This window comes from Apteryx mantelli, chromosome 1 (assembly GCF_036417845.1).
Source record: "Apteryx mantelli isolate bAptMan1 chromosome 1, bAptMan1.hap1, whole genome shotgun sequence".
Classification (NCBI taxonomy): Eukaryota; Metazoa; Chordata; class Aves; order Apterygiformes; family Apterygidae; genus Apteryx; species Apteryx mantelli.
Genome location: NC_089978.1, coordinates 129,039,592 through 129,616,213, shown reverse-complemented (window position 1 = coordinate 129,616,213; position 576,622 = coordinate 129,039,592). Strand labels below are relative to the sequence as shown.

Genomic DNA, 576,622 nt, shown 5'->3' with positions numbered 1-576,622 from the left:
CCACAGTAGACCACATAGCCTTGAGGCAACCATGCTTTAAGCAGACTCTGATCCACAGACCTGGGAACGCTCAATATTTGGAACAAGAAAATCTTCCTCAACCAGTTTTACTTTTCATTAATCACAACTGCTCCTCTTTTTTCTTGATGCCCTTCCAGAAAATATTCCACGTGCAGGGTATCCATGGATGTGACAGGGATATCTCCTGCAGTGAATCTATGTCAGTTTGCACTCTTTGCTCCTGATTTCCAGCTTTCCCCTCCTCCCCAGCAATTCTTCTCATGCCCTCCCTCTCCCGCTGCTCCAGGGAAATGCTAAAGCTAGCTCCTAATTAAAGTGCTTGCAATTCCCCACCGAAGCAGTGGCGCCAGGGCCTGAAACCATCCCGTGTCTGTGTCCTCTAGAGACAAGCCAGCTGTGCTCAGACACCTTGCCGCTCACTCCTCCTGCCACAGACTTTCCCATATTGACGCCAGCAGGTTTCGTCTTTGTTTTCTCATCTGTGCTAATTTCTCTCTGATGCTGCAGGCAGGGGCGCAGGCAAGGGATGGGGAGGTCACTCAGCAGATGAAGTGAAGATCCCCCCCCCAGAAGAAAACAGAAAGGGAAAGAGCCATCAGGGAAAGTGCCAAGGACTGAAGCAAAGATGCATCTCTGCCCTGTGCTGTGTTCATAACAACAGCATTTTCATCTGACTTGTGTGCTGAGGCCCAAATGCGCTTCATAGTGCATGCCACCTGAATGACACCAAGCATGTAATCCTCTTACTGTCCAGATTAGTGCATTACAGATGCTGTGCCTACGCTCACACTGTCAGCACGCACACAAGGTATGGCCCACCCCACAGAACAGCATAGACAAAAGGCTGGCCCATGCCTATCCCAACGCATGTGCTGCCCACCACACACACGCTCACAGCCACCCACCAGCACAGCACAGAAGCATGAGGGCACCAGTTGTGCTACACTGAAACGCTTCCACTGAACTGCGACATGACTTGTCATTCACATGCACCGCACCAAACAGGGCCTATGTTGTGTAACTATCACTCTACACACACACACACATACAGGCACATGCAGGAGACATTAGGCACACAAAATGGCTCGATTTTCCAGTCTACAGTGGCCACTCCCCACTACACAGGTGGTACAAGTAATAATATTCTGGCTAGAAATGTCCACCTTAGGTATCCTTTGGAAGAGGGCAACTCTGCTCATATATGTCTAGAAAAGACTGTAGAGCTGCCTCATGCACCAGCATCCTCTTTATTATATCCAGCCCCAGAAATGTACCAGGGGCACTGCAGAATGTAACCACACCGGGCCTCTCTTCAGCTGGTGTATGATGCTTTACAGCCACTATTGGGAATTAGAGCTGCTCCTCCATTCACTGAGACCAGACAATACAGAATGCAGGAGCCACAGAAAAGTCCCCATTGCACGCTAGTTCTCTGACCTAAGCAAAACTCAATCACAGGGGGGCATTTCCCAATACATTTGGGAAAATATATCCATCAGATGTATTTTGAACCCTCCACGTAACCCCTCATCAAACATGTGAATAGATGAGCAGATTTGATCAAAAATCACAGACTTGATCAAAATCACGCTCACACACAAATGCACACATGAAACATGTATTCCTCCCATCATCCACACACCCACAAATGTATACATGGATCCAAGTGGGAAAAAAAGTGCACAGACAAGTAAAGTTCTCTGGAGGTGCTGAGGTCAGTTGGTGAAAACCAAATCATGCCTCACAACCATTCAAACTATCTCTGTGTAGTTATAGAAAATTCAGTGGTAGAAATACTGTGTGTACAGTAACATTTTCCAAAGAAAAGGAGTGACAGAAAAACCTAAGTTATATTTGTAAAAATAAAGCAGGCCTTACATGGCTAAGTCTCATACAAGGCCATCTCAAAACCTCTCGCCAGCGTAGACAAAGTTCCATTTTGGCAGGAGCCAAGAATGGGAGCTTGCTGCATGTGGAGGGGGAGCAGGAGGGCAGAACTGAAGCTTGGAGAACTGCCATCCTTGAGGGTGCCCAAGCATGCCCAAGGAGAAGAAAAGACAGTGATTACTGCTCCCATGGAGACAATCCACACCCAAGAATAGCCACTGGCTCACAGATCTTGGCCCACATGCTTAGTTACAGTGGTCAGCCTTGTTCTCCATGACTGTGACACAGAAGTGGGCAGCAGAACAGTGACTGTTTTACTGCCACCAGCAATCTGCTGCCCTGGACAGTGACCGGCTTCATCTACGCTTAAAGCTGGCACTGATTACACTGGCCTTGAATAAAGCTTAGGCTCAGGGGCCTTGGCTGCTTTGGAAATTGTTAGCCTATATTTTTCTTTCAGCTGTGATAGACAAGGAGACAACTGGGCAAAGGAGCTAGGATACTGAAGTTGTCCAAAAGTTTGGATTTGATGTATAAGAAATTGCTATGGATAGGTAGAAGCACCTGCTTAGAGGTTCAGCCTAGCAACATCAGGAATTTGCTGTCAGTTGTTTAATAGAAAAGCTCAGTGAAATAGCAGAAAAATAATTTAATCAAAATTTTTAATGAAACAAGTTGAGTTTTCCCTATCAAATATTGCAAACAAAACTATTTCATCCAGAACCAAAAGAGTCTGGTTGAAAATGAAGAAATTTTGAATTTGAAGTGCCACTATGGTGGCTTATAAGAACCACAGTACAAATGTCTCATGTTCCTATTTTACTTTACATTCTGGGGTCTTCAAGTGGATTGCATCTGCCGTGAGACACACTGATCTCAATCAGTAAAGGAGATTCCAGCATTGTTGCAGCTGTGTGCTGCAGTGCATCATGTGCAATGAATCCTGGCAGGGGTGCTTGGCCCCTAAGGGGAATGAGACAGCCTCCTGTTTCCTCGCAAAAACCAAAGCAAATAGAAAAGACAGGTGCAGAGATACATTCATATCAACAGTCATATGAAGATTCCTCCAGTTAAGATCTTTACAGCTGGAGGCTTATGCAGTGCTTGCTATGCTGATGAGTGAATTTGCAGCCAAATACTGACCCCACTGAACTGGGGCCAATCAACAAGTCTATGAAAACAATAGTTTTAACTGAAAGCCTAAACAATAGCTTATGGATGAAGTAATTAAAAATAAACCAACATGACTATCAACAAATCTTACAAGCCAAAGATACTTAAAGAACAATTAGTTGTTATTTTACCCAATAAAGAATCATCAGAATTGTCAGGTTTAATTAGAAGTAGTTCTTTCACATAGTGTTTAAATAAAATCATATTTTCTTGTTATAATAAGTTGTGCAGGCCAGAAAGAGAAATGGATTCAGAAATGGAACAGAAAATTTCACTACTGGTGACTGCGCAACATTATAGTCCATCTGCAACTTTTGAATTTCCTTACTCGCTAATGGCTGGAAATTAGGAAGCCATGCTTAGAAACATTGCTCAGTACTTGCTGTCTTCCTTGTACTCTTCCCTCAGCATTTACAACTGGCCACTGCTGAAAACATAAAAATGAACAAGACAGTCCTACTGCTCAGTGCTGAGGTGTCAGTTTTTAGGTTATGTCCTACCACACCACAGGATACCAGCACTCAACCACAGGAGCTGTCTTCTACTGAAGTGAAAATGTCATCCAACGAAAGCTCAGCCAAATGCAGCCAACCGCTGGTAAGCAATGCAGTGATGTTCCCAATAATTCTTATCTCAACTCTCATCAAGGAATAGCTCTAATCTCCCCCAAAACCAAAACATAATTTGTTCAAAAGGGTGATAATAAAAGAAATCCAGGTGGGGGGGGGAGGGTAAATGACATGGAGATTTTTAGGCGCATATATATTAATTAAAAAGAGACATTTGTTCAAAAATAGCCCACACTGCTAATAAGTACTTTGGAGTAACCTTCTGAGCAATAACCAAAGCAGCCTGTCTAAGAAGGGGATTGCAAACCTCATGCTTTCATTAAAGTCATGAGTAAGAAAGACCTTCCTTTTCCTGCCAGAGACTGAAGCAGTGTTGTTAACTTTTTCTGTTTGAAGCTGTGCAGAAAAGAAATACACAGTTAGTTCCTAGATAAGCTGTTGAACAAAAAACAATTTTCCAAAAAAAAATTTTTCTTCCCATGCAGAGATTCACTCAACAACCTACAAGCAGAAAAGAACATAGACTTCGTCAGACATGCTAAAATCTCTCCAAATAAGCAATCCCTAGTGTTACTGCTCTCCTCAAAAAAACCACGCACAATTTATTGCTGGCTGCACATTATTGGAGCTACTTCTATCTGCTGATGCCCAAGGCAGAGACATGTCTATGTAGCTAGTGAAAACAGACTGGCATTCCCAGTCCAGTGCTGCTATCTCAAGTTTCCCTCTAGTTGCATGCAAAAGCCTACAAGCAGTATGGGGATCACATTTCCAACCCCTGTATCAAAGCATAGGGGACCAAATAATACCCAAACTCCTTTTCCTGCACTCCCATGCTGAAATTCATGATCAGCCTCTGAAGACAGGACAAATGGGGAGCTGCCATGACTCAAGGAAAAGCTCTCCCAATGAAAGGACCACCATCAGCATTACTTTCACCATTGTTTATTCCAACAATATTGACCAAGTTAATGTTGCAGTACCTTTTGAATGTAAAGCCCTTTCCACCTCAAGTCCTCTTTCTTTATGTTTAGCCAGGAAAAAAAAAAAAAGACAAAACAAGCTGAAGAGTCAGCTTCTATTTCACAGTTAAGCAAAGGTACTTAGAAACTAGGGTAGTGGTGCTCACAGACTGTAATGGGCACTGATGCCCCAGACACCTTTGGAGCTTGGTGGGTCTTGATTTGGCCCTTGACAACCCATCTTGAGCTATAGATATGGAAACCAAGGTGTGGCACAAGGCCACCTTTTCCTGGGACAGTCTGGCTTTTTTTTCCAGCCCAGCTGGAAGTGTCCCGTTCCCTCAACAAAAGCAGGGCATATTCTAAGTAACAATATACAGACTATATAAACAGATTCCTCTATCTTGTATTTCAAGGAAACTTTCAGATACTTATTAAGAGTTATCAAGACACAAAAGAGTAGGCCTGCTGAGACACTGAGGTAGGACTATTGACCTTACTATTTCTCACCAGACCTGTGTCCAGTCTCTCAATATTTTTAAAAAAGAGTGTCATTAAAGATAATAACCCTAATCGGAGGTACTGGGAGAGGCACAACAGGATAAAAAACACCCCATACAATAATCCGCTCCATAGTCATTTTGTCAACAAGCCTGAGTTTGTCAACATAACTGCCTTGCTCACACAGAGACATGCCATATGTTTTTTACAACCAATTATCCTCTCTACAGCTAGAACATGTTCCCCTGCTAAGGCAAAACCTGCAACTCCTGCTCCCTGTCAAAGGCTCTGAATGTGCACCACATCAACAATTTTGTCCCCCAGGGCCAGCTATCCTAGCCCAAGGGACAGGAAAACCCCCAAACAGCACCTATAAAACCCACTAAATCAAACAAACCTGGAGAGAGGGAAGGAGAGAAAGAGCTACCATTTCCTTAAAAAGAAACACACACAAAAAAAAGTGAGGCAGCACACTCTCTTCTTGCAGCTTCTGAATAGAGAATGCTATGAGAGCAGTGGCAAGGGAGCAGCCACTGATATGGAGGAGAGGGTTCAGGGTCTGACTGTGCATTAGCTGGCACACCCATGCCATCAGGACATGCCAGTCCTACTGGGTACTGACCAGCTGCAGACAAAAGCACTTCTTCTCTCAAGAAATAGCCAGAAGGCTCCTTTTGGTTCTCTATTTTAGAATCAAACCTAATTTTGAAGACTCCAAATCTTCTGCAAAATTAACTATTGCTTTCAAGACAGCCATAATCAGGGCTGCAGGGGTGGCAAGTAAGTACCAAGATCAATAGCGTTCTGCTTTAGAGATAGAAGGGCCTTCTGAACATTAAAAACAAACAAACACACACACACACACACTCCAAATTTTGAAACAGGATTGCAGGCTCATTTGCTGTTATCACTGAAAGACGCACACACCCAAAGGGTGAGATGCACAAAGAGTCCACGAGATGCCTAGTCCACGAGACTTGGTAATAAGCACCCTTGGGACAGCAGTAATGGAGAAAGGGAATGGTCCCAAGTAACACTATAAACAGTGTGCTGAAGGGGGCATTGGTGGCTTGGACAAGACAAGTGAGGGGCACCAAGCAGACCATACAAGGGCTGATGTGTCACCCAGCACACCACAGACGAAAGTTTTGTCTGAGCTACCAGCTGTAATGACATGTTGCAATTTACTGCAAGTCTTGCACAGCTTAAAAATCTTGGGAGCTTTGTCACTGAAGTCAATGGGAGCGGGAACAGCTCCAGGGAGACATGGCAGTGAAATCCCGTTGCCATGGGGTTACCACAGAGAGATGTAAAGCATAAACCTTGTGAGCATGGCTACCACCTTCTGAACTGCTGTTCTGCAGGTGTTCAGAGGAAAGGAGCTTGCTCCAAAGGGCAAGCAAGGCTGGAGCTGAAAAAAGACAGATACTACTGTTAATACAAACCAAACTGAAAGGCCAAGGGTTTCTCTTTGATTTGTATTCTCTCCACTGATCTGTGACCCTTTCTGACTTATCCCTCTGACCCCTCACCTCCAGCAGTCGGGTGAAGAATTAGTCACTTTAAGTAAGGACACAAACACTGGGGCTCTGATCCATGCTGGTTGCCTTAGGATCAGGAAACTGTAATTCCCTGCAGCATGTGCTGCAGGTTGTGATGCTCCTCCCATTGGTCATCTATCTTCCGTGGTTCCTTGGCAGAAGGGCAATTTGCTGAAGAGTGCCCATGTCAGAAGCATTCTTATCTTACTGTAGGTAGATAGGTTGTCTTGCCTAAGCCATCTAATCAGACAGCTATTTCATCATTTTACCTAATGGGCGGCAGAGATGGCAAGTCAACCTTTGCAAGTCTGCTACTCCACTAACACTGCTGAAAGGGTGAGACATTGTCCATGAGTAACTCAGGGTATGGAGAGCTTCAGAAATTTTGTTCTGTTTTATGACTGAGCCTTGTTTGAATGGGAGCAAACACAGCTGGGACCATCCAACTGAGTTCGTATTAAACGAGAAGTTAATCTTATCAGAGGCCTCTACCGACAAAGACTGACTGTATTTCCTCAGGGTCTGCACTTGTCCCATGGGAGGGACAACAGGGACATGGAATTGAAATGGATGGCTTGCTCCCACTGCGGCCTCCGCAGATTTGCAATTCAATTCAATAAAAGATGGAGCAGGCTGCTGAGCTGCCTTTGAAAGGGTCAGAAGGTTCAGAAGCAGCAGGAGGGAAATGGAGGCAGGGTACAAGAAGGAGAAGAGCTGATGTTATTCTTCATTCCAAAGTGAATGCTCTGCCCCAAGGGCAGGAGAAAGAGCACCTCTCTGATTCAATTACCAACAGGACCAGAAGAATGAGCAAGCGCTGGATGGCTGATATACCATTTGGCAGATGTGCATATGACTCAAACCAGAGTGAAGTAGCAGCTTACAATCAGAAAACCTTTGCCTGGGGTACTAAAAACCACCTTTCCTCACTAGTGTCCACAACATGTCCACATGTTCTGTCACCTTTAAAGCATCTGCTGATTTCCATGAAATCTTACAGCTAAACACAGAGCCAGGGGGTTATACCAAAGTGTAGATATACAATACCTGAGTTTTTGTATCAGTTACAAAGGGTTACAGAAACCAGGCCAGAAATATAAACTGAAGTGTGCTAGCAGACCACTGTGACTTATCCCTTTGCTTTTCTTTGTTCTAGTCTCTCAAGAGGATGAGGTACTGCTGTAGACAGCACTGCCTAAGACCTGAATGGCTCACACAAATTGTAAGACTGTGATGATGAGAGCAATCTAGGATGCAGAGAGGAGAAGAGGGCCTGAAAAGGTTGTATAGAAAATCCCCTGATTTAACCACCGAATGTGCAAAATTATGAGTCAGCAAGTTCTCTTTCTTGAAGCTTCAATTTCTTTTTCTTGCTGAAGTTCAGACTATGCTGCTCTCAAGAAGTACAATCTAATACAGTCAGTGCTTCACATTAACTTGCAGTACAGTCCTGTCCCATATCAATGATGACAGAGCCAGAGCTAGGGAATGTCAGGATTGACCCTGTGCTAGACTGGATAATGAGGACTTTATATGCTTTTGGTCAGCTTCAGTCTCTGGGTCAATGGGGGCATTGCTGGATGTGGTTCCTTGCCTAATGTTAGGAAGGACATCAGGCAAGATGATATGAATGGAGCTTTCCGGCCTTCAGAATGGAATCTTCCATAAGTCCATTTCTTTATCCCCCTGTCATCTTATTTCCTGACAGGATCTGCCTCTGTCCAATATCTTTGTACTGCATGTCTTCAATCAGGACTGCACACACCACTTTCCTGTGAATCTTTCCCAGGACAAACTGATAGTGACAAGAAGCAGAGATATCAGTGCTATTATGTCCCAACTCCCATTTCCAGTACTGACTCCTTCCAGGAGAATACATTAGAGTTAAGGTGGATGTTCACCCTGAACTTCAGCATAAAAGAGGGAGCTGCAGAACACAGCACTGAAGCTTCTATGGCAAATACTTCATGCAGGTACATGAAGTATGAGTAGATACCAACTCATCAAGCCTTCAGAGAAAAGGAAAAATGGAAACATAAGACTTGTACTTCTCCAGCTACTTGGTATTATACTTCCCCCAAAAGGGAGCTGTCTTGCACCCAAACACATACCTCTTTTACCCACTACCAAGAACGGTGAATGTTTTCTGCCTTTATCTTCAGCTTAGCAAGGCAATTTCTTCACCATTCTATAGTGTTAGCCTGGAAGCCTCATTTAGCAGATTACAAACAGCACTGCTAACACTTCTTTTAAGATGAAAAGTCTTGACTAAACAGTCACTCTGTGGAGTTAGACCTCTCCTGGCATTACCCTATTTCCACTTAACAGTCAGGCAGATGAGATGTTATTTCTCTTCTCTCTCCTAGGCACTAATTTACCCATTTCCAATGCATTTCATATGAGCATCTACCCTAATATTTAGTTGATATGATTCACCTGTGTTGCAAAACCATTTAAGAAAGCCAGCTATCTTTGTTTGGGATCAAGCCCAAAGCCAGGGCCTCCTCCCTTCTTCTCCATCCATCAGGATTTAACTGTCATCTTTTCAGGGCTCTCTGTCTCAGACAACTTCAGCAAAGTGCAAATTCTGGCTGCTCTAATCTCATGGTTTCAAAACTCAACTATTTCCATTTTCATGGATAGATGCTCCCTGTACTTTGAACATGCTTTGAACTTTGGGTTTGAACAAACTTAGGAGATTTCAGTCATAATCAGTGAGATTTCATCTAGGGGAAAGAAACAAAAAAGGGAAAAAATGAAAAAAAAGATGTTCTGTATGGATCAGACATAAAATCAGCCTTGGGTTCAGTCAGAAAGGTCAGATGAACTTCCTAATGAGCCCTACCTGAGTTTTGAGCTTGTACCGACAGCTGAAACCAGTCAAATTTCAGTCTCAGGTTTCATTTTAAATGTTTCATGTACTTCTAGACCTCACAATTTTACACATACATAATTTGGTTATTACCCCAATTTAAAGAGTGGATATAAATCATATCACAAGAGAAGATGGCCAGACTGTTAAATCTCTCCCCAATTACTGAATTTTTCCATAATATGCTGAGGTTATTTCACCTGGACATACAGTAGAGGTCACAGACGTCCGTGTGATAAAAGTTTCTCAGCTAGGCCTTGATCCTGAAACCCACATGGAGGGCCCTTGGCCTGACACAGGTCACTGTAGGTCCCCACAAGTGCTGTCTTGTGGAGATCTCCAGCCTCACAGACTTCTGCCCCACGCAGCAAAACACACTGCCTCCCGGGCAGCAGTGTGTCCTGCCCCCGGGAGCCCAGGAGCTGCAAAGTCTCTATACCAGTCTCTATGCACAATATAAGAGCCTGACCTTAGTTTTACGTGGCCACCTAAGAGGAAGCACAGCGCAAGGGCTTGCACTCACAAGGCAAGGAGGCCATGGCTGGCCGAAGCCGGCCACATCCCTGCCATCAACCCTTCTCGGGGGCTGCCCTTCTTCCTGGCCCACTCATGCGCATAAAAAGCAGGGTTTTCCCCCCACTATTCTTCCTTTGCCTTATGCCATTTTGTAGTAGAAAGGCAGGGTGCTAAGTCTCGTTGTCCATTATGGTCCAGCTTCCTAAACTCCCTCGGACAGTTTCAACCAGAGAATTTATTTTTCTCCTCTCTTCCCGCAGTCTGTTGAGTGGGGTCACTTGAACAGGCTGCCTGTGCTTCACTGAGGGCTGGATGACACTTATGCGGTGAAGGGAGGCCACAATCAGAACTGCTCCTCTGATTTGCCTGGAGCTGAGGGATGGAGGAGGGCATGGGCACGGCAACAAAATGAGAGGCCAAGGCCCGGGGCATCTCCAGGCCTCCTGCCCAGACCACATTTGCAAACCAGGCTGTCTCCTGACTTTTCCCGCGGACTGTAGCAGGTGCACAAAGGGGGGGGGGGCGTAATCTCCATCCTTGGAGATATTTGCAGCTTGCCTGGCCGAGGCCCTGAGCAGCCTGGTCTGACTGTCCCTGCCTTGAGCAGGCGGTTGGACTAGAGGCCTCCAGAGGTCCCTTCCCACCTACATTATTCTCTGCTTCTGTCATCTTCCATATTGTTTGACTGACACACTTTTGGGCAAGAGAAGAAGTGGAATGTGAAGTGTTCATTATAAACATACAAATATACAAGTATTCATATATATATAATAGATATATTCTCCCATAAAAAAAACATCAGTCCTTATTATCTCTAAGAGAAGGGAAATATGAACTCATTTTTAGCTGAAGCTGTTGCATCTCCTTTCTGCTTATACAAACCAGGTAAAAATAATCTACCTTGTCCTAATAATTTTTAGCTATCTCAACACAACTCAGATATGCCGTGGGTCTAAAGTTCAACTCCAACTCAGATATTATTAGGATCATCAACCACCTAAGGGTTGTGATAAAGAAAGGGTGAAGGAATTGGAAAGAAGAAAATTCCAATTAAAAATAGGATGTGTAGAGTACAAAGAGAGATTGTGAAATGATGACGAGTGAGTACGGGAAAGACAAGCAGAGACTGTCAAATAAGCAGCAGGAATGCTAAGAGAGGGAGATTTTAATAAAAAAATACATGACAACTAAAGCTAGTCAGAAATCATTATTTTTTTTCCCCTGGAAACATTTCTACAAAAATGTAAGTTGTTAGTTTTTTTTCTAAAGGCTCACTGTAAATAAAGAGCTTTCATCAAGCACAAAAATATTTTCAGTATAAAAGGGAAAATACCTTTTTGAGATTTTTCTATTTCTTTTAATGTTTAGGAAAGTAAAAAGTAAAAAATTAATAATAATTAATAACCCAATTGTCCACTGGAAAAAAGGTTTAGACACCTCATAGGGTAACATGCAAGGGGATGTCAGCCTGGGGCAGCTTGACTGTTGTCAAGCCATTATCTTTCCAGGATACTATTTCACACTTGCTTTAAGCAAGAATTTTACACAGACACTTACTATTCCTTGGGAAAAAAACACACAAGCAGATTACAAGGAGAAAATAATTTCATATCTAAAAGGTAATTGCAGAGATTTATGGGGGTACAAATATCATGACATTAAACTCCTTCCTTCCATTCTCGCACACACACACATCTAGTTCACAAATAATTCTCATCATTTGCTTGTGTTTTCTACAGCACCATTGATGAAATCTTCCTTCCTACGGTACTGCCAAATGAGCTGTTTTACACACAGTAGCAAGGGCAAATAATCCATCACCTGGCCCCTCTGCAACTCACCAAATACACTGCAGTCTTATTTACAATATAAAATTGTATTTATCTTTACAATATAAAATGCTGACTTTTCAATTTTTCCCACCATCAGGCTGTAGATATAGATAATGATATAAATATTAAAATCATTTCTTTGGAACATTTTCTAAAGAGCTATTCTGGGAGAGGGAAAATCCCAGATAACTCCAGGTCCTGTGACCCTGATTTATCGAATGTCCCAATTCACAAGGGTTACTGGTATCAGCTACAGCAGGAAGGGATACTTGAAATCAGGACCTAACCTCAGCCTGAGCTTCCTCCCTGCCCTCCATATTCTCTATTCTTTTTCTAGCATTAGCTTTCTTCAAGATTACGCCATTAAGATACAACAGCCTAAGGGAAAGCCCAGACCAAATATACAGATTCTTCTTGCATTTCTGCTGAATACTACACCGAAGATGTGCTTGCCATCTTTCCCTATAGGGCCCTTTATGAAAGTGGTTGTCAGGGTTATTTCTATTATTTTTCTGTTTTGTTTTGTTTTGTTTTTTCCTCTTCTAATGCTGGCGTAGCCAGCTGGAGAAGCTGGCATTATGGAGTTCTCAAAATATTTGTGTTTCCGGAAGGGAGCGTAGCAGGGACTACAAGCAGGAGGATGATGGAGAGGGGTGGATTTGCTCATGCCCTTTTTTACACACAACTCACCCTTATTCTTTTTAGCCAAAGTGACCTCATTGTGCCATGCACACACCAAGTCTGAATAACCACAATTGTCATGTTGTGCAGTCTCATCCTCCCTTACCCAGTTATTTAGTACCCTGAGCCATTGCTTCTCATTTACAGCAGGTCTGTGTAGAGAACTATTGTTGCTGTTTGACAGATGAACATGAAGGAAAAAAAAAGACAAAACATTGTAGTAGTTCACATCAGAGCCAAAATTCAAACGTTCAGGAGACTTTCTTTGCCAAATCAATAAACAAACAAACAAACAAACTCAATTTTTTTCCTTATTTTGGCTTAAAGAAAACATTTCATTCAGTTCAGACAGAAATGTGTCCTTTCCATTTTCAGTAAGTTAAACAGAAACAAACTATGGAAATAAAAGGCTAGAGGCAGACACTATTCAGTAGTGCAGTGTTGAGAGGGGCTGGCTTTCTCCTTCTGAACCTACTTATGTTTCCCCATTTTAGGTCTACTTCCTCTGCTATGGGAGATTCTCATGTAATTTAAGGCCAGTCTCCACATTATTCTGCTTTGTACTGCGCACACAATGCATATAGCCAACCTCTTTAGGAATCCAGTACAAAAAGGATTTAAATACTTCATAGGAAGTGGAACAGCTCCAGCAGGAGGGAATAAAAGAGATTTACCCCAGAAAATCTGGGGTAGAAATATAGTTTTGAATTGATCAGGGAGGGGCCCGAGTAGAATATGTGTTTCCACCAGTGTAAATGAATGTCTGGAGCAGACGGTGGTGTTAACAGGGGCCCTTCCTCCTCATCCTGTAATTTAGGAATTTAGCTTCTTACTTCCTCCCTTTAAAAAAAAAAAAAAAAAGCCTTTTGGCTTTTCAGCAGATTTACTTGTAATTATTGTTTGACCATGACTGTTTTAAAAATTATGAGGAAATAGTTTATTTGCCAAAAACATTTGATTTATCCTCATCCCGGATTACATGCTAATCTCTTCAAACCAGGGATTGCTCTTTTGACGTACAGCGGTTGCACAGTGGTGCAGTAAAACCCAAAACTTGATCAGTGCCCCTTGACACCAAAGTGACACATCTTACAGTGGAAAAGTTAAAAACAAAACAATCCACCCCCTCCCCCCCAAAAAAAGAACAGATCACCCAATTCTTAAAGATGAGGTCATACCTGAACTCTTCCCAGTCTGTTTATCCCAAGATTTTTCACATAGCCTAAAGGAGTTACTAATCCAGATGATACTGGCATTTGATAACTGTGGGTTAACTCATTTCCTAAAGCTCCAGTGGAAATCTCAGCCTTAGAGAAAGGTAACAGCAAAAATTTTCACCTTGTGAGTCTTCAACAATATCAAGACTGGCCTTCTGAAGCACCGAAAATGGCTGAGGAACCAAGCAATGAGTAAGAGGAGCATCTCAACCACAATTCACTAGCATCACAAAGCAAAAAGTTAAAAAAAAAAAAAAAAAAGGTAAAAAAGTAAACTAAACACTGCTCAATTTAGCAACATGCAAGGCTTGCTGGGAACCGCATTGTGACCCCCTCTCAATTCAGTCACCACACACCCAGGGGAATCTAAACCTTCCCCATTTACGATCCCTGTGCCAGGGGATAAGCTGGGTGCAAACTGTTCAGATAGTACCAGCTATTTCAGAAAGCGACCTGGCAGTGCCAGCAGTGCCATCCCTCCACCCAGCAGAGATCATATGCTGCCTCTCAACAGCATGTAGATGTTGTTTGCTCATCCTTTGCGTCAACTTCAGTAGGGCTCCAGAAAGCAAAAAAATCCATTGCAGTTTTGCTTATAACTGTTTCGTTCCCACATTGTCAATGTTCCCTGGGAATCTGGCTTTCCTTACAGCAGTTTGTTCTTTAATGACTTTTTTCTGGAATTTAAAAATAATAATAATCACAGAAAAGGTCCTGCTAGCCAATTCTGAATAAATGAAATCCCCTTAAAAAGAGCCGTTGGCAAAAATGAAATAAAAAAATCATCTGCCATGTTGCCTACACCACGTGCTTTCTAAATGTGTTGTATCCAATCTGCAGTATGAACTTTCTATATAACAGAGATTTAACAAAATCTGGTCATGTTAAATTACATAATTCTCAAGATCTGGTTTCTTTAAATCTCTAGGAGTATGACAGAAAAGATGTGCACTATGAACTTTGATGTTAACGTGAATGTTCTTTTTTGTTTTACCCTTATGAGTCAAATTAAAGTCATGGGTTTTGCATACAAGGAAATAGAGCAAGATGCTCAGATGTGTCATAAGTGTCCATGTAATGGCTGTATAATGAGTAATTTAATCAATGAAACCTGTTTGCAGTGCCGAGCCAACATATGCAAGGACACTGTTTGACTGAATTTTGAGAAAGAAGGGTGAATGACTGGGAATGCCAGTCCTGTGACCCACACAAGTGGAACAGCACAAGCTTCAAGCTGTGCAAGAACCAGCACTTCCCAAATCTAATTTCAAGCAGAGCATTCCTTAGAAAGGAAACGAGAATTTCATTTTGCAGGACTCAAGTAGTCCCTGAGCTCCTTACTGGCAAGCAGGCTGAAATATTGCCAGTAGATTTTTAGCTTGGTTTCTAAGGAAACAAGGCCTTTGTGATCACACAGGAGTGCGGGTGTCCATGTGTGTGTATGTTAGCCTCTCTGATGCCCTTCACCTCCAATAGCCTTTGAGCTCATTGGCCAATGCCAAAACAATTTTACTGAAGAATCGAGGTCTTGAAGATTCTTACTAGTGTCAGGAAAAGAGGTGACCACATAAAGGATGTGCTGTTCATTCCACCACTGATAGAAAGGCTAATGAGTGTATTCTTTTCAGACTTTAAGAAATCCAGGACACTAGATACTGTACTTCATTATTTGTGCAGTTCATGGATCTAGTTGTTTTACCTTGCTGAAGCATTGCCCAGCAAACACTGGAATGAGCTCCATCAAAAACAAATGATCCTTCTAATGCTGCTCACCACAGAGCAATGCTGGACGTGAACCAGTGCTGGCAAAGGGATTATAAGCATAAACTTGGTAGAGCCCTGCATTTCCTAGTGCATCGTGTTTTGGGAGGAGAAGTGGGGCTGAGCACATCTCAGATGGGTGGTTTCAGGCTGTTGGACTCCCTCACCTGGGAGAACATGGATTATTTGACCAAAATGCCAGAACCCCACTGGCTTGGTTGCTTTCATCTCCATGCTGACTCTGTTCTCTAAATGTATCCAGAGAGTGTGTCTAGGAGGGAGGGAACAAGGGCGCCAATGAAGCGGAGACGTGCTTAATGTAGACACCATTAATAAATCACTGATAGTTAAGATATAGATTGGGTGATGGGTGGCAGATGGGAAGGAGGAATGTCAAATTGCTTTTCTCATATAGATTATTGGATTAACAAGGAAGCAGCGTGCGTGTGGCAAACCGGTGTAACAAATTACTATCATTAAAAAAAAAAGGAGCTCATCGCAGGCTGGTAATAATGCCATGTCGGCCATTAGCTCTCTGGAGAGGTACTCAGAGCACAACATCCATCTTCTGGAAAAGAGACTGGAACACTAGAGTGAAGAAGGCCCCCATTTACTTCTCTTTCCCCCTCCCCCTACCTGCTACTTTAGAGCACATGCTGTTGAAACAGGGTGGCCAACAGCAGCTGCAATGAATAATCACTATAGCTTTTAATAAGCACTGCTAATTATTCCCCCCTGTCTCTGACCAGGCTTCTGCACTCCCCTGCACCAGCACAGGCAATATCGGTGTGAGATCAGGAGGCAAACAACAAACTGCCAGACTGACTGTGCTCTTGGGTCCCAATCCTGCTCCATCTGAAGTCAGTGATGAAAATCCTGTTGCCTTAAACAGAAGCAGATCAAGTCTTAATTTTCCTACTGCTCCAGATGCCAAGCACATGTTTCTGTCCTGCAATGCAGGAGTTACACACTACTGTTGTGCTGTAAATAATATCTGCCCATATGCACTGAGTGCAACAAAATGAGCTCAAGTTGGCTTCAGTCCTTTCTGACTGTCAGAGTCCCTGTTGCCTCCTACCAGGAACTAGGTACCCCAGTAAGCCTAGAGCTAATACAGCAGAAGAGCAACAGTCTACAGGTGCTATGGGGATAATGTGTGTATCTTTTATAATGAATAAATTAAGCAGTGGTGCAGTTTTAAAAATTCCATTTAGAATAGAGAAGGAATGAATAGAACAGAACAGCTGAGTACGCCCAGTATCATCACTGGTCTGTTATTTATGGGTTCAGACACTTGGTCCCACAAATTTCCAAGTCAGCTTGGACTGAGTAAAGTCTAATCATCTTTTTCTTCCATCCCCAGAGCATGTGTCCATGTTCACTTTTTGGACAACCCCACTGATATGAGGGAGACTGCAGCCCACTCACTTCAACCTCCAAGCTGGTCTGTGAGAGCTCCTGAGCCCCCAGCTGCTTATGTGTGCCCTCTCAGGAGTCCCTCCAAGCAGCACAGTCAGTGTGGGTGAAAAAAGTTTACCCACTTCTCACGGCCCAGACTGCAATAACAAGTACCACTTTTCTGCTTGCTACAGCACCACTGTTCCTACCCTGCTGGCCTCTTGATTAATCTCTCCAGAGACAGCATAGCTGGCAACTGATGTTCAAAAGTTTAAGACACTTTTCCTTACCGTTAAAGCACTCTAGAGCTACAGAGCTGGCAAAGTAACACACTGAAGCCTTCTCCTCACTTGAGTGCCTTTCTCGTGTGAGCAGGGACCATCATTGCAGCAGAACAGGCCTCTGGCATGGCAGAGAGAAGCCAGCTGCTGACCCACATTGAGATCTGGCCCTTCACTGAGGCCTGAACACCTTTTTGCAAGAGGGCAGCTGTCTGGAGCACAGGGCAACAAGGTATCCCTGGACTGCTGCAGGACAGAGCCCACCTTGTCGTAATACAAATACACATGAAATCAGAGGTGAGCACATAATTGAGCCTGATATAGACCGTATGTGCTACCAAGCCTAATGAAGGTTGCCCAGGTAATATGTAACTTCCAAGTACTTCTCTCTGAAACTTTCTCTCCTTTTGATTCCTGTGTGTGTGAAAGCAGGGTTTTATAAAAGCAAGTAGCAGATCCCCTGCTGTGGTTTCTTTCTGGAACCTCTGCTCCCCACTTCCAGTTCTTGCCTTAGTCCCTGTCCACCCCCACCTCAGTCTCCATCTCAGCCTTCTCCCTGCTAGTCTCATCTCTGCCTCTCCTTCCACTCCTCCCCCTTGCTCCTGCCCAGCTCCTTGCTCCCTCTGAGGTCCCTGTTGGTCTCCATTGCATGTGCCCCACTCCTCCTTTGTGCCAGGGCCTTTGTCCAGTCAGTTGCAGTCTCTCTCAGAGCCTCCTAATTTTTCATTTAGTTGCTGTTTGTTCCACTCTGGGCTCATTTTGGCTAGAGGCCTTGGAAAGTGGGACACAGAATGTCCAGAGAAAGAAACATCAGGAAGTTTGAAGAGGGTGTTTTTCTAATTTCAGTGGTCAGCGTCCACATCAGAAAAACCACTGGCGCTGCTGGTCCTCAAAGGCCTTCTTGTTTGTCATTTTCCTGAAGAGGCCAAGGACTAACCAAGCTGTGGAGACTCAGACGTCACCAGCAGACTGGCAAGGGCACTAAGGGCCTTATTCCTGCCACCTCAAATACACCTGATCTGTGATCGGGTATACTTCTGCCTCCAGTGTTGTTAATCTGGCACTTCGTATATGCATTAAATTACTGTTTAAAACTCCATTAAAAATGAAGTGTATGTATGTGCATGTGTGTGTCCCTCCATGTGCATGTTTGTGTGTACACTAATGTCTCAGGACTGACGGGACCATACTAGGGCTATTATTATAGAAACGCCGCAACCTACCACAGGCGCCAAAGGCTGCAGCTCTCCATGGAAACTCTAATCCCTGTGAAATGGGATCTTCATTTGTTTTTGTTTTTAAGAAACCCACAAAAAATAGCTAAGAGATTGAAAGGATAGATAGAAAGCTTTAAGAAGACAAGAACACCAACATCCTATCTCGCAAACTGCCCCAGCCCTATTCCCAAAAGGAGTCACACTGGTTTTTAGGGTTTACTTCCGGAAGCACAAGTTATTTATATTTTCCACCCACCTCTGTGTCAACACACACCTCATCCGTTGTCCCTTTGTCAGTTAAAAAAAAAAAGAACAGATTAAAAAGGAGGGCAATTTCATCACCTACACATTTCTCCCTATATAATTTGTCCTGGATAGATGACTAGAAATGGTGGAAGTGGTTTAAATGTACAGTGCAGAACATGTTTGTCCATCATATGCTTAAGGGAGTAAAATAGCAACAACACCCACTGATTATGTAGCCAATATTTTAACATTACATATACTACTGTGTGGAACGGATACAGGAATGATGTTATCATGATATACCAGATGAGTATTCATTTACTGGCTAATCTATAGATCAGATCATTACTCACTATGCTCACAAAGCACAGCTCTGCCCGGGTTTCTGACTACATGGTAATAACAAAGTTAAGAGTGCTAAATCTAACCAATTTCCATTCAGAATTTTCACTGCCTCTGTTGTGGTATCTGAGCCACAACTTTAGGGCTGAAAAAACAAACTTTGGGTTTCCATTTTCCTGTGCAGTGCATCAGTGGAAAGTTTCAAGTCCCGTCTGTCCAAGCGACTCCAGCTCTGCAAAGCATTTGCTGCTTTCAGCTCTCTGTCCACTTGCCCCCATTATGATGTCACTGCTGTTACCCCGTGCACTGATGATGTCACAGTGCTTGGCGTTCTCATCAGCAAACATCAGGCTGTGGCATGAGCTGAGCTTAGCTGCTAAACTAGCCCTGATTTATTAAAAAAAAAAAAAAAAAAAAGAGAGAGAGAGAGAGAGACCCAGAATACATCCGGGTTTTCAAACCTGGATATTTCAGCAGGGGTTTTCATTTCCTGTGGTGCAACAAAAGACCACAACGTACAACATACAAATAGTGGCAGAGGGGAAGAAAGGAGTAAGAGGAAGATGAAAATGTGGATTTCCCGTGAGATACAGCTCCTGTTCAGGTGGACATGTGGAACAGTGATAATAAGGTGAAAGTTTGGGGGGGTGGGGGGGAAACTGGAATTCACCCAGCCTTTATTGCTTTTTCTGAGAGGAAATAGTCTTTTCCTGCTGACAGTCCTCACTGTAGTAAAGTCCCCTTTTCTGACTGAAGAATGTTCTTGTCTGAACTAGTGTATTCACTTTAAAGTCACTTTGCCAATGAGAAAATGCTCCTGCTTTGAAAGGGAACTGATCCCCTGAAGCTTAAGACACAGGGCAGCTGTATAGGATATGAACTCCTGAGTTATAGGCCAAGGCAAAATGGCCCGTATGTGACACGGAGCAGCAGACTTTGCATGAGAAACAGCAAAGGCCACTACAAAGCATTTGATTTATATGATTAAATAAAATTTGTTTATCAAGCCACTGAAGTACGTGTAAAAATATGGTATCATGTCAAATATATAGAATATGATATGATAAATATATATATGTCTTCTAACATTCTGGCAGGGTTCAAATAAAGACTTCAGCAGTGGCATCTAGAAAAATAATCTCAACTTCTCTGAGCATCCCTTGAAAGCTGTTTGTCTATCCATGGACCATCCTTGCCCTGCCAGACCCCTGGGGCAAGCAGCTCCAGACCAGAAGGTCTTCTGCTATACATGCAGCCCAGAGACTTCCAATTCCCAAGTTTTCTTCCCCATTAAAAGTGCCAGACACACCTGAAGTGCAGGACTTAAAAGATATACATCATTATTGACAAAGCCTCTTGAATTTTATCTGTTAATTAACTAGATGCCACCTGGTGAGTACAGGTGTTTGGCATTTCCCTAAGACACACACACAGAGTCAGCAGCTGCCATTCATTATATTACCTGAAACTGCCAAATGTCCTTTACTTGTGGCCCAGCACAAAGAACTGTATGGGAGGTGGCTAAAATGCTGTGACTTGCTGTGCTGCAGTGAAACTGTGTTCAGATTTAGCTGCAGAGGAGGCTGAAGTCTCATACCGATGAGCCCCAGCAGCTCTAACCATTAGGTGTAGGACATTGCTGCCCCAACTGTCTTTCTGCCGGAGGTCTGACACTACAGCAAGGCCAGCATGATTTGTGCCCGTGTCTCTGCTCATCCACTGTGGCCAACATGTTAAGCTATGATCTGAATAGGGTAAAGCACAAGCCCATGTGCCTTTCCAGTGCCCTGTCTCCGGCACTGGTGGGCCCAGGATGAAGGGAGAGTAGGGGCTGCAACACCACCAGCTGCGGCAGCCACATGGTTCGGCATCCAGGACTGCAGCTCAGCTTAGGGAAAGCTGCCTGACAGGCAGTGTGTGGTGCCAGCACTGGCTCACAGTCCTGGAGCAGTCCCTGCCCCCAAGTCAGGGGTACGTCACACATTATGGTATTGCTGGGGGGGAGGATCATTCATCCTCCACGCACTAATGCAGAGGCCTGCAAAATGGGATAGCATCCCCACACCCCCATCCCCAGTTCTGCCATGGCTCAATGTTCAAAGCTGGTTGGGGCAGCCCGTGAAAATGGGACTGAGGGAAGCTCTGATGGGACAGATGGGAAGGGATCCGAATACCACAGCTCCACCAGGCTCATATTCAGAAACAGGGCAGCCACAAGTGGCTTTAGGGGAACAAAATGCTCAAGTTTTAACACAAGCAAGCTCCCCTCCCCTCCATCGTGTGCCCCTCTCCTTTTCCCTCATTGGTCACCCCTTCCCTGTCTTTGCCTATAGTGGGTGTGTGTCTGCAGGTGGGAGGGAACTGCTGGGGCTTGCAAATTGGAGGTAAGCTTGAGGTGTCCTGGACCCACTTCTACTGCTAAGTCGTAGGCCGCCTCTTCTGCCCTAGACAGGGAGCTTTAACCTCCTCATGGAGCTTTAAAGAGAAAGGATCTTAAGCATGGCCTAACACAGCTCATCAGAGAGGCCTGTTGCCTTGGAGGGAACATAGGGCAGCTCTGATGGCAGCAGAGAGGAGACAGTGGTAAGACCATGAAAGCAGGATATTCAGTGAGCATCCAGGCTTGATCTTTCAAGGGAAGCTTAAGAGAGTAATTCATCCAGCTCCCATAAAGCTCTTCTGAAAACCCATACCTCCTGTTGGGTACAAGACCTAGCACACATCCCCCTAGTTTGCCTGCATGAAGCTACAAAGTGCCTGATATAGGCTCAGCACCAAGAGAACAACAGGGTCCCCTGGCCAGGCTGCTGCCAGAGCTGTGTGGACAGCTGTGAGACAGCAAGGCCTCCCTTCTCCACCCCCACCCCCCTGCTGATTAGTATGCTGGAGAAAGGTTTTGCATGTGCATGATATCTGTAAAGCCTGCTGCCGGCTTCTTGCCAAAGCACTGATTTTTCATGATGTGAGTTATTGCTTTCTTCTAGTAATTATTGATAATGCTCTTGGATGAATTACAGACATTTAAAAATGAATTAGACTGTATGTGTGTCTGTCTCTCCTGTCCCCCTTTTGTTTCCCCACCACAGCATCTATGACTTTGAAATGTTGATACATATTCATTACAGTTTCTAAGACTTGAAAGGCATAGCTAAAGGGAGAGCTCAGATCAACAAGAATGTGAAAGCAGCAAGGAAAGCAGGATATGTGGCTGTTAGCATTGTGAGTAAGCAGCTTTGGGAGTGGTTAGAACAGGGGCAAGGTACCAGGAGATGCGAATTGCGGTCCTGGTTCTGCTGCTCTCTCTGATGACTGTGGACAAGACTTTGTGCTTGTCACACTGTCGCGCTATGAAGGTTCAATAGCAACGACTGAGACAGTAATATAATAATAATAAAAAAGATGTTTATTTCCTCACACAAGTTCTTGGATTAGTAACATCCATTAAAATAATGCGATTACTAATTTAGAAAGGATAACACAAAACCATCAGTTACTAATTTAGAAAGGATAACCTGAAACCGTCGATTACTGCGCTATTAATTGGAAGGACTGCTTATCCCTACTTGAAAGCTTTCTTGTTCACTCTCCTAGTGAGAGGGCTCTCAACCTTGAGGAGTTACCTTAACCCAGCGTCCCAGGAAAAGGGGAGGGGGGGGAATACTCACGGTCCAGCCGGAGAGGATGGTCAGGTCACGTTCCCGTCCCTGCTCAAACTCTCCTAGCTGCCAAGTCTCTTTTTATACGGCTGGGGCTCTGGGCAAACACTGCTTTTGCTGGCTTTTTGCGAGTTTCACAGTCACAGGACTGTTTGTTTGTCTGCTCGGGGGGACCCTGCTAGCGAGGCAAGACCCCAACACCTCCGTATTGCTTCTCCCCTCCCCGGGGGTCCGTGCAGATTCCAGGTGGCAGACTTCACTTCTCCAGTCTTGTTAATGCTGCCGTTCCGCAGCCTTGCGCATATCAGTCCTTGCGCATATCGGTTGGTAGACGACTTTAGTCCTGTTAAGTCCTCTGTTCAGCAGCTTTGCGCAGGTCAGCTCTGGTGCTATCAGTTCTTCTGCGTATCAATTGACAAACTTCAGTCCTGTTAACTCTTCACTCGCCCGTCAGTGCCTCAGCTTCCCCAGCCATAGGATGCAAGCAGCAATGCTTACCCCTGCTCTGAATTCCTCTGCTGACTGTGAAGCACTATGCTAAACAAATACAATCTGAAATTGGTGGCAAATGAATCCTGCTATCACCTTTCTTGTCATTTCCAGTTGTCAAAGCAATGAAGCCAATGAAAGATCTTTGGAAACAAAAACCCTGAGCGGGTTCCAAAACACAGCTGAAAGCTTCCTCTGCTCGTAGCATTTAGAGCAGACTCTTGGTGGATATACATGTGCCCGTTTGCACAGCCATGAATGCACGTGCAAGCACGATGCTTTGTGCTTATGTGGAGACTTAAGTTTTGTTCCTTCTTGTTTTGAAGAGCTCCTAAATTAAAGTTAAAGCAATTCTGAAAGGAAGTTTGGAGGGACCTTCCACACCTGTTCCTAGAGGCTGGGATGCAGTGAGAAAATGCAGATGAAATATGAGCCTGTTTCTTACGGCCATTGCCACAGTGCAGGTGTGAAGAGAGAACCAAACTGTCTTTGTGCCAATGGGGTGACAGAGTGTCACTCTCATCTGCCTGTTTTCTCCTTTTTCACTGCAGTTCCTTGAGTGCATGCCTTTGATGTGAAGTTGTGTCTAGCACTAGGAGGCATTTGGCTAGTGACATCCATTTAGGGCAAGACAGAAAATCACATAATATAAAAATTCAATCATTACTTTGGAAATATCCTTCCTAACTGAAGTTTAATAAAACTACTAGAAAGTTTTGGTTTTTAGCAAGCTGGCTTTTCTTTTTTTTTTCTTTCTTTTTTTTTTTTTTTTGATAAAACCAATGCAGCTGAAAAATTCCCAAACAGGTCTGGCTCTGACATCTGAGCAACTCTGAAGCAAGCGCCTGCCTCTCCTTGGCACAGCTTCAGACTGCAGAACTGTTGCATTTGGGATATCTTCAAGCTCTTGTGTGAAAGCACATTCACCTGTTAAAACTCTGCCTAGACTACTCATTTTAGTGCCTTTCCAGTTGAAACACCATGAGCAATTTTTCTCTTTCTTCCTAAGGATTTCTTTGTGCTGGTATTACATATGAGTCTCATGAAAGGTATCAAATTAACAGCAACAGAAACCTCAACACAGAGCAGATTTAATACTAGCAATGCTTGAGTAAGCTTTTTTCTTACAGCTCCTGATGCTAATTTTGTCTCAAATACTATCCCCAGAGATGAGAGGGTAGCTTACAGCTTGTTCAGTTTCTAGCCTCTCTGCCAGGCTTGCCAGTGAAAGAGGGAGTCAGTTTCCAGAAGTGATGGTATTTCTGACATTCACTGATCGAGTAGGAACTGAACTGGGACTACAAATTTGCAGTCCCTGCTGGTGTGGGCTGGATTCATACTGGCAAACTCCACATGAAAAGGCTGTCTAACCCATTACTGAACTGTTGATGCCAAGACATTCCCCCATCTCCTGTGAGGATTCATTTTATAGTCTTTATGATGAATAGCCCTTGATATAAAATAGTAAGGCATGAAGAGGTACAAAAAAAGAAAAAAATATATATACAGGAAGAAAGCATAGCTCTTTGTTTTTGTCATGCCTGAAGATCCATCTCTGATCTCTGGAAATATGCAGGCTGGATAATGGATGCCATGAGATTTACAAAGGAGATGTTCTTTTATCACCTACACAAAGGTCACATCTGGAACATAGGCTTTAACCATCACATGCAAAGATGGATGCAAACCAGGTTTCCAGGAACACTGACCAGCTGCAGTCCCCAGTGGTGCTTTGTGAAGCTGAGTAGAGATGGGATTTGTTTTAGCCAACGTGAGACCCCCCTCCTTCCCCTAGTGCACCCGGAAGGGAGGTCATGGAAAAAATGCTTCTGCCATACACAGCTGCACCTGTGCTGAGCTCTTTGCCACTCTAAAACACAAGGATATGAAATAATACTCAGACTCACCTTACTGTGAGACCCCAGCAACCCTGAGGGAGGACACCATTGGAAACTCAATAACCCCATCAAAGAGCAGAAATTTCAGCCCACACATCAAGCCCCAGCTCTACTTTCCGAGCTCAGCTCTGGATTTCTCTTAGGGGGTCTCCTCCGCCCTTGCTCTGCAGCTCCCTTGTCCCCAGGTAGAGCCACCAAGAGCCGCTTGCTGACATGAGTCAGGCACCAGGCACTGCAGACCAGCCACTCAACAGCATAAGCCAACTTAGCACCACAGGGCCAATGGCTCTATCCCAGTTTTACACCAGAGGACAGTGGGGCCCAAGTGTGGTGTTAGGTATGTGATGAAATTTGTTGCTTAATATACGCATACTCAACACCGCAGTCACGTTGCAGGGCTGTTTCTGTTCAAGAGGCAGCATCTAGAGCAAAGGAACAGTGGTTTGTAGGGTGAACCCTGCTACCTAACCAATGGGATGCCTTAAGGCAACACCACCTCTCTGTGCCTCAGTTTCCTGCATGTGGGACTCAGAAGGCATGCTGAAGGATCCTCTGCTGACAGGGACTAGCCATGCCCCAGGTGTTATTACAGATGCTCCTTTATTGAGGTCATGACTCTGGCAGCTGCTGCTCCTTCATAAATGATCACAAGTAAATCAGTGGTGTTGACTTACAGTGATACTTACAAGATAGTTCTGTTTGATGATAGACTGCTTTAACGTGGCTTTTATCAGTGCCTTCCTCCCACGATAAGGAGACTCAGAAAGACAGCAGTGCCTTAGAGAGAGCTGGCAACTGCTGTTCTAAATTAATACTGGGACAGCCTCCTTTCACGTCTCTTGGTGGGAGGCACTAGAGGAGGCTCAGCCATAAGGACTGCATTATTCATGACAGCGGTGTATGTCCTCCTCACAATCAGTTGTATCATCTCCAGTGAGTTATTTTCTGAGGGTACAGTTAGACTCCAAGTGGGCTGCATATTCCTTTTCAATAACAGGCTATCCGATCTCCCTCTGCCCATGTCTGCAGAGTCTGCCAGGCACAGACTACTCAGGGAAAAACAAACTGTAGCCTAGAGCAGGAAAAGTGTAAATGAACAGAATGCTGGAGGTTGTTTCAAACAGCTAGCCCAGAAAGGACTGCAGTTTGAGAGTAGCTGCATCTCTAAAAAGACAACAAGAGGTTCCTATGTATACATACAGGATATCACAGCCGAGTGGTATGTCAAGCACTGGAGCCACAGGGGACCATCACTGTAGAGCATGAGTTTTCAGGTCCTAACAGACTGGTGTGGTATGGGCCAAGGTAAATACACAGATCCCCACAGAGGGCAGAGCCAAAAAGACTGTACTAAAAGTACAAAAAGACTACAGAATTCAGACTTAAAGCTGCAATGTAGCTCTTTGCTGATACTTGGGGGAGGCAGGAACATGAAGGATGGGAGTGTGAATTCCAGGCCATTAGGAACAGGGCTAGTAAATACAGGCTAGTGATTAAAGGAGCTGGTTACATGTTTTTATAGGTGCTGTAATAATGTATTGCTGTGGGCAAAGAGATGTGGCATAGGAAACAACAGAATATATCTATCTGAAAGGAGTTCATTGCCCATGCTAGAGTGCATGCAAACACCAGAGCCTGGATCTATGCTGCTGGCTGCCTTCCCAAACCTGAGCACAACGAGGCAAGAGGGGAACTGCAAATCTGTTTCCCTGAGATTCTGGCAAGGGGAGAGAAAGTGTTTTGTAGGATTCTCATTTTTCCTCATGAGAGAGAGGCCAGCATAGCTTTTTCTACCCCTTGAATGAGTCACAGAACCAAAAAGGATAGCAGTCTTCTCCCTTGGACAATATTTCTTTCTCTGCCAAGTTCCAGTGCTTGTCTCTGGCATGCTGTCTCAGATCTTCATGAACCTGAGTCCAGTGGCCAGGTCCAGCCACTTCTTCTACTTGATACCACCTCATTTCAGATGTCCAACAGAAGGACAGAAGGTGTCTGAGCTTGAGCTGCCTTCAGCCCAAGAAGATGAGTGGCAACCCCCACTCTGCAGATGCACAGGTACAGACACATTGTCAACACCCCTGGCCTCAAGCAGTGACAAGTTTGTCCCTGCTGGCAAGGGCCATACTCCCAAAGGGTTGAAAGATGACTCCAGGGTGCTCTCCCAGTCCTGTCATTCAGCCTCCTGCATAGGGAAAATTGCTTCACTGGCCAGGAAGCACTTTGTAGAGGTAGCTAAGGTCACAGGAGTTCTCCATCACTAATTTCCATCATCCCTGTGACTGCAGCTACCTGAGGGAAGTGAATCTCCCTGGTTTTTTTCAAACTTTGGTGTGATGTATGAGGAAGCCTTAAAGCTATGCCCACAGCTCTCCATCTTCATAATCAAAGATAGGTCTCCTTCCTTTTATTCTCTGGGGAAAAACAGAAAGCTGAGCTATTAAGTTACCTCCATCTTTAATTCATCCATATATGTAATAGCTGTTTCTCTGAATTGCTAACAGAAGACCAATTTTCATTATACCAAACACGAAGTTTCTCATTCCTATTCTCCCTTTTAATATGAGACACACACAGTTCTTATATTGACTGGCTTTGGGCAAGGAAGTCATCAGTAAAGAAGCAGTGGAACATGAATATTTATTATTTTTATATATATATATATGTGTATATATATATATTGTGTGTGTGTGTGTGTGAGTGAGAGAGTGTGTATAGATTGCCTCTGAAAAATAGAATCCTTCTGTATGCTAATTTTTCTCACTGAGTTTCCAAGACAACAGTGGCTTCACTCTGCGCTGTGCCCATATAACTCCCTGGTCCCTGTCTTTAGAGCAGACTTTACAGTTTGTAAGGTTACCATTTTTTTCTCCACTTCTGTAGCTTTTCCACATACTTCTAATCACCCTAAATTAGCAATCCTACCTCAGGAATCTGTGAATACCAGCATATAGACGAGTTAGCCCAAAATAAACAAAGGTGGGAACTTACAGAGAGCATCAACAAGTCTACAGTAATGGTCCGTTGTGTGTGTTCTTCCTCTGTGCTGCATGTGAAGTCACTTTTCCCACTTACTTTGTCAAATAAACTACCTCACTTTGCTGCAGGGTAAGAGTATGCCCATGGGCAGGTATTGTGCTGTCATACTGTAAAGATCGCACCTTAACCTGGGATAACTTTAGCCTGGGATAACTTGTTCTGCATTCAATGGGCCAAAGGCATTCGGGGCATAGGCTTTCCTCATTAAATTTGTACTCCGAGAGGTATCTCAACATCTTGGCCTAACACACAGCAGTGGTTGCACCCTACAGCATGTACTAGCAGTCACCAGCATTTTTTCCTACACTGGCACAATCACTTAACAGATGTCATTTTTTAATAGACAGGTACCAACAGACATGTGAATTCATCTCACCACCATCATTGCTTATCCTTCCTCCTAGGTGGTCTGGAGTCTGTTAATACAGCTATGCAAGGCAAGTAGGCAAGAGCCATATAACAGTATCCACTTCCTTCCCCAGTTTCCACTTGGAACAGGTCCTTCTAGTGTCAGAACTGCTCACCTGCAGAGAAGCAGAACTGCAAAAAAGAAGGGCCCCAAGGGGCTGTGTCTGGGAAGCCCTCAAAGAGAGCTAAGCTCCATGTGAAGAAACTTCTCCTAGGAACTCAAGTCCTGCCTGCTTTCTACAGCCACATGACTTTATGTGGAGCATCAGGATGCTGGTCTCAAGCACTAGCCTTATGTTAACGGAGAGTCAGTGTTCAAGTGTCAAATTCTACGAGTGCTTGAGATTTTTATATAGTGCTTGAAGGCACTTTTTGGTGTTCAAGAGCAGATTAAACTGCCCTGTAGACATGGACAGCAGTATATTTTGGCTGGATTTTGCCTAATTCACTTCAGAATCATACTTCAGAAGAGGGTCAGGCACAATCCAAGTGCTCTTTCAGTTCTGTTAGCACCTCACTGTCACTAGCAAGTACAAAGGTCTTTAACAATACTATCAGCCAAGGGAGGAAACAATGCACAGTGAAAAATGGTTCACAGTGAGTCACTTGCAGCTATGTGTACAACTGACAGGCTTGAGAAGGAGGCATGTGTTTGCTGTGTGATCCTGAATTTACTACAATGAATTAATGCATCTTTCTCTACACTTGTGGTAGCCTAATATGGGATTTGCAATATAATATGAAGACCCCTTTTATAAACTGTCACCTGTAGTAACTGATAAGATGAAAATTGCCAAAGACTAGCTGACTTCTGGCTGAGAATTTTAATACATTTATATTGGGAGCAAACTTCTGCATCCCCTGTTTAGAAATCCCAGTTGAAACTTTCACCCAGCTAAAGTCAGCAGTGGCAACTTTCACCCAAAGCATCAGATTACATAAGAACTTAAAAACAGGTATCCCAGGTTACATCAAAGGTCCATCTAGCCAGGAGCCTGTGTCCAACAGTGAATGGAAGACACTACGTGGAGAGTGCTTCTTCTTAAGAGACCAAACATAAAGTGCGTATTTGCAACATCCAGAATACCCTGCCAACTCCAGCAATCTGCAGCTGGGATTTCCTGAGCCAATGATGGTATCTTTATTACCCTTAGTAGGTTCCCTTTCCCTGAGCTAGTCCAGACTCCTCTGAATCCCATGTATACAAGCATATAGAATCTGCAACATCTGCAGCAAAGATTTCCACAACTAACCACGTGTTGTTTGAAGACTGCATCCTTTTAATGGCTGTGTTTCAGCTGCTAGTGTCATTTGGTGCCCTCTGGGTCTCACACATGGAGAACAACCATTCTCGATGCCATTCTCAAGAAAACAGAAAGGACCTTGGCTCAGTACTGGGCACACCTCTCCCAGTAGGTGCAGAAAGGCCTTAAACCCCTAAACTCCTAAAAACAATTGCTGCCACACTCATCCTAAACCCAGGAGCTTGCTCAGACCCTAGATCAAATCCAGGTGCAAGAGAGGTGGACATTATGACAGGCTATATAGGCCCTCACTGCTGAACTAGCCCATTGCAATTCTTGACAATCCTTATGGATTGACACCTGCTTCTCTAACTCACGTTGGCAGCCTGCCTCACCCCTGCAGGGACCTGGGGTCTCAGGGCTCACAGCACATGCCCATTATGCCCAGGGATCCTGGTGCCAGACACCCTCTGTGGAGCACTTCAGGGTCACAAATGAAAAACACCTTTTTCTCCATCACCTGCCTCAAAGGCAAAGACCCAAAAGATCTGTCTTTGTCCCATGTCTCCTTTCAGTTCCAACATGCTCTTCATTTGCAGTGAGGCATGTAACTAGACTGGAAGAGGCAAGGAAAGGAGGACACATGCCGTAGCAATAAATAACAAGAAGGATGGTGCAAATGCTTCAGTTAGCTCCAAAGCTGGGTTGGCTGACCTGGAGGCTAAGCAGTGAGCATCTTTCTCCATCTCTGTTCACAGATCAGCCCCACGGGTGTCCTGTAGGATGCTGTTCTGGAATAATCCTAAACCTTATTTCAGGAGCAGGGTAGGAAGGAGCTATGATCAGACATGCTGAACAAGCAGTACAAACCTTAGCCTGTGTACCTCTGCTTATTCATCCTTATCATTTCTCCCCTGCCAACCTAAGGTTAAAAAAAGTCAGTAAATAAAGCAAATGTGTATTAGAAAGGGAAGAAAACAACATTCTCTTGGTGTTAGCTGTCAGTGTCTCTCACATAAACACTAGCACCATCCACACTCACTTTCTCTCTCTCACACACACACACCACACACTCTACTTAAAAGGAGAGGCCAGTGTGAAAAGGTCAGTAATCTGTACTCATTTTCTGCTCTCAGAACCACAGAACATACAGCTCATCGAGCCCACCCCTTGCCCCAAGGCAGGATCAGCATTTGTATAAACTTTCCCTATCAGATGGTTGTCTTACCTTTTCTCAAAAACCTCCAGTGCTGGCAATTCCCAGTCTCCTTAGGCAATCTATTCCTGACCTTACATATATTTTCTTTAGCCTAAAAACTTCTCCTAGTGTTTAGCCTAAATCTCCTTTACTGCAATTTAAGCTCAATACTCCTTGTCATAGCCTTAGTGGAAAAGAAGAATAGTTTATTCCATTTCTCATTGTAGCAATTTCCTACATATTTGAAGATTTACGTTCTACTCCTTACCTCTGTCCCCAGTCTTTTCTTGTTTAGCCCAAACAACCACAAATCTTTCAATCTTCCTTCACAGGTTGTGTTTTCCAGATGTCAGATCATTTTTATTCCTCTTCTCTGCTGTCCTCACCAAGTAGCCTGCATCTTTCTTTATATGCAGCATGTCAAGCTGGTTGCATTGCTTCAGCAAAGGCTTTACCACCAATGAGCAGAACATGGCCTCCCAGGTATATGCCTTTTTTTATAGCCCAACATGATGTCTACTCTTTTTTGTTACTGTATGGTATTCATAGAATATGCACACGAACTTCTAGTCTTGATAGATGAGACAAATAGCTCATACTTTTAAGAGCGAGAGGTGAAAAGGTACAGAGACCGAGTGGGACAAAAGGGCAGAGCTTGAGGACTCATGTCTTGGTCAGCAGAAATGATCATTTCTCTGTATAATTTTCTGGCACAACTAAAGCATTTCATTGCATTATATTCTGGATACAGAAAGACAGAGAGAGACTGACAGCATAAAAGAGAAATTCGTAGGAGGACAACACAAATGATCAAGAAGTAAGAGAAAGAAAAGTAGAAAAACTCATCTTCTGTAGTTTAGTCAAGAGAGAATTTCATGAGGGGATTATGGGCTTAAACAAGCCTTAAAGATGGAAACACAAGCAATGCAATGGTTTAGAGTGTTAAAGGACAAGAAACAGATGGTTATAAGTAAATGTATTGACATGAACTTAATGAAAACACCATTTCAGGGTAACCTGGCAGAGATCCTGGCAGAGGATCTATTAGGCAGTGGAATAGTTTTCACAAAATGTGATGGAAGACCGACGGCTTGTAGCATTTGAAGCCAGAAGGACAAATCAAATAGTCAGTGGACAGCAAGGGAAAGACCAGTTGAGCAATCAGAAATGGGTAATTTTCTCTAGGGCCTATCATTCCTGTTTTCAAAGAAGAAAATGTTTAGATTATGTATCTTTCAGGGCAAAGTTTGCCATATCAGATCTTCAGCCTAACTGATGGAAAGGAGTCCATGCAAGAGAATTTTTGAGTATCTTCATAAGAAGGATAGTAATCTGTAGCCTAGCGAGATCAGTGAGAATCCCTCTTCTGACTTTGGTGGAATTAGGGAAAACCCTAAGAAAATTATCTCAGGATTCCTAAGGCAGATGGCAGCTTTGGTTTTATGTCTAAGCTTGTCACAGACAAGGAAGGATTTGTTGCTGATACATCAGGAGCTGAGCAAAGCAAATGTGGAAGCAATGAGACAGGTGATTTTTTTTTCTGCTTTTGCTGAATCATTTATTTGCTGTGAGTTGCACTTTCTGGGTAGCCAAAATGATCAGTGAATTCAAGTTGAATTTGCCAAATAATTTCACGTGAAATGAGAATATGGAAAGCAAAAAGGAAATGTCAGTAGGGATGAGTGGGACATTTCCAGTTCTTATTTTTAAGCTTGTCTCATAAACAAAATGAGAACAAAAGTCTGGATTCACAGAACTGCCAAAGAAGTAGTAGCTAGTTGCTCTCTTTACCCAGCAGATAGAGCATACACTCAGTGCAGAAATAGGTTCAGTCACTGATGCAAAAGGAGTTTGAATTCCCATCTTTCCCACTCCCAAAGAAAACAGCTTAGTCACCAGACTGAAATTCTCTGAACTAGACTGCTGTAAGTCTTTCCAGTTGCAGTTGTCCCACTTTGCACTGACACACCAAGAAGGAGAACAAAGCTTTGACCTTATGTGACAAAATCTTCAGCAGCAATGAGAACATTACGTATTTTTGCTTTTCCAAGACTTACTCTTGCCTTTGCACCACCACGTTGTGAAACAGGTCAGGGAACCAATTTGGCTTAAAAACAACCTGACTGTAAACTTTGCTTTTTAAGCCAGACAGATTCTTTGATATACTTCATAATGCGGCTGCCCAGAGCCCTGTGCCATCATAACCAGTAATGAGGGAGAGCACAGCCTCCACTGTAAGGAGGCAGTGGCAGAACATTTGCTGTTTTCACTGAAGATTCCATCTCACAAGACGGCAGTCCAACATGGTTATGGCACTCAGCTGAGAGATGAGAGACCTTGTCCTGAATCAGGCAGAAGACAGATCACAGTCCAAGCCTGTATGAACACCATGGGAACAGCCCCTGCCCTGGACCTCCTTGCTCCTTTTACAGGCCCATGGAAACAATGACTTCCATTTCAAGCCAAATAACACACACACCCCCACACCCACACACACACACACCCTTGGCAAGAGGGGAAGGGTAGAAGATAATGCTCTGGGGCTCTGTGCTAGTTATCAGGGATGGAGAAGAGTGAATAAGATATAAGGAACTTGGACAAGACTACAGAGACCACAGCAGCAGAGAGAAACAGGAGACTAAGAAGGGGATTAACTGTATGAAGAAGTGGTGGAAGGAAGACACTATAGACAATGCAGGCCTGGTAAGGGGAAGAATGTGCCAGAAGGGAAAGATAAGACTCTACAGAAGATGGCTGAAGAGGTACTACAGTCCAACAACTCAGAAAAAAATGTTTAACAATGAGAATGGTAAGGAAAAGTCAGAGGGACCTGGGGAAGTTGATGACAGAAGACTGTACGGCCCAGCAGCTAGGTGTGGAATGAGAAGGCCTTGTCCCCTCATACCATGTGCCCTGATGGTATGGGTTGGTGTTGGCTAAGGGTGTTGTATGTCACAAGGAATTAGGTATCAAGCACTTTAAACTCCTCCCACAGCTGGGTAAATGGCCCAGCTTTCCTCCAGCTTTTGCAGCCTGCTACCAAAAGACAGTGCAATCCCCAGTCTAAGTAAATGACCTTTTTGATGAGACTGACAAGGAAAATTAAAATTTCCTGAGGAAAACCCCAATCCCCGCTGCTTCATGCTGTATAAAAGAAATCACACAAGTATTTATATATATGCAGACTCACACGCATACCCTTCATCTCCCAGCCTGCAGTTAAGAATGAATTACAAATCACATGGTGGCAGCCCTTCAGAGACAAGCCAAGCCAACACTGCATTAAATGAGAGCACAAAGCACACTGAACCTGACCTGTCAAGAGATATCATACTCATCTTCCCAGAGAAAGACAGGGCTTCATAACTCACATCAGGTGACGATGCTCAGGTCCTGGACATTTATGCCCTGAGTGAGTGAGCTGGTCTAGTTTTTGTCACAGGTGTTTTATTTTTTTGGCAAGATCTGCTGGAGTAAAATGCTGTTAGCACATCAGCAGGCTTGTCATTCCCTCCCTGTCAAATCAATCAGAGAGTCTCCGTTGACTCAGACTGCCTTGCCTTGTGTTTCAGCGCTGGAACAGAAAGTCCTTTCCCCTCACATTACTTGTCCCCTTTGTGAATGAGCATCTGGGTTGCTCTACTATGCACAGCAGGAAGGCAGGAGATACCAGCCACCAAGCCCTGTTGAGCAAATGAGAAGCTCAAGACATTGCAGAACAACAGGGTCAGTGAAGCCACATCCTACATTATGCCTGGATTTGTAATCAAGGCTGACTCCAGACAGTACAGTTAATCCATACTCCCCGAATCTCAGCTGGAAGAAAATGGATTAGTTTTACTGACTTCGCTGAAGCTGAAACAATTTTCGCTGGCTGAGGATCTGATTCTTATTCTAACCATAGGTTAGTGTGTGTGTTTGAGCATACAACACAGAAACATGATTTTCAAACTGACTCGGGGTCAAACTGGTTCTTCATCTGGAGCGAAGCAGCAGATCCAAACCCAGGCACTGCAGTTTCAGTATGCTGTGAGAAATACAGCACTATGAGTAAATGAAAACTCCATGTTACCTCATGTGGTAAAACACCCACCATCTCCCACCCCCAACACCAGCCGCTGAGGAGTCTTTGCTGGAACACACTGATACAGGCACAGCTGGCAGTTCCCTCAATGCGGGCAAGCCAGCATAGATCCTGGCCTTGGTGGGGTGCTCATAAGCAGTTCTGCAGGGATCACTGCAGGGAACATGGGAGGTTTTAAAAGAAGGTCTTCCTAATTAGGAAGCATTCAGGAGCACATAAGCACACACAGATTCCTGGTCTGGGGTAAGCTGCTTTCCTACAAGTCAAGGAGACTTAAAGGCAAACCATCACAAAGGTTACAGCAAAGGACATACCAACAGATGGAGCAGCAGAAGTTGTATGGCACTGAGAGCTGCAGAAAGTCATGTGTAGGGGCCAAGGAAGAGGACAGAGTCAGAAAAAGAGCTGATTATAATGACAAAGACTCTTGAAACTGCAGGGGCAATGCTGAACCACAACCAAAGATAATTAGAAAGTGAGAAGATATCAGAATACGAGTAAAGCATTAGCACTCTGTGTCTAGGAAGTCTGAATAGCTGGGACTCTCTAAAACAGAGATGTGCAATAGTCAGCACAGGAAATGTACAGCCTGGAGGAAAGCCTTAGCTCAGTGGGGTAAATCCCTGTAGCAAAGGACAAAGTAGTGGAATTATGAAGATTCTATGATTCCTAGCTGGAAAAGCAGTGCTAAACCAATCTAAATACTTTTGGAGTATTTTGGCTGTGGGATAAAAAAAAAGCACTTTCAGCTGCAAGGATGAAGATGTTTTCTGGGATGTGCACATACCAGAAACTCTGGTGCAGAAAGATGAATATACCAGCAGTAAAGGACAGTTAACTCACTGCATCCTCCCCAGATCGCCCTTCTCGGGTATTCTGTGGCAAGGGAATGGTTTTGCTGCTGTGCCCTCTCCACAATACAGCTGGATCCAGCCCTTGCAAGGAGACAGACGCAAAGAGGAGAGAGTAAAGGAAAAGGAGAAATGGCAAGATATCCTGTAACATAAAATTGCCTTGGAAAAAGTATTCAGAAATACTTGAAAAGAAGAGCCCAAACAGGACCTGATAATATTCTCCTGATGAGGCAATGTAACTGCCTGTAATTCTGTGCATTGTGCTCTCCCAGCCTAGAAGTTCAAAGAGCTGTCACAACAGGCTCTCAAAGGAGGGTTTTTATAATGAGTGATATTTTTTAGGGACTCAGTATGCGGCAGATATGCTGAGGAAAGCAGGGAAGAGGAAGCTGTAGGATATATTGAAGAATTTGTCATAAAGCGATTTGTCACTGACCTTTATTCCTACTTGGTGTAAAGCAACACTGAAATCAGTAGAGTTCTCCCAGAGACCATGGTCAGTTCTGATTTAAGACTAGATATGATTCAAATCTAGTTTGACATCTTTAGCAAAGGGACTTTGGAGGGCTTCATCTGCTCAGATCCCCAGTGACTAACTGTTTCCCCACCACTACAGGAAAATAAAGCACAACTTGAAGGGAAGGTCTGGAATCAATTATCTGGCAGAGAAAATGCTTTCTTTTTCTCTCTCTCTCTCTCTCACTCCCTCTCTTTCCTTAAGACAGTGACTGTCCTTACACATGAAGGTCACCCACAGCATGTTAGTCAGGGGAAAGGTATAGAACAGGGGAGGCTCACGCTGCGGCAGCTGCCACCTCAGTAACCTCCACAAACGCAAACATCAATTGTGCAGGGAATGGTAACTGTTTTAAATAGGTTAAAAAATAAAGCCTGGTTATTTAATTTAGCATGCATGCTAGGTCGGTCAATATCTATCACTCTCTCCCCATCTTTCTTCCCCACCCCTCAGGTCTCTAAGGGCAGAGGTTTAAGTCCCAGCTGAGGAAACAGGGCATGCTTCATTTAGTAGCACCACAGCAGGGCTGCTGGGGATGTCATGCTTCTGATGAGACATTAAATCAAGGTAAACACTAATCTCATGGGCACCGCTGCCTAAGAAGCACAGGAAGAAAAAAATAACAAAACCTTCATGGCTGTTGTGCTTTGACCTCTTGCTACAGTGTGATTCCTCAAAGGGAGAAAGCACAAGTGTACATGGAACAGGCGGTATCAAGTTTTCTGACTGGTTGGTTGAGCTTTTGTTTTCCTGTGCTCTGAGGGGAGATTTATTTGAATAAAAGAGTTTCTGTTAAAAAAAAAAAACTTCAACAAGAACAAGCAGATATTGTCCCATGACCCTGTTTAGCATTCCAGCCACAACACCATTTTTCTCTCTTCCTCTTTGTAGCCCTCATTCCATTCCTTCTCACCCCATAACCTTCCTCTCCCCTTACACCACCCCAGCACATACACACCCTCCCCACCACCCTTGGCCATTTTTCCTAGCTGATAATTTCAAACCCTACTAGAAGGTGTGCAGCTCAGCTGAACCTGCACGGCAATACAACAACTTCTTTCTTTTACAGGTGAGAAACCACAAGTGTGGCAGCTGCAGTATTTTGACCTCTTCTTCCCTCTTTCCCAGCCAGCCCCCAAGCCTTCTGCCTCCAAATGTATGGTTTTCTCTTTGAAGCAATCTTGATGCACCTGGAAGTTGCTGGAGTTCCTGAGTGTAATGGTTCAACAAAAATGGTATCTTTCTTTGTCTGCAGCTACTTTACAATAATAGTTATTTAATAAAAAATGCTGCTCTGTGAGAGAGATTGAGCTGTCCCGAAGACAAACAAGGAAGCAAAATGTTTCTGGCCATCAACGTCCTTGCAGAGATTTCCTCACTTTGTTTAGATGCGAGCAAGGAAAGCAAAGGGTAGCAAGTTAGATCCTGTCAGGGCAAATAAACTATAAATTCCTTGTGCTCTGCTCTCCAAGTCCTCTTATTTTGCATCCAAAGAAGCAATAATTCAGCCCCAATTTTCTATTTTATGCCGGGTCTCAGGCAAGAAATCAGATCCAGTGAAGACTGTAATTGATCAAGCCAAAAGAGAAATTAAAATGTTGCAATATTTAGTCCTAGGCTTCATTTAGCTGTAGATTCAAGGGATTCTTCCGGTAGCCTTTGCTGTGTGGTTCTGCTTGCCCCTGTCACTTTGATGTCAGCAAACGTCAGAGTCAAAATCTCCTACACACAATCATTCAGGAACCAGTGCAGATCACACAGGCGAAGCAGAGCGCTGCAATTTCACATAGCGGTGAAGAACCCAAGTCCAGCCCCAGTTTGTACCTTGACGGTGGTTGCAAGATGAAACTAGCTTGCCTCACACAGCCCCAGCTCTGCAGGCTATACAATAGGACACGGCTATTACTATGTTCATCATATGCAATAAGGGTCAGTATGTGACAACGCAGGTCCCATATTAGAGCAGTATAACCTGTCACAAGCACCACACTGAGGATGGGAGAGGTTTCCTCTATGGAAGCAGGCAGAGAGGGTGGAAAGAGAGTAACATACCACTTTAATATTTTGGTTTATCATTTTTTATGGGTAATAGAGAACTCAGAGACTTCTGATATTATCGCTTTGTGAAAAGGCAACAATTCCTTCATTTTTCCTCTGTCATGTGGCATTAACAGATAGAGCTAAAGCCAAAGCTACTGATTGCATTAGGCTTACACTAGGGATGGATTTCTCTCTGCACGGCAAGCATGTCATTGTACCCTACATGTTTAAAATTTTCCTTTGACTGAGTCTCTTCAATTACCTTCCCATCTTCTTTCCTCCCTGAACTTCTTGAGCAGGCAGTATTAACCTCCTAAGAGCCCTAGAGTCATTCCTGGAGCCTCTCCATCTGATTTTCATCACTTTTCATCCTCAGGAACTGCTCATCCAGAAGCCCTACACTGAATATTTCTGGAGTCCCAAGCTTCCTCTCCCTGAGACCTCACTGCTACCCCAGGCACTGCTGTTCATCCCCTTCATGATAGCCTGTCTGTGCTGGAACCCTCAGGGCTCAGACCTCAATTCTGCTCTTTTCTCCCCTTCTAACTTAAGCTGTAGGGGACCTTCATGTACACATGTGGCCCCATTCCAAGATCTCCAAAATATCCTTCTCCATCCTGGACCTCTCCTTGACCATCATTCTCATGTCTTTGTCCAACACCTCCTTAAGGTTTGCTCATATTTATCAGGTTCCAGCCCAGATCTTCTCCACTAGTTGTGTGATTCACCTTTGCTAATAAGGCTTCTGACCTCACATCATCTGAGCCTGATACATACAAGCGAGTCACCCTCAACTCTCTCTTGTTCCAGAACGTGGCCAATTTCTTTAGCATCATCCTTTATGTTTTGCATCTGCCAATTTTACTTGCTTCCCAGCAGCCACACCAACAAGATACCAGCAGGAAAATTATCTCCCGCCTTGATGATGACTTTCTCATTTTGTTCATCCTTCCAGTTTGTCTGAAGGTTTGCTCCAGGGCATCCCACTGTGCTCTATCAGTGCAAGATGGTGGCTAGAAGAATCAGAAGGAGAGAGGATGATCTGATTCTCTGCCAAGCTGGAAAAAACACAGGAAGTTTAAGAACCCCCGGAAGGTCAGGGCAGTTTGGTGCCTCTCTCCGGTGATTCCTCCTGCCTGCCTGAGCAGCCAGACTTATGACTCAGGAAAAGTACTGACCAGATCCCGTGGGAACCATGCCCAGGTCTCTCAGGACAGGGGTTTTGGCTGAGATGTGGGGCCATGGGTGACCACATGAGCAATTCATATGCCTCCTCCTTCCCACCTGCCTCTGTCCAAGGAGGATATCATGAAATGATTTTGGCTGGATTATTTAGGGTGGATGAAGTATTCACTGCTAGGTTGGCAACAGCAAATTTAGCATGTGCTCCCTGCCCCCAAGCTTATCAGGTTCCCTGGGACTCAGGCGCCTTTCAGGCATTACTTGTATCAGTGTATCAGTGTATCACTCTTTTTACTAGTCTATGATGACAGAAAAGTGGACTGAATGTGAGTGAGAGCGTATCCACCTACGTCTACATGATTTGAACCTGTTCTTGTTATTCCTGTGCATGTGCTCTCTTGCACACAAAAGCACACAGCAGCCTTTACGCACACCCGCTCGCATTTTACACCCGACGCACCCACGCTCTCCTTCATGGCCCCCTCGCAGCTCCTCTGCCATTCACATTCGCAGCCATTCCCATAGATGCACTTTTTGCACACAGATCCTTTCTCTTTCTTGCAGGCACACCCACTCCTTCACACACTCTCTCCCTTTGTCTCTCTCTTCTTTCATAGCCACAAAAACTCTTCATCTCAAAACCACACACACACACACACACACACACCAGCTGGATCTGGCCTTGGGCTCCCAAGAGGAAAGGAGCTGGTTCCTACCTCGGAAGAAATGTTATTGCTCCTTTAAAAAAATAAATACACTTTTTTCTTTTTTCCTGATGAGCCATTAAAAGCAGAGGCTAAGAATGCCTTAGGGTGCAGACAGTGTGCCTGGGGTGAGGAGATTCAGAAACAATTTTATGCTGCAGAGTAACAGATTCTTTAGTGAAGGATCTGGATTGTCTTTCATTAGGAGAATAATAAAACAGCCTGAAAGCTTCGTCACTGCACTGCAGCAAGGAGTGAGTAAAATGAGGCTTCGGAGCCCTTTTCTGCTACTAGAGAAAAATAGTGCCTACACTGCCTCCCAAGGGCTTCGGATGCAGTTGCCCTGGCAACGCTACATCTGAGTCAGAACTATTAAGGATCACCATGGCAACAAGTGTCTCACTTGCCATTTCCAGAAAACTGACGGTGTTCGGACTGCAACCATCGCACCACACACAAAGGGGCAGGGTTGTGCTGCAGGGGGAACCACCACCCTGCTGGGTCCAGGCCTGGGGCAGTCGTGCAGTGAGCTCTGGGCCAAACTCCCTCCGGGGTAACTCCTCTGAGGATCGCAGACCCAATTCCTCCTGCATGAGCACCTGCCAGCTTCAATGGAGTTGCAATTGCGTTGATGAAATGGCCTTTGAACTCCAATACAAACATGTGGTGTGTCATACCGCACTCTAGCTCTCAAGATTAGGTGGAGGAAGGGTTAAGCGCTGTTGCAGTGAGCCGACTTTTCATGTAAAGCCTCTAGAACAGGCAGATTTTTTAACCCATAAACTCCAGACAAAGGAGGAGACAAAGCTCCTTGCTGTCTGCTGGCTCTGACCCTCCCCTCCACGCGCAGGAGTCTTCATGCTCCTGTGAATATTGAGCAGAGACAGAAGCCCTGAGGGATTTGCATTTCACACTCGCCAGCAAAAGAGCAACAGGAAGATCATGCCAAGACCCCAGCACGGTGCTATTACCAATATGTGCACTAGATACGCTGCAGAGCCTGAAATCATTCCTTTCTCTCCCTTTTCTATGGGGAGTGACCAGGAGCTGTCTTTGTGGTCAAGATGTCAGCATTGACTTAAGTCAGTGCCCTGGGTCTTGCCTTTAAAAGGACCTGTGAGACCATGCCTAGCAGGCTTATTGCCTGGCACACCAGCCCACGTGTGCCCTGCTGATGAAGCCAGGCACACGTGTACCTGCAGACAGTGGCTCTGCATTTTACACAGCAAGGTGGGTGTCACTGTTGCACGCAGACTGGCAATTCAGGCTTGTACAGGCAATGTATAGAAGGGGTCTGGAAATGCACGTAGACCTTTTAGCACCACCATTTCGCCCTGTGGAAAGTTGAGGCCAGGGAGCACAGCATCTGGCCTGCAGGGGAGGGAAAGAAAGTATCCCCAAGATGCCCATGTTGCAATTCTCTTCCCAAAGTGACTCTTGCCACCAGGCTTAACACCAGGGAGTGCTTTTTTGGGGGGAAATGTGCTGATACAGCTTTGTGTAGATCACATATGGGGCAGAGAAGGCATAGTTTTGCCTGACAAGGGCTACCAGGTGTATGGGGTCACACACTAGCTTGTTCGGCCAGTAAGAGTGTCTGTGTGTCCCCACAGCCCCTTGGACCATGTTCAGGGCAGACAACTATTGACAAAGCCCACCAAAGGACAGCCTACGTCCTTCAGCCACTGCCACCTCCCTGAAAAGGAGAAACCGTCTGATCTGGGTATGTCAGAGCCGGAGGTTGGTGAGTCTTTAAGGACTAGGACTATGCCAGGTCACCTCTCACTTTGTCCTAAGCCAGTGGGCTAAGCACAGCCCAGGATGCGCCACCCTGGCTAGCAGCAGGCATGCTGCTTTTTACAGGACAAGGTTTTGTGATCCTGGCATCCCTGATGTCCCTTTTGTTCCATGACTAACACAACTCTGGCAGACTGAGTGAATGATCTTTTTTTCTGTTACCAGAAAAGCGGTGATACTATCCCTCCTCCTCCTCATACCTCCCTACCTCCCTGAGTTTCAGAGCACTACCTGTTGGGCAGCCCTGCCAGTGGCCAGACCACACCATTGGATCTGAACAGGCCCAGACAGAACTGCTCCACTAGAAAGGCTCTTTTTTTCTGTGAAAATATTAGGTTTCAGGAATCACGAAGCAGAATGAGGTGCTTTTTGCTTCCTGTTTGTCACTACTGAACGTGCCTTTACCTTTGTGCTCTTTCAAGCAGAGTTTTAATGTGGCTCCCTGCTGGCAGCCCTCTTGCCTGGAGCTATTGCAATTTGAGTGAGCTAATCTTTTGAGATATTTTTATACTGTGGTAACTAAATTAACAGGGCAGTGACACCGCCATATCAGAGCTCTGATTGGAAAGCCCAGTAGCAAGCACTCACCTGCAGACAGGAAGACTCCTTTTCCACTTGGGACTTTGAAAGTGGATGAGCAGAAAGCAGTTGCACTCACAGTTTCTACCTAAAATGGATATGAAGTCAGTCTTTAGGGTCCTTGAAAAATTGCTGCTTGTTTGCCTCAAGGCAAGCTTTAGGGAAAGCAGTGTGGTGGTGATAGCCAGGGCTTTTCTGAACCCTGCCTGGCAATGCCACTTGCACAAACACTGTACCCACTGTTGAGGGCTTTACCCACTTTGCAAACAGAGCACCAGGGCTTGGGAGAGGTAATAGCAGTCCCGGTGTTCAGAGCACATGCAAGCTCATGGGAGTCACAGGAACTCAGCGCCTTTGCAAGACAGGTCCCACGGCCTGACTTTTCATATTTTAGCATTTTCACAACCAACCAGCTAGGAAGACAAAACGCCAGGTTGTTTATGCCCCCAGACACCTGCCCTAATGTAAGCCCCTCAAGGGCAGGCAGTGGCAAGGCAGCTTGTCCCTGGAGCTGCCGGCTGGAAGAGCTGCGCCATGATGTCTGCTCCAGGTCTGCTCCTGTCCAGCCTCTTCAGCCTCAGGCCATGAGGGTAACAGGAAAAGCAGGGACAGCTTTTTTGCATGGGGAGCAAATGGCAGGTGACGCATCGGCTCCTAGTGATGCCACACAAGCCAGTGCGTGAGCATGAGTCTTCGGGAGATAAAGCTGCCCACAGGATTGCCACCGTAGCAAACAGTGTCCTGAGCTAGGACAATTAAAGGAAGGGCCAGGGGGGTTCCACCTTCCACACCACTTCCACGCACGTTTCCTCAGTACTAGGGGCAAAACAAAGCTGGGTGGAAACTGCCAGCCATCTTTGCCAGAAATAATGGGAAAGTTCTTCTAAAAAAGAATTGCTGCGGTAAATCTTGCCCTACTCTCCTATGTCTGAAAAAATATTCAGCTCCTGGCTGTTTATGTCTTCTGATATTCCATAAACACTTTTTTGTGCCAAAAGATGTTTCTTTTTCTTTTATGAAAATGGGAGAAGGAGTAAAGAGTCCCAATAAAAAGATAGCACCTTGGTCTTGCCCCCAGCAGCAGTACCATCCTGCTGCCAGAGAGTGCACAGGTCCTTGTGCCACTCCTTTAGTTTCTGTAGTCATGCTGAGAGCAGACTGATCTAGGCCTGCTTTAGGAGTTTGAAGTCCTTCTCTGTCCTGCTTCTTCACATTCATTCATTCATTTTGTCATTACTAGATGGTGTGCACACCACCGGCAGCAGAGCTGCTACTTTTCAGATATGTGCAGACACCTGGGTTTAGTTCTGATTTAAACTGGCCCATACCAAAATCTCTGCCTCAAAAGAGTAAGAAAAAAAAGCCTTAGAATGATATTTTTCTAGGTAAATACTTAAATAGATTTGGAAAATGGATCTGAGGCTCCTAAGTCACTTTGGAAAAATTTACTTCTTCATAAGCCACCCTTCCTCCGGGGGGAATATTTTTTGGATAAGGAATACTTTTTTCATTAAACAGTTATCTGTGTTATCATTAGTACTCAGAGTGAACATACCTATTATGATAATTCAAGGCCATTCACAATTCACTCTTTTTCTGAGATTTCATTTTAGGTAATATTTCTGCTGACTTAAACAGTGCTATCCCCAGCAGTAGCCCAAAAGGCTATTCATACCATTCTTTAAAGATAGCACATACATGCTGCCATAACTGATGTATAAAACATTGACGGGTGAGTGAAGAGTTAACAGGACTGAAGTTTGTCAATTGATATGCAGAAGAACTGATAGCACCAGAGCTGACCTGCGCAAAGCTGCTGAACAGAGGACTTAACAGGACTAAAGTCGTCTACCAACCGATATGCGCAAGGACTGATATGCGCAAGGCTGCGGAATGGCAGCATTAACAAGACTGGAGAAGTGAAGTCTGCCACCTGGAATCTGCACGGACCCCCGGGGAGGGGAGAAGCAATACGGAGGTGTTGGGGTCTTGCCTCGCTAGCAGGGTCCCCCCGAGCAGACAAACAAACAGTCCTGTGACTGTGAAACTCGCAAAAAGCCAGCAAAAGCAGTGTTTGCCCAGAGCCCCAGCCGTATAAAAAGAGACTTGGCAGCTAGGAGAGTTTGAGCAGGGATGGGAACGTGACCTGACCATCCTCTCTGGCTGGACCGTGAGTATTCCCCCCCCTCCCCTTTTCCTGGGACGCTGGGTTAAGGTAACTCCTCGAGGTTGAGAGCCCTCTCACTAGGAGAGTGAACAAGAAAGCTTTCAAGTAGGGATAAGCAGTCCTTCCAATTAATAGCGCAGTAATCGACGGTTTCAGGTTATCCTTTCTAAATTAGTAACTGATGGTTTTGTGTTATCCTTTCTAAATTAGTAATCGCATTATTTTAATGGATGTTACTAATCCAAGAACTTGTGTGAGGAAATAAACATCTTTTTTATTATTATTATATTACTGTCTCAGTCATTGCTATCGAACCTTCATAGCGTGACAGCGCAACAAACATCATCTTCTTTCTTTTTAATAGAAGGAAGAAAAAGCTAAGCTCCACCTGAAATCTTAAATCACTTCCTGACAGGAGATTTAGGGCCAACCAGCAGGACTCTCCTCCCTCTTCCATTCTTCAGACAAAAAGGAGAAATCAGGGCCAAGCAGTGATTCACGGAGGACTCCCCAGGCTGTTGCAGGCAACTGGGACTGCAGGCACAGCCCAAAGCGTGTAAGGAAAACTCAGCCGCTGTGTGTGACAGTTTAATGATGCTTTGTGCAGACATGTGTAATACTGATACAAACATGTGGCAAATTACCCTCCACTAATGAGAGAATGAGGCTATTCTCACTTATGAGTCACCTGGTTTTTAATAATTATTCCTCATAGGTTTATCTTTTAATATTAGAGGAATAACAGCATAGCCATTGACCAGCAAGCTAAATGTCTCGCAGTAGCACTGAGATGGGTCTGGCTTGCTCAGACCTCTGCTGCTCCTTCAGTTGACCCCAGAACCTTTTGACAAATTGGAAAAGTTGGGTTGTGCCGAGGAGTAAAAAAAGAGGTTGTTGCACACCAGGATTTGTAACTGGATCCAGGCTGTAAAGGCAGAACAGCCTGAGGGCAGTAGGATCTGTAGTTTAGCTTTCCTGCTTTCAGATGTTTCTTCCCATAAATGTTTGCCTAGCTCCGCTCCTGACAAGAGGTGAAAGACCACAGGAACCAGCTGGCTTTCTCCCACTCTCCCACTCTTCCAGTCACTTGAAAAGCAAATCCATGAGCTCACACAGGGGCAGAAGGAGAATGTACAGGGGCTCTACAGCATGACTTGGCCTTCTCTACAAACTCACTTTAACATGAGCGTCTGCTGCAGCCCCAGGAAAATTCTGCAAGGACAAAGAATAGTTGTGGCCCACGTCCAAACTGGCTGTGTGACCCCGACCCAGCTCTGCCCCTTCCCTCTTCAGTCCATGCTCAGCCCCACAGGAAATGCCTTCTTTAGAGGGATGCTGCTGTCTTGTGTTTGAGCTCCCTGGGAGGCTGCTGGCAGCTTAAGGATTCCTGTGCATCCATTTAGCTAACTGGGCCCTAGGATAATGATGAATCACGACCCTTCTGTGTCAATTTTTTTCTATGTGGGAAGAGAAGGAGAGAGGCAAGGAGAATGTCCTGACTGTTGGATATTTTTTGCTGCTGTGGCTGAGTTCTTGTTAAGTATTGACTAAGCCAAGCAAGCTGGAGGATTTTAAAAGGATTTTTCATTTAAATCAGTACACAAAAGCATTATTACCAGTCCCAAATGCTGGAAAATCACATGTCAGGCCACATCAAAATCATGACAGTGACTTAAGTCATGAGTTTAAAAATAGATGTGTTGGCTTATTATTATTTGCTTTATGGTTTGTGAATCATTAGGCTAAACTGGCATCAAGTTCTTAGTGTTCTTCTGTGCCAAAAGCTCTAAAAACTCCCTCTAAAAATATTATTAATAAAATTCCTGAGATCCTCAGCTAGTCACATGCCTCTAGGATCTGAAGCTTTATGGTAAAAGAAAAAAGTACCATCATGAGATCTCTGCTAAAACCATGAGAAATGCCAACTTCTTTCTTCTTCTCAAGGGTTTCAAATATATGTTTCATCTGCTCCCTTCTGCCAGAACAAATACAATTGGTGACAAAGCAGCGCAAAGGCCAAGTTTAGTTTCAGGAGAAAGTGACACTTTGAGTTATTTAGGCTCTGGCAGAAAGCCCAAAAACACTGTTGTTGATAACCCTGCTATCAAACTTCCCAGCTACCATATTGCCTGCACATTGCTTAGGCTCAGGCTTTATAATAGATCCAAGAGATCATGACCCAAAGGTCCCTAAACTAATACTGAATGAGCTGTCCCCAGACCCAGAAGCAGCCCACCCCTAACAACTGCAGGCATCACATTTTTGGGCCCAAATGAGCATGCCGGCACGGCTGCCTGCCTTGTGCTGCACGGACATGCCAGTCCCTGAGCCCCAGCCCCGAGTTCACTGATGCTTGGCTGCATCATGCCGGGCAACCACTCCGCATTGCAGGGCGGAGGCTGTGCTGTGTGTGTCTAGCAGTATTCAAAGGATGATTAATGAGAATACTGTTGCTTTTGGGTAGGGGCTGGCCATCCACAGCAGTGACAAAGGTTTTCCAAGCGCAAGCAGCAGCCTGCAGAGGAACTGCTACCCCCAATGCTGAAGGGCAGCTGTCTCTGCAGCAAGGCGAAGCAACATGCCGCACAGCAGGGCTGAGCAGCACTGGCCAGGACCTAAGGCTGGAAGGAAGCAAGGACCCAGGAAATGCTGGCCAGCAGGCCATGATCAGCTGCCTGCAGCTAACAAAGGCATGCCCAGGGACACTGCCTAGCCCCAAATGGCCAAGCGCTGTCATTATAGCGCTCCTAGCAGAGCCCAATAAAGAAGCGCAGCACCCCCTAGCACACCCTAGTACTAAGGCATCAGGTCAGCATTTAATCAAACCAAAGGGTGCTTGCTTCTACTCTCCACCACCACATCCCAGAGCCACTCTGTGTGATTGTCCCATTCACAGTCAGCCCTGGAAACTGTCTTTTCCTGTAAGACCCAACAAAAGTCCCATCCAGAGATACCACAGCAATGGGGAGGGAAGGGGGAAAAGAGGCCGCAAATGAGCCCGGAAGGGAGACAAAGAGAGAGACATGCTGACAGCAGGCACCAAGTGGTAACCGTGTCTCCTCCCTGCACAGGCAAGTCTACCTGCATTTTTGGCTGGAAACCCAGAGCACCAAATGAGACCCAGGCAAGTGTAAAGTAACCAGCTGTATCAGTGAAGCCAAAATCTGATGATGGTGGTGGATGCCTCAAAAGGGAAGGGAAAAGCCATATTTCAGCTTTCTGCAACAAGTGTTCCTGTGCAGGCACAGAGCACTGCCTCACACAGCTCTGGACACGCATATGGACACCAGAAAGCCCAGATCCACGTGCTGGCTGGCTGCTCTCCTGCATCTGGCCTGCTCCCGAAGGACTGAATCCCTCTAGAGTAATTTGGGATTGCCATCCTTATATTCCATGGGGCTGCTGTTGGCTCTGCCAGGTGGGAGCAGTTTGACCGCTCTATCCCATGCCATGCTGCCTCCCAGCAGACTGCTTTTATGTCCTGCAGCCTTCCTCAGGAAGCAGCACAGGGCCAGTCAGGCTCTTCCCCTCTGAGCTCCCCCATGCCACTACCCTTCCTGATGGCAGAAAAACTTTAGGAAGGATGGCCTCGTTTCTTCTGCAGCAGTGGTGCAGTCCCCAGCAGATGTCAGGCTGACACCTCAGTCTTGAGGGGAAATTTCAGGGCTCAGACTGAACTTCCAGGCTTGTGATTGACTCATGCTCACCCAAAACTTTTCTGAAAAGTGTGGAAAGACTAATGCATTTGGACATGCTGAGTAGTAGCTGCTCCCTCATACCAACGGTTACCGAAGCACAGGTGTACATCATATTTTTAAAGCAGCCCTTCTTAGCTATTTAAAATAGAAGAGTCAGTGGGTACCTTTTAAATGTAGGTACCCTTATCTGGGCTGAACCATGCACCCTTTGCTCTCGACCACAGACTTGCACGGGCAGAGAACAGAGACCTGACCCCAGGCTCGTCAAATATTGGTAGAGTGGGGTAGCATGGAGATTGCAAATGATGCAGATGGTCCTTGCAGCTAAAAGAAGGACCCTGGGGAGCTCAGAGATACCAGAAGGGCTGAGACAAGCAGCTAGGGGATGTGAGCGCTGGAAAATAAGAAATGCTGAGAGAGCCAGCTGGGGGAGGCTAATAAAGCCTGCCTGTCAGGGGAACTATCTGACAGGCAGACAGCCAGAGGAGGGGAAAAAACAGCTCACTCGAGTCCATGGACCCATAACTGGGTTATAGAGCTATGTAATCCACTTAAGCTCTAAAACTGCCCTGCCTCCCTCCCCCACCCCTTGCACTCCTCTCCTGTACCTCTAATATACAGAAATGTTTCTTCGAAGCTTCACAGGAAGTCTTGACAGCAGTTCAATTTGATTAGAGCTAGCTGCAGAGTTTTCCCAGAGGATCTCGGGAAATACAGCTTCACACTCCCCCCAGAAACCTGCTGGGTATTGACGAGTTCATACAGTATCTGCTGTACAGAAGAGACCTGCTCTGTAAGAGGGGCATGCATGCAGCAGAGAGAGAGGGTTGGGTTTTTTTTAATCTGCATTAGGAATTATATGTAGACACTTAATGCAGTTTATTCAAAAACATCTGTCTTTTCCATTATGTGTCATTTATCCTGAGAAAGACTGGAGAAGCACAAGACGCAAAAGGCCTCTTAGATCATCCAGTCCATCACCCCACAAATGAAGAATTAATCCCATTAAGGGCCACCATTGGCTTCAGTGGCTTGAAGTTTTGGTCCTAATTGCACAAACATAAAGCCATTACAACACTGCAGTCTAACAGGGGAAGTTCCTGTTTTTAGGCTATATCATTTCTTTAATTAGAGGGGCTTAGCTGCATGCTAGTAATTAGAAAAATATTGTCCACCTCTGTTCTCATTTCATTCTTATATCCCGGTGTGTTAGAGGCAGGAGGTGAGAATGATCACATAGTATGTACTATGTGATCAGCAATGCAGAGGCATATCAAAAGGCAATGTCCTTGCCCATAAGGGGATTATAATCTAATTTATTATATGAATTGCAGCAGTGCTTTACAAGCAAAAAACCCCAAAGTTGATGTTTATAGGAAGGATCAGGACTGTAGCAGCAAACCCTGATCGAAAAGAGAGGGGTCCACGCTGATTTTCACATACTTTGGATCAGCAAGCCACAATAGTAGAACACATTGCTGACTATGTACACATTTTGTTTGCTCTCTAATTAGTAATTTAGAAAGGAAATTCAGTCAGGGAGGGGACTGGATGATAAATGTCTCTGAAAGCTTCCTGGAAAAAATGAACAAGGAGGGATTTATGGAACGAGGCGGACAGAGTCCAGAAGGTTGTCTCCAGCAGGCAGGATACAGGGGGAAAAGGTAAAAAGGCAGGAGCAAGAGGATGAGTCTGAATGCACTGACAGTGTCTAGGGTGCAACTGGTGATGGATCATCAGGTGGAACGAAGTGGTAAGAAGCCCTTTAAGAGGAGGGCAAACAGTTCAGTATGGAAAGACAATGCAGAACTCACAGAAGAAATTATACATCTGGGGAATCAAGCTATCACCACTGTTTCTTCCTCTTCCTCCACCTTGTAGATGACAACTAAGAGCTCAAAATGTTTGCATATCAATTAAACCAATCATAACATAATAGCAATAATAACAAGAATAGCAACGAATTACCAACCTCTCCTTGAACTTGCAAATAGTTTTGGACTGACTGAACTTGCATTTTGTGGTGGATAAACTGTTCCGTTTGGTCATCTACCCCCACAAAAATGTCTCCAGCAGTTATCAGTGCTAATGGCTTTGAATAAAGGCTAATTAAGTAATGCTACAAGATTGGACAGAGGAAAAGCCAAGCATGCCCTAAAGCCAGTCTGAGGGGAAAAGAGAAAAGGATCTTACCCTTATGAAGCTATGGGGGATTTTTTCACCTACTGCAATCTTTAATAAGACTTTCAATCAGCCAGGAGAGATATTTATCCCTCCATCTCCCAACACATCACACAGTCAGTCATTCCCCAGACACAAACAAATAATGAATTGTTCTTTGAAACAAGAAGATGAGAGTCATCTACTTGCCACCTCAACCAAAGTGGAAAGCACCATATGAAAAATATAACCCAAGGCAAGACAGGGGAGCAAAATAGACTAAATGTATCTATAAATGTTTGTACACAATGAAAGGTGAGATTGGAACAAAAGAATAAACTATAGCAAACATAAAGGATAATCCAAGAGATTTCTCAGAGCTGCTAATAGAACAGATACAGAAATTGTTACTGGCATCTTAACTTCTGTTCAACATCAGCATGGTGGCTAAAGCAAGGAAGGGGAGCCAAGAATCCAAAATCAGAGTTGTCTCTGCTGGCTTAAGTTGACATTGTGTTGCTGTTGGTTTTAGAAGACACTTTCCTAGATTCCTGGTGAAAGAAAAGGATTTCAGAGAAATCTGAGGACAGCCAGGTGTGTCAGCTTTTATTTAAATTAACTTTAAATTTAATTATCATTTTATTGATATTCAGTTTGTTTCTGAAATTTCACACTACTTAAATTGAGTGATTAAAGGAGAATCTCATCTTTCCTTAAAAAGAAAGTCTCTGGCCATTATGGTTGTAGAGAAAAGCTTGGAAACACAAAACAATTGTACCCTAAAGGCAAATGAAATGAACTCAAACCTTGTCATTTCAAAATACATGATTGGCTCAAAACTCTCAGGACGGATCTCTGTGGGAACAGTCTCCTGTTTTGTGAATGCTTGGGTTTGAGAAAGAGCTGCTGAGAGGAAAAGGAAATATTTTTTTCCACATGGCACCTTGACCAGTCATAAAGGAGAAAAAGATGGAGGTGACAGACATATGAAAGAGACATCTGTCATGTTAAACACAGGTGACTCTGTGCAACATCTTTGCTTTGACTCTTTTCTATATTTCTTGTTGCTTCTACACAGCACTCTACAACCCCAAAGTAAGATCATATCCCCACAAAGGTCTGTAATAGCTTGTACCTATATATATATCTATATGTGTGTGTGTGACATGTCACATTGATACACTCCTCAGAAGGTCTCAGAAGCACACATTATATTCAATACCACACTAATTATATAGCAACTTGAGCAAAGATAATACCTTGACTTTGCTGATGGCAAAATCTTTGAAACTTTCGTTTACAGAGCACCATAAGAAGTAAAGCATGATATTTAAGCAAAAATGTCTTGGAGTAGACTAAAAATGATGCAGCTATTGATCTTACTAATGCAAGGTCTCCCATTTCAGAATGCAGGAATAGTGTTTCTTAACAGGGTATTCCACATTACCCTAGGAAGAAATGCTTGAGACTCAGACTGATATTTTACTGTTGAGTTCGATTTTTATTACCGATATATACTTTTTAACAGCTCTGGTGCTAACATCTTCATGTATACATGGGAAAATCAGTGGTTCTAATCCTGAACTGACAAGCTATGCTAAAGCATCTTGCTCAAACATTAACAAATCTTGTTTATTCCCATAACCTTATTAACTGTGGTAGAACTATTCATGGGAGGTTAAAAAAACAGCCCATAGATGTCAATGGATATGTGCACTTCATAGGAATGCAGCACTTGGTCCACTCAAACTTAATACAGGGTTGTTGCAATAACGGAAAAGAGCGTCATGCCAGTCTACGGAAAGCAGCAAGGCAAGCTGTGGGGAGAAGGAATATCTTTTGTTAGACCAGTTGATATGGTTAGAAAAAATGACAAAGCTTTCAGGCACACAAGCTCTTCTTGTCCTTTCCCCACCTCTCCCTACTACATTAGCTAGTCTAATAAAAGATAGCGCAACTCCTTACAAACCTTGCTTCCTTTACAGAGAGATGAACTTGTGATCAAGTGAGAAAATGTGACAAGCAGGATTGGCCATGCATGCAAACTGGATCCTGAATTATTAAAAGGCAACCATGTGGCTGCCACACTAGCAAAAAGAAATGAACAGTAAAAGAGAAAGTTAGAGGAGAAGTGCCTATGACCTGCCTTTCATTTGTGTCCATGTCTACTGATAGCTCAGTGAAAAAGATTGTCTACATACTTGGTCTCACATGCACTGCATCTGTTTATGCAGATGCATAAACTCCCCTTTATTTTCTGCTGTGCGTCATTCAAAGTGGCTTAAGCAACAGCTGAGGAAAATAAGGAGAATAACTCAGGATTTGGCCTGTATTCCTACCTATGTCTCTGGATTAGACCTCAAGATGATGTAAACTGGTGGAGACCCACTGAACTCACAGAGCTCTGCTGACTTATGTCAGGGAAGGATCCAGCTTGTTTGCTTATTATCTGCTTATGTCGTACATGACAAATTGTTCCTGTGCTGACAGTTAATAAAAGATGTATTTATGTAAATGAGAAAGAGAGGCCATGTTCTCCAATGTTATGCCAAGCTGGAGATCATTTAGAAGGGATTTTTCCCCCACAAAATATGGAAGTTGAAAGAGAGACAGACAGATGTCATGTTTGTTTTGAAGCATTGGGGCGTCAGTTAAATGAAAACCACAAAAGCTCTATTTGGGGGGGGGAGGGTTTAAACAACAAATGTAAACTTGTTATAAAAACAGAATTTCCATTTGGCGACAAAGTCGGTTTTTGAGGTTCTGCTGGAAAGCATTCAGTCTGAAGAAGGGTTTACATTCCCAAAGGCTTTTCTGTTGTGTTTTTTCTTTCCCCAAGCTGTGTCAGTTGGTCTAATAAGAAAGATTTTCCACCCTAAAAATCCTGCCTCACTTACAACTTGAAAACTTCATACCATTTCTATAACAGCTTACATCGCTGTTCATTTATGAAGGTTTATTAGCAGCAAGCAGGTTCTAATATTCACTGTCTTCAGATATGTGAGAATTACATGTGTGTGTTGTAAATGCATGAGAACATGTAAGAGCAGCCTGTGTTCCTCCCCAAAAGGGAAACTATGAATCAGTCACAATATACAGCTGCAACATAACAATAGCTATTGTCCTTTCATTTTCTGTGACAACTGGAACACAGACACTGAACAGCAGGACAATAGGGTTGTGTCAACATGCAGAAGGATTTTAGAGTGCTTACAGATATGAGTCATCTCAGTCTGTTATTGAACACTAAACCTTTGGCATTCCAAGAGTTTCCTGGTGCTTTGATCCTCTTTATTTTTGTCTTAATTACTTCACCCCATCATTTCTGATGATGTGAACCAAATGCATTCAATGCTTGCAGAGAAGGGGGTTCTTTCAGGACCAGAGGGAATGGTCAAATTTCACCAGGCATTCTCATTTGACTTATTAATTCTTACTCCCTGACATACACACGCACAATCCATACTCAAATATAAAATCATCTACTAGCATTACAAAGGAGAAAAATGTTACGATACAGCAGGAAAAAAACCTTTGGCCTTTGTTATAGGTGTATACAATAGCTAAGCATCCTGGCTAAGGGTTTCAAATTTGTTTAGGGTATGATCTCTTCTGTCTATTAATTAATACTCTCTGCTACTAGTTAATCTGTAGTGCCCCTTTCTTTCCTGTTAGGCACTTTTCCATTATTGTCTTTTAACAGAACATGTCATGTCTCTTCTCATCATTAAAAGAAGCACTCATCTCACCTCTAGTCTTTTGGGACTTGAATGAAAAAGTGTCACCCTACTTCTTTTTCTCCATTGTAGCTCTAGGTGCAGAGTCATCATGTGTAAATACAGTTTAAGGTCACAGATTCTGTATTTGGTAACAAGCTGGCAGAATTTGGCGCACTACACTGGGGTGAGGTCATCTGCTAAAGTGAGGACTCTCTGTGGGGATCTGTGGCTGTTTTGCTTGTTATTAATCTGTTCCTCCCAGAAACTCTACTGCTGTTTTAGCTTTTATCTAATAAATATTTTGCGTATCATTCAATTTCTGGAGAAATTATTTGCTCCATTGTCCTAAATACTGATGTTATAGACTCAGAATGATTTTTAGGATGGGCGAGTGGGATTGTGCTTACATTTGGAAGTCTCTCATCTCCTGATAGAGAGAGCACATCTAGGTCTTTGTTGGCTTAGTGGTGGTAGGAACATTTGCAGCACTGGCCAGCTTGCCACCAGAAGTGGAATGTCATTTTTTATATGCTGCTAATAGACAGATTCTTCCTCCCACCCATTCACCTCGTATAATGCTCATCTGTCTTATCCAACTAACAAACTCAAAACATCTCCTGCCCTGATGATGCCCCTTTGTATTTAAATCATTACAGCAAGGCACTTGGAACACACTGGGGATATGGTGAAAGCTGACCATAAAAAAATAAATACAACAATCCTTCTGCAGCCAACTCTGTCAAGATTCCCATTGCACTTTTATTTGAGTCCCTGCCATGGGAAGTATTGAACTGGACTAATGCACAGCAGAAAGTAAATGCATATTGAAGAACTGCTTGACTTCTATCTAGCCACATATTAAATAATCTTGAATTTGGGACAGAGATGGGCAAAGGAAAAAATAAAGCAGCAAATGATCTGTCTGACACAGCTTTGGAATCAAGCCTTAACAGTCAAATCTCCATGCGTATGTATGTGTGTTATGAAAAGAGAGGGGAATGCACAAGGGGAAGGGAAGCAGGGCAAGGGGAATATATCTGTATGAGCTAATCTGTCTCTTGCTTCCCTCCTCCCCTCTCCATCTCCTTTTTTTCTGCCTTTCTCTCCTGGGAGATGACTCACACCTGCTCTGCCCTGGTACTACCACTTCCCATCAGAAGTACACAGTCACTCTGATGTCACCCAAGCTGTTCTGTGTTAGATCCCTGCATTGCTTACATCTGCTCTTTGGTGTGCTGGATTCACATGCATAGACAAATGCTGGGATGGAGAACACGCCCGTAACTAAACACAGACTCCTGAAATCTAGCCACCCATCTATGACATGCTGATGCCTAGATGGCATCCTGGACTTCTGAGTGTTTCAGCCTGCTGGGAACTCCCTTTCAAAGTGGGTTGTTGAATCTTCTCTTTGTCAGAGAACTGGTTCTTTATGAGAACCCCAGGCAAAATGTTCACCATCAGTTAACATCAGATCCTAAGACAGACTAATGACTTTTCACTTCCAAAGGTCTGAGTCACTTCATCTGCAGCTGACCTTATTCCACCTACACCTCGTGGCTTAGTTAAAACATACTTTCTCACCTGCTATAAACAATTACAGTGGCATTTTCTAATGCTTTCCACTCGGAGTCCCAAAGTGCTTTGAAGAATGAAGAGCCAGGAACCCATCACAATGCTGGTAACTATTATTTTAATTTAAATTTTAGGAAACTAAAGGCACAGAGGTGTTCAGCATCTTTCCCCAAGGTTATATAGGAAGGCAGAGACAGAAAGCTGGAAAAGAATGGGGCAACATGACTCCCAGTTCTGCGTTTGAGACCCAAGACTGTTCTTCACTTTTGTCAATAGGATGTGCAGGCATTTTGTGTCAGTTCAGTTCTGCAAAGATTTGCATTTCAGAGTTTCTGTGGAGTTTCAGATTCAAGTAAGCCTGAATATAATAACTGAGTTGGACCCTCTTTATGAACTGAACCAAAGCTCGGGAAATTTCTGAGTTCTGGGGCCCACTGTCCACTGAAACATTGCACAGGACAAGCTGCATGTTATTCTGAAAGTCACTAAGAAGATAGTGCTTGCCCTTACTCTCCTGTCATTTATTCTTCTTCTTTGATGGGTGTTCCTAAAGTGCCCATCACTGTAGTATCCAGTGCTCCTTACAGTTACTATTAAATACAAGCAACGTGCTTTGACTATGAGCCATCAGAAGCAAGCTGAGTGCATAGAAACTGTGCTTATCCAACACATACCTCTACAGCAGACAGCTTGGATGTCCTATCTTGAAGAATATGACAAATGAAGGTGTGACATCTTTCCCTACTTAGGAATATGTTTTCCTTCAGAGATGATCCCTGTACCATGCTCTGAAAGTTGCAAGCTTAAGGTTGATCTCCAGGAGAAGCCAGATCTACAGGTATGAGCCTTTCCTGGTGACAGCTGAAGGCCCTGAAAGAGACTTCCTGGGAATGTGAGTGTCCTCTTTGGCCATTCATCACACCAGCTATTAGGGAAAGGGATGGGCAAGCCAGCTGCCCATCACAGCACATATGACCTAACTGTTAGAAGTGCTGTAGACATCTTTCGTAAGATGTCCACCACTACAGGAAAAACATAACCAAAATGCTCAGATCTTTGCTGACATGAACTCAGACTTGCAAACAATCAGGAGAAAAAGGAATTTCCTTTCTCCTTAATGTAAGAGAAGCAGCCAGCCTTTTACAATTAAAATAATCATGAGCATATGTCTGTCTGCTTGCATAAGGCAGTAAAATTATGTCCACAGTTATATTTCACTCTCATTTTCTTTGGGAAATATGATACTGAAATAGTGCCTTGGCCTTTCCCAGTGATAATTTCCCTGTTCCATTATAGGATGGATAGAACAACAGAATGAGTTCATCACAGTTTTCCAAGAGGGCTTTTAAATGTATAGAGAGAAGGATATGTACTCTTCTTTGCGGGGATTTTTTAATCTCTGTTTGGTTCAGCCATTTATTGTTCCAGATGTCACTGGAAGTCCCAATAAAAGGCCTATATTATCTATAATCCAGAGTTTTTCTGCAATTTGCCAATTCCTCACTTCACTGAGCCCCTTGATTTATGTTCTGCATCCTTGTTTGCCTCTCCTAGATGGCTACCTTCTTCTGCCTGTCAATTTGTTGGAGCTGTCATCTACTGTTTCCACAGCTTTCTGCCCGCTACAATGTTCCTTTAATTCTTCGGTTTCTGCTTTAGCTTTCACTTTGGCATTGACGAGCAGAGGCATTTGGGAACTACAAAATCTGCCTGGTCCTTCCAGTTTGACACTGATCACAATTAGCAGTCAGTCTTACAGCTCCATTTACCCAGCTATCTTCTCTCCCAAGCTCTGTACAGAAGCAGTCAGGCACCAGCTCTCAGTAAGGAGTTTGCTTGTGATTGTATAGAGAGGATATGACAGCCAGGAAAACAGCCCTTTGTGGTCCTGGTTTCCAATCCTCTTTAAGCCACTTTAGTTTGTCATGCTCCTGGGCTATACAGCTTCTTGTTGAAGAGATACAAAGGGATAAAGAACCATTTCAGGCATTACCAGCCCAGCGTTGGGTGAAACAGTACTGGCCATGTCCACCCTTAGCTGACCCTGTGAGATGCTGAGGGGCTCCCCAAAGCCCTCCCACACGTCCTGGGACCTCATGTTCACAGTTTGCTTGTAAGCAGCATGCACCAGGGCTGCCCACAAATTGCATCTGCCCTTGCAGCACATGAGAGCTGGGGCCTGCTGGGAAGCATCCCAATCTGTTTTGATGTTAAACGCTTGATGTCATCCGTGGTCCTTGGGATAGATGGAGGCTACCAGGGCAAGCATGGACTGCTGCAGCCCATTCACTGTATGGTAGACTGTGCTTCAAAGCAGAGGGCATGACCTGCATATCCCCTTCTGCTACCACCCAACTATAGCCAGGCCAAGGCATCTCCTGCAGGTGTGGAGTGCCAATAGGTCTTCCTTACACTCAGCCCTTAGGCCACACAACTACAGAGTTCAATTGGACATTGTTTCCTGGCTATCCTGCGGGGTCCTGTTGCCTCCATTAAGCTTAAGTCTGTAAGACACCATTTTGCTTTGCTGTGGCACTCATGATCCATTGTCCAGTAGCGAGATGGGCTCTCCGCTCTGATGTTGTCAGATTGTACTGTCCACCTGCCAGAGGTATCTTAGGCCACAGAAGCTCCATTGACACAAACATTTACCCATTCTCAAACACACAGAAACACACACACACACACAATTCCATTCCCTCTAAACTTCTAATAAAATGTCATTGATTAACATTTAAACGCCAACACAAAAGCCACTATTAACCTGCACTTAGGCTAATCAATGTTTCCAAGAAACCTAAAGCTCCAGGTTGCTGAAGATGGAGCCTGGCCTTTAACAAGTGATTTCTCATGCTGTACCAAGTATTCTCTGGATTAACACCTTTGAATAGCATCCCTGTGGCTCAGGCGGATAGCAGGACTCCACCTGCTCTCCTCTTCTGAACCCAAGAGAGGAACTGAGAAGCTAGCCTCTTCTGGGAAACCAAGGAAAAAGAACATGTTCAGAGTGGGTAGAGAGAAAGCTTGAGTGCTCTTAGATTTGTCAGGTATAAAAAGGGAAATAACATATTTCCAGATGACTAGAAAATGAGGGTACTAAGGATTGTAGAAAAAAATGTTCCTGACTGAAAATTTAGGTATGGGGCTAACAGAGAGGAGTGCTCCGAGCCTTCAAAATATGCCTGGTTCATGGGATATGGGTACTGTTGTCTGAAGACCCAGTGCTTTCTGGCAATCTGTGCCTGAGATTTCCTCTAGCAAATCCATAAATTTTTGGTATCCTCTTTTGTACCTGTTAACCTTTCTAGTTCACCACTTTATCTCTATTTGCAGGCTGCTACAGATGTCTGCTAGCAGCTGTATTCAAATGATTCTTCCAGTAGGATTCATGTAACAAAAGCATGTGCATACATTGTGTCAGACATGTATACATAGCCCTCACCTTTCATGATGGATACATTTCTTCTGGAAGTTTTAGTCCTGAGTTTGGCAGCCAGAAATGGCTGAAAGTTTTAGGACTTACTAGGAAATGAACCAAGAAGAAAACATGGACTATCCTCAGGGTATTGTAGAAATTCATAGTTTGACCACATCTTGAAAACTGTCTGAGTTCTGGCCTCCCCATTTGGGAAAATATCCTTTCTGAGGATTAGAGAAAGTAGCACTGGGAGAGGTTCAGAGAAAGACAGCTAGGATGATCAAATGTATGGAAAAGCTTCCATATAAGGGACAACTGAATCATCTACGACTCTTCAGCCTAGAAAAGAGACATCTAATAGGACAATAAAGTACCGAGTGTCATGCAGATGGTAGACACTGACTGTTAACTGTCTTTTCCAAGGCAAGAACTTCAAGTACCAAATGAAGCTAGTAGCTGGTTGTTTCAAAACAAAGGAAGTAGCTTTTCTCACAAAACGCAGTTAAACTGCACTCCTTGCCAAAAGACATGCTAAGAGCTTAGGTAGACTCAAAGGGAGGCTGGACAAGCTGATTGATAAAAAATTAATTGAGGTTTACTATTTGAGGGTTACTATATGCACCAAAGTGATTTCTCATTCAGGATGTCCCTCAGTTGGAAACACACCTGGAAATATACTCAGAGGAAGTATCATACATACTTTCTCTATTCGTATACACTGCTCTAGGGATTCACTTTTGGCTAATAACAGAGACTGCATACTGGGCCAGGTAAAGCATTGCTCTGACCCGGTACTGTTGCTCTTATATTCTTATGTTATATATGGGCCTAACAAATGGAGACTGGCAGCTGCCACCCTTCCCTCCCCCACCACACCCCTTTTCCCTGAATCTGGCAACATATGAGAAATAACCTGATAGAGATGAAAGCACCATTTTCGGAAGTGTAATTTAATGAGGTTACATTAAAACTGAGAAAGGCAATTAAGACCACACATCACATTTACATTCACAGAGACTTAAAAACAGAAGGGAACAGATACATGGAACAATGTAAGGCTGTGAGAGGAAATCAAAAGTATCACTATGAAATACTGATCATCTACAGGAAGCAACATAACTGAGCAGCACAGAGCAAGTCCCTGCCGAGACATGTAGGGACATTCCACCTCCATAAGCCTTAAAAAAAAAAGCAAAAAAAAAAAAAAAAAGCTCTGCTTTGCTGGAAAGGAAGAGGATAAGCATCCATATGACAGAAAAGCACATGCCTTTATTTGGAGCAACTTTAGTTGCAGCTCCATGGGTGAAACCAAGACCTGGAAGCATATGGAAAGAAATCTACAGCTAGACAGAGGAATCCCTGGAGCTAGGAAAGCCAGTTTGTGATATAGCCCTTGGTGTCCCTTGTCTTGGTACTTCCAAGGGATCAATAGCATTTGCATCATATTTGCCTTGTATTAATTTCATGCATCTACCTTCCTCTGGTGGCCTGTCTGGGCTAAGTATAGGAATTTTCCCTGCACTTCGATTTGTCTTTAGGATGGGAGAAGCATTAATGCTACCTACAGTTAGTGACTTGAGACAGGCATTCCTATGGGCACTAAATTTTCTCAGCTACCTGGCTGATGTATGCTCAGGTACATGCACTCAGGTTAAACCGATCCCTGGATTCAGGAAAAAGATATTTTTTCCACTCATCAGACTGCCCAGAACAACTGGGTGTGGGGTTTTTGTTTTCTTGACAATGTAGTTTAGTGTAAGGTGTGATCTCCTTCCTTATATGGTCCGGGGGGGGGGTTATTTAACAAATACCCTACTATACCAGAGACCTAGGATGTTAACAGTGACCTCAGTCTCCCCTGTCCTCTTCCATAGCCCATTCTAGTAGGCTTTGGGTCTTACTATAGGTCATAAGTGTGTTGTAAGGGTACTGGGAGTTATATTATCATTGTGGTGAGTGGCAGAGATGTTCTGTAAAACTTTCTGAACTAGGTCATCTAGTTCCCTTCCTCTCTTATCTACACACAGCAGGTCAACATCAAAATGTTCTGTATTCCTACATTCTCTCATCTATGACTCAAATCACAAAACCTTGTTTGTGTGTAGACTAAGATGGCTATAACCAGCAATGGAAAAAAGAGAGATCCTTTTAAAACTGTAAAGTCTAATTCCTCTCTCCCATTTGTTGACAACTCAGGCAGTATACACTGACTTTGCAGATTCCTTTAAAGAACCACAAATCTCATTTCAGGAGCTGTGCTTGGCATCCACCTCATGTTCCCTTTCAGCCACTCCACTCCACTCCTTTCCCTTTGATTTTTCCATTATCTCCTGTATCTTCTGTGTGCTTTGGCCACTCCTTGAATTGAAGGCCATTACTTTGCTTCCTGAGATTCAAACAGGCTACCACCTTTCATCAATAGCAATTTCTCCTTTTTTTCCCTCCAGAAAAAAATGCCTGTCTAGCAGACAGGGGAAAGCACCTCTCACATAAAAGTGGAGCAGAACTAATGTATTTACTGTATTTGCCTATTTTATTATTCCTTGGAAATGTATTATTTTAACAGGTTTATTTATGGTATGTGAAAAGTTAAATATTCCTTTGTCCTCGGGATTTACATAAAGTGATGCAGTGTGAGATTCTGTTTTTTTTTAATGAGGCATTTGTCAAAATACTCTCACTGATAGATTTTTTAATACCTTTGAGACCACAAAAAATCAGTTTCCTACAAACACTGTTTGTATCAAAACCTGAGTGAATGGCCTGTAATATCCTGTGGACACATTTCCTCTAGATTTTTGACTTCTGCTTTGGAGCACTGAAAGAAGAAAAAACCCAGACTGTGGAGGACCCATTCCCAACTTGACCCTGAGCAAAGGGCTGAGCGGGGCAGTGTGAAGTGGAGCTTCGTGCATGCTTCATGGGTCCTGGTGGGCAGGATCAGAGCAGCTGCAAAGTCCACCTGGCAGCTGTGAGCCTCCGTGCATTGAGTTAGGATACACAACAAGGTTCACCCAAGCTGTTATTGGAAATCCTCCAGGTGAAGGTGTCTCCTGCCCTTGCTCTCTTCCTTAGCAGAGCAAAGCAAAGCAGGGCAGCATAACATCAAATAAGATCTGGAAGGAAATGGCAGCATGGGGCCATGCTCTGAGGAAGAACGGTCAATACATGATGCCCCAGACTCTCAGCTTCCTGAGTGGCCCTTATCTTCCCCTTTTGAGCTGGGCCATGTAGGCTGTGATGGGATGAAGTTGCTGGGGCAGGGAGGGGAGAGGTCTTCTTTTTCATCTTTCAGCATTTGAAATCTACAATTCATAAACCCAACATAGCGACTCAAAGCCACCATTTTTTATAGATTTCAATGGCAGCCACAAGAGCACAGCACCCCTTCTGAATTTAGTTCGCTAATGATACTGCAGTCATACAAAATGCCTTTAATCTCATGATCATGAAACCCAGGGCCTGCAGGGCTGTAGTTGGGCTAGGTCCCAGCAGGGCCCGGGGCAGTTGCCATTGCGCCACACCACAGCCTCTGCCCCTGCTGCCCTGAGTCCTTTGCTCAGGGGCTGCTTGTAGGCTCTGATCAGCGCTCTTTTGTCATTTTTCTTGTTTTTTTCTTTTTTAACTGGTAAGTGTGAAATTAAAAGGAGAATTGAAGGAGAGCCCCCCCCAAAAAGTGGGATTTCCATAGGAGCGCCCTGGTTTGGGAAGCGGCAGTTGCCCATGACTGCGCCTTCCCTGGCACCCCACAGGTGCCCAACAAGCTTGACCCAGAGCCCTTCTGTGCTACATATGGGCGCTCGGCACCTAAAATGAGTTTGTTAGGGTTCTGCCAAGCCCCATGCAGAGAGATGTCCACGTGATACATACCACAGAAACAACACACACAGAGGCGTGTTGTTGTGAATGTGACTTTTTGGTAAACTTCACAGAAAGGCCAAGGACTGAACCGAAATGGAGGACATATTCAATGACCTTCCAACAATAAAACCCAATAAACACTAATAAGGGAGGCCTGTGTTCTTGTTATGCCGGGCTTTCATTTTCAGAACTGCCAATAATAGCACTTTCTTAACCTACTAAAATGGTCAGTGGTGCCAGGCCTCTGGCCTCCAGTATTTATTTACAGTAGTGCTTATATATTTAGGTCAGAAATACAGAGGAACAGATTAGAGAGGCTGAGTCCCAGTCCTGACAGCCTAAAACAGGAGTGACACAGGTGCAGGGAATGACTGTGTGTGGGAGAAAGTACCTCTCCAGGTGGGAATCTGAGTGCAGAAGGGGTCACTTGTTGGCCTCGATGACTACAAGATGAGACAGACAAGAAAGAAAGAAGTTTGCTCCAAATATAGGGTGGAAAGAACAGCAGGCTCTGTCCTGAGACTCCAGTGAGATGCACAGGAGAGTCAGGAGGCAGAAGTGAGAGGAAAACAGGAAGAAAATGGGAGTGAATTATGCAAGTGGTGCAGATCCCTCTATTTAAGGACACAGATGGAGATTGTGAGAAGGAGACAATTATGTAACAGCATTATTTACAGGTCTGGCAAAATTCTTTCCAACTTCCACATATCCATTATTGTGCAAAATAAGTGAGACTTGGAGTAAGAATTAGAGCTAGTTAGGGATACCTTAATTAATTCATTTTTGCTTCAGTAATTCTTTTACAAATCTGAAAACATTGAAAGTTTCTTAAAAATAGGAAAGAAAGCTGCACCAGAAAAGAAACCAATCCCTAATTATCAACTTAGTAGAATGAATCAATATTTACTTCAAAACATGCTAACAATATATACAAACACATCCTCATTCTTTCTCAATCTGTGTGGGTGTTGATTTCCGGCTATGGCTCACTAAGCACAACCTGGATAGTACTTAACTCTTGTTGAGCCCAGGAAGAGATAATACAGGCTCAGCTTGCACCAGAATTCAGTACTGAATCATATCAAAACCCCACACACTGGTGACTGGTGCAGAAGCATTAGGTACAGATGTATTCTACTATGAAGTGCAATACCTAAAGATGTGCAGCAAAAGGTCATGCAGGCAAGGGAAATGGTCATGATGGTTAGCTCCTTTTCAGGTCTTTTTTCACATTTTCATGTAGTGAAATCACACTCATTACAGGATGTGCACAGTCCCAGAACTGTGCTGAGGGCCTTTCTTCAGCATGATTCCTTTGTCATGTATCTGTGGGTTCCTTTCTTGCAAACTGACTCAGAGCCCATTGAAGGTGGTCAGTCTTTCCATTGACTTTAACAGGCTTTTGATCAAGACCCAAAAGGTCAATTCCATAAAGTATTAACTAATTCTGAGTACCCTCAATGCTCATTGAAATGCTGGTAGTCAGCATCTCCAGAGATGCCTTATAGATTGGGGCTCTAGATCCACTGTGACATGCACAGAGTAATTTATTTGCTTTTTCAGGTCACTCTTCCAAGGTCATCTGAATCATATGTGACCGGATGGCCAGGAGAGGCCAGCTCTATGGACACAAATACCTTCTTATCCTCCCACTGGCCAGTGAGGCAGGATCGATCTGCAATGTCACAGAGAGGGACAGACAACCAAAAACAATTGGGTACAATATTATAGAGTCAGGTTTCTATTTACTGTAGGACCGTTACAGCTCCTAAAATATTCATTCAATTTTTAATAGGTTATCTGTTAAGCCAAAAATAAATGAGTGCACTTCTCTGAACTAAATAAACATTCTTGGTGAATGGAAGCTTTAAATTTCAGAGCACATAGCTAGCTTTAAAAATGGAAGTGTATCCATTTATTATTTATAACCACTTATAAATTTTAAGTAATGTGCTAAGAGTTATTACCTAACACTTGCTTTTCAGTGTCCAAAACATATTTACTGCATGTATACAGTTAGTGAGATTTTCAGTGAGGCAAGGGAATGAAACTGCCCTCTAGGTGGGCTCAGTTCTTCTGAGTGTCAAGGCTCCCGCTGGCCATTTCTCTAACAGTGCTTACTTACTACACACATACCCCTCACACCTGGAAGGGAGGCAGTCTGAAAACAAGACAGAGCTAAGTTATTCCCTAGGTCCCCTCTGTAGTCAACAGAGATGAAAAAAAAGATCTCTTGAGAGTAATTTAGCCCATCCTAGGAGAAATGGGGTGAATTTGCCATGGGGGCTCTCCTATCTCTTTCTGATGATCCTAGGGGAAGCCTAGACCACTCATTTACTTTACCCTTAGCTTTTTAGGTGACTGAAGTTAGGTAAGATTTGCCCATTTATAGGCCACTCTAAGTGATATTCTTTGAGAAAAGCAAATGCAAAAGGACTACAGTACAAAGGGCCTCCAAAAATCTCCAGGGTAGTGATGGGACACTAGGATGACATTTATCCACATATACTGAAGATCCCAGCCCTCCCTGCTTCACCCTGGTCGAAGCGCAAGCTGTATCAGTCAAGACAAAGGACAGCAGCCCTGAACTTGGGCTTTTGCCGATTCTTCCAATCTTTATATTTTTTAATGCTTTTGTTAGCACTCCTGTGGGCTGCCATTTCGTGTCTTAGTGCAAATGAGAGGGCAATCTCAGAGGCCTAGGGAGCTGCACTTATTTCCTCAGCTGAAGGCCAGTGTTGACAATTTCAGATATACATTCTTTGTTCAAGGTGTACGATTGGGGCCATTATCTTGTGCTAAGTCCAGCAGCTGGATGCCTTAGGGGATTCAAAGCAGACATGGTGGGAACTAGAAGTCATCATACCCTAACATCTTCCTGGCTGCATTTCTGCACATTGTCCATTCCTTGACTGAAAGAAAGCAGAGTTGTGACTGTGAGAACAAAAGGTTCAGTTGTGAGGTATTAAGCATTTAAAAGGCAAGAACACTTCCTAGGAGTTAACTACTTCCATCCAGACTACCATATCCTCCTTTGTTGCCCATTTAATGATCAGAAATATAAACAATGTTATCTCCAAAACAAAGTTTAAAAAATAAAATAATGTCTCTCACACATGCTCACTCCCTGCAATTTCTTTTTGCTTCAGTCAAAAAAAAAAAAGAAAGAAAGAAAGAAAGCCCAAATGCTAGAGAGAAGCAGCTGGGCTGATGTCAGAGCTTCCCTGAGGACATTTCCCAACAGGCCTAGAAAAGGATTGTAGCTGGTAACAGTAGGGGATGTTGATTTTCAAATCCCTTTTATTCAGCATTTGTGTCAGCGTTTTCATGCATGTTACCTCCGGGCTGAGCCAAACACAAATCTGTTCTTACTGGTCTTCTCATTAGCATGCATGAAACAAACATTAGCAGAGTGGTCATCTGCACTGAGTGATAGCAAACCATTTATATCACTTTGGGAAGCAAACAGCAGGCAGTCAGCAGTGGAGTCTGACCTACGGACCCAGTTATGTGGCTGCCTAAAGCCCATGCATGGGGTTGAGTGTCACAAGGCAGACTACAGACTGAGGCTTGTGAGACTGCTGTCTGCGATGCAGGATGTGACACCAATGTGTCAGAGGAAGGTATAGGTACTGGAGTTTTAGTCTTGGAGACCCAGGGAGGCCCATTATCCACTAGTGAAACAAACTTTCTGTCATGCCATATTTGGCATCTGCTTCTACATCCAAAGATGGAGAAGTAGTGACATGATCTTTTCATTTTTCAGTCAACTGGCTCAAATCAGCCCTGCAAGAATAAGGTCATGACTACTTTCTTTTACCGCCTTGAGCGTGGCTAAGTTATGCATTTATAATACATTGGTGTCCTAGCCATATTCAGCTCCTCAAAAGCAGGAGGGATCACCAGCAGTGCAGAGAACATGAAAGAACAGAAGTTTCTCTGCTGTACAAAATCCATTTTGCTGAGCCAGCATTGCTTCATAATTTAGATATATTTTTACTGTGAAAGCTTAGGCCCATGTGAGTGCAAGCTGTGCATTAGGAGCCATGCTAAAGAATGAATGTTTCATATGTGCCTATTACTGTGGTAGCTGGAGTTCTCTCTTTGTACAGCAGAACTGCTCCAAACATGACATTGTAGCAGACTCTGCAGCAGATTTCATATTGCTAATGACACTGGGAGACTGAAAAACTAGTGTCTTTCAACAACATCCCATGTGTTAAATTAATGACATGTAGCAGAAGCAATGCAGAAAGATTGTTGTCTTGGTTCCATCTGGGTCCTGTGCTGGGGAAGCAGAAAATGATGGAGTTTTTCAGGAAGGAACATTTGGTTCTCCAGCCAACTTTTTTTTTTAAGCCACAGCATCAAGCCCTGGTAGCTTTCTAGTTCTTCTCCAGTTTGGGGAAATGCTCTGGTGAAGAAACAAAGTATAGGATATTGCCTCAACTTGGAAAGGAAAGGGCATTGTTATTCTCCACAGCTGACTGGAGCATATGGGTGTGGAAAATCTGTATCTCTATTCTTTAGTAAAGCAAGAGGTTGTACATTGGTGGAAAATACTTGAGATTCAACATATTCATCCATAGGTCTCCCTCAGCTTCTCTGGAGGCCCCACTCAACAACCTCTACCTGGATCTCAGTGACTTCCTAACTCCAAGAACCTTGAAAGGAAATGGCATGAGAGGATGCTGGCACACCCCTTCAGATTGCGCTGTGAACGGCACTGGTGTACTCCATTAAGCTGCAGACAGGAGAACCTACCAGACAGCGGGAAGTTTCTTTGATCAACTGCTGCTGGTGATGGTCGCCCCCTTGGAGGTGTGGTTACAATCATTTCATTTTTTTGCTCCAGATGCCACTGTTTGAGCCTCTCTCCGTAGTGCCACCTCCATGTGACTCAACAGTAAATTAGACTGAATTTTAAAAAGCAGCCAGGTGTAACACCAGACACCCCTGTTCCTTGGTGTTACTGACTGCAGAAACTGGCACATCTTAACTTCATTAGCCCACTGAGCCAAAAGGTTTATATGTAACATTTTTGATTGTCTTATTTAATTGCACTTCTATGGTGGGGATGCAGCATCCAATCTACAGCATTTTTTTTTTTTTCTTCAGTCAAATTAGCAGAGCTTAGCTCCCCTCCATCCACCGGTTGAGCACAGAGCTCTACCCTGCAAAATCTGAACAGATTTCCAACCACCTGACACTCAGAAAGATGATTTGTTCCAGGACAGCTGTGCAGTACTTCATGAGGACAAGCTCACCTTATCACTTCTAAACGGCATAAATAAAGGCTGTCACGCTAGTCTGTGGCAGGGTAGCTAGCACACCATTAGCACTGCTCTTCCCAGTAAAAGGGAACTCTCTATTCACAAAAACTACCACAAATGCCCCTGTGTGGCTAATGGAATACGCCTTTCCCGTTGATGCACTCCATGTCCTGACTCTTACTGTCCTTAAACAGTTAAGCATGAGTTAAACAAAAGTTAATTCCCAAGAATCATGTTTGGGACTTGTCCTCTTTAGCATTCCCACATCACAGTCCCTAAAGCAAGAGGCAGGAAAAATTCCTAGCCTAACACTTGTGCCGGCCAAATTTTGTTTCCCTCTGTCACTCTGGAGCCAATGAGTTGGCCATTCCCAGAGAACAGCAAACAAAGATTATCTTACACTGAATGAAGACAAAACAGAAGAGAGGAGAAATGGATTTCTCTTAGCTCCTGATTTTGCTTTTTCTAAATTGTGTCTGGTGTTCCCTCCCACCTAAAAGATTCAGCAGGAAGTGAGGGAACTGGGCTATCCTGGCGTGCATGCAGTATGATGATCCCACTCATCTGTGCTCACAGCCTGTGGAATGACACTGGGGAAAAACCTGGGCACTGTGTGTTTTTCCCTATCCTGCTGCCATCTTGCTCAACAAGCAAAAGAACAGCATAACATCAACCAGCTGGGATGTGTTTTATGTCAGTTTTAGGACTGTTTTCTGAAAGGCAGCAAAAGGGCCACACAGCGTAGTCGGTACCCTTTGCATTTCTATTTCCAGCTATGGGATTTCTTACTCTAGGAAATTGCCCCACACCTTCCCCAAGCTGAAGGGGAACTCTTTTTTTTTTTCCTTTATTAAAAGCAAGTGAATTTCAGATGCACATCACATAACAAAATTCTTATCATCATGCTTTTCTGGCTCCCTAACACTGAATGATCTTCAGATTGTTCAACCTGCCACTTTCCAGTAACTTAATTGGAGAACAAGACCAGTTTATATGTCTCTGACATAAGAATTACTCTTCTGCTTGCACAATAAATACTTTCACTGTTTAGGATACATTTACACTGAGGCTCCAAGACCATTTTGTTCTAGAGGACTAAGCTAGATGCTCGTTTAGACTCTGAACAAGAAAGTGCATTCAGACCCTAAGCCAAATGCCTGTAGCACCATAATTGGAATCTGGGTGCCTCTTACCCTAGGGAGTACCAGCATAATTGGACACATTTGCCTCTCAGGGTCATGGCACCACCTTCTTCAGCTGTGCTGTGGGAGCTAAGTGCCATTTGGGCACACCTGCTGGATCAGGACCCACCAGGGAGGCAGCTCTTCCCTTAACTTATTTGTAATCCCGGTCAAGGGCTAAGGTTTTAAAAGAGGCAGTGAGCAGCTCAGTGCATTTGAGCTTGTGTATGGGGCTGGGGCTGTCAAGGTAAGTAAGGTCAGTAAGAAAAATCTATGGGACTTGAAGTAGTGGATTTAGGTATGGGAAGTCCCCTTTATGAATATGACTTGTTATATTGAGTTTTTTTGCCTCTATTTTAGGTTTTTAAAGCTAGAAATGTTTGGCTAATGCCTGTGGCACCTAGCAAGAGAAGACTTGTATGATATCTGCCTGGGAAGATCTCAGCTTTTTACTTTTTCCCATTCATAATGCTAGTGTGGATATGTATGCATGCACAGTTGTGGGGGTTTTTTTGTTTTTTTTTTCTCCTTCCCAACAGAAAAATATCTATTCTGGATTAAACAGGTAACACACTTAGCTTAGTTGTTGTTGGATTTCTGTTTCCTTTCTTTCCCTAGCTGGTCCTAATTTCTGGTTCCTGTGTCCTAGCGAAATATCAATCTGCTTGCAAAGAAATGGATGAGAAAGGGGGTTTTTCATTAAAAATTAAGAACCTTCTGTTCCTCAAAACAGAAACAAAAATACTTCTTCTAATATTAATGTTTGTAATCTACCTTTAAAAATACATCCATGCCCTCCCACATACACACCCTCATGGTTCTAAAGTAATTGGCGGTGCTAACAGTGCCATCTCTTGCATGAAAACTAAAATGGAGTTTCTGACCATTTATAGTCATTGTGATTCCTATAGCATTTTTATAAAGCACTGGCACTATAATATGCAATGTCTAGCTGCATTTTTCCCTGCTACTTAAATTGGATATGAAGTTATCTTTTGATTTCTGTCTCAAGTTGTTTTACAGTCTTGAGCCCTGTAAAATAACTGTAATCTAGATGAGAAGCATTTTTGCTGTAAGGTAAGCAAATGGATTCCTACTGAAGTTTATGGAGAATTTTAAGGGAAAAATTACACTGTATAAATACACAGTGCTTATTTACTACAAATATCTTCAGAATAGCAGGGGTATTGTGTGCAATTGATGAGCCTCCATAAAAAGAGATCCTATTTTTATGCAAATTTATGTAATTATAATGAGATGAGTCAGAGTGAAAGTAATATGTAAGCAAAATGTTATTCAATAGGGAACTTCATAGGACTGAATTATTAGATGTCAGAAGCACTCATTCAGAGAATAACTTTCTTTTGTAAGTGCTAAGTGTGCTTAAACAGCAAACCATCGATATCCTGTTTGTCAGCAAGTGTTTGCTAATAACACAAGATGTTGAGATTGGAGTTGGGAGTAGAAACAAATACCTCAGTTGGCACTCTAACCACCAGACTGGTGGCTGACAGCTATGTGGAGCAAGATCCAGCCTGGGATTTGGGCACTGCAGTGCTCTGCTGGCATGGCCCTTAAGAGTAGACTCCAGACACCTGGGTTAGGTTTAGGATCCCTGTGCAGTGTCTGAGGAGGGATAAACAGCATAAAATGAGATTTAGAGAAACCAGCTGACTGAACGAAGGCACATCCTAGGGTCAGCAGGCAACTTCCAAAACCTAGGCAACTGAGAAGTGCTGGGGTGAGCAAGTCCTAGCTCCTGCCCTCATAGCTGCTTGAGATAGGGGCCCATCTCCTTATTTAGGACTCAGTGCTCTGAGGGTGAGGCTTGACTATATGGGGCTATCAGCAGTGGTACCATGTTGTGGAGGCCCCTCCTTGCGTGGCTCATTCCTGCCTCTACACTGAGTGTGTGGCTCCTGCAGGTGTGTTAGCTTAAGGGCTGGGCTGGTTGATCTCAGATTAAGAGACCCCCCAAAAAATAAAAACCACTGGGGTGGGGGCAGCGAAGGACTCCAGAGAAATGCAAAGAGATCCCTCCTCTAGTGACCAGCATGGGCCCCACAGATGGTCCTTCTGGCAATACCGAGGAAGCAGTAAGTTGTGATATGAGGCAGGAACCATTCTACACATGCATTGCTGTCAGATAACCTGCTGAAAGTAGGCGTGTGTTGCTGTCCTCAGTGAAGTGAGCAAGGAATTGTTCTCCTTTAATGCACACAGAGGGGGCTGTGGCTTCAGCAGTCGTGCATGACATGGAGGATCCAGGCTGTAAGGGTACTTATGAAGAAAACCTACTACCTAAACTCCAGTCAGTGAGGCAGGAGCCGGGTGCAGAACTGCTCTTCACAGCATACAGAAGCAAAACTAAGCCTAGGAACCCATGATGTACTGATTCAAGTGCCACCTATGTAAGTTTGGAGCTATGTCTTTCTCATGCCTCACTACTTCTGCAAAAAAGGCAGTGAGGTGGATTTGTCTTATTTTTTTAAAAACTTTGTACAAGCAGTGCTATGAATATCCCAAGTTTGGAAAATGGGGCTAACGGCACCTATGGGTGGGTGGGAAGTGAAGAGACCCGCAATGAGTTGGCTACCTCCATGATTGAGGTGGGAGGGATGAAATGTGAAAGAAGGAGAGTGGGAGCATTGAGTTGCATTTTAGACCTAGGCGCTTCTAATTCTCATTGTGAGTGCTTCAGCCTCTTACTGGATCTACTAGTCCCAAGTCTCTGCATTGAAAGCCTTCTGGCAAATGTTTCACTGCTGTTCTCTGCATTCTGCCAAAAGCTTATTGGATATTAATGTGCCTTCCTGTGTCTTGAATGAACAAGGTCCCGTTAGCGCTTTTAAATACAGGAAAACCACTGATCTAGCACACCAACCATCTTTGCTTCCCACTGAAACAAGTCTGAGAGCTGCAAATTCCCACATTGCTTCAGAAGAGACAAGCATTTGAGAGAAATCAGATGACCTCTGCTCTGACCCTTGCCACAATGAGTACAAAAGTTAATTATTGGGTGTGGGGTGTTTCTTCCATCTTTCTGCTAAAATCAGCCAGGATCAGGGCTTCACCTAAAAATAAATAGCTCAGAGGGGCCTTTTCACTCCAGGAATACAGAGCACCTTTAGCATCCTTGGTGGCCCCAGTGGGCACAGGCTGCACAAAATGTACTTTACCCTTCTGCTCATACTTGGCTTCTCATGAGAAGGCAAACTCTGAATGCTCCTGACTGCTCTTCATCCAGCAGTTTCTTCTTCAATACATCTGGTTAATGGATCAAATCAGGCTCTTGCTTAAACACCCACTTCATGGTTCCCAGTTCAGTGCTGGGTCTGTTATACAGTGACTGTAGTTGTTAAAGGCCTCTATCCTGGAGATCAGATCTTTTCATGCTCTAAACCAGCAGCCAATGTCACAGTGGCAATCAAGCTGAGGGTAAAGTCTGATATCAAGCAAAAGTGGCAGTATAGCACATGCTCCCAGGCTAGTCCTAGCTTACTGTTGGGAGTGCAAATGTCTGGTTGCAGTGGAGATGTGACAGTATGAGCTAGCAGCCAGAGTACAAATTGGTGGCTGGCCTTTGGGCACACTGTCTAGTGCCAAGGATGTTTTCTTATTCATAATAATGCATTTTCACTGCTCTCTGGATGCATCTGTCCATCTAGATTTGACTCCCAAGGGTATGCTGGTGTAAGTTCTGCGCATCTTCAATTCATAAACTAGATACTTTCCTCAAGTGTGTTTAGACACAGGGAATGGTCAGCTACAGTCCCATAAAGGCCAGATTTGTTGGCTTTCACTGTTAATTTTCAGGACTTAAGTTTTTTCTGGAAGGACTGGGCTGAGTCAGGGAGATGACTTGATTGACTGTGCAGTGTTTTAAACTTTTGGTAGGTTTGGAATGTACCAGTTCAGTGCCTTGGCTTGACTTCTTTTCTTTGAAGTTGTTCTAATGAAGTTTGTGAAAACACTTGCAAACTTGACTATGACGGTGCTCAGAACTTGAAGGATGTGATCCTCTAACAAAAGCCTCCATCTTCCCCTGTCTGCTAGGATGTGTAGTTTTAAAAGGATCTCAAAGTATTATACAAAGGAGGTATTCCCATTTTTAAATAAGGCCAGCAGCAAGATGGATATGAAATGGCTTGGCTCAGGCCAGTAGCTGAGCTGGCAATGAAACTTTTTTGCACAGTAACGCCATGCTCTAGGCCCTGGATCCAACCCACCCTCATCTACTGCAACAGTTGTGTCCAACTTCAGTAAGAAACTTGCATTTTAAAGGTCTGCAACAGCATCAATAGTGTGCTATAGGACTATAAATCAAGCGTCATTCTGAAATTATTTCAAGCAGAAGCTTTCTTCCCCCACCCCCCGAACATAATCTAAAAGAGCTTTATTCATGTCCTGTCTACCATCTGTTTTACATATGAACTTGTGACTACTGGTCTTTCAAGCTCATTAATGAGGCCAATCAGAAGTATACCACAGCAGCTCTGAAATAAAATGCTTGTGGCATGTCTGCCAGTACAGGCTTGTTCTTTTATCCCAGTTCTACAGGTGAGTGCTAGTTCCCTAGATGGGAAACCCTTCTGTGATCAGTCCCCTGCTCTACTTAGAGTGGTGCAGCAGCTATTGGCATTTCCTCTTGCCTGCTTACCTGTTGCAGGAAGAACTCTAGCAGGAGAGAGGCGTGTGTGTGTTCTTGCTGCAGCACAGCCCAAACAGCTGGATTTTTCAGCTGCACTGCACTTCCACTGAGCTCATCAGAAAGTCTGCCTCTCTGAAGATTATGCTAGAAGTGCAGACAGTATGACCGCCACTGTGGGCTTCCAGGGGCATCCATCTTAGTGGATTATGCAGATAGCTGTTTGAAGGAGATGCAGCTGTGGAAATGGAGATCCCCATTTGGTAGGCAAGCCACTGTCATACGCTGCAGTTTCATCTTCTATTTCCATTTACTGATTGCTTTTTCTGAAGTCCAGTCTTGGCATTATTTGCTGAAACAGTAACAAAAATATAGAGTGCCCACACACCACTTTTCCTCTGCCTGCCCTCCATCGCCACCTTGTAGTAAACTTGCCTGTATTGCTTCCCACTCTGAAAAGGAGATGCATTTGCCTTTTCCCAGGTGGTGGCACAGAGGAAAGAAATGCTGTTACCAAGAGACTGCCACACCTTTGTGCAGGGACAAAGGCAGGCATGGGCAGCTGGGGGTGGCACACCAAGAGTTGGCTTGAGTTTTACTTATAGATATGTGATAAATTGTCCCCAGCAACTCCACGGTGTAAATCAGTTATATCACTATACAGACATTAAAATACGGGGCTTAAAATGAATGTTCTAAAATACCATCTGATAAAACATGCCTTTTCCTAGAAAGAAGTGTGACCAGGCAGCTCCCTCTCCTCCTTTCCAGCTGAGGGAGAATGCTGCCCTCTCTTGGCTATGGAGACAAGCTATGTTTGCTGCCAGAAACCTCTCCACAGGGACTAGTATTTCCTGTCACCAAAATGACGCCATAACATCAGGCCTCAGGAAATGGCGATTGCAGGAAGCCTAAGGTGCAGCATCAGGATGTAGAGTCCAAGATCTAAAATGGTATGGTCTAGGTGGTTCACTTGGTTTGTTGTGTAGGGCTGCTGGCAGGGCATGATGCTTAGCAAACTCCAGGGCATTTGGATCCGAAGTGGCTGGTGGACGAGGATTTAAACAAACTCTGCGGTTAGAATTCTGGAAAAAATGTCTCCACGTCCTCTAATTCTCCAGAAATGCTTGGGCTGAAATCTAAGCCCAGAGCCAGGGTGAAGGCTAACACCAGCTCAGTGTTCTTCCCATAGGTGGGCACTGGGGCTTGGACTTGGCTCAGGTCTACTGCAAATGCTTGTGCTGTCTTTACAGACAGGATGTTCAGTGTGAGGGCTTCTGAATCTGACCAGGACTGCATAGATTTGCAGAATCATGACCTTTTCTCATGTTGTTCTTGTGGCCAGGCTGCTGTTGATGCAGAGTCTTTCATGTTTCTTCTGAGTTCCTGTGCAACCTGAATTTTATTTCTCATTATCAGTGAACATTCAGGAAAATTAAGTCAAACTTGCAGATAGACATATTTTTCTTTTCTTGATGGCTGGGTTTTTCCTATGGCTTTCTCCCATGTTTGCAAGAATGGGCTGAGTCCACATGTTACCACTGACTCTGAACAGCAGACATCACTCTGCCATGCGTGCAAGTGCGGTGTTGGTGCTTCTCAGGTATTTCTTACCAGGGAAGCAGTTCCTCCCTCTACTGGAAGAGTGGGAGGTGACAGGACTTTTTCTGTCATTTGGGCACTTGGAATGTGTTTAACACTACCATCCAATTTCCTTCCTAAATGATTGCCTTCTACAGCTTCCCTGCCTCTTGGGGAGGATGAGTCTATCAAGGCAATTTCAGCACTGTGTTACTCCTTGCCACTTCGTTTCTTCCTCTGAGCTGCTTCCAACCCTCACCACTGCTACAATACCAGACAAAAAAAGTACAGTTCCCTTCTGAGTTGCTTCTCCTAAGAGCACAGCTGCTGAATGGGTTGAAGCCTAGCTTTGGGGACAAAAGGGGGCAGATCTGTACAGTTGAGGCAGCTGTCTGAAATTAAATTTCTCACCAGAAGTGAGTAAAGCTAATGAATCTGTCAGGCACCCACTGTGAGTGGACAGAAGTTCAAACATGAGACAACACTACCAAAATGATTTTGCCTCAGAACTGCGGGTTGGGAGAAGAGGGTTGTTTTGCCTTGATGAGGTGTCATGATTCTGAGCAACCCCAGAATCTCTTAAACAAAAATATCCTTGGCTCCATGCTTGAAAGCCGAATGTGTTACTAAAGCCCCAAATATGTTAATATATCAAGGTAGCATCTTCTGTTCCAAAGAATCCTGAAGAGTGATACAGACCACAAATCAGAGGTGGTACTGGGGGAGTTGCTGTAAGTTCTCCTATTAAGATCTGTCTGAATAAGATTAAGCAACATATAAACCATATCCCCTGTGCTGCAGAAACACAACTGACTCTGGGTTTAGCGCTAGCTCTGAGAGCTCTTCAGCAAGAAGCAATAGTGAACAACTGGGTGTGAGGAAGGCTTTCCCAGTGGTGACAATGGAAAGGACTAATACAGTTTTCCACCTCAGAATGCTAGGAAGGTTGGAAACTCTCAATTTGGAAAAGTGCTCTGGAACTGATGATGTCCACAAGTGTTTGGGCCTTGCTTTCTGACTCAACCTAATCATCATGGTGGAGCAGTGGCTCAGCAATGATTCAAAAGGAACACCGCCATCTAGTGCACTTTGAACAGAGTGTTTTGATTCTTCTTCACAGTGGGGAAAAATTACTTGGGGCTGTCTCTGCTGAGGCTGAAGGCATTGGAGAAGGCATTGTATTTTTAGGTTGACTGATTTAATTTGCCAGTGATCTTAAAGTATGTGGAAAAGAGGTGTGTGTGGGGGGGACAAACAGCCTGAGATGCAAGTTCTAACACTTATTTTGTGTTAGCAATCCTCTAGCTGGAGTACTCTGACCTAAAGAACAGGTTTCCTCAAGCTCTGCAAATGCAGGCTTGTCCTACACATTGCCCTTGTAATGTCTCCTTCCTTATCTGCAGTGAATAACCTGTCAGAGGATGGGTGCACACTTACCTATTTTGTGTGCCCGCTCACAGCTAGACTGTCCCATGCCCACAGACCCTGTGTGTGCCACAACTAGATGGTTGTAAGGAAAACCCTTATCCTTGGAAAATTGGATGGACCACCAACCATAGAGCAGTCTCTGTAGCCCTGTCCTCAGGGACTCAACTTCCTTTTGTCCTAGCATGGAAGCCTCCCCCATGCTGAGGCACAGGGTGGGAGATGCCTTCCTGTGGCACCATAAAGCAGATAGCTGCCCAATGGCAGCCAGACAGACTCTGCACTACATAGCTGCTGTGGGTTAATGAGGGGGGGGAATGGTGTCTGGGGCAGAAACAACAGTCCTCAATGAGGATACATAGGCTTATTCTGATGGACTTGTCAGATCTCATTTCTAACCCCTCACCTTCCATTTTCCTCTTTCTCTGCAGAGCAAAATGATCCATGTAGATACAGGGATGGTTATTTCATGTGGTGCTAGAATTTTTGTGATGTGCTCTGCTCATTTACCTTGTTAGTGAACAATTTCTTTTTTCCAGGAAGGGACAATCTAACAGCTTTCTGTTTTCCAACCTCTTCCCTGTGAGAAGAAGTGATCTTTTCCACTCCCTCCTGTTTGTGAAGTAGACAGAAGTTCTTCCAGTGTGGGTCATGACCCCTGTGGGGGTCGTAGGAGGATTCAAAGGGAATTGCAAAGTGTTTATACTAGCCTTCAAACGGCCAATTAGTTTTAATTGTTGGCAGCAGCTCAGAAATTACAGCTGGTTCTCCTGTTCCTGCCCTGGAGCAGCAAAGCTGTTGCCTGTAGTTAGAGGTAGCTGGCCGTTTCTTGCCTACTGCAAATGTTTCAGACAGTAGTTATGGCCATGGAAAAAGGGTGTTGCCCAGTTGAGTGGGCTGATAGGAAGACAGATAAGCTCAAAACAGCTGTGTTGGCCAAAAAAAAAAAAAGAGAGAGACTGACCTAGGTCAAGTAGTAGATTCCTCACTTCTCTGTTGGTCTCAGGTGGTGAAGCACTGATGCAGAGCTGGTCTTCTCCCTTGGTGAGCTCTCCTGAACTGATGATTTGATTGTCTTTCTGACTTGGTCTTCTGATACAGCTACTGCTATCTAACATCAATGTAAGCTTTCAAGCTTGCTTTCTATGTCAAGAAATGCACCCAATTCATTCCATGCTACATCAGTCAACAACCTGTGAGCACATTTTGAACATTTCTTACTTTCTGTCAAGGCTGGTAGAATATGCTCCTCTTGTAACCGTAGGAACAGGGCTTGCTTAGCAACAAGCCGATGAATTAATCTGATCCCTCCACTAGATGGGATGGCAGCACCATAATTTCTAAACACTTATGGTTAAAATGTGAAGTTTCAGTATAGCCAGCTCAATATGATGGGTTCCCATGCCAGATACTGCTAGCCAGGGGCTATGAGAGGCAAAAGTGCTTAGTTCCAGAACCTCTTCATCAGAAAGGGCACACAAAAAAGGAAATGATTCAGTGCCCAAGAGACATAATACATGGAAGACTGTGGCTGACATCATCCAGCAATCAGGCATCATAGTGCCCCAGCAACCCTTTAGGTCATATCCTAATGTGAATATAAGTGAGGGAGCAAGCAGAGGCTGAGAGCTGTCATTTCTGCATTGTCACTGTATGCAGCATGTGCTGTTAGCTGCCCACAGGAAGGGGAGACAAGCTTGCTTGAGGAGGCAGAGGAGAAAGTTAACATTTTTACAGATCTCTAGCCTTAATACTCATACAATCTTACTCCATCATTATTTCTAGAAGAGTAATGTTCCCTATGACCCTATTTGCAATTCTCACTGTTTACCCCATAATAATGACAGCCAATAGCATATGATACCTCTGTTCATCTTGCCTTGTGCTTTTAATTTCACAGGTAGAAGGTGTAAGTATTATCACTGCTACTTTCTCTACGAAGGGGAAGAAAAGAATTGACCATGAACTCACAGCAGACTGACAGCACAACTAGGCAGTACCTACATGATCTGATTCCCAGCCTCTTGAACAGTATTCTGCATTATCAGGACCCTTCACTACCATGAACTTCATAGAAAACTAGACACAGTCCCTTCAGAAAACCTCCTGGATTTTTAGCTTGACACTGCAGCAGACTAGGCATTGATTGTCCTGACTTTAAAGGTACGTTTTAACTGATTTTAAATGTGAAAATAAGTATTACCTTAGGCATACTAGATCCTTTATTTTATATTTTTATATTCAGGTTTTGTTTAATCATTTTACTTCCAATTTTCAGAATGCCAAACATGTCTTTGCCCTGACACCATGTAGACAGGGTTCACATACTGTCAATCCAAACTGAATAGCTGAATAGAAAGCAACAGGAGCTTATGAAATCTGGGGAAGTGTAAGGAATAAGTAAGGATTCTAGTACAAGCATGAGTCGATTAACAGTGAAATGATTATATGCTTTGTAATTTAATGCCTGACATTATGTTCCTGAGTTAATGTCCCCAGGAGAGAAACTGAACATTCCTAATTCCCCCAAGCTAAAGCCTCAGAGAGGCCATAGAAGCAGTCAGGCAATACTGCACCAGGTACATTCAACTAATGCTTTCAGGGCTTTCTTAGTAACCTTAAGGATTTGCATTCTTTGGCATGGTTTCATAGCAAAAGATGAATGCTATTCCCAGAGAATCAGGAATTACACTAGACCCTTCATGTCAAATTTGCTTTGAGCTAAGAATTTCTCTTAACTCTATTCTAGTACAGCTTTGAGTTTTACGTGCCCTTTATGGTGCACACTGCAGCCACTCTCACCGTCACTCATCTGAACAACAGTGGCACCTGGATATAAATACTCTGAGACCTTTGTCACATTGATATGTGGCAATGCAAAATCCCCCGTTTTGCAGTTATTTCCTGTCCCACAGTGTGAATTCCACTGGAAAAACACAGTTTCTGCATTAGAGGGGGAAAAAAAACCACCAAAACTTCATCCCTGCAGTACAAGAGAAGTGTTAGAGGGTCAGAGCTGTAGGTACTAGTTCCCTGGACATCCCCTTGATGTGCTGGTTTCACTCAGGTTTCAGCAGTAAACACAGCAGTGGAAAGGGGTCATGATTGTACTATGTTGCTCTGCTATGAGCTGCCTTGAAGCAGCTTCATCTCGCTCTGCTACATTAGATTATACTTGCTGTTGGCTCCTAATAATTCTTCTCAGAAGGTCCACATGTCACCTTTGATGTATGCTGCTATCCCAGTTATACTTCTTGTGATGTGCGTGTCTTTCATGCTTTTGGAACTCGTGGCTTTCATGTTTTGCTAGTGTCGGAACACTTCTAAGAGAACAGCTTTCTGTTCCCGTTGCAGGCCAGCTCCCTCTGGATCAGCTCATATCAACCTTGCCTGTGGTGGACCAGCCAAGACAGATGCTGGCCCCCTTGCCTGTTGGAATAGTCTAGTAGTGATGTTCAGAAGCTGTATTCCACAACAAGGGCCTCATTTAGCAGACAATAACATGCAGATAGTTCCCACCCACAGAGAGCTCACTGCCTAGGGTTATGGAAAAATATATCAAGTGGAGGTTGAAGAATAGTAAAGGGCAATAATGCAACACCGGCCACTCTGCTTTCCATGGGCCTCTTGCCTCAGGGATAACAGTCAACCTTGCCTGCATAGGACCAGCTGTTTCTTACTTCTCACACACACACACACACACACACGCTACACATAAATTAAACAGTCTTTAGCATGCTAACAAATAGCAAATGCTAAATTCAACACAGATGTGACCCAGTCCCTAGACACCAGCAAGCAGCTTCAGACTGGAGGCCCATGCTGTTTAAGGAGATTGGGAAAGCAGGCCTAATGGGAAGGCTCCAGATCTTAATCTGGTGGGCCCTTCTAGGATTTCACTTTTCTTCCAACTTAACACATTTCCTGGACCCAGCCTATCACACAAAAGGGAGACTGGCTGTTCCAATATCCTTGACCTTTGCTTAAACACTGTACCTTTTGGAAAAAAGTAGGTAACATAATCAGTATCATGGACAGAAAAGTTACATTCCTCTTGGATGTTTGGAGAACAAAGGTGTGTAAACCTTCAGAGTCTGACAGTCTAGAGGATCCCCATCCTATTCTGTGCATGTGTCTTTTGAGACCTTTCTAGCTCCCAGACTTCTCCTGCTGCCACTGGATCTGAGTCTCTCATTCACTGCAGCTGACAAACAAATTAATGCAGGGCTGAGCAGCTGAAACTCCTGTGTAGCTTGCAAAAGATACAGTAGAAAGCCTGCTGCAAAGTATCCCACTTGATGGCTTCATAATGAATAGTGAACCTGGAGAAAATCTTAGTTGCCTTAGCACTCAAAATGAATGTCTGTGGGAAAGGAGCCATCACAAAAGATTTCTTAATCCATAAGTCCATTCTGAACAAATTCAAGGTCTCACTTGAAATGATATTTCTTAAATTTCAGAAGAGTTGTAGGCTGCTTCTGAATTTTCCCTTTTGATTAACTAAGAACTGCATCAGCATCCCAGTTATTATTACTAAATAAAACTCTGAGTTTCAGTCCATAAAGTTTGATCAAATGCATCTTACTATTGCTGTCTAAACATTTTATCTGGTTAATGTCTAACTAGAAGTATTTTTAATATTTGTACTTACTAAATTATTCGGGGAGAAGCTACTGATCAGAAGCCAAATGCTGATGTCTTTTACACCAACAATTAGCTGAACATTGCTCAACTTGCTCAGGTACTGCCAGGCTTTAAGGCTTGCATGTTCTCCCTCCTTTCTCCCAACAGGTGGCAGCCTCTTGACTCTTCTCCGCCCCCCCCCCCCCCCCGCCACACACACACAGATTTTAGGTAAAAGGCAGCATGGATAACACCTCCAGGATATTTTTGCCTTGAACAAGAAAGATTTTTGTCCCCCTTGATTTGACCTTTGCTTGTCAGACTAATGGCAGTGGGAGAAAGAGGCCAATCCCCCAAGCCCAGAGAAATAGGAGTGGATTTCACGTCAGTACATAAAATAACAGGGACAACTTCACGGTCAGTATGTCATGAAATAGCTAGTGGTCACAGAGGAAGGAAGTAAGCCCAGCTGCTCCTCTGCTCTGTCATGTTTTGGGGCACAACTGCCTCTTGCAAATGTTCTGGAAATTCAAAAGAGCTCCAACTGGCTAAAAATAAGCCTTGGCACCTTTCATGCAGACTTTGCAAGGCACTCTTACAGACATTAAGTTTTGACAGCTCCAAAAGATAAGAACTAGAAGGCTCTTGTACATGAGGAAATGGAGCACAGTTTTAGTACTAGGTATAAGTATGTTGGTGAGGGCCGAGACCTTTTCATAATGGATGTTGTTATACCAGTACACTCCCTACTGTGCCAGCAGTAATACTGGTACAAAGGTACATTATAATGGTATAGACTATTCCCTTTGCCCAACATGAATATATTATTCTGATAAAAGTATTTTAATATCAATATACTTGTGTTAATACAAGAGAGTTTGTACAGCTTTACTGAACTGGTACAGTTAAAATAGCGTAACCTTGGCATATAGATAAGGACTAAGTATCTTATCCAAATATATGGAGCAAGCAAATGACTGATCTGGGAATAGTACACAGCAGTCTTCCTTCCCAAACAGCTTTTCAGATTGCCTGGAACTATTCTGTTCACGTTTGTTCTCACCAAAGGGTAACACAAAGCATCATTGTTTGTCAAAATGTTGCTGTTTAAAAAGAGATGCCACCCTCTTACTTATAAAACCAACTGAAATAAAACATTTGAAAGTATGTCTTCTCTCCTTCTCCCTTCCAGTGATACCTGGCATTTTTGTGTGGGCCTCTAGAGGAGTGAATTCTCTTGTTAATAGTGCTTTAACAGGGCCTGACAAAATACAGATAATTGCGCAGAATTACTTGTTATAGGGTTGTTTTCTTTAAAATATTTTCCAGTGTTCATCCCAGATGGATGGTATGAAACTTTTATTTGAAAACCAGCACATCCAGCTCTCAGGTAGAGTATGACAGCAGTTTAATAGTGTACATCTATCTGCCTTTGAATTTCCTGTTGGTACTGTTTACCATAATATGTGAAGTACCAGAAATGGCTCCCTCCCAAGAGACTTCATGAGGCCTCAGATGTCTCAGATTTCCCCAAACTGTGGGAAGATCCCTGCAACTGAGGGACAGCCCTAAGGCGAGGCTGACAAGGAGCAGCCTAGTCCTCAAGGTGAGGAGTCTGATGGAGCAGGCAAGGGGCAGGGAGAGATGCTTGGCAGAGCTGCGAATGCTGCATGAGTTGTCTTCTTCATGCATTACACAAAAATTTGTCATCTTCGCTCACCATCAAAGAGCTTTATGGGCAATGTGTGCTAGCTATGGAGCTTGTCCCTCCCTCCCATCCTTCCCTCACTCCCCACTCCCCAAACAGAATAACAGAGCAAGCCCCAAAAGCACTGGGGATGTGAGGGGTCACTAGTGGCAGCTAAAGTAGGCGCAGATTGATCTTAAACTGAGCCAGACTGCAAAATTTCAGGCCAGTCGTGAAGCCCAAATTAAATATTTCCAAGTTTAGAATATTTTTTTTCTTTTAAAACTTCCTGTTCTGTGGAAAAACTCTGCTAATTCAGTATTTCAGGACAAAAATTAATTTTGAATTATCTGGATTTCCCTTGGGAGGGAAATTCTGCTTTTCAATGAGCTGGAAGTGATGTATCTTAAAATTCCCAGGCAACAATCTTATATTGGTATTTTTAATTCTGAGGACCATTCCCATGAGTTTCTAGTGTTTTTAAAGTAGGTCAAATTTTGAACACAAAAACCTTAAGAGTTATGCCCCTTTCATCTTTTCTTAGGAGCAATAAGCCTTTTTGGTATTATTGCTGGCTTAAATATTAAACAGGAAGCAAATTACATTTCCAGCCATTAAAGTACAATAGAGCAGCTCTATTGTCTGAACCAGAGCAATATCAGGTCAGATTGTCACAAAATATTCAAAAATGAAGTCATATTGAAAGAATGCAATAAATTAGACTTTTTATGCTTTTAGTAGGAGTTCTGCCTGATGAGGCATTACTTCTTCATTGCTGCCAATTAAGGTAGGAAATTTAGGCCCCAAAACTTGAACTCAGTAAATAAGTGTATAGTATTTGATACCCACATGCATGGTTACCGCAAGAATGCAAGCCATTTTAATGTTGCTGTCTGTTTACAAGATTCCAAGTTTACAAATTTACCTACTGTGTGACCAGACAGCTTATTTTTAAAATCTGTTTTTAATGACTCCATAAATAGAGGCATTTGCTTGTAACTCCATTGGCTTGAAAGGAATTGGACTCTATGGGGCTTGAGCCCAAGCAGAACAGAGCTGTGGGGCTACAAAGTGGCCTTTCATTAGACCACTTGTCTGATTGAACTCCTGCTTAGAAATGTAAGGCTAGAAGAAACCTGAAAGATCATCTTTCAGGGACAAGCGTAGACAATACTTCACAGTCTTGGCAAGCAGGGCCTGGTAGCCTCCCAACAGTGGTGTCCTGACAGTATTTTGAATCCCCAGTTAGATATTAAGCCTGCTAAAATTAAGCAGAATCTGGGAACTGTTGCTTCTTAAAGAGACAATATGCTACCAGTCAGCTGGTTGCAAAACCACCCCAAAACTCCTCAGTGTAAAGCAGGAGCTACTGGCTCTTGCTGAAAGACACAAGGAGTTTTGGGGTGGTTTTGCACAGATGCTTCCTTCCCAGTGTTGCAGTTTCCAGCCTGTCCCAGCAAGGCAGTGTGCCATTCAAGATCTTCCTATTTTGCCATCTTTGGCAACTGGCCAGAGGGTGGTTGGACACTGATCTGCGGTAATCTTTAAAACATTCAGGACTGGGGATCCTATGTCCTCCAAGGGCACTGTTACAGTGCTCAACCCCAAAAAGCTTTTCCCAATATCTAAACTAAAATACTGCTGCAAATTAAAGCTGTTACTTTCTGTCTTGACCCAGTGGATTTGGAGAACAATTTATTATCTTCCTCTGCAGTAATTTTACTTACTGCAAGAACTTTTTAATGTCCCCCTCTGTCTTCCCTTTTCTAGACTAAACATATCCAATTTCTTTGCCCTTTTTTCATAGATCATGTTTTCCAAACCTTACTGTAGCCATTTCAAACCTTTTTGTCTCTGATCTTCAGAATCTTTTCTAAATGCAATGTCCAAAACTGAACACAGTATTCCAGCTGAGGCCTCCCTGGCACCGAGTATAGAAGAACTATTTCTTCCTGTGCTTAAATTAAGTATGAATCTCCTGTTTGTACACTCTAGAATGAGATTTGCCCTTTTTACCTTTACTTTGTATTCCACTTATGATCTAGCCTGACCTCTTGGATCCTTTTCTGTAGTGCACCTGCCTCCTTAGTTATTCCTCTTTCTGTATTTCTATAGTTGATTTTATTCTATACCGTACTTAGCAATTTTATTAAATTTCAGACTTGTTGTTTGAATCACGTCTTCATTTCAAAACAATCAGTTCACATTCAAATCATGTCCTCTGAGAGGTTTGCAACCTTTCTGAGCATGATTTCTAACCATATATTTTAAAAGTTCACTCTCCATCCCACAGTCATGACTGAAAATATTAAAGAGAACTGGTCCCACATCACCACTGGAAATACTCTCCCTTGTTGTGTCAGCAAATCACCGATGCCTTGCTGTGCATCTCTGACACAGCTGTCCTTCCTACCATAATCATAGCCTCATGATCGGAGGTGGGAACATATGGTGTTCAAAGAGAGCAACTTCTTCCCCTGCATCTCTTTAAAATTCCCTATCCTTCTGCAGTATGTCCTTTAATCCTATGTCCATATGTTCATTACTACCTCTACCTATTTTTATCCAGGTTTACTAGCTGGGATGTATTAGCTCTTGAATGGTCACGTAATTTCTCATTCAGTAAAATAACTCAGCTGGAGGAGCTTTTAAACTTGTTCTAGATACTTAGTTACAAACTGAAAAATTTATGTATATGAAGTGTGTTCAGTTTTACTGTCATGTGCCTTTGTTTTGACAGCCCAGATGAAGTTCCAGGTATGACATTATCAAACAGAATATGCCCGAGAGAAATTATTTTTCTAAGTGTTTTATTCCATGCTCTGTCTCGGCTTAAAAATGCAGAACAGGTCAAACAAAAATGAAAATTAAGGCTTTGATTTGGTGAAGAACTTAAGCATAAACTTACATTTAAGCAGCTATGCAGCTAGATTATGCTTTTGCTTAAAATCCAAGTACTTCAGTACAGTACTGAGCTGAATTTGGGGGATCTTTATTTTTTTTAATACCAGCTGTAATTTGTTTAATACTCTTACTGCATAAAAAAACCCAAAGCAGCAAAAAAAGAATATACGGACTAAAAAATAAAGGGTGTGTCCTAACAGGGGTAATAGAGATTTGGTGGGGTAAATCCTTATGACTAGAATAGTAATAAAAAGGTAATCACTTGTTCAAGGAGGATTAACAGATGGGAAAAAGAGATGTGGCCTTGTTTATCATATACCAGCTCTGAAATCCAAAGTGCAAAGGAAATGAGAGCTGCTAAAAGTCCCTGGATAATGATGAAAGGGGAGAAGAATCTGGGTACACTCCTGATAGGGATCTGCTACAAGCTACTAAACCAGAAACATGAGACAGACAAGGCTTTCTGTAAACAGCTAGCAGAATCACTCAGGGTGATGGCAGTGGATGACTTAGCTGTCCAGGAAGGATCACAAAAGGGGTCACTTCTTGGAAAACAGTGGTGACAAATTTTGACATGGAAGATGAAGAAACCAGCTGGAACAGAGGCTCTTCCACACGCGACTCCGGCAGAAAGACATAAACTAAATGATATGAATGTGGGAGGCAACCTGGGTGAGGATGATCTGATAACCGTAGATTTTGTGACCCATAAAATGGGAATGGCAGAGAACAGTAAACAACTATTGACTACAAGGATGCAGAAATTGGAGAATTTTGTTACGTTGGATCACATAGGAGGAGTCTGTAAGAGAAATGGAGGTAGGAAGCTCAGGGTTCTTCAAAAGAATGATAATAAGCAAATCTAAACTAACCTTGTGCACAGGAAGGAAAAGGAAGTATAGTAAGAGACCAATTTGGCTAAAGCATGAGCTTTTTTCATTGACCTCAAACAAAAGGAAGCACTCAGAAAGGTCAGATTAACAGAATTGTAAGAGAACAGCACAAGCATGTAGGATTACAATCAGAAACAGTGCCACAAACAAAAAAAAAAGTGGAAAAGGTGTTAAGAATGGTAAGATTTTATAAATACCTTCATGGTAAGAAAACTAAGAAAAGTCTTGGCCTTTTATCTGATGGGAAGAAAACTGACAGATCATTCCAATACAGCTGAAGCATTTTAATTCCTTTTTTGCATCACTTTTCAATAAACTAGTCCACTGCACTCAGCTTCTGCCTGAAGAAGCCAGCAATGCAAGTCCTCTTTGAGACTCTCAGAAAGAGAATCATTGCGGTGCTTGTGGCAACAGTACTTTTTGTGAGGTGGTTTTGGACCAGGTTGCAAAACCAACAAATATAAATGATTGCTTCACTGTAAAAACAGCCATCACTTTTCTATGATGGGGGACTTTCTCAGCCCAAGTCCTAAAGACAGAGAAAGGTCAGTAGAGCCCAGCGTTGAAGCGAGAAGTTTCTGGGCAGTGTAGAGGCTAGAATGCTCTTGGGAAAATGACTTCACCGCACTTCCCTGGCTGAACAGCAGAGATAATGCTTCCTGATGCATGCAGTAGCGTAAGTCTTAAAGAGTATGCAAGCAGTACTGTTTACACTACAAGGTGAAGGCAGGCCGAGAAAACCCGCTTCTGTGCATGGAAAACTTCCCTCAGACGTGAAGGCTGGAAAGAAAAAAAAAAAAAAAAAACAGGCAACAGAAAATATCATATAAAAGGCATGAGTTCACCCTCTCAGTTCCTGCGTGTCACTCGCCTCGTCTTGAGGAAGGAAACAATTATGTGTCCCTTCCTCCCACACCCGGGCCGGGAACTGACCAGCCGGCGCCGCGGCGTGAGGACGGCGAGCAGCACCCTGCCGCCCGCTCGCCCCCGCCACGCCACGCCACGCCGGGAAGCCTTTATTAGCGGGCAGCCGCCCCCGAGGCGCGGCCCGCTCTCCGTGCTCCCCTCCCAGGCCGCGCTGCCAAGCCCCCAGCCCCACGGCAGCAGTTCCGCTCCTCCCCGCCCCTCTATCGCCGGGGCGCCCCCCTCAGCCGCGACCGTTGGCCCCGCACACTGGCGACCCCCAGCCTGGCACAGGCAGCGATCAACCGCCGGTACCAGGCGGGGGTGGAGGGCACGCCTTGATTGGCCGGCAGCGAGCCAAGCGCGGCCTGTTTGCTGGGCTCCTGTTGGCTGAGTCCTCTGATGGCTCCGCCCCTCCTTCTTTCCCATTGGTCGCCTGGCCCTGCCTGGCCCCGCCTTTCCCCCACCCCCTCCGGGGTCATTTAAGTTTATGAAGAAAATAAATAAATAAAGCGGGAAATAGAAATGCGTAGAAGGGGGGGGGGAGGGCGCGCAACCTAACCTGCTGCTTGGGGGCGGAGCCTCTTCGAGCGACCAGTCAATACCCAGCTGCCCGAAAGAGTGACAACTAGAAACAACCAATGAGAGTTTTAGCATAGCGAAGATAGCTGTTATAGTTCTAATACCGGCCAATGAGAGGCAAAATTTATTTGACCAGCACTTGTCTGATCCAATAGGACGGCCGCATAGCGGACCGGAGAGCGCTGCTTCGCCTATAGAAAATAAGCAATGAGTAGCGAAGGGGGGGCGCCACAGGCAGTGGAGAGGGTGGGGAGCTGTCCTTGTGGGCGTGTCTCAGTCGGGAGTGGCGGGGCTCTGAGCCAATGGGACAGGGGCGGCGGGGCGGGGGGGCCGGGGGCCAATGAGGGGGCCGGCGAGGCGGCGGCGGCTGCCTGTGAAAGTGTCGAGCTGGTGCGCTGGGGGAAGAGAGAAGATGAGAGAGGTACCGCGTTTCCGGGGTCAGCAGGGGGTTAGGGGGCGGTGCTGCCGGTGGGCACCGCCTATGAGGGGGTGGGCCGGCCGGTCCGTGCCGGGAGCCGGTGGCGGGGGGGAGGGGGAACAGGTCAAGTTTCTCGGGGTGCCCGGGGTGCGGGCGCGGCGGGGGCCGGTCGCAACGGCTGGCCCGGCGCGCGCGGTGAGCCGTTGGGTTCCAACGGTCCAGCCGCTCTCCAGAGGCGCTGGGAGCGCGCGCGGGCTGCCCCGCACCGGCCGCCGGATCCCGCCGGGCCGGCAGCGGCGCCTCCTCTCCCCGCGTGCTCCGCCGGGTCTCCCCCGGGCGGGCGGTCGAGAGAGCCCTCACCACCGCTTCACTTCCCCTGCCCCTTTACTCCCTCTCCGGGCTTCGCGGAGCACTTTTTCTTCCTGAAAAAGTTTCCGAGGCGGAGGGGCCGCCCTGCCACTAGCTGGCGGCGGGAACCGCCGAGCCGCGGCGGCTCTCCCTTGAGGTTGCGTGCTCTCTGCGGGAGAATTGGCACCTTCCCCCCCTCCCCCCCCGGGCTCGGGCCGCCCGCCGGGCCGCTTGGAAAAGTTGCCAGCGCCTTTCGTGGCCGGCGCGACGGCAAGGCGGGGGCCGGGACGGGGAGGGAGCAACGCCGGGTGGGGGGGACGGGACGGGACGAGGGGCGGCGTGCGTGGCAAGCGGCGATGCCGCCTGGCCGCGGGCGCAAGGTGCTTGGCGCCTGCCGCCACTCGGCACCGCGCGGACCGGCGGCGGCTTGCGGTGGCGGGTGGTTCGGCGGCGAGGCAGGCTTGGGCTGGGGAGGAGCTGATCATCCGCCGGCACCCATGAGCTCAGTTGCTTTTTTATTCCTTCCCTTCGGGGTCATGGGGAAAATTTGCCCGTTCCTCCTCAGTTAGGGTGGCAGCGCATTTCCACCTGAGTGAGCCGTCGGGATACTTTATATTGCAGCTCCGACAGTGGCTTTAAAAATAGTCGCTTGTATTTCCAGTGCCAGATATCTGTTTGTGCCAAGATGGCAGGGTTTCATACCCTGTTTTTTCTAGCACTGTCAATAGGGACTGTTCTCCCGTTTGTAAATGAGGACACAGAGATGAAAAGAATTTAGTAGTCGTTGCAGAGACAGAACTGTAAAACATCTTACTGCCGGTCATGTTATCTAGCCTCTGCTTCCCTTTGTAGCTGAGTAAGTATTTCTCAGGTTAAGCCCCTCTTGTCAGTTATGTAGTCCTCTTTGTTGAACAGCAAGCAAGACATTGTAAGAAAAACAAGGGTCACAATCTAGTAAAATGAACCAACATACAAAGCGTGAAGCTAGGTTCTCAGAGCAAAGTAATTATTATAGGAGGAAAAAGTATCTTTATATAAATATGATTATTTACAGTCCTGAAATCTGTACACTTTCTTGGGTTTCTCTGAATAGCTGGAATGTACTCTCATGTGGAAATTGTGTCTTTGAAATTAAGAGGATAACGTTGTAGAAGTGCAATCTCATTTAGCATCTGTGACTCGTAGGGTGCTTTGCAAGAAAGAGCAACTTAAGACAAAAATCTGTATTGTAGGAAAGTAGTGGTTATCCATCTTTTTGCACAAAGATAAAAAAAAAACTTGGAGGCAAGAGCTTGTTATCAGCTGGGCTGTCTTCAGTAGATGCTAGGAATAGGCAACATTAGAGTTGATCGGAAAGATCCTTCACAGCTCACCCGGGTGGAAAATGTGGTATTTGTAAAGCTGCAGTTTTCTGCAGGGAAGTTTCAGTTTTCCAGTAAAAAAAATTTAGATTTTTCTGACCAGAAAATTAAAGTGATGGTTTATGGCTACCTGTTTTGAAGACTTAAATCAATTCTACTTTCTGATCACAGGGAGAAAGCTCAGTTAACAAAATCTTCCCCTGAGAGAGACGCCTTTTTCTTTTAAGAATTGCTCAGAATTTTTGTCCTGCGAAGGATGTGACGGCTTTACTTTCTATTCTGAAACACACCCGAACATTTTTTTTCATAGGATGAAAATTCCAGTATTTGGCCAGCCCTATTTAAAACTTCTGAAAACTTGGGGCTGGATCTTCAGCTTGTACAAACTGGCTAGCTCCATTATGTTTAGTACACAGAGGATTTGGCCCTAGCTAATAAATGGTTCACCCAAGGTCACGCAGTAAGTTGATTTTAGAGCTGGGAACTGAATCCAGAGCTGTTATTATTCTATCATGTCTTTTATATATCTTGAATATATCTACCTATCTCTGTATAAATATATTCAAGATATATCTTACATATCTTGAAGTTTACTGCAGAAAATTATATTTTTCTTAGACAAGCTGGATTATTAAGAGCCAGAATCCGCAAAACTCTCTGATTGCAGCTTTTCTTAAAAATCGTGTTCTGAAAAATCTATTCAATTGTGGTCTTACTAGAAAAGAGAGTAAATATGTTGTAATTAGTGCATAGGTGACACTGACTAGCAAGCTGAGAGAGAGGCCTGAAAAACTGCTTTTGTTATTTAAACCTTTCTTTCAAAGTACAAAAGCATTTGATTGGCACTTCACTGATTTAATAGTCCATTTGTAATGCAGGAAGAACATTACAGAAGATTTTAGCATTATTTTAAATCTAATCATTTAATCTGTAGGTGTAAAAAAAAAAAAAAAAAAAAAAAAAAAACCACCTAATTTTTAGGAGAAGAAAACTTTCTGATAGCATGTAGAATCTGTGACTAGTCTGTTGTTAAAGTGGATGTCTTGTATCTTTAAAAAATGGTTTATATTCTTAAAATAAATTTGAGCTCTTGTTTGTGTTAGCACAAAATAAAAAAACTTTGTAGCCAAGGATTTCATGGTTGCTTTTACTATATTGTAGTGCTAAGAGCAGAATCCAAAGCCCCCTACTTTAAAATCAGTCTCCAGCATTCAAATGCCCCCCCCCCCTAATTTTTAAGAGTTAAAAGCCTGTTGATGCAATGCTTAGCAGTTCAGATCCCATGCAGTAGGGATAAATAATGTACACAATACCAGCTAGCTCATTCAATATTCTGATTTTAGAGTGTGCCTTTCACCTGTACTTGCATAAAGCTGCTTTGTAAAAGTTGATATTGTTTCTGTTACACATGGGGAAGATATAAAGGCAACAATTTGAAACAGGACCACCCCCCCCCCCAATGTTACCGTGAAAAAGGGCGAAAAGATTTCATTAAAGTTCATGGAAGGCACTGATGAGCCTTCAAGTGTTTTGGGCAGTGCCTTCATTGCTAAAAATTTATATGCTGGAAAGAACCTGAACTAAACTGTGCTGAAATGACTTCCCAATGTCAAAGAGCAGTCAGTGACAGAGTTTGAACAGACCCTCTGCCTCCCAGGCCACGGCTGCACCTATTGGCTTTATTGTCCCATCCCTCCTACGCACATGCATGCCTGTCATTGTTTTGGAAATACTGCAGAAACTTGATAATTCAAACTGATGACTCGGAGAGCCACTTGTGGAATTAATTTATTGGGTAAATTAGTGAGTACATATGCAGGCAGATTTAAAAAGAAAATCAAAGATACTGTGTCATACTGTGTGCTGTGTTCAGTTATTTCAAACAATGTGGTTTAATTGTCACTGTATTAATTTAGCATTCTGGAAAATACTTTGAATATTTTAGAAGTAAAGCCTTAAAAAACCTCAGCATGGTGCTATCCTTGTTATTTAAAACTTTGAGGGGAATTGTGGTTTCAGTTCTTCAATGAGGAGTTATAATTTGGGATTAGAAATTAATCCATAGCACCTATTCGATGGAACGGGCCTTACAGCATGCCTCAGAGGTTAAACCATAGCCCTAGCATGCTGGTCTTTGCTGTGGGCTTATTTGACTTCAGCAGGACTGCTTGACTAGGGCAAATAGGATTTGATTCTTGCTGTGTAACTTTGGTGAAATTCCAGGTGGCCCTCAAGACTTGCAATTTCCATCTCATTATTAGAAAAATGTTCTTTTTGTTTGTTTATTATTCATAGGACCTCAGTATTGTTTAATATAGTTTGCCATGTCTGGCTGTAAATCTTTTTAAGTGAGGTGGGATTTCAGATTTGCAAACTGTTCCCAAATGATCACATGTGCATCATGAAGGAAAAGGCTGTCCTCTAGCCAAGCGTGGACAGAACTTACAATGTTTAGCTCATTAAGATTCCAGAGTGACTGCAAATATTAATATAGAAGATGCTATGGGGAAAAATAATTATTTTTAATTTGTTCAGAGTGCCAAATTAAGTAAGCAAAATTCAGCTGTAACTGTATACATAGTAGCCTGAGTAATTTTAATAATGTTTCAGTTTAAGCTCTGAAGAGGCTAGCTGTTGTGGAAAGAGTGCAGAAATCATTACTTTCTCTTTCTCTCTCTCTCTCTCTCTCTCTGTATGTGTATATTTTTAATCCTATAGTGTCTGAAATTGGCAGCTTTTAGTAAATTTTGTTTGTTTACCCTTCCATAGTCATGCTGACCCTTGATCTTGGGTATCAGAGCAACACAAACAAACCAAAATTCAGTTTTTTAATTTTTATGAACAGTATATAACAAGATAAATCATGGGGTGTTTCTGAAACAAAAGAAAATAGTGGCCACTAAGGTTTTCACAACCAGAGGTGATTTTTGGAGCCTCTGTAGTGCTTTGTAGTGTCCCACATTTTTGTGGCCCGAGCAGAGCGAGCAGAACAAAAAAAGAGAATTCAGGGTGTAGAGTATTTTTCTTTTACAAGTATTAGTAAATCTCAGATTCTACTCTGACTTTTCCCAGGTATTCATGAAAGGTGCCTCAAGAAATACCAAAATACAGCCCTTTGCAATCAAAATTTCTCATACTAGGGAAACTGCCGAGTCTATTTCTTTTATGTAAAGAAAAAAATCATTCTTTCAGTTTTCTTTATTTTTGCCATCAAATAAGGGGTCCAGGCCATTTATTGCTTGTTAGATTTTCATGAAAGCATACTGAAGACTGAGTACTTCTTTATTATTTTTCGTTCCTGGCTGACCTGGGACTCCGCAAGGTCTCTGCTCTGCCACAAACACCGTATTTGGCTTTGGGAAAATTACTGAGTCTTTGTTTCCCATCTGTATAATGGGGATAATATAATGTGCTCTCGTCACAAATATTTTGCAAAGATATGTATGTAGAGAGTTCTTAAGTGCTGTTGTTATGGTTATATACAATGGCTCAAGTAATAATTTCAAATAGCAGGAGCCAATTATTCCATCGTTTCTTTGGTTTGACAGTAAATAGCAATGTTAGTAGCTTCATAAACTTTGGTATAGTTTTTTCTGAAAACAGAAACCTGGCTTAGACATGAATTTCCTCTTTGAAATAACTGAAGTGACATCAGTGGAATTATACAGGAATGATTTTGGCATTGATAGTGCTGCAAGACATAGTGCTGTGTGAGTGCTTTGGCCTCATACAAAGTGAGCTGTATTAGTAGTACAGTAGTTCAAAGCTTCTTTTGAATTGTAGTATCCTCTTCACTGTTTTAAGTTTGCAGCTAGCAAGTGAGTGTTCCTTGAAGAATTTACAGGATTTGAAAATGTGTATGTGTCACACCTAATACTAATTATACAAATTATTTAATCCTCCATACGATCTTTTACTCATCCATTAGACTAAAGCTTAAAAACATCAAACACTCAAAGCATGTGTGACAAACCACAGTCAGAACTGTAGGGGGGAAAAAAATCCAGAAATCTAGACTGCTTTTCTTATACATAGCACTTTATATTTACAGACACTATAAATACTGACCTTCACAGAACCTTTGTGTGGTATTTACCCACAAAAAGAAGGCAGAAAATACCTACTATTTCAAAAATGGGTGGTAATTTCAACTGTTTTGTATTTTTACAGGCACCTCTTGAGACCCTTGGTTTCCACCCCCACTGATTCTGTACATTTACCTCTCCCACTGATATCAGTTAAAGTTGTGATTAGTAAGCATCCTTGAAAATTGTTCAAAGTACCTCAAGTTAGATACAGAACACCCCCAAAACTAATGTACAAGTTATGGCTTTTAGTCATCATGAAACACTGGCAAAATTCTTTGAAATAGATTGGGATCACCTAGAGTCTGGTGTTTAGGTTAATAGAAAAGTTGTTCTTAAGTATTTTTAACGGTAATAAACTGAAATGAGGGATTTGAAATAGCAGGTGCTGCTATTCTTCTGTAGCAAAAGTAATATCTGTTTTGTAGCAGTTTCCTGTTCTACATCTGTTTAAAAAAATCTCTGGTATTATTTTTTTAAATTGGAATTTAAAGGTTGGGTCTAGTTTCTCTCCAAAACATGCCTAGGCCCTCTCACCCATTGTACCGTATGCATAACATCCACTGAACTCAATGCAAGGTTTTTGCATCATGTGGCTGGAAAGAAGAGCCCCTATTTATAGCATTCAAACATTGGCAAGTGCAAGACTGGTGAGAAACTTTAGTCTCGCACATATAAACTGGTTGTTAGGAGAGTCTTATACGGAGCAGTAGCCCCTCTTAACTGGGCCATTAGAATCAACAGCAGTGCTCAGGTGCTGTCTTCTTGTTTAGATCCATTAGCTTGCATTTCTGGGGGGGGGGGGGGGGGGGTGTAAGGAAGAAGGCCCCTGATGGTGCTGACTGCTGGAATATACTTAGCTATGGCAGCTTTAGCTATTATTTATAGAAGTGCTAATTATATCAATAGAAATAGTAATATTAATACTGTTAAGTGTCAGAATTCGTGCTTGACAGCATGAACTAAACGCAGCTACTGTGAAACAAAGCAGCCAGCTTGTCTGCCTTGTCAAACCACCAGTATGCATTTCAGGAAGAGTACACATCCAGCTTAATTGCTTAGGGTCTCACTATTTTTGCTAGTCTTGTTATATCTCTATCATTTCTAGATGCAAACTCACAAGACTGGATGTTGCCCTGAAATGCAGACTGTATCCAAAGTCAGAAAATCCAGAAAATTTAAACTGTGACTAAAAGCGTAACAGTGGATTCCGGTTTAAGGCTGTCATCCTACCAGTGCTGGAGACTGAAAAGAGTTTCAAAGTTCTGATTCTGACCCAAGCTCTTTTTTTGAATCTGTACTCTACCACTTCTTGTTTACAAAATAGTTGGTGAAAACTCACAAAGATTTCAATACCCGCGGTTACGTGCAGAGTACATTATAACCAGCCTTAATTGGCATCTTTTAAAGGGCACAAATCACATTACCAAAAAATAAACAAAACCAAAAGAAAACAAGAGCATATTGAGGCTCATTTTCTGGCTGCTTTTTTAACATTTAAAATGTGCTTGATTTCCTGTCATAGCTCTTGTTACTTCTGCCTACCTCTTGTGACAGTATTTTAGACTGAATTCCCACAGAAGCTTACAAATCAAGCAGGTTAATGTCTTCATTAAAACTGAATAACAGTTTACTTTGGGGAAAAAAACATATTAAATATTTCAGGATATTGAACACCAAACTACTATTAAGCTTTAACTAATGCATTTACTTTGCTGACACTTGCTCTCCAATGGGACATGTAGCTCAAGTTAATGTCACTGGAAGTGATGTTTAAGGCTTCATGAGAAAGGGTTTCCAACCCCTTCTAGATGATTTTACTCTATTTCTATCACTCTGTACTTGAGAAAAAGTTTTAAATAAGTGATTTCAACAACTTGCAATTCTTACTTTGGAAATGTACTGGATATAAATGTCTCCTTTAAAGTCTTAAATAACGCTTTCTATGTCCTAGATATATATGGTACACTGAGCAAAGAAAGTGACAGTCTGTTGGCCTCTGGACATATAAAGAATGTCCTTAATATATTTTGCCTTTGGGAGGAAAATATAAAGATTGTCTCAAACAGAAAAAGTTGGAGTTTTGTCACCTGTGACTTTAAACCTATCTTAAGGTGCCACAAATTTAGTGGAAGCAGATCAGTAGAATAGAAATGGAGGCACATGGCCAACAACTCAAGGCTTCTTAGCTGACAGAGGGTGATATTCTACATTGGCTGCTCTTACTGCAGGTCTTTGTCCATGTGTCTTTCTCACTCTGTGTAGAGCCCATTTGCAATGATGCCGTGTAGGACGCAGGGGCGTCCCATCAGCAAGGGGAATGGGATTTGTTTGGGTTTCTTTTGTTCATAATGTACTGCAAATTCTGTTGGTGTAATTTGCTTTATCAGCTCTCTTTTTTTTGTTGTTGTTAGTTTTTTTTTGTTGGGAGTTTTTTTGTTGGTGGGTGGGGTTTTTTTGTTTGTTTGTTTTTTTTTTTTTTTTTGACCTCTTGGATTTGGCAATCATATGGTTTAGTTATCTATTATCAAAGCCATGTCAGACTGGTGTGTCATTCTTTCTGGATCCAGCTGCAGCAGCATCCCCGTATGTGATGCAAACAAACAACATTCCTCCGCTAGCAAATTTGGACCGATCTATTTGAAGTTTGTTCATTTATCCAAAATCAAAATGGGTTCCAGTTCTATGTGGAAGTAATGCTAATATTTTGTTAATATAGCCATCATTGGCCTATAATAATCCTGGAACTTTTTTGACATCTCGTTAAGCTCTATGAACAGGTGATCTGTGAGTAAATCTCCTTGAGGAGTTAAGAACTTTCTTGAATTATTTATAGCTACTGTAGGAATTCTGTCTTGTATTGCATACTGGGCTGATTGCACAGACAATACAAACTGGATGATGGAGAGAGAAACAGAGGATGTGCCTAGTACCTGAAGATACGAATTAGCCTTATATATATACTGTATCAAAATAATTCCTATGTAATGCTTCTGGCTTCAGTGGAGTTAACTTGCGGGGAAAAAAAATGCCCTCCAAAACTGAGGATGTTGGTTATAACTATAAAGACATCATTGACAAAGGTGAATTGCTCAGAGAATTATTTATACAGTAGGCCAAAAGTAAAAAGTCTAGTTTAACTGGCAGTGCGTAACTGAAAGATGCTGTTGCTCAGTGGTGGTATTGTAGAACATACTGAGCCCTATACTCTTCATCACAGTTGGCAATAGTAACTCTTGTTAGGGTAGTGGGTAATTAATGAGTGGGTGTGGAATATGAATTGTTTTTTATTTTTACTTGTAGTCACATTGGATTTAAGTTCAGTAGAGTAGAAGAAAATAATTCTCTTTTTTAATAATTCTGTGGGGCACTCCACTTTCTGAATAAACAAATACAGATGATTTCCTTGAATGTATTTGTCATGCACATGTATTCACTATATTGTCATTCTTGCCCTTTAAATGGTTGCACATGTTACAGTTTGGAGAATTTTACATTTGCAGTTTGAAAATCAAATTGTGCTGCCTAATCCTGGCTGGCCAGATCAGTAACATGGAACAGTTTCTGTTGCCACAGTGGCAGACTATGTGTACTCTTGTGGTGCAAATACATACTCGGATTCGCAGGTTTTCTGGAAGGCCTCATGCACATTTGTTAAGACATTCACTTTCCATGAACGTTTGTTGCAGTAAAAGGTAATATCTCGGTCAAAGAATGCAGGCTGTAACAGTCCAGGTTGGGCTAAACAGAAGTCACTTGGAAATCAGGGACTGAGATGAAGGGAGTTAGCAATCGCACTTTTCAATGAATGGGTCATGTTCTGGGTGCCACGAGAGAGACATTTCCCCTGGTATGCTTGTCCTTGATGTTGTTATCTTGGGCTGCTAATCCAGTGGTTTTTACCAACGCAGTACTGTGCCTGGAAGGCACCATAACCTGGGCTTTGAGAAAACAAATTAATACTAATCTGGAAATCTGGGTAGCATTAGCGTTATTTGTATATATGTATTCTAATAGAAACTAGGAGTCCCAGATGAGATCAGTGCCCCATCCGCTGGTGCTGTAAGTACTTGCTGTTAAATAGAATCACTGTCTCGGGAAGCTTATAGTTAAATAGGCAAGCCAAGCGTAAGGTGAGGGAAACAAAATATTATTATTCTCACTATAGTGATTGCAAACTAAGACAAAGAAAGATTTTGTGACTTGATCAGGATAATCCGGGGAAAGGAAAGAGAGGTTTTCAGAGGCAACTAACTCCCACTAAAGAAAGCATGGGAGTGATGTGCCAACCTGCCATTTGTGCCTTTGAAAATTTCCCCAGGGAGTCTATTGTAGAGCCAAGCATTGAACTCTGATCTTCAGTCCCGCACCAGACAACCCTTCCTTTCTGCTTTAAGTGTTTTTAATTGAAAAATACCATCTGAACAGTGTCTGCAAAAAATTACTTTTCCTCAGAACCTCTGAAAGAAAAGCAAAATGATGTGCTGCAGCAATAAATTAACCAGTGATCAAAATAAAAACCACAGTCTTGTTATGAAAACCAGAACTGGTGGGTAAATACTGTGAATTTATTACACCACTGAAAAAAATTGACTCTGGTAAATGTTAATACTTTGCAGAACTAAAGAAATTAAAAAAATATATTAAACCATTCAAATCTCTTCTAAACAGACTTTGCATGCAAAAGCTACAAATTGTTTTTAAAAAAACAAGCAGTGAGTTCACCCCTTGCATTTCTGCAGGCACTATTTATATCTGTGTTGGTGTTTGTTTCAGAGAAGAGAATAAAACTGAAGCCCACATGATCGTATCTTGCTCTCCCCAAATAGTAATAACACTTTTCCTTTTTTAAAGAGTTTTCCTGTTCTAAAGAGTTGCACAAGTATTAACTAATACATTCTCATAACTTCATGAGGAGGTAGACGCTCTTCCCATTTTACAGTTTGGGAAACAATGGCAGGGCTCAAGATTATCCAAGTTCAGAGAAATTTTTAGAGTCGGATTACCCTGCTGGAGTGACCCATGTTCAGGCCACTCCAACATGTCCCCTAATAATATTTTACAAGCATGAGGCATCTGTGTGTGATGAGATCAGAAGTAAGGAAGTCTATAGTTGCCAAGAGAATTTTAGCAAGCAAAACTGTAAAACTGCAAAGAAATCCTACAGCATCAGAAAGCAAGCTAAGAGAAATATTCCCACTGAGCTCTTTTTGACAATTTTAATTGGGCTTTCTGTTTTTGTAAAAGTTTAAGGGTTCATTCTTCCTTTGCATGACCAATTGTTACCAAAAGTATTGTAAGCTTTGTGTTCATTATTAATAGTCTCCAAAATGAGTAGTCCCCTATCTTGCAAAAGCAAGAACAAGGTAGTGTTTCTGCTGCATCTCTCTGTGTGCTTGTAGGGGTAGCAAACCTCTTTGGTCTGGCTGCATCACATGGACCTGCCTTCCCCCCACCCCAAACACACATACACATACAAAAGTACCCAAAACAAAAAATCCCAGATGTCTGTCAGCTTCTGGGCCACAGACTTTTTCTGCTTATATTTGTTTTATGGAGTACTTCACAAGAGCAAGTAAATACAAAGGATAGGCTTTTCAAAAGCTCTCAGCATCAGTCTAACTCTTCTCCCTTTGAAGACAACAGGGACTTGACTTGACTGGAGATGGAATTAAGCCAACATCGAGCATTTTCACAAATTCCAATCATAGCCTCTCCCCAGAGAATTTATAATCTAACTGAAAGGATTAACTGATTAATACTGAAGTTGACCAGTGGAGATTATTCTTTAGCTTTAAAGAAGAACAACTCTGATTTTTTGGAACAGAAAGTCTCTGTAGGTTTTGTTTTGGTTACTATGGGTTAAGTTCTATTAGGGTTTCTCCCAGTTTGTTTTATTAGAAAATGGTATTTATTTGACTGCGGAATGCTACCTAAAATTGTTATAATTTATTTCTTTATTTCCATAAACATTGCTGTGTTTGTTTTGGAAGGGTGGTTACTTTAAAAAAAAAAAAGTACAAAGTAAGCTTTAAAATATATTGGTTATCTACCGTATCTAATTTTCTCTTTTAAGCAGTGTATATAATTTTTCTATAACACTGTTTTTTAAAAAAATAAATAAATAAAAGGAGAGACATTAAAATCTATTTTCAGGATGGCATATCAGACCACACGCACTTATTGGGGTAGAGTAGATTTGTTATTTTGGGCAGAACTGTGGAACTTATGAGAAGCTTTCTTTTTTTATACAAAGTTAGTTCAGAGTAGATTAAAGTTTATTTCAAACTCAGCATATTTGACCTCAAGCATCATAAGAGTCATGTAGAATTGGCTCATGCTATTAAATTCCTACAGCGAACTCCATAATAATGATTAATTTCTTTCATAAACTCTCTTCATAATTAATACAGGTTTCATTGTGGGCACTGCTATTCTCATATTGATTATCTCTACAATTTAGATTGGACTTGTAAAATGATGTCTTTGTTTACTCTGATGACCAGGCATTTATTTTGTTTGGATAACTCTCATCATTTGCAAACTGAACTGGGGATATTTCTACCATAGAAATTGCAAATATTTCAGTGTGTTTCATGAAAGAGCAGGGATGATTTTTTGGCACCTGAGATTAATAATACTTTGGTGTTCTCTGATGCCCCTCATCTGAGAATCTGAGTTCTTTATGAACATCAATTAATTAAGCCTTAAGACACCCTCCTGAAATAGGGAAGTGTTAGTAGCTTCTTGTACTGATGGATAAACTAAGATTTAGAGATGTTGACTGGCTTAGTTAAAGTCACCTGGCAAATTATTGTGGATATAACACAGATTTCTTGATTCCCAGTCTTGTCTGTCAGTTGTGAGGACTTTCTCCTTGTGCGATAATTTTTGATGTGGCATAGTTGCTTTTGGCAAAATAGGCTTTTTTAAAGGTTATAATAACTGGGGATATTTTAGCTGCCAGAACAAGTATGGACCTTTCTTGTTGCTTGTTCCTTTACAAAAGTAATTTAATTTTATTTCTGGGATTCTTTCATAAGTTCCAGTTAATATCAGTCAACTTTTAAGATTCTAATAATCTCTTTTGGAAAGAAAAAGATTCTCACATTTCTGACAGAATTCAGGAAAAGCGGCTTTAGGGAAAAAAGCAGATACTAATGCATGCTGAGACTGTGAGAAGAGCTGAGGGTATTGAAGGAAAAGAGCCACAAATCAGATTTTGTAACATTGCACTGCAAACTTTATACAATGTTGTGCAACAGGTGAACCTTCTTCTTAGTCCTGTGTATTAACAATAAAAATACACCTTGCGACAGTATACAAACACAACCCTTATGTAACTCCAGTGCTCAGAGATCTCAAAGTTGGGGACAGTTTAGCTGGTTTAGTTCTGTTGCCCAAATTCTACATGGTCCTGAGCCCCGTGAGAGGTGCTTGTTTTGTTAACTTCTGAGCATGCTGAGGAAAGTTGCAGCGTCTTGCAGAAGGCAGTCTTTAGGAGGCCTTGGAGACAAGCAGGAATTCCAGTTTTTGAGCTGAATTCAGCCATCCTGATATTGCCAAATCTGCAAGGAGGGAGGGGGAGATGTGGATGTAGCATGTGGCACGTATATCATTATTAGTACTTGCAGTACAACATCCCCCATGCCTGAGGACAGTAAGTGCAACTAAGGACACAGCAGAATTTCCAAGAGTACCTCACGTGTTGAGATGCTTTATAGTCCCCCCTGTGAATAGCCTAGCAAAAAACATATGTGAAATATAAATATACTGGGACTTAAAAATGGAGCTGTATTCCAGCCTTTTAAGTTAATTTTATAACATTGTACATCCCAGGGCTTAATGGGTGCTGTATCTAATGCTGGCTGAATAGTGCTGGACTTGCAGTAGGTCCTGGAGATACTAGACAGTCTGATGGAAGATGTGAAAGGAGAATAAGAAGATGGTGGAACTACCACATTTTAGTGAAAGAAAGAATCTAGTTTAAACCAACTGGCTGTTTGCTTCCTTCAGTCAAAATGCAACAATGAACTCCTGCTGTCATGCTGAGTCAGTTGGCAGTGACTCATTTTATCAGTCTCAAAATTGTCCAGCATTTCATCAGAACTGGATTACACAATGGGTTTTTTTCCTTCCCCCCCCCTTTTCCCCCCAATACACTTATAATATTAATAGGCACATAAATCATCTGACGTTAACGTTTCCTCATTAACTTTTACTTTTTTAATTATAAGATTAGTAATCATACAACTTCCCAAAGAGGGAAATACAGCAATCCCAAATCTGACTTGAAATTATAAAGTACAGATTTTCTTAGTTATGCACTTCTCTCAGTTAAAAATAAGTTAAAGCCTTTTGTTACTTTCCACAGGATATTGGCATAGCTAACATATGCTCACAATTGTTCAGCTGAGGTATGTGTTCTCCGTTGGGTGTGGAGAGAAAACTTGTGTGTGGAAACAGCAGCCAACATATCAGAGTGAATTCTTTCCCCCAGCATGACTTTTTTGGTAATTTCTGCAAAAGTGTTTTGGAGAAAACACTCAAATGTAATATTTTATTCACTGAAACATTACACACATGCAATGTGATGTACTTTGGGGGAATATTTATTCCTTAAGCACAGAAAGGCACATGTTGTCTAAAATGTAAAGCATGTGATTCTGAAATTAAAACATAAGAACATGCACACAGAGTCCATAGTCTGTGAAAAGCTAGGCCTATGAAGTTTTTATATCTAACTCTGCATATCAGTACACTTTCACCAGATTCTTTGATTTTTAGCACCTACGCTGTTACAGAGTTTCAATCAAAGAAATATGAATAAACTAAGAATGTGTAAAAAGTGATTCTGAGCTGGCTGGACAGCAATACATCTGTTCTAAAAACTATAATTTCTGAATTCAGCCATCTTGTCCGCTCTAACTTAACATCTGTATTTTCCAGCAGCATGATCAAATTAACTGTGATCAATCAAATCCATTTTGTGATGACAAATTTAGGGCAAAAAAAATGGATCTACAGTTTTTAATCTTAGAAGAGATTGGAGATATCTGGAATATGTTCCATTTCTGTCCCAATCTCTACATCCTATTCTGGGTTTAATCCCATCCATTTGTGTTTGGAACCTGTCCTGGTGGCTACGAAATGGAAAGCTTCCAAGCATCTTTGAATAATTTTAATTTTGTTCTTCAGTGGTTCTAGTTCTTTGTTGTTAATTAGATCAAACCACATTTCCACTGAGGCTGTAACAGTAGTGTCATCAGCCTGTAATCTGTCAAGTCCCTCTGAAACCTCCTTCAACTGCTTTTGTAAATTTAGTACCTCTCTGTAAAGTTCCTTGCAGGGTAAAATGTGTGCTATTTTTTGATCAAAGTCCTCCTTGTTCTCAGTGCAAATTTCAACATACTTGTTGATGCAAATGAAGAGGCACATGTTCCTGAGAGTGACACTAAGTGTCACTGGGATCCAGGGACGTGAGCCTTCCTTTTTCACTCAAGTTAGCCAGACTAATGGTGATTGCAGAGTGTTTTTTTGTTTGTTTGTTTGGTTGGTTGGTTGGTTTTTTTTTTTTTTTTTTTTTGGTGTGTGTGTCTAACCAAATAGTAAAGACCTCCTTGTCTTGTTTTTCTCTTTGTTCTTGGATGGTAAATTAAGTAACTTTGTCCCAAAGTTTGTGTTTTTTATTTCGATACAGAATTAACAGCAGCATAACAAGGACACACATTTTCTTGCGTGGATGCTTGTGGCCATTAGGAGGCCATCTGTCATGTTCAGCTAGCCATCCTGCACTAATATCACTGTTCAATGCTGTTACTTTTTCTTTTTTTTCCTCCCTATTTCTTCACTTGGAGATTCTGGTAGTGGACTGCTGAGTTTATATGTCTCTAAAAGAAATGTTTCAATCATGCTGTCAATTGCTTCTTTTGTGTTACATTGAAGGCAATATCATTAAGATAAAAGAAGGTTACATCTATCTTGTTAAGTAGAGGTTTTCTTTACAGCATGATCGACTGGTTAGCTTATTTTTGGGTCTTCAAGACACAAGGGTGTCTGATGTTGAAGAGCATCTAGGAGGTTTGGAACACAGATTTAAATTGTCATTGCAGCTAAGTTTAATAATGATGATGATAGTACTAAAAACATCTCACTTTCAGGATCATCAGACTCTTCAGAGTTCAGCTTCAGTAGTTTCACTTAAAGGCACATCTCATCTGGAAGTGACTGCAGAAATTAATTGTCTGCACTGTCTGAGATGGATGTGAATCCATCCTAACTTGCTCCTTAATAATTTTTGACAATGCCCGCACTCTAGTGTTAAAGAATTACCTTGGGTTTTGTATTACTTTGGTACATTTACATGCTTGTTTCCTGTTACTTTCTTCATCTTTAAGAGAAGTCAAATAGATTAATTTTCTGACATTTGTTAACCATTAAGCTCTGTTTTGTAACACTGTGATATCTTTAATATTAACAGTAGAATGAGAAACCTGCTGTCTGGATTTAACAGTTAGGATTGAAAAACTAGGTGAGATAGCTAGCTTTCCTTAGAACCTTGTTATAGAATGCTCTGACTACTTCATAGCAGTTCTTAGATCCTGAAAATATCGTAAGATCATGTTCAAAACCCGACCCATTTATTACTTTCTTTTTAGCATCTGATGACAAATGATTCCATGGACTAGCAGCATCTCTCTCATCAGGCCCTGATAGCATTGCTTACTTCCTACCTAAGCAGGTAGACAAAAGTGTATGTTTTTTGATGCCTTGTACAAGGATCAGAAATCACTGTGCTCTCGTCGCTTCCCTATTAACTTTTAGAATGTTTCGATTTTTCATTTGCAGATTGAAATTGGAGCCTAATGTTTCATGCATCACATTTCTATTATGTGTTATTTTCATGTAAATGTTTCTAAGTGGCAGATACTAAAAAATGAGCACTAACAGAAAAATGCCACTGAATTGTTTCTGTATCTGACAATGTAAATATAGGTATCATGACTCATATATTCCTGGCCAAACTTGATATAAGTAACAGCAGCAAAATGTACTAACATCTCCCCTAGGACCTAGGCTCCGTCTCATCAACCTCATCTGTGTGAGGTTTGGAGGTGTTGGAGGTGTTTGGTGTTGGAGGGACTGAGGAGCACCTCTCTAGAAGCCTGTGTTCCTCAGAGGCTTTCATTTGATGAAAAAAGAGAAATATGTTTGTTTACCAGTGCTATATTATTGGTGCTGGTTTTGCTCATATCTGTCATCGGTGCATTTAAAGGTCTTCTACAGCATATTGCTTTTTCTATTCTTTTTCTTTCTTTCTTTTTTTTTTTTTTTTTAACTTTCTCTAGAGGCTGCAAAGTGGTATGTGTCTATGTGCCAGTATTGCCCTCTCTGTGTGATCTTAGATGTTGTGCTGTTAAGTGAAAATCTAGCTATCAGTTTCACAAATAACACTTCACTTAAATTGTTTATTGACATATTCTCAAAGATGGGGGTACAGTTCCCACTTTAAGGGTGAGAACAGCTTATCAGGTATTGTGGAGAGGCCCAAGAACACTTCCTGGGGTTTGAGAGCCTGGCTGCAGTGGGAGAATGTAAGTGTGGGATCATTTGCTTTTCATCCACTGACTACTTGTTCCCACAAGGGTGGTTTTAGGTCCAGAGCTCTAGTCAGAAAATCCCAGCATGTAGTCTGGTCTTGAGTGCATGTGAGACAGCTGAGGTCTGAAAGGCTGACTTAGCAGGAGAGAGAGAGAGAGAGAGAGGGTGTACTTGTGTGTTAGGAGTATGAAGATATTATGCTAGGAGGAGAGGGGTTAAGTCTACAAAGCAAAAATGTTTTTTACTGTAGTTTTTGTGATTACATGTCAAAATTAACAACTCTTCCCAGACATACAGCAGATATGTATTCTAAGCCTGAAGACTAAAGCTATAGCAATTTTCTTTTAGCCCAAGCAGTATTGGCTGAAAATGTTTTTGGAGTCAAAGGTACTTTAGTTCAAACTCACAACCATGAAGTTAGAGGTGCTTATGGCTACTCCTAAAACACTGGAGTGCTTCATGGTCATTTAATTGTGATAATGGGGTAATTCAGATTACAATCTTTTACTTCCAAGTTTTAGAATCTCCATTTGCTACAATTTTCAGCATGCTTCCTACTCTTTAATCTTTATTTCTGTTAGCTTTTAGTTAGAAAACAAATTGCAAATACCTTCTTTTATTCTTGTAGGGAGCTTTTTTTAATACTCCTTGAGGGGAATGAGATAACTTTATGCACTTTTTCCTTATTTTATTCCCCATTTTGCCTGTCTGTTCCTTGATGGCTTTCACTCTTCGATCAATTCCATCAGTTTTAATTGGAATTTTTTTTGTCTTCTCTTGTGATAGAAAGATATTTTCATGTAATCTGTTTCTTTAGGCCCAATGGTAAAAGGGCTGTCTTTGGGAATTTGGACATCTATTTTCCATTAAAATGAATGGAATGTAGTGTTAGTATCTTGTAGGGATTTGCACACCTTTGAGCTATTGTGAAGCAAATATTCCTGTTCCCCTGAAAGGAAACTCTTGCTGTAGATGGGGATGGATCATCTGTGCTTTGAGACCAGCAGATAGTGCTGAGAGCCTTTAAGTCAGCTTTTCTGTTTCATTTGTCTTGCGCATAACTTTTCTTGTCTCAGAGGAGTAGCCTCTAAAGTAATCTCGGAAAACTTTCAATATCATTAAGTACCTAGCATCAAAAACTCATAGAAATTGTTATGTTATTGCTTCTTCAGAAAATGATGTAATTTGCATCATTCATATTTTGAGACAGGGTTCAGACTGAGATGACTTTTGGCAGCATGGTAAACTGGTGCTTTTTTCCCTGTTGGCTGACTTCTTGTGCTTCAAAATTAAAGCCTTAATTTAAGAGATAAGCTTCTGGCCTGCTTGACTGTGAAGGTTGTAATTAAAGATTGCACTGGATGTGAACTGACACTTGGTTATTTGCAGCCAGTCTCCTAATACAAGAGGTCTTGAATGTTTGAAGCAGAGTGTTGACTCTGAAGACTATTGACAATGATTTAAATGTCAAAACTATTTATTATTTCACTGCTTTTCAAGAAATAAGGAAAGAAAAGAGATAATCCTGTTATGAAGACCTTGACCATTGTCATCTCATTTTGATAGCCTGAGCACTAAGCAGCCTTTAGATTGAAAGAGCAGTTTGGGAGAGCAATGCCCCACAAATTCTATTAATTATAACCCCATAACTATCCTTCTCATATCTGTTTTTAAACTGTGAATGATTATCATGAAAATTTCCTGTTGATGCTATCAACTTTAGGTGAGCTGGATGTTGTGGTTGAACAGCTGCTCCTGAATCTCATGACTGAGAGTATACATGTTGCACCAGGTTGTAACAGGGTGCTCCCAACTTCCTCCCTGTGCACCCATATCTGATCATCTCTAGTGAATTTTTATAGTGTGTTACAGCTTTATTATATGAATTCATAGGAGTTCCAGGTTGAAACTGAGCTTTGCCCACTCAGGTGGATGCATAGCGTATAGCTTGATATGTATGTGGGATTTCTATTAAACAAGGAAAAAAACCACCCAGACTTATTTTTCTCTCTTGCTTGGTGTTTGGTCCACAGATGGTCCACTGAAACTAGTGGAGACTTTCATTTAGCTGAAGTGGTTGCGCCTTTGTTTCTGAAACAGAAAGCTTTAAGGTATATTGACATTTATGATTCTAACATCTGTGATATTATCACGGTATGGTAAAAATAAATGCTGATTCCTTCCCAGGCCACAACAGAGAGTATTTAAAGTCATATCTGCACCCTGAGTCTTAATGCTATTTTGTTGGCTTCAGGACAAATCAACAAATTGAACAGTAGGACAGCAACATACCAGTTAATATAAAGTTATCTTAATTGTAACTTCTGTTTATTTTGTTGGTTTTACTTCTCCCATTCTATCAAATGGTTTCATAATGTGACCTCTAATTTTGAAACAAAACCAATTAAAAGTTAGTAGTGATTAGTGCAACATTAAAATTGATTCTTTATTTATTCAAAAATCAGGAAATTAAAGTTCTCCTGGAAAACTTAATTATGCCTAATTGCACAGATATTGCAATGGGGATCTCTCATTACATAATCAGAGATCACCTATGTAGCAATACCAAGTATTAAGAGCAAAGAAAGTTATAGAAAAGGAGCCCTTTGGCCATAAAATAATATCTAACTAAGGCAGTTTACAAAATCTGACTGAAAGAGCAGCACTGAAGATGGTGCAGTTCTTTTCCATTGTACCATTTTGAAAATATTATGTCACCTTGTCCCACGTTCTCTGGTCCTGTAATGAAAAACCTTTTTCTTCAAATAAAACTTGAGGCTTAATTTTCAATTAACGCAGCTTTTTGCTTTTAATTTCTTTGGCTTTAAATAATAGACTCTTTCCTCTCTTCCTTACAAAATGAATTCCAATTAATATTAAAAAAAAAAAAGCACCTCCAAATGCATCCTTTATGACAGCTGAGCAAACTGTGTTTAGACTATTCAAAAATATTCTCCGTTAGGCTAAAACTAAAGGACTAATTGGAAGCAGTCTTGCCTAGTTTTTCTATGAGATATTAGCTTATAGAAAATAATATTCAGACCAGGACACTTCTTTTCTTTATTACATCTAGGTTTAGGTTTTTTCTTCTTCAGAAGCATCTTTGTTTGACTAAAAGTTTCAAAGACTATGAATACTAAATCCTGCCCACCTACATGCACAAGCAATACCATTGAGGTGGTCTATAGATAATTAAGATTTGTGAAAGTGAAACTTTTTAATACTTAATTTTGGTGTTGTTAGTAGTAATAAAATGGTGACATCCTTACTAGTGTTTCCAATGCTCTCGATACAGAGTTTTTGATATAAGTTTTTTCCTAGAATGGGTTCCTCAGACTAACAAGGATAAACCCTGGCGTATATCCAGAAACACTAAGCAAGGGGACTTAGCAGGAATTTAGGCCATTTGAATCTGGGTCCTAGGGTGAAATTTTGTGCTGAGCTGCTTAAAAGTGTGATACAAGCCACACAGCTTTGGAAGAGAGTCTAGCTTTTTCAGTAGCTTCCAGTTCCAGTCTGCTTGGTAAACACATTTTTTCCTCTTGCTTAGAATTCATGGAGAGGGATCTTAAATAGGAACTTATACACGGTGCCTGTATTTGAGGAAATGTATACTACATCAGCTGAAGGGCTTTCATGATGAAGTATTGGATGAATAATGGCACTTAGTATTGCTCCTATCAACTTTCACAACAGTATTGTACATGTTGGGATATTTGCGTTACTCATGTAGTCTTAGCTTCAAGAAAATAAGTAATGAAACTTAAGTTTCTAGTTTTTAAAACAGCATAGAAAAGCTTGAACACACTTAAGAACACATTAGAGTTTAAAAATAATCTTATGGTTTTTCAGACAGTTGCATAAAATTCAGGGCCTACTGAAGACTCTTGAATGATTGAAGCTGCAATACTGTCTCTCTTTTCTGTAGGGGTGTTCTTTGTCCACTTTATGTATAGTCAATCAAATAAAAAGTTAAAGCATGGAGTACTGCCTTTGAGAATGCTATCATAAATAATTTCCAGGTAGAAAGGATTCATGCTCATAAACTTGTGAAAAGATGCCAATTCACTCACAGCTAATACCAATTCAATCACACCCAGAGGATCAAAAAACGGCTTCCAAAATATTGCTAGTGAAGCCTTCCCTTTTTTTTCCATTGAGATCAGATCTTCATCTGCAGTAAACTTAGTTTATCTCTACTGGTGCCACAAACACTGGAGTTGCAGAAGTATTTTGTTTTATTATTTAAAGAGGGCAAAATGGAACTGATGGCCACCTAGGACTACAGTGTTTTCACTGCGGTTGACGTCATGTTCATCTGCAATTATTATGACAGAAATCAAATCCTCCTGCATGTTCCCTAATTTACTGGGACAAAAATAGAAATCCTTGATAGTCATCCTAGTTGTCTGGTAGAAGAGAGTGATAGATGTGCATGCTGACTTGTTTGTTACAATAGCTCCTTTCAGCTTGTAAAACTACTTTTTACAACTTGCTGTGCCATTTCTGTTTCTAAAGGATTTCTGTAACTGCATCACCTTGTTATAGATGGTAAAAGGACTACTCAAATTTTGTAGTCCTTTAAATGTTGACTGAGCTGCCACATGAGTCTTTATAACTGAATTTTATAGGTAACCTTTGGGAACCATGGAGTATATAGCACTGTACAATGCACCCTCTGCTATGTAATAAGATCTTATTTCATTGTAACACCACAGCTTGGATGAGGGCTTTAACGCATTAGCTCAACTGCTAAATTGGTCACAAATTGCCTACTGATGCAAATAATGGTAATATCCCAGCAATATGTAAATGGACAGGATGAACACGTACATAGCAGAGGCCACATACTTAACTGCAAGTCCTTATGTGTGAAGTAAGTGTAAGACAATCTACAGATTCAAGAGATAAAGCTAACATAAAAGAGAGATGGGGATAGAGCATGTGGGAATTTGGGGACTCTGTGTTTTTGGTTTTTGAGTTGCAAAATGGTGTTGTGCTGTGATATCATTCTTCTGGGATTGGTTTTATTAGGACTCTCAGTCCCCGGAGATGGTGATTGATACACACCAGTATTGATGAGTCACACCTGTATAAAAAGCACAGATTGGCACTGGTATAGCTATGTTGAGACAAAATTTTTTTATATTATCTAATGCTCACTGTCACAGCTCACTGCTGTAGCAGCAATATTTACCTAACAGTGCTAGAGTAATACAGCACTATCGTATCTGACACAGGATTATGGTGCAGAGGAAACATCGTTTTGCAGCCTTTGTGCAAAGTGGCCTAAGTGCTGTAAGGGAACAATCACTGTGCAAAATATTCCTTTTCCAAAGTGCTGATAGTGTCATCATAAAAGAAAGTGGGCATTTGTACAGTCATGCTATATATGGCTTGGAGGCAGATTTTCACAAATCCATTGAAACTACTAGAGACATACCAGGTTTGCATCTGCTCTATTATTCAGGACATTCCAGGATTAAAAAAAAACATTAGAGAAGTCAGTTCTGGTTCAGCAAGTGTGCCCCAGTCTTGCCAGTCAATTGGGTTGTCTGAGAGCCTGATCCATGGAGGCAGCATAGCCTGAACTTCTGAGCGTGAAAGCCTGGCCTCCCAATCCCACTTCCATTCTCAAAAGAGTACTTAACTCTTTCCATTTGTTTTTTGCTATCTGTAAAATGGGAATGGCAGTAGGTTTCTGACAAAGGAAGTTATGAGGTTTTATTTGTTAATATGTGCAATAAACTATGGACCAAAGCTACTATATTAAAGGGAAGTATTACTTATTTGGAGGTCTGGCAGTAAGAAATGACTGCTGAGATAGGAGAACAATCGAGAGTCTTTGCATATTGAAAGACACCGGAAGCATGCTCTATTTCTCTCCTTCTGTCCTCAGCATCTTCACCAGCAAATATGCGTGGATAAAGAGCATTTGTGTGTTTCTTTTACGTTTTTGTTGACCCCTGCTGATGAAAATCAAACACACTGTCCTCTTGTTATCTTCAGGTTTAGAAAACCTATTTTTAATCATTTCATACAGGTATCTAATTTGAATCAGCTTGCCAAGCTGCAGGGCTTTTGTGCTTTTTTTAATTGGCATCTTTCTCATTATGTTTCAACAAAGTTGCACAGACACTGCAGGACATCAATAGGGACAACTGAATTACCATTCCTGTTGGGCTAGCAACATGATGGTGTGATGTACCAGGGGAGGGTAGGAGATCTGACTATATCATGAAGGGGACTAAGTGGAAGTAATCAGATTCAGACATGTTGTTGTCAGTGTTTCTAGGTCCTGCCTATACTCTCTGAAAGAGAATTGCAGCGAAAATTTGCCTGGAATTTTTTAACACCAGTATGACAACCTTATGCTAAGCCTTAGAGCCATTTTGGTTGTTGCAAAGCCTGGGAAAAGATCTTATATTTAGGATCAGCTGAATCACTGATCTGTAAGGATCAAAATGAGGTCCTGAGCTACTGAGAATGTTTGATGCAGCTGGAAGGAACAAGTCTGGTTTCTAAGAACAAATCCTGGGATTCTAGTAACGCAGAGTCACTGCATGCATCCATAGAATTGTAATAGGGCAGGCACGTGGAGTACATCTAAAATGGTGTGTTAACCCAAGGATGGGCAGGATATCCAACCAGTTCATAGAGTCAGTCCTGCTTAAATTTCTTTAGAACTAGAAAATCAGTCCTTAACTAACTGCTAAAAGGCCAAGTTTTTTCAAAGGAAGTGGGTCATAGCCTTAGACATGGTCATAGGATGCTGTGTCTCCTCTTCCAGTTGTGGCTGCCTACAGGCTATGCATAAACCCACCATGCTGGTGAGCCTGGGAACAAAAAGAAGAGGAGAGAACAGATCCATGTAGAATATGTTATTTGGCACTGAAGCATGTTCCTCCCCTTGCAGTCTGTCATCCTGAATCTTGTCATTTACGACGAAGACACTTTCACAGCAATATCAGTTCTGGTGGACTGTTTGATTTTTCTCATCTCCCATGTACTATTTGGAGATCAATGTGTTCTTAAGCTCTGCAGCTCCCTGGAAGAACTGTAGATGGGGCCCCTCGTGCGACAAACACCAGAATTTTCCACCCACCTTAGGGAGGCAGTCATTATTTTGTTCTTTTCAAGGCATTGCTGGAAGGGTTGTGCTCCTTCACCTCCCTAATGACAGTTGCCAGTGATTAACTTTGAACTGAGAAGGCAAATTGATGGAAAAAGAAGAGCAAGAATATTATCTACTGGGTAAACCAGTGCTTCCTACTCTTGCAGAATGGGTCATAGAGCCTTTTACTGCGGCTGCTGGCAGCCCTCTGTTTCAGCCTCTTTCTTATGGTGTGACTCAATGTATGTCCATGGCATAACTAAAATTCTGATGTCTCCGTCGTGTGATAGTTACACTTCTGGGCACATGATAGGAGTTTGCTTGCATGTTGGCTTGTGTGGCCAAGCGTACGCTAGCCATGTGACTGAAATGCTGGCTTTCACGTCACATGACAGGTGTAGGTCCAGGCCTGTGAGAGAACTAAGAACAGTCACCAGTTACTTCTACTCTTTTGTATTCCTGCGAGTGAGCCAAGCACATTACCTTCAACCTGCTCGCATAATGGAGAGAAAAGACTGCAGGCTCATGGGAACGTGGGGTGAGGGTGAGCAGGCCCTCATCTGGCATTCTGAGTCAAGTAAATGGGCTAGAGTTTGGCCATCCCCAATATAATTATCTTGGGAATTCTCTTTTCAGTTTGCTAGTTGATGATTAAGTAGCTTAGCTCAGTCTCTGCAAACTTAAGTTTAAGCTTAACATTAGTGGCCTCATTTTCAGAAGTGCTCAGCATTTTTTTTTGTCTTCCAGTAGAATTGCTGTTTCTCACCACTTCTGAAATTTAGCCTGTTAGTTAGGAACAGACATATACATTCATATAGACACTGCAATCTCTTAGTATTGGTTTCAGCTTCCATTAACCATATGTCAACAACTGAGAGGAATCCAACTGTATCCTTGCTAAGGTGGGAAGAACGGTTCTCTAGCTCTTGGGTCATAAGGCTAAATTATCTGAAGTCTGAGGCCCCACTAGAAGAGCAGATAGGTTTTGTGGTCATCAGCTTATGGCATTTTCCTTATACAACCATGTAGATCATGGGTTTTGATTCCTCACTACCTTTCCTCTTTTGCCATCATTTATGTGTTTGCAAAACATTATTAAAACAGGATTTTCCATTCACTTTCTCCACTCATAATGCTTTACACTTTTCCTGTATGTTTTAAATAGTCTGAATGACTTAAAAGACAACAGCCCTTGAGGTGTCTTAGGCTCAAAAATGGATGAAGTTAACTTTGTTATCTTAGATGCAGCAAGTGGTATACCAACTTGTGCTAGCCCCCTTAGATTGACTTGTAAGTCCTCTCCTGGTTGGGCTGAGATCCTTGTAGAGGATCACAAAGAAAGTGCCATTTTTCCTCAGATGCAGAAGAGTTGCAGTCTCACTAGGAAATCAAAACTTGTTGCTTGTTGGGACTTATGGTCTGGGCAGGCTTTAAGAAGCTGCATGGTAATACCAGACTGTAGCTCTGATGCCACTTTATTGCTGCCTCTTCAGGTCGCCAGCAGTCTACCCTGGGCCATTCATCTATGGTCTGAACTTTCCCCAGTGATTCTTTAGAGCTGTGAAGATAAGAAATGGGATGGGTTTGGTTCCCTTTAAAAAGACTGACAGGCTAGGAACTTGTTGCTCACATCATGCCTTGAGGGGTTTGTCATTCAGGTCGGATAAGTATTTGAATTTTATAAAGGTTAAAGCTAATTGGATCCAGTTCTGATCGAGGGCCAATACTACCTTAACAAAGTTGGAATCTGCTTCATACTTGCCTTCCAATAACCTCAGAATTTGAAAGTGTTTGGTTTTGGTTCTACAGTTCTGCATATACCCAGACCTCATACAACTTGGGAAGAGGTTGCTTTGGGTTCCTGTATAGATTTGTTTCTAAGTATTTCCATAACTGGATGGAATCTGGCTTAGTTCTAGAGTTCTTACTGAGATTCAGGATTCCTCAGATTATGAGGACATTTGACCTGTGATCCTGGTTTAGAAACATATGTGAGATTTCTAGAAAGTTACAGGAAGTAGGGAGCTAGATGGCTCCCAACTTCAAAATTTTGGACCTGGATCAGAGACAAATCTGAACATTCTTCAAACTTAAGTGGTTCAGACTGAATACTTGGATTTCAACCTGAACCTCTGTTAAATTTGAAGGGTTCATACCTATATTTTATCCAAACCTGATAAGTTTTGGATCTCTTTTCATATTTGAATCTATAAGGTAGATAAGATTGAACATCAGTTATTGGTCAGGTGTGCCAGAATACTAAGAACATCTTATATCTGATATTCTCATTTTGATGTATATCTAGTTTTTAAATTTGAAATTCAGGGACTATTCATATTGTATGAACTAAATAGAAGTATATAAAGTCTTGCTAACTGCATCAGCTGGCTTTGATACAGATCACCTTCCATAAGGTCTTTATATATTGCTCCCATAATGTTTCCCATAATAAAACTTTGCGAGATGCCAGGCTGAGATAGGAAGACAAAGCACTTTACGTATTTATGGTCCCAGCTGTCTGTGGAATTACAGTTAAGTCCATTTTACACACAGAAAAACTGAGGCAGCAAGAAGTCAATTGACAGATATACAGCCAGATCAAGTTATATTGAGAACCACAATTAGAAACAAAGTCTCCTAATGCTCTTTCTGCTTTCCTAACCTTATGTACCCTTCAGTAAGGTGAATAGGGTCATAAAGTCCAGAGAAGTAAATATATAATAGGGTTAAATTTTGCAGAGTACATTTGAACTTAACTTGTAATGCTGCCTCTACATGTGCCAGATGTATATTCAGTTAAATATTATTGAAGGAGTTGACCTAAGTCACCTAACAGAGCTTTTTACTCTTTATATTTTTCCCTAAGTTAAGAAAAGTGGCTTTTGATGAAGGCACTAATGAAAATTAACCTTCTGAAAAAAATTATAGTCCTTCTGTATTTACTGTACATCTGGATGAAAATGGAACGTTTATAATCTAAATGCAAAGGTACGTAGGAGCTACCAGTGAATAAAAGTTCACCAGTCACTAGGGTGGTTTATATTACACAGGCTGAGTGTGAATCATGAAGATCCAGTCAGCCTGTGGGTACAGATCTGTGGATCTAGGGAGTTTACTTGCCTCCTTTAGCCAGTAGGCTATCCCTTTCAGCTCGCGAAGATTTAGACTAATAATAAGTGCAGTAATAAAAAAGTATTTTGGGAAGCAGGATGTTGTAATAGACCTTTTGATCAAAGGTGAGATTCATTTTAACTAATCTGAGCCAATGGCTAGCTGCCTAGCTGAATCTAGCTGTGTAGGCTCCCTCCTCAATGGGGAGGGGGGGGGGAAGGGGGGAGGGAGGGAGGGAGAAGCAGGGACGAACTGCTTTTTGAAGGTGTCTGTCTCTCCACTGACAACAGAGGGAGCCTACACAACTGGCTTAGACAAGACGCTTAACTTTTAGACGGCTATAAGTTAGTCAAGACAAATACAGTGTTAAGGTCCAGAGATTTGGGTTCTCATCTGTTTTCCCACTGATGTACAGCAGTAGCCTTGGGTACAACCCTTAACCTTTTTCTTGGACTTGGTTTCCCCATCTAACATAATAATACCCTGCTAATAAAGTTCTTGGATATCCTTGGTTGAAAGATGAAATATAGATGCAAAATCTTGTTGTTTTCTTGGTCTTGCTACTTTCATGTGTCTGTAGTTGTCATTAAAATTAGCAGAATTAAGTTTATGTGTGATGAGAGACAGCGCTGAGTGAGCATTATTGTAGAAGCAGCACATAACTTCAGATCTGACAGAATAAAAAAAATAAAGGAAATCTAGTAACTGGTTATGTGTATTGATTTTCCCATCTTTCTTTCCCCTTCAGACCTTCCCTCAACCCCCACCCCCAGCAGAAAAATATGGGGAGAACATTCTTCAAACTAGACCTATATTTTAAATAACCTTGGCCTGTTTGCAACTGGGAAAATGTTTTTTTACTTGAGAGATTTATTTCTGTCCTTGTAACACCATGTACTATATGCATTGCACCTGTTCAGACATAAGCACAGTACATCATTATAGCTGTAGGGGTAGAAGCTTCCCAATATATATTTTTGAAGGGAGGGAATGTTGGGGCAAACAGCCCTCTCTTTGCAATTGTTTACTGAACAATCTCTTACGAAGACTTCCTCCTCGTCGAGATCATTTTTCCCTGCTACCCTATTGTCTGGGGAAACCTATCTTCAGGAGCGTCTTTCTTGAAAGATCTCATGACTTTAAAATCATCAGTGGGCTTTGTGTAGTCTGCCTGTCAAAAGAGATATGTTTACACCTTCCCTGCATGTGTTAAAGCTATAAGGTTACGGAGCAGAATGGCTGATACGTTTCAGTGCTTCATGCTAATATGCACAAAAAATGTATTTATGATAATTATATGGACTGTCTGAAACAATGCATTCCAACATCCTGTAACATAAATAAGAAAGGTGGAGCCAGCTGGCACTAAACTGTTTATTTGCCAGCAATCCTGATCAGCCCTGTATACCTTTTCTACACTGTCTCAGTCTGGCAGTATTGAACCTGTTGCTGCATTAGCCGAGTTGTATTTTGCTAGATAGGGGAAGGAGGGTTGTCTGCTGTCTGGTAGGAGGGCTTTGTCTGTGTGTGCCTTTCTCTCTCTCTCTCTCCCTCTCTCCCTCTCTCTCTGTCTCTCGCACTCTCGCTTGCTCGCTCTCGCTCTCTCTCCCTTTCCCGTCTCTGTGGTTTGTAAGGTAGGTTGCAGTGTGTGTATATACACAACATCAAGAGCAGGAAAATGGACTCATTAGGGAGGCAGGCAGTCATTACCACTCACACTGTACTTCCAGGGAGACAGCGACTATGAGGAGACAAACTGAGGACTGGGGAACAAGGTAGGCCAGTCAACTTTTATAAAAAATAAAAAAAATACAGCCTGTACTCTCCTTAAACCCTCAGCACTTCTTTATTCCCCCCCCCCCGATTTTTAATTTAGAGATGTAAGTTTGTCAGACCTATTTGCTAGCTTAAAATTTGGAACATCTATAGAAGGCCTTACCCTCTACAAATGTTTTTCCCCCTTATACTTATTTAAGGGTGTGCCCCCTTATGATTCACTTTAATTACTTTTTTTTTAATCACGAAAGAAACAAATACGTTTGTTTTCCAGCACTAGTTCCAAGTAAATCAATATCTTTCACTCTTTTAAAACAGCCCTCTCCGTATGTTTGTGGGTCTCTGCTTTTTCTTTCTGTTTATGCAATTCCATCTGTCCGTCCATATATCATGTTCTCCTTATTTACTGCTAAATGGGTTTTTATTAGTATTTGCCAATGACTTTTAACTATAATGCCGGTGACTAGGGTTAACGGTGACTCTTGTTCTTGGTTTTAAATATATATACTATAAGTTTAAAGTCCATGTTTACCATACATTAAATAAAAACAAAAAAGAGAAAGCAGGTTCCACTCCTGACAGGATTTTTATTCAGAGATTTTTTTGTTTGTTTGTTTTGGTGTGGGAGCGGAGGGGGTTAATTTTGCTTATTGTACATGTACTTTTTCCTCTTGGATATTTTTAACATGTATTTTTCATTATTAGTATTTTTCCAATTTCCTTTACTAGGAAGAAAGGAAACACATATTCTAACTTTTATGTTGCTGATTTAATGTAACATTATGGAGGCATCACTGGGTTAATACGAATTCAAACTTTCTAAGAGGGAGTTTGTATCCTTGGCTGCCCCCCACCCTCCCACTTTGTGCATGGTTATGCTTGTGTTTCCGTGTGTATTGGCGGGGAAGGGAGGGGGGAAGGGAATAGATTTTTTTTTACAGTGGTGGCAAATTATGAAATCTATCGAGCCATTTTGTTCAGAAATAGTAACTATTTATTTACCATTTTTCATTCTACAAATATGCTGCTTATTTGTGATTTCAAACATTGAAGCTCGTCTCTGAATTAATCATTTTTATTATTTTTCTGGGGAGGGATTTGTGATGCGTTTCACAACCCATTTAGCATTGTCGAGTTTTTGGAGCCTAGATTTATCACGGGTTCTAAAGACTGCTTAAATTGATCTATTTGAAATGGTCTTTTTATCTGAGTTCCTGTCATTTCTGCTGGAGAATAAAACTGCTGCTCTGCTGGTAACCAAAAAAAAAAAAAGAAAAAAAAGAAAAAGATAGTGAGTGGAAGTGAGTTACATAAAATGTTCTGGAGAATCCCTGAGTAATTATATAAAATGGACACTGATCAGTGGAGATCTCTCAACAATAACAATCACCTTTTTTAATAGAAAATTATTTATTTAATAGCAAGAGGCGGACTTTAAAAAAAATGCATTAGGCCTTCCTCATAGCACAAAGAAGTCCATAATGCAATATTCTTCACCCACCTGGGACTGCCTAGGAGATTCTCCTAAACCTTCAGATCTTTTGAAATGTTTCTTAAAAATCCATTATTTTACAGTCAAAGAGAACTTTTGCTGCCAACAGGTTCTTTGATTTTTCTTTTTTTTTTTTTAATATGTCCTTTCACTTACAACTCTCCCGTTTCAACAGAAGTGCCTCCTCGCTGAACAAACTAAGTTAATTGAAATCCAAAGCAGCAGGTCAATTCACCAGCACTACAACTACAGAAACTACTTGCTTCATTTTATTAGAAGCTTGATTTCCAGAACCTGAGTGAAACTTTTCAAGGGTTTTACATATCAGTGTGCCAACAAAGGTTGGCTTGTCTCTTAGCGGGGGAATGACGTTTGTTGCTTTACATTTTCTTTCTCTCCTTTTTACTCTGGCTTCCAGATTAATATTTGGTTGATAGTCTTTAAATACATTTATTGCTTCAAATAACTTGTTACTGTAGCAAGGCGTTTCCTCCCCTCCTCAAGCTTGAGTCTCAAGCTTTGAAATTCAGGTTTGGGCTACAGAGGATGCTGAAGTAATGCCAAAAATATAGGGGTCTTAAAGGTGGAGTAGCTGATGCATGCGGCTGGTGGTCAACCTGTAGCGACGCAGCTGGAGTGCTAGCAGCCGTCCCCCTCGTGTGGTGCGTGTGTTTTCAGGCACCTGTCGTTTGCTCCTGCACTGCTACAGGTGTATGCTCCTTGGCAGCCTAGCTTTTCCGTGGGAAGGCACGTGAACCTGGGCTTGGGATTCTTAAATGTACATTTAACAGAAGCCCAGCCTCACGTTAACTTTTTTGCAAAACTTTAAAAATAACTGCAGCGTATCTCTTCATTTTATGAAAACCCCGGGCAAGAAGAATTTGAGCACAAAAAGAGAGTTGGAGTAGGAGACACATTTTTCATTACGCAGTAAGACCTTTTTTAATCTTAACCCCCCCCCCCACTTTTCTGTTAGAAGGATTTAATTTGCTTTGAAACCAAAGTATATTCTAGCAAAAAAAAAAAAAGAAAAGAAAAAAAAGAAAAGCTTAGCTCTTCCGATAGCACAAAGTCCATTTGCAGTCTGGATACAACAGCAAAGGGTGAAGTGTGCCTAAGTAAACTTCAATCCAGTGTGTGATGCTGTAGCTGGAACTCAGAAAGCGAAAAGTCTGTTGGCACGGGAGTGCAGCCGAGTTGGAAGGAAGGGCATTAGCAGGCTCCCTGGTGATACGGGGCTCTATGGGTTTTAATGCTAGCAGCCCTTTCAGCTGTACAGAGCAGAACTCTGACGCGGTGATTGGGTCACAGTACGCTTTATTTTGGTGTTGGAGCAGACAGTTATCTAACACACCCACATGAGGAAGTGTTCTGGAGCAGTTATTTCATGCTTTGCCATGCCCTGTAGCTAGAGTAATTTTGGACTGAATGGCGTGTGTATATGCCTCTAACTCCCGTGAGATGGAAAGCGATGTAGCTGTGTTTTTTTGGTTTGTTTTTTGTTTTTGATGAGACCAAAAATGGGATATAAGACAGTCGCATCCAAATACCAAACAAATACAAAGTCAAATTAATTTTAATAGTGCAGGATTTTGGTTTTGTCTTAAAGGAGGAAAAAATATCAATCTTCTTTATTTTGATAAAGACGGTTGTAGTAATTTCCTGAGTTGGATATATCATTATTATAAATATTACTCACAGTTTTCCCATTTTCCCATTTTCTTCATAGGTCCAGCTTACTCATAAGGGAAAGCAGCTGCATAAAATAAAAAAAAAAAGTATTATTATTTATACAAAAGTTTGATGTAAATAGGGAACATGCTAGCAATTCTCTAGCATCCCCTGCTAGAGAATTCTGTGGGATGGCTTACAAATCTCATACAAGAGAGATTACATGCTTAGATAAATTGTTATTAAAATCATTTCAAGGAAACCTTGTTCATTTTTGTAGGCCATGTGAGGGTTTTAAGCAGAATGATTTGAATAGGAGTTCTGCTTAGAAATTGATGGCATGCTATGGCCTTATAGATTTCCATTGGATGCACTTCTGTCTCATTTTACAGGACTTTTTACACTGTGATCTGTACGGTGAGGAGCTCCTATTGAAAGCGCTTTATAGATGTTAATGGGAAATTAAAAACTCAAATTTAACTTCAAGTTACTTAAAATTTTTTTAACCAAGCTTTTAGAAAATCCAAACCCTTTATAAATGTTTTCAATTTTTTTTTTTTTTAATGAAACAATGCACTGGAAATCCTTCTTTTTAAACAATAACTTGTTCTGTCTGTAGAGCCTGCAGTTCAAACCCTGCTGAGGAGAGAAAATGATGGTAAATCAAAGTGAACTGACTTCATTGATTTTGTTTGTTTGGCCCAAGAAAATTCAGAAAGTAAACAAACAGCATCAGCTGTGAAAAATCAATTGGATTTTTAATATTCTATCAATTCCAATAATCCAAGTTTCTGTTGGTAAAGAGTATTGTTTAACTGTTCACCAAATTTTGAGGTACTTTTTCAGTATCTGTTCAGATTTAACTTGAGCAGATTTTCACAGATTTATAACAATTTCAGTAAGGAGCAAATAAAGGCAAAGCTGTTGTCCAGGATGATTTTTCTTTGATAGTGTTGCCTGTATTCCTGGTTATTATTTATTTTAGAAGTTAACCTTTAGTTCTAACAGTACCAATCAAATTCACTTTTGATAAGAAACTGGCGTTTCATATTGTTTACGCCTATGTATGTTATGCTTTCATACGTTCTTGTGCTTACTCCTTCAGTTTCCTCATGTAAGGCATTTTGACTGCCTGACTGTGGTGGAAGTTCTGTTTGTGAATTGGGCTCATAAAATGATCATTTGAGACATGTATATAGCTAGTGGGGAAATGAAGCTCATTCTTCTTCTATAGCTGTTGGACCAGCCAGGGCTGTGAGTATTGTGGAGGCAATTTGTTACATGTTGCAAAGGTTTGCAAGAAAAAAAATGTTCAGCTCTTATCACATGCAGAGAGGACTGTATGACTTGAAGTAGTTAAAATACAGGAGTGAAAAATTGGGCAAATCAGGTAAGGCAATATTAAAAAAAAAACTTGTACTCTATGACATCTGGGATTTGGCTGAGGTGAAATGAGGATGTGGATTCTCAGTGCGTTTCCTATGGGGCAGATGTTCACCTTATGAAAAAGCAAGCCGCTAACGCAGTTGGCACTAGGTGGCACTGTGGAAGGAAAGGCCAAGGCCGACACAGGCGCAAAGACCGAAATCTTCTCATGCCAAGAAGTGGTCTCTTCCTACCAGAGGTAACCTACTCCACTAGCCTCGCAGAAGGCAGAGTTTAATGTTGCAGCCTGTGCTATGCGTGTTCGATTTTTACCAGGTATTAATCCTTAACGTCTTTTATTAAAAATATGTATTTTAAAAGAAAACAGTCCTGCCTAATTCGGACACTGGCAGCAGAGCTAGGACTTGATTCTCCAGTGCCTTGTATTGTATGCCTTTCCTTAGGGTTTTGTGAAGTGAGTGAAAACAGACAATTAGGTTACATTTTATGTCCACTTTGCATAAGTGTAAATGACAGCACAAGTGAATGAAATCCAGTAGGTTGTTCCTGAATGTTCCTGTTAGTGTCAAATCAGCAATTATATAAGTTTGTATTGAAAATTGTTGATAACTGCAGTGAAGAGGAAGAGAAACCTAAATGGGTGGTGACGCATGTCCCTGCATGCAGCCCTTTGCAGAGCACCTGCAGGAAATCTTTTGTAGGAAGAAATATTGCCAATCTATAAGTTACATTTGTAGATGACCTCTTAATGTTATGTTTCCATAGTAAATTCATCTTGGGATTGTGGTACAGCTAAAAATGCAGGCAAGTGTAGTGTGCCATTTGATTCTGGGGTAAATACAGCATGGAAATGACCTCCACTCTACTGACTTTTTTTCCAACTAAAAACCAAGCTTGTTAATATCTTGCTTCTAAAATCATCAATAGGTGGAAGTGTGATCAACCCCACGAGGATACAGAAGTAGGATGGGGGAAGTTGTTTTACGGACTTCGGAGTTGTCCTTTCAGCTGTCTGAAAGTTAGTCATTGATTTCTTCTCCCTCACTACAGAACCTTATGCCCCTCTTTCTGGCTAGAACGTTGGTGGTCACAGGGCAGGAACTTGAGAGTAATGGCTGTGTGGAAATCTCAATGGCAATGTGAGACTTCATGGGTGGGTTGTCAAGAACAGGTACAGAGGTCGAGCTGGGGAGAGACTGAGGAAGAGGCACCTCGGTAATATTTTATGTCCACTAAGATTTTTTGTGGGGGGATACCCAGAGCCTGTTATTCTCTGTTGCATCGGCTCCTAAACTCCTAGCAGTTTGATAGCTAAGTGAGTCATAGACATTAGTGACAGAGAGGAATGCTGAGAATAAAAATAAAATAATAAAAAGAATCCTATTGTTTAAGCACAAGAACAAGAAAAACTATATTTAATTGCTAATGTGCTCCCTCTGCTGGTTCTCTAAAACTAACAAATGCTATTCCCTGGAGACCAGGCCACACCTTCTGGGATAGTGCTTTACAAAAGTTGTGTTTAAAATAATGCCTTTGAGCTCTCCTGCAGTGGGCAGCATTAACAGGAAAAGAAATCTAAATCTTCTTATGAAATGTGTTAAAGCTTTATGTACCATGCATACCAGGCATGACTGCTGAGCAAAGTCATGAAATGTCCTATCCTATAATTCTGTGTTTTTTTGCTTTGTTTTTAGTCTCACTTATATTTGATAGGTATTTCTCTGTCATTTCCCAAAGTTTGAATTTACCCTTTTGCTGGTGCTGCTCCTCGGATTTTTCCTATCTGAAGGAGTTAAAAAATAAAATAAAATAAAAATAAAAGAAAGTTCTCATTGGTCCTTTTCATTTCAGTTGTAATGCATAAAGTGTTTGAAGAAGCCCTAGTGTAGATCGGACTTTGACAGCTTCCAATTTTTTCTGTCGCTGTCAGTTAAATCTGCTTCTCAGCTTTGTACTGTTGTGCCCACTTCATCCTGTCCCTTGGCTTAATCGATGGCTGTTTTTTTTCGGGATCCTCTCGAACCTCCGTCTTTGTTGTAATGCATCTGGTCTTTCTTTTCCAGACATAGACTGGCATATTTAATATGTTCCCTACGCAGTGCATTTCCCCAGTGGGTATGTTTTTAAAATCCAGCATTTCCCACTTTCATATTACAGAACATCTCTGTGTTCTGGATAAGACTGACTCTTGGAGAAAAAACCTCAGGAAAATTTTGTTAGTTCCCTTAGAAAATTTGGAATGTGTGGAAGATTTCTGACATGGTAATTACAGTGTGAAAGATTCTCCTGTATTTCCCACGTACATGGAGTATTGTGATAAAAAGCCTTATCTTGCAGCCACTGAGATATCAGTGGCAATCAGCTGAGCAGAGTTGTTTCAGGACTGGGCTCAAGTCGTCCATGTAGAGTAGTGAAGCTGTTCCCTTCTGCAAGCCTCAGGCTTCCAATGTAGGTGGCTGCTTATTAAGCTCTTATCCAATAGGGACAAAAAGCCAAACAGCCTGCTGAGTGTCTGCATGGCTGGAGTGACCCAACCCACATATACATCTCATCTGTACTCAGTACATTCTCTCTGGCCTTGTCATTCTCTCTAGTATTCATTCGTTTTGAGAAGGCTAGAATATCATACAAAGAAAGCAATTCCTGATTCATCTTTCTCTAAGTGTCTTTTAGGGTGCTTGCAGGATGCTTCTCCATTATTTCCCCTTCATAGGCCCTTCAGCTTAGGAACCTGTCCTTCTGAAGCAAAATGCAGGGAATTGGCCCCTGCATGGGCAGTCACGGCAGAGACTTGGGGAAGCTAGTACAGCCCTGAGACCAGATCACCTTACCATCACCAAGTCCCTTGACATGCGGAATCCTAGCAGGGGTTGGTATGGAGATAGCTTGCCCTCCTGCGGTACCTGCTTTGGGGATAAATAGAGAATTCAGTGCCTAGGGCTACCAATCTGGCACCTTTTGCTAATGCTAAACTAATAAAAATCATTAGAACCAATAGAAGTCTACTGTGAAGGCCCAGCCTGTGCTGACTCATGGGCGAGCCGTTTGAAGTCCAAGTAGTGTTTTGTAATTTCCAGCATTTCATGAAAGTATTGGGTTTTTTTTCTCCAAATCACTGCCAAGTTTTGAAAGCTTCATAACTTGCTCCAATTGGACAGAAAAAGTGTGTTTTTAAACAATACTGACATTTCCTAAAAGAGTTGGTTCTTTCTGAGCTGTACCAACTTCAAATCATTTATCCACCAAGCCAGTCAAGCTCAGCCTGAGACATTTCACTGCTGTGAAAGCAGCTGCTCCGGAATAAGGTTAAAAGGCAGTAGTGCTTTTGCAGTACATTCAACTATGCTATACTTTGTGCTGGACAAGAGAAGACTCAGTTTTCTTCCCTGTTGCAGGCCACTTTTGAATTCTGGAATTAACATCTTTTCTTTTAATCTCTGACTCCCTTTTTACAGGAGACAGGATCCCATTCAAAGTCTTTCTTAATACATTTTTAGACAACTTTTATTTTTAACCTGTGTACAAAGATTTTCTTAGAAAATTGTCAGTACAAAGCCACAGCACAGTTTCAGAAGTTGTAAAGAGTTTGCGGTGCAATAGCACTGTGCAGTAGCTACAGTGCTGAATGCAGGTACATGGGTTCCAGCAAGGATGACCTGCTGCTTGTGAAAGCAGGAGACACATTCTATTCCTGGTTTGTCTCTAATTTCCCATGTAATTTTGAACAAGTCACTTCATTTCTCTGTGTCTCAGTTACTCATCTTCAAGATAGGGATAATGATGTCTATCAGTCTTTGAGAGCAGTGGGAGAAGCAGCATTAGGTATAATTTTATTACTGTTGTAAGAACCTTTCCCTCTCAAATTTGTGCCTCATTACAACCCCAAAAGTGCATTGCAACCTCTTTCTTTACTCTAATGGGTTTGTTTGCTTTAGCCTCCCAATCAAGTTTTTGAATGCTTGCAGTTTTTCTCTGTCATATCAAAATAGAACTGACACCTGAGGTCTTATTTGGTTCATTTGGGGGAAGTTTTTACCTCGTGGAGATAATAAGAGCTAACATTTATTTAACTGGTTTAGATGGCGCTAGCTCTTTGGCCATGACCATGCAGGCTGTATTACATTGGATCCCAGGTGAGTTTTGTGTCTGTTTTGAGCTGCATATTGTCACTACATTCAGCCCTAGGCTGCCTTGGCCAAACTGCTATTAATAACTAAGCTAGCTCAGTTAAAGCTGTGTGTATGGTAGGGTGAAAGCCCTCTTGTCTGAATCACAGCTGGAGCCAGCCCTGTGCAAATTATTTCTGCTTGCAAAGTTACTTTAATTTTCTTCACGTCTTTTTCAGGGCTAATCTGAAAAACAAAGAGGGAGGGAGATAAAATAAACTTTTCTGGAGTTTCCTGGTTAAGACCAGTTGTTCAGGAACACAGTTTAGTTGACTGAAAGTTGTTTGAAAGAGTTATTAAAATCTGGTTGAGTAATGTTACTATGGAACATTGGCTTCAATGTGGGAGAAGGATGCAAATGGGGCATTTAGAAGGGAGGTTTGGGAAGAACGTGAGTAGCAAGGAGAAATAAAAGCTGAGACATAAGCAGGGGGCAGAGCTGTTCAAAGAAAATGAGGACAAAAAGTCTGAACTTCATGCAAAAAGAGGGGCTAACTTCGTCACAGTGGCAGGAGAGGGAGAAAATTTTAGCAGCGGGATATTGTATGGATAGGACAAGAGTGAAGTGGGATGAGGCCACAACCCTTTCCTTTTCCCTCATGAGCAGTGAGCTGGAATAATCATTGTACTATAATCATCTTCAGAGGACTGTGCTCTTGGGATAAGAAATTCCACATGAAATTTCTGAGTGTCTGTGTTTCTGCTGAAAAGTTTATGGGTCATATTTTGCTGTGAGTTTTATTTGGGTAAAAGTGGACTAGTTCCATGCATTTAGATTGCACTGAACTGAGAGCTGAATTTAGCTGTGCATTTCTGGGCTGCTGGCTGTGGCCAGCATACATTTGAGGCAGTAAAGAGGATGCATGATATTCCACAAGTGATTTGTGACCAGGAGACAGTTTCCTTTAGGACAGTACTGCTGAATTTGACTTCATTTTTGCTGTATTAGATATGGCTTCCCCTGTGGCAGCATACATAGGCGTGATAACAATGTTCTCATCAGATCTCTCCTTGAAATCTGAGGTTATGGGGGATGATGAAGCAGCTTGCTTTTAGAAGGTGTTGGTGCACCTTCTCATAATACCAGGCAAAGCTTGCAAAGACATTTTGGCAAAGGCAAAGGATGCCCCCTTTTTTTTTTTTGGGGGGGGGGAGGGTGATCATCTGTAAAGGTTTAAATCCTGAGATCTTGTGTGATTTCTTTTGATGTTGGTTTGTTTTCATTACCAAAAGAAGTGCCAGTTCTGTCCACGTCTTTACTAGGCTTTATAGATAAAGGAGTGCCACAAGTACTTCAAAACAGAGAGCAGTTATCAGCTGTGTTCAGCCAGAGAAGGGAACTCTCACAAAAGATTCCAGGACAGTTTAGCCAGAGATAGCTGCTGATATGAATAAATAGCACTTTGCATTTCTGAAGAAACTTTTTCAAGTATCTCATAGTGTTTAAAGAAAGTAGTTAATTTAGTTTTGCTTAACTCCAATAGCTGAATCAACGTAATTGTTTCCATTTTTTTAATCTGGAACAATCGAGGCACAGAGAGAAAGAGGAAGTGGTGCCTTTCTTTCCTCCTTCCTCAATGTATTGTGCAAGCAGATGGGGCTTGGAAAAGTAAAGACTATGTTCCATGGACAAAGAAAGCTCAAATGAATCTCAGCTATATGAAAGACTGTTAAAACTTTCTTTGCACTACTGTGCTACTGTAACACATATGCTACTTATTTGCCATTGAAGTCCCCTTTCTACTTTCAGAATAAGATAAAAAGTCCCAAGTGTAACTGAAAATCGAGGCCAAACATGTCTAACATGCCAATATGTCAGCAAAGTCTTATTTTTAATAGCAGAATAAAAAAAATCAAGATTTTTGGTGGTTTTGTTTGCTTATTTTATTATTATTTATAATTGCTCTCTAAGCTCAGTTAATATAACTTCAAAGATTTGTAAACAACAAATATTTTTTTCCAGTTGGCTTTCACACAACTGGATATGTCCCAGTGAGCTCCAGTGTTAGCTTTAAATCAGTTCTGCCCCAAAAGAATATGCTCGAAACCTGGACTGATCTGCCACCCCTTGCTTGTACAGTAGTAACCATAGGGGAAGATTATGTCTAGCTGAAATGAATAGGGGGTACTGCTTGCTTCATGAAATAGTCATCAAAGGAAGTCTAAAGCTCCCTATCATGAGTTAGGACAAAAGTACCATCAAATAGTTAGGTTGTTCTGGACTTACTGTGTGTATACATAGCAGCTATTAACCTCTGTGGGAGCTGCACATATGTAAGGAGAAAATAGCCTCTAACAGTTCTTTGGACAGACATATTTAAAGAGGGTTATTACTTGTCTGTTTAAATCATCAGTGGAGACAAAGCACATGCAAGTAATAACGGAAGCTTGCAAGTACTGGATTTAGGCAGAGCACAGATGATGCATCTGTCTCTGAGAATAAATATTAGGAGGAACGGAGTTGTTTGTATGTTCAACCTGAAAACTGGAAGTTTTTCCAGTGGTTCTGAAACCGTACAGTGAAAAGCTGCATTTATCTTTTTGTTACTTGAGAAGGAGATTTGAATCTCACTTCTTGAAAACAAGCAAACAAGTTCTGGTTTTGTACTACTCTCTAATATCTTCCCACTTCCCAAAAGACAGTTTTAAGGTCTGTTGATGCTTAGAAGAAGACCAGATTGGAAGGACAGCAACAGAAGGTTTTATTAGCCAGCACAATTAATACTTTCTTCTTTGAGAGCCAAATTCATCTAGCGTACTATGTTTATAAAAGAAAAGGCTGGAATGCACAATAAGGTCTTCCCTTTATCAGAGACATATGGGACTCGCCATCACTGGATATATTTGTGAGACACTATAACAAAGAACACTCCTCAGGCATGTCTCACATTTCAAGGATCGGAGGGCAAAGTGGATGCATGTCCCTTCTAGGAAATGGATGAACCAGCTTTTTCATATGTACACTCCAATTTCAGTAATCCTCAAGAAGCTCATAAAAGCCAGGATGGAGTCAGTAAAACCTCATCTTATTAGCCTCCAAAAGGACACAAAGAGCTTTGGATCTCAAGGCTGGTCTGAATGCCAAGTGTACCTCTTAAGTACTCTCATATTGTCTCAGCGTGCTGTTCTTGTCTTAGGATTTTTCGTAACTTTTGGTAGGTACAATATAAAAAGGTTCATACAGTAGATTAAGAAACTGGGTTTACTGGGAGAATTCCCACCTGAGACAGGCAAAAAAAGTGTCTTTGTACAATAAACCCAATAAATATCTTTTCTGCTTGGTTTTCTCTCTGTAGAGATTTTTTCCCTTTTTTTCTGTTATTTATGCATAATGACCTGTTCCATAGATTTGAATGGTCTCTGAGATTCATTTGCCTCTGCTTTTAAGCATTGATCTTATGAGAATTGTTCCTCTAGACAACTGTATTTGAATCCTCCTACTTTTTAGGACACTTGTCCAATTTAGATGATAAACTCATAGAGGTAGGGAACTTCTACAGAGGTTTCCTATTACACACTTGCCTGTACGTGCTATTGGGGTAATAAAAACTGGCAACTTCTTCTCATCTCATTAATCATCTCAACTTGATTGTTATGCATTTACTTAAAGAAACAAGCTTCTGATTTTTTTTTACACTTTTTTAAAAATTGAGATACTACTTTTTCTATATATAATTAGGGCACAGGGAACCTTCAGAACTCTGAAGGAGTGCTTTATATGACACTCCATTTTTCCTTCTGGGAACAGCAAAGCATATGGATCTACATGGGTTCAGGAGAAAGATGGATTGTAGAATTAGCAGCTATGTAAGCATTAAGCCAGCAAACCTAGTGGATGCTTATTTCTTAGACATTTTATTAAATTCATCTTTATGTGGCCCTTCCTTTTGTTATGATGGAGATCACTGATGCTTTTAGGGGGAAATTTTCCATGGCCCTTCTGTTTTCATAAGTTTCAAATACACCTAGAGGTCCCTGAGATGGAAGCAGAGTGGGGAGCTTGGCATCTTGCAGAATAATTGACAGGGGATTTCTCCTGGCTTTCTAGGAAGCCTGGGTAAATCAGCTGAACTTCTTGCCGAGCCTCTGTTAACCAGAATGGGTGAGACTCCTTGCCTGGTCAGAAAGAATCTTGCTTTCTCTCAGAGTTTTTCTGTGGGGAGAAGCCAGGAAGGAAGTAATTCTGTATGATTCAGGAGAGACTTTAAAGGCCTATGCTCTATTTTTTAGGAAATATGCAGGCACAAGCCCACTTTGCCGTATGCATAAAACTGTAAAGGTTCAGATTAGTTTTTTGCTCTTTGATTATTTTATAAAGCTTTTACTTTTCTGTATCTTTATTCTTAACACCTGTATCTTTAACCTTAACAAAAGAAGCATAGTAAGCTGAGCAAATGGAGTGATGTTCAATCTGATTGCTTATTTTCTGCCATAGCAGGTCATGTACCCTTCTCCCTGTGGCAGGAGGGGCCATGCCATCGTTCTTTCCCTGCCACGTTGAGCAGACAAAGTTTACTGCTTGTACGTGATAACAACTGTAGTGTCCATGCTCCGGAGCTCCAAGGTTCCTGGAATCGCTGGATTTACTGTGAATGTGCCATCACTAATTTGGATGCTTGAGGTGCATCCAGCATGTCCCAAAGTTGCGGGACTGCATCCAGCAGTTCTTCAGCTGCCTATCTGTGCTTGGGAGGGAGTAGGTCCTGCCAGGTGAGCATCGCCAGGAGTAGGTCATGTGTGAGATGAATTGTCCGTGAACAAAAGTTGAGCATCCTAAGTACAATGCTCAAACACTGAAATTTTTTGATTCCAGTACTATTTATAATGAATTTAGGGCATCTGTAAGAAGAGAATGTGTGAGAAATGTAAATAAAAGACCCCTTTTTGTGTCTGCTCCAAACTTTCTTATTGGTCTGGGAATTTTCACTTCACCTCTCTGCTCCTCAGTTCCTGAGCTGTAAAATGGAGTGAAGAGAATAACTTTTGCATGCCTTGAAGCTTAATGAACATTTTGTGAAGTGCTCGGAAATCTTTAGGTAAAAAAGGCTGGAGATAAAACAGCAATTATTGTCACGTTTCCCTTCTCTTGATCTGAGGGGAATGAGCAGAAAATCTGAACACTTGTGTTACAGTGAGAAATAAAAATGTGTTCATTTCAACAATTTTCCCAATAAGGTAGCCTTTCATGCCATCTGGAAATTTCTCCACAAAACTGTGTTCTGAAGCTTTAATCCTTTCCCTCCTATATAGTGCTTTGCCAGATCGTGTCATCAGTGGAAGAGTACAAGAGTGAAGCAAAGGATAGAAGTACTAAAGGACAAATTTTGACTTGGCCATTTCACTGACGTCAGCGGAAGTTTTCATTCTGATTGAGGGTTGCAGTTAATTCTCTGAGTAGCAAAGGATGAGCAGGTCTGGTATTAAGGTAGAGAGAAAAATGGTGGGAACAACAGGTGAGTGTCCACTGATGTTCTCTGAATGACTGGAAGAGTTGTGTTTAGAGGATAATCCTGGAGAACGGAGAAACATGGCTTTAACATGATGGGGACGCTGATGTGTTATTTGTATAGTAACTCCTGACAGAGAGAAATGTTGGGGAAGAAGGGATTTGGAAGTAAGACAGAGGTAAATCTAAATTACATAAAAGCAAAGGGTGCAAAAGAGGAGGAAGGTGCAGTTCTACAGCAGTAGCGGTCTAGGTGCCTGTGTTTATTCTTGAGTTTGGTGGAGCTGAATGGCATCGGTAGCACTGCTGTGTGTAATGTTCTCGGTATGACTAGAATCCATAAATAGTTTTGTAGAGAGTCAGGATTTTATTTTGCTTGTGAAGTTGGACCTATTGTGACTCTTGGCTCTGCCATTTCTTTCCCTACCTTGCTGGTGGGGTAAAGTTTATATTGCTTAGCCCCTATTCACATATATTAATGTGCTTTCATCTCCTTCTCCATTGCTTTGTTTATCTGTCTCTGTCTATCTTTGTGTGCGCCTGCTGCTTGTCTGCCTGCCAGTTTTTTCTTTGTCTCTATCACTTCATCATTGAACCCATCTGTGTAGAAAATGGGATATTTGGCTGTCTTGTATTTTTTTTATTATTTTTTTTTATTTGTGTCATTTTGTTCCCTCAGACTTACGAGGATAAAGCTCGCACTCCTGGGGGTGCCAGGCATTTCAGCTCTTGCATTTAGGAGGAGCCGTGATGCTTTTTGCGTCTGTTTGTCTGTCCATCTGTCTGCTGGTCTATAATAAGCTGTGCAGCGAGACAGCAGCTTACTATCTGTGTGTGTGAAATTAGCTAATTGGTGTTAGCAGCAATATTTTCACATGTTTTATAAGCAAAGTGCAGCAAGGTATATAAATGTAGATATGATCCAGAGACACACACACATACACACACACGCACGCACACACGCAAGCAAGCCTGTCACTGCTCATGCATAGACGCTCAGAAGTAATTAATGTTAATAAGATTTTAATGTGCTTGTGAGATCATAATGAGGAGAAATGAATGCTCTGATTAGAAAAAGGTAACTGTGTGTGTGTTTTGGCTTAGAACAAGATTTCCCCTCTTTTTTATAAATCACAATTTCAGAACTTGTTTGTGATTGCATCAGTCGTTTTTTATTTTCAAATTAGAGGTCTGTTTAGCCATTTGAATGATTAGCCAAATAAATGGGTAAGACCCTGATCATAAGGAATGGTGCAGATTTTTTTTTCCTCTTAGAAAGCAATGCTAGTATACGACAGGGCTGGGCACCCTCATTCTTCTAGCGGTACGTTTTTCTGATGCTACCTTTAAAGCCTCATCAGAAACTGCTCCCAGAGACAGTGCTCGTTTTTTACAAATAGGGATGTTTATCCATAGATTTCTGCAATGCATAATCAACAACTGAAACTATTGTGCCAAGGCACATTCCTGTTCATCAGTAATGATGAATCCTCAGAGTCCAGATGATCACATGATACCTTGATAGTATTTTGAAATAATTGGTTTTCATTGAAGAAAGCAGAAGTATATATATATATTTTTTCTTTTAATCAGTGGGTTTTCAAATAAGAGAGATTGGAAAGTGTGTGCAGGAAATGTTTTACAAGCTAAGATGCTCTTTCATCGTGGATTCAAATGCTGTGTAGTCATCAGCCCCCAGGCTGGCTAAAATCCAGATGGACACTAGGGGTCCTTCTCTCCAACAAATACGTGAAAATATTGTCCAGGGGGCTTGACTTGCATTTGCATACTTATTATTGTTATAATTTTGAGTAATAAAAGATATCAAAATATTAAAATGTTCTTACCTAATAGTGCTACACAGATCACTCTGAGATTGGGAAAAATTTATTATTTTTATTGACGCAAAGATTAAAAATTCTGTTTTAAGAACATTATCTAGAATTAAAAAAGGAAGTTTAAAATGTCCATCCTCCAGTGCATTCCTTGTTGCATACTACACACTTCCTTATTATGGTGATGCCTGGCTTGATTGCTGTTGTAGAATATTAGATCTAGGTTTGAATTTATGGAATATGATACATCTTCGGAAAGCACTGCAGTACCACAACAGTGGGTGCAATGAGAAATGATAGAACGCAGTGATACGATTGCAATTTCCAAAACCCGATGAACAAAAAAGTTTCAGTAGATACAGCTTTGACAAGACTTGAAGTCTCTGAAGAAGGTGATCTGACAGTGCCTTTATTTATAATGAATGAATTTATTTTGGAGAAGGGAAACATCAGACATTCTGTATATTTGTTTATTCCTCTAAACAGTCCTTTCAGCCAGCTGCTATCTAGTGGGGCCTCTACCTCTAGTTTATTGTTTGGATAACTCAGTCAATGAAATTAATACAGGAACTTTAATTTTCTAGGATACTGTGGTATGTTGTCTACATATATGTGTGCTTAAGTGTGTCTGTGCAAGTGCACTTAAAGCACTGAAAGCCTGAACATCCTTGCAGTAAGGCCATAATAAAGTGTTGCCCAGCTGCTCCAGGTGTTCTGGTAAATTTTGATGACCCTGAGTGGAACAAGGAGACCTTTACTTCTCTTAAGTGCATATAGTTTGAGAAGTACTATAAATATTGACTTAAATAAAATGATCTCCTAAGCTGTATTGTAAAGAAACAGCTCATTTCCTTTAAAATCATAGCTCTTATCTATAGGTGATCTTTTTAGACTCTTTTGAAAAATACTATTCCCAGCTTGTTTTCTCTTGTGTTTTTTTTCTTTGCCTGTTTATGCTGGTTGCCTGTGTATTAACATTGCTTCCATAATGTCAAAGTATGAGAGTAGGAACAAGGTAATGGTAAGATCCAGTACCACTGAATTTTAACCTTAGTGTGAGTAGTGGCTATGTGAGGGCTTTCTCTTCAGTTTTTCTGTTTTCCAGATGGAAAAAGTTGAAGAAAGCACTAAGTTTGATGCTCTAAAGATTGGAGTTGAAGTAGCCAAGGTCCCTTGAAATATCGGTTGAAAACTTGATAGGGCTTGGGGAAGTCGGAAGATCTAAGGCAAACTGGCTAAAGACATGAAGTCAGCATGCAACAGTAAGTTGTGCTGAAACTTTGGGAGAATGCTTTAATCCAGGAGTAAATTAGCCGTAGACTAATGTAGCTCACCTGAGTATGGAGATATGGAGAGCTTTCCTCTTAAATTAAAACATCTTTTCACAGAATCAAGATGGTTAAATGTGTGCATAATCTTGTCAGACCTTCAGTTGGTTTGGCTTGAGTTCCCCAATGTCTCCATGCAGGCTTGGTTTAAGAGACAGATGAACTGTCCTATGCAGTTCTTCCATACTGGGGATCCAGAACAGCAGCTGCAAAAAAAACTCAGTAGCCCCTTTGCTCTGCAGAAAATATTATAATGGCAACTATGGCACCGCTCGTGATAGAGTACAGGTTGCCCTACCTGTCCTTGGACACCATTGTCACCCTGTGCACCTGTCAGAGAGTCCACCAAATACTAAAGATGGCTTTCTGTTCACAGTCGCTGTGTGTGTACACAGGCTCCAGTATTTGAGATAAAGCATACCAAAGGTAGAGGTGAGTTCTAGAATTATTTTTGCGATGAGTTTGCAGTGAGTTCTAGAATTATTAAAAGAAAAATAGGTATCTTCAAAAATTCTAAGTTTGACAGCTAGCTGCCTTAATCCTACATGTGGTGGCTGTGGTATACGGTTAGCTCAAAGATGAGAAAAAGGTTTTTTTTATTGTTTTTGTTTCTTGTTGTGATGGCAGAACAGAATATGGTGGGGGCAGAATAACGACAAGCCACCCTGGGAGAAACTCATTTTCTCTTGAAGAGACCTATGCACAGTGTGAAAATAGGAGCTCCTAACTCTGTGTTCAGATTGTGCCCTGAAGAATGTTTTAGAGTGTGTTGCTTTTGCCAGCCTTACTTGAATTACATTCGTTTAATTTGACTTTATTCCTAAGTGCACATATAACTGAAAATCCTATTAATTAAATAAAGTTTATAAATGACAAACTGATTGTGAGTTAGTTGGTAGAATCTCCGTTCTAAACAACATAAGATTTGTCCAAGTCACTTTCTCAGTGAAAACTCTCTGCTTACGGATGAATTTTGAAAGTATCTGTACTTCTAGCCCTACCAGTTCAGCGGAGAAAGCAAGCAAATAGGTATTCTTGAAGGCTGTACTGGAGATAGTCATCTACTATCCTCAAAGGGATTTAGGAGCTAGGGGTGTTCGTTCTAGTGTGCTAGCTGATCTCATTTTTTTCATATGATATAAAGACAGAGAAAACATATATCCAAAAACTGTGGAGATTTAGGTTTTAAAAGAACTGATTATCTCAAGTTACTTGTCTTAAGTCCATGTTTAGGTTTCTAAATAAGCAGTCACTTTTTCAAAAGTGCTTAATGCCCAGATGCCTCTGCTGGATGCATAGAACTTTTAGTAGCATATGGATTTATAAGAGCAATTTTAGATACCAGTTTTGAAAATGTTGGCCAGAAGACTGTTTGGTCAAGATCAGCTTAGAAATTCCAGATCACTGGTATCACATTTCTGCCAAAAAGGTTATTTTAAAAAGTTGTATAATGACTGTACAGCATTTACATGAAAGTAAAAATATGCATATCTGCAGGAAGATAGGAACTGTTGCAGATATCAAATAAGTAGTCCACTTAGTTCAGTAAACTCTGCTTCTGAAAGTGTCATGTATTTCTGAGATAGATAAAGAAGGCCTCTGATGAGCTAGTATGGAAAATCTTGGCCATGAAGGAAGTTTCTTCCTTACTCTGTCATGGAATAATTGCCTAAGTCTTTGAACAATGTAGATATATGTTTTGCACTCAACTAGAATTCTGTTTGATGTAGCAAAGGATATTCTTAGTAGCCATATATTATTCTTTTTTTGTTTTTTAATAAGCTCTTGGTTTCAGTGTTACTTTGCAGCAGTTAGCATGTGATCTGCAGATTGATTCTCACATGGTAGGAAATGGCTTAATTTTTCTGAAGTTTTGTGTGTGGATATTGGGGAAGAGGTGTGGATATATGTGAGGTTAAAAGTAGTATAGAAGCAGACAGAACTGAGTACTTAAGGGGACTCAGATACATGAATCTCTGTGGTATAAATTTATTTCCTGGTATTGCAGTTTTGTTAGCTGGTGGACATGTGTGTCTTGTCATTAGCAGAATTCCAGTGGTTTCAGGCTTGGCTGCAGTCATCAGAGAAATATAAGCTACATATACAAAATAGGTTATGAATGTTCTAGCTTCTACACTCCTGACTACATTTACGTAAGTACTGCATTTGGAAAAGGATTCAGGATGTATTAGAAGTGTTTGAGTAATGAGGTTGGTAATGGTTAAATTCAATTGGAAAATGTTAAAACTTAATCTTGTTCTCACTCCCCGAACATTTTTGCCACTGACGTTAATAGGATTAGGCCTTTTTACCTATACCTTCACTAGTGAATAAATAAAAATTGCAGACTTCTTGTGTTTCCTGGAGCAAGCTGCTGTCTATCTCTTGCCTCCATTTACCTATCTTTAAGATAGATAACTCCCTATCAAGAGAATAGAACTTAACTGATGGGAAGAGCCTTTGAGCTCCTTAATGAGAAGGTCTTTCAGATTTGCAAAGCATTATATGCTGATTTTGGGGCTCACTCATTGGTCTCTGCATTATGCTTCTCAGCCATGCTCTTGTGATTCACATGTTGGCAATTGCAGCACTGCAGCTTCTCTTCTGCTGTGGGACTCCCTGTTCTAGATACAGCCAAGCGCTCTGCTGGTCGGCCGTGTGTCTTCTGCGTGTGATGCCAGGAATTGTGGTGCTGTGTGGTATCTGCAGGGTTGTACACCTCCAAGGGAGGCCCTGAGCTCAAGGAGCTCTATTAGCAGACTTACTCTCCAGAGTTGTAGCCTCTAATCATAGCCCTTTCTTTGTCATGTGAACTGCTGTGTGAAGTCTTATGCAGGGGGCCAGTAAGAGCTGAAATGTGTGTCTTCTAGACAGGCAAAATGCTATGAAACTCTGATTTGGGAAATATTTTCAGTATAGTCCTCTTCTGCGATACTTGCTACAGATTGGACTAACCCACTGAGGTACTTGAGCCACTCGCATACCTTGAAGCAGTAGCTCCCAGCTCTGCCTGCATGGAGATTCTCATCTGACCACATGGTGAACATCTTTCCTTAGATAATTGCCTGATATCTGATCATCTGAACAGCAGTTAAGGCCGGTCCAGTAGCAGGAGGTTATGTGTTACTGCCTGCAGTGGCAACCCAGCCTGCTCTGCTCTCAGTAGCTGCTGTAGAAACACAGCCAGGGTCAGGATCTGCGCTTTCCTTTCAAGATGGGGAAGGACACCCAAGGCAACATGAGGCAGGGCACATGGGGAAGGTGAGCAGGGAGTGGGATAGAGGCATGAGAGGATGGAGTTGGACCCTGGTTTTGTGGAGGTGAGGAAAGCAAGCAGGGGATGAAGCAGGGACCAGTACTACAGTGAGGGCCATGGTAGAAGGCTGTGGAAGGTGAGTTGTGTAAATAGGTGGTTTAAGTGGAACTTGCGTTTGAAGGATGTGAGGGTGCGGGAATGGAGAGAAATCCATTTTGAAGGCAAGGAAGAAACAATACAGATATGCCACCTCCTGTGCACATTTGAGGTTTCTCACAGGACTGGGAGACGTTGCCAATGCCTCAGGCCTGTTGGTGTTGGTACCTTAGGAAACTTCTGTGTTTTTGGAACACCTCATAAATGTTAGTGAATCAAATCTAGTTGAGGCCCAGTACTTAACAGATTTTCTGCTCTTTGTTCTTAATACAGTAGTCCAGTCTTGATGAACCTGTTAAAACAAAATCTTGTTCGAATACTGTGCCCCTAGTAGGATTGATTTCCAGCACCATCAAAGAAGCAGTAAAGGTGGAGTATTTCCTACCTTTTGTTCCTTTCTCTTTCCCCACTAGTGAGCAGGTGACAATACATTGTTAAATTTACTGTTTTTACTTTGCTGTGACTTGTTGCTGGAAACACATGCATGGAAAGGCTCAGCAGATACTGGTTTATATCCCCAAGACTCTCTGTCAGTCTCTGGATATGATGGATTTACTTGAAAGCATCTAGTACATACTGAAACCTAAAGGACTGGCAGTCCTGGAATAATGAGACTATCATCTTGAAGGGTTGTAAGAGATTCTGTCACTTATCTCTGGCCTAGATTACTTGTATGAACACATACCCTACTGAAATGCAAGCATGAAGATCCCTTTTCAGGCTGAAATTTTGTACTCACAAGAACTTACATGAGCATTTTGCCATGCTTCATAATGCTTGCCCTTCCTATATGTCTGACTTTTTCTTTTGTGGGATTTTCCTTTAATGCTTTGCCAGTGATTTTAGCCATCCTCAAGCCTTCAAAAACAAACAAACAAACAAAAACACCTCAGGAAGACCTCAAGGAACCCATGTGGTCGTCTTTTCTGCCCAATGCAGAATCAACTGTATTTTTGTTACTCCTGACAGGTAATTGTCCAGACTGCTAAATTATAAGTCTCACCTCAAGCGATCTCAGCACCTCATTATTCTTACCATTAGAAAGATTTTCCTGTTGCCTAACCTGAATCTTTCTTGCTACAGTTTAATTCGATTACTTCTTTGGGAATTATTCCCATTCCCATTGCAACAGTCTTTATGTACTAGAAGGCTGGGGAACATGTCATTTTTCACACTGTTTATGGCTTTTGGATTTATGATTGTTCATGTTCTTTTCTGGATGTTCTTCAGCTGTTTCGCATCTTCTCGAAAAGCATTGCCCATAATTGGACAGTTTGCCTCTTGAAACTTCCCAAAATTAAGTAGAGCTGAAAGATTACTCCCTGTGTCTTCAGGGCTGCATGTCTGTTCTTTTAAACCCCCAAATGATTACTGATTCTTTGCTTCACCAAGATACTGCTATCTTATATTGAGCTTATGATTCGCCATAACCCTAGATCCCTTTCCCCCAGATTGCCACCTGCTCAGTTGTATTTGTGTGATTATTTCTGCCTAGGTACGGTACGTTACCTGTATTCCTGCTGAATATCACCCAGTGTCTTTAGACCATTTCTTTTATTTGTCAGGGTTACTTTAAATTTTATTCAGTCATCCCACTTATTTAAGTGTCCTCCCAGGTTCATGTTGTCTGCAAGTTTAATAAAAATGTTTTCTATTCCATCATCCAAGTTATTAACGAATAAGTCAAAAAGAACAAAAGGCAGAAATCCAGTTGATGTAGTTTTATATTGTGATAAATACTGTGTGGATTCCGTTATCAAATAGTCACACATATGTGCGATACCATGACTGTGCTTGTTTCATTCTTAGCTTGCTTATGTGAATGTTAGATAAGATTGTCAAAGGCCAATATAAAGTCAAGATATAGGACTTTTGCTGCTTTCTACAAGGTTTCTTACCCTGTTGTAGAAGGAAATTACATTATTTTGACATGATTTATTCTTAAATCTGTGTCGATTGCTACTTATCTTTTAGATTTAGGTGCTTACAAACCAATTTGGTTCATTGTTCAAGAGTTTTTCTGGGAATTAAGGTTAAGTTGACTCATCTAGAATTCCTCTGTTCTTTTCCCTTCTTTCTCTTCTCTCTCTCTCTTTTCAAGGTACATACTGTATTTATTCTTCCAGTTTTTTTCATGTCCTTCACAAAGTCTCAAAGATTGTTTCAGGCAGTTCTTTGCAGATGCTGGGATGAAGTTCATCGGGCCCAAATGACTTGAAAGTGATCTAACTTAGCTAAGTACTCTCTAATCTGTTTGTTCTTTCTTCTGGAGTGAAGTCTTACCCCTCTTCATGAGTATTAAGTGAATTATCCATGTCTCTCTACTTGAAAATTTTAATGAAAAGTGATACAAAAAGGTGTTAAGCACTTCAGCCTACTCACGTCATCTGTCAGTTGATTCTCCTCTTCATTGATTAACAGATGCACGTTTTCCTTCATCTTCCAAGGATACTAATAGAATGGTTTCTTCTTACTCTTGATGTCTCTTGTTACTTTTGTGCTTGGACCATTATGATTTTGCCCCTTCATGTTTGTGCTGTTTTTTATACTTATCCTCATATATTCTGATATCCTTCTGCTTACTTTGGGCTTTTTCCTCTACAGATGTCAGTAAAGATCTCGTGATTTAGTGACATTATAACCTTAATATTTTTCTTCTTCTTTCCTCTTCTTGTGTGCTTATGATTTTATTATAACTTTTTTCAGGAACTGTTCTGTCTCCTAAATTTCTTTTTTCTATTAGACTCTCCGTGGGATTTTTACCTACTGTAATGGTAGGTAAGGCTTCCGTATTGTTTTTCTTTTCCTACACCTTTGTTTTCTATTTTTTTATTTTTCTTCTTTCTTTTCTTCTTTTTTTAATCATTTCTTCTTCTTAACTTGGAAATTACTTGGGGCAAGGATTGTCTTCTCTTCTATGTCAGCTGTGTCTCAACAGATCTGCTTTTCTTCTCTCAGTTCTCCTAATACGTCATGTTCTTATCTTGGTAGCATTTTGGAAGTTTTGCAGATCAGTGCCATTGTATCCCCATAAATGTCCTTAAAATTAAACTCTGTCCTGTTTCTCGCCCAGCTTTGTGTCTGCTCTATTGATTGACTTTGTTCATGCTCGTTTGCTGTTTCAGCCTGTTGTGAACCAGGTGAAGGTTGAATGCTCTTTCCCCAGCACCATGTTGCTTAGTTAATAGCCATTTTAGAGCGTTTGAACTCTACATCTTAAGGCAATAGCAGATTTCAGTCCTACTGAGCATGTTGTGTTGCCACCAACTTTTGCAGGCTTGTCTGGGAGGAAATCTTCCACACAAGCGAATATTCAGTAGTCCTTGGTTTAGCACTTAGAAAGATATGAGGGCTTTTGAAAGTGAATGTGCAGGGTTTTCTTTTTGTTTGTTTTGTTTATTTTGTTTTTTTTTAATAACAAATTCTTGGAGAATTCTGGAGAAGGTCATATTTAAAGTGTCTGTATGATCTAATTTCTTTCTTTACTTCATTCAAAGACTGGCATTTGAAAACAATGGATGGGTACAGGTCACTTCACATTAATCGTCTAAAAGTAAGATGCAGTTTTAGACAACTGTTTAGTCTCCCTGCATTGTCAGTGGAGAGGAGGAGAAATACCTCTAGATGGCTAAATAGATCAGGGTTTTAGATGGGATGATTCATGACTTATAGAGAGAGTTTAACATCAAAAAGAGGCCACCATAATCATCTCCAGCTTCAGCTAGATACTAACTTTTAGGAAGTTAATACTTAGGTTATGTGCATTCCAGTCCAATGCCTGATCAGACTTATCTGAAGAATGATTCCATTGCTCATATGTGCAATATAGAAAGCTACATGGTTTTCCATGCTTTATCTTATTTTGTAGAGATTTTAGGTATTAAAATTTCCCAGAGTTTGGACTTGGTTTTTGGCCTCTTTTTGATGGGTCATTTCTTTTGGGACCTCTCTTGAGCTATTTGATCTCCAATGTTGCTTATAAATACTATTCCACGTCACCTTCCTCACAGGTGCCATGAAGATTAATTAGTTAACATTTGCACACAGTTTTGAATATGTTAAACTCTCTGTATAAGTTATCAGTATTTATATGAATGTTTTTACATGTATTTTGGAGCAGTTCATGATGCAGCCACTAAAAATAAATGACCCTGGACAACAAATTAGACATATTTGTTGGTTTTTTGGGAAGAGCTAATGTCATTTTTGTGTTGCACAAGCTTCCCTCTCTATCTCTGTACAGCCGTAAGGTGTCCATGACACTGTATTATTCTGGCCACTCTGTTGCCAAAAAGTTGTCAAGAAATTAGTGGGGAATTCAGAGAAGAGCAACAGAAGTTAAGAGGCTGAAGAGATTGAAATATGAGCAAAGATTACAAGAATTTAATGTGTACAGTTTGGACTAAATGATGACTAAGACATATGATAACAATCTACAAGTATTTGAAGGGTGTAAAACATTAAGACAAAAAAGGAATTATTTTAAGATGCTCAAAGGGGTAAAACTCAGCACGGAAAAATTTCAGTGTGAATCACAAAGACTTCCTGAGAATCACATGGGCTAGAATCATGGAATGGATTCCAGAAGAAGGTGGTAAGAAGCCTACAATTTCACAGAGCCCTGGGATGACACACGCACACACACACTCGCGTGCGCACACACGCACTCTGATTGTGACATCACCAGTTTCTGAGCAGCTGCTTAGAACAGTGATGCCTCAGCTGAAGTCTGAGGGCTACGTGCGGCCTGACTGGACCACCAGGCTGGCCTGCTTCCCAAATCTTGCTTTTCTGAGGGCTCCATAAGAACGATCTGCAGGCCAGAGGGTTCGTTCTGGTGGCAGCAGCCTGCCTTCAGCAGCTGTTTCTATGGAACAGCCCTTCTCTGTCATCTGGCTGTGCATTTACCCATCCAGCTGATGAGCATAGCCAAAATCAGGCTATCATCAACAGAATAATTCGTCCATTTTGCAGCTTGCTCCCTGCTGGGATGTGAGAAATACCCAGGGAAGAGGGTGTCAGAAAGGATACCACAGGAACTGGTGTGTCGGTGACAGTTTGCTCTTGGCAGCCACCTTTCCCAGGTGCTCTCCTTACCTGGAACAGGCTGTGGGGAGATCAGTATGATTGCACGGATGACATGTATGCGTGCCTGTAGTAAATGTGGTCATGTGGTGGTCAGAAGGACTTGCAGCCGTCTTCTGATATTGGAAGAAGACAAATGGCCCATTCAGGAAGGATACTGAGCACTGCTAAACAGAGCCGTTCCAGAGAAACGAGACTTGAATAGGCAGAAGACTCAAGGAAAGAATAGCATTTTACAGTATCCTGGAAGAGGATTGGTATGACAAAGATGTCTGTAGTAGGTGTTTTCTCCCCCCCTTCCCCCTTTCATTTCTGTGAGTTGGTGCAATCACCTTAAAAAGTGTTTTTAGGTAGACTTTTTCCCCACAACTTGGAGCCCTCTTTTGTTCATTCTGATAAAGGCAACAGATTTACATTGTATGTTTAGTTTAATTAAGAGGTCCTTTATCATCCTAGTGAATCATAGTGGACTGATTTAAGCCTAAGAATATTTAACTGTCCTGACTGTTGTTTAATAGGGATAGCAATTGTGCTTAATAGGGGCATCTTTACTATTTACAGCCAGTGTTGCATGCTTAAGAGCTCAGATAACGGCAGAAAGAGTGAGGACTGCAGTTCTTGTTCCCTCTTCTGCCCTCTGTTCCTCATTTTTAGTTTCCTGTGTCCAAAACCATCATGCTTGCCAGCTTGTGATGCTGGCATCCCTCCTGTTAGGACCAAACTTGCTCTCTGTTGCAGTATAAATAGTGCTTGCTTCCAACTTTAGAGTACTACCAAGTGTTGCATGCCTTCTGCAGCTCACTAGGAAGCAATAGCTGTATTAGAGGGTGTTCCATGTATATAAGGGTTTTATATTTGTGGCTTTGAATTCACTGGGCAACTCTGAGCGCACATCTGGGGATAGGCCTTTAAGCTCGTATAATATTGGGTACTGGAATGTTTCCGTTTGGGAGTGGCTCAGTTTAAGAAGGTTGTACTTCACTGGCTTGTACGGGAGAAAGAAAACCAAATGCCATTCTTTGTAATACTCCAGATACAAAGCTAGGAGAAAGAAAACCAAATGCCATTCTTTGTAATACTCCAGATACAAAGCTGGGAGCACTCCCAACTTTGGTAATCCCACATTCTCTGGAAACCACTGGACCTGGAAGGGGAAATTGCACCCAGATGAGCCAGATGTGTTTTGAAATGTCATTTACTTTGCTGGTCTGGAGCTTTTGATTTGATTAAAGCACCTGGTCTGCCTTGGAAAAACACCTGGCTGGGCAAAACCAGAGACCGTTTGGTCAGGTGGAGGCCACAGAGAAGGGCTGTCAGTGGGAAGACTGAAGAGGTGGGCCACTTTTGATTATAGACGAGAAGATCCACTACAGTCTTTGCTGGCAGCATCTGAAGTTTGGCCTTGACCTAATTATTTCTTGTGCTCTTGAAAAATGTTCTCTTAAAATTACATGATAGAAGGCAGCTAGCTGTTCCACTCAGACTCAACAGAACAGATCTCTTCCCAGCTGAAAAGGTAGGGTTGTCTGGCCCAGTCATGCTCTGGGGAAGCGTCTTTCCCATCCTTTCGGGAATGCCCCTCTGGCACACGTGGTCAGCTATAGGCTAAACCCTAAAGAAGAAGAATTCTTTTATCCTTTTGCCTGTTGCATTTCATTTTGAGTTTGGATGATCCTCTTCTGTAACATCAGCCATTCTTAGTTTCAATAGGCAACCTGTGCACACTGGTGCAAGTGTTGCAGAGAGGGATACAAGGTTTTAGGGCTGTGTTGTGTTGCTACAGATCATGTCACCTCAGTGGGTAAACAGTCCAAAAATAAAAACAGCAAATGATGCAAAAAGGAATCCAGTTATATTTTTATATCTCATTAAGTTTCGCTCCTCCTCCTGGTTTTACTGGCAGAGATATTAGGGGAGTTGTATATCTTCATCTGAAAAGAGGTAAAGCATTGGTTTGCATTGGTTATGGGGGGGAGGTGCTTTTTTTTTTCTTTTTTTTTTTTTTGCTATGGGGATTAAACAGGAAGGGGTTTAGGATCTCCCATGCCTGCCTCATTTGAGGATACCCTTATTTCATCATATATAGAAAGCATATGTTGATTAAAGTTTGGTTACCAGTGTTCTGCCCAGGGGTTCTTTATTTAGGTACTCAGCTGAAAAGGCTGCTGTCCCAAGCTGTCATTTAACATAGAGGGTTGCTTAATATTGCTGTGAGCCAAAGATACAGGGTATAGGTGGGCTGACTCTTTTTGGATCCCTGAACTTTCCCTGAGTGGTGCTGACAGACGATTGGGGGCAGCAAAAAGACAAGAATCCACAACCACAGGCCTTTGGATCAGCACTTGCCTGCCGCAGCACCATGCGCAAGCCCAATCTGTGTCTATAAAATCCTGGCTACGAGATTCCGTCCTCTTCAGTGCCCACTGTTGAATGTGAGATTAATAATTAATTAATGCTGTTGTCATTTGTTATTTTGGGGGGTCCTTGACTGCCTCCCCCACTCCCCAGGGAATAACTGAGTGCTGGCTGGATGACTGCATTGGAGCCTGACCTGCTCGGCATTCTCCTTTCAAACGCCCAGTGCAGCCCAAGTCAGAAGAGGCGGTGGTGAAGCGTATTACATGCCTTTGGTTTTAGTACACCCTGGAGAATTCCTTTCTATCTGTTTTATCCCTGGCTTTGTGCTGGAATCCTCCAGGGTGCTCAGCACCTATGTGGATTAATGGCTTTTCTGGAAATGAATTATGGCTGCCAGGAATGCTAAAGCCCTATCCCAGATATTTTCCCACATTGTATTTAACTTTATGCTCGAGTAATGATCCAGTCAGCTTTTCTGGCTTGAAGTTGGGCCCTTGTTCCTGTGGGAATGGTGAACCTTTTTCTTAGGTTCATCTGTGGTAAATGTTTTAGTTCTATCAGATTTTGTTCTTGAAAACAGAACTTGTTCTCATTGTTTTTCAGACAGTAGCTATGGATTTGATAGAGTGGGAGCTATTATGACTCTTTTTATAGCCATAATCCTGTGCTGCAAGAATTCTGTTTGTCTCATGTCCTCTACTACTATGTAATTATTTATACCATACTTACTGAATCTGGGATGCACGCAGTAAGGGGCATGACTCCCCAGTGTGGATCTGCAAACATGGTGATGCATGGAAAACTTCAGTTAGTATTTAATGAACTTCTTCATATATTCAATATGAGGACATAGCTGAGAATATAAGCCTTGGAAAGTAAAAGCATCAACTATTTTTCTTTTTTTTTACTGCTTAAGGCAGTGAACTTCAGCACACTTGAACTCAGTAGCTGGAGAAAAAAGTGCGATTTCCCTAAAGTCATTTCTGTAAGCTGATGCTGTCCAATGGCTTTGCAAAGGCCAAAGAATGAGTTATCCCCAGTGAAAGAGTTAAAAATTTTTAATTAAAGAAACCCTTTAGTATGTACAAGTAGTGACTATTCTTTCTTTGAGAACTCCAATATTTCTGTCGCTTTACTGAAGGTCTCTTTGTACAATAGACAAAGTCCCCATAAGGAAAACAAAACACATTGCATCTGGGAATTTAAAAAAAAAAAGTATTTTCTTTGTTCCCAGTAACCTATACTGTTAATTCTAAAAATGAAATAGAATATTTTTTCTAAAAACTTTGCATGCAGATCATGCATATCCATGGAATGTTCTTAACTATTCACTGACTCACTGCCTATTCATTTATAGCTAATATATGGCACTTTTATTGTGGTTTCTAAAGTATGGAGGTTATGTGAGTCAGATGCAGTTTAGAATAGAGATTAGCTTTAAATAATCAAAAACATACTTTGCCAAAAATACTAAAAAAAGAAAGCATTCAGTGTTCTCAAAATACAAAGTGCTTTTAAAAAAGTTTTTTTTTTTTCAATAAGAGGGAAGAAATGTTATGTAAACCTAAGTGTTTAGCAGACATCCGTTTACTTCCTTCAAGGAGACAAGGGGTTTTAAGATTTCCAGAGCTCATGAGAAAGGCACATCCTTGAGTACTTACACCAAGGACACGATGGAAGGATTCTTCCTTGAAAATTTTCAGCAAGGAAGACATAAGGTTAGAGGTGGTATGAATGATAACTTTCTTGAAGATTTAATCAAGGATGATTTGGAGAGTGTGGGGGTCTGGATCTCTCCTTAAAAAAGGAAAAGAAAATCCTTCCCTACCTACCCTTTATTTCTACATCTTCCTTCTCCTTCTCAAGTTGATTATGATTCTCATAAAGTTTTTCATTTATGATACAGTGTTAGTAAGGGTAGTTGTTAGTTTTGTTGCTGCGACTTTGAAGTTTTTTTGTTGTGACAGCTGCTAGGCTGGCATTTCCTGGACATCAGTGGTATTTTGTGATAGCTTGCCTGCTTCCCTTCTTTCTGATGGATTTTATCAGAAAGGGTGAGCAAACTGGCAGACCCAGGTTCCTGTATTAAAAAAACAGAAGATAGGTTGTAGTGGGCTGTAGTTGAGAGAGATTTGGAGATCCAAAGAATTATCAGCTTTTTTGGTAACATAGTCAGCAAAGTTTTGGTCATCTATAGAGAAAACCTAAGAAGATGCCAAAGTTAGAAACACGTATTTATCCTTTTGCTGATTTATTTATTTATTTATTTATTTTTTAGGGTTTGGTGCAGCAACAAATGCTGCCAGCCTGCCAACCTGATACCAACCTAAGTAGAGGCTGTATTATAATAGAAGTCATTCCACTGTTAAACTATGCATCAACATAGCAAAAATATGCATCTTTGCTATCAAAAAATAAAATATTATTGGCTTAAAAAGTCCAAACAGCCTTGCACAGAAATATTTTCAATATATTGTCTCCTATTTTTTGATTACATCAGGGCTTTTTTTCCTGTGCTGATTGTTTTTTAATAACCACAGGAACAAATATGTCTCAGTTTTGAGCTTTAATCTGGTGCTTTGTGTACTCTGACCTCCTGATCACACTCTCTGTGACATGTCAGTCTACTGCTACGGAGAGTGGGTGATTTGGGCTGTCATGAAAGTGTTGATATGCGCATATATCCCATGCACTTAGGACAGAAGAGTTCAAAGAAATGCATTAACCAAACGAATGAAATGTTATGGGAACCCATAATTCAGCTACCAAGTGTCCCTTTTGCAGTTCATGAGTGTTTCTTTATCTGTGTTGTGACTTAAATGTGAGCACCAGGTGTGAAGATTTCTGTTTATTTTTATTTAAGCAAAAACAAACACAAAATTTCAGAGCTGATGCAGACGATGAAATGTAAAGATATGAGGTGGGTTTAGTAAATAGTCACAGTGCATATGTCTAAACAAAGAAGGAGATTGTAGAATGTGGTATTAGTTTATAATGCTCTCCTTTCATTACTTTATAACCATCTGCCTTTCTGGCACATTCCTTAAAATCTGGTGATCTCATTTCAGTTCATAACCTTCAACATTACATTGGTGTTTCCTCTGCTGAGTTAGTGGGATCATCTAGATCACAAAGTAAATGCTGTCAACATATGCTGTTCTTGAAATGCAAAACTTATTGCAAATTGTTCTTCATAGAAACTAAAAGATAGGATTGACCTTTATTATCAAATGAAGAGTCTAGTCTGCTGTGTCACTGGAGAGGCATGATGTGAATATTGGTCTGGGGGCAAAGATGTACTCCTTGGCACTAATACGACTTTCTCTGTAGTCTTAGATGCATTACCCAACTGTTCTGCCTGGAATTTTGCCTTCTGTAACATGTAGATAATGATACTTGTCTCCCTGGTGAAGGTTATGAAGGTTAGTTAATGTTTGTAAAGTTTTGTGAAAAAGCAAAGTATGGTTTAAAAAATAAATAAATTGTGTGTCACCGTTTGATGTCCTCATTAAATTGAAGACTGTGTAAGTGAACACTTTCACCTTCATAATCCAGCACCTTTTATGTTCCTGTCCAATGAGTCAGGCATATATTTATGACATAGTGGAATTGTCTTTGCTTGAAGAAGGCATGGTGCAACATCTTAAATACACCTTTCTGGTTTTCCCCGAGAAACATCATCATCATTTAAAAGTTCTTACTGAACCTTTCTCTTGAAAGTTTTTTTTCTTATTAATTTTTTTCTTCAGCTGTTCAGTTTGAGCAAATGACTAAGAGATTTAGATTTATGGATCTGAATCTCAGTTCACATTTGACTTGCTAGAAATCTTGGAGCAAGTCACTTGGGCTCCTGTGTACTGAGTCTTGATAGATTCCCCTCTGATCTACCCAGTGCCCTACTAAAGAATGTGGTGGAGAATACAGAAAACTTGTCCATGAATACAGAATTGAGGCCTTAAAATCTCTGTTTAACTTTTCTCATCTGTAAAGCGGTACAGAGATGAAATCAGATGCAAGATCTGATATGTGCTCCTAAAATACAGAAACATTCAATGTTTTAATCCTTGGCTTGCCTAAGTGAATATGTGATGATGGTTTTAAAAATGGGGAATGTTTCGTTTTGATGCACAGTCTTGGAAAAAGGGTTAAAAGATCAGAAAAGCCAAACTCAGGATCGTGGGTCTCTTGTTTGTTTATTTTTTATTATAGATATGTTTTGAAGAAAAGGAACCTGAAGCTCCTCACTTAGGCTGTTCTTGGATTGTGGTGTAGATGCTTTGAGGGTATAAACCACAGAGGAAGTTGGGATAAAATAGCTACTTAAAAAGAGATTAAGGGATTTACTGCAGTGCCTCTATGGGTTGTGATTTAAAGGGAGAAGAGCCCAATTTTTCATAATGCAGCTTCTTTTATTAGCTGCAGGTTTTAACTTCTTGGAAAGAATCTCACATCTTTCTATCAGCCAATTTTGGGAGTTAATACAGACCAGTCGACAGAACTGTACATTGCACTTTATTTCTTGATAGTTTTGAAAGCTTTTCAGTGTCTAATCTGTCCAGAGTACCTCCCTAGTCTTTAGGTGGAAATGGTATTGGTGGGTAAGAGTAGCAGATGACCATATTTAAACTACACTTTCTAGAAATAACAAAAATTGGAAGTCGGGGTGTGGAGGGAAGAAGGCATCATTTAAACCAGAATTGAATAAAAAATGACGATTCCAGGTCAAAAGACTCTTGAAACTTCTCTTTTAGGTTAGGTAACTTTTTTTCCCCCCAGCAGTTATATTTGGGACAGAACCTGAACTTTGGCTCACAACTTGCTTTGCTAGTGATGATCAGTGGGGACACAGCATTGTCAGTCTTTACTAATTTGCTGTCATCATTAGAATTTTACCATCACAGTAATCAGCAGAGTATTTTTGTAGAAGTCTTTGGAATGGAAACTGATTTCTCTGTGACAAAGGGATTGAGGATGGCATGATATTGGGCAGGTGAGATGAGAAGCTGAATAGTGGTGTCACTTTCAGTAAGTGGAGGTTTTGTCATTAATCCCAGGGGAACAAATTATATACTAGTTAGTGTATGTTTGTGTTTGAAATGGTTTTCTCAATTACGTATCTATCTAACTTGTAAGCAAAATACTTAGATCCTCCTTAAATTTTCTCTCACAAAAGCTTGACTCTAGAATTGTTCTCCATTTGTACACTTGGGATTTTTCATTTCCAGCTGTCAACCCAGTATTTCAGTAGTAGATTCAAACGTGCCCGAAGTTCTTATAATCCATTTTCAATAGTGGATCATGCCCTCTGAATTTCTGTGAGGCTTGATTTGACTTAGGATCTGAAACACCCAAAGGCGCTTTTGAAAACGAGTTGTAGATGCCTAACTGCACACAAAGTTTGGAAATTATATATTGTGGCTGATTTTTTTCTCTTAAGTGGAAGAGGATCAAGGGGTGAGTTTGAACACCTGACTCCTGACCATCCATACATCTTATTTCTTAGCTCTCCCTGTGGCTCTGCTTTGTTCTTTTTCAGCTGTCCAAGACAAAGCTGCTGCAGAGATGGCTAGCTCTGAGCAGTGTGGATGTGAGCTAGTCTGTGCCGTGTAGGCTTAGGAACCAGGATTGGGCTCAGGTTTTTTTGGTCTACAGCTCTCTTATGTAGCTGTATACACATAGCCTGTATGACCAGGAACCAACTGTCTGACGCAAAAGTCGCTGAGAAAGTTAATGTCTGTTCTTCAAACTGGCTAGTGTATTTGTGCAAGCAGCGGTTACCTGTGTTATTTGAAAGAGGTACAGTGCACCTCTTTGTCTTACAGGACTGGCTGGAATTGCTCGGTGAGGTGCCAGTGATGGGTATGGTAAATAGAATTTGGCGAGATTTAGTGTGCCAAGGTCATCAGTAGTTTCAGTTCAGCTGGGATAGGCTGGGTTGGTGACACTGAAAATCCTGTTGAAGCGAAGATAGTAATTAGTTCTTCTCTGTGCCAAACGTAAATGGGGAATTGGTTCTTTCGTGCACTGTTTGTAGGTGTGCTCTTTTCCTCAAGAAGGCGTAACCACAGCAGATCGTGTTGACGTGAAAAGTCTGTGAGCACATTCACTTTGGTGTTGCTGAGGCATTCTGCTACCATTTGGGGATTCTCCACTGAAGTTAAGTGCTTGCCGTTGAAGACTTTTCTGTTTGCTATTAAAGGTATGCTGTGCTAATGAGCTGTGGGCAAACGAAGCTTTAGCTTCCTCTGTGGACTCTCAGATTCCAACATCAGTCTGGGCAAAATAGATGGCCAAATAATCAGATGCCTTCTGTTAGCCTGGCTCCATTGTCTGCAACGATCTGTGCTTGCTGAGAATTTGCCTGGTAGGGCTGAATCAAAATCTGAGGTTTCTATGCTGGCCCTTGCATGTCACTTTTGTCTATGTGCATTTGGGCAATTCTTTACCTTGCCTATGAAGGGGAAAAGAGAATTTGATAGAGCCTGTGAGCATAGTTGCTTTTTTCCTTCTTGCCATGTTTCTTAGACTAGGTTGAATGTTCTTTAAGGGTTCCTTTGGAAGAAGTTCAGTGGTAAAATGTTTTCTTTCTTTGGAAGTGTTTAATAAATATTAATAAAAATTCAGCACAATCCGCCCCCAGTGGTTTCTATCATGTAGCTTTTTCTTATTTCTGTAATTTCTTTCTAGTTGCTTTTGACCAAACCAGCCAGTAGCTCCTAGCCCACATTAAGGTCTAACCTCCTTTTTTTGGTCTACAGTTTGGAAATGCAAGTGTCCGATACCCAGGGAAATATGTAAGTGTGTTTTCTGTGTAAATCAGACCCAGCTTGATGGATTAGATGGGGGTTTTTTTAGTTGTTATTTGTGTGGTAGTAGTGGTGTTGGAAGGAAAAAAAAGTGAAAAGGACAAAAGCCTTGGATTTGGGCTGGCAGACTGTATTGCAGAGACCTTACAGTACCATTTGAAATTGCTGGAAGATTTAGATCTGAAGATTAGGGCTCATAAATGCAAATGAGAAAATAAATTTAGAAATATTTCAGGTTAAATCTTTTCAGTCTGGTTTTCTCCCTGCTGCCTTTCAGCATCCTGTGTTTTCTCTTTGCATTCCATCCCTAAAAGCCTCTTCTAGTTTAAGAAATTGTTGAAATGTTTATTTTATGACTAGTATAATATTCAAAGTTCTCCAACTTCAGGGGGGCACACTGCGCTGAAACTAATGGTATACCCAACATTTCTACCCCTGAAAGACTGGGAGAGAGATAGAGGTGAGAAAAGTGTAGCTTCTGTGCATGTATCCCATAGCTTTCGTTCAATGAAAAACTGCACTTTTTTTTTTAACATGAAAAGAATTTGAAAATGTTCATCAGGATTGACAACTCATATGAAGATTTCATCCCAGCATAATTTAAAGTACCGGTTGTATTTCTTCCACCAGCACCCCCCAGCCGCCCTGCCAAGTTGCCTGAAAATAGGGTTTGCAATGAGGGTACCTTTTAAACAAAAGGTTGCTGTATGCCACCATGGATTTCATTCCACAGATAAAAGTATAAATTCTTCTCTTTTTAACTAAAACTATGGCTTTCAGATGCAAATAAACCAGGTAGGTTAGAATAAACCAGATAGAGGTAAATAAGACAGCGGAGCTGGAACGGCTACCTTCAGCACCAAAAGCTCCACCAGCTGAGCTGGAAGATAACAGTTTGATCTTAAGTAACGGGAAGTGTTCCCTGTTTCCTTCATATTTACTGAATTGTAACTTGGTTAGGTATACAACCCTGAGGTAAAGGCAGTGCTATTATTTTCATTTCTTAGATGAGGAATTGGAGCATGGAGAGATTGCCACTTGCCAAAAGTAACAGAGGAAGTATGTGCAGAGTCTGTGAGCAAACCTACCCCTCCACAGCCTACGGCTCTGTCCTGGAGTATTGATCAGGCTTCTTTTATGACAAACTATTAGTACATATTACATGTGCCAAGCTGGACAGATCTATCACAGGCAGTTAGGAAGTTTGTTGTATTCTCCTTTCAACCTCAGAAAAAAAGAAACTGATCTTAACATCCTAAGTCTCGTCTATACTGAAGTGTGGTTATACATTAAAACACAACCTGTTTGTATGGTTGAACATGCTCTTTACTCTGTAAAGTTCTAATCTTTACAAAGTATTGAATTTCATAGGTCTTTTTTGTACCTTTAAAGAATACATTAATGCAGCTGGTACTTTGCATGTGTGCTGTTCATGTCTGTTCTACTTACATCTCCATGTATTTCCAAAGATGCTTGAGAAACATGGAAGCAGTGGCGGGGGGTGGATGGGGCTGTTACTGTGCTGTTAGGAATTCTGTTTGGATCTCTCACTTCCATTTAGAATTTATTTTCTGTTAAAATAAAATTAAACATTGTGTTAAGTGGATCCATATGCTTCTTTTGAAATTTTTTAAATTTTCCAGTGAAACTTAGTAGCCAGAAAACGGACTTACAAACAGGTGTGTGCAAATTTACCAGTGAAAATATTATTTAATTATATACAGTAATTTGTCATCAGTGGAGATTGCATTTGGTTTCAGAGTTTTTAAAGGGTTTTACCGATTTTATTAATGATTTATCAGGTTTTAGAGCAGAAACTGAAACTTTGAGAATCCTTTCAGAATGGCTAGTTGCCTTATGACCAACTTCCACTGAGATGTGGAACAACCACATTCAAGTCCTTTGTTTGAATCAGACAGCAAGGTCTTGTCCCTGGGCCTCACCTCTCTCAGGTGAAAGCCTGTATCTGTTTTATCTTCCTGATTTTTTTTTTTTTTTTTTGAAAACCTCAAGAGAACTCAGTTCTGTTCTGACGCAGAATGGGAAAAAATGAAATCATAAAGTTTCATGGCACAGGAAAAAAATTCTTTTCTGTTCGAGAAGATGCTGAAGCAATACTATTAGACTTGTATATTAAAGCAAAAAAACATTTCCTAAAATAACTGTATATAAAAAAAGAGAAAGACTCCTAGCTTCTACTACAATGCTTATGAGGAGCATACTCAAAATTCTTTTAAAATCAAAATCATTGTAAATAAGGACTTTTGTTTCCTCCCATATTAACAGTTACAAGGACCTGCTAAATAAGAGAGGAAATAACTAAGCCCTCAAGCTTACAAAAATTTCTTAAGGGGGGATCTTTATATAGAGTTCTACTGATTTCAGGTGAGATGTGTATGGGTGTAAAGTCTTAAGACACGGATCTCTTTGCAAGATTGGGACCTACTAACTTCATGGGGGACAGTGAATCTGTTCATCATACAAAGATGTCAAGTGCACATACGCTGAAAATTGGTAAAGTTTTCCCCCACTAATATATTTCAATTCTGTTACTTTCAACTATATTAAGTACAAAAAATTGCAGACAAATGCAATTTTCTTTTCAAGTGGAAGACATCTCTTTATAAGAGGTTTTCATTCATGTTAATCTGCTGCTTAAGTATTATTCAGCTTGTTAGCATTCTGTGGTCTGCAGAGGTGGCAGCACAGTTCTCTGAAAGGGAATTTTACCTGCCAGTTCACTTTCCAAAGCTTAAATCCACTGCCTTTCCACTTTGCCTTAAAGAACGTGGTAGGATGGTGCTTTTTGTTTCTCTGCAATGGTGGTTTGAGAGGAAGAGCCGTAAAGTAAGATCAGGAATGAGGTGTAATATTACTCAGTAATTTTGTGAGGGTAATTGGTTTCAGTCTGTAACGGGGGGTGCAAAATTTAGATTGTGCAGTGTTCTCTAAACCATGCTGGGCTTTATATTTAAAAGACAGCAATTGGAGCTGGGAATGTGGATTTAGTGCTAGTGCTGAAGTAGGCATAGCATGTGATCCTGGGCCAGGCCCAGGCACAACTCAGTGCCTGTTCTGCTAGGTAGTATACTGAGACGGGGCGTTAGTCTGTGAAGTCTGGACCCCTTTGAGAGCCCTTCTCTTTACACTTCCATTGGGAGAGAACACTGTTACTCAGTTTCTTAGTCTGTCTCTCCTACCAGCAGAAACAGTAAAAAATATTCAATGCATAGGAACAAAAGGGGGAACTACTACTGGAGTGTGGAGTGTTAATTTGCACCTTATGCATGTCTGTGTCAGCACTGTTAGAAAAATTATTTTCACATTAGAAACATCTAGAAAATTTCCTAGGCCAGATCCTTAGCTGATGAGAATTTGTATTGCAGTATTGAAATTAGTGATGACACATTTACATACTTTAGCACAGATCTGACTCGTATCCCCTTTTCTTTTCCAAATGTCCATTTTGTAATGACTGCAAGTAAAGGTACAGTTATGCTTCTCGGGTGACATTTATTTGATGCTAGTTAAATAGGGATTTGAAGAATTTTCCTTGAAACCATTCTCTGTACCAAAAGAAAATGAATTTGCAAAGAGGAATGAAATAATACAAAAATATCCCTTTATCTTACCAAAATAGAAGATAACCCATCTAGGTGCTGTTTGCTGCCTTTTTACTTTGCTAAGGTGTGCATATAATCCATTCAAAAATACCATTAAGAGACTAAAGGAGTTGCACAGAGAAATATTCAAAATTTGGGGACTGCAGAAGTCAAGACTGAACATTGCATTATCAAAGGGAGACTGACAACTTAAAATCATCACTTTTCTCTCTCACTGTTGTTACCCATACATAGCATTTATATAGCTGAAGAAAAAGTATGTATATTTTGTACAGTTGATAGGCTTTCAGTAGAGACACTTTGTCTTGCTGGTATATGTATTTTGCATTGCTGTATGTTGATGTCTCAATAGAAAAAGGAAAAAGCAATAAGAAAAGAGGTAAAATAAAGTTTGGGGGGAAAAAATAAAGACATGCTTGTAAAACTAAACATTCATAGAGTATCTCAAGAAAAACAGTAATACCCAGATCTTTGCCCAGCTAATTTTATAAAAATTGACTTTACTTCACATTGGTAATATATCAAATGATTTTTTGTTATGTCTTGAATGGATGTTGAGGGGGATGCTGGTGCAGGAGCTTATTAGACCTTATATTTTCTGCTTATGCTAATACTTTTGTCGTAAGTATTGAATTTTTCTTGGCTGACCCAGACTTTTTAAATAATGATTTGTCTTTGAGTTTTCTCTCTTAGAAACAAAAGTGCATTTTTGATGAAAATATATTGATCTGCTACCCAGCACTTTTTAGGTTCAGGAAAAGGAAATCTTGAATGAACTATAAAATACATAGAAGTGTTTTAATAGTAAACTTTCAGAGCTGTATTTTATCCTGTAGCATGTGGTTCAATAGATCTTGACAGCTTTTTGAAGAACTGTTACTCAGTTATACCTGGTTGTTTATGCGCTTGCTGCTATGCACTTCAGTATCTTACCAGTCCACAAGGCATCCAGAGGTGTAGCAGTGCTAGCGAATGCCTTACAGCTTGCATTTGTGTCCGCACGTAGTGTCTCGTTGGGAGGAAACCAGGAAGGAAACCAGGATGTGGGAGACAAAGAGAAGAAAGGCTGATGCATATTCAAATTTCACTTTGATATGGAATTGAGATGTTGTATTGAGTGCTTTCTTGGGAATTGTACCCAAGACTTATGGCCTGTGCCTCTCACTGCAGCTTGAACCTCTGTGGCCCAGGGGAGCCTGGCATTTTCGTCCTGACTCTGGCTCTTGGGAGTGAGCCAGCACGAAGGATAGTGTTCAACAGGGAGCTCCTGAAGCAGCATCCAGCCTTCCAGGAGGAGGAATTTGGCCCCTGCAAGACAGGTCTGCAATTGCCCCTCCTCTTCTTTCATCTAATACGAAAAGAAGAAACCTGGTCATTGGTCCTGTTGTGTTGAAGACAGTAACAGAAACAGGCATTAGCTTTGTTATGAGTTGGGGCCCCGTGCTTGCACACAGCTTCAGGGGTCCTTTCTGGCGTTCAGCTCCCTTTGCTTGGGTGCTGCTGGAAGGAGGTCCTGTCCATACCTTGCATCTGCGGTGCAGTCCGTGTGCCAGCTTTCTTCAGATATCTTCCACCTCCCTCTGTTTACCTCACCACTATCCCAAATGCAAAAGCTGGAATGATTTTTGTTAGTATTATTGACTGCGTAGTTTATTATCTTGTAGATTTTTTTGTCTGAAGGCCTGTTGTTCATGCTGGGTGGAGGTGTTTGGCTTCAGTCAGTGATATTTATCTGTCTGTGTCCACGTTTCAAGGATTTCCATGGTATTGACATTTCCATTTGAGGAATTTGAAGAATGTTCAATTACATACAGGCCATGAAACATATTTACTTCTTTTTTTTTTCTTATAGTCTGCCAACTGTTCCCTGCCAAACTTTAAAATGGGCTGCTATGTCTCTAAGATTTTTTTTTATGTATCTGCTATATTGTAATATATACACACAGTGCACATGCAAATAAAAGCTCATACCATAGCATTAGAAGACAGCACTAGATTTTATCTGGAGGATTATTGCTTGCCTGTTTTTAATTTATATAATGCTTTTGTTAATAGCAGTACCTCTTTAAAATGCCCAGTAAAATAGTGTAGCATTAATTTAAATAGAAATTCCAGTCATTTTAGATTTCTCCCCATTATAACAGGTCAGTCTTTTAACAGATGTCTCAATAACTTTGCTATTAACAGGAATATTTCATGAATTAAAATCAGGCCTCTTTGTCTCTGTCACTCATTGAAATGACCTACATATTTGGCAGATGGAGAGGACTTGCTTGTGTGTTAATACTGTTGGGGTAGGGTTTTTTCAGTTGTGTATTTTTGGAGAAGAGAGAAAGATTTAACATAAGTTAACATAGTTTATTTTTTATTAATACCATACTTCAGTTGCCCTTTACAGAAAAATTGTATTAGGCACATCTTGCCTTTTAAGCATAGAAAACATCTAGGACATTTCTCTTGGGCAGCAAACTTCTGTCTTAATGTAAACCTTTCAGTGAAGTAGTGGACAACTTTTTGCAAGCATATGGACAGATGGAGCTGAAGGAGAAGGTGGGATAATTCAGTTGCTACGGTTCTAGATGAAATCTCCTCCTTTGGGGGTGTATGTTCTTTTGCTTCGATATTTTCATTCCACTTCCTTGGCATAGTGAGACTTTCATCATTGTACTAAGGGTCTCTCACTGATATGTTGTTATGCTGGCACGTGTTTCTGTATTCTTTGAAGAATCAAAAAGGAGCTCTTGAGCTGAAAATTTCATTGACTCTCCTGATGACAGCAGAGCCTGAATCCTGGTATGAAGAGGCAAACTATAGAGAGAGATTTAGTTGTAGATTTGGTCTGTTTATCTACTGCAAAAACATTCTCTGGCGCTCTGTGCACCAGTGCAGGTAGAAATGATTGCTTATTATTTTTTTTGTAAGTTTGATTGGAATGTAACTAATTACACAAGCAAGCAGAAAAACTCCACACATAAATGTGCTGTTTGAGGAAGCAATATATCCTACAGTCATTAATCAAGAGATTAAAAAACACAGTAGGATCAAGTGAAATTACTTGAGGGATACATTTGACCTGCTATCTTCTTTTTTTCTCTGTGTATACTAAAGGCCTAAGACAAGGAGATACTAAATTTCTGCAATTTCCATCGACTTTGTGAGAGCTGCAAGTGCTTGACATTTCTGCAGATCAGGCTCTTTGAAGTGTGTCAGTACTGTCTGATCAAATGTAATGACATTTGTCCAACAAATTCCCCGAATAGCAAAATTGGTAGTTACAGCCACTACAATGGTATTTTATTGCTGAAGATTCTCCTTGTTCGCAAGTAAGTTTAACGTGTTCTACCCAGGGAGAGCAGTGAACGGGTCAGTCTGCAGCCAGGGCTGCTTTCCCAGTGATCTCTCAAACCATAAGGGTATTCGAGAGACTGGAGAAACAAATCAGGAAAGGTGTTGCATTATCCTAAACTTGGCCTTTGCAGAATTCCCTACTGTTCCCCCCAACCCCCAATCTCTAGGACTTTGAGTGGGGATGTAGGTGAAATGGTTATGTAATACTACTAATAATGATGTAACAAATTACAACTGTTAACTAAATTAGTTGTTTATGTTCATATGAATAAATGCTGGCAAAGGACTTGGTTTGCCTCTTGGAATCTGAGAAGGTCTTTTTATGCGTAACTTAATTCAAATAGAATCTGACGTCCTGCTGAAGGCCTAGTTCATTTTAACTCTTCAGGACTTCTTGTTTGAACGGGCTTCCAGTGACAGAGGAACTGCCCTTGTCCCATTTGGCCTGCTTTTCTGTGTGCTTCATAGCTGTGTACTGTCAGGGGAAAAAGACTGAAACGAGCATACACCTTTCCAAAGGAAAATTATAATTGTTGTGGTAAAAACATTAAATCATTGGGTTAATCATTATCTTGCTGAGTATCACTGTCATCTCCTAAATGAGAAAGGAGCTTTTTGATTTATTAGAGGTTTTCCTGTAACACGGATTAAAGACATAATCCCATAGAACACCACTGGATGTTTATTATTTATTTATTTAAGTAAAAAAAAAAAGTAATGATACCCTTTTAGCATTATCTTTTAACTCTTTTTCTCCTTGCATGAAGTATGACTAGGAGGAGTGAGAAGGACACTTAGGCAGAGACACCAGGGGAAAGGATGTGGTACATCCTGCACCCATTAACACTATCAATTAGCACCATTTATCTTGAAATTTATCCAGCTTGGAACACAAAGTATGTACGTCAGGGTTTGGGCCAGACAGAAACATAGCAAGATGATGGTATTTGTGGAGATGCTAGCCAACGTGGGGGAGAGAGCAAAGGCGTACAGCAGTTCTATAAAGAGCTGCTTTTTTTGTGTGTGTGAAAATTTGATTATACGATGATTCTTTCAACATAAACACAATTCTCTAAGGACTTATTAATGCTTCAGTAGCATAGTGGAAAGACGCTAGTGCAGTCCACTTTAATAGCGTTCTGGCTTGAACCCCAATACATAATGTTCTAGTAATAGTTTATGGGTGACTGCAGTAAATTGGTAGCAAGTGTTTTCCATTTTTTGGCTCTTCTTATCAGATCTGCTGGTGGAACATTTTGTTCTGAGAATATTGCAAAGGCAATTGATCTGCTTTGGATGTGTGCTCAAGAGTCCTGTGTCTTTTAAAATATATGTATATATGAGCTTTTTCACTGTGTTCTGAGTTGTACAGTTCAAAGCTGGGGGCCAGTAAAATGTTACAGGGGATCTGAGCAGTTGGTTAAACCCAGCAGGACTCCACCTACCCTAATTAATGTTCTGTGAGTCCTGCCAAAAAGGCACAGTTTTCCTCCCCCCCTACTACTTCCCCTCCCAATGCTTTCATTGTTCTAGTCTTTTCATACAACAGTGGAAAATTTGTTCTCATCCATGATGGAATAAAGATTGTTCACACGGGTTCATTTTAAACCCAAAAGGCTTTTTGAAATAGAAGAAAACCTGGAGTATTTTGCATTTAGTAGTGAAGGAAAGAAGCACTTTTGATTAGAGAATGGGCCTGATATGGTCACCTTTGATTTCTATTGGATTTTGAGCTGAACTGAACTGTAATTATGGAACGAGATTCCATGGCCTCTATTATGCAGGAGCTGTCCCTCTTGGTCTTCAAATCAATTAATTCACAGCTCCAGATCATCTCTATAGTGAGCCTAATTGAAACATCCTGCTCTCATCCCCACTCCCACAACTAGAAGAAAGGGTTTGGTAGCTGAACCCCAATCAGGAATATCTAGCTGGTTTCTGTCTATACAAGGCCAAACAAAAACTGCCAGCCCAGCTGCCCCTGGACTGATGATAAATAAATCAAGGATACAGAATATTGGAGAGTAAGCAAACATGAGCCATTATCCAGTGAGTTGTGCCACTGAACATCCAGCGCTCACTCCTAGCTCTATTTCATTTCCTCAGACGGCTAGCATGCTGGCTCTTTGCACAGTCATCCAAAATAGTTTGTAGATTAGATTCAAAATGAAAATGGGTACACCTCTCTAAGATAACATTAAACACATGTAAAACTAAAGAACAGCTGAGTACCTCCTTCATTCCTTTAATCTTCTGCATGTACTGGAACATTTGTTTTATATAAAGGTTATATTACAAAAATACTGGACTTGGGCAAAAACGATATCTTAAAGAATGTAAATTTAAGTCTGGAGATCTCTAAAGCACAGAGTAGATAGATACTCAAGAAATATTTAAAGTAACAGAATGTGGACTTTGCCCAGTTGATGTTAAAGTATCCCAAATGACAGCAGGGGAGTCAGTTTGGTTGTCATATAAAGCTGTACAGAGAGTTGGAGATGAACAGTAAGTACTGAAAATCTGGCCCTGAGACAATAAATGGAAGTGCTAAGTGGATGAGAGTGAGAAATGAAGGAAGTTAGAAACAGAGAAGTGCAAAATAAGGGTTGTCATACCAGAACCACTTTTAATGGTTTTTATACTGTCATAAGCCTAATAAATGTGAATATTTCTTCTCTGATACATACTAACTATATTATGAAGGCATGTAATGGACTCATAGGAGAGGAGCATCCTAATAAAAGGGTATACGACTTGAACTCTGACCAAAGTGATTCAATGCTAGCTTTAGGCAGTTCCCATCCTGTGAGTCTGCTCTACTTCCACTGTCTGCTGTGAACTGGGATCTTTTTCTGTTGTTTTCTTAGTTAGAAGAATTCCTAAGATCATGCTATCAACTACTTGGGAGCACTGCTCTAAAGCAGTTTGATTTTTTTACTTTCCAGGGGGGTTGGGGTGGAAAAGTTCAGATACAGTTCTGGGAATCTGTTGCATATTGAATTCATGTGAGATCTGCAGTTTTCCATCTTTCACCCTGCATAAAGGAGGACAGTCTTCAAGAACGGCTGCTAACACTGCACCCAGCTTTCTGTTTCGCTCTGCAAACAAATACGTCCCATTTCCTGGTAGGGATTCTGGGCAGTGTTGTCCAGTAGGTAATTTCCTGTAGTAAACATTACAATAATTAGAGCTACTGTTCCAGAGCACTGCACGTTCGGTGTTTTTTATTACAGCATCACAGAAATCGTGCGAGAAACAGCCACAGTCAGGGGTGGCTATTATTAATTTCAACTTTATTAAGGCAAATATACAATGTGAAAAATACAGAAGCTAGACAGTCATGTATTTGTAATCATTTACATCATTAACATGCCCTTAAAATATATGTACAAGCATGCAACTCTGGCTGTACAAGACAGAAGTGGAAGAAGGTAATCTAGCAAGAAAGGTTAAACCCCATTTCCTAAAACAACTCTGCTTTCTTGTGCTTCTCATATCTGTGAAGTAGTTACTTTATCTGTTTTTATGAAGGAACAGGTTTTTGGGTATGGGTATAGGGAAATATTCACATTACAGACAATCAGTAAGGTCTTCTGTAATACATTAATACAAAAATGGGCATAATATTTAAATTAGAAAAAAAAATCAGAACTGTGGTGAGGTTGAGAATGCCCAGTGAGAAGCCCTGCAAGGAGACTTGGTGAGATTTGGTTCAAATTATCTGCCCTGGCTTATAGAGGGCAATATTTTTCTTGAATTTTTTCGATAGAGAGGTCATAAGCAGCGAATTAGAGGGAGAATGTTCTATAGAAAAATGAAAGGGTGCAGGAAGAAATTCTTGAGGTGTATTCCTTTAAAGTTTACTGTATTTCTTCATTGTATAAAGTGGTCTCCTTATAAAGCTGCTATCGTATGTTTGGAATAAACAGGAGAGTGCTATATTTCACTGTAATGTCTGTCTATAGAAAGTGCTGGCTCTCAGATCATCTGTTTACATTTTTTTGAAAAAGCTGCCATCTGTTACATCAAACTTGTTAGTATAGGTCTACAGGATACGATAACATTAATGCTTTAAGTATCCAAATGAAATGTCAGTCCAGTTGCATATAGAGTTCAGATGTGGCAGTGTCCTGAATCCACCTCGCCTACTAACAGGCATTTAATAATCCGTTTAAGTATCTATAGATGTCTGTGAGGGTCTGTGAGGGCCCAGATGTACAAATGCAGTTACAACATCAAATCCTCACAAAAGCTTTTCCACCACGCTAGCATGACCACATAAAATTGTGGCCTCGTTTTTTTTGGCTCTGCAGTTACAGCACAGTCAAGACCTATTTAAATAGAAAATAGGCTTGCTGAGGGAAATCGCTCAGCTTCATGCTGTTCCCAGTGAAGTTAAAGGCAAAGTGCTCACATAAATAGGGTTATACCTTACTCCCATCTATACTTTGCCGCTCATTTGAAAAAAAATCCCAAACTTTATGGTGTGTTTGTTTCTTTTTTGTTACGTTTTGCTTTGCTTCAGTTTGATATATACTGAGTCCTTGATATTTTTATTTCTTGTATGAGCTACTATAATTTATTCTTATAGTGGCCATCTGACTAGAATGAAGATGTATGCCCCTGTTTTGATCCTTGTAATGATGGAGGGTGAAATGCAAGTTTGTTATATTACCTTTCTTGTTTCTACTCTTTTGTATCCATGGTTTTTTAATTTACATTGCATTGTGAATGAAAACCCTTATCTTCTGTTATGTTTTTTTCCTGCCACTCAAATTTTGCATCAACACAAAAGGTTTCTTCTTTACTTCGTGTTCAGTATTTGGTCACGTTCATTATGAGGTGTATCTAGCATACACAGATCACAAATTATACATAAAATATCATTTCTCACTGCTTTTTCCTTGATATCTTATTATTAAGGGCTATTTTTTAGTAGATAGAAACCCAGTCTGCATTCAAACTGCATTCAGATGAGCTTTGCACATCTAATCATATCTATTTTTATTCCCAAATGCTAGGTGATCAACAGTAATTTCAAATACAATGTTTATAAATCATATTACTCATAAACACAATGGAACTGGCTAAATAGGATCATGCAGAGGGTTAATAGTCCAATAATAATTAAAATAATCCTCTTCAATTCAGTAATAACTTTGGCCACTTGCCTTCATCCTTCCCACAACACCACCCTTACTACTACTGAAAAAAAAAAGGTTGGACCTTCTAACATACCTGGAACTTTACTGAGATTTGGGGGCATTGGCAATCTGAAGTTCATGAGTTAAGCTTTTTTTCTCAGGCAGCATCCTGCTGTTAACTCCCAACTTTTTTTCTTGGTGGAGCGCCATGTAACTGGAAAGTGCTGCCTGCGATATCACGCTGAGGGTTATGTCAGCATATGTATTGGATGGAGTCTGCTAAACAGCATTATCTAATGTCATAGGGGGTTATATAGAGAAAGTCAGTATTGTAAAGACTGAATTCTTCTGATCACCTTCAAGTTTGAATGGTTGTGATACCTGCTTGATGTATGATTTTGATCGTGATAGTGGCTTATGCAAATATAGATACACAGTTGAGTGTGCAAGAGAGACTTTAAAAATACAGGATTTTTTTCATTTAAAAAAGAAGAAGATGTAATATCACTAATTCAGAAACAGTAATGTAATCATCTAAGCACAAGACAGGGAGTTAGGAAGCCTTTTTCTCTTCTGTTCTTTATCTCACCCCGAGTCATTTTTGAGATTCATTTTTCTCACTTGTAAAGTAGGAATCATGCCAGTGAGATTTGTGATGGAAAGTGTTGGGGGCACCAGTTATTAATGTTGAAGTAAGATACAGTCTTCAACTTATAGTGTTGTTGTTTTTTTGTTTTTTTTTTTTTTTTTTGGGGGGGGGGGTAGGTGACTAGGCCTGGAAACAAAATTGCTCTGTGCTAAAATGGGATTTAATATAAAAAGTCTCATTTTTTGTAACATATTTCACCTTGACTATTGGTAAAATAATTGGCCTCTGTAAATAAGTGATAAGTAAACAGTCAAGCAATTTTTTTGCTGGTACATACCGTAATTCTCATTTTAAAAATTACCTAATAAAGATTCTCTTTTAAATAGAGTTATTTGGGTACATCAGGGGCATGCCGTACTAAAAAAGAGAGGAAAAAAAACCACACTTCTGCCATTTGAAAAAGGCCATGTAGCCTCTGAGCACATTTACTCCATACTAAATAATAGATGTTATTCTCAGAGAAATATGATATGGTCTGTATGCTTCTTTGAAAACTGTTTTGTTTTGTTTGAATACTTCACCCACTCACTCTACCTGTCCTCAGAACAACAAACAGATTTGGCTAATATGTGTTGTAAGTAAATTTTAGGAGTGTAATATAAATTATTAATTTAATAAAGTTAATATTTAAATAACTTTTCAATCATTAACAAAAGCAGAAAGTTCAGGGTTCAGGGAAGATTTTTTTTCTTCCCCTTAAAAATAAACATTAACAACATTAACATTAACAAATCAGTCTAATTCCTATGCATGATGTAGGTTGGTCTGGTTTAGATAGTTCACTTATGGTTGTAGATGGAGATGAAGATATTACTCTGGCAAAATATTAAGATTACTTTCATGCCATTCAAAAAAATTGTAGAAAAGGTTCATTGGCAACTTTATTCCTGAAGTGAGAATTATTAGCAGGTCCATTGGTAAGAAAGACACCTTTTTAGGTAAGCATATAACATACATTTATTGTCACCAAGATTTTGGACTGATTTTAACAGGCCATGTGTGAGCCTATGGAGCATCCTGCAGTCATTTTATCTGGGTTCTTATAAAGTACTCGTCACCAAGTTGTGAGAGCTTTTCCGTTTGTACTCTCATCCTCTCCCCAGGAGAAGGAGGAGAGGCAACTGGATGTTGTTTAGATATTTGTTGAGCATAGCTCTCCCTGGAAAAGGCAGATCAAAGAAGTAAAGAATGTGGTAAGATTTGCAGTGCAACTTTATTCGCAAGAGAGTCCATTCCACTACTTTGGCCCTGGGAGACCTCTCCGTTCTTTAATATACGAGCCTGTCAGCTGTTCCTCACTGCAGTGGTTTCTGGTGGCAGGAGAATGCAGTTGGAGTCCTGCTCCTTAATGTCCCTCTCTATTCTCTTCCCTCAGCCATGAAACAGCAAGAGGAGGTCTTTAACTACTGCATGAGGTATTGATTCCTCTCTGCTGATAACATAACCGTTTATAACAGTGATACAAATAGTGGTTCGGGAACTATTAGCATATAGCTTTCACTTTAAACAGAGCAACTTGCTAAAACTGAGAAGCATGAGCCTGATAATGGTGTTTCTAGCAGCTGCCTCAATGGTAACTGCTGGGCTTGTGGCAAGTATATAAGATTCAGGTTTGTTCACTACACAGCTGTGTTCTGTTGCAAAGCAGGATCTGAGTGCTTTTACACGTAGGTAACTGGTGCTTTTTGCCAGGAACTGAAAGAAAAGGAGAGGTTTGCACTTGCAAAATCTGAGTCTTTTGAGGTACTGTTGTAGTTTTCTCATCCCCTTTCAGACTCAGAAAGTGATTCCATCATGGGATTCCTTTGGTACCCTGTGGTGGGGTTTTTTTTGTTGTTGTTGGGTTTTTTTTAGGAATCCCTTCCCATATTTTATTTGCTAAAACCACTGGAATGTGTTACTTATCTTTGTATGGATGTCATGGAAGCTGTTAGCCTAAGTAATTTGTTTGTTGGAGGTACTATATATCTCATTTCTGCTGTCCATTTTAGTATTGCAAGAGAATAATTTTGTGTTAACTGGTTTTCATTTTGGAAGGGATATTTGAAATATTACTTCACAGTTAGTTCAGAGCTTCAAGACCATATCATGCAGTGAAGTATAAGATTTTTCTGATGTGCAAGTTTGTATAGAAAAGTCAAGCATTTTTGGACCCCTACAAACATCTGATGTGTTTCCAGAGACAATGATACAAGCATTTCTGTAGTTTAAAAGTTATTTCACATACAGTGAGATTCATTTTTACTGGGATTCATAGGTATTTCCTTTTCTGAGTAGTAGAACTTGTGATCAGTGTTTGATAGCCGACTTTCATCACTTTTCTTTGAAAATTCTCATTTTTATGTGAGTTGATTTTATAGCCATTATTTGTATGGTGACAGCATCTTGAGTATTCCTGCTGTGATTGCACTGTGTGCTAACTGCTGCACAAATCTTAGCCAGACCTTACAACTTAATGCCATTTGTTTGGCCTGTCAGTAGCTCAAGCAATGGCGGCCAACATTTAGACTTAAGAAACTCAGTTCTGTTTGTCCAGTTTGTCAGTAGACGAGTTGGTCAAGCCATGTGCACTGAACTTTTAGCGCGTGTGTGCTGTTGTAACTAATCAGCACATATAGACCTCAGCAAATCACTGTTTTGCCTTTTAGAAAAGATATCAAGGAAACGCTTAAGAGATTTACATTGTGGTAAGATGGGGTATATATAGGAGATATGGAAAGAGGGAGGACTGTTGTTGGGGATAGGAAGGTGAAGTAAGTGCAGTATGGAAGGGATATGGTCCAAGGCAGCTGAAGGGTTTATGATGGGGATGAGTGAGAGTGGTTGCATTTTGTTTCATAAAAAATTTCAGTGTTGTGACATCTTGTTCAAGCTGGGGACCTGTAGATTATATTCCCAAAGAAGAGTTAGGTTAAAAATAAAGCATGAGGTACCAACAGAACAAACGTGTGAACACTGAGAGGAGGAAGAGTTTGTGAGGATCACAGAGTGATTACTGTAGGCTAGCTGTGGCAAAGGTCTTAACTACTGTTGCTTGGAACAAGCCCAAGCATTTGGTTACAAATGTAATGTATGCACCAAAAAAACAAGCAGAAGTAAAGCCTTTCTGAACAGGCACCACTGGAAATGTTGATGAAAGAGATGAAGAAGAAGAGTATGTCCAGCGGAGCATAGTCAAATGGTAATAGAGCAGGAAGATCCTGCCAGTGATAGCTCTTCTTCCGTTGCGGTGGAATTCATCTCACTCACTGTAGTCATCTAAACATTAGGCATTTTGTCTAAGCATCTACCTCTATAGACAAAGGAAAGGGAGAGGCTTCTCTGGTGAGTGACTTGGCCACTTCTCTGCTGACAGAAGGAATCACCCTCTGGGTGTGCCTGCCTCTTCCCACTGGTGATAGAAGATGCCTAGACAAGAGAGTCTTTTTGATGGCCGGAGTCAGGTGAGATGAATTCACCCTTAATGCCTTCATGTTTTTCATTTTATCACTTGCAAAATGAAGATAATCTATTTCTATTTGTTTTTGCTTCATTCAAAGTATACAGTTCTTTGAGATTTGTGATGCTAGATATAAGCAAATGAAAAATAGTATGATGTTTGGAATTGCTAAGCTAATGGGGCAGGTACAATACTTGGCTTTTTGGAGTGGCCTTTATATTAATTAATAGAGAGGAGGGAAGGCTTTATTGTTAAAGCAGTGGAGTGTAGCTTGAGATAAAAGCACTGTACTATCACAGTCTTCCTGAGTAACCTCAGGCAAGTAGCTCCAACCTGTGTGTCTTGGCTCCTCTGCACTCTTTGCCTGTCTTGTCTGGAAAGTTCTTTGCGGGGATGACTCTCTCCCAGTCCGTGCCATAGCAGTGCCTAATATATTGATGTCACTGGAAACTCTAAGCTGTGCTATAATGTGAATAATTTATTACCTGAAAACATAGTTTTGCACATATTTCAGAAACTTTATTTAGCTTCATTTAACATAAGAGGAAAAAAACCTGAATAATCCATTAACCTGTATTACGGGAAAGAAATTAAGGTCATTCTGCACAAGTTTGAGGAAAATGTAGGTGAAAGTTATATGGGTAGGTCAATAAATACAAATATATAATAATAAACGTTAGTAGAAAAATATCCAATGGATCACATGTTTTGAGGGGTAACAGGAAACAGTATTTGCAGTAAAGTGTTCTTAATTAAGAATCTCCAGTGCATAACATTAATGTGTTGAATTCATCCTTGAATCTGATTGATTTTGGTAAGATTATACCAAAGATTAGTTTGATTCAAAAAATATCCGTTCACTTTTTGCTGTGAATTTTTAGCTGAAAATATAGAGTCCCTTTTGGATTGTTTCCTTCTGCACAAACTTCATATTTGTTCAACAAAATATGAGGCATTCTGGTGATGGACTTGCATACTAGCTTGCAATAAAGCTCCCAACCTGCTTTTGGTCTGAATACTGTGTATGGATGTATCTTAGTTAAGATTTTACTGAATCAATTGTCCTCATATCCTTAAAGCAGGATGAATGTTAGAACTAAAAATGTCTTACTGATCTGAATATCTAAGTCTTCATATTGATTAATACAATAGTTATTTTTGTAAGAATATTAATTTTTAATTAGACCCATTCTTGTTACTCGGTTTCTATGTACTGATTTTTATGTATTAATCATTTTAAAAAATAAATACTGTGGCTATAATGAATGATAAAAATAATGGGAAAAAATAAAGGAATAATTCATGGCATGGTCTGAGCTGTGTTGTGGGTGTCATATTCAGTACTATTTCGAGTGTGTACATTACTTATAGTTCCCCTTATATTTAGACTAGAGAAACCTATTGCAGCATGAAGGAACTGTTTTGTGTCCAGAAGTCATTGCAAAGTGGCAAATATTGAAATTTTAATGTCCCCCACTGAATATAACTGGGAAAAGATACATTTTCAAAGAGGTTTAGTAGATTGTTTTTATGTTTTTTTTTTCCTAGAAGAAATGTGAACTGAAATTCTCTATTGTGAGTCGTTTTAGGATATGCCATGTAAGTATTGTACATGCATTGGAATAATTTTGAAAAATTCAATAAAGTACTCGGAGAATAAAAAGAATGTGAAATAGGCTCAATTTTATTTTGTTTTTGTTTTCCAAAATAAAAACGGTTCTGAATGCCACTTGACAAAACATCCACTGATGTATCTCAGAAAAGCTTTGGGACTGATATTTTGTCAGGGATTGTGATAAACAGTAAGGGTCCTTTGTATAAATACTGGAAATGCTTCACCAGTGAAAAAAATGCTTTTGCTGTGATTATATACTTTTGCAGAAAACAAGACTGCTATTTGCTAAAGCCTTAGCTACATCATTGTAAAAGGATTTATAAATATATTGACAAATTACAGTGTTAGAAATACAAAAAGATAAAGCATATTGATTGCTAACAAGATTCCTTGACTCTTGATAGAGTTTTCCTTTTTCACTGGGGTATTGTGGGCTTCACCTGGAGACAACTTGCCCTCGAATGTTATCATCCTTCCTTCACAATGATATATTCACCTGTCATCAGAGGATCTCAGAAACACATGTTTTTGATGAATGCAAATGATTCACTTGTTAGAGATCAAGGGCTAGGGTTAGGGTTGAGGTAAAGGCCTTTTTTCCCCCCACAGGAAAAGTTCCTATTCATATTTGTTCAAGGGTATGTAGCAAAGAAAGCTGCCTGTGTCCAATGTGGCTCAAATAACTCTAAAGTTGAGAAGGATCCAAAGTTAAGAAGGATCAAGACATTAGGCTAAATCTATTCTTCATGTAATTCCAAGGGAGTAAGAGTTGCATCAGGGCTGCATTTGACTCTTTTCACTTAGGCCTAATTCAGATGAGACTGAAGAACTTTCCCTTACATGGTCCTTAGAAATGCTTGTTGTTGTATCTTTGATTCACTTGTTAAGTTGGAAGACAGTGAAAAAGAGTGTACTTTCCTCATCGTTAAGGGGTAAAGACAAACAAAAATTCCTTTCCAGTGATAATTTCTGAGCATCAGTACATCCAAAATAGCTATAGCTAAATATTTGGAATCCTTACCCAGAACTTCTTTCTGACTATTCTGCAAAAATCTGCTTCTGTGTCAGCTGAGTTATCCTTCTGGAATGATCTGCTGCCTATGCACAGGGAATCTTGCACGGGGGTTTTCAACTAACATTGTTTGAAAACACCCTAGAAAGGCTGCATAATTCATGAAGACAGAGCTAGCTTAACTGCCTAGTGAAAAATGTCCTGAAAATGTTCGTAAACTCAAACACACATCCTACATTCTCTTTCTCGATCTGGTAAAATATAAAAGGTTTGGGGGAGATTTTCTATATGCTTTGTTACAGTTGTTGTATGCTGTGAGATTTCAGCAATTAAGAAATTCCTTTTCTCCTTTAGCTGGGCAACTTCTAAGGCTTACAGAGGAAGATTTGAAATCAAAAGTTAAAGGAGGGATGGGAGTTGCCCGTGTACTCCTAATTCTGCGGCTTTGGTCTAGGCGTAAGTGAGCCCTTAACTCCATCATCAGATACTTTTTTTGTTTGTTTTTTCTTCAATTGTCTTCTGTTTATCCTTATTTTCTATAGCCTTAGGTATACTTAGAAATACATGCATTACTTATACACTGTTCTCTATGTGTCAGACAGAATTTGTAAGTCATTTATGTGAGCACTACACAGTAAACCATTTTCACACAATATACTAAATATTAAACATACAGCATAACGTGCTAATAAAATGTTGCTAACATAAGTAGGCCACCTAAATTAGAGGCTAAGCCAGCTCTGTGATTAACTGTCTCATCTCCTGAATTGCACCTTTGGAAGGCTTTGGTAGGTAAAGAAGGTATTGTACATAAATATTGATAAAATTATTAAAATCTAAAGACAGAAAAAAATAAATGATATTATACCATTGTAACAATTAAGAGTAGGTGAATAATGAATAATAATAAGTCACATGCTGTATTTCTACAGGTTTATAGAATTGCTGAGGGAGTAGTAGTATATGACCCCCTTGTTAAATATTACTGAAATGCTCTTATGAAAACTTCTGGTTGTGTGTTAAAGCTTTAGAATAGACTTTTAGCAGCATGTCTCACTGAGCAGCTTCTATGTAATGCATATATCTTTATTGATTTGGGGCTTCAAAGGCAATACCATAGAATCACCCCCAAAGAAAGGCTGGCTAAGAAAGGTCGTCTGAGATTCGCAACCACATTTCTTCAGTCATCGTGATTTAGCATTTTTCTAGATGCTAATGACTGTGTGGTGGCCTGAGGTTCCTGGGAAGGAGACCATGTTGCTTTACACTACTCAATGCTGAAGACCTCAAAGGGTATACTCTGAATTCATCGAGGACAGAACTGTCACTGTTTTATCACATCTTTAGGAAGCAACATGGATCTTCCCTCATTTTCCATACGTATTTTGAACATATCTGTAGAAAAGACTGTGTCGGATCCACAGTGAGCTAGGCAAAATAATATACAGGAAAAAGGAAAAATATACAGATGGACTCGGCTGGAGGTCAGGCCTCAAGCAGTACCTTGTAAGGTACTTCATCGGGGCACGTGACAGTGACTTTTTTTGTTTGAAGCGCAGAAGGGTTTACTTTCGCAGGATGGCTTTATTCAAGAAAGAAAATAGGACTGTACCTGAGACTATTTTTTCCTTCATTGTAGAACTTTTTGCTGGAACCTTCACCAGCTTCCCTCTTAATCGAGCTCCTTTCAAGCACATTCACAGAAACAGGAGAAGGTGCGTATGCCTCACAGGCATCTCATTTTCGCTCAGTTATAAGTCAGAAACAGCCAGCTCATTCACTAGTGAATTCTTGAATACAGGATCTTTATACTAAAGGTTTTATTTCTCTATTTAAAATTCCAACAGGGTTCAGTTACAGGATGGTATTTTGGGGTTAGTAAGAAGCGTGTAATCCTCAAAACAACCTCGCCTCCAAAAACAAAGTCCACACAACCTGTAAAAAAATACTGTTTTGTGTCCTAAAATAAAGCATGTATTTCATGCTCTAAAAGTCTGAGGTTTGTAGCTGAAAAAGATTAAGTAAATAATTCAGAATTTGTTGTGTTTACTTGTTAATAATTAAGCAGGTTAGTCTGTGTACTTTTTATAGACATTGAGCTTTATTTATTTATTTTTATTTACTTGGCTCATGTCCTGATTTTCAAGTTTGAAGAAGTTGCTGCCAAGGGAGAGCGTATAAGAGAAAAGGCTTCAAGGAGTTGAACGTTGTGCAGTACCCAAGAGCTGTAGGGGAACATGGTCTCTGGAGAGCAGGGAGAATTGTCTTCTCTCTCTTCACCTCCACTTTCCCCCACACTAGTCTCTGTAGCGCTTTGAGGGAATTAATTTTTAAAGGTGATAACGATTTTCAGGACAAGAGCAGCACCTTCGTTACTTTGTGATGCCCGTGACTAGCAATAGTGGAGCCTGTGTTTGTTACAGAGTGACATTTGGTTGATCTCAGTCAAAAGAAAAGTTTTAGCCTTGTTCTATTTCAGAAATAGGATGGAAGTTTGAAGGGAAAAAATAAGGTAACAGGCACATTGTATCCCTGTTTCCTTGTAATGCAAATTACATTCTGGTGAAAGGTTCAAAGCTGACAGCTCTAAATCCTTGTCATTGGCATAGGTGCAGGGAAACCAACGGCAGGGTGAATTTCTCGCGCAAATACGCTCAGAACTGTTTGCTGCGAGACTGCATCCTGTGAGAGGTGGTGGTTTGGTCCGGGTGGATCAGTCAGTGCATCTTGGCTTTCAGTGGTCATGAACAGGCCAATAGTCCCAATTTCCCATTGATTCTGAATATGTGTCTCTTGAGAAAGAGTATGATTAGCAGCAAAATGATTTTATGTTGTCCATCCAGTATTTTTCAGTTGCTGTTTACATAGGCTAGGCCTAAACAGAGACTGAATCAGAAAGTGAGAAAGAGATTTGGGTTTGGGTTCCCCTTCCCACCAGGCAATGATCCACCTCACTGTTAATCATGTTCCCTCCTTGGCTTGAGAAAAGTCATTGCCTAATTTTTTGGATGTTTGAACTGTTCCTTTGGTCTTGGCAGAGTAAGATATCATTTGATATTTTCGCTCAGCTTTCCCAAAGGTGAGAGAGAGTACAGGCTAGTGAGAAAAGTCAGCTGAAATGATTGGCATTAAAAGACAAAAGCTGCTGAAATGTGAGAGTGATCTTTGGACTGTATATTAAAAATCAAAGATTTAAAAAGACTGTTTATGTGAGAATTAATAGGCTGATTTTGTTGACAGTTGAAGTCTTCATCTGTTACCATGGCATGTTTTAATTCACTCTCTGCATTGGTATTTCCTTCTGAAGAAATATACATGCTAGTTGCTAGTACCTCTAATATTAAAAATGCCTTTTGTCTCTCATGTTCCAGGCAATGTTGTCTGTTTAATTAAAGTTACAGTACATAAAGTTAACAGGAGGTAAACCTGGTAGATAGTTTTACAGATGTTTGTTTCCCAGCTTTCCTGTTTCCATCATGCAATTGTTGCCTTTAAAAGTGCTTTTGTTTTTGGTCTAGACAGTTAACACAGGTCTCATGTAGATAAACACAAATAGCCCTTTTCAAATAGGATGTAGAAGTGCACAGGGAGCTTAAATTGTTCTGTCACAAACATCTTCACGTGCTAAGAATGGACTTCTAACACTGAGTATTGTTTCTTTAAAATTTTTCTGTAAACATATGAAGCTTTCTTTTCTGCAAACAAACCAATTCACATCCAGTAGTTCATCATCTTATCCTCACAGATAGGTCAATGGTCTGTCTTTGGCATTCTTCTTGTAAAAATTCACCAGTCTATCTTTATTATGGTAATTTAACACTAGTCATTTGATTCCCCCCTCCCCCCTGACAGATGAGCTTGACTCTTGAACCAATGAATTAAAGAGATCTCAAGTCTAGATCTCATGGACAGATGTCCAAATCTCAAAAAATATCACTACAGTCAGTAGCAATTGGTCTGTGGTTGTATGTCCAGTGAAAGAGGCTGAACCGGCCACAGAACCTGAACTACGTTATGCTGCAACCACTCAGCCGGGTCTTTCAGTTCAAGGCTGCGGCACAGTGGTGAGCCTATGTGAGTAAATTTGTTCTGCTGCTAGAAGTACTGTCTGGAAATGAGAGGATTTCAGACTCAAAGCTTGCCAGATTAGCCTTTTTCATGAGCATTAAATTCACACACAAATCTTTTTTAAAAAAAGAGCATTGCTGTGATGCTTTGTCCATTTTGCTAAGCACATACTTTACCCAATGCTCATGCCAGGTTGATTGAAGCTGAAAAGACCAAGAGATTTACCAGTAGTCTCACAGTGAATCATTGTCTAAAATCCTTTTGGCTCCTATATTCTTAGCATTAATCAACAATGATTCCTTTCATCCACTTGCTACCACAGAGTTTAGTTTGCATGTATGATGACTCTGTTTGGGAGGAATTGAACTGGAATGATGCTCATATAATTTATCTTATTCCTTGAATTTTGTTCTTTGAATATAGAGTCTAAAAAAGAGAAGATCCTCACAGTTACCATTCTATAATATTTCCTCCCCTCTTTTTCCATTTTATTCATGGTGAAAGCTCTATAAACTTGAGAGAAAATGTAAATAACATGCACATTCTTGAGCTGAATGTGTTTATCTCAGTTTCACTTGATCTGATGGTAGTTCACTGAATACGATTTTTTTCGTTGGTAGCAAAAGTCAAAAGGCCTTGCAGCTTATAAGGCATTAACATAAAGAAATGAACAAGTATGTATAGTTCTTTCCTGTTTGCTTTTGAACAGCAGTACAGTATGCTGTTGTTACTCTAGTAGCAAGTCACGTAGAGAAGAGACATTTTTAATCTAGCACTGTTCAAATTTTGGATTTCTGTATGCTTCCTATTTTTGTGGTAGATCTTACTCTGGTTTGATATTTTATAAAATAGAGTTAATAAGTTTAACTAACCTGGTTCATCCTAGAAAACATATTTTTCTAGGAAATTACCATGGTCTGTCTCATGCCTGAGTGAGGATTGTCATATATTTTATGACTTTGAGGTCAGTAAGCCTATTGTGAACCAATGTTGTAAAATATTTGCTTTTGCTTTGTACAAAAGTGGGCCAGAAGTGATTTTCCTGAGTTGTGTGCATGGTTTTCACTTCATTTAATGTCATCTGGATGCATCAGATTTTGAGGGATTTGCATGGTGTAATTTGAATCACCAATAAGCTGTTGACCCAGTTGGAACAACTAAATGTAAAAGTGGAGGTTGGAATTGAAAACCAAAAGAATGGCCTGTAATTTTGGATTTGGTGGCTCTAGTAGGTGACTTGGTCCAACAAATGACCATCTCAAATAGTTCGTATCCCAAGGATGAGGCTTCATTAATTTGTCATAAAATTTAAAAAATATGTGGCAGAAATGTTAACATTAATTAAATACAGACATTCAAAAGTATGGAAAAGATAATTAATGAAAAAAAGAAAACTAACTGTAATAGTTATACAGACTTTTGTATAGCACTTTCTGGCAATAACCATAACCGACAAAAGGATAGCTTTGCACATCGTGTGTGGTTTTACAAAATTTCAGGTATCAGTAGACCAGAGAAGAGAAACTGGGAGTTTGGACTTAGATTTAGTACTTTGAGGATTTTGAGGAGATAGATAATATCAAAACACCGCATTGGGTCTGACTTATCAGTGACAGTTTGAGATAGAAAAGATTCTCATTCACATGGCAATAAGTTTCCTGTGCTTCTCCCCCTTTTTATCTTCTCCCAGTTTCACCCTCTCTTCCTCAACCAATCAAGTGTAGGGCTATTCAAGCCAACTCACACTGCAATACACAGCTTGCCAGCAAATATAGAGTGTTCTAGTTGTTAGATGAGTTAGACATTAGGCAAACAGCACGATTTCATATCTAATAGTATCACCTAAGTCAAACATATCTTCATGCAATACATCTAACAGCATTTAAAGGTCAAAATCCTGTCCTCATTACTCAGTACTCCAAGCATTCTGTTTTGCTTTATTCATTGTCTACATAGAGCTGACAGACTATTCCAGATCATGGTTGTGTAATGTTGGAAAATGCTAACAACTGCCGTCCAGTGTGTCTATTTAGGCAACTGCAGACCTTATGAAAGCTAAAGCACACGCTCCCCAACCTTAGTTCAGGCAAAATAAATCTTCTTCTGTGGAAACAACGATGGAAGCCACCGTCTAACATGTTACACTGTGTGCATTCAGAACTGACCCACATAGGCTGAGAGATTTCCACAGGGAAATTTCTGCAAATGCTGATCTTGGGGCACTGCTGGCTTGTGATTATCAGAGGTAGAAAGCACCCGGAAAACAAGAGGAAGGCTGCAGATGTGCAAAGAAATAGTGAGTGGGGCACTGAGAAGGAAAAAGAAGCATCTCTGTCATGTACAGGAGCTGGTGGGTAGTCAGCCTTGGAAATGATGAGCCAGAAGCCTGCTGTTCTTTTATCCTCTTCGTTTGAGAAAGCTACATGGTGTGTCCTTTCCTTCTAAATAAGCAGGGTTGCTGCGAAGAGCAGTTCTTTCCTGTTAACAGATTACTTTTAACAGATACCAGATCACCGATCTGTTAACAGATGAACAGATAAAAAGGCACCTGAGCTATGGGGAAACAGTTCTGTAGCGAATAAATGCAATTGAATCAGTTCTGCAATACAGCAAAGGGGTCAACATCTCAATGATTAAAATGCCTGTGTGGCTGGCTGTGAACATCCCTCACCAGTGAAGGATTAAAGAATACCAGTAGGCTTAGTTAGCCCATTCTTGCTGTACTTGAGCTGGCTGTTAGATTGGAGCATAGGTCCCCAGGTAGAAAGCTCGGCACTTGAGAGGAATGAAAGGCTCTAACTGCTCCTGTGAGGAAGCAAGACACCTGGCTGGAGTAGACTTGGGGATTGTAACTGAACTGAACCTCTCCTAGCAGGAAGTGGAAATTATGGAGCTTGGGTCCCTAATCTGTATTCTGAACTGATGCAAGTAGAGTGCCCAACTCTAATTTATGACTTCAAAATACTTCTTTCCGTCAGGTCTTTGGCAACCAGTTCTGAACATTTTGGTAATTAGTGTTATATGGTACTAAGTCTGCTTTTCATTCTTTTTTCAAAAGCAGCCTAGAGAGAGATTTTTTTCAACATTTTAGTCATTAAAGTCATTTATAGCTAAGAGATGAGAAGAAATTATATACAATTCTTCATTCAAAAAAAAAGACTCTAAACTCTTGACTGTTAAGAGTGTAGCTATACCTTTCCCATAAATACATTTGAATGGCAAACATAAGTGGTGAGAATTTGGTTGTGACAGCTGTTTGTTTTTGTCCCTAGTAGGAATGAAACTGCCCTTTAATGGAAAAAATGAGGGGTTCTCTTAAGCCTGGAGTCAATACAAATGACTCCCAACTAAATTGGTGTTCAGTTGTGCAACTTTTCTCTCTAAATTATGCATGTAGTGTGACATTTTGGGTACTAGTGCATTTTGTTTATTTGCTCGTCACCTGTGTACTAAATGTGAATGTGTAGGACTTTGTTTTGTCTTCCTTTAGATAGATAAATGTTTATATATATACAGTATTCCACCCACTTTCCCCACTGGCTGCCTAGTTATTTGACTGTTATGAAAACCTGAGGTGTTGTGTGTGCAGATCCCTAAACATAAGCATTTCTTTTCTTTACAGCAGCATAAAAAGGAAGTGTTAGGAGCTGCTCTTAACCCTTTCAGAGTCCGAAGTCAAAAGGTAAAATCAAATACTATTTTGGGGATTTCTAAAGCTATTGATATCATAATTGTTTGGAAATGCTCTTTCTTTATCACATTTGAACTGAGCTTTCCCACAGTGGAAAAGCAGAGATAGGACTAGAAGGCTCAAAACATTGCTAGACCTCTTTAAGAGCACCAGCACATCAGGGCATAAATTATACAGGTAAGTTACAATTTGTAAACCGCAGTAATCTATTTTACTTAATACAAACATGTTGGTGATAAGAGTCGGTGGGACTTTCAGTAGGGTTTAATATTGCTAAGGATTTAATGATTTTTGTCTCTATAACTTGATAGTTTTTATGATTATATATAAAGTTTTTTCAAATCACAGTAAGACAAATCCTGTAGCTCTTTTCTCAGGCAAGAGTCCCTCAATGGGAGTTTTGCCTGAGTGAGAACTGAATGAGGTCTAAATAATTAGCAATTAAAATATTCTGTTATTGTGCTACAGTATATAACAAAGCACTGGAGGTATTAAAAATTGCTAATCTCCTCCTTATTAAAACGTTAACTGTTAAACATAATACAATTTTGCATTTTCTATCATTCATTTTTGCAGTTCATCAGTAGAGGTGAAATGTTTGTGACAAATAGTCATTTGAACTTTTAAGGGATTGACTTTGTTTTCCTGGTATGTTAGTTAATTTTTTTTGACAGAGTTAATTTACAGGCAGAAGTGTCTGTGGAAGTCATGGAATTTAGTCAAAAGCTAAAGAATGTACAGAGAGTAATTTTTCCTATAGCATTCATGGGTATTTACAGGAGAAACCAAATGCTAAGCTATTCATCAGGAGACAGAACTAGGTGATTTAGGTGTCCAATCTGTGTACCTTTTGTTTAGCAGTTGATTGTCGTGGACTCCAGTAAACAAAATACAGATTAAAGATTGTCCATAGAATTTACTGGGCAAATAATATTCAGTGGGAGACCTGAGAGACTGGCATGTGAACAGTTCGGAACAATTCAGATTAGGAAACGAAGTTGGTGACGTTGTTAAATTGTGCACCTGGCAATGTTAATCCACATGCGAACTGTTTATTACTACGCTAGTTAGGATAAGGGCCAGACTGTGTTCTCATCCCACTTCACTGCACAGAAGCATAAAAAGGAGTAAAATGCATCTCCTGTCTCCTTCTGCACATAGCAGCTGCGGGAGGATGTGTGGAAAGTGAGAAAGGAGTGGTAAGTAAAGGTGCTAACTGGTAGAGGAAGGAAGTGAAGATAATATGTTACTGAAAGGATTTGGTGACAGGTAAATTCCCCAAGGCAAGTCAGCACTCAGCAGTACTGAGCCATTCTGGGGCTAGGCGTTTAATTGTTCCAAATAATGCTGTTGGCAATTCAGGCCATGCTTCTGCAAGGACTTACGTGTGTATTTCCCTGTTAGCAATTTGAGTGGTCCTGTTGAAGTAGATGAGATTAATTACAGGACAGAAAGTTAAGCATATATATTAGTCTTTGCAGTATAAGAAGTGTAGTTATTTATTTATTTGTATTGAACATGGGAAACTATTTTTAAGAAAAACATATATACATAGCATTTTCTTCCAGTTGTGTGGCAATTAAAGAGGAGGTAGATGGTAACAGAATAAGCCTCTTTTTGTTATTCACAAAATCCACAATTTGTCAGATTCTTAACTGTAAAGCATGAAAAAGAATTGGCTGTTAGCATTTTCCTTTTTACATGCACAGTTAAACCCACAGCTACAATAAGATGATCATATAATTTTTTGTAGAGGAGTAAACAGGACAAAAACCTAACAGAAAGACATGTGTGCTTGTGTGGTCTCTTGTTTAGAATTTCATCAGATTGGTGCTCACCTCAGACGTTTTATTTAGTGATAAGATATGCAAATTGTTCTGGAGCGAGCAGCAGTACTTTCACCTGAATGTCAAAACTGACAGAGATTTTTAAATCAAATCTCAACAACAACTTGTGTTTTCAAGCAACTATTCCTAAGATATAACCATGAACTACATATGAATAACTTCAGAGTTGTTCTCCTACTTTCCTCCATACTATTATTTTCCCTCCCTCCTCATTTATCTCTACAGAGTTGTAGGCTTACCTGTAACTATTGGGTGTAACTATGGGCAACAGTGCAGAGGAGCTATAAATCTATATGGGAGTATGCACAAAGAACAGGAATGCAAATTGAAAGTGGGGAGATTTATGAAATGAGATTTCCCAAGAAGTTGTCTTCAGATTTTCCAGATGCCTACATCACACCTTCCATATTTTTGGAGGAATGGGGGTGGAAACTCTTCATTTGAAAAGATTTCTCCCTCTTTTTTAAGGAGGTTTATTGCATTTTTGTTTTTAATTTGGAACACAGTTACAGAAGCCTTGATGAATAGAGTGGAATGTTTGGAAGTCAGCTTTTTTTTTTGTGAGATCGAGAACTAGAATTCCTCAAAGGTGAGGATGCTTAGCTGCTGGAGTTTTGTTCTGAGTGTACATGCAGTCATGGGAGACAGGGTGGCTCTGAAATACAGCTTGGGAATCAAATATTAGTTGTTCGTTTTTGGAATCTTGTTTGGAATCTACTGCATATAACATGAGATAATAGTTCAATCCTGTGCATTTCCTCCAGGCTTGGTTCCTCTTCCGCCCTGTATTTGTGCATGAATATATGTGTGGAAGGGGAGGACATGTGCATGTGTGAGAGAGAGAGAGGTAGTTACAGAGATTATGAAAGATTCCTATTTGCTTTTGCTTACATGCCTAGCTGTGTATGTTGTTCTGGCTTTCTGCATTCTTCTCTATCACTTGACCGTCGTGTCCTAATCAATCCCTATGTGTGGTAGATTCAAAATTCTGCTCAGTTGCCGTAATTGGTACCAGCCTCTTACAAGTGGAACTTTGCTTTCTACACTGAAACAAGAGCAACATTTTTGTCTCCCCACAAGATGGGGAAAAAGGATTTATATCTATGTTCATGACTAAAATGAAATGACCTGTCCATAAAAGATAAGTCCAATAATATGTGCTCTTGGAACTGGGTCCCATAGCTTTCAGGCTCTCCAGAAGTACTCCTTGTGAAAAAAGGCTTCTGAAACCCTCAAGGTTTACTACTTGTGCAGATTTAGGCCACTGCAGAACATTTTGTTTATAACAGCTAGTTCTAGGACCTACTTTGGTATTGTGGATACTTAACTCCTACCCACTCAAACAGAGGCACTTCAAAATAATTAAAGTAATGAATAATCCACACACAGAGCAAAGCCTTTCAGAAGGAAAGTGAGTTTATTGAAAAAAAGAATTTGCTTTTTTGGTAAATAGTTTCTTTCAAGGTCTTCTTAAATAAGCAGCAAATGCTTTTGTTGGAAAATAAAAAATAAAGCTGCAACTTTGTTTTTTTTCTGCTGTGGCTGATGAAGTTAAATCATTAAAAGCTAGAGAAGAGAGCAGTGAATATGGTTTCCCAAAGCTGAAGTCCAGGCAGTAGCATTTTGCCTCTCTGCACAGTGTTGACTGAAGTAGCACCGAGAGTAATGCAGTGGGTGTTGCGGTATGTTCGCCTTTGATGCATTGCTTTAAAAGAATTTGAAAGTACTCTTTGAGGAGATTGCAGTAACAGTTATGAAATACTTTACTCTGTTTTCTTTGTTAGTTTGCCTTTTGTTCCAGCACTTGCTGGGGACTTCAGGGTAAGAGCACCAAAGGAGGGGGAACAGCCATGATGAATTTGATTTTTCCCTAATTGGCCATAGGGATATTCATGGTTTAGTTTTTAAACTAAATGGATGCACTTTAACCATCTGCTCCAGTGCTAATACTATGGCTGCACCGATCAACATTGACACTTGCCAGTTGCCATTAAAGTTGTTTACTTGCTGCTGTATAGAAAGTAGTTGTCTGTAGCTGATATCAATAACCTTATTAATCTTACCAATAACTATGCATATACATTTGATAAATGGTGATATTGGAATTTGTCACATTCTTTCAACGTCTAGCTAAACAGAAAATTTCTGCTCCTGCAAATACCTTCCTTACATGCAAAGTCAGGGAAGGGAAAATGCAGCTTCTTGCTTATGCTAGCGTTAGGTTTGCTGGGTTTTCTCTCTCTTTAAGTTTGATTGCAGGCATCCAGCAGCGTTGCAGAGGGAGAGGCTTGCACTGCTGCTGCTCTACCTGCCATGAATAATAGCCCACTGGGCTAGTTAATCATTACATTGAAACTTTTTCCTGGTCCTTCATAGCTGATTGCTGCTCAGGGGACATGTGTTACGGCAGTAAGGCTGCCAACACAAAGTTCAGGATTGTGTGTGTGTTTTTATGTTTACCTGCATGCATATACACTATGTTTTTCAGCAAGTTTTCCACTAAAACTAGCAATGCAAGGCCAGTGTCTCTCTTTTTCTTCATAAAAAATAAAAGTGGGAGAGGGAATGTTCTATTCTCCTCCGTTACCATTTTTGAAGTTGAATGTGAAAGTATTGGTTTCTTCAGTCAACATTCTGCCACAACAGGTTTCCTCATTCAGCTGGAGTTTTAAGAGTGGAGTTGCAGGATGTTGAAATGTTGTCTGTCAGAGCATGTCTTTGAATCATGTGGCCAGTGATTCGTGTTGATTTGCCAGAGTCCATGATCTGGCACCTTCACTATGAAAAGGGGAATGTTCTTGTTCACTGGGACTGAGGAAAACTAGGGGCAAGGAATAGACTGCTGGTGGAGTCTTTGAGATTCAGAAGAAGGTATTTAACCACGATGGTTCTTGCTCATATGTATGTAGCTGTATTGACTGCCAGGGTGGAAGCCAAGAAGAAACTTTCCTTTAACTTGTTGTGATCTTCTTCTTCTTCTTCTTGAGTACAGATCGTCCTTTAACATCTGGAGGATGTGCTGCAGATGGGACTTGGTTTTGCCAGGACAAAATTTGATATTAAATCCTCTCTTCTGTGCCAGTGAATTGGTTTACCTTCAGTGGAAAGACTAAATAGTAATAATGCTGTCCAGATGTCAGTATTCAGGTGCCTGAGCAGATTAAAATAGTGGTCTGTAGTTATCTCTGGTGTTTGTCAGAGGAAAGTTAAATTTCTTCAATGGATAAATTGCTTAGCTCAGGGCAGTGACTTTTTTGCTGCTCCTGGGCAGATTCCTATGTTGTTGTCTCTTTTAAATGCAGCCAGCAGTTGGTACAGCAGCTATCCATGCTAGAAGAACTTGGGTTGACCAGGCAGTAGTTTTGAAAGGGAGGGGCAAATCCTCCATCCCATGGTACAAGATTTTCTTTTTAAAACATTCTTGTGTCCCACAAAGTTCAGTAGATGTCTCTTTCACTGAGCAGTACTCTGAAATTCTTTTTCTCCCTTCCTCCTTTCCTCCCTCCCTCCCTCCCTTTTTTCTTTTCCTTTTCTTTCCTTCTTTCTTTTTCTTTTCCTTCCTTCTTTCTTTTCCTTTTCCTTCCTCCTTTTCCTTTTCCTTTTCCTTTTCCTTTTCCTTCCTTCTTTTCCTTTTCCTTCTTTTCTTTCTCTCTCTCTTTCTCTCCCCTTCCTTTCTACAGATGGACATCTGTTTTCCTGTAAGAGCTGATTCAAATGTCTGTATGCTGATATTGTGGTGATGCCACTGAACACCTTCATGTGCCTGGTTAATTTTGTAACTTTTCCCATCAAGACCAACCTAAGTTATGCAATAGTGTGATCAGGAGAACAGCATTACTGCATAATTCAGTGTTATCAACAACATGGGTCATCTAAAAAAGCAACCCCCTCTTTCTCCTGTGCCAGCAAATAAAACAGCAGACAGCAAAATGAGAGACAGTGAGAGAGTCCAGCAGCAGTGTGAGCTGGGCCATTTACATGGCGGCAGCACATTTTAGTGCTACAAAGATGACATAGACCATTCTGACTCTGAAAACCAGTTTTGAGCCCATTTTAGCCATTCCCTCTGGTTGCTTCGAATCAGACCTGTACCATTCTTATTGACACTAATGGGACTGTGGGGATTACGTACATCCCTTTGCCTTCAGAAGACATGCCGTAAGGCAGGCAGATGGAACTCCAGAAAGTAGACAGAGGCTCTGCGGAGAGACAGGCAGCTGAAAGCAGGTATTTTTTCCAGCAAGAAACCAATATTGAGGAAAACAATAAAGTAGCAAGACTACTTGCTACTCGATCACTCTTAGAGTGTTTTAATTACATAAGGAATTCTCTTTTACTTTTTGAATAACCTGAACTACGGTCATTTGCAGAACTTCAATGATCAGAAACTTGTTCCTTCCTCTGAATTAAAATATCTTTACAATAGTGTTTATAGGCACATTTAAATGTTCTTTATGAGATGAGGCTATGCCAAGATCTCAGTACCTGTTTCCAAGAGCTCTCTAAGTTATGTTCTTACAGTTTGATTGTTATGTGATTAAAACACAGTATTTCAGCCCCCAGGCTGGTATATAAACATAAAGCAAGGTGTCTCAATACATGCTTTAAGCCTCCTTGAGATTCTGGAGACCACCAAACTGTTTGGCTCCCTGGTAATCTCCTCAACCAAGACTGGAGACTCTCCAGAGGTCAGTGAGGGAGAGTGTCTTCCTCTTTGCTGAGACAGTATACTGCAGCAGAGAGTCTTCAGTTCGTTTTGAGGTGACTTAACTTTCCTTGTTCCTGGAAAAAAAAAAAAGATTTTTACTGAAGCAAGCTCTGGAAGTTTGAAAAATAGCTTTTCTGTGGTTGTTTTGCAATTAATTTTTAAAATCTTTATCCTCTCAAGGTTCTTTGTTATTATAGGTGAATCTGAGCAGGGAGGTGTGCGGAGGCAGCCCTGTAAAGCGAAAACCCTAGATAGTTTCTGGAATGATCCAGAGAAGTAAACCATCTTCCTCCTGGGCTTTTCCAAAATGTGTTTTTCCGGCCAGGTATCTGGGGAGGGGAGCTGCACAGATTTTCATAGTAATGAACACATCCATCTTTGTCTCCGGGAGATTTGCTTGCTATGGTTTAGAGATCTGCCTGTGGATTTTTGAGGGGACAGTTAGACGTGTGCGTGCACTGACCATCGGTGGTTTAAAGGTAATCCTGTTGCCTCTCACTCTAGAACTTCGCTTTAGTAAAACAGGTCACTGTTCAGTCACCCAAGCTTGCTTTATGGGTAAACAGTACTAGCTGAAAGGAAGCAGCAGGTGAGGAATAACTTGCACTTGCCCTTTCTTGGTATAGGGAAGTTGGATTAAGTGCTGTTTTCATTCTCCTGTTGAGAGTGTTCATAGTGTTTTCTTGAAATCATAAGTTAAGTTTTCCAGATCCTCAGAGTCATTTTGTAGTATTGTAAGTCATTAAATTAAGCTAGCTGCTGGATTTTGTATTCAGACAGTAAAGGGACCCTCCCTACATGTGCTCTGTGCTTGGATATAAAACCTCCCCAATTCTCTGAAAAAAACATACGCCTGTAAATAATCTTCATCTCATAATGGAGTCCATGTCTGTCTGAATATTGATGTCTTAAAGGGTAATGAGAAGAATATACTGTCATTTTGAAAAAGGTATCTTTACTTTTTCATTATGTAGTTATTAGGAGTTTTGCACCATGGTCAAACTTGTAGTTATATGTTTAGATCACATTCTTCTGGAATGCAGATTTGAGAAAGACCGCAGTTACAAAATCTCACTTCTCATTTAGAGTGCTTTTCCCTAACATCCAGTAGTATGGATGTCAGGGTTACAGTTTGGCATGTTGTAGAATACATGTAAGCCTTGACAAAGTTGGGCTTAGGTTTTGAAACCCGTACAGTCAAAGCATGCTGGTCTGGATATATTCCAGAATTACAAAGTTTAGCCTTTAGATAAAATCTTACTTTAATAACTAGTACTTTGACAATCAAATAACTGGGTGATTTTTTTAAAGCAAGAAGTATGATTTAGCTGAAAGTTTTTTCCCCTTTTTTAACATAATTTCCTAACAAAAGACTTTTCTTGAAGTCTTACTAATGACAAAAATAAGGAGGGAATGTGTGGACCCATGAAGAGTGCTCACTAGGCCAAAAAAGAAAACCAAAAAATAAGACCCCTAAGCTATGTCTAAGCAAACTTCACATATCGTTGATACGAACATGATGCAGAATTCCCTTCTTACAGCTTTGGAAAAATCAAACAAACTAACCTCTCCATTTACAGAACAGTTTCTGTGTCTTCTGGCTCCATCTCTCACAAATCAAACTGCTTTGTTTTCAGGCACTTCCCCTGCACACTTAATCCCTCACAAAAAATATCCATGCATCCTAAGGAATCAAAGGTTTAGGAAGCTACATTTTTATAGGCTATTATAAATACATATAAAGAATCCATGCCACGTGAATTTCTCAAGGGGATAATACATGAAATCATGAAGGAAATGTTATGGCAAAATGTAATGAAATAAACTCAAATCTAGATCTTCCTTTTGGGAAGATGCAGGTTTAAGTCACAACATAACACAAAGACTAAAAATAGAATATCTGAAATTTAAGTGGTTTTGGATCTGGGGCTTTGCTGTTGGCCTTTTTCTACTCTAAAGAGAGAGTTGTTAAGAGGACACTGGTGTAGTCTTCAGCTGCCTCTAGAATCTTTTTAGAGGTAGAAGATACTTGCTCATGAAATATGAGAAAGACAGTAAGCCTTTTTTATTTTTTTTAACTTCTTCAAGGGTATGAATTGTTAACACAGCTTTAGGCGAACTAAAAGCAGCTAGTAACACCTATAGGAAACATTCTTGGGGATAATAACTGCGAACTGGGACCAAATGCTTTATTTTATTTTTTAACTTTTATAAGAGAAGGGGCTTGGGGAAGGTCTGTTACTCTTTTTTTTTTCCTCTCTCTAAAGCACTAAACTATTAGATAGTAAGACTTTCTCCTTGCACAAAGCTGCCATTGTTTTAAGGCTGTTCTACTCCCACTGAATCTGTGTTGAAACAGGTGCCTCACTTCCTTGGCTCTCCTGGAGTAGTTTTATGGATTAAAGCACCACACATACCATGCACAGTGGCACTATTAACAGTGCAGAATGAGGTTGGGAGAAAAACTCATATAGGAGCTACACACCTAGGTGCAGTTAGTAAACAGAGACAGTTACTCTCATTAAGCATAATTAAACCTAATATTGACTGTAAACTGTTACTTACCTTAAACTTCTCTGCAGACATTGTGGAAAAGGGATTAACTTAGCAGACAGGTACACTAATTACTACCTTCTTCACATTGAAGTTACCATCAGGAAGGCCTATATTCATAAATAAAACATAGTAGGGGATGAGAGACTGAGAAATATGTAAATTCATTTGCAGAAAAAAAGACCAAATTAAAAAAAGAAAGTTGAGTGATGCTACTGGAAGCAAAATGGCACTCTAGCTAATTACCATGAAAAGTATGATAAATCATGGACGTGTATCCTTGACTTCTGACTGATAGAGCCTGCAGAGTGCAATCTCTCATGCGTAGCTGCCTCTGACTGATTTAAACCCATACCACTATCAGGTTTGATGGGAAAGCACAAAAGTGTGTTATTTTATTTCCTTGGGTATTGCTGCTACCTCTTTCTCCCAGAAATGACTTGCAATTATTGTAAAAATACAGTCTGATTTCCTGTCTGGAGAAGAATTGTTGTTTGATACAATTGACAAACAAAGGCTCCAGAAATGGTCTAGTTATGATTTAATAGCTGTATTTTCAAATGCAATTGATCTGGTATATTTAGACAATTACCGAAATACAATAAAATGTTGTGTGGGGGGGCAGCTTTTACTTGGTGTATTTATTCTCATGGGAGAGACCTTGTGTCCCACAGACAAGATCAGAAGTCAGAAACAAAATGCATTTTATTTGTGAATTTCTGTTTGTTTTGTGTAGAAGTTTAAATGAGTCATGCCACTGCTGTGTGCTTCAGCTTTTCCATCTGTTTCTCCCCAGTTTCATAGTTTTCTGCACTTTACAATCCCTGCTAAGGATTGCATACACTTATTTAGGATTATTCAGATGAAACAGGCTAACAGGATGAGGCCATAATATGTGTTAGCATGTCACTGTTGTTACTGCTTAATCCTGTTGAACACTTTACATTTGAATACGTAATAATCATGTGATGTGATGGCTGTTTATGGGGTATTTTCTGTTTTTCCTTTATTTATGTCTGGAATACCTTATGGTTCAGTCATATCAGAATAAAAGTCTGTTCTGCCTAGCTAATTTAGGAGGGAATAGTGGGAGAACAGACCTGTCCTTCACTTCCTGAGCACTGTGCTGCCCAAGCCACATGTAGGGGAGAAACTTGAGTACACTAGTTTTTAACAGCCAAGATGGAAACTAATCATCACAGTGATATTCTTATTATGTGGATGTTTTTGCATGAAATTATTTTTGGCTTCTACTGAGTATTATTTTTCAGCTTTTTATGACCTTTTATCAGGAGGCACGCCAGAGAAGAAATCTCATATTTGTGATGTGCTTACTACAGAGTTTTGCTGAAAAAAGGAGGGGGCAAGTTAGTTGAACATCTGCTGATACTACCTAGTGAATGCATTATTTGGGGGGGGGGGAAGGGGTTTCATTTCTCATTTTGGTTTCTCTTTCCTTTTAAAATGTTTTAGCCCCTGTAATTGCTGTGATGTACAGGTAGGAATGTATAATTTCCAGATACTTCTATTAGCTCTAAGAAATGATGCTAAGTAATTAACAATACTTTCCTGCTCTGGTAACCTTTATTCTTCCTCTGCAACTCTTTGTGTACCTAATTACAGTGTTTATAGATGTTATCTTCTATCTTCATATCCTTTTTGGAGTTGCACTGAGTTTTGACAGAATAGGATTTGAAGAGAGATATCAGAATAAAGTTTTGGAGCTGTAAATAACTTTCAAGAATTACATGGCTAAATTCTGCAATGGCATACATATGGATGCAAGTTGGTCATAACAGATAATTAGCAAAGCAAAGATATGTCTTCTGAGCAGCGCTGCAAAATTATTATTACCTAGCAAAATCACAGGTAAGAGGAAGAGCAATATATTAGAGTAAATACAAGTTCAGAGGCTAGGTTGTCCCAACATAAAGAATATCTGCCTCCCTTCTCTTATTTAGGACTACAGAACTGCAGCATGGAGCTTTTATCTGGGATTCACTTTTGAGGAGCCTGTATGCTTCTTTAGAAGATTTAGAACAACTCTGTTATGGGTTGCTGTTTTTTCCTGGTTCCCTTCAACATCTTTTCAAACAGAGGAAAGAGGGGTCAATGGAGACAAAAAAGAGAAGGACATGAGTGTTGTGAGGTTGTGTAGTCTATATATTCCTGTTTATTATCAAGGTGCCTGGCCAGGTTTCCACACACCTGTCTGTCAGCTAGTTGTCATGGGGAGTCTTAGTCACATTGCATCTGTGACAGTAGACAGTCTAAATCCTGGTCAAGAATTCCTGCATTTGGCCAGTTTTTGTCAGCTTTGTGCTGTTTTTTTGTAATCAAACGTAAAAATCATGTCTGTCAGCTTCCTAAGGAAACATTCAAAACTAATATTTTTGATAAACAGTAGGAAAGTTTCATTACAGAAGAAGTGGAAATGTAAATTCCAAAAATGCTTCCTGGGAGGAAAGAAATTACTTTGTATGTTAGCACCCTAAAGCTAACTTGAATTAATTCCCATCTTCTCCCCATCCATCCACTGTCCACTGGACACAAAAATAATTGATCTCTTTGATCTCTTGTCCGGTTCATTTCCTCCAGTCCTCTAGAGTGCACTTGATGATTCTAGCAAAACAATTATCTAAGTAATCATATATTTGAATCCTGGTCATCTGCAAAGCATAGGCCAAATCCTTTGAATCCGTGCTCATACAAAATTTCCACGGAAGTCAAATTAGAAGCTTTGTCACTTGCAGGATTTCTGTCAGACAGAAATTCCCTACTTACATTTTTCCCCTGTGGCTGGGATGACTATACACATTTGTGGATTGTTCTCAAATTTGGATACAGATAATCCATGAGAATAAGTAAGGCAGATATTTTTATAAGCATTTTTTGTGAAGGATGCATCTTATTTAAGTGATAAGATTTCTTAAATGGTAGTTAAATGAAATGTTAGAGGATCTAAATTTCCATTTTCAACAATATCGGAACAGCTGGATCCTGAGACTGACTTAAGACAAAATGACTGAATATAGACATATCTGTGTATAGGATAATATACAAAAACAGAGGCCAAACTTTTAAAGATGCATGATACTCTTTATGTGAATTGAAGACATATTCTTAATCAACTGGTTTAATTTTATATGAGTTAGACACAATGTCTCTGTTTGAAATTCTCCTAGATTTTTTACTGGTTATGTAATGGATTTTCAAACCTTTTTGTACTGTGGATCATATCTACCACATTAAGATATGCTCTGCTTTGTGAGAAAGTCCATAATTTCTTCTCTTTTTCTGGAGTTGTTCCCTATGGAATGCTTTCTAGAATGATAGTAATAGAGTTTCTATCATTTTCCTTCATATGTAATAGCTGAACCTAACTAATAGGGAATGTGCTAGGCTGTAACAAGATTCTTATCACAGGGGGATTTTTTAAAAAGAGACTGAGCGCCCTTCCCCAGTATCCTGACATCTTCCTGGCATGTAAACATATAGTTTCAGGGAATTTCAGCAGCCATGTGACTCCTTACTTCTCTATTGCAAATTTTTCTGGTTGGTGGGTCAATTCTTTGGAGATAGAAGGGTACATTAATGTGTGCCTGTCTTGAAGCAAGCAGATATTTTCCCTGGCTTCAGTGGAAACAGCTTGTGTAACTACAGATTGGCATGTTCTTAAAATTCCTTCCTGAACTGGGGCCTGAGAGAGAGAGAGGCTGCTGCTGCTGCTTTTTCCATTACTAGCAAGGAAAAAACATGGTTCTTTCTCCTCAGTGAACTGTTGTAGTGAGAGCTGTAGGGAGAGTCAAGCTATGAATACAGGTGGAAGAAGAGTGTAGGAAAAAGTTGGAGACTACCGTTTTGGTAAGGATGAAGAGAGGCACTTACAGAAACTCTCCCCAAACAGGACAGTTTTTCATTGTTAATGTTAGTAGATTCAGTTAATTGTATCATGGCGTGTTAAAGACTAATATGTATTGAGCAGAGAAACTTGCAGTCAGTGCTTTAAAAGCCTTAGAAAATCAATATGTGTCCATTGCTGCTTCTGTTTCCTGTTCATCCCTCTACTTTTTCCTGTTTACTCTTATCCTTCCCCCTTATGTTGCTTCTCTAATGTTTCCTTCTCTTACTGTTTTTATTCCTTCTTTGTTTCCTGCTTCTGAGTAGCTCTGCTCTTCCACGGCTAAATCTCTGAAATCTTTATTCCGTCCTTACACAAGCAAAACTCCTGTTGAAGTCAACCAAGACAGGGTTTCTCTTCCCATGTTTTGGCCTTTGCTTCTTATCAGGTAGTTAAATTATATCCATAGCAAACTATCTGCGTTTGGGGACATAGACTTCAGCCAGCATAAGGCCATTTATTTTACATTACTTCTAGAATGTATCTGCTTCGCCCCAGTCCTCCATTTGGAAGCTTGTTAGGAGTGTGTATGCTGCTATAACAGGCAAATTTTAATGAGTAGGTGGAGATAAGTATTCTTTTGTCTGATAGGTTAGGACTTTTAATTTACCCATTTAAAGACAAAGATGTGAATCTGCTTGTGTAATGTTCAGTAAGATTTCAGTGTTGAGAGTCCAGGGGGCATGAAGTACTTAAAACAAAATAACTTAGGCACTGAGGAGATAATTATATATGAGAGGGAATATTGGGGAGGGCAGGGAATACAAATGAAGGTGGGCTAAGATAGATTCAGTGCCACAAAGTACACCCCTATAATTCCCCATTTACCCCTCCCTCAAACACACAGACAATAACCCTCAATAACCCACTTGAGCTAATTTTGCTGCATCTAAATTGTTGATGCAAGTGATCATTAGTTCTACTGGATGGCTGAGTCGCTGAGCTGTTCTTTACAGCACCAACCTACACTCTCTTCTGTTCAGCAGAAAACAGGAAACATTATTTCTTTGGCGATGGGGCTTATATTTGGGTGTTACGATTTTCCTGTTAGGGTTGTTTCTTTCTGAAATGGAATGGAATATATGGGCTTTTTACACGAAGAGTATAAGCTATGACTGTGAGACCATTGTAAGAGAGCAGCCCAAACTAATGTGCAGTTGTCCATAGTGATTCCTGCACCCTATTTCACCCTTTGCTGAACTAAAAAATGACCACCCTATATTGGAAGATCATAGAGTGGAGAATATCTGCCTCTGAGGTGAGATTCTCAGTGTGGTGTCAGAAATCTAATGCCTCTGATCACACTGGCTATTGAAATGTAGCTAGTTAGCTTGGCAGGGCAGTGTGGCCTAGCAGAAAGTAAAACAACAACAAAACCTAAACAGAAAAAAAATGCCTGAATACAGAAAAACTAAGATAATGTTCTATGACTACTGTTGCTCTGGAGCTTGGAAAGATGACTGCCTTCCTCTTTTTTATTTCTTTGTATAGTGAAGCAGAGAATGATACTACGTAGCTATCACTGTAAAGTTCTTCCTAGGATTTATGAATATAAATTTAGGTATATTTTGACTTGCTATAATCTCAAGGATTATTCAGTTTGCAACTCTAGCATGTTGTTAGTCTGTAGCAGAGTGATTACAGATGAATGTGTACTTACCCTCTTTCCCTTAGCACCCACTGTTGGCAGTGGGACTCAGGATCCTGGGTTAAATGGATTTTTGTCTGCTCCAGTATGCCTGTTTTTTCTCATGTTGGACTGCATAATGGTTTATGATGCACAAGTTTGTGGTGTTTAAAGAATATAGCATAGCAATTACATGCTTTGGGGTTAATAAGTTTTAAGTATTTAAATCAAATAGGAAGCAAATGAGAAATGTTATCTCCTGTGTTTGGAATGACTACCACTGACTCATGGATTAAAATAGAAGTAGGTACTAATAGCTGTATAGCCATCAAACTGAGCTGAGAATTCCAGTTGACCCTTCCACTTTGTATATTGACCAGTGACTGTAAATGAGAAGTCCTGCTACCCTTGCCATGAGGTTATGAGACATGACCATGTAGTAATTAAAGCCACTGTATTATTTTTTAACTGCTACAGAAATATAATATCAGATGTTCAGATGGCACCAGTTGGCTTAGCTCCACTGACGGCAGCAAATGCTATGCCAACTTATACCAGCTGAGGATCTGGCCCACAGTTAAACGTAAAAAAGGGACAGGCTGCCAATATGGCAGGAAACATATTGAGATTTATGGTAGTGACTTAAGCAGTAAAAAGTTCTGCTTGCAGTGGTTGTGTCCCTGCACATTCACATTAGTCACTTGAGTTGGAGACATCTGTAGCTCTAGCATTACCTGTACAGGCACATTCCCAGTCCTGCACAGTCATCTGTGCTGAAAAACATCTGGAGGCATCCCACCTGACTCACTGTCTCTAGTTGGCTCTCTCTTAACATGTCTGCCAGAGATTCAGGACTATACTCTTTTTTTATTATTATTTTCTACATAATTTTCATTTGAATGACCTTATTGATTTGCCTTTTGCTTATATTTCTCATGTTGCTTCCTTAAGGACCTTCTTCTGAGGTGAATCATAGCTAAAATTGGGGGAAATTTTGCGTGTTGCTGTTGAAATGTAAGTCTTAGCCAGCTGTCTTATTTGAATTCAAATATTATTTTAATCTTGATAAGAATGAGGAAATCCAGTTTGCTGCCTTTATATTCAAATATGTAGGTAATTTTTTTCTTGGAGATAAGGTGTCTGTAGCTAACTTAATGCTTGTACATTTTTATCCACTATAAATATGATTGAATAACTTGATGGATACAAATTCTGTTCTCCGTATTACAAAGTTAGTGAATTAAGTACTTACTGAAGATGATATTGCTGTAGAATCTCCCCAATTTTTTTCCTCCAGTAATAAAATTATTTTAGCATTTGGTTTATAATGAGTGCTGTCTCTAAGCTTGTGAGCCATCCTCAGTTCTGATCTCTTGTTGTTAATAAATTTCAGATAAAACAATCTTTTGGGCCTGACAGTTTCCACACTTAGTCCCATCTGTAATGTTGACTATTTGAGAAACTCTGTGACCCATTCTTTTAATATGAAGTTGAAAAAAAAGTCTCTTCTGCTCTAAAATATCTGCCTTAAATAATGTAAGTAACTGACTGATGATTTGGAATTTGACCTACAGTTGTGCATGTCTTGCCAGTTTTGGATTACACCCCGAAAGTACATATTTAAGAGGGATAAACTTTCAGAAGTAGAAGTATTTGAATATCTAAAGCCTGCTAAATATGTGAGTTTTAAGCTTCTAATGAATTTGCTCTTCTGTACTCTAAAAGTACAGATAAATAAACTAATTAAAACATCTCAAGATATAAAGCTCAGCTGCAATTTTTAAGATGTTCCAGAGGATGCTTTGAATGACATTCGGTCTTTATCATGCTGTATTTTCCTGCGCCTCAAAGTAACAATGAGTCTTCTGAGGCCTCTGTATCATGTAGATGGTGAAAGAATGTTGGGGAGGCAGGACACAATGTTCATCTATTTTTCTTTTAGTTTCCTAATTATTGTTTGTTTCAAAAAATGCAGTAGTACTTCTAGTGAAGAACAGTTGCCTGTATTACAAAAAATCCAGGGCCTAGTCCATCTCTTACTGAGGTCAGCGAAAAGATGCCTGTTTCAACTGCCAGTTGGAAGTTTAAATTAAAAGCATGTAGTTTCTTCAAATCCTGTGTACTATAGCTATGATGATTGTCATTTATTCACTTAAACAGTACACATAAACACTTAACAGTATTGCAGAATAAACACTTAACAGTATTGCAGAATATTTTTAAGAAAGTTATGAATTCTGTTAAAATATTGTAACAAACTTTTAAAGCAATATTTATTCCTGTATTCTCAGCATTTTTTAGAAATTCGAGTGCACTTTAAAAGTTTCCAAATGCTAATTTTTTTTAAAGAACCTTAGAGTAATTGTAAGAAGTATCATTATCCCCATTTGATAAATGAGGAAACTGAAACACAGAACAGTTAAGTAACTTTCTCAGGGTTGTAGGATAATTCTTTGCTAAGCTAGGGATAGATTATTTCTTGGCATTAAGTGTTCTACGCATTATTCCGCTGCTTCTCTGTGTTAAAGAATGCTGCAGTACTTCTATGATACAATTTAAAAATGAAACCAAACTACTTGTCTTATGTTTACAGTTTTCTTGGGGAGGGGGGACCTCTTTGGTTGATATTCATTTGCTGTCCTGACCTTTTGTAAAAATTGAGATTTTAAACACACATACAAAAGAGAGGAAGACTGACTACCATCCTTGACTTGCCTGGGATTTCAGTAAAAAACAGAGGGCAGAATATGTCTCAAAATATTGAGCTGAAATTCTTATAAATGTACTTCAGCCTTCCAAATCATGTTTCCTGTATATTGGACCAGAACAGAAGGTTAGTAGGAGATGGATGTCCCTAGTTATAAATAATTGTGACAGCAACTAGCAGTACAGTGCACTTGAAAGAACAGTTGGGTCTTGCTGCAAAATGCATCCTAACTACAAAAATGACAGCCTGCATGGTGCTGTGGATGGAGGGCAGCTTGCAGTGCTATTCAGAATAATAATGTTTGCTTATATCTGCTTAGAATATGCCAGAGTTTTGTAAATATCTTTTAGAAAATATTCTGATGTTTCTCATTCTGGACTTATTTCTTAAATAATCATAACTGGTGTAAGAAGACATAGTTTGTAAGAAATCTAAAGTCAGGTTATAGCTCTTCTGGGGCTGAATGTGTAATTGATACTCTTTTAAAATTACAGGAGCTTTTACCTTAGAGTGGAGTGTTGATGGTACACTTTGTGGTCTGGCTGGCACCAGTGAAGACTACGGTTAATCCAGTTTTTGTTTAGAGAAACCACTGCAGATAAGGATTCCTTCTTCTTTCACACTCCTCCAAGCTATGGTGAGGTGCAAAGCCTTCATGTAATTTGAAGAGAGACTCTCAATTTACAGGGAAAGTAACTTCATCCTAAAATTGCTGCCAAAATACTGACTCCTGGCTTGCTCCACAATTTCTGTGATCCTTAGATCCCGAGATCCTAGGATCCTTAGATCCTGCGAGTTTAGAGAGAGCCTTTCAAATCCCTGTTGCCATTAAACTCCATCCCACGCTGTGTACTCTCTGTTCTTGGACAGCCTAAGAAATGTCTTTGTCTGCCATTTAGTCACTGGCAGCCCTGGAGACAAATCTGAGCTGCATTTACGTTATAATCCTTCCTAAATGCTTTTACTGTTCTCTTGTCAATGTTAGCCTTAAGGTAGACGTTCTCCAGGGAAAACAAAGATACAATCTGCCCTAGCAGTGGAGACCATATTATTACTTCTGGTGGGTGAAAGTAACACTATGTGTATATATTTCCAGGCTTACTTGTCAGCTTTGGTCTTTCCTAGCAGAACAGACCTAAATGTTGAACAATGAAATGAATAGACAGTGTCTTTTCAGATTTTCATTCTCTTTTAGATGGGAGATATTTCTATTGTCACCATCTCTTTACTAGAGAGATCATGTCATGTTTATTTGCCAAGTAATGGGATGCACTGGGTATTTTCAGTGTGATTCCTGTAGCATTTTTTTAGTAGGTGCTTCATAGTTCCACATTTTAAGAACTGGAGGTGCATTAAGGAGAACCAAAAGGTCATCTGTATTTGTCAGCTGCAGAAGCTATATCCTCTTAGGCACGGAGAGGGAAGGATTGTACCCTGCACTTAACACGGAGAAACATGAAGTAACTTTTGTCACTGTCTCAAGATCTTGGAACCAGTCACATGAATAAAGCTGAAGTGGTCACAAGTAAAATGGCTTCCTGGGACTTTATTACTGTGTATGCTTTTTGAAGCCTATACAGACAAAATAGATTAGAAGTTTTACTGTGATTGATGTTTCTTGCTGAAAGAGGTGGTTTATCAACTCGAGAAGGAAGTTAGCTTAAAAGAAGTCATGCAATGAGCCAGTGTTGAACACTTCTGTAGGGTTGATAGCCATATACTGCCCAGCCTCTTGTCTCTTCCGGAGTTCTCCATTGTTTATCTGGTAGAAAATAAAGTTAAGTCCCAGTTAATGAACTGTTCTTCTAGTCAAGCACACTTACAACAGGTATTGAGGTAGAGCTCTGACAGTAGATAAACCACAACACAACCATGTTGGCTTTTGTCTACTGGGGGAATTTTAGCAGCCAAGAGAGATTATTTGGGTTATTTAATGCCCTTTTCACCACAGTCCCTGCAACATTAAGGACACTATGGTTATCCTCCACTGGTGAAGCTCTGGCAGTTTGTGATGCTGTATCCTTCACTACTAGGAGTTTCTGGCTCAACAGTCCTGTTGTCTAACAGGTAACAGTGTGAGGTGAAATTGTATGTAAAATCTTGTCAAACAGAGTGGACGTTTCTGCCCAGTAGCTGTACAGTTGTCACTGGACCACTGAATGACTGAAGCCTTGTAACGACTAATTCTAATTCAGATCTAGGTGAGCATGATTAGAACATCAAACCGCTTAGCCCTGGATAAGACTCCTCTAGGCAAGGGCATTACAATATTCAACCAGTACCTAACCCATGACAGTACTATCCACAATAAGTAGATGCTACCAACAACTATCTTGAGGATCGATTTAAGAAGAGAGCAGTTGCATTGCCCAGGGAAATTTAGATTAGATGCAAAATTGGAATTTTCATAAGGCCTTGTTTTTACCTAGTTACGAATGTTTCCTCAGCACAAGTGAAAACTTTACACATTTTATCTCAAACTGTACTCTACTAAGCCTCCCACATTTATACCCATCTTCTTGGCAGTCATCCCAAAATATGTTTGGGTTGAGGCATTACACATTACATTTGGTGAAGCTTTAGCATTCCCTGTTGCTCACATCAATCCTTATTTCTGTTTGCTCTTGTAATTTACAGTTAATGAAAATTCTAAGTTTACCTTTGTTTTTGTTGGCGTCTGTACAAGGGAACCCTTTAGCCCTTTCAGACTCCCATCCAAATGGCAAGCTGAATCCAAAAGGGAAGGCAAAACCTATCCGAGGAGTTTTGTTTTAGATAGAAGCCCTTAGCGTACATGTCAGCATTGTAGCGTTTTTGAACAAACGTTGAGAGTGCCTTGCTCTAGGCTTGACCTATGCCTGCTCCTGGTAGTAGGCTGGTAAGTAAGAGTTCCTGCTCTCTTCCAATTCAAGCGAGATTCTGCCTGAAATTAGCAGGAATTTGCCTGATTACCAACGTGGGAATGTGGCTAATAACAAACTCATACAGATGACCTTAACACAGTGTAGGCAATATTGACAAAACAAACCATTCTGGAGTTATTGCAGTCTTTTCTAACAAGCCCATTAAATGAACATTGTCTCACAGATTTTCCATTCAGAAAACATTTTTTCTGCCTACCTAAGATATCACCTATGCATCGAACTGTGTATTTCTAAGATTAGAATGTTAAACAATTGGCAGTAAACGTATGGTACATTCATAATTTCTGTACATACACAAAATTAGATAATTGTGTTATTTATGTTATATATGAAAAGTTGCTTACTTAACATTCTAAAATAAAAATACAGTTTTGAACAATAAAAAAAAATCCTGTGCAGCTAAAAAGTTATTTTTAAAAGTAAGCTTTAAAATGCCCTATTTTCATATAATTTGGGGGCTTATTAAGTATTCTGAAACATTACCTTTTGCATTTAAAAAATCCTTTTCAGGTGAGAAATACTGACAAATTTAGAAAAATGCATAAGCCAGAATTATGATCCAGTTGTACATTCCTGAAAAAGCACGCCTCCACAAAAAGTGAGCCCAACTACCCCTTTCTACCTCAGCCTGTGCATAGTACTATGCACAAACCATTTTGCTCACGTTCTAAAAGTGTAGCTTTATCAGTAGGAAATCTGATCCCATTTTAAAACTTCATTTGCTGCTTTCTGGTTCACCTTGCATAGCCACTGCGGCCGCTGCACAGTCTGCTGCGCTGGAGGACAGGGCATGGGCGCAAAGCACTGTTTGCACCTGGTTAAAATCTCCAGTGCTTTGTGTGGTTCCTGGGCAACAGGCAGGAATCCTGAAAAGCGAGGCTGCACTTGCTCAATTGTGGCTGGCAGCTGTGACTTTGCTAGAGCGCACAGCAGCTCGTTAGCAGGTTGCTCATGTTCTGTGACATGCACCGAGCATGGCAAACTCTTAGCTGGCCTTTCTTCATTTGCTGCTTACAGTCAAGGCTGGGTTGCCTGCCGTGGTGGACTTGTCCAAGGAAAGCATTATAGGGATAGAAGGTGAGTTTGTCATTGGTAAGGGGCAGGGAGGTGAGGCAAGTAGGTGGCAATCAATGTTTTCTGATTAGAAAATAGGAACAGCAGCATAGGTTCTCTGCACCAATGGGTGCTATTTTCCTTTAGCTATTATTTTCTTTCAGAGTATATTGCAATGATGCTGCATACAAATGCAGGGACTAACATGGATTTGAGTGTGTGTGTGTATGTGTGTATGCACATGTGTGCACATGCAAACTACAGAGGTGCATTGCAATTTGGAAATAAAAGATGATTTTATGGAATAATTTTAAATTTTACTGTGAGCTTTGGTTTTGGGGTCTCATCATTTACTTTGAGGGATCAAAATCAGATCATGCTACCTTGATCTCGGCCTACATAGACAGCGTCTAAGCAGCAGATGCAGTCACACTACATACCTGACTGGCAAATTCAGACCATTTCGTCTTCATTATCTGCTCAGCTTGTGCTCCTTGGCTTATCATTAAGTATCACTTTGCTCTTTTAAAAGGGAGTTAGTATGTTATAAGTCTATTTAAACAAACTCTGCAAAGCTACGCCATTGTTATGACCTATTGAAAGGTTCAGCATGAAACAGGAGCAGATCTGCCGTTACCTTGAGGTCTCTTTACTTTATGCTGCTTTAGCCCAGGAGAAGTGTTCTGTAGGCCAGTCTCTTCCTTACCCATGTATCGGAGACCTCTTTTCTGCAGCTTCAAGAAAATCTCCTTTAGACGCACAGGGCAGATATTGACAGTAGAAGTCATTAACCTCAAATCATGAAAAAACAGCAGGAAATCTGCCTACTAAGCAAATTGGACATACTCATGAAAGAAAAGTTCATCAAGGGCTTTTAAACTCTAAGATGTGTGTATAACTACTTGCTCAGAAAACCTCTAACCAGCAGATTGCCAGCAACTGGAAAGGTTGAAGGGAAGGCAGCAGGACTCTGGATTTGCCCTGTGTATCAGTTCTTTCCTTAAGTAGCCACCCTGACTAGCGTCAGGGACATGACACTGAGCTGGTGCAGCTGTTCTGATAGTCTGGAATGGGCGGTTGTGTAGATGTGGTAGATTCTCAGTATGACCAAGCTCCATATACATGCTCTGGAGCCTAAGTGTTGTTACTGACTTTTCAGTTGAAGAAAAGAAAATACTAGTTGTTACGCAGTGAATATAAATGTGATAAAATGAGTAGAAACCAAAGTATGACATAATTCTGTACATTCAGCCTATCAATTCCTTGATTCATTTTGTGGTCTAAACCAGGACTCTTTGTTTCCTCATCTAGCAAATGGGGATAATCGATACTTGTCTCCTTCGAAGACAAGGATTGTGAGTTTTAATTATTACATAACAAGATTTTGATCCTATATTGCTGTATAATATCAGTGTATTGTAAACTTCCTGTTCGTTGTCATCTTGTCCTTATTTGCTGTCACTTCCTTTTCTCTCTTAAACTTGGGTTATACTCTGTCTCACCATGGAGGGCCTTCAGAATTTATTATCTGATATCAGTTTGACTATCAAATGATAGAAGGCAATAACATGATATATACATATATTTAGGTCTGTGTGGTTTTGCTGTCCTCTTGTCATGGAGGCTGTAAACTGGACCACACTAAAGCTGATAGCAAATTGCAAATTAACATCACTTTGGTCGAGAACAATATACATTTGGTGTTATTCTTCAGGAAAGTATTTGTGATCCCTTTGGTTGGCCTTGTTTAGTTCCCACCTTGATATCATGTCCTCCCTGCAGTGAGAGAATTCCACCCTTCCTCCTCATCTGCAGGTACAGGGAACACAGAAATTTGACAAATTCCTTTTAATCTTGCTCCACTGTTTTTAAAATTCACAAAAATGAGATCTGTAGGACTGTTAGTTTAGAACATGTTGTAAGCTGGTAATAATAACTGTGCAGCACAGCACACAGAAGAGATGGGCTGGATGTTTACAAAACACATGATAATAGTTGTTGAATTTTTTTGTACTGATGCATTTTGGTAGACCATATAACACCAAAACCACCCACTCACAGATAAAGTGCAATCGAAAAATGGCATTAAAATGTTAAGGTTATGACTCTCACAACTAAGGACAATAAAGTTGAGAGACTCATTCTGTTTATAAATCATACTGTTGTCTTAGGTATTCCAGCTCATGTAGTGGTGAAGGCAGATCCCACTAAGAGGATTATGTGAGCTGCTCTATGTGTAGGCATAATAATGTAGTTGAATATAGTAGCACCGAATTTTAGTGGAGATGTGTTTGGGAAGACTCTCTCTTTAATTTCTTTCTTGGGATCCCCACGGCTTAATGCATTTTGTAAATTACTCTCACCTCTTTAACATCCTCAGCTTTTGACAGCCTGGGAAACAGAAAGCCCCTTGTCTCGGGATGACATACTTGCTTTTTTACTGTAGAGTATATCTGCATTCTTAAGCCATGCCAGATCTTTCACCATTCCCCTGTGAGTGGAGTTGTGGAGAGTGGAGATGTGCTTGTGTGGGAGCTTTGTTATGCAAGAACAGCATGGATTATTCAGAAATGTCAGCAAGTCCCCTTTCCCAGAGAATCTCTGGTCAGAATTAAGAGCTGCTAGATATGCCTCAAACAAGTTAGTGTGATAGTAGACAGCTGTGAAGTGCCTGCAGGTATCAGCTGAAGAACCTTAAAGGTTTTAATGACTTTGACTTGGGTACCTTCTGAACACTTAAAAAAAACCCAAAAAACAAAACCAAAAATCCCTCGTCTCTAGGGCTGTGAGCAAGAGCAGAGCCCATCCTTTCATTCTGGAGTCTGCTGTCTTTTCTTTGGCTTTGTTTTCTGTGTTGCAGCTTCCCCATGTCTAGACAAAGGAATGTGAAAACTCTTCAGAGGTTGGTGTTCATTCTGCTGTACAGTTCAGCCACTGGAGCAGGTGGAGTGATACCGTTTGTCATACCTCTGGTTCTTAAGATTAGTCAGAGCCCAGTGAAAATCTGCTTTAGCACGTGGATATAATGCAAGCCATCTTTTTCTGTTACCTTTTGGAGTGGTTTGTTAATACATATCAAACAGAAGTAGAAGAAAAGCAGAGGGGCCAAAGAAAGAGGTATGTAAAATAGTTTAATAAAAACTCCATTAACAGATGATACAAAACTATGAAGTCAACCAGAAGCTGAACTTTCCTTATGAAGGGCACAGTCCTCCCTTCCCAGGTTCCCAGTACTTTTCTGAGATAACCAAGAGAACATGGCTGTAGACTATGTGTCAAGATAATCTGTAACTTGCAGAAAGAGACTGTATATATTTGTAAGAATGAATTCAAGACAGATACAGCACTGGAGACTGCCTTTCCCTGTTTGCTTGTGTATTCAGCCTTTTCTACTCAAAGTCTTTTTGATGTCAGCTCAGCTAAAGGAACAGATATCCCAGGACTGGTGAGGCTAGTTGTCCTAATTAATATGAGTGGGCCCAGGTGGGGATAGTTAGAGCTTCAGACCAGTCAGTTTGAAATCTGCCACCGTATAGAGAAGCTGCTGGTGCTGAGGGTTGTAATATACTTGTGGTGTGGTTGTATTTCTTTGATTTCTGCTTGATGTGTAATGTATGCTTGAAGTGTGGCTTTTCACATATTAGATGAGATGGGGGGAAGGGGTTGCATTGGAGAAAATGCTTCCTTTCAAAGGAAAAGCATTGTTTGGTTACTCCAGCTTTATAGCTTTTGTTGATACTGATATAGCCAGCAGTATATTTCTTACTGTGTCAGGATATACTAGGTTCACCTAACAGCTGGGTGGAATTACCACCGACCAAAGTAGTAGTTACAAGGGAGAACGTAGGATTGTGTCATGCTTCTGCTATGTTGTAGCTCTAAGGTGATGGCTATAATAAGACTAACAAGGTATGTAGAAGAAAACCCTTTTTAACAGGAATTTGTTCATCGAAGTGATTTAATGCAAATATGGAAATCTTTGAGGGTTTGGTTTTTGTGTAGGGAGTGGCAGAACATTACACATTTCCAGCAAGCATGTATCATTTCATCAGTGTTTATACTGCTCACTGATCATGCTTTCCCATTCCTGATCTACCTTTATGGCAGCAGCTGTCAGGGAAGACTTGCATTTGCTCCCTCCATCTGACAAAGATTCTGAAACAGGGTAGATTCTGGTTGTTGACTTTGAGAGTAGGTTTTGGCCCAATTTACATAGATAAGATTTGGCGCATTATCCTGTCCAAGTGTCTGCTCAGTGAAAAACATGCAGTACTCTGTTCCTCCTATTATTTTGTTTGCCAGCAACCTGGCAAGCAAAACTCTTTTCAAGTTCTGACCTGGCTGATGGCTATTTGAGGGCATAGAAAAAGGAAAAATAAATAACAGTTACACTAGTTTGAAAACATAAATTGTGTAAGGATTTAGAGTAACATACCACAGTCCACTAGTGCTTCAAGACTCCCATGGTACTGTACTGTACTTCTAACTACCACACCTTTTCTGTAACTCTGGGGGTAAAGGCTGTAATCTTCATCTTTCTCGGTAGGGAAAGAGATTTTTCCCAAGTCAAGCGGACTGTTACAAGAGATAGGAATAGGTCAGCCAGTACCTGGTATGGCTCTGTAACCACAAGAGAATGGTTCTTCCCCTTCATAGCAACCTAGCTGTGGCATTGTTGTGGGTAACCCATGCTGATGCTAAAAGCAATGTGAATTGTATACATCTTGCACATCAGTTTCATTGTCTTATAAATGAAGAGGATTTTTTTCTTTTTCTCCTTCCTTTGAAGTTTTAAAGCAGAACTTGCTGGTGACCCACTTTTGCTAACAGTTCTCTTAACTAACCCCTGTACTCACTCATGCTTTTTTTTTTTTTTTCTCCCACCCACTGTCTGTCTAGCCTGGTTTAAAATTTTTATATATGTACTTTTAAAAAATTGATTAGTTGGAGAGCTGCCCGTTCTTCTGCACTGTATAATAAGGATTTAAAAATTGCACACTGAATTCTGTATAGTGTAATTAAAACTGACCCAGATTTGGACCTGAGAACACCAGGACTTAGCCAAAGTTGCCATGAGCTGAGTTCTGATGGCAGATGGGAGCTAATGAGGACACACTACACTCCAGAATTTCCCAGCTGCTTGGCCCCTTTTTGTACAAACAAGGTTTGGAGTGAAGTCCCAATCCCAAGAGCATGTTCAAGCAAATGTACTGCACCCAGTGTTTTGGGAAACAAGGCAGTGCTGTCAGGCTGTTTCAGGAAATTTTTAAGGCATTATTTCCAAAGGGCTTTTGCTGTGTATTCCAGTGTTAAGCATATGCTGTCTCCCAGTTCCTGTCTTATCCTAGATTGAATGCAATCACGTGCTTCAGATCATGCTTGAATATCCTTCCCCTGAATTCTCTGGGGAGATTTTCACCTTTATTTAATAGAGTGCTAAAATCCCTAACTACTGGATCTCCCTTCGACCTACAGGTCTCTTCAGTGGATTCAATGTCCTGGGACTATTCAGGCAGATGTAATTGAATCAGTTTGAAGCAGCTGTAGCTGACGTGGTTTCTCAGATTGCTAGCACCTGCTTAGCATTTTTTCTTTTTCTTTTTCTTTTTCTTTTTCTTTTTCTTTTTCTTTTTTTGTAACTCACTAGAGTGAAAATAGTGCCAAAACCAGCATTGGTCTTGGAGCAGATAAAGCACTCCAGATCTATATCCCATTCCCCTTCCAGCCTAGCCGCATCATTATTGGTGCCTGCGATAATGTTGTTGGTAGTGAGCAGAACAGCTTTATGCTTCTTCTCCAACTGCCTCCCTCCCCTTCAAGTGAATGCACTGCCAATGCAGACTATCTTCTTCATAAGCAGTAAGCCTTAATTGTGCTCAGGTGCTCAGAGTGGCTGTGCCCTCCTTAGAAAATTGGGCAGCCCACGGTTTGCTGCATCAGATGCGTACACCGAATTTATCTACTGCTCTAACAGTCTTGCTGGCCCAGTGAAGTTACTGTTAGTGTCCAACAAATGACCCAACACTCCTGGGATGTTCTGTTCAATAGTCCTCTTCCTCTGATGTAGAGTACATTGATTTCGGTTACTGTGTTGCTGCTACAATCTAAGTTTTAATGGAACAAGATTTCAAAAGAGAGTGTGAGTCACTTGGTTGCCTTCTGTATCGTGTGATCTGTCATAATTGAAGTTCAAATTAAACGCAGTGGTGCACTTGGTCAAATATGGTGACAACACACAGTGGTGTGGTTTTCAATGTAATATTATAAGGTGGCATATTGAAACATTAATTTTTTTAATATATCCCTCCACTGACTTTCTCTTACTTTGTACATGAAGTTTAAGTGCCTCTCTCTCTTTTTTTAAGGTCTCTCTACAGCTCTGCCCTAGAGACAAAGACTATATCTGGATTCTTAATTTCAGCTGTTTTCTCCTTCCTTTGTTCTTTCCACACCTCTCTTCCTCCTGCTCTTTTCTTTGGCTACTTTAGCTTCTGATTCACAGAGCAGAATTTTCCACTCCATCTTAAAAGATGCCATCCCATTGCAGGATGCAGACAGTGAGAAAGGGTATATTTTCTAACGCAAGTGTAATTATGATCTCTTATTTTGTTTCTTGGGCTGTAAATATTTGGGTAGGCTTCTCTATGGCCAAAATTCTTATAATAGACTGTTCCATTAACTCTTTTAGTCCATTGGGTGTTACTATTTATTTCTAGGCCATAGAGGTCCCTGTCCTGAGCTGGTGTACATTGACATGCTTCCTTCAAAAGGTTTAATTGCTGCTGTTGTATGCAATTAAAAGTCAGTCCTATAAAGTGTTCCAGAGAATCCTGAAGCTATTTCTTTCTCTACTTTGTATCAAAAAAGATTATGTGGTTTGCCTGTAGAAGTTTGCAATGTAGGCAAAATCTTCCTTCCCTTGGACTATTCCACAGCTTCTCCAGCTAATGTGTTGATCTGCAGTCCTCTACATTTGGTTGAGCTGAGGCATTTGAAGCGTTTAGTGGCAATTTTTTTTAAAGAAAGTGAAACGCCTAGTGAAACATATTGCATGAGTTGTTTCCACTATTTCAAGGAGTGTAGTGTAGAGCAGATGCTCCCCAGGATTGTTTTTTTCCCCCCCTTACAGAACAGAAGACCACCAATTTTTAGATGTAGGGGGACTTGCCTTTAAGTTGCATTAAGCATGCTTAGATACAAAGAATAAAAGATAGTTTAGCAGGGTGTATGTAGAAGGGATACAGTTAAACGTTTTTTGATGGTTGTCAAATGGCAATACAGAGAAAGATGAAAAATGGAATTCTGTTTACTCCAGAATCCTTTTTACATATCCAGCAGGGTGATGGTGCCACTTGATTTTTCTCTTGTCCTGTTACTGTGATTTGGTTTCGTTGTTCTTTTTTTTTTTTTTTGTTCTTTTCTTTTTTCTCACCCATGCTCGCACTTTTCTATTTTGCTGCACTTTCCGGTCACAGTCTCACAAAATCCTTACCAATAAAAACATACAGTTAGTGTTGACAGCACTTGTGCTGCAGCTACAGATACTAGCTACAGAGTAAAATGTCAGCCACCAATTCTAAGAGGGGAAGTTAGTAAGGCTTAAATTAAGAAATGACTAAGGACAATGGTTCTCAATTTTTAGGGATGTTGTAAAACATTTTAGCTATGAGCAGCTACATTTGTTGTGAAGACAATAATGGAGAATGAAGTAGGCAATATTTCTCTGAGATGCTCATCTGTTGCAAATGGGTACCCAGAATTCTTGTTGACTTCAGTAGGAATATGGAAGGGAAACGGACTATTCTTGAGACCACGGTAAATATAGAGCACATAAATATCTAAATAAAGGGCAGTAGCAAATCAGAAAGTGTTGTTTGTATGCAAAAATATTTTAATGAAAAACAAGCAAAGGGCAAGTATGCAGGTGTCTGTCTTTGGATTTCTTGGTGCCATTTGTAGCCAGTCAGAACAAGAAAGCATCTGCCAGTATTACAGTTGTCTTGGAAATAACTATAGTTTTAGGTCAATAATTACTGCTAGCTGACATCTTATATTCCAGAATGCTTTTTTCTTGTACTAAAGTTTACTTTAGAAATATAAAAGTTAAATAATTATGAATTCTACACTACAAAAGGTACTAGAAACCAACAGGATTTATGTTCTTATGAAGTCTTTTTGAAATATGTCAAGAGAAAAATATATAGTTTTTTTTTTTTAAGTATGCTAACATCCTGTGAATTAGATTCTGTTTATAGTGTTGAACCATCCTTTTTATGCACTTAATCTTAAGATATCAGTTTAGCAACTCTGTGTACGTTCATTACTTGGATACAGTTAACTGATCAATTTTACGTGAAGTATGCTGGCTTTTTGTCCACATGGAGTAGAGCACTCTTGAAACTAAGGTCTGTTAGTGACTAGCACAGGCGGATGACAGAAAGGACAACAAAGGAAGCTAATAAATTGATAATAAGGTGGGATTATGGAGGATTGAGCATGCATATTAGAACCATTTCAGACATACTTTTTAATCACTGCCACTCTACTCCAATTCTGTCTAGTGGCTTCCTAGCAGCACCATCCTGAAAGGAATTGTTGGGTGTTTGGAAAAAGACCGCTTGACTTGTCACTTATTGGTAGACATGTCAGCATCCTCGACAGAGGCCTAGAGTTTAGATGGGTGATAGAGACAGGATTTTTCTGTCAGCCATGTAGTTGGTCCCTCTGGAAGTGCCTTAAAATATGTTGACAAAATATATTTGGAAAACTTGCAGTACTGTGTCTGATCTATGAACGACAATTTTATTTTCTGGGCGTGTTGTTCCATCACTGAATCCATACATTTACAAAGTCAAACGATCAGTGAACAATTTAACACTATAGCAAATATAAAAGATACCGTGTCATGCATGTAACTGACAAATCAAACTGTATAGGACAAACTAAAACAAAATACAGAGGATGAAGTACTATGAAAAAGGGAATCTATTCTTTAATCTCTCAGAGTGTTTTCAAGAAGAAATCCCAGCCCAGTTCTTTCATTTCAGTCAGCCAAGCACTTCCCTGAATGAGCTGTGCTGTTGGTGACATTGGTCCTGGGCACTTCCTGCAGCTTCAGGTGCTTCTCCCAAAATTCCGTGCTCGACAATTAGACAGAAGACTCCACTGAATTAAATTTTGTTGTTCAAGTATTCTCCATCTATTGGGGATGCACATAATCAAGAATTCAGTTGTGTCCCAAGCAACCTGTTTAACCTAATGAGAGGGAATGGCAATGGGTGTTGCTCAATCGGGACAGCAGTGCCAACATTTCTGCTTAATTGGGATCTATTTGGCCAGTGCCAGTCCTTGAAGTGGTTTTTAAACAGGTGTTTAATGGGTGTGGAAATCTAAACTCTGCCCTTTTAATATAGAAGTTGTCAAATAAAGATTAACAGAAAAGAAAAATATCTGATGCAACATAAATAATTTTTATCTTTGTATATTTATTCAGCATAATCTCTACTTTAACTTTAATTTGGGAGGTGGGGGGAGGTGCATTTCTTTTCTTAGTCCATTAAATAGAACAATGGTTTGTCTAATGGGATGTCCTAATTAAAATTACCCTGTAATTTGAAAAAAAAAAATGTATTTACTTATATGTAGCTAAATTTGACCTAAAAGCCATCTAAATCTGGAGAATATGTTATACTTTTTTTGTTTCCTGCTGAAAATGAAACTTAGCGTTCTGCCACCAAACAGCATGATTCCATTATTGCACAGTATTCAAGATTAAGGACCATCTCCTCGATTCCTCTTCAGTGCTTAAAAAAAAGCATGTTTTTAAGAAATTTGAAATAGACTTCTCCCCTACCTCCTCCCCCTTCAGTAGCACTCCTTCATGGTTGTGTCTTTGCAGTACGTTGAAAGCAAACACAATGTTGTTCTGTGTGTGCTGTAGGCCAGTCTGAAGCCTTTGGTTATGATTAGTGTTGTGAACTAACAAGCAACTGAGACAGCAGCTGCTTAGCAGGACTGAGTGACTCGAGCTTGCCTTTGCTGTGTGCGACTACGCATTTTCTGACTGGCTTGGTGTGCACGCTGGCTAACTTTGTTATCTTGGAGAGTGTGGGCCTGCATACATAATTTACTCTGTGTACACAACTGGAGAGATTTTACCAGGGCTTGTAAAAATGACTTATTTGTGCTCTAGCTAGCAGGCTTTAAAATGCTGCTGAGGCAAATTGCATTTAGCACAATTTATCAAATCAGAGGGAATGTTTGAAAGAGTTTACCAGCTTCAGAAATATTGTTTGTGTTTGAACAAGAATTCTCAGCGTCTTTAACGTGACAGAGCTGTACAAGCTGCAACCTGTAGATGTTGCTACGCAGACACAAGGTGGTGGAATTTTATTCTCCCTGTACCTCTATTTCTCCCCACTTTCTAGGCAGGTTGGAAAGGTTGAAATTTTCAAAACCATATGAAGTTGGCCTGAATGGGCTGCTGTTGGATTCAACTAGAACCACCTCACTCTGATTTTAGTGGAAAGAGAATCACACCACTATTCCTTTTGACAATCCCACCTATAATGTCTAATATAAAATGTAATGAGACCACTATGTACGAAAAAGTGGAAGTTCATAAATGCCAGAATTTAATTAGATACAAGAGAGGCTACTTCTCACTGAATTCTTCTGCTTACACCAACTTTACACTTTCATAGCTCAACTTCAATGGAGTATATAACAACAGAAAAAAGGGAAGGAAAAATCTAACGAATGATTTGCAATTTGCTTAGCCTACTTCTGGCTCCAAAAAGGACTGTTAAAGCAAAGACAAAATTTGAGGCTGGTGTTGTGGTAATATGCTTTTAAACCAATCAAGAACACTGGAATAGAAAGTATTCAAGTATTGGCATCATTTAAAATTCCTAGATTCTCATCTTTTTAATGACCATCAAAACTGATTTAGGTACTCTTGTAACCTGGAGAGAATCTAACAAATTTAATTAAACAGTTTTGATGATGTGCCAATGATATGGTCATAATTAGATATTAAGAACAGGTATTTGCCAAATCATTTTGTGTGCGTACATATATGCATATGTTTGTGTATATATACGTATGTATGTATGTCTTCTAGTGGACCATTATTTTATTGGGAGAACTATTCAGTGCCCTAGAGCAAGAATATATGCATGAATGGGTTGTGCTATGTTATCAGGAAGGCATCTTAAAGGCAGTGGAAGAAAAACAGGAACCTCCTGTTGGGAAACCAGCTGAATAATTGTATAGGGGTCACATAACTTGAACGTGTATAGAATTGTGTAACAACCTATGCAGCTGCCCATGATTGGTAGAATAACTGTAGTCATCTTTAGAGAGTATATAAGACTGCAGTGAAAACAATTAGCTGTGTTGGGTGCCATTGCTTCAGCATCACATATGCTATCATGTAATGCTACATATGTAGATATTATTTCATTGCCATTAAAGGAAAAAAGCCACCAATGCTTATATTTGATCTGGTATTCTGCCCTTGGGGCCTGATTGTAACTTGGATAGAAAAGTTCTGACTGCAGTACTGAAATGACTGGTATTGGTTGTTGATCTGATGAAAATGGATGAAGATCAGGTGTCCACACTGGTTCTTTTAGTTCTGTAAGTTACCATAATTTCCAGAGATGATGAATCATCTGTGGATGCTAACTGGCTAGTGGAAGTTGTTCACAAGTGACTCCTTTCTCCTGAAGAAATTGCAGATAATGGTGTTGGGTGATTATTTACTGCCATGGGACTCCTCTCATGTAGGATTTTAAATGTTCCATTTTTGCTACCCTTGGAGCAAGCAGGCTAAATGAAGAGACTTGGACTGCAGTGTCTTCAGTATTCAGCTGAACTCCAGTGTTACATCCCACGACTTCCTGTACAACGGTTAGGGCAGAGTGACTTTAGAAGTGATGATGGTTAGAGAAATTAGATTCAACTCAGGCAGAAATTAATACTCATGTGCTATGGGAAATTAGCAAATGAAATAATAGTATAACTGTAAAGGTGTGAAAAAAAACCTTCCTGTTCTTTATTTCCAAATGTATTTTCTGAAGTCCTTGAAGGATTTTGGGGAGCTTATGGATGTCGTGGTAACAGCGCTTGTTAATCATGCGCTTTGTTTGCCTTTGGCAAGAAAGCTCAGTTCTTTCCTTTTGAATGTGGGACCTTGCCTCACTGCCTCTGGGAAGCATTACCGTAATGCACGTCACTTGAAGCTAATTCAGCCTGCCATTTGGAAACTGCCCCTGGTGCAGGCTGTAGCAGTGCACTATTAACTTGAGCTCTTTTTCATCAAAAGCAGACTGTGTCTGTTCTGCTTGATCTGCATGGCCCATCAGTTTAGTTTTGGTTAGTATGTGAGGTGGTGGCTTTTTTACCCATAAAGCCATCATTGGTTTGGTTTCCAGCCATGTGATAGGAGGCTTTCTCCCATGTCGTACCAAGACCAGCCGAGACATCCCTAGGTGTAGTTCCATAGCAGCCTAAAGGGCTTGGCGTTGAGGCTGCTGTGTGGACATCCATTCTCTCATACGCTTCTGCCGCCTCCTCAGCTCTAATCCCCAGGTTTCACGACTGGATCGTGAGCTGCTACTGGGCATTGATCTGACTGAAAACACATGGGAAAGAAATTTGCTTTTAGTTGAAAGCTCCCTGAATCAGATGGTTGTCCAGTTCTGATAGAAGCAGAGGCTCAGGAATGTGTGGCCAGAAGAGTAAAGAGGGGCGGCAAGGGTGGGGTTGTGGCAGCTCCAATTTAAATTGGCTGGTTACACTGCAGTGAAACCACACTCGCAAGGTTCTGGAAATAATGATCCGGTGGCAAGATACAGCTGCGAGCATAGGATATGATAGTTAAAGGGAGTGCGGCTTTGGAATTTACGTTCTTCATTGTTTGCTAAAACCAGGGTTTTGGTTAGTTTCAGAAGCTCTGAAGATCACACACCTCATGCTTTCTATCCCAGAGAAGGGAAAAGGATATGATGGGTCAGCTCATTTCTTTTATGAGGTTTGGCTGATACATGCCATAAGAAGCAGAACAGGCTGGAGGTGGGGAGAGGAGGAGAAAACATTTTCATAAGCAGGAAGAAATTTTTCCCTTTAAACAAGAGCTAAAACTTCATTAAAATTTCAGCCAGCTTTAAATTAAAAGTTGTATTTGAAAATAATGTATTTTGAGTTCCAGTGAGGCACATCAGGGAAGTACCAGTACTGGTTTCCTTGATGGGCAGCTTGTGATGTGAATCCTCTGTCGTCTGCCACAGTGTTACTCTGTCACATACACCAGTCTGAGAATGGCCAGCAAGTTAACCCTTGTCCTTCTGCTGATCAAGTAAAGCCAATGTGGCACATGATACGTGGCTGGGAGAAACTGAGCAGAGCAGATGATTGGAAAATTCTGAATATTACGCCTGCTTTGTAAACAAACTACTTGGCCTAATGCTTTTTACCATGAATAATCACATTCCCTTAGATTTCAATAGCCTTGCTTACACTAGAAAAGCTATGCTTCCTGATATGTTTCTGTAGAAAAGGTCCATGTAGTTATGAGTGATTGGTTCTTCTTTCCCCCATCCCTGCATTGCTGTATTGATACTTTTACAAAAGTATTTTTTCCTTGATCTGCCCCACTGAGAACAAGTCATTGAGTATGATGCTGGGAAGGGGAGTTACAGGAAATGAGAGTAGTAGCTCCACTATATGGGCAGTAACAAATGGCAGACCACACCTCTTCACTGGGTTTCCCATGTACTTGAGCACATTTGAGGGGACATGAGGACATGTAATATGCGACCTGAAATCACACTTTTTTTTTTCAAGCACGATTTTTATTTCACTTCCACATGGATTAGAATTACAGCCATTCTCTGCAATTGGTACTCCCCCTATAAAGCCTTTGGAGAAAAACCCTCTTTGCTGATGTATCGTGCTTTTGGTAGGACCTGTATTGGAGTCTCTGCCAACTGTTTCAAAAGGTTTTTCTTCGTATGAGATGTTAAAGATCCTTTTCTCCTCCTCTTTTAGGGAACTAGAGGGCTTGACGCATCCTTTACATCCTGCATTTACTCTGACCACAGTCCCTCCCTGTTCTCACAAGTGAAGCTCAGCCCTGCTTCCCTTCCTGTTGATTCCCAGTCAGCTACATGGTAAGTTTTCATTATCTCTATACTTGTTGCCACAAGGTAAAATTCTGGCAGACTGTCTCAAATCCATTAGCACTGGGCATTGAGGGCAGAGTACTTCATGTTCGTCAGAGATCATTCAGTCATATTCCAGGCTGACAGTAAGGAAAGGAAGATAGTATTGAATTAGCATTGGAGCTGAACTTCAGCATAGATTGTTATAGGAATAAAATATGAAGTAAAATATGTGACGGAATTAAATCCATCAGTTCTAATAAAGGAAACAGAAGAAAGCAAAGAAATATCGGACCCTTAAATCCCATTAACCAGGCCAGAGAGAGAATGTGTTAAAAGGGAACTGCACTGTATCTTTTTTCATTGTTTGATGAAATAATCTTTTTCTCCCTTTAAGTGGTGTGTTTAAAAATCCTGGTATTTCTGAAACAAAGAGAATATACAGCCACCGAGCTAGCTGGTTTTTATACCTTCCTTTACGGAGTATTGTCCTTCAGTACAATACAGAGCCATTTCTTTGTTCTCACAAGCTAGCAGTTAAATTGTATGTAAATGTATGCAAATTAGATGCTGTCTAATAAAGAGAGTCATTAGATGGAAGAAATATTTAGTTTAGGGGGGAAAAAAAAGAAAGAAAAGAAAGCAGGTGTATTTTGCAATAGAAAATGTAGGATTGCAAAAATCCCTCAAACTTTGCGTGAGGGTTTTTTATAAAGCCATTAAATATTTTCTAAAAGACTTGCCCTACTCTTGGTCCTTCCTTTTGTGTCTTTGTGTATGTATATGTATGTACACTTGTGTGATCTTTTTTAAAACTCACATTGGCTGTTTTATATATATGTACTTGAATGGACATGTAAATATTGTATTCATAAATATTGTTTATGATTTCTTTATGCATATACCTATGAATTCACACACATGTACTTCATATTAGGGTGTGTTTTTGCTTACTGAGTATATAAAGGTGTAATCCATGTGGTAAATTTTATTTTCATGGAGTAATTTATTCATCATACACCCTGACTGGATACATTCTGCTCACTAAATCATCTCCCTCTATTTGTTTTATCAGCTCCTCCCCAACAATCTGAAAGCATTTTTTTCATTTTATTTATTCATGAAATCTCAATGCCAGAATGCCATTTTTTTCTGGAATTTTCTACCATGTAATCCCTTTTTGAGGTACAGACCTGATTCAATCCTAAAACAGCAGTGACCTTTCTGAGCATAAAGAAGCTTTACTACTAGATATCAGAACACTAAAATGCTAGGAATGTGAAGCTTTTATGCCATCAAAACTTGGAGAATCCAAACTTGTGAATGGAACACTCGGCACGTATCTATACTCTGAAAGATTTAAAATTGATGACTCTTATGTTCTTGCCACTTTTAAGATCAGGAATTAAAATTAAGACCTTGTTTTATTTAATCTTCTTTCTAATCTCTGTGCCCTAGAATCTGTAGACCCAGTCTTGCAACTCTTCTGTTCGGGTGAATTAATATACATAGATGACCTGGCTCAATTGTTAAGAAGTCATTATTATATTTTGTTTCTGTTGGTCGGTTATCATGGTTGAGGCAGGTGTCTCGATAGTTGTACTTTGACTGACTTATTTTTTTCATGGCAGTTTTGTGAGTCTGGAACTCTGAAGACATATATGTATATGTGTATAAAAAATATGTATATAAAAATAATGTTGTTTAAATATTTACATATAAAGCCAAGGGATTGGCTTCCTTCCCAGAATTACTGGAACTACCTTCCCCAGGAACATTTGGACTTGAATAATCTCTACAGCAACACTTTTCTTCTGAAACTAAACAACTTGTGAAATGAGTGACTAGCTCTGCACCCTTTGCTGTTCATATGGGTTCTTTGGCTTGTGGTGGCAGAGAAGCTCTTTGCCTGGGTAGTATATTTCCAGTTGATTGGGCTAAGATTCTCTTTTATTGCTCTCTCCCCCCAGAACTTCTCGTTGGTTTATTTTGAGAGAGAAGGTTTATGAGAGAAACTCTAGCACAGTGAGGATATTTTTGTCCTCATTCTAGGGCAGGCCCATGCAATGGGCTGTATCTGGGCTGCATGTGGTCCAGAGGCAGCCGTTTCTCTTTAGCCAGCTGCAGGGCAGACAGACAGGGCACTCGGAACAAGCTGACGTCCTGCTCGCCTGATGTCCCAACTGTACTGGCTGAGCAGGCAGCAGAGAAGCCATGACCTGTGCGTACTGCCTGATGAGAAAGGTAAGCAAGGTCATTGTAAGGAGGTGCTGGAGGGTTGGCAGTGGATGTTGCAGGTGTTTTTGAGGGTACTGTAGGTGATTTAACAGATGTAAGGTGAGGCTTGCTCTGCAGGGCGTGTGGGGAATACAAGGAGAGCGTGAGGTATAATATGAGGATGCTAGAGAGAGAGAGATGAAGGTTAATAAGGTGAGGAGAAATGCAGGCAATGTCAGAGTATTGTGGTGAGTGGGAGGGATGAAGCAACATTAGTAAACAGAAAATTATAATGGTTTACCTGCTCAGCTAGGGCACTGTTTTTCTAGGCTGTCTGTCATTGAATGTCCTAGGAGAGTTGAGTCTCTAATGATTTAAACATTGAAGTTGATAGTTTCACACAGTTTACAACCTAGCTAGGCATAACTTCACAAGTTCTTCAGATTCCAAGAGGTGTTTGTTTAATCCTGAAATCCTAATTGGGGGATTTGCAGTGAAGCTGGAACATGTTAGCAGCCAGGGAAAGAACTTTGTCTCCCAAAAGTATGTATTTTTGAGTAGGATGCAAAATACACATACAGACAAGAATGATGAGAATGATGTTCAAATGGGGGAAGAATGATTCAGGCTTAGGAGCAGGAGTCTGATTAATTCCTTGTTCCTCACCAGACTTCCTGTGGCCTGGGGTAATTACTCAGGACAGGCAGAGAATTCAGTGCCTAAATACTTTTGAGGAACTGTGTGTTAATATCTTTCCCCACCTCAACCATGAGGATAATACTTCTTTCCTATTTTAGAAGTGTATATGCAAGGATATATACATTAAAGGATGTGAGGTGTCTGCATTCTGTGATAGTGAATCCAAAATCAGTACTTTAGACAATGTTGGAAGTAACATACTGAATTGAACCAATGGTCCATCCAGTCAGGTATTTTCCTATTAAATGTCTTCAGCTGCAACAGAAGGAAGCAGAAGAAATCTTAAGCTGTAATAGTGGAACAACCAATATTTTTGTTAGTAAACTGAAAATAAATGAGAATATTATAACTTGTATTTCTCAGGAGTTTGTGCATCTTTAAAAAAAAAAAAAAGTTTTAAGAAATAAAATATGCTGCACTAAACTAATCCTAGAGCTAACGAGCAGGCACTGGGACTAGCAGCTTTTGCTATTACCTACTGCTTATTATTGTTATTATTATTATTTCTTTTTAATTATGCAAAGTGCTAATCAGTTTGATTATGCACAGTGCTAATCAGGTTAATTATGCAAAGTGCTAATCAGTTGTTCTCTAAGCACACGAGGAGAGCAGAGGTGCTGACAGTGAATGGTGGTTCTAGATGGGGGTAGTCACGGCAGTCATTCTTTATTAAGAGAGGAGTAGGTGAGATGACAGGGGTTTTTGCTTCCATTAAAAAATTAAAAAAAAAAAAAAGAAAAGAAAAAAGAAAACCATAAGGGTGGTAGTTCTGGTAGGGTAATGTCTTCTCTCACAGCGAAGCAGACTTTTTTGCAAGCCACCTCTTGCTGTTCTATTGTTTCTGTTGGACTGCAAATGCACTGCCTTAGACAAATATATTGGAAAAAAGTCTTGTAATGGAGGGGGTCCAAGTTGCCCCTACTTGTTAAGTTGGGATGTGTAATCAGAAAGTCACAAATTAAGGGAATTCACTCAGTCTAACATACAGTCATCTTTTAGGCACTGCTAAGTAGAACATTGACAGTGTAACTTGACTGACAGTTGATCATTTGTTCATACTGTTGAAGGTGTTGCACGAGAATTCAAAATATATTTCAGTCAGTGTAATACCTTTGCAAGCTGTAAGAATGTAGGGTGCCTTATCAGTGGAACTTACTTTAGGCTGCATTTCCACTTTCACAGTAAATTATAAATTAGGAATTTTGTGTAAGCCAGGATCTGCTTCAATAAGCTATATTCTTCTGACAATTACTGAAGATTCAGTTTTGCCCAGTGGTTAATATCTAACCAGCATTCTTTGTTTGATTATGTTTGTTTGGTGTGGGATCCTTAAGCATTACTTTTACTGTTAGTAATGGAGGTGACATCCCCAGAGCAGAGATCACTTGTCCATAAAAGTCTGGAGGAAAGGATCTTAAGAGATTTTGAAGTCATTAAAACAAAAGGACTACTCGTGTATAATACCTCTAGTACTAGAGGTTGCTGCGGCAGCAATGCAAGAGAAGTTATTCTTAAAAAATTAATTATTGAAGATGGTTACTTATGGGAAGTCATGGCAAATTTTCAAATATATTTAAGGTAGGAAGTGCAGCTTCAGTAGTTTGTGGCTTAAACCGGGGCCTGAAAACTAACAGTATTGCCTTCTTGGCATTGCGAGTACTCCACAAAACACTGACCCTCAAAGCAAGTTTACTTTACTACCAGATATGTGGGCACGAATATTCATCTGGTCTCATAAATTCATGCTATTTTTAGAAATCTAAACATAGCAATGGTCCACCATCAAGTCTAGAGTTTTAGAGCCTGAGGAGAGGAGTATATGCTGCAGAGGATGATGTCAATATGATAAGTGAAAGGGAGAACTACCAGACACCGGTGTCCTGAGACTTAAGGTTTGGATGCTTTCGTGTCTGATCAGCGTTCTCTGAAGTTAATGCAAAGGCTCCCATAAACTGACACTGAATCAGGTGATTCTGGAAGCTGAGTCACTGCCACCTCGAAGTGGTACTCCAGAAGAATACAGTCTTTTTGCCTCAGGTCTGAATTGGTATCTTGATTTTAAAGCAATCCATGCCACAAATTGACTATTTCCATAGACTTCCTATTTTTCTTTCATATGTTGTCTGTGGCCTTGGTGCCTGCTTGCTCTTTCTGTGCAATTTTGACTCCTGCTTTATGTTCTTTCGTGAAACGTTTCTGTGTTTTGTAATCCTTTAACTCTGCATACTGGTAAGAGGGTGCTAGTAGCCAAGAATGCATACCGCCATCCTGCTTAACTTGCCTGTATTTGGTGGGTGTGAAATGAGCCCTCTGAACTCAACAGTATCTTGTGGGTGAATTATTACTTGATCTGGTGTGAAACTAATTGTTGCCCCGGGAAGCCTAGCAGTTGTCCAGGGCTATGGAGGGGGGCTCTCAGGAGCCAGTGCAGAGAACAAAATTTTTCAGAGAAGGGTGTGAAATTTTGTATTCAAAGCTGTCAGATTTCATGCCAGAGTTTCCACATCTCTGGTTTTGGGTTCCTACTTGGTCTCTTCCTTCAGGTAGTTTTACATGGTCTGTTTTAAGTAAGCAGCAATTACAGCAGGTTCAAATATGAAGAATTTATTTTCGATTATAGTTATATAACTATATTTCAGAGGTACAGTTTATTCTGGGATTATTTAATATTAAGTATATTGATATAGAGAGAACAGCGATGTTATGGCTATCAAGCATAAATATTGGTGATGACATTTGTGGCATTGTATACACAGTTTGTGTGAGACGAACCAGCCAGCCTCATATGGAAGTTAGATAAAGAATTAGCATGTCTTTAGGAAAGATTAATCTGAGATGCTTGGCCTGTAAAATAGGAGCCATTAAATTTTATTTTCGGACTCTCCTTAAAGGATGGAATCAACAATTACATTTTCTCCCCTTTCTCCCAATCCTGAATGATAATTAAGAGGAGAAATGTTAGTTTTTTGTAATGAACTTTTTTCTCATTCTAATAAATATTCTCTGACTAAGATAGAGGTATGAAGAACTGAAGGTTCTTCAAGGTGGAGTCAGGCTGGTTGCGAAGCAGCAGTTTCAGTTTTCTGCTGTCTCTGAAATCCCACATTTTATACGTCTTAAAGGTTTAACCTTTCCTTAGATATACACAGCTGGATTTTCACAAGCATTGGCGATTCTATGCACTCCACTCCTCCCTCATCAGTTCTTTGATGAGACACAATAGGAGAATGTGTCTAGTCAACCACAGTAGGGGGAGAACACTAACTTTCTCATGAGAAGCCCTTGGCATCACACAGTCTTACAGGAGGCAGAGGCTTACTCGGTTGCTGTCTGCAAGAAAAGTAGCAGTTGGAGATATGCTGGATTATTTCTTTACCTTTTGGGGGCCAGGCATATTATTTGTGAAGGGAAAGTCTGAATGACACTGTGATGCTTTAAGTATACTCTTTGTTATCATCAAAATCTTTTCAAATTGGACTGTCGTTCTTTGGAAAGAAAACCCAGAAGTTTTCATGTTAGTGTATTTTCCTACTGTCCTCTCTCCCATCAGTTTAAAAGCTGTTGTGTAGTTGGAAGAATTTTGTGAGGCCAATAGCATAAACCACGCGCTGTAGGGTTTATATGTTACAAACGTAAATCTGCCTGCGGCGTAATCATAACCTCTGCTGCAGCTCCCTGTTTCAGCTGGCTGGGCTTCTGATGCATCAGGGAGCTAGAAGGTCCAAAAACTCGCATGCTGCTCCCATTTTTAGTGCTCTCACTGTAACCCTGGTAAATTACATTACATTACTCTGCTTTAGTTTTCCTTGACAGCAAAATATGGATAATGATATGGACCTAACTGGCGCGGAGAAGGGGGAGCCTGTAAGGCAAATGCATTCTTTGCAAAGTGCTTTGATATGTCTGGATTAAAGGGGTTATGGAAGTGCAGTGTATTACGGGGAGTTATCTGTGTTATTAAGGAGCATCAGCAAATCTTGTGATCTTGTGTAAATTAGTGCAAGATAACACGAAAAAAGTTTACGTGTATTCCTAAAAAGTGAAATAAGTGGAGGGGGAAAACTCAGTTGCCTTGGCATTAGGCTAATGGGTTACAAACAGACAAAGAAATCCCTGTAAGGAAATGTCTGCCTCCTGTGTTTTGAGAAGCAAGGTATTAAGTGAGTTGAGAATTCATTTGCTTGTATGGCAGCATGTCATTACTGCTGAACTTTTTTTGCTTCTACTTGAGGACCTGGTCTTCTGAGGTGCACACTAACCTCCGCAGAAGCTGAGTCTGCTCATAGGTGTTCACAGAACTGGGAGCTGGTGGGGAATTGATAACAGCAAGATTGTTAAACGTTCAGCCTGACCTTTTGAAGCTACTGACCTGCGTTCAGGTTACAAACACACAGCAATTTTCTGTTGACTGCAACGACTCTAACTGTTAAATCAGTAACTCGATCGGACTGGCAGCACTTCTCCTCTCCATTCACTTGCGCCCAGCTGCCATGACAGGAGTAAAGGAAGAAGAAAACTCTCCACACATATGTATCGTATTGTGACACAAGTACTTGGAAGAAGCCCCACTAACATAAACTAACACAAAGTGTCACTTTGTTTAAAAAATCGTTTTGAATGTCTTCTCCCATTGATCATCTACAACGGAGATAAATAAACACACTGTGTGTGGCGCAGGCAGGCTGAGCATTTTTGCTCCTCTGAGTGTTTATACATTCTCCGGTGGTTGGTTGTGTTGCTGTTTGTTTACTGTAAATTCCAGGCCTGTATGTTTCTAATGTATACATTTGCGGGGGTGGTGCAGTTGGGGAGTATGGGCAGGGTGGTGCTTTTTCTGAACACAACTAGATGAATAGTGGGTGGGTTTTTTCTCCTTCCAGAGCAGTGAATTAGCCTTTGTGCTCCTAGGGAGACAGAGAGCTGCTGTAGCAGGAGCCTTAGTTAAGCAGGAGGTTCTGTGCTCAAATTAATGCAGGTAGATGGGCAAGAAAAGCCACGTAGGATTTGTCTGGTAGGAATCAAGTTAGTTTAACTTTTCACCTAATTAAGAAACAGGTCTGTTGGGCTCTCAGTGATGATGAGGATGATGCATGGTCTCTCTTGGGGAGAAGTGACTGCAGTTGTTACACATGGCAAAATTCAGGATGGCAGAGACCCTTCCTGCCACTCTTGGTTTTGTTTCACAGGTCTCTCCCTTGTCTTTAAACAAAACCTCCCTTTTTTCTGCCTACTGCTATAGTCAGCACCTCAGTCGCTAGGGAGGGGGGTGTAGAAGATTTTGGGAACAAATGCAGGCACTTCTGTGTCTGCCAGAGTGGATGGGTGTAACTTCCTGGATGTAGTGTAACATGCAGGAAGAATTTAGCTTAATCAGTTCCACCTCTCCGGTTAGGTGCAACTTTCCTCGAACCTGTCCTCCTTGGGCAACTTAAAGTTCTGTTTCTGATGTCCCAAATTGTTTTAAGCCTGTTTAATGTTTTCTTTTTTGCTTTATCTTATGTACATTTTCTCCCTCTATTAGAGGCTTAGAGGCAGGTTTGGCTGCCCAGCAGCTTTCGTTATGGCAGCCTTTCTCATTTGCTTGTAAGTTTTGCTGTATTTTAGCCATGAGTAGTGAATTTTATTAGATTTAGAAATATTTTTCAGGGGAAGCTTTTTCTACTCTGGCTCTGCTGTTTCCAGATCTAAGGCTAGAGGAAAATATTTGGTGAATATTCTGACAACATTTTTCTAAGAGCTCTTATGCCTTCATGGTTTGGAATAAGGCCTTAAAATGGAGCCAGTCAATGACTTTTGTGTCAGGGAGGGTTTTTTTTCCTTTTATCTTTTTTTCCTGTCAATGGTGTATCTCACCACACTGATAATAGCCATTTCATGAAAGGAGGAAGACCTGCTACCGGTATTGGCTTCTTCATTAACTCAATAGGCAGAGGTCTGTGGGGTGGGCCTGAAGGTTGCCACTCCTTTGACGGACCACAAGGCAGTGATACGTTGCCATGTGGCAGATTCTCTTTTTCAGTTGGCTATTTAAAAATCTAGGGAATTAAATACACTGGACTATATGAAAGAGTATTTCACTTGCATAAAGTCAAATCTGGGAATGCTAGAATTAAAGTTGACTGAGCAGCCTTAATTCAACTTCCCTGTGCTTTTGCAGTTTTTATTATATGATCACATTCTGTTTTCTGCGGGGGTTTTAGTACACCTAATGGGCCTGGTCTGAGGTTGAATAGAGGTTCCTTAGTAAGAAGCTGTTTTTCTATAAGACCAATTGCCTCACTTATTGCAGACACTGGAAAATGTTTAAGAAATGAGGCAGAAGGTAGCTGAAAGAAAAATGATGCTCTTATTCTTAAGATTACGGTGAGAGCACACGTGCTTAAAGCAAAATCTGCACTTGAATTGAGTTGCTTACAAAATCAAACACCTATAGGTGGGTTAAAAAGAAAGCTGATGTTTCTGCCCTCTCTTACCAATTCACTTGCTTTTAATTCTTCTCTATTTTTATCCTTTTTAAAACATTGTATTCATTTTTCTAAAAATTTCAGTACCTGTAGTAACAGTCTACCCCTCCTTTCTCTTCCTTCTCATCATTTTGCTAGTATACAAAACACTCTCTTTTTTTTCCTTCCCCCTTCTCCCCCCCCCCCCAAATAGCAGCCCCTAGGATTTTGACTTTCAGCTGGTAGAAAGGGCACTGTGTTCCACATTCTTCGCTGAGAAAAGTGTGCACAACTCTTACTGACACTTTGACAGTTTAGTTGGAGATACTGCTCTAAGTAGAATTTGTCTGTCTCCAGCCAGGTCCATTTTCTCAACCTGGAAATTCAGCTCTTTTCTTGTGAATTCTCCTCTTCATATTTTATTACTGCAAAGAGAATACAAAGAGTGCTTGTTTCTTTCTTTCTCTCTCTCTCTCTCTCTCTTTTTTTTCCAGTTGACACAATCAGTATTATTTGAAGGAAAAAAAATTACACACAGAATGGGAAATAGGGTGGGAAAATGTAATAGGATCTGCAAATCTTTTCTGTCTTGTCTGAGTAAATGAGAGCTGATGAGAGATGCAGCACAATGAGGGCTAGGGAATGCTAGCTGAACTAGTATATAAAGAATATTTCATTTTACTTCATTTCATTTTACTTTATTGAATTTGAAAGGGAAAATTGCAGTGGCCATGAAAGTTTGCAGTGCAAATGCTGTGGGTTGCTGTACCCTTGACGTGAACCCAGGCAAACGTGAAAAGGAACATTAAATAAAGCGGTGTATGAATTTTGTAGGTGTACTTCTGAAACTACTTTTTGAAGACTACCATTCAGAATCAGTGGCCATGCCTCTAGGATTGCTCTGCTGCTTCTATGTTTTTAATGTCTTTTAATGTCCACTTAAGTTACCAATTCAGGAGAAGTGTTTTGTTCTTCTCTTCTCTCTCTCTTTTCTTTTTTTTTTGATGAGCCAAATCCATACCAATTTTCAGGTGTGCATTTTGCAGGATTATATGGCAACATCATTTTTTTTTCATGCAAACTTTCAGGAAGTTTGTAGTAGTAGGAGGAGATTATCGCTTCCCCTTTTTGCCCACCCTAGGGGTTCATCTTGCCTTTGAAAATAACACAGACTAGGACAGAGCTTTGGGGGACTTGGTCTTAGGTGGGATACTACTATAGCAATGCACTCATCAGTAGATAATTTGTACCTTCTATATTAAAAGTGGTAGAAATAGTATTTCTGGAGAGAATGTTCTTGAGAGTTCTGTTTTGGGAGCTGCTTATCTTCCTTTGAGGAGGAAATAATTGGAAAACCAATATCCAAGCAGGCGATTCCTACTGGTTCCCTGTCAAATGTGTTAAAAGCCTATTTTGTTTGTAGGGAAGGTAAAACTTCTGACTTTATAGTGCAAAAAGGCGGAAATTCTGTTCTGAAGACACTTCAACCCTTCTCTGAAGGTGAGTTCCTTGTGCACAGAATCTGGTACGTTTGGGCTTGCTCACAGTGAAGCACTTGCTTATCGACTTGTAGCTCCTTGATTCAGAAGAGCTCTCCATCGACCAGGAGTCCCGTTTTGCCGAACCTCTGTCTCCTCGTTTCTCACTAGGTCAGCCAACTGTGTGTTTTGCAATCTTGATCCCTTTCTCTGCATGCTTGAAACCATACCAACACAGCTAGTGTGTCTGTTGCTATCATGATTTTAAGATAGTCTCTGTGATAACTTTGAACAGGGATTATGAGCCATGCTACTGGTACTTTCAACGATCTGATGATGACTACAAAATTACTGTGTCTTGAGCCTATCCAGATGGGCAAGGCCAAGTTATTTAATATTCCAGTCTAGTTCTAGACTTCAGTGCTACAGTTCATACAAATATGAAGAAATCCGTATCTTTTGTTCATGCCTACCAACATAACTCAGTGCTTTGCAGAAAAGGAATCACAACTATTAGTTTTACTTTTCACAACCTAGACTACGGAAAAATAAGGTTCTAGGGACTACAGACTAGTTGAAAAGTAGCTTCCAATTCTACACTTCAAAAATTTATTTGTTGTTCTGTTGCTTATGACTTCATATAACATGTTTAGCTAAAGACAGGAAGCAATGTAAAGTGTCCTTATCCAAGTGGCATAGCTACACATCACTTGCTGAAAGGAGCTAGTTAAACATGTGCGAGTCAATTTGGTCAAAAAAATTAAGTCTTTTGCTTATTATCATGCCATCTTAGGCATGGAGGGTGTTTTTGCTTGTTTTTGGTTTTGCTTTCCCTCCTAAGTCAGTTGTGGAGGTCTGAAATAATGCACGATGAACAGCAAACGTTACTGCATAAAATTTCTGACAGCACAGGTTATAAGATTTGAGACTCCTGTAGCAGCCACTACTCTAGGAGGTATCTTTGATGGTAAAACATTTTAAAGATTAAACGTTTTGTCCAATCTGCTGTTTAATAAGTGAATTGTTGTGTTCAGAAATAAGATTCAACATACTGGCTTCAGAGTCCAGCTGGTGTGATCCCAAGGCAGATTCATGTCATGAGCAGATTTAAGACTAAGCCCTGTTCTCTTGGAAAAGATGTTTAACTTTTGTAATTTTATGAGATAGGCACACTTGGCAAGCATCTACTTGGCAAGCAACTTGCTTTGTACATTTAGTCCCTTACCAAAGTCCCCAGGACTGAAGAGGCTGGAGTAGGGTCCATTGGCATAGGAAGAAAAAGCAAGAGGGGTTGGTTTTGCTTTTTCCAAGCAAAAGAATGGCTTAGTGGCACTGTGGAGTTCAGCTCTTCTGCCACTCACAGCAAGGGAGAGGCAGGGTAATTTTTTTTTCTTGCCAGTAATAGAGAACACCTTTCCTTCTTAATGAAGAAGACAACTGTAATGGTATCCATAAGGAAGTACTTCTGGATGTGACCAGTTTCAAGAAGGACTGTGTCTTGAGCTCAGTGCCTAAAATCTGATGTTTTTAAGTGTCATAGATTCATGTTGTTTGTTTAAACACAATTCATTTTTTTTCCCCAGTTGCAGTTTTGGAAGTGGAAGGGTTCCTTTCTTTATTTTCAGAGAAATTCCTTGGGCTTAGACAAGGAAATCTTAGATACCAGATGAAAAGTGAAGAAAAGTAAAATTTTTCTTCCTCCTCTTGGTATAGGTACCCCATGGAAAAGGCAGCCACTGCTATGGGTAGGATGAGAAGATGTAATGGCTGCTCAGCGTTAGAGAGAGATCTGAGAGCTTAAAAGCTGGTTGAAATCCAAAAAGGGTTGTGGACATCTTTGTAGTGGGGTGAGGAAGAACACTATATAGCAACCAATCTTTCCTACAAATTAATTTAGTCTAAATCTTTATTCTGTGCAATCTGAATAACTATCCCATTTCATACACAATAATAATCTTAGGAATATTCTTTTTAGCAGAATAAACAATTTTTTTGCTGCTTGGCATGTGAAATGCTTGTACTGGTAAATTCCACAGACAGCTTCTTTTCCCCCCAATATTGTTTTGTCTCATTATACAACCTTGAAAGTTTAAAATTGACTGGTTTACTGTAAGAAGCATTAAGTAAATGCAATTTCTCTATTTTTAATAACAGTAGCTCAAATTTCATGTGAGATCACACTAGTCCTCTAGTGTAATTAAGTTTATGGTTTTATTATGCACTTCAAATGCCTGTGATGTTCAGTTAATAGTATTTTTCAGACAAGTATTAGGACACCTCGGCAGCGATGCCAATGTGGGCTGGTGTCTATCAGCAGTGCAGACACCACAAAGTAATGGAAATTTCAAGACACTCTGCTGTAATTTGTCTAAAAATATGCATGACAGCAAAGCTTTTTTACCTGAGTTTAGAAAGTGAGAAGGCTCTGAATTAGAGTGAAGTTTCGTAAATGAATAGGGCATGGAAGAAGACTTTCAAGTTTGGCTGTAAGTCCAGTGCTCATTGAGACTGAAGTAGAGCTGAATATTTGAGATCCACTGCTGCTTGTATTTTGTATCCTGGCAGTGCCTCAAATCTGATTTCTACTGCATAAGTTTTAACTGTAAGCTAATATGAAGCTGCATAGGGAGTGTTGGAGAAAAGCTTTGGATGAACTTTTCATCTGTGGATTTTTTTTTATTTGTTTAAGGGAATCAAGATTTTTAATACAAAATTGTTCCTTTTTCATTTCAGAGGAAAGAAAATTACAGTAAGGCTCTGTAGAATTCTGATGAAATGGCCTGAAATTACTGAAACAAAATAATTTAATTTAAACCAAAAGATTTTTATTTTCCTTTTGCAAGGAAGTTTGGTTTTTTTTCAACTTTTATGAAGATGAAGGATCTTCAGAACTTCAAATTTTTGAGGAGGAAAAATGCTTCCTGCCTGGCTCCAATTGACACCCCTGTTGAATATTGTGAGTTGTGACCGTACTTAGCTAGGTTTGGATGTAGAGTTGGTTCAGAGTTTGCGCTGTGAGTCCCAGCTCAGTGGCGAGAATGAGATTTGAATATTCTGCAGTCATGGTACATCTAGGTTTAGATCTGCAGCATCAGTTATTTGGAAGTGTTGAGATCCACCTTGACTGTATAGAAAATGGTTGGAGCTGAGCTGTTTCTGATCCCCTTCAGAAAAAATCCCCTCTAATAGGTTAGAACTATCAGAAGTATCTACATTACTGGTAATATTCACACATACAAACACGCTCTCCTTCTCTGGAAAGCTGAAGGAGAGCTTGCTTTGTGTAATTATTTAAGGACACAGTAAAGGCCGATAGGTAATATATGGGACAACTTCTCAGTGGCCTTCATTTAAGTCCATTCGCTAACTCCTATGCAATGCTTAGCTATGCAGTGTATTGTGGGTACTGCAGATCTGTATAATCTCTGGCTTGTAGCCATGAACTAGCCCTTTTCTGCCTTTCTTAAAACAGCACATGCAAATGCTATCCAACCATTTATTTTGTTCATGCAAATTTTTGCCCATGCAAATTCAGACTGCAGGGATCCTTCATTACACACAAAGAGGAGGTTGGGATGTTCTTTTAAATGGAAAAAATAACAATAATAGCTAAGTAGTGCCATCTTTTTTTTTTTCTTTTTTCTCTTTAATCAAACCAATATTGCTCAGACTTCAGTGAGACTTCTGCATCAGTGAGGACATCAGGATTTGTCCCAACAGGTATTAACTCTTATCAGTCCTAAAGGGAGCTTTCTTTGCTTGGTGTCCCCCCCCTTAGGGGGACTGATGGGAGCAGGAAGGTGAGAGGTAGGACAGGCCATTGGAGAACCTACACTGGCATCAGCTCTCCATCACTGGCAGGGAGCTGCTAGCTGACATTTGAGAGAATGTGCTGTACATGAGCAAGCAACAAGTGAATGGAAATTAAAACAAAAGGTTTGAAAATAGAGCTGTAATCAGTCTAGCTTGGTATCTCGATAAACCAAGGACACTTTCATAGCTAATTTGGGGCTGATATCGCAGCAAGGGCCACAGTGGCAGGGTCTTCCCCCTGCTCCCCCCTCCCCTTCTATTAAATCTACATTTGGAAGGTGGATGGTGCTGACTCATAAATTAAATTGGAGTAATACATACAGTGTATATATATTTCTGTCACTTTGTCTCAAATTAAACACGAACCTTCTCCCCTGACAAGATGATAGAAAAGTTAATTGCTCGCCCTGGCTTTAAATTGGAATTTGAATTTGCAAAATGCTAAAGGTTTATGAGATCTAAATCATGAGGAGCTTAAATTACATTCCTGTGATAAAATATTAATAAATCAATTAAAACATAAGCCGAGTATAATATTACTTTTTTTGTAGGAACCTTGAACACAATAATTCATTAGAGTGTGCAGTAACAATTATTGTATCTTTTTTAATTTTCTTTTTTATTAGTTTTTTTTTTTTTTTTTAACTGGGGAAAAGGCAACATCAGATGGGAACACACCACACAGTGGTGGAATATTATCCCGGTACTAAGTCTAGTCATCTCCTAGTAACGATGCACATACACACAAAAGAATCTGAGTACCCCTAAGTGCACACATCATATTGTAGCTCCAGTATAACAGGATACATCCTCTAAAGGGTGGGGGCCATTTCTTCCCCTTTCCCCCATGGAAGAAGGGCAGTAGCATAGGAAGAAGGGATCTTCCTGCTCCTGCTTTTTTTTTTTTTCTTTTCCAGACTCTTCCTATGCCATTTTGTTCTTTTCTTTTTCTCCTTCTATTCTCCTTTCCCTTTCTGGGTACGAGTTTGATACCATTTCAGTGTCAAAAAAAATTAAAAATTCACAGACTTTCTATAAAGCCAGCCTGAGTTTTAAGCTGGGAAAAACTTGGCTAGAATTGGGTTTTGTTACTAGATTTTCGGTTATGTTTTGAACAACTCTTGCAGCTCTAGTCTTTACATAACCCGTTTTCTGTGTACTATATAAAGAGCACTTCAGGCACAGTATGAAACTTAGTTATTATTTGAGGAAGGAGGTGTTATGCTAGCTCAGCATGCATTTCTTATATGCAAACATTAATACACAAGGAATGCAATTATTATATATACCTGCACACCTCTAGTGCCTGTCAAGGTGCAGATTCCTTAGTCAAGTGCTTTTTACCTTCTGAGAAATGACTGGACTGTGTGTCTGATACAACTACACTTGGTAAAGGGTCTAATTGCTATTATTACATTATTTGTGTTGAATTCTTGAAACATTATTTAGTACAAATTACATGTTAGTGACAAATTGGCAGCTCTGGGGCCTGAAGTCTGCTGTATATATCCATAGCATTGGTGCAGCAGCTGAGAATGCTCTGCCACCCTCCCCTGCACCCAGGATCCCTGTGCCCAGCCATCACTCCTGCTGTTCTTGAGGAATCATTAGACTCTTGCTTTTGCCAGTGTAGGCAAGGCTGCTGTGCCCTCTCTTCCCGTGGGCAATCTGAGCTACAGCAGAGGGATTTTTGGTTGAACTAGGGATGTTTAAATAGAAGCCCAAGTCAGGTCTCCCCTCTTTCAGGGTAAGTGGCCAGGAGATGATGGCTGTGTTCTCTGCTCATGGGGACGGGGTGTGCAGCTGCTCGCCCTCCCTGCCTGCGAGTAGCCCGCAGCCAGCTTGCTCACAGCCGTGCTGGGCAGCTGCCGTTGGCCAGCTGAAGGCAGCTAGGGCCAGCGTCAGCTGGGGAAAACAGTGAGCAGAGATCCAGGAGCAGGTGGCTGTCGGTGCTTCTGGCCACCTGTCTGAGTAATGTTCTCCTGCGCTGCCCATAAGCTATGGCAGACTCTAGTTTTCCCTGGGTGTGGAATCCCTCCTCATCTTCTGGGCCCTCCCCACAGTGAGAACATTGTCAGTGCATTCAAGGGTCCTGCTTTATTGGGCTCCTTTCTGTCCTAAGGAGGGAATTCAGCTTGCAATTAAACTTTATTTTTCACAGGCTTTTCCATCTGCCATCTCCCTACTGATGAGGCCAGTCAGTGTCCATTGTAGTGATGGAGTTTTGTGTGTCTATTCTAGAACATAGTAAAACTCTCTGTCCTTGGAGAAATTCAAAACCTGACTGGACGTGGTCCTGGGCAACCTGCTGTAGCTGACCCTGCTTGAGCAGGTGTTTGGACCAGATGATCTCTGGAAGAGGTCCCTTCCAACCCCAGCTATTCTGTGATTCTGTGAAACTTTGTGTTTTTGAGAGCACTTACCACATCAGTGGTGCTAAGCTCTCAGCAGGATTAAAGAATCAGTTGTTAGTTTTTACATGCATTGCTTTTTGTTATCCCCTTTTTAAGAAGGGACATGGGAAAAGCCATGGGTGTGGTTTCCAGATTTTTCTTGTGCATAGGGAGGATTTCCAGCAGAGGCTGAGAAAACCTTTTTGCCGGGCTCTTTGTCAGTGGTATCCTTCTGCTGATGAGAGGGGCTACACTGCAGAAGTGCTTACTCTATGGCATGCTGTCCTTGCTGGGGAGAAAGCAGACCGTATGCCTGAGAGTATTTTTGCCTAACAACAACAAAAAGCTGGAAATTGATTTTTAGCACTGGGTGACTTCAGATGCTTGAGGTGAGTTGAGGCCTATGTATCAGCTCATAAAAGTGAAGAGGAGGAGATGGATGGGTCAATGACAGTACAGATGATACGCTCCAGCTTTAAGGAACGTCCTGACTGCAACCTTCCTTCCCTGTCTTGCACAGGGATCACAACTTACTCTTTGCTTCTGCCTTGGGAAGACTTCTTTCCTTTTGGATGGGAGCTATTATAAGAATTTCCGTGTCTGTTGAGGGCACTGAGGCTCTCGCAGACTATGGTAAACATGATTTGGCTCTCGTGCTCTCGTAATCAGGCTTACTTGCGCTGAGACAGAGATTGCTCTATTGCAGTGCCAGGCCTCTAGCAATACCAACTGTTAAATAATAAACAGGCCCTGGTTGTTGGCAGCTTCTCGACAGCCCCCCCACCCCCGCCAACGTGGAGTCCCCATTTTGTGGGTTTACCTGCCTGTCTGTGTCCTGCAACACAGAGCAGCAGGCATGTTTGGTGCGGGGAGAAGTAACACAGAGACATCCGTCTAAGTCTAATCTGCTTAGTTTATTATTCTCTTAGGACCTTGGGTGATATAGCAAACATGCAGGGGCTTTGGCAGCCCTAACAATGGCTGGGCTGTCATTCTAGATAATATTACAGACTTTTGTCTAATGCTTGGGATAATTTTTTCCCTCTGTTCATCTGCCCATTCTTCAGGGTTTTCTTTTCCTTTTTTTCTTTTCTTTTCTTTTTTTTTCCTTTTTTTGGAGACATTGGGACTGTTGGGAGGGGGGTAGTTGCTCTTTAATCAGCTCTGCTTTTTCCTCTGAAATAAAAATAAAATAGGAGGTTTAACTGGCTTGCTCTCCTGGTGGCAGGATGGTATTTATTGTTTATTGCATTAAGAAGTATTAGCAAACCTTTTTTCCTGTAGGTTACGATTGGAGCAGGCATTGGAACGAAGAGCAAGTTTTTAGTGAATGAAAGGACTCCATTACAAAAGTCACTCCGCTACTGCAGGGGGGAAAATACTGCAGCAAATAACCCCCGTTCTTATCTCCATTTTGGTCACTTGTGTAGTTTTCATTTGCTTTCCTTACTGCTGTGTACACAATTCACACATGTGGAAAACAGTATGTCCTGTTTTATGCAGAAGTGAAGTTCAAGAGCTTGGAGATAAGTTAGGAAAAATATTGTGGTATTGTGAAGAGGAAGAGATTATGTGGCAGAGTTAAAATGTAACTGTATGAATAGGCTGAAGAGTACACATTAATTTCTCTTTCATTCCCTAAAAACTTCAGTGGAACACAAGCCAAAATTTTCACTTTGTGCAATAATGATTTTTTTTTAATGTGTATGTTAAATGAATCTTCAGCAAAATATTTTTTCCATTCCATACAATTAAAATGGTATTTGGAGTCAACTGAAACTCTTTTTTCCACTTTGTACAGTATAGTCAATTGTTATTTATCTGTGAGGGAATTTTCTGAGCTGTGGGTTAACTGTGTCACTGATGCTGAGAAAAATCTTCCTGTTTCTGAGAAATATTGCAGTATAAAAAGGCTAGCCTTTTCTAATGGCGTGGGGGAATTTCTATCATAAAATTTCCTATTAGCTCTACTTGAAACCCCACCCTTTTATCATAATTATGGCATGTGGCAAATATAAGGAAGCAGATGTAATTAGCGATCAGACCTGGGAGCATTGCCCTGTCACTACTATTTCTTAGCAATAGTTCCTTTATCCAGCTTTGACATTGCAGGTCTGAGAACCCTTTAAAGCCCTTGCATTATTAGTGTTTAGTGTTAAAACTAAGAAACATGAGACGGTGAGGTCTGAGGTTCACCAGTGCTGCTTTCCTCTTAAAATAAATTGCGTAAAATACATATATATCTCCACTCTCAACAGATGAGTCAAATACTCCAGAAAAAGGTGGGAAAAACTCAAGATTCGTCTAAATCCGTGGGCCAAATCTTGATGTGTTTTTCAGAATGCCCAGATCACTTTAGAAGAACAGCACTCCTGACTTCTCAGGGCATTGCTTTAGTAACAGATGTGAGCACTTCTGAAAATTCTCTTGCCCTTCCCCCCCCCCTTTCCCCCCCCTTTCCCCCCCCTTTCCCCCCCCTTTCCCTCCCTTCTTCCCGTCTTCCCGTCTTCCCTTCTTCCCGTCTTCCCGTCTTCCCTTCTTTTTTTTTCTTTTTTTTTCATCATCCCTGAAGGCTTTTGCCCAAGCAAGCATCTGGCAATTGGTGTGGTCTATGCTGAGACTGCAGCAATGACATCTTCCCCTGTTTGTTGTTTACCTGAGTACATCTCTCTGGATAGTCCTTTGATTTATTCTGCGTAGGAACAAGTTGGAGTCTGGTGCTTCTGAAAGTCTTCAAAACACAGGGGAAGTATCAGACAGTGGACTTTTTAGTTAAGATGTGGTCCCTCTGAAAGCTGTAGAATTTGCATAGCTTAATAAGTGTTTTTCTTCCCCCCCCCCCCCCCAAGGATGTTGAAGCAGTGCCAACAGATAATTTTTCAGGAGACTAGAACAGGGCAGCTACAGGTATGCAGGGAGAGGCAGTGCACTCAGGAGATTAATGAAGTGCCTTTGCAGCTGCTATTGTAGAAGCTGAAAACCTTGTTTCATTAAGCAGAAAAATAAACTACAGAAACAGAAGACTCCCTCTCCTTCTTTCTTAAAGTGTTTCCTTTCTTAAAATGCACATTTTAATCCAGTGGGAAGAGTCTTTTCTTACTGCTGACATACTCCTTAAATCATATTGTTTTCAGGCAGTAGGTAGAGTGTGTAGATGAGTGACATTTGCTTGTAACTGTAACTAAAACATAGTTTTAGTGACATCAAAAAAAATTATTGCATTTATAATCTGAACCATTTACGGGAGCAGAAGGAAAATTCAAAACTAAAGTTAGCACTGGAATGTTTCTTATCTCTTTTCACACTTGCAGCTGTGCCTTCTTGGCCTGTGATTTATTTAGCAAGGAGAGTCGTTGGGTCAGTACTTGAGCAAGAGAATAGCCAGGAAGAAATGCAAGCTGCGGGGAGCTGTAGAAGCGATTCAGTAGGTGGTGCTATTCCCTTGAAGCCGGTTCTGAAGCTGTGCCGAGCAGGATATTTAGGGGGTATATATTTCTACAGCTCTAGCTTTCAGATAGGACCTGAAAATATACCTATTTGTGGCCATAAAAATCTCATTAATGCTTTTTGTCAGCTGCAGCAGTATTCTTAGATACATATTTGAACTTTTGGGAGCACAGGGAGAGGGAAATATAGAAGAGGATAAAACCTAAGAGTTTCATGGTCATCTCATAGATACTTGAACCTGAAACTTAAAGTAATATTCAGGATCTGTGAGTTCCAGGAGTCCTAACTGGAGAAAGAAAGGGTTAGGCATAACAACCCACTGTGGCAAGGAACTGGCAGGTTTCTTGTTGGTGTGGATAGCATTTTTTCAGGTAGCACCAAATTTGGTTTCAGAAATAAGGCAAAATTGAATCTAAAAGTAGATCCAGACAGAACTGCAAGTGTTCCCAAGTTGGGATTTGCTTGAATGCGAGCTCACGGTGGTGGCTCTCTGCTGAGGTATACTCTAGTGAAATATAATCACAGAACAAACAAAACAACAGGGTTTTCAGAAGACATCAACAGTATCTTCTCAAGCTGCCTCCAGACTTCAGAATTCTTTTTCTTAGAAATGTTCAGCACCAGCAAAACCTGTTCCCTTGTGCTGGGTGTTTGTGTGTCTTGTGTGAGAGCTATTTGTTATGGTCACTCGGAGAGAACATCATTCTATTTAATATTTCAGGTCACATAAGATATAACATCAGAACTTCCATGTAGATTGAGATCAGAAAGGACCGTTAGATCATCTAGTTTGACCTTTTGTGAGTCACAAGCCTTTCCTGCCCTCCTCCCCCCCCCCCGGCCCACCTGCTCCCCAGTCATCCCTGATTTTGACTCCAGGTACAGGTAGAAAGCATGTCTTCATCTTGAAAACATCGGATGGTTAAAGCTCCTCCCTTCCGTTGATAGTCTTGTTTCAATGGTTAATTCCCTGTTTAGTAATGTGGGCTTCATTTCTGGTTTCTCTCTCTCTTTCTCTCTCTCTCTTTCTCTCTCTCTCTTTCTCTCTCTCTCTTTCTCTCTCTCTCTTTCTTTCGACTTCAAGTTCCAGACTTTGGTTCTTGTTATGCCTTTCTTCACGCAGTTGAAGAACCCTTTAGAAAATAATGCAACACAGAAAAGCAAAATAGCCTTCCCAAGCCGCCTCACTGCCCTCCTGTGTATGCCTCCAGGGACTGCATTTGCCATCTTTGCCACATTGCACAGGGTGTTCATGTTGGGTTATCTGCTGCGACCTCTAAATCCTTTTCAGAGTCGCTGTTTCCCAGGATATAACCCCCCTATACTGCCCTCCACTGTCCTGTGGATACAGCGTGTGTTCCTTTTCTTGAAGATATACATTTACTTTTGACCATGCTAAAAAGTGTTGTATTTGAAAGAACTGAAGTTTATGCAAATGGTTGATTCTCCTCACCCATGGATACTCTGTTCTCCTGATTGTCAACCTACCTGTCTTTGCATCATCTGAAAATTATTACTGACAGTGATTTTGTAACTTAGGAATCATTTCTCAAAATGCTGGATACTGTTGGACTTATTATTAATTTTGGCTGAATCTTACTGAAAGCCTCTGTGTTTGCTGAAGATCCCCAAACAACACCTTTCTGAGGGTTTTCCATTAGTTAGTTCTTAAGCCATTGAAAATGTGCTTTCATTGACAGAATGGGAATTCTGTGCAGTGCTAAGTCAAGCGCTTAAAAAACCGTATTGCGTGTATACCCTTACCTTTATCAATCAAATTTGTATACTCATCACAGAATGAAATCAGGTTTGTTTGACAAGACCTATTTTCCATAAAACTATGATGACTGGCATTAATTATATTCCTATCCTTTAGTTCTTTATCAATAAATGCATTCTTGGCATAAGTGGGTGCAACTTTATAGATGTCAGTAAAATCTTACATCATTCTACTTAACATTTTGCTTGATTACGATATTTTTTAAGGAGCTTGTGCCATTTAAAAAAAAAGGAATTAAAGCAAAAATTAATGCTAAGAGTACAGCAGTATGAGCAAGAGTATTTTAATTAATATTTGGAGAACCAGTCTATAACTTCTCCTCTTTCTTTTTGCATGAATGGAATGCATTGGTAAGCCCAGTGTTTACACGCAGAGTGCAAAGCGAGGAAGGTCTCTAACTGGAATTTTAATCCCTCAAAATGCATATGGGATTTCTTACAAAAGTTAATGTTGGATCTGAATTCTCCTTTTATCTTACATAAAGCATATGCATATGCTTAGTGGGCATCGACACGGTACTCCCACAATCTTGTCCTGTTTGTGCTAAAGCTCAAAGTAAAGCTTGATTTTCCTCAGCTGGTCTCTTCTTTCATTTTCTAAAGTTCCCATAGAGAATCTAGGAGAGAAATCCTCGAGGTACTGCAGAACTGTAGGTGCTGCTGAGACGACTCTGAAGCAGCTGCGCTGCTGTGGAGGAGAGTGGTTGATGACTCCTGTAAACATCTCAGTGTACCTTTCAGATATCTTGAGACGTGATTTTTCCTGTCAGGTCTTGAGCTGTTTTGCACTTTAAACTCCGTATTTTGTCTAATAAGCCTGAAATATCTACCATTTACATGGGTCTTATAATGAAAAATGTTGAAAACCTCTGCAAGTAAGATACATGGACTGTTGTATTTGACTATGCCTAGTCTATAGAAATTTGGAAGATATGGATGTGAGGGGAGTGTGCATACATATATATGTATTTTTAAGCTGATATAAAATAAATGCATGCACTTTCTTTTGTCTCTAGGGCAATGGGACTTAGCCAAAATTGGGCTTGCAAGGATGGCAAATAAATAAAGAAAGAAAGAAAGAAAAGAAAAGAATTAGAGTGTACAAGAATGACCTACTTAAAAAAAATTAAATTGGAAAAAAAGACTAATGGCTCGTAGCTATGGGATAATGGAATTTGGGACACTGGTGAATACATTTTATCCTAATCTTGCTTTTAATTGACAGCAGACATGTTTATGCTTTATTATGGAAGGACCTTGTGAACAACATACCTTTGCTGTGTGAACCACTCATCTTTTTTATGATGCTGTTCAGAGCAAGTAGTTCATGATTGCTTTGTCCAGGTCTAGGTTTTTCATTTGGATCCATTTGTACTGGTTCTGAGGGAAATTCAGTCTGATATTAAAAAAAAAGAAAAGAAAGAAAAGAAAAAGTCACCTACACCTCCCCCTCAAAAAAACCTCCTTTTTTTCTAAACCATCAGAACAATAAACACTTAGAGAGGCTTCTTGCCTTTCCAAGTAAGTATTCCCAGTGACTATTGTGTTGCATATTAATGTTATACCTGTTGAAAATATTCGAGGTAAAGACCCTTTCTTTCTGCATAGTACAAAGTATTGTTTTTTCTGATATCCTTTGAGCATTATTGTGATACAAATATTTTAATTACAGTAATGTATGGATTGGGGAAGTTGAAACAGAAGTTAAGTGATTTTCAGTGTTGTTGTGAGAGATAAAGTTTATGAGCATCAGACCCTTTTTTTTAGCACTAGATTTTTTTTTGTTGTTGTTTTTGTCTTTTTACTTAGTAGCCATATTCTGAAATATAATGAAAGCATTCTATTTTCAAGAGAAGCTTCCGTTACAGGAAAGTACATAGTGATGAACCAGTTGAAAAAGCATTTTTTAACTTATGTTTTTTCATATTTTAATTTATTATCATTCTCTCATTCTTCTTGGTGAGAATGGCATGTTATGTCTTAGCAGTTTATCTATAAAATCAGTCCATAAGCCCCTCCATCTTAAAAGTTCATAGTAGATTTGGTGTGATACCTTGTGCCTGAGGGAGCCTGACTGATTTTTTAAAATCCCCACCCTTCATCCCCTTCCAAATACAACAGTCAGAATTCAAAGTGAGAATAATTACACCTATGCAGTTAGAGCAGATCTGAAAGACAGGGTAATATGAAGACTCCAGAGGAAAAGTTAACAATACTAATAGGGTTTTTTTTTCTTTTTTTTTTGGTAAAAAAACAGAGAGACACTGTCAAACCAGAGATTTAAGCAAAGAATAAGTAAAAAAGACTTAAAGGCCATCAAAGGCCAGTTGAGCCATATCAGTGAATGTAAGCAATGAAAAACTTGTTGTTTAATTTACTGGTATCTTGCTAGCAAAAAAAAATACTTGTCTATTGTCTGTCCCACTAGATAGGTCACAGGAGGACACACAGGAAAGAAATCTCTTTCTCTACCTCTCTCTGAAATGCTAAATTAAAGTTAGTGGCTACCTTTGACAAAAAGAAAGTGTTTCATCTGTGCTGCGCATAGTGAGCTATTAGTACAAATGCTGCATATATACAAATTGAATGGCATGCTATTGTCCATCATCTTTTTCTTTTCCTTTTTTTTATTCTCATTTTGAATAATTCATGGAAAAAAATGATCACTTCATAATGCCACAAACTCACAGCAGGCAAAACTAATTTTACATGATATGAAAACAGATTTTATTTATTTAAGAGTAATATTTAAAGAAAACAACAACTTTTTTGACACCAGCTGCTGGGAAATAAATAGAATATTTTATGACAGAAAAAAAGTCCAAATGCGTTAAAAGCTGTTCCTGAGAGATGGATTAAAAAAATAAAATACATAAATTGGGCAGATAAATTTAAACTTATCGGTCACTGATGTAATTCTGATTCTTAAGGGAGTGAAGGATAGTTTTGTGGAGGGAAGGAAACTTCAGAGGAAGGGTAAGCTGTGCATGAGAAGTGTCTGAATAGCGATGCACCCTGTGCCAGCGATGGGGGAGAATTCAGGTAACAACCCTGCGAGACCTTTTACATCCTCCGGCCCAGCTGTTTTTTTCAAGGGTGCATTACATAAGAAGCAAGCCTCCTTTTTTGTCTCCTTTTTCCCCATCTGACCTCAGCTCTTAAGTGGGAGGAAACGCTGAAGAACTGCCATACAAAGTTGAGCTACAGCGTTTTTTTTCTTCCTTGGGGTGGCTTGATGAGGACTGCGAAAAGTATTCCGGAGGGGGACAAAAACACAACTCTGTTAATGGTACCTTGTGCTGCCTTCCCAGTGCTCTCTGCCTAGGAGCACTGCCCCCCAGCTCGCGCTGCTGCGCAGGGGGAGCAGAGACCCTGCGGGGCGAAGCGTTGAAGTTTTTCCTCTCGCTGCAGCGTGGCGACTGGCGTGGGGCTGGGGCGGGCCAGGCTGGGGTTTAATCTGGGCTGCGGGAGAGTCCAACGATGCCGTGTCGCTTTGCAGCTCCCGGGGTGGGGGGGACGCCGGGGGGCAGAGCAGGAGCAAAGCTGGGCAATGGCTTAGCGCAAAAGCAGTGGGAACAAATGCCATTGGTAATATAAATGTTGTTTATTGCATTTTCATATAAAATTGTTTAACCTAAAAACTCTTAGTGACAGAGGGAATGTAAATCTGAGGCTGAGAGCCTGAGTCACCAGCAGAAGTTTATTATTACCCCTGATAACAGCTGAATTCCAGCCTTCCCGGGCGCTATAAAATGGGGCAGTTTTGACTGTTATTGGCGCCGTGTGTACTGCTAGAGTTGAGGGTTTGTCAGCAGTTCAACTGTAAGCCTCTATTTTCACAGGTTTATAACTTGGCTGTTAAAAATTCACTCCAGGCTGAAACTTGGCACAAGAGATGAAGTCACAGCAAGTTATGCTGAGACTTAGGCTATCCTCCTGCAACTTCCATGATCTGAAAATACACAAGGGGTGTGCGTGTGTGTGTGTGGTGTTCCTTCCAAAAGACAAGAGAGAGCAAGAACAAGGACCCAGCATTTTGCACTTGTGAGTAAAAATGGCCAGATCTGTGCTTGGTTTCTGGCTTTCTTAGAATGACTACCAAGGTTCCTCTCAGTATGCTTACATATCTTAACTTTGGAAGGACTTCTATATAAAATTTATGGAACTCATCTGTTCTCATCCTTATTGGGATGAGAACAAAAAAAAAAAACAGCTTTCCCATTTTCACTACAGGGCAGATGTCAAAATCAAGCCCTTTGTATGCATTTATTTGAATGGAATTAAATGCACTGCTTCATTACATTTAAATTCCGTTTAACATTTCTGTTTAACTTGCCCCCATTAATTAGTTAATGTTTGTACAGAGCTAGAGAGATATAACATGCCCTAAGTATATGAAGTATATTCTTATATAATAACTGCAGTATTGTTTTCCAAGAGGTGGATTTCAAGGCCATGATACAGCTGTAACCAGTGGGTAGTTATACTTATGCGACCTTTGCTCTACCCAATGCAATCTGGTACAAGGCTTGCTGTAATCCTGCAAAGAGCAGCGTTTGGTGTATTTCCATGTTCTAGTTAATCCAGCTATGTGGATCAACATAATTTTTGAAGGGGCGTTCAGTTTCCAAACTGATAGGATGCTTTTATGGGGTTATCATCTCGAAAATAACACTGTCGAGTTATTTTTGATGTTGTAGCTGGTCATGGTGGACAGGATATACATTTGTTGCTACAAATTGGCAAGAATCCTTTAAAGAAAGCAAGCTGATAGTGAATCATATGCTTATATAGATTTTCAGTAGATAGGTCCAGCTGTGGAATTTGAAGTAGACTTGGAAAAATGAACCTTTCTGTGCATCAGAATCAAAAGGATGGATAAAAGATTACAAGAGAGAAGGTTTATTTGAGGTTCATCAAGAGGCAAAGGATTAAAAATTTAATGGGTTAAGAAGTCAGGCTCTAACATGTATGAAAAGATGGTGGTTCTCTTTTGTTTTCTTGAATAAATATACTATACATATTTGATTAAAAATATATCACCTGCAATTTATTTTTTTTCCAGCACTTGATCCATCAGGGATCTAATTATTGGCTTAAATCAGTTGATTAAAGATGAAATTGGCCCAATGAAATATAAATAACTCTGGTTTTTTGTACAGGTGTCGGTGTTCTGGACTTGCACTGGCACATATCTAAAATCAAAATGTGGCCAACTGTCTGGAGTGTGAGAGTTTCATTTTGTGTTGTGAGGTAGCAGTTGGTTGGAACAGGCCTCCTTTCACTGAGGTCACCAGGTCTGTCAGCCAACATCCTTGCCTGCAAAAAAATCTCATTATCTTACAATCCACTGTCTTTGATGGATGATTCTTATAACTAACCTTGATTATCTCTGGAAAAAAAGTTAAATACAGTCTTCTGGTTTTTGCTACCAAATATTTAAATGTCTTATTACAATGGAAATAGAAACTGCAAGTAATGAGTTGTAACTAGCAGCGAGTCCGAGGTGCATCTTCTGGAACTAGCCTTTTCCTAAACTTTGTTCTTGTTCAGGCACTGCTGGCAGAGCATGTGAAAGGGCTTGAGGTCAAGGGGGTGCATAACTGATAGAGTTCTTTATCATCAGTCTGTGAGGTCTCAGTTTAAAAAGCGTCATTAACTCAGTGTTACCTTTTAGTGCCTTTCTAAAATCTTTCATTTTAGACGAGAGGCCTGCATGCAGAATTTAAGAGGCTTATTCTCTTACACAGAAATAATGCTACTAAGCTGCTAGAAATCTCAGCAGCTTAACATAAATGTTCAAATAAAAAGTTAGTATTTTAACTGTATAACCTTCAAATATAATTAATAATGAAATGCTAAGTAGGAGCCTAGGGGAAAGCATTTGGATTCTTTCTATTTGTGGAATAGGTGCAGGTCTCTAGTGTGCAGTTGAAAATGGTTTGGAAATCACTAGTGTGTGCTGCTGAATACACTCTGAGTTGGGATATAAAGTGGAACACAGGAGAATGAAAACAGAAGGACCTGGGCCACCAACTTCAGGCTGAGATAATTTTCCAAACTTTTGCACTGTTTGGAGGTATTCAGATGCAGCGTTTTTTCATTTGTGCTCAGCCTTAAACTGTTATCCTGCCAATGCTGGAGGCAGCATATTATTTTTCTTCATTCCCTCACCAGTGCAACCCAACTTATTATTCTGGAATATAATTATGGGAAACACAAAAATCATAGTAAGAAGGTGTGTCCTGACCAGCTGTGCGGTCAGCCTGTTAAGATTTTTAGCCCAGCAAGACACTTCTGGAAATGCTGCCTCCTAGAGCAGGAAGACATTGTCAGGAGTTAATGCAAAGACTGTGGTCATATTCTAGCTCAGAAAGGGCAAAATAAATAGCCAGCTAGTCAAGGGCCTTCTCTAGGGTAGTGCGTGTCCTTCAGTGCAGTAGGAATACATTGCTCTTTCTGCACTTCCTGTAGGTAGAGCCTATGTATCACGTGCACACCTGAAGGATGCATAGGAGGGCCACCAGTATACTCCTTCGTATAGTACTTAAGCTCTGCTGTGGCATTAGTTATAAACAAGAACTATATGGTTATGTGCCAAAATTTTGGTGTCAGTAGTAAAATAAGCAAAGAGGAAAACTACCTGCAGGTACTTGAAACATAAGCAGTGTCTGCACAGTACTCTTTCAGAGTATAGGTGGAAAAGGCAGAAGCTCTGAAAATGACTGGTTATTTCTTTTGTCCAGCTCTTATAAACAGCTTTTCACACATGCTATGGGTCTGATTTAAGGAGTAAATCAGGGTCAAGTTGCGGGTTACTACACTAAAATCTTTGAAGTCACATGATTATTTTTCCGCTTGCATCATTTTTACAAAGTTTAGTGTATACCATAGTCAACATTTGCACATTGCTGTCACACTGTGTGACTTGAGGTATTGCAGTTATTTCCTATGTAGGTATCAGTTGTCATTTTACTGACAGCTTCTGGAAAAGTGATGGTATTGGCTAATAGAGCAATCACAGTACTTGTCAAAGAAGAAAAAAGTATTTTTCAACTTGTGTTCTGTAACAACACTCTGATATGGCTCATATCTTAAAGGGACAACATAGAAATCAAACAGTTACTTTACATAGTGTGTTTTCCGAACAGGAAGAAACAAAAGTCTCTTAAAATGTGAAAAAGGCATTGCAGACTAATTCCCAGTCTACTCTTCTAGACTTTTTTCTCTCAGTTGGGCTCCTTTTGGGAATCACAGCATGGCAACTCTCAGGGCCGCGCCTCAATCTTGGGCCCACACTCTGTGTTGCAGCCAGGACATGCCCTATCTTATCTGTTCTTTTACAGTGACTGATTCATCCCGGCACCACTTCTCAGCAGCAGTAACTCTTCACTGCCGCAGCCACAGCCCAGCTTTCTGAGACAGTCTGTGGTTGCAGGAAGATTGCAGTTCTCTGCTCCATTCCCCTTGGTAAAAGTTGATGAGCAGATGAAAATGTTCGGTTGTCCACATGCAGCACATTGCTAACCAATTTGTTAGCAGTTTCAGGTTATGCCTGTTCTTTCTCCCACCTCAAGCAATTCAAAGATGTGCTGATGAACAACTAGTTAACACCTGCAGATGGCTTATGTAATCTTGAGGTCTTTTGTGTAACCTTTCCCATGTGATGGTCCTGTTTGAATGGACTTTGTGCAATTAACACCTTGTTATTCTTTTGTGTTCTGAAGCCAGAAGCTGACCACTGTGAAGTTACAGAACTGAAATAGAGTAGAAATCAACTTTTCCCCTTACTCCAGATCCAGAAGAATATGCAGAATGTCTTAAGACACTAGCAAATAAAGATTCTAGATATCTAAAATATTAACAGATTCCCCTAATAACATATTTTGGAATTTCATTTGAGATCCTCATTTTCTTTAGCAATGTTTGTTAAATCTTACATCATCTCTATAAGGTATACAGATTGTTCATCTTAGCCAAAATCAGGTATTAACTGTTTAATGGATCTGGAATGAAGTTCTAGACTTTTGGCCTCTTTAGCTGTGCTTTAAAAACAGAAAGCTACTTTCTTTTCTTGTAAGTATGGTGCTACTTGGTGTTATATAGTCTTTCTCACACCTCAAGAAGTTAATGAGAAGGCTTCTACTCCGTGGTGATACTTCTAGATTTTTCTTATTATCAGGACTGCGTAAAGTAGGAGATGAGAAGAATGCACCTTCAGTAGTTGTCAGGAAGCAATTAGTTCAGTGACCATTGGAAATCATGAATCTAGATTTTGTAGAGATTAAGGTTGTGGTTGATTGGCTTGGTGTCTAAGAAGGTGTGAGCTCTAACTGAAGTATTTTCTGTGTCTGAGATGTTTATATATCAGATTCAGTGATGCTTAAGAAGGTGTGAACTCCTGGTACTGGTGTTCCTGTCTAGGGACATTTATGGTGTTTCTCTCTACCTGCTTATTCTTATGAAACTTGTAGGAATTTACTGATTTTTGAGGGTTATAACCCTCTGGCAAATTTGTTTGAAATTGCTCAATGTATTTAAAGGGTATTAGGGAGAACACAAACCCTGACAGCACAATTTTATCCATGAGGAAAACAGGTGAAAAACTTGGTATCCAGAGATAAATATCCTTCATTGTTCCAGGTTTAACCAATGATTTACTTTATGACCTTTGGCAAACCGCTTGTCTCCTTAGGCAGTAAGAAAATATTGACTGATTGCATCCATCTTCTCATGGGAGGAAGACCATTTTCAGATTCTTTATTGAGGATCTCGGGGTTCCTTATTACCAAACACTGAGAAAGTAGAAGGGAATTATAAACAGGCTGTCAGTATTTTCTTAAGACATGCTGACATATCTCTTGATAATGATTCATGCTGAAAGGTTTGAACAGGTTCTGCTGATTCAATAATGCTGGTGAAAATGTTCCTCTGAAGAGGGGAGTTTGGAACATGGGCTGAGCAGTCTGAAGGAAAGAGACTGAAGAGCAGTTATGGCTTTGGAGAGGTTTACCTGAACTTTACCTTCTCGTTAATAAAAAGATCTCCCAGGAATAAGGAGAGGGGTTTTTTTACTTTTTTTTTTTTTTTTTTTTTTGGTGCTATCTATGTGGTGTCAATTAATTTTTTTAATTATTATTTTTTTATTATTAATGTCTATTGAAAATTGCTGTAAGAGAAACAGACTTCATAAATTTACTTGCTTGGGTACTTTCTCCTTTTTTTCTAATTTGTTATACACTGGCACATAAGTGACAATTTAAATCATCAAGGCCTCTTTCTCATTACTTGTCTGTAATGTATGCTAGAGCAAATTCTTCTTCTTTTTTTCTTTTTGAGTTGTTTGCTTTTTTGATAATGCGAGGCACCATGACCAGTGCAGTGGGACACTGAGTATCAGCATCAGTTACAAAAGGCTCGAATGTTCCTAGTTTTTTTAGTGTCCAGCCTGTTGTCTCCAGCTTATTGCTTGTTTAGAGAATTTAGTAACTTGTAAATTTACTGATTAAAATCAGTCCACTACACAGTTTGCCTTACAGTTTTCTAGCTGCTACTTTTTGGAGGGCTTCCAGTACCTGCACTGCCTCCCCACTGTTGCAACTGAGTATGTGCATGTGTTAGGGAATGAGAGGTCACTGTGTTGGGAGTGTTTCGAAGACTGGTCAGTCAGGGCAGTTTCAAGCATCAAAACAAATCTTTACTAGGCTGACATTCATTAACAGGGCACATAGCCAATGGTTAGTTCTTAATCATTATTAATTATTAGCACTGCATATTCAAACAGTTGGTTTTAACTACAGAGTTGATGGTGTACAGTTGGAGCATTTAGGCTACAGTCCTCGATGGTCTTAGTCACCAAAGTTGAGATGATCAGACTCAAGAGCTCTTTAAGGAGGGAAGTGTCTTTTTCCCTGTTTCCTTTTGCTCTACCTTGTGTTTTTATGCTTCTTGTCTCCTCCTCCCCCCTCCAAAAAAGGCAGGAATCTCATTTGCTCCCAACATTGTTTATCTTATTTTTAGGACAAGGACTTTCTCCATTTCCGCCAGACATCTTTCCTGCCTGTTCTGCATCCTTATCTTGCAGATTTTACTACTTCTTACATGTTTTCTTGTACCACATTTGTGCAACCATAACACAGGTATCCCCTTTGTGGTTACATGTTATTTATATGCTTGCACACAGCTGTGTTTTGAAATGGTTGTGCCTTGTGGCTGGTTATGCTATTAGTGTTATAGTGTTACAAAGTACTTAGTACTGCTGTCAGTTACAGATTTCAATGTGCTTATGTCTGCGTTCGAGGCAAGCAAATATTAATTATATCCTGCCTAGTGTACTTCTACTTTAGGTGTGCAACAGCCTCTGCTTTGGTTATGCCACTGCTTTTCTGAAAGGAGGAACTTGCTGCTTGGGTCAAGCTCTTTCACAGAATTTGTTTCCTTCTTCTCGGGTGGGGTGGGAATCTTCTTCTCTCATGCTACTTAGGTTGGCAGGATACTGTGCTGAGAATAGCAGGTACAGTTCTGTATAGAAGATGGCTTATCATTGATGGGTTTTAGCTGGCATCATGCCACCTCCCAGAATCCATAAGGATTCTGATTAATCGAGTTCATTGTCCCCATGCTCTTTGAACTCTGATTGCTTTGCTCAGAAAGGGCTGTCCATGTGGCATGCAGCTGACTGTTTGATATGTCATAAATTCATGTTCCTTCATTCTGTAGTGAAAGGATTAGTGCTTTCAGAATTTGTTATAGTACCTCATTATAAGAAGAGGGTATTTTGGTTTGGGCTCTTTTGTTCTGTGGTATGGAAAGTTGAGATGAAGCTGCTTCCTCTACAGGGGTCCTTAAAGCCACCAAATTTTCCATAGTTACTACTGCCACATATGGTTTTCTGTATTCTCTGGTCTCTGAATCTTTTTTCCATTCTGTGGGGAGTCTTCAGTGAGTATCAGCCAGCAGGCATAATGTAAGAAATCTCTGGAGTCATCAGTCAGAAGTAACATTTAACTATGCCAAATTAATCCAGTTTTTCTGATTCAGGACCTTGCTTTATTTTTACCAACAGTTATTTACAGAGGGCCAACTTGTCCCAGTTGTCAAAAGATGATAAGAAACTGGAGTGCAACAAAGACCCCATTGGGATGTCTCTATATGGGAGCAAATGAGATGTGAAGTCTTGAGCTGCATAGGTCTTACCTCCAGTGGAGTAAAAGCTCAAGGCCACTTCTGGGCATCTCTTTGGTAAGGGGGGTGCAACAGATGAGTTCACCACTATGTGGTTCCCATGGCAATGCTTACACAGTGTCAATGTAGCACGATGCCTTTGTTAAATACAAAGTGCAGTACCAACTATAAGAGCTCGTTAAAGCTACAGAAGTTTTAGTTTGGGGAGGAGGATCCTAGACGCTATCTGATCTCTTCGCATAGTCATTTTGTTTAGGTCACGCAGAAAGGACTGCTGTTTTGGTTCTCAGTGTACGACCCTGTTGGCATGGCATGACATGGCATTATGAAGAATCGTGTTACTTGGTTGCAAGAAGAGATCTGCAATGATAATTCACTTTATTGCATTTTATTGCTTTCCTTCACCCTTGACTCTAAACCTGAAGTATATTGTTTTAGCATTTAATCTTCCATTAATGATATTGATATTCTAGGGTGAGTGATAGTAACAGAGTTATCTGTAGGAACTTCACTGGCAGTAGCACTGTTTTAATTCTTCTTGGATAAATAGGAGCTCTGTTTTGCATCTTTGCACTTTAATTTCCTTTTGAGAGTGTTCAGTATTACCAGAAAAAAAGGAACTGTTTGTTGTTCTCCTCACAATTCTCCTTGTCCAGTCTAGCTTGTCTGTCTGTCTCTCTTTCCTTCAAGTAATGACAATGACAGAACTGATTTTCCTTTATTTAACTAGAGGAGTTCTTGAAATTCTTAGATGAGATTCCACTCTGTTTCAATTCCATATTAACAGTTGTGTGGATTCTTTTAGAAAGATTTGTATTTTTTCAAGTACTGCTTAAGTACTTACATTAAAGTAATTAATAAACAATATTTGCAACACCCAAAAGAATAAAAAACACCTTCCTGCTTAATGCTTTCAACTTTAGTATAAAATATAATGAGCAATGTCCTGCTCCCATCAACCCAGTTCTCTACTATGCCTTTCAAGAACGTAGTATCATACAATTCAAAGTGCCAAGGGAAGGTGCAACAGAAATGGAAAAATAAGGGATCATAAAAGATGTTTTTAATTAAAGGAAACTAAATGTTACAGCATTGTATCTATAGCCTCAGCTACATGTTTTTTAAATTTTCTGATGTAAGCCATACCCCCTAATAGGAAAATGTGAAATTTGCATGAACGCCCCCAAAATTTGGAGTTGGTACAAGTCATGTCCCTCAGAGATGCATACAAGGTTTTGAAAAGAAAATAACACCTGGATTTCATATATAAAAAGAATACCTTTCAAAGCAGAAGTTTCTTTTCACTCTCCTTCCCCCCCATCCCTGCCATATTTAGTTCTTTCAGACTCTTTTTACAGTATATTGTAGGGAAAAAAAAGGCACCAATCTCAATTTTTGGTTGCAAAACATCCTTAAAGATCTCTTTCACTTTAATATTTCTGGGTCCCAGCTTTCAAACTATTGCCATTTTACCTAAAAGGGCAACATGTTTACAGATCGTATGTGAAATCACTTTTGAGGTTAATATGTTTCCTGAACATCTCTATTTTTAGATTGTGATAGCTCAAAGCTAAGAACCCCTCCTAATGGGAACTGTATTTGTGGGAACTTGAAGATAGGGTTCTTAAATTTTTTCCTGATACGGACCACATCTTAATGTGGGAGGCATCTTAGAAAATCAGAGACAGTCCTCCTCTTATTCATAACTGTGAGACTTCCCTCCCCTCCAGGCTGGAACTGCATAGTGCTCTATTTGAGAACTAACAGCAGTTGCTCCCAGTGCAAAGTTAAGTGTTGCATGTATTTTTAGCTGCCTTTTTTTAATGCAGTTTGCTCCGGCTCACCTTATTCCCAGTTGCTAATGTGACTAACCAGTTCTCTTCAGGCCATCAGCAATAGCCTCACCAGGGGTACATGGACCATCGTTTAGGTTTGCTGCATTAAGAAAAATGGTTTTAGTGCACTATTCTCCAAAAGTACTACAAATAAACCCTGGCCTGGAACATTTCATTAGTATTTTAAGAACAATAAGGAAATGCACAATTTAATAGGATAATACATCTAAGTGGCCTTGGTAGAATCTTACTTAATACAGTGGGATTTTCTGCAGCATGCAGGGGTAGGAAATAGTTCTGTGCACATTTACTGTGTAGGACTTCCTCCTTTTGGGCTTTATGTGGCTTAGAACAAAGAAAAACAACTTTGCTTCTGTAATTCACCAGTGAAAGAAACATTTCTAATTACAATATTTAGAGAGAGCTTTATTTATCTGTGTGAAAGCCAGGGCTCTACTGTACTGGGCCCTGTACAGGCTTCCACACAATGAGGACAGAAAGGAGACTTAGCCAACTGCAGCTTGGGGCTGGTTGAAGTTATGGCTCAGGAGATGGAAAGTTCCTCTTTTGCCCAGGCATGAGTTTCAGTCACAGTTAGGAAATACAAAGCTATTAATGTTGTAGTCATTGTTAAAGAATAAAAGCTTGGATTGAAAGAAAGAAATGCACGAGGGAGAGTCTTGTGTCACATGGTTAGAACAGAGGACCTGGCAGCTGGGTTTCTGAGTTCTGCCCCAGCATCTCTAGTAGATGTGCTGGGGAATAATGTTGTCTGCCTTGTTGTGCCTGTTTATGGAAAAGGAGAGGTGTTGCTAAATCATTTTGATATTCGAGGAGGAAAGGCTGAATATATGTGGGGATTTCTGCCCCGTTATTTTACCAATTGATTTTAGGGGGATTTGACTACACGTAAATGAAAGCAAAGCTTCATTCAATTAACATTAGATAATACAGTATTTTATCTAATAGTCTTTATTAGTAAGCACAGATGCATGGTGAGAATTTATAGGTGTATATAACTCCTGGATTCTTGTACTTTTTCTTGTAAACTATTGCTCAAAATATTGGCTTCTTATCTTATTTCTTTTTTTCTGCTTGCATATGTTAGAGTAACCATGCAACAATCTTTAAAGAGATAGTCACAGAGTGGAACAGCATTAGGTGTTTTGTTTCCTATCAGGCCTAACATATTTTGGAAGTGCCTTCAGTGTGGAAGATACAGGTCTGAATTTTGTTCCTTATGCATTGCCCGGTATTGATGGGGACAAAGATCGAGATAGTGCTGACCTGCATCATTTCAGAAAGAGGTCTTCAACATGTGAAAAGAAGCTAAAGAGCTCCTCCATGCTAGACCCACTTCATCTGTATATTATTTGAAGAGAACATACTTTAAGAGTGCACAGCTCTTTGAGGAGGAGGTGCAGAGGGAGGAAGCCTCTTTGACCTTCCATGCAGACTGCAGCAGTCTCTGGTAACTGTGTGTATCTTTAGAGAAACATGCTGCAATGCATAGCAAAAGTGAAGTTGCATCTCAGAGCTGTGATGACAAAAAGCCTTGAAGGATCTCTGTTGGTTTTAATTCTTAAGTGTACCTTGATGGAAATAAAGAGTTTAGTTATATAATATGTAAATGATCCTTTTTTATTTGTGAATATTATTTTCACTGTCTTAGCAATTGGGCTTGAAATATTTTTCTGGGCTTAGTGGCAACACAAAGGCTTTAGATCAAGAATGTTCCAAGATTCAGATTGGCTGGTATGTGCTTATATCACCATGACTGAATGTTACCAGTTTTAAAATGCTTTTTTGTTGTTCAGGAAATTTAAAAACAGTTTTGATTTCAAACATGAAACTTGGCAAGTGACTGGTCCATAATGTGTTCTAATCACTTCTGGTATTTTGGAAAAGGCTTGAAAATGATTGAATTATTATTTTAATAGTAATCTAGTTACTAATTGTATATCTGAACATTTCTTCTTCCCTACCTGAAACAATTCCGACAACTTCAATGTTTTTTTCAACAGTTCAATTTTGTAGTTTGGCTGACCACATGAGGGTACATTTTGATTCTATGTGTTTTGTTTAAGCATAGATTATAAAACAGGTTGAATACATGACCTTCATTTTCTAATAATAATCTTTTACTATCTGTTAAGGGCATTTTGAATTTTGTAGTGCAAGTGGAGCCAATGTGAATTTCAGTCTTGGCATTTTGAACAATTCACCCATTGCAGAAGTCCCACTTGCCTGAACTCATATATAGCACATATTCTTTAACATACCTTTTTGAAGTGAAGATAAATATTGCATAGATGTGAATACAGAGCATAATAGAGAGCCAGGCTCAAGGTCTGTGGAATAACTACAAACATAATTTGTACTGGACCAGCCCTGTAGAATGCTGAGCTCTCTGAATCCAGTTCTGCAATATATTTAAACATCCCTACTTCTTGGCCTCCAACAAAAGTAGCCATTCTTTTCACAAATCCATTTTAAGCATACCTAGAAGTGACGCTGTTGCTTTACTAGCTAAATTTTGTAGGATGTGTCTGGCAACATAAAAACTTTTTTTGTTTTTACTAATATTGAAAGTAAATGGAAGTGTTTCTTCTTTTTCCCTTTCTTCAAATATTATTTCCTGTTCTGACACAGTGATCAGTTTGAATCATTGCTGATATGTTCTTTTCTGTATTGTTTCCAGGAAAAAAATTACAATAGAGCTTTGCCAAAATCATAATGCAGGAGCTGAACTTCCCTGAACTTTTGTATAGTTCCAGCTTGGTCTTAATTTCACTTCTTGTAGAATAATGTCTAATTTAACAAGAATTATGTGTATGGACTTTACTGGAAAATATTTGAGAGCTCATATTGGTGTTGTGTTAAAGTTGAAGCAGCAGATTTACAATACAGTCCAAAGGTCTCTAAGTCCTTTGGTATTAAATTTCCAAAGATTTCTGAGATGAATGAAATTGGGGGATTTTGGTAACATTGTCCCTGTAATATTGATTCTCAGTAGCCCATTCATTATCCTCCTTGGGCCTTGAGCTTAATACGGCAGTTACATAAACTGAAATAATGTGAAACTTCTGGGCATCGTTTTGTGCATGACGTACAAGATGAAGCTTGTTTTGGACTTCAGGTTAATGGCCTAGTGACAAGAGAATACATAATGTGCTTAAGTAAAATTGTTCATCTGATTTGTGTTTCTGCACATTGTAGGATAAACTCAGTTCATGCATAATCTGGAAGAGTCCTACTGGTACTGCTTGAGGTGCACCTGCTTAAATGAAGTCCAAACTCAGCCTATTGTCCTGACTCAGAAAACACTCCTGTTGAAAGGTAGCATGTCCCTTCTTACACACCAAAATCCCGAGTTCCTCCCAAGGCCCTTGCCAGGTCTTTAGAGATAAGTTCCAAAAGAAGTGGGTAAAAGGCCCTTTTAAAAAGCTTCTGTGGGTGGGAAACCCAATGCTGACTTTATGTATGGGCAAAGTAGGCGGTTGTCTAGGATAGCAAAATGAAAGGGGCTTTCTGTCCGTTCCATGTCTTTCAGAGCCCCAGGAGGATGTTGGTTGTTGCTGGTCTGGAGAGCTTCATGCCATATTGTCACCCCTCATTCTTTTCACTTCTCCGGCATTAGCAAGAACTGTAAATCAGCTCTTTGTGTTGATATCACTTCCCTTCCTGACTTTTTTTGCCATGATAGGAGTGTCACACCTTTGTCCTAATTCCTTCTCTCTGGGCAGCACAGGAGGGGGAATGGGAGCTCTGCAGGTGAAAAAGAGAAGGCAGACTCTCGCAGCACAGGCCAGGGGAAGGAAAGGAGGTGCTTGTCAAGGACATGGGGTCTGGTTGTTGTATGAAGAAGGAAGGGGTACTGTAAGTCCTGGGAGAAGAATGAAGGCCCCAAAAGCATAGGTGATGGGGTGTCAAAAAGGGCCTGAGTTGCAGGGTACAGTCTCTTGATGTCAGATTGCAAGGTAATGGACCATTACTGAGCAGTCAGAGTAAGAGCCATCACAACTTTCCAGTTGGGTCAGTTCACTTTTGCTGCCCCAAGGATGACAACAATAAAAGTTAGTTTGTCCTTATTCTTGGAGTAGCCCAAGTAAGTTCGGGCTGTGGTGCCTGAGGGCTTGTTCTCTGTAAAAGGGAAGGAACATTCCTGCATTAGTAAGGGAGAAAGTGGTAGGATGTAATGAATTTCATGCCCTGCTGATACTGCTGAGTTTATCCTGAAAATATTCAACTGTCACGTTTAATTGTACAACACTTAGGACATTTGGAATTCAGAATAAAGATTTATCACTTTGATCTTGTCTGCCATATGTCCTATGAAATATATATGCATTGCCATGTGGGCTTTCATTTCACCACAGTAAATTGCTTTTCATCCAAGATCTTACTCTTTCACAGATAAGAGTCAGACTGAACCTCTTCAGGGCAGATCTGTGGAGGTAGGGAAGGGAGAGAGGAAGTGCCTATTAAACAGCGAGTTATTATGTGTACACAGTCTCTCTGTGGAGACAACTCAGTGTTGTCTCCTCTACCCCAAAACAGCAACAGAAAGGCTCTAACCATGCAAGGGGGGAATTCAGTGCAGGAACTCAGGAAGGACCCTTTTTGCAAAGAACAATTTAAGGAGGTCATACATAACTGCTTTAAACTTGGCTATGACATTAGAACTAATATTCTTACTCTAAGAAAAGAATTTAGATGTTCTTGCCTGACCACAGTGGTTGAGATCTTGGTTTTGGTTTGCTTTGAAAGGAAGCAAGTTTCACAACTGGACCATATTAGTGCAGAGTAGTATGATGTAGTCATATATTCACATGGTAAAAACTTTGTATTTCTGAGTTCAAAATCAAATTTCAGATCAGTATTTAATAACACCTGTGCATTTTAATATATATTAAATACTGCATTGTTCTGCTTATGCACATCTCTGTTATTTGGATCTTACAATTTTGATCCTTAATACCCTTTCACATTTGATTTATTTCTTATTTCTGAATCATCAGTTTAAGATGCTGTCAACATTTACATTCTTTTTCTGATATTTAATGAATCTGTTTAATGATGATAGTCCTAGCACCTATTGCTAGGCATCTGAGTAGATTCCTCTTTCTATTCTTATCTAATACTATTGATTAATAACTCATTGCTTCCTATCTGTCAGATAGTTTTTATCCACCTTATTGTATTATTATCCAGACCATAATTCTCTAGTCTCTCTAAGAGCTTCCTGTGTGGTACTGTGTCAAAGGCCTTGCTAAAATCCAAACAAATTATATCCACCACATTTCCTTTATCCGCCCGGTTTGTCACTGCACTGAAACACCCATCACAATGAAACATTTATTGATGTAAGTTTCTGTGTTAAACCAGAACAAATGTGAAGGTTCTGCTGTGATTATATGATAGAGCCTGCTTCTTAACAGGTATTATCATTTTATGCACTAAAAGATAATTTGAGCCATGGGAGCTGATACCATTCAACAGGAGCAGTGAGGCTGTGAAGATCAAAGCATTATGAACCTTGAAAAGAGCTGGGAGAAGCTTCTATGCTACAGTGACTTGTAAAGGGTATAAGTGAAGTCCTCGAGCTGTATTCCAAGAGATGTTCAGAGAATATCAGCTTCAGAGCTGTTTCACAAAAAAATTGTATCTTTAGAGAAAGAATTGTTTGGGCAAGGCCTCATGAAAGCTGCATGCTGTCACTGTTCCTGTTCCTTGGGAACATAAACAGGATCTAGGGACAGCTTGTGCAAGAAAACAGTTGGAATAAGGAATATCATGGTTTTCAGCAGCCAACTTGATTACCATCATCACCCCCGCGTAGGAGGAAAGCTTCAAGAGGTATTTAGAAGAATGCAGTCCCACCTGGCTATAGCACAGCTACCCATTAAACTGCACTGCAGGATTCCAGGTCAGGCCTTAAGTGCAGTTGTTAAAGAGACTAACTCTTCAGTGGGTTGAGAAGTTCAGCTACTAATGTGCTTTCACAGCTGGGCTTCTCAAGTGCTTCTTGCTTACTTTGTTAGCAGGAGTAAATGAGAGGGGTGGACTGTGCTGTAAGGGATCCAACATATTGAACAGGTTTGGGTCCCTTGAGGTCAAACTGCACACAGTACCTATTTGTTAGTGACCATTAGGGTTGTTTATGCATTACGACTTTTATTCATTTGAGTGTCTCAGAACTTTCTGAAACCTGAATTTCAAGGAGTTTCTGTGTTAGTCTGTGCCCAAAGGCAGTATTTTCTACACTTGTCAAGCACTTTTCTTGGTGAGAGGTCGGCAGAAATATACCTTTTTTCTGATTAAAATACTTTCCTACCTGAAACAGCCATGGCTCGGAAGTTAAAATTTGTAATGGAGACAGTCCTCACTGAGAAACTTCAATTCAAAAGGTGAATGCCATAAACAAGGTGCAATCTCTGTAGGCACCGGCTTTGCAATGAACTGTTAACAGACGGAGATTTACCATTTTGACAAAGGCAGCTTCAGCCTCCCATTGCCTGTTAGTTCCCCCCCGAACAGCAGCGGTGGGAACACTCTCGTCTCAGCACAGTGCCATAGGTTCTCCTCCATTCCTGTTCTACTGAACCACAAAATACAGGCTTCTCCTGTCTCCAGTCCTGCAACCCACAGTTGGGCCGCAGTCCTGGGGTTAGGAAGAAGCTCAGTTCAGTTCCCACGCTGATAGCGGGGCTGCATCTGGCCCTGCTGCTATACCATATGAATGGTCATGATTTGGAAGACAGCTGAAAATGAGTAAAACTCCTGTATACTTTCGAAAGCATACTGAAGGCTCTGATTCAGGAAGACACCCCTGTTTAGGAGGCTTCTTAAGCACATGCATTGCTTTATTATTATTATTGTTCTATCTTCTCAAGACAAATGAATGGCGACACAAAGTAAACACGTCTATAGAGCAGAGACCCTTGCACTAATATCAGCTGAAGTACGTTCACCTTGAAGAGCAGAAGCAGGCTAGCTGTGTTAGTGTAATGCTATGTCTATGTTAATAAGATTTGTTCCTTTGCGTTACTAATGAGCCTAGACAGAGCATTGTGCTGACATGCCTATATGGGTTCCAATTTCAAAGTTTGCTTGTTTGTTGTTAGCTGAGGAAATCTGTACAGTACAGACCTGCCTCTCGGATTTATGTGACACAGCTAGTCCATAGCCCTGCTTATGTTTCCAAATCTAAAACATCAGAAAGTATATGGCATGCAATATGCTAAATTCTAATCCTAATTTGGATTCTAAAGTTGGAGTGAGGTCCCTTGGCTGGCCCCTGTGCCTGTTTGCAAATTCTCTTGAAATTAATGGGCTTGATCTCTTCCCTCCCCCCACCCCGAGTTCTTCAAGAGGCCTTCTTTATATAATCAGTGAGGTTTTGCCTGAGTTAGGATGTTAGTATTTTGCTTTTTGTGAGTAGTTATTTGTGGCCGTTGCTTCATCATTGATTTTCAGTTCCAGAAGTGAGAGCAATGATATGAGCAAGTACTTTGGAAATGATCAATTGACTGATGTTGTAAATTCTATGCAGAAAATTCAAAAGCTACCAATAAGTATTGTGCTATATTCTCTCCTACCCTTCCCTCCCCCCATAACTAATCAGCTGCATATGATTCTCATTAAACTACTCCAGCTGACTCCAGGTATTCAAGGAAAGTCAAACCCTTTCAGATAGGGAACTTCCTTCTTGCTAAGAGACAGCCTCATTGCTGAAATATTTTCTGATAACGAATGATTTTTTTTCTTCTGTTTAATTTTTAGATGGAATGAATATGATTCTCATGGAAGTGGGGGACAAATGTGTGACTCACGAATGTGAGTCAGGCACAGTAGAGTCAGGTGTTGTACAGGTCACGGGCTACTGCTAAATGACCTTCAACTGTCAGTCAGTAGCTTTGCTCTCTCCATTTTCAGGCTCTGTCTAAATTTTATGGCAAGGAAGAATCATGAAAAAGAAAAGTGAAACATGTTTACCTTTGTAGATTTGTTTTTAAAACCTTTACGGAGAACTAACACTTGCTCTCCTGCTATGCCCTGCTCATTTACCTCATTCCTGACCTGCCATACTCAGCATGCTTGCAATTCCTGCTCTTGGGCTTCTCTCGAGCTGAAGTTCACCAGCTGTTCTGAGGCCATCTTCCTTGCTTTTCCCAAGGGCAGTGGGACACCACTTCTTTAAGACAACACTCTTTCCCCCCAGCACTAAGTGGCAAAAAGAGCCATTCGAGAAACACTAAGCCAGTTCCCCTGCCTTGTGGAGAGGGCGTTTGCTCCACTGACAGCACTAGGCCCTGCTGCTTAACTTGCGGAGTAACGCTAGCTCTTGCATTTCCTTGTTTTTCTTTCCAGTTAGAAGAACGAGCACAGAGCAGGAAAGACTTTAGGTTAGAACTGCTGGAAAAATACTGTCAAAATCAAAGGACAGTTATCGGGATGGTATGGAGCCTGGGAAGGGGGCAGTGCATCTTTGTGCTTTGATAGGAGAGGGGAAAACACTTCCTCCTTCTCTACCAGAAAATGGTTTTTTTGGACAAAATTCACTGTGATGAAGTCCATGCACCAATTTATCCTATTTAGGTCATCAGAATAGGGCTTCAGTGGTGCTGTCTGTATGCTGGCTCTCTATACAGGGATACATTTCACCCTCAGTGAATGCTCTTTGTTTTCTCAGTTGAGGTTGGTTTTTCATTGCATTCATTAAAAGAAATAGCTTTGGATTGCAAATATCACTGCCCCTCTCCTTCCCTGACAGAAAGCCAGCATTGCAGTCTTCAAGATATTAGAAAAGGAGTAAATTCAGAAAGGGAAGGACAGGAACGAAATGGAAGTTCAGAGACTGAAACTGTTTTTACTCATCTGACAGTTGTGCTGTTGCCTATTTCTGATAGACTTATGATTCCCCCTCCCACCGGATTTCTCCACTGTTCCTCTGTATATCTTACTAGGTGCCAGTCGGGAGAATGAAGGGTAGTTACTTGATCTAAAGACTGGACAAAGAATGAGGAACGTGTTTCTCAAATGATTCTGTTTTGCCAAGCTACTTAGATTTCTAGTGTCTCAATTTTCGTATCACTACAAAAATGTAGTCCTAGTCTATAAAGGTTATCCTGTGAAAGTATTGTCATAGTACCTCAGTGTGTGGATTCTTGCTCTTTTTGTTTGAATGGACCTGCTTAAATTTTGATAATTCTTGCTGTGTTGTCCACTTCTGTGCTCTCTGTTTTGCCTCCTGCTTTTTAATACCTCTAATTTTCACAGAGTTAAAAATCTAAACCCTAAAATAAGTTCTGAAGCTCATTCATGTTTGTAGTATATATGTGCATATGACTATGTATGTATGCCAGCATATATGATATGATAGAATGCATTTCTTTTTAATCATCTGTAGGGAAGGATTGGGAAGGATTATATAACATTGAAGTGTGGAGAAATATTTTTTTTACTCAGGGGAGAAAAAAGATAAAATTCTAGTTACGGATTGTCCCCAGACTGTGGGACGTTCAAAATCAGGATTAGATTTGGATCCAAAATTTATTTGAGAGTCTCTGTCTGTATGCTGCTAGTGAAGAAGATAGCTTTGACTATGAATGGGGTAAATTAGGAAAATTCTACTGTCATGTTTTTAAAATAGAATTTAATCAAGTTGTGATTTGTTTCTTTATTAAATCATTGCTACATGGTATGTGTCAGTGTATATATCCGTATGGTTTGTTATTATGAGGCCATATCCTGACAACTTATTGCAAAATTGTTTTAATTTATTATTAATATTTTTGTTTTTCTCATTCCTCCTGGTTTTGGAGCCTTTATAATAGATATAATTAAAACCATAGGTTTTAAACTCCAGGCTAACATTTAAACTCATATTTATGGTGCAGCCCCCTGGAGTTTTATTGTCATTCCAACTGTACTTTGAAAAAAAAATTTTTTTTTTTTGCATCTGTTCAAATGCTATGTCCACAGTTACCACTTCTTAATCATCTGTTTTGCACAGTAAAACAGCATTTATTTTACGTGATAAGAAATGTTACAGTTTTATAGAGTAGCTATTTCACCCTTAACAAAAAATACAAGGGGCCTTCTGGCCTGTACACTTTTCAAAACAGATTTTCCTCTTTTTAAACTTGTCTTTCTTTCTCTGCTCCTCCATGCAACAGTCTGAAAGTGCTACATGCTGTAGAACTGATTTTAAAAAATGTTGTTGGCTGGCATTATTTAAAACCATATTTTCCCTTTTGGTTCGTACATTCTGGTCCTAGCAATGTCCTTGTTTTGCTGAAATTAACATTTTTTCCCCCCACAGTCGTTGGTATGTGATGATGTTTTTCTGTCTTCTTTAATTGTGATTCCTTTTTTTTTTAATTAATATAAGGTTGATTGTTAAAATTAAGTGGCAGAAGGCTTCTTTCCAAGTTATTCAGAGATCTTTTGCTCTAGAAATATATTTTGCTATTCTGAATTGCCTTTTCCCCTTCTTTTTTTCATTGCAAACTACTCTGGGAAGAGCTTCTTTTGACAAAAAAAAAAAAAAAAAAAGGGCTACGCTTGACTGATAATGCATTGCTTTGGATGGTGAAACATTATGAAAGTTTAATTTTTAATTAAATCTGAAATACCAATTATAACTGAAAGAGATTTTAACCTGTTTCTTTTCAGACTGCCTGAAGTTACATTGTAGATGCTGAAATCACTGCACCTTAAAAACAAAAAGATTAAGCTGCACTGCGTTCCTGTAAGTAAAAGCTTTTCTGGTACCTTTTGTCAGTATTTTTCCTCAATATGCAACCAAAGTGTTAGCACAGTAACTGGTCTTGGATAAAGGTCAGAGTCTCCTTGAATGGGATTTAGAAGTTCAAAGGATGTTTTATTTAAAAATTAAAACTTAAATCTTGCAGCTCTTTAATTTGAGCCTCCCGAATAAATCATCCTTTTTTACTTTGTTCTGAATATTATTAGGAATAGTGTGTGTCTGTGACTGTGTTGACATACAGTTCCTGTCGCTTTGCCAGTGAGGATTCGTGCACTTCGGTGTAGAGGTAATAAAAAGTAGCAGAAGATTCCTTATAGCAGAAAAGATAGTTCATTCTCTTTTGTGATGTCATAACAAATTTGTGTCCTTTATATAAGAAAAAAACAGCACAACTTTCTGATGACATCACAGAAGGCTTCAGCTGCTTTAGAACATAGATGAAGGCAGAAATACCTAATTCATCTCTCCTGTGATACAACAAAACAGTCAAAATAACATCTTACATCTTTCAGCAAGAGAAGAGTCTCTTTCTAAGAGCATTGTTATTTCATAAATGCATGTCAGATCATGCATCAGTCCGATCTACCCTTATTTAGAATCTGTTTATTGAATCTGTTTGGGAAAATAATTAATATTTGGGACTTCAGTGGCAGAACAATAAGCAAGCAAAGAGGATGGGAAAATGTAGTTGATTGAGATAGTCTGAATTTAATCAAATGATTTACGAATAAAAATCCAGAAGCTTATAGATGTTAGGCAAAAATTGATTTTAGTTGGACAGTATAAGGCTGTGAAATGCTACAAAGCAAAGTCCGTTTGTTTTCTCGTTTAAGATCAAAACATACACTCTGTAATGAAACCTAGAACCTTCTTCCGAAGTGATACTTTTGTACCTCAGTGTTAAAATATTTTAACTATTACATGATATTCTGCCTTCCTTCTCCTTCCTCCCCTTCTCCCCTCCCCACTTTTAAAATTATATCTTAATGATTTGTTTTAAACTAGCCGAAGGGTACAGTACACTGTGGGCAGCTACTGCCTGCCCCTTCCAGTGTGGAACGCCAAGCATGACTCAGGCAGGCAGATTGTGCCATTCTGGCTCGACTCCACTGGGTTTTTACATTACTGGCAAGGGCCTTGCCATTGTGTTGCTTAAATATTGTGCATTAACGGCAGGCTGTGGCCAGTGAATTCTATTTAACGTTTTCTGCTTGTCATTCTTGAATTTCTACCGTGAGCAGCTTCCCTGGCCACCGGAGGTTAACCTTGCAATTACACTCGTGACCCAAGTTAAAAACGCTCATGGATTTGATGTCTCTGGCAGCAATTTAAAGGGAGCTGTTGCAGCGGAGGGGAAGTGGGGGAACACTCCTGAATCTGAGAGTACTGAATTACAAAGTCATCTTGCAATTTTTCTGTGAACAGCCAGGAGAATTTTTGTTGGAAAGGAGTAGCAATTCTCTTTCCAGAACGCAACAGCAGAGTGAGGAGTGAATTAAGGCATGTTCTTTGGATCCTTAGGAACCAGATGGTCACTAAGTCCTGCATGGATAGCAGTAAGGCAAAATACCGGGTAGTAATATATGGACCTAATGAATGGTGCTGGCTGGAATGGGCTTTTTCAGTTAGTGAGGAGATGAGAGAGTAGGGTTTTGATGAGGGGAATAAATATACAAGTATAGAACTCATGTATAGAAATAAAACACTATCATCTTTTTTACCAAGGGTCTTGAGGAAATCAAGGCAGAAATGTTGAGCAGATTGCTCAAGATCACAGAGTAAATCAGAAGTCAAGCTGGGAGTGAAACACAGGACCATGACTCCAAGTCTCTTCTGTTAAACCCAGTTCTTCTTTCAGTTCAGTAATTTAGTATGCACTATAAAGTAGAGGTCCAAATACCTATCTAATTTTTAGTTTCTGGTGTGATTTGTTTTTCCAAAAATACTCCGCCTGTAGACTCCTAGCCACCCCTAAATTCTGTAGCCTTGGCATACAGCCTGTTTCTGGAATGTAGAAGAGCAAGGTGGAGGGACTTTTATGTATGCACATGTACACTGTAAAATAAAACTGTGATTATTGCTATACCTCTTATGTCTACATATCGAGTAACTTGGCACAATAACAATGGGTGCACCTTCACTATGGAGGAAAATATGCCTTAAGGATTTCCTTTTGTTTCATATATATGTTCATTGTAATCAGATGTCTCTAATGCTTAGACCTGTAATGAAGCGAGCTTCCAAGTATGGTTTTCCTGTACTAACAGAAAACAAAAACAAGAAAAGAGAAGCTATGCTCTGGTAATTTTCTGGTTTTTTTTAATTGTTTTTTTTTTTAACGTTTTTTAATTGAAGGCTGGAAACCTTTCTTTAGGGTAGGGATGTCCCTAAACCAACTGATTAATGTAAGATGGGCCAAATTTTCAGATGATCTGAAAATATGCTTGACTTTGTTTTCTCGTGATGTCATGTATACTGATTCACGACACATCTGACAGGCAGTTGCCTGAAAACAGGGTTTTCTAAATGTAGTGCAGGCATGCTCTTAATGGGAAAAGTCTGTGGGCTTGATTCTTTTTATGCTGGGTGTTCTGGCCCAATTTAGCCACCTACTAAAGTATGTGTATTACATAGATATAGCTCCATTGAAGTCAAGGGGACTAGTCACATACTTAACTTTAAAGACATGCTTAAGGACTTTGCAGTTTGCAGCTAACCCCAAATAGGATTAAATCTAGTAGAGTAGTTATCTGCACTCACATTCAGTGTCCGTTTGATTTTAGAACGAGACAGTAAGAAAAGTATAAAGGGTGTGGAAAGAGAAAATTCTGTATAAACAACCTGAAAACTTGCACAAAAGACACATAGGATGTGCTTTCAAAGCAAAAACCTATGCTTTCAGTTATGATGTCATTGACTAAGACAATAAGGAGTACTCAGTATTTTTATTAAGAAGAGAATTTTTCAAGGTTTCAGTCTCAAATGTAGCCTTGTGATCTGATTAGTAACCAAGAGATCCTGTGTTCTAATCTTGATGGATGCCGGCTCATTTAGTGGCGTTGGACAAGTCATTTATCCTCTCCGCACCTTGTTCAGTAGATCATTTTTTAAATTTGGTTAATACTGATACAGCTCTGTGAGCATTATTGAGTTTGTATTTGCAAAGCTCAAGGAGAAATACTAACTATTGTTATTATTATTAAGTATATTGTGTAGACAAAACACAAGGGATGGAGATAAAGCCACTCATGGGTGTGATCTTTCAAAACTCACTTGTGCCTTTGTTTAATTCCATCACTCAAAGGTATCAAGGCCAACTCAAATTTACAGAAATATTTCTCATGTCACTCTCCCCACTGTTGAGTATTTTATTGTTCACGTTCTCTCTCCGTCTGTTTCTCTGCTGCTTTCCTCCATGCTGAATTAACCTTGCATACCAAACTTTGTTCCCCTTTTCTGTATTATACAGCAGAGACATTTATGTAGCCTCCAAATTACAGAGAGCAAATTCATTTTGTCTGCTGATTATTTGCTGATGATGTATGAAACAGACAGAAGACAGTTTGAATTTTCATAAGTTCAATTGAGCTTGCAGGCATAAGGAAAGGAACAGGCAGAACCCAAGCCAATGTGACACGGTAAGTGGGCATCCCAGAGTGCAAGCTGCATGTGTAGCGTCAGGATGTCAGGACTAAGAAGGGCTTCTTCCATCACAGTAGTGCTTTTAAATGAAGGAAGAATTTTGAAGCAACAAACAAGCCACCGTACTACATCTTCTATAGCACCAGAATCCTCATGGTTCCCAATGGATATGGGATCTGTCCATCCTTCCTGTAACTTGCTGTTTTAACTAGAATTTCATGTCTAAGTTGTGCTTTGTTTAGCCCTGCAAATTCCCAGTATCCATTCCTCTGACTAAACATAAACACTCCATAGCTTCATAAGCCCTTTTTTGATGCAGAAGTACTGGTTTATAGAAGCTCTGCTGGAGAAGACATATACAAATATGAAATGAGACTGTTTGGAAGTATGCTTCCTTTGAACGAAGATCTACGTCTTGGAGCAAACTGTCATTGAGGAATTGTGTTAACACGAACAGAGAGAATTAATTTGGCCTTTTCTCCCTCCTGTAGCAAGGCATTAATTCAGAAACTCATGGGGATAAATTCTGCCCTGATTTCTACCTGTGGAACCCCAGTGGAAATGTGGAGAGGTCATAGATGTTTGTCAAGGCAGTCATTATCCCAGTGTTAAAATTGTTGAGAAAGCAGAAACTAGTTGATTGCTATGTGGCCCAGGGGCATGAGGATACTTAGGAGCCCTACATGGCATTATGTGCTTCTGAAAACGTTGCTTTTGTTGTATGTGTTGAGAAGATTATGACAAAGTATTCTAGCGAGTGAAAAGTTATAATCAAGAGCACAGTGATTAATTGTTCTTCACTTCCACTGGGAGAAAGACCTAAAGAAATCAGTTCAATGAGCGGCAAAAATTACTCAAGTTACATATTAAGAAACATATTCTAACTATACAGGTAGTAAACCGCTGGGATGTGCAGCATGCAGATACTGTGGATTCTTCATCAGGGGAGACTTCTTTTTTTAAGAACAGGTTAGAAAAATGGTCTCTGTGGTGTGCTAGAACTTGCCATAAGGCAGAAGACTGGGCTAGATGAGTTCTGTTGTTCCCTTGCATTTCTCTGATTCAGCATCCTTTAAAAATACTGTTTGGGAATGTTGGTATGTGGCTAATACATTCCTGATTAATAAAGCTTAATGTTCCCAAAAGATCCCTAGGGTTCTCATTTTTCCATCCTCTCATAACTGAAACCATACTGTCTCTTCAAAGCTTTCAGTGGGCTGCCAGTGTTTTGCTTTGACCCTTTGTTTTGTTAGAGAAAGACAGGGGAAGGATTCCTATAGACGCCAAAGGACAGATCTTCAGTTGCTGTGAGTCTGCATGGTTTCTTTCCAATCAGTGGACTAATACTGGTTTGCTTCCATTACCAGTTTTTAAAATTTAGATGAATGAAGACATTCCAGATTTTGCCTGATATAAGGGCTTGTGACAAAGATCGTGGAGATGGTTGCAAGGTGCAAATATAGTTGATGATCAGAGCAAAGATGTGGTGGGGTTAGGGTAAAGTCTTCTACAAAAAGTAAATTTCTCACGAGATTATGAACTTTTTGATCATCTCTCTGTTGTTTGAATTTCCATGTAAACGTCCTTGAAAGAGACTTCCGCTTTATGAAACTGTGTATACCTCAAAATGCAGTTGGCCAGCCTGATGATTTTGTTAGTTCTCACACTGGTTTTAATCAATCCCAGTCACAGCTAAGCACAAAAACAGTTGGGGATGATTGTTTGTTAAGTAAGTCTCTTATGCTTTTTTTGTTTGTTTTCTCACAAATGTTTAAGGTTTTTTTTCCACGTCTGTATGGTAAGGACATCAGCTGTAGTATACAAAAGGGTAGAAACCTGATTTTGTCATAGCTTGCAGCTCTATTTTTTGCAGAATACTGACCACAGTAGATGAAGATAGGAAAATGGTATATGGTTGCTTTAGTATGTATAGGAGTATGGGCTGTGATTCACTCATATTAAGAGGTATAGGGATATTAGCGTTGATTCCTTGAGTAGCACTGCTGTAGTCAGTTGTAAAACACTTCAGTATTTCAGCACCTGAAGATGTTATGGTGAAAGTATAGAGTCTTTCACTCAATTTATCAAAGCAGTTGCCGATCTAACTTCAAGCCAAATGAAAATGTAAAGATTATTGAGCAAGGAAACTTGTTCTTAGACCAGAGATGTCATTAGGTAAGCTACAAAAGGTAAAAAGGCAACACGGACCTTCTGGCCTTTTCCAATCCTTGGTGCAGTTTTATTTTGTTCTATTCAAAATTAAATTCTTCAACTAAGTCAGTGTATAATGGGAGGGACTCCACAGAAAGGCATTGTGGTTATTCTATATTTACATCAGTGTCCCTGAGGGGACTCTCACTGAATCATTTCAGATTCCAGTGTCTGATGTGGAGCAGTCTGATGAATCTAAATTACCCAGACTTTCTGGTCTAGATTCTTCATTAGTGTAAGTGGTCTAGCTCTGAGTTTTACTATAGGAGATTTGGCTCTTATTGCCATCTCTTCCATTATTGCCCCCTGCATCTAGATATTAATTAGAATAGATTTTAATCTCAGCTGTGTCAAAATTGATCTGTTGTTTTCACCAATTTCCACTGGTGCAAGAGAGATGAGAATATTTATTTTATTTATTTATTTAAAACAAATCATCTACAGAATTCAACTGCTGACCTGCTAGTGGCTTTAGTGCCAATACACATTCTGCAGGGTCTTCCTGCATATTACATCTTGTTGTAGTGCTGTATTTCCTCATGACAAGAGATTTCTTTTTCCAGTATCTTTTGTGCTGCGTGTCATTATCCTATAGCATTTTGGTAATCCCGTAATTTAAAAGGACCTTGTTGTCCTTCCTTGCCTCTTTCTCTTATAGATCTCTCCTTTAGCAGCCTTCAGAAGATGGCAGCAAGATAGCTGGATCAGAAATAGGGAGCACTTGGCATATCTACCTTGTTAAAGGCCATTGGAACACTATCTGTCTTTGCAAGATGTTGCAGTGTCAGTGAGTAATACTCATGGCATCCTTAAGTCAAAAACTGCATTAAAAAATCTCTTGAATCCACTAGTTTCCCTGGTAGAGTCTTCTTCATAATGTTTTCTTAGGAATTTCATTCTAGTTCATGTATTGTTCTCATGTAAATTTTGAATAATGAAAATCTTTTGGAAGATAGAAGAAGCTTATCTAATCTCTTTTGAGACTGGCAATAAATAATGAAGAGTCCCATGGCTCTTAGCAGCAGAACATTTTCAAGGAATTAGGTATGTGTTTCCCAGCAGCAATGATGGGAGTTGTGCGCCAGATCACTGCGTGTCCTCTCTGAATCTGAACCATTTTAGATTATAATCCTGTGTCCCAGTTCATTTAGATAGGATACAGTGGCACAGTTCCCATGAATATAGGCTGGAAGATCAGGCCATCAGCGCAAATATCTCTCCAAGATCATTTTCAGAGTCTGGGCCAGAGGTAGATGAGTTCTCATCTATTCCTGGTTTCCTTTTCCATTCATTAAGGTTTCTAATAGGGAAGGTGATCTGTTTTGTCACCTCCCTTACCCTGTTTTAATATTCAACTAACCCTCTTATGCTTGAGTGTCTGTCACTTCTCCAGAACAAGTGATGCTGGATTCCTGAAGGACACAATAACTCTAAAATGGTCTCCCTTTTGGCCAGACTTAGTGTGTAAATGGTGCCTTTTGCCTGGATACAGTTACCAGCTAGTGGGAATTTCCAGCAGTCTGGACATCACATGAGCATGAGGAATGCAGAGAGAGAGTGCTGAGGGATCCAGAAATCAGATGACCAAGAGGATTCAGAATTATATTAGTGCATCATCCTGACTGAAAATGTAGCATGAATAGAAATGAGAAAACCCTGAGGCAATAGGCAGAGTTGTTATAAGTATTGATTTAAGCTCATGGGTGGCACCTAAATGTAAGAGTTTTGATTCCTCATAATTGTTTCAATACTGCAGGAAGGAAAGGATTATGCTTTTTACTGTTGTCAGGTATTCAGTGCTATTGAATTCGTTTTGGTGCCCCTTGGCCATGTGAAATTGACCCCAGAAATGTTAGTTTGCTGTTTCTTCCTGTGTTACAGATTGACATACTACTAATTCTTGGCCATTTTTGTGGTTTAGAAAATACTGTTCTTTACAGCTACATTTGCCCGTAATCCCTTTATGCTTGCCATTCCATAAGACATTTGCTTGCTGTGGCAAACTCCTGTTCACTTTACAACTGCCTTTGTTAGGCTGTGGTCTTCTCGAGTGTATGTGCTGACACACTTAGCTCTAGGACTGCAATGAAGGAAAACTTCAGATATTAGTACTACCCTAGATATCTAGCAAATGTTTCATTTCCTCAGGATACCAGTTATGGTCACGCCAAATGTTTTCCTGTCCTGTTTTCCTCTGGCAAAAATTCAGGGTAACTCTTTATGCAGGAAGGTGGCCACAACTAGTACGTATCATTATAAGCCATAACAAATACAAAAACTTTTACATTAATGCATGTGTTTTTGGAGTTGTACTGAGCCAAAGCTTTGCATCCAGATAGTTCCTAACTTTTGGGATACTCAAATTTTTATTGTGTTTTCATATATGAAGTTTTAGACTCTTGCAGAAATATGAAAAATGATGACAAAAGGATACTTCACTTCCAGGTGCAGATCTCTTTTAGGCACCTTAGAACTAGATGCAATAACATTTAAGTGTTTGGCTCTGAGTGCAATTCAAACTCTAGAGTTAGGGTCTTTATCCAGTACTTAGGAAGTATTAAGGGCAAAGTGCAGAATCTTGTTGGGTGGAGTGCTACCTAAAGGTAGCCAAAGGAAGCACTAGAGGCTAATGTTTTGGTGATTCTTCCCTGGATGGGATTTCTTACCAGTAATTATATTGAGACACAGAAAGGATCTTTCCTTCACTGCAGTCATCAGTCTCCCAGAGAATTCAAAATGTGTCAGGTAAATTCTACTTTTTATGAAATTGTCAGCTGTTAAAACACATTTTATATTCCCCTATAGAACTAACCTCTCGGCAACATGAGGTAGGCTTAGCTTTCCCATGCCTTCTGATGGTGGAAAACATTTCCTGTGTCCCTGCATTGTCAGACTGTCAAGGGCACAGCTTTCCATGTGATTATCATTATTGTGATTTAATTATATTTAAAAGCATTTTTTTTTAATCTTTTACACTTTCTGTCATAATGTTTAGAATATATCTATACCATACGGTAGTTATTCTTTAAGGCTCCTTATACCTAGAAAATTCTGTAGAGGAAATATACTGTATAGCAAAATAGATGTTCCTTATTTAATGTTGAACAAATTCTTAAAGCAGCATTGTGATTACCCATGGATGCATGGGGGGGGAAAGTCTAGAAGGGGTAACAGACTTCTCCTCCTGCTTTTTCCTTGATGAGATGATAGGAAACACCAGTATCCTCCATATTGTGAAACACTGAGTCTCACTTGGGCTCCTGCCACCACTTTATGCCACTGTCTGAATGGGATAGGACTGTGCCCGTCCCCCTACTCCTTTCTGGAGCTAGCAACAGGAGAGAGAAATTCAGGGCTGCAAGTAAGTAGTGGGACACAGCAAGTTTTCTTTGTAGTACCCAGAGAGGTTTGCAAACATGGTATCACCTGCAATCCCTGCCAAGGGGATCCTTCTGTGCACCATTTCTTTACTGGGTGCAGCCATTTTCTGAGCATTTTGTTTTACAAGCCCCGATAACATCAGTGGGGATTTTTCCACATTCCTTTCAGAGTTGCTGGGGCACATTGCAAATGTATGTGCTTGAGCTGCCCCACTGCATAGACTTTGGGAGGGTAGGTTGTTGTATGCCCAATGCATTGGCTTGCACATGTGCGTCCGTTGCCATCTCAGCAGGAGCACTGCCTTTGACAAGAGCCTAACTACCCTGTCTGCTGTGGCAGGAGCCTCAAGGTAAAGGAGGCAATGCAGGTGGTTCCTTAGCTGATGTAGAGGAAAAGAATCTACAGTGGAAAAAATAAATATGTGGTGTTCTTTTTAGAGATTTCAAATGGATTTTTTGACACAAGTAGATTTACCCTTTTTTAATTGTAAAGTGACGTATAGCTTGTTGTATGCATGTTTTTGCCCAGCAGTGATTGAGTGAAGGTTTATTTTGTTTTTAGTCTCCCAATTTTAGGAGTTCTTTTTGAAAGTTCCTAGGACTATGCTGGGTAGAGATAATTCTCTCCTCTTACCTTATCTGGCCCATTTTTAATATTTGCTAACAAAACAGTCCTGTCTTCTGTGGAACTGATAGAGAACTGGTAAATTCCTTATGCAGCTGAAACAAGCTGGTCCTTTGTGAGGCTCTGGGGTGGTGCTCTTGCTTGCTCTGAAACCAGTTGTAAAATTCCCAGTCTCCATCTCATTTTTGCTTTTCTGTTCCTTTGTAGCAGTGGTCTACAAATGGAGATCCCTGCACCGGTAATTCTCAGTGTTGTGAGTTTTCAGAACTGAGTCTATCTTTGGTCTTTATTTGTTTATTTTTAGAAAAATTAATGGAACTCCTGCTGGAAATTTGAAATCCCAGTCTTCTCACTTAAAGCTAACTCTGTATTGGAAAGTCTATCACTAATTTACATGGCTAAATTGACAATAATAGACAGGTGTGAAAGATGGATGAGATTGCCCTCCATTTGCTTAGTGGAATCTTTGCCAGTTTACGTGTTTGGAAGGTTAATTCTTGTTTTTTATACCTCTTTGCTGTTGTATCTCTAACATTAAACTTCTTCCACAATTCATTCCTAATGGCTGCTTTATTAGCAACCTTTAGATAATAGAATGACTTTGGGTGGAAGGCAAGAAAGGTGAGAAGCTAAACAGAAAATTCTAACCTATATCTTACTTACCAAAATTACAGAAATTGGTGTTGCATATAACAGCTTCCTCTGTGGCTCCTGTGTTGTTTGCTCGATTTACTAGTCCAAACTAAAATGTGCTGTTCTCTGCCCTGTAGATCTAGACTAGTATGAAGGAAAACTAATTGTGTCCCTCTCACCTCCTTGCTCTTCCCACTTCATAACTACAAGCCCAATTATCTTGTCAAAGAGAAGTTTTTATGAGAAAAAGGTAACATATAACTACAATAACTTTTGAACATAGCTCTTGCCTCAGGACTTGACATAGCACAAAAGGTCTTATTTTATCTTTAGGCCCTGTGAAAATAGAAGTACCTTGAATGGTGAGCCAGCAAAATGTGAAATTAGATGGGGGGAATATACATTTATTTTATGTATAGTTACATTAATTGGGTTTATCATTTTTCTTTGGAAAGGACTGTTTTAACAAGAGTAAAATTATATGAATTATAGGTGAAGAGGAAAATGGCAATATTGATTCCATTTGTATTGTCTGGTTTCATTATTTTTTGCTTAAGTTAGTGATATGTAAGAGATAGTAATGCATGTTTTATCACATGTTAATCTATTTGTTACACTGCAAGTAAGAGGGATTTAGATTTAGGAAAGATGAAGTTGCAGCAAGTACTAAGCCAATGCTTAGGGATTTTTTTTTTAATGATACAGAAGTGCTAGTTTTTCTATATGACATTATGCAATAATGCAAATAAAATCAGAAAAAATAATGGAGGGGCTTAGAAATTCTAATACCTAGAACTTCCAGAACAAATTCATTTTTATTTTTTGCATTCTGTGGGAAAGTTCAATATTATTACTTTTTAAATTCTAACTTAAAAACAGAAAGGAATGAAAAATTGGATTTTCTGACTTTACATGCATCTCTAAAATGCAACAAATGCCTATTAGGTCACCAGCAAAAGTAATGGATTGCCCTAAGTTGAAACACTTTGAGGCAGAAGAAGTTAGATCCGAGATCTGTTGTTTTTTGAATTTCTATGGGGATGAATTGTTGCTTTTTACAATACTGTAAGCTGCATCTCTTTCTCTAACTTTCAACCATCATTCTTATGTCTAGGTACATCTAATTCTGTCTTCTTTTGGGTCTCAAGTATAAGAATTAAGGTGACCACCTCCCTTTTTGCTGACAAAAGCTACTATAATAGATGAGTATTTGTGATGGTTGCCAGGAAGAATGACTAGTTTATGGACAGATATTGGAGTAGACAGAAGTATTGATTGTTTTTCATCGTAATAAACATTGCCAGGTATTATCTCAGTATGTACTGTTTACATTCGTAAATAAATAAATCCTCCAGAGCACAATTACTCCCTATAGTGTTTTTTCAAAAGTTTGCTATTGTCTGCTTTTACATGTCTAAAAGTGAACTTCCTCTGCTTTCTGTGCAGCTTGAGAAACTAATTAGGACATGTGCAGCTAACTGTAAAATTCAAATTGTGCTCTAGGTTAAGATACATCCCGGATTTGGACTTGATACAGTATAGGTGATGCCTCTTCACTTTGAGTGCTCTTTGTTCACTTTGGGTAGTCTTTCTTCATCTGAGACCTTCCATCAGAAATGGCTGAACAGGGTTTTTTTACTGTTGTGTTACTATATATATGGGTAAACACCTTTTCTTGGGAATGTCATGGTAAAGAGCTGATTCTTTGCAAAGAATCTCAGTTTATGGGTCACTCGGCCCACAAAATGATGATTAGATTTCAAGGTATACGTAGGCACCGAAGAAGATGGTAAATGCCAGTGCTTGCAAGCCCAACAGGTTAGTTATCAAGTAAGTTACACCACCTCCAAGTTAGGATTTGAACTTCTACCCAGAAATTAAGACCCATGAGAGTCCAGATTTGCTGTTCCAGTGGCCCCACAAACAGCACATAAATGTGCACCTGTGTTGAGCTCCTGTTTCTAAACTTGGCTTCTGCTACTTTTTTCCTTCCAAGTGGCATGACAGTTTCAAGCCTGCTTTGGTTTTGAGTTCTCTCTGAGTTCTGGTTTAATCAGATCCCCCCCACCCCCAGCCCAAAATTGAGCAAGTTCACAGGTGTTTTTTGAAGTGTAGTCAGTGCCTATAACAATTTAGGTTAAATGAGAACTAAAATTGCCTCCTGGGCATTCTGAAAATGATTTCTTTTCATTTTCAGTGAAACTCTATCTCTTACATTAAAGTAGTGGTTCCTTCTTCTGATGGATTAAACCATCTTGAAATTTATGATTTTGAGTCCTATACTGAACACTGGCTTCCACAAAGGTATAGCTTCCCTTGGCAAGTCGGCTCATTCTGGAGCCATCCTAAAACAAATTTAGAACAACTTCTGTGGGTTTAGAAAGAAGTAGTGCATGTTTGGATTCTCTGCCAGTGGATCAGCATTATTGAGCTTATGTTTTCTATATTAAATCATCATTCTCTGTGTCAGATCCTAAGTTTAACTTACATAAGGGATGTCTTTTTCTCCAGTTTCTCAGAAGCCTTAGTGGTCATTGTGCCTCTGTTTCTTCCAGTTTACCAACTGAAATTAACTTTCCTTTCCTGATTTGCTTAGCTACATTTAGAAATTCTTACACGTTTTAGTAGAACTTCTGAGCACTTGCCGTGATGGAAGCAAAAAGAAGTGGTGTGTGTGTATATGTATTCATAGGTATCCTTTAAAACTTGTAAGACTAGCACTTTTTTAATTTTGTGATTTTTGACGAAGACCATCAAACCACTGTTTATTCATTTTTTCTTCATTAGTTTTATTCATTCATTTTCTATTCTTTTTTTTGGCAAAAAGGGAAAAGAAGAAGAAATGAATGAAAAGCAAAGGAAGAGGAAAATGGCTGACCTCCTCACCATTTTTTTTTCTCATTATTTGCATAAGCACTTTCTATGTCTCAGAAAACTTCAAAGAGAGTGACTTGCTTCCAAAAATTCCTATGTAAAATAAGGAATGCTTGCCCACTAAAATGCAGTTATATTTTCCACCTCACTTCACTTTGAATAGTCAAGTACATGTCCAAACAACAGCCACTGAAGGAACAATTTCAAGTTGCATGTGGAAAATGGCTCATTTTTCTTGTTTCTAAGGAATAGAGATAACAAGTGTGAAATGAAACATAACAGGGAGGTGCAGGAGTGCAGATCTGAAGGTGGAATTTGCATTGGCTGCACTTCAGCACAGATGGTGGAAAAACTTAAATCTACTCTTGGGTCCTGAGACCTTTACCCCCCGCCTTAGGTTAGCAAACGTGTCTAAGGGAGGAGATTGGAGTACTAATTCCCAAGTGATTCTAATGACTCATACTCCCTAAAAAGAAGGAGTCATGGGGAATGTGCCTAGACGTCCCTATGTTCTTGGATGCTATGGTATGTTTGTTTAGTGCAGTAGTTTTGCAAATCATCAGTTAATCAGTCTTGTCCCTAATAAAATGAAAAGTGCAGCGTAGTCCTCCTGGGGTTAAGTGTTCTGCAAAATGAAATGCCTCATCTGTTCGTCTCATCTAGGCAGGGAAAATGGACCAACGTGATCAAAGTCTGCAGTGTACTCTGTTGATTCTAAGTGGTAACGAGTGCTTTGGCTTGTTGCCTCTTCCTCAGTAGTTATGATGGAAAACCTTTGGTTTATTCTCCTCTTCTCCTGCCCTTCCTCTCAGCTCTGAAGTGATACAGGGGCACACTATAAGGCGTCTTCTGGTTTGGGGGAAGGTTAGGACTGCTGCACTCTTGAAGAACCAGTTCACATTTCAGGTAAATGTTGCAACACCTAGCTGATGTGAATACAGGTGGTTTGTTTTGTTTCTGTTTGGTAGATAGACAAATGCTTTTTACCCTGCGTGTTGCACGTTTGCATGCACCAGCCCTGGTTTTTCAATGATCAGTTACCAGGATAAAGTGGAAACTGTGTCTCCAGAACCAGTTTGTTTCTTGGCATCTCCTCTGTTATTGTGTGCAGTGATGCCAGTTAATGCTCATTGAGGCAGTGGATTTGTGATTCTGGTTCTTGGCCTGAAGTGGGTTGAGATTCATTTAAAAAAAAAACAAAAAAAAAACAACCCTCAAATCACAAAGCCACCATGGGAGTTTTATAGCTTCTGTGACTATCTCACTTGGGCTAGATTTGCATCAGCAATCAGGAGGTGAATGGTTTTGTTCTTATCCACTGCCAATTTCCTGAGCTAACAGAGTCTGAGTGTGTGTGTTATAAAACTTTATTTTCCAATTGGATGTATCTATCTTTTAAAAACAGGTAAAAAATAAAAGACAAAACGTAAAGGATATTTACCATCCAAAAAATACAGAACAGTGCTCAGGACTTTAAAATATATGTAAACATCAGTTCCTGCCAGGTTAGTCATTACTAAGAGTTAACAACACGGGGGATTGATTGAGAGAATGATTGTTGCTGTAGAATGATGATTTAATAAGAGAAAATCTGATAGATTTGACGTGCTACATAAAATGTTCAGAACAGTTATTCTTTGTTAAATTGCAACTTTCATTTGTACCCCTTACAGCTGTGTTTGTTCTGTGCCTTGCCACAATCCCCCTTTTCCTTGTTACTCTCTTTCATTGCTATGAATCATTAGTATTCACCACTGTCACACACACACACACACACACACACACACACACACACACACACACACACAGAGTTTTCCTTCACCTCCTTGCCATCTCTCACGCCTTCATGTCTGCTTTCCAACATTTACCTATCAACTGTGGTGTTCAGTAGGATCCTGCAAAATGTCCTGCTTCCCATCTTGAAAAGATGGCTCCTGAGAACTCAGTTTAATTTCCTCTTTGGTAGTGCTTTCTCCATCTGTACCCACTCTTCACTGCTCTGGCTGGCTGTTATTTATCTGTTACTTAGTCCCAACAACATGCTTGGTGCTTTATAAGCCAGAAAATTAAGGCAGTCTCAGCTCAAGGACGTTGTTGTACAGGGCAAATAGATGAAAAAGCCCTTCCATTGTTCCTGTCTTTATTGTTGAGCTGTACTCTGTCCTTTTGTTTTTCAGTGATAATTTAAGAGAACGTATTTTTAAAATCTGAGATGTCCCGTGCCTTTATAAAGATCCAGTTGCAAGTGTTGTCAGTGTGTTTGGTTTTCTGTAAAACCTGGTGGATCATGCAGGCCATGCCCAAGTAATAGTAATCACCTTGATCTAAGCTTCTGCCATGCCCTTCTACTGCAGGTAGGGTGTGCTGATGTCAGTGACTGGTCTAAAAATGGTCTTCTACTTGCCTCAGGAAAATGTAGGGCTAGCCTTGGTGCTTGTACACTGTGAATAATAATAATAAAAAAATCCTAGGATCTGATTATAATAAATGAATTCCATAACACCCTTAGCACTATATCTGTTGTCATGCCAAAGAGCATAACATAAAATGACCGAGAACAACAGCAATTCAAAACAACAGCACACAATAGTGTAATCGGACGCTAAGCACATAAAAATAATAGCTTAAAAAAAAAAAAGTAAAAATGGGACCAGGGACTGGCGTCAGGGACAGTGTCATGAAACTCCAGTCAGAGGTATGAGCCTAGTAGAAAGAAAAAGGGGGGGGGGGGGCGAGTTACTTATGAATCAGTACAACTGTGCTTTGTTCTGCATGAGTGTTTTAATAGAGCAAGTGTAATATAAGGATCAGGTGGGCTCGTGGGAATGGAACAAAAGGTTTTGTAAAATTAAAGCAAAATAATTATAGCTCTAGGTGTAGAGTGAGCACACTCCAGCAGTTGATAGCAGGAACCTGCTCAGAATGGAGAAGGGGGGGGAGATACAGTTAGAAGGGTGGGTTTTTTTTTTTTTTAAATATGTACATACATACACACATGCACACATACATATATATATATAAAAATATGTATTTAAACAAAAGCTTTTAATCAGTGATGGTTGTAAGCAACTTCAAAAGTGATTAATATACCCACACACAAAAATGCATTAAAATGAAAATTTAAGGAATAGTCTCAAATGAATTAATTAACAACAAAAAAAAAATCACAGCAGAACATTCTCTTTCTAGTGGAATAGAGGACTGAAGTCTAAAACAGAGAGGATCCTATGAGATGGGATTCTAAGCTGTGCTCACTGAAAAAGCCCAACCAGGAATATATACTGAATGCTAGGTACACTAATAAACCAAGTTCAAGGTTCCAGAAGTGAATGTGTGCCACAAGAAAGCTTTCAGCAGTACATTATGTTGCAAAATCCCCCACATATTGGGCAAAGCATTCTGCTGTGCTCTCTTGCAGAAGAGCTGTTTCCTACCCTAATATTTCCAATAGGATGAGAACTGATGGACTCCTTATATCTAGTTGTTTGCTTTTCCCTTCCTTTAGTGTCCATATATAGATGTACCTAACAACACAAGGATGTTTTCTGTCTAAGCTGTTGATTGTCCTTCAAAGATGTAGTTAAAGAGGAGATATCCAGGATCCTGGAATAGAGAAAGACTGTCAAGTGCTCAGGTGTGCATCTTTCTTTTTCTGTGCATCTTCTGTTAGGACCGAAATGTTTAGGATCTGCCCTTATTTTGGGCAGTGGCTTCCTAATAAATAAGCTATTTTTAATTATATATACAGAGAGAAAGAGAGAATGAGAGAGAATGAATTTAAACACTAGCGCTATAAGTTCCCTATGGCATATGCTGGTTAGAATGGGTTGTTTCCTGCTGATGTGCTGTTGTATGGAATGTCACAAGGAATGTAAGTACATACTGTGATAAAATGGACAAAAATGATGCTGGAAGAGAAAGGGAGAATGGACCCAAAGAGAGAAACTGGTTTTGTTACAGAACTAGAATTCTTTCCCTCCTGTGGCAGAGACTTTCTGTTGGGTGAAATAATCCCCTCCTCACAGCGAGGCGAGAGGCCAGCAGGCTGCAGAAAGAAGCTTTGGTGGCATCCACAAGTCATAGGGTCAGACACAGCTACTACATGTGGCTCGTACGTAAGTGAGGTAAGGCTTTGGCGAGGGAGGGGAGCGATTAGCCTGCCTCCCCCCACATCTCCCCTTACCCTGTAGTCAGATTTCCCTTATTCAGAGTTTGCTCAGGATAATTGTTCACAAACGTTATATTTTTTGTGCTCATACCGTAATCAGAGGCTGTTCTCACTTGAAGCAGAGCACATCTCTTAGGTGGTGGTTTCTGCCAGAATGTGGAGGCTGAGATCAGACTGAAGCTTTATGAGCTCCATTTGGTGCTTTTTACTTCCGTCTTGTTTCTCTCTCTGCAGGGGATGTGAAACTAGATTTGTCCTGTTTCCACAGCAGGGTTTTGGTTTATTTTGTTTTTCCATAGCGTTTCATTCTGTGGCGCAAATCCAGAGGAGAGTGTGTTGCAGAGATGGATTTGAATGTCAGACAGAAAGAGTTGTGTTTAATAAACTCTTTGTTGTAAATTGTAGAAACTAGAGAGCAGGAGGCCCGTTTTTAATACAAACATTCCACAGTTAAATTATCAGCTTAAGTATTTACCCATTAATGTCAAGAAAATGAAACAAGGTTACTTTGCTAAAACGGTTGCTTAGGGGTTATAAGACTCAACTGAAATACTTTGGTTATGGGTACTCCTCTCCAAGTCCTGCCACCCTCCATCTTTTTGTACCTCTGAGAGATAAATTGGTGGTCATGTAATTTACCCTGAAACTGAGTTCCTACATATCCTTGTTGTTCCTGTAAGAGAATTTGTGGTAATTTGGAAGATTGGTAGTGGTTGGAGTAGCCAAAAATCCCCCTGTCCCCTAGTTTTTGCTGCTGTATCCCACTTATATACCTGCCTTTGTCTGTCACCTCAGAGGGGGCTGCCTAGCACAGCTGAGTGAAAGCAGAGGACTAGTTCAAAACCAAAACACTTTATAGGCTTCCAGGGGGAAAAAAGGTGCTTTAGAAATACACTACAATACTTTAAGGTGAGAGCCCAACATGCAATCAGTTGAACATATAGCTCCATTATGTGCAATGACTGCTGTTTATCTCCTGTGCTCTCCAGCTTTTGAAAAGTCCTGTTTGTATCATAGCATGAGTTACATATCTGTGCTGATCTCTTTTCCAGGTGATTTGTCAACATGAGCCTATCATGAAATAAAAGGTCAATAACGGGTCAGGCATTTGGCAAGGTAGCACCACACACTGGAAAGGAGAGGTCAAGTAGAGCTAGTCAAACCCCACGTCTTCAGCTGTGCCTCTCAATCGTGCATTTTGCTGTTTAGGAACAGAGATGCTGTAAAGCGTCAGAGTCATGCTCCTGTTCACAGCAAGGCACAATATGCCAGTCTTTGACGCAGTCCAAGTCCTTGCGACACTGTTGAAGTCAGAGCATTCAAGTCGCAGATTCTTGGCTTCTTTTAAAATCAGCTCATTTTCTTTCTCACTATTCCGGTAAATCCAACATACATACATGCACACACATACATATATAGACATACTGAAGTTTTTCCAAAACACTGAATTAAAAAAAAAAAAGGAACAAACGTATGAGTTTTTCTCCTTTTGTCCTTTCATTTTCTAGCAGTAAGCTACTTCATAAGTAGCTTATATTCCAGCTTTATTTTCTTCCATTCATGCTTTGCTAGGAGCAATGCCTAAAGGATTCAAACAGGAACAGTCCTGTATTATATACTTAATTAAAAAAAAAAAGTGGGATTTCCACTTTTGCTCAGGAAAAACTGATGCAACACTGCTCTCATTACCCCTCCTTTCTGTCCACCTCTTTTGGAATTAAACCAGCTGTAACATATAGACATCAGTAAAGGCTGCTGTCCCTCTGCTGTTTAATCTGTTTCTCTTTCTCCTTGTCTGTAGGAGAATGAATCTAGTCTGGCTAGAGAATTTGCACCCTGATTTTCTCACAAGGCAGATGAAGCTTTTTAGGTAACATTAGGGACAATTTCTGGTCTCATTGAAGTCATTGGCAGTTCTCCAGATGATTTGTTATGAGATTTGGCCTTGAGAAAAAGGATCAGTCACACTCATCTCCTATTTATTCTGAACTAGAATGACCTATATCATTACCCAGTGATGGCTGCCTAGGATACTAGCAGTGAATTTCCGGGAAATGATCAAAAGTTCAAATATATGCAAGAATGTATGAAACCCACTGTCTAAGTGACCAGAGAGAAAGCAGTTGGCCACAGCAAAATACATGATTAAATAGAACCAAATAAAACTGGAAACTTGTTATGAAAGATCATCTATATCCATTTTCTTATTTGCCTGCAAAATACTGTGTTAGGATGAAGCCTGGAACAGTCACCTCAAACTTAAACTTATGCATATATCTTTCTGCATTCACTTAATATTTTTTGATTCCAGAGCCCTGTAAGTGGTGCAAAACAAAGAAGGTTCTTTTCCAAGTTCCCCTCAATGAACAACTTGGCATTTACTTTTAGCTTAGGACTTCATGTCCTCAGAGAATGGATTCTGCCCCTTTGATCTCTACATCTAATGAATAGATATAAAAATCAATATTTCACAGTAGTTACATGAGATCAATGGGACCCCAGAGAGGACCCAGGGAGACAAGGAATGAGGGCCTAGCAGCCCCGATCCATTCTCAGCATTGCTGCTGACTGTTATATAATTCTGGAAGAAAACTATTAGTGAGCCCCAGTAATCCCTGTTTGTGAAAGGAGTGTAAGAGTACTTATCTGTCTTTGCAATATGTACTAGGGAAGGAAGAAATAATGCTGAAGAAATAGTCACACCCTCTAACATTAACCTCTAACCATCTTTCATATTTCTGTGTATGCAGACAGTCTGCAAAGTAAATTCACAGAATTTATATGTATATATGTATATGTCTGCATCCCATGCAGAGCCCCTACCTATGGGAAAGGAGTTGATGCAAAACAATATTTTAATCCAAAGGTTCTCCTGTCTTTTGGGAGAAAGAAACAGAATGGAGAGGTAGCAGGTCAAAGAAAATACAAGATTTCATTACAATAGAGCTGTGTCTGCATTTGAAAGCATTTCACTAACACGTTGCTATCCAGAGTTTTCCCTTTCAACATTTCTTGTAGGAGTTGAATTTTCCAGTTCGTTTGATTTTGCTGTCAAAAAAGTCAAGCTGATTTTTTTCTTTCCTCTGATTAAGTGAATAAAATGTTAAGAGTAATGAAGCCAAGGAGAGTTATAAATCTGTTTTTTTCTCTCCTTAAATCCATACGTAATAAACAAACTACTTGTATCTATCTTTACAGGGATATTTTAAAACCACTCTGCTGAAAGTGTAGTGTAAAACCACCAGTTCTCACTTCAGAGGCAAAAACACTTTGATAACCTTCAAACCTTGTGTGTTAAACTCACACGTAAAAATCATGTTTGTCATTATTCTTGTTACCTCAAGGTTACTTCAGGGCCAAGGTTTCCTATGAAGATCAAACAGGAGGGTTTTTTCTGCCTTGCATATCCTCACTTATGCCCAGATTATGCCCTCTGTGAAATTACTAAACAGAAAACTTCCTGGCCTTGAAGCTGGAGGGAGGATTGTTTGGTGTTTTTAAGGCTCTGATCAGCAGACCAAGAAAAATCTGTGTTTTTTTTCTGATCTCTAGCTTGTAACCTTGGACAAATCGATATATTTGTGCCAACATTCCCATCTGTGAAAGGAAGGGGATACTCTTTTCCTACTGCATAGGTCCTTTGAAGCTAAACTTGCTCTCTGAAACTGATAGCGAACACCAGACAATATTTGGGGGGATATTTTTCTCCCAGTGCATGGTCCCAGAGATCTACCAGGAAATCTTCCATACTTCAGGGCAATTGCACAGGGCCTCTGTGCTCTGTCCTGAGCACACCTTGTCAGCAGCTGCCTCAGCAAACATCCCTCTAGCCCTCCACCATTGAATAGGGGTGGTGACAGGTAAGAGACTTCCATGTGCTGCTGCTCACGCTTGAAGGATGCCATGAGTCAGCTTGCCCAGCCCGGCTAGTTAGTCTGGACATTTTGATCCCTTTTACAGGGGGCAAGTGGTTGTTTTAAAGCTATACTGTACCAACTTTTCTGTAATTTGTTATCTGAAAGTGTTCCTGATGCACTTCTTTTTTAAAAGTTTTGCTGAAGCCTTATTCACCTGGCTGATCATGTGCACCCCAGATGAGAAAACAGGACAAGCAGAGTTCCAGTTGCACCCATCTGCTGCAGTCTAGAACAGTTATATTCACCATTCACTGGCAGAAAGTAATTCTGATTTATGTGGCATGTGAATTGTACATTTTTCATCTGTTAGGATAAGGTATTGGGTTTTTTTTCCACTATTCTGGTGGACTTTTAAACCTGACCTGAAAATAAGTGTGCTGCACAAACAGCAACTGGAGATGTACAAAACTAAAAATTCACTTGAGAAATATCGAAAGCTGGAACTGTGCATCAGTAAAGTCAACGTAGCAAGTTGACTGGAAAGTTTGTTAAAATCCGTTCAGAATGATTCTTCAACCAAAATTCCCAGACAATTCTTCTCCAGCAGATTCCAACAAAGAAGGAAAACAAACCCCAATAAAAAGTCAAGCAAACTCAAACCCCTTATAGTCACCACTGCGTGGAAATGAACAACTAATGAGTGCAACCTCTTCGCCAATACCCTAAGTTCCTTTGTCGCTTAGTAACAGCCTGTGCAAGCTGTACCTCCACACCTGACCTAAGTCAGATCATGTTGTCAGGTTATGAAATAATCCACTGTTGAATGTGTACAGAAAATAGACGATAGGTTTCATGTAGAAAAAACCTCACTTGTAAAGAGAAAAATAATAATAAAAAAAAGTCCATATGCCATGCTAGGACTGAGTGATATGTCACTACATAATTTTGTAGCCTCCTGACACTTATTCAGATGCAATCACTGCTCTAAACGCAGCGTTTCCCCATATCCCCCAGTCGTCATCTGGACTTTTGGTAGCATTTGCTTTCTGCTTTACTGCTTGCAGTTGATTTTCAGACTGAGGACTTGAGATCAATCAGATATCCATTTTGAAAAGCTCAGTGATAGAATTGGATTTTAATATCTGCTAATTGGAAGCAATGACAGTGTTCATCTCCTCCAAGGCCCTTATCCCGAGATGTGCCTTGCTGCTGTGGACCTGTATGTCTGCGACGAGCCTGACTGGCTTCTAGAATTAGTTATAAGAGCCGGGGCCCAATCTTGCTCTCAGGAATTTTAATGTAAAGTTTTACATATCAAGCCATTTCTTATTAATAAAATATTCAGTCTTCCTTAAGGCATCGCTGCCTTGGGTCAGATTTGGGTCACAGTCGCACCTTTATATGTTCAGTGTTAATAGTATTGATTTTAGTAGAGGTAGCTTAGGCTTGTGTCAGATCAGAAGCTGGTCTGATGCTTTCAGTAGGAATTTACCTGCAGAGAGACATAACATTTAGCAGCTGAATCAATTGAATCATTTCTATAACCTGCTTAGTGTACTTAAACATGGGCTTAATTTGTGGGATTTTTTCTGTTTTCCTCAAAATTAATGTTTTCTTAGTTTATTGTTTTGAGTTCTGCTTTCATCATTTGTAGAAGTTAAAAATATTCAGATGTAGTTCGTATGCCATGGTGATAATCATGGTGATGTGCATTATGTAGATAGATGCTGAGAGTCAATTCAGTGGGGAGATGGGATGGAGATGTTAGAACCATGAGCCTTTGTGATACAAAAAAAGCACCAAGACACTTTGAGAGGGATTTTTCTTACTAGGCATTGCCACAGAATGGCTGTCCAGCTTCTAAAAATAAAAATACCTTTGAAATGGAAAACAAAATTTGCATGGTAGTAGATGCTAACAGGGAGAACCCCTCCTCCCCCAACAACAACAACAGCAACAAAAATTTGAGCTTAAAAAGTTACAGTAACTATGTACCCATTTTCTATCAGTTGAATTTGGAAGGGATTCTTACCAAAACACGGGCATTGAAACCCAGGGCCACGCTCAGCACAGCTGATAAACCATCGTGCCACAGTACCACTTGCTCCCCAGGCCACATGGGGGGGGACAGCTGCACTTTACTGTCAGCCCTCAGTGGATGAATGGGCAGCAGATCAGAGTGTCTGAAGTCTGAGAAGTGACAGCATTTTGCACTAAAGGCAGCTGCATGAGGTTACCTGAGGACAATGTCTGGCTCTACTAGCTGATGGCTTAGAGCATTAAAAAAAAAAAAAATCCAGTTAATGGGGGCACCTCCTAAGCAAACCAGATATCCCTTTTACCATGCAGTCCCTGTTGAGAAGAGTATAATTTACATTAATTACACTGGATAAGTAAGAATTTGTTATGTTCTGACTTGATCCAGTAAATTCCCATTTAACCCAGTTGTCCCTATTAAGTATGTCAGCTCTTCTTTCAAAAGCTCTGCTGTGCAAAGACAAATTAGTATATTAATGTGAAAACACGTAATTTAAGACAACAAAAATTAGGAAGCCCTTATCCATTTTTTTCAGAAAGAATTATTTATTACAGAATGTTACAAAGAACTCTGCTTACAGTTGTTTATAAAAATCAAATTTATTTTTCTCATACTGTTTATTTTTCACTTCTAAGCCTTAACAGCAGAATTATGCTTGTCAGTTTCATTTTATTTAATGTAGTTTCATTTTGTTTAAAGTTGATTTAAAGTTTCATTTTCAGATTCTCATATAAATATTGAAGAAAATTTGACCTGAAAGTACCTCCTAAGACTGATCTATTCTTCTCTGCCCTCTCCTTAAATTATAGATAGCATATACTAGACGATAGTCAGATTTGATTCTGAATTGCTTTGTTTACATCAGATTAAGTCAAAGCCTAAGGGAAAACAATTAGTTTATCTTACATGTAATTAGTATGTAATTCTGTTCAGCCCAAACTGACTCTATTTTCAAAGACTTCCCCTCACAAATGGGCCTTGGACTGAAGGCCCACTGCTTTCTTACTGAAACCAATGAAAACTTTGCTGTTAATGTCAAAGGATGCATGATGGGCCCTGACTGGACACTGAAAATTCTCCTATCTTGTTTTGAAGGCGCTTTTATAGCTAGGTCTCTCACACACCAGATGTATTTTTGTGTGCCATGTTTTCAGAGTTTTCACAGAATCATCAGTTCTAGGGAAGGAAGCATCAGTATAATCCCAGTTACTTTTTTTTACCTATCACAGGGCATTTGTTTCCTCATCCTTCTTCTGTATCATTTCTGTAGAATGTTCTCTTAACTGTAGAAGGTAGTCAGTACCCTTACAAAGTTCACAGATCTCACTCTGCTGTGTTACCTTTTGGCAGCTGGGTTTGGGGAGGAAAGTTAAATTATTTCTAACATGAAATAGCAATCAACTTGGGTATATGGCAAAAGATAAATGTGTACAAGAATCCCAAAGAAGTCTGGATTGTTTAAGCACATGTTTTTAACTTGTCTGCTTTTTAGCAGCTGATATGTGGGATATACATAAAATAAATGCATTTTATTAGGGATGTTTGATACCTCTGGTGCTGTTCACTCTCAGAGCATGGTATTTTAAAATGTGTAATCATATGTGAGGAATTATTGTTGCATTTTATCATCCTGTGGTTTGAATTTGTGGAAATTTTATGGTTTCTACAATATCGCCCCAACGTATGAAGTGAATGTAGCACTTCTAAGTACAATAGGATGTCCATGATGTGACGTTAATCTTCACTGTTTTGGCACACAAGATGCTCTTACCCGTGTAAGGAGTAGCCAGATCAAAAGTGATTTTGACAGCTGATCCGTTTCTATCCTAAGATGGTAATGACTGATCTAAAACGAATTCCTTATTGTACCATTCAATCCCAGGTGGGTCATTTTTTTCTTCTGCTCACTATAAGGGTGTTCCTGTTTTGTATTTCAAAACCTAGATTTTGATTTAGCAATTAATGTGGGTGATCCAAGTCACTTCTGCTGTATTTTATTAATTTTTGCCAAATATAGTATTTCTCTGCCTACTGTTGATTGAGCAGAATGGAACTTGCCTACACAAAATTTCTTAGGAAATACAATTTGCACATCCAGATTTCTAACTACACCCACTCTCCCCATTATTGCAAGGTGTTAATCTAGTTGTATGATGCTGCCTGCACAGATACATACCCTCTTTAAAAATAGGTTATGTGCCTAAATCCTTGAGAGAGAACTTGAATACTGAATTTTTCCAGGTCTGCATGCTCACTGAGTATTTAGACCTTGTGGTTACTCAACCAGAGTTTTTGTGAAGGCATTTCCATGTTTTTAGAAGGTGCTTTTAATAAGTAGTTAAATCTTAAATAACAACTGCGTTCTTTTGCAGAAAAAGCAACTACTAATTTTAAAAGTGATTTTAAATTTACATGTATCTATTTTAGGCATACTTTTGATCTGAGCAGTTCTCTTCCAGAAATATACTCTGGAGAAAATGTTTTCAACCAGGTTAAAATGGAGGCAAGATAGAAAAAATGCTTTCTGTGTCTTGACTGCAACAGTGCTAATGAGCTCTGCTCTAATACATGAAGGAACATATGGCCCCCATCTGAATACAAACTGGACACAAAGCAGTAATTCAGCTAAGATGTCCTGAATATTGTAAACTGGGTGAATGTGGTTGAAGGTGTTTATAAACAGTGGCTGAATCCCACAGACTGACTCACTGCCTTCTAATGTCCTGGCTCAAGGTGCTATTTGTAAGAGCATAGAAAATGACCAGTAGAGGGAATTCTTAATTAATGCTAACGAAATAGCTAACTGAAGATTGGCAGAGTTGGAAAATGATTGGTGAAAGCGTTATGTTATGAAGAAAAGACTTCTTATGCTCATGACGCAGCAAGAGAGGGATTATGGAGAGGGCGAGTTAGGAGGAGAAAAATCACAAGACAAGCAAATTGAATATTTACTGGCAAATAATCGCTCTCTTAAGCTATGGCACTCTTCCTAAATTCTTGGCATTCCTGAGCACTCAAAACATTTTAAAAAATGCCTCTTTACAGAGTAGATGTTAAAAAAATGTCAAAGGCTGATGTTACAGACTTGTGCAGGTAAGAACGTGTGTATTACTGCATATTTTTCTTCTGAAGCTTTAGATGTTCCATTGTTTTTAGGAATGCTGCTTTTTTCTGTTTCCAAGAGAAAACTGATATTTTGGTTTCACAGCTATATTTGGTCTAAAAGTTGGTGAAGTGTAGATACTCTTCTAGATTGTAGCATATGCTTTTGTATCGGCACAGAAATAACCATGTATTAGAAAACAAAATAAGTTTTGGGGAGAAAGTATATGGCATAATTTTATTTGGTTTAAATGGATTCAGGCTTTTATAGAAGTACCTATAATTAAAAAGCTACACGGTAGCTTAATGTGGGGCAGAAACATCTGCCCCTATATGCTTGCATTTCAAGATAGTCTAATTTCACTAGAGGAAAGTTTTGTCAGATTCTGCAGGGGCAGAGCTTTTTCTGAGTAACTCTTCGAGATTGCCTGCATCTATTATTCTTCTATAGCCTGACTCCCCAAGGAAATGAGATTTCTGGGAACCCGCTCTGTTTGCTCCTCTATGCAGTTTGCATACCTGCTTCCTGTTCCTTTAATTTTTGAATTTGGCCACTTTCAGTCAAGTTTGATGGATAAAAGTCTCTAAGATACCTAAGCGTCCACAAGCTCTGTATAAATAGGCAGCTGATTAAAGGGGAAAAGCTCTTTTAATGATCCCACTGAGGGAGAGGCTGCCTCATGATTTCACCCAAAATTATACACTAGGGACCCCCACATGGACAGAAATCCATGAGAAAGCAGGCTCTGTTGACTGTCTGTGAATTAGCTCAAATTCACTGAGAATTTGGGTTTTGTTTATTCCACATGTAAGTTCATTTTGTAATAGGAAAAAAGCATGTTAGGTCTTGGAGATCGATAGGTAGTTAAGAGGACTATGCCTTAAAATATGATTCCTATTCCTATCTTAATCATTGAATGACATAAGTAGAGAAGGCTAGTGCTGCCTGTAGATGTTGCAAAGATCTGCATCAAAGTGGATACAATGTATACTTCAATATATATGGTATATCGAGACTTGGTGTTTAAAAGGACAGCATTAGCATTTTTTGTCAAATTTACGAAATACTCTTTTTCCTTTCTGGCCTCTCTTCATCAAGTGCATGAAAAGGAGTGGCCAAAACAATACCCCTTTTCACAAGTAAACAAAGACAGCATGTATCCCGGAAGAGCAGAAATGTCCCTTTGATTTTACAGGGATTTTATTTTGTTTGTAACGCCCTATCACATGGGGTGTCCAAGCTGAACATTCATTTGATGAACTTATATGCCATTCAGGACCACTCTAGAAAGCCGCAGAGTAAGCATCACAGAACATAGTATAAGGTCCTTCAGAAAAGGTGCTACAGTCCCAGTAAAGCATAACAATGATTTAACCTCCCTCCTCCGGGGGAGTTTCTCCTGAATAGGTATCAAATTGAAGTTGGCTTGTGCCTTGAAACATGGGCAGTTTTCAGTCCTCATACTTTATTGTGCTATAACTGTGGATATTCTGTTTATTCAGTAGTATGCTATTTCTTTAATTATAATATATTTAATCATTATTATAATGATTTTTCTTATTGTTATTATTATTATGGCAATAATTAGTCCTTTTTAAATTCTCATAAACTCTTGGCCCTTCTGATGTCTTGGGTACAGAGTACTGCAAATTAATTACATAGTATATGAATAAAAATAATAATCCTTTTATTGATTTTAATGTTCTGCCCTTTAGTTTTAATGACTGTCCCCTTTTTTCTTGGAAGGTCAGATTTATTTTATTTTCTCTGTACAGTTACATTTATATCACTTCTGCTACGTTCAGTCTTTCTCATTTTCCCTGTCAGTTTGAAGCTTTCTAAACTTTTTGCATACGGAGAGCTCTTGAGGACTTTAATGAGTTTTTGTACACTCTGAACCCTTTTTGTTTCTTCTATATCCTGTTTGAGACAGGGTGATCAGGGTTGACTGCAAAATCCGAAGTGGTGGCATAACAGCAGGTTATGTAACAGCATTATGGTATTCTCAAAAGTATTTCCTTTGGCCCACCAGGCTGTACGAGGCATGGAACAATCCACAAAATCACTCCATTTCTTTTTCTTGAGTTGGGTGCCGTGAACTTACCATGCCTTGGTAGATGAAAGCAGTGCAAATTATTTCTTTATTTACGGTAATAGGAAAGGCTGACTACAGAATGCTTTGGAAAGGTTTTCAAGGTCAAGGGAGAAATGTGTGGAGAAGGATCATTGTACCTTGCATGCCATTAACTGGAAGGTTTCCATAAGATGATGATGGCTGAAATCCGAACGAAGTACAGCTTGTTCTGTGGCTTCTAGACCATCTGCAAGTGACTTGCAAGAGATGAGAGGATGCCAAAGAAACGCACAAAAGTGATATAATGGAAGTATGAATCAGTCATTGGTCTACCCTTACTGGAAAAAACAGGCAAAGTCTGGGACTGTTCCTCGGGTGGCACTGTGATACTTCATTCATTTGAAAGATATGAATTTCAGGCACTAATTCAGGACCAGTAGTCACATTAAAAAGTCTGGAACAGGCTTTTTTCAATTTAGATTGTCAAATTTTATCTTTTCATTTCTGCAGATATATAGGTGCATGTTATAAAAATATGTAATAAGAAGTATCTAGGTCCAAGTAGAGCATATCAAGTTGACTTTTGCTGGAAGCAAGTGAGTTTTATTCCCATTCCTTTTCTGTCACTTCACCCCTTTTTCTCCCTTCTTTTGCCTCCTCTTCTTGCCCCTCCTTGCCCTTCACACAGAATTTTCTTCCTTTCTTCCGTAGTAAAAAATCTGACTGGCCCAGTATATTTTACTACAGTGTAAATGATCACTTTCAGTTTAAGGTGATAAAACATACTTTACTGCCTTCTCACTTGCCCAAGAAATAACAAATAGGTTTTGAAAAGCAGATGGTTGAATAGAGAGCCCAGAGGTATCACGGAGCTAACAGGTGCAGCTCCCTCTTAGGATGCCGTAATGCAAAGAAATCATTATTTCCCAGACAAATCAGAAAAAAGGAAAAACAGTGAAAAGATGGACTTAAAGAGTCCAAATATGTATATTTTAAATTTGTATTTATGGTAGGTAATGCAGGAGCTGCATTCATACACTGAAAGTAGCCAGCCATTGCTAAGAACAAGGTTAGCTTCATGGCTAAAGCAGAGTGTTGAAGGTTAGAGACTTGCAATGAATTCTGGTGCGGTCGTTGACTAGTGTAATTTGCACAACTTTCTTTATGTCTGTTTTTATTCCTCCTCTCCCCTACACCCCCCCAAAAAAGCAGAACACTAGCTGAGAAATAACTAATGTATGCTTCTGCAGATCATTGTGAACCTTGCATAGGAAAAGACAGGGAAAGAACCGAAGAAAAGGTGTATTACTATCAAAACTAAATACTAAGGCAATGCGAAACACATTTCTGAAATGTGTAGAATAAACTGTTTAATACCTGAAGAGATCCTCAAGCAAAACAACACGTGTAAGTCCTTAGTAAAGAAGGAAAAAACACACTACTACTGTTACATCTTTCTAGTCCCATCTCTCCTATCTTACAGGTTTAATATGGGGCTGTCAAAATTGATTGACAACATTCCAGTGGTTAAAGACTTACATCTGTACTACTTCAGTTCTTCACATTTTGATAGTGCTTGACTTCTGTGAGCTATTGATAATTTGGGGTGCTATTTATTCAGATTTTTGTTCACACTACCATAAATCCCAACTCAGAATGAAAATGGCCAGAGAATATAAATGTTTCATTATTAATGAAGTCATTAGGCCCTAATTTTGTGTTTTTAAGCTTGACTTGTCCCATTGAAATCCCTGGCACGTGCTTAAATGAATCAGGACCATAGTGCAGGGCTGAGAGCTCTTCATTGTCATAGGTGCCAGGGGACCTCTTAAACACATTTGAGCTGAGGCTAGCAGAGGACTTTGAAGCGGTATCTCCTTTTCCTAGAGATGGGAACAGTTATCCTTGCAGAAGCAAAGTAATTTATACAAGGCCACAAAATTACTCTCTTAATGGCTGGAGGTAAAAACAAACAAACAAACAGAGACCCTGACTTCTAGCCTTCTGATCTGAATACTAGACCACAGGATGTCTAATTCAGGGCAAAATAAAGGTGAAGAAAACCAAAAGTATAACTAACCAGAATTTTAGTTGGTAGTGAGAAATGAGGAATGGGCAAAAAATGAACATGGTCCTCGCTGCCCACATATTAAATATCAAAGTCTTTAAATTCTAGGTTGCAAGAAAAGTGCTTAAGTGTATTTAACCCCATTAGAAAACAAACTCATAATAATTGTAGTCACATAATAAAAAGCAATGAGCGCAGGAATGAGAGGGTATTACAGATCAATAATTTTATGCAAACATTTTTCTAGGACAAAGTCATGGAGTCTGATGCATCGTATACATAACTTCTCCATAAAAAGAAACTTTCATTAGTCATCAGATTGGAACAAAGTTCATAAAAGTTGGAAAAACAAGTCATAAGAACTATAAAACGTTTTGAAAAGTTAAAAAGAAGAATAGAATGGAAAACTTGCTGAGCTGTTGAGAGAAGCAGGAAGTAACAGATGGGGAGGTTTTTTTCTGCTTTTGTTTAAAAGATGGAGTCTTGATGGAAAGTTAAGGTGGGAGAATACTATAGCCAACTGCGAATATGTGGTACTGTTAGAGAAAAGATTGCTCTTCTGTTCCTATTTTCAGACAAATTGGCTTAGTGGTCCTGGTCCATCAGTTCCACACAATTATCAAGTGAAGTGAAGGAGATCTCCCTTAGCTGTAACTAGTAATGAGGCTTTAGCATTTCTTTGCACATTGCTGCAAGAAAGTGACCTCTCTCACTGGAAGGCTCGCCTTTTCATTATGAAGGTGTTACTTCTTTTCTGCATATTTAAAGCATTGCCCGGGTTACTACAAGATCCCTTCACTTTCCAGCAACAGAAAATTCACACTAACAGACGTTCCCAAGAGCTTCTTTAACCTTGGATGGGAAAGGTGGTCGGCGATAGAAGTTTCAATGTACAGTGTATGGTGGCCAGAGCTTTGAAGGAGAGCAAAAGAGTGGATACATTTAGGATTATACTCAGGATGTTACATAAATGATGCAAGAAATGCAGGAAAATGCTGTGAATACTTCCTAATAGAGAGATGTCAGAGACGGAAGGAGAGCTACTGTCCAAAGCTGCTTGAGTTTTGACAGCCTTGTGGGGTGACATCTGAAATGTAAGCAGCCGTAAGGCTGTGATGGTGGCCTTTTATAAAGACATTTGTTCTTGCTGTGGTGGTTTTTTCCCTCATACCTGTTCATCCACTCTCCTGTGGCACAGAACTGATGTGACCTCATGGTATTCCAACAAGAATGGGAATCAGATAGGCAAAATGGACACTACTGCAAGAGACTAATTACCCAGTGCTGATGGAAGTAAAGGGCATGGTGGTGTGAGTCAGTCCTCATAAAATGACACTTGAAATGAGATGGATAAAAGGTAGTTGAATACAGAGTTGAATACTGTAAGCACTCTGAGGAAGTGGTACTATGTGGCAGATTTACCTGGGATTTTTGTGCTGGCAGGAGGACAAGTTTGGGGGAAGGAGGACTTTTAATGACCAAACAGTATAGCTCAAGGCAGCGTGTGAGTTTTATGTGTGTGAATGATAGGCAGTGGTGAAATGGAGTACAGCAGAAGCCTAAACTGATAGATTGGGATTGGCTAAATTGTAGCTGGATTTATGCTCTCTGCAGTTATAGCTCAGATGATTGGGCTGTGCTTTCTTATTTTTTCTCACCTTTTTCCCAGTTTATTTTGTGGTATGTATCATTCCTATAATTGTGTTCTTTGTTGTTTCTCTCCTGACATGTTAAATCCCACAACACAGTCTAGACTTGATGTTTTCCTTCTCTTTCAAAGTGTCCCAAGAGAGAGAAGCAAGGAAGGTAGATGTATTTGACTTTGGAAAATGAGTTGATGCCAGTTGCAAAGGAAATAAAATATATCAGAGGGGTCTGCTGGGGGGTGGGAAGTGAAAATATTGCTCATTTGTAACAAAAGATCGCCTTGAAGACTGCTTCAGCTTGATCAGTCTGAAACACATCTCTCGCTGTTTCAATTACAAAGGTTTTTATGTTCCTGTTTCTTTTGGGAAAGTACTTCATCTATTTTGAAATAAATCCAAGGCTCCCCAAATGTACAGTTTGCTTTCAGGCCCAGTGCATGCGGCTACGTATTGGGGTCACATTATAGAGGGGTTAAAAGAATATACGTTATGAGGGCATGTGCTAGGATAGCCAAGGATTCAGCTTGTGACCAGCCTCATAGTGGTCAAGGAGACAGTCTTTTGCAGGTGAGATGTGTGTTGCTTCTGCAGGGACTTTGAATGTAGGGACATTTAGGTAGTGCAATCTTAATGGCAGTGCAGGGCCCCAGCTTCTCCCCCACTCCAGGGAAGCCCTGCAATATGCCTGGCATGCCAGAGGACAAGCAGTCAAGCTGTGCCTGGAGCACGGGACCACAGGATGGGGGAGGGGCTGAAGCACTCTGCTGCACGGGGCAGGAGCGGATTTAGGCACTGGAATGGGTGACCGTAAGGCTGGAATCAGATGAGGGACTCTCAGCCTGAACATGTGAAACCTGCTAGATCTTTATTTTCCATAGGGCTCATTTGGTTGGTATGTAGGAGGCAAGGCTTGAGGGCCTGTATTATGCATGAAGGCAGAACAGTAATAATATGATCCCTTCTGGCTTTCAAATCTGTAACTCTTTCCGGGCTAATCATTCCTTTAGAGGATCTCGATCTGGGAATGTCCACTGGAGTTGATCGTTACAGAGCCTTACTGTATTAATTCAAGCTCTCCGTGAACAGTGGCTCAATATCATTCCCCAAACTCCCCATGGCTTCCTGTCCTCACGACCCAGCTTCCTGGCGTGTTTGTTCGTTCTCTGCTCCCAAGGTATCCCTGATGTCGTCTGACATTCAATCTTCATTTTTCAGTTTGCAACAGAAGAACTTTTTCAGTGCATACCTGTGGAGCTCAGTACTACCTTTTCATTTAGATATTAATATTTTAACCTAGCTTTAAAATAGTGCTCCATTACTGATATGTAGAAAGAAACTAAATGGACAGTCTAGAAGAGAAAAATGCAGTCCTTAAATTAATGGTAGTCATCCCTGGTAGTATCCTTGACAGTATGTTTTAAAACTTCAGCTTTTTTTTTTTTTTTAGCATGTTTATTATTTGCATCAACTACTGATGCTTTTATTTTTTTTCAGTTTAGAAATCTTGCAGTTTTTTGAAAATTTCATTCTCCAATTAAGCTTTTAAAAGAATTTTTTTTTTCAAAGTGAAAGCAACCATCATGTAAGATTAGCTCAAGTGAGCTGCTCCCAGCAGGTAATTTCTTTCTACTGCAAATGGGCTTTCTATTTCACATGGTCTAACCACTGTGGACCGCAGCAACTCTGGTAACAATCCCCTGAGTCCAGAAAAACATGAGTGAAGGTGACAGGGGAGTTCACATTGGTAGACTATGGATATGGGAAGATGTTTCATTTTTAAGAGGCCACTCTCCTCCTCCCATGTTAACTTTAAACCCTCTGGTTTTAGGCAAGTTTGACCGAAGGATAGAGACTGCAAGGCGACTACATTCCTACGGGTTTTATGAAAACCAGAAATGGGGGAGAGGCAGAAATTACTGCTGGGCTGCAGTGGAGGCCTCGGTGTGCACTCCAGAGATACGTGCAAGGCCAGCTGGGCCAGTGGGCTCTCCCAGACGGGCCTGGCAGCGAGCACGCGTCCGCTCGCTGGCTCCTGAGCGCTTCCCGGGTGCCCTGCCACTAGGGATGGAGGAGGGAGCTGGAGGTCCTGGCCAGAGGTAGCTAACAAAGCCTGTGGGAGGAAGAAGTGCAGTGGGAGAGGGCAGCGGCATGGCTGGGAAAGCTGACGATGGTGTGGCAGGGATGTTGCAGACAGGGAGAACCCAAAACCAAAGGCAGCCAAGCCTGCTGCTTCTGATACTTGCAGGATGACCCGTTTAATGCAGATAGCCTCTTGTCTGTCACCATACCCAGAAATATTTTAAAAATTAAGCATCGCTTTGAGGTTAAAGACTAGAACTGGAAGGAAAAAGACACAAGTTCTGTTCTTCAGACACTATGTGTGAACTCAACAAACTGATTATAACTTCTGTGTCTCAAATGCTTTATGTCTGAGGGAATAATAAAAATACATATTTCCTTCAGAGGGGAGGTGAGATACTTCATCCGTTTGGAAACCATTTTTCTCTTTTAGGAGACGGATGTTTTACCTATTTCCATGAAAAACTGTAAATGTTTCAGAAACAATTAATGAAGCTTCCTGACAGCCTCTTGGGTAAGGAAATATGATTGCTGTGGGAAAACTGAGGCAAAAATCTGTCATGTGAATATTTTATTTTAATAGTTAATGAACAGGGAAAAAGAAAGTATTACTGTAAAACACATGAGGAAGATTGTGGAACACTTTGGCAGAGAAAGGTACTGGGATAAATTCTATCTTGATTGGCACCTCTTGAAGGTCAAAGTGTCTACCCAGTGTATAAGTCAGAATTAAATTTGGCTCATGGTGTATATATAATCAGAACCTCTTAGTATACATAATTTCAAAGTACACATACTGCATAAGGAAGTCTTGTGTAATAGAAGTAAATACTTTGTAAAGTGACTGCATGGAAAGGTAAACTTCCTTTGGTTTCACATCAGCAAGAATACTATCACTTTTTACATGAAGACCTCAAAGTTTTTTGTAAACAATATCTAATCCCTAGATAGCATGCCTCTTCAGAAGATCTCAAAAGAACTTGATCAAAATATACCGCACCATTTCAGTGTGTTTGTATTGTATATAATTATCATTTCCTATTTAGTTATTTGGAAATAGAGACCCAGAGAAATGAAGTAGGCCACACAGCAAATAAAGTGGCAATTGAGGAAGAAAAGCCAGATGCCCTGACCTTTTCCTCTCTGTTTAAATGAGAAGATCCTTAGTCCTTGGAAGCATGCAGATGTCTTTACAATTCAGGCTGGTTTTGGTTCTTGCAGAATGTGTTACTTCAGATGACCCAGTTGTTTCGACTCTTTCACCATCCCAAGACTGAGGTCTTCAAATCATAGGTAGAGTCACTTCACTGCTTGGACAAACCTGCCTTTTTTCTGCTATGGTAGATTTTAGACTGAACACATAGCAAGTAACATTTTAAACTGCATTTACATTACGCTACTGGCAGATTGTAATTATGTAAATATGTATGTAGCAGTATACACTGAATAGTTAACTATAGTATCTATGACAGTCACTTTCCCCCATTAGACTTCTGTACCTTTATACACTATCCGTTAAGTATGTAACTGCATCTGTAAGTAAGTCAAGCATAGTATAAAAGAAGAAAGAAAGAGAAGCTTCAGCTGATAGGAGATGAAAAATTTATGGTGAGAAAAGACAGGACCACCCATAAGCATCAGGTACACACTGACACTGAATATTATTTTAGATTTCGGGGGGGGAGTTTAGGGTAAGCTTTTCAAAAGTGCTCAGCAGTGACTTTATTTTATAACCCCTGAAGTAAATAGAAGCTTTACTTTACGCTTCAGTTGGAGGAGGCTAATACTGAATATTGTGAAAATCTCACCCCTAAATAAAAACAAGTTCATATGAAAGTTTAAAAAAACAGAATAGCCCATAGCCATCTCTGCTTTTGTGGTTTTGAAACAAATAAGGGAAGACCATGAAAGGAAATGGATGTTACTTCATATCCAAGGAGAGCTGGTGCTTTCCAGCACATTATTCTTATTTCTAAATAGCTGTTTCCTTAATTGTCCTGCAGCCCAGCTCATCTGTGCACCCAAAGTGTTTTGACTCTGGCCTTTTTAGATCCGTGAGGTTATCAAGTATATTAGACAAGGACCCTTTTCTCTTTCCACTTGCTCGTGCCATTCCTAACTGGAACACAAATAGAAATTGAAAGCTAATTCTGTGAGGTTCCTCTGGGAGAGGAAGGTGGGTGAGGGGAGCACTGTCTAGTAGTCTGAGCTCAGGGACGACAGATTGGTCTCTGGGATTAATTCCCCGGCTGTGTCACGAGTTTTAGACTGCTCAGTCCCTCTTCCTGGGCAATGCTCTCCAATTCAGAAGTCATCTAGATACCATACGTGGCTGATCCCTGATTATGCAGTGGTGTTAGTTGTTACACCTAAGAGCTATCCTGGTTTTGCTGTATTTCTGTAGTTCATAGTGTATGAAATGGCTGCAGTTTTCTCTGGCACTCAAAATCTGAGTGGTCCTTTCTTTTGAAGAAGATGGGGAACTCGCTTGCTTGCTATGTTAGTAGCAGAAGTATGTGAACTGTCCACTTCCATTGTGGTCATGCTGGAGGCTGGATTTAGGAAAAGCTATGTATCAGAAGCAGGCTTAAGACAGAGAAGATCTGGCTACCAACTGGCCTTTACTCTTTAGAAATAGACATCTGCATTCTTTGGATCCCCAAGTTGTAAATCATGAGGGAGAATCATCATTCTGAATGCCATGCTTGTTCTCAGCATGGTGTGTGTGGTGAAGAAGGCCTTGAAAGAAAGCATTAAGGCTAGGATAACATCAAAGAAAGTACTTCAATTTTTATTCTCCCTTCCATGGCAGATTAATTAAAACAGAATGAAATGCCAGCTAGCTTGAAAATAAAAGCAATGTGCATATGTAAACTATGGCAGTTTATTCTAAGAATCAAAATAAATTCTCCCCTCCCACAAACCCCAGCCCTAACTAGATAAGCCTCTGCCTTGCTTTTTTTGATATACCATCTCAAAATCACTGGCCAGCCCATACGGTTGCTTTGAGATTTTCGCTGTGCTGTGTCCCTTGCTTGGCTTTCAGAGCTGTAACAGGTAACTCGTCTGGAGTATCTGCTGATACTGCATTGTGCTTGGCATAGGATATGAAGGGATGTTACTTTATTGCACCAACCCTCTTGCTATGCTTTGAAATAGAAAGTTCAAACAGGGTCCCCACTGAGTGCTCAATAAGCATAGTGGTGGTAACCATAGGAAAATGGGAAGTAGGAATTTTCAGGCGGAAGGAGTCTATGGAGACAACCTCCGTCTATACTCTCCTTTGAATTAGCAGTTGCATGGCACAATATCCTTTTTATCCAAAAAGAGTGTGTCTAATCCTTTTTTCCTTAGCTTTGCACTTTATTTTATTTTACAATGACTGCACCCCATATGACAATATCCTGTCCAGCATGCAAACATTGCTACTGAATACAATCCTCAGCTCCACCAAACCATTCCCACAGTCGAGACAGGGCTGTCTGCTGCCTCAGGACACACCAAGGCAGTCATAACATTGAATTTCATTCAGCTGGAACTGTGAGATGCTTTTACTGTTTGAAAAAAAGAATTCCAGAGGGTAACTCGATGAGTTCTCAAATAGCAGTCAAGGCAAAATATGTGAGCATAAAAGGGGCATAAGAGACAAATCCCAAGTATGTAACGTGGAAGCCAGTTGTAAACAGCAGCTTACTTTTCACATGTTCAGTGAAGAAATGTTTTCGCAGCTTTATTCATTACGAGGCAAGGTGAGCTGCCAGTTGAACCATGCTTTGTGCTGCTGACTTCCTCTGTATCTTGGGCAAGTCAGTGATTCTGAGTGTTTTTTATTAGCCAAAAACAGCGGTACTGATTTCTGCCATAGATAGCTTGTGAAAATTGTTGCTATATTATGGGACCAGAACACATTGATCTGAGTAGTAAGTTTGCCCAAATAAGTGCATCAGTATTTGATACGTTGTTATTAACACCTTTTTCCTTTGTGAGCTCTTCTCCTTTTCCTTCCCAATGAAAATGTGCATGCATGCAAATAACCTACATTTCCAGCTTTTATTTCAGTACGTGAACATGGAGACAGAGGAAAGACGTTCAGTTATATAAACCTACTAAATATGTCCTCCATTATTTGCAGTAAAATTAGTTTTTGGACCCTACCAGTTAGAACAAGACATATAGTTATTATGGAGAATGTCAGCCGTAGGAAGAAACACCCTCTCAGCTTTATACCTCATATCCCATCCTTTTGTCAGCTTACATTATAAATAAATAACAAAGCAATTTGACACATGCCCATTGATTAAAAATAAAAGTTGTCAGAGTGAGAAGAGAAAGACAAAAATATGAATTATTAATAACAATATTAAGCAATGCAAAAAAGATGCTTAACATGCAGGAAAGTCCCTAAAAAGTCACTTAGTGAAGGGGAAAGAAAGGATAGCCAAAAAGACCTCCCCCACTTCTACTTTGTGGCCATTTCTTCACTACTTGGGTCTGTGAAGGTCAGGGTGACAGTGTGAAGGAGAAGGGTGATTCTGTTAATTTACCTAATCTTGTTTACATAATCTCTGGTATTTCTAACTTGTGCTACCTGCAACCATGCAGGTGTCGCGTGGGAATGGAGTAAATTTAAAGTGATCACACCGCATCGTGCTCTGATTATTGGGATTGATCATTTATATTTTTGAGTGATCGTGCTGCCACTGGGGTGGGGAAGACCAGTTGACAACACTGGCACATTAGTGGGAGAAACTAGGCTGATTTATACCCTCTCCAATTTAGTGTACCACACATAACTGTGATTCAGTATGCAGATATTAATTAATGCATGCAAAAATATTGTTACTGGTAGTAGTAGTTTGTGTTCTGTGTGTTCTGCAGTACTCCAACTGATATAACATAAACAGTACCCTACTAGCTGGAATAATTATGCATTTCTTTTCCCACCTTCTGTTGCTTATTTTGGTTGCAACTATTTAAATGCTTTCATTTATCAGACCAGTTTGAATGGCTGTTGGGTATATTGACCATCCTGGCAATACTTCATTTTCCATCTGTGAAGATCAGGTTTCTTCTGTAACTGAAGAGGGAACTAGAAAAAGAGTACTTGCAAGGAACAAGAGAGGCAACTGCGGAAAGCCGTCGAATCCCACTCACTGACAGTCACACTTGCTGAAGAACACTCTTGTTCTAAAGCAGAAGAGCTGTATGCTATCGTAACAGAAGAGCTCATTAGATAGTTTTCCTGTTAGGGTTGTACCAGAGGTCCTGTTGTGGTTGAAATGATGGTGTCTAGTGAAGCATGATATATTAGACTTCCTCATGGCCAGTCTGAATGTTGTATCACTGGTAGCTGGAGAGATGACATCATCTAAAAAAATGACCATGGGAGTGGTAAAGCTCCTGCTCTCTTCTCATGGTGCTGCTGTTAATGCATTTACAACATGCTTTCCCAATTATTGTGCCTTAATTCTGGAAAGTTCCATTTTAAGCATTTTCCAATTCATGTAAGGGTCGAGCAGTTCTAGCTCTTATGGATTTCATTAGGTGCCAGAGATGTGCAGAGCTTCTGAAAATGAGGCTCAGAGGATCTTCTTGCTGACCTTTAGTCAGATACCTCCATCCGATTATCTCTGTCATTGCAGTCATTGGAGAATAGTAGCCATGTAGGATATGATTCGCCCCATCGCAAAGAAAGGCATCTGAACTAGACCACTTCTGTTCACAGACTACAAAGGAAGTCTGAGTGAAGAGTGTAAGCAGTTAAAAAATTGACTGAGATTCATCTATGCATGGTGCCTCAAGTTGAATAACCAAAATTAGGGAGCTGTCCTAGGAATATTGGTCTTAGATTTTCTGTTTCTGTGTATAAAATGGGAGCACTAAGCTTCTTTGTGGGTCTTGAGAAGATGGGCTTCTCTGATGCTTAATTATAATGATGAGAGTTTTTATTAGCTCCTAAATGGTTTGCATTTACATTTTATGAGGTCTTCCTAATTTTACGTACACTATGAGTAAAGATTAGCCCTAAAATAAGTGGATGTGTGTGTTGGTTTCAGCACAGATATCTTACACCATTGCTAAATTTGGCTGCATATGAAATTATTGGTCTTTCTTAAATATTAATTGATGTAGCTAAACTCCCTTTAGTACTTCTAATCAGCTGCACCTGATCCTCAGGGTTTTGATTAACATTAATTCGTGCATTAAAAGACTGAATTGAAGATAATTTCACTGGTTTGATAATGTTACACAAACCAATAGTTGCTTAACAGAGCCTAAGCTGAATGAAAAGGAATGGCTTCTGTGTCTAACCCTGGAGGAAAGTAGACAGAATTGAAGTAATGAAGAAGGAAATAGGTGTTCTTCCTCACACATATCCAGAACTATAAGCTAAAGTCAGATTAGGACATGTAGAGAGATACTAGCATATTATGCCACTCTGTTGGGACTTGAAGACAATCAGATCACAAATTATTTTAGTCTATTGGCACCATATTTAGCCTTATTCTAAAATCTTGTACAAATGTACAAGGAAACCTTGAGCCATTAGAAGAGTGTTGTCCTCTGAAAAGGAGATTCTTAAGAGAAAGAGTCAGCTTTAATTCAGCAAGGGAGGTGCAGAGAACCTTTGATAAGGAATTTTAAAAATCTGTGAGAAAGCACTTTAATAATACTGTTACAGTACTTTTCATCAGTCTTACTACACCCCTGTGCAGTATTTCAGCTCTGTAAACCAGAGCATATTTATGTTAAATGATTTGCCCAATATCTTATCATGGGTAAGTGGCAGGGCTAAAAATGGAGCCCAGGAGTCCTAATTTGATTTCTTGTTGAATTCAAAGACAGTGTACTGCCTCTCAAAGAAAAACACTCAAGAATACAACAGTAACACACTGCATAAGGAAACTCCCTTTTCGATAAATATGTGGTTATAAGATGTCTGTACTCTACTGACCCTGGTCCCTGAGGTTGTTTTCAGTCCAAACCCACATCTCCTTTGTGTGTCCACGTTGCACTACCAAATGTTTCAGGGCTCTAAACCAAAAGTCTTGTTTTTAATGTACATATTGGGAAAAATACAGTCATGTAAAAGTGCCACCACTGCCGGTGAGAAAAGCAAGTATGGGTGAAATAAAAAGAAAATCTATAAAGCTTGAATGCTTCTACCAGTCTTGGGCTTCTTTTTTTAGAGTGGTGAAGATAAGATAGCAGATGATATTATATATATGAAAACCCCAATCTAGTGATATTTGCCATCTCTGTGAGCTCTCGAATAAATATGGATAAATCTCTGTGTTTTTAAATTCATATTTTGAAAACTGAGGACATGCTGAGGGAGCTTTGCAGAGAGGCATTTCTGTTTTGGAGAGAAGTCTCTTCATGTCAGCTGGTTTTCCTAGTAGCTTTCTCAGTACCTGAAGAAAGGTGAGAACAAGTGCAAATAATGCCATTTTGCACAAACTGGGCAAACATTTGAAATCAGCCGGTCAAGTGTGTTGGCTGGTGTAAAAGACTTGCACAGACTCAGGACCTAGTCCAGGAAATGCAATCTTGAAAGGAAAATTCAAAAGTCGGGAAATTTGGTCCAACATGATTTGTTCAGTCAGGAGTTTTGTTTGTGAATAGCTGTCAAGATTGGGCTCAGTGTATTTGAAAAAAGTAAAGCTGATGTTCTTTCTTAAAATTCCAGATTCTTCCAGACTCAGTGGAAATTTTGTGTACTATAGCCAGTTTAATATGCAAAGATAGGGTATGAGTTTCCTCAGCCAAGAGCTGAAGGGCATAAAGTGGAGTTTTGTGAACAGAGTTCAAAACAGTTTTTCATTAATATCTTATTTTGTGTTTTTATTTGGCCAAAAACAGAAGAAATTTGATTTTCTTATATTTGTATTGAGAATAAAAAAGTCTGAAAGCAGTGAATAGATGGAAAGGTACAGCTTAATACACGTGCACTGTGTACTGTCTGTACAATAAGGGCTCGATTCAATAGCTTAATTATAGGCATTTGGTGCCATTTGAGATGCTGTAGGATACGCCTCCTGGCCTCCAACTGCAGTTCCCGAAAGACACAGGTATTCCAGAAGAGATGAGTCAGATCTGCTAGCCTTGTCCAGAGGTGTTTAATGCCCTAGGGCTTTTCAGGTGGCGTTTCAGAGCTATGTTTAGGCAAATGACTTGAGCCCTGAAACTCAAACTTTACATGCTTAATACCACATCTGGCATATCGTCCTGCCCTATGATAGTTTAGGAGAAATCCTGTTGCTAGCAGTTATTAGAGGTGTTTTCTCAGTCTCTATTAAAATGGTCTACCACACAAAGAGATGCCAGAGCTAGACCAGCTGATTTCATTAATGCTGGATTGAGTATGTCAGTGATGGTCTGTCAGTTTAAATGAGCCCATAGGCCGGGATTTTTGCTGATAAATGTTCATTCTGATTGCACCATATACAGTTAGAGTGATGGGCAGTTAAAAATAATTAGCATACATTTTAACTATTCTTATACCTGATACAGTATAAAAGCCAGCTCTGCACTTAGGCTGAGTGGTGTGAACGTGACTTGTGTTCCCAGAATGCCTTGCATTTTTGCCTACTGATCACAGACATTTACTAAAAGCTGAATTGTGGTGTTGTAATTTTTATATTTATTGCAATACATATATGCAAGCAAAAATAAAAAACAGAATTCATGTCCGTGTTACTGAAGTCTGTGCAGGATAAGGAAAGGAAATCTCTGTGCTTTATTAAATCTCAGTAGTTTATTAAGTTCTGAAATACAAAGGGAGAATGTGTGTTATCTAAATAACTCAAAGGAGTATACCATATGTTTTATACATTTGGATTATAATTATAGGTTGCATATAATGTGTGTTGATCTTTTCCTATTCTACAGGTATCATTAATGGCATTATTTCTTTTGAATTGTTACTATAGGGCTTCACATCTTGTCAGTTATCAGCTAATCTGACATGGTCAGTTTGGTCTCCTGAGCCCTTTTTTGGAGGTGTAATTCCAGTTAGAGGCAACTGTGAATGTATGAAGCTTTTTCTTCCATTTCATGCACTGATACTCATCTGCAACTATTTTCTGTCATGAAAATAAGAAGAAATAAACTTACTTCTCAACCCATATTCCAGCTAAGCTGCTATAGACTTCTTTAAGTATTTTACCTAAGTAGAAACCAAATAAAAACTTAGTGAGGTGCTTCAGGATTCTGTGTTCTATTTAGAAAGAGATGAAAGCACAGATTCTTCAGTGGTGAAATCTGAAAAGCTTGTGAATATTTCAATCCTGTTTTAACCTTTTCTGGAAAGCAATTTATAGATGTCTTCAGTAGAAACATTTATTTTGTTAGTGATCAAGACTGAGGGGTTTAGTTTCATCAAAATTTGCCTAGAACCCAGCTTGACAAAATAGGAGTTCTCAGGATCAGTCAGATTGTTCATTTTATTCTCTAATTTGTTAATCTTCCACGCTGGACAGTCATATTGTTGCTTGTAAGCACAGTATGGGACAGAGAGACTGTAAATCTCCCTAATGTTGTTGGAGTGGAATGGGATAGTAAATTACCCTGGTAAAGTTTGTGTTAATTTAGGAAAACATAAGTTATGCTTTTTTGTTATTTTTAAGATTTCTGTTTTTCATATGCTCTGCCTTGGTAAAGGCAAAGTTTATTGTCTTTACTTACTCTGACAAACTTCTGTTGATTGTGCTCAGTGGTCAGTGAATTGGGGGAAGCCACTGTCACTCATTTTTATGACTGGGTGATTTATCTTCTGGTTAAAACTCGGGATAGGAGATAAGATGACTGGGGATCACATCCCCAGCTATCGCCCAGGGTTGTTGTCTGGACTCTGGTCTGCTATTTCCAGTGCAGATGTGCTAGTGGCATTGATCAATTTATGATCACAAAGTACTTTGGGCTTCTGGGATAAAAAGCAGACTAAAAGTGCAAAGTGTTATTAATGTGACTTATATTTGACATACTTAGTGTACTATATTAAATATCTTTTGAGGATGGGTACATTAAGAGAGTGTGAGTGACTCAACTGAAAGTAATTATGGTGATGTCTTTAATTGAGAAAAACAGATTCTTAATCAGTGCATCACAGTTACAGCCATTATGATATCTTCCTGGTTAGGCTTATGGATCGATTTAGTTCATCTGACTAACATATGGCCTAAGAACTACATGCTGACAGCTTCTTCCGAGTTTGGGGAACATATGCAGTTACTTTTGGCATTGATGTGTGGGAATTTCTCTTCCTCCCTTAGATGGGCTTATCCACACTTTCAGCTGTGATTTCAATTTCAAAAAGCAACATCGTTCTGAAGGACATGTATTTTTTTCGTTTTGCAGGTGGTTGGTGGAGGAAAGTTGTAGTTTTTTAGGAACTCTGTAAAACGTAACATTGATTCTGGTTCTATTTACACTGTGACAAATCTTGCTCTAGTTCATGTTAATATGAGATGTGCCACAGCGTCCCCAAGGCCAGGATTCAGCATTTTAGGGTTCATTCCTATACAGTCAGAAGCACTTTGGTTTAGCACACTTTGTGAAATCCCAGGTAGGGTACAGTGCTTAGCTTTTCTCCAAGGGAGCTCACAACTACAAGGCTCTTTTTGTGGATTTCGGCATTCATGCATGTTGTGAAAACCAGAGGGTTGTGCACACCTAGATTCATGTTCTTCTTTGCTGACAATTTTGCTGAAAGTGTCACAATATCTAGTATTTTTCATAAAGATTCTACTCTTGCAGTAAACAGATAATGTGAAGAACTTTGGGTTTTGTTTGTAAAATAAGTTTGTAGACTTTGTGATCAGAGGGACGACACTGAATATCTGATCAAAACATAATACAAAGATTCAGAACTGGGAAAAAATATAGAGTCTGGTACTTAGATTAGTTTATATTTTTAAAACATCTTAGAATTCTCAGACAAAAAAATAAGGAAAAATGGTGAAAGATCAGGGAAACTCATACTGAGCTCAGGATTGGCAGTAGTTTATTTGCATTTAGTTTTCAGTTTGGTCTGAGTAGAGGTTTAGTGGTCTGAATACTTGCTTTGAAATCCCTGGGCAAGTTGAATGTATATGTGCGGTATCAGCAACAGGACTGGGAATAAAACTCGCACCTTCACACCTCTACTGAGGACAAGTACAGCAGTGGGATTTCATTACATATTTTGCTAGCCATTAAAAAAAAATTACTGAAATTATGTTCTGTCTGTGCTTATGTCCGTTCACACAAATATGCACAGATATGTATTACTTATCTGTGATTTTATTAGTTGACTAAGAAATGCACTGTTCATCATTCATCTGTATGACATTTCTGTGTCCCTGTTTGCTTGACTTTCCTCTTCTCTCCCCACTTTAAAGTTTTTGGACAGTCAAGGTGCTTATTAAAACAAATTTACAAGGTATTTTGTGGATATTCTGCTATTTTAACTCTTTAAATCAAGACTGTATGCTTTAGTAAAAAATATGTGCTCCTTCAGACAGTAGTCTGAGGGATCACTATATGATTTATGGTGAAATTGTATTCATGGGTGAAATTGTATGTTCTATATAATAGGGGGTTCAGACTGCATGACACTGAGGGTCTTCTGTGTCTTTGAGAGCTATGAAATAGCTTTCAAGACTTTAAAAATGAATAGTTATGAATCATTTGTTTTTTTCCCTGTAAATTCCATTACAAAATCAACTATAACAATAAAACCTTGCAAATAAAATATTTTGTTTGCCTAGAGAATTGTTTTGTTTGTTATTTGGATTGTAGCACTGCCCCAATCCCCAAACAGAATTAGGGCCTGTTTGTAGTAAGTGTTTGAGTAGAAATTAAGACATTACCCTTGCTTGAAGACTTCGTAATCTACATGAGAGATTCACACAAATGAGAAGAGGCATTGCTATAGGCAGAATGTCAAAGGACATTTTGAAGGTTATCCCACTGTAGAGATGGGCCAAGCTATTCCAGTTCAGATCTGAATCATTCTCAGTATGGTAGGCAGAGGACTTTTATTTGGAACCAGTTTGGTGGATGAAACAAAACAGTGAAAATTGCAATGGGGGGGCGGGGCGCTAAAAATTTTGAAGAACTGTTAAAAATTCCTTAATTTCCAGACAAAAATACTTCTGATTTTCAGCTGAAAGTTTTGCTTTTTTCCACAAAAATTCTTAACATTTTCAGTAAAATCACTCTTCAGGCAAAAATCCTGCACAGTTGTGCATCAAATTTTTCCTGAGGCTTTCACAAATATATACATTTTTTATCAGCCTTTGTTGGGAAAAAAAGTAGAACTTATTAAAAGCCTAGTAATAGTGGCTTGTGGCTCACGTGTTTTTGAGACTGACATGGCTTGAAAACTCGTTCAAAGAAAACAGAGAATTTATACAAATTTCTAAGGGCAAACACCAAGTCATCCTCCACACGTTTTGGTTTTTTTTGGAAGCTATTGGGATTCTGACTGGGGTATTCCCTCTAGCATCTAACCAGAAATGGCCTTTTGCACAACAAATTGTGGGTAGAGAACATCTCCTGCGTTTGAAGTCAGATCCTAACTCTGTTTCACTGATGGGAGGGAAAAGCAGTGGTTTTGTTTCTCTTCCCTTGATTTTTCGATTTCTGAAACATAGTGACTATTGCAGGGGAAAGTAAAAGTGGCAGCCACTACTTCTGCTTGCCTTGCTTCCGCTTACAGATACCCTTCTGCAGGGCGTATCCACAGGGCACGAGCCAGCAGAGCTGTTTCCCCAGCCAGCAGCATAAGGAAACTTTCCAGCCGCATTGCACACACAAAGCAAGTTTTCCCTGCTCTGTGTTTATTAAAGCCATGAGGAGAAGCAGGGGCATTGAGAACTTCTTGGAAATGTAGAAAAACTGTATCAGGTGGAACTTAGGGGTTTTATAGGATGCTGACACAAAAGCAAAATCTGAAGACTATTTTTGTCTTGTAAATCTTAGGAGCTCCTTGAAAGCTTGAAAATAGAGTTACTAGACCACTTCAGACTGCTATAAACATCTTGTCTTTTAAATCCATATTGTATAGAAACTGATAGCACTCACTCAGGAAAGTGTTTTATTTGCCAAGATCGGGTGGATTTTTCAGACCCTGAAGAACAAAGGTAAAGTTACAGAGAAAATTATGAACCTGTCCTATAGTTACATTACACTTTAGGATGAGGGCAGCACTACCTATTAACAGGTTTTAAATGGGAATCTTTGTACTGCCACAGAAAGACAACGGAAGCTGTAATATTTAAATCAATCTGAATTTCCTTCAGCTAAAAATAAAATAAAGGAAATGGTGCAACTTGGCAAATACATCTTGACCTTATGCTATTTTTATAAGTCAGACAGATGTGCAGCTGCCGATAAGCTGTTGGCCAGGACTGGCTATCAAATCAGGAATCTGTGGGCTCACTCTTCAAATCCCAGCACTAATCGCAATGATAAAGAGCTACCTTTCGATTAATCCTGCCGTGGACTTTAGACGAAAGATACTGCAGTTTAATTACTGAGTGAAATCCACTTTGTCTGATCTGCCAGTCTGCACTGTAATGTCATAATATAATCAGCTTCGCCCCTGTCTGAAGCTCTAGGGCTGTGAAGTCCAAGGACTTGTTTGATTGGAAGAAATAAAACGATGTTCAAACAACCACCAGCCGCAGTGCTGTAATTACCAAAATCTTGTTTGCATCTGTCTGTCATTTTCACCATTGGTTTCTTATGACACTAAGAGGCAAGGAGAGATTGTGGTGGATAGGAAGAACAGCAACCTGATAGGTGACAAATAAGATGTGGGAGGGTTTGCTTGTAGAAAATAATCATTGTAAAATATTCAGGCTAATTAAACTGGGTCTCTCTTTTATATATTTCCCATCGGCTTCAGTGACACATGCAGGTTCAAGCAAAGCCAGCCATCAGCACTGTCATCTCATAATTAAAACCTGTAACTGATCTGGGAGTGTCTTCAGCAGGGGTTCCAGTTAGGGGATAGAATTGTGTGAGTGTGAAAAATCATATTTTTACCCATGTGAGAGATACAGCAGGGCTGCCACAGTGTGAGATGTTCCCTCCCTCACCCATTAGTAGATATCAACCATGATTTGGAGGGAATATTTCTTTAGACAAAGGAGGAGGTCATGACTTACTGGTATGAATTAGTTATTGTGTCTTACATAGGCTCACAACTCAGTTTCCACAGCTATTTGTATATGAATCCCAGTGAAAGCCAAAGTGGGATTTAAGGTGCTCCTCATCTCACATATTCAAGCCTTCTTTCTCCCTGACCTCCTTTATTAAGAGTGCAACCAGGGAGCATCAGTAGCAATTTCGTTTCGGTGTACCATGGAGAATTTTATTCTTGAGAAGAGCATTACCTTTTCCAGGTTCATCTCCTAGAGCTCACAGTATACCAGTTGGGTAGCAGGGACCTCCTGTTACCTCTGACCTCAGCTGAACGGGGTCATTAACAAAAGGTGAAAAGATCCAAATTTTGTAGCAGGTACTTTGTTTGGATATTCTTCTGACTATGCCAGGGAGGTCGTGATATTGGTAAGGAATGAAGAATAACTGACAAAGCCCTCAAAAATGGTTTGCTCTCAAGTCATTGCTAGACATAGATGCTGATGTCCAAAAAATGAAACACAGCTCTTACCCAGCTGCACCACTTAGGGAAAGCAAACCATCCTGTGCTGGTTAGGTGAAGTCTGGTTGATCTCCTTGCTAACATCTTTTAAATGCTTAGTCTTTCATCCCCCACCCAGTCCTGTTTTATCTGATCTTATTTTCTCATCATTCCATGCTCTCTGCTTTCCCCTTTGTATCTTTTATGTCTTTCTTGACTCTATTTTCTGACTGTTGTCTCTCCAGATCTTCCTTTTCTGCCTTGGTGCATTCTGTACAACCCATACCATTCAATTTGCACTTTTGACTCCCTGTTTCACCCTTCTAGTGTGAAGATCTTGTACTTTCACTCTTCTCCCAGCTTCTCTCCCCTAAACACACTTGCAATTTCCATCTTTATCCTTTGTTTGTATAAAGTGCACTGGTAGGCTATCATAGTGAATCACAACGCACAGTTTGATTGTGCTCCCCATGCTGCTTTCTCATCAAAGGATTGGCTTGTTCAGCACCTATGACTAAATCAGAGAGCAAGCACAGGGTAAGATGAGTACTCGCTAGATATCCTGGCGTCATAGCCTGTGGGCAGATTTCTGTGCAAAGACCAATTCTTCTCTGTATTGTAAAATCACAGCAATGTCTTAGGGCAGAGACTGGGGACAAGGAAGAATATCAGATGGCAATTGTTAGCAGTATGTGTCTGTGTCTTAAACTTGCAATACATTTACTTTCTTCCTCATCCTTTTGTACCCTGTAGCTGACAGCGGTGCCTAGCATTGCCTGTCAGCAGGGATGGCATGCAGGGTGTTTTGCAATGGAAATCTGGCTTTAAACCTAACTGGTTTTGTTACTAGTTTTCTAACTTCTGAATGGTATTTAAACATTACAGTCTGAAAACTCGGTTCCAGCAGGATCTTTCCAGAGGGGGCTGCCTAGAGAATCTTCTCTGAACCAGCTTTGACCAGCAGCAATGGCCCTAACACTTCATTTGTACAGTACTTTTGCCCTCAGTCTAATTCTTTACTTTAGAAACAGAAATGTCAGAAGCAAGATGTGCATAGCTTCTTCTAAATCCTAAGAGAGTATTTTTCAGTGTGAAGAAGTCTGTCTAGTTACATGGCCTTACTAATATGAGTCCGCTGCACTGATGGTCTTGCTTCCCAGGGGAAAAACATCAGGGGAACCTGAACAATAGTTGGATCGCCAGTTACTTTGGAAATGATTTCTTTTCTGAATGAGAGGATAATGGAGGGCACAGGGTAGTGTGTAATGGCACAAAGAAAGAGAAAGAAAAGAAGAAAGGAAAGGAAAGGAAGGGAAAAAAGGAAAGGAAAGGAAAAAGAAATTACTGTATATTGGTCTGAATAAGTTGTGTTCCTTAAAACAGGAAGAGGATACCTGTAGGTAGAGTCTGGGAAAGCCTAGTTACATTATCCACTGCCTTCAAGGTCCCACCTTTCAAAAGACCTCAATCCCTGTTCATGTGATCACTGTGCTTACAAATGTGAAGACAGGGAATTCTTATATTTCATGTATTGCCTGCCACATGCTCTGATGTGTGAAGTTTTGTGTCCATGAGGCAATATAGCATCCTTGGGGCTTTCTGCGTAGGTGTGACACAAGTTATGAGAGTAATTTAAGACTACCATCACATTGCTGGGATTGCCATAGGCACTTGTCAGAAGGCCTGACTCAGTGTTCATTGCTGTATACATTATTTTAGACTACTATCTAATCTGGAAAGTGTGTTTTTCCTTATATATATACATACATATGTGTGTGTGTATATGTGTGTGTGTGTGTGTGTGTATATATATATATATATGATATCTCTAAGTCCCAGTTGTCTTTGAATAGATAACATGGCATCTTCTAAGAAACCATGCTGCTATTAGCTTTAGTACCGTGTGAGCTAATGATTTTTGCTGTAGAAAATCAAAGCAGGGCAGCAATGATCTGTAGTTAGAGGAAGTAGCATAGATGGGAGACTATAGGAGAACCAGGAGATGCAAGCAGAGGAGTGATTGGGTATAGGAGAGGAAAAGTGGTGGCCTCAAATCCCATCCTTCATAGCCAATGATGCTGTCTGTGCTGGTCCTTCAGCATTTACTTTTTTGCCCATATACTGCTTGCTCTCTCACAATCTTATACCTATGCCTCCTGTAAGCCCCACAGTTTAGAATGAACCACAAATACATATGGCCTGCAAGATCATATTTGTGAGCACATTTTTCCAGCTCATCTTTGGTTTCAGTTTCCAAAATTAATGTCCAACTACTGAGACATCTTTCACAAATTTGGGGCAGCTTTAAAGTGTTTATCAATATATTTATAGACCCCACATGGCATAAATAAAACTTGTCAGAAGTAGGGTGACATTTGTATATATTGGGAGCAATTACATTGAAACCAGTGGATCAAATCTGACTCATAGAGAATCAGGTGCAAGAGCTGAATCTCAAGTCTACTCCTGGGATGTGCAAGTTACTGAAAAAAAACTCATTTTCTAATTGAAAATTGCATCACTGTTCTATTGTATTAATATTAGAGCTGGTCATAACACTGTTGACAAGGTGTCATTTCATCAAAATACTCTCTTTCAGGGCTGAAATTTCTCACAGAGATTTAGCACGAAGACTTTGATGAAGAGAACTTTCTGATCACTTCTGGTGACAGAGAGATTGAAAATCTCAGGTTTCAGGTCTAAAGGCAGCCATTTTGACAGCTTATTATTTTTTAGTATGTTAGAAGCCTGTTGTTTCTGTCCCAATGAAGAATAGAAAATTCTCATCCACTGGCCAGCTCTAATTAAAATTACCCCCTCCCTACCCACAAGCCTTACGGCAGTCCACTGGTCTTTTTGTTAAAGCACATCCCCTTGTGCACCAGGGAGAGGTACTCTTCTGAGACTCCCGAGGAAGGAGAGGAGCCAAGTCCTCTGTTAGACACACGGAAGGTAGAGCAGAGCCAACAAAGCACAGGCTGGCTCTTCACCCATGTGCTAATGAGCACCCAACGAATATGAAGAGGCCATCAGCCAGATCAGCCTGGGATTCACTAGAAAGCAAATATGAGATATGTTTGTATAGCTGATGGCTGTGCTTGCCCTGCTTTCTAAGTGGAGGTTGAATTTAAGACCCCAAGATTCTGCAAGGGCAAAAGGAGAGTTAATATTTCTATGCCTTTTTTGGTCTCTGGTCCTTCCAGTGTTTCTAACAATATTTTAAAGGCAGAAAGCAATGGCTAATTGTGATGTAACTTGAATGATTTCATTGTCTTACTCCTCTCACCCCACTGGGACATTCATCAACTCTTCCTGGTCACTGCTGACCTGGGATGCCACCAATCTGGCAACCTGGGGCAGCAACATAGCCAACATGGAGTTGGTATATCCACTCTGATCCATTGCTGTAGAGGTTTTTCCTACCCTGTTATATGCAGAATACTCTCATGCTTGTAATTGCATGGAAGCTTCTGATTTTGTTGTGTTTTATACTTGTTTGTTGCAGAGTTAAACTACATCATGTCAAGATTGAGGAGAAAGATGGTCTTAACATCTTGTTGCCAATCCCCTAAGCTATGCATTTTCCCCTAAGCCCACTGCTCTAGTAAATCATAAAATACCCTTTCTGGGATTTTTGTGAGTTGTGGAATCTTTCTCCTCTTTACCATAAAGAGTAGTTGAGAAACTGGGGGGCAGCTTACTTGACTGTCAGAGCATCTATTGAATTCATCCACAGGTCTAAAGAGATCAAGATTGTTTGAACTGACCCTTTCTGTTGCCTGTGTGAAGAGAAATCCCTTAAGCTTTTGGCTTTCTTGTCATGTACAGTCTCCCTTTGTCAGTTCAGGTCCAAGGTCCCTGTTTTCATTTTTCTTAGGGAGAGCGGGAGCTCTAGCAATATCTGTTTTTATAATGCCTGCAGTGAAAGAGCAAGGGACTGAGCATGAAGGTGGAGGGAGAATGGTAAAATATACTAGGTGAGCATCTGACCCTTGAGTACCTTACACTGTCTCTGAGAACCACAACCTTATCAAGAATCATAGTTGTGGCTTCTGTGGCAAAGGATAACAACAAAAGCAACTTTCCCCACTACAGTTATTATTCAGATTTGAAATCTGGGTTTTAAAACAAATGCATTTGGAGCAGAGATGTGGAAAGAAAGAGAAACACTAGTGTTGCTTACTGGGGACCCTGCAGACAGAAAATTATTGTGTTTCTAACGCTATTGATTTTTTGCAGCAGCTGATATTTCAATCTGGGTGCAGCATGTCTGAGAGTCTACGCACACTGTCAAGAAGAAATATGATAGTGTCTTAAAAGATTAATAATATCGCTGGTCCTCAGGAGGCCTGTCTTAATTCACTGGCCTGTTCCTTGGCATGTACTGTAATTTATCTAGTCTGATTTGAATAGCAAATGGCAATCGGCTGCCATTAGGGAAATAGGCATCAGTCTTATTGATCCAGGATGGGCTGGATTTTATTTAAGGTGAACTGCAAAATGTTATTAACTTCCGGATGAGAGGCTGGAGGTGGAGAATTTTTTGCAGTATTTCAGTGGCGGAGAATTGCACTGAATCTTGAAAGTCCTGAAATGAATGGTATGAGGAGGGACACGGGGAGGGGGGGTTGACTGCTGCCACTTTGTTTACAAAGACGCCAGTTCCAGCACAGCTGTTACCTTTCCTGGGCCCTTCATATGATTACGTCAGTGATGTAATGAGTTGTCTTTGGGTGAAGGCAAAGGTATTTAGCATTTGGGGAAAAGAAAATGTGGTGGTTGCTCTTCCCATTGATTCAGAGACAGTTGGAGTTGACTTTTCACTGTGATGCATGAATTGTTAGTTTTGCAGTCCCCGTCACTGTGCTTTGTAGGAGCCGTGCAGCTAATCACCAGACATCACAGCGAACAGGTACTCCTTGCTGATGATGTGTTTTATGTGTGTTTGGAAATACCACCAATGCTTTTTTGAGGGGAATGGTTGATGTGGCCGGAAGGGAGATGATACACCAATTGTTGTAAAGGTCCTGGCTTGTTTCCTGTTCATACCAGTTCTCCTCAGAAGCCACTGCAAAGGATAAAAACATTGTTTGTAGATAATCTCGTAGATGCTGCAAATCCAGCTTTTTTAGTAGAAGATATTGTTAAGTATAATGCTGGAAGTATGGATATAGGGGTAACAACTGATGCAGTTCCAGTCTCTACTAACAGGTAAAAGAAACCTTATGGCATTATCAGGAGTGTGAAAGCTCATGCCTGTTTAATAAAGCCAAGTTTAAAAAACTAAATTACACTGAATGTCTTGGGAAACTTCCACAGTCTTATGACATATCAGACTGTGGAATAACCTCCCCAGGGAAGAGGTGAAGGCCCAGTTACTTTGCAATCTTTAAAGTAAGACTAAATAGAACATTAGAAAAAATATTGTAAGGAATACCCCAGCTCAGATGGGAGGATGGAATAAATGATTTAATACCATAGGTCTTTCCAGCTTTAATCACTGTAATTCTTTGATACATCAGACTCTCCCAGCAGGAATCACTAGAAAGAAAGATCCAGGAGTGCTATCTATTAAAAAGCTGATAGATACTTCAGTTCCAGCAGGAGACACTGTGGGGAATGGTGGAGGAGTGTTGTATGGAGGGGAGTTCAAAGCTTCCCTCCAGTTCCCGTCTCTCTGGGAAGCCAGCAATTTAGGGAGCAGTGTGGGAAGGGTGACTCTGGGGAGCTCACAGATGTGCCAGGCGCTCGCTGCAGGAGGTGCTGTGAGGGCTGAGCAGGATTGCTCTTTCAGGAGTTGGAAAGTATGTACTGGAGAAAGGGATGGGGAAGGGAGGGTGTTCACAGCTGATCCACCTTAGCTTTTACCTTTGAGAAGCTTCTTTAGGCTTACAAGACAATCTCGCCTGCTTCCTTCTTGAACAGGAGTCACTGTAAGGAGAAAAAGGTGCTGGCATGGACCAGAGAAGTAGCTCCTCATTTCTTTCATTTTTTTTCTTTTACACCTAAACGTGTGGGAATAGGCAATAAAGTGCTACAGGAAATGGCCAAGCACAAAAGCAATAAAATAAATTGAAACTGACTTTGGGCTTTTTTGAGCAGCAGCAATTGCTATACATTGTGATGTTTGCATAAGAAATTAGTTAATGTGTAGGAGAATGACATGTGATACATTTTATTTGCCTGATGACTATAGTCACTGAGTGAATGACTTATTAAGGTTAATAAAAAAAAATGGCTTGTGACTTGTAATAATCCAATTGCTAGAATTTAACGTTCCCTTATGTATAGTTGCCTAAAGGGGGGAAACTAAATTACACATACGTTCTAATGACCGACTGGCTATGCTTTTATTTATTTCTTAATAGCGGTTTGAGAACAAACAATGTGTTCTGAATTGTTGGTCTGTCTGTCTTTCTGCCTGCCTCGGCAGGAACGTTATGGCTTTCTTAATTCTCCCATGTGATTTATCATCCCCAATTCATTGTTTTGCATAACTCTGCTCAAAATGGAGAAATGTCATTATTTTGCAGTGAAAAAGTTGTCATTTGCATAATGCCTGCCATTAATTATTGTGAGACTAATGCAGTTGTTGATATTTTTAGGGCACAGTGGTACATCCTGCACCTTGTATAATGTCATTCTGAAAACATTGGTAGTTAATAGGTGCCACAACACTGCACTAATGCAAGAAAGGAGGAGGAGAAGAAGAGGAAGGGCACATAATGGAACAGTCTGTGATCTTTATTTAGAGGTTTTTTTCCCAAAATACATGGTGAGAGACAACTATAAATGGAAGCAAAAGATAGGAAGCTGTGACACCCAGGAGAATGAGGGAATGAAGAACCAGAAATGTTCCCTTCTGCATATGTTTGTCAAGATGGACCTGAACTAAAACTCTCTCAGGCTGATGATTCCCTGGATTTTGAGAAAACTCATGGCAGTTGTTAATGACTCTAATCCCATGGCTGGTACTTTTCCCCCTTGGATAAGTTATTTATTATTTGTTTTAGTGGCTTTTTTTTTCACATTGGAGTTATTTTATGATTTCTTTTGAAATATGCAAAGGGAAAATTCCTGTATATACATACTAATATTATTTTATAATATCCTTTGCATCTCTGAGGGGAGAACATAATAAACAGATCTGACTCCTATTGAGAATTAGTTACTAAAAGTATAGGTTCTTGATCTCATCTTTGTATCTAAAGTTCATCTCTGTTTGAGAGGGTCACTTGATTCAAGCCATCAGAGGTTGGGGAAAAATACCCTTGCCCAGTTAGGGTTGCATATTGCAAAAGACATCTTTTTCTTTTCTTTTTTTTTTTATCTTAAAGGCAGTGGATTTGGCCCACAGATGGTGGAAATGGGGAGAGAGAGGGCAGCCTACTCTAGTTCTATAAATTCAGAACCTGGGACTGGATTTCTTCCGGTACCTTTTCCAAGGATTCCATTGCTTCCTAAGTAATTAAGAGCTCATTTTCTCTGAAGAACATGGGCAAAGTCACTATAAACCATAATAGTCAAGTGAAACCTATTTGGGTCTCAGACTGGAAAGAAGCTTTCTTTCATATGTGTCTTGTGCAGTCAATACTGCTACTGCAGTGATAGCTATCCTTCTACCCTATTTCTTTTTCAGTGCTTAATAGGAGAATGTCAGTGAGCAGTTTCTGAGCCTATAATAGGATCGAATGCTAACGGGAAGAACTTAGTTCAGAAGGCCATAAAACAAAAACAGATACTAAAGGCTTCTGGTGTATTTACCAAGAAATAAGAAGCTCTACATCCCTTTATCATTATACAGAATTGCCAGGTCCTCTCTTTGTTTGGTGGTGTATCTTAAAATGCCAGAAGGAAAAACCATGTCCATTTACTGTCCAGATACTGAGAGTCACTGCCTCCAGAGGGATGCTGTCTCTTCTCCTGTTTTCCACCATTAAAATTAAAACAATAACAAAGAAAATTAAACCACAAAAGTTCAAATAATGCTAAGAGTCTAACTGAAACCCACAAAGGGCAGGAAATTCATTTCCAAAGATTGTCAGTCTGTCCTCGGCTCACCCTATTGTCACAGAGAACTGAAAGTCGTTCCTACAGTGGGTGATCTAACAGACCACAAATGCTGCAATATGTAGGCACAACAGGAAACACAATAGAAGAACAGAGACTGAGCTTTACTCTCAGTTTCTTGGCTTTGGTAGGTGTGAGACAGATCCTTAAGGTGGCGGTGAGTTAGGATTATTTTTTATGTGTCTTTATGTCCTTAGAGCACAAGTGCTGTGTATAAAAAGTGTTCCATAAAGTTGCAATTCATAGTTATGAATGACATCACAACTATAAATTGTAATCTTTAATATTACAGAAACAGCCCATGTCAGTCACTGATTTCTTACACCTATACCACTGCCCCTGTTTGAGACTTCTTAGAAAAATAAAATACCCTGTGTTAGCAAAAGTCCTAGAGAAGGCGAATCAAAAGCAGAAAATTATGCAAAAAATGGTAACAAGAAATGCCATAACTTTTCCCTTCACTGTGCTGATGATCTGAGTCTCTCCAAGGGCTTTGCAAATCAAGCAGTGATTAATCCTTAGAGTAGCTTTTCCCAATTCACAATATTAGATATATGGTGTGGTGGGAATGAGGTCCCTGTCCATGGTATCCCTCCCCTGTTTGGAGAATTTTTATACTATGGATGAACTGTGGGCCTGCTGGAAGAGGAGGAAGAGTGTGATGATTCATACTATAGAATGAGGTCAGGAGATGCTCAGCACCCATTAAAATGAGAAGATCTATATGCCCTTCCTGTCTTTGATATATACTTCCTGTGTGGCCAGGAAAAAGTCACATAATTTCTCTCACAATTTTGTTCAATGAGGGATTAAAATCATTCCAGACATCTGAGGGTACTTTGTGGGGATTAATTCACCAAGATTTTTGAGATGCTATAGCGATGAGTACCACAGAAAAGCCAGAAACAAAATGTCTTATTTCATGCAAGACTTGGGTGCCACTCAGTAAACGAGGCTTGGGGCCACACACTGAACAGAGAGGATAAAAAAAGAATATTTGAATTAGTCTCATTCCCTGGATGCTATCCATTATAGAGAGCACATAATATACAATCATAACATGGAAGATTGTATTGTAACACTACAGCTGTTGTGACAGACTTCATTTTGATATTTTCATACTTTTGAGTGCTTTGCTTTGTGACCTTAATGTTTTTACTTAGGTTTTAAAAAGGCGGTTTTGGGTGTAACATGCGTAGTAGACTGAATGCAGCTCCCGCTGAAATCACTCCATGGTATGAATGTTCAGCACCCGTTAAAACCAAGGCGGGTGTCTCTGGTAACAAAATAAGGTAGATGTTTTTCATCTCAGGAATGAACACCACCTGTTGGAATCCTAGCTGGTTAGGAAAACTGCATTATCTATATCGCGAGTCTCCTGGAAGTATACCTGATTCTCCACACATTTCTCTGTGTTTCATTCTTATACCTCAACTCTTTGTCCTTAGGGGAGAGTGCAACTATGGTTGTACCTGAGGATGGATATAATCAATATCCAGTATGTTGACAGTGCAATATTAAATCATCAGTTGCAGCCATAATCCATGTGCTCTGTAAATTCATTTTAAAGACAGAATCTCTGTGATCTATGTGCTGGCCATGTTGAAGCTTAGCTTTGATGCACATATCAGACTGGTTCATTGTGCTATTCAGAAATGTGCAGATGAGTTTGCCTGTTTCTTAGTGTGGGATAATGTTTTCTGCTTCTGGATCATTGTGTTTAATAGCTCCTGGTAGACCTTTCTTTTATGAATTTGCCCAATTGCTTTTTGAAGCCATTTATACTTTTGGCATCAAAAACATCCTGTGCCAGTGAATTCCACAATTTAATTACACATTGTGTGAAAAAATACTTCCTTTTGTTTGCTTTAAACCTGATGCTTGATAACTTCTTTGGATGCTGCCTAGAAATATGTAATGAGAAATAGGGAACAATTATTAACAATTCACCTCATTCTTGTTTGTTATGTTATGATTTTATAGAACTCCTTCAAATTCCCCTCAATCATTTCTTTTCCAGGCCAAAGCACCCTACTCTTTTTTAATCTCTTCTTGTACAGAATTTATCCTGTACTTTGAACATTCTTTTTGCTCCTTTCTGCATATTTTTAGGCTTTCTATATCCTGTTTGGTATTGAGAGCTCAGACCTGCATATAATATTCAGTATTTGATTCTACTATGAATTTATTAGAGGGGCATAATTATGTTTTTAGCTTTGTTTTCTATTTCTTTCTTAATAATTCCCAACTTTTCTTTTTGATCAATGCTGAGTATTGAGCTGATGCCTTCATAGGTATATCCACAAGGATTCCATGCCCTCTTTCCTGTGTGGTAATAGTTAATTTAGATCCTGTCATGTTGTATGGATATTTAAGGTCATTTTCTCCATGAGCATTACTGTGCATCAACATTAAATTTCATTTTTCATTTTATTGTGTAGTCACCCAGTGTTATTGGATCTTTTTACAACATTTAGTTTTTATTTTTTATTACACTAGGTTACTTGCTACTATGTGCTTGGTACCATGTGTGTTGCATCACTAATCCCCTTCTTTCCCCGATCATATATGAACATGTTGAACAGTATGGATTTCAACGCAAATTTTTGTGGGACTCCAGTAATAATCTTCTTCCATTGTAAAAGCTAAGTGTTCCTCCCATTTTTTGCATATCTTTGAGCCAGTTATTAATCTGAGTGGACTTTTTCTCTTATGTCATGATGTTGTACTTTGTGAGTCTTTGGTGAGGGTTTTTCACTTTTTTCTTTTTTTTAGAAAGTAGTACTAGTTGAATCACTGTCATACATATACTATATAACATTGACTTCTTCAGAGAACTCTATTAGATTTGTGAAGTGAGACTTGCCTCTGCAAAAAAGTCAGGTTGAATCTTTGCTCTTATATCTACCCGAGTGTCTATTATTGTTTATTATATTTTCTGTCAGTTTTTATGGCATAGAATATAGACCTACTGATCTACCTGGGTCTTCCTGAAGCCCTTTTTTAGTATTGCCACTTTCCATTCTTTAGTTACCCAGCCTGATTACGTGCAAGAGTTATTAGTTAAGCTCTTTCATATCTGAGTTCCTTTATAACTGCTAGATGAGCACCGTTTATTCTTTTCATTACACATTTTATTGATTTATTTTCTATTCTATTACACTTCAGTTTGAGATGTTTTCTCAGACTTGTCCTCCCAGGGACAGTTTCACTTGCAAAACTTTCTAAACTTCTTAAAGCACACGTACAAAGAATTAATTTGGTGTTTTTCTTCTGTGAATACTCTTTTTGCACCTCATCAGTTGATCTTGTAGGTTCTGTGTGAGATGTTATTCCCAATACATTCAGAAAATTTCTTTATGGCTTTCAGAAGTTGTTCCTCAACAGTGTCATGGGCCTGCTGTATTCTACATTTAGTTTATTTAAAAATTTATTAAAACATGCATCCTTTTCTACTTTCTGCATTCAGATATGACTTCCTTTTTTCAGATGATATCTTTTATGTCTAGTAAACCATTTCACTTGGTTCACATTTTTTTAATCCTATTGGAGTTTTTCTTTTTTTTTTTCACAAGTGGTTATATATTTATTTTGTGAGTTCCATGTGATGAGCAGAAATGAATTACCTTAAGACAACTGTAAAGGTTCCTGCATCTAAAGGTGTATCATGCTTCTTTCCTGGAGACTTTTGCCCCCTTTCAAGGAATATTTATCTGAAGTGACAACTGAATTATGACAGTTTACAACCAAGCATATTCAGGTAAACCAGAACTGTTTCTGGTTTCCTTACTACCTCAGGCTGTAATTTGCTGTGCCTGCTAGAAAACTGCTGAGATATTCTTCAAAATGATTGAGGTGGACAACTGGGGGTCAGGATTATTACAGCTATGCTAAGGTAAGGCTTTCCTGTTACTTGTCAGAGACCTGAATCTCTGATAACATATCTTCTAACAGTAACACCTACAACCATTTTACCCTTGCCTTCTCCTTTTTAATTTCCTTTTTACTAGGTTCTTTATTTTAAACAGTTCTTTTTCTGAAATTACGTATTACTGTAGGGGATTTGTTATTTGTAGTGGCGGTGTTATTTTTTCAGTCCTATAGAGAACTGAATTTACATGCATTATGATCATTATTACAAAGTGGCTCATTTACACATGTTAAAGCAGATTTAGTGTCCTTCTTAACACTGAATCAAAGTTGCTCCTTCTTTCATAGGCCTTTTGACTAGCTGCGCCAAGAAGCAGTCATTTACGGTGACTCTGTCTTGCACTACTAGGACATCTACCTAGTCTACCAGCATCTAATCTCCTATTGTGTTTTCTGCCCTTGCTGCCTCTCAAATCTTCCTTTAGTATTTCATGATCACTGTCAGCATTTTGGTAGGATACTGAATAGTATAAGTCTAATGCCAGTTGCTTTCTTTTCAGGCTGGAATTAAAATCCAGGGAGATTTTATGGCACTTCTTAATGCACCTAACTTAGTAATTTTATTTAAATATGCTTTTTTTTTAATCCACAGCATCACTCTCTCACCTGTCCATTTCACTCTGTCATTTTTATGAGATGTGCCCTAGCATTACAATATACCGCTGATTATCCTCTCCAAGTTGTTGTGTCTTATATAAGTGTCATCTTTGAAAAATAGGCACTGCAGTTCTCTTATTTTACTCCTTAGACTTTAGATTTTGTACTGAAGTACTTATATGTTTGGCTTGATTGTATATAAACAGATACTCTGCTTCAAGTGGGCTTTGTCTATTGAGACAGTTCTTTGCTATTTGATACCTGAATTTTATCAACTTATGTCCTATTCTTTTTTACAAAGATACAGAGTTCTCATGGCTTCAGCCATAGAAGGTGCCTTATTCTGACCTGCGTGTGGTTCTGTACCTGCTGGGTTTCTCTAGTCTTAAAAGCTCTCCCATAGCCTTTTCAAGTCTGGTCCATTTTGTTCTAGCTGGGGCAAGTCCTCTTTTGTAGGATGCCTCTAGTCTAAGAAATTTTTCAGACCCTTGTAAAGCTAAACTTCTGTTCCTCTGAATAGAGGCCTTGAAAAAGAGTGAGTTTAATGTAATATCTGACTTGCTAGCATCCTATTCAGACAATCAGTCACTTATTCCAACTAATATACTGCTGGGATTAGAAATTGTCAGATTGCACTCAGGAAATAGTTTTACTTTTGTTTTACGTATTGGCTGACATACTTTCCTGTCTTTTAGCTTGTCAAGAGTGCTGCTTCCCACAATCTTGGGGATGCCTCTACCCCAGAGGACCTGCAAGACCTGGAAGCTCTCCCAGTAATACATTTTTTAAAAATGTTTTAAATGGTTTTCAGAGTACATCAGAATCTCAATTATCTGAAGAACGTGGGAAGAACACTGAATCCAGCTTGATAATCATGTTTACCAGTAACCAAAATGCCCTGCATGCCCATGGATCTGTGGAAATAATTAGTAATAGAAGCAATTTACCATTTAATTAATAAATGACAAGGGGCAAAACCTTGTCTGGGTTCACTAAATTTGGATAATTGAGGCTCCACTGTATTTTAAAATCTGAAATATTAACCATTATTCTGTGTGCTTGAGATAATCATCATTTTTAAATTGGGCACATAACAGGATCTAAGCCCAGTCATATTATTTCTACAAAATGAATAAGAATTTTGTAATGTCATACATTCAAAAATCTGCTCTATAAGAAAAGCTGTGGGATTTGTTTTGGTTTTTATTTTTTTAAGTGCCTGGAATCTGTGTCTTTAAATATATGGATCTGTGTTAGCTTTGAATCTATAACTCACTCAGGTGCCAGTGTGAGATTTCATAGGGCAGTGAATAACCCTTTCACTGAGAGAAGGAAGAACCAGTGCAGCAGAACATCTTGAAACTGGTTCTTATCTCAGCCGCCCACAGAGGAATTTGAGATTCATGGAGTTATCTTAAATTGTACAGTGAAATAAGGAAGAGATTAGAATTGGGCCATGTTACAAATAGCCATTCAGAGTATGTTGTAGCAAGTGGAATGTGGAAGACTAGAATTGCAGAAAGACGTTCTTGGGTTAAAGTATATTCCAGTGAGCTTTACTGCCATAAAGCACTGGTTTGCTGCCTCTTCAATTAGAAGTCATTAAAAAAAGAGTTCCAGACTTCTGCCTTCCTCTGTTTTGCATGTCTGCCTTGCCATCTTGCATGTTTAACAGTACCTGCCTCTGTGGCATTGAAGCACTATGGCTGAAGAACAGTGATTGAGCCCCTAAAAGGCAATGTCCTTGCATCTCTCTTAAGATGTTAAAATACAATGTGATTTCCTTCTCTTTTCTCCCTCATGTTGTTTGTTGCATTCTATGTTTTCCTCCCTCAAATCTCCTCCATTTTGGCATGGTCCTAAGGGATACTGCACAAGAAAACAGGTCTGGTCATAAATGAGACCCTGCATTTAAATCTGAAAATAGAGAGAATGGAATGAGTCTAATCTCATTCAGCAGGACAATCCATTGCTAGAAAACTATTGCTCCTGTACCCAGGAGACTTACTTTAAAGCAGTTTAGTCGTACCGTCCTTTTCGAATGCATGGTAATCATCTGAAGATGGGCAGCCTTTGCAGAAGCTTAATTCCAGCCCCTCCTAGATGTTTCATTCATAAGGAATGGGAGAATTGAACAATAAAACCGTGCTGTAAAATTCTAGGTGTCAAAAGGTTCTGTCTATTGCTCCCAGAGAGGTGAGTAAAAATAAATGTGATTATTTCATTCAAGTTCCTACCATGCTCATCTCATAAGTATTGCAGAATTTGGTGTGTACAGCAGTCTTTGCTCAAGGGATCCTTTACTGGAAAAGCAGGGAGGGTTGCATCAGAAATGATGAGTTGGCACCATTCATGGTGGTAAGGGAAGCTTGCTTATACAATGAGCCACATCCTGCCCTCCTAACTTTGTGAGTAGCTCTATTGAAGTCAATAGTAATTACATCTATTAAAATCAGTGGAACTACTTGCATCAATAAGATAAGTAGGATTTGGCCCAAAGGTTGGTTAATATCAATGTTTTCAATCTCTCATTTTCATAAATGCTACATTCATTCAGCAATATAAAATGAGGTGAATAAAGAACATTCTGTGCTTTGAATAGTTTGGCATCACACACAGACAGGGCATGTGATTAATACCATATTGTTGGCTTTGTTCTTTGCTTTTCAGTTGTGGCTGGCAATGTCCTTTTCATAATTGCTGGTATCCCCCTGAGCCTATGTAATCACTCTCTCTAGCTTCTCTACGATGCCCTTAGATTTTTCCTGCACTCAGTGTAATATGTTTCTCTATTCACTTATCCTCCCATCAGAACCATAATGTGTTTCTGATGTACTACTCTGACGTGGTCACAGCTGACATGGGGCAATGTATTCACCTAACAATGTTTCCCAGCCCAGATGTGTTATACATATTTTCTTGTGCATAACCATCACACTGCAAAATCATGCTTGGTAGTTGTGCTTCTGGGAGAATCTGTGGAACTGCAGCCCATTGATTCAGTCATTGGTGCTGGATAGAAAATTGTGCTTGGATCTGATATAGCATAGTTCACTTGGCTGCCTAGAACGATACAATTAGGGGCTACTAAATAATAAAGATGGACAATCTTGTTTTCGTAATAGACCTATAAACACAGACTCCATGTTAGGGGCATGATAATCTTGATACTTTCTCCTGATAACAGTCAATATATGATACTATTATTACAGCAGAACTATGATTTATGCAGAAAAATAAACCAGGAATGGAGTCATCGATGTTACATTCTGTTTTCAAAGTTATTAACATTACACAGAGGTATAAGCCTCATTCTTTATATTTTAATACAGGTAATATCTAATGTGTTTCTTTTCCTCCAGTGAACTTCCTGACAGTAGTTAACTTCTTGGGTGGAAATTTGTTGTCACCAGGAAACTCCTTTTGAAAAGAAGACAGTAAGGACCAGTAGCTGTCTGTGCTATTTAGCATATGTTAATGAAGTAAAAGCCTTACCACAATCAGAAAAGGTTCGTTGATGTGCCATGAAGTTCTTCAGTGCCTTCTCACAAGAGGTTTCTATTTCGTGTTATGTTCTCCCTGTCATGACATTCAGGGCCAGATTCTGCTTTCAATGAAATGTGAGGTCATTTGACTGAAGTTAAAAGATTTGTACTGATTTAACAGCAGAATCCATAATTCACGACTGCCCCAGGGTAAAGCTACTCATAGGTGAGAAATACAATCAATAATATAATTGTCACATAGGTAAAACTTGCAAACATTAGTAATTGTAATCCATTCATTGGTTTATTAGTATTAAGTTCCCTAAGGAGATTCACAAATTCCCCCTACATACATACTCCCTGGTGTTCCTTAGGGATGGAGTTTGCTGCAAGTTGTTAAAAATCTAAAGCCATATAAGCTCCCTACTGATATTGTGGGAGTTGATGGTCCATATGTCACCATGGGTGCTATTTGCTTAGTTTTCCTGGATGTTTGGGGATTTTTGCAAGTACTGTGCAGGAAGGGGAGATAAGATTTGGATCCCCATCTGAAGGATTCATCCTTCTGAAAACAGAAGAATATTACTCACATCTCTGCACCATTAAGTATTATATTTGTTTATAGGTGCTGTAAATGGAAGCTTCCTTTCAAGTTCTTCTTGCATTGTTTATCCAGCTACACTTTTGTTGATGACACACTTATAAACAGTTTGTTAAAATTAATATATGATTAATCAATATTATAAGTACATTTTTGATATGAGTAGTATGTATTAGACATTTTGTAAGAGCATCACAGATTAAACTATAGATTACTATAAACAACCAATTGACTTGTTCAATTCAATCATCTATAACAGTTAATAAGCCATTTATTAAAGCCTTTATTGATCACTTTCTAAACCTTCAAAAGTGGTCTTAGTGAAGTATGATCACCAGGCCATGTAAGGAATTTAAAGGTTCTGCATCCAGGATAGAAGATAGAAAGTCCAAATGCAAATTCTTCTTAAGATAGAATCTGGACAATAAAGATGAAAAGTTGCTTAAGTTTCAGTGCTGTCCAAGCATTTCTTCTAATCAGTTGTTGTAGAGTGTATCACTTAGTAGTCACATTGGAAAAGATTCTCACTTGTAGATATGTACAGAAATCCCAAGATGGTAAATTATTTTAATTCTGAGCTGCTGCAATTCAGTAGCACTGTGTCCTAGTAAAAGCTTCCGAATACTGATATGCCTGAGTATGCCGTCTTTTAAAATTAACATCTCTTAGATGGTGAAAAGCCTAAGGATTCTGATTCTTTTGTCATATTTACCTGTTAGTGCTTTTCCCCATAATTCTGAGGAGGTCAGAGGGCCTGAGGTCATGAGTGAGAGAGGAAACTGGCCTTTGCTGTATTCCTCTTCAGTGCTTTGCCATGGACGACTGGTTTTAATTCTGAATATAGGTAGTTCTATATGCATCCAATTGTGACTGCCCAGTTTTTGGTTTTCTAGTTGGGGTAGTTTGCTGCTTCCTTTTTTCTGGTTTTGAAGCCTCGGCAGATTACTTCATCTGTTTCTGTGCTATCTGAAATTGCTGTGACTCTTTCTAGTTCTTAAATGTGCAAAATAGATATAAATAATGGAAAGACTTTTAGGATTTTTTTCACTGCTTTATATTGACTTGTAAATAATCTTGCATCTTGGAAATGTAATTTAAGGTAGGTAAGAGGCCTTGCAGATTAGTATTAATGATGTAAATCAGTTGGGTGGGATCTGTTCATTCACATATTGGAATTTCTAAAGACTCTGTTAGTCTAGAAAAATATGTCTGGTTGAATGGGTGCTGAAGATCATTCTTTCTTTCTTGAATGTATTTACAAAATAGTCAGGTGGGTGAAGGTTTCTTTAGGCTTTATTAAAATACAGAATGAAGATTTGATTTCAGCAATATAAAGCAAGGTGTCATGTAGAGATAGGGAGATCTGATCGTATATGGATTATGGTGACCTGAGTGTCTATCAGTCTCCAGCAGCTATCATAAACAAAGTACCTGATAAAGGATGTGTCTTTTGCTGCTCCTTAAGGCCTTATAAAAGCATGCTGATACTTCTGTGTGTTTTTCCATTAATCTTATAGGACCTGGAGTTTCTGAGCAGAACCAAGTCAAATAAAGCTATGCACAAGGAAATATTTCAGTATAGTCCAATGTAACTTCCAAATTAATGTCTGAAAATAAAATTTCACAGAATCACTGAGGTTGCTCAGGGCCTGTGGAGCTCTTTTAGTCCAATCCTCCTGCTCAAAGCAGCATCAACTGGAGCAAGTTGCTGAGGATTGTGTCCAGTCGGGTTTTGAATATCTCCATGGATGGACACTCTGCAACCTCTCTGGGCAACCTGTTCCAATGTTTGACCACCCTCACACTCAAAAGGCTTTTCTTATGTTTAAATGGAATTTCCTGTGTTTCAATTTGTGTCCATTGCCTCTTGTCCTGTCACTGGATAACACTGAGAAGAGTCTGGCTCTGTCTTCTTTACTTCCCCACGCAATGTGTTTTTATACACATTGATAAGATCCCACCGAGCCTTCAAGATAATTTCCCAAGATAATGATTCACAAAAACCCTACTCAATATTTTTTCAATGGTTACTTTAAGAAGGAGGATACTTTTCTTTCATTGTGTAAGGAGCCAAGTGATTTATAACATTTCTCAAGTAAAACTGGGTTGGTCAGTTTAAGTTAACAGCAATAGGACTAAGCCAGTTTCCTAAGCTTTTTGCCAGCATTTTGTTTTTTGAGGTAATTATTTTAGTTAAGATGATCAATGAAGTTAAACTTTTTTTTTTCTTTTGTTTAAAATCTGTTTCTGCTGGCTTCCAAACAGGAATAAGGCTGTTTTCTTTATTCAGAGAATGGTGGAACAATTGAGGGTTATAAAGAAGTGGGAGCTCCTGAAAAGATGTATCCAACTCAGTGCTAAAGCCCTGGTGCATTGCCATTTGGAAGGTCCTTTATAATGTTTTGAAATTCATCTGTTGATATCTCAGTTTCAATAGTGCATTTTGTTCTTAAGTCATCTACAGTAATTTTTTCTTTAAAAAAAGAAAAAAAAAGAGAAAGAAAAACTCTGTGCATTGTGCTAAGCAAGACATTCCTGCAGCATTCTTCTTTTTTGCTACAGCTTTATTTTTTTCTGATACTTTTCTAAATCACACTTTTTTTCTTCTGTTATAGTTAGGGGTGCAATGTTGGGTCATTGGTGGAATGGCATATTCCAGAAAGTGCACAATTTACTCTGATTCTGAGTTTTAAAAAAATTGTTGTTGGGCATGTAAGAGAACTTCTATTGCCTAAAGATATGATAGTGGTGCCAAGTTGTACATGCGTATCTACAGCTTAAGTTTTTGTTTCTTCGGAAGCACCATCAGTTGTTATTGATGAGTTTTCAGTCTCTTTTCTAAGAAGAGCTGCTAAAGAATCTTTATTGGTTTACAATGTGCATGTCATTCTTTGAAATTCTTCCCCTAAACCTGATAAAAGAATTCCCTTTTATCATTTTTCAACTGTTTGTCCATGTATAAATTGTACAAATATTTTCTTTTTTTTAATCTTTAAATGAGCACTGTTGGTCTCTGAAATCTTGATTCTACACATTAGTGCATGGCCCAGATGTTTCACCTACCATAAGTATGACATTTTTTGGACTGTTTCAGCCTTGTTGAAATTAATCAGGAATTACAGTTATTAGAATGGACAGCTGGTCTTTACAATTTGGTCTTAGCAGGTCTTGGACATCTACTAAGGCCTAGTATGTACATAGATTTTATACTAATATAATTGCTCTGATTAAAAGCATTAATTTTTTTACTGAAATAGCTATACTAGATCAACTTCATGCTTGGATATAATTACACTAATATAAGATTGAGTTAAAAACCCATACAGTTGCATCAGCATAAAATGGCATGCGTCTTTTGTTCAAACAAGGATAGGACTTGAGTTTTGAGATTTTAATTTATTTGGAAGTAGACAGTTGCTTTATCTAATCTGATAGCATTAAGTCTTCTCCAAGAAATAATGTATTATGTTTAAGAGCATAGGTATCAGTTAGTAAATCTAACTGAAGAATTCCTAAGGAGGGACAGATGTTTGTCAGATATTAAGATATGTTTCCAGACTATGTGCCAAGAATTGAGAGGTATTTATCTATTAACATAGCTCTTTCCCTTCAAGCAATATAAGATGTATTAGATGTTTGTCGCAGCCAATATTTTTTCAGTGCATTGTGTACAGAGAAAGGTAGACGCATTTCCTAAACTTTGGTAATATTCAACACCTTTATTATAAGAAAGGAGAGAGTTTGCAGTAAATAGATCTCCTTTATATTCTACATACAGAATTCCAAAGAATGCAGAACAAATGAGGTAGGAGTTTGCACTTTTGTGTATCCAAGAAATACTTACTTAAATAGTTTCTTATATGTATAAAGGTGCATTGTAGGGTACCTTCAAAGAGAAACTGTATTCAGTAATCAATCTGTTGCCAACTGAATAATTAAATAATATTTCTCAATTTAGAAATATTCTTAAACACACTAAAGCTATAAAAATACCCTGCTGAGAACAAAATGAATGAACTGGTTCTTAAACGGTCACTGCTAAAGATAGCATAAATGTACAGTCATTACATTATCAAAAAACTGTTATTTTTAGCCGTATGGTAGTATTTTCATACTAGACCCTACCAGACTGATAATGCTAAGGTAATACAGAAATTAACAGAAAATCCTCTCTCTCCTCTCTTTCAAATTCATGTTTTATTTCTAGGTGGTGAAACTTTTCAAGTACTGTGAATCTCATGCTACTATGTAGGTTGTGTTGAACAATTAAAAAAAAAGTTAGGAGGCTAGAATGATAGTTTCAAAAATTTTAAATGGTTGTGTCGGCCGTCAGTAGGTCAGGGTAACTTTAACAGTGAGTAACATATGAATGGAGTTTTTTCAATAGCTGCAATTGAGTATAACGATCAAGAAATGGGAGTATTAAGACCAAAAAGAAATGAAATGGAGGTACGTAGAAAATCTTTCTATATGGAATGTATATACGTGATATATTTAAATGCCATTTTGTCTGTAGAAAACCCTTTCAGATGGACCATCTGATACTAGGTAACCATAAAATTGCTACAGGAACAGTTCTCCAGTATGACTGAGTGAATGAAAAAATAATTATCTAAAAGTCTTTGACTTAAGAAGTAGTATTTCCACTTTAGTTATCCAACACAAACTTGCCATCAAAAGCATTTGTAAGAGGGTGGGGTTTTTTGATTTTGAGTTATGTTTCACAAATTCTTCAGGTTTCTTAAATATACCCTAATCATTTGTTTGTCAAATAAGTTACCAGTTAATATACTTATTACCTAGATTTCAGAGTAGATTTTTTTAGACTGCATATAATTTTTTACTCCTGTAAAAAGACAAGATATGTTGCATGGCCAATTTTGAAGTTATGCAGGCTTACAAGTACAGGTTATGAGTAAGGCTATCTTTTACAGCTGCCCTTGATACACAATGGGTTCTTTCTATTTGTATCTTATTGCCTTTAGCTTGTATATCCAATAGCTTTTAGATTTATTCAAAGAAAAGAGACTTTCTGGCTCAGGGATTCCTGCTTCTTTGGAAAAGCCCAGAGGTTGTGTATTGAAGTGACAGTTCATTTTCACTGTCTTATGAGCTATTAGGAAGCCAAAATATAGCTTCCTCAGTGAGGGACATAGAAAAAACTGACCAGTGACTTTGTTGTTTAGCTTTTCTGTTATCTTGTGGAATCTCCCCCTCCAACGCCCATTTGAGATGGTAGGGTGTGAATGAATAACGTACTGGATTAAGACATAAAGATCTTTCAGTGGAGACATGCTATAATCTGTTTGCATAACTGGCCTAACAGAGGCTTTATCACATTTCAGCATCATAGATGATCTTAGTTTCTCAGACTTAAGTCGTCTCCTTTTGCAGTTTTGCTAGACTTAACAAAAGCTTAGCTAGCAAGAAAAAGATCGGGACAGACCTAACTCTGATGGGAGCGATGGGACAGGATACCTAGAACCGCATCAGGGGATGTGTGGCATACTAGTTTTAACTAATGTGGTAGATAATACCCCCATTTATCCCCAGTAATTTTTTATTTGGGAAAATGCTGTTTATTGTTAAGGCCTAGGAAAATACACTACTAACATTTTGTCTTGAAATTACCAGATTGACCTGGATCTGGAGTCACGTCTTGTTCTCTTCTTCTAGGGCATGGTCCCCTCAACTGGCACAGAGTCGCTTAACTCTGGCCTTTTTAATGAATAGCCTGAGGGAAACTGCTAGTGGTGCCAACAGGGAATCAGTCTACAGACTGGATGGCAGCGGTTTCACAACTGTGCCAAGTAAGCTTGCACAGAAAAAGTCCAGGCAAAATTACAGTAAAAATACAGGTGGCTGAAAGTACTTACTGCGCCCAAGTGCTCCCAACATTTTTCCTGCTTGCAAAGCTACAGCAACAGAGTAACGTAAAGGAAGCAGTTGTATGCAATCCTCTTGACTAAGTAGCCCGCTGAATAATAAACCTTCCTAAAGCCAGCAAGGCATATTCCTGTAATTGTTTATGTGCTTCTTTGTGTGTCTTCATTTATATAGTGCATATTGCACATGTTTATACAAATCTTACTGTTGAACAGAAGCCTACTGTAAGTATGTATATTCTTGGGTATACCCATATGTGTGTTTATATATGTCTGTATATTTGTGTGCACACGCGTGCGTGAGTGTGTGTATATATGTCTGTGTGTATGAGAAACAGATGCACTGTAGGCAGATAAAGCAGATAAATATAGAATCAAAGAGAAGCATAAGCATATAAATATAGACACTATATAGAGTGAAAGCAAGCAGATCAGCACAGTTTCATTATTACTTGCATTCTGTATAATAAAAGAGTAGCTGACTTTGAAATGACTGAGGGGACGACACTGTCAGATTTCGGCAAATGTAGTAAAAAGGTAAGAAAACTTTTCTTTATGGTATGAGCCGCAATTAAGAATAAAGATTTACTGTCTTTATTTGCTTGATACAAGTTCTCATATAATTTGGGGGAAAGGAGGCTAAAGGTAGGGAGTGGAAACAAAGCATAACATTTGTAATTTTACCTTAAAACAAGTAGATAAAATAAAAATCTTGACAGAGATTCTGAGGAAGGGCAACCTCTAATTTCTATTTTTACAATGAGCCCCACTCACTCTATTTGTCAACTTTCTGCTTCTACTGTGCCAATCTTTGCTTTCCTACAATCTTTCATAACAAACTTGGATAGCAGAGAATTGGGAAAAACATTTAAGTTCACAACAAAATTAACTTACAGAAATAATGTTGTGAGTGTATGTGCGTGTACATATATCTTAGTCTCTTGTTTGCAAATATCTGGTGCCTGTTTTTAATATCAGCTTTCTGTTCCAGCAACTTAGGTTTGGCTGTAATGTAGGTAGGTACAGTCAAGAAGGTTTTAATCTTCCTAGGTATCGAGAACATGTTGCAGCTATTCAAACTGATCCAAAAAGTCTTTTTTTTTTTTTTTAATTCTTTAACATTTTGACAAAGTCCAAATGAGTAGAAGTCCCTGGAAAATGCTAGAAAGTTGTCAATATGCTGTGTGTTACTGTCCATTGTATAGCACAGGTACTGTTGAAGTGTTTACAGCAAGTGGATGCCAGCAAAGATTTTGGCATTTTGTTTCCAGCTCTTCCACTCATTTTGAGTGGAATCTTACACAAATAATTTAAAGTCTATGTACTTATTTCACCATTTGTGAGAATTGATGATAATTATGTCACAGAGTTGAGTAACTGAGTAATATATTATTGTGCTAACAGGTATCTTGATTTCATGGGACCTACCCGTGGAGAAAGGTGTTTGATAAAAGAGTGTATCTCTTTTTACAAAGTGCTCTGACAGTCTTGAGGGAAAAAAGATATAACAGTAGAAAATACTGTTGCTGTTTTTCTGTATTGTGTTACCAATAATTCACTTATTTTCAGTTTATTTAATTGTTTTCAAAATATCTCATTAGCTGATGAGTATTGTCAAGTTTCTGTATTCTGAAGAACAAACTCCAAAGCAGAAGGCAGGTAACACCGACATGTACATACGCACCCTCAGTCCAACAACACTCAATGTGACAAAACTTAGCCAAAGACAGAAAATTAAAATGTCAAGTGGTGGAAGATTTGCTGTGGTATTCATCTCATGTAATGCTAGTTTTCTTAAAGTGTGTTGTCTAAGCTAATTTTCTTCTGCAGGCAAAAAAGAAAGTCGGCTCAGAACATCTGGGTTTTGTTCTTGAATTCATTACATGGTTTGGTGCAAGCCATTTTTTTACTCAACTGTCTTATTTAGATTCCTGGAAAGAAGTGCTCGCATGTATATTCTGACAGTTAGATATCCAGGTTAGACCCCAAATTCCAGCGTTCCCAAGTCATCTAGGTGCTTTTAAAAATTCTGGTCTTTGAGTCACATGAAGTACCCTCTGAAGGGGCTTATTTTTTATAATATCTATTGAGATACCTCCATTAAACACAGAGAAGAGTCTGAAGCAATATGAATATGAACAGTCAGAATCTATGGGGAAATCTGGAACTGATATAGGAGGCGCTGGCACTATTGCATTTCCTTGAGCCAGTAGAAAAGTATTGTAAAGCAGGGACTTGCAAACTGTTCAGGTGCTGCTGCTAGTTGGGACTGTGGCAGGAGCAGCAGCTCTCATTTCTGGGCTTTCAAACTGCTTTCACATGCCTCAGAGAAGTAAGTAGCTTGCACTCTGCAGTCTGGGGACCCTTCAGATGTGCAGTCCACCTTTTGTCTGAATGTCCCCGAGTTACTAGGACTCTCATAATATCAAACCTGTTTTTATTGTATAGTTTACGAGTCATATTTGAGAGATAGAAGGTGAATGAATCTGATAAATTACAGCATTTAAAAAATTGTCACATTATTGCCCACCCAGTAAATTCTTCTAAGTTCCTCCTAGCCTCTCCTAGTCTGGTATATACTATATAATGTCATGCTAGCTTCAAAATGGAACTTTGCTTTTAGGGAGCAAAACAGATGTTAAGGTTTGTTGGACAGGGATTGCATTTAGCTCCCCAGTTACTACAGAAATATGGTGTTTCCTGAATCTCTTAGGGAATATCTGGTGGGAAAGTTATGCTGTCCCAGAAAGCATTCACCATGATTTCTGAATTTTGTTTGCTGCTTCCCTTCTACTTTCTCTTCCTAATTCTGATATGTTAAATTAATAATTCCTCACCAGATTATATTAAAACATTGAATTGTATTCACAATAGAAGAAATATTAAAAAAAAACCAAAACAGATTTGCTCTTGATCTAAGACCTTGCATGTGTTGGTTTCAGTCTGGATCAGATCATTACAGCTGAGTTATAAAGAATGAGGTTTATAATGGAAACACTGACATAACCTCAGTTCTTTTGGTTCTGGCAGACATGGCAATAATATCCAGAGACCTCTTTTCTGACTCTGAGTTCTTTGCGAATTTCCTTGGACCTTGCTTTCTGAGCCTCTGCCAGCTTCACTGCTGTTCATTTTGACAAAAACCATCTTGGAAATGTGTCAGTCTGTAGCAACCATTAGGAAATACAGCTTTACACATGTGGTTGGTTGGTGGGGGAAATTTAGCAATTTCTGCTGTGTCATGCTCATTTCCAAAATGGTGGAGCAAGGGAGGTTCATAGGAAACAGAAGCCTAAAGGAGCAGAAGAAAGGTCAATTGCCAAGAAAAGCCTATTTGTTGTCCAGTGCTTTCATTGCAAGGAAAGTCATGTTGCAAGAGGCCTGCAAAAGGTTCTACTGATTCTTCAGCTAGCAAGAAGAGTTGGCAAGCATCTCTAATGTATTTATTTTTTGTCTCTGTCATTCTAATTTTTTTTTATTACTCATTTTGTCATTAAAAGCCCATGGCAACCTAGCACTGTGCTTATCTCCTCCTACAATCATTAAAAAGACAGAAACTGTATTGAGAAACATTGAACTTACATGCAAAATCATGCAGTTCTGGAGTAATAACTTGTTTATAACCTAAGTCTCTCCCTTACAATGCAGTGTTTACTGAGAAGTCGCACATGATTTTTCAGCAAATATAGTGCTATACAATCTTTGAGACATGCAAGTGGCATCTACTATTAATGCATTTCTTTAATCAAAACAAACACCTAACATAGTGAAGAATAATACTACTTTACAGGTATGTGTGGTTGTAGGGTAAATATGTATCAAAGAAGTTAAAGACTACAGCATACCTTTATGCACAAAGGACAGTTGTTTACACATGCAAACTTAAATTTAGGATTTTCTAACCTAAGTATGTATCCGTGCTGCTCTTTGTAAAATATTTGGTCGGATTTCATAGCTATGTGAACTTGTAAAAACGTCCATCACTGCAAAAAACTTTCTGTTCTTGAAACATGATTCCAGCCAGTATTGACTTTATAAGCTGTGACTCCATCCATAGTCTTACTTTTTTTGCTTCTTTTTACTATAGATAGTTTGATCTCTCTCCCTCTCTCTCTTTTTTTTTCTATTTCTTAGTCCCTGGATATCCTATTCTTCACATTCCCAATATTCAAAACAGATGAATTCCTGTTTATTCACAATGTCATGAAAATTTCATATTAGGTAAACACCAAGAACAGAAAATTTACACACCAAAGTTTCCAAAAGGTATGAATGATTGAAGGGAAGTCCATTATAATAGGAACTTTTGTCAGGCTCAACTAATAGTTCTTCAGGTACAAAATACATTATAATCAAACTCTAGAACATAATCCGTGTCCCCATATTTTTAGGGGGGTTCAGTTCTCTCTCTGAACCTGTTAGTTACCATCCAGGTCCAGTTGCTTGTGATCTGACATACAGACATGTTTTTATATGTACGTGTACTCGGGGCAGTGCTAAAGCAAGCGGAGCCCTGCCGGAACTGCTCTCACTGACACCAGAGCTTGATTTGGCCTAGTCAGTGTCTTTACTTACTCTCCCTGACTGTTTGACATCATGTGCCGTAAGACTAACACATTTTAGGCTTCTACGCTACGTCCCGTAAGATGAGGACATACTAAGCTTCTAGACTAACTAGAAATGTAGAGACTGTGCTGGCAAATGTTTTCCTCTTCACACGCAAAGTCTGTTCAGAAGAGCAAAGATTTTCATTGTTTGCTGAGTTTGTGCTGTGGTTCAGTCTTCCTGAGACTGTCGCCTTGGATAGCATCAGTTGCCGCTTCACTGTTAAGGCTAATTCGAGTGACCGGGTGACAATGAGGGAGAGATTGTTTTTTCTGCAGCTCGTTTCTTTCCTTCAGCACTCTCCTGGGCAACCAAGAAAACACATTTAGTATTGGTGCAGGCTGCATTCATGTGTGCTTAATTCAGATTGCATACCTAGTTGCATCTTTATGAATACCTTGCTGTGTATTCCTTTAAGGATCAGTTTCATTTAAAAGCAGATCAGACTAGTTAGGCTTTTTGTGTAAAGCTCTTCTGGGGTAATTTCAGTGCAGACAGAACGAGGGAGCATGTGTGAGACAGTGAATTACTATTGTCCTTTTCCCTCTAATCTAAAATCCTGACAGAGGCCCTTCATGCATTCCAGCTGGTAGTATCATAGTTAATGTTAGTAATATAGTAACATAGTTAATGTTAATGTTAAAAAAAATCAACAAAAGAGTCAGAAACGTTGGATATCTGTGGAATTTCCTTAAAATAAGGTCTACCTTTTTAGTGATAACATGGGGTTTTTGTTTGCTTTGCTAATTTAGCACCTGTAAAAATGCCTGCTGCCAGATCTGTAGGGAAAAGCATGTTGCCCATGACATAGTAAGTTTGAAGATAGCTCCAGCAATAGCAGTGCACGTCTTCCAGCAAAGATACTGCAAAGGAAGCTTTAAGGGCATTGAGAGTTGATTTTCTTTGTAATCACCATACTGAGTTTCATTTCTGACACCTGTTAGGCTAGGTATCTGCTTTGACTTATAGTAAACTTCCTGCTCCTTTTGGTCTTCCAGTCTTTCTGTGTGCTTTAGAAACTATATTAATACACGTTAGAATCACATTGACATTAATAGCAAAATCCCCAGCCCAATATGAACAAATAAATTGTTGCTTAGCAGACCAGCTTTGTGCCAGCCTGATAGTGCTTCATTAGTCCCCTTGTTTTGTAGGACCTAATGTCAAGTGGGCCCAGGCTGAATTTGGAAAACTCATGTCTTATCAGGGGAGTGAAGGATTCAGCAACGTGACAGGCATTCACCTGTGAGAATGAGAAAGTTTCACCTAATTGACTCAAGATAATTTTCATTATAGAGCTATGGGCATGGAAATTCAGGACTCCAGGTGTGTGCTTGAGAGCAAGAGAGACTGATGGGGATATCTCAGCAGGCCTAATGAGTGAGCAAAACAGGTCAAGTGCTCCTTGTTTCCGTTCTCTTATTCCCATATTCCCATGTCACCCTATCATTGCAAAAACTGCAGGGCTTTATATTACATACTGTGCAGAGTGCGTATGACTTCAGTGCTCCTACAAGCCTGCAGCTCCTGAAGGAATAATTGCAAAGTTGAAGTATAGTATTACTAAAGGAAAATTTCGGTTTTAGTAATCTTTAATAATCTTCATGGCTGAATATGAGCTTCCTTTGCATGTTCATGTATTTGTTATATGTTATGTTTGCATGTTTCCTTTGCATGAGAAGTGCCACTGCAGCATAAATATGTATTTTTTTGTAGTTTCTAATAGGAGTTGGTCTGTGGGTGTGGGAGGGAAACCCAACTTTGGGGCAGAAGCATTAGTGGGTTTTGTTAAGCATCCATTCTTCCAGCAGCCTAAACAAAGGGCACCAAAATGAAAATGTTGGGAAAAGCATGTTTTATTCAGAAAGACATAATTCTGTTTCTAAATAGTGTTCCCCTCTTTCCACGGCGCCTCTCCTCACGCATACCTTAAATCCCCATCTCGCCCCTCTGTATTTCTTCATGTGTGAGCCTCATTTGGTGCTCTGAATTCATTATATGGAGTAGTGTAAATCAATAGTAAATGCTAACCGCCCACTCTGTACTCAGTTACGCAATATCACATACCATGTACACAGAGACAAAAAGGGAAAAAGCACACACAGCCTTTACATTCAAAAGCTCTTGCATAATTTTGCTTTTCTACAGCCAAAAAAAAAAAAAAAGGAAATAACAGATGGGGAAACTTACAGTTTTTTTCCCTTTTCTCAGACTGTACAGAGGGGAGTTAGTTTAACATCCATGGTCATTTCTAATTGCCCTGTGCTGCAGATAAGAAAGCCATACTTGCTAGTGCTTTAAAATAAGACTTTCTTCCATCTTCCATGATGTGGTGCACTTTTCAGGTAATACCAGAAAAACTATTATGAAGTGTTTAAGGCTGAATTGGCTATTTGTTTATTCTTAATAGAAAAAAGAAAAGAAAAACCTCACTTAAACTACTTGATACATATTACAGAGCGAAAAGGGGACAAGCAATAAGGGAGGCTGGATTGAATTCTCTGATTTTTTTTTTCTTTTTTCCTTTCTGAAAGCAAAATCTCTCTCAATGTAATATTTATGTAAAAAGCCAGTTATGTAACTCTTGTCTGCCTTTTGGTTTTGTTACCTCTCTGGACTGTATAGCTCTACTGTTTTTCCTCATGACAGATTGCATTAAAACCTGCAAATCCTGATGAAAGGAAAGAACGACTGGGAGCCCACAGCCCAGACTTTAATTTCTAGCCTTTCTAAAGGCTTCAGTAGGGACAACAATGGATCTATTTAAGATCTTTTTTTGGCTGCTGGCATTCTTATTGAGTATTTTCCTGTCACAGTGTTCTCTGGAACATCCGCAACTTCTGCCCACTGTTTCTGTCTCTCTTCTTTCCCTTTATTTATTTATTTTTCCCAAACTTCGGATGTATACAATGAAAGCTTTTTGCCTCTCCTCTCCTGCCCTTCCTGCGAGTGTCGGGTCACTCTGCATATGATGGTAGCAAGTGCAGAAGCGCAACAGAATTTTGTGTTGTACCCAACTTTTAGTTATTTGTTTTTATTTTATTTCAGTGACCAATGTCCATGCAGATCCAGAAATTCTTTGGATCAGGATTGATCGGGATATTTTTAATTGATTTCTGCCTGTCAAATATTAGTGAAAAAAAAATATCCCTGCTAAGAGAGTTGAAGATGAGGGGTTTGGGGGTTTCAAAAACGAAAGAGGGTCCATGTAATAAGAAAATTTCGTACTCTTTGAACACATTTTAGGAGGAAAGTATTCCTAACTTACTGAAACAAATTTATTCCACGTTGTTTCCTCAGAGGATCTGACCTGTTTGTGGTTTCAAGCATTGTGTTGGGGTCTGTTTTCTTTTGCCCTTTGCGAATACTTCTTGTCTGTATGCACATTCTTGGACAGATTCTTCCCTAGTGTAATGCTGCTAATTTTGTTGATGTTACATCAGGAGTGTATTAGGTCAATTATAAAGTTACAGGGCTTGATTCTCAGTTATTTTCGAGTGTTGATCTGGCAATGTAAAAGGCCATAAAATGAGTGTAAATGTAAATTATGCCTGTTTCTCTAAAGCTGAAAGAACAATGTAAAAAGTTTTAGTGAAAATGAGACTTAAATTCAAAAGATGATATAGAGATTTTCATATGAATAACAAAGAGTTAAAATTGACATCTTTGAACACAATGATCCTTGTGACAAGCTTTGAATGAAAGATTTTGTGAAAACAGAAAGTTTAATATTGTAAGCTATATGTTTATAAGTATATTGTAAGCTGTATATTTCACAATATTGCTGGGGGGGTACGTATGTATTCAAAAGCATGTTAGGATACCTGTTTTCTATGCCTGATTGTGACACCAGCTCTCGCTTTAGCTCTGGGTCACTACAACTTCCTCTGCCTTCATTTCTCCCTCAGTATATTAGGGATTATAGTAGATACTTGGTTTATTGTGCCCCACAGAAATATTCTAAAGGCATTATGATCCATTAATATTTATAAAATGCATTTAAATGCACAGATAGAAGGTGTTGAAATAATTTGGAGAGGTTAAAAAAACATTTAAATTTCAGGATAGTGTTGCCACAAAGACAAAATTGTAGTCACCGCTGTAAATTAATATTAACTGGAAATCAGAAGAAGGCCCTAAGCATTAGAGCACTGAAGTTCTGGAAGAACTTCCTATAGGAGTAATGGGCCTGGAAACCTATCTAGTTTTACGATGGAGTTAAATCAACTTATGAATAGCATTTCATGACACAGTTGCATGCAGTGGAAGAGACTAACCTCCTCGACCTCTAAGATCCCTTATGATCTTAGTGTCCTTAATTGCTGTCAAGGCTTTATAAAATGCTTGGAAGATGCAATGATGATGCAGCTTCACAAAGAACATGATGAATATGATTACAGTATAATGCAAGCTGAACCAAAAGAACGGCCGCATGTCTTTGAATGAAAATTACTTTCTGCTTCTCTTCTTCTTCAAATTTTAGTCTGCAAGTTTCTAGTCTGCACTAACTGCAATGGAAGACTTACCTGGAATAGGTGTACAAAACCTGAAAACATTTAGCAGCAGACAAGCAGATTTCCATCTCAAAGGCATTTTCATGCTTTTCAGCTACGGAGAAATTTCTTTGTTTGTCACTGTTGCCTCCAACTTCCTGCGTCTTCAGTCCCAAGCTTTGCTTTGTACAGCTATGTGGAGCTGTAACAAGACACTAACCGCTGTTCCCTGTCAAACACATATTTAATTATTTTCTGTGTACTTACTAGTTAAAAAGAAAAATCTTTGGAAATACCTGCTGCCAAATGTTTGGTTCTATATATGCAATTGAATGGCCACCAGAGTGATGGAAATTCATGTTTTCTGCAGAATATAAAATCCAATTTTAACTGAGGAGGAGACGGGGATTTGATTCAACCAGGTCTTAGAAATGCAACCTCTGAAAATTCTGTCTTTCTAAATTCATAGGCAAAATAGGCAAAAGTGGTGGTTCGAATAGTTCCTAAAATGGGTTGTTAATATTCAATTTTAGTGAATAAGAGTTCATTTCACAACTTAGAGAACTCTAGTATTTTATTTTTAAACATAAGCTGTGTGAGTTCTGTCACTGTGAAGATCTGTGCCTTAGTTCTCTTTAAATCAAGTTTGTTATTTTAGAGAAAAGGTTAAATATACAAGCCATAAAGGCTTAAAAAAACAACAAAAATAAGAAGAGCTCTACATTAATTTTGGTTTTAAAATTTCATTACTTTTCTGCTCTGCTAAATGCATGGAATTGGTTATATTGGAAAAATAGCTAGCTAGGACAATTTTGCTGCAGCCAGCATGGCTGAATTAACTTCAACAGTTGTTTTTTTATTCAGTAATTATGCTGCAAAGTTTCCCCCCGTCTCCTCAAAATAGGTTTTTTTTTTGCAACTCTGTCAATTTGGTTTAGCTTCATTACAATTTTTTGTTCATGACAGTAATTCACAGGTAGTGCCTGCATCAGTTCCACAGGTTCTTCTGGCTTGTGGAAGTCCCTATGAGGTGAAGCAAAAATAAATATGGTTAGAGTGGTTGTAAGAAAAGAATTAGGCCTAAATGCGTTGGGTGTTCTTGCATTCCTCTTTTTTTTTTAATTGTCATCTTATTTTAAATTCATCATCTTATGCTTTCACAAGAAACAAAGCAGAAGGTTCTTTTCTCCCATTAAAGGATCTGTATATTCTTGTCCTTGCTGTTAAACCTGGTTTATGCAGCTGGGTCATGACACCTGTGGGGGAAAATTGCTGAAATCCAGCAATACCGAGACGTTTTCAGGACAAGCACGTTGCTTAGCAGATACTATTTTGAGGGGTAGACATCTGGATATTCCTAGCTCTTTCTTCTGGACAGTTGTTAAAACTTTCCTGTTGTGATTAAGTGCAGTGTGTTCTGTGGACAGTGCTGTTGAGATTGGGACTGAATGTTTCTATCAGTGAGAGCAAGGTGAGAGGCATTCCTCCATAATATGTCGAGCATCGTACCCACTCTATTTTTAGAGAAGGTGCACATCCACGTTTGGTTTTAGATTTATTTCCTGGACATCTGGTTTCCTTCTTGGCAACTATTGGATGCTGTTGGCTGTAGTAGCAAAGGTGGATCAGCTGCCTCCACCTGACCTGTATTTATTAGGAGGCTGAAAGCAATTCCTTAGGAGGTGACCTTTCTAGTAAAAGAGAGCAGGGATAATCCAGAAAGTCCGCTTCAGGCCGAAAATCCTGTAAGAAAGCAAACTGTGAACAGTGTGGGTGCTGTGGGGACACCCTCCATTGGGGGGATTATTTCGTGATTTTGACCGCAGAAACTTCTGACGTAAGCGGCTTGTAGGGTGAACCTTCCCCCTGTAGGGAAGTTCTTGCAGAGGCAGGATGCAGTGAGAGCTGGTCTGGGGGAGCAGGCAAGAGGAGCGCTCCCTACTGAGCCCTTGCTCATTTATTGCTGCTTATGGAGGGTGCAGCAGGCTAGATGGACTCACTGTTTTAAGACTGTGTTGCAAACAAGAGTCAAAGTCACTCAACTGATACTTTTTGGAATCAAAACAAATAATAATGCCTTTCAGCATAAGGACTTTGTAGAAAGATGTAGCTAGAAAATGGTGCAGAAAACAGCAGAAAATGTCCTGGCCTGTAGCTTTCACTACATGTATTTTTTAGACTATTTTTCTGCTGACAGTTTTTATTGAACATCCTGCTTGCCTTATACCCCTTCCATGACTAAAAAAGTCATGAAGTTTTGATCTAGTCTTGGGGATACATCTAAATATACATTTCTGATTAAAGAGCGTCTGTCAGGCATGCATTGGAGGCTGGAAATGGCCGGATCTGTTCTGAGGAAGGGAGGGTAGATCCATATGGGTCACTCAGGCTCCCCGTTTCTGAGAATCAGCTGTTTTTTCTTTATACTGCAAAGATTAAACAAAGAATGTTAAACATTTCCCAATTTAGCATTTATAATGGAAAGCGGCTGGAGGGCCACAGCTCACTGCTGCAAGGGCAGGCATTCATGTTAGGAGTGGTTTAAAAATGCTCTGCTCTGCTCTGCTCTGCTCTGCTCTGCTCTGCTCTGCTTTGCTTTGCTTTGCTTTGAAGGCCTGGCCATTGCTCTCCCAGCCTTGCTGCTGTACTTTGCAGTCAGGTGGAGGCAGCTTTACATTTTTACTTTCACTTAAGCAGGAGCTAATTTACTTTTGGAAGTGAAAGTTAAAAGCAGCTCAGCCCTCTGCAAAGGGGAAAAGCAGGCATCGGATTTCTTTAACTTTTCACATGCCTGTTCTGTTTCACACCAACATGCAAGCAAAAATTACCTTCTTTAGCTCCTGTTAGTAATAATGTGTAGTATTAATAGCCTAAAGCCTTAAATTCACCTCTTCATCTCAGTTTATAAAAAATACCTGTTGGCTGTATTCACTCTTCTTTATAGTTGAATCCAACTCAGGAGCTTGGGAGTGAGAAGTGGTAGTTCAGACCTGATTTTTGAGTGCTGTGGAACCACATTTTTGACCTATTCACAGCACAGTTTTTTCTGTAGCATTTTGCTAGTGATTACACGGAGATCTGCGACTTTCTGTTCCTCGTAGGAAAAAGAAAGAACTCTTGACTGATGAATGAAAAAAGGGGGGAGGAGGAGGCATTTTGGCATCCTGGTGTTGAATATGGTTTTGTTGTTGTACTTGTTCATCAGCCTCTCGTTTCTCAGTTTTACTTAAGAGTCCATGGTCTAAACAAATATATAGGTCGAGCTGTCCTAGTTGAAGCTGAGGGGGGAAATCTCAGATTTTTTGCAAAAAAAAGACGTATTTTTTACCTATTAAAGTGAGGTAAGTGTTAATAAAATTAGTTTTTAACAGAGCAGCTAAAATATGCCCTTCCCCTCTCCATTGGTTAGTTTTCAGACTTGAAACAAGTTCTCTGTCTTCAAATGCACACAAGATCTAAATGTCTTACATACTTTAAAATTTTTCAGAAAAAATGTTTCTGGTTTCTTTTATAGATTTTAAATACTATGAAAATAGTACAATAGTAAAAAGTTATAGTAAAATATATAGTAAATTATAATAAAATATAGTAAACATTTATTGCAATAGTAAAAAATAGTAAAAAATTTTAAGTGCTAAAAAATATTTTTCCCTTCTTGAGACAACCTGTAAGTGGGTTTTGTCTGAACAAAATAGCCTTGCACTCAGAGTTCACAAATGTTTGTGTATTATTTAGGTATCTACATCAGTAATCTTGTTTTCCTTGTATATAAGTTTAAAATGTTTGTAAATATTTGCCCGCTTTTTTTTTTTAAGAGAAGCTCTTCAAAATTTCTCTTTTTGGAATAAGTTGAAGTTGAAGTTTAAAAAATATTTCAGTCTCCTTGTGATTGCATTTCTTACAGAATGCTGGAATTTTTGCACTGTGCGTCTGTTTAGGCAAATGGAGAAATCCAAGACTGGGATCTTGTAAGTCACGAAACTAAGGGTGAATAATCCATACTTTGTTCTCTAACCATTTTTACAATTTATACCCAGATGCAAGTAATAAACCAAAAAGGAAAAAAAAATCTAGTTAGCTTTTATTTTTAAAGTGATTAATGAAAAGCAAAGTTCAAATGAGGCCACAAATCCTGGTGGTGCACAATGGGTGGATTTATTTTGTAAATAGACCATGGATAATTAACCATAAAACAAAACTTTTTTTTTTTTTTTTTTTTTTTTTTTTTTGGAAACTTGCATAATGACACTGGTTTCTTTTAGTTGCTGTGAGTTGCACAGAGGGATAACGACTTACTCACAACTGGTTGCAACTGGTTACAGCCAAGAAAGAAAAAATTCCAGAGCAGCTAGAAGGAAAAGGCTGTTAAAACTCTGCTACACTTGCAGTTTTATAGTAAGGCATTTGCTAATGGCTGCAGAATGGGCAAAGCTACCCTTGTCTGATAGCGGAGAAAGAGTAGATATCTATGGACGCTGATGATGATTGCCGTGTTATCACATGCCTTGGCTTAAACCCCACAAGCAAAATACAGCCCCTGCAGCTGGTGTTGGAGTCCACAATTTCATATTCACTTCTGAACTGCATTATTTTGTGCTTTTGTAAGTTTCTATGATGCCTTTATCTTACTACTGTGGCACTGGGAAAAGTGTCCTGTGGATAGTAGTCAAAGCAGTCTAACTTGCTGCCAGATCCTTTTGTCAGCCAGAGACCACAGTAATTTTTTAGATATATGATATGAGAAAACTGCCTGTCTCATGTCCCCCAGATTTGCCTCTTCATATTCCACAGTCATCTGTGGAAGATATCTCCTCTGTCCAAGGAGAAGAAACTCCAATTTGTTGTTTTGAGTATATTCACTATTAATTAAAACTACTAGCTGGGTTTACAGCCCTGAAGGATGTAAATAAAAAATTAGAGCTAGATCAACTAGATGTTGAGATGACAGTGTGGCAACTTTTATAGTGGTTTGTGTTAGTTATATTCAAGTTTGTTGATGTATCTCAAGCCGTCTTATGGGAGTGAAGGGATGTTTTCTGTAGGTAATGGTCAAGATGCAAAGAGATTGAATTTGCCACACAGGCAGTCTCTATATGGACCCTTTAACCTGCTCTCACATGCCAAAATGTGCCTTAAAATTATTTTTCCACATATATATGGTCTTCAGTCCACATAGAGCTAAAATCTGATCATGCAGTGTTCATGTGAAAGTTGGCTATCGGTGCTGCTGTGCTGTATTTCACAGGCAGTGACTGTAAGGTGCCTGCAAAAAACCCTCTCCTTCCCAGTTAGTGCCTGGATAGCCAAAAGTAGTGAGTGAAGATGCTTAAAAGCAGCATAGCTTTACTTTTGTTGAATCAGTTTATTGCAACAATGTTACAGACTGATGTTTGTAATGGTTCTCTATTTCGTATTGCTTAGTATACATTTGGTCTCTTCTGCAAATCAGGAGTATTTATTTGTCAGCAGTGGACTTCAAGGACTGAGGAGAGGAGAAGCAGATTGTTAATACCAGACAGTCACCTACTAGCTGGATGATTTTAATGTAGATAAGCAGATGTAAGGATTGGGGATGGAATTATTATTCTAGATCCCAAATTGAAGAGAGGGCCTTAGACCAACTGTTTAAACGCATGTCTGGAGAATTGCTGAGTTCCCCCTGCATTACTTACACTAATAACTACAGCACCTGAGTTGCCAATTGCAATCTTTTTTTAGGCCAAAGCATCAAGTTCAAATAGCACTTAATTTGAGCAAGAGACTTCTGTTTGTGGGTGGGAGTCATGCCGGGGGCAACATTAGCGTTTCAAAGATATTGCAGTGAAGACAAGACCCTGAGAGATAAGAAATTAACTCTCCGTGGCTTAAAACAGTGTTTGGCTTCTCTCCAGGTCTCATTGTAAATGAAGCTAGTCAAGGTCCACTGTGGTAGTGTTAAGTAGATGTGTTTTCCTGGTGAGGTCTGCCTTGAAACTGCTATTTATCAGACTTCTGGTTGTGGAAGGTGTGTTGACTTATGGAATCTGCTATATACTGTACTGTTCATAAGTTTGAATTTTATTTTATTGACTAACTGAATCCTTATATCTTGTGACAATCTTTTTCTGTGCTCTACATCATGCTAAAGAGACAGGGGAGTGGTGTTGGCATATCTTTGTATGAATAGGTCTTTCATTAAATATTTTGAACATCTGAAATAGATCTTGCCTGAGAAGAACAATGGGGTAACTAGAGAGAGCCAGTTTCCTCCAAATTGTCTTTTGGGGGCTGGAGTTTTAAGAAAGCAGAAAAAAAGAACAAACAGATCAGGTATTAGTGCAGGGTCTTAAAACAACAAATCCTGAGAGGCCTGAAGGGAGAATCAAAGAAAATTGAGAGAGGAGATATGCTTAGCAGAGGTTTTTTGGTTTGTTTATTTGTTTTTTAATAACTTTGAGACCAGCTGAGGGAGAAGGAAGCTGGTAGCAGAGGAGTGAGAGTCCCTCATTTGGAGGAGGCACTGTGTATAGGAAGGGGGAATTTTTCAGATAATGTCAATCTGAGCCTAAGGAACACTCACTGCTAGTGTTGAAGAAGCTGAGGGTGGAAGTATATTTGGGTATTTTCTGTTTCCTCTGATTTCTCGATCTGTGTTTTTATTTTGTGAAGGGGAAGAGTGAGTGGTTTGGAAGCTGCTTGCAGAGGGTCTGTATGTGTTTTTTTCCATTACTCCATGTCACTGGGGTGATAAACTGGAAGTCCCAAATAGTCGCAAGATGGAGCTTGGAAAAAAGAGTGTGCTGGGGAAAGCTGTTCTTATGGGAAAGTCAGTCATCTTCCCAGGGCAGTTAGACTCTGCAGTTTTATTGCTAGGAGGGGGGAACAGCCTATGCTGTCTGAATGCATAAGATGAAGGAGAGACTGTTCAATTCCTTTCAGACTGTGGAAGCTTTCAGCACATGGGCCCAGTATGCAAAACCCAAATTGAATAGCCTGGTTGATGTGCTGCAGGGAAAGCTCTGCTCGGGTGGTGACAGAGGTAATTGCAGTTCAGGCTTTTGAACAAGCTTTTGTATTTCTCTCATATGGTAATGACCTGTTTGGAAAGATATGCAATCCAAACTCCTTTTCTTTGGTCCCCCTCTCTCTTCCAACATACCTTTCCCCAAATCTAACACTTCACATAAACACAAGAGAGGTAATTCCAGCAGTTTTCCCTGAGATTGTCCCTGTCTCTGCTATGCTGAGAGTGGCATCCCCTCTTCCAGTAGGTTCAAATACGAGTTAGAAAATGCTCTCATGGGAGACTAAGCAGTACAGTTGTTTGAATTCTTAGGCTTTTGTTCCAAGCATTGCATTCACAAGTTCACCTTGATAACAAACAAAAATTATTTGGTTCTTAATGAAATTCTGCCCGTGTTACAAAAACTCTTCACAGAATGGCACAGGAGGCAACCACTTCTCGTAAGCATCTCAGCACCGCAATAGCCAGGGGATGCCAATCACTTGGAATGGTGTGCTGTCGTGGTTACAGGCCTGGCGGTACCTCAGTCCTCATCCTGGTCTTCCCAAGTGAATGCTTTCCTGTGTTGGAGCTCTTGCTGCTGTCTGATTTAGATGAAATCTCTGAATTCTTCCTGTTTTAGACCAGGATTCATTGACAGCTTCGATCACGCTTCACATGGGTTTGTGATATCTTGCATTTTATTCATTAGCAAATGTATGAGCAGTGATTAAGAGCCTTCTTAGTGGTTGGAACCAATATTAAAAAGGAATTCATAGCTATTAAACATGTCATTAATCTCATTGATTCTTATGTTTCTGTACAAGGTTAAATTTTCCTTTTAGGTTACAGGAAAAGACCCAAAACAACTACCTCTCTTCTCACTTCTCTTCCCTCCAGATTCTTTTGTAGGAGTCTCTGTAACTTTCGGTCTGCTTCTGTATCCTGTTCAGAACTGGGTTTGATACTTCCCAAAAAGACAATCGTAATTAAGGGTACTTGACCCAACAAGACTTGTTGTTTGTTGCATACATGACTATCTGAAAAAGCCTCTTCCCTTTCATAAATGGGTAAGTTTCACCAGTCTAACGAGTAGCAGGAACAACACACCAGCTGGATTAGTAATAATATTTGGATTGTTGCTGATACAATTACAGAGGTATTCAAAGCTTCTGTGGCTCACTAAAGGGTACTGAAGGTCAGGACTAGAGTCAGTTAAAAAAAAAAATCCAGTGGAATATTTTTGTGGTGGAAATACTGGGTCATAAAAGAAAGTTAAAGAAGTACTTTTGGGACCCCATTTGCTTTGATTATCAACATTTCCAGATAATGCTTTTTGGCATTTGTGGTACAGAAATGCTTTTGTTTCAAACTTTTCTTTCCAAAATGTATTCTATATTCTAATACAGAACTTAAATCAAAAATGAAAGTAACAATCAAAACAAAATTATTTTGTCAAAACAAAACAGTCAATTGATTGAAATGATTTTTTTATTTTTGTTTCATGGGCAACTTTGCAATTCAGTGTTTAATTCAACTGTGAAACTAAACCAAATTTCAAAGTGAGTAATTTCCTGTAAAGCAGAAATGTGGTGTTCTGCTTGGGCTCTTCTGGATGACGTTAAGGGTATTACTTCATCAGAGCTGACAGAAATCAACAAAGATTTTAAGATGTGTGAGGACCCTTAGACTATATTGAGCTTATGTTGTGTTGATGTCATTCACAGTGATGATCTTCAAATACACCCATGTTTTTCCAAGTTTTCTATTGCTGATTTGACTTTCTACATACGTTCATAAAACAATGAGAATGATTCTTTGGATTATTCAAGATTTTATAATGTGACTTTCTATCTCTGTAACAGTTAAATCAGAATTTGTCTCTGTAACTACATGTAGATCTCCCCTGGAAATATATTCTGTGTTTCTGCTCAGCAATTTGGGAAACCTTTAATACCATTTCAGCTCTTCTGGCTTCCTCCTCTGTGGAGTAGTCTTGGACCAAGTTTTTCAAATTCTGGGTGCATATCTTGATGCAACCACTTGCAAAGTCGGGAAACAGTTGAATGTAATGATAGTTTGAGTGTAAGCCTATATAGTTAATAGTGCATTCACTTCAGTTTGCCACTTCTTAGATTTGATTTAAAAGGAACCATCCCTTAGTAGAGCACTTCCTGGGTATTGCTGTCAGCCTTTCCTTGTACTACAGAAGAGACAAAACAGTCTCTCTCTTTCTTCTTTCTGTATTGAATGTTTTTTCCTTTCCATTCCACTTTCTCATGTAGGATCAGTGTACTTGAACAGCAGAGTCCTTCCAGCATCAGTCTTGTCCAGGGCCCCAATATGGTATGCCTCCCAGGCATAGATTTTAGATTATGATTTTGGCTAATCTCAGATTCTACAGGATTGGCCTGATTCCAGCCCAGTGGAACTCTCTACCAACAAAAAGAAAAAAGAGAAGTATTTTTGTCAAGTACGATTAAGAATGAAGATTAAAAGCAAAGTACATAATTAAGGGTGTCTCTGTTGCTGGAGGTACTATTTCACATGAAATATAAAACACCTGACCTTGTCTCAACAATATGATTACACTTACTTTTTGAGCAAGGACTGTGATACTAACCTGCTCGCATAATATCTTGGTAATTCAGATCTGGCTTCCTTAAATTTGGCTAGATATGACAATCTCCTATTCCTTAAGAATAAGGTATCAGCACTGAGACTTATGTAAGTTATGGGTAGAATAGTCAACGTGTGATCACCCATTCAGAGGAAATGTGTCTTGCGGCTTTACGTTGGAGTTTGCACTCAGGTCTGAGGAAAACATGAGATAACAGCATAATATGAAATGAAAAGCTTTTCTGTTCATTGTCCAACTTAATCTTTTGTTTCTGTTTTGCAAACCTTGTAAGGGGTATTTTGTCATACAAAAAAAAGCTGCTTTTAAATAAATTTATAATCTAGGGACGGTAGTGTAGTTGGTTCAGTTTGTCTCAGCTACAGGCCTATGGCAAGACAGAATACATGCTTTGTCCAACAGGTGTCTCCTGTATCCATCAGACTTTTTTTGTGTGTGTGTGACTAAGGATGTAACCTGCTGTACCAGTATAAATTGAATTTATTCTTAAGAAGGTTGATTTAATCTGAAGAATGTATTTTGCACTGGTCTTGGAGATGAAGAGCTGGAATATTGATATGTTTAGCCCTTAAAAAAATTAAAAGCTCTCCCACTTCGAATCTCAATAAATAAATAAATAAAATAGTTTGTGTTGTGAACATGCTCACAATATTTCCTGTATGCTAGTAGAGCAGCACACATCAAAAAGGTAATAATATAAGCAATAAAATATCCCAAGCAAACAGCAAGCATCTGTAGATTTTGTCTTGCTGGCTAGTATTATTGGGATGGTTCTTTTTAGATTACCATACTATTAATGTTTTGTAAATGTATATGTGCATGCTGAGGGTTGACCAGAAGTTGAACTGTCATTATAATGCTTATATTCAATTGCTACATTGTGCCTGAATGCCTATAGGCATTTAAGAGGGCAGGAAAGGTACTCAAGAAACTATTAGACCATACAGGATCTGGTCTACCAGCTCCAGTCACAGGAGAAAGTCATGTGCTATAAACAGGATGTAAAGAAAAATTTATATAAGCTGCTTGGATGGATCCTGGGAGATAACCGAAGAGTTTGTTAGCTGTTGTCCCAGGATTGATAGTCTATGTCCATTTTGTTATGCTGCTGTTTTTAATAAATAACACATCAAACTCAGAGATACGTTTAACTAGAAAGATTTGCACCTTTAAAAACTTGTAACAGATGTAAAAAGAGAGCTATTCTGCCTCCCCTTCTCTTTCAGAACCCTTTCTTTCCCTTGCTGTTTGTAATGGATGGAAGCTGTCACATCTCTCTAAGCCTCGAACTCCTGGCCTGATACTCAGTTGTCCGTCTGTCTTCAGAAAGTGAAGGCTGTGTATGGAAGTGAGTGTTTGGGGGGTATAGGCAGGAAGTATGACTGTATGGCTTTCTAATGAACTGTGGTTTGCTGTATATAGTATTTCTTGTGGTAGAACAAAGGTGAAGTTAGCCTATAATGTGTATCAAGCCTGATCTGAATTCTCTCCTTGGCTTTAGCAGGCTTGGGATCAAACCCATATTGGAAATTCTCCATTTAATCTGCTGGACAGACACAGTCAGAACCTATGTTAATCTTTCAAGCTGTTGCAGCCTGTGCTGTTCTCAACCCAGAATCACCACTGGCAGTATTTTGCACTTGGATAAAAGTAAATTTTTTTTGCACTGCAAATAAAGAAAATATAAAACCTCTGATCTTACCTCAGTATTCGGTGTTACTTGAAGAAATCCTCCCCCAGAGTGTGAGTTTTGGGAACCATGAAATTTCCTGATCTGCTATGTATCTTTTCTTACCCTCCTCGGAGGTAAATGGGCCACTTTCCTGGACAATTGAGATTGTAAGCATTAATCCAGAATGGTGTCTAATAGGAGGATACTGCCAACACAGGCAGCAGAGCCTTACTCAGGAGGTAGGCACCCTTTCAAGAGGCAAAAGTCTGCTTAAGATTTTCCCACAAGTTAGTTTTGCATCAGTATGTCATAGGTTGTAGTGCTTCCAAAAATATTCTCTCTCACGGATCCTGACAGTCTGGGGTCACTGGAGAGCCTACTACACATAGCATTGCGTTCAGCTATAGTTCGCTAGGCAAGAGGGATTTGTTTATCCTACCGTGGCCCCCACAAAACCATTAGTAGTACACCAGGCATAGAATTGGTTCATCCTGGCTTTGCTGTGCATTCAGATTGATTTTTGGAGTCCCCTTTTCAGAGTGAACTGTTCAGTAGTGCTGCTGTGTGAGCTTCAAAAATTTCTGATTTCTGCCTCAGGGATGACAAGTTTCACAGTTTCCTACTGTCAAGTATCCTACTTTCAAGTATCCTACTTGGATAGGAGTTTCTATATTAATTTAAGGCATCTCCCCTTACACAGTCTTCTAGTATTCAGTGAGAAAGCAATTTGGGATTAGGATCCTTCAGTGTGGAGCCTATTGTAGAAGTCTTTTTGTCATTATATTGTTCATGAATTTAGGATTCTTCTAATTGAAAGTTCTGATACAAATATGAGATTGCTGTTTTTATGGGAAAATCTTGATTTGGTCTTGCTGTTATGTGAGATGTAGAAGAGTTCCTGAAATATCTTTAAAGCTAAAACAATGGGTGGCTGCTTACCTCGTGACATAAAAAAGCAAAATAAGGTTGTGAAAAAAGTCATGGCTGCAACTCCAGCAATGGAGCTGAATGAATAATTTGAAACAAATAGTTTATTTGCCAAATATAGCCTTTCTTGTCCCATCAAATATCCACAAGCTGATCAGTCTCCTTGATTCAGGAATCTCTGGAATTTATTTGATGACTACCTTCAAAATTTATATTCTATGGACTCTCTGTGAATGGAGGTGGAAGAGGGATGGCTGTGGTTTTAAAACTATTTGCAAAAGCCTATTTTGTAATTTTCCCTTCTGCATTCCATCTTGTAAACTTGGATTACATGAAGCCAAGCATTTCAGAGTCTATAGTTTTGATGAAAGAGACTAACAATTTTTATGTTCACAGAACAGTTAATGTTTGGCATCCGGGAGGTTTTATACATGTTCATGAATCTTCACCCTAAAAATCCCTGTGGCTAAAATGGTGAAATCTGAGGAACGGAAAGGATGAAGGAGGTTCCTGCTGCTGTATGAGTGAAGGAGGGAACAGGACATGGGGCCTATTCCATAAGCCCATTGATTCAGAAGGTCAGCATGAAGCTGGATGCTTGTGTTCATGGCATACAAGGGTAGAGTCATGTCAGAAGTTGTTCCTGGTAGTGCCAAATTCTTAAGGCGAGCATGGCCACCTATTTGTTTCCCAGCCACCAGCTAGTGTAAGAAAGAGTGATGTAGACATTTGTTACTGTGTGCACTTACCTACCCCTGTCCCTGAAAGCTTGGGAGTAGGTTCTCAAAAGCACATATGGCAGTCATGTAGCAGAACTGAGTTTCCATTGGTTTTGACCATTCTTTACAATGTCCTACAGACTTTAAAGTGCCAAAATTTGGCCCTCAGTAGTTTAATCAAGGACATACACAGGCTATTCAGTTCAAGGGCAGGGAACAAAACTTAGTTCCTGGTTTCCTGCCTATTATTTAGTACATATCTGATCCGAAATCTGTTTTCTACATACCCTTGCGTGCATATTCTTTGGCACATGTGCTTCTTGCCATTATGGGGCAGATCGCATAGATTTTCTGTGTCATTAGTAGAAAGAGCCAGTCATTAAAAAAAAAAAAATGCTTATTTGCCTTAGCTGTTAAGATTTTTTCTCACAGTTCTGCCTGTGGCGCCTGTCACTAGCAGTCAAATAAGGACAATTTTACTATTCTCTCCTGCTGCTCTAATTTTTTTTTCAGTGCCAGTACATGTATTTGTTATTCTTTATAATTCCCTTTGAAGTTGGGAATCCAAGGGGAATCTAAAACCGACCAGATGTTTCTGCTGCTGGAGACACTGAAGACAGCAAGGATTAAGTTTAACTGAAACTTAGTTCTCTACAAAACTCATTACAGCTAGAATTCTTCCTCAGATAGATTTATTTATTATTTATATTTGCACTTGCCATCCTGGGTAGGTGATACCTTCAGTCATCTTGCCCAGGAGGAAAATGGATGATTTATCCAGATAAATAGTGTATCAGCAGCTGCCTTTGTTGATTTCCCTTATGGGGTTTCAGTTCCATTACACTGCATTTTTCCCACCCACACACTATTCAGCATTTCATGTGGAGGAAAATCATTCCCATCTCTTTAACTTTTTAGAGGACAGATATGTGGAAGCATCCAGAGGGAGAGCAGCGTAACTGGTGTGTAGGGTGGGGTGACATACATGAGAAGGTACCATCCGGAAAGCATTTATGGCATTTAACTCTTTCTCCTGCATTGCTGGGAGAAGGGAGAAAGGAAGAGAAGCGGGGAAAGGGGACTGGTTGTGGGAAGGAAGGGGCATGTTAACTCCCTAGAGGTGGGGGAAGAAAAAGTCCCTCTCGGGTGGGAAAGGACAGGAAGAAAGGTTATTTTTGACCTAAGCTGAAGTTAGATGCTTTTGAAGTTGCAAGGCAAGCAAAAAAAAAAAAAAAAATTCTTTTAAAAAACTCTATGATATTAACTGTATTAGGAAGTCCTCTGAGGTGTCCACATCTAAATTCTGCGATGGCACATCCTGCCGGCCTGTGTCTGTAGTCGTGGCCACCAGAGAAAACGCACACAATCAGAGCTCATGCAGATCAGAATGGGAAGGCAGCAAGCAGAGGACAAGGCTTTGGTCTCTCTTTACTAGGCAGGGGCTTAAACTGAAGTTTGGGTCCACTTCCAGCTTCTAAACGCCCCAAATTTCTGGAGTATTTTGTTGCCCAATTATCTCATCTAGATTTTAAAGGAGAGAAGGTTTTGGGGACTGTCTGTCTGTCTGTCCTTGTGCCTGTCCGACAGGCCCATACATAACTTTTGAGCTTGCTGATTAGTTTCAGCCAAGCCTGAAAGAAGGGTAGAAACTTAAAAGATAATTCATTTTCCACAAAATGGGTCTCTAAGGAGAGGAGAAAAACTCAAATTGGTGCCCTGCTGAGGGAAAGACAAGCAGAACTTATCGGTGAAGCATGTTTGGTGGAGGACAGCTGACTGGCCAGCACATGCTTTTCTCCGGAACCGCCACAGCACATGTTGTCTCTTGCTCACTGAGAATTTCAGCTTTGTTGTGGGAGAGGAGACCCAGGATAATTGTACTGGTATTGTGTGGGGCTTGCAGGCTCGGATCACAAATCTGTAGGAAGCCAAATTTTATTAGTATCTGTTTCATGTTTGAGCTGTTTGTTTGGTTTAAAGCCCTATCCTTTTTCTTGTCTATAAGTCAAGGTACATCTCTGAGTGATAGTGTTTTCCCCTTCCTCTCTGCTGTGGGGCTGCAACAGCTTTTCCCTGCTTTTCTCTGTATGGATTCACTTTTTTGTTTCAAACCGAGTCTCACTGCTCCTCAACTCTCAATGTCACAGCCACCATAATTGAGAAATAGTACTGGGCTCTAGCTAAGCTACTCCTTAATTGGCCAGACGGATCGCGAATGCCTTCAGTGAGGCACTGTCCTCCATCGTTAGCTGTTGGAGTTGCCTCCTAATATTCCAAGTCCCTGTATACTACCCTAATTTGTTTTTAAACAGAAAAATCAGAACCTTGGTAATTATATAGAGCCTCATAAACATCAGGTGAAACTGCACATACTGTAACAAGCACTTTTCAGAACAGCAAAAGGGAGTGGGGGAAATAATTTGCCAGTGGCTAGGCTTATTTAAAGCTGCTTTTCTAATTTTAAAATATAAAAAGAAATCAGATCCTGGGAACACGGGCTGATTTTGGTTGTTCTGTAAGGTTCTGGGAAAGATAAAAAGAAAAGAAAGTAATCACATGTTTTTTATTTTATTTTTTAGGACCTAAATTCCCATCTTAATATTAAGGGGAAACAGGTTAAAATCAGAGAGTTTTGGACCTACACATTTTCTCTACTTTTTTATTTTTTTGTCAAGGCATCAAGTCAGATGGTATGAAAAGCATTTATATTGGTCTCTCTGCTGACAGAGCTTAACCAAATAATCCAGGACTTGGAACTGGATGTTTTGATAAAAACACTTTCTGAGAGATTTTTCCATTCGAAACACCAGCAGAAGTTTTTTAATTGACAACATCAGAAATTAGTATCCTGCCAGGACTACATTTCTTTGCACCTTATTACTCAGAACAAATGATTAATATATACTCATTCTGAGCATGAGCGTTTTCAACAATTTTTTTCCCTAAATTAAACCAAAGACTGAGTGAAATGGTATACCACAGGACTGTGAGAGTGAAAACAGGGGGAAAGTCCTGCTTCCATGTCAGTTATTACTTTGTCCTGGTTTAAGCACTTGACTGTCTCTTCTGGTGATTGATCCATTTTTTTGTTTTTCTAGCGTGCTAGATACTTTTAAATTTGCAGACTTAGCTCAGTCTTTGAAATGAAGAAATCTAAGTTTTGAAAATGCCAAATTAAACTGTGATTCTGAATTACCCTTAACTGTGAGCACCTTCAGGTACGGGAAAAAGTAGCACTCCAGTGTGATTCCCCCCTTAATTCTACTTCAGTCTAAACTTCATGTCCTGTCTCTTCCCACTGTGAAAGACCAAAGTCAATATATAAGAACGTAACATGGTTCACTTCTAAAATTTGCAGCTCAGGTCTGTGCAGACCCCACCTGCATTCTTAGATTTTTGTATGTGTGTGTTCCTGAGACATTGTATTTAAAATAAATACAACAAACTAAGCCTGACTGATAAGATTATACCTGGTAAGCATTTACCTGTGTATATTTTGATAGATTGGCATGGGGTGTGGGAGGTTAGGGGATGGATTTAAAAAATATCTTTATACTTTCATCATGTAACCCATTGTCTGTTTTAGGCTTAGTTCTGGCTTAGTTCTGTTAAACGCAGACATTCAGCTGAGCCATAGAAGTTAGCAAATAATGAAACAGGTACCACAGAACTGTGACACTAATATTCCAAAGCAGCCGATTCAATTGGGATAAGATACACACTACTTCCTTGAGTCAGTTTGTGATTTGTATCCTGATGCTATGCAGTAGCTTTGAAGGTTACTTCCTGTGTCATTTACAGTTGTCTTCTTCCATATAGGACCACTGCAAGGAGTGTGTGTCCTCTTCTGCGCAGTGGAAATGGCATGTTCTGGATATGGCAGGTGCAAGGACATAGCTAACCTGTTTTCTGCAACACATTGTCTTATAAAGTTAAATAGTAAGGCTAGGCACATTAAAATTTGAAACAAATCTCTCTCTGTCTCTTGCAATCTTGAGTATGAGAATATAGGCAATGAGTCCAAACCAACAAGGAGCCAGAGGGCAAATTGCACATCTGACTGTGAGAGTCATCATCAGGCCAAGTACTCAATCAGGCCAGTTGGAAAAGCATCTTGTCTCTCAGAGGTAGGCTGGATTTATGTTCTGCCCAGCATGCTCATTTAGAGAGGGAGGATTACACAGCCCGTAATGTAGTTGTTGATACTCTTGAGCACAGGGGGGTTACTAGTACTTCCTGCTGTGCTTGGTCTCCCAGGGTGGTGAGTATGTGGATAGGGGTAAGGACTTGGATACAGCCCCAGTACCCTCAAACCAACTGAGTTATTCCACTGATGTAGCATAGACCTCAGCGGAGCACATCCTCCACTGAATTCACATACATTAATGATCTGTTGGTCTTGGAAAACATAATGCCTCCTGTGATCACTTTCTCAAACAATCCTCCTACTTCCCTCATGATTTAACAGCTATCTTGCAGTTGTGGTTCTTAGATCTACCTTTCTTAGATCTCCAGTTTGCCCCATGGCCTCTTTGATCTGCCTTTCCCAAGGCCCTGGATATATTCTGAGGTTCCTGCTAACTTGCTGTTGCTTTGTGTCTGCCCTCAGATTGCTGGTGCTAGCATTCCGACAGTCTACCCAAATCCTTCTTTGCTCAGAGGAAATAATAACTCTCATTCAGTTGCTTTCTTAGCATTTATTGTGGCATCTGAAGACAAATGCAAATTCATCTCTAGAATCATTATTCTCTTTGAAGAACAACGGATTGTCAGGGAGACATTTTTTTGTGTGGATTCACTTAGAAGTTCTGTCCCCCAGTGTGGTTCTCCAGCTGCCCCTGTCATATCCTCAGTTGTTGTTTATCCAGCTTTTAATAATTTCCTTTTCATGCTAGAAAGGGCCACATAATTTTCTCTCTGTGTGTGCATGTATTTGTATTTGCTTCATGTTTTTATTTCTTTCAATTCATAACATACAAAATATATAAAACAGGCATCCATTGCACTAAATGCATGTATTACGTATGCATACATTTTATATCTATTTCGGTCTAAATTTCATAAAATGCCTAGTGATTTTCTGCACCTCTATTTCTAAGTGTACTATTACAGTCTTTCAGTCACCTCAAATCATGACTGATTTTTGGAAGAAGCATATTGATATGTGAATAGCTAGCCTATACTTACTTCTGTATACAGTATAGAAACAAGTGGAGGGGAGACTTCTTTGGATTACTGAAAGAGAAGGAGACTATAGGTATTGTTCTATTTAATCAAAAGAAAGAATATCGTTTACTATATTACCAAGAGCATTGCTTCCTCCACCTGGGCATCAGCTATTTATTTATGTTTCTAGAGTGGCTCTTCATTGGTTTGAATAAATGATTCTGATTTTGACTAATCTCCATTTCAGCTAAACACAGGAGATCAGGTCAGGCATGGAATCAGCCCAAGGTGACATGAAAATCCGTAGCTTAATTTGTTCTGTTAACATAAGCTTCCACCTGAAAGTGTTAAGATGACATCAGCACAAAACTTGCCATTACAGCAGTGTGCACAAACATGAGGGTGGAAAATTGCTCAGAGAAACTGTCGTTCAAATTCTCTAGGTAATGTAGGATTGTTGTTTATTCTTCTCTGAATAACAATAGCACCTTTACCTTTAGCAAAAGAAAAGGAAAGAAGAAGTAGATAGAATGTCCTTCCAGTCATGACTTTGGGGTTGACAACCTTCAGTGAAATTAAAGTTTAAGCTTCAACTAGCATTCTGAAAAAAGACGATGAATTCCAAGTAATCAGGTGTAAAATTTCCGGCTGGAGGTGGGAGGAAGTGGAAAGGGGAGGAAAGTCAATGGAGAAAGTTAGAAAGCACAGTCCTTGTCCCACTGGAATCAGTAGGATTTTCAGTGGGACCTTTGTTTTAGTTGTATATCCCTAAGAAAAACTTAAGCATTTATTTGAGAGAAAAATGGGGCGGTCAGGTTGATAGGGTACTAACCTGAAACACATCACCTCTGGGCTCTTCTCCTTGCTTTTCCACAGCTATCCCAGAGGACTCTGGGGAAGTGAGTACGGCAGAGCCCTGCCCAGTGGGGATAACAGCATTTTCTACCTCACGGGGAGCCTGGGAGGGTGAAGACATTGGGGTTAAGAGGACGTCCGGCAGTATGGTAACAGTATCTGCCCAAGTAGTTTAGATTTGATATGATGAATTAGATCAGTTGAACTGAAGGTAGAAAGCAGGGGTCAGTGCTAGGAAATACTTCCTCATAGTAGGATCTGTTGTGTATGTGCCAGATATGTGTTGGACTGTGAGCTCTGCTGCACAGCTTTTCTTTCTGTGTTTCCATCTAAAATTTGCACAGCTAAAGTGTTTATGGAGTAATACTGATTTTCTTTGCTGCATTATAACATCTGTAATCCCTATATTTTATTTAGGAAATAAGGATGATTTAGTCATGAAGAATAGCCATCCCGTGTTATGTAAGCTTATAAATAACCATTGGTACTTTTCGGTTTCATTTTCTCTTCTTCCCATGTTTATGCTATACAAAGAAATTATTAAAGCAGCTACATTTGTGGAGATTTTAGCTCTAACCTGCACAGGATTTTAAAACTATTCTCACATTGTAAGATATTTGAAGCGCTACTTTAAAGTTAAGAGTGTATTTCTGCATCTGGGAGCACAGAAATATGAAAGGTGGAGTAGCCTTCCTGTGAAAGGAATTTGATAATATTCACTGACAGGAGAACTATATGAACAACTATCCCAAGCTGTGTCTTTCAGACAGTGCTGTCAGATTTTCCACTTGGAAAATGTTGGCATGTGGTGCCACAGTGAGAAATTCCACAGTGGCTAGAAGCTGCGTGTGTTGGGTGCAGGCCTGGCCTTCAGTGCTGGAAGTCAGGAAGAGAAGCTGGAAAGGAAAGGGAGATGACTTTCTCCAGCTTTGAGACTGTAAGAAAAGACTAGTCTGGTCGTGTAAGCAAAGATACTTTGAAAGATGCCCCTTCTCAGACTGCTGCTCTTCAGAGACTTTGAGTTGGATCTTGAGGTTCAGGTTCTTAACAGACTTGTATTGCCTTTGCTAGGCATATGCCTCTTTACCTCCAGCTAAGGATTTGGCCATATGCAGTTTTGCAACTTATATATCTGTTGACACCTTTGGAGGGTTTTTCTTTTTTTTCCCATACAATTGGTTATATAGTCTTTTTTGTAATCAGAGTGTTTGCCTGATGTTAGCTAACTGAACCTGGGAGCTCCGAAGGATGAGGAGGTGAGCCAGGTCATACCCTGGTGGGCATTCAAACCTGAGGGTTGTTTGGATGCAGAGTTTCAGTTCCACCTGTTTTACTTGGGGTCAGCCAACCATTTTGATGCCAACTAAGACTTTTCTATATATATAACTGTGGTTGAATTAGTTAGACATTAAGCTGATAAAGTTGATTTCATCAACAGAGACAAAGAGGTGAAGTGATTCTGAACAAGCAGTAGTGGAGATGGTGAATTCCTGATCTGCTAGTGCTCCAACTACTGTAGGCTGTTTCTTTTGTATGCATTAGATTTTTTGTGCGTTGTTTGAAATATAAAATGGTATAGCCATATGTTACACCTTCTGTTTTGAGCTGTATGTGCTGTTCTTGGTAACTTTTCAGTTTGCTAGTTGTTTAAGAATGGTTCACTAAATACTTAATTATGATAATTTTGGAGAGTCCTTTTAGGTTTCCTTCTTAAATTATCATATATATTGCATGTTACATCAGATTACTTTGACTTTTACCCACTGCTTTGTCCTAGCACTTGGAAGGAATGGTCTCCTTTCTCATTCTTTGTACAAGTTGTTTCATAGAGCTGTTCCCCAGCCTACCTTTTTAATGTTTTCTAATTTCTCTGTTGAAAACTTGGGAATTCTCGATAATTCCCTAGTCAGTCAAACAGCTCAAGTAATGGACCCCAAAATGTAGGCTGTTAATTATTTTTCAGTACAATGGCAATGTAATGTGTGACAACGGAGCTTTTTGGTAACAAGTGAAATCATTTTGGACATACTGAAGACTAGAATGATTAGCACTTAAATAACACCAAGCTTCTGAGGAAATCAAAACCCTTCATAGCATTTAATGAAGGAGGCCTTCCTTACATACCCCAAGGATATAGTTTGCTGCTACTAGCTCTCTTCGTAGGGCAGAGAGGAAACTGGTTCACGGAGAGGTGAGGAACTAGGCAAAGTTATAATTAGCGGCTGTGTTGCCTGAACATCATTTCAGGCAGAACAGAGCAGAAAATGCTGTATTTTAGTCCTTTGGATGTGCCCTACAGGGGCCTGGTGGCTGGAGGCAACTCCTGCAGCAGCTAGTGCATGACTGAGGCTCCTTGCAATGTGACGAAAAGGTAGCTCTTGCGGGGGGGAAAGCCCTGCTGGAAACTCATGAATGTGTCAATGAAAGAGAGAGGGGAGAATGTGAACGCATTGTAAGAAGTGGGTAGGTACCTGGTTACAGAGAGAGAGACTGAATGAATGCAAGAGTGAATGGGAATGAGGGAGAAAAATGAGACTGTGTGTGTGTGTGTGTGTGTGTGTGTGTGTGTGTAAGGGAGTGAATTAGTGAATGCGTGAGCCCAAGAAATAATTGGCAAAGGAGGGAAGATGAGGAATGCAAACATAAATTTGCTTTCAGCAACTAGAACATAGAAAGTCATTTTGCTTCCTGTGTTTTACAGTACACAGCACTGAGCATTTTCCCTCTTGAATGTTGTTAATGCTCAACTCTGCAAAATCTAGTTGTCTACCTGTATTTTGCAACACATCTGAACTGGGCACACATAATAAATGTCACCTGTGCCCTAACAGAATTACTTCAGGATAATGGTTAACTTGAAATTCTTAGCCTTTTTGTGGAAAAGGGTGAGGCCATTGGGAAAAAAACTGTGCTGCTGTCTAATTTTTCTAGCAGTATCGAGTACTGTATCATGAGCATCTTCCTTGTGTTCTCAGTCTGTCCATGAGATAAAGATATCAGACCTCCCAGAGTGTATGTTAAATTCTTTTGTAAATAAGTACAGCTAGTTTTCTATTATTTTTCCTCAGTAATTACAGTAAAAATGCACTGTAAGTTATATCAGCTCAAAAAAGTTGTTTTTTTTTTTTTTTTTTTGCTTTGGCTTGAGCAGTATTTTTAAATCTGTGAACCAGGGATTTGTTTTTAAATTCTAAGAAAGATCCTCTAGGCATAGAAGTACAGGTCTAGATTTGCTCTCTGGACATAGCTCCTTTAAGTGGACAAAGCGGGCTGGGATAGCTGTAGCTGTATATGACTCTCAGGATTGACTTTGCTGTGTTAGACAAGTTACCCTTTGAATTCAGTATTCTGCTCTTAAGGTGGTCTGGGAGGAAGGAAGATATCTTCAGACTTGCTTAGATGTATGTGTGACATTTAAAAATTGTATTACTTGAAAAGTACCATCACTGCTACAATTCATTTACTCATTGCTGAAACATGCAGGCAGCTAAAAAGGGTCTGTAGGAGGATTAATGAAACAATTATACTCATTAGTATCAGAATAATCAGATCTCATGCTTTAAGCCACCAACTAAAAGATACAAATATATTTTTGAAAAGCATTATCCTATCTGTAGTTGTCTCTGGCTAGTTTGACTGACAGGTACATAATGATAGCTGGGCATCATAGTACTGAAGCAGTGTCTCTCTAGACCTGTCTTACACATTACAAATTACAAAATGAAGCATCAATGATTTGAAAGACTTAACCAAGTCCATAAAGCAGCTTTCTGTCTGTTTGGCAGTTGACATAGGAGTGCTGACATTCAGACCCAGGCCTTAAGTTCTCAACTGTATGTCCTGGATCCTGGATAGGTTCAACATGGAAAGTCTGTAATTTTAAAATTTTGTCCTGATGTAGGGCTTCATGTTTCATAGCATCCTGGATATACTTGCACTCTCTTTATGAAAATTATGGCTCTTTCAAGCAGGTGTATTTGACACTGACATATGATAATGTTAAGGTGAAATAATGAAGGATTTGTTTCAGATTATCAGATTAATTCCAGTGATTTTGTAATAAACTAGCTATGGCCAAAAAAATATGCATTCAAGTCCCACTAGTCCAGGCAGCCAGCAGAAGCCAACTCTGAAAGCACACATATTTATTAAGTAAAACACATGTTCAGGCAGAATAATGCTGTGTTTGTTTAATTCTTCCTGTCATAGGAAGGTGGTCCTTGGCCTAATTTCGTGTTGTCTCTGGGTTACCAAACTGATTAGTCTTCCACATGTGGTATTTGCAGCTGAGTACCAAGAGAAAATCATTTGAAAGCTGAAGAAAAGTAATGTTTCTCATCTAAGGGATTCTTCTGCACAACTGTGGTGTATTCTGGTTTGAGTATCAGCCTGCATCAACTTTCTTCAAAGTTGCCTTCAGTATACTTGCGTTGCTCCTTGCAGGCTCCTGAGAGTCCTTTTGGCTGTGTGTTTTATTATTTGTATTTATTATGTTCAGTCTTATTACAGTTTTCTTTTTAAACAGCAGACAGAGCTCACTCACTGCTGTTGACTCCATGACCTGCTTCCCATTTCAACCTCCACCTGCTTAAAAAGTTTAGCAGTTGGCAATGTATCTCCTGAGACTGATGTCTGAGCAATGGACCAGTAAAAAGCAAAATGAAAGATAAAACTCCCTTTGGCTTGTGTGGCAGGAGCTCTGGCATTGCAAGCAAATCCCTGCTTTGCTGATTGTCAAACATAGAGAACTGAGGAAAGAGAAGGAATCTCTTTTTAAGCAGAAAGACCTACTGGAAGTCTAAAACCCCTCTCCCTTGCTATATTAGCTGATAGGAAGACAAGTGAAAAATAGCTTTTTTTGTTGTTCTTGATATTAAATAAATTGAAATGGCAGGAGGATACCAAGTAGTTTAGTGAGGAGGGAGTAGTGGGGGAGTATCTATGGAGCGTATTTTGTTTTTTTCCTTGACTCGCTGTGTGACTTTGATCATTTAACCTTTCTGTGTCTTAGTTTTCCCCTGCATTAACTGGAGGTTGGAAAGCTATGTACCATAGTTTCTGACATTAGATTTTATTTATGCAGATTCCAAGAGGCACTGCAGTGTTTCAGTTACTGTCTGCCCATCATGCAAGTGCAGTATATGCTTCAACAGCCTCCCTTTTTACTCAGCTGGGACTGGTACTATGCTAACTTAGGCTAACTTTCCCCGCAGCGCATCCCCAGTCAAACCAAATAGCTGCTGTGAGCCTATCTGAACTCTGCAAAGTAACTGCACATTTTGGGTTATCTGAGAAGTCTCAAATACAGCTGAATGAGTTTATTAATGAGGCTTTCCCTCATAACAAACCGATTTGTGCACTCTTACAATTAAACAATATGGGAGCAAGACTTCTCACCTTCCCCTGCGAGGAAGTGAAAATAACCAAAATGTAGTGGTAGATAGTTTCTCCCAAAACTAAAGTTTCAGTGTCGCTGAATCCTTGCAGCTCTCATTAACAAAAACATGTATTTTATTTTCTTACATGTTAGTATAGGATTTTGGTTGCATTTGAATGTTCTTCTATAGTCTTTTTACCACTCTGTAGAAAAGCATTGTCCACACATGAAAATCTGTAAATGAAGCCAACTTGAGACAAAAGTGAAGCTAACACATCTGTTTTAATATCTCAAAAAGTAAACCAGCTGTGTATATATAATATATACGCGCTAGTAGTAGATGTTAAATTAGATTTGGAGAATTTGTTTCAGCTTAATAGCCTAAAATGTTATTAGTAACATAGATAAGGAAATTATTTAATAAAAAATATATGATTTTTAACCTGACAATGTCCCGCTTAATTAAGTTATGAGATCCTTAGATGAATGATATTATAAAAGTGCAGTGTGTAGCTTCTATTATTTATAAGAGAATGCCAAAGAGCTAGCTCAAACCGATTAAAGCAAGGAAAATCTCACTGAAACTTGCCATTCTGAGTAAGTGAATGGTGAATATTTCTAGAGATTTCTTATAGCCTTGGTACCTCAAATATAGTGCCCAGCTAGCTCCTTTCGATGCAGGAATTGCATGTGTTACAAAAATTATGATAATAATAATAAATTACTAAAAAAAAAATGTTCTCCTTGGCAGATTCTGGAATGTGAACAAAAATGGAGTTATTTTGAATGTGGTGACTGTGATGAAATTTAAATTAGAATTCTGGGTATATCCTCACCTACCTTGCAAAGTTGGCCTCATGCTGATTTTTAGTTTTTCATAAAACCTTCAGATATTCCTGTTAGGCAGATATTTGGGCTCCGCTATTAAGGACCTCTGTGGGGTTGAGTTCTGTTTGCCCTAAGCTGGCCCAGGTATGTCTGCTCTGCAGCATGGCCAGCAGTATAGACCTGCAGCCCTTTAATCTACAGGTCTCCTTAACAGTCACAGCAAAGATTTTGCTTTCTAGCTGCACAGGGGCCTGTGCGCACTTCAAGTTCAGCTCTGTTGTGGAGTTGAGGAGGGATGGTGCGTGAAGAGCAGCAGGGCTGTGCTGGCATGGGGTGCTACTGCATCATTTCAGCCCTTCGCTGTGAAGGGAAGTGGTTCAGCAGGGACCACTGTGGCCAACAGCCGCAAGTCACCCAGGAGCCCAGCTGCAAGCTCACCTCAGCCCGGTTGCGCAGCAAAACAGAGGGACCCTTGAGAGAGAGTGGGATCTCCAACCTGGAAACTGCTCTTGAAGGTCCCATCACTCTAATCTGTCTGTGCCTATGGTATATGCCCTGTGGCTTTCAGCCATAGAGAGATGATCTACGGTGCATGGCTTTATGGTCTGGAAGGCTAGGTGCTCCTGATGTAAGAGAATTATAAGAGTAAATATTTGTTTTGTTGGTGGTTAGCTTATCATTAGTGAACTTTTTTCTCTGCCCACTTCCTTTAATAATTGGGTAATTTATAAATTAAACTGCTTCTGGTTTAAGCAAATAAGAAAGCTCCAATCCCAGTTACACTGAAATCAATGGCAAATGTTTTTGCTGGGGCCAGGATTTCATCTTAAACGTCTAAGTCTTTGGGGTCGGGCTGATTAGTGTTGTTTTTACTTTCTCTTTCCGGTGCTTACCACTCTCTTTAGGGTTATAAAAATCATAAATGACACGGAATTTCAGTTGAAATGTGTGCAGCACAAGCAGAGAAGAACTTGTAACATACTTGAAACTTTTTTCTGCTCTGCCTTCAGAAAACTAAGCAACACAAATAATGAAGTAACTCATTTTAAAGGCTTGATTCAGGAATATTGCTGAAGCATTCAAAAGATGGAATTGCTAACCACATCTTTTAGAAAATACGTTTAATATCTTAACATGATTAAAATTTTAAGCCAGTTTTCTATAGTAGTTCAAGCTATAACCCCTAAAACTGATAATCACATCTTATAATGATCATGCTTGTCATGGAAAATGAATGTTTGAAGCCTGTTTTCTGTTTTGCCTTATAAGGCCTCCCCCAATCCAATCCTTTAAAGACATTTTTATCTGCTAATAAGCATGATTAGAATCATTTCTGCTATCATTTTTAAAATTATAAGAAAGGTATTTAGTCAGTTGTGGCATTTAAGGCTGCTAAATTGCCCTAACCAGAATCAAAGTTCTACTCACAAATATTTCTTTAAGAAGTCATTGGCACACCTGGTTTTGTAGTTCTCCGAGTCTAACGTTAGTCTGTGATGAACCATTTACTGTGTGGAGAGTTTTTCATCAGATTTGCAAAAAGTTTTGGTTTTCACCTCTATCCACTTTGTACCATTTATTATTGCACAGAGCGGATCTGATTTTCCTCTGAATTTTGTGTATGTGAACCTAGACTAACTGCCTGGAAGCCTGAAGGATTTTGGCGCTGTAAACTTCTGAGAGAGGCAATGCTGGCCCCAAGCAGCTAAAGTAGAGAAATGGGGCACAATGTTGTGTGAAGTGCCACCTGTAGGGAGAGTTTTAGAGACCTTCCCAAGAAGTGGAAGTGCTCTGACTCCATGACGTACTCTAACAAACTTCTACCATAAATTATACATCCTAAATGACCTAAAGGGAAAGCAGACCATCTTTCAGGCCTTCTGCTGCTGAATTCAGTTAATTGTGCTATGTCTAACTTCAGGCATCATGTCTCCTGTAAACCAATGGAAAACTCCTTTGCCTGCCTCCTACCATGTTTTTAAGCTGCAAATAATCAACACAGTCTAAAAATCTACCACTGGTTTCCAGGACCACAGTGTTTCCTTTGGACAGTCTTGAGAAGAGATAGCAAACTGGGTCAGTTATATTTATAACCTTTTCATCCTTCTGTAGTTATCCAAATGGCTGTCACAGATAGTAGACAGATTTTACTCCTTAACTCCACAATAAATAACAGTGGCTGCTGCTGTCTTCTTAGGCAGTGGACATCTGCAAGTCAATTATATAAATACCTATCTGATCACTTCTTTTGGATGAAGGAAACTCAAGTTTCACATATTTGAAATCGTCATGCTTTACTACTCAATATACTAGCATGAAGTCTACAGGAAATAAGGGGTAGTCAGATGGCTCTGGTCACCTGAATACATCCAGAGACTGGAATTTCATTCTGTGTCCTGATGTTACATCTAAAGTATCCGATATGTTTTCACATGGCCATTCCCTATTTCAAGAGTTCAGCATATCTTTTTAAATCAATAGGAATTTTCCATTGACTTGAATTTAGATTGTGAAGGGCTCTTGTTTTGAGGGAAGATATCTAAAAGTTCTGGAATAAGCACATCTGTTAGCCAGACATAACTTCAAAATCCTGAGTTTGGTAGAAAGTTTTAAAAGCTTTGGGGGAAATAATGGACTGCTCTGGGGAACTGCAGAATATTCACATTAATCATCTAAACAGAATTTGGTGAGTCCAGGAACTGTTTAGAATAGAAATGAAGAAATCACTAGCAAAATGTTGTAGTGGGTTGCTCAGTTCTACTGAAAAGATATATCACCCTTTTCACTTGCAAAATTCTCCTCCCTAAAGGTGAGTCTGTGTAAAATAGTTCAGGCAGGGATGGCACTAATAAAAATTGACTGTTACTAATTTCATACTCACTGGTATTTGTTCCATGCAACTGGTGTTTCCTCTTCCTAATTCACATTATAGTTGAGTTTTTTTGTTTATCCACATGAATAGACAAGCTCATGAAATGGTCTCAAGCAGCAAATGGCCTTGGAAGACAGACAAAGTGAACTAATCTCCAGTTTATAAATGTATTGCAATGCTGAAAGAACAAATGCTTCAGCAAGCAACTTTAAAGAGAGATTGGGGTGTGGAGTTTCTGAAGGGAAGTTGGAGGTGACAGAGTACAATAAGGCCTGAGCACAATGACACACTGAGAAGAGAAATTTGATTATATAAGGAAGGATAATAGATGAATCAACTAGAAAAACAGACACCAGAGAGAGTGGGGAGAGTACAAGAAAAGAACCATTTGACCATAGGAAAATAAAATGAAGAGAACTTAGCAGTTTGCTACTAGCCAGCCTAGGAAACTGAATGGAGTATATGAAATTTTTAAAAATGCATTTGTTTTTTAGACTAGTGGGGAAAAGACACTGCAAGGAAAGAACTGACTCTTACATCATACGGTTCAAACTGCTTCAAAGGTCTGTCCAGTGCGGTAAATAATGCAATGTACTTTGTGATCGCTGGATGCAAGTCACGAAAGTAAGTCCAAAAAAACTGTTCAAAGGCCAACTCCAGCAATCTTTAGCCTTAATTCAGGCAAAACTGCCATTGTTTCCTACATGAGTGTCTGGAAAAGAGAGGGTATGGGGGCACTGAGCCAGCTGTTCTTCTGGGGGAGGGAGGGGCTTTATTGTTAGAAAAAGCTGAAAGATTTTGGGGGGTGGAGGAAATTGTGAGAAGGGGAGGGGGCCACCCGCTTGTAATTCAAAGCTGAGCAGGTTCCCTTACTCTCTTTCCGCCTGCCTCCAGTTTGCCTTATACTTTGCATCGTTCAGCTGAGGCCAGTCTTTCAGCCTGCAAGGAGAACTTTGCAGAAAGTTATGGGCAAACAGTCTAAACGAGAACCGTTCGGTAAACTTCATTATAGCATTTGTGACCTAATGGTAGCACTGCTGTTGGATTAGCTGGGCATTCAGCTGTGAGAGGCCAGGTACAAAAGCGTTGCTGCTTAGATGGATCAGAATTCAAATTAACCCCCTTCTATCATGCATCTTAGTAGAAACACCGTCTCACCTCTCAGGATGTATGCTTTTCTTGTTCCCACTGTACTGTGTGTACAGTGAAATTGTAACCAAAGCAAAGCAAGCAACTGTGTTTGGTTCTCCTTCGGGCTCTGTTGAAATCAATGAAGCATCTTCGTGATCTATTGTTCTTTAGAATGTACATGCTGAGTCACTCGCTCCGCATCTTCCTCGCACAGCCCAGGGCAGGGTTTCACCTCTGCTTTCCGTGACGACTTGGGAGGCTGTGGAGATTGTGGATGCTTCCCTTTTGCTTGTTAGCAAGCTTGCCTAGTCCTGGTAACCTTTGCAATTACTAAATAATAACAAAGGCAGTTATTTGGGTATCGTTCTTTTCAAGTGTTGAAGGTACTGTGAGTTGGAAAGAGCTCGGCAGAGTGCTTAACACATTGCAGAGAGAGGCTTCACACTGTGCTTCATAGGCAAGCTTAGCTCAGGCAGACTCCCCCCCCCAAAGGCAGCTGAGGTTTTCCCTAAGTGAGAAATGAGTTAAAAACTGAGGCAAGATTCTGATCTTTTACCCAGGCACAACTCCAGCAACTTTAGAAGAGTTACTTTTGACTTACAGCCTGTAACAAAGATCAGAATCTGGGCTTGAAGAAGGACTTCAACATTTGGCCCTGCTTCTGCGTAGCCCTTTTATTAATTTAATTTATTTTAAAAATGGACAATCACATTGACTTTAATAACCCTCATCTCAAAGTTCACTTGAAAGAAAGCTAATAAGACTTTTTTTAAAGGGAAAGAAAAAAACCTAAAAATATAAGTTTAGCTATGGTCAGCCAGGGTGGGAAATTCCATTGTGGCTGCAAGCCCATGGCAGGTAGAGTGGAATTTAATGAAGGAAACTGCTGTGTTTTTGTGTCTTTCTGTATGTTTTTCCTTTAAAACCAAGAGCTGGGCAGGCTTCCCATTTGACCTGATGTGACCCAAGCAAATTGCTTCTTATATAAAAACAACTGCAGACTTGGAGAATGTGAAAACGCACTGTATCCTTTTTCCAACTTGGGGAAAATGAAAGCCTGAGAAACAGGACGGCCCTGTCAATACTCGTCGAGCAAAACTATCACTCAAGCCCGATAAAGAGAGATTAGAATAGGCTTCCTTATGCCACAGGGATTCATTATAAGTTAGATCTCTTTATGTTTTTTTTTAAACAGACACACTTACCATCAGTAAGAGAAAAATCCATTTTTCAGATGATGTTTTTTGTGAAGGGAGGAGAAAAGAAACTCTGGTAAAGGAGGAGAGAAAGAGAGAGGGAGGGAAGAAGAAAGGTTTTAACTAGTATGCCCGAACTAAAAGAAATAAATTAATAATTGTTAAAATGCAGGCAAAACTTCCAGCTTTTAGTGTTTGCTGTAGCTCGGGAGAGCACAGGCACAGGGATTCAGGGTGTGTCTGCTGATATTGTATTCAGATGTGTTGCCTTGGCATGTGTGCTGACGGACTTATTTAAAAAACAAAGCAAAAAAAAAAGCATTGTGCGCTCGTGAAATGACTTCATAAAATCCTTCCCTTTATGAATTATTTTGATCACAGAGCTTGTTGCTTAAATTTCTAAAGTACTGTGCTTTTTTTTTAATTGCCTTCTTTTCAGACCTGTCTGTTCTAAAGTTGGCACCTTCTGCACAGCAGTGTGCAGAAGATTAAAGGAAAGGGGAGGGAGGGGAGATGTGGAGACTTTAATCAGACCAAGGGGGTGACACACTGCGTAATGAAACTCAAATCTTCTATGGGTCACCACTGAAATGAGTCTTAAGCACTCAGCCACTCTGTTGCTGTATAGGCACATATAAACTTCCGCATTTACTCAGCTGAGAGAGAAGCAAATACCTTAACTGTCACATGCTGCCATGTTGCAAGAGACAGAATAGGCATTTGTGTGCAGTTTTTTGCTTAAAATGGAGGTGAAGGGCTTCCTCAAAAGGAAAGAAAGATTCTGTAATACGTGCAAGGTTCAGTGAGGCCTACCTTTCCAAATTATAGGTTTTGTCTGGGCACAGGGAGCTTCTGAGTGTTGGCTGGGTTTTTTCATAGTCTCTTGGGAGTGCAGATGATACATATCATATGCTAAAGTAGAAAATACACAAAAGAAGGCTATTTTGATAATTTTGCTCTAAATATTGTGTTAAGGACCTGCAAAGTCAGTATTAGTAAATTCCACTCCACCAGCAACATCATAACATAGATCCTGTATTTATCCAGAAGTTACAATAGTATTTTTAGAGTACACATGAAAAGAAGAATGTTTTACAGCATAAAAGCACTGTACTAGGAATCAGAATCATTGGGATCCTGTCACTGATTCTTGTTTTCATTTGCTGGGGAACATTTGCAAGGTCCCTATTATTTTTTTATTTATAAGGTATGAAGGAAGGAGGTACTTGGGACTATCCTGCAAGACCATTTCTGCTTGTGTAAAAGAGGAATAGCCAGAATAGTATTTACTTGAAAAGTGGTATAAGGTTTTTTAGTAGAAGGTTGTATTGGGAGTGCTAGGATTTCTGAAGGAAACGGGTATCTCAGTCAGGAATGCTTGTGTTTTCTGAAGGCAGCACACTGAATCATTGGCCTGGCATTGATCTGAGGATAGGAATAATAGTTTTATGTTATGTGTATTGACTTATTCAGTTCTCTTCTTGTTGCCCTGCCTTCTGAGCGTACAGATCACAGCTGTATGTATAAATGTGTGGAAGATTAAGGCAAATAATGATTAAGGGGTCTACATTATGATGAAGAAGGTGCTGATCTCCATGTAAGCAAAGAATCCTTGTTTGGCTAACTGGACGCAATGTTAGAGCAAAATACACTATAGTTTTTGCTGCTGGATTTTTTCTGCTAGTAGCAGAGCTCCCAGGTCCTGGTTGACTTGCTTTGAACTGTGTACAGGAAAGCTGCAAAAGAGACAAATAGTGAAAACCCTGTTACTTTATTCTAGAGAATTTGCTTCACAGCCTGGAGACACTTTGTTCCCAGAAATTCCTTTCCATCGTCTAATATATCTTAATTCTAATATATGGAAATGTGACTGTATATAGAAAATTTCTGTTTACTTCAGGCCAATTCCCTTTACAGATTAGACAAATCGTCACTCTGATTTTCAAAACTGCTCTTTGAGCAACAGGAGACAAGTGTCTTTCAACAGGCTTTCCTTGATGGCAGCTCTTCATGTCCGTTAGCGATGAGGGTGTATTATGCTGGACATTTTGAAGTTTGCATAGAACTATACTGATCTAAATGTCCTTTTAATTTCCTATATATATATACATCGGTACCAATTTGTGCATATTCCATTATAGTATGAAGTCCACACCATCTGACTTTTCAGTATATATTAATTCACTCACATAGTAACAGCTAACCAAACACCTTTGAAGTTAATTCTATATACCCAGCATGAATTATTTTTTATAAACGTGATCTTCTTTTGATCATGCGTTTGGTTTTACTGGTCTATTAACAGGTATTAGGAGAACAGTGAAACCCTCCACACAAATGTTTTTCAGACTGTACTGTTTCTGTAGCATCTCATAAAGACCACAAATGTACATGTTAACAAAATGTTGTGACATTCTTATCATGAAATCATTCCTCTTTTTATTATTTTACAGGACAGGGCATGTACCATAGTGAGAAGTGCAGTTTAGGTAGATGGGTATCTTTCTGAGGAGGGATTTAAAAGTGAAGCACTGTAAGGTGTCTGCAGTTTTGGCAAAGGACTTCAGAACTGTCTTGAATTCCAGTGAAAAGGCCTAAGGAAGTCCTTAACAGGAGTTCAGATGTCATTTGATAGTTCATGGAAAAAATCCTATTGTGTGTGTCATTTCTCCCAGTTTGGGCAGAATGTCACAGGACATGTCATCATGGGTCATCTGTCATTCTAGTTAGATACATCCTGAACTGCTTCTTTAGCCCATGCTCTTTCACTGATGTCAGCGGGAGTTTTGCTCAAGTAAGAAGTGAATAGTGCTACACGATTCAGCACTGGATTTTTATGTTCCTAGTCCTGTCCCAGTAGGTGACCAGATTTCTGACTAAGAGGCATGGCAAAATGAAGATGCTTTTATGGGAAAAGCAGCAGAAGAAATTACTGATTTAGAAATCCAAATTAAGGGATCAACAAGAGATTTGCAGTCTGCTTAGAGTATTTCTAATTTGTAGAAGCCCGTGTGGACCTATTCCTTTCTCACCTGCTGGCCCACCCAGCACTTCCATTGGCTTCAGTGCAGTTATTCTTGCACTTGTGGGAACTTTCCCAATAAGTTTGCACTAAAGACCTTTGAGCTAAGTGGGAATGCTTCCAGTAACATCTGTATGCCCTGAATTGGGCTGTATATACAGGTACTTCTAAACTGAGTACTGCTGAACATAGACTAGATACTTGTTTAAAAGATGTAAAATGAATTAAATTCTCTGTGTCAAAAGTACTGTTTTAATGTCAAAAGTAGTAAAAACAGGAAAAGTTATTGACTAGAATTATAAAAATTAATTGATGGATACTGCAGTTTTTAATACATAATGACTCAGGAAGGAGTTCTGTTTCTTAGGGAATTAGTTAAGAATGTCACTGATTTGGGAACCTCTAGGTTTTACTGGGAAATGCATTTGTAAATATTGCAATGTTTGCATTACATGTGCATTTTATAATGTGATATATTTGTTACATTTTCAGAGCACTGACAGTAATATAAATACTGGTATCAGTATTTTGATTTTTATAGGTTTCTTCACCTCAAAAGACTCTAAAGCAGCTTACAGACTCAGGTCTTGCTCATGTGAATACTTACCACTGCTTGATTTTAAGCATGTGAATAATACTCTTAGACTAAAAATTCAGGGTAATGGCTAACCAGATGTAAGTTAAGTGTATGTGTACATGTTTATATAATTAGGGCTTTAAATTTTTATACAAACTGCACTGGCATCTTACTTTCTGCTCAAAAACCAGGACCACATTTGGTATATAAGAAACAAGAACACTATTCACTGACTTAAGGCAGAAAGGGAGGAATCTTAGACTGTTGAAGCTGCAAAATAGACTAGAATGAGAAAATTGTATTTACCTGGTTTGGAATATGGAAAGTGCACTCATAATTTTTTTTTCTTTTTTTTTTTTCTTATACACAAGGAATTGCAAGATTTCAGTTAGGTCTAAAGTCAAAGGAAATATGATACCTCATTCAAGAAGAACTTACCTCATTTATTTATGAATGCATATAAAGCATTTGACAGGGTTGAGTGGTATTTTATTTGGTTAAATTAGGTTTTGAGGTTTGTATAGTTTGAACTTGGTCCATTTTTAAGACTGACATAAGACAACAAGTGCTATAACTGTCTAGTTATATGAGGCTAGAACAGGTGCTGGGTACGGAAAAAATTCTGCTTTCTTCTCCTCCCAGCTGTTCCCTGAGGAACTATTTAATTGTTCATTCAGGAGTCTGTTACCAGCCTTTCCCAGGGTTTCACTTTAGGCAGGCAAATCACTGCAGAACCCCACAGACATCGCGCCTTTTGGATGCACTGGTAACGACACAGGCACATGCTCTGTCTGCTTCTCAAAGTGGAATGAGAAAAATAAGAAAGTATGGTTGGAGATGCTCTGTATCTTCCTTCTGTGTACAACAGAGATTGAAGTGACTGAAGACTAGTGACTGAAGAGTAGCATCATGATGAGTGCCTGATAATGGGAATGACAATACTTTCTGTTGTGTTTGAAACAATGAATAGAATTGGGTTGCTTTCCCTCCTCTATAAGCATCTGTCACTTACTCCGGGTTTATTCTTTGAATATCCAAACAACTGATAAGGGAAAGCCTTAAGCCTCCTAAAAGTTTAATTTGAAATTGTTTCTGCTTCTGGATCGAGACAACTTGAGTTCATCAGACTAGATGTCCTATTGTTGGGAAACTGAGCTGTGCTACATTCCTTAATTCTTTGTTTTTCTTCATGACAGGGGTCCCCAGATGTTTGGGCTTTGAATTTGTTTAAACTCAAGGTCATATTCTCTTCATAGTGTGGATTTCTTTGTAGCAATGTTGCTAATATTAATAGGATTCATGTATAAGTCCCTTTTGTAGGTACAGAGGAAGGGATACCACATGTTTTATTCTTCCCATCTGTATTTTGGGAATACCATCAGCTGAGGAGAATGAGAAAATGCCAGTTTACAACAGAAAACTACTAGAGGAATTTCCCCTCCCTGCAGAAAAATAGAAGCATGTGCTTTCTGGAGAAGTCTGTAAAGTTTGCTGTTATCTGGGATTAAAACTTTCCAAAAACTTTGAAATGCTGGAATCCAGCATTTTGGTCAGGCCTGTTGCTACTTTGTGAGATGACAGAGTCATCTCAGCAAGTTTTGAAGAAACAACACTAAGGGTAAAATCCCTCCTCCTTAACTTTGGAAATCTGAAAGTCACAATCCTAGTTTTTTCTCTATAATAAGTGAAGAGAAATAGGCCTTTCTGGAGGGTGACTTATTCTTCTCTTTGGATAGACCTCTTATGATGGGACAGATTTCTCTTTAGAGGTGCCTGTCTCTATCCACTGATTAGCAAGGGCACCTGGCTTTGGCTAAAAGCAGAATTTATAAGTAGCTAAAGTAAGTGAGATGAATTCTACTCTAACATTGCCACAGTTTGATATGTTCAGAAAAAATGATAGTAGATTTGTCTCATTTCTAATTTGATCTTTGCTGTTGAGTTTTCCATGAGCTTTAACTTAGACAGTGATCTGGCTCACAGATAACCAGACTCCAAACAGGCCCAGTTTTGAATGCAAGGAAAGCCTCCATCTTTCTGAAATGTTGTAATTTTTTATTTATGTCACCCTTTGTTTTCAAAAGTCTCAGCATCTCAGAAAGCATTTAAACAAAAGATACCAGGCTGCAGTAATGCAGATGCATGTTGCTGTTAGTATTGCCAATCTGATACTATTATTGTAGACATTAGCCTGGGGAGATTAGAAAACTGGGCTCCAAGTATACCCTGCACAGTTCAGCAAGTGCAGAGAACCAAGATAGCAATGAGCAAACCACCTGCAGAACGAGAAGCAGCACAGGTATGACAGCCTGGCACTCTACCCAAGCTGATAATAAAAAGTTCAAATGCACCATGATGCTGTTCTGCTTTTGGGGTCTGGGCTTATTTATCCATGTTATGCTGTGCTCTTCTGGCTGGTTATACCACCCTTTTCAGATTGACATGGGGGCTAGCTGTAGAAATGAAAAATACTGTTGCCTAAAAGAAACAATTCAGTTAAGTGTTCATAGTTGCTGAAGTATTTTCTCAACATAACATTGTAATATATTTACAGTTGTGCTTATGTTTTGTTTCCACTTAGGAATATTATTCGTGGTTTTGGTTATTACTTTTACAAGTTGGAGTGTAACCCCACCTCCAGGTTAATGAGCATACATACAAGTCCGTGAGCTAAATCACTGAAGGGAAGGAGAGTGTTCTGGGGAAGTATCACAACAGGCTTGCCTTGTTCTTACTCCTGTCCCTAGATGCGTGCTGTTGGCCTGCACTGGAGGCAGAATACTGGGCTAAATGGAACATCTGCCCCCACACAGTACCATGTGCTATTCAGGAGACTTTATATATATATATACATAAATACACACACGCGCATCAAGCCTTTCAGTCTTCCAGATGCAGTGAGTGACTGTTTTCATCCCCTTTCTAACAAATGGGTAAGTGGAAACACAGAATTGTCATATGTTGTGGGTACATTCACGTCGCAGCCACAGAGAGATCCTAGTCCAGAACCCACTCTTGTGATTCTTAGTTCTGCGTCTTACATACACACACACCCTTCCTGCTTGAACTCCTCAGTGTTCATCACAGTGTCAACTTGAACTGTCTAGTCAGGAGATGGAAAAGGATAGTTGTCTCAGAGAAACCCTTTTAGACTGCAGTATGGGACTGTTAAGAGATTAATGTGGGAGGAGGGCATGTAGCTGCTAGTCTTCCTGCCTAGGTGGCAGGAGGCCACTTTCATGCTTTACAGCTGTTCTTTACAGCTAAGTCTCATAGAGAGTGAGCTGAGCCCGCTCCAGGAACAAGTCCCAGGAATGTAGTGCTGCTATCACGCCACACAATTATACCTTAGTCACTTCATACATGGATGTTCAAACACACACATATATATGTATCATATATAGAATTTATATATAAATATATAAAAGTATACAAGTATACCTACGTGCATCCAAGAGAAGCACCGAATTTAGCAACTTTGGTTCTATTGGCCTGGGAGCTAAGACTTGTAATTTGAATATCCATAGCAGTCCTTCTTTCTGCTTTGTAAAAGGACTATACATGTTGCATACCCTTCTTACAAAATTGTTCTTTCCAGACACTATTGAATAATAGGATCAGGATTCTACTTGTCTTAAAGAAGTGTGGATGATCTGAGCAGTTATTTTTATGATAATGAAAGCGTGGTTTAGACACAAGACAGTTCTGGTGATCCTAGTTTCTTATAGTCCTGTCTCTGACAATGATTTCCTTTTGTGGACTTGAGCAGATCACAGCACCCCTTTACCACTGTTTCCCTATCTCAAAGAGCTATTGTGAGCATTGGCGAATAACACTTGGAAGGATTTTTGCAAGTGAAAGCTAATTGTGAAAACACATGAGTGAAATAACAAACAAAACGATCCTAGATTGATGTTTTCCATAGACATTCTGATGAACTTCACCTGAAACTTAGCTCCGTATCTGGGAGCTTTAAAAAGCAGAGAAGGTATCTATGGTATTACTTGAGTTTTATCCATTAAAGAGATGTTTGAAATAAATTATTCTGCTTAGTCCAGTGAGCAGCCCCAAGCAGAATGCTTTATTATGGACTCCTATGTGGGACCAAAGCACAACAGGAGAAAGTATTCTCTTTTTCTTTTCCAGTTTTCTTGTGCATTGTGCCCTGAAGTTTATCTATATTGCATAAATGAAATGCTGAACACAGCAGCTTCACTGGCTTGGAAACTGACAAATATTTGTTGTCATTTTTATTTTCTTTTTGTCCTTTTCAAAGAAGTTAAACATACCGTACTGTGCAGGTCTTGGATTCCCTCTTTCCAGGACACAAAGAAAGCCTTGGCTGCAGAGTTTAGAAGAGGCTCCACTATAGCTTTTTGTGTATGTCCAGCTTTTCAATACAAAAGTAAAGGATACCTGAACTCAACAGAAATGGTTGCGTCTATCTGATTAAATCATCTTTAGAAACCAAGTTATCTAAACTATGCATGATTTGGTAGACTAAGCATACAGCAAAAGCTTCCTAAAACGTAGTCATATCTTTGATTCATTTTGACTAATGTGACTTTTCAATCAGTGTTCCTCTAGCCAGCACTGGGAAATTTAAGAAGAAAAGCAAAAGAATTCCTGCAGCATAACAATACCATTCATTGTAAATCAGTGCCAGCCGGAGATACCAGGAAGCAACCAGCTAGGCCAAATCAGCACATAGTTGTTAATTCCAGGAATGTTTCGAATATTTGAGGGCAGTTTCCGGACAGAACAATGATGGTGCAGAGTGCTGGAGTTACAGTTTGTTGAGGCATGATGCATCTTGTGTTTGGAACTGTTCACATTTGGGCACTCACTTTATTACATTTTAAGTGAATGTCTCTCTCTGTTCCAGCAAGAGTGGCAAAAAACTGTATGGACAAATAAAGCAAGCAGCATTTCTTTCAGAATCCCATCTGAAAACCAAGTCTTTTTTTCCCTACTCTCTTTTTGCAAGTTCATTTTATATTGAGCAAGAGGTCAGAATTCAAGCATCACAGTTCAGATGATCTCACCTAACAAGTATGTATTCCAGTTACAGCCTTGATCATTTTTAGGTATAAAAGGAATTCATCTTCATCTTTTCTTCCTTCTTTACTGTTCTAGTGCTCTCTTTTCTATATCTGCATTACAGATTTATCAGGCCTTCTGCAAGTGCCTCCACTCAACATACAGACAGCTATTCCCTGATTCTTTCCCTTCCTTGCATCTGCTTAACTCATAGTTTTTCTCCCATGCCAGCTCTAGCTCTCATTTCCTTGATCTCTCTTTTCTCCTTTTCTTCTTCTGTTCTCACAATTCAAAGATGTCTCTTACTTTAGGGATTTAATGCAGACATAACCAAGTGAAATTTCATGGCTTATATTACTGAGGACATAAAGCCATGATACTTTGGCATACTGTTGGAACCAAAAATCTATTAATTTATTCCTTTTGATTCCATGGATAAGTGTTTCTTTCTAACATCTGTAGTTGCATCCATGCTTTTGCATGGGCAATGTTTTAGATTTCTTTGTACAAACAGGGTGCATACACATCAGTCAGTGCCAAGCTTGGTAGCGTAAATTCACACACAAAAATTTTTTTCAGTATCTTCAAAAACAGTAAAACACAAGAAAAAAAATGCCTGCCTGAAAAAAAAAATATTCTATTCAATTCCATGTTACAGATTGTCATTCTATAGTCAAAGTATTTAAGCATGTCCCAGAAGTTCATTAAGCAATGTAGCTAATATTTGTCATGAAGATATATGGTCTTGTTTGACTTTTGCTTTTCCTCTTCCAGCCTTATATGGTACCCAACTTTTAAGGTTTTCCCTGCATTTTTTTCAAAGTCATTGTGTCTTTTCCAATTTTGCTTCTAGGCTGTCGGTTACTTCCTATCTCTCCTGTTAACTTGCATCTCTCAGCTCTTTTTCCTAATTTAGTGAATATAGGTCCAGTATGTTTCCTAGAGACACAGTTCTGAATTTCTTTAAAGCAACCTTTCTGCTCTGGGATAAGCAATATTCTCTTTGTTCTCTTTTCACATATTCCAGGTCTGGAGTTAGGCCAGACCTGTCCCTCTTCAGAACTGAGTGAGCTACGCTTATTGTAGCCTACTTTCTGCTGAAGAAAATTGCCTCCTGCTTAATTTTTCTCCTAAACCTGATGGAATTTGTGGCGTTCCTGTTTTTTGCATCCTGCTCTGCAAATATTCATCAAGAATGAATATTCCCCAGTTACCGAGTTACCCCTAGCCTGGTCTTGTCTGCTCTACTCCTCCCATTTCGACCATCCAGAGTAAAACAAGGTTAAGATTAACTGCTAACCCAACAGCAGACTGCATTGCCAAGCAAGATACCTGAGATACATACCCTTCCTTCCTGTTCACACACTGACCTGAGGTTGGAATAATGCAAAATTGCTGTGCTCAGTGCTATGGGGAAAGACTCTTCCACAAATACAAAATGGCTTTAGAGCTGGCAGAAAATGGTGATTGCAGTGAATCCATTCTGACACAGAAGATGTTCTCAGGGAAGAACAGTCAAAACTCAGAACAGCTATAGCTTAATGTTTTGGGGTGCTGGGGAACCGGTGGATATTCTACATTAGTAGAGTGTTGGCTCAACAGAATGTAGGGATTCTTTTTGGATTTATACATCGGTCGAACACTGGGCAGGCTTGCTCATTCCTCATTGTTTAATGTATTAACGGGGTGTGTAAGAAATAAAAACCGCACAACAAGCAGCATTTGCTCTCTTCAGATTTGCAATCCACCAGCTGTGAGAGGCATGCGGTCCTGAGGATATGCAGTTTTTATGTACTGTCTTCTGACTAGCACTGTATAGTTACAGCTTCAGTCAATAAATATATGTTTTTAATATGTATATACACAGATGCACATATATATCATTTAGGTAAATAACTGTGGAAAGAAGGAGAAATAGTTATAAAAATAAACATTCTGAACAACAAACAAGCCTAGTGTACAACTAAAGGAAACTTTGAAGAAACAGGCCTTCATGAAGGAATAACATTGTTCAAACCATATGTTTTCCATGTACCAGGGAGACAGTTTTAATAGTTTACAAATGTATTTAACCACAGAAAATCTAAAATTAGTTAGTGTTTTGAAGGGATGAAGATTGACACAAGTCATTCCAGTCAGTAAAGCACTTCTTTTCATCCAGATCCAGTGAATAAACTTACATGACTGAGCAGAAGGAGGTATTTGGGGGGAATGATTTGTCTATGGCTGCAGAACAGAGCTGTACAAAACTTTGGTGCTAATTTGCAGTATCTAGTGGAAGCATTTTCTCCAGGCGTTGTGTTTGGTGGGAAATATGGTGGACGAGACCACAAGTAACCTGAATTCTGTGCCTGCTCTGTCACTGGTATGCTAAGCAATCTCGAACAAGGCATTCCTCCTTGCTGTACCAGTTTTGCTTTCCATAAACTAGGAGATTCCATTGTAAACTACTTTGAGAACTACTGATGAATGGTTCTAGCTAGGGGCTGTGTTTTGCCAGTATTTTCTCCTAAAGTTTGTTTGAGTTTGCTGGTCTAAAGCAAAACTCAGGTGAGTCAGGGTTTCCGGGGCTTATGCTAAAGTTGTACAAAACCTCAAATACTGCACGTTCTCATTTTAATGGCCCCAGGGTCACTCAGAGCTGGGCCCACCTTCATTAAAAGAGTTCACGAACCTCAGCAAATCCTTCATCATCTGCTCTGAATTATGAATTGGCAATGAAATCAAGATCTTCTGTTAAGCTGTAAAGGTTTTGTCAGTCTGTGAAGCACTACCTTCACAAAAAGCTTATTTCTCTTTCCACGGTGCTCAAATGCCGCCTCTGCTCTGCTGCACACCCTAGCCAGTACCCTGTTCATTCCTAGATAGGAATAACTTGGCTTCATCCTTACTTGTTTCTGAGCTGTGTATGGCCTCTCCTGAGGCATGCGTAATGATGTTGCCCTGCTCTGTGACTTCATCGGCCTGTGTTGAACATGATTTGGGATCCTGCATCCATGATACCATGTTCGCAAATGCTAACATATGGTTGCTCTCCCAAGCCAACAGGACATCTTTCTCATCACGATACCTGGTTTTCATTGTGGTTTGAAGTACCCACAGAGAGAACTAAATCCCAGAGCTACCTGGCAGACTCAGAATCACTGAAAAATCCTTGAGCTTTCCATTTAGCCAGGTGGTGGCTCTATGGTCACTTAACACATTTTCATCCCCCTGGCACTTGTCCAGAGTTTCAAGTTTGTAGGGAATTCGTTTTTGTTCCAGGAGTGCTATATACAACCCTTGGTAGGAACAAGCTTAAGAAAAGGAGAAGATGCACCTAAAGGAAGGGAGAAAAGGTTTTTTGTTCCTCACTAGATAGGCCTGGGACTTTACCACAAGTCTGGACCGGATCTCTTTTTTGCATCATGGTGAAAATGCAGTCATGCTAGCAAACATGCAAACAAAAAGACCTTGCTAGACTTTCTGTGTTACTAGAAATCCTCTCCATGTCTCTCATTTAAAACATGGTCAAATGCATACATGAAAAGGTCTATCACTCTATTAACTCCTTTAGTAAAGTATTCCTCTCAGTGTCTGTCACAAATGGTTACATGATAAACATGGAACAAAAATTTGAAATGTTAAAGGAATAAAGCTGTTCAGGGAATAAATTATTTTTATAACTGGCCAATATAAAATAATACAGTGCAAGTCTCTTAAAGTAGTAATTGATAAAGGAATAAAACTGCTAAAAGAGTGTATTTTTCATGCACTGAAGTTAACTTTAATAGCACTCAGCTGTATTTAATCTCCAAGGGCCTACAGAACAGGCACAAAAATGAATATAACTTAAAATTGACATAAGCGATCTTTCATGAAATCTGTGCTACTTGCTGCCTACTGTCAACAGCCGTGTTATTGCAGCAAACCTGCTCACTTAGCACTTAGTTTGCCATTCTGAGCCCTTTTTTGTCTGGATATTAAGTAGATATTGCCCAGACTATCCCTATTAAGTGAAAAGGAATGATTCTTCCAACCTTGACATATGGAGAAACTGAGAAACAGGATAAATTATTTGTCTGAAGTCAGGCTGTTTTGTTCTAACATGTAGGATAGATGTAATGGGCCTCAGTCTTTCTACAGAATGCTGAACAAAAATACCTTTTAACAAAATTTTTAAATTGTGGTTCCACTGTGTACTGCAAAACAGTAACTGTACTGTAACTGGGTCGTTCATCTTCCTACTGGGTACACCTGAATTTCAGTATGGAAAGAAAGTATCAGTTTTATATTACTGACTGGTTAATTAAAGAGCTCTTGCAACATGTTACTGAGCTATGTCAATGGGCTTCAGAGGTTGACCTTACTTATAGGTACAGAAAGTGCATTCCAAGAGGGATAAAAGTCTCCTGCTGTCCAGTCTGCTGCAGTGTCATTCTTGTTTATTTGAGAAATATAGCCATCTCAGAAACTTTCACCGAGGAAAAGAAAAGAAGAGTTACTATTTGTTGTGCTTATTATGTCTTCAGGGGGTCTTTGAGCGGCCAAGTGATGTTAGCTCATACAGACTCTATCCAGTGATGTTCTCTCCCTGAGCAGTTCTCTTCCCATTTTTCCATCCACTGTTGACAGTTTGGTCCCTCAGAACTACTTTGTTCATCTGGAGATCAGTCCCATTGAAACCCATTGATTGTATAGTTAACTATTGACTTGGGGGGGTTGGTTGGTTTTTTTTTTTTTTTTTTGATTAGGCTTTTTAATTGTATCTGTCAGCCATTTTTGGTGATAAGCCTTTTTTTTTTTACTTCTCTCTCTCTCTCCCTGCACCCTCCCCCCCCATTCATTTTCATTTAATCAAAACAAATACTCTCAAATTAAGGTATATTTTAAAATGAAATTCTTCATTATACTTAAGTTACATTAATTGCCTCCTTTTAATAAAACTTGCCCATAAAGTTATTGATCCAATTATATTAAATTTTAAAGATGTGTGAAATATAGAAATGGATCCATGTTTTGCAGCATTTCTGGTTTTGGTATCTTCTAAAAACATGGAAATTACTGGCTTTTTTTTTCTTTTATTATTTATTTAGTTCTAGAAGAGAAAATATGAGAAAATTCAATGAATGGGTAGAATTAGTAGTAGGGGAAGGTGCCTTTGGAAAGCAATAAACTTTGTAAAGCCCTACCCCACTCATACCTTGGGCCCTTGCATCATGGAGTGTACTCTCCTTCTCTAGTCATTGTAAACAGACTGCATTAATTTAGGCATAGTAACACACTATAGTATGTTACTATTAGTTCAGTTTCAAATATGTTACAGTATTAATTCAGACATAGTAATATAGTGTGCTAATAATTCTGAGATTGTTTCCTTTTTTAATCTACATTATCAGCTACAATTTTCTTTCACTAATTATTTTAGTGTTGAAATTTTTATATTTTATTTGAGACCTGGGGTGAATTTACCTATGAAGTTAAAAAAAAATGCTTCAGGTTTTTTTGCATATAAATAAAGAAAGAATGAGAATAAATTACACTATTCCTAACATATTCCAATAATATATTTTGTTCCTGCTTTATTTCAAAATGACCCAAATGAATATTGTTTAAACTTGGCTTATTTTGTAGGTACCCTTTACAGCCTGTTTATAAATCAAATGCCAAAAAAGTTAGTTCAGTAGTTTCAAAGTAGCATATGTACATAATATATGTAGACTGAATATCTCTTGTGCCTGTACCTCACTGTTTTTCTCAATTGAGATCTCTCTCCATTCTCATGGAAACCAGCCCCTGATTGACAGTAATTCTTTGAACTTCCATTTATTAGCTAATGCATTTTCACCAACTTTTCATGAAAATAGGAGGAGAGTGGAGCATTATGGAATATTCATGGAATAAAATTCCAGAGAAAGAGGTCTTAAGGTCAGAAGGAGGGAGGGAATGGGAGACAGATGCCAGATTGCCTGTAGGGAGTCCAAGCATGTGTTTTTGTTTGTAGCAATGATGCACATGCCTTTTGTGGGTGCAATTATTGCTTCTGCCTTTGAAGTTTCCCCATAAATTTGTTTCTCAATCTCCCTTCATTTTTGACCCAAATTAGCCTCTTCACCATACAGTCCTGTTACTTAACTTTTTTTCTCCTGGGAATATCTGTGCACCCCATGCTGTAGGTGTTCTCTCCTAATTTCTAGAGATCACTCTGAATTCAAACCTGTTCTGGACAGATTTAATTCATTAAGCATTTCTAGTTTTTCATAATCTTCATGCATTGGATTTTGTATTTTACTGAGTCATTGCTATGATCAACATCACATGAGTGAAAAAAATCATTCACTGTTTATTTTTGGTCTCTGCCTACCATCCAGCTTTAAGCAAAGACTCCAGCTTTAAGCAAAGACATATAATCTTTAAGTAGCTGAAAAATGGAACCTAAAGTATTTGAATATCCATTTAACATATCATGACACTTTCCTTTTAATCTATCAAACACTTAAAAATCTGATTTCTCTTGTTCTAGCAGTAGCTTGTCTTCTTTGAGTGACACCTTGGGTCTAATGAAGCTGACTGCAGGTGACTCACAGCTAACTGTGCAACAGATCTGGGGTGAAAGCTTTTAGCAGCCATTCACTTCCAAGTGGGAATTCCCTGCCTGTAGGATCTGTGACATTGATACTGCTCTATTTTCGCATGTCAGACTCAGGCTTTATCGTGGACCTGACAGTTCAAAGTTACATAACCTGTGTCTGTTCTCTTAGAGAAGAGCAATTTAAGTATATTAGCATTTATTAGCTTTTATTTAGGAATTGGGCAAAAAGCTATATCTCAATATTGCTGTATTCTGGGGAGCTTTGAACTTTCTCTGAATTTTCTAATATGGGCCTATTTCTAGACTGGGATGCTAGCAAATGCGCTACGGCTTTTTGCCAAGTGAAGATATTCTGGTTAAATTCAGCTGCTAGTTGTACTATATCCTATTGAATAGAGTATGTACTGGTTTCCAATGGAAAGTATGTTACCTTGAAGAGCTAAGTATCAGAGTATAGAGTCGTACCATACTATATATAAACTTTCTGTGCTGTCTCCTTCTAACATTCCTTAGAGTTCAGTGAAGATTAATTACTTCATAGGCATCCACTGATATTATATATATGGATTTATGTGAGTGGATCTTGGAGACATTTGCCTCTCCTCTTGGGGACCTCTGAGGCAAGTCCTGCTTGCGGGAGAGGGAGCACTGGCTGTTGGTGAGGAATAGGAGCACAGAGTGAAAAGAACTCGGGAAACGGGAGATGGGAACGGAGAGTGAGAAGGTGATTTGTGAGCAAGGCTGGGTAGATAGTAGGGATTGAGGGGTGGGCTACAGGGCACAGGAACTGTGGAAACAGAAGCTCTTCAGTAGTTCAGGAGCCTGTTTTTGAGACAACTAGCTTGTAAAGTTTTCTCCAAATGCTTGAGGTGAATCCCCTGTAGTACGTATCCTGCAATGCGCAGGACTAGTGCCAGGAGAGTGGGAGCTGTGGAATAGCTTACAAATGTGAGCTCTGCGTTGCTGGACAAGTCAAGGACGGTCAGATGGATTGGCACAGTTTCAGTGTTTCTGATGTGCTGCCCACAGTGGTTTGAAACAACGGTAGCCTGTATCAGTTCTGTCAAAGCTGAGTGGTAGACTTCATCCCACATGGTGCAAGCAACCAAATGGGGTAGGTCACTTGGGAAAGCTGTTGTGTGCAGATGCCAGTCATAATAAAGACACTGTGAGTTTAGTGAGTTCCAGCCAATAGCTCTGTGCAATGCCATTTATCAAGAAAGCCATTCTTCAGAGCTAGAGGTGTGTATCTGGGCCCTCAAAATAGAAGTAATTTAAATGCATATATATGTATTTTTATTTATTTTATTTTATATTGGGGGAGGTTGCCTGAAGCCTGTTTATTGGTTAATAACCCCCTCCAGGTTACCGTCTCTAATCTTGTAATGAAATTGAGTTAATAAATCTGAGATATTATTAAATAAAGTAAGTATTTAATATTACTTGTCCTCTTTGAATCCAAGTTGCAATACAACAGAATTTCATTTTATAAATAACACCTTTCGTGCTAGCACCACAGGGCATGATTCAAAAGAATCTAAATAGAACATGAATGCTGTAATCAAATGCAGACCCTAGGAAGGCAGATTAAAAAGGCATGTTGCTGGTTAGTGCGGCAGACAGAGTAAGTATAGCGGGTCACAGCAGAAAAGCTAGTCGCAAAAGCAAGGGCACAATCAAATGAAAATTGTTTGCTTGCCCACTCCAAACCATGACTGGCTGCTTCTGCATCCATGGCCTATTTTTTAATAAAGGAATATTTTGAGAGGTTGTTACATTTTAATTGCTTTATCCAAAACAAGAAAACCGAAAACAAATCTCAACTCCGTGTTTGCATCTGGAGGACACTAGTAGAATATCTGTTTATAGGTGTAGACGCTGCATCTGGAGAAGACTGGTTTCCAACAGTCTTCTATTCATCTCATCTGATCTGTCTTTGGGCACCCACAGCCAGAGACTGTGTATCCCCTCCTATGTAGAGAAACATACAGCAGAAGGCAAAGCTCTTAGGAAGGTCCCTGAGGCTTACCTTACAGAAATAGCAGAAACATTCAGTTCTGAGGACAGAGTTGGCAGGAGCTAAGGAAATTAGTCACCAGATCCTCAGAAGCAGCGGAAGCCAGCCGACGGCTGTAGCGTGGCGTGAGTCCCCTTGTAGCGCTGCCCAGCCTGCCACAGGCGCCTGGCTCTGTCACGGGTATCATCTTGCTGTCCGTCCCCCTCGAGGGGCTTGCACAGGTGGAGCAGAGGTTAATGGAGCAAAGAGCAGAACTAACCTCCGTGTGGATATCTGCAGTTGCTCCCGAGGTCTAGTCCCAGCACGGCCTTTCTGTAACCACTGAGCCCTAGCTGCGTGGGGAGAAGAAGTCCATGTATGCAAGTGCACTCCCACATCTGGTGGGCTTCTTACTTCCCTTGCAAAGGTGTGGGAGAGCATCAGCCTCTTGGAGACTTGTCCTCTCAAGGCTGGTGTAAGGCAGGCAGAGAAAACCTTAGGTTGTGCTATTGTTTTTAAAAGGATTCTGTCAAACAATACTGCATAGCTCTGTGTTTTGTGTGTGTATGTAGAATTGCAGCCAAATACATTTTGAGTTCTAGTTCAAGAGCTAACAGCCAAGTCAGCACATAGAAATCAAATTGTTGATTTTATATATATATATACACATATACACATGCATATACATATATATGTATGTATATATAGTATGCATAAAACTATTTTACGAATATTACAACATATTATATAAAGTATGTGTTTTTACTAGGTATCACCCCTGACACTCCCAAATATCTGAATAGAGGTCCCAGGAAGGATTCTTAGAACAGTCATGTCACTAAGCTACATAAACAATGAAAATATTTCTGTAGGCAGTTGATTACTTTTACATAATTAGGTAGGATCAAACCAGCCTAATGTAAAATAATGAATCACAAACCTAGTCTGTCAACAGTATTAGGGAAAGAAAAAATAAATACATAAAACCTTCTAGACTGGTCTCATGTACTCAAGGTAAATGAAATATTCAGCGGTGGCAGCAGCAAAAAATGAAATATGAGATCTCGCATCCCAAGTTATTAGTGACTTGTTAAAAGACAGGCTGAAAAGTGCCTGTGCCAAATTAAAACTTTGAAAAAGGGCACAAATGGGAAATGTCAAAATAAAAAATCGGAGGAAAATGATTGTCCTCCTGACTCTTACTATTTTGCAGTTCTGAGGCTGTGACCACTGTTAACGGCAGTGAAACAAGAATGGCACAATTCATAGTCTCTGCTGAAATCTGTAATGGAAATATTCTGCACTGACAGGCAGGTAGTTGGAATTTGCTGAGATTTTGATCACGATTGCATGATCTGTTTGCTGCATGTGGTATTTTGTTTAGTTTAATTTTCAGAAACTTCATAGGCTTTTTTTCTTATTTTAATAGAATATTTCCTTTGGGCTTCTGCTCCTTGTTTTTATACTATAGACATCCCTAATGCTTAATGATACTAAATAATCAGAATGCCAGAGTGCTTAATTTAATGTCTGCTATTGATCTCCAGACTGTTTAGCAAATGACTTATTAAACACAGAGGGCCATATACTGCCTCACTTTCATCTATGTGAATCCTTTAAAGTCATTGGGAACCCAAGGTCAGATGATCAGCCTGCTAATCATGTTTCCTGCTTAGAAATGTTGAAGGTTTTACTAGGCATGGCCAGGAGTTATTTTTTCAAATTCTGTTCTATTATCCTTTGTGCACCAGTCTGCTCTTTGAGCACCTTGTTCTCTGGACATCTCTCAGTAATAAGGTTTCACTTGAAAAAGCTAGAATTTGTCTCAGTGTTCTTCAAAGAAGTATTTCTGAAAATGCTAGTAAACATACTGGTAGTGGGAGGTGACTGATGAGCAAAGTGGTTATAGAGAGATTAGAAGAGCAAATGGATCCTGCTCTGTTGCCTGGAGTCCCTTCAGGCCTACAGCCTCTTAGGGCCTCTCCCTTTTTGTAAGATGGAGGCAGTTGTTCTATCTTAATGGACAAGTTGCTTTGAAATTCTTTCCTGTTTTGTTTTTATTGAGATCACTTTGGTGTTTTAGACCTAGAAATGTTTTAACAATAGCTTCCCCAGAAGATCTGAGTCCGAAAGAGCTGTGATTTACCTTAAATTTTGCGCTGAACACACTCGGCTTTTATTTTCAACCATACTTCAATCTTAAGCATGTCTGCCTTATCCACCTTGCATTCGTAGACTGACTGGTGCTAATAAGAGTCAATGATAGCATTGCTTTGCCAGCAAGAATACACAGGCTTGAAACTAATTTAAAAAACACATTTTCATTTGTGTCTTGTGAAAACAGTAGCCCTCAGGAAATCAACAGACTGGGCAATTTTTGAGATTTGGGACTTTGAGATGTGAGACTAGTGTGGGTGGGAACTATGCAAAGTTGGTATTGCAGCTTTGTCTCAGATGGAAAAGTACCATAGAAATGAAGTCCAGATTGAGAGTGCTGAGACATTTTCAGCATCTCATGATCTTTTAGTCCTTTGTCCCACTTCTCTGAAGTAAGTCCTCACCTGCTACGCTCTGCTTTTCTTGTCATGACCCAAAACACAGCCTTGCCAGGCATCTCAGTTTTCATCAGTGATCCACAATCTTCTAATCCTTCACATGCCAGGCAGGTTTAACAAGCTCCCTAATAATGACTTGTAGCATACTAGTTTCTCAGAGATTCAGTCCATCCCCTCTTCAAGGTCTCCAAATATGCTCAATAAATGACTTGAATTATTTTTTCTACTGCTGCCTGTAGTTTCTCCTAAAGGAACTGTCATTTGCCATGTGTTGTGCCAAATCATGCCATAGTTCTTGCTTTAGACAAGAAGCTAGAGGCTCTACTGAAATCACCGAACTCATGTTACTTGTGACTTTCAGTTCAATAAAATGTTTGCTTTCAGTAGGTACCAATTCCAGTCATGTGAGATGAGAATGAAGGTATCAGATCTCCAGCCCATAAATCTCAAAAATTCTAGGGAGGGAGGTATGAGAGAAGAGAAGTCTGGCCCATCAGTGCCTCTTTTTTTAATACATATATAAAATATTTTCATAAATAAATATATATTTTAGATACACATATATTTGTATGTGTGTGTGTATATATATATATACATATATATATACCCACATATCTATATATACTCTGTGACCTTCTCCTCCTTCCCCTTGCCTTGAACTTCCTCTCTGAATGTGTCCTAATGGCAGAGTGATGATCAGTTCTAAAGAAATTTAGCACCGCATGAAATCTTGGAACGGTGACATCTGTTGAATTTGGACTGTTTTGTCTGTCTACTGGGAAATGCATGAACTTCCCAACGTTTTTTTTAAGTTTGTGGTGCCCTCCCCCCCCACACACACCCTTTCTTTTTTAAGGGAGGGTAGCTTCAGGAGACATGGCTGCTTGCTTGCTTTCTGGTGTGGTGTAAAGTTTTCCGTTGAGAGACAATAATGTACATTCCTCTGGCAGGACGGGATGGATTTTTTTGTTTCTCTTGCTGTTGTTTATTTATAAGACATTTCCTCTTGCTTAGTGGAAGTTTGATCGTAAGAGGCTCCAGTGATTTTCCTTCCCACCTCTCCCCTCCCTAATTTCTCTGCCTCGGCACTCACTCTGGAACACAGTGAACTCCCAAAGCCCATCGGTGCGGGGCGAGCTTAGCAGCCAAGCCTTGCCATTCTCCAGAGACTGTGAGGTGATTCTCCTTCGTCACTGCTTGGACCAGGAACCACAGCCCTGGTGAGTGGTGAGCTCCCAGAATTTGATGTGTCAAGGCTTCTATTCTTGGTGCCGATGAGGCGAAGCAGGAAATAAAGGTTTTTTTGATGTGTTTTCTTTTTTTTTTTCTTTTAAACAAAAATCAGCAACAGTCACAATGGAATATGGAGCTCCAAGCGGCTGTCGCCGAGCTGAAGGAAAGGAGCTTTACATTGCCTGGGCAGGGAGGGAGCGGTGGGTCGTGCCCGCGGTGGCCAGGGCTGGGCTGCCGGGCGTCCCGGCGGCCACCAGTGGGTGTCAGGCTCGGCAGTCGCTGCAAGGTGCTTGGGGGGGGGGGGGGGGGACATGGGGGCTGGCTGAGCTGGGCAGCGGGAGGGCATGGGGGAGAGGAAAAAATGTTAATCCTTCCCTCGGAGTTTCTGTCTGGCAACTTTTCATGCCTCTGTGTGCTGAGCATTTACATTATGCTCTGAATACCTGATTGCTCAGCCAAGCAGAAAAGAAGCTCTACACTGGATGCATAGTAAAAGAAAATGCTTCTGTGGCAGCCACCTCTGGGAATAGGAAAAACTAGTTGGTTTATAGACTGCCGGTCCATTTGAGGGGGAGGGAAGGGGTGCATTTTTTTTTTTTAACTCTCTCACTTCCCTTCTTTTCTTTTTGTGTCTGTATGGGGAACTGGCAATCAGAAAAAACTGTACTTTGGGGTACTTAGTATACAAAATCTTAGATGCTAAAGAATTAAGTGTCTCAACCAACATTAAGGTACTTGCATAGCGTTATTTCTGGCTGGCAGACAGGGAAGCTGAGGCAGAGAAATCTGAAATCATTTGCTCAAGGCCACATGGGAAAGCCAGTGAAGGAGAAAAGCCTAGGATATGCGTCTCTCGTTCCAGGACCAAGTTGCTCAGGGTCTCCTTTTGTCCTGTCCTGCCCTGCCAAATGTAGCACTTCTGTTAATCCCTTACTGCTGTAGTGCTAAAGGAGGCCAAGCCAGCGCATGGGTTGGTCCATTCATCCTTTATCATCTCCCATATTATCTGCCTTGAAGAAATGAATCACTTCTTGACTAACATTTTCTACTGTTAATAAAGTAGGCATAGGAGAAAAAACACAAGGTAGCAGTCAAAATGTTTGTATTTTGAGGTACTATTCTGTTCTTTGAAACATGTTGTCCCTGACAAAAGAACAAAATGTTTAATGGCACCTATGTATCTCACATGGGATATTAATTATGAAGCATTCTCCTCCCTTTTGCCTTGCTTTTGAGTTTGATTCACTCAGCAGGTATATCAACACACATATGTCTCTGAGGCCCAAGGAGATACCACTTCTCCAAATGCTGCTGTTCACCTGTGAGTACATATAGAGAAAGTCACATCACGTTTTTCCTGGTTTCATGCACTGTATAAATTGTGAGGAGTGTATGCAAAGATTGGCTTTGAGTGATCTCCCACTGGAATTATCAGAGGTTTTGCCATTGACTTCAGAACTGAGCTCAATATGAAATCAAATCCAACCTTAATTAAAGTACTTGCTATTTCTTATAACCAATAAGTAAAGTCATGCAAGACTTGGTGGTTTTACTGCATGGCAATTTTTGCAAATATTTTCTTTGGGTTTGATCCACGTGGGGTTCTCAACCCCTCCCACTGTTTCAGTTTCAGCTTTAAGTCTGATTGAGCCTGAAAACTTCAAATGAAACATGGACAAACCTCTGAGTTTCATCTGGTTTTACGTTAGAACCATGAAGAACTGTGAACTCCTCTTTTTTCATATACAAAACCCTAAGCTGACCGTAGATTTTTTTCAACAACGAGCAGCAAGGATTAGCCCTTTCTCTTAGTTCACTAGCATTGTGGAACCTTTCTTTGAACTGAAACTAAATAACTAGCTCTTAACAAAACCCACAATTAGGTTGGCTGATCCCCTCAGCAGAGAGTCTTGCATACACATAGAATAACCTTCACACACATCAAAGCCCCAATCCAAATGGTACCAGCTTTTGACTAAATTGTTATTAGGATCTGAACTTGGCTGTTGCCTCACCTTTCGACAGTGTACTCAAAGCAGCTGACAGATCAGAACATCCCAAACTTTCCGGCAGTTCACATCACAGATAGAAATATAATGGATTTTTTCTTTTCTCTAAATGGGCTGTACTGAACGCCCACACACACTTTTGGGTCTGATCTTTGAAGCTTATCTCTGATTTACTTTCTCCCTCCAGGCAGTGTAAGTCTGAAAGACATAAGTACTTCTGAAATGGAAAGTTCTCAAAGCGCCATGCTAAATGTCTGAAACTTCAGACTTCTGCCTATACCACTTGTTCTCTGGATGTACTGAAGTATGTAAAGTCAAGGGCTGTCACTCTGGCAACTTTCACTGAGAAGGCAAAACAATGTTTCAATTTCTTTTTTAGGGATCTCTGTGTTGTTCTAAACCTCTTGACGTTTAAATTATTTAATTAATGTATTTATTTTGCAAGTCTCAGCGGTTGTAAGGGAACTTGTCTCCATTGGTATTTATGTACAGCAATGTGGAGAAAATCAGCAGCCTTTCTTATTATGGTATAAGCTGCCTATTGACTGCAGCCCAAGGTTATAATGGATTGCCTATGGTCTGAAATCACTGGGGTTAAAATCTGCAATTTCAAATCATATTTTAACTGGCCATTTAGACACTCCGGGATAGTGAGGTGATAAACTGTCTCATTACTAGTAACTTCTTTGTCTACTGTGTCATAGTTTATCACAGTTGCTTTAAAAAGTCAGATAGAATTAATATATACAGTTATTCTTTTATAAATGCACCGTCGGCTTCTAGTAGTAGTCATTTTAGTTACATCATCCTTTTCAACTAGTAATCTCGAAGTGCTTTACAAGTGCTGATGAATTAAACCTCCCTGTTTTACCCATAAATACAGAAAGGTATAATCACTTGCCTGATACATGCAGAGAGACAATGGTAGTCTTTCTGTTATGTTCAAACCACCAGTTTATAGTTTTGGGGAGGGGAATTATGTATGTGTGGTACAATCAAAACCACTGTTTTCGGCACAAGAATTTTGTTTGATGTGAGATGTTTGTTGTTCTGTGACTGTTAACTGCATCAGACAAGAACAAAGCATAGAAAAGGATTTAATGATAATGATACACAGATTCATAGGTACTGGAACATTTCAGAAGTACAAGAACTTAAGCTATATCCAGGATCATTTTTTGCAAAAAAAGAATGTAAGAACAACTGCCTCATTTTGAGCACCTTGCCAGTTTTAAGGTATTCTAAATCTTTATTCATCTTCTGCATTCTAAGCCTATTTTTTCTAGAAGTAGAACAATAGTTTATTTTGCAGGGTCACAGAATTGAAAAAGCACTGATTTCCCTTTCTGTAACTGAGAAAAAAAAAAGAAACTTGATTTGATTCAAGTCATATACCAGGGAAAGTTATGAAAGTAAAACTGCTTTAAAGCTAATGAGTGTAACAATATTATTAAAGCTAAATGAAAGAGATGATGGAGAATAGCACACAAAATTTGTAAATATAATTTAATGTTAATTTTATAATCTGTATTTATGTGACACAATCATATTTTCATCAAATAATGCATTAAATATCAAGATAAGAGGCATTGCCCTGCATCTGCTTGTGAAAAAGTTATTATTACATCAAAAATAGTTCAAATTCCAACCTACTGTTGACCCAGTTTTTATGATAGACCTATCTTTAGCATGTAGGTAATGGAGGTTCTCTCCTGTTTGACTACAGCAGGCAATGGGGATACTCCTTCTCCATATCTTGAAAGATTAATAAGGAGGTAGCCTTAATTCTTGAGATCTGCAACTGGGTACATCCAACACAACACTTGAATCTTTCCTGATTAAATATCTTCTTATTCCTCTGGGCATTTAGGCTAGGACTTTCAGAAATTATCAGAAATTGTGGGTGTCTATCCTGGGATATCTTAAAAGGGATTTGCAAGTTAGCCATGTAAAGCAGCCTCTAACCACAGATCACCAATCGTCATCTGCAGAGTTGCATTGTGACAGGGAACATATGAGCATTCAGCTCATGATTTCGGCTTAAGAATAAAGAAGTATTGAGGTGCATGAACTATAAAGTAAAGACTTTTCTTACTGTCCTGGGCTGTGAGAGAGGAGGGGGATGAATGAATAGTATAATGGGAATGGAGGAAAGTGGATTAGGCTTGAGGAGATTTGAATCCTTATCCCAAATCCATCACCGTATGACCTTTACATAATCACTTAACTCCTCTCCGTGTCTTGCTTCCCTGTCTGTAAAATGTAAATAACTTTTTTTCTGACCTCACCAGGCTACAGGGAGGAGAAACTTCTTCCCATTTAGCAAGGTTCAGGCATGGCTGTGATCGGTGCTTTAGAGAAGCCTGTGAATGCAGCCCCGAGACGCCCCTGTTGCTGCCCTGTTTTTCCCTCTGCACGTCTCAGGTTCTCAGAATAGGCGCGAGTTCCAGAGCTAGCATGGGTTTCTGCTGGCAAAACAAAGCAGGTGCAAATTATGGTGGGAATGAAATAGCTAGTGCTTTGAGGCAGTGGAGTGCCCAGTTCACCTCAGGGTGTATGTCTGAGTTCACAAAACACGGCTATCACGCACACCCTGATTCATTAGCTGTGTTATCTGGCAAACAAGAAGCCTAATCATATTTTAGTGGGAACATTCTTATGATAAACTCTGCTTTAGTGAAACTCCATATATAGTGCAATTTCTCCTGGCCGCGTATATTACATGGTGAAGAAAAGCTACCCTGCTGCGTATCAGAAGGCTGTAATTTCATTTAGGGGTTCTATTGACATCGTAAACTGCAAGAGCAGAGCTCAAGTGGCTATTTAAGTCATAGGAACTTCAGACTGAAATTACTGCCTGGCAGTAATTGCCCCTCCCCCTGCAGGCATGCAGGCCCGTATGAGCATACTTAATGTTTTCACCCATGTGCCTATAAATAATAAATCTCCTCGGTGGCTTCTGAAGAGAGCCGTTCCAAAATATTGTAGCTAGCTGCCACCCTTGCAGTCCATACCAGCGCAGAGAGTATCTTCCAGAGAGGCAAGGGAAGGAGCGAGGCTCTCAAGATCAGGTGAGACTTCGTGCCCGGATACACTGAGTGCTTGGGAGCTGTTGCGCTGCTGTGGCTCAGGAGGCGTATGCATGCTGCGAGCAGCGAAAGGTGAACACGCCCATGCTCGCTAGTGAGGCTGTTTGTTGTCATCATAGTTGACATGTCTGACCTTTCCCACTTGGAAGTTGCAGATATCCACACTGGCACATGTGAAGATAAATGTATGGTGCCACCTGTGATCCACAAGGCTGCAGCATATCTCCTATTTATACCATGCCTCGCTAAAGTCGCTCCCAGGAGCCATGGGACTGGTGTGATGCTGGGAAAGCGCGAGAGGCAATGGGGAGGAGGAGGAGGGCGTGAGGAGAGGAGTCAGTGCAGCTCGAAGTCCATGCAACGTTCTCATCTGCCGTCTAACGCAGCAACGGGCCTGATGCCCCTAGGCAAAAAGAATGGCACTTTTTTTTTTTTTTCTAATCTGAAAATAATGCCCAGAGCAATGGTCATGTTGACAGAAATTCAGATATTTCATCCACTTGGGTTTGTTTCAAGAAAAGAGTGAAGTCTGGGAGCAGTTGCTTTTTGTCAGGAAAACGAGGTTAACCATTCTTCATAGCTTGTCGAGAAACCTGGCTTTTAATCCAGACACAGGAAGAGACTTTAATTATGATTATGGGCAAGAATCATTGCTTTTGTGTGCCTTAATATTTAGATATCCAACTTAAAAATTCTAGCAGGAGTGTCTAGAAACTCAAGTATCTCAAATTCATGTAAATTTACTCTTTGTTTCTCTTTCCTTCATTTTTTTCAGATATGGGGGTGGAAGCACTTTTTGTAAGCATTTCTGAGGCCTGTGGGTGCAAGATAGGTGTTAAACTGCTGGTGGAACAGAATTAATATTTATTTATTTTGTCTGAACCAGTTTGTCCATTCTTACATTTCATTTAATAGAATGGTAGTTCCCCATGCTAAACTGCATATAAAAAACACTTAGTTATTTTATTAGTATTTCTATTCTTTATAAAGAAAACTTTATTTTGTTTTTGGAGCTAGTTTTTTCCCAGAAAATCAATTAAATCGTTGCCTCACCTTCTTAAATGCCACCATCCTGTGATTCCTGAGACAGTGGTATCGTTTAGATGAAACAGCAGTGTTGAAATTAAATAACTAAGGTTTGTATAGTTATTAGACATGGCAGTCTGCAGTAGCAGCTCAGACTTCTCATCTGAAGTTAAGCTGTTCATGCTTGCATTTCTTTTGACTATGAGCAATGGTCTACACTGCTTACTTTGGATAGACAGATGTCCTACAGGTATGCATTAAATATTCTTCATGAATCTGTGAGTGTGGGCTTACACACACGCACACGGCATGAATGGGAGAAGTGAATTCTGAACACCGTACTGCTGCCGGTGGGGACGATGCATCAGTTGCTGCCATCGCTGCTTTCTGCTTTTGTTCTAACAAGAATTAGCCAGGTCTTTCTGTGCCATTGCTTGCCCACTTTCCTCCCTTCACTTTGTTGACTTCTGAACCTTATTATGACTGGTGTTACTGTGCTGGCTGTGTAAATATTGCAAGTGAGAAAAAAATGAAGTCCACAAACTGTGGATAACAGCAGATCCTGCAATACAGTGAAATCAAAATAGGATATTGTATGCCAAGACTTAGAGTTCTCATGGTCTTTATCTCCGAATGAAATAACTGAAAGTGGTTACGGTTTTCTTCGTTTAGTATAACTGAATGTATTGGGGGCTGAATATCTTCAGTGAGGTATTGACTGCCTGATGGCATGTGTCCTTATTTCAGGATGTGATGTCCTGGCATGAAGATAGGGTAGCCTTTTGTCCCACTGAATCTGAGTGCCTGAAATCTAAAGCTATGTTACTGTATTGGTGTCTGTCCAACAAAGATGTGTGTTCTACTTGTACCATGTGGAAAAATGAATAAAATATCTGAAGTTAAAAAACAATTTATAAACACCATATGCACATACATACTGCATGCACAACTTCTCTGAAAATATTACAATGGGACGCCCTTCCAGATTCTGGTTGTAAAAGATTGTAACTTAATTTCTTCTACAGGTTTTTAGTCAAGAAGCAATGCAACAGTGTCTGTTTCTTTCAAATCAGCAAAAGTATAATAGAATAGAGAGTGTTTTTTAAAATGAAATGTTGATCTGTCTGTCTAATATACAGTGTTTCTCAAGCTACCAACCTCTTAACTTGTAGGTACCAAAAACTAATTCACACTTGAGGATGCTACCGCAGAAATTGGTGAAGTGACTAATGTAACATTATGCCCTGATGGAATCTCTCTGACTCTAAGCCCCCTGTCGTAGCAGCTTTGGTTAACTCACTAGAAGAGTAGGCCTACCCTGTATCTGCCTATGGGAATGGAGGGCTCTGCAAGGCTCTGGGACATGTCACAGGGATGAAGCATGCTTCTTTGGAGTCTAAGCCTCTTAGAGCCAGAACACCTGGCCCTTGGTGAGAAAAAGGACTGCTCCTGGCTGTGGAGCACCAAACTTCTTCCAGTACATGTCTCTTGGGAGTAGCATCACTGCTGCTACTGAGTCCCTGGCTCACTGAAACACAAGAGGAGACTTTACTGCTCTTTTGGTCCCATCTCTTGTTTGCCTGCTGCAGCACTACCATCATTTGTTTTGCTGGCACAGTGCTGCAGTTTCTTTGTAAAACTGGAGAGAAGCTGTGGCACCATTTTAGAAATGAGATTGATGAGACTGCTACACTGAGGAAAGAATAGAGAATATCTGACACGCTCATTCTTCCCAACCCTGAAATCTGCATCTGGGTTTAAGGTTAGATAAGATCACTGAGAATAATTGTGGTGGGCAATTTTTACTTTTTAATGACTGAAAATGACCCCGGATGTATCAGTCTCAGCAGTGTCACCCTGTAGCATGACTTCATTGCAAGACTTCCTCCTTCCAGAACAAGTGGTGCAAACAGTTCCCCTTCATCCATATTAGTGCTTTCAACGTGTGATGCTCTGTGGTGTAGGGAATGCTACAGCTGTTTTTACTTTAGAAATACTAGTAGTCTGTTTGATATTATATCAAGGGGGCTCCATAAAATTGACTGCTGTGTAGAGCAAAGACAAGTACAAGGGCAAGCTGAATCACTGGCTCTATTTGTATGTGTTTTCACATAGTTTTGTGGGGAAAAGACATATATTTGACAGGAGAAAGGCTAATTCTTCTCTGTCAGTCAGTGGAAGGCATAAGGTTTAGTGAGAAGAGATTGGATGGGCTTGAATGAATTTTGTAATTCTGAATGTATCTAGGAAATAGAGCTGAATGATGTATAGAGAACTCCTCTGTCAGTGTGGAAAATTAGAGATTTGAACAAGATGAGTTTAATACTAAAATGAAATGAGAAGAAGTTATGATTAATAGGGTCTGGCAGAGACAGCATACTTATATATAATTTTGGAGGATTAGGAAATGATCCCTGAGTAGATGTGGATCTGAGGGTTTGGAAGAAAGTGGTGGCCCTGCAGGCAGCCCCAGCTGGCTCATCTGGTTTTAGTGGAAGTTCCAAAAGTTTTCTGCACCAGGAGTGAAGTGAAAGAGTTAAATCTTTGATTTTAGAAATTTAAAGCATTTTAAAATTTATATTATGAGATTAAAAAGATAAATTAAGGAATACGTATGTGCTGAACTGAGATAGGTTTTTGGTCTGTCTCATCTAGTGTCCTGCTTCTGAAGCAACCCGTAGCAGTTCTTCGAGGGAAAGACATTTTCCTTATGGATACTACATCTAACTAGCTGATCAATACTGAACATTGGACATGGAGGCTAGATTCTTTCTGACCCCTTTGACAATCAACTTGTATCCTGAAGCATCAGTTTGTTACATTAACTGATAAATGGTCAAATATGCGGCTAGATTAAATTCGTCTTGTCTTACATGGCTACAGATGCATCTCATAATCATTAAAATTACTCACTGGCCTGTGAGAAAAACATAAAGAAAATTATTTTATAGACACTCACAGAAAAGGATAACATTCACAGCTCACTTGTTATCTTTGTTCTAGCTGAATAATTAGCTATTTTATTATATTCTAAGGATTTTTAGAAACTTGGGTTTTATTCCCCCCACCCCACTAGACATGCTGAGGTTCTATGTATTTTGTCTTGCATACTCCCATTTTGAAATTTCCTTCAGAACAAGAATCATTTCTCAGTTTAACACCTTTAATTATTTCTTTGTGTAGGAAAAAAGCCCTGGGTTTTCATACTGGTGTTTTCTGACTTATCCATGTAAAGTCAGCAAATACAGAATAATTACTTCTAATACAGAATTTTCAAAAAGCAAGTTATAATAGAAATGAGGCAACTGCAACTCTTATCTTTGCCCACCTCTCTCCAGAGTCCCATTCTAGTGCACTTTCCTTTAGGTGGCACTCCCACATTAACTTGTGTATGACCAGAGCTATTTGTGCTCTGTCATCTGTGTCTTGAAATATGATGGAGAGACTTTGAAATTATATTAATTGTGGTGTCCACATCCTCTCTTCATTAAAAGTTGAAAATTGCTGTTCAAATATTTCATAATCAAAAATTAATCCCAGTCTACCTGTTCCAAATCATATATTATGTCCTCTGGGAATGAATCCCAAATCCCTGTTACAATTTGGATGCTCTCTCCTCTGGGTGTTGATTACAAATTCTGGTTATTCTTCACATATTTTGTCGTAGGGGGAATTAATCTCAAGTTCCTGGCTACTGCTCTGGGACTGAAAGCTATTTATAATTAAGATTTTTCTATTAAATGGATATCAGCAACGAGCTTCTCTGTCTACATTTTTGGGGTTGTCTTCTGGCATGTAAACTCCGTCTCGATTCGCAGAGTGGCTATTAGTGCAGAATGGTGACATTTGGTAAGATGATGTGAACATTTTCACAAGAATGCAGTAAAGTAGTGCAAATAGGATGGCTGAATAAAAGCAGAAGCGTTGTATCAGATCTGTAGAGGAATACGCGAGCGTGCAGTTCAGCAGTTGTGAAGCACCCTACAATTGCAAGCCAGTTTCCACATGAAATCATAACAATCTTAGTTGTGTAAAAAGGAGGAATATCCTTTCTACTTTTCAGCAATGGATAGAACAAGAATAAAAATACTGTAGTGAGAGGCAGCAATATAAAAACACCAGATAGTGTATGTGTTTTTGATGTGTGAATCCTTATTCTGGCTGACTATTTTCAGCAACTCAGACAATAAAATAACTGCTATTTTTTCACATAGGCATAGTCAGTTTGAATAAATGATATAAAGCACAGAGAATAAAAGTCTGCAGCTCTGTAGCTATGTACATCCCTGTTTCTCTAGAGGGAGGAAAATCAGAATAGGTCTGAATTCAGCAGAAGTTGGAATGTGGACCTACATTTACTTGTTTTAGTCCCACTGCTGCTGCTAATAGACCTGGTGTTTCTAGCAGCAACAGTTGGCTCCTGCATTCTTTTGCACTTCAGAAGAGATCCCAGTTTCCTTTTTTTCCTCCTCTTTAGCGGTGGGCAGCTCTGCAACCTTTTGATCATGCCGACTTTGTACGTTACATGACTGAACTCAGCTATGCCAAACATCCTTTTAGGAAGTTGACACTTGTGCCATTTGAAAAAAGGCAGAGAGAGAGAGAGAGAAAGAGAGAGAGAGGAAGAAGAATGAATCCCGACTGCTTCCACCTGCCCTTTTGATTAAGAGAGCAGTAAGTCAGCAGAAGAGGTGTGACTCCTAACAAGCAGGGGTGTATGCAAGACGGCTGTGGTCTGTCTGTGATGTGTGTACGCACACACACAGACGAAAGGAAGGAAAAAGATGGAAGTTAGGCAACAGTAATCAGAAATGATTACAAGGAATGAATTAATTGATGGAATGTATATGGAGACAATCAAAGAGATGAGATGATACAAAGGAGATGGCCTTTGATATCATCCTAAACTAGATGAAGGAGGTGGAACTTGGGGACTTCCAAAGTCCCTTTCAGAAGTAATAATTTTGATTTTGTAACACTTTTCTTCCTATTCATGCCCTTGCAATTACTATTTTGCATGTGTATTGGGACCATTAATACCTCCAGTTTTTCAAAATCTTTGCCCTGTGTAGGTCTGACAACAACATAATGACCATCTCTGTTATCCCAGGCTTGGAATTAGTGCACAGTTTATGGGTGGTTTTAACATTGGCATACAAAGAAAACAGGAACAAGATTTAGCTACTCTAGCACGCGCAAAAAATAGACAGGGAGAGATGGATATTGCATAACTTCGGACAAGTCATAAGACTTTGTTGTGTCTACTAACTCAGTCCCCTCGTTTGGTTAAAATGCCAAGAGCTCATTGAAAAACATGTGGTCTAGCCCTGCAGCAAGTTAGAAAATCACCGGGCTTGCTCTTTCCAACGTGCTCACTTAGAGTTCTGCTACTTTGTAAAATTTTTAGCTTCCTTTTCCTATTCCTCTGGAAAAATCTCCCTGGAAAGTTTGTTACAGGCTGCTCTGTGTGAAGCCCCAAACCTGTAACAGCTCCGTCTTTGAGGTGATGGTGTTTGCGTTGCCCGGGGAGACGCTCCGCGCTTATGATGACAGTGATCATGTCAGAGTGGCTCCGCGACGCGCCTGTGGCTCTGTGACACGAGCTCAGGCAAGGAAGCACGCCAGGCTGTCTGGCAGGCAGCGGTAGCGCCAATGCACTCCCAGGGTGCCGCACCCCCGAAGGGGTCCCGCTTCACATCTTCCCTGCTTCAGCTCCTTGGAAAACGCATTGCGGCGCGCCATGGTCATACCACCAGTGGTGAGTGCATCCAGCCAGACGCCTGCTGAGCTCAGTTTGGACCTGCAAGGCATATAGCCATGTCAGAGAATCCTGGTTGGCCCTTGTGAGGAGCGACTTTTTAGCTAGGGCATCTCCATGCTTCTGTGCTGCTTCAGGCATTGTCTTGCCCAGTGTCCCCCTGCACCTGCCTCTGTTGCGCTGTCCAGTGTGGGCATACGCAGGCAGGGTCAGTCGATTCAGCAAGGGACTGCACATTTCTGAGGCCAGTAAGAATATCCAGGATTACTGCAGTGAATGTTAACGTATTTTGGGATATTAATTAAAGCTTCTGTTTAAAGATTGAAGCCAATCTCTACTGAGATGTAGGAGAAGACTTTGATAGGAGGGAAGATTATCTGCCTACTGAGGGTTTTTTTTTTTTTAACCTCTTCCTTCAATATAACTGGTGCTGGTCATTGTTGGAGATGAGTTACTGGACTGAACGAATCACTAGTTCTTTAGTTCTTTGTTTAGAACGACTCACTAGGTTGCTATTAAAAAAAAAAAGGAAGAAAGGAGAAGGGAAAAGGAGTGTGTGAGGAGGAATAGGAGGAATAGAAGAAGGCCAGAAGGCACAATAATGTTCAAATGAGCTCTTTAGAATCCTAAAGAAAAAGTACTGTTTTTTAAATGATGTGTAAAATAGTTCCCTGTGTGAAAATCTATATATATATATATTTTTTTTTTGGTAGAAATTGCTCTTAAATAAAAAGGCTTTGACACACTGCCTTCTCATGCACTCAATCAGCCATTTGTGTCATCCGCTCTTATGTGTGTGCTCTCTCTTCCCTGTGGCCGATCTACAGAGGATGGGCGCTCGCTACTGGGAGTGCTGGTGGACACCAAGTTAAGCATGAGGCAGCAATGTGCCCTTGTGGCCAAGAAGGCCAATGGTATCCTGGGCTGCATCAGGAAGAGTGTTGCCAGCAGGTCCAGGGAGGTGATTCTCCCCCTTTACTCAGCCCTGGTGAGGCCACATCTGGAGTACTGCGTCCAGTTCTGGGCTCCCCAGTACAGGAGGGATGTGGCACTACTGGAGCAAGTCCAGCGAAGGGCCACAAAGATGATTAGGGGACTGGAACATCTCTCTTATGAGGAAAGACTGAGAGAGCTGGGCCTGTTTAGCCTGGAGAAGAGAAGGCCAAGAGGAGATCTTATCAATGTGTACAAGTATCTTAAGGGAGGGTGTCGAGAGGATGGGGCCAGACTCTTTTCAGTGGTGCCGAGCGACAGGACGCGAGGCAACGAGCACAAACTGAAACACAGACGCTTCCATCTGAACATGAGGAAAAACTTCTTCAGTGTGAGGGTGACAGAGTACTGGAACAGGTTGCCCCGAGAGGTTGTGGAGTCTCCTTCTCTGGAGATATTCAAAACCTGCCTGGACGCGATCCTGTGCAACGTGCTGTAGGTGACCCTGCTTGGGCAGGGGGGTTGGACTAGATGATCTCCAGAGGTCCCTTCCAACCTCAACCATTCTGTGATTCTGTGATATTGCTTCAGGTCACTGTTGAGCTACGGGAAGTGGTGTTGGAGACCCTGCTGCAGCACTGGCAGCCATGGGCTGTGTGGCAGCAGGGAAGCAGGCTAGGGAGAAGTTACACTAGCCTGTACCTATGCACGTACTTTTGTAAAGCTAAGACATAGAGCTAAGAAATCTCAGTTTTCAGCATCACCACCTTTGTTTGAAACCTTAGCTGGCACTACGTGATGTAAGCGCAGTGCTTTGGGTAGTGACCAGAGCGAATGGCACAAATGGCTGATTATCTTAGGTCATAATGCAGTTGATTGCCACACGCGCAACCAGGAGGAGCACCCAGATGGTGGGCATGAGAGGCTCAGGAAAGCAAGATTCAAAGCTGAGGTTAGTGGGACTATGAACAAATGCCATTCTGAAGCGCATTGGCTTTCTAAAACTGAAGAGTTCTATGTCATGAGGAGCTGGAGCTTAGCATCAGAGTCCGTAAACTTATTTCCAATTGGCTTAACAGTCAGAAAAGTGGCTTCATGTTTTGAAAACAAATTTTTTTGCTTTTGCAAAGGCAGTCACAAATAAGCTGACTGACAAGATGATGTGAAAGCAAGCTTCTCTCTTGAACGTTGCTTGTGCTAGTAGTCCCTGTTCTTACAGTGAGCTTTTATAGCTGCTGTGATGAGCAAAGCCTCGTGTGGCCAGAGACAGAGGATACTTAGGTGAACTTCATTTAGTGAAGAGTGTTGACTTTTCTGCGGTGAAAATTTAAGTGGAGAACCCCAAGGTCTGCCGTGCTGCTGAAACTTAGGGATCCCTTGCCTCACATGTGCCACCTGCTTCCCTGAGCCGGCCCTGCACATCCAGGATGTGTTGTGTACGATCCCTTCTCCTGATCCCGTTCTCCAACATCAGAGCACACTGCCCTTCAGAGGAGGGCTTTTCCTACAGCACTCCATTTGCTTTTGCAATGTGCTCTCAGATTCACAGGACCCCTGCAACAGGCCTCATGGTCATGGCGGTGGCAGCTTCCCTTTCTTGTCCAGTGTTGTCAAAGGGCTGTGCATTCGAGGAGGAAGGATGCAGCCAGCCAGTAGCCAGGCACGGTGTTGCTCATCCCACTCAGTGCCATTGCATTCAACAGAAACCCTGCGGGACAGCCCCAAGGGACCAGGAGGGCGGTTCAGCCTGATGGGAATCTGGTGCCTGTGTCTCTGGGAACAATGGAGCAAATGGCACTTGGAGCCCTGCTTCCAAGTGGCTGTATGCAGAGGGGCTCGCTGAAGCCGTATTTTTAATGCAGTTGGGTATAAATGGCCCATTTTTATCCTTGCATACGTTATCCTTTCACTTCCTTCCTCTTTAAGTGATGTCTTGTGCATAGGGTTGTCATTTATGCTCCGACTGCATTTTGCATTATTACATTTTAATGGTTTTTGAAGTTCTTTCGTACATATTTGAGTTCACTGATATAAATGAGAAAAAGAAATAATCAGCATACTTGGTTTATCTGATGACATAAATTTGTTATATGATAACATGGGCAATTTCTAGGGTAAGATCAAGCAGAATATTGAGTACTAAGGAAGGGTCCAAGTAAAGCTGTCTATCTGAAAGGCCCTAAACTTAGAGTTGTTCAAAATCAACATCTGAACTTTGCAGTTCGGGCCCATTTTTACCCAACATGAGCACCATTATTAACTAAATCTATGCCTTAAACTTTGTGACTTGTGGGTTTGGATCAAATGAGGCTGAGATCTGAGTGGCCCTTGAAACCCAATTCTTTTTCGGAGTGAACATCTTCTCACATCTTGGCTTTGTGTGAGGATGTACTGCATGATCTAGCGGGTTTAACCTCCTCGACCCCATATCTACTGCTGACTTATGATCTGTTATTATCTATTATAAATCTTGAGGCTTTAGGGCAGAATTTTGCGTAGGGATAAAGGATGCTTTAATGTTGGTGCTGTGGTGGTTTTTTTTTTTAATTCTTTCTCTCATTCTCTGTTTCATGAAAATTCATTAATCTGTGACATTTAAAGACTCTGTCTGAGAGGTGTCTGGAGCAGCGGCCGGCTGCATACATCAATAGTTTCTCAGAGTCTGGCACTCTGTCAATATTTGGGGGCCTCAGTAACAGCACTTAAATGCACTGCCTGCCAGCCGTCACGCTCTTAGCATGTCTGTAAGAGTCTGAATGAACGGATATTAGCACGTCAAGTCCTTTCACAACTGGCAACACTTTAGAGACAAACTACTTGGTAGGTATCTTTTCTCTCCCCTCCCCTCCTGTTTTCTGGCATGTCTTCTTTGTTTATCTGATGTGATTTATGTATTTACACACAAATATGCATCCTGCAAAGAGGCATTATAAATCCTGAGGCTAGAGGTGGTATTATGGCATAATCTATGTAACAATGGAAATGGGCTGAAGCTGGATTTGGACCCAGAACCAGATTAAGCTTGGGTTGACTCCTGGGCCAGTTGAGTCAGAAATAGAGTTTTATTTGGATTTCACAGTGCCAAAATTTTTCGAGCTTAGTTCCAAATAATGAGAATCTTGGACAAAAATTTTACAGGAAGTGCTACTGTGGCAATATTTCAACCAGCTCCAGACCAGAAGTGGAAAACAAGCCATTTCAAGACTTGAGTCATATTCAAATCAAAACTGGTAGAGCAGGTTCAGAATCCAGGCCTTATGTTCCTTTTTTAATCCCATCCCACTGCATAAATTGGATTCAGAGCTGAATATTACTCTTGGCTACCCATGAAACTTCCCTATTTAGTGGAAAAAATTCAGGGAAGCAAAATAGGACTTTTTTTCTTCCTTCGTGAAATAGGAAATACAGTAACAAAAATTCTGATTCACAAACATTTATTGCCCTTCCTCCTTCCCCCTTTTTTTCTTACATGATGCTGTCATGTTTATTTTCTCCTTACCAGTTATGCTTCACCTTCTGCTTATTATATTGCTGGAAGAACAACCTGTGGCTCTGAAGCCATATTGTTCAGAGAAGTGAATGGCCACAGTGTCGGGAAGTTTAGGCTGGCTTCTCTGAGCTGAATGGTGGGCAGAAAGCAGTCCATGAAACCCCATCTGAATGTTTCCATTTCTGAATCTCCCTCTTAGAAAACTCAGTTTTCGTCCTCTCTCATGCTGCCTATGCCAAAAAGAGATGAAGGGACGGCTGCAGGGTGAGTCCTCCATCTAGAACGTTTTCACGACAGGGTTTGGGGAGCAAATCCTTAGAAGGATATGTCTGAGTTTGGAAACCCTCTGAAAGCACTTCTTATCATTCCTGCTTCGCCAGCTCCAGTAACACCAACCTGTGCTCCTCAGCTGTGACCTTCAGCACATCCTTCAGTGCTGGCTAGAGCAAACAACTTCTGAATCCCTTTCCAATAACATCCAGAAACTTTTTCCAATAGACTTCCAGCATTCCTCCAATAACACCTGCCCAAATTTTGCAGGATAACAGAATAGACAAAATTTTTCTGTCACAACTGCCTGCCAGAGTATGTCAGCAGCAGGAGTAGCTAACTACCCCTTCCCAAACATTTCTTTGTTCTTTTTATCATTCTCTTATCTCCTGCCTTTATCTTGAATTTTCCCTTTCTCCAGCTACAACTACATCTGATCTCCATTTTCCTGCTTGTGTCCACAGAACACTTGCACTTACAGAGTATGTTGTCACTTTTTGAAAAAAAGAAAAGCCCTATGAAAGTTTGCAAATGCCTCCACAGAGGTAGCGAGTAACAGTGGCTGCGTTTATGCCCACTTCAGGCCAGCAGCAAAGGGAAAATAAACATGCTCGAGGCTTCTGTGAATATTGGTGGTGCTTCTGGCCAGATGGCAGCAATGGCCAATAAGTACGGACAATCAACGGGGAGCAGGATTTATTTTTAATTGCAATAATTATCCTGAAGCATGGCATGGAAGGCAAAGTAAGGGCGCTCACATGGAGGGGGATTGCTGACTGCAAATGATGCCATTGGACAGAGCGCTCTCTCTTTGTCAGCGATCCATGTGGTCTGTAAGCCTTTAACAACCGCTAGCAGGAGGTTTTGGGTTAGGCTCAGCCTCAGGGGCATGGAGGCTCTGAAACGGGAGTGGTGTCTCCTCGAGCTGAACAGCAGCAATATGGGGTTGCCAGTTAAAGAGCAGAGGTCGGAAGGCTGGAGAACAAGCAGTGTGGGGGCTAACGCTACAGCGGGACTCCTCGAAACCCGAGGCACACGAGCAGACCCATACAGCAGAAGTAATCACCACGTATGTTCTGCAGTTATTCTTTCTCAGGCTGTACTTTGTTCTGCCTTTTATGGTCTCGGCAAAGTTACACATGAGCTTACAATAACCCACGCACCTTTGGTACCCAGGGAGTACATCTCAAAACATAATGGGGCACATTTGCAGCTCTGTCTCCAGTGTTTTAAAAACGTGACTGACTTTATTGTCAGTGACAGCTATGTGCGCGCTGAAAAATCTCCCCACCCCCAGCCCTGAGTGCTACATGTCGAAGTTGAGGAGTTTATATCGTGGCATCAGTTTCTATTTCTGTAGTGTTTATTTTCTAACAAGTTCTGAAGGCTTCTGTTACTTAAACAAGGAGGCCTCAGAAGATGTGAGAGGCCTCCAAAACAGAGGCAGCGAGACCTCTTTCTTTCAGTCTCATAGACTCTTGCTGCCTTTTCACAGACATACCATAGGATTGTGTTAGTAACTGGCATTTCCTGTTCGTACTAGTGACAGTTTTGTGGCTAAACCCTGCGCAGAGAATTTGGGGTAGAGCTGTTGGCATTCCACTAAGAAGCTCTTTCTATCCAGCTGCCTTTTCCTCCCTGGAAGATTGAATGGGTTTGTACCCCCAAAATGGGGATATGAAAGTGCTGAGGGGATTTGGGGGATTCAGACTTCATTCAGGAGGTGTCCCTGTTGGTTGCTGGTAGTTGTAAATGAGATGCTTTCTTTTAAAGCTGAAATTGAGGAAACGGGAAAAATCTAGACTCATCTTCCATACATATTTTACCTCTATTAATCAGTAATTAATTAAAAAAGAAACTGGTGTTCCCATGATGGGCCACTAAATATATGCAAGTAAAACTATTGGCATTAAAAAGCGATTTGACTCCAGTCAAGCAGTTATTTATATTACAATAAATCGTTCAGGCCCCAGATGAGATAAGCAATCCGTTGTGTTAGGCACTGCACACATGCGCTTTAGGAGACAGATCTAACCCTGAAGAGCATAGAGACAGCACAGGCAAAGGATGGAGAGAGAGACAAGCGTGAAGAAATGAAATGACTCACCTCGTAGACCACGACAGTGCCAAAACCAAGAACAGCGCCCTAATGTGCTGCCTCTGATCAAGACCATTTGCATTGAACTAGTGGGTTATTCACAGTAGCGTCTATCTCAGTCATGCTTTGTCTCTTCCTGTGCAGAGTAAGAGAGACTACAGAAGGCTACGGCTGGGACTGTTTCCCTCTAATAAACTAGAAAAGTTGCTGTTTGAATTCTAGTGCTTGCAGTTCCTAGCTACAAAGAGTTGGAACCAGTCCCCGGAGAGGTTGATATTGGGTGCATAGGAGCATGGCTGTAACCTCATCCATCTTCTATACATGAGCCTTCTCCTTATGCTCTTAAGGCATTAAGGTTCACAGACAGATTGCTTCCAGTGACTGGTACTGATGTTCTGTGTTTGTACTGATTCGGTACCTCCCTAAGAAAGTCACCAGCTGGTAGACTCACAGTTTAGCCCTTAGGCTTAGATCTGGGTAAAATTGTTAGGTCTAATGTTTTATTTGCTGAAAATCGCTTGCCTCAGACATGGGCTATCCAAAACTATGAAAATAAATTAACTGAGAAAAACTGTAAAAAATATATTTTGGAAAGTCAAAAGGTTTTGTTTTGATATTTTCTAAACAAGATTTCTACTTTTTTGTTTTTGAAACAAAAGTCTATTTTAATTAAAATGTATCAAACACAAACAACCAACTACCCCATTTTGTTAAACTCACAGGGGGGTTTTTTGTTTTTTTTTTCAGTGTTCTCAGTTTGGTCAGCTTACCCAAATAAATCAGTTATTTGCAGAACCCTAATTCTAATTAGAATGTAGGGCCCTGGAGACTTGCGCTATATATTTCAATACAGTACATATTTATAATGCCAAGTACCCTGTGTGGTACTCCATATATAATAATAGCAAGCAGTCCAGTACCCTGGGGAGATGAGGGCACTGGGGAAGACGCAGTGCCTATTAGCTCTTACATTTTCACTTTCAATTGTAGTAGTATTTGGAGGGTATTGCTTACAAGATAAAATTTGCATTTATTTGAGCTATTCACAAATGGGATTCACTGCAAAGCTATCATTAAAGGGAAATAAAGCAGAAGAAAAAACAAAAGATATATTCTCAGCAAAATTTGATAGGTAGACACTTTCAGAGATCCTTGCTGCTGCAGGAAGAACGTCTTCTTGCTCTACCACACCCCCACTCCCAAAATATAGAAAGACAAGCAAATAAATACAGAGGCTCTTCCTAAAGTGCTGAGACTCAAACTGTGTTCAACTCTGTTGTTGGCTATTTCCAGTGTTTCTACCTTACAAACAATTTAGTCATTTCTACTTGATCATTCCTATCTTGAAACAAGTTCTTCTCATTCCATTTCAAAACCACAGTGCCCATTTATCTGTGGATTACTTTTATGGGGAGCTCTCTAATTCCCCTCTAGCTGTCTCAGGTATTCCTGATGTGCTTGTTACTTATGTATGTGTTGCCACTCTGTGTAGGTACCTGGTTGGAAATGAAGTTGTCACTTTAAGTTTCTGTGCAAGTTACTCCTCCTTCTTTCAACCAATATTATTTAGTGTTTTCTCCATTAACATATGTCCATGAGAAATAAAACCATGATCTTACCAAACCAGCGTGCTTCTTAGTGTGGTCAGTCTCATATTCGCTCTGCTCCCTTTTTGCAGAAGTGCCCCATAGTCTAAACTCGGATACCCAGAGTGCTCTGCCACTCGCTCTGAAGTGCTGCAGCCTGGGATTTGGCTCCTTTCAGGTGAAATTCTCTCCAGTATGCAGGGCCTGTGCAGGCTTTGGCTCTGCTCCAGTCCCAGCTGCACGACTCAGGTGGTAGGTGTATGGCCCCTGCAATCTTTCCGTAATGAAATGAATTTCTTCCTGTGACCCCAGCTGTCTTGGTGAGTTGTCAGTGGAGAAAGTTGCCTGTAGGATTGCTAGGCCTTAACTACGAAGTCCTTAAAGATTAGGAGCAGACCTGCGAATGCAGAACTCTTCAGCATTCACTTCCTTTGTTTGAAGAATCATAATCGTAGAAAGCCCTAGTGCCAGTGCTTGATCCAGTAGTCTAGAAACAGAACGACTGCCAAATAGGGAGCACTAGATAAAATGTAAGAAACAAGACTTGACCAAGCCCTCTCTGACTCACCACATCTGCTTTTTGATGAGCTTAGTTTTGTGTACGTTTTTGGAAATTAGTTTTGACATCTGTGAAAGCCTCTTACTGCCATGTCCTTACCTCCAGAAATCTCAGACATTGCTGGACAAAGCAGGAATCTACTCCCAGTGTCAGATTTCTCTCTCCCTTCCATCACCCCACAGCTACCCCATATAAATCTGTATGTGATCGTAGGGGCTGTGAGATTGGGAATAAAGAGAAATGTGATAGGAAAAAAGGGTAGATGAGATGTGTGGAGGTGAGTGTACACTGCAAGAGGATGGGAAAACATTTTCTAATGAGTATGTGCAGGTAGGGAGGAGGAAGGATCCCTTTATTAGTCTTCATTTGTTTGGGACTTCTGCTGTCATATTTTGGCAGTCCTACTACTTGACCCCAATACTCAGAGTATACCCATAAGATTATTTGGTGCCTCTGAGACTTACAGTTTCAGCAAGAGAGGTGCAGGAATACAAGTTCAACCACTTTTGCAGCTGGTGCCATAGTGTAGACAATTTTGGAGAAATGAGTGAAACTTTTACTGGTGGTGGTTGCTGTTTTCTTTGTGCATTCATTGCAACTGGAGCAACCAAAGGTTTGTCTAGACCAGAACTCAAGGTTAGTTATTATCCTCATAATCCATTTCCTTTTGCCAACAGCAGCAGCTTATGTGGATAAGTCAGAAGGGACTGTTCACATCACGGGCAGCCTCTTTTTGTGGTCTTCATTAAGCTTTGGACCATTAGCTCAAGACGTGTGATTATTTTGTTTGTTCAAAAAGCAAGACAAGCAGAGCCTCCTCTGAGTGTTTCTTTCAAGCAAACCAGCATGACTGAAAACTGGGAGCTTGCCAGAAAACGTTACGTGAAATAATAGTGGTAGGTTCATCTTAGTGTGGGCAGGGAGAGAACTGTATCCTCTATTTTACTACTTCAAACATGCAGTGTCCATATGCCGTAGAAGAGCTGGTTTATGGATGGAGTATGAAGGCTACTCCTTGATCTACTTCGTGCAAGCACTGTTTATGTGCTGTAGATATGTAGTCTTATGGATATGAGTATCAGCTGTTGATGCAGTCCAAACACATAGCATCAATATTCAGTATGCTATAGACAGTCCCATTTTTCTCCTTTATGTTTAGCGTTAGTACACAGAGCCAAATACTAAAAGAGGGTCACATGATTAAATTAATACCATTAATTATTTAGAAACAATCAAAGGAAATACAAGACATCTGGCTTTAAGCCCAAACAACTTATGGCACTGCTGTTGCCTTGTAACCTCATCAACTCATAGTCCAGTCGTCTCTCTTCTTTTATTAGCAACGCAGGAGATTGCCCCCCTCCTTTCCTGCCTTATTTCTGGCAGCGTGGAACACAGATCACAAGACTGGGCTATATAGTTGTCTGATTTTGTGAGTATAAAATCTGATTAGTTCTATGATGAAAAGACAGCCCCCCCACACACACATCCCCGTGGTATACTGTTTGATTAGCAGTGTGTTGCATGCATAGATTGCATTTTGCTCTTTTTCTCTGTATCAGAAACTAGCTGCCGTAGGAGGGAAAATGCTGTTGTTACTGCAGTGCTCAAGTCATTAAACATGCATGTTGAGTTAGGCGGCATACAACGTATAGTGAGAGACGGTCCCTGCCCTGAAGAGTGCACAGTCTACATAGCCAAGGATGGAGGAGAAATAGTATCACAGTGAGTGTAAGTAATTTGCCCAAGATCATGCAGAAGGCCTGTGACAGAACCAGAAATAGAGCCTTGCACTCCTCTTACCCGGTCCACTGACTTAAGGGATCTCCTTTCCCTGGCTTAGGCCAGTGGCCTTTTCCTCCATAGCCATGGCCAGGCATTTTCCGTTGGAATGATTTTTCAGTGGAAATTCTTTTTCTTGAAATAAAAATTTTCCATGGGAATAACAGTTTTCCACAAGAAAAGTCAAAACAAATATTTCCCAACTGCTGGTCTGGAAGACTCTTTTCTCTTTTTCTAGCCAGTTGACTGAAAATTTCCATTTTAGTTATCTCAGAGGTGATTTTTTCTGGAAACACTTTCTTACGTGAAAAAAGACCCACTTCTCTGATTTCTCATTTCAGCTCAGGAATAGATCATTGCCCACCACCACCCCAGCAAGTCATTATGTCTTCACAGTAAGATCGTTCCCTTTTCTTTCAGCTCTAATCCTCAGTCTCTGTTAGTATAGATGATTTAATACAATCTAATCATGCAGTTCTCATGTTCTGCAGGTTAACTAGTACACAAAGCTTCCTAAAGTGGTTTCACACTTAGTGGGACAAAACAAAGTTTGCTGCTGATCATTAGGGTTCCACCTTTCTGTACATCAGTGAATGTGGACCCGTTTTGATTATTAGCACGTGTGTTGAAGTTTTCTCATTACTTCTACTGTTAGTGGAGAGGCAGTGACTTTCATTTCTTTCTTTAATCTAGAAAGCATGGTTTCACTGGCTGTTCTCTTAATGGTTGTTGAGAGTAGCACTGAAGAACTCTTATTATATGAAAGGGCATTGAAACTTCTGTCACAGTAAGGATCTCTAGGCAGTCTTTACCTGCTCTTGACTACTATTTTGAAGATGCACATGCCCAATTATCTGTTAAAAAGTATCCCTTAACTGAAATGGTTCTGAAAAGCTTACTTTAGACTAGCACTTTGTATTACTTGCACTATTCTGTAGCCTGCACTTGTCCTCAGAAATGAGGACACCAGATAAACAGAGAGAGTGTGATTTTTAAAAGCATGCAGTTATCCCCATTTGGTTTCCACTGCATTCAGTGTGCGTGTTAACACTACCTTCAGCAAAGGCAGAGTTAGACCCATGCAGAAGGCTTTAAAAAACAGAAAACCACCCTGGGCTATTTGCAGGCAAGAACATATGTTGTAAGCACTTATCCTCCTTTCCCGGGTGTTTGTTGAAGGGGCCTAGCCTGCTCTGTGAGTAATAGTATAGTTCATTTTGACGCTATGATAGATTTGTTTCTTCAGTGGTGTCCCTTTAAGTTTGTGCTCTGTTTCTCAAAATCTTGTATCTCCTGAAATTGAATTTGAACAAATATTCTCCATACGCAGTTAAATAAATCTGGATGCTGCTTTTGATTTTGCTGTACCTACTTGTGTATTTTGAATTTATCCCTGTTATTGTCAATTTTATTTTAAAAAAGCCTATAGATTAAGCCATTCCAAGGCTTCATTTATTTGTTTCCTTATACTAAAGCCACTACTTTTTATTTTATTTTCTTCAAATGTAGTCATTATGTACTGTTTGTTGTTTATGTAAATTTAAATTTTTCTTTTCTTTTTTTCTCCCCCTTTTTCTAACATCTGCATTGCATCTTGATGGCAAGAGCAGCAGTGGTTGGCAGTTTTCCTCAACTTTGCAAGAGAGAGAGAATTGGTTGGAATGAAACCTTGCTCTCCATACAGTCCGCTTGAGATGCAGCATTGAAAGGTATCATCTCCTTTTCTGTCTTGAAATCAAAAATGAAAACCACAAGCAGGTAGAAATCATGGTGCCAAACCACCTGTTGATTCACAGCAGAAAAGCCTTTGGCAGTACATTTTTCACTCTATCCAGCTGGAACAGTTGAATGCCTGATACCCACAGTATCTGTCTGTACCTGCACTTTTTGTAAAGAGGCTAATTCACCTAAGGAGATTTAGATTGAAATTTAGGTTAAGTTAGCACAGCAAAGAATTTTCTCCTCTTAGTCTTGCTTTTTGACTAGAGTAGTGTATGTCAGTCATATATTTTTGTCCAGTTTTCAGTGATGTCCCTCAAAAATAGCAATCCTGAAGTCCCATGCTGTGCTTTATAGAGCAAACTGAGATTTGTTGGAACAGCTGTGTATGGAGAGTCCAGATCTGTAATAGTATAATATCATGGAGGTCAGAATTGGGTGTATGGATGAAACTGTGAAGAAAAGACTTGTGAAATGCCCTGTTCCAACTAGTAGTATCAATATTTCATCTTTTGAGAGTATTACAGTTCAGAAATTCATTCAAAATCAAGTTAAAATCCTATCCTTGGATGCTACACATGTGCTCCCTGTGCCATATGCATTACAGAAACAGCCACTGTGTATTAATATGGCATTACAATTTTGGACTCCACACACAAAAATTAATGACTTTCTTGAAGTAAGAGTGATGTAGCATGCTGACACATTTAAGTCCATATGTTCATGGACATGTGTCTTCCAGTGCATGAATAGAACTAGAAATCCCAGATATTCTTCCCTTTCTTATTTCCTGTAAAGCCGTGCTGGGAAGGTAGGAGAATATAAGTGATGCCAGGCTGGCAGGCTTTGGCCCATAAATAGTAGTACAGTAGAATCGTATTTTATGTTCTTAAATGCTCTTATCTGTTCTGCTCTGTTACTAGTACTAGTTGACTTCCATGGATTTGCATAAACATAATTTAGAACAGATTTGGGACATGCTATTTATATTTGTGCAGATTGCTTCATGTTTGTGAAACAGTTATTTCCTGTGGATCTGTAACATTGTCCAGTGTTGTGCAATGCTTTCATATGTATATATGACTGGTTAAAACACAAAATGAGTTTTGAAACATGACAAGGAACAGTAAAAGCTGCATAGTAACTGAGCTACCCTTGGCTGTCCATACACTGTCCAGTTAATGTGGTTACTGCACTCTGAAGCCTTTCCAAGGCTGAGTAAGACATGCTGAGGCCTGGTAAGATACACATTTCTTTTTAATTCTCTAAAGATTTCCATTACAGATGCTACAATGACATGAAATCCATGACTGCAATCCATATCTTTAGTAGCAGTAACAATGAAGGGTGTTAAGTATATCCCCCAAATCAACGGTGTGAATTCTAACCATTGGTGGTGACCTGTGCATGAGAATTTCATATAGTAAAACCTAATTCTGTTCTGACAAGGAATGCTCTGAACTCCCAGCATAAAATAAAAGATATTCTTTTCTCTCCTGCCCTATCTCGAGCCTAACTTGGGATCAAAAAGCCAAGCAGGGTTCTTTCATCACCAGCTGTAAAGATCCTGTAAGTCAGATTGTCCCCTCAGGCTGTGTTTTGACAATATTGTAAATCCAACTTTTGGAACTTACTACCACATCGAGAACTCTGTCACCTCAAAACACAAAGCACGGATCCATTATAAATTCTTTCTTCTGAATCAGTTTTTTAAAAATAATTTGATGTGTTAATTCTGTACCAGCAAACTTTATACCTTATCCAGTATCTTCTGTTCCCCACTGCCGACATTAACACCTGCAAGTTGTGGCAGAAATGTGATCTCATGCCCTCACATGACCCAGATGAAATTTGTACTGTGGAGTTATCCATTAGTGCACAGGCTGTTAATGAACAAGCACCGTGGAGTCAGTTACTCCCCTGAATTTTGTTGTCTTCCTATTCCACCCTTATTACTCTTGTCTACACTGGAAGGTTGCACAGGCATCAGTAAGAGCAAAATTTGGTCCTGCGTTTAGAGGGGAATCAGAAAATGTGTTGGATTTTGTACATGCATATCAACACTTCCAATTCAGTGAGCTGTGTTGAGAAGAGTGAAAAAAAGCTAAGTCTTGTTTTTTTCAGTAAATGAAGCCACTATAGTACAGGAAAAGTACAGGGGCAAACTCCTTTTTACCTAAAGTCTAGAGAATCTAAAGGACAGGCAAAGCTTATGAGTTCTGATTTTAGGAGATTTTACAAGGGATGAGTTTGGCCAGTATTAAAATTTGTCTGAAATTCTTATTGTTTTCTTCTGCCCCCCTCCCCTTTGCTCTTCTGTGTTGTGTGATGAATGCAGCTTGCCCAGATTTTGCAATTGTAGCTTTGTGCTTAAAAGCCGCTTTGACACAATGAATGTCTTTAACAAATTATATTTCAGAATTCTTCCAGGGAGTTTGTAGTTCAGAAAGACAGGGCTGCTTGCAAAATTTTCAATTTCAGAAATGTTGTGCACTTCAGGTTACAGGATTTCCTTTATCTTGATGGACCAAAATGATTCTCAGTTTGATGATGTTGGTCTGCTGGAAACAAGAGAGGAGGAGGAGGAGGAGGGAAGAACTTTAGAATGATATTGTTGTTACTGCTGTGTTCAAAACCTATTATTTGCTGGAGTTTTCAGAAGTTTTTGATTTGTTTTCCTTCTCTCTCTCTGACCTAATTAATTTTATGGGACCTCCCCATGGACATAATTTATATGACAAATGAATTACATTAAAAGTTGCTGTCATGGTAAGAAACCCCTAGTTTATGGTAAATCTAATGTGTTTCCACATTCTTTCCCTCTGTAAATAGTGATCTACTAGAGATAATTTGTTTTCTTTATTTTTCAGATAACTTTGGGTGTGTAGTGACTTTACTATCAGTATTAAAAAAATAAAAAACATAAATAAAAAAGGAGAAACATTATTATATTTCAGCTGTGGTTAACAAAAAGCTTCTGAAGTAGCACTAGCTGAGAGGCAGGGTTCTTTCCTTTGGTTGATCCTGATCCTTTTTTTAAATAGGTTTGTGTAGAAAAGAGACAAATAATTGCTAATATACAAGTCTACATACCATTTCTCAGCTTATTCTAAAATAAAAACATTAACCCCCAGGAAGTGAGTTTTATGAAGGAAAAGCACACACTATCTTCTTTGCTGTATTCAGGGCTGTCCCAGCTGCAAAGCTTGTATTAGTAACACTGTTTAAACATTTGAGGCCCATGGATTTTTATGGTACCCTTTCATGCACCCTTCTACATCTATGCGTTCTAATGGCTCCAGTAAGATAATACACACATTAAAATGTTTACCTGGTGCTTCTAAGGTGGTACATGCTCTTCTGAATGATTAAAGAGACATGAGGAATGTTACTACTCCCGGTGAAAGCAGTAGGCATTTTACTAACAGTGAGAGCAGGATCAGGTTCACGGTAATTTAGGGCCAAAGTTTGGAATTTATTTGGATTCAAGCATTTTCCAATAGCATTGCAGCTAGGTGCTTATTCCTGACATTAGAGAGTGACACTAAGTTTCCTTTTCCATAGCTAATGAAACGTGGAAAATAGCTTAAGTGGGGCTAAAACAAACTGCAGTGAAGCCGTAATGTTTTTCATTTTGATTTTATGGACTAAACCAAGGAAGGGAACTTATTTTATAAAAATGTACTAAACATAACAAAACTTCCTAGTGTGAGCTCGGTGGAATATTTAAACTGGCGCTTAAAGTTAAGCTTGTGCTCAAACGTTGCGCTGATGTGAAGCGGCTGTGGTGTCGTGGGCTCTTGGGCCAGCCCTTTGCCGGGCACCACGGGCTGCCTGGCGTCCTGAGCAGCAGTGGAGGAGGATCCTTCCTTAACTGCGAGTGGCTGCAGTGCTGGTAGAATTTGCCTGAGGGGATGATAGCAGGGAAAGGCTATTGTACATGGAACGTATTTTGAAATTCTGGATGCACTTTTTATAGTTTTCTATTTCCATTCTATGTTCCCTGCCTTTTACAAATGACTCCTAAGTAACTTCAGAATTAAATGACTTCACTAGCAATTTTGTGGCCCTCGTAAATATGATAAAGGCTGACACTCTCTCTGTCTCACTTTTTCTTGTGGTGCTTAAGCAGTCTTAATGGCATTTTAAAAATCTTCCTTCTACCTCAAGACAGAATATTCTTTTAGTTAAAGATAAGGTTCAGAGGCAAAATATAAAATAGTTATTTATGTTAGGTCTGCACTAACCCTGACTTTTTTTTAGGTGATAAGTTATTTTCTCTTCTTTAGATGGATTTTAAAGAATGTGCTGCTGTCCCACAGTCCTCAGCTTTAATTTTAAGATGGATCAAGTTCAGGTTCTAACATACTTGGCAGAGTACCATCGTTTTTCAACCCCTCCCTCAATCTGGGCCATAATTCTGGATATCCTGTGGACTGCAGCCCAGAGACTGCCAGTACTGGAAGCATACAGAAAGGAAGAGATGATGGCAATAGCTTTGTAGCTTGACCTGACATTTATATTGTTTCGCAGTTGCTAAGTGCAATGAGTAGAGCAGAGAGTTTAGTGTGAACTGTAAGAAAGTGGTCGTGATTTAAGGAACAGTCCCACCTACCTGTCTCAGATGTTATTACCAAGTGTTGTTAGCACTTTTTTTAAAAATAAAAATAGAGTATTTTAAATAAAGGGAAAGAAATCACATAGATAGATGAAGTCATACTCTAGGTAATTCCACTGCTTACAGTGAAGTTGTACTGGGGATAGATATTAACCCCATAAAATCTCTGGGTCGCAGACAGTCTTATGACAAACCCCAATAGCTTTGTGAAGACAGATTATGTCAAGCCCTCAAATTTGGAAATATAGCAATTTCTCCGTAGTAAGATTGCAAATGAACACCCATTCGGAGATTGCCAACATTATCACAGTTTGTCAGGGTGATCTCGCAGCCCACAAAGCACCGTACGAGATTGCTTTACAAGTTCTGAAGGATTAGAGTGTTGAAGTATGTGACACCGCAATGATGCCTTGATGCCTAGCTTTGTCAGTCAGCCAGACAAATAAATTATAACCAATGTTTTTATTAGGGTAAAGCAGAACAGGTAATGGGAATGTATAGAGAAATGTTTTCTTGTCTCAGCCACACAGAGCACAAAAATGTAGGCTAAACAAAAATGGCACGTGTTTGCATCAAATCCTTAGAACTGGCCATTGTATACCTACCTGGGTCACTAGCTGCAGCACTTACTACTGTTTCAGCAGGTGGTACTTTAAGTATTAGCATTGTTGCATGACTGAAACAGCAAAAATAATTCAGCAGTCTTGGCTTTTGGTCATCTAGCGAGACATGCAAATATATATTCTAGTGAATTAGGGGTGGAATTTTGTCTAGCAAGGAGCAAAGGACCTGGAATACAGAAACACAGGTTCTTCTCCCGGCCTTGGGAGAGAAGGGAACACAGTTGTGAAATTAGAAAGTGGCATGGAAGGAAACAGTGGAAGGGTGTAAAACCTAGCATTTTTTCCCTAGTAGGAATTGTGGAAAACCTTTTGGGTAACGTGGACATTCTGTGAGTTTTATTACGTTTGTTATTTTTCAGGTTCTTAAAGCTTAAGAGATCAAAGTGAAAATAATCTAAAAGCATGAAATTGGCCATTTTGACTTTGACTAGTGAAATAACTGATTTTAAGAGGGTACTATTTTTCCAGATTTTGTCAACATTCAACCCAGATTTCCATGGTCTGAAAACCATTTTTTGAGCCTCAGCTGAGAGTTGTTGACATTGTTAAGAGTTCCAAACTAGGCAAATCAGTCAGTCTTTGTGCTTTGATACAAAATATTGGTATATTTTCATATATACTGGAGTTCTACCAACATTAGCCATGGATCTGATTTATGTCCTCTCTCAGTCTTTAAGCTTTGTGGAACAGAATGGGCAACCTGCACATTTGTTGCACTGGTTTGTTCTTAGGAGGCTGTGGAATTGTTGAAACTCAAGATCAGCTCCAAACTTCTGCAGTTCTGATCTGTCTGGAGTCAGAAAACTTTCTGCAATTCTCTCCCCACCTTGATAGCAGATCAGAATGCGTCCTTAACCTTGGAGAGCTTTTGCTCCATTTTTGTGAGCAGCAGAGGGCTCCCAGGTACCCCAACAATACTTGATGATTGCTTACAAAAACCTTGAGAATCTTGCATGAAAGACCCAGGGTAAGGGCATAGAATTATTATTACTATTATTATTAACTGAATGTCTAAACCTAGACAATGTATTTGCACATGTAAGTAATTACGATGCACTTCAAGGCATTCTGTTTGTAATGCTTTGTAATGCTTTGCTCTCCATTTCCTACAAATGAAATTACTGAGGGATAGATTTGATTTCCACATCATTTTGAAAATATTTTCTTTTTCTTTTTTTAATTTCCTTTGTATTAATTTTTTTCAAAGTTCAAAACGCAACCAACTGTGACTAAATGCATAAAACCAAACAAAAAAACCCTAAAGTATAACAAAATTAAAGACAGCCTAAGATGATATGCAAGCAAACAATGTAAATCATACCTAACAAACATGGTTGTAATAATATACCTTATCCATGTCTGATCCACTAATAACAAATACTTATTCAGAGAACAAATAACTCATTCTTCTTCTTAGTGAAAGAGGGAAAGAGGCAAGCCCCAAGTTCAAATTATATCTTACAGTCTAAATAAATATGAAAAACCTGCCAAATCTTCTTATAGAAATCCCAGCAATCTTGTATTTTCATTGTCTCTTTTGGGAATAATAAGATTGGGGGGAGGGGAAAACAGGCCAACTCCTACTGGGAACATGTGGCCTGATCCTGTAGCTTTACCATGAGAAGTCCTTGCTGCCTTCAGTTGAAAAGGTTTCTGTTGTGGGTACTGGATTCACACCAAAAGCTGAAGGCATAGGCTGAGGTTGTTTTTAGTAATTAAAGTTTCCCCGCTGCCCCAGGAGAAGGTCCTTCAGAAGTATAGATTTGAGAAGCAAATTACAATTAATATCTTTGGTCAGTTTATAAAGATTACTACAAGAAGAAGGATTGTTACTTGAATATAATTAATACTTTCCCCTCTGCATCATGTCAAAATGGGGTTTTGCCATCTTCCCATTTCTTTTCTGGTTACAGAAGCAATTACTGTTTGTTTAGTGGAATAACATCATCCTCCCTGCCCTACACCCTGGGTGTAGCACCATCACATTTAATCCCTGCCTGCCTTCCCGGGCTCCTGTTCTCCGCGGTTGACTTCTGTTCCATGAGTTGCCACAGATACAGTAGATGGCACTTACAAAAGGGGGGAAAAAGTCAGACTTTCAGGTCTTTCATATCTGCCATGCAGTGCTTTTTTGTTATTTGTGACCAGATCCTGACTCTGGGAGCAGCTGACCCTACTGTGATGGCAGCTTTGCCGTTTTTCCCGTCTCTCACGGTGAGAGCAATTTTTGCCTCATTACCTGCTGACGAGAAATCACTTCTAATATATTTTTTTTTAACTGAAGGAAATATTTGCCATGCACGTCCTCACGTTAGGGATTTTTGAGCAGAAGTCACCTGTCTCATATCTCCCCTGTCACCCTTGTTGGGCTTTGTACTTGCCACCCTTCCCCAGTAGACTATGGGTACTGGTGTGATAAAAGAGCCTTAGTTCTCTGCATTTGCACGCTGGTGAAAAAAACTCAGCTGTCGCGACGATTCCCTGCAGGAAGGTGCAGCAGAGACCTTTGTGCACCGTGGGCTTTTGCCCTGAGGCCTTTTGTAATTCCGCTCCTCCCAGCGCAGCCCCTTGGCCTCCTTGCCCCGCTCTTACCCTGCTGCTTCCAGGTGTTGCCTTGGCTGCTATTCTCCCTGAAACACCTCTGGCTGCCTGTGGTGCAGGATTGTGCCTCCCCTACCCATGCGGGCTGGAGCTGTTGCAGCACCCTGGAACAGCAGAGGCAGAGGAGGGAAGGCAGCAGACACCATGGTGCTGTCCGGGCCACCTCATTGGGTGCAGCCAGGAGAGCAGTGCTGTGCTCATGCTGCTGCTCGTACTTGGGCCTGGGCCTCCCCTTGGGGGTCAACTTCCTCTGCACTACAGCCTGCTTCCAGACTGGCTTTGCTATCTAAGGGAACACAGCACAAAGAAACCCCAACCTACTAGGAGCAGCTGGTTTGGGAAACAACTGGAAAGAACTGGCACTTATTTTAGCTGTGTATAAGAATAAAAAGAGGGGGAATTGCAAATGTATTAGTATATATATTTGAGTTAGTCTTTGCCTCGCTACTCCTACTTTTCATATGTCTCCTTGCAGATCCTATTAGAAATGAAGGAACTATGCTCCCATGTGTGCTTATGTAACGTGTAGTGTGGTGAGGTCCTGGGCTGAGCAGGGGGCCTCAGCCAGGACAGGAACAGACATACTGAATACTATTACTACTGCTAATTATCAGTTCTGTGCACCTTGCCTAGCCTTACACCCTGTCTTTCACAATGGTTTATGATACATGCTTCAGAGAGAAGACCAAGAAGCTCAGCAATGATCAATGCCAGGATGACCCAAGTGGTTGATTTATATTGGGAACTTGAAAGGACTTTACTTTTTTTTTCTTTTGAAGGGACACTGTGTAACTGATAATATTCTCAATATATGCATAAATACCTAAATCGTTTTGGAATCCAGCTATTCTCCTGGCCTAGTGTGTTATGATCATGAATTTCACAATTTTCAGATTATACTTCTTGCTACAGTTATTACTTGCTGTTTAAAGAGCTCCATCAGCGCATGGTACTCTGTACATATGAAACAGTCTAGACTGCCTGTAGCAAAGAGCCACAGTCCAGTACTTACAGATAACGTGAATGCATAGAGATAACATGTGGGAGATGAGTAAGATCACTAGAGTGATGTAAGGTAAGAAAGCATTTTTGTATTTTCTCATATTGTGTTTTGCCTCATGAACTCTAAGTTATATTGTATCAACATCAATTTTCATTTAAAACCAAAACCAAGGAAATTTCTCAACATCACAGCGGAGAAATAAACCTTAAAAATATGACCCAAGTATAGTTGATACAGTTGCATGTCACTTAAGACTTAATTATGATTAAGATTCCAGAATACTGCCACTTAAACTGCTTTTTTATTTTTATTTTTTTTTAGGACTACCTGATTTCACCAAGCATGATTTCTAAAAAGCACGGTTTCCTCCCTAGCTAAAAAGTGAGCCTTATTAGCTAAAATGTAAAATGTAGGAGAGAAATGGCTGTATCAACTACAGAAACATGGAAATTCCAGCTTCAGAACGTGGTTTAAGGAGTGCAGAGAATGTTTATCAGTTACATTTAAGTTGTATTTTCCAATTCTTTCTTTACAACCATGAGACCAAAATCCTTTGTGTTTAAATGAAAATTATTTTTCTGATACTGATGCCATTCTTTGATTAAGGGAGCTGGGACTTTTGCCTATGGTGTCTATGGTGCCCTTCATTTAGTTGGGCTCTGCTTTAGTCAAAATAGCCAAACCACGGATGAAGAAGAGTTTCCTGGATTTAACCTTTTATGGTATGGTTTCTAGCACTGCAGCACATCATTGCACTGCCCTATAACATCAGAACTGAGTTGTAAACTCAAAATATGGTTTAGAAATTGAATTGATGGTATGGTGACCCAGAGTGGTGTGATCTGAGCTGTGCTGATGCCTTCAATTAATCTGTCCATATCAGGATAGTAATTTACATGTCTCTGTTGAGATCTGCTGTCATTTCGTGTTCGCTTTTCTCCCAGCTTGTCCATATTTTAGTTGTTTAGTCGGTCTTGGATTTTAACCTTGTTGGATCTTCCTTGTGTAAGTTCTGTGCACTTAGTCAGGATGGATGTGGTGGTTCTGGTAGGGCCCTGCATGGTTTTTCATTTGCATCTGCTTTCAGAATTCTTGCTGGGAAACGGTTGCACCCATGGGAGCTGTTTAAGGTGTCAGTGTTTGTTTGCAGTAAGCATATCCCCTATGATGACATGGCCATGCCAAAGGTTGCATTTGATCTGCAAGAGCTCAATTCTGTAACTGCTGCTGCAGGCGATCAGTGGGATATTCCACATAAGAAGGAAGTACTTGCTCATGTGTTGCAGGACTGAGACCTTAAGATGCAAGATCTCCTCTGCAGCATAGCCCAAACAGTCTATTCTCCCTAGAGGCTGACAGTAGCAGATGTTGGTGAATGGCAGCACCTAGTCTGCAATATGATCAGGAAAATAATTCTCAGTGGAAATTTCACTTCATTGTGCTGAAGGCAAGTGAAGCACCATTTGCTGATATGACTGAAAAGTTTTATTCTGTTGTGTTATGGGTAGAGAAGAATAGTAAAACAGCTTTCACTGAGCGTGTTACCAGTGCAGGCACCACTTACAGGGAATTCACTCATGCACAATGTCCCAAGCAGCCTTCACACCAGGGAAAGCAAACTTTAACAGTATCCAGCATAATCATTAAACTCTGCATGCACAGCTCATCTGTGCAACCATTCCTGGGTTATGTTCTAGTGTGTATATGGGAATATACCTCTGTTTCCCTTAATCTTGTCAGCGATAGCAGGAATGGACACATGAAATCTTAGGCAGGCATGTGACAGCAAACATGCAGATGTTCTCATTCTCTCTCTTTCTCTCTCTCTTTCTCTCTCTCTCTGTGCAGTCACCATGCATCAAAAAAATACACACATGATGATACATCGCATGTCAGGGGAAAAAACAGACTACACCCCATGCAGCCATCACACCTTGAAAATAGACATAAAATGCTAAGTCAATATGAATACACGGCTCATAACAGGCTAATAGAATAGATCACACCACAGCCAGGTACATCTGTTCTCAGTGCTAACCATTATCATTAGCTTAAAACACTTAAAATCACTGAGCTTCCTCCAGTCTAGGGACAGATTATACCAAGAAGAATCTGCTAAATAGATTTAGCAATGTAGTGAGCGGGGACCTTGACTACATTAAAACAATACATTTTGCATTTCAAAGGCTGTTGGTTGTTTTCAGAGGAACAGTCTGAATGAAGAATGACACTAACACTATACAGTAATATCTTTATCATTGTTTAAATATGGAGGTTGAAACCCTTGGACAAACAGTGGTGCCAAACTAGAAAACAATTTGTTGGTGAAAAATCAGGCTTGCTGTGTATTACAAGCCATCAGCCACCCTATAACATGGTGTTCTCATCAGACTTCTCCATGAGGTACAATGACCTAACGGTGCCTGGACTTCAGACTGTGTGGCTGACAAAAAGAACCAGATCTCTGCTATGTAGGAAAAGAAACAGGAAAAAAAGAAGAAATAGCAAATTTACCCTTGTATCTTTATCTTCCCCATCTGGTATCTGACTGCTGTGAAAAGTGAGATGCAGGTTCTTGCAGAGGCATTCAAGTCAGTCAAGTCATGAAAGCTTTGAAGAAGGTTTCAAAAAGAAAAAAAGAACAAGCAGTTTGATATGCAGGTGTCAGTGACTGCTAAGGTGCTACACTGTTGCTCGTTTAAGGCTTGCTCTAAAGGAGCTTATGAGAAAGATGTATGACTGGTTCAGTGGGAGTAAAACTGTTTAGCTCTTCAAAAGAAGTGAATGTGGAGCTTGGACAAAATGATGGTGATAGAAATAAATGTATAAAATACTGGTTTTGATCATGAAAAATGTCTGAAAGATGTAGAAAAAATCCATGTATGTTTTGCATGTTGATTGAGAACATATCCAAAGAGAATGGATGAAGGTGTGGTTTGTATTCTTGTGGGTCTTATCTGGGTAATAAAGTGAAATGACTGAATGTTATGAATGACCATGAGGGACAAATACCTCTGACATAACTTGAAGATGTGGTTCCATATATCTTCACCCAACTTGCAGTTCTTCAAGAACATTCCAACTCTTAAGAGAAAAAGGAATGGCAAATAAGCATGGAAGGCTATCCCATTTTTTATGAAGCAACCTCTTTTTTTGTATCCCATGGAGGAATCTTCACCTGAACTCTTCAACAGAGGGTTGAGATGCCCTGCTTCCACAGTGTTGTCTCTTCCACAATCTCCCTCCTCACCTCCAAGTTTTAAGAGGAATTAAGACTGAACCTGTCAACAGGAGTTTTATATTTCCCCACAGCTGAATGGGCTGGTTGTGCTGGTTCGGTGCCAGCATGGGAACCTGCTTCTCTGTTCTGGCAGGGTAAAGTATCTTTGGTGTTTGCCAGCTTGACTTGTAGCTTGCTACTTTTCCTGTTTCTTAAAGGCCACATCATAACCTTCCCCTGCAAAGTCCTAAGAAAGATTCTTGATGAGGGAAGCCCTGCAGTGGAGATTTTGAAGGATTTTTTTCAGGGACTCTTCTTCTAACAAGAGGAGTTGAAGAATCATGGATCTTTGAGGCAGTGTGAGCAACTTTGTGGAAAGAAGATAATTTATGCAAATAAGCAAGATGCGACTAAAATCCATCAGTTGCCAGCAAGTGCAGCGTTGTCTTTGTGCAGAACCCACCTCTGATGCTGTACAACAGTGGCAAATGGAAGCTTCCATAATTCCTAGTTTTATCTGCTGGCTTCCCATTCACATTGAAATTTATGAACAGCTACTCTTCCACTTACTCCTTCCCAAATCCTGGGAGTTCCCAATGAAAATATAAAGGAATGTTGCAGCAAAGAGCTTGATCCATAGTTTAGATATATTTGTAGAGCAGAAGATAAGCTCTCACAAAACATCTTGTGAGTATTGTTTCCTAACCTTTCAAGTAGACTAAGCGTAGCTATCTCATTCTAATGGGCAATGATTTCACCTTAGAGGTTCCTGCCTTTTCTGCTGGAGTACAACAATACAATGTAGCTAGGCATGAAAACTTAAGGACTCAGAAAACTTTGCCTAGTAGAGAACACTGAATTGTGTGTGCTCAGGAACACAGATCACTGAGAAACACTGTATATCTTAGTCCCATTCCCACATGTGTTAAATCCTTGCCTTCAGAGTACCAACATGAACAGCATTAGGACACATGGAGGTCCGTGAAAAATGCTGTCAACAACCATGCTTTTCTGGCACAATCAGGCTCCCCTCATTAAAGGAGAATCTATGGAGAAGGTGATATTTTCTTAGGAGGCAGTCTGAGCCTGTGCAGCCAATTCCCTCAGGAACTGATGGCTAGCACACACCTCACCACTCTCTGCTTCCCATGAGAAGTGTATTTCTTTCATCAAATCTTAAATATAAATATAGGGTATCAAGCACATTAAAAAGCCTTATGAAAACAAGAAACCGTACAGCACTGGCTTCTACCTCTGGAGAAAGGAGAGGGAAAGAAACAACTCCAGGCAGATATGTAGAAAAAATACTTAAAGTAGCATTTGGATGGTGCTCTGGTACTACAACAGTGGTCAGGGAATTTGAACCTGGGTAGAGTAGGTGAATACCATGCATTCTGGCAGGAGGAAATGGTAGCTTGTATCAAGAAATAACCTACAGTGTATGCCTGTTCATTCAGCCCCAGAATGGGGATAGGTGGGATATAATTTTTGTAAGAAAAAACAACTAATAAAGTTGCCAAGAGCAGATATTTTGTAATCTGTGCTAAATCTCTGCTGGAAAACATGAACAGCAATGAAACTGAGAAGACACTAAAAGAAATTCGGGGCAAAGTGCCAAACGCCCAGACGGAAGCAGAATGTGGACCAAAAAGCTTGCGACAATTGGGTAATTATGGTTTATGAATTTCAGCTTTAATCTGTAGTTCAGTGAGTCCTGATTAAATATCTGTTAAACACAATTAAAGTTTGTTTTTGTATTTCACCGTCTTGATCAGAATAATTAGAGACTGCGTGTTTCATGTCAAAAGTAGCAAGAGGAATTTTAGTGAATGAACATCGTTTTTAAAAGCCATTTGTAGCACCAGCTGTTGGCATTATTTTATATTTTAGTGTTATCAGCATAAAGACGGGTCCTCTTGATGCTGAATGCCTTCCAGCAGGGCTAAGATTCTGGGAAAGGCATGATGCAGTGGGAATCGTGCCGGCCATAAGGCTGTGCAGAGGGCCACAGATGAGACTCTGAAGCTGGGCTGTTAAACCATACATTTAAATGGTGGAGGGTGAGAAGTGCTCTAAGCAGTTCATCCCAGCCTGTGCTTTTCTCCCAAAGATGTTATAGATACAGAGTGTGATGAGTGTTGGGAACGTCCACTGGAAAGGGCACATCTCTGATGGTCCGAATTTGGATTCTCTCATTGTGGTGTCTCATCAGAAGCTCCGGGTGTCCCAAGGATGAGGTGTTAGAGTGTTAAGCCAGAATGGTAATGGTGGTAGCATTACAAATGCTCTTGGGAAGGAATCCTTAAACTGTGCTGTGGTGCCTTAGCTGAGGTGGCAGGCTGAAGTGATGACCCCATGCAGGTGCTGAGAAGGATGGTGTGCACGTGCCAGTCGCTGCAGGGACTTCACAAGTGTCATCTTCTCCATTAGTAGGAGTTTCATTTAAGTGAGGAGGGTAGATATGGTCCTCTAAATTCGTCCTCTGAAGGACAGGAAATAAAAAGAGTATAGTGGGAGGAAAGCAGGATAGTTTTAAACTTAAGGAAAGGCATACTGCGATGCAGCTTCCATAGATGGAGCTTTTTTTTTTTTCCCCTCCAAGAACCTGAAATGTATCTGAATGTCACCTGAACATAGTTAAAGTGTATAAATAGATCCTGTGGGGGGTGTATCTGGTGTGGGGTTGACCTGTTTTTAGCCTTCATCTATCTCTTTATACCAGTGAAAACAAATCTTCAGTCACACTTAGTGGTGCCTAAGGAGGGGGAATAAATCTCAAATATCATAAGCTAGAAATTGAAAATACCTACTAAAGAGACTTGAAAGACAGTGCCAGTTTCTCCTCTTGAGCGAGTTTTTTGCTGCTCTATGTTTAGTTTATATTCAAACAGTGTTGTTTCTTTGACCTTTTCAGCTGGAGCCTCTTTGCTGAGCTGGCAAAAGAGGGGGAATGCAGCTGTCTGTCTTATGTGGGGGAGATTTGTCTTCGAGCGCAGGCCTGAGATGACAGTCCTACTGAGGAGTCACCATTAGTAACCACTTTCAGTCACTAGTGACCTAGTGAAAGGTCTGCGTGGTTCATTATCATCATGCAGAACCATTTCATTTGCTGGCGGTTTAATGATTCAGTAAGAGAGTTGTGCAGTAAGCTTGAAAACTCAAGAAAGGTATTAGCTTATCTATAGTTTCATTTTTTCAAACGCTGGTCAGCTTTTTGTACTGTTTTACCTACCTTTCCAACTAAGAAGGCAAAAACAGTGTTGGAGAGAGCAGAATTTCTAAATTAGCCTTCCAAGAAAACTGTAGATCTATTAATTCCTGAGTGAAATCAAGGTTAATGGTGAAAGAGTTGAACAGAACTTAAAAATCAAAGATACTTTGGAAGATAACATCAAAGGCATATCAAAAATATGGTGGTCTTTTTATAAGCTGCAAGCCCTGAAGAGATGATGCCCCTAATAGAGCTGAGGGAGAAAGGATCAAAGCGATGATCACATGAGTCTTTAAAGTAGAAAGGATATCTGGAGTGAATCTATGAAGAGACAGATTTTGGATGAAACTTTCATAGCACTGGGATTGTTTATCAAGTTTTGAAGCCCGGGTGCACTACAAATGATCAAATTTCGCTAGGGAAGGAGGGAAAGGATATTTGTTTCAAAATAGGAAAGCTAAAGCCAATTGTTTTCTGGCTGTGGAATGTGGTAAGTGTACACAAAGAATATCTGTGTTGTCTAAAAGTGTGTGTATGAATGTGTATATATATATAGATATATGCATACATACACATACACACATATGCATGAATGAATATATTTTTTTAAATGCATATTGTAGGATTGTTAACCATGCCCTCTTTCCTCAAGAGGTATATATCCTGACAAAATAAAAGACATTCATGGTATTTCTTGAGCATGTGATTTCTTTATTTTCATTTCATAAAGTTATGAGGAGAGGAGAAATGGAGTTAGGGCTTTTCTGTTATCTTCTCTTGCATTTCTGAATTACTCTGATTTTCCCTCAGAACCAGCTGCTTAAGTATATCTCATCAAATAGCTGGGCTTGTCCAAATCCACTACCCTTGTGTCTGAGATAAATAAAATCAGTACAGTGTGTAGGTCTCTAATATGAGTTCCTTTGTATGGGGGTGGGCATGGGAATGGAAATACTGACTTACAGTTCAGTGTGTAAGCCTTTCACAATGTGTATACAAGCTCAGTGAAAAAAAAGAAGCTTTTTCTTCTTTTGGCAATGGTATACGTAGTTCCTCCACAGAGTTTTATCCTATGCCTGAGGGTCATTTCTCTTTTAGAGAAGCACTGACAGCTGTGATGAATGGCATTACCTGGGAAGAAGGAATATCTAGATGTTTAAACAGATCAAGTTTCTTCTTATAGAACAGTAAACATTAGGTCACAAATCAGACTGTTCTACTTTCATGGGCAATCAGGATCAATTCTACTCTACTTAAATGTGAACTAGAAAAACTTAAGTGTGGCTGCATGCTGACATTAACAGAGGAGGGTAGTTTATAGCCTGTGTACGTTGTCCCAGCTATCCTTTTACGTGAAGTCATGGATGAATGCCATGTGTCCATGTTGAGTTGCCTCCTTGTCAGCAGGCAAGATTGCCCGTCCATCACTGTTATCTACAACGAGGCTCATTACCTGCCAGCCAGTAAACATCTCACTTTCACCATCTGCAGTGAATTACAAAGTGACTAGAAGAATCAGGATCAGTTTGCCTTGCAGAATGATTGTCAAGTTCATTTTCATCTTTGGAGGTCCTTTGGAAATGGAAAAGATGGTGACTTGGATGGGAAAAAGGATGATGTCCATTACCCTCAGGCATACAAGCTGACTGACGCTACTCTTACATACTTTCCCATTTTACCAAGTGCAGGTGCCTTGAAATTTTCACAGCATGCAGGTAAAATAATTTCTTTTATTCTCTACCAGCTGTACCATTTGTGTTATATAGTGGTGCCATTTTCACACAAATGGGCAATATGTTGTCTCATCCAGGAAAGATGTTTTTACAAAAATATTAATTGTACACAGTACAAGGAATCTCCCATTGATGAAGTTGATAGCCAGCCCATCAATGATCCATTCAGAAAGGAGGATAGAGTACTGGAGTAATTTTTACTGTTAACATGTTGCCAGCCAGTGTTTTTTTAAGGTCTCCAGGTAGCTTGACAGTGGTTGTGAACCTGAACATCACTGCATTGGCATACAACGAATCCTGGGTATCTGCTTTAGGGCAGACAGAATCTGTTTTGTATACCTTTTAATTAAAAATGTGTAACAGGAGGGACAAATCAAAAATGTGTCAATAGTATGGAAAAGGGTCTGTTGGTGATGGACAGGTCAATTAGATGTCCTGCTGGTGATGGTAGGAAGGAAGGGAGAGGGCTGAGAGCATTAGCAAACAACGCTCGTTGCTACAGCTTTTCCCTTTGGCCTTCAGAACCTACGAGCACAGCGCAGAGCCTGGCCCCGCGTTCGGATGTCTGTCCTCTCTCTTTGGCCTCTCTCCCAGCAAAATTCAGTGTTAAAAAAATAAATAAAAAATGGAGTGATATGTGTTTGGTATGTCAGCCAATGGCCACATGTGCAGTGAGGAAATTTTCTCTGAGAGCTCCCAAAGCTCATAATCATTGTGCAAGACATAATTATACTCTTTAGAAATCCAGATCAGTCCACAGTAAGGGGAGGATGGGCAGGAGTGTTACAGACAGATTTTAACAAGTGTATGCATCTCCTTTTTGCAACAATTCAGGTCTTAAGTGCACTTGGCGAAATTCTCCTCCTCCCCCGGATGGGTGACTAGAGGGATTTTCAGGCTTTTCTGCCTGCCTGTCGCAGGCTCGTGGGGAGAGACCACACTCACTCCCCATCCTTGCACCTGCTTCGGGAAGGGGCTCCCAGATGCTTGCCTCAGGGTGCCAGCAGGAGCGGGGGGGGGGGGGGGGGGAGGAAGAGGCTGGCATTGCCGTTGAATAGACAGTCATCCGTCTGGGGAGTCATGAAGTGCCGGTGGGCACACTCTCCCCATGCCTTTGGAGCTGAGCAAGTGCTAATGACAGTGTTTTACCTGATCCCGGTCAGATAAATCGCTGAGGTTCGGAGGAAAATGCTTCCCCACACCCTTACTTCAATCTAATAATGCTTCAGGAATAGCTAGTATTTAGCCCCCTGTAAGAGAAGAGCTTTATGCTGGTGCTTTGGAGAGGAAAATCAAATTAAGGTGGAGAGCAGCACTGTCTTCAAGCTATGTTTTTAACTGTTTGCTTATCTGACCTGATCTTTATTCTTATGTTTGTCTCATATTATGTTTGTCACAGGAACCTATTGGATCCTGTGAGCTCCTAAACATATTTGCTAAAGAAAAAGATTTTCCAAAGAGTGATTTTTCATAAAACAGGGCTTCAGAACAGCCCGCTGTCCTGATTGTTGGTGATACACAGACATCTGAATGACTAGGGACGTTTCGTAATTCTCAGATTTGCTATATTGAAACTGGAACAAATGCTTTAAAAGTAAATGAACGTACCCTCTGAAACCTTAAAGTGAATGCAGATTTTGCCCAGGGCAAGTAATTTGTCTGGAGTTTCACAGGCATCCTGGCTTTGTACAGAAATGGAATAGATTGCAGTAACTTCTTGAGAAGAGGGTGTAGCATGCAGATATTATCAGCTACTTAGAACCACATAGGGGATTGCTGCATGTTAGACAGGGTAGCCTCGCTAGATCATACCTCGATATTCAGGATGAGATGTGAATGTCAGCTATATAGTAATGTTTTTTATGCTGCATTTGGCTAGAAGTGTATGCTGTTGTCCCTTTTCTTCTTCCGCTCACAGAGACTCTAAAATGGAGGGATCTAATTGTTGGATGCCAGATTATCAAAAGCATTAAGGTGTTTAAAGATGTCACTGATTGCCTGAAGATATTTTCAAAAGCTCCTTAAAAGGTTAGGGCACTTAGGTTCCATTGAAAATGAATGGTTTTAAAAATTCCAGTTGCTGACAACTGTTATATTTGATTATAGCAGTTCCTCTAAAGATCTTTGTTACCACCTCCTAAACTTGACAGCTAACCCACCAGAGGAGTTTTATGCACTCTGTAGTCTTCTCCTGTGTGAAGAGGGAGGTGTGATATAACCCCAGTCTGCTGCTTTGAAACCAAAGTAAATAGCCCTTTCAGCAGCTTTGGTCTGAGCAGGAAGGAGGAATTAAGCTGTAATAAGAGACAGAGATTTCCCAGGTCATTGTGAAGGTACTGAAGGAGCCTGGCACATTGAAGAACTGACTCTAGAAACTACCAAGGAGGAAGGTAGAATACAAGTATTGAGAAGAGGGAGTAAATAAGAGGGAACTAGAAAAATATGAAATTTCAACTGCTTTCTTAAAGGATAGAGAAAAGCTTGTAGGAAGATCATTGCACTAAAGGTCACAACACCAAACACACTGTCTTTGCACTGTGCTTACTAAGCAGGGAGGAAATGGAGTTGAAGAATGGCTGGCTTGTTGGGCATCATGTTTACACTGAAATACTGAACCGACGAATCAGCTGCAATGTGTGCTTCAACCATTCAACAGTAAGCATAGCTTGTCTTGATAAACAGCCTCTCAGAAGAAGATATCTACATCACCAGTCAGGGCATAGAGAAAAGCTAGTGACTGCTGCTCTCCTTTATATTATGTTTTGACTGTTATGTGCTTCTAGATAGTACATTTAGTGGCATTGAGAGAGCAAAGATGGCTGTAAGTATCAAACATGAAGGAAATGATAAAATATCAAGCTGCTGAAACAACATATTGACTAAGCAGAAAGAATGGCTGGCCGCATTTTTAGGAGTTGTAAATCAGAATGATTATTCTGATCTTATTAGAACCGTGTTAAATTATACGAGCAAAATATTCAGCCCATTGTTTGCAATAAGTCATTTAAGTAAAAGTTTAAAGTAAATTCAAAAGAAATGTCACTCCTAGTTACAGGTCTCATTCTGTTGGGTTTTTGAATCATGAAACATCTGAAGGAAAGAAAAACCTGAGACAACCTGAATCTACAAATTGCAAAGCCTCAAATATCCTTATTCTAGTGAATCAAGCAAAAAGTACAGAGTTTCTCTAGCAAAGCAGCTGTGCCAAATAGCAATAGAACTATTGAAGTTACACATGGAGGAGTTCAACACACTTGACATTTTATAAGAATTTGGGAAATTTTATAATTGGGGGCGTGTTTTGGAAGTGCTTTAGATGGCATGTTAGAAGAAGTACATAATAGTTGCAGTAGCGAATGTATCGTAGTTCAATAGGTATCTTTTTATTTAAGATATTTTCTGGAAGGACCAGATAAAAACCCATTGGAGTTAGTAGCGAAACTCCCACTGAGTTCGGTGTGCCTTGAGTCAGATTATGGGTAATTCAGCACCCCCTATAAATAATAATAAAAAAAAAGGGTTTGGAAGCCTTTTAATTGGAAAAATATGGTCACAGCACAAGCATTGAATTATGATTCTTCCTAAACTTTGGTTCACAGAGTTAGTCCAGCCTTCTTGCAACTCCAGATAAATATTTTCCGGAAAAAAAAGATGAGGGTGATATTCTATAGTAGTGTATGATGGAATGAATTATATGAGAAGTTTGTGGGATGTTAGCAAAACACCTGCAAAAGACTGCTTGGATGTAGGATTTGAGGAGGACCTTGACTGAACTAAAGCTTTATTGGTTCAATGTTTAAATAACTGTGGCACTGTTTGTAATTGTAACACTCATTAGGGTTATTGTGGATTATTTTGTTATTTGCTTCCTTTCCTTTTGTGTAATATACTAAATTTGGCAGAATGTGTAAAGAAATGATAGTCCAATGTCCTTAATAGCATCTTTGTTGTTAAGACTGAGATGGGACAAGGATCCGGTGATGTGATCTTCCTGTCTGTTCCTCATTCAAATCTCCCCTTGACTTCACTAGCTGTGTATCATAAATATGAACTGTGAAACTGAGCTCTGATTTCTTTTCACCTACAATTTCACAAGTTAAACAACTGGTTCTAGTTCCTTACAATTGGGAATTTGTTTGATTTCATTTGTTTATTTTGGTGGAAAAGTTTGTAAAATTCAGGCAGTTGAAGAAGAAACAACATGTTTGTCACTTGCCAAAGCCTCCTCAATCAGCTCCTTAGGACACGGACAGCTATATTTCAGTTAAAGTATTGCACTCTACAGCTGAAGAAAAAAGGTCATGCTAAGGTATGTATGTGGTTAGATTTCACACAGAATCCGTAGTAGTTTTGAAGCTTTTCTTGTCGTATTTGTGCCTTCATATCTTGAACTGAAGTGAAGTAAGATTAGTTCTTCTCCTAAGATTTCTGCATTATACTATATTTTTCAAGAATGGTCGTTAGAGGAAAATGTTAGCGGTGTCTTGATGGCACTAGAGAACAGGCACCTTCTGGTTGTTTACAGTGGGAATCTGAATCCAATTTAAAATGATTCTACCCTTTCTGTAAAGGGCTTTTGAGACTGCATCTGCTTGAGATACAAACAGGGACTTGTGACTGCATCCTAGATGATAAAGTTTAAATATGAAATAACAAAGTTAAATTATTTGAAAGTAGCACCTCTCTGAATCTAGTAGGGATGGCTGAGCAGCCTTCATCATCCAAAAATATTTCCGAGTATCTTACAGCAAACATATACCCTCCAAAAGCTGCATTCTTTCATGCTCGAGCCGGGTAATTATAACCTTCCTGATCTTTCTGTTTGCCACCTATCAAATGTGCATTCTGTTGACTATACAGTCCCAGGCTCAAGGATACGATGTCTACAGATAACAATACTGCAGATATGTAAATATATCCCACGATATGAATAAGACAGGAGCTGAGTTATAGGGTTGCCGCACAAGGAGTTGTCACTGGGAAGGCAAAAGCTTGGGGCTTGAATGTGTAGATTGGTCTCGTTTGAGCATCGGAAGTTTTAAAAGAGGAAGAAGGAAGAGTCTGAGTCTCATCATCATTTCAATAAGAGATTCCCGGGGCAGGTAATAGTAGTAATATGTGTATCTTTGGTGCATCATTATTGCTTGCAGGCATTGGATAAGACTGCTGCCGATAAAGGAGAGGTTTTCCTTCAGTTTAAAATGTAGCTGTCCTGCTTTGGGATCCTGAGGTCCTTCACTGAATTTAGTGATGAAATGGATTTTCCAGAAAAAAGGACAAAACTTCATTTGACATTTACTCGCTCGATTACCTTTCTGCATTTTGTGCAGGCCACATCAGACTTTTCAAATTTTATTTGTTCTTGCCAGACTGCATTTATTTATTAACTGTATTTATTGTAGTTATGGTTCAGACAGCACTTTTATTGTAAGCCCCCTATCTTTGGTGGTTTATAACTTTCTGAAACAATTACCTTTTTGGCTGAAATTTCTCAAGCTCGTTCTAAGCCCAGAGGTGAATAATGTTTCAGTAAGTCTGAAAAAAAATCCATTAAGCCATTTATGAGGACTAGATGTTCCAATAAACATAGGCGCATTTATTTTTTGATGACCTACTTATTCCAATAAAGTACATTAGTATTCTGTTTTCTCCTGTTTTAAATTATATTGTCTTTTTTAAAAAAATGAGGACATTTTATACTGGATTTTCAGATGGGCTTCAACTGAGGTTTGTTCCCATGCAACTTTGTGCAGGCAAGCACTCTTGTTTGCTACCCTTAGCTCAAAACCAGGACTGTTTATGGGTGCGAAAGTTCTTGTTGTGCAGTATCTTTCTCTCTGCAGGAAAACAGCACCTCGATCTCGTGTGGTTACAGTGGATTGTTGGCAGAGTGCATGTGCAAGTGTGACTTTGCAATGCAAGGTTTGATAGACAAAATGAGGTCATCTTTGGAATGTAAATCCTTAGTTGTGCAATGATGTTAATTCAGTGTGAAGATTCAGGTATTACTTGTCCAAAAGTTCAATAAATATGTTTCTACTCCCTTGCAAGTATATGATACAATTTTTCATGGCACTGTCCTGGACAACATGTAACAATTTGACAAATGATGACGTCTAGTGCAGTTGAAAAGGCAGTGCAATTTTTTTTTGTTTGCATTGAACTTCTACATAGACTGTATAATTAAATTGAACTGTGCTTTGTCTCATGTCTAAAATGTTTTCTTGAATACACATGTAATGTTTTGTATTGTATGCCTTGTGTATTCTATACATTGTGATGAAGTTCTAGTATCTATGCACACCCATGTGGAGTCTACTTCTGCCTTTCTTATGCTAGCATAATGCTAAATTAATTCTATTTAATAAAATAAAGATGCTTTAAGTTTATGCCAGTAACTGAAAGCAGAATTTGGCCCAATATGACAGGATTAAATGTACTGTATGAACTCTGGTTCTGAACTCAGTGACCTTTACGCAATTAAAATCTCAACTTTAACATAGCATTAACCTAGCTTTTCATTTAATTATACGTATTTGGTTAAAAGCTCTAAAAATGTTAATATTTTAAGTCTCTTCTGTTTGTAATTGAACTTTTTTGTATGATTGTTTTCTGTAGTAATCAAGAGGACATGAACATGGGCAGGAAATGAATCTGGAACTCTAGAGATTAATATTAATCTGCTAATGTCCTGTCCTGATGTTCTCAGGAATCCTTTCTTCTCTAACACACTATGGTACTTTAGTAGTCAGCAATTAGGGTAAGGTTTTCTCATGCCCGAACTATATCCTCGTATGTCTTTCATTTTGTGATTGCTATGGGAATGATGGCTATTTGCCCTATGGAGTCAGAGCAAAATGTAATGTTTCTTCGCCAGTAGCCAGACTGCTTAGACAGATGCAGGGTTTGAGGCTTAGCATGTTATCAGGAAGGAGATTTGTGGGTTAGCATTCTGGATTTTAACCTCCAGTTGTATTTCTTTATGGTATTTGCCATGCCTCCGTGTTTTGAAATACTTAGCTTGATCCTTGTGCCAGCACTGCAGGAGTAGGCACGGGCTCCATAGTAGCGCTCGTTGGTGCCATCAGGCCCTGATCTGCAGGAGCGCTTAGGAGCCCGGGCCGTGGTGAAATCAGTGTCAGAAAGGACATTCTCTTCTTCACTTGCGTAGTCCAGGCAAGGTGTTTTTGCTGACCCGATGTTACAGTGCCAGGCAAAAAGTCAGGGCGACTGTTTAGCCATGCTGTATCCGGAAGCTGCAGTAATTCCCTTTATGTTCACTACTTCCGAGCCCATCTAGTCCCTTCAGCAAGGGGCCTTGCTGTTCCCAGCCCACAGACTGATGCCACTGCAGAAATTGTTGTGGCCCTAGGACTCCAGTAGAGTCCATTGCTATTGCTTCAGCCTACATGTATAAGATTTAGCCAGGACATCTTGTATACACACTCACTAAGTCGTGCTACTTTTCCCCTGGCATTTCCTTTTCTTGCCACTCCCCAGGTGGTCCCAAAACAGTGTATCTCTGCAGTGAGCAGGAAATGAAGAGCCATCTCTGTGTACGCTCAGCTGCGTAACAAAACTGAACTGCTTTTTATTGCTTATAGGATGAATACAGAACTAAGTGAGAATTAGATTTTTCATGTTTTCACAGTTGTGGGATTCTGTTGGTTCTTTTTTTTCCCCCCCTTTCTGGCTTACATGCCCATGGTTTAGCTCCGAAAAATTAGTTGATAGTTCATTAAAAGTTTACTACATTTATTCCGACTTCTATTTTTATTTTTATTTTCAATTGTGCAATTTAATCTGAAAAAAACCCTCTAAAAGATGCAATATTGAGACGTAATATTGACTTTATTGTAGCAGTTCACTCCATTTTTTCCTAAACAAAATTTCATTGAAATTGTATTTTCAATGTTTCACTTTTGATAAATCAGCATCTTCCAAAGGCCATATGTCCTGTTGGAAAATTCTCAAGTAGTCCTAGTTGTATGCACCCAGATTATATGCAATTTCATGATACGTTCCATCACATGGTATTTAGTACAAAAAGGGGAAAATAAGAAAATGATAGTGGAAATGATAGTGAGGCCTGTGCTTGCACTTCAAAATAACCAGTTTTGAGTCCAGTCATGACTTTTAACTTTAACTTAAGCAATTCGTAGTTTATTATGTGGAATAATATTCTCTCAAATGAGAGTTATCTCCAGTTGGGTTGTGTCCTTTGGAGCCTGTTTGTTCCAATGAAAAATTCCTAGATTATCTGCACTCTTGGCTGGCCAGTTATTTGTTAGTGTTTTTGCATGATATTCCGGTAATTGAGGTTACGCTGTTCTTAGCAGATGCAGTGGATGATATAGTTGGTTTGAGTAGAACAGGTTGGCACAGTTTAACTTAGCAGAGAATCTGAGGAGAAAAAGGGTCAATGATCAGTGCATGCAAGACACTTCTGCGAAGCTTGTGTGAAATGTCACAGTCTCTTCCCCCTCCAGTAGCCTACAGGTTTTGATTTAGGTCTTAGTTGAGAGCTGAGTTCAATTAGCTGTTCTGTCATCTTTCTCCTGCTTGATGTCAGCAGGAATAAAGATTCCTTTCTGGCTCCTAACTCCTGTTTTGGTGCTGAACATCCATAGTAGTTACTAGGAGATGGGAGTCAAATGACCATTTTAGACCTCAGCCTTAGTTTTTCTGTGCCACCATTTCCCACCGGTACGTATGTCTTTCTGATTTATAAAGGGTGCTTCAGAGATGACTGCTGCAAAAATGGCCAAGTGCTCAGTGTGGACTGAAGTCCCTGAAAAGGTGAAGAGAATGAGCCCAGAATCTTGGGGGAAAGTCAACCAAAACAGCCCAGGTTTCTCTGTCTGTACAATTTCTGTGATGGAACTGAAGCTCAAGGGCAAGAGATTCACTACAGGTGAGCAGAAAACTCAAGAGTTTTGACTCATGAATGGGGACAGCATACACTGGTAAACAAAGTTATCTCCCCAAACTATCTGTTCCATCCCAAATCTGCAAACCTCTGAGCTTCTTGTGAAGCATCTCCTGAACCATCACAGTTTAGTACCCAGCATTTTAAAGAAAACCATCACCAATTCTGATTTGCTTTATAGCCTTGGACTGCAAGCAGTAGCATTTCAGAGTCTACTTCATGAGTGTTTCAGCCATCATTGTAGCAGGGGTGGGATGGAGAGATGGGGTGATAGCAGCGTTAGACATCCCAATGTCTAGGACTGCTTCTAGGTCCTACATATTTCTTTTCTCTAGCTTTGAGGTCAGGTGTCTTCTCCATCTGTGCTCCATCTGCTCAGCAGGAAGGCTGATCACAGCAAGAGGATATCTGATGTTCTGTACCTATTGCAGTGTATCTGCCTTGCTGTTAGATTAAAAAAAGACAAAGGCGTTAAGGAGAACCACAATGTATGTGCCTTCTTACAGGCTTGATCACTGGAAATGTTTAAACTTTATGCTTCTATGGACCGCAGGGGAATGGCAGCAAGCAAGACTTCTTTAAATTCCTTCAGAGCCTTTTTTTTCTATATCTATCTGGTTTTGCTTTTCCAAGGATTCCTGGTTTTCAGAAATATGAACAGAAGATGTAAGAAACCTCACTACAAGCACAACCTTTATGCTAAAGCGCTCAGTATTATGCTGAGATATTGACTGTCTTGAGACTGATGGAACTTCAGAGTTTTTCCCCCTCTTTGAACTGTGTCATAGGGATGCAGCTTTTTCTTTTGCCCATGCCATTTTGTCATTTAAAAATAACAGTTCTTTTCACAACTGAAGTTATTCCCTGGTGGGAGGGAGGAAACTGAGGCAGGAAATGACTAGCTCATACAAGGGAGTGAGTTTCAACCCAGAGAAAGGGATCCCAGTTTGAATGCTGGGTTCTTGAAATCAAAGGCAAAGCTGACTTCAATGGGACCAGACTTTCCTGGATAGCTCCAGACTCTTCATCTGTTTTCTGTCCATTTAACTTTCCTCCAAGTACTTACAGCTAAAGGACTAGGAGGATCAGTTTCGCTACATATACAGTATGGTAGGAACTCCTTTGAATGTTTGAATGAAAAATTGGACTGGAAGTTACTTAAGGACTGTCTTGGTATTTTGGCACTTTAAGTTGTAGGCCTAAGAAAATGTATTTTATGTCAAAACAATGTTTTTTCAAAAATTCATTGTATGTATCTAGTAATAACGAGTCCACTAATTCCATCAACATTTTTAAACTTCTAAAAAGGTTCAAGTTCCAAATATGCAACAACTCCCAGGACAAAATTCCTGGTACCTTTGTTGTTCGTTCCCGAACTGGAATGGTTGAAGGGTTAGTTACTGTGCTGTGTTCTCAGTGAAAGATCAGATTGGTTTGCATTTTTTTCTAAGGCAACTCACCCTTCCCTGTGACATAAAAGGACAGTTATATTTATACTGTAAATCAAACTTGGAATAAATGTTTGCACTGACCCTTAATTATTTCAGGGAGTTGAGATCAGGTAGGGCTTACATTTATATCCTAGCTTTAAAAGACCATAGAGTACTTACCAAAAACTGAACAATGCACGTGTGCATTTTTGTGGGTTTCAGCTACAGGACGTTGCAGCCCACTGCTCAGACATCTGTTAAAGGAATGGGCCCATTGAAAGAACATAGTGTTGCTGTAGTGTGGTGATGCATTTTAATAGTCTCCTACTGTACTTTTTCATGCTTTTTGAGCCCTGTGGAAAACCAGGTTCTCCTCCAACTGGTTAGAAGTGTTCATGTAAACTTACTTGCCCTAGGGCTCACTGCGAATCCGCGCAAAAAAAAGGATTCGTGCTCAGGAGTTCTTGCTTCTTAGCAGTGTCTTCTAAACAAGCCATGCAAAATCTCAGTGTTCTGCAGGGTGCAGGGGCAGGGGCTTGGGGTTATGGGGGGATTTTTTTGATGAGGGGTTTAAAATATCTTCTCGCTGTTCACTGTTGCTCATCACTGAACTGTCAGGCAAACAAGTGGTGCTAGATAACCATAGCAGGATAACTGCTCCAGTATAACTATTCACCTTAGCACTGGTAGAATTTCATGATAATTTTGCAAAGCCTCACTAGCCCCTTGACCACGATTCCTTTAGAGAGATGCTGTAACTAAAGTGCCTGGGCATTCTATTGCAAATCATCATGTTTTCATGAGCATTTACAGATTAGAATCACAACTTTCCCATTTCTGGCAGCAAATACCAATTTGAAGCTGGAATAACTGGTGAGATATCACTCCCTTGATCAAATTACAATTTTTTCTTTATGTGTTGCTCCAGCTGGCAATTGGTCATTTTCTGAGCACAGTCCTGCTCTTCCACATGGAAAGACACTTCTGCACATGCATAAAAGGTGAACCAAAGTTAGGAGATGGTTTATTACTATAAATAAACCAAATACTTTTGGTTTAAATGTAACTTTACTATATTACTATAGTAATATAGTATATTTATATTTTTTATTACTATAGTATTGTTTTTTAAACAAGTGTGGCTTTAATTTCATTTTTACTGGGGAAGATAATTTCCAAAATTTAAAATCTAGAAGCTCAGACCACATGGGTGGCTCTTCCCACATCATTATGATAAGGTGCTAGGTACCCACAAGTCCCTTGGAAGCTGGTAGAAACCAAGAACTTTAGAACCTTCTAGGATTAGTGAATTAAGACCTTTCCAACCAAGTTCCGTCTAAAGCTACATAAAACATAGGGTTTATACAATTGTAAATGTAAATGAAGGAGTATTTTAGCCTCTTGTCTTGCTCATATTACTGTAGCTAGTCATATATTGTAGCTTTTAATGTCCCAATTCTCTTTTGATATTGAGCAAATCACATGGATGCTTGATCTGATGCACAGTGTTTATAGACTTCAGTAGATAATGATTTATCATAGCATCTGTTTCCTGCTGTGGGAAAACCCTGAGAAGGGGTTGTTTTAGCACTGGTGGAGTTGTTCTATTGCTGCTTTTCCTAGGAATTCTCATTCCATTTTAAAGATTCAGCTAGAATCAGTGGCCAGAATCAGACGCAAGTACTATTTTTGTAGGCCTGGTACAACTCCTCACTCTGGGTATGATGGTGACATATCACTTGGTAATTGCTAGATTAAAGCTATGAGTACAAAGGGATAGTTACATTTAAATGGGGCCCTCCTCAGTCTGAATTGCAAGCTACTTAAAATTGAGGCCTTCCAACAAAACTTAATGCAGTCTTTGCTTGTGGGAAAATGAGACTAAAAGCATCAAGCCATTTGCAAACCACTGGCAGTGCAAGGCAGCGATTTCAGTGCTGTTGCAGGAGGCAGCTCTTTGGAACCCAAAGCTTTGGATCCTCAAATTCAGGAACCTTAACCTAAACAAGGAGTGGCAAGAATGGTGCTGTGTGTGCTTGTATAAATATTCTACCAATCCGATTCTAATGAGCCATACCAGAAGGGATTTCTAAACTCTCTCGGCCCAAATGAGCAAATTCTCTCTAGGTTACATCCGTGCTGCTTCACTAAAGGCAGGGGAATAGAGCAAGAAGCACCGATGGCATGTTTTTTAGGCCACAAGGCTGCAGAAGTGTGACTGGGAGAAACATCTGAAGATGTCTGGATTGCACAGGAGGAATGATTTAGGCCTCCAAATGCAGATAGTTTATTGTGGCCTTACTGTAACTTTTCTTATATCATGAGGGACTTTATATCTTCTACTGACTACATAGTCCTGGGACTTGCCTTCAGGCTGTGATTTATTTTTCCAGTTAAGTCTCTGTTCATCATCATGAACTGAGATTATTTTTCGGTGTAAATTTGACAGAGACGCGTTCTTGAACTTGCACACATTTTTAATTTTAAAAAAAGCAGCAAAAAACCCTTTGCCCTCCTATAATTATGATACTAAGTAATTATAAGTCTTTACCCTTTGGTCTTCACAGCATTCTTGTCAGATTAGTACAGATATAGGCTTAAATCAGAACTCCGGCTCTGAATCTCCCAGCCTACTATTTTACTTTAAAGCTGTTTAAATCTGGATTTGGACACAATCTCACCTGAACACCAGGAAGTTAACACGAAAACCTTCCAGGAAAGCAAGGCCATGTAGTCACCAGGTGCAGAATTCTGTTTTTATTGCTAAAACTGAAATCCTAAAGGAACAAAGCTTCATTGGGGAGCCTGGGAAAGGATAAAAAAAGGGGAGGGGACTGTTAGTTGACTTCAACAGATGTCAAGTGAGGGAACACACTTGACTCTTAAGAAAGCTTGGAAGATTATTTGGGCAGTCTGAGAGGGGGGGAGCTGGCCCTCCTGACCACCCAAAATCTGGCATGAAGAGAGGAGCAGGTGCATCTGAATACATCAGAGGCTATTTCATTTTGCCTTTGGAGAATTTCAAATAGACAGATACGAGGAGGGTAGGTAGCAATGCCTGAATCTTCATGGAAGGAAGGTTATATAGAGTAGTGGGGCTGTAACCTCCTGAGGCTGGAGTATCAGGAGGCTTTTTCAGAGGGGAAGAAAATACATTGTGCTTTAAGATGTCCAGGGGATCCTCACCCGGAAAGCAGTTTGGAAGTCTGAGAACTTGTCTCTTCAATTGCAACAAAGCTAGTTGAGTGTTTGATCCTTTCTCTTATAATTGAAAATTTCTTATGCTTGATTAAAATGTAATGATATTCTCTTAGCTAAAGCAAAAACTGATACTTATTAGAGGGAAAAGAACTATCCAAAAGCTGGGCAGGTACACAAATATTTAATTGTCTTTCACATTTTTCTGTACTGATGTTATTTAACTCTGTTTTTGCTTAACACTCAATTCATCTCTTTGTCCTAGTTTACAGTGTGTATTTTTCTACCAACCCCAGAAGCTCCCTAACCTTTGATGTTTCTTGTTTGAGAATTTCTGTGGATATATTTCTATCTGTCTTTACCCTCACCCTTTGCCTTTCCTTCCCTTCTGCTTCCGCTTTCCTACATATAAGTTCATAGTTTTTCCTATGGGTAAGGAAACCCAGTTGTATTTGTCTCAATTTTTGAGGTCTACTGAAAGGGGGCAGGGGTATAAAGTAGATCAGAATGAGTCATCTTTCTTGGCTTCCTGAAAGCTGGAATGAACTTCAAAGAGAGTCTGAATTTGGGGGCAGTTGCACAGATGAATCCCAAACCTTTGTAAGTCCTTCCCTTTCCTCCTCCTCCCTCCTCATGTAGTCCTAACAGATTTGGCAATTTCAGCTGAGCACGTCTGTGCAGTTTTTTAAAATCCATTACATAAGTTTGTTAGTTTAAGACACTCTTTTTCAACATATGAGCCTAAAATGGCTTTGATTTAAAAATGGAACTTGGCAGGGAATTTGTTCATATGGTAAGATTTTTTTTTTAGTTTAGTTTCGTTTATAATATGTTTTAATCATTTTTGGTGTTTTCAAAACAAATGGTGAAATATGTTTTTTTCCTTCTATTTTTGGCTACCCTCCTCTGAAAGGCCTTATTTCTCCCTTGTGTGTTTAATTTGATGTTTTAAGAAACCTTTTTAAATAGAGCGGCCTTATGCTGCAAAATTCAGTATTAAACATCCCTGTGAAGTGAGAAAATTCAGACAAAGATCCTACTGACCAGGACTTTGCATCTCAGGACTCATCTCTGATGATAAGCAGCAGGGTCACTAACTGAGACTCAAGAGTATGTACAAATATAGAAAATAGACGGAATACAAGGAGAAAGGGAGGAAACAAGGGGAGACAACACTGTTTCTATATTCATGTTCAGTGCATCCCAATTATCTGAGCAATTATTATTTTAAGGATACTTTTTCACACTCTGAGATGCAGCAAAGCAAATTGTGGCCAAGCATATCTCTCTTTTCTAGTTCCTAAACAGATCGCACAGGACGCTGGACTCCCTGATTTGCTCTGATCTCCCTGAATTTTCTTACAGAGATTTTCCTTCATAATCTTCTTAGCCCATAGAATAACTCATAGAAGAGATTTTTTCCCCTTTACCAGATAGATCAAGCTGTGCATCCTGTTAAATTCTGTACAGTGAAATTGGGTCCTATTTTTTTGTGGGATCTTCTCTTCATATCCAGAGGTCCCAACTTTGTGGGCAAAGGGCAAGCAGGATATGAATTAAAACCTCTATGCCTAAGGCATCTGTCTTCAGGCTGGCACCTCAGAATAAAGAATATAAATACTGTTAAAAGAAATGCAAGGCTGATCTCTTGTCCTGACAGTTGCCCCCAACTAGACACCCTGGCATGGGTTTAAAAATACCCAGACTAGCTGAGGCCAAATACATTTTCTTTTGAAAAGGAGAGCAGCAGAGATGAGCGTCATCAACCTGAAGAGCAACTCCTTTGAAAAGTGGCAGGATCTGAGAAAAAAAATCTCCTCTCCTTCTCCTTCATTAGAAGACTGGTTGCCCTGACCGATTTAATTCAGGATGAGAAAGAGGTGGACTCTACACAATTAAAGTGAAGGAAGAGAAGATTCACCCTGGGAAAATATGGTAGAGGGGAACACATTGAAATAGCACTTCATCCCAGTTAAGGCAGGCATATAAGGTAGAGGGAAAAATCTTTTAGGCTCTGCGATGGGCTTTAGAAGATTAGCCAGAAGCAAACACACACAAAAATAAGAAAGCAGAAGGCGTGGGTGGATATGGAGATTAGTACTGGCATATGGAGCCTATCAGCTTGAAGTTACACGTTTATATCTGACCTAGGTCACTCATGCCCCAAAGTCATTTCTGTCTAACAGCTGTTGGGTGGCCTCTGTGAAATGACTTAGGGGTCTGAGCCCAGTTTCTAGTGGCAGGTGTCCATATTACACAAAATCCATCTGTATTAATTGGCCCCCTTTATCTGGCAGCCTCAGCAAAAGGACCAAATACTAACTGTTCACCACAGAGACGGTGCTATCCTGTTTTCTTTTGGATGGTCCTTCAAGGAAAAAGCTGAAGAACTTTGGCAGAAGTCGTACAGGAGAAGACAACGCTGCCCCTTGCCTGCCTTTTCTGTGGTTAAACTCAGGCCAGCAGTTTTCAGAGCTCTCAGACCAGCAGATTTCACTAGTGCTGAATTTACTTTTAAAGTATGCAGTAAGAAAGTATTTCATAACTGACAGCTTGTGAGATGTTGAATATACATCCATTTGATTTCTACTTTCATATCATAATAATATAAACAGGAAAACTACATTCTGAATTCATTAAATTCTTCCTCCACTGTTTATAAAAGATAAAAACTTCTCTCTCTCCCCCCCCCTTTTTTTTAGGATTGATTGGTGTCATGTACATATTCGTTCACTTCTGTTTATGCAAGATAATAAAAGTATTAACATGGAGGTGGAATAATGGTGTTTATAATTCCATCACCACTGTTTGTATAAGATTAAAACAGTTTAAAAAAACAGAAAAAAGAAAAATAGTGAGAGAACATTTGCTGTTATGTACATATATTATTTCTTTCCACTTCTATTTGTAAAGAATGTGAAAGAAAAAAAAGTGTAGCAAGTTGAAGAGGGGTTGATTCTGTTTATAATATTTCTGTGCTGTTTACCTAAGATAAATTAGAATTGATGTAATAAGTAGCTTGGGAGAGGGGAATTGGGGTGAAAGAAGGACTACTGGGGTTGTGCCTGATACTCTGAATACCTTGTAATCCTTTCCTTTATTAAGAAATATGAAGAATGTGTACCAAATCATTCTAGTGGGAATACACTACGACCTGTGAGACAGAGGATGCATGGTGATGCCGTGCCAGCTGATACGCTGCCCGAGGAGTTGGGAGCATTCCCAGGGAAGGAAGAGTGTTCTGAGAATGGAGAGGATACTACAATAGCCTGAAAAGATCTCATGAACATTAAACCCCTTGGTATCATTGTCCATGGACTTAGTCCAATAATAGTGTGCCTATGTGACTCTATTTTGTTCTGCAGCTTTGAAGTCTAATGCTAATTCCTTAACGGAGAAAGGCTTGTAAAATGTCTGCATTTCGCAGAGGCAATGCAATACTACCTGTGATACAAGGTTGTACTGTCAGTCCTGCCCAGTCTTTCTCCTTCACCCCTACTCCTACACTATACGTGGGGCATATTGACAGATCAGGGTGGCTGGCAGATGTGAATATTTCCTTGGCATGAGCAGTGATGCACTGTTTCTTGGTGTCAGCCAGAGAGGCCATTTATACCTAGTAAAAGAACAACCGTGTGGACATGAACATACACGCAGAGAAAAAAAAAGTCCATGAGTATTCGCTTACTTTTACAAATGAGTTTGCTCCAGCTGCAGTCACACCCTTCATGTGTTTGCTTTGCGCAAACATTCAGGCAAGCAGGCTTTGCTCTAGTGAAGTCAAAAGGCCCACTTTAAAGTCACATGCTTGTATTCTTTTAGATAGTGAACTATCAGCTCATGTATGTATTTACTCAGTAAGTGCTTTGAGACATGGCTTTGCACACGTTTCTCTCCTCCTTTCCAAGTCAGAGGCATCAGCCCAGGCGTTGTCCTGACCTTCTGCAAATGGCAGTGGACATACATGTACAGCTAGCTTATGTAAAAACAACGAAAGCAAATTAAACTGTGTCTCTAACCAGGAAGTTACACAGTATCAGTAAATCTGGAAGTATGGCATCAGAAATGTTTTTTGTCTTCCAGAAGAGGTCACTTTCTTTTATAATTCTGTAGTAATATTTAGTTCCTCTCTAATTCTGAATGAATCAAAACCCCCGTGATGTCCTCATCTCTTCTTCCTGATGCTTACTTCAGCTCAGTAAATTGTCTCTACAGAGCAAGTCATTTTAAGCACATGCATAAGTCCATTTCTGTTAAATAAAACCTAAAGTAAAGGTTAAATTTTAATTACATGCTTGAGTCCCATTGCATTCACACGTTTAAAGTTAAGCATAGGCTAGAGTACATGGTTTCAGGGCTCAAGGGTTTAACATTAATCCAATCAGGAGGCAAAAACAATACTGCACGTCTATTGTATGACGTGCTCTATTGCATTGCTTGATCCCACCTAACCACCCCTGCTCCAAGTGGCAAATACTTGAAGAAGATCGTATATGCTTAGTGAACAGCATTGCCCAAAGTAAATTAAAAAATAGGCAGCATTGAAAAAAGTTGCAACCTGATGGCAGACAGGTCACAAGCAATGAAAGACGTGAATTAGCTAAGTAAATGAGTCCTTGACAATTTCTCTCTACTTATTACCAGCCACTACTTCCCTTAGTGCTGCTGTGGAGATAGATAAAAAGAGCAGGGACAGATCTGTCAGCTAGCTGGGGAAGGGGTTTAAAGAAGCTACCATCAGAAACTTTTGTTTTTTAAATGAATATAAATTGTCCGGGGTACAAAATGTCACTTCCTGACGTGAAGGCCACTCTCATCCCCCTCTCAGAGCATTCCAACGTGTAATAATATATATCTTAATTACGGCGTTTCGGCGCAGAAGGCACAGAAATTTTACTTTTCAGAGTTGTATAATCACGTTGCTCCACCTTGCTATTAGGCATGAATGGCAGCCAGTGCTCCAGGGAAGCCTGCGATTGAAAGAACAGCAGGTGGGGAGCAGTGGGTCAGGATGGGGATGCATTTAGGAGAGCTGTGTGGGGAGTCCCGAGCTAGAATAGCGGGAAGTGCTGCAAATTGGATTGAACGCATTGCTAGTGGACAGGGTGAAAGATTATATAGCATTTGTCTGTGTGACCGTAATGAGCTGCTTTCCCATAAAAGATTTGGGGAGAAAGTACTGTGTGTGAATAGGGTCCCTTTAAGAAGCAGTTTTAAAAGAGCTCATTTTCCATTCCAATCATGTATATGCCTCAGCAAGACTGTAGCCAGATGCTTGTAGATCTGAAGAAAACAGCCCAACCCTTTTTTTTATCATCTACCAGAGATGACAGACTTTAAAAACTCAATTGCACTTTCGATAACTTCTAACAAGAACTGGGACTTGCCTGGCTCCATTTGTCTGGTCAAGGCTGTATTTCTGTGATTTATCCCATGGAGATTTTCAGCAGAACCTTACACTTAGTGTCTAAATTAATGATATTCCTTCCTTTTTGCCATGACAAAAACCACTCTGCACTATATACATTATGCTAAAGTTTTTGTCACAGACATATTCTGTAAAAGCTTTTTCAGCTTCATCATTTTGACAAGCTGATTCCATTAAATCATTTGCAGTGATCACATTCATATGGTGCCAGGCTTGGGAGATTGTTTGCTTGCATGACTTTCCCTTTGAAGTTAGAAAACTGTGATTGTCCATGAGGATACATGGCACATTTTACCAACGTCCTTTCTCCAGGAAAACATATTTTGAGGGAACACAAGTTTTTCAGTATAGCTATCTTAGTAAATAGTGTCTGTTCCCTAGGCTAGTCCATAACTTTTTCTGGAGGTTCATTTAGGATGTAGACACAAGCTCAGCTCATAAGGCATGTGGGCTGGTTTGTTAATATCTCTGTATGAAAGGGCTCTGGACACAGAAGACACTTCTCTCTCCAGTATTTTTCATTGGCTCACCTGCAATGAAACGGAAATTGTTGAGTGCTTTGACAAATGAAAATCTTCTGGTTGTTCTCAAATACATGATTAATTCAAAATCCTCCAGTGAAGTTTCATCACAGTGTGGCGGTGTCTTTGTCAGGTACCTTCTGCTATCTAAGGTACCAAGTGAGTCTGGGCAAACACTGTTGGCTCTGATTTTGCCATGCTGAAAACTTCTAGATGCTGATGATAAAAGCTAGTGCTGATAAATGAAAGACCTAATAATGAAGGAAAAGGAATGAAGAATCTTAATTTTTAAATATTTCCCCTCACAACATGTCTTCTGAGGAAGTGAGTTGTTTTTAATCTCAGCTTTATGGCATGAGGAAACTAAGGTTTTGTGAGTAAAACAGATAAGGAGTTTGGGGGGAACTAGTTCCTGCAAAAACTGCCTTTGTCTTCAATAAATGCTTTTTATCTGCCATTGATACAAATGAAGATAATGTAGGCCTACCTCTTTGCTTCATTCTTAATGAAGCCAGTGGAAGTTTTCATACTGACCTCAGTGATGGACATGACCACTGGTCTTTTGGGGATAACCGTCAGAGCAGAGTAGCCTTGCACACACATAGCTTTTGCATGAAAAGACAAAAGGAAATCTGTTTATCTCAGTAGGCTGCCAAAGGTATCCAAGCATCTCAGATTCCTTAATGTATTCATCCTCGCCACAAACCAAAAGCAAGTTTTAAAGCTTTTTCGCCACCTCCTAGTAACTTCATCATCCTTTCTTTTGCAAAGTGTTTCCACAGATTCTCATATTTCTCAAGCTGACAGCTTTCTGATCCCCAAGATGGAATAGCAGGTTATCTCAGCTTCCCATCTTATGTAGAGTTTATCCCCCTCATTTAAAATAGCAAGAGCACTGTCTGCGTGCACAGACCATTATCCTGGGTGGGTTGTTAAAGTTACTGTAATGCTGACTTTATTTTCTGTAACAGTTCTGAACAAAATGTTTCCTTTGAAAGGTCTCAGACCTCTATCCTCCCAACTCCTAATCACAGTAATAACCAAGCTCAAGGAGTCATTAGTGAAGACTCAAACGCTATCCTATAACAAGTCAGCTATGAAGAAATTGGCATAGTTTATCTTTTTGATTCATGTTCTTATGAAAATAATGGGTTGCAAAATAAAGCTAGCATTGCTCTTGTGCTATATGGTATCCCTTGGATCTGATTCTTTCCTCCCCCACCCACTTGTCTCCCAAACTAACATTGACTATAACTCTGCAATAGCTTTACTAGACAGAGGCCATCTACAGAAGTGACCTGTTTTTATAAGATAATACGAGTTTATTGTGCTGCGTCTTAAGCTGGCTCACCTATGAACCTCCTTTTGATTACTGTAACTTGTTGCGTTTTTAGATGAGCTGGGAAAACGGTGTAATGATTTTATTCAAATCTAACCCATAAAGAAAGGTTTACTTTTGTTCAGCAAATGGATGCAATGAAATATGTAAACTGGGTTTGGATAAGTTCTTGGAATTGTTTTCTTTGGGTTTTGTCTTTGTGAAATGGACACTTACGCTTTGTAGGAAAGCTGATAAATAACGTAAACTATGGCTCACCACTAACAGGCTTTGTAAAATCTCTGTGTCTGCTGTTTGGTTTGGCTTCGGCAATCAAAGGGATCAGCTTTTCTTCAGTGAAAGCAGTGTGCAGATGGCTTTTCAGGTTACTCTAAGGATTTTTATTGTCACTTGATGTGGTTCAAGCTCTAAACTGGGCATCAAAAGATGTGAATTTATTTCTCAGTTATGCTTTAATATTGATCAACTTCAAGATCAATTTAGCTTTCTGTTCTTTCTTTTTTTTATCTATAAGATGAGGATAAGAGAATTCATCAAATAAAGCAAAAGATGATGTTCAGCTCACTGGTGTTGCTTTTTATGAAATATAACTTTTGAGACTATGCATATGCAACGCCAAAGCTTCAAGGCCCATTAGATTTCCTCTGGATGAACTGTGGTGATCTGGATGAACTGTATTGATTTGGGGAAAATGGAAAAACTGAAACACTAGGAAAGCCCCAAGAGATTATTCAGACAGTCATCAGGCCCTTTCCACCTTTCCTTTATAAATATTATTTCCACTGGTTGACTGGGCCAGCAAATGCAACTGCAGGGCTGAGAAACCTCAGAAAGAATTGGCGTTTCAGGAGAGGAAGTTCAGGGGTGGCACAGACAGCATGGCTTCAGAACATGAGAGCTACTAGAAAAGGTGCTAGAGACTTGCACTGTGGTTTCTTCTACAGTTTGTCTGGCTATGGCAAGTCTATTTTCTTTGGCCCATTCAAAATAATTTGATTCAATCGAATAGCTTGTGTTGTCCTCTATCAATGTTATCAAGTGGACACTCCTGTTAATGTTGAAAGTTTGGTGAGAAATGACTTTCTAAGCTATCCTGCTGTCACACTGCTTAAACCTCCTTCCTGTAGCACCACACTGATGTCAAAGGTCAGGGGGGATGGGATGTCAAAATTAAACTGATAAAATAAGGAACCAAAGGAGTGAGGTGATTTCAAAGAATTAGTAATAAAATTTAATTTAGGGACAGGATCCTATAAAATGGCATCAGATTCAGTGATAAGAGACTATTCCTGCCTCTTCAGCCACCCAGCCCTACCTAAAAGAACACAGAAATACTTAGTCCCCAAATGAAACTCAGTTTTCAGGGCACGTGTCACAAAACTAACTCCATGCTGTAGAGTACACTGTTCTCATACTGAATAAAAAATGGAGAGTATTGTCTCCAGAAGCTGGTTTAATGGATCTTTATAAGGTAGTTTTGATTTATTTTGGTAGATATAAAATGAAAGAAACAGGTAAAAAATAAATCCCAAAGTATTGATTATGGCCTTTTAGCAAAAAAATAGTTGGTCCTCCTTCTGGAAAACTCAGAAAGGGCAGATATTTAACCTGTCTTTGTAGATGCCGAGGGCTTAATGCTGCATTCACTGGTGCAGCTGCATAACCCTGGTGACTTCAATGGGTCTGCGGGGGTTTAAAGGAGAGCGGAATATTTTCTGTAATGCTTTTTGTCTAGTTCCGAGTATTTCTTACTTCACAAGAACACAGGTCATATTTCAGGCAGTACAGATCACGAAAACCGGAGCACAAACCATGTGGTACTTACCTTTCAAGGATTTGTTGTTCTTGCGTACGGTATCTGTCTGGTTAGCATTTTCCTATGGGTCTTCATGTATTCATGTTGTGATTTCTTCACTGGATAGGCAGTTAGGGAAGCATTCTTATGTTTTCCTTAAATGTCTGTGATTAAGTCTTTTAGTAGATTTGCATTTAACTAACTTTTCCATAATGGTTCTGCTGCCACTTTGTTCCTAGTTTAACAGACACCCTGATGTTCAAGTCCTGAAATACCCCATGGAGTACACAGCTCTCACCAGAGAGGGCAAACCAGATCTGTGATGTCTGATGTACGAGCTCTGCCCATAGCCCTCCCTCTTGCCCTGCAGCACCCATGCCTGTGGTATGCCTGGCCTCCTGCACATCCATGCAGAGCCCTTCAGTCCCCCTTGCAGCACCCACTGCTACTGCAGCTCCTCACACAGGGTTCATGGAGTCCCCCACTCCAGCACACCCTTTATTCCAGCCTTGTGACACTCACAAACTCCATCAGTGCCCCTTAGTTCTGATCTGCAGTGCCTACAAGGGAACATGATATATCAGAGTACTTATGTCCCAAACTGAGTGTTAGTCAGATGTTAAAATGAAAGAAATATTATGGAGAGTCAGCACAACTCATTTTGGAAATAAGTTACATAAAGTACACTGGAGTGTCATGGCTCTTGGGACCACATATGATCCAAAGACACCATTTAGAGAAGTGATCACAACCCCACTAGTTTTATCAGATCGTCCTGGAGGAACATTAATACCCAGAATGAAAACAATAATCAGCAATAGAAAGCTCCCAACCAATAACTTAAACTCATTTTCCAGGGTCACTTCCTCACATCAGTAACCTATTTGTATGAATCACAAGATTTTATACCAATTATCTCATTATTAATAATAGACAAGAAGCCAAACTTCAATAATTGCTTTTATTAATACAGATGTATTTGATTCCTCATACCATACTTTTTCAGCTTAACATTTCAGTTACTCAGGTTCAGTCTGCTTAAATAGTTCAGTATTATTTAGTTGCACTTTCTCTTTCTGTGTGGTCCAACTTTTTGGCATTGCTGAATTCAGGACAGGTCCTTAAGAGGGTGAAGGTGATGTCCCAACTCCTGCGCACTGGAGCTGCAAACGTCCAAGTAGGGAGGCAACAGATATGCTTCTCTGCTTATCCGGCTTGCAGTGAGGCCAGAAGAGCTTGATGTGGCTCTAGCCTAAGGCAGCAGAGTTGATCTGTGAGCTGCCAGTTCGACCACACTTCCTCATAACAGAAACTTCACTTATGGACATGAACAGAGCTAATACTTGTTTTTTAAGATATAATCCTGAAAGTCACCAAGAACCTTTAGGATGTATACTTGTTTATTTTCTTCAGTTTAAGGTCTCAAAGCTGAGTCCAAGTGCCAGAAATAGCTGACACAAAATATTTTATAAGATGGAAATGCCCAAACTGTTTATGGCCTACAAAGACCACTCATCCAGTCCACAGTTGACTTCTTTTTTCCCTCTTTTCCAAGAGTGAGCAGGGAACAAGCTGTGAGCTGGGTGGGAACAACAGCAATCACTTCCCAACCACCATCTTTTCCAGGCCCATCTTGGCTCCTGCCCTATCACACAATGGGAACACGTACAGCCATGTAGCGAGGGAAGGGTGACAGGACCTTGGGAAAGAGAACAGGCAGGAACAGGCTGCAGCTGCCACCAGAAGAGCAAATGGGGCCCACAGCATGGACCTTTTGGGCAGCCCCTTCCCAGATGTTCTTGCTTCTCAGAACTAGTCTGCGGGCCTCGTTGACCTTCTCGTCCATGCACACATCCGTGCAGCTGCCCAAGCAGGGAAGGTGTGTTGCTGTGGCCCTGGCTGTGTCATCTTGGGCAGCTTCCTTCTGCCAGTAGGCTGAGCTGTATGGCTGCTCTTGTGAAGGACATGCCAACAAAACATCCTGTCTTAACATCTTTTTTTTCTTTCACAAATTCCTCAAAGAGGCAGTCAGTAGCTAGGGTTACTGCAGGTTAAAAGTAATACAGTTTCATGCCATCTTTAGGTCAAAATACATGCTCAAAATGCTACTTAAAATTATGAAACAAAAACAGATTCAACCTTGGTGTTGGGTTTTTTTGCTAATTTTGCCCTCACCCAGCGTCTCTTAGAGCAACTGCCACTGAAGCTGTAATGTGATGGTGCTTCCAGAGAGCTCTCCTGCTCTTTTTTTGAAGACGTTATCCTCAGAGGTGCTTTGTACAGAGACTTTTCTTGACTGAAGTTCTTTTTAGGGAGCTGGAGACCTCCAATGGATGTTAATTAGAGTTTAGTTTGCAGATACGAGAGATCCTTTTTCTTACTGCATCTCTCTCATTGTTTTCTCTGAGAGCAGCCGGTAGGACTTATTTTGGGTTGGGTAACCTGAGGAATGTGTCAGTTCCTTCCATAGATGTCCTTTAGAATTAGCATAAATATACCTGAAAGTCCAAACTGTTATTTGTTTAATTTCTTTTCTCTTATCAAAATATTATATTAACCAGCCTTCCTGGCAAGCATTGTGTGCTGAAAAATCTATCCATCAAGAATTTTCTTTTTTATCTTCTCATTAAGGGTGCATCAAGTCCTTTGTTTATAAAAGCATTCTATGTTATACATGCACATGTGTGCATGTGTAGCACATATTTAAAATATCCTTTACCCTTTACATATTTCTTAGTTCTGAAGAGACAAGGTTAATATTTTAGCTATTCTTATTTACAGAAAAGAAAAAAGTCCGCTTTTATTTATTTATTTATTCCCTGGTCCAAATTCAACAATGTTATTAAACAGTTACGTATATACAGTAAAGGAAAATACAAGCTGTAGTTATATCATAACTGCTTTACGATATGTGATAAGGTAAACTATAATGTTTTTGTCTTTATGTTAGAGAGAGAACTAAAAAGTTAGTTACCTTTTCAGTTATCTTATATGGAGTGTAGCTACTAAACCAGCTCCATCTATAGAAAATGAGCAATAGAAGTATTGTCAATAAATTTTGTTTCAGAATTGTTCTCAAGTCACTGTTGTATTCTCTACAGAAGCACTAGTTGGTTACGTATTTCATTAAAAAGAGCATGCATACCTATAGTTAGGAGTAGGTTTTTTAATGATAACATAATCAAAATACATGTTTAAGTGCATTCCAATGTATATCAACATACCTTAATTCTAAAATGTGTACAAAAACTGCTTGCCATTTTTTGAAGATCATTTTATTTTAGTTCTCCAGTACAGTCGGTGTGAGACTTGATACATGACCATATGACTGACCCGCAAGCCTGATTTGCAGTATTCTCTTCCTTTCTTGCTTTCTCCCTCACTGGAATAAGCTGTCAATTGTAAAAGCATCTCCTCAGATCTTCCTAAGTCATCACTTTCCTAGCACTAACTCCACAGAGTGATGTTTATTTCCTTTCTTATTAGATAGAGCAGCCAGTCCTTCTCTTAATACTTGTATGAATGAATGAATGGATTCACAACTACAAGGGTTAGACTGTGGAGCTGACCCTCTCCTAGCAGGCACATAGAGGTAAGGTGAGGCAGAGCAAGAATGGCAACCTGACTGATGAATCCTTTGAGAAAGCTTTGCTGATTTCCAAGGGAGCAGGATTGGACCTGTGAAGAGGTCAGCAGTTGTGGAAGCACTCCTGGTTGATTGTCCTTTTGGACTGTTTCTATGCTTTAACACACTGAGTAGGTATTATTATCAGTCCCCAAGCAGATACCATTGTGCAGTGAAGCCTGTTAATAATAGATGACAGTGAGATTCCAGATATTTTGGCCGTTAAAGGAGGTGGTCACTTCAAATAGCAGGACCACAAAAAAGAAAAGGAGAATTTAACATCAGTTTCCTCTGCATGTTGCCATGTCACTTTTCCTGGTACGGTTCCCTACCTCTCATGCGACACCTGTGGCTAAAGCATTCACACGTAGCTGGTCTGCTAAGAGAACATTTGACTGCCTCCCATTATATTCTTGTAATTAACTCCTAATATTAAAGCAGTTTCCATTTTGGATTCCTCAGCAAGCTGTTTGAAAGGTGGTTTAATTGCACAGCATTGCCAGAAACGTTAGGTGATTGCTGGCTCTACTAAGAGTTAATGTAGAGGTAATAGGAGGTATCAGAGGCACAAGATTTTGCTGGCCATTAGCAGGGGTGACTTCAAAAAGCAAATGGTAATTAGTATAGGTTTCACTGAACCAGGTTTCCATCTGCTGCTAGTCACTGGTTTTTGAGCTGCTCTCGTTTGCTCTCATATTAAAGATTTGCATGTTTTCCTGGATTCTCAATGAAAAGGACACTTAGAGAGAAAGGGTATAAATCAACAAATAACAATGTAACCTGCAGAAATATAAATCTGTGTAGATTAATCCATATTTCCTAAATTACATGCTAGATTGTAATTCAATCAAAGGGTAGGGGTCCTGTGACATTTATGAACATTTATGGATATCATGAGAGCTCAGATTAAATGTCAAACCTGGTATTCAGTTTAGAATCACGTATTATTGTGTTCATTAATATATAAAAACAACAATTATATCCACTAAAATCCTCAATTTAATTTTGCTGTAATTTGTCTCTGCTGTGTCAAAGATGCAACGTAACCTCTCTGCCCCCTCATTTACAGGGCTCCACTGGATTTCAGCTGAAAGAGTCTCCTGTTTTACCATTTTTTCCCAGCATGGCACTGTGTCAGTTTGGGCCACCTTTGAACTGAGGAATTTTCCAGTAAATTATTTTCTTCATCTTCCACTGTGATTAAATTCTAGTTTAGATACAGTGTAGGTATAATGCAACCTGGAGGAGAAGGGCCACAGGACTCTGCATCTTAGATCCAATACATTGAGCAGATTACATAATGTAAAGCTGTGCCCTTTGCTGGTCCCATAGTGGTAAAGGGTGAAAGTATTTTAAGAGAAGTCCATGATTATCTGAATCCGAGTCCAGTCCTCTCTGTTTAAGCAGTTCAGAATTTGCCTGCTTTTTGCTGGTCTGGGGATTGAAAGGATAGTATTTCGCATCTGACAGTGCATTACAGCAGATAGATCCTAAATCGCTTTGCAAAGATGAAGCAGAATCAACCTGATTTACTGCTAAGAAAAAGGCACTTGAAGCAGGTTAAGTCAAGCCACTTAGTGAATTGTTAGAAGCCGCTAAATTCCAATTGCAAAAGTGACTTTGGCATTTAAGATGTTAATTTTGTTGAAAGTCAGTGGTAGTTAAGCTAACAAAGGTAAAATATTCTGAAGTCCCCAAGTGATTTAGAGCCAAAATTTCACTGACTTCCAATAGACTTGACCTTAAATGCCTTAGTCACTTTTTAAAATTATATTAGTTTCATAAATCAATTGCCTGCTTACATAATGTAGCTCACATGGCTGGATTTCACCATTTTAACTCCCCATAAGTATAAATTCTTGAGGAATTCTTAGAAACCTAATTCTCCTTAAAATCAAAGGGAGATAGGTTCCTAAATATCCTTAACATTTGGACCTTAGTTTTCTGTTAGTCCCTGTGATTTTAATCTGAATCTGGCCACACTGAATCAAGGGCAGATTTAAGATTAGCCCCTGGCCATTTTGTCCCATGGCCAAAACAGCTTCCAAGTAATAATGATTAATTAACACTGAGCATTGAATATAAAAAAGATTGGTGGATTCACTGATTGGTTCACCCCACCAAATAGGGCAATACTGGGTTGAAAACAAATGACATAAAAAGAAACGAGTAATTATTCTGCTTATAACATGAAGAACTGGGGAAAACGGTCAACCTTCATAAACTTTATTTTGTATGTATTATATAATAGTATATCTTGAAGAAATCTGCTGTGTTAATATAATGTAATTAGGTTAAGTATGTCTCTAGTGACAAACAGTGCCATATGATAAAACGTTTCACCCCAGCATTTTAATGGTTCAAATTCTGTTCATGGTTTCAATTAAGTCAGCAAGATTGCACAGGGCTGTGAGAACAGAATTTGGCCCACTTCTCTCCAGCATACGTGTTCCACAGTTATCTAACCTGGAATGAATCATAGTTTCCTCAGACACGTCTTGTTTTTCAAATACTCTACATGGAAAGTTTTGTTTTTATGCTTTTTCTTTTTAACAAAACTTGTAATCAAGTGTCCAGACCACTTGTGATCATTAAAAAAATTACGGTATTTTACTTCTGGTGTTTTGCCAGAGTCTTGCTTGTAGCTCCTAGTATATTGTGCCTGTCTAAACTTACTCTGTAGTTTTAACTGGGTACAGTGGTCTTGTTCACTTCTTATACCAAATCCTATGGTAATGTTGGTATAAGTCATTAGTTAGCACCTCCAATCTCAGGCCGTAATTTGTAGAATTCTTTGGCATCCATGCCATCAAAGTTGCTTGACACTTTCCCTTAAGATAACTTGTTTTATATTACTTATAACATAGCCAAACTCTAACCACTTGGGCTAAAATTTTCCATTCTGGGTTTTTTTCCCATGCTGGATGCCTCCCACTTTTTTCTTTTTTTTTTTAGCTCTGGGACTCCAAGGCACATTCCTTGGCTCAAACCTCTTGTCTCAGGTTCTTCCATGGTGTGCAGATCACTGTCCTAGCTGCCCAAAACCCTGAAAGAAATACTTCCAAACTACCAGCCACTACCAGTCATTCACATACAGTCTACCGCAGTTGCGCCTATGGGTTTCATGTTTAAATCTTCAAAAACAATGTAAAAGGAAAATAAGGGATACAGACTTAGCAAAGTTGTTTTTTCCACCGGAAGAACTTCCTTGTTAAAGTTCACATGACTTACAGATTCTTGAAAATAAGTAGTGACATGCCCTCCACTAGCCTGATCTTGTCCTTCCTTTCAACCCATGGCACTTCAGCCTTTCAGACTGGACAAAATTCATCCTGCCATCTGTCTCATGCAAGTCTTCCTTACATGTGGGAGTAATCAGTTTCCTCTCTCTTTAAAGAGGAGAAATTTGCTGTTAAATAGGGCCTCTCTGGGTGGCCTATCCAACGGAAGCTATCAGCATGTTGTTTGCTGCCCTGCAGTTTTTATGATTCTCTCTGCTCCAAGATTTGCTGTATTTCTTCCCTCTCCCTTGCTGGATGACCAAACACTAGATAACACAAACATGCTTTCTCTGCTACTCTCCTCTACCAAGCCCAAAATGAACAAATTTTTCTACCTGCTTTCCTCCTTTCCCTCCAATGACAGCTCTTCACTTTTCCTTCACTATCACAACTTACCTTTGTATTTCTCTGAATCTTTGCAGTTGTTTGCAGGAAGGAGCTAATCTCTCCCTGTAACTGGGCAGGAAAGAGTAGATCAGGGCCACATCTGGACTTAAGTCCTCGTGTGCACCGCATGGATCCCATGGTCTTTGTGCACCGGGCTCCCGGGTAGCAGTCTGTTGGAGAACACTGTCCAGTCTGACTACCTGAATTTCTTCCCTGCAATATCAGCTTCGTGAAGGGAAGAGAGGACAGGACTGGTTTGTACTTTTGTTATAGAGGGTACGTACATACCGTGGACCCAAGACCTCACATACATACACTCCCAGCTTCCGCTTATCTGAAGTGGCCAATACCTGCCGGTACTGATTGTTGGGATTGTTACTGATTGTTGGGAGCTAAATAAGATTAATTCCTCATCATTTTCTGGTAGCAAAAGAGTGTCCTTCCAGTACCTTTCCTCTTCTTTTCCTTCTCACTATTAGTTTCAATTTAAAATTCACCTGAATTTTCTGCTCTGTAAACCATCTCCTTTTAATGGAATGAGATTGTATGACGACTTTGAACATTTTGGGGGGAGGGTATCTGCCACAGCTTTCTGTGTCAAATGGGAATGTATCTTCTTGTTACAATTCAGAGCATCAGGCTATGACTCATTCTGTTTGTTGTTTCATTCTAGGTTACTGTGTTCTGGACAATGTGTTGGTAATACAGCTTAGATATTCCATAATATACTTTGGAAACTAGGCCCTTAGTCTTCCAAAAGTTTGCATGACTTTAGACCTTCCACTTTGATGCCGCCATTTTTATCCTTAAGGATCTCAGGGCAACAAATCTTTCAAGGCCAAAAGATACTGGGCTGACAGAAGGAACTAAGACAACACAATTGTTCTGTGCAGCTCTCAGCTGTAACGTAAGCATCCTTAGCCCAATTAATATGCCCAACTCCTCTTCTGTGAAGGTCAAGATCAAGAAGGAGAGTTCTGTTTTAGAGACCTGTATCATCTGGCATGATGGCTAACAAGGATGCCTTTTGAATCTGGCAGAGTTTTTGTGATAAGAACTTTTGTCCTTAGGAGTCACAAGCCTATTTCACACAGGCTGTTGAACAGTCACCAGAGGATATTTAGTCTCTGCTGGCTTGGAATTATCCCAGGACGGAAATGCTCCCCAGCCATTACCAGTTCTCTCAGCTATATAGCTTTTGGGTCAGGTAACTTCAAAACTTTGGAGGTTTATGCAGTTTGTGAATTTAAAAAGCTTTTTTTTTCCCCACCTGTGGAAACTACTACCATCTATGAGTGTCCTTGGTCCCTTTTTTATCTTGGTATCATTTGGTGTATTTATTGCTGCTTAATTTCATAATTTCCTTTTTTCCCCCCCTTCTTTCTCTTCCCAGATCACTGACGATCAGTTTGTGGCCTTCCCCTGAAGGGACCTTTCCTGTCTCTTGTGTAAGTATTTATACCAAACATTTTATATTTTCAATGATATGAGTCATGCATTTTGTTCAGGTTCTGTTGAAGCCAATCTAGAGCCCTTCTGAACTTTTCTGTTGTTCCCTGTGGCCACAAGACCCAGTATTTTTTATTCTTATTCTCATGCAGCAGTCCAAAATGTTAATGCAATGTCAGCTTATAGGACTCAGGTTTAATTCAGTGACGTTGTGTGATTGATCTGGAATCAGTATGTGCATTTCTACGTGAAAGGATGGAAGATTTCTGGGGATATGCATGTCATGATGGGTATTATGCTGTTTGAGCTCTGATTCAGACTAAAGCATCTTGAATTCCACATTGTGCAGGCGTAAAACAAGTATAGAAAATAGCATTTCAACCTGTTTTTGTGATATGGAACCCTTTGTTTCCTGTGCACTTTCCTACCTAGTACAGACCTGCTCTGCATATCTGGGTGGATTAAATATGCTGCATTCACTATGACATCTAACAATGCTGGAATTAAAATTCTGTCAGTAATTCCTCTGGAAACATTATATAGGGTTCTTGCCTGTTCTCATTCACTTGAGTTTGGCTGCTACTGTGTAAGCTGACAACTCAATGAATTTTTTTCATTGAAGAATACCCTATATTAATCCAGAGAATTGTATTTTTAAGACCTAGAGCAGCAAGAATTAAAATTTTCATGGCTTGAGTTTGGGTTTTCTTTTGTGGGGGGAATAGGGGGTGGGACTTTGGAGGGGTTGTTTGTTTTGATTTTGTTTATAATTCTGCCAACTACTAATACAGGATGGTTTTGTGTATTTAAAACAAAAAATTACATTTTCCTAGTGGTCCTTAATACACATTGGCTGTGAAATCTAGTGACTCTAAAACAATGAAGCTTCTTGTTGTGGTATAAAGGGCAATACAGGACTACCACTTCATAATAATTTCTATAGGTAAGATAGACCAAAATTTTCCAAATGTCCGCCAGCATTTTGGGCCACTGTTTTTGGGTGTCCGGGTTGGAGCTATTTAGATCTGACTGCCAAAAATAGTGAAGGCTTTAAAACTTAGGCTTAAAACTCCATGTCCAAATATGCCTAGAATTATGTTACTTTAGATCTCCATTTTGCAATTTAAATACATGTCTGCTACCTGTTCATAGAGGAAAGTAGATGGCTGTTAAAGAGCTGCTTGGAGAGGGAAAAAAACCCAAAGCATAACACAGTAAGAAAAATAGCTCTTTCTTAATTGGGGGAGGAATTAAACCAAATTTATGTTCAAGTTGTTTTTTGATTGTTGGAATTTCTTTGGAGGAATGCTAAAGTGCAAGTGGGCATACACTTTTTTTCAGGTGCATGCTGAAACAAAGAGCTTTCTTTTATTGATACCTGGCTAAAATATGTGAATTTAACATTTAAAGTTGACTGACTACTTTTGCCATGAAGAAAAAAACGGCACACTTCCTTCTCTCTCTCCTGTGGGCAGAAACATGAGATCTGATGCGGTGACTGCAAAAGGTGGTATGGCAATGCCAGCTCCCGAGGAGATGTATTTGAGCTGACCTATCATGCCTGTGATGTCCCCATATTTCTTTCCTTTCTCCTTTTCCTTTCATTATAAGGTGTCCCAAATCTGTAATTTACAATGTGCTCTTCCAGTTTTTCTCTGATATATTTGCCACAAATAAGTAGGAGTCTATGCGCATGCATAGCTCCCTGTGGCAGTGTCAGGACTGTGCAAGGAGGGGAGCAGAGGACCCCGCAGAATGCAACATGGCTTACGTCTAATGTGACATTTATTTGACTCAGAAAGGCGATTGATTAAAGTCCCACCAGACCTTTGCCATCATGTATTATGTATTTATCCAGCAGGGGCGCTTCATAACAGCCCCTGACAAATCCTATTATTTTTGTTGCGGAACTTCATAGTATCGATAAAAAGTGTTAATGATACTCAGGGACTTGAAATACACACCGCTTACGTTAACACTTCCTGCTGCAGCAGCAGCAGAGTCGCTGAGGTTTGTGGCAGGGGCTGTGTGCCTTTGACATTTGTACAAACACACCAGTTTATCGTTGTTCTGCCTTTGCAGCGTGAAATAGCTGTGTGTGAGGCAGTTCATTCTGAAGTGACAAGCTAGCTCCGTGCTAGGCATGGGGAAACCAGGGATTGAAGTCCCTTCCTGACAGTGCTTTGCTGTGTGTCCATGAAGAAGTCATTTCCCATCTGTCTGCCTCTGTTTCCTGACCTGTAAAACTAGAGTCATACACTTTCTTGTGTCTTTAAATCAGATTTATTCCACAGCCAAGGTTTTCTTTGTGCTCCTCCATTCCCACCTTGACATGCTCCATAGGAGCCTCACTTTATTTCAGGCATGTGTGTAAAGTTCATACCGTTTATAGTGGTTCTCTCCTTTCTCTCTGGAAGATAGGTCCTTCAGGTTACTGATATTTTAAATTCTTTTTGGTAAAAGACAAAGTAGAAATTGGGGTCTGTTTACATTGGAAGCTGCTGATGGTGCTTGTCAAGCCTGTCCTGATCTACAGATAATTGTTTTGTTCTGCTCTGTGCCACAGCACTGAGGGTTGGACTCTCTTCTCATACCCCTATTCACAACTTGCTGATGAGTCTGAGTCTTCTTCCTCCTCTTCTCCCAAGCTGTGTGTGTCTGTCCGTCTATGTGTCATCTAGTTTTTGGAGGTGGAAAGAATTCATGGACCTCTCCCCTAAGCGGTATCTCCAGTTAGGAAGAATATGATTAATCTCTGCTCCACTTGAATGTCTTCAGGAGTTTGAGAGAAGTAGGTGGATTCTCTGTCCAGAATTGACTTTTTCATGGAACGAGAGTCTTCTTACAAGTCTCTAGCCTTTCTATCATATCTTCTGTTAATAGTGTATAACAGTATCAACAATACTAAGGTGCTTTATAGTGAAATAGGTAGCTAGAGTAGGATAAATAGCTACAGTAGGAAGCTCTTTTTACTTCCAGAGCACTAGCCATTCAGATGGAACCCATACAACTTTGAAGAGTTATCCAGTGTTAACTTTTGTAAGTGCAAATCAGAAAGGTAAGATAGTGATCCAGATGTAAAAAAGTTGCATGTCATGTTACCTAATTTCCATGAACATCTGTTCATTTCATTGAAATACGATTCTAATGTAACTGAGTTGTATTGATCTCCAAAATAATTCCTATTAGATTCTGTACTAATTCTGATCCTTGGTCTTTGACATTCCATTAGAAAAAAAAAGTGTCATTTATTCCTCAGTTTCATGAAGATGTATTTGGTCAAGTGGTGATGACCTAAGTAAGCTGAGCAGCATCTTACTGATCTCATCATAGTTGTCAGTCTCATCAGTCATACGGTCAGTGATTTGTATATCAAAAGACACCTGGCAGTGTTCCAGCCTGCCAACTGCCAGTTTCTGAGTATACGTATTCATTTTATCAGACACGATGATGCTCGAATAGTCTTTGGTATCTGTATATGTGTTCCTGCTGTTGGTACCTGTCCACCAACGAACTATCATCTGTGAGGACTCTGAACCATCATAGTGAAATATCAACTAATTAGCGCTGTTTGAATTCCTTTGCTTGGTTAGTGCACTTAGTACTGTTTTGCAGATGGGAAGTTGAGAACAGTAACAGTGATTGCTACATCAGGAACAGGGAGGAGGCATCTCTTCTGTTGTGAGGTTTCTTAAGTAGCTCTCCGTTACTTCAGAGGAGGATAATAACCTCTAGGTCAAGCTTATTCATGAATCAAAAAAGAACATTTGCAAAATGCCAAAAAAGTCTAGATGTAATAAGCCTTATGTTTACAACAGCTTTCAAGAGTTAGCATTTTTCAAGAATTATCTTAATTAGCATAATAAACTGGCAGGCAAATTATCCAGAAGAATCAGTTTATCCACTTCTGAAAATATGGAGTTGTTCAAAGGGACTGGTCTTCTACGCAGCATTTCGGGACAGGAAATGAATAGTATTTTTCCAGCTATTGTATATCTCCTGAAGAAAAGGAGTGTTCCAAAATAGAGAACAACATGGGCAGAGGCCCTTTACTTGGCATTTGCAAGTGGAAGAAATGGTGAAACAAGCTAGAAATAGAAGTGGAGTAGAAATTCTGTTTTGATGTGTATATAGAAATCAAATTGTGTAACTGAGAATACACCCCAGGATGAATGGCCTTGAGCAAGAGCCACAGTTTTAAATATAATTCTTTATAAAAAGGCATAACCATCGAAGGCACTTAAGCAACAGAGTTGCATGAAAAACCTGTGTTCTGATAAAGCTCATGATTTTGTTCTAACACATCTTTGGTAAAAGTAGACCTAATATCCAGAAAACCCTAAAAGTAACCCACTGCAGGTGGTTGTGGGGGGGAGCAAAATGTGATTTCAGGCTTTGTGTCAAGCATTAGTTTAAGTACTAATATTCAAATTGTGTAACAAATAATAATGGCCACCCATAGCTGTGAAGCTAATGTGTGAATTATGACAGAGAGGCATGTATGCAACCTATTTTTAATTACAGTAACTACAAGATATCCACTGAAGTTGAATGAGGTTGAATTTAAGATTGGTCAAGATGACAGCTAAAAATGCCAAGGCCTTCTGCCATTATGCTTCCAGCGAACTTTTTGTTCTGGGTTATCTTTCATCTAATTAGTATAATACAAGGTGCTGAGCGTTAGCTTTTTTTGAAATGTAACAGGTTACAGCAGAAAAATTTGGGCCTTAAACTACAAAGTTCTTTTAGACTTTGCTAGAAAAAAAGGGAGACAGAAAGAAAATGCAACTGTCCGGTACACTTTTAGCCCAGATTGGGATAATTTAGTACATTTTGATGGAAAAGACCATCTTGCTGAATCAGTAGCAGCATTTCTTATAGTAGTCTTAACAGCAAGCATCAAAATATTAGGACATCACAGTTTGTTAGGTCTGAAGTCACTGCACAAAATGGCACAGCTACAGAATGTAGTGAAATTGGGGGTTTTTTCCTTTTGCAGCTATAGTAAATTATTTTCCGGCTTTGGCAAGCACGTTACTGTTCTACAGTTATATCACCAACCATCTCTCTTTTTCTGGAGATGTATTGTCAATCCTTCTGCTCATCCAAAAACCCTGTTTGGTGCAGCCTGTTTTGACTTCATGTTGTATACCTGTCTCCTTAAAATGTACACACCAGAGAGAAGGCAAAAAAGGTACTAAGAGATACTAAAGAGTGCTAAAAGGTACTTCCACTAGCACTGGAAGAGTGGTTACTGTTAAACTTGATTTCCAGAAACAGGTGGTTTCCCAAAAGCCACCTCTTGATCAATAGATCATAGATTTGAGTGGTCAAACTGGCACTGAAATACAAATACTTGCAGAGATCTAAATGCAGGACCAAGTCTCCATATTCATGCAGAATGTGCTATAGAGAGAGCATCACATTTGAAAATGAGTTTATAAGAGTATCTCATCCACTTCTTTTTTCTCTCTGTCTCTCCCACTTAATAAAAAAGCAAAGCAAGCCATCTGCCATGTGGTTACCTATGTGCCATTACACAGATGTGCAAGTCAATTCATATGTGACCATTGATCAGCCTTCAGGCCATGCTTCATAAAGGCTGTTTTACCTCCTGGTGGGAATGGGAACTCGTAGATACAAAAGATCCACAGCCTATTAAGAAATAACATTTTCTTCCTCTGAAGCCCTGTTCGCTACTTCTTCCTTCCATCATTTTGGATAATTTCATGCTGAATATAGCTCACAAATTCAGTCCCCCAGGTAATATTTTCATTTCATGTTTGTGTGCTCACTAAACAGTATTAGATTTTTGAACACCACCAGAAGCAAAAGTTTTTGGACTTGGATAGATCTTCACTCTCTCCTGTTCCATCAGCTTGAGTTTTAAGTTTGTTAGAATAGCTGCATCTGTTTTCTGAATGCTGTTTTCTAGTGTTTTAATCTCTTAAGTGTACACTAAACAGCTTGATTTTTTTCAAGACAGAATTGGAATCCCAACTTCAAACAGCATACAATCTAAAGGTATTTATGTTTCAACCAATCACAAAAGTAAGGATCAGTTGCAACATTTGGATCTGGATATGTGATTAAATTTCATATGCTGGTTGCCTGTAAAACTTGGGATTAATTGAATTTTACTTTTTACTGTAAACCCACTTTTAGATAAAAGACAAAAATTAATGTGTTATTTTCTGGATGCTCTGCAAATATATACTGAAGGTTGTGAAGGAAACTTACTGTGTGATCAGCATATAACCAACCTCAAAGAATAATGTGTTTCACAAAGTGTTTTTCATTTCTTGCACTTGACTAATCCTTCAAATTTTGGTTTTAAGTGCAAATTTCTTGCTGTAAATGTCCATGCATGCTTAGCATAGTCTAACTATGACACTAAAGAATTATTCTGCGATAGAAGACTGGAAAAAAAAAAAAAAGACTTCCAGTGAAATTTAATGGAAAGCTAATGATTTTAGTCATTGAATTACCCGTCGACTGAGGCATGCCTCAAGGAAGATTGTCAAAAATGCTGTTTTTTTCTAAACTTGTTGAACATTTGGTGACAGATAATTTCTTTTGGAGCCTGCAAATTACTCTCACATTGATACCATCTACTGTGACTTTTGAGGCATTGGTTTCACCTTACATCCTGGCATGGGCATGTTCTGATGCATGGCACCATGGTACACACAGTATGCCAGTGCAACATCATAGCCTTGTTATTCATCAGCCCAGTTTGTCCTATTGAAGAAATCCCCAAAATGTTGTAGCCTAAATACATCAACAAAAGCATGTAACATGTTTAGGGAGAAGCACTGCTTTAGTTTTTGTTAAGTCCTTCCCCTCTTCACCAAGTATTTCTCCTCTGCATCTTAACGCCAGCAGCATTTTGTTGGAAGGCAGGGTCCAGGATTCAAGCGAGAGATCAAAGATAGCAGATTTGTAGGTGAATGTGCTTCCTGTTCTGGGAGTTAAAAGCACAAAAGTGAACTAGATATTTAATTCAACTATATATGTAAACTACTGAGTGAGTTGTAGCATCTTTAAACTTCCCAAAGGACAGAAACATAGAAATAAAATGGAAACACTACGCAAAAATTACTCTCTTAGCAGGTGAATGAGGCCTAAATATTATTAATGAGCAATTTATTAAAACTGATTAATCCTTTTACAGCTGTCAAGCATGCTCCCAGTTTCTCCTACTTTACATCCCCTCCCTTTGAGGGGCCTCGTAAAGAATAACTTCCCTCTCCCCACAGATTTTATTAGTTAGAAAATGCAGTTTTGTTTAACTAAAAAATTGTGGAAATACAGCCTTTATCTTGCTCAAAAATTCTTTTTTCAACACTGCCCCATCTCCCCGTAAGGCGGGCCTTTGCTCACCTTACAATCCTTCTGCTGATCTTCATCTTAACTCATAATTTCCCTTGTGATACCATATCAAATGCTTTACTGATAGATTAAATTTGTGGTGTTTCCTTTGTCTAGATAATCAGTTATCAAGTTATCAGGTTAGTCTACTGCAAACTACCTTTGGCAAATTCATGTTGTGCTTTATCCCATTTTTCATTTACCCACCTGTCTTTCATTATTTTTTCCTTCACCGTTTGCTACACTGCATGGCATGCTGTTGAAGCTCCTGATGTTACATTGACATCAAACTGGTGTAAGTGAGATCAGAATCAGTTTCAATACACTGGAGCACAGCCCTGCAAAATCCCATTCATTCGCGCACCTACAAAGTGTTAACTTCTCATCTGACAGACAAATAAAATATCATTTGTTATTTTCCATTGTCATTGCAGCAAAGGGCAGGTGAGCTGATTTTGAGCCTTGGCTGGTGAATGTTCCTGACGATTTGTGAAAGTGTGTCTGGAGATAGAATCAGAGACATCTACCTGCACATGAGAGTGCTCGGGCACTTGCATTAGCAAAACCTTAATGTATGTATCAGTAATGAAAATCTTAATTAAGAAAGCTGCATCATTGTCCATGAACACTCTTTCTTTCTCTGTCTGTGAAGTCCTTTGTGTATTGCAGCATCTACCTGGTCTAGACAGACAGAGCCCTTGAAGAGCGTGTCTGGCAGATCTTCTCTTGATTATTAACAACTAGCAAATGGCAAAGTCTTACTCTCCTTTTGTCTCGATACTGATGCTCAGAGAAGTAGAGCATACAGTATATTTACAGTTTGTTTGGTTTTTTTTTAATTGCTTTTTCCACTTTTTTATTATATTGGTGGGTTTCAAAATCCAGTACCATTGACTAGAACTGAATTATGTAGCTTACAGTTGCCAAAATGTGAGCAGACACTTATTTACCCAAAGATATACCTTTTCCTTTAGGAACAATAAACCTGTCTATGCCATGTTCTGTACACACAAAAAGTATGCTAATGTAATGCGAAGACTGAGATTTTAATCTCACTAAACTCAGGAAATTTAGAGTTAAGGTTCCCACAGCAACCTTACCTCTGCCCCTTTCTTACAATAGGTTCTTTTACTATATGACCCCAGACTGTGGGCTTGCCAAGGCAATATAGGACGTAGAGAAGACAGTGTGATGGGTAGGAACTGCTGAGTTTTTTCCTGTAATTACATTACAGCAACTTTTTGTTTGCAGAGCACTGCCTATATGTTTCATGTGGTTTGAAACACATTCAGAAAGCCTCACAAAGAAATGGACGTAAGGACAAGTTACAGATCTGTCGATAAAAGCACAGGGAGCATCAGGTGAGGAAGGGTGTGTGCATGCACATATATACACATGCAGGCACGCACACGTTTCTCTTTGTGAAAGCCCATCAGAGTTGTATCTGCTGGTTTCCAATGAGTCAGACTGTCTTCTCAGATTCACTGTCATGCCACTGACATTGACGGTTTCTCTGGACTCATACCTGCACAGTAGGAGAATATGCCCCAGGAAAGGCAAGGAATAGGAGGGACTGCTATTTACTTTGAAGTGAATGAGAAACAACTAGGGAGTCGCTTCTTGTCTGTACAAATTGGCAGTGTAGCCCCATACAGAAATCTTCAAATGCAGTGACATTCCTCTTGCAAAAATATTACATCTTTCAAAGAGTTCTGCAACCTAAGAGAAGTCTTGATGAGGCCATTGGTTTGTGCAAGGCATAAAAGCCACAATTGCCTTTATGTCATCAAATGTGAAAATAGGTTTAGGAGTGAAACCCATGTAATCTAGTAATTTATCAGCCCACTGCTCCTGCTTCAGCCACCATTAATATTTCCAGAACCAATGTTTACTTCATAGGGTAAGACATCAAAAAATGAAATATTATGGATTAAATGAAATCTTCAAATTCAGTAAATGGCTGATTCTTATCTGCTTGGTATCATGTCTTTGCATTTATATCTATGCAGTAAATAAATGCAAAATCATCTCCAAGTCTGATTTGATGCCACTCTATACCAAAATGCAAAGATACAATGATTAAAACTGTAAAAGTAGGAAATGGTAAACTGGATGCAAAATCTTTCTGGAAAGCTATTGCCATCACAGTGAAGCACCAGACCTTGTGGACAAGGGGGAAGGATGCTATTGTCCTGTGTCACTTTAAGTGGCAATTCCAGGTTTTTTAGAGACCACATAATCTTATGTTGATACTACCAGTTGGATCATGAGCTTGAAAGCAGACCTTGTCACCCACACACTTTCTGACCTCACTGCCAGCTGTTAGCCTGCCAGCTATTAGCACTCATAGTAACTAGACTGGGCTTAGATAGGCTAGCCTTGAGCCACCCGCTGGTGCCAGGGCTGGTGCGTGCTTAGCTCCAGCCATGGCCAGGATGCCCAGCCTACGCGAAGCAGAGCTGATTCTTGCCAAAACGCCACGCTAGAGCTTTAGCAGTTCTCTTTGGGGGTGCATATGCATATACAAAGTGTTTGGCAGGCACATCTGAGTCTGTCAGGACAGGTCTGAGCCTGCTCTCAGTGTAAACAGTGTCCATTAGTCCTCTGTGTGACATCTCAGTTACAGATCACAAGAATAGTGTCTTTTTCTTTTCTTTTTTTTTTTTTTTGTCATTTACACAATTGAGAAGTTTCAGTGGTATCCACAGTTAGAAAACTGTAGCTCAAAGTCTGGAAGAATCTTTAAGAAGAGAAAGATATTTTAACATGCTAATAACCTTGTTATTTCAAAACCAACTGGTTTCAAACATGGCAGTACTGCTACTTCTCTTTCAGGACTATGTATGTGTCAAGTTTGATGTTTTAAAACAAAGCTGTGTTATAATTATACAAGCATGTTTAAGAAAAAGAGGCTTATGGAAAACTTAACAGCTGGAAACTGTTTTTTACATACTTGGATGACTCAAAAACAGCTGAATGGGTTTTTGCAAAGCTTTCCCAAAAATATCATTTCTGGATTGAGACAAGGCATGAGAAATATCTGCTCAAAAGGTAACAGTTTTAGAAAGATATAAGCAAATATAGGCAGGGATTATTTAATTCCTCAACTTGCACTGCACAGTCGTTAATGTTACGCTATAAAAATAAAAGATTTCATATTTATATAGTTTTCCAAAGATTTCAAAGATCTGTACTAGAATTTAAAGAAGTAAGATTTGCAGCTGTATGCAAGTTAATCAAATATTAATATTTCATTTGAATATCACACATTCAAACAGGGAAACAACGGCAAAGAGAAAAGTACAGGGCTTGCCAAAGTTCACACAGAAGGAGAAGAGGACTGTGCTTAGCACCCAAATCTACGATTCCTGAGCTTTGAAGGTGCAGGTCTGCCCTCAGCCGCGCTTGGCACTGGGGAGCTCCACACTTGTTGCTCACAGGTTTCCATTTCCAGCCTGCTTAGCTGGCAGGTAAAATGCCTCACGCGCTCACACTGGGCTTGGATACCCAGCTCGCTTCTGTCTGTCTCCCTCTTCATTACCAAAGGCAGATTCTGCCAAACGGTGCCTACTGTAATCATGCAACTTGACTGTATTCAAATATTGCTCCCAGTTACAAACAAGCATCTGCTCCTCCTCCTTCTGCCACTGCACACTGGAGGGCTGCTCAGGTAGAAGAGCTGTCGTGGGAGGCATATTCTGGGGTCTTATCCAGGGCATGGTCAAATCAGCAACTCCATAACAATCATTTTACTGTTTGAGACCTCAGTCAGTGCATAAATATGATTCCACTGTTGCTTAGTTTGGATGTGGAGCTGTATTGGAGGAAACTGCTCTTCTTTCATACTGAATTTTGTTTCAGGGTGGTGTGTGTGAAAAATAAATAGGAGTATTTTTGGATGATCATACTGAATAGTCAGCAAGAAGAAAAGTACAGAATGCTGAAGGGAAATCTGTTTGTAGTAAAAGCAATATGAGCTTGTGGTTTGCTGATGGGACCGAGACATGAATTTTCACTTTAACCCTAACAGTAAAACTCTCTAAGATGCTGAGGCAAACCCTTGATCTCCTGTAGTTGCACCTCAGTTTCTCCCTCTGTGAATGAGTGGTACTCATGACCCAGCTCACCTGAATACCGTGCATCTTGAAGTTCAGTCATTGTTGGAGGTTTTGTAGAAATGCTCTCCTAACCTGCCAAGCCCACTCCTTGTCAATGTGCAGAGTCGCACTGGCTGGCCTCCCCGGTGCAGTGGGCTCGCTGCCCTTCCCTCGTTCAGCTCTGCAGCACCCGTGACTGTGGAAGGGGGAACAGTGGCACGTAAATATCATTTCATTTTCTAAGCCCAGCTGATCTGAGGTCCTTGGGAGATAGTAATCACGAAACAAACTTCAGCTTGCCATTTTCACAGGCACATGTGCAGTAGCCCTGGATTTAGTTGTGCCTAATCTGGCCACCTAACCCATGGATCCACAGGAAGGAAAAACTGCGTCTAGCCAGCTAGGCACATCTGCCTTCTCAAATCCTGGGCACATTATGGCAGTAGGGATCTTTCCTGCTTTTTAAAACCTTAGGCTGTGTGCCCTTGATATTGAGTATCTTGCTCATGAAGGGCCTCAGTTGTTCTTTCACTTTTTCTTTTCCCCTTTGGAGGTGGCTAGTGTTGCCAGCAATTCTCACCAGAAGCTGTCCTTCTACTCTAACCAAACACAAAACTACAGCTTGAGCTGGTCTTTAACTGGGCATTAGAAGGAAATGATGCTCTACACATTTTGCTAGAAGCATCACTTCCTCTGCCTACAAATACTTTTCTGATCCAAAGCTTCTCTACCGTAGCATTTAAATGTTTCATGATCCTCAAACTAAAAACAATTCGAATGCTGGGCGGTACGGTTATGCATCTCTCCCATGCACTTAAAAATGCCAGGTTCGTGGAACTCATTAGTTCTTGCTTTCCTGAGTCATCTTTTAGATTGTACGATTTTTAAGTATTTGTTGACCAGAGGATAATATGTTGAGATGACTGGATAGAGAAAAGAGGAGAAGGCATAATAAAAGGCAGAAATCATTGAGTTTGCTAATCTGATGGAGATAAATCCTTCCTTGGAGAAAGAGTTACATCCTGTAGGGCCAGAAGCGTTTGACTATAACAGAGTTGCAGGCTGGCAAACTCTCTGTTTTCCTGCTAACTGCTATGAGCAGAACTTACAAAAAACACAGGAGGTCTTTAAATGCAATTGCATCTCAACTCTGTCCCAAGTAGGAAAAACAAGCTAACACCCAGTAAGCAGAGTCAATCTTAGAAAAGAAGTATTTCCCATTATGGTGTGTTGTTCCATACTATACAAGAATTGGCATCATTTAAATAGCACAGGTGAATAGGGGAAGCACTTTAGAAGCTGCAGAAACTTTGCAGCATCCTCTTTGCTGCAGCTCTGCTCCAGCAGGCCTTTACTCTTTAGCGTACCAGCCTTAGCAGGATTACATCTTGAGTTGTCACCTTTTTGACTGAAATTTTGCAGGCTTTGCCAGGAGTGATTGAAAATAAAAAAAGATATCGAGGAAACACTGAAAAATCTGTTTTTCTTTCCTAATTGAAAGAGCAAAATTGTTTTGGGGTGTTCTGGAGTGAGTGAGGAGGCAGAAATGTACAGCCTCTCCATTTTGAACAAAGCAACTGTTTTACAACCTGCTTTGAACAACGTGAGCCATGGACCCAGGAAGGATGGGTTATAAGGGAAATGGGCCACAATGAGAACCAGTGCAATCTGGCACATGTGTTTGTTTAACAGCAGTACCACCCGTGGAAGCTGTACGTACGCAAACTTCTCTTGAGCTTGCGAGGCAAGGTTGTGCTACCTATGTATGCATAGCCTACCCGCCTGTACATGCCATTTATGAGCCTTTCTGTCAGCCCATTTACAGTTTGCACTAGGATTTAGCTGAGTTTTGCAATTTCCCGGCGAACTCTGGCTTGTCAGATACAGTGTTAAATGAAATCGATTAGTATTGTCACAGGATCAGTGGGAGGATCAAAGTCTTGGTGTAAAATAAAAGGAGTTACTTGGCTTCAGTGCACTAAAATATTTCTGTATTTCCCTCTTTTTTTCTTTTCATCAGTATATTAAGCTATTGGGCTCTCCAGAGTTAGCAAAGTATTGTACCAAAATGGTTATTAAAGAGAGGATTGCCTCTAGTCACTGCAAGAACTGAGTTACTTGTACAAATGGTCTCAGAAACCACGTATTTTTAAGGTTGATCAACTTCTCATTTTAAAAATACTAAGGCATGCACCGAGACAGCTTTATATATCTGACAATTCTAACTTACCCTGAAAAGTCTGTGGTCAGCTAGAAATTTGGCAAATTTTCTCTCAGGTCAGGAAATAATTCTGCTTTACAAATTTATTAAAAGCCAAAATCTGTTTTAGTATTTCTTAAATGTCAAAACAACCCTCTGACCTTGAAAATGACTTTCTCAGTATACTTTTTGTGCTTTTAAGTAAAAAACAGGCCTTTTTTAGTGAAATATTGTAGCCTGTTAGTCATCCAATCTGAGAATTTAGTGAAGGAAAAGTGACATGAACTCATCTATTCTTTCCCTTTGCCAGTGCACGACTGGGCTTCATTCATTTCAGTGGCAGCTGGAGGGAAAAGGACTTACTAACCTCTTACTATGCTTCCAGTTTATTTCCATAATGTACATTATCTCTTCTCTACTGCTCAGTCCCCTGTCTGCATCATTTCAGACCTCCTAATAATAATACATAAGAAGACAAGATTTGCTGCTCTATACAAGAAGAGACCTCCGGTTCCTTGATTTTGGGCTGTCTGCTCTAGCTAGCACTGTGCTTTAAAGGAAAGTAAAGGCCTTATTTAATGCAGCTGGCCAACTGTGCACTTCTGTAACCCCAGCTGATTATTCCTGTCCCCTAAGATGATCAGTTAAGCTTAAATATGACATTTAAGCAGCCCGTTTAGTTCACATATCTTCAGTATTCTTATTTTCTGTAAAGTGATTTTGTCAGTTCTAAATGTTTTGTGGTTTTCCCTCCTCTGAAAATATGCCTTCCTTTATCCCTTCTAGATGCCCCTTTTTTCCTCACTCTTTCCTTTTAGAAAGCAGATATTTGTGTGATGCCCCCTTTTCAACAGCATAGACATGGTCAGTAGCTCTCGCTGTGAATAAGAAATGGCAGTAGAGAGAGCAGTTGGAAGGCCTTCTCTCTCTTTCAGGAGCTGAGCACAACACGTCCTCCATGTTCCCAGTCTCTGCTGCAAGCACAAAAGCAAGTTTAGGTCCTCTTAGTTTTCTTCACAGAGTTATGATGAACCTGAAAACTTCTTAACATGTGAGCTCTGGGCCTTTTCTGCCTCAGCCTCAGTTGTCAGTATTACCTAATGTTAATTTGCGCTCTCCAAGGCTTCCTACCTGAGTGCTAAGTACCATATAGCTGTTAATGAGTTAACTCTCCCAGGATTTCTGTAAAGGAGGAAAGTCAAATTTTCACCGTTTAACTGCTGAGGAAACTGAGGCACTGATGCTGAGCAAAATGAGTGAGTTCTTGATTCAACAGAGCACCTAAGCACATGTTTCTTTTAATTTAAGGATCATCTTAAGAGATTTGCTGAGTTGAAATGGTTTGAAATGTCTACCTCAAGTAGTCTGCTACTGGAAATGGATCTTAATGAAAAAAAATAAAAAAGAACTATGTGATTTTTAAACCAATCAGTCAATTAGTTAACATTCTTATGCAGAGATGGGGAAACTGAGGCATAGCATTTGCCTAGCATCATACAATCAGTTCTGAGAGGTGATGCCCACAGAATTAAGTATCCTTCTTTTCATAGTCTTTTGCGGTTCTGTTCCTTCCTCTCTCCCTGTAGTTGATCTTTTAAAAGATTGAACAAGAATCTTTGGAGAATAGATTAAAGTTGGAGGTGTTGGCTGTAGTGTTCCAAGGTGATGGTTACTCAGCCAGTTTACAATGTAATGTTATTAATTATTAAATATATTAAAATGTTGAGAAGTAATACCTGCTCAGTTATATGCTAACTTAATATAGAGCAAACACCTACTACTGATCTGCAGTTAAATTGTTTAATCTAGAACTAATCTACCATTCAAACCAGTTTTGAGAATGAAATAGTTCTATCACTGGAAATAATTAATTGTTCGAGCCCATAGGGCTAAATCCAGCAGTGACCTAAATGATAAGAGAGAGTTACTTGTTGGACACAAGTGTGTGGAAAAATAAATGACAAAATAATATAAGTTGCCCTGGTTCTCTTTTATCCCAGACGTTATCATACACTTTCGTCGGTAGCACTTTTTGCTCTGCTGACTTTGCCCCCTGCTTCCGCCCATCAACATTCAGGTTCCAGTAGTTTTATGAACATCTCAAAGGGAAAGTTGGTAGAGGTTTGCATTTTCTTTGCCCTGCGTCCATTTACACCCGTTCTGTGACCTGGCATAGAGCTTGAACCATTACTGATCTCACTGAAGAATTTGGCTCCCTAGGCCTGATCCTGCATTCGGGGAAGCAAGCCATATACCAGAGTACTCCCAATGACCTCAGTGGAATTACTCCTGATTCACCCTGATGTAAATAAGAGCAGATCTCAGGCCAGTAGACCTCGGTGATGAAGTGTTTCCAGCATCCCGTTACAGGAAAAAATAGTGAACCCCTTTGAAGAAAAGAAAAAAAGTCTTTTTTTCCTCTCTCTCTGTATGCTTCTACAAAACAACATGGGGGAAAGGAGGAAAGAGGGAGGTATTCAAGAAGAAATTTTTCTTCATTTTTGGAGAAAAAAATTCCCCTGCAAATCAAAGAAAGATGGAGCCCTGCAGCCCCACCTGCTGACCTGGGGAAATCAAGAGAAGAAAAGGAAGATGCCTGGTCCTGTGCCAAGTGTTCAGCGCTGCGCTTGCAGCACTCTGATGTGGCACTTAAAGCTCTAGGGGACCTGGAGCAAGTGTTACAAATGCAACAAAAACTCTCATGAAAACGAGCCTCTTAACAGCGTGTTGAGCTGGTCTGCAATGGCCTCAGGAAATCCCCCTGGCTAGACAGGTCCTTTTTATCCACTACATTGCTCTGACTCAATGAGAAACCTCGTATAACATCCTTGACCAGAATTTGAGCATGCATGTAGTCTGCAATGTAGGGCTTCACAATTTCCTTATTTTTGGTTAATCACTTCCCACCTCCCTCCCTGAAGAAGTCTGTCCTACTTTTCTTTGCTGTTCCATTGCTTTTGGCATGTAGGGCCCAATCCTGTAAAGACATGTCCTCAGGCATTGTGCTTCCTGCCATCCTTCCTGTGTGGTCAGATCCTTTGCTGATGTAAACTGGCTTACGGCATTGATTTGAACAGAGATTTTCCCTGGCTGAACACTTGACCCTTTGATTCTCAGAGAACGACTCATTTTTAGTAGAACCACAACTGATGCTACTTGTTTTCAGGCTCAGGACCATCTACAAGTGAATGCTTGTGTATTAATTACAACAAAGAGCAAATCTACTTGACATTTGATTTTGTTTTTCTTGTTTCCTTGCAAGCTTGAAAATGAGCTGCTTTTGCCAAAAAAAAAATCGAAATGCATTTCACACTTTTTTTTTTAACTTGAAATAGGCCCCTTGAAAAAAATGACATGTTAAACACCAGAAAGAAAATGATTATTTGGACATATGGCTCTTCTCCCTGAACTTTGTGAAGAGGTTAGATAACATTCTTTCACATCTTAAAAGACTAGACTCCTGCTACATTACTAACATGTTCTTATGTAATAATCCAGCACTGATGATACTTTTTCCCATCCCAATAATATAACACTCATTTTTGGTTTGGTCAGTTATGAGAGACTCGTTTTTTCATAGGTTATCTTTTAATTTGTTTTTTTTTCATTATTCTGTCCAAAAGTAGAATACAGAATAGAATACAATCATATCCAAAAATATCTTGTGGCTCTGTCTTCCAACAGGGTTTTGCAATGTTTCTATTAAACGTGCCATGTTAATAGAAAAGTAAAAATAAATTTTAAAATCCACCCCTAAATGAAGATAAACTTCATCCAAACCCACCACTTTCTTTTCAGATAAAGCTGTTTCATAAAGCTGAAAAATTTATAAGAATTAAAGATGTTAGACTATTGGAAATAATGAAATCTCACAGAAAGGTTGTCATTAGCTTTATGAGAACTGATGGTAGCGGTCACGTAAGGTTTGCAGTTATTTACAGAATGCATAAGCATATAGTAGAGCTGGCCAGAACAGCAACATTTCCCCATGGTGAAAACTTTTGAAATTTTGGAGTATGTTTTTGTTTTGATGAGAAACTTTTCCTAAAGAAATGAGTTTTCAAAAGACCCATCTCAGTAGAATTAACGGCTCCACAGCCAGGACTGCTTGCGTGGGTGAGGGAGCAGAGAAGCCTGTTCCCTTCCAGGTCTCCCACATCACAACCTGAATCATCGGGCTTGAGCGTCAATCTCTTTTTCCTGCTTTGAACTGGAAATTCTATCCCAGACCCAAGAAACTTCCCTAATAATATTTTCATTAAAAATGATGTTTACCACAAATTGTTTCAGGTTCAATGACAGAACATTGCAATGGAAAATTGTGGAATCATAGAATCATAGAATAATAAAAATTGGAAGGGACCTCTAAGTCATCTGAGTCCAACTCCTTGGCTCAAAGCTGGGCCAGTGAGGATCAGGTTGCTTTTACAACCAGCTTGTTTGTGTGTGCATGTGTGTACATAACATACTCATCTTATAAGTACTTATATCCTACTGTATATGTTTTTAATAACTGTGTTTCTGGAGTTTAGATTTTTAGAATAATTCTAGATTCCGTCATTTGTAAGCAGCAATTCTTGATCAGCAGCTCTCCCAAGCAGGAATGAAGGTAGCTGCTTTAGAAATTCATATCCACAGAACCAGGCTCTTATTTACACTGTATGTGGTTCATTCCTTCAATTTCAGGACCACTATCCTTGGTGGTGGTGGGTTGACAGGGCTTAAATATATTCCCTAAGTAATAAAATAATACTATAACTAAGGCCTTAAATTGACTGCACTTAGATGGAAGCCTGTTCCTGCACAGGGAGGGCCCTCTTAATTCTGCTACCCTGCATGTACTGCTGCGCTCTCTTAGAGACTGGATGTTGAAGTAGATGGAGCAGTCGTTTAATCTGATGCGGCGACTCCTACATTTTTATCATCAAAATGCTTTACTTACATGAATTAAGTCTGAAAACACTCTTGTGACGTTACTCATTGTTATGACTCCCATTTTAGAGACCCTGTGTCTAATTCTTAATTATACTAATTCTTCCTTATGCTGGCAAGGTTCCAGACCTGTGAAAGGGTCTCCCTACTCAGGGAGATGGATTGCAGAAATGGCAAGGGCAAAATGAGAGTTCGTTGCCCCACAGCAATTCTCTGTTTCTCTAAGGTCAGAGAGCAATATTGGAAGAAGAGTATAAAAGAGTCTTTGTTTGATTTGTACTAAGGGTTACAGAGGAGTTTGCATAGCTCAAGCCTGAAGAAGGTGTTACGTTGGCCATAATGAAATTATTGAGTTTTTTGACACTTCCTTCAGTGTGACCATGATCTCATCAAAAGAAAGTGAAAGCTACTTCTGCTCCCCCTTCTTTTCCTTTTATCAGAGTACATTATCAGAGAACTGACCCCGCCAAAAAACAAAATTGGAGACAGTGAGGTTGAGGAAGGGAGAAGGAGATTAAGTGATTTGCCCAAGAACAAACAGCAAGTTATTGTAAAAGAAGGCATTATGTGTTGAGACCAGAAGGATCTTCTGTCTTTCTGTGTTATAAAACAAACAGCAAAATGTATTGCAAGATAATTTGGAGAAAGTGGGTAGGAAAAAGGCAGTGATGCCATGTTCCTGATTCCCTGAGCCAGCCTTGTCATGACTTGAGAAGTTCCTCTCCTTGCAAGGTACAGTTGTGTCTGCAGAAGGGAAGAGGAGAGAGCAGAGGTGGAAATCAACCCTATCCGTGTCATCCTGCCTCACTGCTTCGCTCAGCCGAAGGCTATCATGGGCAATCATATCTGCTGCAGAAAGCAGACAAAACTCTATGCCCTTCTCTGACTCTTTGTCTTCCCACTCTGTTCACCTCCAAGACAAGTCTAAGAAAGGAAGGGGTATACGCAGAGCGGGGGGCCTTGCGGTGATCCCTTGTGGCTGGGAACAGGCTGCTGAAATTGCAGAAGAGCAGAGGAAATCTTGGGAAGAGGAGTGTGGGGGAAATCCTGCAAGGACAGAACAGGCAGCAGTGAGAGGGCTGGGCAACACTGATAGAGAGGAAGTGCTGGATAGTTTTAGACAAAACTAATTGCTGGACAGAGAAGCCAGAGCTTCTCAGCGGGGGACAGTATTCACTTTACTAAAGATGAGTTTTTTGGCAACATGAATATCATACTCTCATACTGGGGAAGAGCAAGGAAAGTTAAAAAGTAAGCTGGACCAATGTAATTTTAGAAAAGAGTCTCATGAGTTTGGTGTGAATCTCACAGTTCAGGCATTACTGAGGCTGCCCAACCCCCAAAACTAAAAATACTGTTCTTCTTACAAAGGTTTGGTCCTGAATGAGGTATACTAAAATAATAAAAATTTGTACTCAGCATAGAACTTATGAAAGAGCCTACAGAAATAAGATATCTTTATATAAGAAAGACTGTGGAGGCAGAGGCACAATACATACCACCTGGAATGCAGGAAATAAGATTTGTGAATGTGTGAGAGAACCAAAGTTTGCAAGAGGGACGTAGAGCATGTTTCACGTGGGCACTCAGAACAAAAGTGAGGCAGGCGTCTGCTTTAAAGTTCTTTAGATCAAAATTCTAATTGTCTTCCCATGCAAATAGGAGAGAAAATTTAGCCTCCTGACACCCTGAGTTACTTACAGTTCTCTCAAGAGTCATAGAATAGAGTAGAGTAGAGTGGAATGGAATGGAATGGAATGGAATGGAATGGAATGGAATGGAACCGAACCAGCGCTGTTTAAGCCATTTTAATTTTGGACCAGAAATGCAATCTGTTGTACTGGTAACAACAGTATGAATCATGATGGAAGGAAGAGAATGAGGTAGAGAGTTCATGTTTCATTACTTAAAAGTCTTCTGGGGCATTCACAATAAGCATCCATATAAATATATAGAAAATGTGTGTCTGCTTGCAAAAGTCACCTCCTTATTTTTTTAACCTGTGTGCATTGATCAGATTTCCTTACTTCCATTATGAAAATGTGTGTGTCACTGTATGACCCAGTCCAGCTGAAGAAGAAGAAGAGAGGTAGGAGTCTTGTCCTCCTTGTGTCTTCTCAACCAGATGCTTTACAGAGTTCCCCTAGGTTGCACTGTTGCTTTTTCAGTGAAGGCAGGGGGATTACACTGGTGTCTGTGAGAGCACAGCTCACTTTTCAGCATCTTATTGCTGGTGTTATTGTGCAAAAAAAGAACAAAAATGTCTCTCTCCGCCCAGGTTGCAATGTTTTCATTTGGAAGAAAGAGAGGCTCTTCCACAGAAAAATCAGACTTTGGTTTGGATTGTCTAAGAGAGAAAAAATATGGAGCCTCTGTGATATTCCCATTTACATTTTCCTATTGTCAGGAAATCACTGAAAGGAAATGCTTTGGGAGTTGCACAGTGTCAGTACTAGGTGTTCTAGGAAACAGTCCTGGATATTAGGTATATTTTTAATATACATGGGTGCTAGTTCTGATAATCAGTGCAAGCGGGAACAAAGTTGTTTGTTTTTCCCAAGAAAATCAAATTGTATGTAGGACAGGAAGGAATTAGGTTAGGTGCAAAGCATGGTAGCTTTTTCGCCTTAATATACAAAGACATCTACTGATCATAGTGGTGAAAGTTAGAAATGACTGCGTGTCCAAAAAACCTTCCCATAAGCAAGGAGTAGATTTATGTAAGATGTGGACTTTCAGGTCTTTTTTTCCAATTTCTTGTGTTTAGAATGATATCCGTATATACACCTTCTCCAACATGCTGTGCTGGTTTACATCTCTGAATAGAAATCACAGACTTACAGCTGTATATGAAGAACAGCCAATAAATCTGAGGGAATATATTTATACAATTTATCCTGAGATTACATAGTTATGCCATTTTTTTCAGGTAGAGAGAGCTCTTAACTCTCCTTCATTGCAAAGTACTTCATTCTCTTTAGAACCAAATTCTTCCCTGTGCCACCCAGATCTGTTGATTTCCCATTAATGTCAGTTCATGTCAGCAGTACTGAATGTTACAAGTTGCGCTGCAGAATACTTCATATACATTAAAGGAACAAGCACTGTGTCATTTTCAAGTCCTTCCCAGTCTGCTGTTGTTTTGTGTCCTCCTTTTAATGAGGAGCTGTTCTGGTGGCTTTTCCTTTCATAAATCCTGTCATTTGCCAGTGGCAGATCCATTTACAGTTCTCATATTTAAACATCTATTCCAATTCTATAGCCATGTTCCTACAAAGTGGGTATCATGCATGAGAGCTTGAAAGCTTGCAGCAACACAGATTGCCTTTTCCATAAGAAAGAGCAAACTTTACTCAACTGATCAGACTGAGCTTTCACTTCTCACTCCTTTGGCTAAACCTCTCTGATACTCAACAATGATTTATGTGAAGGAAGAAGGGTGTGATACAAAGAAAGAGATCATCATCATGTGTCTAAATTAAAAGCTGTGATAAAATCTCAGGAGGGGACAATATCGTGCAGTTCTGGATCTGCTCTTGGCCTTTTGCATTTAGACTCCAGGTCTGCCCTTGGTTGACATTCTGATAGAAATCAGGAGGTCATTGACTTGTGTAGCTTCTAGTAGAAAGGGACCTGTTGAGAGCAGGACTTAACAGTACTACTTTCTACATGAAGCACTATAGGGGATTTTAGGATCGCCATATCAGGACACATGCTAGTAAAATATGTGCCACATACTAAAAACTCACCTGGGTGAAATGCTGCTCCTTCTGATATCAATGGAAATTTCCTTTGGACCAGGGGTTGCTATGGCAGCAAGCACTGGAAATGAGAACAAGGACATTTTGATACGTCTACACTGTGGATTGCAAATTTTAATACCCAAGTTAGTTTTAAACAGTCTTGCGAGAAATGGTTTGGTTAAGGCAGCCTGGAACACCATGTGGCCTAATTTATCATGCTGAGCAGCTTTCTGTGGTGTGCATGGACTCCCTTTCCTCTGCTTTCTGTGTCCATGCCTGGGGGCGGAAGAGAGGTGAGGAGCCATTCAAGGGGCAGCTCGTTTAGATGCAATGGAATGATGAACAGGCTGGGACAAGGAGTAGTGTAGGGAAGAAGACATAGTATGAGAGAGAGCAGGCTAGAAAACAGGAGGAACCAAAGTCAATGGATTAGATGGAATGGAGGGGATGGAAGCAAAAAGGACAGTGACAGAAGAGATGAAGATTCTTGGTCTGGAGACCAAAGGGTCCCTTCCCATGGCAGAGCACTTTCCTCTGGTCCCTGGAACTCAGTCTGGGCTTCCTGTGTCTCAGCATTTCCACTGTCAGGAAAATACTGTCACAACCGTGAATGAAGTATCTTCCTCTCCCTCTTCCAGTGGTTGCCCATTTTGTGAGCACCATCTTACCGCTGCTACCAATGACACCATCAGCTGAAGCAGTAAAGTTCAGTATTATATTTTTCTGTATGATAGCTCTAAAGGTTCTAACCCTCTTCAGCCTCAGTAATTCCATATAACAGCATTTGATGTTTTAGTTTGCTTAAAAAATAGCCTAAGAAATGATATTGGAAGTGCATTACAGTAATGTTAATGTTACTAAGTCAAGCACTTAAAAGTTAGGAAATGCCACAGTTAATGTTGCCTGTGCAGCCTTACTGAGGGCCCCTTGTACTGTTATCACAGCCTGTAATTATATGGCTGCACACTGTTTCTCCCACTGAACCCCAGCATCAAGTGGCCAGGGCCTCTGTATATTTCATTAGAAACATAGCCCAGAGCTATTTTGCACCCGGCTGGATTATTAGTTTGGTGCTGACCCAGAGAAGAGAAAACTACTTGCCTGTGTCACAGTGATCTACAAAATCTCCTCATCTGAAAAGAAGTTGAGGCCTTTGACCGCACGGTATTTCTCCGAAATTTCCTTTTTCATTTCCTTAGTAGTGCCTTCCTTCCCATAACACAGCTAAAGGCCTGCACATTTTCCAAAGGGGAGCAATTCATATTTTGGGGAGGCTGGGGAGAGAACTCATAAATAGCATTTAACAGACCTCATTAAGTCTAGTGTCCCATTTGCGTCTGTAATGCATCCCTCTCCTGTTGAACCTGGTTTAGTTCCTTCTGTAATCTGTGCTGCGTAAATGGACACCAACTGGCTGGTAGGCAGATGGGATCGAGTCACCCAGGATATTCCATTTTAAAATGTGGAAAATGGCAAGAACCCACCTTTTCCCATAGCAGAGGGTGATAGAATTTGTAATATTGATACCTCCTGTCAGCTCTCCATTAACAGTGAAACATGTAAAGACTGATGCTAGCTTTGCCTGGAGATGTACACAGAAAAGATAATGAAATTAGTGTAGAGAGGTTGCTACTGCTTCTGTTTGTTTTTGTTTCTTCTTTTTTTAAGCATTTGTGCCCAAAGTGCAAAGTGAGAGGGGAATCCCAGAGTCTGCTCTTGAAGACCAAGAGTCAGCTGAGTTTTAAATTCCTTCTCTACTTTCTTCTCACACTTTAAAACCCTCGTAGGCTAGCCATACTCATTTAAAGATCATATACAGCAGATGTTCACAGAGCTGATCAGGTATTGATGGATTTAGCTCTAGCCCTAACCCTATTTAAAATACAGAGAATATGTTTGAATTACAGAGCATACACCATGCCTCCCACGATCAGCCCATTCACCCCCACCCCTTGCTGCCCTTCACTAGGGAGGGGACCGTGGGGCCGTGTGTGTCCCGAAGCCAAAAGCCCGTCCCCACCATTTGACCAGGGAAAGCTCTGCAGGGACTGTGTCTTGAGGGTCAGGTGCACCGCACAGCTTCTCTATAACCGCAGGTCCGTTACCTGTTTCCTTTTTCCTAAGGGGAGAGGGTGCCTCTTTCGTGCCTTTTTCGAAGCAGACTTTTCAGAAGTGTCATAAATATTTCCCTTGCCTGCCATGCAGCGCTTGCACTGCGCTCTTTATTGCCTGGATTAATCCATTTGAACTGCACTTCAAATTGCAACCCAGGGTAGAACGAATAGATTGCTTTGCCACCTATTTTTAGTTATAACTTTTTTTTTTTCCCCTGGTGCCTGGGACTTATCTATCCCAATACGTGGCATTGCCTTTCTACAGCATCTCCATATGTATCCAGCAGATACTTGGTTTGTCTGTGTCATATGTAGATGCCCATACCAAAGATACACTCTCAGAGCTTGCCCAGGTCCAGAATCATAAAATCCCACTGATCCATCAGGGAAATTCAGCTGAATTGCATGCATTCTTGCTTTAAACGAAAAAAGTAGTAACAAAGCCTTAACTCCCTTTCCCATCCTGCAGGACAGGTAGAATTTGATGGTTCCAGGAACGTATTTGTGTTTATTTCAGTGCAACCTTCTGCCATGTGTAAAAAAGAGGGGGAAGGAATCTCCCCGCTTTTTGGAGAGGGCCTCTGTATAATGCCATTTGAATTTGTACTTTTTGTTTGGTGCTAAGTTTTAATAGTTATCCTCTGAGGATTTTGCAGGCTAGCTTATCTGAATACACCAACAGTCTTTTTTGTAATATTCGCATTTCCCCTTTGGTTCAGCCGAGCCCACTGACAGATCATTCAAATTCAATTGTTTTATGTCTAAGCCGAACAGCTAATTAAAGTAGGGATGATTAACCTGACTGGCAGTGTCGCTCTCTCTCTCCCGCTCTCTCACTTGCTCTCTCTCTCTCCCTCCCTCCCTCCTGTTCCAATCAGTCTTTTTCTCACACTCACTCTCTCTCTCTCTCTCTCTGTCTTTTGCTCTACTGTTTTTTTTTTCCTCTCTCCTAAACGTGGTCTGCTTGCTGATGGCAGAATGGCACTTGGAGATTTGTGCATTGTGTCTGGTTTCCTACGGGCAGGCTGACCCAGTGCCTCTAGGGACTTATCAATAGACCACTCAGAAGAGACAGAGACAGGAGAAAGGAGGAGGGGTGGGGGGGTGGGGGGGAAGAGAGAAAGAGAGAGAGAAAGAGAGAGAGAGAGAGAGAGAGAGAGAATCAATATCAAGAATAGAAGGAGCTCCGAAGCCATTTTTTTTTTTTTAAAGAAGTATCAGGACTTGGGAAGAGGGTGACAAAGAAGGTTTTTCAAAGAGGCAGTGGAGGAGGTTCTAATAAATTTGGAAGGAAACAGTTCCCTGTCTTGGGAAAAAAGGAGAACTCCTGGCTGATTAGCATTCACACCAGGTATGAGATGTTCCCTACCCCTTATCACTGTCGCAACCGAGATTGAAAAAGCTTCCCCCCCTTTTTTTCTTTTTTCCTTCCCCCCCCCCCTCCTCTTTAAGGAGGACAGAGCGAGCCTTTATTTTGGTGCGTTTGTTGCCGGTTGCAGGGGGAGAGGAGCCGTGGGCATTCGTGCGATGGGAGCAGGAAGAATGGAAGCAGGGCAGCGGGGAGAGGGCGGCGGGAGAGGAGCCTGGAGTGGGTTACTGGGTCTCCGCTTTGGGCACCCCCAGGGGGGTTGCCCAAGTTCATTTCTAGCAGGTGGATGTAGACAGGGAGTTACTTAACGCTTGACCGCCAGTTTTGAAAAAAAAAAAAAAAAAAAAAGACCTGCTTCCTATGTCTATTAAAGGAAGCTCCAATTTTTTCCCTCTCTCTTTCTCCCCTCTCTCTCTCTTTCCTCTCTTCCTAACCAGACAGCAGGAGGGTTTCTGGCTCCCAGCCAGCCCAAAAGCCTCTAAGTGTTTTGCACTTGTTTCAGGGAGCCCGGGGATTTTTTCAGCATTTTCACTAGAGAACAAAGAGTTCTTTACAAAGGAAGGGGGAGAGCGAGCTTAACGCTTGAGATATGTTTTTCTATTTTTATTAGGGATTTTTTTACCCTCCTAAAAAGAAAGAGACAGAAGCAAAGCACAGAATGTGTGGCAGCAACAAAATAGATTGAAAGGAAATTCAGTTCCCTTACCTCCAAATTAAAATTTGGAATTAATAAGAACAGGAATGGAAGGGGGACGAGACCAAGTGAGTTTGATATGTCGTTCTTTTCTCCCTTTTTTTACTCTCTCTTTAAATCCAATTGCTGTTTTGCCCACTTACCTAGCTTTTTTTTTTTTTTCCTTTTTGGCATAAAAGTTATACTGTGAGCAGTTTCTGTTTACTTAAAAAAATCAAACAACAAATTCTTAATGGGGAAAAAAAGGAAGGAAATGGGGTGGTTTCAATGCAAAATAAATAAATTAGTGGGAACAGAAATCTTTCACTTTCTGTCACTTAGAAAAAAAGTTGGTAATGGCTTGTTGAAACTAGGATCCTAAAATACAGATGGGGCACTAACGTCTGTGTCCACGGACCCAGCTTTTCCCTGACCATCTGTCTAAAAGTCACCTCTCACTGGCAGCTCAAATGGTTAGTCAGAGCTCAGGGATTTTTTTGTTTGTTTGTTTGTTTGTTCCTCCTGTTAGATGGGACCCCCTCTCAAATGGCTACATTTCGCCTTCCGAGTTTAGTTCTCTAACAGAGCCCCAAATCGAGAATTTCAGAGTGGACCTCCATGTACTATAGATTTTTTGTTCTTCTGTATGTGTTTTTTGTATATACACTCTTTGTGTGTTTGTATGTGTAAAAGGCATAGACCTTTTCACACGTAATATATCAAGAAACAAGGCATCATATTTAAGGTGATGTTTAGACTGGAATTTTATTGCATATAGTATATAACATACATGATATCTTCTCCATAATGTCTCCTGTACAATGGTTAGGATGTTTGAGAATATAGACCATTGCAAATTCAGTAGCTAAGGAAGTGCTTTATTTAGCCAAATTCTGCCTTCCTTCCTTTATTGATTTATATTTTCCTGGCTTTTGACAAATTACCAGTCTAAAAACTGCATCATATATCAGTTGTACAGAAAACAAGAGAGGAAGCTGCATATTATATCCGCCCCCCAAAAATCATAAGCATACAATATAAAGAACTAGATCAAATTGTCATAGAGTTATAACGATTGTGTCTGGATGCAAAGTGTTATTGCTACAATACCTTGATTTTTACATTCATGATGCAGGCTTCCCTCAGGAAGAGGTAGTCTGTTACAGCTACACAGGTATAGCATATAGATCTATGGCAGTGTTTTTAAGCAACATCTAGGTACTGTGTAAGTGTGTATTGAGAATTAGTACATATACATATTCTTATATGATAAAGGGGGGAAATCCATCCTTTGGCTCTGGCTGCACTGCTTTAGGAATACCAGTATACTGTAATGGCAAAAAGTCCTGGTGAACACAGCCTATCCATTGCAAAAGTGCAGTAAAACCATCCGTTACAAGTGAAACGAGCTACACCAGTTAGAACATAGTTTTGGTTTTGTAGCAGTATCTACATGAGGGGCTTTTACCCCTCGAGCTCTGCTAGCCGGGGCTCTTCCCTCTTCAAGCCTGTGATGGAAACGGCTTTGTCAGCAGAAGTTAGGGGTGTAGTTACAGCCTTAAGTCCAGGGCTTCAAGTCGAGGGTGCCTTCCTTGCAGGTCACCGAGGCACCCTGGATTTCCATGGATATCAGCAGCAGCAGTATCTGGTTGAAAGTACTTTGTGGACTCTAGAGTTGAACATAAAACACTTGACAGGGAGAGATGGACCCCCCAAAAGAGTTCATTATTCTGTTGACAAACATAAGAAATGGATGAACTTTTGGCAAGTAAGAATTCCTTTCTTTTATTTTAAATCCTCACTTTCCTCGTTCCTCTGAGACTCTTCCCGACTCCTGACGTTTTTCATGGTTTAAATGTTTTCTGACTTCTCTCTCTCACTCTCCAAAAAGAAAAAAAAATCACAGAAAAAGTAAACAAAAGAGCAGTGAAATGGGACTTGGCCTTTGAAGTTTTCCATAGGATAAGCAGTCTCATTTTTTTTCTCCCTGAATCTTCCCCCCCCCCTCCTTTTTTTAATATAACCGCGCTTTGTGAGCATTTTGTGTCTGCAGCCGTGGAGATGGTGGCAGAAGGGGAAGGGCCCGCAGAGCTGAAATCTAGATTTAGCCCCCCTCAATCTCAACGAGAAGGCATCTTCCAGCAGCCGCCTCTGCTTCCAGAAGTGCAGAGAAAGACGATAGCTGTCTTTCGGGGACTCTTCATGGACCTGACCTGAGAGTAACACATTTACAGTACAGGAGAAAAGAGAGAGAGGGCAAAAAAATAAAAAGGGGGAAGAAAAGCTCTTTGAGCAGTAACACACTGGCTCTTTCTTCCTGCAGGCAATCCGCTCCAGCTCCTGGCGACATGTCCTGCACTATCAGATATCATATGACTCTTTATTTGGACTCCCGTTAGCAGTATGGGCCTGCTAGGGCTCTGTTTGTTTTCTTTTCCTTTCATTTCCTTCTCCCCACTTCCCCCCCATTTTACGTGTGCCTGTGTGAGTGCAGTCCCTTTATAATCTCTGGTTTTGTCCTCAAGCTTTATAGAAAAGAAAAAACTTAATTATTTCCGAGGGCTGGTTTTAATCCCCTGCCAAAATTGAAGTTCATGGTAGAGCTGAAAAAATAAATAGCACCTTTTCGTTGTATTTCTCCCTTTTACATCTTCTTTCTCTTGCTGTCACTTGTTGGTGTGTCCGCACGCATTTGTATGCGTCCCTCTGCCTTTTCTGTCTTAGTTGGGGAAGTTGGGATACACCTGTGTCAGTCTAAGAAAGCTGCCTATTGCAGCTCCTACGCCATTTATTTCACTTTCATAAACTTTTATCTATTTATTTATTTAATTTGGGCACCTTCTAGATACTGAGTTTGAGAGCCTTGTAGCTAGTGATCTGTATGCTGGGTTTTTGTGTATTTGGATGACCAACGGGGAAGTTAAGGCTGTAAGAAAATTAAATACTCTGCTCCAGGAATACAGGAAAACATACGAGGTATAAATTAGACCTGGTTTTTGTATGCCATCCATAAAAGTTTGCTGTACTAGAACGCTGGTCGCTAATAATAGGTTAGAGAGAGTCAGGCGGGAGCTGGGAATCAGAGGAGTATGGCCAAGTAGACAAGCCTATGGCAGCAATATTTATGATTCTGACTCACATTTTCGTTAAGTGAGATGACTTTTTTTCCTACTTGTGCCGGTTTTAGCAATAAATTATTTAGATAAACACTGATGCAAAACTTTTTGCCTGAGAACGCAAACTCAGTTCCACAGAAAAAAATGGATTGCTATAAAATGTATTAAATTGTTGCAAGAAAAAAAGGCCTGTCTTTCCAAAATAGAGGTGCTGTTTTGTTTCGATACTCTCCTATGCAATGTTGTGTTTTGATACTTTCCTATGCAATGTTTTCATTTCTCTTTTTGAACTAAGGTTTTAGCTGGACAAATGTCAGAATTGATTTTTAAAGGAAAAGGGGGGAAAAATCCTTAAACGCATGCCAAAATGAGAGGGTTTGGAGGGGGGAGCGTAGATTGGTCGGGAGGAGTTTCGAGTTTTTGATCTTTTGTTTGTTTCGTTTTTGGGCAACCTGACTTGTAATATACTTTGGCAAGCAAGCCCGAAAATGAGCTTTTCACACAACTTTGCTCACACTGTAATTATTGTTGCATTTTTCTGAAACTCGGTGGGGTTTTTTTCATCTGAATTTGGTGAGATTATAAAAGCCAAAGTCCCGACTGCTCTGTAGAGACACAAAGGAGTTACTGGCACTTTCTGTAGGAGGTCGATGCTCTCGCTGGCCAGTCGCGCTGCCCACTTGCACCGTTCTCCTGCTGGCTCCCTATGGGCCGATTGCCACCTGCAAGTGGAAAGTACATGCATATTTTGTATATATGATTTATGTATAATATTTCGTACTGATAAAGCCTGTTAGCATAGCTGAAGATATATAAACTTTAGCATTTCCTCTCTGGTGTATGCTTAGGCCAGCTTACAAAAGCAGTCTTGTGTGTGAGGCAGATATAGACTACGGATTTTTTGTTAGCAATCCAGGAACAACTGTATTTTGGTTATACAGTAGGTGGGTTGAAGCACGTCTAGGTCTCCCTGCTAGGTGGTCGTGTTTCTTTTTCCTTTCTTATCTAACTCGGAGACCTTGCCACTGAAGCCAGGGAAGGTTTGCCTGAGAAAGGGTTCATTAAAACCAGAGCTAGAACATCAGGATTTAGGGTGATCCCTTTGAATAAGTGTTGGAAAGCAGGCACAGAAATACGTGGTCTTACACAGCACTGTGTATCTGTGTAACATGTCATGCACACTCACTGCGGTAGAGATGGTAGAGCTGAGTTGAGAGGACTCCCACAGTCTAAAACTTTAGTTTTATATGCTTCTAGGTCTGTCAGAAAATGACCGATGGGCCGAAATATCTCAGATCCTCTCTGAATGGCAGACCCTTTCTTTTTGTTTAGTTTTTGACAGTAATCTAAAGGAGAATTAAGAGAATCTTTAACCACAGAAAATATTTTGAGGCTTCTTTCCTTTTCTTTCTTACTCTAGCAACTTGAAACCTGTTTTGTTTTAACATTTTGTGCTGAGGCATGTACATGGTCCTGAGTAAGGAATTATGGGCTTTGCTGGAAGAAAATTTGGTTTTGAAATAAGTGTTATGAACATTTAAAAATTGTGTGCTATTCGTGCACAGTACATTATGTTCCCTGTTACTCTGCACACACTCCAATGTTCTGAACAGTCATAGCTGCAGATATTTATTTGTGAGATCATTCTCATAGTCACCCGTGAATTTAGTTGACTTGACAATCAGTAAACATCTCAGCAATAAGACTGAAATTCGAGACCTTTATCAGTATGGTGTAGAAGGCTTCTTTCAAGGTTTGGGCCGTTTCAGCAGATTGTTGCTCTGCATCTTTATTAGAAAAAAAATTGGTTCTTCTCAAACTTCCTTGACTTCATCTCTGCAGAGTAGATTATTCTATTTCAAAGTTATTATAAATTCAAATGATGATAAAATATATATTTGGATGCTTCATGAAATAAATACAGTAAAGAGCCGCAGAAAATCGAAATCAAAGTGCTGCAGCTGGTGTTTGAAAGTGTGGCTCTGTGATTCATTGCTACTGAAGTTTTGGTAGCATAACTTGGAATCGATGGAGCTACACCAAAGTTGTGTTTTGGGTTGGCTTAGTTTTGCTGCTTTCATCTGATTTTTTTAAAAAGCCAGCCCAGTCCGGATCTAGTCAGTACTTGAAAGGGTGATAGCCAAGGGACAAAACAGCTTGTCTAACACATGTCTTCGTAGTGCACCAGTGTGGGGTTTGTAGACCTCAGCCTGGATCACCACTGTCAAGAGAAATACGTTTTCCTACAGCGTAATAAGTTGTCCTGCTGCTTGCAGATGTCAGAGATCCCCAGCTCAGCTCTTGGTGAAAAGGTCTGCTCTCAAAAGAGGTTACTCTTTCATTTAACATTTCATTAGTGCATAAAACTCATGAAAATCTGATGTGGCCAGTAAGAGGAACAAATTCTGGTTTATTTTTGCCAGGATGCATGTGTTTATTCTATGTCTGTATTAGTGTTACGGTGAGATGATATTTCAACCTAAACACCAATTTCAGTGGTTTACCACTAAAAAACTAGCTGAGTTGAAATATCAGGTACTTGTTCCAAACTCAGAGGTGAAGCTTATGTTATTTTGGAAAATATGAGGAAAGTCATAGACTTTTTCTTTCTTTTTGTGTGTGTGTGTGTGTTGGACAGTCACACTAAGACAGGAGCATTTTCTGATTAACTAATTACTGAAACCCATTAATTTTTCCACTCCCATTCTATTTTTAATTTTTAGTGTTTCTTCAATACAAAATGAAAATTATAAAGAGCTAATTTCCTTAAACTAATTAGACTTACAATTTTAATCTCACGAAACCCAGGAAATTCCACGTGATGTTTTTTTGTAACTCTGCCATGTTGCACATGCCTCTCTCTTCTTTGAAACCCTTGTATTGGCCTTCAAAAAATCCTGGGAAAACACTCAACACTTGCCTGAGCCAGTCTTGTCGGTCCAAACTCTCCTGAACTGCTGGCACTGTTAGGCATCCAGATCCAGATTTTGTGATTTGAACTCATCTCTTTTGAAAATAATAACATGAAATATCCAGACATTTCTTTGTATGAACTTAAGATTTAAAAGAAAATTAATGAATCAGAATGATTCTGTTTCCACTGAAGCCAGCAGAAGCAGAATCCACATCCTCCGGGTAAAATTTCTCATGGCACTTTCCAAAACTTGATTTTTGCTCAGATGGCCTTTTCAATTTTGACCATCTGGAGAGCAGTAAGTTAGTTACATAGAATATTCTTTATGTAGTCCTTTGAATAGCATGCATCATAAAACTTTTTGACCTGTTAATCTCAACTACATATCCCATAAAGCCTGAAGAGCTAGCATGGGAAATAATTTGTGTTCCCTCCCCTTAGGAAAAAAAGAGTTCTGTGATGATTTTTTTGGCTGGAGAACCAGGAAATACCGATGAAAGCTCTGTGTAGGAAGATGCCAGAGTCTTCTTCAGTGAGATCAGCTGTTCTTTTTATATATGTGTATTTTGTTTGTGACTTTTTTTGGCTTGTTGAAGCATATCCCCATAATCTTCAGAAGCCACAGAAAATTGTCAGTGCCACAATAACCCTATACAGCTGGAGAGAGCAAAACAGAGCTGATCCAAGGCAGTCTTCCCCACTGACAAGATGAGCCAGCAAGTTGGTTTTGAGCTTTAGTTTATGCCATTGCCTGCATATTGCAGGAGCACCAGGGTGTACACTACAACAAATCTTCCCCTCTGCAACCAGTCATTTTTTCCTTCCTGGTCCAGTCCTCCAACTTCTGTTTTCATGGAATTCTCACCAACGTCCGAGCAAAATCTCTGTTTGGAAAGCATGACAAAAATGGATCTTCTCCCAGTACAGTCTCTACTACTGATACAGTTAAAAATTCAATCTATCACTCATACAAAAAAAAAAAAAAAAGTTGTTATATAGCAGAAAGCAGAGGGGAACATTTTGCAGCCTTTTCATTTTGTATTATGCTCTTGTCAGATAGCATAAGACTGTTCTGGTGCTTGCTTTGGAGGACCTTTGTGAAACTCTGTCGTGCTGCACAAAGCAGAGTCAGGGAGCGAGAAGCACTCTTGTTTCTGATCAAAACCAAGCAATGTGCCAACTAATGATGACAGAAACCTGGAGAGCTGTAGGTGCTCCCTTTTGTAGGAGATCTAAAATAGAGATTCAGACCGCTGTTCAAGATTGCATAATGTCCTGGCTAAATTTCAATTAATGTAATTATATTTGGCCTCCTTGAATTCCCTTTGAAGTGTCAGTGGGATACGGTAATATTCACTTCCTGGCCTGAACCATAGCATAAGGGTATGGAGCATTGTTAAGCAGCTGCCACTTCTCACTCCAGGGATGGCTGTATTTCAGTTCTGAGAGAAGTAACCCCTTTGGAATTTGATCTTTAGCTACAGAACATCTTTATCAAACGCTGTTCTTCCATACCTTCATTTGTCTCAAAATGTTTACTGTAAAAGCTAATGATTTGAGCCTCTGCCCTCTGCAGTCTGGTGATATTTGTAAGAATTATCTCCATTTTGCAGATGAGGAAACTGAGGCACAGAGCTTTTGGGTGACTTTTCTAAGTTCACACAGCAAGTAAAGTGGCAGAGCCAGGAAGATAACCTGGGAATCCTGGATCCCAGTCCCGTGCTCTAACCACTAGGAAACACTACCCCTCTGAATGTAAGTTGTTGTTATTAAGATGTGGTTTATCTTTCATGTGAGTTGCCATCTGTTATATTGCCTACTTGCTATTAGTTACTAAAGCTATTCACATTTTAAACTGTTTTGCATTTAAGTCTACAGTAGACTTTGACAACAGCAACAGCGTTTCTCCTGTGATAGCACTGGACAAATATTAACTCATGTTTTTAGTAAATTTTTGCAACGTTATAAACCCACAATTCAGAATGAATTTAAACAGACCTTGAAAAGCCCACTTGTTTGACGCTGGTTGGTATCATATCTGTCAGCTGTACCATAGTTAAAACATGACTGTATATTCTCACAGTTATGATTATGAAGATAATTTCCACATGGTAACTGAATGTAAATTGAGTCATTGATAACTTTGTAAGTCTTGGGCCTAGCAGCCCTGTGGTGGCTAAAATCTTTCTAATATGTGGTAGAAAAAATGTATTAATCTTGAGCTCTTACTGATGCTTCTGGGGACCTCAATGAACCAAGAAGAACTAGGTCAATTCTATTGGAAGCAGTCAGGAAAAGCCCTGAGCAGGAGCTGGGATGGGGACTGGTGCTATATAATGAGAAAAGACCCTTGAAAAGTGAAAGTTGTTCTGTGCTTTGTATGGATGGATGGTAGGGGAATGCATTTGCCTAGATCCTCACTATCACAATTTTTAAGGCAGCCATGAAGCCCTGGCATGGGGGAGAGTAACCCCTCCCAAAAGAGGAAAAATATCCTTGTAGCTGAAGAGGGAAGGAGTTGTTCAAAACTATCCAACATCTACTAGCAGAAGGGAACAAAAGGTGAGACTGCCAAGCAAAGTCAGAGACAGCCTGGACACTAGTGTCTCTTTGTCTTTGAAGATGGACCAAGGTTATAGTCTCATCTCATTTCCTCCACATGCTAAAGCCTACAAAGTTTCTTGCCTAAAGCTCCTATCTTCTGGTGAGCTAGAACATACCTTTCAGAAAGATAGATAATCTTGATTTAAAGACTTTAAGGGAATACGCACATATTTAAGTAGATCATTCTAAAGGTTTTAATGTCAGTTTCACTTTTTTGAATCTGAATTTGTCTAATTTCAGCTATTTCTTCGTCTGATGTATTAAGGAGCCCTCTGCTGTCAGAAATCTTCTCCCCATACCTGCTATTCATAAACTTTGCTTCTGTGGCTGATTGATGGTGAATTTTTGACACCCAGAGTACAATCTGAAGGTATGGGAAGGTGATTAGTAGAATTTGAAATGAGATATGAAGAATTATTAGTGGCAGAAGTAATGGGTGAAATAGAGAGGAGAAGCTGTAGGCAGAGACAGTGATATTTTTTTTCTTCCAGACTACATGAGGCAGAAAAGAAAGAAAAAAAAAAGTCTGTGGGTAAAGGTTTTTAGCCATCCAGTTATAAATAAAGAAAGAAAGAAAGGAATGTAAGAGAAAAGGTCTTGAGAACAGACACAGAAAATCATGTGAAAAGCGAAGCATTCTAAAGCTTTAAAGGAAAGAGAAACAAATGTAGTCTGTAATGGTCAATAAGGTCAGGACGGATGGGGAAATATCAGATTATGTTAAGAATGTAACAAAAAGTAACAGTAATTCACCTTGGGTATTGTGGGCTAAGGCCTCGAAATCAGTGGGTAGTTTCCTATCTCACAAGAGACCAAGAGGCTTAGCTCATTATGGCTTTGAAAATGTACTCCTTAATCTTTAGGTTAGTGGGGGACTGGTACAGTTTTAAAAGGTCTGAACACACTCAGACTTTGTGAAAAAGACTGGCCAAATTTTCTGCCCAAGGCCCCTCTCTGTTCAGGATTAAAACTCCAGTGTTCACGGCATAACGAAAGGGAGGCCTAATTAGGTGAGAGAAAGCTCTTACGTACGTGGGTTTTTTGGCTAATGACAAAGGAACAAAGATCAGGGTAAAACTTTCTTAGGGTAACTGTACTTTTAGTTTTTCAAGCTCGTTCTGTTCTAAATAGCCTTCTCTGTAGTGGCATCTTGCTTTGCTCTAGTGGCTGGAACACAGCAATTTGGATCTGTTCCTTATTCTGCTGCCCACTCACGGCACAACCTTGGACAAGGCACTTCACTCCCTTGCTTCCAATTACACCAAACACCTCCTCAAACTAGCCAGTGGTTTCCTACCTCTGGGGCAGCTGAGAAAATTAGATCAATATGGCCTGTAAAATGCTGTGAAATCCTTAGATACAGGTAGCAAGGTTGTGTTTATCTTTGGTTTTCACACAGTTCAGTATAAAGAATTCCTGCATCTTTACTTCAAATTTTGGGTCATTTCTCTCTTGTCTTTCTTTACCTGTAAAATAATTTTGATAATGCTTGCCACTGGTGTTACAAGAGCACTGTGTGTGAGTGTAATAAATTCTCCACACATTGAAGGTATTACTGCTCTCTTCTTAAACCTTGATAAAATCCTTTGGCCAAGGTAAAATTTGGTTGGCTTCTATTAAGAAAAAAATAATATATTTTTAAAGGACTTGGATTTTCTTTTGAAAACACATGCCTATGTCCTAACCAATCTAGGAAAATAAAAAAGAGTGAGACAAAAGGTAATTTTGAAGTTGCCATTGGAGGCCAAACACTGAAATGCTGCCAATCTGGACCAATCAGACTAGCTTTTAAGAAGATATGTGCTTTTCTAGTACACTTAAAGAGGAAAAAAAGCAACCATTCAAACTGTCTTTGTATGGCTGACTTGTCTCCGATTTAAATGAAGTGCGTGGAAGTAAACTCCACAACACTTATTGCTTGCTAGAAACACATATCTGGGTTTTCTTGTTGATTGATGGATCACTGAGTGTTGTATTCCGACATCTTTCAAACAAGGCTATCCCCTTGCATGTGTGCAAGCAAAAAAAAAAAAAAGACTCGGAAGGAGCAAAAAGCAAAACTGTTGGAAACATGAAAATAGTTTCTAAACCCATTTCTGCCTGTCACTGGTATGAGAAGAATTTTCATTCTCTTTAAGGCTATTTAAAATATACTTCGGGGCTAAAATAACAGAAAAGACTATCTAATCCATTCTCAGCTTTGAAACCACAATGGGTAACAGATTCTTGTTGCCAGATAGCATCCAATGAGATAGCTTACTGGAAGAATTGGTCAAAACCTCTCATTACTGATTGCCAAAAAAGAAAAGTAAAAGAAATGAAAATGTTCCTTTCCTTCTTCCCATTCTTTTTTCATTGCAGAAAAAAAGATTTTTTTTGTTTAATTAAAAATAACTCTGTTTTTCAGTGATTTGAAATTCTGCTTTTTCATATGATGAAATGGCAGAAAACTGTGAGACTGCTTAAAATTTTCATTAAAATTTTGTATTTTTAATTTGGTATAAAAGACTGTTTTTTCCCTTTCTGCTACCCCCCTGCCTCTCTTTTCCACATTCATGTGCAGACTCTTGGCTGACTCTTTTGGATGCCAGTTTACCCTGCATACCTAACCTATTCACTCATTAATATGGGCAAGTGGTGGCTCCATAACTTTGTTGATTTATGATGAGATCATGGTAGGACCACTCTGGATTCTGGAAATGACACTGCTTCTGAAGATATTCTTTGCAAAGCAAGAAAGGAATATGATAGCATCACTTCTAATCAGGATGAATATTATTGTAGTCAGCAGTAGGTGTCACAGGCTATTTGGGTACATCATGGTTCTGACATTAGAACGCTTGTGTTCATAATGTTTCTGACATTAGAACGCTTGTGTTCATAATGTTTCTGTCACTTACTCAATGCATGATCTTTGACCTCTTTATTATGGCTTGTTTTCTGTGTTAAGACATCCTGGTACAGGTAATAAATCTAAATTTCTTTCCTTAGTTTGAGAGATTACATAAGGAGCTATGTGTATATATATGGCACCAATACTTGGGGGTCATTCCTGTTGAGAGACCAATGCTGCTCCCTTGGTTTGAACTAACAGTTATTTCCATGTTAAAGGTATGCTTTTTTTTCAAAGCATTAAAGAACAGCAGCGAAATTAGGATGCTCAGTGATGATGAAATTAAAAAACATCATTTTAGAATGGATGCTTATATTGCTTTTCTGTCCACCTGTAGCACCTTTAGTATTGAGCTGAGTGAAGTGGCAATAGCATTAAGGAGGAAACCTAAATGGACATTATTGACTGGATGGGTGCAGCTGCTTTGTTACATTCTCACTGTTTTGTTTTCGAGCTCTGTGTTTTCACTCTCTGGCTGTCAATTTTACTTGGAAGGCTCTTGAAAGACTCTTCCCCTGTTATAAGGTCTATAGCCACTGATGCCCTGATCTCCCTGGGTAACTCTGCAGTTTAGTTCTGTCTTCTACAGGTCCTGTCTTCTGCAGGTAAAGTTCTGCAGATTGGGATCACAGGTGATTGCTTCCAAGAAATGCCAGATAAAAGAGAGGCAGAAATTTGTCCCAATGAGGTTAGAGGAAACCCTGAGTGATCTGACTCGGTCAGTGAATATCAAGAAGCATTGCTGCTTGAGGAAAGGTAAATGCTTCTTTGTTGCTGATAGACAGATGCACCTCCATAAAGCACATGGAAGTGGTCTGCAGACCACAGACTGAAGAGCAGTGAGGTTGATTAAAAAAAATTAGGGAGAGAGAGTAGCCCAGATATTTCAGGGCATAAACTGATCATCAGCTAGGGTGAAGAAGTTATCTGTCCCATCCGAGTCTCATGTAGACACTGAGTAGGTTACAGGGTGTTGTGCCTTTCATCAAAAACAGTGGTTGTTGGCCACTGTAGGGTGAAGGATGTCAGACTGCCTGAAGAACCATCAGTTTGATGAGACAAGCTCATAGGAGGGATATGTTGCTTGTGGCCAGGCTGAAGGTGAATGAGGTAACCACAGAGTAAGCAGCTAAGGATGTGGCTTGTGGGAAGCACTACTGATATGAGACAGATGGGGGTATTGATTATGGGGACACTGGGGACAATCTATTCTCTTTCACCATCCCATGGTAAGGTTAAACCTGCTGCTAATAGTAATGAAGAACAGTTAATAAAGATCAGGCTCTGCTGAAGTAACAGCATTGGCATTGAGAGCAGAAAGTTTTGCAGATTTTTGTGTGTGTGCACTTGCTAGTGGTGTTCCTGGTGGGTGGCTGAATCATCCTGATGGCATTCAACAAGAACCAGCTGCTGAGAATATTAAAATGCAAGCATTTATTCCTCTAGAGAGACAGTAGCATCTGCAAAGTTTTCCTGTCTTGATAGTACAGATAATCCCAGGGAGTATTCTGTAGTAGTTTTTAACTCTCTATTCATTTATACATTTTCTTTAAAGCTGTACATGCTTTGTGTCTGCACAGAAAGGCAAGCTTAGCCTTAGATCTGAGGCTGCAACTGTCCTAGGCAGGTAGCTTGCAAGCCCTCTGCTCAGGCTGAAGTAACTTATGTGGGGAAAAGGAAACAGGACTTTGCCTGGTCCCTCCACCTTTTTTTCACCCTCCTCTTCTCGGGAAGCACTGTCTTGGAAGCCAGTATAAAATAGAGCAGGAGTCTGCTACCAGACCACCGTTCTGTAACTTTCATATCAATGGGATGTTGGTTAGAAAAATCACTGTGGCGGCAGGGTAAAAATTGTAAGAAAGAAATTTATTGATCTGACAGATTAGGATGTTGAACATATCAATTATTGTTCTTATTTGCTATTCCCACAGAGGAACATGTCACTTTACAAGCACCTAAGAGCAACAGTTCCTAACCCTAAATTGCTTATAGTCTAGGGGACAGCTCAGGGGACACTGAGCACCAGCAGTTTTCATTAACCCTATCAGGAACAGAGAGTGCTCAGCACCCATTAGAAACTGGCTCTTAGTCAGATGTACCATAACACAGAAAGTCATAACCAAAGCTTCTGAGGCAAGGGAAAAGGAAGATAGTAGCTACAGTGACAATTTCTTCTGTTAAGTCTTTTGTTCAGCCATGCATATCATTTCTTCTTTCCTTCGAATGCATTCACATACTAATAGTATGTGAATTCACATACTAACAGTGTGGGAATATTAACATTACCACATACTAACATTCACAGGAACTGAATGGTGCAGATTCTACCTGTGACATATGGTGTGAGAAAAGGTACAGGATTGTTTTTTGGAGAAAGAGAAACAGAGTTCTTACAAGTGCAGCTGCAAAGCTGGCATGTGGAGGAGAAACAAGCTGTAGCCAACCAGAGCTGAGTGGATTTTATTTAAAAGGTACCATAATTTGGTGCGCACATCAAAGTTGCATTTTATTAAGGTATTTTAGCATCTGCCTAACTCCAAGGTTGTGAATAGTTAGTGAACTTATTTCACAGGTACATAGAAAGACACTCAGACCCCATTCTTCCAAGCTGAGGTATTTATCACATATGAGTTAAAAAAGCAAACTCTTCCACTGCAACAAACCTCCATTCCCACCATACCACCTTGTGTCATCTCCAGTCCTCCTCAAAACTTGACAGGATGTGTCAACAAGTCAAGCTTTTGACAGGATCCTGCAGACACAACAAGAGGGACTGCAAACACCACTCTACAAAGTTTATTGATAGCCTCTTTCATGATGTGACAGGCCAAGGAAAGCTGTTGTAGGAGAGGTGACAGCAACAGCAGTACTTCATAGCTGTTCCTGATTTCAGCTTCTCCTTGGAAAGAGCTGCTGAAACCTCTCTAGCGGTGTTAGACATGTAGTTTAATCTCAGTGAGGCATCATAGTGATGATGCATGCATCAAAGAGTCTGTTGTGCTTTCCCCTTTTTGTGTGAGTTATGCTTGCTCATTTGTTTAAAAAAATAGCATAATGATTTCAATTTTAAGAGGCTTAAGCCCAAAGCTTTGGAACGTCTTAACAAAGAATGATTTAATGAACTGGCTATTGTGTTTATTGTTATGCTCAGCTACTTAAGTATGTCATAGGCTCTGCAATACAAACAATTAATGGTCAAGCTTCTGAGCTCAAGTGCTAAGGTCTTCTGCTTTTAGAAAAGGAGAAGTAGTATTTGGGGTCTGTTCCCACTTAAGCAGTAGTGCAATAAAATGCCAGTGGATTTAGACTTAGTGGTTTGGGGCTGGCATTTTTTGCCTGTTTGCTGGTACAATAAAATAAAGTAGAGCTTAATCCTGAATAAGAGTAGCACCAGAAAGGTTCAGGAAAATACTGAATGATACTCTGCCTTCTTTCTGCCTGGCATTCCCTCTAAACACACAGCTCTCTGTTAAAACAGTCATAGGGAAGGAAAGATTCTTGAGCCCTGCCTGGATAATGTGGCAGGTGCCCTGCCCACCAAACTCAGGGGTGGGACCGGCTCATGTTGAGGACCCCAAGCTCATGGTGTGAGACAGCAGGGCCTCAGGTGGTTCCTAATGCGGCTCAGCTGAGAGCGGGAGGTTGGCACGCACAGTCGGGGCGCATCTCGAAAGCTACGCAGCGTGTGCCCCAGCAACTCCAGCAGACTCAGGTTCTCCAGTGCAATGCAGGCTCTGAGTAATCTTAAGGAAGGATCAAATCACTTTTTGCTGAAAATGTTTTCGCTTTTCAGCTATATGATTTCTAGTGTGCCAGTTAACTTCAGCTCCAAGTAAAGAAGACAGGAAGCTTTCCTTTACTTTTAATGCTTCTGTCTCTCATCATGGGTACTTCATGTCTTCTGTTTTCATTGCTTATCTGTACTTCATATTTACCATGGCAAAATGGTAATGAAGAGATGGGGGCTGTAGGGAAATTATGAATTTTTGGAGCTTTTTATTGTCCTCAAGCCACATGATCCTCCAGGACAATACCGCCTACCTCGTCTATGCAGCTAGCAAAGAGAAATTTGGACACAAATTCAGCCACTAAGAATGAAGTCAGAGCTCAGAGCTAGGATAAGAAATTCCATCCTGAGAAGAAAGGAAAGACAGAGGCTGCCAATGGAGCAACTGAGTCTGTGGAGCTATGACTTGGTTCTCCCTTTGCCATCCTGTGGCTGAAATGAAACTACGTCTCTTAGCTATTTACCTCTTTGGCCACAGGAAAATGACAAGCCTGAAAATGCCATCAGGGCTAGCCACATAGGCAAGAGCTGCCCCTTTTTAATTCCAAAAACCTACGTAACACCTACGCAGTAAACTACACAGTAATTCTTTAATGAATACGGTAATGGTGGTTACTGCTGCATTATGTTTTACTAGGAAAACCTCATGCAACCATTTTGGTCAAGCCCTCAGCCGTTGCCCAGTCCAGTCCAGTCAATGAATGGTTCCCCTGCCTGTTGTCTGTTCAGTCAGGCCCATATTGTGGTAAACAAAAGTGCCATCAGCATAACGTGTGCAACCAGCTTTCCTCCTCATTTCTAGTCTGTTCAGTATAATTCTTCGACTCGTGCCAACTCACTCACAGCACACTGGCCTCAGCCTTTTGCTCTTTCACTTTGTGGGTGAAGGGAACAAACAGCAGCCGCGGGGAATGACAAAACTGAAACCCCCAAATGCCTGAGTTCACATTTCTTTAAGGTGAATAGTTTTGGTCTCTGTGAGGAATTTTGCTCTAATTTTTTTTTGTTTTCCTGAAGATAAAGAAAGTATCTGTCACATGCCACATGTGTATGCTCAGAAATGGAAACTGTTCTTAGCCACCAGAAATAGTACAGGTTTTTCATATTGCCATTTTTAAAAGAAAACTTTAATTCAGGAGATCTACCTGGGCCACCAAAGAAGGTCAACGCTAGCCCACAGACCAATACCATTCAGTCTCTCCACTAACCTAAATAGTTCTGACACCTAGACTAAGAGACAGGGTGTGAGAAATCACAAAAACTCCAAGTAAGCACCTTTCCTGCAGCCTGATAACTCACTCGGCATTATCTGGATTTTCTAACTTCCTTTGTGCCATTAGCTTCGCACAGGGCAATTTCATTCTGTTTTGCAACTTCAAAAGTTCCCCATTTCACGTGATTGTAAACCCAAGTGGAAACGCTGCTGCATCAAAGGAAAAGCAAAAGGAAAATGCATTCCCTGAGTGAGGATACAGATGGCCTTGAATCCTATAACAAAAGTGCATCAGGAATGCCACACACTCCTCAGTAAAAGAGCAGCAGAGCGATCTCTGTGACACTTCAGGGCCACACTGAACAAATGGAGTAACGAAACTGGTGAATTGTTAGCATGGGTCTTTTCGAAGGAAGTGAGTGATAGATTAATCCCTGAGACAAATACCCACATAGTACTGGCTTGATGGCTTCTCTTCAAATAACATTAATAAGGTATCCTATGCTTTCATTGTATTTTGTGTGAGAAAAAGACAAAGATATAGCTCAGAGGAGAGTATTGTTCTGTTGTGTGTGGAGCAACATTTGTCTTCATGCCTCAGAAAAGACAAAATATTTACATGAATCCTAAAAGGAAAAATAAAGGCTGTGGAAATAAACTTGTTATACCCTTAAGCTCATATTTCAACTTCTAAAATTCCTGGTAGTATTTTTAGAAACGGGGGATTTTTGAGTAAGTAAAATTATATTCTGGGCCTGGGGGCAGTTGTGTTTCAAATCCATCTCTTTATCTGAAACCTGGTTGTGAGTAGATACCTGAAATTTAGCCTATCATATTGAGACCCTTGTGAACGTTTGGTCTATAAGGCCCCATACAAGGCAGATGGAGGTGGGTACTGGAGACGAGGATGCCGTATCATCTTTGTCATTAGACTTCCGGGGAAAATCTGAGTGATCATTCACAGAGGTTTAGCAGAATGCTAAAAGGTCCAGCAGACATAGAACAGTTTTTGCCTTCTTGCAATCTATGATGTCCAAGTACACAGAAAACTGTGAAGAAAAAAGAGCAGTCAAAAAAAGACTTATCTTCTCCCATATCTTCTCTGAAAGACTATCACCCCTATACGGTAACGTCTCTGTTACTAGCTTTCAGTTCCGACTAGGAGCAGTAGAAACACAGAGATAGACATTCATTCAAAGATAATTAAGACTTCTTCATTATTTTTAGAAAGTTCACCACAGCACATTTACTTGTACGCTGTAAAGTATTTTCATAAATTAAACCTAAGCAGTTGTCAAAATAAATGAGCAAAGTATGTTCTGTGATGCATTATCCTTTATTTATTTATATTTTGTATTGTCTGTTCAAGTGTTTGCTAATTTGAAAAATTCCCTTATTTGTGATAGGTCAGCCTCCTAGTTGTTAGCATAAATTAGCAGGATTGTATTGTTTTTTCTGACTAGATACGCTCCCAATAGCAAAAGCATTAGCTGAAACAGTTTATGTTTGGGCCAGAAGACCATGGTGGCAACAGATAATCCAAAGGATTATTCTGTGATGGATTATCCTAAATAAATGTTTTCCCCAAATGCTTGCTGTCTAAAAGGTCATGTCGCTTTTGTGCTAGACTCCCTGTCAAGCCACATTTTGCTGTTTGCAGGAGGATACAGTCCAAAAGAAAGTGATGGAGGTGGCAGAACTGAGTGGCATGTGGTAGGCATGTCAGCAAAGGGAACGACATGCCACACACCTGCTTGGTGGCTGTGCCGTGCCACAAGTTAACATTTTGATGAGCAATTTCCATTCTGTTGTTTTCTCTCAACACATGGGGTTCAAAAAACAGTTAGAAGAAAACTGTACCCATTTGCTCATCCCAGAAGCCTGCAATTTCAAGAGCCTGCCAGATTAATTTTCACATATACAGTATTTCAGAGTTGAAACGCACAGAGGAGTGCAGTTTATCTTTTGAAATTGTAGTGTGAAGGCTAAAGAAAAATAGGTGCGCATTGCTCTGACTCCATGGAATGCCACTGATTGATGGTTTATAATTGTCAAAATAAAAATTTCTGCTGTAATCAAAGCCTTCAGGAGTTCCTCAAGTCTATATAATGATCATGAATGCTTACCTCTACAGTAAGATTTTATATCAACAGCTATATACAAAAAAATGTAGAAACATAACAATCTTTTTGCTGACTGCACATCTATAAAGATCCTGCTTTTTAAAATTACTCTACTTAAACTAGACTTCTTTTAAACCTGTGCTAGGATGATAGAATACAGTCTAATGATCTGCTATGTTAAAACATTTCATTTTTGGCCATACTAGCTCCTTAACAATCTTTTTGTGGGGGGAAGGAGAGGAGGGAAGGGAGGGGAGAATTCCATTGGCATCAGTGCGAAAGTGATGTGGATCTGATATTATCTGAAAAATATTATTACCCTGACCATATATTTTAGTCAGAAAAAGGCCTAGTCCTCTGCTAATTTACACTGAGAAGTAACTGTCATATGATTGAGGAGAGAATTAGACTTGTATTTCTTAGTTAAACTTCTAATCTGATATTTGTATAGCAGTTTTGGTAGTAAATTTTGGCTACTGAAATTTTTCTGGCTTGCAGTAGGCCTGTATCCGTGTAATTGGAAAACAGAAGGGATTCTCTCACTTTAATCTGACGCTTATCTCCATTCTCCTTAAGGCAGGAGAGAAGCCAAGGGATTTAGCATCTTCCTTCTTTTCTTGCAACCTGCTGAGACTAACTATGGTTAGAAGCTCTTCTTGATGCATTTTATAGCGGGATGTCCATACTGCTGGAGTCTGATGCATTAAATCGTTCAATAACCCTTTATTTTTGTGTTCCAAGAGAACACCAGCTTATAAAAGTGATGTGATCAACACAAAGTCAGCCTTTGGCATTCTCTTTCACCCATAGATCATGTTCATGCATTCCCTGCTGTGGCAATTTAAAGGTTTTCAGTAACCTTTTAATAGAGATAATTTCAGTGGTTCCTTTCAAGAGGTCCACTTGACTATACACCGGTAAAGAGAGATGGTGTTTGGGAATGGTTGGTAGCTCACAATTTTTGTAAGCAAAGACCTTGATAAGTTCCTCCGCAGTCAGTCTCCTTGGGCTAAAATTTCAACCTATTATATGGGGATTTAGCCACTCATTTCCCATAAACATCAATGGGAGTCATGTGGCTAAATCCCTGTGCAACGCATTGAAAATGTATTCCCTTATGTTTAAACTCATTTTGATGCAGGTGCTTTCTTCTGCAGGAAACAAATGAAATGAAGAAGCACTTTATTTCTTTCATTTGTCTGCCCCAAATCACCAAACCCCAAATTATCTGCTCTTCTGCCTAGGTACCAGAATATCCCACAGGATTTGCTGAATGTTTGTGCAGCACTAAGTTAGAGGCCAACCTTCAAGACATTAGGACAATGGATGCTAATTTGTATTTATTACCTACTCATGTGTGGGGAAGATTGGACAGATGACTAGCTGTCCCTTCACCCATGAAAACAAGATTTCTCATTTCCCTCAATTCTCCATTGCTTGCTGTATTACATATTAAAGGAGGGGCCACGTACTGCTTTTAGTCACTTTAACTAGTGATCTTTGACTACAGGTTACAGTGTAGAATCACTGCTTGGCCAATAGTTGCTGTCTGCTTTGTGATACTCTCCCACAAGTTTAATGGATCCACTTGCTCATTATGCTTTTTCGACAAATTTCCTCTGAAGTGAGACACTTAATTCTAGGTGGACCCTTGTTATTGGACACAATTAAGGTCATGATATGGAGATATTTTGCTAACTTCCTTAGTGAGGAAGAGGACCTTTTAGACTAATTATTGGAGGGAGGGGAAATGAAAGGCTGTCAGGATGTGGGCACAAATGAGAAAGTAGTGTTTAAAAATCATGGGGCACGATTTTCAATAATGGCATATATGTGTGAGGAAGCAATTTGGTGCCTGCAAAGAATTGTGTTCATAATAAATGGCAGGTGCTTTTAAAGCATTTAAATATTGCATTTTCTATTTGCACCTGCACACCAGGTAACTGGGTATTAATACGCTACTAGTTGAGCCCATGATTCATTGCAGGTGCAGTGCTTTGGAAATCAAAGATTGCATTGAGGTCCTGATGAAAATCATGCCCTCAGGCACATCTGATCTCCATTTTGATCAACAAGCCAAAAATAAGACTTTTATTTCAATTACAGTTCATCTGATTTTGAACTTAATGATGCAACTCGAAGTCTATTGGCTTAACTCCTGAGACCCAGGAAGGAGGATGTCTGGGACCTTGCCTATTCAGTGGAATAGAGGTTCCCATTAAATTCACTCTGATCTCATTACATGTCTTTTATTTGGTCAGAAGCTCTATTTTTGCTCTTCCTGGCCTTATTGATTCATTGTGCAGACTTGGTATTAATGAAAAAGACTGCCTCACTCAGGTCTCTCTGGAGGGTGAGATTTTCCATAGCCCTGTGTCTGTACAACATGTCGGAAGCACAGACTCTGATGGGTTGCCTTGTGAAACTAGATTCGAGCGCAGCTTTATTAATAGGCTGATGAGATGTATCAGCTTGGCTAGGCTGTCTGCCTCCATAATGAGCAAGGGCTGTATTTTACTTTCTTTAACGAACAGAAAAATCCTCAGCTATGCCTTTCGTGTCCCCCCACTCTCCCTGCTCCACATTCGTGTTTCAAAGACCTCTTTAAAGGTCTCTATTATCCCGGCTGCCTTTAGGTGTCACTAGAAGCTTTGGGTTCCTTCTGTTCCTCGGGCCCTTTGTGCGCTGGCTGTGCCCTGCCCTGTCATTCAGCTGCACTGGGCACCCCCCATCTACTGCCTTGGCCCTGTCTTCATTAGATCAGTTGTCCTCACTAGTTGAATGTTGTCCGTTACTAACACAGCGTTTTTATTAACGTGGTTCCTACAGATTCAATAGCGTGTTTCGTCGTAGAAATGAAAGTTAGAAATTTGGGGAGCTTTTTTTTCTTTTAAGGGACGCTGGATGGCAAGGGCTGGATCTGGATTACTGGATTTGAAGGTCCGCTGCAGGAGAGCACGGTTGTCCTAAAATTTGTGATAGATAGAAGAACTGTATTTTCTAGCTTGCATAAGAGTGGAGGGACTGACCTCTGTCTTCCTTTTATCAGGGATTGTCAAGCTACCCTAGCTCCTTTCGCTACTAGACTTCAGGAACTGTTAATCTGTTCTTTTCCATTTTGAGACTGCTCTGAACATTACAGAGTGGGCCAAGTACTTTCTTGGCCTTCTGACTAAGCTTAGGTCACTCATATGGTAAATCATTAATTTGGAGACTATATTCCGCCTTTATTGGGAATTAAGAATGGTGTTCTAATAGCTTCCTTCCATCTGGAACAGTCATAAACCAGATGGATAAAGGATTGGCACCACTTATTTTGAGTCTTTACCCAATTCACCCGGTGTAAAGGGACCCTGCAATATTTCCCAGACAATTGTTGCATGTATCCAGAATCACAAGTGAAAAATATCGGGAGATCAGATATGTGGGCTGCCATTTGGGGAAAGTTTTGGAGAGGTGAGCAATAAAAATTACACCTTCTTTTAGCAATATTATATTGGAGTCCATGATTAGAAATCATATGTTAGATTGTTTTGTATCTAAGAGTTATTTGAAAATTTAATTATCTGTCTTGAATTCCAAAGATTACAGCCCCTTGGGTTAAGCCATTTCAATGCAAAATTTATTTACATAGAGTGGGAAGAGGTAGGTTTTAAAGGACATTGTCTGTAAGGATCTTGGCATCTTGTCTTACTGGATCCATTCTCTCCCTTTCTGTTTCATGAAAATAAATTCATCACTCTGCATTTCAGTTCATTCCATTAATATAATCTAGGAAGAATGAGAATATTGCCAGAAACCAGAAGTTGCACCTTTATTTGTTTATTTTCGTAAGCTAAAGGTACTAATATTAGAATTACTGAATGGCTAGAAGGAATAAGTCAGACAGTCCTGGTATGTTGCAAATAGCATCTATTGCAGAGAGTGTTTTCATTTATAACATCTCTTTAAAGAATCAGTCTTTGGTCCAAGTCCATGCTGTAATACTGAGGAATTGCTTCAGAAATAGTTCTGATACTGCTAAGTACCAGAACAGAAGTGGCATGACACATAATGGTAGCCTATTTTATTTTGACTTAAAAAAAAAACAAAGTTAATTCAAAGAAGACTGTAAAACCCAGGTGAAGAAATTAAAAAACTCACAAAGGCTTCTTAACCATACCACAAAAGTCATGGAAATGCTCATTGCAAAGTGTAAGGGAAGCAGGAAGGTGAGTGTGCCTAAATGGGCAAAGGTGTAAGAGGTTGTTCAAGCCACAAGTACCTTTCACTAAGTAGAAATCCAAGCCAAGCAGAGCCATAAGAAAGGTTTATAAATCTCAGATAAAAGTTACAGGAGAAGCAGGATGAAACAGTAATCAGAAAACCAAAGAGCAAACCCAAAGAAAGACAGAGGTCCTGTACTTAAGCTTAAGAGTCTGAAGGCAAATAAACAGGGCTATTATTAAAGAGGAGAGGAAACAATTAAGAAGGATAAGATTACTGCAAAGTTGGTAAAGAATTTCTTTTCTTCATTTTTCATCATTGTATGTATTGGAGGAGACCTTTATGCTTTTCAGCTGGTTAAGATCCTTTTTAGACCACTTTCAGAGAGGGTGTATGGAAAGAGGAATAAATATAAACAGTGACACACCATTTAAGATCCTGTTGCATATGAATCTTAGAGCATTCAGGTAATTAAGAAGAAGGTCTTGGTGCTACTAGCCAAAAAATGTAGTCTGCTCTTAAAAATAGTTGGAAAAACAAGGAGTTTCAAAGATTGCACTAATATTTAAAAAGACCAAGACGTGATCTTATGAACCAATTTATGAAACCTTCCTTCAGTCATTTTAAGTCACCTAATACTATATATAGGTAAAAACATAAACAATTTTTGTGGGTGGATTAGTCTTCACTGGATGTTTCCACTTTCTCTGAAGACTCTGGAAGTGCCCAAGTGCTTAAATGCCTAATGCCTTGTGCTCCAAGTGGGAGGTTCCCCGGTTCGCAGGTATCCTCTCCACGGAAGGGTGTCTTTGCAAGCACTAAACACCAGGTTATTTGCCACTTCCTACCATCAGCTATATTCTGTTACACGAAGCATTAATTGGCAGCTAGGATTCTGCATTGCAGAATTAATTTCCTCAGATGTCCATGAGGACAGGAGAGATGGGGGGAAATGTTATCACTAAAGAAGTTAATAATCCAGTCCAGTCCGTCTTTGTGGTATCATGATAAGGACTCTATTAGTAGAGCCAGTTCTTTTGCCAGTTTCTCCCTGAAATGTGCTGGAATGTGAAGTGCTCAGACAAAATCCTTTGTGCCAGCACCTCTTTTTCTTCATCTTCTGCCATTCCCAAATTGCAAATTTGTGTCAGAGAAGATGCTAAATTGAGGTATTGGGTCAAGAGGTGTGTCCCTTACAGTAATTCGTTAAAGAACACTTAAAATACAGCTGAGCATCTTATTATAAAATCAAATTAAACTGAACTATGAAAAAAATTATAAGAAAACAAAAGCACCAAAGTAATAAGTGGAGACATATTGGCATTCAACATTGGTTCACCTGACCCTCATAGCATGCAAATATGCAGTTTAATCAGTTATTCACAAACTCCAGAAGGAAGCACAGCCTAATAACAACGGTAGTCCAGTTTGCCATGTTTGTAGCACCAGCACACAATCCAGAGAGTAAAACTGACACTTGTGCCTGGTATTTGCTACTAACTCCCTAAGTTGGTGCTGGATGAATGCCAAAATATCTGCTTGAACAAGAGACCAGCATGAAATTAACAGTTTATATCTCTTAAAATACCAGAGCTATAGAATCTGCATACCAAATAGCACCTGAAAACCGTGGTTTTCAACTTTCTGAAGGCACCTAGACTGTTTTTCATTATTGATCCTGATTGTTCCCATTATCAAAGTCACGTTACTGTGGTGATCATCTTGCCTTTTGCTATTCTGGCTCTGTTGAGAACTAGGAGAATTGGAAACCAAAAGGCCTGATCTTACTCAGAGAGCCGATGCCGCTGATGTCTGTGATGTCTGTGAAAGTACGAAAATGAGAAAGGCCTGTGAGTGTTAGGCTCTCAGTGTTCATAGCAGCTGAAAATAGGTTGGGATCCCTTTCAAACAGTCAGACAGTGGCAGCAGCTACAACTGCGTGATTTTGAAATCTGACATCTCCTGACCTGCCTCTGTTAGAGAAACTTCTGTGGCCCCACAGCAAAGCTTTCAAGGCTAGTAAATTGTTCCAGCACCAGCCCTAGATTATGATCAAAAAGAAAAAAAAGAGACAATTCCCTCTGTCCACAACGTAACAAAACAGTGCATAAACACAGTTTTGCAGAATGACATCTGCTATTCAGAGGAACAAAAGGCTGAACTGGGAAGGTCATCACTTCGGCTTTTCTTGCTTATGCTTGCCTGAATTCGAACCGTAGCATTATTAACATAAAGCATAGCTGGATTGCTTATCTTTTACTGTGAGGTTTGGTATTATCTTTAAAGAATTGTTAACTCCCTACAAAAGTGTTTTCAAAGCCATAGTGATCCATATGTTGGAAATAGGGACCTTAAAAATATGAATTACTGATGTGATCATTTGCCCCAGTTGCAACCTTTGTGATAATCTCTAATGCAACAGGCATTAAAATACACAGCATGTGATAACGGGACTGCTTAGTTACTCCCTAGCAGAGCTAAGAGGAACTCTGCATTTTCACTTTGCAAACCTTGGCAAAGATATAATACTGTATATGCCAAATTTTTGAAAATGATGGAATTTTGCTCTCATGCCCAGGAATAAAACAACCCAAGGTACCAACCAAAAGAAAGTTTGATTGTGGGGGGGGAATACCTCGGCAGCCTTGGATGCCATTTTTGATAGACTTTAGAGATTAGCAAATATTATCTGATGGCTACAGCAGAACAAAAAGTTCTCTAGACTTTTTGCCCTGAGAACTACCAAAAAAAAAAAAAAAGTGACATTAAATATGTCAATGAAATACCGTCTCAGGCTGCATCCTGATTTGACAAATCTCAACTGAAAGTAAATGAAATAGCTGAATTGCCAATGCCCGAGAAAAGGGGATGAGAGCTGAAAAAATGTATAATCTGGTTAACTGCTATCTCTCTTATTAAAATTGAGAGGACAAGTTAGTTTATCCCTGGATCATTCAGTTGTTAGCTTACTTAATAGACCAATGCAGAAGTTTTCCAAATTTCTCTCCATTTTACAAAACACCAGTTCATTGCTGCAACCTGGAGTGAAGCTGTTTACAGCTCTGTGCTAAGTAGAAAGTTCAAATCAATTATTGTCCATTAGAGTTAGGTATAACTGATGAAATATCCCCAGAAGAGTATTGTAAATGTATCAAGATGTCCTCCCCCATTACAGAAATGGGGAGGCATGGTGAATTACTTACCTTCTCTCTTACACTTAATGTCTCTGAAATGCTGCCAGGCAAAAAAGCTTATCTTGTCTCACTGGGTTTAAGAGAGGACTGTGCTGTAGTCTGGGATATAGGGGATGAAAAAAAGGTAGTAGTACTGATGGCAGACCCACATTAAGCTTTGTTCCCAGACAGGACCAAGAACAAAAATGGAGAAAAGCTACTCAATAACCAACAGTGTATTCAAAATACATGCAGCAAATATCTGATCCAAAAATCAGTACTAGGGAGTTTTTTTTATAACACAACTGATTTTTTTGTGCAGTGAGCTATATAATAAATTCACTCATTAAAAAGTACACTGCAAAAGCATTGGGGCAGAACATACAAACAATGGAAACCAAGAAATCCATGCTTCAGGATGTCTCCTATTACTAAAGCACAGTGAGCATGGTATTAAAAGTAGCTAGTATTCACCATTTGTTTCCCTCAGGAAAAACCTTTCAGCCTACTTCTCATTTGTTATCCATCTGGCTCCAGGACTATACTTGAATATGAAAAGACAAGGTCCTTGCCCCAAAGGAGCACTGTTTTGTATAAGGCTTTTACTAGGGATTTAATAAAGTTTGTGGCCGACAGACGTTCTTTACTTTTTGTGACACCTGACTGCAATGTTTTCAGCCTGCTGTTGCATCTCTACTGGTGTACAGGATCTCTCAAAGACGGGGTTTAAGTGATCTCAGCTGCATGTGACTGCCTGTGCCACTGAGCACAAGGCAGTAGGTTTGAGGGGAAAACATACCACCTGGAGACAGATTGCCCACCTTGGAGATTGAATGGAGCAATTGAATATGCTGGCAGAGAAAGGAGGAAAGGAGATAAGGGGCTGGGGAACAGCCATGTTCCTAACTGGTCTGTGAAAGTGAATCTCTGTGTATCAATGAGTTCTCATTGGTACATAGAGGAAAGACTCAAAAAGATGTCCAGTATGCTCTGAGCATCCAGAACAGAAATCAGAAATACACAATGTAAAGCAAAGAAGTGTCCATCGTACCTTGATAACACCAGAAAATGATGGCATAACAAATTATCGTTTGTGCTGCCCACAGAGTAACCCAGATTCAAAATTTGCAAAATGCATAGAATTTTAAACAATTTAATGAAGCAAATAGAGAAGGTAGAGTCAAAAGTTAAAAATCCAGTGTGAGTGTTTCTTGACTCTTGGGTCTTTCAGCGCAGCAGCCTCTAATGATCTCAGCTGCAACAACTGGACACAGAAGGGAAAGCAGGCTCAAGTAGCTGAGTTCCAAAGCCATGTGCTCTCTATCATGAATTTCACCCCAAAACAGACATGTGTATTCCAGGATACAATGGGAAATATACCTGAAATTTACCATTTGTTCTCTCTCCTTTTTCAGTTCTAGCAGCTGAGCAGTTAGTATGCTTGTTCTTGCTTTCAAAGAGCACCTGAGCATCAAAAATTGCTTCTCTGAGCATCATCAATCCTTCTGAGAATTGTTGCAGGGGATGTTAGAGAAGAAAAAGGGGGAAATGAAAACAAAGATGAAAAGAGCCTAGGACGAGGGAGAAGGGTGAATTTGAGAATCTGGTTGGAGGCTAAGAACTAGGAAAGAAAAAGAGGTGGGTAAGAGAAATGGAAAAAGTGGGAAAAAACAGGAATGGTGGAAGTGGCAGGAAGGGGAAAAAAGTATTCAAAACAAAAAACATTTGGAGAGCAGAAGCACAGGACAAAATCTCATGAAAAATGGCAGAGCTGCATGATCCAGTTTAATTACACATGGGAGAACAGGAGGAAGAGGGACCTGTCACAGACTGAGGGTCTTTAGTCCTAAAATGGACAACCATGAGTATTCCAGCAGTTAAATCATGGACTTGGAATTCCAGAATCCAGTTTTCAGATCTCAGCATATTAAAGACTTCTTATGTGACCCTTAGGCAAGTAACTTAACCTCTCCAGGCCTCAGTTTTCAACCCTCTGATATAGGAATGCTAGCACTTTCATTATCTACAAGGATTTTGTGAGGCAAAATATGATAGGTTGTCAGATGAGCAGGTGTTATGGCTGTATGGTTCACATTTATGTCTGGGAAAGAAAGAAATGGTGGGAATACAGGTCTATGGAGTGAGATCTAATTTGAGAGTAGTGTGGTGTTGGGCTTGGTTCAAAATGCATTTCCCTCGTAAAAGGAGGGTGATAAGAGGTATGGTAAGGTCCAGCTCTCCTCCTGGTCTTAAGTCTAATTTTTGAAGCATTGTGCAAAGGAGATAGTTTTGTGACTCACATCAGAATGAATTAATCACATAAGTAAGTGCTGGAATCTGATGGATATTGAGCTACCTACAAACTTCGATTGATGTGAGTGGTATATGATCTCAGCATTCCTCATGATCAGAAAAAATCATTGTTGACAGCATTTGGAGTTTCTTCCACATTTTTCTCTTTTATTTTCCCTCCAAGCCACAGGAGCTAAGATAGCCTTTGCTGAGAATGCCAGTCCACAGGTTAGTGGGGGTAAAAAGATTAGTCTGGTCACTTATACATGACTAAGAAGAAATACATTCCAGTGTATCATGGATGCTGGTTGTGCTCTCCCCAGCGGAAACCCTTTCCTGACTGCTCTGTCCGTGGTCCTGCTGAACGAGTCCCTGTTATTCACCCTTCCCTTGCCGTCTCCCTGCAGCCTGTTCCCCTAGTGAGCTGCTGAGTTGTGTCATGGTAAATTCTGCTAAGGGGAAAATGTAGCTTTTGGGGAAAGTAGCTGGTTGCCAGCCTTGTTCAAGGTAACAAATCATAGCAGAAATGAGCTCAAAGGCTTTTTCTTATAAGGCCTAGGAATAATCATTTAAACTCCCTGCACTCCAAGATGTACTTCCCTGCTGCTACTACCATCACGTGCTACTGTAGAAATCTTTTCTCCAGGAGGAGAGAGCTGAGTGTTGCTCTCTACCAGTAACCAGATTTGTAACCTCCACCTCCCGCTCCTTCTGGATGCAGAAGGCTCAAGGACCTGAAGTGGGATTCCCAGGAAACAACAAAATGCAACTGTGGACTAAATCAAGTAATTAATATAAAGGTTGCTGTTCTTACTGGTGTAATGTGGCTAGAGAATGTTTGACACCTGCCATAACGTCCTTAAAAGCACAAGTTTGAAAGGGTCACTTTCCTTGAAGGTACAAGAGTCTGTGAAAAGCTAGTTACATAAGGCTTCCCATATGAATGTCATAAAGCCTTTATTCCATTCTGTATCACTCTCTAATTCATGACATGCAATTCTTAGTATAGTAAAACTGTTTACAAAAATGTTAGAGTTCCATATTTCAACTACTTGTACTCTTCCTCCATCTTAAGAAAAAAAAAAAGTCTTTATTCACAGTCCTGGCACAAAAATGGTGCACATCACAAAACGGTGGCTGTGCATATTTGTTCAGATTCTGTTTTATTCTACCATGTATACCCCTCTCCTAAGGAATGTTTCACAACAGTTCAAGTGAAGACTTTCATGATTATGAGTGGCTCTGCATCACTTGGAATATATCCTCCTGTTTGAAAAGTTTGTCATTCAGTCAAAAACAGGAAGCATATGACTTAGATGACCAGACATATGGTGTAAATAACAAATGGTAAAAAAATGAATCCTTCATATATCACCAAATGGATGTAAACCATTTATCCAGGTTCTTTAGCACATGGAAATGAATAACTATCATTTGCAAAAATTGAGACTTGCGTCCCAAAAATAAAAAGAGGTTCATTTTTTCCCTTGTAAATTACTTGTCCAGTCAACTCTACCAGTCCTTCAGGACCAACCTCAGAGTAGGGAATAGCTGTAAACATATCTTAGAATCATCTGAAAGTTACATGCATGGCTTTTCTATACATAGTGTGGCTATATTATGGTCTGATCTCTGAGGACCTTCCAAATAGCTAACCCTGTTCTGTATATCCTCTTTGGAAATGGAAGGAATTAGCTTGCTTAGATCCATAATTCTCTTATTTCTAGTCTTCATGGATTGCAAAATTCACACCTTGCATTTGTCATTGTTCCAGGAATCTAAATTGTCATTCCAGAACTTTGGACCACTTTAATTTATGGTCAGATATTCCACATTTAAGAAAAGAAAAGAATCCATGTTACCATTAAGATTTAACAGGGGAAAGAAAGAATATGATGTTAGAGGCAGGAGAGGAGGGTGTTTTCTTTGTAACTGTTAAGAAGTTTGAGATACTAGAAATTACACTGTGGAGGAGAGGCTCGTGAGCAAGGCAGGAGAGTCAGTATCTGCTGCAACTTCTCTTGTGGAAAGTGCTATGGCAGATGATGATATGATACAGATAGTTTTACTGACATGAGCTCGGTACATTTGTAGTCTCCATTTCCAAATGGTGCTGCTCAGTCAAATAAAAGAGGATGCAGGGAGAAACTTCACCCAGCCATGTCATTCTATGGTGTTTGAATGCTAGCTGTATTACAGAAGAATATTTTAGGAAAGCTTTAGACATACTGGATGTCTTTTCTGTAATTACAGAGGTAATTGGTCTTATCCCTTCATCTTCAGCCAGATACTTTAGGTATCACAAAAGAGATAGGACAAAGCTTAGGAAAAAAGAATTTAACCTAAGCATTATAAAATGTTTACAAGTTATGTGTGTGAGTGTATGTATGTATGTGTAAATACATATACAAACATGCCTGTAAATATGTATGTGTAAAAATAAGACTTAATAGTTGTTTATATATATGCCTGCATGAGTATGTATAACATTGTTGGAGTGCTTGTAGACATAGATATATATATATATACACATATAAAATATGTGAAATGTATTCATATAGTCACTGATTTTATCTAGTAACAGGCTCATAAATGAGCTTTACATGTCCCATTAAGAAACCTGCTCTCTTTTCCAAAGCAGTAAAGTTCCTCTTCTCCTAATGCAAAATAGAAATTGCACGTGAATTTAAAGACAAAATTTATGATAAAGACTGAACCTTGGGATTCTGCAGTTTTAAGGAGGAATATTATATCCATAACAGAGAGGAAAAAAGCGTTTTGCTCTCTGGGAAGAAGCAATTGTTTGAAGGTGCACAGACTGGAGAATGTTAATCTAATTCTTGGGGGGAAAGGTTAGTCAGCAGGAGATGCTAATGTAGGACATGTAAAATTACTTCTGTGAAAAATTAATTTGAATACACATGTATGATTTATTACGTGCCTATCCTTTTCACATATATGACATATGGTGCTTTCTGAAACAGATATTATTAAGAGATGAAACTGGCTGACTGAGAAAGGTTGTGGCTTTATAAATTTCATCCTAGCAGGTTTGAGCTTTTGAAAGCAGTTAAGAAAAAATCCTGAGAGATGCAGCTCACCTGTTTCCATCTCCCAGGACATTACCCTTTGCAAACAACTTATTTCTGGGGGAAATAGTAACAATGGATACCATAATCTGTGGGTATTCGAGGACACTTGTTCTCCATCTTTTGGGCCTGATATTATCTGGAGGCAGACGGATTCTTGCTGGGATCCTGACACAACAAAGGCTATTGCTGATCTTTTTCATCAAAGCCTGCTCTAACCCACTCTGATCCCTGTTGCCCTTGGAGACCATCTTCACTGGAAGGAGGAGTTGAGGGAGCTATCATTTTCCTTGCTTTGTGATGAGTGTGAAAAGCCCCTTTCAGGGCATTTAAAGGGAAGACCTCGTGTATCCTTAGGTCAACTCCGTACCATTATAAATAGGCCGTTGTAAACAAGAGGACAAGTGACTGTGACTTGTTCCAGAGAGACATACAGTACGTGCAGTTTAGCAGGCAGCATTATGAGTCACTGTATGCAAAATAAGTTTCCCATGAGACTTTGCAATAAAAAAGAAGAAAGCAACTTGTTATTTCAGTAACGAGAGCCACTGATCTGTGTAAACTAAAGCTACCCCTGAAGCCACCCATAACCCAGGAGATCCACTGTCCATGGCTTCCGCTTTCTCTCAGATCATTGAACGCATTGGAATTCCCAAGAGCTTCTGTGCCATCTTGATTTAGACATCTTTTGTGTTTGGTTTAACTAGAAAATGGCCTGGTAAAAGAATAGTCTATCCTAAGTAATCAAAGGAAAATTTAACCACTATTGAGTCAGATTCACAGTATAGACCTGCTGCTGCTCTGCATTTTGGCTGGACTACCTAGCTGCCAAAGGCCTACTCACTGCTTAAATTGACAAAGCCTCCTTTACAGCCTCTCTCTTTAACCAGAGGAGGGAGAAGCAGAGAAGTTATTAATTGAGGAAGTATCATTGAAAATGGTGCATGATGGCTAGCCCCTGCGCAAGGAGCAGTCAGAAGAGCCTGAACAGACTGGTCAGTATCAAGAAAGGGCTCTAGCCCAACTGTGTAGATACAAAAGGCTTTTTCTAAAAATCCAGGTATTGCCATCCAGGGTGAATGCACCCATGGAGGGGACGTGGTACATGAAATTGCAGGAATCATTTGAAAAAAAAGTATGTTTGCACTGATAAAGTTAATGACTTTGCTCTTCTCTCCTTTCTTCTTGTCATCTTCTCCACCCATGCAAGGCCGCAGTTTATCTTTGTGTCCTCAGAAACAAGGAAGCTGCCAGAAAGTTACATATGGGAAGGCACAAGTCTAGAGCCCACTCCAGCAAAGAAACATTCAGTACACATTTGACCAGCCTGTATTTAATTTTTTTCTCTGTGCAAGCACAAATGCAATTAGAAAACCTGTGATTTCTCCTGAGCCTTGCCAGTCTGACAGCTTGGGAGAAGGAAGTGAGGAGAACGCAGGGAGTCACTGGGCTAACAGTGATCAGCAGTCGCACTCAAAGCATCTATCCAATCAAGGAGGGCGTATCGGGCGCTGAGGTCTCACTTCACTCCACAAACTGTGGCATCTCAGCACTCACAGGCACCGTGCGCGCTGTCAATCAATCTCCAACAGCCAGCACTGACCCCACAAGCACTTAATTCCCCTTCCTGCTTTTTCTGGAGTGGTATGAACTGAAGAGGATAGGAAATCAGAGTTAACTAAAGGTGAGGGTGTGAGGCTAAGAGAGTTTATCATAACCAATGCAAGGTAAAAGTAAACACACAAATTGCAGGCCAGATACTGTGGTGGCAAGTGACATTGATAGTGCCAAGAGAGATGAGTAGGAACAGAAGAAAAAGTATATTAGGGGATATTATAAAGTATGTATATGAGAATGGAAAATAAATGGAAGGTCAAGAGAAAGAATAGAAATGAATGAAGAGGGACAAAGCAGAAAGAGATGAAAGGACAGACAGAAGGAAAAGAATGGAAAAGGGAGGAATGCAATGGACCAGGCAGGTACAATTTACAGTACATTCTTTCATGAGACTACCTACCCAGAAGAGGTGGTTAGGACCTTTGAAACCTTCAAAAGGGATTAAACACATAATTTTCATTGCAATAAAATGGTACTTGTGATTGTAACATACTGAGCTGGTTTTAAAAATTCTTCCCTCTATTCCTAGCAGCATATAGTATCACTAGCAGGAGCTGCATGACTTTAAGCCCTACAAATCAGAGTTAGCACAGACCACCCCAACACTTCATTAAACACTAAGGCATATACTGTTCGATGTGAATGTGTCCCAAGAGGCTGGATTTTTTTCTCTCAAAAGTGTGTATATGTGTATGTGTATGTGTGTATATATGCATGTGTCTCTCTATAGAGAACTTTGCATAGATGAAGTTGCCTGAAATTTCCCGTTCAAAGATTTTGGTTCAGGTGCTGGAGTCTTTACCCAGAAAGCTCTGTTCAGAACACGTACATGCTGCAGTGTAAAGACCTCTAAAATCAGGGTACAGATATATCAGATTAGGTGCCTGAAAACAGTGGATATTTATTATTTTAATTTCTCTTTGTTTTCCTGTAAAACAGATAACTGTACTGTCTTTTCTCAAAGGGATGTTCTGAAGGTTAATGAATGAATTCAAGCCACAGATTGCATCTAGGTTTTAAATGGGAAGCTGATTGGCTACAGGCAGCCCCTTACAAAGTTAGGGATCTTTTCCTATCTTGGATTTCACCATAGATTTGCTTCCAAAGTGGCATCTGTGCCATTCATGGAGACACAAAACAAAAGTATTAATGTATTCCCTGAAAAAACGGTGGTGGAAAAGTCTTTTGGGGGGAATGGGGGACTGGATGTGAGTGAGGGGAAATACAGGCCTATAACTTCCACGGGGGAAATTCTCAAAAGAAAAGCAGCAAATGGAGCCAACTCAACTCCAACTTTGCAAAAAGATTCATCAAAACTGAAAAACACACTCCTCTAGAGCCCCGTAACCTGTCAACAACAGGAAAATTATTAAAGTGACAGCAGAGTCTTTCTCAGTATATTGCATCTAGCAAGTACCAAAACATGTAACAATACTGATTTTCTACTGCTTTGTCTCTTTTGTAGTCAATGAATCCCATGCAAAATGAATCATTTGGGGCTTTAGGTAGTGAGATATTTCCCTTACTTTACACAGATATAAATAATTGCATGAGGTAGCGAGCAGTGAAGAATGTTTTTTTTTAACATCCTAAAAACTGCAGTGGACCCTCAGGCTGAAGCCTCTTGTGCCAAGTTTCAAAGGACAACAAAAATGCAATGACAATTACACTCCTCTGAAATAGAAGGTTTATTGTGTACAGCCAGGGCAGATGCTCACTTAGCTGTAACTGAGCTGCTAAAACAAAAGCTATGTTTACCTGCTGCTGCCCAGCAGATCTGAAATCTAACAGATCTGTTAGCAGCAATGCAAGAGGAGCCCTGTGCATGCTTCAGGTTTAATGGCTTACCTCTTGATCAGCCCCGAAATACTGCTCTGGGAGGTGAAAAGGAAGTGAAAATACACTCCGTTCAGGCAAAAAACATCTCTGGACCATGAAAAACACTGTGAATGGGAAAAGGTGCATCAGAAGAGTGTCAAAAGGAGAATTACAACAAGGGTCAGTAGAGAACCGTGGACAAAATCTGCCAGATTTAAAAGAACATTAGTTCAACATGCCAGGCTTTAAAACCAAGATTTTCTTTAGCTGATGTTGCAGGAATATTAGTGAAGAGTGTAAATCAGAGCTCAGCTGATGAATCCAGGCATCTGTGACATGATTAATTTCACAGAATCACAGAATCGCTGAGGTTGGAAGGGACCTCTGGAGATCATCTAGTCCAACCCCCCTGCTCAAGCAGGGTCACCTAGAGCACATTGCACAGGATTGCATCCAGGCGCGTTTTGAATATCTCCAGAGAAGGAGACTCCATCACCTCTCGGGGCAACCTGTTCCAGTGCTCTGTCACCCTCACAGTGAAAAAGTTTTTCCTCATGTTCAGATGGAAGCGTCTGTGTTTCAGTTTGTGCCCGTTGCCTCGCGTCCTGTCGCTCGGCACCACTGAAAAGAGTCTGGCCCCATCCTCTTGACACCCTCCCTTCAGATACTTGTACACATTGATAAGATCTCCTCTCAGCCTTCTCTTCTCCAGGCTAAACAGGCCCAGCTCTCTCAGTCTTTCCTCATAAGAGAGATGTTCCAGTCCCCTAATCATCTTTGTAGCCCTTCGCTGGACTTGCTCCAGTAGTGCCACATCCCTCTTGTACTGGGGAGCCCAGAACTGGACGCAGTACCCTAGATGTGGCCTCACCAGGGCTGAGGAGAGGGGGAGAATCACCTCCCTCGACCTGCTGGCAACACTCTTCCTGATGCACCCCAGGATACCATTGGCCTTCTTGGCCACAAGGGCACATTGCTGCCTCATGCTTAACTTGGTGTCCACCAGCACTCCCAGGTCCTTCTCCGCAGAGCTGCTTTCCGGCAGGTCAACCCCCAACCTGTACTGGTGCATGGGGTTATTCCTCCCCAGGTGCAGGACCCTGCACTTCCCTTTGTTGAACTTCATGAGGTTCCTCTCCGCCCACCTCTCCAGCCTGTCCAGGTCTCTCTGAATGGCAGCACAGCCCTCTGGGGTATCGGCCACTCCTCCCAGTTTTGTATCGTCAGCAAACTTGCTGAGGGTGCACTCTGTCCCTTCATCCAGGTCATTGAGGAAGAAGTTGAACAAGACTGGACCCAGGACTGACCCCTGGGGGACACCGCTAGCTACAGGCCTCCAACTAGACTCTGTGCCACTGATCACAACCCTCTGAGCTCTGCCATTCAGCCAGTTCTCAATCCACCTCACTGTCCACTCATCCAGCCCACACTTCCTGAGCTTGTCTATGAGGATGTTAAAGCAGACAGTGTCGAAAGCCTTGCTGAAGTCTAGGTAGACAACATCCACTGCTCTCCCTTCCTCTACCCAGCCAGTCGTTCCATCATAGAAGGCTATCAGGTTGGTTAGGCATGATTTTCCCTTGGTGAAGCCATGCTGACTACTCCTGATCACCTTCTTGTCCTCCACATGCTTGGAAATGGCCTCCAGCATGAGCTGCTCCATCACCTTTCCAGGGATGGAGGTGAGGCTGACTGGCCTGTAGTTCCCTGGGTCCTCCTTCTTGCCCTTTTTGAAGACTGGGGTGACACTGGCTTTCTTCCAGTCTTCAGGCACCTCTCCTGTTCTCCATGACCTTTCAAAGATGATGGAGAGTGGCTTAGCAATAATGTCCACCAGCTCCCTCAGCACTCGTGGGTGCATCCCATCAGGGCCCATGGATTTGTGGGTGTCAGGTTTGCTTAAATGATCTCTAACCCACTCCTCCTCCACCAAGGGAAAGTCTTCCTTCCTCCAGACTTCCTCTCTTGCCTCCAGGGTCTGGGGTTCCTGAGGGCTGGCCTGAGCAGTAAAGACTGAAGCAAAGAAGGCATGCAGTAACTCTGCCTTCTCTGCATCCTTCGTCACCAGGGCACCCACCCCGTTCAGCAAAGGGCCCACATTTTCCCTAGTCTTCCTCTTGCTGCTGATGTATTTGAAGAAGCCCTTCTTGCTGTCCTTGACATCTCTAGCCAGATTTAATTCCAAAAGGGCCTTAGCCTTCCTCGTCGCATCCCTGCATACTCTGACAACGTTCCTATATTCCTCCCAAGTGGCCTGTCCCCCTTTCCACTTTCTGTATACTTACTTCTTCTGGTTGAGTTTTGCCAGGAGCTCCTTGCTCATCCATGCAGGTCTCCTGCCTCCTTTGCTTGACTTCCTACTCATAGGGATGCACCGCTCTTGAGCCTGGAGGAAGTGATGTTTGAATATTAACCAGCTCTCTTGAACACCCCTTCCTTCTAGGGCCCTCACCCATGGGATTCCTCCAAGTAGGTCCCTGAAGAGGCCAAAGTTTGCTCTCCTGAAGTCCAGGGTTGCAATCCTACTTGGTGCCCTGCTGCCTCCTCGCAGGTTACTGAACTCCACCATCTCATGGTCACTGCAGCCAAGGCAGCCCCCGACCTTCACATCTTCCACCAGTCCTTCTTTGTTTGTTAGTACGAGGTCCAGCAGCACACCTCTCCTTGTTGGCTCCTCCACCACCTGTGTCAAGAAGTTGTCACCAATGCTCTGCAGGAACCTCCAGGACTGTTTGTGCCTAGCTGTGTTGTCTTTCCAGCAGATATCGGGGTGGTTGAAGTCCCCCATGAGAACCAGGGCCTGGGATCGTGAGGCTACTTCCAGCTGTCTGTAGAAGGCCTCATCGACTTCCTCCTCCTGATCAGGTGGCCTGTAGTAAACACTCACAACAGCGTCACCCATGCTAGCCTGCCCTTTGATCCTTACCCATAAGCTCTCGACTCGCTCTTCATCCACCCCTAGGCACAGCTCAATACATTCCAGTTGCTCTCTCACATAAAGAGCAACTCCACCACCTCGCTTTCCTGGCCTGTCTTTCCTAAAAAGCACGTAGCCATCCATGACAGCACTCCAGTCATGCGAGCTATCCCACCATGTCTCTGTAATGGCAATGAGATCATGGCCCTGCGACCGCACACAGACCTCTAGTTCTTCCTGTTTGTTCCCCAAGCTGCGTGCATTGGTGTACAGGCATTTCAGGGAGGTGATCAAGCATGCAGGTTTCCCAGGAGGGATACCAGAGGATCCTCCATAGCCACATCCCATGCGCACTTCCCTGGCTGCATTCACCTGCTGGAGGCATCCCGACTTGAGCAGTCTTTTGCCAACTACCCTGTCACTATAACTCTCCCCTTCCCCCATCTTTCCTAGTTTAAAGCCCTCCTTACCAGGTTGGCCAACCTGTTGGCAAAGACCCGCGTGCCCCGCCTCGTGAGGTGGATCCCATCTCTTGCCATCAGTTGTCGATCTTCAAACAGGGTCCCATGGTCGTAGAAACTAAAACCCTGTTGCCAACACCAGCGGCGCAGCCAGTCGTTAACCTGGAAAGTCCGTCTCCTCCTCCTCTCATCCATCCCCCTCACTGGCAGGATTGAGGAGAAGATGACCTGGGCTCCCAGACCCTTGACCACCATCCCCAGAGCTCTGAAATCCTGCTTGATGGTCTCTAGTTTGCCCTTGGTGTCATTGGCGCCCACATGGAAGAGCAGCAGTGGGTAATAGTCCGAAGAATGGATGAGCCTAGGCAGTCTTTGCATGACATCTCTCACACGAGCCCCCGGCAGGCCACAAACCTCTCTAGACAAGAGGTCAGGTCGGCAGATAGATGCCTCCGTCCCCTGTAGCAGGGAGTCCCCCACAACAATCACCCACCGCTTTTTCCGGGCGTTCCGGCAGGGCACAGGGTCTGTTGTCCCAGGTACTTCCCTGGCAGCCATGCCCATCTCCTCCTCATCCTGGAGGGCACTAAACCTCTTCTTCAGCTTCAGGTCTTCAGGAGGAATAGGAGCCTTTCTCCTCCCACGAGCAGTGACCAGTTTCCAGCCTTCTTCTATGATGTTATGATGTACCGTTTCACACGGCACAGAGCCCTCTGGCAACTCCACTGCTGCAGAGGGTTGGGACTCCCGAAGCTGCACAGTCTCCGAGAATACCCTGTCTACCTCTTGCTCCGCTTCTCGGATGCTGCGCAGCCTACTGACCTCCTCCCGTAACTCCCTTACCTGACGACACAACTCGCCAACAGCAGCACACCTCCTGCAGGAGAGCTGGCTGCCAGCCCAGGCCTCCCAGAGAGGCCCCAAGCACTCCCTGCAGCCTGAGACCTGTAGAGCCGCATCTACTGTCAGAGGGTCGGTCTGGGTCCCAGCCTCTGACACAGCAACTCCAACAGCCACTGGGGAACGCGCTGTGCGGCATGTCACGACCATACTTGAGGAAACCTACACCACAGGGAACAGAAACGAAGGGCCCTTCGCGCGTCCCTTCGCGCGCCCTTCTGCGCGAACTGCTGCGCAAACTGCTGCGTCTGTTCGCTGCCACTGCTGCGCAAACTGCTGCGTCTGTTCGCTGCCACTGCTGCGCAAAAGGATTGTTCAGTAAAAACTAACTTGTTACATTCTGCTTTAAAATAGCCCTTTTTAGAACCAGTTGTTATTCTAATATGTAGCACATAGGTTTCCATTAGCATCATGAGGATAACTTTATGCATATCCCAGGGCAAAATTTGGCCCCAAATGTTCTATAATTAAGTTCTAGTAGATCACATTGCAAGCTTGTGTTTTGGATAACTTGTCTGTTAGCATTTAAAAGGCCACAACTGGGGACCTAATATTAATGCCCCATTAATCCTTATGCTCTGGGAGTCAGATTTTCCTGCTTTAACATCTGTTGTCACCAGCAGTAGATGCACCTACGCTGACGGTGCACAGAAGGTGAGATACCAGGGGGAGGTTTACAGGTCTCTGCTGACGAGCCTCTTTCCAGGAGGACCACAGTTTGTGTTGGGTGGCGCCATGCTCACTGCTGCTGCCTGAGAAGGCATCTTTATGTGTCATAGCCAACGAGATCTGATAATAAAATAAGGGTCTTTTGAGATGTCCTAACCTCACATATGGATCCTCCAGCATCTTTTATTTTAGCAGGAGCTGAGCCAGATGTAAATGAGGGATTAGGTAGTCTAACACCTACTTTATGGGCCAGAAGGAATTCTAATGCCTCCTTTGGATGTTGAATGAAGATACCTGAAAATTAAGAGCTCCTTTGCTTTGACTGGCTTTTGTTGTTCTCGTCTTAGAAATCTTAGAAGACTTGTCAGAGGTGTAGATGTTTTCTGAATATGGAAGCATTGGGTTGTTTATATTAGTATTTGGTGGGGAATTGTAACGAGATCTTTCTAGTGGTGGATCTTGCCATGATTATCTCTGTGGGGATCAGTTTAGAAACTTAAGCTCATATACAGAGCAACTTCTTGCTTGCACAGTATTTTTACTGTCATGAGATATGATATATTAATACTCTGTAGATGACACTGACTTCCAGGTGTAATCTAGGAGATGATTTTTGACCTTTTCAGGGGCTTTATGGGTTTTGGTCTCTTTCTTAATAACTGAATTAGCTTGATCAGTTCAGCCATTCATTCTTTCACACTCCTTATCTCACTAGTGAGGCTCCATAATCACATTCATGTTTCCCCCTTCCTTGGAGGAAGACGAAGATTGTTATATCTGGGGGGAGAGACCTATCTATTTTCCCAGGCTTTTTGTGGAAGAGTGAACTAAGTGGGAGGCTATGTAAACTGAGGAGGGGAAGTCAAGCTTGTTTCTGTGAGTTGAGAGACTTTTTTAAATGGTGATATAAGGCAAAGTCAGACTGTTCTTTGTATGTGTTTTTAAAGATCAATTTACATACACACATCAAGTTTTTAGGTAGGCTCATTTTATAATTCTTGGCAAATTAGAAAAAAAACCTTTATGCATTAAGAGAGTTGTCATAAGTATTGTCAAAGTGATAAAAAATCACACCATTTTAAGCAGTTTCAGTTACTAGTGACTGTAGTGCTCCGCTTGGTGTTCAGAAAAGCTCTCAGCTGTCAGTCATATCAGCTGTGCCCATAGGGTTAGGAGTACTGGTTTGGACAGGCTGGAGGTAATGAAAATGTCCTATCTATATGGACTTATGGTATTAACTTTAAAATTAGTTTGCACTTGGGGGAGTGAGCAGCATTGTATTTCCTCCTCCTATTTAAGTATTATCCCAGCCAGAATGGCTGTCAGAAGTGTTTTGTCTGACAGCTGCTTGGAAGCTCTCCTTTATGCCATACGTGAGGTTTTAGGATACAGGGTCTGTAGAAGTAGAGGTAAGCAATGAACTATTACACATATCTTGTAAGTGTAGAGGACAAGTTATCAATGTGTTTCAGTTGGAAAATAAACACACAGCTTCAAGCCACTTTAGTCACAGGGCTCCACAGTACCAGGCAGACCCATGGTGGGCTTGTCTTATATTTTCACAGGCTCAGCAGGGATTCCTTGTTGTTCTTTTAAGAGGAGCTGTATTTGGCTCTGTAGATGAACAGGTACATACAGTTAGTTAGCAGGGGACTGCAGAAGGCTAGTCAGTCACCCAGGCTGTGGTTTGATGATACGAGGGCTTCGGGGGCCAAACCGGCTAAATAGATTTCCTCCGGCTTGCCAACACATTACAGTTCACAGCTCCTTCACTTGTGCCAACACAGCTGTTTGTGGAGTTGGGCTATGGACAAAGAGAACCAATTTTTCTTTAAATCATGGATCGTTGGAGGGATTGCAATGGGCTGAGGAATAAGGTGAATACCTTCAATAGCAATTCTGAAATCACTGTTTCATTGGACTTTCAGCCTCAGGACAGGATCTGCAGAGGAATCACTACTGCATTCATGTTCACCATCAGGGGCAGGGAGCACCATTGCTGATACACACACCTCCGTTTCTCCAAAGATGTATTTTAATGCTGAACTTGAAGTCATGCTCATGAAGGTAGAGCCAAAGGGTAAGAGTCCTCCAGAGATCATATTTGAGCCAGCAAGGAAGGTTGGCAGAAGAATAACTCACAATTAAGTTGGACTTTATATAACGTCAGCCGAAACTTCTCAAGATTTTTCCTTCACATCATAAAAGGATCCCACAGTCAGCCGAGCTGTACTCATAAGATCTTAGACTGAGATAGAAGTGTCAGGAAGGTGCTGCATTGGTGGGGCTACATGGTGGCACCAGATCTGAAGTAGCTCCTCATGTGTAAGGCCAAAGGGGAGTTAAATCATTTGGTGTCTTTGGTCCAGAGAGGGTTTTCTTCTTACCCTTCATTCTAAAAATATAAAAAGAATAACACTCAAAGGAATATACCACTAACCTTATTTTTCCCTTTGATAAGACCACTGTTGTAAATTCAAAGTTTATTTTTCTTGCTGAAAACTGCCAGCAAAATCAAGTTTATTCCTCTGCCTCTACCTTCCCCCTGCTTCTCACCTGTTAGCTCTTTACTTTCCAGTTAAAAAAGCTAAGAATTATTTCCAGTGCAGGCAGAAATCAGGCAGGATCTGTTTTGCTTTATGTAAAAGCTTTTATGTCTCAGGTTTAGCTGGTAGTTTTCCTGTCTGCTGTCCTTGCTGTTGGGGGGGGGGGGGGGGTTATGGATGGGAAGTGACAGTAGCCTTCCATCTCATCATTTCCAGACACCTGCCTTCCCTCTGCAACCAGGCCCTGCATGGCTCTCTGATACTTTTTGTCTGTGTGTGCAGCTTTTTGCAGTGTTTCAGTACTCAGGTAAGAGGAGGGATTTTTTTCTGTTTGTTTGTTTCTTTCTTTTACAAGCTTAAGTCCACTGTTCAATAGCTTGGAAGAGTGCAACACTCTTTTTGTGTGCTGATCTTTCTGTCATTGATTTTCCTAGGACGTTTTATAGAAAGAGATCTAGCTCTCTTTTTGTATAGTCAGGTTTCCAGATTTATGATGCAGTCACCTAAACTTTCCCTATACTGGCTGATCAGCTCATGGTTCAGGAGCTCATATATTCTTTTAAGTGATTTTCCCCACTTCATTGTCATATCTGTTGCTTGATCCATAGGTGCAGCCTTCTTCATGCAATGGATTATCCCCTCTGCTGTTTGGCTTCTCCTCATTGCACCATCTGATGCTAAAAGAACCATTTCCTCAGCCCTCTAGGATTTGCTCCTTGCTGATTTACTCCTTTCTCCTTACACCACTCTGTCTAATTCATGGGATTATCCACTGAATATGAATTTAGTCTCCTTCTGGTTAATCATCATCTAACCTGCCAAAGTGTGTTTCGTGGGTTTCCATATTTTTAAGAATGGTTTTAGGCCAGAAAAACACAGTGTACCTTGGAGTCATCAAACTGGAAAAACAATCAAGACCTGCTCAGCCCATCTCCCCAGAGCCAGTGAAGGATTGTGTCTGCATCACATGTCTAGTGTTTTGTCTAGGGCAGTTTTAAATACACAAGCAACCTTCAGTTCCTTCCCTGGGGACACTGCTCTTCAGACTTACACTATTTGCTCCCTGGAATTTCAGCTTTATGTTGCTGCTCTCAATTTTATCCATATGCCTCTTTATTATTAGTTACCCTCTCCTTTTTTTCCTTTTTTTTGGGGTGGGGGGGCATTTGCACCTTTTAATTCTATGCAGCTTGTTTTCATGCCTTTTCCTTCATCTGCCAGTCATTGGCATGTACCTGGGCTATACAGATGTGGCTCTTCATTTCTTTTCCTAACAATTCAGTGTTTCCACCACCCTGGTCATTTAGGTGGCTCTCCTCTGAACCCTCTCCGATCCTTCTGGTGAGGAAGTGTCCCAAAACAAATGTCACATTCCAGGTGATTTCACCTCAGAGCATAGACAGAGAGACTATCGCTGTATCTCACTGTTATGTGATGTGATTACTTAGCTTTTAATGGTGCTGATTTATCTTGACTTTTCTCTGTGTGTGTTTGGTCTAGACTGTGGCCATCATCTGTGGCTCTTAAAAGGGACTTTTTAGCAGCCTCCAGGCTGGTTCCATGGATCTGAATTTATTAATTTTCCCTTCAGGCTCCTTCAGCCCTCTTGCTGCCCCTTTTTTTCCTTCAAAGTTTAGTTGTCACAGACCTCACAGTATAATCCTCTCGCGTTACCTCTATTTCAGTTACTGCAGTTTAACAGTTCAGCTACACCTGCTTTCAGAGCCAATCCTGTGGGCTGGCATTTTGAGACTACTCACCCCAATGTGTAGCAAATACTGACAATCGCCTTAGCTGTCTAACTCCATCCAAGCCAATGAAGTACACTTGTCTGAAAATGTTAGGGTAGGTGAATCATACTATCCTGTAATGAGGCTTCAGAAGATGAGGTTTTAAAGCAACATGAACCTACTGCAAAATGCTGGGACCGAAAAGAAACCGCATATCCAGATGCCTGGGAATTTTTGAAGGTGTTTGTTTTCTGATACCAATATTGCTCTAGCACTGACCATCAACAGACTTTACGTCAGATTGAAATAAACAATCTGAGCAGCTTCTTAAAATACAGGAAATGTGAAAGGCAAAACTTTCTCTCCACAGTGCTCACCACCAGGTAGATCTATTTTGTCCATTTGGCAATTAGATATTTTGACCATTGTTATGCTTACGACCATTGTTTTTCTCATTCTCATGTTAACACATGTTATATGTTCTTTAAATATTTACACCTACTATGCATATATGCAGACATAAAAAGGCTTATGCATGTCTGTCTGCAAGGGTGCTTTGGGCTCCTGCTTAGCTCCAGTGTGGATATCCACAGGTACTTGTACTAGTGTGACCTTTGTACTAACTGCAATGTCAGGACCTCTGTGCTAATTGCAGTTTGGTATCGAAAAGACAGAATTTATGTCCTTGTTAGTGAAGCCTGTTCAGGATAAGATAAGAAAAAGATATGTACATCTCCACTCTCTACTAACTTTGATAGTGCAAGATAGGAAAAAATGTTCAGAATAGAGTGGAAGGCACCATTTGCTGTAAACAAGCAGCTATAAATATATGTGGTGGTGAAATGCGTGTTGGGCTTTCTCCATTCTACAGCTGAAATTGCTGCAGTAGTCTATTTGACTATATAATCATTCCTTGGGTTTTTTGGTAATTACATTCTTAGTAAACTAACCCAAGCTCATGCAGTTCTCTCTGTTCATTTTTTTCTTTAGGATTAACTGTTATTAGAGACACAGTTGCTACAATGATGCATGCTACCAAAACAGTATTGATGGATAGATTTGATCCTACAGGTCTTAGTTCTGGCAGCCTGGCATCTTCCGTTTGTCATATGCATCTAAGTAAAATGGGTTGGAAGAGTCGTGTCGAATCAGAATAATTTTGTTTTGTTCTTCTATCTCTCTTGATTTTAATGTTCTCATTCTGTATCTCTGTCTATTTCTCTCTAACCTAGTTTGTGGATTTAATCCATCAAGGGCTATTCTACCACATTTACTATTACAATGCTCAAGAGTTTTAGAAAGTCAGGCCCATTTTAAACACAAGCAAAGCAGATAGTTGCCTACAGTTGTGGACCAATGGGACTACAAATAGTAACAGAGAGATTGAATAGCAGGTCCTCAAAGTCTTCTGTCAATAGATTTGGCTTCTTGCCTGGCCTGCTGCTGGTGCAAGGGGAGGGAAAGTTAGATGTGGTTGGTCATAGCATCTCCTCATCTCTCTTCCCTGGAGGCCAGCAGCACTGTATTACCTCACTGGGAGTGGGTGCACACCTACAGTGTCCCAACACTGCCGTCCGGCAGAGAATGAGGCTGAACAAGCATGCAGCAAAGCCAGGGCTCCCCGCTGTCATTTCCTCTGTGATTCTTGAACTATTTGGGGATGGGGGGAGGTGATCATGCTGGCAGAATCTGCTGAGAATTTTGCTTATTTGGCTGAGAAACTTTAAGCTTCCTCTGGAAAAGAAAAACAAAAAGGAAGTGATTTGATTTTTTCCTGTGGTTTCCAGGATAGGGTTGAGTTGTGACATCTTATTTTTACCTGTTTCCACATCTTCTCATTCTCTCGTGTCTCTCCTTCCTTATAATAGCATCTACATAAAGAGATGAAAGTGTGTTTTCAACACTCACGAATTAAGCTTTGTAAGATGCCTGTGAAGTTGATCTGTTATTATCTTGATTGGTCTTATAGAGTAGCTGAAGCATGAAGCACTGAAATATCTTTCTCAAGGCCATGCATAAACTCCCCAGAAGAGGTGTAAATAGGACCCAGATATCTTGATTCCTAGTGCTGTTCTTTAAAATAAATAAAATTCCCTTTTGACTACTGAAGATGCTCTTTGATGAAGTTGACAACAGCATAGCAAGCCTTGTTTCCTATTGGTAAAACTTTTTCTTTTTTGATCTCACAGACTTTAAACCTTATTATTTTTATTGATGCCAGCTCTAATCTATTTCTATTTTTATTTTGGCAGCCATGAGTTTTCCATCAAATTGGTGGAACTGTCACTTCCTAAACTACTTTGTAGTATTTAAATCAAAATTGATGAGACTGACTTGAAGCTGCTTTTAATTTTTTTTTTTTTTTTGCTCTTTAATAAAGGCAAATCAAACTGGGATGTTCCACATTTACACCTGTAGCTTCTTTCACTTGGTATATTCTGATTGATGTCTCTTTTTCATACTGCTCCTTTTCTATTGTCACACGTATCCATTTGTAGTAAAATATCCAGCTATCTTCGTTGTTGTATTTTCGTACTCCAGTCAAAAAGCTCATTGCCTCTCAGTAACCAATTGCAAATCCTTTTCCACCCTTTTTGGGAGATTTCTGTGGCAGCTCAGTCCTGCTGCGGACTAAAACCTTTGCCTCCTTTTTCCTTACTCATGCCATGAAGTCATAGCTGTCTGTGATATCACAGTGGGCTGCTATGGGAAATCTTGTGATAGCTGACGGAGAGGATTATAAGTAGGTTAACAAAGCTGAGGTAGGACTGAAATGATAAAGGTGTTTATCATACCATAAAGCATCTCAGTAATTAGAAATATAAGCACAGGCATTTCCTGTTTTTTGAGGGAGAGCTGGAACTTTATCTGCTTTTGTCTCTTACGCTTCATCAAGAAAAGTTCACATTTATAAAGCAAGAAGAAACTGCACTTTGTTTTTCACGCAGCAAGAAGGAAGGAAAAAATGTGCAGGCAGCCTAGGTCTATAACATTGATTTGTAACCAACAAAGGAAACATCTACTTATGAGACACAAATCAATGTAACCAGACTGTGAAAGTGCAAACAGAGATGTGATAAAATTATTTGATTGTTAGCCTTCCTTTGGAAAAGACAGAGGGCCAAATTCTGCTCTCATTTATGAGGATGTAACTTCCATGAAAACCCGAGATGTGCCAGTGTAATTATGAACAAAATTTCATATGGTGTCCTTCGGACGACTGGAGGTAAGGCGTTAGAGTCAGAAAGGGGGCTGGGTTGAAAAGGGACACAGAGGAATGCTTGACGTAGCAAAGAGAATATGAACCAGGTTTTGTTACTGATGAATTATAGGTAGAGAAAATATACTGATGTTCGTTCCTATGCAGGGGTCACCTGTGTCAGCTGTGCACCTGCTTAATTCAGATGAAATCACAAAACAGTTTGCATTAACCTGAGACTTTGTTGCCACAGGCTGAGATATTTTTTTAGAAATAACTGGTTTCCTGAGAAAATAATCTGGTCCTACAGACTCTGGACCTCAGGATCCATTATCTAGGAAAAACCTATGTTAACAAGCAAGGCAACCGTATTTTGAAGGTAGTAAGAAAATCTAGTGGTCCAAGGCTGTTTGGACTGTTGGCGGTAATAGCTGCTGATTTGGAAGTGAGCACCTGTATTCTTTACAAGGGTAGTTTCCCTTCCAGGTGCGTTGGAGTGTGTCTCTCCTGGAGTGCTTTGTACCCCCAGATTTACACTGTCGATTTATGGAATTAGTTGCGTCAGTGCAGAATCTCTGGGATAAACAGACTGTGAAGCTGTGGTTTGATGGCACAGTGGATCGGAGTTGTCATACCCTATCAAAAACACTGTAGCCATATCACACAAAGTGTTGATCTAGGATAAATTCACGTACCGGTTCAAATGTTTTCAAAACAAATGGATTAACTTTATATGCCAGGCTTTATGCCAGATCAGATATCACCTGTCTGCGCCACTCTGACTTCAGGCTAGATTATATATCGTCTGTTCTCTTGCAGCAACATAAACTCTTGCTAATTTGATAGTAATGTGATCATGTGCCCGTACCCAAACTGGGGCAGATCTATACTGCTGAGTGATCCAGCATTAATGGCTGTGGACTCCTAGCCTGAGCCTGCTCTTTAGTGGGGAAACTCATCTCAACTTCAGCATCAGAAATCCACCAAAGTAGAGACAAACTGCATTGCTTTAGTACCATACTCTGTCTCACGCTAGACTTCAACTGCCCTTCTTCAGGGCTTCCCTGAGCTTTTACTGATTATGGGCTTTCCCCATACTTTTCCATTCGCTTCCATTAGTTGAATCACTTGAAAGAGAAGCAGGCAAACACATACATACTTACACAGTTTAAAGGCTCAGAACCCATTTGGAGAGGTAGGTATTTTTATACTGGTTAAATTATTCTAATTCCTGTGGATATTGTTTTATTTTTGTCACAATAAGGGATTAAATCAGGTCATGGCTTCCCAATAGGTAGACAAAGCCAGTCTAAACAAATGATATTTTTAAAAAGCTTTTGGGATAGGAATAATTTTGAATCTAAAATTGTGTTAAAGTGACATTAAATAACAACATAAAGCTGACAGTCATTACAAGTTAAACTCTCCTTTACAGAATGAGATGCAACAAGTTGTATCACTGGCACTTGTAATCAAAAAAAGTCCTCTTTTTTACACTCATACCTTCTGAACTGGATTTGGACTTTTAAGACACAGGCAAAACTGTCCATTTCACTTGCCCCCAACTCTCACATACAGTGAATATTTACCCTTGGGTGTTCTTTGTGTCATGATATTTTAAAGTAAATGTCTCTCTGTTAGGGATTGCTCTTATATAATACATGTTGTCATCTGGAGTGAGGCACAGTTGTGCATATTTAGCTGGTTTACTTTGTAATGCGTCATTACAAGGGACCAAAAACATGGTACAGGAAGTTGTTTGTGTGCTTTTTTTCATTGCTTATGCAACTCCCAAGCAGAAAATGTTCTTGAGAGCAGATGGTAAAGAACAGTCACTTGCAAGCTCCATTTTCCAGATGCATAGATGTTTCATGTCTACTTGAAGCCAGTTCAGATGGCTTTGTAAACTTGAGTCCAACTTTTGTTTAACCCTTTACTGGGCCACTACAGAAATTTTCCTGCAGGAGCTTTAATAAAAACTACCTAAATGCACAAGATATGTTGTGTTCCCAGATGCTTAGTTGGCATCTAGTGCATAGTGCTATGATAGCAATTAAAATATTAATCCTGTTTTTTATTAGGAGTGTTGCAAGTCCTCATCTATGGTTTCCATTCATTTCTTTCTTTCCTTCAACTTTCTAAATAGTACACCATAACACGAAGTGGCCAATATCTGAATTTCTTGCTGCTTGACATGAGGTTTACTAGATAGTGAAGGCAAATTAATTATTTGACTTCCTACAGAAAAGGTAAGAACTTCTTACCCTAGGGCAGTAACACAGTCAGCTTATCATGACTGCGTGATACTGATAAACTGCAGTTTACAACTCAGCAGATTTCTTGTTTGATTTGTTTTTTTTCACTTGCTTGGGTCTTTGGACTTTTCACAGTAGGCTTATTGCTACTGAACTTATTGCTAGGCTTTTATTTGATTACAAATAAAAGTACCAGCCCAATTTTTTCCCCAGTTGCACCCACAGAAATCTGCCTGTGAGATCATATGAGTATTACAGACAAACTTATTTGGAGGATATCCATGAGAGTCAGTCTGTAACTGTTGAGCAGACCAATCAGTTACTGTTGTACAACAACTGTGAGCTGAAATACAATTGAGTTTTCGTTCAGTTTTGTCTTTGCTAACAGGTGATTTGTGGATCCCGGCACTCTCATAATAAAAATAGCAAATTGTCAGTTATAGTCCATAAATCCTGTAACAGGCAAGTAACAATTCCTCCAGTACTACCTGGTTATAAACTACATCCTGGTCAGAAGTAAGCATAGAACCAGAGTCTAACATCTGGGCCATTAAGCCTTACTGTTTTCACTTCCAACAAATTTTCAAGAAAGATCATCTGAACTGAGAAAGATAATAGGTTTAGAAATAAGAGCTGATGGAAAACTTTTTTCATTATGTCATCAATTAAGTTTTTAACTATTTATTACATTCCCACAATGTAAAAAGAGATGAACCTGAGTTAAACTCTCAAAGATGAAAATCCAGAAGTCAAATCAACTTTCCAAATCCCTGGCTTTGATCCATCTCTTAAACTGAGAGAATATAGCAGCTTGGAATGGCTGAGGTCTGCGTTTGGTTTTGGTAATACCATATAATCTGAGCTTACATGCCAGTGTGCTGGTTGATAGCTAGAGGTCAGAAGGAAATGGTTTCTTTGGAAAACCTAGTGAAACAGTCTAGATCCATTCTGTTTACATTTTTCTCTTCCTTTGAAGAGTCATAAGTTTGTTATTAATCAGAATCCGGATGCTGAAATCGATGGTCCTGATAGCATGTTTCACTTCAACAGAGTTTTGTCCCATTTGGCAAAAGAACAGACAGTTCAATGTCTCACGGTACAACAGTAACGTTACTGGGGAGAATATCTTCCTTGATCTCCTTCTGAAAGTTCAGCATTTCTGTAAGACCATATTCATCTTTAGGAACTCCTCCCTTCTGAGGACCACTTGTGGATTATGATACATATAATATTTTGAATTTTTAAAGAACTTTCATTTGAAGAGTTCTTTGGAGTTTTTTAGCTTTATCTTATTAGCCTGGCAATAATGACAGTGTCGCATATATTCCTTCATTTTACCAAGGGGGAAGTGAGGGATGAAAAAAATAAGGGCTTGTCAGAACCATGAAGAGAAACAACTTTGTCAAAATGTAGGCTTTCTCCAAGAGATGGAAGGACAGTTCACGCCTAGAAGGAATAAAGCTTTCAGATCAGGAACCAGCCACAGACTTTGCCATTCAAAGCTCTCTCAAAACCAGTTTTGCTGGGTTTTCTTGTCACTCTCTCTTGCTGCTTGGGCTGTGAAGCAAATTGCACATACTGGACTGGCTTCTCAAGGCAGTTAATGCAAAAATGCCATTTTAAAATAATAGTTGCCAGGTCCTACAGCTCAGAACTGTTGTATTGCATGTTAAAAACTCACTCTTTCCCAGAAGTGAGGTGTAAGGAGTAATATGAATGTTTATGTGTGTGTGTGTGTGTGTATGTGTCTGGGTTTGGGATGTAGACAGATTCCCTACCTGGAAATGGCTTGCTATTATTAGACACTCAGTTACCAGGGGTTATGTAAGACAATTGAAGCTCTGTTTTTTAACAGAAACATGATTCATGCTACTTGTAGTAACAGTAACCACCTCCAAACGAGACAGAAAGCAGACACAGACAAAAGGCTGAAGAAATCAATGCCAGCTGAACACAGCCATTCTGATACCTTCTGCCTCTCAGACAAAGCTGTCGGGTTATCAGCAGCGGAGGTTATTGCTAATTCTGAAGTCTCCTAGAGCCATGAGGTTGATGCATCTATATCTGTGGCCTTTGCACGGGGAGGCTGAGCCTGCAGGAGCTGCGACAGTGGACAGCACTCGTACAGCATTCCCAACAGTGGCTCTACTATTCTGCACAAGGCTGAAGTAGCTGTGAGCAGAACTAACACTCCTACTCTGTTTTCTCAGTTACTCCTGCTGGGAAAGGCTGGAACCAAAACAACTTTTGGCTCCTCTGCAGTTAACACTTCTACAGTCATTTTTATAGTAATGTGGAGGGAGAGTTGAGACCTGGAGTAGCTTTGAACTTCTGCCAGCACTTTTCATTAGTGCAAATTGTGAAATCTGATTGAACTAGAATAGCTCTGAGCTCCCCTACAGCTAAGATTCCCAATCCAGCTCCTGAAGTACTTCTTGCTGGTCGTGGCAGAGATCAGAATATCTGAAAGCTCCTTCTTAATTCTGTTCTTCTGAACCATTTTCTTATAACAATTTCTCTTGGGAGATGTAGGAGTAAGGTAACCGCCAGCTCCTCTACGGCCAAAGCTCCAATCTCTTCCTTACAGGATTTCCTCCCTGATAGGAGAAAGGGTTATGTTCAGAACACCAAAACGAACAGCAGTGGTGTAGTTATTTACTGAGTGTCACCTCCCAGAAATAAATGGTGTTGAAGTTGCCATCAGGTCCCCTCAAGTCAGTGTCCCACTGCCATTCCTTATAGTGCTTCTTCTTGGAAGATTCTACATCTCCTGTAAAATTTCAGTTTAGCAACATCTAAACCATTCTGTGTAGTAACTTCTGCTGTCAAGGAAGAAGATGCTGAAGATTTGGAAGTGGTCTTTTTAGCACTCAGGAGACAGCACTCCTACGTTAGCAGTACTTATCCAACAACAGAGCCAACTGCCTTCAGTTTCATTCAAGAAAGTTTTTGAAATGGCCAGAAGAGACAGACAGAAGAGAGCTGAACACTAAATTCCAATAAATCCCCAGAGATTATCATTTGCTAACACTGGAATAAGAGTAACAACAATTATTGCTATAATATGTTCTTTAATGCATTATGCTATATATATTGTACAGAGTAGGAATTGCTTCAGCTGCTGTTAAAGTTAGTAATCATTCTGCATCAGCCACACAGCAAACAGTTTTATGAGAAAAGTGAAAAATAACTCAAAAGTGCATTAAAAATGGGCTTGTAGTCCTATCTTGACTTTGACCATTCCTGGTCGTCAGTATTTTAAATCTAAATCTGAATATTGCAGCCATAATAATGGCCTCTCTACTTTTCAGACATACTTAAGAAAAATCCTGTTTTGATGCAGATGATACATAACTTTAAAAAGCAAATAATTATCACAAATACACATCACACCTGAAGACACATTGCTGTCAGTGATGTGACATTTGAAATGCTGAGTTTCACAAATGTGTATAGCCATCAGATTTGATTGCACAATGTTTTAGAATAATTCACATGTTCATCTAGAACCTTTTTTCATTGTGTTTTGGCACTAAAGCATGAAACGGGAAATCTACAGTGGATTTCTCTTTGCTTGTGAGGAAGTAAACACTTTGATCAGATCTACATACTCCAAGGCTGTAGTCAGTTATTCCTCAGTGGATAATGAAACCAAAGCCCAGAGTGACTCTGTTTCTCCATGGATCCTGTGTGATATTTTATATATAGTTTTTGACATAAATCAAACAAGCTTTCATTTGTACAGTTTGAGGCCAGAGGCAGCAAGCACACAGGAAGAATGGTATGCGTATTTGGGAAAACATGTTCATAGTTCTTTTTACCTAGCCTTTTCACTGCATTGGTTACCAAGTCTTTAATGATTGACTTGCAAGGGAAGTCTTCAGAGACATGAGACACTCATCCAAAACAAAAAAAACTTGAAAAACATTTGAGTATTTTCCCTGACAGTCAGTAACATTATTGTGTAGGTCAGCATTTGGGCAGTGGTGTTATGGATTTTAAAACCTAGATATTAAATTCTCTGTCTTGCCCCTCAGAATGCATGCACACAAGCTTTTTAATATAAATCTTCCTCTAGTAAAGGCATCATTGTATTAGCTAGCAAGTTTCTTCCTCTCCCTCTAAAACAAGTCACATAATAAAAGCTCACTGAGGGAGGAAGAGAATTCCACCAAGATGATGAGAAGTTTGGGGAGTTTGTTTTCAATTATTCTGTTTATCTGCATGATAACCTGGCTCTTGGTGCTTTAGAAAACCAGATGTACAGATGAAGGCTTCACTTGCTACTTTACCTTGTTCTTCTTTCTGTGATAAAAGGATCAAATACATTGAAATTTGTATCTGGTAGTATTCCACTTGCCAGCATAGAAATATACCATAAATGAATGTAACCAACATCTCAGTTTCTGCAAGCAACAAGCCAAGAAGAAACTGAATCTCATGAGTTTTATCAGTTATCATTTAATATTTTCTTCCATAGTCCTGACAGTGTAGTTCAGGCTTATGGTGGAGATCAGCTTTCAACATGAGAACTAAAAATTTTCTGGCCAGACATTGGTACATCAACTATTGTACTGTTATGACCATGAGGGGGGCTATGGCAGAGCCCCTGCCAATAGATATATAAATCTTCATTAAATTGGATTATTTGATGAGATCGTGCAGTCCCTGCACATAGGTAAAAATACATTATCAGTTTGCAAACCTGGTTGCTGAGACATGGAGATCCGTTCTTTGAGGACATCCTATACTTTATTCAATTCACCGACATCTATGGGACTAAGAGTTTCAGTGATATGCTAAAGTATTTGCAAGGACAGCAGTCAATCAAACCAAAGCAATCTGTAGGGGAGGAGGAGAAAAACTCAGCTCATTCTCTTCATATGCTTTCATTGTTTTTGTTCTTCCTGAAAAATAATGTCCTTTCAGATTTCGTTTGACATCTCCATGATGTTGAACAGATTCGAAGAAATCACCAATATTTTGACAGGGTTCCTTGGCAATGAAATGTTCATGAAGCTCATCTGTCATGAGCTAATCTGGCTCATCTAGCCAAAGCAGTAGCTTAGACGGATATATTACTGTAACAATTTAATTTCTACACTTTTTCTTGGTCTCTGATGATTGCAGTGATGGCAACTCATATTTCAGTGGCAGAAACATTGGTGATAATTGCAGCATGGCTATACCTTTGTTTCTGTGAGAACCTTGCTTAACGTAGCAAGGCTGTGTCATGTTGTCCAAGTGCTTTTTTCTTGGTAACAAGGCAATACACCAATTGTGCTGGCCATCTGCAGTGTTCATGGCTTCAAAATCTTAACCTCTTACCTTGTTCTCCTCCCACCTTCCATACCATAATGCTGATCCATTGTAACCTACAGTGTCAGCACATTCAACACATGAATGCATGGGGCTGTTTCTGATCTCAAACTGCTTCTATTAATAGTAAACGTCTGTAGAAGCACAGCACTCAAACTCAACAGCTCTAGCATTATACAAGCACTGCCCACAAACTGATCTCTTCCCTGGAAGGCTTATGTAGGTGCAGTTCCACTGAGCGCAGAAGATTTCCCCTGTATTTTCCACAAGCATGAATAAAGTCATGGCCTTACGTATTGGCCTCAGTCACACCATACTTTTATGAATTGCTTTGAAAGGTATGAGGTTTTGTTCAACATTCAGATACCTTTATAATGGCTCCATTGTAGGAATATAGAGAATCCTGTGTTATTACACACAGTAATATATTTCCAGAATAAGATAATTTTAAAATAATAATTGTGTATACAGCTATATAGTCATTTATATATGGTACATTTATATATGGTGTACATATGGTAACCACATGTACTTTATATATATGGTAAAGTTTCTTTACCATTTGTGAAAAGGTAACTCATGGTCTGACACACCCTCATCGTTTGGTCTGGTATCAGAGATTTTTGCTTACATCTGAATGTCTTGCTGAATGCTACATCAGGCCTTTCACTGATCTGCTGCTTCCCTCATCTACTCACATTTAGTTGCACCTCTTCCAGGTGCCAGTTGTCTTCAACATTTCAAATCAGACGTGCAAGGTCCCAACAGATGTCTAACATGGCTTTCTAAGTAGCACATCTTGGCTTTCTTCAGTCCTTTTCTCCTTTCAGAGCCACAGGGTTTTACCAGGAGGCCCACTCCAGAAATTTCCAAGCAGGAATACTACGTAAAAAATGCCTGCTCTGGGCTTGAATTTCCAATGTCTCCTCGATGTATCTCCAACTTTCTTATTTTTCTCTCAAGACACTACCCTCTTCCTTGATCTTTTTCAGGACCAACACCAAAGGGTAACACAGCTGAGCTTCTTGCTATCTTGGGTCCCTTCCCAGCCCACTTTCCAACATGTGTGAGGGTGTGCCCACTGACTCCATTCTCTGCCCACAGCGAGGTGCAGCTAAGAAAGTTAACTAAACTCTGATTAGGCTCCGTCTAACACATTTCTCTGCCAATGTGGGGTTTACTCACCCAACACACTAAGCATGATGAGATCTTTATTAATGGAAAATAGGCAGCACCTCAAATTATATCTTAAAGGAAAGAGAACATTTCCAGAAGTTGAGTGTTGATACTTTGTACCACTGCCTAGAGCAGGAGGGGCCATCCAGCACTGGGAGTGGATTGGAAGGGCAGTAGGAGAAGAGTTATCCTTTGGACCTTAGCTCTTGGACATAGTTAGCTGCTGCTTTGAGAACACCACCTGCAAAATAGAAAGAAGTATCAGGAGAATCAATAGATGAAAATGAGACATAGAAAATTCCTATTCTAAGTGCCAAATCCTAACTTAGGAAAAGAATTGCAGCTTGAGGGAAGTGAAATTGTATAGTGTCAGATAAAAGGGAGTGAGAGATGGGGAAAAGAAATAGATACAGAAAATACAGGTTATGTGAGACAAACACTGGGAACATGATGTAGACTTTACTACAAACATGAATTGCTATTCCAGATTTCATTAAGAACCCCTGAGACTTGAGGGAGAGATTTTCTTTCCAGTACTTTTGAGTAGATGTCTTTATGGGAAATTGGCCTTTACTAGACTAGAGTAGTCCATCCCATTTAAACTATCTTTCTGCAAATGTCAATCCATTAACAAATTAATTTCTTAATTTCAGACCCAATTACTGAAAGTGGACAGACAATGCTCCCAGTAGAGCACAGAAATGACCAGTTTGCTCTCATAGATGAAGCCATGACCTGTTGTGAAAAAATCCTGCTATGGTCTTCTGATAGTGTGTCCTGTGCTGCTAACATTTTCTGTTTTCTATGGGGCAAGTTCTGGCCTCTGTTGTAAAGGTGTTTTGTGTGTGGTAGTGCATCTTGATCTCTGTGTAAGACATCATGTTTAGATATGTGCCTACAGGTAGCCGAGGGCCTAAGTCCTACTTTGTTCACTTAACATAAATGCTGCCGTCTGTCCTTGTCGGAGGATGTACCTTCTTTTGAAAAGGAATCACTAAAATGCATCTGGAATCACCCCCTTTATGCAACAAGTTGACTCTTCAGTCACATTTGTTGATCATCAACAGTGCTCTTTTAATCTTCTAGTTCTTGTTGCCATTTTAAGAATTTCATCCAAAATGCTCCTTCCTGAGAGAAAAAGTGACCAAAAAATTGCATTTAGCCTAGACAACCTGGTCTGAAAATATATCCGTGACAGTGAAAGTGTCAATTAAAACTGACCCCACCTTACTCAAGAGACCTGTACAATATGTGGATTGAGATCAGATGTGCTAACTTCAGTGGCACGAGGAAGTTCTTATCTCCAGTACCCTCATGATATAGACAGTGCTGTACCAGCACAGCAAATGGGAAGCATAAGAAATAAGCTCACGAGGATCTCATCTTTTTTTTTTTTTTGTTAGTAGGGCTCACACGAAAAGCAGAAAGAAGCAGACTTCTGAAGGTTTCAGGGAAAAGAGTATCACAGGGATAAAATAAATAGCAATGAACTAAAAAGTTGAGCCCCCTTGGTTAGGAGTCACAAAGAGCACGTAACAGAAGATTGTGGTATCGGGTATCAAGCCTCTGCACAAAGAGGACAAACTATTCTGCTGACTGTCTCTTGCAGGTAGAACAGGTGAATGACCCTAGCAAGCAGGGAGTAATGAAAGAGTTTGATGGTGTCTTTGAGCAGAAAGAAGTAGAGTTAGGGGCACAGATAGAAATGTCCCTCAGGGAACAATATTAGAAAAAGCAAATTTCAGGACTGGGCACTGGCAGGAAACTGTTGTTTATAATGTTTAAGTGATCTGTAAAAGAAATATTGTGATGGTGTATTGAGTAAAGAGCAGAGTCAGGCCAATGTTTGTTTATGTGCGTTTTAAGTAATATGATATGACAGACCACATCAGATCAATGGTGCTGATTAATGAACAGCTCTGGAAAGGTAGCAAACAAGTAAAGAAAGGGTCAAGACACAAATTTCAGGAGAGAGGAAGGGGAGACGAGTGTATCAGAATATGGAGTTATGGTTTGGTAGCCCATTAATCATGAGCATTATTATATAAAGTACCAAATTTTGAGCTGACTTTATGCCCACTGCAATTCCACTGAAGCCAGTACAAAAATTGACCAAAATTGTACATCTTAAATCACAATCATCTGTAGTACATTGCTGCTATCATAAAATGGACTTTCCTTAATAAAAACAGTAACATGATAAATGTTCCTCACTCCCTCTAAATTATCAAATAAAGTTTGGGAAGAGTGAGGTGGAATAAATGTGAACATATATGAAATGCCCAAGTTATTATCATTAGTGGAAATATTTTAACTAATAATAGCCTGCATGTCTGCAATGCATTCATCCAGAAAACTTATCCTCCAAAATCTTAATTGAGCACACAGTACCCTGATGGAGCAGATGTTAATGTTTTCTGGATAGAGAAACCCAGGCAAAGAGGGGCAAAGTGGCTTGACCCACTGTCACACATTCTATTCCCCTGCTATCCTGTTGGTCTGCCATTTTGCCCAATGTTTTCAAGTTCAAAAATCCTTTTCCTCTTGTTTTTCCCTAGGTAGCTTAAGACTTTTAGAAAACATTGGAGTTTTTCTTTCTACATTGTGCTCCCTGTATCTTCTAAAGCACCACTGGCTTTGCTGATTCTATGCACTCAAAATGTATGTATCAACTGCTGATGCTCTCAGTGCTTGCTTTATGTTCATCAGACTGGAGGAAAAGAGTTGTATCTTTCCAGGCCATAGCAAAAATGCTGGAGAAAAATGAAGATATTTTAAGTGCTGATTTTCACAGGGATTTTAGTCCCCAGTTTTTGTAGAAGACTTTGAACAGCCTATCTCTAACAACTTGTCTCCTTGACCCTTGATGTGAAGCCAGATTGAGTGCTAGGCAGTGCCACAACAGAGAACCATTTGGATTGGGATCTCAGAGATTGGAAGAGCAACAAATGACACTAAAAGAGAGATGTGACAAAATATGCAGGATTAGTACATTCAGTTCTTAGGCTTCTCTTGTGTGAAATTAGAAGTGAAGTCAGCAGGAGTTTTGCCCAAGTAAAGACTAAGGTCCTGATCTTGTGATTTTTCTGCTTTGAATATAAGTTAAAAATGCATGTGAACTGAAGTACCAGGCACTCTTTAAGGTATACAGGATTCACGCCTTAAAAAGGTGAAGAATGGCCAAATAAAAGACAGATTACTGTGTTCGAAGCGAATATAAGAAGCAAGGTCAGAATTAACAGGAGGATAGATGGGGCATACATGGAAGTGGGAAGGAGAGTTCAAACGTAAGCCAAACTAAGTGTTAGCAAGGACTAAAATTACAGAATTCTTGGGCATTATTGCACTTTTGAAATTCAGCCCTTGATATTGGTCAAAGGTGTCAGTGTTTTATGTAATTCTTTGGAGGTAACCTGATGCTGTTTCCAGTTCAAATCCTGGTGAAACTCAGAGGGTCAGGCTGATTTGAAGGGGGCGGGGGGGTTGTGTTTGAATTAATCCAATCTGAAATTCAAAGCAGACTTCAAGAGGAGAGAACCCACAAAAACTGGAATCAAAGAAAATGTTTGCTTGAGCCCCTGTGAAGTGTAGCTGCCAGGTTTTGTGTCACTTGTTAAAAGGAGTATGTAACATATATCCCAGTCACCAATAAACTTCATTATTACAAAATGTGTAAATTGAACATAAAACTGAATGTATATTTTGTGAAGTACATTATTACGGTGTCATCTAAAATCCTTCATTGTGTCTGCTGGCACTGATTCCAGTGTTCCTGCTGTACTGAACAGTGGGTTTTTTTTATTGTGTTGTATTTACAAACATAAATTCAGACTTGCATAGTGACGTTAACTACCTGTGAAATAACAATTACATCTCTTATCATTTTTTGTTCACCTTCTTGATTTCTTTGATAAAGCAAATATTTGCTTTTCTTGTCTGATCAGAGTAGGCAAAATCATTTATTCACGGTAATAGCACTATTGACTTCTCTGTGGGCAGGACTGAATATGCTGATGTCCTGGGAGTTCTTTGCATAAGAGAAGTGAGCAGGATTTAATTCAGTCCCTGGATGTTAACTTTAGATATACTTCCAACATCCACAATGAGCCACCCAAGGATCATAAGAAGTTAGCAAAGGAGGAGTTCTGTTAGTCTAGAGCAGGATTTAAGTTGCCCAAAAATGTAAATACTCCCAAAAACTTAGGTCTGAGTGGTGAAATCACCCTCTAATAAATATTGGAGCTGAGGTTTTTCTTTGGATTCGTTTCTGTATTAGTCCATTGAGCCCAACTCCTTCTCTAGCTCAAGACATTTCAGACATAAAACTGCTGTTAAGCTGAATCTCTACTGAAAGCTTGACAATAAGTTATTTCAGTGGTCTCACTGCAGTAAACCTGGTGGCTGAAGGCAAATGAATGGAGTTTCTGCTGTGGCATGAGCCATCATTTTTGTGATGTAAAGATAGCAGAACAAGTGAAGGGGAATTTTTCCTTCCTTTTCCTGTCTTCTAGTTTTGAGGAAGTGTTTGTTGCTGCTCTGAACAGGGCTAGCCTTGTTGTTCTGATGGGATGCATGTTAGTGCCAAGTTTATGCTAGCTGTCCATCATTTCTCCATGCTCATGCCATTAGAGTGAGCAGCTTCTCAGAATGAGTTTTACTGATAGCATTTTGCTAGCTAATCCTCCCTGTCATCCTAACTTTGCCACAATAGGTTGCATGGATAGCCTGCGGTAACCAGGGGCTGATGCTGTTGTCATTTACAGCTGGGGCTGGAGAGACTGAACCAGGAAGAATTCGGCCCTACAAGGCTTCAGCCAGCTGTACTGACAGTGGAGAATGCCAGTTAGCATTGCAGCAAGTTTTCTTACTCTCAGTAAATAATTATTATTTCCCCCCTGACCTTTCCGTTTGGTTCTTTCCGGTACAGACACAGCCTCTCTCTGTTCCCTGCCCCAATGAACGTCTGCATTAAGTCCAAGGCTTGGAGTAATTTACCTGAAGAGTGATACCAATTGGAAACCACTGTAAGTATATTTTATCTCTTATAAAAGACTTCTTGTTTCAGCAAAAAAAGACATATTTAAAAAACAAAAACAAACTACAGCACCTGTGAGCATTTCTGGTGAGTGTAAGCTAAGTTTTGCTTTTCAAATTTAGAAGGAAATATGTGGGCAAAAAATATGTCAATAAAAAACTTAAATTTTTAAGTTGTAGTCTCACAGCATAGTTCAGCAGTGGCTGGTTTGATGTACTTTATCTTTTAGTTTGGCAGGTTCTCCCTGCTTACTGCTCTAGTTCACGCTGTTCTAGTTGGTTCATCCATTTTTCTCTTGGGAGTGTTTGTCTTGGTTTTTATTCTTATTACTTTTTAATGAGACACCTTTGACTTCTGTAGTTTTGGAAACCTCCAGATTTCCTCTCATTGCTGTTTCATGCAATACAGATTGAAGTTAGTGCAACTCCTTAAAGGTTTAATCTGTTCTTTCCAGGCCTTGATTCATTTATGATTTGGGCTAGAGTTTCTGTAAGCCATTACAGTTTGGTAAATTTGGCTGGATTGCATTGGTAAAGCTGAGATTCTAAGAGAATTTTGACTTTGTGTTGTGATTTTATTATGTTCTGAAATGATCGGTTTTATGTTATTTGGACTTTTTTTTCCTGTAAATCTCATAGCTTTGATTTGTTATGATCAAATCTCAGTGCTTGCCAGTATTGTGGCAGTGTTGCTGTAGCCAAGATGCTCTGAGGTTTTAAGTGAGGCAAGCTTTGTAGGCAGGGAATAACTTTTATGAGACCTGTGGTTTAGATGGAAAAAACAGACAAATTTTGGGGCATATAAGCCCTACTTCAGGTCTGAAACAGACCCAGCAAATTTCAAGCTAAGTTTAACTTAATCATGTTAATCAGTCTCCTGTAAAGGATTTTGGAGACTATTTTATTTTTCTGTTTTTATTGCACTAGAACATTGGGCCTCTCTTGTCAGTTCTCCATGCGTCACATTCTTGTTCTGCAGTGTCCTGTTGGGATTCCTCTTTCATATTATGTTTTATGATGATGTTTTCAGGTATTTGTGTTTTCCATTGTATGATGTGAACTTGCAGAGATTTTACACAAATTGCCAGTCATGTACCTGTAACAGCATGAAGATCAGTATTGCTGCAAAACCATCAGAGAAAGTGTGTGAATATTCAGGCAGTCAGCCTGTGCAGGACTTCTTACTACTGAAGCAACACTTCTGGCAGGAAGGCTGAATGGCTCAGGTAGTTTAAAGTTAGCTTGTCCCACGAAGCTTCAGCCTCTGCTCTGGTGTTCAGTGTACCCTGAATTTTGTGGTTATGTCTCTGGTCAGAGTCCAGTGCTTCTCACTGTTCTTTTGGGCCTTTTTTTAAATTTAATGATTGTACTCCTCTCTCTCTCTCTCTCTCTTTCACTTTGTCAGTTTCTAAATATGTATTGTCAATGTCATGCCTGGGAGAGACACAACACTGGCAGTGATAACCACTGATACCGGGAGCTGTGCTAGTCACAGGCAGGCAGAAGAAGAATGTGCAGCAGAATGCTCAGGAAAAATATTGCTTAAAATCAGATGTGAACTGTTTTCACCCTTTTATATTTTTAGGATCTGAATAGCCAGACTTTTTGTAATTATATACAGTCTCTGTGCCTTACTAAGGTTACAGACAAACTGTACATCAATGAGTAAGCACAGAGCACAGGCAATACAGGCATCTCTGACCTGAGGGCAGTTGCTAGAAGGTGATGTTGTATCTCTGTTAGGAAGAGAAATACTGCGTGGAACATGGATGGGCAGACTTAGTCAGTAGCAGCACTTGTAACAACATCAGCAACCCTGTGGCGTTTTCCCTTAGTGCTATTTAGTATGCAATGAACATAGGTCTGGATAGTGACCCAACCTTCTCTGTATTCAGAGACTGAAAACTGCCTTATTATTGTTCATTATGTAGAATTATTCTCATACAGTTACATTATCATAGCTTTCCCTGAGAGCCAGAGTACTACTATGGGTTCTGTGCAGCTACACTGGTTCCAATACCTGCACTAATTTGTTCATTGCTAACCTGGTGTCTCTGCAGGACGTAGCATGGTTCCAGATACAAGGGAAGGCTCAAGCATTCACTGAAGTTAGAGCTGGCATGTGAAAAGTACTAGCAGCCCAACAAAATACATTGCCTGCTAGAGACCTGATTTGGTGGCCTGACTATGAGAATATGTAAACTCATTGAGGGAAAATTCATTCCAAACTCAAATAATTGTTGTAAGGCAGGTACATGCAAAGAAATCATGAGTGGAGAGCAAGTGGGGGAGAGAAGGCTGTATGCATGACTGGCAGCAAGAAGAAGGGGTTTTAAAGGCATTCCAAAGCTCAGAGGTAGCAATCTCTTTCTAGATAGCTCTGAGGTTAGGACATCCAAAATATTATCTATTCTGCCTTCAAATTAAACAGAAGGGAGTCTCTTCTACTTTGCAGACAGTGTCCAGATCACTGCAGCAGCTGTACTATTGTGAGTTGTGCACCATCTGAGCCATTTTTATATGATACTGTAGCATTAAGGTACATGGAAAAGAGGGAATGCCTCATTGCAATGAAGATAGTGAGAGAGGAGTTTCAGAAAACAAATATAAAACAATGGCAGTGGTGGTAGGCCCAGTTTAACACACAAGTTGGAAAGCGCTGATATGCACAGTTTAGTTCAGGGATGACCATGGATGCAGTTAGCCTGACATTAGGTACTGGAGAGCATACAATCAAGAAAGAAGAGGATGTATTGTAAGTGGTATAAATGAATATAATGAGAAGTTACACAATGCATTTAAAGGAATGTTGAAAGTGAATACTAAGGAAAGAGAAGTATCTGAATATAGGATATGTAATCTAAAGAGATGGAGCGGGCAGGATGTTTCGAACTAGAGTGAATAAATCTTTCATAAATCAGTACAAAATATCAATTCTGTAGTGACCCTTGAGACTTAGATTAACTGAGAAAGGTCAGTGTCTTTCTGTCCTCAACTTCTGGTATTCCATCCATCCGGCCCATATATAGAAGTGTCCTCTCTGCTATCTTGGCCTTCTGCTGTCCTTCACAAGAAGCAAAGATGGCCCTCTGATAGTCTGCAGTATTTGGAAGAACTTGTAATGTGCCACAGTTGTGTATGGAGAAAGAACTCAGAGGTAGCTACAAATCAGACAGGAATCCTATGCTCCAAGGGCCAGTCCTGTGTTCCAAGGGCCAATCCTATGCTCCAAGGGCCAATTCCAATGTCTTTTGCAAATAAGTTGCAATTTGCATTACCCTTAGCAGCAAATAAATAGTAAACTGATCTTTTTTCCGGGATTAATCCGTAGAGGAGAACATAACCACATGCAGTAAAGTAGCAAGGTAGACTGACCCTCACAATTGAAATTGTCTTCTAGAACTGTCAGTCAATGCAGTCTGGAGAAGTTACATAAATAGTTATGATTTGGGGAGGTTCCACAATCAATATTTATTGCTTGTTTCATTCTCCCTCCCACCTCTGGGCTTTCAGTTCTTTTGACATAGCTAAAACAAGTCATATTCTTCTACAATTAGTATCCCATTTTACCTTCTGGAACATGGAGATATTTTATAGAATTCTCTGATGGAAGTGTTATGGAAGGAGTGTAGAATCAGAGAAAAAATTAAGTTGGAAGGGTCCTCTGGAGGTCTCTAATCCAATTCCCTGATCAGAGCAGGGCTGACTTGCAAGCCAGATGAGGTTTCTCTGGACCTTCTTCAATTAAGTTTTGAAAATCTTCAAGGATGGAGATTCCATAACCTGCTTTGTCAGCCTGATCCTGTGCTTAACAACTCTTCCTGTGAAGAATATAGCAGTAAGATAGCAATATATGTAGAATATGTTAATGAATATAAGAATATATAATTACAATATATGTGAAGAACATAGCAGTAGGACTTTTTTTTATATGAGCAATAAGATAAAACAAAAGGATAGCAATATAAGTATAGCAGTAGGAGCAAGGTTACTGACTTTGTCTATTGCCCTTAGCTGACAATAGCAATCTGGACTTGCAGACCAGAAAAGAAGAAAGGGGATCCTTGTTTGGGTTGCTTCATAGGCAGTTTTGACCACAGTGTCCCTAGGATTTTTATTTTCTGAAGTTTTCTTTAGTTCCTGAGCTGATTTGGCCATTTCCCTTACTCAAACTTCTTTTTGTGGAAGGCTGCATTTCTTTCATGTAATACTGAGATGCAGAGCAGGCTCTCTAAACAGTGTAAGAGGAAAGGAGGACTGCTGTGAAAAGGTACTTCCTTTAGTGCCAGTCAGCACCATTTCTTCTCTTCCCTTCCCAGTGATCCCAAGTCACCAAGCTGCAGGACTCTGATGTGGGAAAGCGATGATGGAAGAGCATCTTGATAATACAGTGTCAGCCTTAACAGCAAATACACAGGTTTGCATAGGAAGAGGCAGAGGGTGCTGTGCAAGGCCTTGCTGGTGTCACTACCTGTAGTTAAAATATTTTTAACCTGTGCCTCTAATGAGATCTGAAGGCCTGGGATGCACAAGCAGGATCAGCCACACAATGAAATAAAGTTCAGGCCAGTGCTTGGTCTAACAACACGCTGTGGCTGTGATAGCAGCTGACAAGTTGTGTTCATGCAGACTGAGCCCCCGCAAATGGAAACACTGTCCTGCCCCAGGGAAGCAGTTTTGTGTGTGGATAGGGCTTGAGGCAGAGGCAGGATATAACTTGAGTTAACTCTGAGGTAAAAACAGACCTTAGATATGGCAGTTCAGTTTCCAGAGACAAGGACGTTCATTATTACTGCACGCATCCAGAGTCTAACCCTCTATGTCCTTTGCTGCCTGGACAAGGAGTGGTGCCACCTGAAAGCTTCTCAGGTAGCAGAGCTTTTTAGAGCACTTTAAAGCACTGCTTTAGACACATACTCCCCACAGGATCCAGCACAGTTTGGATGCATATGTAAAAGTCATAGGGTCTGGAAAGGAGATGTGCGAAGGTGTGTAGTGGAAGTGACCATAGTTAGTACTCTGAAGATCTACACAGACGCTTGTGAGCAAGCCATATGCAATCTGTATGCTTTAACAAATACATCTTCAGGTATGAACTGTGCATCTCATGCATCCTCACCCGCGTAGCAAGAGAGGTATCCAAATGACAGTATGGGGAACAGACTAAAGGGTGCCAGCACTTGGAGTCTTGAGATGCTATATTTACTTTTCAGAAAAAATACATGCTTTTAAGTGGTTTGATTCTTCTTCAATTTAAAATTGAGTAGATCAGTTTAGCCCTTAGCTATATCTGTACAACTTTAAGTAAGGTCAGTTCAGTCATCCCATATTTCTTTTGATTTAAATGGGATCAGATTTTGGCCCAGTATATTTGAGCATATTGATTGTCTGTGTGGAAAATGCAGGAGACAGTACCCTCTGTCCCATTATGGGTCTGCTTTGGGGACTTGCAGCCCCAATAATCCAAAATGCATCAGAGCTGCCAGCACTCTTGAGTTGAACATGAGCCTAAATCAGCTTCGATTCATCTAGAAACTCTCCTGCAACCTGCAACACACCCCAGAGGAGCCTGTTTGGAAGGAGAAACAGGGCAGCAGGAGGTAATAAAAAAAGTGGGTTTGTGTGTTTTGGGGTGTTTGGGGGGGTCCACAGGGCCCAGCCCAAGGCAGGTGCCAGCAGCCCCGCAGCCTCGAGCGGGACCGGGCGCCCGGCCAGCTGCTCGGCCTTCGCCTGGCCTCTCCGTGTGTGTCCAGGTTTCTGCACACGGTGCCTGCCTTTTTTTTTTTTTCTCCCCTGTAACTCCCCCCTTTTTCTTCGCCTTTTCAGTTTTGTCTGGGCTGTGGGTCGTTAGCGGGAGAGTTGGGGTTTGTTTTTTTTCTTTTTGGCCCGTTAAACTACTTTTTTTTTTTTCCTTTTCCTCCGGAGCGTTCATTTTCCGGCCCAGGAGACACTTCACCGGGGCGCTACCGCCGACACCGCCGGCGGGGAGGGCCGTTTCCCCGGGCCGGGCCGGGCCGGGCCGGGCCCCTCGGCCGGCTGCTGCCCCCCGCCGGCGGCCGCCGGGAAATGGCGGCGGGGCCCGGCGCGGCGCGGCCGCCCTTATGTAACCCCTTTATGTAACGGCCGAGGGTGCCGGCGCCGCACCGCGTCGGGGGCTCTGCTCCCTTGGCGAGGTGGCCGCCCGCCTTCCTCCCCTCCTCAGCCTGCTCCACGGGGTTTTGTTTCATTCTTTAAGATCGTGTTGTTTAAAAATTAAGCCAGAGGCTGGGCCGGTCCTCAAAAAAGTTGCATTTTGCTAGTGTTAGTGGCCGTGCTTTCGCAAGCAGCTGGAGGTAGGATTTGGGGGAGCGGGGGCCACGGCATGGTGGCCAGGGCGGCCGGTTCGGCTCTTTCCAGAGGCAAATTAATGTGCTTAGGGAGGGGCTTTGCTGGACAAGGGGATCCTGGGTCAAGCCAATGCGGGTCACCCCCCTTGGCTGGGTGCTGCCTTTAGCGGCGCCTGTGCTGCAGCATGGGCCTCGCTCGGGCCAAATGCAGCCCCCAAACCGCACGCCACGCGAGAAGCCACCTTGAGGAAGCTCCCCTGCTCCCCCCCAAATGACCCATCACTGCTCATGGCAGGGGCTGTCAGGAGATGACTGGATTTTATTTGGGCCACCCAAGCCTCCTTGGCTCCTGTACGTTTTCACCAGCGTTGCCACAGCCCCTGGCATGTGAGAGGAGCTGCCAGGTGCTTAGCTGAGTGCAGCGGCTGCCCGTTGGGTCAGGGCAGTGGTGGCCGAGGTGAGAGGCTGTGGCTGAAGCTCAGCAGCTACCTGCTTCCAAGAGCAATGTACAGAGCATTTGGGGGGAGTTTAAAACAGAGGAGAAGCAATGAGGAGATGTGGGCTCTTGCCTTTTCCCTGCAGAGGTTTGCTGTGTGATTGAACACAGCAAACACGTCATTTCCCTCTGTTTTGCCTCAGTTTGCCCATCTGTGTAATGGAGGCGGTAATCACTACCTGCTTAATACTCCTCGGAGGCTTAATTCTTTGTGTTTACAAAATGCTCTGAGGTTCAGGAGAGAGGAAGGCATGGAGAGCTAGTGTGCATTGTGCTTGTAATCAGTTGTTTCAGGCTCCAAATCTTAATGCTTTACTTCGAGGACCTCTGCATCTCAAAATTACTTCAGTGCTTTCCTCTACAAAACGAGTCTTTGCTGTGATTTGTGTTGAACTGGAAACTTTCATATTTGTTTGTTTTTCAGACGAATCTGTTACATTTCTGTATAACTCTTCAGAATGCTACAGCCTTAGTTAATATTTGTCAAATGGAGCTCCGACTGTCTAAACCGATGGGACGAGTTTCATTTTATATGTCATCAGTAGGGGCAGAATGAGGATCTTCGTGCTTGGCCTGTTTGCTGTAATACAGTCTCGGGGCCATTGCATCAGAGTCAAAACAAGGAGCAGCTTGTTTCCAAACAAGAAGCATGGAGGAGAGTCTTCTCTGCCTCTCTCCCTGTAAGGGAAAAGGAGGAGAAGGGGAGAGAAAGTTATCTTTAACAGATTCTAAAAATGCCTCTTCCCAAGTACGCAGTCAGTCCCTTCAAAGGTCTCTTTGTTTGTTTTCAGGAGGAAACCCAAGACAGCTGAAAACCAGGAGGCGTCTGAGGAGAATGAGATTACTCAGACGGGTGCATGCAGCGCCAAGCCGGGCCTTCCCTGCCTGAACCTTGAAGCTGTTCCGTCTCTGGGCCCGGCCCTCATCCACTCACCACATTCACCAACAAACCTGCACGCACGCACAGGGTCATCTGATTGTGAGTACACCAACACACTGCTGGGTTGCTCTGGGCTTCTTAAAAATACATTCCTGATAGCAGACAAGGTTTTCCAGCCAGTTGCATGTTCTTTGCATAATGGCATGAGCAAGACTTCCTCAGGGTTTACCTTTTCCTTTCTGTGGGAATTACCTCTGAGAGTGTTTTCTGTTGAGGTCATGATAATGCAATCAGCCAGAGGAACCTGTGAGTGTGTTAAGTCAGATCGCTGGCTGCTCCTACTTCTTAAGAAATAAAATAAGAGCCCTCGAACATGTCTTCTAACTAGCACTGTAGTTACTCCTGTACAGGTAGTCATGCTTCTCATTACCCAACCATATCTGCTGACTGGGTTTTTCAATCCATGCCTTATTGCAGTGGGAGAAAGCAAGTGTCTGGCCCTGACAGCCAGGATTAGAAAGGATTTCCACCAAGAAAGAGGGGAGTGCTCCTGGAGAGGGGATGAGATTTAACCTACAAGAGGTCTGGAAGATTTCTGGAAACCCGTGTGGCCATACCAGCTTAAGGCCCTTGTTTTCAGTGCATTCACTGTAAGATTACTCAGCACAGGTTAATTGGCCTTTTAAAAAATGCTCTTTTCCATTTTTCCCAAAAAAAACTGAAACAAGGAAGGGAATGATTTAAACTGGATTTTGGAAAGTCAGAATTTACCCTGTCAGCTCTTCAAAACATTATCATTTCACAGTATTCCCTGCCTGGAAGTCTCTTGGGCAGGGACACAGAGGGTGATGTCAGCCTTATCATTTACTAGTTTTAGAATATATAGTTTACCTGCTTTGAGGTGGTTTTAAGATTTTGTAAAACTTACAAGGGGGAAAAGGAGAAAGAAAGATGATGATGCCAGGTTTCAAGAGCTCAGAAGTCAACTAGACTTTGCAGAGGCCTATAAAAAAATCAGGGCATGACAATAAAAAATCAGATTAAAAATTATGTATATCCTTTTCTTTTTTTAATTTAAAAATCCTGCCTCAGGGCCGAGCTTGGAAGCAGTCAGGTTGTAAGGATCATCACTATCAAAATCACTTTAGCTACAATTCATTCCTACTGGCTTCTGACTTTATTCATTATGAGCTTCTTCTAGAGATCTTGATTTTTATAGAACTGATAAAAACATTGGGGAAAATTCCCTAAATCTCACCTGGTGATTGGGGGAGAAGAGAAGGAGATGTGAAACAATGGAGCAGCAGGCACCATGCAGTTTAGTATATACAAGAATTACCTTCAAATTTGAGATGTCAGAGACTGTTAAAACCAGGGTACAGTTTTGTCTTGCAATGTTTTCTGAAAACAAGCAGCTTGTGAAAAGATGCACAAATTGAGCAGAACAACAGGAAAAAATAATCCTTATTTTCAAACAAAGAATCTCTTTATCCCATTCATAAAGATGAAAGAGTTCATTAGCAAATGGGATTTGAAACCTCACACTGATGTTTTTTGACAGGACAAATGGAAAGTCATGAAAGCAACCTTAGGACAGAGGCCAGCAGGATTGTAGGGAACTCAGAGAATGAACTCCTGCTTTTGCTTTTTGAGGTAGCCAAGGGTGAGGAATATTGGCAGAAGGTGGTATGGGGAAGTGGAGCCTGCCACTCTTCATGCTCTACCTGTTCTGTGGACAAGCAGAGTCTTTTAGACCCCAAAGATTTTAATGTTCACAAATCAACTTCCATTCCTACTAAATCCATAATACAAATATGAATGAAAAATTGCAAACCCAGATCAGATACTCCTTTCACACTGAAGTTAGTTTTTTAGAAAAGAAGTTTAATAACATTTTCAGGACTGATGAACGCTTACTTTTCAGTAAGTGTTGAAAATTAGTTCCCATAATACAATTAGAGTGATACAAAAATTAAAAAAAAGTTAAGCCTCTTGCGGGGTTGATCTCTGTCAGTTGATCCTATATGCTTTGAAACCAATGGAAAAACTCCTATTATTTATAGTGGGTTATAATCTTTATCAAGCTGTATTTGTTTAGGGCAGTATTCATATAATCAGTGTTTGGCACACACGTGAAAAATAACAATACCAATTTTTCACATGAAATAAAAATGAGATATGATAAGTTTATGTCTGCATATTTACTATAGCTATCTATTGTGTCATTTGGTAATTTTTTTTTTAATTGCCTCAGTCCCTAGTGCTGGAACACGTTAGTTGACCTGAGAGATTAATATCTGTGGCTCCCAACGTTTTTAAGTGAACTTTCTTGCCATTACCAACTTCTTACTTTTTGCCTCTCTTGCCATTTGGACTGGTTCTTTCCTCGCACCCGAGAATCCCTACCTTTGCCCTTCACCTCCCCTCCTCTCTGAGCTACATTGCCACATCTTTTTCCCCTCACCTTTTGGACCCGTGATGGTGCTTTACTTTGGATCAGCAGCACTTCCTATCCTTCTGCCTTCCAGACACTGCAATACTGCTTTTCCTCCCTTGCCCAGACCACAATACTGCCTCTACCACCCTGACGGGGCAGATCGTATTTCATTTTCAAAAGGAGATGTTTCATTCTGATGAAGTGCTTTCTAGAGGATGGTAAATAATCTAAAGATACTTAAAAACTAGTATTACACAAGAAGTTTGAGCAGAATAGTTTGATGCAGAATATCAGAAACACCCAGCACAAGTCAGCGTGTAAGGTATTTAAATTCTTGGAAAAATTTACTGATGTACAGATGGTTCCATGAGCTCTCATTCATGTATCTGGAAGAAAGACTTGGATTTTATGGACCACCTATTCAAATCCATTTGAAATCTTCACTGACCATTTTGCATGCACAATCACTAGTGCTTGGCAGAAAACATCACCACATATTTATTATGAGGAATATTCGTAAGCAATCTACGTTAAAAAATCAGGGTGCTTTTGGAATGATTCATATAAAAATACTTTTTCCAAGCATAGGCAATAAAAACTCTAGGATAGCCACCTGCTCCTCAGCTGTAAATGCAGAGGTGAAGAAAGCCTAGGCAGTAGTCTGAATGCTAGTCTTAGTGAAACAAGTAGTTAGCAGAAAAGTCTGGGTAAATTCATGTGTGACACAGCTCTTTTTAGGACTTAGTCCTGTAATGTAGTGTATTCTGCATGCTGTTTCTGCTGACATTTATTCCCAATGCAATGAAATTGCGCTATTTCTGACTCTTGTAGGACTTAGATTTTGGGATTTGAACATTTATGATATATTTCCAGTGCAGATGAATCCTTGAAGCAAAATCCAGAACCTAGCATGTACTGTGTCCAATTCCCATCCTTTTCAGTTTTGGGGAATCCTTGCTCACACAATGCAGTTGGAGATGCAGGTTAGAGGAAGAGGTGCTTCCTGAGGTAACTGGTTTCATGTAGGGCTTGGCAGATAATAAGCACCACTTCAAATTAATTTGGAATTATATCATAGAGTGAGCTGATAGAGCTCCAAATGAGTTATACCTCTAGCTAGTCAGCTGTCACAAACAGATGTAGCTGTTTACCCAGAAGAAAGGAGTTTGTGCGAAAGACTACAAAGACAAATATGGAGGCACAGGTTCTGGAAGGGTTTCAAAGAAGCAAAGGTAAGGTATATGACGATGCTGTTTGCAACTTTCCACGTTTTCTTGCTTACGAATAGATGACATGTAATGTTGGTAGTGTCTTAGGCTTGAAGGCTGAACTCACTCAGGTAAAGCTTCCAAAAATTTTGCTGAGAGGGAAGGAAGTCGTCAGGACTTGGCTCTGTCCAAATTGATTTGGTCTTTATAGGCCACTTACTGCAGGAGCTCTTCAGAAGGCATCCATAACTATACAGACTTATGTTTTGGGAGTGTCAAGAGATAAGATCATTTTGGCAGAAACTTCCACAAGTGCTCAGAGATACAATCAGACAAAAACTTCATTCAGGCTGTGATGTATGCATTTTAACAGATGTGTCCAAACTCAAAGGAATCCCATGGGAACAGTGCGACTGAATCTCTTTGTCTCTACTGATAGTTGAAAGAGTTATTCTTAGACATTGGATGGTCCATCTGTGAAGGAATTTGTTCCAGACAAGGGAAAAGCAACATCTTAGCAAAGAGTTTCATAGGACTGAGAAGCAGGTTGGACAATCATTGGAAAAATCTGCTGAAGTGATCTTTATGATTTTTAGAGAATACAGAATCCTTAAAAGAGGTCTGAGATTCTGATAGGGAGTGAAAGTCAAGAAGGAAAGTGAGGCATGGACAATTTAAAAAAAAAAAGCAATCATTGGCAAGAAGTTGAGAAGAGGGAGGACTTTTTAAAATTATTTTTTCTTGAGGGGACAGGGGGCTCATACGTATTAAATAGAATGCATTTTATAAACACTTCTGGTGATGGACCAGTTCTGAACCCTTTGTCCATACATGCTCAAGTGATGTGGCTGACTTGGTCTGAATCCAACATTTTTTAACTTTCACAGGATGAGAACTTTGAGCCAGTCCTTTTTTTTTTCTCCTCCTAAAGTCTAATTTTCCTAGCATGGTAGCCTTCCAGTATAATGAGGAAAGGCAGAGAGGGAATTCTGTACCTTGCAATTTTCTAAACTCCACAGAGCATTAAGAGTGAGGATGGAAACTCTGGCTTTTCATTTTCTTGAGCAGCTAGGGGGGTCCTATATCCGCTTTTTATGAATTAACAGGTTTGCTTTGCCTGGGGCTAGTGTAGAGGCTGGATGAATCTGAAGGCAGTTTGGCCTCATCTTTGTTTTTTACGTTTTTTATATTCTCTTTGTGGTTCTGTGGCAGGAAGAAAACCTATGGCCTTATGGCCTTCCCTTTTAACCTCTGGAAATGTGTGGCTATGATTATTTCTCAAAGGAGAAGTACTGATGCTACTAGCTTCCTTGGTTTCAGAGTCAGACAGTGTGTTAATAGTAATTTCATCTGTATTTTGCTAATCTATGTGTGGCATGTGTTAGCTAATGCTGAAAAATTTTAGGTTGTTTTTGGTGACCTAAGAAATGATGTATGTTTAGATATCTATTTTAGTCCATATACTTATAAAGATACAGGCCTTCTCTGTAGCAAGCTGATTTGAAAACAAGGACATCCATAGTTCTCAAATACTGACATCAAGAGACTTAGTTTCTGTTTGTCTTGCAGGATATTTGAAATTCTGTATAGTGAATACTTCTCTTTTTAACATCCATGGATGGTTTCTATAACCTGTTGGTTTATATTTCTAAGATTATCGAAGAAATATCAGCCAGGAATGATTTGTGGTTTCATAGAAGCAGATATGTGGGTTGAATTGTACAGAGCCATGTGGCATACAGAAGTAAGTGCAAGTACAGGTATGTAAAACTATAAGCTGAGCTCACTCTGCCTCTGCTGAAAAAGCCATCACAATACACCAAAGGATTGGTGATGCAGAATATTGTACTACTGATTAGAACTGGTCTTTGTATTCCTAATCAGTACACTAAGTGAGTTTTGTCAGGTTGGTCTCTCGGGCTTTTCTTCTCATGAGAAATGACTAATAGCATATGGTACTTCAGTTACGAAGTCAATGAGTATGTTTTCGAAAGCAACTGTGACTTTGGAGCCTAAGTTTCACTAATGTATAAGTCACTTATGCTTATAAATCACATAGACACTTTTGAAAATCTTGTCTAATTATCGTAAATGTTGATTCCCTTATTTGATGACCATAATATTGGCGTGATGCTGGGTTGTCAATCCTTGTGGTGTTTAGTGGTTTTCTTACTGTTCTCGCTCTTGGAGTTAAGTGATAACATTCATAATTTCAGATTCAATTTAAAACAGTCATTCAAGTTTCTGGCTTTCATGATTTCAGGGTAAAACTTGAAGATGTCCCCACTGCATCTATTCCTTCTGTGTACCAGGAAAGAGGATAAAAGTCTATTACTCTAAAATTTCATAGGTTTAAGCCATTCTTAAAATTTTGAGGTGATTGGGTTGATACTGTTACGGTATTTCTGCTTGTAAATCATACTACAGCCACCAAGACATATTTTTAACTGTCCAATAAGACATCTGCAGTGTGTTTCTGAATTTATCTGTTCGTATTTTCTGAATCCCCCCACAGATTTTTATTACCATACTTGAAGTTGTGAGTCCTCCTGTAAGTGCTTTATATATGGCTTTAGTGTCTCAACTATTTCACTCATAGTTCCTTGATGAGTACTATGCAACTCTAAGTATTTATTATTGTTTAATTTATTAGGATGTCCTATTACTTTTTTTTTATTTAAATAATGCTCTCCAGGACAGTGTTTTCCTCTTCCCCCTCTTGAGGTAGCTTACCTTTTCCCATCATCCTCCATCTGAAAATTAAAGCAAAAATATCAATTCCACTGCACAATTTCTATAACCTCTTTGATTACTTTACTGCTTTCATACATCAGTGGTCTGGCTAACCCACCAAGTCTGCTACTTGTCTATTTAATCTATTCATCTATATAATCTGAGGCACTTCTTAGGTACCAGTCATTGCCCTGTAAGCTTCCTCTTTCTGATGTATTTAAAAGGTATTTTATTACAGTGTTTGTCTTTATACCTTTAGCTGTTTTTCTTTAAATTTCCTCTTTGCTCTGCCTAATCTTTGTTTTACATCTAGCCTGCTACAGCTTATGTTCTGTTCTATTAGTGTCACTTGGGCATGATCTCCATGTTTGGAAAGATACACTTTCAGCTTTAATGAACTCTTTTACCTTGTTATTTAACCATTGTAGTGTTTTTCTACTTTCTTTTTGGTTTTGTTGTCCTTGGATATGCATGTTGATTCTGATAAAGTATTATTCAGGCCACCTCCCTGCTGATCCTATGGATTTTAATTCCTTATCTTTTCCTTTCAGGCTCTTTCTGACTAACTTCCTCTTTTTCTTTTTTTTTTTTCTTTTAATGATCCTCCATCCTGAAGTTGCATGTGCCAGAACTACCTTTTCATATGATCTGCTTGAAGGGTGTCAAACTTTATCATGTGCTGTTCATTGTTATTTCATGTCTTAACCATGCACACTACTGCTGCCATCTCCTCAGTCCTACTTGGGTACAAAGACTAAACTAAACGTACCATTTCCCTAATAAGGTCTACAGTGGGACACTTCATGTAGCAGAGTCAAACAGAAAAGATTTTTGAACATTTGAGAGGTGAGTCTTCACTGAAGGAAGCAAAAGCAGCTGCATCCACACGTCCTTTTTTCCTGCTATGATTTGTTAAAGCCCTGCATAACTCAGTGCTCACTTCTCTTGGTTAGTTCTTTGCATGCTATAAGGAGACACCTCCCACACTTTGTGAAGCATTGGCTGGCACATTGCTGGCCCAGTTTGTTGCAGCTACGCTTAGAGTTACTGATGTAAAAATAGACTTGGTCACTTTATGTTCTCTTTCAGCACTGATCTGTCTAGCATTGGAGGTTTTTGCTCTTTTCATCTGAGCTTCCGTGGTCACTTTCTCTTCGTTTTTCTTGCTTATCCATGGTAAAGTAGCCATATAATCTGTGTGCTGTGATCCCACTCAATAACTTTAGAACAAGGTAGGGCCAGAGCAGTATTTGAAGGAGAGAAAAATAAAACAATTCTTTTGTTGTTCTTGTTTGCACAAAGAGAGTTCTTTCATTCAAAACAGTTTTGAAGTGAAGTCTTAACGTGGTGCTGGGAGAGAACCTAAAACATGAAACCAGATACTGATTTATACAGCCTGCTAATGTTTATAAAGCATGCAATGGGATGTGAGAAAAAAGATCATTGTATTTCCACAAGAAATATGATGTTTGATCTACTCTGTAGGTGAAAATCAGTTGTAAGCCACCACAGTGCCACTAAACCTCTCCAATTTAGTCAGGGTATTTGTCCTTGCAGCCTGGTTTATAACAATGGAGCACAACTGCATGTTCTTGCTAGTGCTGTGCATTTGGGTTCCACAGTGCTCCAAATATTATTATTGCAAGGGAAAATGCCATTGTGCCACCATTTTATTTATGTTCCTATGCCTGTTTTCATTGTCTCACAGAATCATTTACAAAGCTAAAATGACGTGAGATCTAGTCTTATCATGTATCCACCACTCAGGAGCTGCAGGACAAAGAGAAGTCAGGATCTCTAGTTAATCTGTCAGCACAAATAGCTCCTTGAGGAATTAACAGCGCCTAGGAAAAATGGATAAACAAATACTAGAACCCCTACTCATCCCAGCTTTGTTGTGTTAAATACCCAAAGGATCTCTGCCCAGCTGGGATGCACAATATATACTCTGTATCAATCTGTGACCGGCACTCTGTATCAATCTGTGACCGGTGGTGAAATGCTTCTTCTTGAAAGCCCACAAGAGAGAAGTAGTATAAATTAAGAGTAATCTCACAACAGCTATTTTTGAGTTCTTAACCAGTGAAAATGTAAGTGTAGCAATATTGTGCATCTATTAAAAATCTTGAAAGACTCTTTATAAGTAGATGATAGGAGTGATAACGTGTAATTTATTGATGTTACACAGACAGAGAAAAAACCACAAAGTAGCAATTTTTGTGTGAAAAGGGGTATGATAGAGGAAATAAAAACAGAGCAAGGGACTTCTCCCCACAGCTTCATGCCTTTGTGTGCAACCATGTCAACTTTAATAGAAATAGCTTGTGCTTTGATGCTATGTAGTGTTTCAATACAGGGCGTAGCCCACCCTGTATTCAGAAGTAAAACATCCAGATGCTATCTCTGATGTTTTTGGCTGAGTAAAGGGCAGAATGTGCCTGAGGGCAAATCCAAGAAAAAGCTGTTATGCAGTGTATTAGTATCACCTGTTAGCATCTGTATCTATGTGTATACATGTAATTCCTGGGCCTTTTTCGTGGGGGAAAAAAAGTATTAGGGCTGACAACGTATGTTTAATGATACAGATCGGTCTGATAATATTAAGCCACCCAAGAATGCTGTACTCTTATTTATTGCCTTTATTTATTAATATTAAAGCATTTTGCCATATACTTTTCTTCCTACAAAAACTAAGCAGGTGATTTTGGAAATCTCTGCTTCTTCCCAGAGATTTCAGAGGTCTAACTGAGGACAGAAGTTTTCCTTGGGACTGTCAATATCCATGACATGAGCATGTTCTGTTTCCCACTGATATTTAAATCTGAATTATAAGCAGGCCGGAGCACTCTCCCCCTAAACTCAAGATAAAGAGGCCACAGTCTCACACAGTATGAATATCTGTCTCACGATATTTCTAAGTTGAAATACTCACCAAAGCAAACAGTTGTAGTAGTTAACAATTAGCCTTTCACTAATAGATAAAAAAGATAAATGGAAAAAATAACCAAATGAAATCTATCATTTCCATGTGATAGCTTCTCTCTAACTGGAGCTGAGACACGGCTACTGAAAGAGAGAAAAGAATCCTCTTCCCAGTCCTGGGGACTGGCATTTACAACTTGGTGTCTATTCCTTGTTTCTCCCATCAACCTCTATTTCTCCAACTACAACAAAGTCTTTCACATTTAAAAGTGTTTCTCAGGAAACGTGTAGAGTATAACAGTGCTCTTTGGTAGACTGCAGCTCTCCCACCAAAGCCAACCATTTCTGACTGCACCCTTTTCCTAACAGACTGCTACAAACACTCCCTGTAGTGGATTCTAGCTTGAATAGAAACCTTCTAAACAGGTAATCTTAAGAGGTTTTAATCTATATTTTCCTTTTACCCAAAGCCCACAGGCTTTCAGGCTTACTGTATTTAACCACACTCAAACTGATAAGCTTTCCTCCTTGTCTTTCTGCCTGGGGAAAAAAACTAACAATATAGGGCAAATCTGAAAGAGTTCACGGAATAGCAATTGTCTCTTTTGGAGACACTTTTTAATGTATTTGAACCTTTTATCCTTCTAATTCATTCCTCCTCCACACTCAGCTCCCAACCCCAGCCATTTCTCCTTCCTAAATCATGCTTCTGAGAGAGGACATAAATTCATGCAATCCACCCCAGTGAGATGACCAAAGGGAATCTCTGTTCACTTTCCTTACAGGTCTTCAGTCCCAAATACACTACAAGGCTCTTAACAAAAGCCCCTTATAACAGATGGAAGAGCTCTTAATGACTACAGTAAGCTTTTGATCAGGACCATGGGAGCAGCAAAATAAACCATGGTAGTCTACATCTTTCTAAAAGTTTATTTGTTCTTTTTCCCAATAAGTGTCCCTCTCTTCTTTCTTTAAATGGAAAGTATTCACACAGTAACTTCATGGGCATTGTGGGCCCATCTTACCTCTTACCTGTTCTGTGGCAGGTTTACTACAAACCCCCTAGTGCAGCTTGCCCTCTAAGTAATGGCACCTGGCACTGGGAATTAAAACTAGCAAAAGAAGCACCTAGATTTTTAAAGAGCCAAACTGCCTTAAAATTACAGCCAGTTAAAACAGTTGGTCTTGCAGGGGCTTCGCATAATCATGCCTGAACTCTTTGGAAACAAGCGAACACAGTCGAAACACTTTTCATTTGGAAGCTTAAAATGTTCCATAATGAAGGGAGGGATGAGCAGCACCTGGTTTCTCTTCCTAGGAAATGGTGCCATCATGTGGCCACTTGGTTTTGTCTGTTTCCAATTGCAAGAGGGCTGTTGTACAAACAGTTTTCTCCCTTTATGTTTATTAATGCTGTTTGGTGATCCCATCTTTTGCTAATGTAAATTGGTTACAGCTGTCCAGGGCACAGGAATTAACGTCCTTGTAAAGCCCAGTAAAATCCTTGTTAGTGCAGTTGTGATAGCAGCTTTGGTGGTTCTTCTGCTAGTTTAGTTGCTTGGAGGTGCTTAGATACCTACAGGAAAAACTTCTTCCATCAATATAGTCTGTGTCCACACTAGGGAGATATATAGGCATGGCTATAGCAACCGAGGGTCTGAGAGAGGAGCAGAGAATTCAGAGAAACAGGCTATGTGTGTATATGTGCCTGTATTTATAGTGCAGGTGTATTGGTCTGAACCCCAAATATGTACTTGGGAATAAAAGTGGCTTTTGAGAGTGTGCCCTCTTTTTCTGAAGTATCTTTGAAGTTCCTAAAATAGCAAGAATACAAACTGGAAAGAGAACATGAAAGGTAAATGCCCTGTCCGGAAATGGAGTACTTCTCTAGCTTAAAAATAGCTGAACATGCTATAACACTTTGTCACCAAAATACTATGAATTGGAACTAGTTGTTACCTGGTATATCACAGTTATAAGTAGGATAAGGAGTACCATAAGGAATCAAGGCACCGAAGTAGTGCAGGAGGAAAACTTAATTTTTGTAAGCCAGGAGAAAAAAATCTGAAGAAACCTATGGAGTTATTTCTTGGTATTTCTATAGTGCTTTTTATCCAAGGAATGCTGAACAATTTGTAAAGATTAATCAAGTCAGGCATTTCTTCTGCAGAATTGGGTGAATGAGGCTCTCCATGTTCTACATATGAAGCAAACTGAAGCACACATGTTGCCACTCTGCAAATTTGAGAGTAAACAGAATTAGTGCTGATGGACTGCAGTCTTTCAGGCGAAGCATAGGAAAATGATTCATTGGCTGCTCCACAAGCATATAGGTTGAAATGTAGGGTTTTATCCTTAGCTTTGGGATTTTATGTGCACTGGATGTAGGAGCAATTTTATGTACAGCACACCTACAGTTCAGTCTTCGATTATGTGTAAAATGGATATCTTGTCATTAGATAGATGCTAAAAAAGGGCAGGACAATTTACTGAATAAATTGTCCGTAGGAAATTTGCTCAGCATTCCTTAGTCTTCAGGAAGAGCCTGTCTTCTGAACAAAGTTTAAACAAACTCATTAGCCGTCTACCTGATATGTTTGCTCCTTGGAGAATAAGGTTGTGTTTGTGTGTGCATGCATTTCTGCCTTTCAAATAAATGTAGTTATTAGACTATGAAATCTAGAGAAGTTTGACAGCTTTGAACATGCAGTGATACTTTCTTCCATAGAGTATATTGCTGACACATTAATAGATGTGGTGCTGGTAAAAATACAGTACTTCCTGTTAAATGTAGACTGCTACATATTTTGATTCTAACAACAATCTGGTAGGGTTAGGGCAATTCATGTAGTGTCATCTGGTGTTTGTTTTGGATAGATATTATAGAAGGAGATACTGATTTTCAAGATGTTCAAGCAGATGATTGGGTGAAAACTCCAGCAAACCTTTAAAGCAACAGAAAGCAAGGGCTGCTCCTGGTCAGATCTCCTGCTGAGGATACAAATGTTCTTCTGTGTTCCTGAAACTCCATACAAGCTTTTCCTCTTGAAGTCCCCATTTAAAAATGAGGCCAAATATTCAGGAAAATCAGTTTGAGCAGGATTGGCTAGACCTGCCTTTCTAGCATCATTGGAATATACTAAGAGTAGGAGAGTTCCTGCTCCCAGAGAGTAGGCACCTGGTGCAGGACTGATTATGTGTATGGAAATAATAGATATGAGTTTTTGCTCTATTAATCCAGTTTTATTTTAGAATAACTAATTTGAAAACAGCAGAAAATAAAACTGGATCAGGAGGGATTAATCAGGCCATTGGAACTGAAGAAAGTACCCACTCATGGTTATGCTGCTAAGTTTTGAACAGGAGACACAGCTACATGGAAATGAGAAAGCTTCTTATGGAAACTGTGGGACCACAAGAGCTTTCATATATTGTGATGGAAATCCTGTGTTTCCACTGAACTGTCATATTTGTACAGCAGTTGAGATTTTCATTCCAAAGTAAGTATTCTTTACTGAGAAATGCCTTTTTTAAGGAAAATCTGTAGAGTTTTATTTTGGTAACAGGGCTTTGTTTGCTTGTTTTATTTATTCTATAAGGTACTTAAAAAGTATCCTATATCTGTCATCTCAGGCAACTGTTTCATTCAGCTCACTCAGCTAGAGTACTTTTTCCACTGAAGGGTGCTGCAGTGTAAATAAAAGAGAGACAAACTGGAGAGAAGTTAGAAGAGGGTAAGAATGAGAAAGAGTTCAGAACATATATGCAATAAGGATGACTGAAAAAAATTTTTTTTTTTCTAGAAAACATAAGTCTAAAGAAGAAATGTGAGACATCTTCCAATATATAAGAGGAAAATGGTCAATAATTTTCCATGTCTGTTGGAAGAGAGGATGATTAACTGATTTCAAAGTCAAATGCTAGGAAAACTTTCTTGCTCTAGAGTTAGGAGAGAGAGAGAGAACAGACAATCTGGGGAGGGAGATGAAATCCCCCACGTTGCTGTTTTTCGCAAACATGTTAAACTAATTTCTGAAGAGGTGATCTGAGTAAATTGTTCCCACCAGAAAGAAGAGGAATAGACAAGATGACTGACTGAAAAACCTGGTGCATCTGTTTGGTACAACCAGAAGGCTGTGGTGCTCCAACATATGGTTTGGAGACCAAGAATTAGAGATTTCCAAAACTACTCCACAGCAGACAAAGAGGGTAAGGAGCAGATGATGATGCTGGTCTCCAGTGGTGCTACAGCAGCAGCAGGTTACTTCAGTTTGTGGGGCTCCCAGGACCTGGCAGCTGGGTTACAGATGCACAGAGAAACAGCTTTAGAAGTAGGAAGAGAGCCTACCAACTCCAATTCCCAGATCTTTGTCTTAGCACAGGATATCTTCCCACCTAAGGAGGCATTTGTCATTTTGGTGGTAAAATTGTGAAGACACCATACAATTCTATAGGAGATACAATGCTTGTAACTTATCTACTGTCTCTCAGAATGTGTATTTTTCTCAATGCAAAGCCTAAGAAGTTTGTCAGGAAGACAAACTAAATAGTAATGTCAAACTAGTTCTAGTTAGCATGTCTAAACATCAGTGAGGTGGGTTGCAAAACAATTTGCTGATTGCTTCTGCAGAAAATTCAGATAAAAACTCAATCCATATCAGTTTCCACAACCCCACCAACTCTCAAGGATATAAGATGGTTATTTTTTTTGCTTCTCAAGTGTGAAGGCAAAACAGAGCTTTTGGATACACTCTGTTAGATATTCCTGTGAAAGACCCCAGAGCAGTTTCAAAAAAGAGCTTGGATTCCAGTGCCTTAGGCAATTTGGTTCAGGTGAAGGCTATGCGCTGAGCTGCTGAAGTACAATAGCTGTGATGGTTGCCTAGTCACTGTGTTTCTAGCAATAGTGCGATGAGCTTTGAGGTACCATAATTTTAAAGGACACTAGAGAAGATCAAATTCTGTGATATCTCTCAGTTGTAAGCATTAAAGCAGCAAGCATTTGCTTTGCAGAAAGGGACATCTAGTGGCTATACAAAAAAAAATTACTAAATATATTTTAAAATGTAGAACCTGAACGTATGTGCATGTGGTCTGCAGTCTTTAGTATTTGATACATCTTTGTAGCTCTGCTATATCACATGTTTGCTGGGATCATTTTCTATGTTTCTGGCAAACAAAAAAATCACCTTTGCAGGCCATACCTTTCCAGTTTTGTATAGGTCCATGTATGGTAGTTTTGGGAAATAGAAGGCCACCTTTAATGCTGCTCCACACTTCTGTATCTCACTACAACACTTCCACGTTTTCTGTAGTATGTTCCAGGAGGCTACTGCCTGCTGTTTCCTTCTGCCATTGTCCTCCCCTTTGG

General features: G+C 40.2%; 1 protein-coding gene and 1 long non-coding RNA gene across 2 annotated transcripts in view; both read left to right on the top strand.

Moving 5' to 3' along the window:
* Positions 1-89,357: 89,357 nt before the first annotated feature.
* On the top strand, positions 89,358-418,248 carry LOC106490627 (uncharacterized). Its single transcript, XR_010883175.1, has 5 exons — positions 89,358-89,422; positions 180,321-180,380; positions 215,762-215,883; positions 261,843-261,918; positions 418,200-418,248. It is a non-coding gene; the product is annotated as an uncharacterized lncRNA (long non-coding RNA).
* Positions 418,249-562,021: 143,773 nt separating this feature from the next.
* Positions 562,022-576,622, top strand: part of ZBTB20 (zinc finger and BTB domain containing 20) — a 25,593-nt gene continuing 10,992 nt past the window's right edge. Inside the window, exon 1 of the mRNA XM_013950056.2 lies at positions 562,022-562,050. The gene's annotated coding sequence lies outside the window, so the exon portion shown is untranslated. The remainder of the gene's footprint in view (positions 562,051-576,622) is intronic.